Source organism: Tenrec ecaudatus, chromosome 9 (genome assembly GCF_050624435.1).
Source record: "Tenrec ecaudatus isolate mTenEca1 chromosome 9, mTenEca1.hap1, whole genome shotgun sequence".
Classification (NCBI taxonomy): Eukaryota; Metazoa; Chordata; class Mammalia; order Afrosoricida; family Tenrecidae; genus Tenrec; species Tenrec ecaudatus.
The window spans coordinates 96,495,731-97,072,446 of NC_134538.1; the positions used below are offsets into that span (position 1 = coordinate 96,495,731).

The 576,716-nt window shown below is 40.0% G+C and overlaps 1 protein-coding gene and 1 non-coding gene across 2 annotated transcripts; one reads left to right on the plus strand and one right to left on the minus strand.

The window, feature by feature from the left end:
• The first annotated feature begins 162,968 nt into the window (after positions 1-162,968).
• Positions 162,969-464,662, plus strand: THSD7A (thrombospondin type 1 domain containing 7A). The gene is made up of 25 exons (XM_075557342.1): positions 162,969-163,119; positions 205,045-205,876; positions 258,667-258,915; positions 261,279-261,460; positions 300,063-300,218; positions 301,560-301,772; positions 356,976-357,170; positions 371,132-371,366; positions 376,908-377,023; positions 390,753-390,885; positions 391,985-392,088; positions 406,897-407,091; positions 409,628-409,891; positions 432,186-432,364; positions 435,430-435,435; positions 437,293-437,426; positions 443,080-443,233; positions 444,778-444,922; positions 446,233-446,348; positions 448,954-449,071; positions 449,308-449,453; positions 449,885-450,059; positions 463,047-463,220; positions 464,304-464,399; positions 464,583-464,662. The coding sequence occupies exons 1-25, from the start codon at positions 162,969-162,971 to the stop codon at positions 464,660-464,662; spliced, it is 4,548 nt and encodes a 1,515-aa protein (XP_075413457.1).
• On the minus strand, positions 236,450-236,584 carry LOC142457609 (small nucleolar RNA SNORA9). Its single transcript, XR_012786311.1, has one exon. It is a non-coding gene; the product is annotated as a small nucleolar RNA SNORA9 (small nucleolar RNA).
• Positions 464,663-576,716: the final 112,054 nt, after the last annotated feature.

The following is a 576,716-nucleotide window of genomic DNA, read 5'->3' on the forward strand; positions in this document are numbered from 1 at the left end:
CCTTGAAGAATGAGCAGGTGCACTGTTGCCATAGAGAAAGAAAAAAATCCTCAGGGTAAGTTTCCTAGTTTTTTCTACCAAAGCATTTCCCAATAATCTTAAAATTTATTCATAGGCCCATGATAATCATGTATCTTTTGCGAAACTGTATCAGGATTATCTCCTTTGTAGTGTTTCAGCTAAATAGTTACACACCAATCTGAGTTGATCCTTCTGCCTTGAAATTTCCTGGCCCAACAGATCCCCTCAAAGACCACAGTTTTGACTGCATGTATTTTGGATGCCACCCTAATGAGACCAAAACAATTGTATCACTGAGAGAACTTGTCTGTAGCCATCCAGGGATCACAGAACATGTTTTGTTTGGAATAAATCTGTGCACATGTGAACTGAAAATCTTGTGGCAATATTTCTCATTTATTCACATTTTTACACACATTATAGAAACAAAATCTGCATCTGAAGTGATGAAACCAGCCATCGGTGGCCTCAAAGTCCTCATAGTAGCCTCCTTTTTTTTTTCAGTGATAGTTTTTCTTTTTTTCAATTAAAAATTTTTATTAGGGGCTCTTACAGCTCTTATCACAATCCATACATATATCCATTGTGTCAAACACATCTGTAAAAATGTTGTCATCATCTTTTTCGAAACATTTTCTTTCAAAGTGAGTCCCTGGCATCAGCTCCTCATTTCCATAAACAAAGCCTGTGCTACCGAGTTCCACTCTGGGCAACTGGATTGGATCATGTTGGAGAACTCTGAGTGATTGTGTGGACTAGGTACCTAGGAGTTATCTCGCTTAAGAGACCAGGGACACTAGCCTGCATCAGTTAGGAGTTAAGGGCTGCCAGGAGGAATGTGTCTGAGGGTTGGGGGAGTAGGGGTTAGGAAGGGAGGGAGGGGAGTGTTGCATACTTCTTGGGACAGTCTTAGGCAGACAGGATGAACTGTAGTTTTCAAAGATCACAAATGGCAACAAGGTCCCCCAAAGGTTATCCATTAAATTCTCAACTGAGCTTGGAAGGGATTAGAGGTGGGAGATGAATGAAACTGAATTTAAAAAGAAATTCATTTTTCTATAATGTTATTGTTTTTCTTTAACTAATAAAAAAACTTACGTAAATATGGCAACATATTATTATTTTTACTTATGTTTTGGGGCTCACAGTTGTTTGTTATGGTATATTCAAGCATTTCCCTAAAATTTGAAAAGAGTTCTCAAAACAAAGTTAAATTAAGAAGGAAAATGAGCTGATTCCAGGAACCCAAGTGGAAGGCGGATTTTGAGAATGACGAGGACAACGAATGGATAAGGGGGCTTTACTCAATTGATGTATGTATGGATTGTGATAAGAGTTGCATGAGCCCTGATAAAATGATTTATAATAAAAAAGAATGAAATCAGCAAGATTTATCTTATTTAGCACACATGGTAAGGCTGAGAGCAGAAATAGGGATCATGAATTCAAGATTTATCATTACCCAACTTTGATTACTGAGAAGCATACCTAGAATCTTGAAGGAAGTTTACAAAATAAATGACAGAATTAATAATGGATTCTGGTAGATGACATCCTGACTCTATTGGCATTCTAGGCCAGTGATGAGTAAGGCTTTTGGGCTTTAGCCACCATCAATGTAATTGCCTCTAATTTCTCTAATGGACTTTGGCATTGACTGGGTGAGAATTTATAGTTTATTCTTAACTGATGCTTGCATCTAATATGGGCATCTAAAAATGTAGTTAAGTAAGGTTGAGTCATTACTGACTCATGGCAACCTTATATAAAATAGAACGAAGCACTGCCAGGTCCTGTACCAGCACAACTGTCATGTTTGACCCCAATGTTGAAGCCACCATGTCAGTCCGTCTCATCAAGGGTCTTCCTCCTCTTTGCTGCCCTTCTACTTCACCAAGCCTGAAGTCCCTTTCCACAGAATGGTCTCTCCTGAAAGCAGGCCTGGTCACATAGTGGTTGTGTGTTGGCCTAAACCACAAGATCAACAGTTTGATACCACAGCTACTCTGAGGAAGAAAGATAAGACTTTCTATTCTGGTAAAGGTTTGCAGTCTCAGAAACCCACTGGGAAGTTCTACTCTGGCCTCTCCGGTCATTTTAAGTTCAATGGATTCAATAGCAGTGAGTTAGGTTTTGAGTGTGGTCTCTTGTGGTGACATGTCCAAAGTACTTGATAGGAAGTCTCTTTATTCTTCTTCTGAGGAGCATTTTGGATGTACTTCTTCCAAGACAAATTTGTTTGCTTTTCTGACAGTATGGTGTTTTTAATATTCTTTGCCAACACCATAATTCAAATACATTACTTCCTTTCCAGTCTTCCTTATTCATTGTCCAAGTTTCACATGCACGTTAGGTGATTGGCAATACCATGACTTGGATTAGGGGCACCTTAGCATTCAGGATGATAGCTTTTTAATGTTTTTAAGATAGATCCTGGCCGATTGGAGGTTTACACTAGAAGATGTGAGTAACCAAGAGTATATTTAAAAGGCAGTTAATAGAGAGTCTTCCGAGTGATCTATCTATCTATTATCTATCTGATTACAAATGTTTGGAAGTTAGTTGTCCGTTTGCTTGTTACTTTATGAAAATAATTTTAAATTAAATTGTGGCAACACCTTGATCTCTGTCCTTGAACATAATTGTTAAAGAATGATGTTGACATGTGTCCTCATCCTCTTTATTTTTGCTAGTACAAATGTAACTGTTCTGCCAAATTCTCTCTGAATAATAAAAATATTATTAGGGGAAATGAATGATTCATGGCTAACTCTTCTCCAAAATGTTACCGGGAAATATTGCAACAGCCTCATGAAGCCTTTGTGAAACAGAAATCTATTTCACATGCTGCATTATAAAATGAACATGAATTTTAGCAGTCTTACAGATGGCCACTCTCTGTCTATGAAAGGTTATAACAATATTCAGAGAGTAATTAAGTATGTATTTTCTTTTCTTTGTTCTTTTAAAGGAAGCAGAGCATATAAATCCCAAAAGGAAAGTCAGACCATGTAGATGCTTCAAATTACATAGGTTATTCTACTTTATAGAAAATATTGGTTGAATGCAAATCAAGAACTTCTGATTGAAAAACAAACAAAATGTGCCTTTATTTTCTAATTATAATGTAAAAAAACCTCTTTTAGAATGAAAGCTCCTTCATGATTCCAACAGTAGGAATATTTTTAAGGGCTATATCAAGTTACTGTCTAAAAATAAAGCATGACAAAATAAAAATTCAAATGTCTATAGGGCACACAAAATGTGTGTTATATATAATTTGTAGGTTTAAAAACTCATTTGTTATTTGTTTTGATTCTAGAAGACAAGACAAGTTTGCAAAAGCAAAGGACTAAATAGCAACCCCAGATTCCCCAGTGACTCCGTTTTTGCCCTGGGCATTATGGAATGCCACTGTGTTTCAGTGCCAACATTCTTCAGCTGGACAGAGCATTAGCTTTATCTGATTAGTGACTGTGAGGAAATCTGAAACACCGACAGCTGTGTTTGCTTATCATGCACGACTTTGTCACATTTTTATGATATGGAAATCATGATGAAGGGTGGCTTCTAATTGTTATGTGGTAAGTGCTAAGTATCTCCTACTTGTTCACTAGATTTGTAGCACATGACAAAGTTGTGACAGCATTGGAAATGAACATGGGAATCGAGAACCTCTAAGAGCATTCAGACTTGATATTAAATGTGAATTTGCACATAGCTTATATCTGTACGAACTACTAAGAAGTGTGGCACTTGATTTGTGAAACTTGTAGGCCCAATAGCCATTTCCTGAAGAAAACATGTAGAGAAGATGATAGTTTGCTGCTGTAGCAGAACAACAAAGGTGGTAGGCTAGGGATCATAGAAACTTGTCAAGTTAAACAGTAAACTTCCCAAGAGTTTATTGAGGAGACATTGGATGATCCCACAGTGAAATTTTCCATTGATAAGAGAGACAAATCTTCAAATGTTCAATATTTTGTCTTAAATAAAAAGACATTCTACAAGACCCTATGTCCTCCCCATTTTTTAGCCTTCAAAATTTCTATTATCTTTTTCTTTCAGCACTCTGGTTTGCATCTATTCAGTAGTTTCAATTTTTGTTGTTGTTGAGGTTTTTGGATTTGATAAATGTGGTAAAGGACCAGTGCTAAGAATGGCGATATGGGGAGAGTGCAGGGAGTGTGGGGTGGAAAGGAGGAACCGATTACAAGGATCTACATATAACCTCCTCCCTGGGGGATGGACAACAGAAAAGTGGGTGAAGGGAGATGTCAGACAGTGTATAATAATTTGTAAATTATCAAAGTTCATGAGGGAGGAGTGACTGGGGAGGGCGGGAAAACAAGTGAGGAACTGATACCAAGGGCTCAACCAGAGGGCAAATGTTTTGAGAATGATGATGGCAACAGATGTACAGATGTGTTTTACACAGTGTATGTATGTATGGATTGTGTTGAGTTGTACGAGCCCCCCCCCAAATGATTTTAAAAAGTGGTAACGATAGCAACAGGAAACTTAGTTTTCCATCTTCTTTATTTCACTTCTACATTTTGTGAAATCGACTCAACTTTTATCACATAAAACTTGCTTAATTAAAAAGAATATTTGTCATCTTAAGTATGTGAACTTACCTTTGGTACAAATATATCCATGAATGTGGTGAACCATCCAGGAGGCAAAGTTATGAAAAGGTCTTACCCATTACCAAACATCTTTATGGAATGAGACCCAAGATCCAGGGGGCCGTAGTGTTGAGGGGCACCAATTGTCACAACCTAGTTCACAAAGACAACGTCTACATTCTACTGTGGTGAATAGTGACTCGATTTAAGAACTCATGAGCAGCCACCCAGATGCAAGTCTTGCTTTCTCCACATTCAGAGGGAACAAGAGTGATGCAGACTGAAAGACATGTGGATGTCCAGTGCATTAGAATCTCCACACCACTGAGACCAGAAGGACCAGATGGTGCCTGGCTACTACTACCAACTGCTCTGAAAAGGATCACATTAGCAGTTCAGGATAAAGTGTGAAACAGAACTCAAAATTATAAAAGAGATGGTGCTTACCCATCAGATAAAGAATGGTTGGACCACCATGACTATGACTTCTAGCCACCCTTGAGGTCTGGAATTAACCTCACCCCCATGTCAGAAAAATCAACCATTTATGATTAAAAGGCCATCATTTATGTAAAATTCATAGGCTTAGAAAAGGAACACTGGAAACAAGAGAGGGAGGAAGAAGGAAAAAAGGTGAAACATTGAGTGGATTGCAGTGGATGAGATGAAACAAAATGTGTGTGAATTAATGAATGTAAAACCAGTGATTTCCCAGGTAAAACTTCACTTAATTCATAATAAAAACATTTTTAAAATTCTTCAACAATTTGCTTGGAACTTTTACAATTAATGTGCATTTACATTTGTTTTAAGCATTGACAATTTATTTTGAGCGAGGAGAGATGCATTGTTCTTGTCTTCTAAATGACAAGCAAGTAATCCAAGCATTTTACTTTCCTCATCATTCTATACTGATTTGAAATGCCACTTTGATCCTAGTCTAATTATTGTAGAAACTTTGGTGTGTTTCAAGACTTTTTTATACAATGACTTACCTACAGGACCATAATAGACGTCGCCGTTTGTGCCAATACCACTTTGGTTTAAAAATATTAAATTTTTGTAGTACAATCAGATTCTTTATTACAATGCTGATTTTCATGACTATATCCTCGTGTTCTGAGTTGATTCAAACTCATTGCAATCTCTTTGTAGACTTTCTGAGACTGTAATTCTTTACAAAAGCTGACTGCCACGTCTTTCTCCCAAGAATTGGCGGATGAGTTCAAACTGCTGACCTTTTGCTTCTCAGCCCAACACTTAACCACTGCACTACCTAGGTCACTTCACAACTTTATAACTCCATATACATGCCAGGAGCCATTCATCTGGTTTAAGAATATCCTTCTGTGTTAGGAACTTAATCATATCCCCTCAAAAGTTAGGTGCTGCAAATCCTAATTCCTATGCTTGTAGAAATAATTCCATTTGGGAATATGGTTTTATTTGGAATACTAATGAACATATCAATCAATGTCAGGTGTTCTTTGCAAATTACTTTGGATATTTAAAAAGAGCAGTTGAAGCCACCACAGCAAGAAAACAAAAGTGGAGGATAGAGACACCGCAGCGCAGGAAAATCTCCACAGCAACCAAACCAGAAGCTAATGAGAGACAAGGCCCTTCTCCCAGACCCAACAGAGTGACTAAGGCTTCCCTTTGAGCTGCTTTCCTGAACCCAGACGTCTTCCAAAATGTTAGGAAATCAATTTCTTTGCATCAAAGCCATCCATGTGTGGTAATTTTGCAATAGTGTACTAAGAAACTAAGACAGTATCACGAAACCATACAAATTAATGTAAAGGAAATATGTGCAAAGTAGACTAATGATATTGTAAAATATTTTAGGAAGGAATGACTTACACTGAAAGAGGTAAGACTTTATCTTAAGTTAGGATAGTCCCCAGGAAAATTCAAATTTCTTTTTTTATGAAGGTCATACATATTTCTGATTAGTTCTTAAATATTTGTAGCTAATCTCATATATGATTTGTAGGTGAGAACCCTGTTAATCATATTTTATGATGAATTATTCTTTATTTTAAGAAAAAAAATTTCCCTGATGATTTAAGATTTAGTTTTCAGAATTATCTTATTGACTTTAAAGATTTTTCCATACTTAGATTGGGTTTCACACATACATGATATTATAATTTTCAATTACTTCTCATTTTCATTCTTACAAATATTTAGTCATTATTTCTTTATCTTTTCTAATTATCTTTTATTACACTATTAGAATAATATAAAACTTTAGTGGTAGTAATGGTATCTGGCTCTTGTTCACTACCTTAGAGGTCTTACCTCAATATTCGATTTATAGCAGTAGAATCATGCATCTTGTTTCAATTATAAAAATATCCATCTATTCATATTTAAAATTGTTTTCACAAAAATATTATCAAATGAAATTTTGGCACCTATTATGATGAGCATAAAACCATGGATCTTTTTCTCCAAGTACATGGAGAAATACATTACAGATAGCCTAACATAAAATGTTGTCATTTTGACTTGTCTGCATAATAGTGTTACGGTATTCTATTGCTATATTTAGTAACTCAATACCAATATTTTAGTTCAATTTCTTGTATCCATATTTATTAGTGAAATTAGCCTGAAGTTTTTTTTGTCACATATTAATTATTATCATTATCTTATTGTCTTTAGTGAAACCACAAAATATGATGCTAATTACATTTACTTTAATTGAAATTTAAGAAGATGACATAAGAATACTTTCATAAAATCTTGCAGAGGGTGCATATTTTTTCTAAAATTAAGTAACGTGGGTCTTGACCAGATGTTCTTTGGGAGGGTAATCCTGCCATTTGGGGCTTCAGGAGGCAATGGAATGCAAGCACCCTTTCATCAGACTGTGACCCTCAGTGTGTATTGGGGTTGGTGAGCTCGAAGGCAAGAGGACGGCCCAAGGACCTGCGCTGCTCATCCTTGTCCACTCACTCAGCCTCACACTAGGCTCAACAGCAGTGAGCTTCCTGTGTGGTTTTATTCAAAGCAACATTTGCCTCCATGAGGCAAGTGGAAGCAGTGAGAAGGGGGTTACTCAAATAGTGATCTGCTTACTTCACTTAAGTCCAGATGATAGAAATGTACCACAACGAATACATAAAAATAAATTAGCTTGGATCTCTCTATCTATAGGTATGTTGGTAGGCAAATAACAATCATGTCTCAGCATACTGTGTTCCTTATCTGGCATGGAAGCAGTCCAGGCTTCTCTCATCAGTCACAGGAAGCACACGTCTTACGTCTTGTCGCCGGGGACGTCAGCACCCTGGTCCCCATCCTCTTATACGAAGGCCCAAAGCTTCGTCACTGGCTCCACCTTTTCTGAAATAATAATTAAACTATTTCAATATCATCGTACTCTTAGTAAATGATCGTGGTTTCCCAATTATATTGCCTTAAGAAGATCTGATTCACTTTGAACTTTTCAAATGAAATGGTTGCTAAGGAAACTAAATTTGATTTGCAGCAAAAATTTATACTTTCTGTAATGAGGTAGATTCACAAGGAACCTGTCCTATTTTGAAAAAACATCTTTTCAGTTCACATTAAGAGAAATAAATATTCCTTTGAACCTGATTTAACCAACACAAGGCAATGATGGAATTTAGATTTTTTAAAAAATATTAAAGTTAAATACTCAGAAAACAAAACAAGAAATTATTTTCCTTGAATGGAGAAAATGGACTTTTACAGCTATGTTTTTAAATCTATATGAAATATGAATTAATATTTTAAATATTTCAGCATGTAAAACCTTCATTGAATTATTAAGAAAGTGAACTTAGATGCCTCTATTATATCCTTAAGGAACCTTGACCTTCTAATGAATAGTCATAACCAGTTAAACAATCTCTACTAAAAACTGATAAAAATAAAATAATATTCTTTGGCATATATTTCATCTTCGAATTTCATATTACTTTAATTTAGATTTTTGTGTTAAACAGTGTCTTTTACTGCCATTTTAATATTATCTGGGTAATTTTCATTTAGTCTCTGGATTATTATCTAAATAAAGAACAGATATTTAAAGATCTATACCAAAAAAGTCAATTTACATTTCAAAATTATGGCCAGAGTTCACAATTTTGATGTTAATATTCACTTTCCAAGATACTTTATATGTCTCCATGATTTAGTGGCTTGAAAGTGAGGAAAGGAAGATTGTGAAATAAAAGAAACTTGTTTGAAATTACAGATCTAGAATAAAGCCTAGTTTAGTAGTGATTTTATTTTCTATCTGTCCACAATGCCATCAATATAAATACAAATTTTGCAATTTTAAACCTTTTAATGCTGGTGATTACTTGCTTGTTCCAAACACATTTTAGAAAATTCATTCATTTGTTTGTAGCATATCAAGGTCAGCCATTTAAAGGAGTCTCACATGGAACTATATTTTCTAAAACATTTGCATCTAAAACTGCAAGGTGTTAGGTGGGTCCGTCTCATGCTGTGACAATTTAAGTTTCTTGCTGGTTTGTAGGGATGGAAAAGTAGAGCTTAATTTTCAGAGCAGTTCACACCCGCGACCTTTGTGCTACATAATGAACCTGATTAATGCTTCAACGAAAGGTGCCACAATAATTGTTTAAATTATTTTATCAGTAAAATCTTAACTAAAATTCAGATAATTAGATGAACACATTTTAGTGCAGAATTTACTGATTTTGATGATTAGCTTCTTAACTGTAAGAAATAATCATTCGTCTGTTGTTGCTATTAATGTTGCTTCCCTTTAAACTATGGATTTGTGGATTTAATGACCATGCTTTTCTTATTTTGCTAAAAACAACTCTAGAAAGAGCTGCTGGTTTGGCTCCTTAGAAATGTTCTATTGGGTGTATAAAATGATCAACAAATTCTCAAACTAATTGAGCAGGAAGGATAGCCACCACCTTTCTGCTAGTCACAGCCAGCAATTAAGTAATTTTGCTTAATTATTTTTAATTGTGTTTAGAAGTCAAAGCGTATTTGACAAAATAACCATAGAAAATAAATATTTTTAAATGAAACTGATCATTTGAGTAAGCCTATTAGTAAAAGCTTTCCCTCATTCCCAGCCACCACAACCCCACACCTTATTCCTGATTTCAAACGCAACATGCTTTATGAGAATCTCTGAATAACTACAGTTATTGGGAAAATAAGATTACAAAATGATAATTTCATGTAAAATAGCCACTATAGTGGAAAGCACAATATAAGTTGGGTATCCTGAGATTTTCTTCGATGAAACACAGATTGGGTGTTTTGCAAAGAAAGTGTTTGTTCTGCCATAGTGACGCTAATTGTTCACAGCGGGCACCACTGTTTCAACTGCAAAAAGGCACATCAGCCTTGCTGTACTTTGCTGGAATTAAAACCCAATCAAATGAGATAATGAAGTGCACACGAAAAATATGATCCCACTTTTGCAATGCAATAAAAGTGAAAGCTATTTAGATGAATGCTGCAAAAATCATAATTTAGAGAGTAAAAACATGCTGTAAAGCAAATGTGTACTATTTATTTTAATTACTTACTGCTTAGAGGTAAGCCTTAGGTTTATTTATCATGTGGAGGAGTTCTTCGTTTTCATGACTGAAGAATATGGTGGTTATCAGTCCACCAATAGGAAGCATCATGATTCAGGGATTTTGTTTTGCTGTTGTGTTTTAATTGCATAGCAAGTTACAGAAATGATCCATATCACGTATTGAGTGAAAATAGATAATTGAAGGAAATCTGTAAAACTACATTACACTTGCTTTTGAAATAAGTGTTTTTTGTTGTTTTGTCTAATCATTGTGGAGGTTTTTATTTGTTTGACTGTTTGCTTCATGTTTGCATTATGTATGGTTTTCTGCATATAATGCTCAGGATGGGTGGATCTATATGGACAGCAGCTGAATTGATAATTTCCTGGGGGTCTGGGGGAAGGAATGGAGAGAAATGGAGAGCTAGCAAGGATGAGTATAAGAAGAAAATGTTCTGAAATCATGGTGATGATTTTAGAAATCTTAATATAATTGAAGGATTAAATTGTATGATATGTAAAGTATAGCTCAATAAAGATATGATAAAAAGATTAAATTGTTTTTCATGTACAACCATCAGGACACAAGATAACACTTCCTGAAATAACTGGAAATAGAAATATCATACAACCCAGCAATACTTTTGCTGGGTGGATACCCCAAAGAAGTAAGAGACAGAACATGCATGCCGCTCTCCCTTGTTCAGTCTAGCTCAGTCCACAATAGCAAGAGCTGGAAGCTGCTGCTCAAATGCCCATCAGTAGAGGGATGAGTAAAGGAACACTGGTGCATACACTCCATGGAATAGTATGCATCACTAAAAACTGATGAAACCATGAAACCCCTCAATACAAGGATGAGTCTGCAAACCATTATGCTGAATGATATTTGTCAATCACAAAAGAACAAATATTGTATGTAAAAGGATAAGTACCAAGGCAGAGAAAGGCTCCTGTTCTCAGGTCATGTAATCTTTCAATCCAGTCTCCTTAGCTATGAGATGGTGAGCCTGCCTAGCATCCATGAACCATGTATGACTCCAGTATTTGCACATCTTAAAACCTACTTAGAGAGGAAGTCTCTGCTTGATTGAGGGTCAGTTTCTTAAGCTAGGGTGAGATGGAGAAACCAATCAGTTCCTGGCATAGAACAATGTTCACTCCAAGTCAACAGACATGCCTATGAGTGATTAGCTAACCCCATTGGGAATTGCAGTCAAGAGATGCGGGGGTGGGGGATATGCTTGCTCACAGAAGGTGACTACTGTTCTGTTGGTGGGTAAAGCTGCCATTGGGAAAAACAACTCTATTTACATAGACCTTAAGGGGAGAGTACATCTGGTATTATGTTCATAATTGGACATTTTTGACCTACTTTCTATCCAGACTTTGGTGATGTACGGTATGTGTTAATAGACAACCTGGAGTTTAGACTGTCCTTTCCTGGTGCACAACACCCTTCGCAGGACACACAAGAAGGAACCAATGAGGAAACCCTTCTAAGTGACATGTACTGTATCCTAAACTCACCTCTACCAGATTCAAGGAACTGAAATAGTCCCTGTACTCACAGAAATATCCTAGTGTGAGAAGATGCAAATGACTGCTCTCCCTGCATTATGAAATTGATGGTCACTGGACTTTTGCTTGGATAATTTTCTTTGAGGGTGCTTGATGCACAGTGGTCCAGGATTACACATATCTACTATTTCCATTCTCTCTTTGCTTTCCTCTAACATGTGTTAGTCTAGCACACGCGGTTCTTCCTTTGTGAATGAATGCTACCAAAAGGGTAGGGGGAAGAGGGGGAGAGGAGCGAGAAAGGGGGAGCCGATTGCAGTGATTGGCACATAACCATACACCCCTCTATATGGGGAAAAACAACAGAAAACATGGGGTAAGGGAGACAGCTGTCGGTGAGAGATGACAATAATAACAATGTGCAATCTATCGGGGTTATGAAGGCGGGGGGAATAAAAAAAGAGCTGATACCAAGAGAAAGCAAATGTATAGAAAAGAATGAGGGCAACATATATACAAACATGCCTGGTTCAATTGATGTATTTATTGTGATAAGAGTTGTATGAGCCCCCAATAAATGATAAAAAACAAAATAATCAATTGGTTAAAAAAAGATAAGTTTTGTCCTATCCCCTGCACCTATTGTTTGTGTAAATAATGTTCAGTCTCTTAAGCAGTTAATCTATACAAGTCAACAATTCATGTCCTCTAGACTATGAAGTTAGCCTATAATAAATGTACTTATACATATATATGAAGGAGTCCTCCCAAAAAAGGAATTGTACTGGGCAGATCAGAGCTTTCATAGTGTGCATTTTCCCCGCCAGGCAAGTATCAAGTAACTTGCTGTGTCAGCACATCCAGTGGCATCTTCTGGGAAACTTCTTTCTGGTCACAGTAAAATTTTTATAAAAGCAGTTTCACTCAAACTTCGTTTTTTGGTGATGGCTGGTTTAAGGGAACAGCATGCAGCTGGGAAACCTTGTTTCCTGCTCTGGAAAACGCCACAGAAACTGTTGTGATGTTGAAAGGAGAGTGTTTAAAGGAGAGTGCTGTGGGGAAAACTCAAGTGTACGGTAGTGTTCTTGTTTCAAAAAAGGTGAAATGTCCTTAATGACAAACCTCATTCTGGATGTCCATCAGCTTCCCGAATGGATGAAAATGTGGACTTGTAGTGCATTTGGAGTTTGTTTTACCTTATCAGATTAATAATCATACCTTCTATTTAGAGGTTCTGAAAAGATTATGTAACATTGTGTGATGGAAAAGGTCTGATTTGTAGCTGATAGGGGACTGGTTTGGGCACCACATCAATGCATCTGCACATCCAGCCATCTTGGTGTGCCAGTTTTGGCAAAAAACAGCACATCTCTCTTGCCCCACACACCTGACACACCTGACCTTGCTCCGTGTTACTTCTTTTTTTTTGGGGAATGACATGACAGGAAAGCAATTTGAAGATAGAGACGAGCTAAAGAAACAACGAGGGCGGTGCTGTCAGCCATGCAAACAGATGCGTTTGAAAAATGTTTCCAAGAGTGAGGTTGCAGATTTGACAAATGTATTAAGAGTAATGGATAGTATTTTGAAGGTGATAGGTTGTTTTGTAAATATATGTATATATATTTATTTAAAATAAATATATATAATCTTTTAAATATATAATCTTTATGTAATATAAATCACATACTCTATATAATATATAATATAATCTTTACATAATATATATAAATATATAATCTTTAAAAATAAAATTCCTATTTGGGGTACTCCCCTCATATGTACACTCACACACATATCTATATATCTATAGCTATATAGTTTTCTCAACCATATTTTAAATTCTATACCTATATCACTGGGTAAATTAGTGATACTATCAATAGAAAAACCTTATTCTCCAATGGGATGATTTATAATGTTCTCCAATAAAAATAATAATGTCTTTAAAATGAACCAAGGATATACATAATTCATAAAAATATGAATGGACTTAAGGCTCACACTTAATTTTAACCCTAATAGGATAACAACTCATTCTTATGACTTGGCCCTCCTCACTACTTGCCCTCATGAAGAGATTACTGCCTATCAGAGTGCTGTAGCAAAATGTGGTCAAGAATCAAATGGTGCCCTTCTCTTAGAAAGACTAACTCCTGGAGTCTTAAAGGCTTGTCTTAAAATCAGAAGCCATCTATGCGAGGCATCAACTAAGTTCACGTAGAAGAAGCACATCAATCTGTGTGATCCAAGGATTATAAATAATAAAATCCAAATCCAGAGGAGGGAACAGTATCAGAGCTGAAATTCTGAACACCCTGTTTTCAGAAGGCTGTGGATGACAGTGGAAATCCAAAATTCATTGGTAGAGTCTCCATGAGGAGTGAGCCTCTGATCAAAGTCCAGAGAGGTGGATAGCCTTTCTCTCAGACAGAGAAGATTATAAAGTTGGTTATGATAAATGCATTTAGGTTAAAATTGTAACTCCTTAGCATTTAATTTTCCTTTTGGCGCTTTTTAAATTTGCTAGTTATTAGTATTTGGGGCTTTATTCTCTATTGAGGATTTTCTATTTTGTAATTGTTTCTGGGGCTTTTTGTTTCTTGACTTTGCTTGTATGTTTTTTCTGTATGTGATATCCAGCATAGGCAAATCTATAGTCAGTAACTAGTTTAATAATTACCTCAGGACATGACAGGCAGGTTGCAGGAAGTAAGGGGCTAATAACAATGAAGAAAGTATTCTGAATCCAAGAAAGAATAACTCTTTAACATGATTGAACTATTTAGTTGTATGATATATATGATGTATGCCAATAAAAAAGGAAAATAGTTATTAACTATAGTTTGCTGTTTTCCCCAGATGACATGAAAGAACTATATAAGTACTTATTTAAAATAATATTTAATATTTATTGTGTTAATATATGACACAATACTCTAATAATTTAAAACTCTACTTATTCTACATTTGTAAGTTTTGTTTGCTTTAGAATAATACAATCCATTAACTGTCCATTAGATTACATAGTGAGTCAGTGAAATATTATTTAGTCTGAGTTTCTGTTTCCTTTTAAAGGAAATAAAACTCTTGTGAAATAAATCCATAGTGTTCATTTATTATTACAGTAGCTGCTCAGGGACATCTCTCACTTCTACCAATGCCACCTTTGCAGTCACGTGGCATAGAATTAGACTGGATTACAGGTTTTGTCTCTTGCTTGTTATGGGAGCAAACGAACATGCCTCCTTTCAGCTGCCAAGAATGTGTACTCATCTCAGCAGTCCAGAATGTGAAAATAGTAGGACCCAAACATCAGCAATGGCAACACAGAGAGCACAATGTTTCTGCTCATTACACCCTGGGGAGGGGAACTGCCTGTCTAGAGCAGTTTACTCTGCAAAGTATTGATTTGAGTTAATACCTACTGCTAGTTATTTGCATACCAATGTGATGTCCTGGGTACTAATATACTAATGGGCTTTTCTCTTTAATTCTGTGTTCTTTATTTGTTTTGTATTACATCTTTGTGTATATAGTATCGGTCATATAGATTATGTTATACAATGGGACACTCTCAGTTTGGTTTTGTATGTACAAGGAGTATTATATAATGTCACTGTATTCCCAGAAATATTTGATAGGGCAGTGGATAAATGGATACATTTGGAACAAAGATATAATCAAGATCTTATAAGGATGGTGAAAATAAGTAGGTACCATGAGTGTCTCCAAAGGAGCATTGGTGGCATAATGACTCATGTGATGGGCTAGTTCAAATCCACCTGTGGCTTCACGGGCAAAAGATGAGGCTTTATGTTTCTGTCAAGCTGTACGGCCTCCAAACCCCAAAGAAGCAGTTTTACCCTGTCCTTTCGGGTCCCCATTGCTAGAAATCGATTGACGGCTTCCGTGCACCAGCTGGACGGGGACTGGGCAAGCACTGGGAGGAGCCTGGCTGTAGATGTCGTCACAACGGTTTTAGAGCGTTGCTATCAAAGCTGTATTAGCTGCTACTTTAACTAAAGGAGAAACACTATATGTTAGGACAACCTAATTGTGTATGATTGAGGAACATTTAGTTTAGAAGCCATTGTGCTTTGTCCCTCTGCACATCCTTTTCTTTGTCACATAGCAGCTGGCTGGGTGGAATATGTTGACAATTAAACGGTTCTGCCTGCTAAAGAGTTTTCAGCAGCTGTATCTATCCACAGCCCTGCTTAGTGTCTATGCTGAAGTCCATTGGACATAGATCTGGAGCCTGGTCATCCCACATTTGACAACTTTAAAGTCATAATTCAACCTAGCACCAGAGAAAGAAAAACAAAACAAAACCTCCAAACAATTTTCTTTGTTTTGCCTTTTCTAAGATCTGCAACATTTTTTCATGGCACCAGTAAACAAATGAAATAAAATTAGTTTCATTATAAATTGTAAAAGGAGGCAATTGTCATATGTTGAGTCAGGTAAGTTACTGTACTTCAGGGGACACCCTTTTAGAAGTAGTAAATCTGCCAGTAGCAACCAGTTAGAAAACGTTTCATACCATTTTCATTCACAGACGTGTATTAGCAGTGTGAGAAAACTGTTATTGATGTCTGCTGTCACCACATGGTAGTTCAATGCCTGGAGCTCCGTTACTGACATTTGCTTTTCTTTTGCAAGGTGTCATATCTTTTCGGGGGCTGAGCCTGATTTTCAATGTCAAACAATTAAATTAAACACAAATGATAATATTTAGAAATAAAATTACAGTATATGGTATGTGAGATGTAAGCAAATATTCAACCACCAAAAATAAAGCATCTAATACTTGTGAATATAAACTGTATTGAATAGGGGGCCACCTTTCATCACCTACTAAGCTGCAGTATATAATGGGCTTCCATTCTTTTAGGAGCCAAGAATTTTATATATACATATATAAACTTTTCTGGAATAAGTAGAATGTCATCCAAGGTGCATCACTACTTTAGCATATTGTAGGGGCTATCATTCCTCACATGATTATTTGTCAGACAGTTCTGAAAATATTGTGTCACTGTGTGTATGGCCAAAAAAAGGCCTGGTTTGTGGCAGATCAGGGCCTGGCACCACAACAATGCACCTGCTCATGCAGCCATCTCAGTGTGCCAGTTTTTGGCAAAAAACAGCATGCCTCTCTTGTCCCACACACCTGACTCACCTGATCTTGCTCCGTGTGACTTCTTTTTGTTTCCACAAATGACATGACAGGACAGCAATTTGAAGATGTAGAAGTAGTGAAGAAAAGAAATGAGGGGGGTGCTGTCAGCCATCCAAACAGATGAGTTTAAAAAAAAGTTTCCAAGAGTGGAATCGCAGATTTGACAAATAAGTGTAATGGAGAGTACTTTGAAGGTGATAAGGTTGTTTTGTTAAAAAAAATTAAATACATAGCTTTTTAAAAAAATCCTTTTTTGGGAGGAAGGGGGTTATACCATCATATACCTGTGGGAATAGATGATGGAAAAGCTCAATATTTGCAATCAAACCAAGACCATAGTCAAACTGTAGAATAGACTATTAATTGCTCATATACAAATTTAGGTTTATGAGGAAGAAAATAAAAACAAGTTCATGAGAACCAAAATGTGACCAGGAACACATCTTATCACATTGAAATTTTGAGATAATCTCAAGAACAGATTTGACTCCTTGAACATACATGACGGAAGACCTGAAGAGCTACGAGAAGACGTCAAGATCACATATGAAGAAAACAAAGATCACTGAAATACAAGAAAGCGAGGAAGATTAAAATGGATGTCAGCAGATATTTGGAAAGTTGACCATAGACTAGCAAAAGCAAATGGAATTGCTGATGAAGTAAAAATCTGAATAGAAAATGTCAAAGGAGAGCTGGAAAATATAGAGTATTATAAAGAAATATGCAATGACCTGGAGTTAGAACTCCCAAACCAAAGAATATACTCACCATATCTCATGCTGAAAGAATTTGAATCATGATAGTGGGGGGTTGCGGGGAGGAAGCATTAAAGAACTAGAGGAAAGTTTTATGTTTCATCATTGCTACCCTGAGTGGCTTGTCTCCTCCCCGCGACCCTTCTGTAAGGGGATATCCAGTTGCCTACAGATGGGCTTTGGGTCTCCATTCCGCACTCCCCCTCATTCACAATGATATGATTTTTTGTTCTTTGATGCCTGATTCCTGATCCCATTGACAATTTGTGATCACATAGGCTGGTGTGCTTCTTCCATGTGGGCTTTGTTTCTTCTGACCTAAATGACTGCTTGTTTATCTTCAAGCCTTTAAGACCCCAGACACTATATATTTTGATAGCTGGGCACCATCAGCTTTCTTCACCACATTTGCTTATGCATCTGCTTTGTCTTCAGCTATCTTGTAGGGAAGTTGAGCATGATGGAATGGCAGTTTAATAGAACAAAGTGTTCTTGCATTGAGGGAGTACTTGAGTAGAGGCCCAATATCCATCTGCTGCCTTAATACTAAACCTATAAATATATGCACATAGATCTAGTTCCCCATCGTCATATATATTTACATATATGCATGCCTGTATTTAGACCTCTATAAAAGCCCTTTGTCTCCTAGTTCTTTCCTCTATTTATTTTTATTTTCCTCTTGTCCCATTATCATGCTCAGCCTTCATTTTGGTTTCAATAATTCCTCTCGATTACATTGACCTTTATCAAGCCCTACCAGACTGCCTACATCCTCCTCGTCATTGATTTTGAACCACTTGGAGTTTCCTTATCTCTGAGTTTGTTAACACCCACTTCCTTTCCCCTGCCTCCCCCTCTCCCATGTCTCCCAGCTCCCCAAAACTATAAGTCCTGTTGCTTTCTCCTACAGATTGCTTATCCCACCTATCTTATCTAGATAGACCTGCAGAGATAATAATATGCACAAAAACAAAACAGAGCAAAACAAAACAAAAGAAAACAAAACAACAACAAAACCAATGGCAAAAGAAAAGCCCGTAGATAGTTCAAGGTCTATTTGTTGACCTTTAGGAGTGTTTTCTGGTCGATTCTGATGGGGTGCCACGCCTGGTCCCAAAGTCTATGTTTGGTATTTCCCCAGGACTTCCTTGCTCTGCTCCCCTTGCTGTTCTGTTGGATGCCTTTAGTGTTTCGCCTCTGTGTGGTGGGGTCATATTGGGCCCAATTCCCACACTGTGTCTCCAGTGTTGTCCCCCGTAGGGTTATAGGTCAGTGATATCAACATAATACTCTGAAGTCGACTATGAAGAGTTAATATAAATATTTCAGTCCATAGAATGAATATTAATATATTAACTCAAAACTGTTTAAAAGAAAACAGAAAGATTAACATGGTATCATAAAACAAAAGTGAAGACATAAAAGTGTAATATAGAAGACAAAAAGAAATGCCATTTCCCTAAATATTTATAATTACATTATTACAGATATTCAAAAAGTGGAAACAGCCAGATAGTCACTAACTCAATAGGAAATAAAGAAAACATTGTAGCCATAAAGAAGAAATTATACAATCATAATGAAATATGCAACGACCTGGAATTGCTGATGAAGTAAAAATCTCAATAGAAAATGTCAAAGGAGAGCTACACTATGATCGGTAAAAGAAGATATTCACGAAAGATCACATATCGTATGACCCCATTTTTCTGACATGTCTAGCACAAATATTTGGAGACAGAAAGTCATATGGTTTGCTTTTAGGGTCAGGGAGAAAAGGTGCACAGGAATGACTGCTAATGTGAAGATAACTTCTTCGATGGGTAATGGCGTAGTGGTTTTGTGTTGGGCCTGCTTATAGTTCGAAACCATCGGCCATTAGGGGACTAGAGATGAAGCTTTCTTCTCCCACAATGAATGACAGTCTCACAAATGCACAAAAATAGGTCGATATGAGTCAGACTTGAGCAGATGTCAGTGAGTTGAGAACTATACTCTATAATTCAATGCTGTAAAAATGATTTCTTTTAGAATGATTAGTATAAAATAAGTCCTAACGAGGTGGCGATTGAAGATGTCCCCAACGCCCTAGTTTTCCAACATGTTTATAGCACTCTATTATGTTGTATTTCAATCACTACTCCTCCTATTAGTACATTCCTTCACATTCTGACATTTGCTAAGCCCTTAAGGAAACGATTCACATGTTTGTGGAGGCTGGTAAATCCCAAATCAAAGGTCCGATGTCTACCTGGAGAAACTTCCTCTTTCATAAAACTGTGACTCAAACCACTCACAGTCATGCGTGGATGCCAACTCACAGCAACCTTGAAGGACAGGGTAGAACTGCCCCTGTGGGTTCCCGAGACCAACTCTTTACAAGAGGAGACAGCCCCATCTTTCTCCCGTGGTGGAGCGACTGAGAGTTTCGAACTGCTGACCTTGCAGTTAGCAACCCAATGTATAACCACTATGCCACCAGAGTGTGTTAAGTCACAACTCACATCTCATTAACTGGCTTCCAAATAAGGCAAGCAGAATGCAGGATCCACAACTGGAAAGTGAAATGTCAGAAAGTGAAAGCAAATCTGTGGATGTCCAGTGTGGAAGGGGAGGACACACACGCACCAAAAACGAGCTTTCATGGAGCTGTGGTTTGTTTGGTCTAGACCCTTCCACTAAAGAAACAATGGCTGGTGACTTGAGTCAAACCTTCAAGTTAAATAGGGACCCACAATACACAGCATTTTAATTCTGTCTTATTGGCATAGAAAATAACTCGTTTCAAAATGGGATTATCACCTGACCAGGACCACGTCGGACTCCTTGGGGTGAAACAAAGGAAAAGAGATTCCATTTCCACACCAGCCCAAGGCCACTTATCACAAGGCAGAGGTCATACATGCCACGACCACACTGCCTCTTTCTCGACCCGATTCTGACACCATGCGCTTCTCCCATAACACTATACTTTTCGGCTGCATTCTATAATTCACTGCAACATTCACACAGAACTCAAAGGCAACACTCACAATTATTTGGGCTCATTAGGGAATTTAAGGAGTTTGGGTGGTGTGGATAATCCCTTGAGCTGCTAACCATGAGGTGAGAAGTTTGAAACCATCAGCCGCTCTACAGGAGAAAAGAGAGGCTTTCTGTTCTCTAAGAGTCTCAGGAACCCACTTGGGCAGTTCCACCCTGCCTTACAGGGTCACTATGAATCTGAATTGTCTGTATCATAGTGAGATTTTTTTTGTCTATTGGGGAATTTATCAGGTTATCACAAGCTAGGATCAGAAAACCCTAAGGATACTGTCATTGGTCCACAGCAACCCTCTCCTCAGCATTCTGCCAAGTCTGGTCCTCAGCCTTTCAGCCCTTGGTCCCTTGATCTCTGTCTATGATCCAGGAAGCCCGCCAACTGCTCTGCCTCCAAGTCTCATACTCTTCTTTGGTGGTCTCACGGATTCTCTCTCTCTGTTTCTGAGATGTCGCTCTCAGGTGCAATGGAATGACAAATCGAACGACCCCTCTGTAACAAGATGAGCTGATCAAAGTTGTAGTATATAAGGTCAACATTTAAAAATGATACTTGTCATATTTTATTCCCAATTCTATTATTAAAAAATATAAAATACATACAAATGGAAAAATTGTAAGTATTATGCATTGTAAACTAAAAGGCATTTGTGGGAAAAATATGAAAAGATTTAAATAAATAGATATTTCCTGTTAATGAATTAAAATATTGCTAAAATAACACTTTCTAAAAATATCTATAGTTTCATTGTAACCCCTATTGAAAATTTAGCAGACATTTTTGTAAAAATTTAGAAGTTAACCTTGAATTTATATGGCTCTTATAACATTCCATACATTAATTGTATCAAGCATATTTGTACATATGCTTCATAACTTCCAAAATATTTTCTACTTGAGCCTTTGTTATAAGCTCCTCTTTTTCCCCTCCCACCTCCACTCTCCTACCCTCATGAATCCTTTATCAATTATATACTGTTATTATTATTTCATATCTTACACTGTGCATTGTCTCCCTTTACCCACATTTCTGTTATTCATCCCCTTTGGGGTGGGGTGGGGGGGCTATATAGCCAACCTTATGATGGGTTCTCCCTTTCTCCCCATTCCCCCTCCCTGACCATTGCCCTACTCTCATGATATCGTTATTCCCACTACTGTTCCTGAGGGGTTTATCTATCCTGAATTCATGTGTCACGAACTCTTATCTGTGACACTTTGTGTACTCTGGCCTAGTCAGATTTTAAGGTATAACTGAATCATAGTAGTGGGGACAAGGATGTATTCAGGAACTAGAGGAATGATGTGTGTTTCATTGGTACTACACTGCAGCTTGGTTGAATCATCCCTTCCTTATAATGCTTCTGTGGGGGAATACCAATTATCTACAGATGGGCTTTGGTTCTCCCTCCAAACCCCCTTGTTTACATTGATATAGTTGTTTGTTTTGGATATTTTGATGCCTGATACCTGATCCAATCAACAACTCATGATCATACAGGTTGCTGTGCTTTTTCCATGTGGGCTTATTTGCTTTCCTGCTGGATGGCTGCTTGTTTAACTTCAAGCCTTTAATACTCCAGACACACTATCTTTTCATAGCCGGGCACCATCTGCTCTCTTCACCACATTTACTTAAGCACTCAGTTTGTCTTCAGTGATTCTGTTGGGAAGGTGAGTATCGAAGAGTGCCAGGCTATTAGAACAAAGTGTTCTTGTGTTAAGGGAGACCATGAGTAGAGGTCCAAAATCTATCTGCTATCTGAATACCTCAATATAAATGTATGTACATTGATCTCTAGCCCTTTCATTATAAATTAGTATATTTACATATATGCATGCTGTAGCTATATCTCTATAAATAGCTTTTGCCTCCTATTTCTTTCCTCTATTTCCTTTCACCTTCCTCCTATTCCACTATCATGCTCACCCTCCATTAGGTGCTGAGTAATTCCTTTGATACATTTCACTTGATTAAACCCTACCAGGCATTGTACACCCTCCTCACCATCAATTTTAGATCTCTTATTGTTTCCTAATCCCTGAGTTTGTTAGCTCCCCACTCTCCCTCCCCACCCCCTACTCTTCCTTGTCTCCCTGGAACTGCTGGTCCCGTTGTTTTCCCCTTGGGATTGTTCAGCCTGCCTATCTTATATAGATAGACATAGGGTAAAAGAAAAAGAAACAAACAAAAACAAAACAAGGAGAAAAAAAATAGAGAGTTCCAGGTCTGTCTGCTGACTCTTATGTATGTTTTCAGATCAAGTCTGATGAGGTGCCAAGCTCTGTCCCCCAGTCAGAAGTCTGTTTTCAGAATTCTTCCAGGACTTGATTGCTTTGCTCCCCTTGCCACGCTGTTGCACTCCCTATGTTTCATCTCACTGTACATGGTCCTCTCTGTGCATTTAGACAAAACATTTTTGAGGAAAAACAAAGACGATGTATCTGCACTATCAGATTTCCAAATTGTATATTACACTAATGTAGATAACATATAAGTGCCATAAGCAAACAAATAAATAAATCAGTGATACAGAAATAAACCTTACTTTATATAGTCTATTGATTTTTTCAAATAAAGATTCCAAGACAATATAATAAAGAAAATAACAATCTTTTAAAAAAATGGTGTTCATACAATTGACTATCATTTGCAAAATAAGAAATCCAGACCCTTACTTTACAGCACACACAAAAAATAACCCAAACAGACGAGACACCTAGATGCTGGAGGTGCAAGTGTAGAATTTCTGGAATACAAATACAGGAGACCCTTTTCGATCTTGCCGTCGCAGAAGAGTGTGTGCTGCCATCGGCGAGCTATTGATCTCCTAGCACCTCCAAATGAGGTCATCCAGCTGGGACCTGATTGACAGGCTAGACTCCACCCCTTCATTCTTCACAGTCTTAAATTGACACCAGATTATGTAACGACCACAGATAAAACCACTGTATGCATTGTACGATCCCATTTATATGAAATTCTAGAGAACGCAAACTAGCCCACAGTGACAGAAAGCAGTGGCGTGGCGTGTCTGGGAGAAAGAGTGTCTGATCGATAACCAAGGGCTTGAAAAATCTGTTGAGAGTTATCGAGGTGTCTGTTGTCTTGTTTGTGGTGAGGATTTCACAAGACTATGAAGACTGTGACAGTCTATGTCAAAATGTATCACCATGTTTGAATACATGCAGCTTATTCATTCATGTCAATTTTGCTTCCATAAAGTTGTAAAACATTTTCAAACTTGAAATTATATTGAAGGAGTTACATATTCTACCATCTACGTATGTCTAATAAGTATGTGTACCGCCTTTCCCACCTTCCACCCTGGTGTGCAGTGGGGAACTGCGTGACATGTGGTGGCGGTGTTAGTGGTGAGCCTTCTCTGGGTCCTGTCGGGGGCACAGGGAGCGCTCTTCACACAAGGAGCCATATGCAGATGCATGCCACTTTCTTTAGCATTCTCTTCCCCCTTGGTCTGCTTTGGCAGTTTAGGCATTTTAACGGTTCTTAGTGTGGGCCAGGAATCCTTGGGTGGCCCAAAAGGTTAACAGTTCTACTATTAGCTAAAAGGTTGATGGTTTGAACCCACTCAGGGCAACTCAGAAGACAGACCTTGTTATTTCGTCCCAAAAGGTTTGTCTGAAATTCCCATAGAGAAGTTCCACTCAACACACATGAGTTCCATTCAAAGGCAACAAACAGCAAGCATACACCATTATTTTCTCTAGGCTTCTAGAAACCTCTGTAGTATCCAGTTTGCACCATTCCTTCCTGTCCTTTGTCAGGGTTTTAAATACCATAGTCGTGGATAATACCCTACTCTCCCAAATGCACTCTTATATTCTAACCCTTTTAAACATTCTGAAAATCTGGCCCCAAGAACCCTCCCTGACTCTTATCAGTACAGGATGGCTATTCATGCTGTAACAAAGGAGGAAATGCAGAAAAATTCCAAGGTGGGCCTTGTTGCCTTGCGGGGGTGGGGGGGAGGGGGAGGAGGGGGAGGGAGGGGTATTCCAGCTTTTAATAGATAGGGAGACACCTCCTGAGAGTTCAGAAGAATCTAGAGACAGATCTTGGGGGCATCCACTCAGACAAACTCAGACCTCCAAGTAGGGTCCTGATCTTAACATAACAAATATCTCTCATTCAGTAGTCTTTGAAGTTTGGAGACTTGGGAGATGAGGTGTGTGTGCCTGTGTCTGTGTGTACATTATCAACGAAGACTTCTGATCATGTTCCGTTTTCAACTGTTTGTTAAAAGTCTGTACTTTACATCATCCAAATTCATGATAAGAGTTTTCAGGTGCCGAAAAGAGGGCTGCTCTGAGTTTAAGATGATTCCAAGATGTCTGACAACAGCCTCTTCTATTGGAAGAGAAAATGAGGCTTACTGCTCCCATAAAGATTTACAGCCTCGGAAACCCCAACGATCAGTTCTAACCTGTCTGATGGGGTCACCAGGGGTGGCATCTACTCAAAGGCAGTTAGCCCATTCTTTATTCTAAAACATCTACAGCTGAAGAAAAGGAGAGAACATCCACAGAGTCAAAATCCGACCTGGAGTCTCTGGCCCATCTGACTTGTGAGATCATTGGAAAAACACATTTGATGCATTGAACACTAATGACAGAAGACCTGATGAACTGTTGGAGGACACCTAGACCATCATTCACGAAGAAAGCAAAAAGTCAGTAAAAAAGACAGCAAAGAAAGAAAATATCAAAGTGAAGGTCAGAAGAGACTGTGAAACTTGCTATTAAGTGTAAAGTAACTAAAGCAAATGGGCAAAAATTGAAGTCAAGGAGCTGAATAGAAAATTTCATAGGGCAGCTTGAGAAGACAAAGCCAACATAACAAAATGTATAAGGACCTAGAATTCGAAAACCACAGGGGAAGAAGGCATTCAGCATATCTGAAACTGAAAGAAATCAAGAAAAAATTCAAACCTTGAATAACAATTTTGAAATTCCTATTGGCAAAATATTGAATGAAGTAGGAAGCAGCCAAAGGCGATGGAAAGACACACAGACACTGGACCGAAAGAACCAGTCAGCATCCCGCCAATTCAGGAGGCAGCGTATGCGCATGAGCCAATGGTGCTGAAGGAAGAAGTCCAAGCTGCACTGAAGGCATTCGCCAAAAACTAGGCTCCAGGAATTGAAAGCTGACAAAGCACAGGAAACATCCATTCATCTTTGCCAGGAAATTTGGAAGACAGCTACTTGGTTAAATGCCTGGAAGAGATCCATATTTGTGCCAATTCTAAAGATCCATAATTGTGCCAATTCTGACCCAACAGAATGCTCAAATTACAGAGCAATGTTGATATTGCACACAAATAAAATTTTGTTTCAGACCATCCAGCAATGGTTGCAGCAACACATTCACAGGGAAGTGCCCAAAGTTTAGGCCGGATTCAGAAGAGGATGTGGAACAAAGGATAACATTGGTGATATCAGACGGATCTTGACGCAAAGCACAGAGTGACAGGAAGATGTTAACTTGTGTTTCATTTACTATGCAAAGGCATTTGACTGTGTGCACCATGATAAACCTAGAGAAGAATGGGAATTCTGGAACACTCCGTATGCTCATGGGAACTTGAGCCCGGATCGAGAAGCAGTTGGAGGGACAGCACAAGGGAAACTCCATGGTTTAAAACCAGGAAAGGTGTACACCTGGGTGGTACCCTCTCATCATGCTTGTTCAGTCTACATACTGACCAAATGGTCAGAGAAGCTGGATTATATGAAGAAGAGTGCGGCATCAGTACTGGAGGAAGGGTTATTAACCATCTCCGGTATGTAGATCACACAAGCTTTCTTTCTGAAAGTGAAGAGGAATTGAGGCACTTGCTGATGAAGATCAAGGATTGTAACGCTCAGTGTGGATGATAACTAATGTAAGGAAGACTAAAATCCTCGCAACAGGACCAGTAGGTAACATCATGATAAACAGAGAAAAGATTGAAGTTGTCAAGGAATTCATCTTACTTGGACCCACAATCAATTCCCAAGCAGCAGTCCAGAGATAGAAGACACATTGCATTGGGTTCATCTGCTGCAGAAGGCCTCTTTTGAGTACTGAAGAGCAAGGATGTTACTTTGAGGACTAAGGTGCACCTGACGTAAATCATGGTTTTCTCCACTGCGTCATGTGCATGTGAAAGTTGGACATTGATTAAGGAAGACCATAGAAGAATAGATGCATTTGAATTGTGGTGCTGGAGAAGAATATTGAAAGAACTGTGGACTGCTTAAAGGACAAATCTATGTGTATTGGAAGAAGTAAGGCCAGAGTGCTCCTTAGAGGCAAGGATGGCAAGACTTCATTCATGTTACATATTGCGTTAGTCCAGGTAGATGAGAGAAACACATCCAGGAAGACACTCAGCTGTGTATAAGAAAGGGCTTTATATACGAGCAGCGAATATTGAAAAAACATCCCAGCCCAGTCCAGATCCAGTCCCTAAGTCCGATATTAGCCCACATGTCTGATACCTATCTACAAAGTCCTCTGCAGACTCACGAAACAAATACTAATCTACAAAGATTTCTGCAGACTCACGAAACAAATGCAATGATGCCGAATGCAGGAAGATCACAGGTCAGTGGGTGGGAAGTCTTGTGGATCCAGTGGTGTTGTCAGCATCTCAGCGCTGGCAGGGTCTCCATGTGGCTCCGCCAGCTCAGGGCACTAGCATTGCTCCGTGTGTCTTGTCAGCTGCCATGTCTCCAGGGAGTGAGTGTGAGCCCCACCTCCAATGAGCTGTTTATCTCCACTGCACCTCGAAAGGAGGTCATCAAGCTCCGAACTGATTTACGGGCTAGACTCCATCTCTTCACTCTTAATCCTCTCAAGTTGACAACGGAGTATGGAACTACCACGCATACTTTGGACACACTGTCAGGGGAGACCAGTCCCTGGAGAAGGACATCAAGTTTGGGAAAGTGGTAGGCAGGTGAAATGGATTGATTGCATTAATGGGCTCAGGCACAGGAACAATTGTGAGGATGACACAGGATTGTGCACTGTTGTGCATAAGGTCCCTATGGGTCAGGACTGATTTGATGGCAATTAACAATAACAGCAAATCATTACATCATCCAGATATTCTCCTTAATAGAATGTTCTCTCAAATCACCAGGAGTGAATTCATTTAGCAATTGGGCTACTACTTTTTTTAAAAAAAAATCTGGGATTACTTGTGTCTCAAATACCAACTGGGATGGGAGTCTCCTAGTCAGGCCTGCAATCAGGCCTGAGCCAGTTTCCAACTCCTGGGAATATCTCAACTAAAATATTGTACACTTATACCTGATGCTCAAGTGAGAGGTTCATCTATTTGCAGAAATGTTCTTTTTTTTTTAAAAAAGTTTAGTTATTAAGTAGATGGAGATACCATGGGTTTAATTTTCTGCAAAACAGAAATTTTAAATTTGTCCTTCCCTTGTCACACATACCTACAAGCCAACAAACCATCAACCAACAAACAAAACCAAGTGGTTATAAAGAAATAAGAACTAGACGGAAAACAAAGAGTGAATGTTTGAATCCAAATATGAAAAGATGTAAAATTGTATGTATATGTATTATAAAGAAGAAAAGTGAATCATTTAACTTGTACTAATTTGGTGGGTGTGGTAGTGGATGGGGGAGGGATAGAAGCGTCCATAAATAAAGTTGCGTAACTTAAATCTTGGTCGAGCATGACACCTAGAGGCCAGGTAAACAATTATTTTGGTGATTGTTTAGGTTTTGTTTTGTTTTAGAATGTGAGGGACACTTATTGTGGGGAAAATAAAGTTTTACCTCACAAAGAAGCTTGTTTACATACCTTCTGTATTTGACTCTATCATTGAAGAACTTTGTTTACATGTCTTCATTAATTCACTATATTTACTCCTAAACACTGTTGATACCCAAAGTTATTTTCTTTATGGTCAAGTATTGAATTTTAACCATGGGTTTTAAATATTGGTACTAATCTCTAAGTCATTGTCCATACATCTTATAGGTCACAAAGTCTGTTTTATGATTGGGTTCTAATTAAGGATAAAGCACATGTCTGTGCATGTGCACACACTCTCACTTCTGAAGTTTAGGAATGATAGGACAGAGAATAAAATGACTATGTCAGATTCAGAACCCCACAGGAGTAGTGATAGGTTTAGAATTGTTTCCTTTCTAAATAGATATTTTAAATATATGCTTTGCATTTTTCACCCTTTGGTATGGAGAAGTTTCAGAGGCTGACTCATTAATACTTGAACAGTTTTTCATGAAAAATGATGAACGACCTACTTCATGGCAGGCTGTACAGATGGTCAATTTAATCGGCATCCTTGAGACCTCTCATGACTAAATTTTGACATCATGTCATTAAGCATTTGTGTATTATTTATATTATACTCTAGAAAACAAAGATTGCTATCTCATGCCCATCTATCAGTTTTATTGTTAGGGTTTATCCAATTGGACGCTATACCTTTCACAAGGGACCACATTTCTGAACACACACACACACACACACACACACACACCTTCTCTCTCCTCAGAGAACCATCCATTTTTGCCCTCAAGTGCAATAATGACATTGTTATGGAACAGATATGTGGCAGCAGTGGAGACAAATGTTTACATGTCTTAGATTCTGTATAACCTTGTCCAGTGATGTCTTCACTACTACCTGATTTTATAGAGACTAGCTTTTATATGAGCATGTGCATGCCTTTGTGTGTAACCCCTTAAGCTTTGTATAAATTAAAATTAAAAATAGGAAACCAGTTGATGGCCATTTTCAAATATCACTGCAGAACATTTCACCATAAGTATTTAGAATATTTTAAACAGTAGCAAATTTGACTTAGAAATGGAACATGGCTTTTATAGAAAATAAAGTTGTAGCTTTATCTAACCTCGTGAACTGCGGAGAAATTATTATTCAACCATGGATAAAGCTTAAGATCAGAATCTTAAAGTTTCCTTTGGCCTTCAGCTACCAAGTCTGGTGCCTGACAGCTTCTCCAGGGTCTTTGGGTTTTTACCCTGCACATTAAATTATGTTAACTGGACTCCTCAGAATCTGCCTTCTCCTAAGTAATGAGTTTCCACTCGAACCGAATCAAGGCCTCCTAAGATGCTCAGAAGGGGCTGGCATTCACCGAGTGCTTCCTGTTGGAAATCATCCTTGTGCCACAGTTGAGCGATTTCAAGGTTTAGTGTCCTAACAACAGCTGAGGAAGAGAAACAGAACAGGGAAATACTTCCATTGTGGGACGGTTATGGGAGGTTTGTCCTAAGAGGAAAGAACCGAGAAAGCACTGTCAGGTCCCATTTTCCTTGGTGGTGTAACTGCTGAAACAAGTGCTCCTTCCCGGATCCATACATTAGTTAGGATCAGCTTTCTTTGTATGTCTTCTCAACCTATAATCTTTTGATTGTTGCCTGTTTCCACCAGTGAAGGCACAGTAATCCACACTAGCTCATCTCTCCTAATCACAGACCCACAGAGCCAGGGCTCTCTGAGCTGTTAATTCCTCTTTAGAGGCCTAACAGAGTGGAAAGTAAACAAAGACCAAATCTGCAACCTTCAACATTGCTAATTTCCTCTGATGTCAGAATACTTAAACAGGCAAGACCTGGGAATGATTTGATCAAAACTGCTTTTAATCGAATGCATGCAGAAGGCCTGGGTCTGGAGGGATCTGCAAAATGACAGCTGTCCCCAGAGAGCTTTGTGGAAGGTTTCCTCTTTCAGAAACAGCGTTTCCTCATTTTAAACGACTGGGTTGCTGTGTTGTTAGAAAAAGAAAAAGGGAAAAAAATCATAAAAGGCTGCTTTCCTGCCTTTCAAATGCCGCATTCTTTGGCTGAGAGTTCCTGCCTTGAGAGTAGTTTTCTTTAACTGACTGTTGGTTGGTTTTCTCTTCGGCTGAATGCCTTGATACTCTTTTGGCTTTACTAGGAAATGAATTAATAATAAAAGGTTATGACTGGAGGAAAGGGAAAAAGAAAGGGCAAAGTACTGTCTGACTTCATACTCATTTCTTGATGACTGGCGAACAGAAAGTGAAAAACAGAGAACAAAAGACCCTAAACCATGATGTGCTTTATTTAGACAGCGGAAAACATTTTCTAGGACAGGAGGGAAGAGAAATTAGCTGGTGGGATGTTTTAAGATTTTCCCAAGAAGGAGATATATCCAAAATAATGCTAGGGGCCTTTAATTTCACTCACACTGATATGAGCACTTAAAGATAGCATTTTTTTTTTTTTTGGACAGGGAGAAGAAACAGAGCTCTTGTCTAATTTTATGATTAGTTTTTGTAAAATTTGGTCCCTGGAGTTAGATAACCCTGACTCCATGTCAAATACGAGTGCAGTTTAAAGATTATTAAAAGACATGGTACTTTTTTTGGTCAAGTATACCAGCATCGTTCCTATTTTTCCCGAGAACAGATTACTTCAAGTAAAGCACATTTTTCAAAAGTGCTTTTAGAGCATTTGGACAGCAAGTTTGAGGTGTTTGCTTTGGCCCGGCTGTATTTTCCACATGCACAGTCAGAAGCCCCGGCTAGAGAAATCAAGGACAAACACCGAGGCTTTGTGTAAGTACGCACCCAGCACCACATACCCCTAGACCTGGCATCAGGCTCCCGGGGTGACGATGCATTTCCATGCCTGGTGTTTGTCATTCCGAAGCCTGCTGGCTGGGTGACCATTCTCTTTATTGGCGTAGCCTTCCAAGCAGATTGCATCGCGCCGTGCGCAAGGGAGTTCTCCGGGCCGATGTAGTGGCTCTGGGTGCCGCCTGGCTGCCCCCCTCTCCCCTTAGCGCTCCCCCCGCCACCCCCCCTCCGGCGCACGCCCCCCTTCGCTCCAGCTGGCGGCGGGCGCGGCGCTGCCTGCAGACCGTCAGCGGGCCCCCTGCGGCCGCGCCTCCCTCGCGCGCAGGACCCGCCACTCGGAGCGGAATGGCAGCGGCAGCGGCAGCAGCATCCCCGCCCGCGGAGGCGGCGGCCGGGGCCCCCTCGGACGCTATTGTTCCTCGGTCTTAGACGCGCTCAGCCCGCCTCCCGTCCGCCGCGAACAATAGCAGGAGCGCGCCCGGCCGCCGGGGCTCGCGGAGCGGCGTGCCGCGGACGGGGGCGCTCGGCTGCCCGCGGGGACCGGCCGGACCCGGAGCGGCGGCCGGCGGCATGGGGCTGCGAGGCGGGCGCGCGGCCGCGTCTCCGCGCGGGGCCGTCCCGCCGCCGCCGCGGCCGCTGCTGCTGCTGCTGCTGAGCCTGGGCGCCTGCGGGGCGGCGGCGCGCGCCGGGCCGGACGCGCCCTCGCTCTACCTCTGGAGGACCGGTGAGTGGGGCCCCGCGGCCGCGGCCCAGCGCCCGGCCGCTCGGGAGACGCAGGGCACGGGGGGCGCCAACTGAGGTCCAGGGAGCCAAGTCGCTCCGGCACGGGGCTGGGCGAAGCGAGCACCTCGCCGGGAAGGTCGCGCGGGCTGCGCTCGGTGCTTCCCGGGGGCACCGCGCTCGTCCCGCAGCCCTTCGGGGCGCGCGTTCCTCGCCTCTGACAGTCCCACCCCAGCCCCTGCGCCCACTTCGGTCAAGTCCAAAGTCAGGGACACAGAGCGGATTCCGCTAAGTGACTGGGGGCACGTGGAAACACGCGCGACCGGCCGGCGGGGCGCCGGGAGCAGGTGCTCAGCAAGCTCCATCTGGAGGAGCGACGTGCAGGACTTTTGAAGTGCGCCACTGTTAGGGTTCAAACTTGCCCCTGGATTTGGGGGGGTGTGCTTTTGTTTTCCTGCTCCCCACCACGGAGCAGCTAGGGGCTCTGCAGGCGCCGGGGTGGCAGAAACCACGCCGGGGAGGCGGCCCCCAGCCTGGCCCCCTCCCTGATAGCAGTACAACGGGCCGTGATGACTTTCCTGGGGTGGAACTAAGGCTAAATGGGGAGTTCCTTTGGCAGGTCCGCAGTCAAATGAGCCAGACGCGAAGGCACGGAAAGCTCGCGGGAAACGGAGAAGCCGGGACTGCAAACACTTGGCAGGGGCTAGGTCCGCGTCGCGGCTTCTGCCTTCTCGGGGCTTTTGCGGCGGAGACGGATCAATCTTCTCCACAATTAGACAGATGTCCTGAATTTTTAAAGATGTTGCATCTATCCAGGAACTTACTGTGAGGATTGAACAGAGCTTTATTTAAAACCACAGTAGATTATTTTCCCCCAAATAGTACATGAAATACACACATACATTTAAAAAAGTTCTTGAGAACACTTTAAAAATTAGTATCTTAATTAAGTTAAATGAACACATTTCAATTTAAAACAAAGAGTGGACGCTTTTCCTCTAATTTTGTCAAGCTATGGCTTTACTTTTCAAAATAGAATTCATAAAGACAGCCATTCATTAAACTCTAATTTCCCAGGAAGTGATATCTTTGGCATAATTGGTAAGAGCTTTTCAGGTAAGTAAGGGTTGGACCAAATCACTGCTGTCTGGTTGACACTTGTACTATCAAAGTCAGGGGAACCAGACAGTAATTTGTATCGAGGAAAAGTCTGGGCTCCATTAGCTGTGCAGCATCTGAGGTGCCAATAGATGTCAACATAAATGTCACGGTGGGGACAGGAGCCAATAAACAGTTTAAAACAGCGGCAAGCGCCCGGGAGCAAGGAGATGGGCACCTTGGCTCTAGTGCCAGTGCCATTCGGCTCCTAGTGATAGCATTGTTGGCTGTTGACTTAACTTTTGACTCCCGCGTTTTTTCAACTGCATGTAAATAAGCTGATGTCCTCCCTGTTGTGGTGAACACATGACAGTGTTGTTGTGACATTTAAATGGGTTTATGCAGATGTTCTTTAGATTGTATGAGGAGGAGGACACCTTCTTCAGAGTGATCCTGGGGTTCTTAAAAAAATGGTGGATTCAAGTGGATAACAAAACGGGTGACCTTTTTAGTGCTCTTCTCCAGAGTGAAAGGAAACTTTGCTGTATCTTTAAATGAACTGTGTACTTCTCTGAGAAATTAAAGCAGCATATTTAAAGGCGAGAGAGACACTGTTACAAAAATATAAAGGTGACAGAATGATAAATTTCTCATTTGATGAAAATAAAGAAGTAGGCTGAGAACTGGGAGCGCAAAGGAGGTGAGAGCCCCAGTTGTCCCTTCCAGTGGGCTGAGTTTGGTCTTGGAAAAGATAACATTCGTGTCATGTCAGCAGTGAGATCACTGGATTAAAGCAGCACAGGGAAAGAGGTCCACTGGAGGAGGATCTGCGATACAAACTGTAACCTCTTGTATATTGTTACTCAGCTATAGAACTTTGGCCAATCACATAATGACTGATGGGGACAATATCATTCCTGATCTCCTAAGTGATCAAGGCATTTAAACAATTATAACATGCCATTGCATATACACAAACTACCATAGGAGCAGAAAGGTTCTGTCGTTAATAAAAGGTTATAGAGAGGTTCAAAGAGAAGCTAATTGCTTAAGTGTACCCCTGCTGATGAGGTAGCTAGTGACGGGGGGGGGGGGGGGGGAGGACCACTACTCAGGCCGAAGGAAATAGAAAGTCAGAAGGGAAAGGCATGTCCACATCCCTAGGTCTTGCAACACCCTGCGGTGGTACCATGGTTTGTAGCTCTAATTGAGGATGCTTCCATGGAAGGACAGCACGTAAGGCCAGCGAGGTGATTGGAGCCCGGATGACAGACAAAGGGAATCAGATCCAGGACCACAGACATTCTAATGAAGAGGAGAGAAGGGCTTGGGTGTAGGGTTTTCTACGCCCAAGAGTTATCCAAGAACAATAGAAACCAATGCTTGGGCTTCAAGTTGGCCAGCACTCAAACTTTTTTGAGTGAGCATGGGAAAGAAGAAAGCACGGGTTAATTAGGGCTGGGTCAGAACAGTATCAATTGAATTGAATTCAATTACATATCTTCAAATAGTAATGACTCATTTAGATGAAGAGGTCTAATGGGAAAATTGATGAATGGGTGAATGCTTAGGAGAAAGAGTTAGGCTGAGGGTGTAGACTTTGAATGAAATGAAATATATGGTATTGAAAGGCTTAGAAGTGGAAAGGATCATTAATGGAGGGAGAATGTTCACAGGAGGATCAGAATGAGAAACAGAGGATTTTGAGATTCAATACTGAAACCAGCGTGAGCAGAGGCAGTGTGGCCAGAAGAGGGCTAAGAAGAATGAAAGTAGGTGCTCAGTGGAAAAAGGCTTCTGATGAGGGAAATGATGGTAAAAACTATGAAAAAACAGCAACAACAAAGTAATTTAAGGAAATACATTGTGACATAGTTTAGAAAATATCAAAAAGATCTAGTAGGGACTATTCTTAACAGTGTTTCGGGAAGGGCATTTCGTGACCCGTGCACCTCTCCGAGGTGACTCAGTGGTAGTGAATGAGGGCTCATCGCCAGGCTGTTGGGTCAGCATTGCCTGCCCACCATGAGGTCAGGGATTCAGCCCCGTCAGTGGTGCTGAGGAAGACCAAAGGCCTGCCCATTTGTGTCAAATTTACAACCTTGGCAACCTCACTTAATGACACTGGGGTTGGTGCCTAATTTGGAAGTTGCCTTTTTCGCAAGGAGCCATGTTCACTACATTTTCAGGATCTTTAAATTGGCAAGGGAGATAGAGTGCTGTAGAGTCCAGAGGGATCATATGTGTCTACATCTCCCGTAAGTCCAGTGAGACATATGGACCCCACATCATTTTATTCCTAGAGTCTACAGTAACATGCATGTCCTCATAACCCTACCCTAGCAACCAGAGCCACAGAAAGTGTTCCATATGATCTGGGGCCAGATGGACACGTGTGTTCCATATAATATCTATCAAAATGTGATTCATAAGAACATGTCAACATTTCCTTGATTCAACATGTTAATAAAGACATGATATAGACAAAACATGCAATGCAGATAATAATTGGGTCATGAGAGGGTTAAGTAGAGGGGTAGACATCAGCACTTAATTGATTAATCAACAAGACAGAAAAATATATGGTCTGATAGAGTTGAGTAGTGTGTCAGCTACATTGTTATTAGTTGAATAGGGAAAATCCATAATTGAAGATAGTAAAATATTTAAAGTTTACTTCTTTAACAATTGCTAGTCATCTGAAAGGCAACTTGTCTTTATTTGTGTAATTGGAAAATATTTTTTACAAGTAGAGTTATAATATTAGAAGATGCACAATAATGGCTAGCTATAAATGCTTGACAGTTTTGTGCATTTTTATTACTTTAGCATATGGAGTTGTTTCAATGAAAATGATGGCTAATTATATTCACCTGACAATTCCAAATGAGAACATCAATGCAGAGTTTTGTTTACATAAAATACTGAAATACATCCAGATTTTGGTAGCTCTTTCATGCAGATAGATACATATTTAAGAAACTTCTCATGATCTATGAAGATAGTAACTGAATTTATAATTATGTGGGGAGGCAAGAGAGGAGATGTGGAGGGAATGGGGAATCCACAGCCATGGGGGGCGGACAAGAGGGAAGAAAAGCTTCCAAAGTTGATGGTGGTGATGAGTGTACAACTCTTCCTAATGTGATTGGGTGGTGTACCAATTACATGGCAATGAAACGATTCCAAAGAGAAAACCCCAACGAGGGACACTGAGTATTATCTCTATAATGAAACCCAATAAACATGTACACATTTGGCATCATTCAGAATTCAGACGATAAAATTGTGTTAGTGCAACCTGTCTCTTACAGAGATCTCTTTCCGTGGTAAACACTTTCGAACTACTTTCATCTCAGGCAAGGCAATATTATAATTGTCTTGAATCCTTTACCCAGTTAATTACATATAGAAAGGTTCTTAGTTTTTCTAATTTTAAAATCAAGTCTTAACTTTCTCTTTTGAAATATATTTATACTTACACAGTAGAACCCCGGTACTCGACCACATCGGTGCTCGAGATAATCAGATTTCACTGCAAAATGCCGAGAACATTTTGCACTGGAGCTCCAACAAAACATCGGAATCTGACTTGATGTACGTGATTTGTGTAAACAAAAGCAGTTCGTGTTTCGCTCACTCAGTGGCGTTAGTTGGCGTTGTTAGTACACGTTGTTTAAACCTTTTGCAGCTGTGTTCCAAGCGTTTTGCTATAATTTTCTTAGTTTTTGTGGATTTTTGGATAAAAAACATGGGCCCTAAGAAAGGTTTTTGAAAAGAATCATCATGATAAGGAAGTGGTTAACTGTGTTTTCAATGTTGCTGATGATAATTTAGTAAACCCATTTAGAAAAGAGTTAAGGAAATGTCAACAGCTGACCACATTAGATGGGATTGAGCCAGGTCCTAGTGAAAAAAGACAAAGAAGGAAAAAAACTCTTGAAAAACAACTACCAGTGGATTTGATAGAAGGGGATTCCCCTTCCAGACAATGACTCTCTCTCCGTCCCTCCTCTCCACATCCATGTCCACAGATCCAGATCCTCATCAGTCTCAAGGTATGGGCCATACTGTAGTTGTTAAAAACTTTTTAAATGTTGTGTTTCCTATTTAAATATTATTTAACTCTGAACTCGTTAACTTTGAAATTTCTGTGTCAGGTTTTGTATAAAAAGGCAAGGTTAGGGTAAAGACTTGGTGGTTGAGATTGGATTAATCCATTTTCAGTTATTTCTTGTGGGAAAAACTGATTTGGAACTTGACTGCATCGCATCTCAATGTTCCTTCTAGAACGGTTAGTGTCAAGGTCCGTGGTTCTCCTTTATCACATTAATCAATAGAAAATATTCTTCAGTGCATATGAGGAAAATAGCCACCTTAATTCCACCAATCACTAAATAACAACAGAGATAGGAATGTAATCCGAGTGGTATTAACATGAAAGTCAACATCCTAATATAAATGCAAAGACATAGCACAGAATTTCCTTGGTCCTAAAACTTAGGTTAATTTGTAATGTGGCATAGTTTGCTCATTAAATTAGGGATAATGATGCAACAGAGTGAAGAGGGCCTGGACTTTAATATCAATCCATTTGGTGCATCATGCATTGAACATTTTCTATCCACATTACCCATGTATTTCTTTCATCACCTGAATCCCTTAATGTTCAATGGAGATGAGCAATATGTATTCACATGGATGTTCAGAGGATTAACTCTCATGGCATCTACTCTACAAGTGTTAAAATATAAACACATTAAACTCTCAATAAATGATAGTTTTATTATTATGATTGTTCTGTTCCATTATGCAATGGCTACTTAATTTTGTAACCTGAAGTAAGTTCAGTCCTATAGTTTAAGTTACCTGGAAATATCTTTTTCCTTTTCAGTTAGTGCTCCAGAAATTACATCGTGATCCCGTTTACTGGAGCCCGTAGGTTCTCTCAGAAAGTTACAAGTGGAGCAGCATTGTGGAATGGAGGAAAATGGAACTGGGGATCAGTCACACTTAGATTCAGATGTTGACTCTATCCAATTGATCACATTACTTAAACTCTCTGTGAGTTCTGATCTGAAAGTGTGTGTTCTGATCTATCTCAGAAGGCATTCATTATGTTAATAGGTAGTAGGCTGAAAGTATATTGACCCAAACATTTAAAAATGTTAGTCCCCCCTCCATCTTTTTTCATTCCTGCAAATGACACAACGTTAATGAATTCTACAGACCTACTTGCTTTCTGCAAGGAAAGATGCTATAGAAATAACAAAACGAGTCTAAAAACAGTAATTTCTATAGCCATGCCTCGTATTATCCTGGTGCTTATACAGACATGGCATAGGACAATGAGCATAAAAACCCTTTGAGCAGGGAGGTCAGCACGAATCAGGCCATGAGAATACTCCATTTTACATTGTGTTTCCAGATGACTTATCAAGAACCTGAAACTTTATATTCTTGAACTTAACATTCTCACGTATCTCTTGTGAATGAAATACTTTAATGTAGTATTTTATGTTCTTAATGTTTGTGTTTTATGCGTTCCTTTACATCTTAGGCAAATCTTTAAATGTTTGTTTATACTTTGTCTTTGTCTCCTCTTGGTGTACGTGGCACGGTGAGTGTTCAGAATTCAGTAAGTCAGAAAAGAGTTCAATAAGAATTATTTGGATCAAAAAGTCAAATGCTCAGGTGGTTTTGTGAAGCTTAATATCTTAATGGAACTGTCTTAACTCAGGCCACTCCTTATGTAAATTATAGTTAGCTACCTGGACTGCAGACTGATGGAAAGCCCCCGTGGAGATGGAGGTCAGAAGTGCTCACATGGCCTAGATTTTCTCCCATTCATCATTCTTCTAAAGACAAGTGGCTTCACGACGATGGGATGCGATGCTGACATTCGGAGCTGGGCAGTAAGGAAGTGCGTTTGTGGCTCCCATCCATTTATGAGAAAACGAAGCTCTTAGTCTTTGATGTACGTGAGGGTGGTGACCCTGCACAAGGGGAGCACTCTGGGAAGGGAGAGTGGAAGCCCCTGAGTCTGGTCAACATGTACAACAGGTCCCATAGGATTAAAATAGAGGCATAGGAGGGTAGCCTCAGTGAAAGAAGCATTGAGGAAGTGGTGTCTGTGAAAATAATCTTTTTTCTATCACAAGAACAGAGGCAAGTGTGAATTAGAGGTGCCAACGAGTCATAAGGTAGAGATCCTATCTAATTTTCTTCACAAGAACTTTATACTTTGCACTTTAAAATGCACTAAAGTGAGTAAAAATAAAGTAATTTGCATTTAAAATCCAGGTACTCAACAATAAGAAAGTAATGTGTGTGCGTGTGTTTCTGTGTGTTGTAGACCTCAGAAAGAGGATGATGTCTCATTATCTAGAAGGTTGTACCTACTTATATTTTGCATTGTGCTAATCAGAATCATAATCATTGAAGGCTTAGTTCTATTTGTTACTTGTTATATCAAAATTAAATTATGGGCAATGAATCACGGAAAGAATCATTTCATTTTTGGATTGCACTTAGAATTGGCCACAGGGCCCTCTTTGTCATAGATATCATCAGACTGAGGTGGTCAATGTAGAGAGTGCCACATTAATAAATTCAAGGATCTTTATCATAGAAATAAGACTATCTAGAACTGGAGGGGCTTAAGCCACAGTTCAAGTTCACAGCCCAGGAGAGAACACCAGCAATGTGACCCACACTAAAGACAGTTGTTTTGTAATCAGAAAACACAAAGGGAATTAAGCTGAGAGTTAGTGGTGTAGTTAACTTGCTTTAGGGGAGAACTTGGAGAAAATTTGGGAGTGTTGAACAATATCTTGGGTTGAAAGAAAATCTATGGTAAATCGAAAGTTAAATGGAGCCCGGTAGCTTGTGATAGTTTCAAATACATCATCCATCTGATCTGTCTGTAACTGACCCTGGTCTAGTTAATAAATCAGGCAGAGTTGACCCTGAAGCAATACAGGTTGGAATTGTGTGGGCCCACTTACATGCAGCTTGTTCTTGCTGATGGTTTTGTGTTGAACTCAGGGGTTGTGAGTATTTGCTTAAAACGATGCGTGGCACTAATCACTTCTGAGTATTTCATTTCTCCTGGTTGCTAATGCAGGCCGAGTCACATGACATTTTTCAGCGCTCAGGCTTAGTGGTTATGCCTCGTGCTGTTGACCCCGGGCCAGAATGCCAGCAGTACCAGCTGCTCTCCTTGGGAGAAAAATGAAGCTTTCTACTCCACTAAAGAGTTACAGTTGTGGAAACCCCCACGGAAGCAGTTCTGCTCTGCCCTCGGGCATCCCCGGGGGTCCAAATGGCAGAGTTGTCATTTATTCTGTTGTGGTGCAACTCTTGAGCTCAGCACGAGAGCAACAAGGGGAAAGTGCTGTGAGTGGACTTACAAAGTTCAAATTCATGTTTGTCAAGTAGCTACATACTTACTTTTCTGTACCCTTGCAAGGAAGAAGCCACGGGCTTTCTGGAAAAGGCAGAGATGTACTCTCTTCCTGAGTTTCTATGAACAGGTACAAATATCCTTAAACCCGAATACATGGACCTGGAATACAAATTGTCAAGGTAGACTAACATTTAGATGTCTCTCACAGACCTTCCCATCGGCACAAAGTGTTGAACTCAGGTACCAGAACCAGGACTGGAGAGTGAGCTGTTTGACTTTGTGATTGGGTCCCCGTTTCCCTCCCTCGGTACTCAGGGCCTCCAGTGGTGATCCCTTTGGAAGCAGCTGGTGTTGGTGGAACCTCAGCGACTATGGCTTATAGGCACCGTTCATTCCTGGGAATGAACTAAGCCCGTGGCTCACGCTTCTGTCAAACAGTAGCTACATACACAAGGGGAAGAGTAACAGATAGAAGGTATGCGCATTTTAAAATGATCGCCCATTTGAGAGAGAGGGCAGCATCTACCCAAGAACAGATTGCAGGAGAACTAGGCAAGAAGGGTGAAGAGCAACAGGAAACACAGGGAGGAAGTGGGATAAATGATGTTACATCGTGGGACTTTCAATCAACGAGTTGAAACAAAATGTGTAGGAATTATTGAATAGAAGCTGATCTGTTAACTATCACCCAGTTCACAATGAAAAGTTTGTTTGTCACTGTTCCTTGTGAAGTTTTGAGGGATAAGGATAGAGATACCTCTTGCTCTCCAATAGCTAATTGTACAGTGAGCATGAAGAAAATTAAGTTTTGTGAAAAGGACATAATACGCACATATAAAAATTACGAAGTTGGAATAATTTATCTAAATGTGTATGGCTAACTTAATGTATGTGGCTGTCGCTAAAAAGCGCTCCCTTGGGGTTCTAGAGCAGCATCAATAACTGGGACATTTTGGAGACTGCAAGCCAGTGAGCTGGCTTCTGACTTAATAACAGACATATTCTATCATGTGCCTGTTGAAGAGGGGCATAAGAACACAAAGAGGCCTCGTTGAGTTGTCCTACTTAACTTTATTTTCATTTCCTTTATTAAAACCGTTAATCTCAGAGAGGTCCACTCTATTCCAGTAGTTTTAGTCAAAGTGCAAGATAATTGTTGAAAAATATTGAACTCACAGGTTGGCATGAAAGAAGCATTGATTATTAAGTAGCTATATCTATAAGACATAGAATGAGATGTTCGAGAACAAAGTCTTGAGTAAGATAAATATAAATCTTGACCTGGCTTTATCATTTATGAAGAATATGATTTATCTCTCAGCGCTTCTTGTTCCTGGGTGAACCATCTGTTATTGGTATCTAGTTTTCCAGGTTATTTTAAAGATCATTTGAGATAAAGAACATAGCACAATGCCCACCAGATCTGGTAAGCAGTGCTCAGTATACATTGGGTCTTCCTTGAGCTTGATCCTGGTGGGAATTATAAAGCTTCTTCACTCCCAAACCAGGAGACAGATTGGTCTGATCTGCCTGGATCCTTTCTTTGTTATGACTCTTCTTCATGCTTGGATCTATATTTGTAGCTCACGCCTCTCTACATCTGATGTCACCTCGCGCTCCACCTGCTATTAAAGCCAACAGAGTCCCTGCAAAATCCTTATCCTTGTTTGTAAGGTTGTTCAAATTGTAGTCATTATATACAGAAACATTCTGCTTGGTGCTTTATTTTTACTTGTGATTGTGCATATCTTCGCCTTGTAGGAAATGCTGGAGGTGTGAGTCTTTAAATGGAATCATCTTTCCCAAATCCCCTTGCCTAAAAAAAAACTGAGAAAAAATTATTGGAAAAACTTTTTTTGTGGTGCTGTGTGGGAAAGGTTCTAAGAAGTTTATAGTGATTGATAAGGTTCCCTGACCTAAAGTTAAGAATGCCTGCCTTCGAGGCTAAGTGCCTTCCTTATACAGAACATTGTAATCTGTTGTATAGTTATATGGTGGGGGCTTCTATGGTTCTCGGAATGCCCTCCCCCCAAAAAAAATCTCAAATAAACTCTTTGCTGTTGAGTTGATTCCAAATCATAGAGGCATGATAGGACAAGGAAGAACTGTCCCTCTGGGTTTCTGAGACTGTCACTCTTTATGGGAATAGAAAGCCAAGTAACAGTAGCAAACTTAGAGTTGGGAAGTAGCAACGAAAATAAATTTATGGTTGGGGGGGTCACCTCCAAATGAGGAACTGCATTAAAGAAAGGGTCGTGGCATGAGGAAGGTGGAGAACCACTTGCTCTAACCCTTCACCAAGAATTCTGCCCTCTTAGATTTATGCCACTCCCTACTAGCAGTTTTGGTGTGATGGAAGGACTCGAGCCAGCAGGTCCTTTGAACTGTTCATTGATTTGGGGGAATTAAGTAGAAACCTAAAGAGACAAGCACGTGGCTGTAGTTTGGCTGGGGCAAGGCTTCCCTAGGGAATTCTGCGCAGCCCTGAAGACCACCCTGGCTCCCTCTGAAGAAGGAGCAGTTGCGTCGGCCTAACAAGAAAACAATTCCGTGCGGACCCTTTCCTGGCCACCAGCTCATCCATATAATTTTCAACTTTCTTAAAACTTCTTCCTTACAAGCCACTGTGATCGTCCTATGTCCTTGAAGTCACCTATCCAGATGACCCCCTTAAGATCCTTCCCCAGAGCATCACCATGACCTTTTAGATGATTTCTCTGTCTTGAATTTAACTGGCCAGCAGATCCCCTAGGAAACTACCTATTTAATTGGACTTCTTTTATTTATTTATTTTTGGGGAAGCTTCTAATGAAACTAAGAGAAGTGTTACTGAGAGAACCTGTCTAGAGTTACCTGCCGATCACAGAGACGTGTTTGTAAGAAACCCCAGCACGTGTGAGCCGGTACTCCAGTGGCACCATGCTTTGATGTGCCCTTCTTATATGTGCATGCATTAGAATATATTTGTATGGATATCATATATTTACATAAATGTTCTATTTCAAACCTACCTGTAAGTGCTTTTAAATCTTCAGATTAAAATAAAAATGTAACTTCACAAATTGGATAACATTATTTTAAGTGCAATACAACCTGGTTACTTTTACACTTTATAAATTTTTTGTAACATTCATAAACCTATGTTAGCATTGCAATAGTAAGTTAATGTACCATTAAAAGTGTATGCAAGAATACATACATAGATGACTAAATACAAACAGGCACTACCGATGAGACAGTTATTTATAACCAAACTAGCCCATAGAACCTCATATTTTATTTGGAATAGGGACATTGTTAAACTGCCCTGGCGGCCCTCCAGGGTTGGTGTTGAATTGCTCACCGCAAGGTTGGTGGTTCAACCTACCAGATACTACATAGTAGAAAGTTGAGACCGCTTGCTCTCATACAGATGTGCAGTCTCAGAAACCCTGATTACGGTAGCTGTGGCCATGAGTCATCATCAATTTGATGGCAGTAAGTAGGTTGGGAGGGAATTATGGTACCACTTCGCAGCCCTGGTGACACAACCTGAAGTGCTCAGCTGCTAACAGAAAGGTTGGCAGTTTGAACCCACTGAGCAGCTCCATAGGAGACAGACCAGGCTACCTGCTTCTGTAAATAAAAACCGCTGTCTAGGAATCCTACGGGCCAGCTCTGCTCTCTCACATTGGGTCCCTGAACCCCCAATCGACCCAGTGGCATACAAATAAAAATCAAATATTACATGGCTTTAATATGCATGCAATTTATGCATATAAGCATTCTTCATAGGTGCTTTGAAACTTCACTAACATATTAATCATATAAAATTTATGTTAGAATTTTAGTTAATACAGTTTTCTGTCAACCACTGTGAAACTAACTCCTATAAAAACTTATTATAAAATTTCTTACTTTACCTTCCACTAACTTATTACTGTTATTTTAAGGTCTTGCTATGTCTAACCGTCTTCCTGTGTTTGCTACTCTGATTCCTGGACAATGTCTTCAAACTGTAGTGCTTGCATACAATGTCTAAGAAGTACTTTTCTTCTAATAGCATCTGCCTGTCAGAATATTTATGAGCATTATTTATATAACATAAGACATGGATGTAACTGACATTGATTATGATATCATTAAGGCAGTTGTGTTAAACAGGGTTCTTTAGAGAAACAAAACCTGAATGCTAATAATTTTCTATATATATTTATACACATAGATATATAACATAAGAAATAAACAGTTAATTAAATTATAAAGCAGTACAAATGGCTCAGTGCAATTCACTCCCGTGAGAGAGTTGTGAGACTCTGGCAGTCCTTCAAGTCTTGAGGGCCGTCAGTAGTACTCTGTAGAGAGATTCAGGCTATCCGGGCACAGGCAGCAAACAGCAAGGCAGGTCACCAACTGTCAGCCAGATGACAGGGTCCAACAGTCCCCAGCTTAAGAGATATACATTCCAATGGTGTGGCAAAGCAGGTCTTTAAGGAACCTCAAACTACAGTGACACAGTCTATGGGTTAGGTGCCCCACAGGTAGAGTAGTTTGAAAATTGAGGTGCAGAACAAGCAAGGCAGCCACACACTGGTCCTATGATCAAAGAGCGAGAGACAAGAAAGGCGAGGCTCGCCCAGCCATTTATCTCTCCGTCCTTCAATTAATCCCACATGTGTTTATTGGCCAGGTTGGCACAATAAGCTAACTACCTCATCAGTACAGACCCAGGTGGAATGATATAAATTTACTATATATATAAATTGTTATATATATGACATTTATAGTCATATATGACTGTGTGTTTTATTTTCCTTTCTTATGGAAGATAACTCATCCCCCACACCATACAATTTCAGGGAACTCTATTCACAGACAGAATTAGGCCATCTTATGCTTTCTCAGCTTGTGTTGGTCAAGTTCAATTATGTAAAACTGGAAGAGATTGAGAGCGTCTCCTCTGCCAAACTCTAAGCTAGATTCTGAAGTTCTAACATGGACAACACATGAGCCAATCCCCCCAGTAACTCTCCATGAAATAAGTAAATCTGGTCTATTGAACTTATTCCTCAAACTAAGTAATTCTAGTCTACTAGTGAATTTGTTGCAAAATGGAAACATGTAAAGATATAAAGTCAGAGAAAGGGATAATTCTCTTTCGCAAAGTTACAAGGCAAGAAAGATTACACAAAGCACAAATTTGAAAAATAAGAAGTTTATGCAGTAGTCAAAAGCTAAAGAGAGACAAAATTCGAGGCAGAAAAGGAGCAGTTTTGAGGACATGAACTATCATCATGCGACCAGGGAGAGGCAGGAGTTCTGAGACGTAAGAAGCATAATGTGGGTTGAGCTGGGGAAAGAGAAGTGTTTGGGGAAGAAGTGAGTGGGCAGACTATAAAAAGTCTGTGACAAAAAGGAGCTTCCCGTTGCTTGTTTGCCATATGGAACGTTTGAACCCAAGTTCATGTGGATTTATTACTACGAATGAAAGAATATATTTGTAAATATCTAGTCAAATGAGAATTCACGAATTTTATATTTTTGATGCTTATTATGATCCTTCCATTTGTTTTAAGTATTAAAATTACCTAACTTTATGATGACCTTTAAGTAATTCTAGTTGAATATAGTTCATTATTTCAATAGTATAGTATTCATTCAGGTTTATTGATAAAATAAACTTTATATTTTCCTCACCAGATTTGATTGGACCAATGTTAAAATGAATAAACTTTAAATCTATGCACTTTTTAAAAAGATGAGGTTAGTAATGGAGAGCATAAATGAGCTCAGGGATGAGAGAAGGCATAAAGGACAGTTAGATTCAACTCTTCTTAATTGTGGCTATTGGTAATTTACAATGCAAACAGCACTGTCTTATCTCGAAGTAATCCATTGTTTACCCTCATTTAGGGATGAGGTTTGATTTTTAAAAGTCTCATGTTGGCCAAGCTAGTGAGTCAGCTTGGATGATGGGGCTCTAGTTTTCACTCATTGTCCTTCAGTAATTATGTCTGGTCTTCAAAAAACCAAAATTTACAAACAGGGGCAAAAAATATAAAGAAGTTCCTTTTCTTGTGATTCGAAGAGTGACTATGAGATTGTATGGAGCACTAGTGTCGAATTAAACGCTGTCTGACCAGCCATGTCTCAGCCAACATCAATGCTTCCCTCCACTCTGTGCACACCGTGCTTCATAGTTCTCATTAGGGTGAGCGGGCCTATCGGATCAGCGCCTCTGTTGTCCCTGAGCTGGTGCACACAATAAAAGCAGCAAAGATCATAGGGTTCAGTCACACTATAAAACACCTTCCTCTGACAGTTTGTGGTGGTGACTACATATCTCTAATGGGAGAGTCATCCAAATGTATTTGGATTTATGAAGTCAAATAATTTATAAGGAAAGCACTGACGGCTGCTAAGGAACATTTCTCTCCCTGGCTCGTATCGCAAGATTTAATGAAACATCATCGGTTCCCTTGGCTTGTCTTAAGAGGTAACTGGCTTTGAACTGCATTAGCTGTGAAATTTCCACAAGAACAGAGTAAATACGAATGAGTAGACGGGATGGTCTTCAACTTTGGTCTGCTGCAGAACCACGAACATCACAATGGCCCAGTTTTAGAGCTCTCACGATCATTCTTCTTGAAAGTAGTACCTGTTTTTATAGAATTATCTGAAAACAGTTTTAACTTGTTCACTTAATGAAAAACGTGAAGGTGGGAGAAAGAGTAATGATGGTCACCAGGAGGGAAAGGAGAATTAAAAGATGTTGGCTTTTCTCCCACAATTCTTTGATACTTTTTGGTTGCAGACAAGATGCATCTCCTCTGCTGCCCTTATGCTAAATACACAGGGGGCTGCTTTCACAAAGATTTATTTTTAAAGATTATACTGGGTATAATCCACACATTATATGATGCACCCTTGGTGTATTTTTGTTGTGCATCCATCACTACAGCAGTGTTAGAATAGAGAGTTACCCCTGAGAAAATGCTGCAGCGACCACCTGTGACTACCTCTGGTTGCCCAAAAGAGCAGAAGCCACCTTCACATCATCCCAGAACCAGGTGCCACGGTCTGTGGTCCACAGCAATGCGTCTTCTCAGTCATAAGCCGCATGTCTCGCTAGTGATCAGGCTGTTAAGGTCTCAGCATTACAGCCTCTGGTGCCTCTGCCGCTTTCGACAGAGATCGCATATGCACTCCTCTGGTGACTGCACTTTCCTAATGGTCCCGGAATTCCCTTTCCTCTTCTGAGGAACAACAAAACCAACCAGTTCTCTCTCTTAATGTTTCACACACCCTATGTGTTAGTCTGGGTACTTTGGAGGAACAAATCCACAGAAACTCATGTATAAGAGAGTGTTTTATATATAGGTTAAGTGTGCATCAAGAGAACATCTCAACCCAGTGCTGCCCAAGTCAAGTCCAACATTAACCCATATGTCCAACACCAATCCACAAAATCCTCCTCCAGCTCACAAAGCAGACACAAAGACGCTGACTGCAGACGGAAAGCAAAGTCAGTGAATGTGTAAGCATCAGCGCTGGCAGGGGTTTCCACATGGCTGCTCCAGCACCCAGGACTGCATTAGGGTAGGTCCATGTGGCTTCTCTTTGGGGATGTCTTGCAGGAAGTCATCCTTGCAAGCTGAAGCTGGGAACTGGCTAAGGCAGCTGCACCCTGGTTCGACCATCAAAAGCAAGAGACCTGAGAACTTGAAAGGTGAGGCTCACCTAGCCATTTATCCCTCTGCCCTTCAATTGACTCCACATGTGGTTATCAGCCAGGTTGCCACAATAAACTAACTCACTCTATTTTCTGGATCCCACCCAATGGTTGATGGCAGCTTTAGAGACATAGATTGAAGACTCATATTTAAGTAGGCCAGAGCATCACTGCCATCGAGTTGATTCTGACATGGAGTGACTCTTTAGGGCAGAGTAGAACTGCCCGGTGTGTTTTCAAGACTAAATCTTTAAAGGAATAGGAAGCCTCCCTCAACTTTCTCCCTCTGAGCTGCTGGTGGTTTCAGACTGCTGACCTTGCTGTTCACAGCTTAACTCGAAACCCACTGTTGCAGCCGGGCTCTTTTGCTTCACCCACCCTCAAAATATACTCTACTTAAGTCCTAAATCAATAATAGTTTAGTATTGACTGTCTTTCTATTAAAAATTATATGGATTTTTACTGTAGACCCTTTTGTCAGTAGAAGACTGGGGTTTTTACTAAATACCATACAGCGAAAAATCTCCAAATTCTTATCATTTGTACATATCCCCAAATTCCTGCCACGCTCCAGGCTTTAGTTAGCGTTTGCCTCTTCCTCCCTCATCTCCACCCCTCTCCCCGCCCTCCACACACATTTCCTTCTGTTTCACATCAACTCCTGTGTTCTTTCCCTTTCTCCTTGGAGCTCTCTCCGTACCGCCCAGCTCTCTCTCTCTCTGTCCCTTCTCTCCCATCTTCGTTGTCCCATTAACGTTAGGCATTCTGAAATTACATGCCACCTTCTACCTTTAATTCCTGAGAATCTTTTTCAAATATGTAAACTGATCTGATTTCTTGGGCGTGGTCGGTAATAGAAATGCTGATTTTGCCAAGTCCTCTACAAGGAGACTTGCGTCCCAGCTGTAGTTTCCCCTTTGTTACCGCTCAGAAACAGACAAAGGGAAAACCTGCCAGCAGCATTGTATTCTTTCTGCAGACACCTGACTGTGATAGAGTCCGTGTAGATGGCTCGATGGGCTACAGCTGTGAAATGAATTAGAATTTATTATTGCAGGTAAAAAAACCCCTGCCAATTTATTCAAATTAAATCCTACATAAACAATAATAATACAGTTTGGAAACAGTTTCCTTCTTTCCCTTATCCTTTAAAATTGATTTCTGGAAAACTATGGAAAGCATGTGGAAAATTCCAGTCTTCCATGTATTTTTGAAGCCTTTCACATATGTTAGGGTAAGTTAAGAAAGAGAGAAAATGAGGACTAGTATTCAGAAACTTCTATGACACGTTTCCCGTACCACCTGCAACACAGGACTTTTCATTTACACTTCGACCTGTGCTCGGCGTCTCCTGAATGTTGGCCAACACAGAAGTCCTTGCCCAAGAGGATGGTGGCTGTGAGCTGAAGTCGATTCCGCTTCAGGGTGACCATTTTCCATACTGCTTTCAATGCTCTGGCCTTTCAGACGCAGATTACCAGGCCTCGTTTTTGAGGAGTCTAGGGTAGGTCCATCAAGGAGGCTTGCTCTATGGTCCACTGAGTCATGACTTGAGCTTCCCAAGGGTGATTCGTTGTTAGGGGGAGTCAGCTCCAGCACAGCAGGACAAAACATTGCGTGGTGCTGCCCAGCCTCTCAATTGCTGTTAGGTTTGAGCCCATTGTTGTAGCCACTGTATCAGTCTATCTCCTCGACCGTCTTCCTCTTTTGCTCTGACTCGCCATTCCACCAAGCATGATGTCTCTATTCAGGAATAGTCTTCCTCTTTTGCTCTGACTCGCCATTCCACCAAGCATGATGTCTCTATTCAGGAATAGTCCTTTCTGATAACGAGTCCAAAGGAAGTAATACAATTCTCACCAGCCTTACTTCTAAGGAGCGTTCTGTCCGTGCTTCTTCCCAGACAGATTTGCTTGTTCTTCTAGCAGTCCACCATGTTTTCAATATTCTTCACCAACACCATAATTCAAATACATCCATTCTCCTGGGCTCTTCTTTATTCACTGTCCAGTGAGTAGATACCCTTAAGTGCATTATGATTACATTGTAGAAGCATTTAACTACTTAACTATAAAACATGCTGCCCGAGCAACTTTATCACAGAGTAAAACTTTGTGTCTTCCTTTCATTTCCATAATTTGTATACACTAAATGTCTTCAGTTTAAGTTGTGTGTGTGTGTGTGTTCAATAGTTGTGTTGCTTAATGTGTACAGGAAATCTGGTGTCTTAATGACAGTACGATTAATGGACAGAAGAGACTTTTTACATGAAAGCACTCAGTTTAAAAAATATAAAACCATAAAATGTACTTAACACTAACATCATATTGATCATAATTTAATATGTAGTTTATTGTGATGCAGACCTGGCTTCAGAAAGCCGAATGACCCTAGAATCTCCATTATGAACAACAATGCCCTGTTGTAATAGAGCTGTGAGGAAATTCTAGGAAAATATTTTTTTTATTTTATGAGATGCTGAATTAAATAGCATTTAAGAAGCCTTTTAGTCTTTTAAATTTAATTGTGACCTCTTAAGGCATATTTTGTCTTCTGAGAAATTTAGAGAAACATACTTCTCAAGTCCACGTCTTTGAAGAGTGGAAATCCAATCATCCTAGAGATAAGTTAGCAATATCAATGTTTTTGCCATCTGTAATCCCTGTTATTTCTCTTATTTTTAAATGTATTGATGCATCTGAAATGGAGAGCTAAACTTGGGGCGAAGCATGTTTGCTCTTTCAAGCAATGCTGTTCTCCCCACTTGTTTTCATCTGATAAAAACGGATGGACGGTCCTAGCATTAGTTTATGGAGCTCTCAGAACCTCTTTGTTTGGTGAGCAAACATTTTCGTGAACTCTCGGCTAGACACTGTTTTAGTTATGAGGAAATCTGTACTCATATAAAATTGGGTTCTCTGTTCATCTTTGAAGGATGTGCACAGAAAACTCACCATTGCCGTGTCATTAGGATTATTAGCAAGGCATGTTTGAAGGTCTGTAAGAGCACTTGAGAAGGAGTGGTCTTCTGGGGTGGGTGAAGGCATAGATCAGAAAAACGTTTGACCGGTATTTATGGCTGTGCTGACCCGAAAAGACGGAGAGAGATTATCCGATGTCACACTGTAAAGCCAGCTTTCTGTCGGTGCACTCAACACTCACTGCACTTTGCCCATTTTTCATGTCACCCTCCCTAGATCCATCAACTATGTCCTAAACCAACCCAACTCAATTCAGTGACATTGGGTCTATTCTGACTCATAGTGCCCGTACAGGACAGACTAGAACTGCCCCTGTAGGTTTCTGAGGCTGTAAATCTTTGCAGGAGTAGAAAGCCAGAGAGTGGCAGGTGTGTTTGAACTACTCACCTTGTGGTTTGCAGCCCAACTTGTGACTCACCAGGCCCACCTTGGGTTTTTACCTGTTTCTTACGTTTTAGCCGAAAGACTCAATCTTTGCCTGTGTGAGTCCCAACTATAACGTTATTCTTGGACAAGTACCGTTCATTACTCTTACAGAGGAACATACACGGCCCCTCAGCTGGGAGATCTGCAACATGTCCAGTTCCGTTCAAATTCCTTGTCTGACCTATTCCTTTAGCGTGCTTACTTTGGACATGAATCCAAGGATATCAAATAATTAAAATTTGATGTCAAATGACCTTTTTAGCTATACTTAATTTGGACTGTATGTTATAACACTTGGGCTTGGCACATATCATTTACATTTTGCAGCTTGAATGGGGAAGCAAATAAAAAATTTGCCATTAATATATCCCATCAATCATAGGCATTAAGCAAGTTAGCAAGTTCCAAAATTACTTGAAGTAATTCATTTGGATTTAGAAAATGGCTTCAGCTATGGTTTGCTTTACTTGATTATATAATTGTGCTCACAGCAATAATCTGCGTGGTTAATTCTTGTTGCTACATAAAGTATGATTTGAAACATTTAATAAATCTGTGGTCACAGATGTGAAGATCTTTCTATAATAAGTGAGCCGAGGGTTTCTTGTGCTTGTAGGCAGGCCAAGCAGAAAATGAGGGATAGTTGGAAGTCGTCATATGTAATTTCTTCTTTGAAGTGTCTCATATATAAGAAGCAGACAGCCCTAACTATAAGAGTAAAAGACTGAGGCATTTGAAAGTTGTCCTTATGGGAAACTGAGCTCAAAAACTACCTTGTCCAGCCTTTGCGACTTCCCTCCGGACTTAAGGTAGTGCTGCCCAACCAGCACGCGATCCCCTACCTGGCACCTTGGGCACAGAGCATGGGACTATAACATCTGTATACTTTTTGTTCATGTTTCTCTTACTCTTACATATGAAAATGGGGGCCCGATCAAGAAGAGAGTGTATGAGCTATTTTGTTGGTCAGCATCTATCGTGCATGCCAAACAAACAAACTCATTGCCAGCAATTGAAAACTGCCATACAGTAACCCTGTAAGTCAGGGTAGAACTGCCCTTTTGCGTTTCTGAGACTGTAATTCTAGGTGTTGATATATGAGTGAATGTGTTTTGGAAGCCTGTTTTGGTTAGAATATTTTAGTGTGACATGATCTAACCTGCTTTTCCTATGGTGTTCAATGTCCTTAGAAAATATCATTCTTGATAGAATATATTTCTATAAAATGGTCAGGCAAATTAAAAATTCCCTTAGTACTGGCTATTCAGGTTATTTCTTTTCTTAATCTTAGGAAAAGATACTGTGAATTCTTTCAGATCTATCTCTTTTGCATACTCGAGTATTCTTTTTATGATGCATTCTTAGAAGTAGAGTTCAGCTAAAGGACATGTTTAATTTTTAAGATTCTGGGTTTAGATTGCCAACTTATTTTAATTTATACATCCACTGGGTCCTTATTTTATATACCCAAACCTAGGCATAACAGTTAAAGTATTTTTCCAGTATGCCAAATCTCAAGTCTTTCATCTGAATATTATTATTATAGATGCAATTATGTCTATTAACTATGATGAGAAACATCCATTTTTCAGTTTTATGGGATTTTATTTTTCTCTTTCTAAATTGTCCTGCAGGAGATGTGGGGTTGAAGATTCACCAGCCTGGTCTATTCATAACAGCTCAGGAGGGAGGCAGTGACTTGTGTGGACCTGGTTCTGACAAGATAGGGTGAGGCAGGAGAACCTCCTGCAGCTACTTGGGCCAGGGGAACAATGGGGCATTTAGAAACCAGGCACGGGGTGTTTGTCCAAATTGCTGTGACCATGTTTTGTTTGCTCCCATTCATGTTGGTATTATTTAATCTAGAACCAATGATTCTACTTGGCATCTGGGAAAATAAATGTTGTAAGAGGCTAATTCTACCCACCCCCTGGCCCCTTTCCCATTTTTAGGTTTTGGCGAGGGCACACACACACACACACACACACACACACACACAACTTAGATTTGTATGTTGCAGTTGCTGCAAAATATTCATTGGCTGAAACATATTTTAGGAATTTTTATTTTTTAGCAAGAGCGAACTTCTCAGACTAAGCCTTAGTCATTGTAAATATTTTCCTGAGAAATAAAAGCATTTAACTTTCAAAAACAAAAACTGAAACGCACTGCCATCAAGTAGATTCAGACACGTCATGGCCGTGTAGACAGGATAAACCTGCCCCTGGGCATCTCTGAGACTGTGAGTCTTCACAGGAGTAGGAAGCCCAGTCTTCGTCCCTCCAAGAGGGTGGTGGCTTCGAGCCCGTCATTTGGGATAGCAATCTGGCACGTAACCATTATACTACCAGGCCTTTAGCCATAAGTTAATACTGTTAATAATTCATCAGATTTAATATGCCTTATTTAAAGTAAGCTTTGATTTGACTGAAGCTAAAACTATTATTTAATGTTTTTCCAGTTTATTATATAATTAAATAACTTTCCAAATGAACAGGGTGATAATAATCAATAAGTCTATAGTTTACCTTCCATTATTATATTGTTTCTTGCCACCTTTTCTATCCCTGTAAGAACGCAGAGTTTTACTTTGGATTCCCCTGTCACTCAAAATAAATAGTGCATTGTGGGAATACTTTCCCTTCCTTAAATGTACTTTAGGCTGTTACCTTGCCCATTAGGTGATGACTGGCGTGAACTACCTAAGCAAATAACTTCCTGCTTTGGCTTTCTTGAAATGCACTCCTTCACAGTTCTTATTATGCAATTGCTAAGTCATTTACTTATATGACTACCGCACCTGTCATATGGAATGGAGATGACAGCTTCTACATACGTTACAATGAAGGGTTCTATGTAGTTTACTTTTAAAGATTCCCAAAGATGCATGTAGGGCAGAGTGTTTTCTTAAAACTGCTTCAGAATGAAAAGGCACCTTTTGATGCTGTTCAGTGTGGTCAAGTCAGTGACGACAGTTGTCAACATGCTCAAAGTACGTGATGGGAAATCTTACCGCCCCTCCTGCTATGGGGCATTCTGGCTTTGCGTCTTCCAAGATCTGGTTCACCAACACCAGAGTTAAAATGCATGGATTTGTCTTCGGTCTTCCTTATTCAATGTCCAACTTTGACACGTATAGGAGGAGATTGAGAATACTATGGGTTGGGTCTGGTTCACCTTAGCCTCAAAGTGACATCCCTGTTTATCAACACTTTAAACAGGTCCTGTGCAGCAGATGCACTGAGTGAGGATCCAAGCAAGACCAAAACCTTGACAAGTCCACTCTTTCTCCGTTTATCATGACGTTAACTATTGGTCTATTTGTGAGGGTTTTGGTTTTCCTTACAATGAGTCATTATCCACACTGAAGACTGCAAACTTTGATCTTTATTACAAAGTGCTTCAAGCCTTCCTCCCTTTCAGCAAACAAGGTTGTGTCCTCTGCATGTTGAAGGTTGTCGGGAAGTCGTCTTCCCCGATTCGGTTGTTACATGCTTCTTCATATCGTCTAGCTTCTCTGAGTGTCAGTTCACTGTGCGGTGGTGACTTGTGTGCTGCCGTGATGCTGAAAGCTGGTACTGATGTTTCAGATACCAGCAAGGGCATCCACAGTGGACTGGTTTCAGCAGGCTTCCAGAGGAAGCGCAGACTATGAAGAAGGAAAGGTTGTCCATGTCACAGAAATCAGCCACCAAAACACGGCAGCTAGTGGTAACCAAATGGGCTCTTATAAAAAAAAAATTAGAAATCCATAGAATACTCCCACAGGGCCAGTAGGAGAAACACACACACACACACACACACACACACACACAGGAATAATCATGCTACTTTGAATAAGGAATGGATTCATGGAATTACAGTGAGCAATTGTGCCTAAGATTTGAGGTTGGCAGTGGAGGGCAGACATGAAGATTCAAAAGTCTTGATGTTAAAGCCAAACTCTCTAGTCATCACGGTCACCAAAACATGAACAGCATTGTACTGTAACCCCACGGCCCACACACCATGTGTCTCTTGGCTGAAAAAGTGCCTCTCTGTTCCTAGACACCTTTTCCTTCAGACTTCTCAGAAAAAACATTTCCTTTTCGCCCCTTGTCAAATGATCTTTCTAGCGTTCTGTTACCTCCATCTGTTTTTTTCTCTCTAGATTAATCACAAATGCTATTTAGTAAATATGTGGTTATTTTATTAATATCCGTCTCCTTTATAAGACTCAGTTTTTCCCAAAGGGGTTAGAGCGACATCTAGATTTCTTTATCTTTGATCTTTAATAACATAGCATAGAGCAAGGGACGTTTTAGGGTACAGATCCTAGGTGAATGAATAAATGGATGAATACATAAATAGGTATGTTTAATGGACATTTAGTATGTCAGGCCTTGTACACTGAGGCAGTTAACAAATGCACATGCACAAATCTATGAATCAGATACTTTCATATCTCAATTTAATACGGGCAAGTGGACTCACTTATTTGTAAATAGCAGAGTAGACTGAGAACCCGCAACTGTATCCCTCACATACTGTCCAGCCCCCCACGCCCCTCATCCCCCAGCCTCTCTTTCTTTCCCTTTGATTCAATCTAGGAATCCCTGAATCCAAATATTCAAATCTTAGGATTACTGCTTTCAAGCGATCTGGAGATTTCTCACTATGCATCTCTTTGTCTCCCCACAGGGTTATGATCACACACAATCTACACTCCTTTGTGTTATTTTTCTACCATTCTTATGGAGTCCACAGCACAGATGACGTTTTCCCAAACATCTGGAGCACTTGAGAAATGATTCACCAAGCACACGCTCCTTCCCCTCACCACGAGGCGCTAATTCAATCACTCAGAGGCACATGTTAATGCAGTCCCCAGGTTTGCATTCTATATTATATATCTCTGCTGCAGAGATGACATATTATATAATATAATATTATACTATATCATATCTCTGATGCACAGATATAACTCTATCAATGTTGGAGGAGATTGAATGCAAGAGAATGCAACTTTTTTTTTTTTAGGAAAACATACCTGGAAGGAATTCTTAGATAGGGTTTGTGTTTGGCTACTAAACTCAGAGTTTGTGGTACAGATGCGCATGGCAGTGCCAGTGGAGGAAAGGCCTGCCATCTGCTTCCATCAAGAGCACAGCCACAACAGCCCGCAGAGCGGTTCCGTGCTATAGCTGATGGGGTCCCCGGGATTCAGAATCAACCGGATGGGAAAGGTTGGATTAGGTTAGGTCTGAAGCAAAGATATGATCGAGTTTAGAAGGAAGTTTCAGTCTTGGACAAACAAAATTTCATGGTTGAAAATTAAACTTTTAGTGATAGGATCAGAAGTGTGTGGTTACCCATTGCTGCACTGCGCATAATACATAGAGAATTCAACGGTATTAATAGCTTTAAACAACCTACTGAAATATTGACTGTAGAATGAAAAAGCATTATGTTGTAAAAGTCACACTAAAATAATTTAAGTATATTCTTAATAACTATGCAGCATGTTACTATGCAAATATGTCCTTAAATACATGTCACAGTAATTTTGTATTTAGTTTTGTTTAATTAGAATAGTATAGTATATGAATAAACTTGAAATCTATTAAAGTTATTGCTCTTGGACAAGTTAGATAAACATGCTGTAGCAGATTTTTTGTGCTTTTGTCATTGTTCCTGTTTGATATTGCTTATTCTTCAAAAGGAAAACCGTATAGCTGTTAACTTTCATATATATAATTCCTTATTACCTCCAGTTATTTAGGAAATATTTTATAAATTTATTTTTAATGCATTTATAAAATTTATGAAAAAATTGTGTATCAATTTTTCCCACCACTTATCGGTTATAAGCTGTACTGTGATGGTGTGTGTGTTTCTGTTTTGTCAACAGCTATGTCGCTGATATTTCAGTTGTTGGTGTAGTCATCCCTGCTGGGCATATCTCAGTGGAGCTTCCAGACTAAAAGAGGCTAGGAAGAAGGACCTGGTGGTTTACTTTTCCTGTATTTGGGTCCAAAATTAATGTCTGGGGAAGCTGGACAAATATGCTGCAAAATACTTCTTTAAAGTGTTTTACAACTTCAGATATCACTTGGAAGATTAATGATTTAGATCATAGCCATGGTTTTTTCAATCGCTGTATATGTGTTTGAACAATAAATAAGAAAGACTTGAACATTGATGTATTTTCACTATGGTGTTAGATATGTATATTGAATACATCATGAACTACCAAAAAAAAGAATAAAGCTGTCTGACAAGAAGTACAGTCAGAATGCTCCTTAGAAGTAAGGATGACGAGGTTCCGTTTCATGTACTTTGAACACATAATCAGGAGAGATCAAGCCATGGAAAAGGGTACTGTGCTTGGTAAGCCAGAAGGTCAGCAAAAAGAAGGCCCTTCATGGAACATATTGACACAGTGGAGGCAGCAATAATAGGCTTAAAGAAAGCAACACTTTTAAGATGGCCCAGGACTGGGCAGTGTTTTTTCAGCACCCAACAACAATAGCAGACTTTTTAAATTGGTAAGAGTAATTGTATTTAAAAAACCCAGAGACCTAACCCTTCGCTATCCAGTGGATTCCAGTTTCTAGGCCCCCTAGAGGACAGAGTAGAACTTCCCAGTGGGGTTGCCAAGGTTGCAAATCTTCATGGAAGTCTACACCACAGGGTTCTCTCAAACCACGCCTAAAGAGTTTCAACCCTTTAGTTAGTAGCTGAGCATTTTAACGGCCATGCCAACAAATCTCAATTTTTACTCAAAAACATAGGCTGCTATTGTGAGATCTATCATAGTTTGTGGGTTAATGGACAATGTGGATTTATATGCACCTGGCTTAAAATTTTATTTTTGCCATTTTCTAAACTTGGTACCCCAAGTTCTTTCATCTTTCTTTGCTTCATTTTACTACTCTGTACTTCACCGGTTTTCTATTATTAGGTGAACTCATATATGTGGAAGTCTTAACTGTATATCTAAGCAAAGGCGAGGTTCTCAGTTAATAAAAGTACCGCCGCCACCACCACCACCACCACCACAAGAAAAGCCATGAAACGATATAGACACCTGGGTCAATCTACCAACATGATTTTCAGTTGCGGGCTCCTTTGTACCCCTCTTCTTAGGTGCTGTTGCCTAAACACAGACCATAGCAACTCTATGTACACAGAATAAACCAACACTGTCCACAAATGTGGTCACACTGAGCCATTGCTGCTACCACTGTGTCAGTCCATCCATCAAGGACCTCCTTTTTGCTGGCCCTCTGCTTTACCAAGACGTACGGCCTGCTAGTTGCTTCCCGGGGCCATTTTTCTAAAGACAAGAATACCCAGTCCTCTCCTGTTGGGTTCCTATGTCTGCCGTGTGTGATCTCAAATCTGTGCACTAAGATTCGTCACATTGGTATGATTCAACTCACCGTGTTCAAAAGCAAGTCATAGTTCAAAACAGGCTTCACGCAGTTATTTTAAAATTAACTATGTCATTTTGAATTTCAATAAATGTAGGAGAGGACTGGATATTTCTCAACAGTCACATCCAGCTCTTAAAATCTCTAATTCTGTGGCACTTCCCGTGTTATAGTATTGCCACAAATATATTGCCCCATTTGTTTTGTATATGAAAAATTAATTAATTTTCATATGAGCAGTTATTTACTGAAAATAATTTCAATATCTATAGAAATATGTAAGAGATAAAACTTAAAATTATGTTGTTCCTTTTACTATTACTAAAAAATATAGCTGAATGTTTCGGGATGACAATGAGAAATAGGATCTAACATGTGAGTGCCCGTATACTGGAGGTGTACTCATTTATTTAAGAAGATATATGAAGCCTATTAACATTAATTTCTAATGAAATCCAGTATTAATTAGCTCCTCTTATATATTCAGTAGCCTTATTAAGAACATTAATATTTACCTTTATGAACGAATATAACTTGGTGAATAAGGTAGTTTAAAATCAATATAAATAAAACAATGTATTATTATATGAAGCCATTACAAATAAAACCTGATGAAGCTCTGTTTAATTTATTTTCCAGAATACTCTGTGGGTTTTCCTTAAGCCCATACTTTTACTCCTCTCTCTCATTTCACATATCCTTATTTCCCAGAAACCCTCTCTCCAGAAGCTCAGTGCATCTTGTGGCCCATTGTTTCAGAATTTTTGGTGTGCATTTTATGGTGGGGGTTGGGGAACAGCTACAGAGATAGAGAAAACATTGCAACATTGATTTATAAATGATGTGAATGGGCTTTTGTAAGAGCATGATATGTATTTGAGTTATAATTAAATATCTTTGTTTTAGTTTTGTTTCTAAAACATAACAACATCTTATGTTCAATGAAGCCTACACATTTTGCTCAATCTTGTTTTTTCCATTGGCCCATTCCTATTTGCAAAACATTAATTTAATTATCTGGTTTCCTATATATTGGGGAGAATAATTTTATGGTAAAACATATTTCGTTAGCTAGTACTAGTGGTGTTGAATACAGCACTAGAAGGATCTTAATATGATTCTCAAAGTTTTTCTGTCTTTTAAAAAACAAGAGTATATTTATGTATATACTACTTGTACAAGCATATATGTGTGTGTATTCACTTACTATATTAAAAAAATTAAATGTAGTTAATTATCTTGGGAATGATATAATAAGGGGCTATACCAGTAATATTTTGCAAAACCAACGGTTAGAGATTGCTACACTAAAGTTTCCCTGCAACATTTTGTTAAAATCTTCAGGACCAAGGGTGTGAGGGACGATGCTGGGAGAGTGGAGGGTGAGTGGGTTGGAAATGGGGAACTGATTACAAGGATCCACATGTGACCTCTTCCCTGGGAGAGGGACAGCAGAGAAGGGGGGAAGGGAGACTCCGGATAGGGCAAGATATGACAAAATAACGATGTATAAATTACCAAGGGCACATGAGGGAGGGGGGAAAGGGGAGGGAGGGGGAAAAAAAGAGGACCTGATGCAAGGGGCTTAAGTGGAGAGCAAATACCTTGAGAATGATTGGGGCAGGAAATGTATGGGTGTGCTTTATACAATTGATGTATGTATATGTATGGATGGTGATAAGAGTTGTGTGAGTCCCTAATAAAATGTAAAAAAAGAAAAGAGGAGAAAAAAAATGATTAGGGCAAAGACTGTACAGATGTGTTTTATACAATTGATGTATGTATATGTATGAACTGTGATGAGAATTGTATGAGCCCCAATAAATTGTTAAAAAATATATAGTGTAGTTAAAAAGCGGAGGGAAATAGATCTATGTACATATATTTATATGTTAAGCAATTAGGTAGCAGACACACATTGGGCCTCTACTCAAGTACTCCCTCAATGCAAGAACACTTTGATCTAATAACCTAGCATTCTGTGATGATCACCATCCCGGCAAGATCGCTGAAGACAAGATGGGTGCATAAGCAAAAGTGGTGAAGAAAGATGATTTTTCCCGGCTATCAAAAGATATAGCATCTGGGGTTGTAAAGGCTTGAAGATAAACAAGCAGCCATCTAGCTGAGATTCAATGAAGCCCACATGGAAGAAGCACACCAGCCTGTGTGACCATGAGGTGTCGAAGGGATCAGGTATCAGGCATCAAAGAACAAAAAAACATATCATTGTGAATGAGGGGGAAGGCAGAGTGCAGCCCCAAAGCCCATTGGTAGACAATTAGACATCCCCTTACAGAAGGGTCACAAGGAAGAGATGAGCCAGTCAGGGCACAGTGCAGCGTTGATGAAACATAACATAAAACTTTCCTCTAGTTCTTTAATGCTCCCCCCGCACTATCATGGCCCCAATTTTACCTTACAAATCTGGCTAGACCAGAGCATGTACAGTGGTACAGATCAGAGCTGGAAACACGGAATCCAGGACAGATAAACCCCTGAGGACCATGAATGAGAGTAGTGACACCAGGAGGGGAAGGCGAGGGGAGAAAGGGGGCATCGATCACAATGATCTACATATAATCCCCTCCCAGGAGGACGGACAACAGAAAAATTGGTGAAGGGAGACAGTGGTCATTGTAAGACATGAAAAAATATACATATATAAATTATCAAGTGTTTATGAGGGAGAGTGAGGGAAGGGGAAATAAGCTGATACCAGGGACTCAAGTAGAAAGAAGATGTTTTGAAAATGATGATGGCAACATATGTACAAATGTTCCTGTCACAATGGATTTTTGTATGGGTTGTGATGAGAACTGTAAGAGCCCCCAATACAATGATGGAGAAACCAAAGCAAACAGCTCACTGCTAATTTCTCTAACTTCTCCATATAACAGTTTTCAATATGTGCTTTGCCTTTTTGAAATTGTTCTAGAATACAAAAACTCCAAAATCCAATGATAATATTTATGAAGTATGCATTTTAGTTTATTGTTCTTGATACTTAGAAAAGTGAATTTCCATTTCTGGTTCCACTTTTATCTTATTTCCCCTAAATATAGCACTGTTTTTAAAAAGCGAATTTCTAGTACACAATGCTCTGACTTAAAGGATTTGATTCTATTTTGAACAAACCAAAGATGTCATGTCTGCTCTGTTGGATAGAAGATTGAGTGGGAGGGGCATTGAAAAATTCTCACTGGCAAAGAGACTTATGTTTCAAGTGACTTAATGAAGATGAGCTCCTTTTTATTGATTCTTAAGTCTTAGGCAATGATATTAAAGCTTCCTTGAAAATTAAACTAGCTTAAATACCATGACAGAGCTCTCAGCTATGCTGCTTTTCCATTCAGGCTGTGGATTAGTAAGAGATTGACCTGAGTTAAATCCTTATATCTACTCCCTCGTATAAAAGAAGTAGGAGGGAGCGAAGGAAGTGGACGTGTAGAAGACAACAAACTCACTTTTCTCTGTTTCTAGACTGAAAGAAATTATTAATGACCATCAATGCCCAAGCACAGGTTTGATGTGGATGTGATTCTAGGCCAAGGGCTTCTTTCAATTTGATGTCACCAGAATTTGTCACTTAAATTATGCAGGGTGACATTGTCAAGCTGCCGTATAAACTCTGAAGTACTGTTTGCGATTTTTCAGATTCTGATTTTACACATATCTATAGGCCATGGGGTTGCTTTGAGTCGGAATTGACTTATGGAAGTGAGGTTTTTTGTTTTAACAATAACCTACAGTAGGAGTCCTGGTGGTGTAGCGGTTATATGTTAGTCTGCTAACTGCAAGATCCACACTAGTGTCACTATTAGTCATGTCACGGGAGAAAGGTGACGTCTTCTATGTCCGTGAAGAGTTGCAGCCTTGGACACCCACAGGGCAGCTCTGCTCTGTGCTACAGGATCACTGGAGACAGAATCGACTCGATGGCAGTGAGGACTTAAAATTTTTCTTTTAATAGCATATCTTAAAAGAGCCCAAGTGTGAACCTTTTTTTTCTTTTTTTACATTTTATTAGGGGTTCATACAACTCTTATCACAATCCATACATATACATACATCAATTGTATAAAGCACATCCACACATTCCCTGCCCCAATCATTCTCAAAGCATTTGCTCTCCACTTAAGCCCTTTGCATCAGGTCCTCTTTTTTTCCCCTCCCTCCCTGCTCCCCTCTCCCTCATATGCCCTTGGTAATTTATACATTGCTATTTTGTCATATCTTGCCCTATCTGGAGTCTCCCTCCCCCCCTTTCTCTGCCGTCCATCTCCCAGGGAGGAGGTCACTTGTGGATCCTTGTAATCAGTTCCCCATTTCCAACCAACTCACCCTCCACTCTCCCAGCATCGCCCCTCACACCCTTGGTCCTGAAGGTATCATCCACCCTGGATTCCCTGTACCTCCAGCCCTCATATGCACCAGTGTACAGCCTCTGTCCTATCCAGCCCTGCAAGGTAGAATTCAGATCATGGTAGTTGGGGGTAGGAAGCATCCAGGATCTGGGGGAAAGCTGTGTCCTTCATCGGTACTACCTCGCACCCTGACTGACCCATCTCCTCTCCTAAACCCCTCTATGAGGGGATCTCCAGTGGCCGACACTTGAGCCTTGGGTCTCCACTCTGCACTTCCCCCTTCATTCATCCCCTTTTATCCAATTCATTCTGCTCATCCCCCTTCATCCATATTGAATATATATATATAGTATATATTGTATATATATTGTATATATATACACAAATATTGTATATATATTGTATATATTGTATATATACACACACACATACATACATATATACATACATATACATACACACACATATATACATATATATATATCTTCTTCTTTTTTTGCATGATGCCTTATACCTGGTCCCTTTGGCACCTCGTGATCGCACTGGCTGGTGTGCTTCTTCCATGTGGCCTTTTTTGCTTCTGAGCTAGATGGCCGCTTGTTCACCCTCAAGCCTTTAAGACCCCAGACACTATCTCTTTTGATAGCCGGGCACCATCAGCTTTCTTCGCCACATTTGCTTATGCACCCATTTGTCTTCAGCGATCCTATCATGGAGGTGTGCAGCCAATGATATGATTTTTTTGTTCTTTGATGCCTGATAACTGATCCCTTCGGGACCACTCGATCACACAGGCTGGTGTGTTCTTCCATGTGGGCTTTGTTGCTTCTGAGCTAGATGGCCTCTTGTTCACCCTCAAGACTTTAAGACCCCAGACACTATCTCTTTTGATAGCCGGGCACCATCAGCTTTCTTCACCACATTTGCTTATGTACCCATTTGTCTTCAGCGATCCTATCATGGAGGTGTGCAGTCAATGATATGATTTTTTGTTCTTTGATGCCTGGTAACTGATCCCTTTGGGACCCCTCGATCACACAGGCTGGTGTGTTCTTCCATGTGGGCTTTGTTGCTTCTGAGCTAGATGGCCACTTGTCTATCTTCAAGCCTTTAAGACCCCAGTCACTATCTCCTTTGATAGCCGAGCACCATCAACTTTCTTCACCACATTTACTTGTTCACCCGCTTTGGCTTCAGCAGTTGTGTCGGGAGAGTGAGCATCATAGACTGCCAATTTAATAAAAGAAAGTATTCATGCATTGAGGGAGTGCTTGAGTAGAGGCCCAAGGTCCTTCCGCCACCTTAATACTAAACCTATAAATGTAGACACTTAGATCTATTTCCCCATCCTCATATATATGTTTGCATGTGCATGTCTTTGTCTAGACCTCCATGAATGCCCCTTGACTCCCAGCTCCTTCCTCCATCTCCCTTGACTTTCCTCCTGCCCCACTATCATGCTCCGTCCCCACCTGGGCTACAGCTATACCTCTTCTCTAAGCAACCTTACCCTTGATCATTCCCCACCAGGCCTGCCACTCCCCCCTCACTAACATTTTGGGTCCCATGATGTTCCCTTGTCCTTGTGTTTGTTAACACCACTTCCTTACCCCACTCCCCCTCTCCCACCCCAATTCCCCCGGAACTGTCGGTCCCATTGTTTTTCCTCCAGATAGTTCATCCAGCCTGTCCTATTCAGACACCTGTGGAGACACTAACATGCACAAAAACCAGACAGAGAAAAACAAAGCAACAGTATACAACCAGAGAACAAAACAACAAAAACAAACCACTGACAAAGAACAAAACAAAACACTTCACAAAAGAAAAGCTTGTAGTTCGTTCAGGGATTGTTTGCTGGCCCTTAGGAGCGTTTTCCAGTCCAGTCTGTTGGGGCACCACGCCCTGGCCCCAAAGTCCACTTTCAGCATTCCTTGGGGACCTTGCCACTCCATTCCCTTGCTGTTCCACTGCTCCCCCAGTGCTTTGCCTCGGTGTGGTGGGATCAGGTCAGGTGCAATTCCCACACTGTGTCTCCAGTGCTGTCCCCTGTATCGCCCTTAGTCACTGAGGGGCATCATGTCTCATAGTAGGGCCAGCCATGTTGTTCTCTTTGTGGACTGGCTGCTCTACTCAGGAACATCATCCTCACGGCCTGGTGGGCCAGGCTGTGTTCCACTCTCTCCTCCTGCCCCTTCATCTGTGCCCATGTGCTCTTATCAGATATGTCCCTCTCCCGGAGCTGCAGAATCAATGTTGTCCTTTGAAACAAATTCTTTTTGGGGGAGGGGTAGGAATCCACTTAATTTTTGGTGCTGGGGCCAGCCTCCTAGACCTCTCCGCCCAAGAAGAACCTTAATGACAGTATTTTGACCCCACTGGCTGCTCCACCATGGAGCCCTGGTGGTGTTGTGGCTACGCATTGGGGTGTGATCCCCATGGTCCCTAGCTCGAAACCCCCAGAGCAGCTCTCATGGAGGACTGGACTTTCTACTCCCATAAAACAGTCACAGCCTCAGAAACCCACAGGAGGTCCCCACGAGTCGGCGTAAACTCGACGGCAATGAGTGAGCGAGTGAGCGATTGCGTAGGTAGTGAGTAGGTAGGGTGGTTCAATGGTTGAGCACTTGGCTGCTGATGGAAAGGCCTGTGGTTAGAACGCACTAGTTCCCTCACAGGAGAAGAGACCTGGCACATTGCTTCCGGAAAGATTATAGCCTACGAAAGGGCCGTTCTGGGAGTCAAAATTGCCTTCACAGGCAAGGGCCATCATTTTCTAGCAGATTAACTTCTGCTAGAAATAACGAAATAATTAAAAAATAATTAGCTTCTGCTAGAGCTTATAAAAATCAATGCCTCTGTCCATGTAGGCCAATGAGGAACACATCATTAAAGTTGTCAATTACTTCACAAAAGTGAAAAACTTTAATAATTTCTTTCATTATTGATCTAATAGCATTACATTACATAAGAACATTAAACAGAGCTTGGTTTCCAATCTTTCTCTCGGTATTTTTCCTTATTCTTCCAATTGCAACCACAATTGAAGATTGCAATAGACTCTCAAGGAGTATTCACAGTGGTGTCTTAAGAAAAAGGAGGGCAGGCATATGTAGGAATAGTGACACAATACACACGGTACTAGAAATAGATCAGTTTGTTGAACATATGATTCTCAAATAGGAGTAACAATATCATTAGCCAGTCAGAACATTTCTGTAAGTGAAAGATTCCCCCAACGGTTACCCCCTCCCCCAATTTCCCGACATTGCCATCGGAAGGTCTGGAAAATTGCTGATAGCAAACCATTTACCCTAAAACACAGCTTCTCATCTGACCTTGGTGTTTCTCTTTCCCAAACTGACTGGACTCTTCAACAGAGTGCCGTGCCCAAGGCAAAATAGTCTTTACTAATTCGCAAGATTATTCTGTGAATTAAAGGTGACTTGGAGGAACCAAGTCTGCTCAAGGCTTAAGGTTCAAATGAACATCTAAGGGTAATGATTACAGCTTATCCCAATTCCATGGACTCTAGAGGTCTAGATTTCAGGAGAATTCCAACATTTTTTCAGTGGCCACCCAAATGGAAAAAAAAGTTGATTTTAAATCTATTTTTTTGCAGTATAAATATTATATAATTTGAAAAATATCTCCTAATGTTATCTTTTGACTTCCAATAACAAATATCCACCAATCTTTACATATATGTATTTTCAGTCTTAAATATTTCTGATAATACATATGTGCTCATTTATATATATATATTAGAATAATTACATATTTTATCAATATTTACCAAGCTAATACTCTGTAACAATATTTGAATAATAATTTTGAGGAAAAGTTTTAAGCAGATAAATATCCCTTGTTTTTAATCATAGTTTTAATTTCTTCAAAGAAAAATTCTCCTTTTATCACTATACCAAGAAACAAAACAAAACTCATTGCTACTAAATCAAATCTGACTGCTAGCATCCTGTAGGACAGAGTAAAACTTCTCTGTAGGTTTCTGAAGCTGTAAACACAGCTTCCTCCTCCTCTCACCGAGCGCATCCACCTTGCGGTTGGCAGCCCAGCGCTTCCGTGCTGTGCAGTCAAGGCTCCTCTTTTGGTCCTCAAGAAAGCCCGAGTTTTATACTTTGCCTATGTGCCAGAACATTTAATGAACATTAAATAGAGTATGTCCTTATTTTATTTTCTCTATAGAATTGGTGACCTAACTGCCGTATACAGCAGTCACCACGTGCTATTTTCTGCTGTCATACTTAATTTTATTTTCTGTACATGCAGCAGTATTTGAGCTGCTCACTTTGATTTTCCACCCAAAACAATTTAGTCCCTTTTATTATGGAAAACTCAGCAATTTTATTTATACTCTACTTTTAAATCACACATGCTTTTATTTATACTCTGGTGGAGAAGCCACTACACACTTAGCCAACCTTTTCTAGGTTTTTGAAAGAACTTTACACATATTCCATTATTGCAGTATGCATTTTGTGTCTCCTTTATCTCATTACTGTAGCCATATCAGATTTTATTTTTAAATAAATGCAAAAAGGAAAATTATGGAAATAAAAATTTCAGAGTTTTTTGGTATCTGACTCAATTAAATATGCCAAATCATTTTCTTTGGAAATTAATTATGACACCAAACTAAAGCTTGTAGGGTATTTAGGAAAGAGGACACCCACATGAATAATTAATTACTCACCAAGTACCAAAGGGAAGCACCAATAAACGTCGCTAAAGGAAGATCAGGAATGGCTTTATGGCGAAGGTATTTTTGGAATTATCTTGAAAGACAAATGTGATTTGTTGACAGGACAAAGGATATTCTCCCCTTTTTTGCCTGGTTGACTGCTCTAAACCCAAACCAAACGCGCTGCCAGCACATTGATTCTGACTCATCTTGACCTTCGCAGAGTAGAGCTGCCCTTCTAGGTTTACTTTAAATCTTTACAAGAACTGATAGCCCACGTCTCCCCTGAGGAAGCAGCTTGGGGTTCGAAAGATTGCCCTTGTGTTTAGCAGTTCAATACATAGTCCCCTCTAGATGCTATTAGTCTCCCCTCTTCCACTCCAGCACGCTCCACACAAGACACAGAGACCACGTCACAGCCTTGCTGAAAATCCATCAAGAGCTTGGTTTTCATCCCCAAGAGAACACAGCTTCTCACAGTGGCCGTCAATGTCCTACAAACCTACATACATGTTCAGTTGATGATCTTCCTCTCTGGCCTAATCTCTATACCTGTTAGGAAGCTTTCTTTGATCGCCCATTCAAATGATCTCTATGAACATGAGTTCCAGTCTGTCACATAGATCGGTTTAATATTTCTCAAAGCACCTGTTTTGATTAACAATTGGAAGTAACTTGAAAATCGTCTTATTAGTTTTAAAAATCATTATATTGGGGATTTGTACAACTCTTATCTCAATCCATACACCCATCCATTGTGTCAAGCACATTTGTACATTTGTTGCCATCATCATTCTCAAAACAGTTTCTTTCTACTTGAGCCCTTGTAACAACCTGTTTCCTGTCTCATTTTTTCTTACTCGATTGCTGTGATGATAACAGCTAATGCTGACTGACGATTTTACAGCACATACTGTACTCTTTTTTTCGAAGGGACTAAGTACAAGCAGTATTAGCTCACTTAATATTCAAAACACCAGATAATTGGGTTTGCTTTTCTCCCCATTTTATAGATAATGAAATTGGGTTTCATAAAGACTGAAAACTTATCTCAGTAAAATAAAGGCAGTCTGATTGTACAGTTTATCAGTACATACTTTATTTCTTTTTAGACTTTGGAATTGATAATGCAGTCCTCAAAGTTTCTAAACTTAATGTCATTTTTGGTGATGTCTAGGAAAGAACATGCCTCATTTTCTGGATTCAATTGTTAGGGACTTAAAAAGATGTCCTTGGCCCTGAAAATCACGTGTGGGCAGAAGCATCATGGGTAGAAGTTGTAGGGAATATATCATTTTTTCTGCAGTGAACAATACTATATATATGGGCTCTGATGGGGAAAAATGAGGTCATATGCAGAGAATATGGCATACCTGTTAAATGAATTAACAGGTAAATATCTGCTCAGGTATAATTGGGCTAGATTATAGAAGAATTTATATGTCAGATAAAACTAGGCAGGGGCCAGCCAATCCAGGTGTTTGAATAGCAGGTCATCAAGTTTGGGTTGAAGATGGCCAATGTGCAGCGGCATCACAAAGAACTATGGGGGAAGGGTATTAAAGATGGCCACTGCATGACTGCAGCAATTCAGGCAAGATATGCTAGTGGCATGATACAGTGGTTTCCTAGAAGTGGTTGGAAGGGACAAGTTACAAGAGATTATTCAAAGGTTAATGCTGGTGGATCGGGCTGTTAATTGTACTGAGATATGAAGTGGAAAGGGGAGTGGGTGGAACCAAAGCAGGAGACCTTGTAGAGAATAGCTTGGTTTTAGCCATCTGCCCTTTGCATCAATTGCAGGGTATTAGTCTGGACATTCCAACAGGTGTTTGAAATCTGGAACTGGGATCTGCATGTGGTCAGAGTTGTCGAAATGGGCCTAATGTAGTAAGAACAGAAGTAAAAGGTCTGTGTTCTAACGTAGTGGCTAGAGGAAGAAGGTGAGGCTCCTAGGGCAACCTGCGTTAGGACAGCAGCAGGAGTAGAAGACAGGAGAACAGGGACAATTCAGTATTAGGGAGGACCACCAAGGAGCGAGGACAGTTTGAAAAAGTGGCCATGGGGGACAGATTCCCTAGAGCTTTTGAAGGAATTAAGAGCTGAGAGAAGGGCATTACGGTTAATGACATGCTCACTGACGATGCTATAGAATCATTTTAGTTGATTAGTGTGAGTAGAATCCAGACAGCAAGGGTGGAGAAAGCGAGGCCCGTGGTGAATTTGGCAGGTTCGCATGGCCATGAAGATTGTTCTCTCTCATTTCAGAGCCAGCGCCTGCACAGTTCCAGAGAATATAGTGTCCCCAAATCTCTTAGTTTTTTGATGAACCCAGAAAAACAAAGAACTGAAATGTCCTGAGGTTGAAGGGGAAATAAACCAATTTCTAATTCGTATGAACTCTCTGGGAGCCAGCACAGTTGCTCCTGTCAATATGCCCAAAAAACACCGTGCTTTATGTATGACTTATTGGGGACATACCGAGATAATGAGCATGAATATTTTGTTAGTGTTTTAGATTGTGTCAGTTGAGTGGAATGAAGGAGAAGGGTCAAAGTCAGGTGACTGTTAATATCACATTGAGTTGCAAGTAATAAAATGACTGTTTATTTGTTCTCTTTTAAAAAAAGGAAGTCATTTATTATTTCATTAGACCAGTGGGTCTCAACCTTCCTCATGCTGCGACCCTTTAATACTGTTCATGTTGTGGTGACCCCCAACCATAAAATTATTTTCGTTGCTACTTCATAACTGTAATTTTACTGCTGTTAAGAATTGAGCGACCCCTGTGACAGGGTAGTAGTTCGGTGCCTAAAGGGGTCGTGCCCCACAGATTTAGAACCACTGCATTAGAATAAACTGTAGCAGAATATACCCATAGTGTTCTGTGCCTGAAAAATACATTCAGCTCCAGGGTGCTTTGGGTCCAAGGTCAGTGGCTCTGAGGGAGAAAGAGACTTCCCGCTCCTGTAAGGACTCACAGCCTCTGAAACCATATGGCATTGCTACAAGTCAGAACTGACTTGATGAGGATGAACTTGGGTTTTGTGCTTTTTTTCTGTCCTCTTAAACCATTTTATTTGTTTGTTTTGCTTTGTGTTTTAAAGGCCCTGGTTTATGATTGCAAGACAGCTGGTGCACCTCTAGCCTTGATAACCACATTCCAGGCAGAGAGAGTGGGGACGGCAAAAAGCAAAAGTTATTTTTCCTGGCAAGATTTGGTCTTTTTGTTTAATGGGGAATCTCTCCCCAGGACCTTTGAGGGTGCATTTTATTGTTCAGAACCACGTAATAGTGCCATTTCTGACTGCAGAAGGGAGTGCATTCTCTGTTGCAGAGGAAATTAGAATTGGTTTACTGATGGCTTTGGGGTGGTGGAACCAATATTTGCTAATGTGATACTGTGCAGTCAATTTTGACTCATAATAACCACTCGTGACAGATTCAAACTGCCCTATATGGTTTTCTAGGCCACAATCTTCATGAATTGTTCAGGTAGAATAAGTTTAAAGTTAAACCATATATTCTAGAACAAGATGCAAAACTATTGGAAGGAATTATTAAATATTCAACTGAAAGGGGAATAATTATTAAAACAAATAACTTTTTAGATGAGAAGATAAGAATATACAGCTTAATATTCATAAGCACTCTTATAAGAAAAGACAATTTAAAATTATTTTAGACTAAAGTGGGAAATGAGATTGAGGGTAAAGCAGGAAAACATCTAAAAGGCTCATTGAAAGATGGATTAAGATTCCAAATTAGCACTGTGTACAGTCTAGTTTTGAAATAATTGTTTAATAGAACAGAAGACAAATCTAATATTTTCTTCATCAAAGCTTGACAACCTTCATTTGAAAATTAAAAACCAAACAAACTGAAACAAACTCACTGCCATCGAGTTGATGCCACAGCTCTCAGTGACCTAGAGAGCTGACCAGAGAGGTTTCTGTTCATGGGAGTAGAAAGACCCATCTTTCTTCATCAGAGCAACTGGCGGTTTTGAACTGCTGACCTTGGGGATAACAGCTCAATAGGCAATCACTACATCACCAGGGCTTCTGGATAGTGTTTATTTAACAACTGTGGTTCAAAAGCAGAGATGGTACAAAATGCCTCCTGTGGAGTCAGGGTGCTCATTAAAACATTATTTTAATTATGAACCATGAATTAAAGGAAAAGTATATGGGAGTATAAACTGTGCTAAGGGAGTAAACATATTTGAAAGATATTCATAAAAATGACAATGAATAGATGAAAATAATATTTCACACACTGATACACTAGGTATGGGAAACCTCTGTTTACAATGTAGAAACACTGAGTAAACTATCATCTGGCATTAAGTATAGGGCGACCTCACAAGACTGGAAAGGACACTTAAAGTACAAAAAACGAACAGAGGACTGAAAATCAGAGTTGTTAAAGCACAGTGAAGCTAAGGCTAAGCTGAACAAACAAACAAACAAACAAACAAGCTCACTGCCACGGACTCCATGTGGGTTTTGGAGACTAACTATTCACAGGAGTGAAAAAACCTCCTCTTTCCAAATTGAGCAATGCGGAGCCTTGGGGTTCAGCACAACCAGAGGGCATGGAGCAAAACGATGGACCTGAGAGAGTCAGGGTAGTGGAAATAAAACAAAACAAAGACATTTGCATAAAACTTGGGAACTTGGAGGTTGAGTTAGTTTATTGTGCCAACCTGGCCAATTAACACGTGGGTTAATTGAAAGGCTGAGGGTTAAATGGCTTGGTGAGCCTGGCCTTTCGAGTTCTTGGGTCTCTTGTTTTCTGATGGTCAGACCAGGGTGCAACTGCCTTTAGCCAATTTCCTGCTTCAGCTGGAAAGGCTCACTTTCTGCAAGACATCCCCAAGGAGAAGCCACATGGACCTACCCCGATGTAGCCCTGGGTGCAGCCATGTGGAGACCCTTGCCAGTGCTGAGATGTTTACACATTCACTGTTTCAGCTTTCCTCCTGCAGTTGGCATCATAGTGTGTGTTTTATGAGATGGAGGAGAACTTTGTGGACTGGTGTTGGACGTATGGGTTAATGTTGGACTTATGGTCTTGGAAAGCACTGGGTTGGGATGTTTTCTTGATGTGCACTTAACCGATATATAAAACTCTCTCTTATACATGACTTTCTGTGGATTTGTTTCTCTAAAATACCTAGATGAACACAGGGTATTTAATAAAGAAGAGAGGTAATATGAACCTCCATCTAGTAAACTTGAAATTCACGTCTACATTCCAGATGATAAATTAATTTACAGTTGTATCCTTTAGAATTATTGGTGAAAATCAACATGGACCTAGAATTTAAAGAATTCCTATAGTTTTAATATTTGCTTATAATCTAAAAGTACAAACCAAACCAAAAGACAGCAACAACAAATCCTATTATACATCCCTTAAAAGCAGTGGGGAAGTACCTGGTGACATGGGCGTTACTTGGTAACCAGCATGCTGGGTGACAGTAGTCAATGAGAAAAGGACAAATACCATGTGAGTGTACCACTCTGAGAACAGACACACAGACAAAGGCAGGCTTCTGCCCCCAGGTCATGTCATCTCCCAACTTGGTCTCGCTAGCAGTGAGGTAGTGCGCCTGCCTAGTGCCCAGGAGCCATACTCACCCCTTGTCTGCATATCTTAAAAGTCATTTTGGCTAAGGTAGGTCTCACCTCGGCTGGGACAGCCTCTGAGGATGGGGAGAGGAGTGTAGCGAACAGTCACTGCCGGACAGTACTGTTCTAAGATGACCCAAATCAACAGACATCCTACAGGAGTGATGTGTACGCCTTACTGGAAATTCAAATCAAGATGTGGCGTAGGGGGCATGCCTGCTTTGGAGATGGGGGTTACACTTCTGTCGGTGGGTAAACTGGGTCAAGTAAAGTGTCATTGGGAAAACCCACTTAATAAGACTTCATATAGCATCCAAGGGGTAAATACATCCAGTATGTGTTCCTAGTTTCTGACCTAGTTTCTATGAGCCCTTGGTGAGCCAGGGCGTGTGCTATAGACCACTAGACCTTAGACTCTGTTCTTTTGAGGACACACCATGCTTCATAGGCCACAGCAAAGCCCCACTGAGTGAACTGGCCTTTACCGTCAACTCGCCTGGAGCAGTTGGACGGAACTGACCTTCCTTTGGACGTGAACTTGCATGCCCTAATGTGGGAGAAGCAGGTGACCGCCATTCCAAGGCTATGGGATTGGAGGTTTTAGACTTGGGTGCAGATCTACCTTACATTTACTGTTTTGTTTGCTCTCTGTGATCTGTTAGTCTGGCAGGCCTGGTTTTGCCTTTGTGAGGGAGTGTTATTGAAAGTTTTGTCCTACCCCAATCCTGAATGTTCTTGTAGATAGTCTCAAGTCTCCCAAGCTTTTGATACATGTAAGTCAACAATTTATATGTTGTGGTCTGAAAAACCGGCCTATCCATATATCATGTTCTTTTTCAATGGTGTTTTAAATTCTATGCCACTAGCTAAATTAATGATACTATCCAGAGAATTACCTTAAACCAAATGGGGATGATATATAACATTATTATAAAATGATAATGTCTATTAAGGGATTCAGTGGAATATACAGTAGGAGCCTGGTACTCGACTGCGTCGGTTCCGGACATAATCAGATTTTGAGGTGAAATGTCGAGAAAATTTTTCATCGGAGCTCAAACAAAATATTGGAACCTAACGCGACAGACATGATTTTTGTAAACAAAACAGGTTGTGTTTCGGTCACTGCGTTCGTTGGTGTTGTTAGTATGCTTTGTTTAATGGCTGTGTTCCAAGCATTTTGCTATAATTTTCTTAGTCTCTGTGGCTTTTTGTACTGTTTTTGGATAAAAAACATGGATCCTGAGAAAGAGTGTTTTTGAAAAGAATCAACATGATACGGAACTGGTTAACCATGTTATCGACATTGTTGATAATTTAGTAAACCCTTTTAGAAAACAGTGAGGGAAACACCGACAGCAAATCACATTAGACAGATTTTTGTTTTAGAGAAAGCCAGTCAGGTCCCAGTGAAAAAAGGCAGAAAGGGGAAAAACCTCCTGAAAATCAAACTACCAGTTGATTTTATAGAAGGGGATTCCCTTCCAAACAACGACTCTCCTACCTCCTCTCCACACACGTGTCCACAGATCCAGATCCTCATCAGTCTCCAGGTATGGGCCATACTGTAGTTGTTAAAAACATTTTTAATGTTGTGTGTCTTATTAAATGATACTATTTAACTCTGAACTTATTTACTTTGAAACTTCTGTGCAATGTTTTGTATAAAAAGACAAGGTTAGGGTGAAAACTTGGTAGTCGAGAATGGATTAATATGTTTTCAGTTATGGGAAAACTTGATTCAGAACTCGATTGCATTGAATCTTGATGCTCCTTCTAAAATGGATTAGCATTGAGGTCTGGGGTTCTACCGTATAAACCATAGATATATTAATGAATTTTGGTTTTCACTTAATCATGGCCCTCACCTAGGAACAGTTAGTTTTTATGACATGGCACTTCTTCATACTTACCTTCATGAAGCTGCCACTAAAAATATGGGTGCTATAGCGAATGTGGTGAAGAAACCAGATAGTGCCTGCTTATCAGAAACAAGAGTGTCTGGAGTCTTAAAGCCTTATTTTAAAGTAAGCAGCCATCCAAGTGAGGTATCAAATAAATCCATGTGGAAGAAGCACATCAGCATGGGTTATCCAAGGATTGTAAATAATATAACCCACATCTGGATGAGAAAATTATCAGAGCTTAAATGGTGAACACCTGCTTTGTGCAAGTCCATGGATGAGACTAACCCCCCAAATCAACTCACGGGGTCTCCACATGGGTGGAGCCTCTGGTGACTCCTCTGCCCACAGTCCAGGGTGTGAGTAGCTTTGTTATCAGCCAGAAAGCACCGCAAGGTTGATGATGGCAGATGCAGCAAGGTTAAAACCTAACAGCTGGTCATTCAAGCTCCCTTGTGACACACATTGAAGTTGTTTCAATTTTTAGAACCTCTGCTTGTGTTTTGATTGAGATTTTTCTTCTCTTTTGTTTTCACTGTTGTTCTTTTGTTTGTTATTTTTGTTGTTGCTTTGGTTTGGGGTGGAGGTCTGTGTGTGAAATCCAGGATAGGTAAATCTATAGAGACAGTAACTGGATTAATAATTACCTGGGAACATTGCAGGGGGTGGAATGAGGAGCTGACAACAATGAATATAAGATAGAAAAAATGTTCTGAAATTGATTGTGGTAGTAATTGCACAACTTTTCTGCATATGATTGAGTTATTAAATTGTATGATATATAATTATAAGCCAATAAAGCTAATTTTTAGATCCCCCCCACATGTGAAAATCAGGAGAAACAATAACCCCTAAGAATTTCAGAGCATACATTTTCAGATTCAGTCTGTAAAATATCAATATTTTTCATGATTAAAACAATAAATGAAAATTTATGAGAATAGGAAAAAATCTTCCTATTCAGCCATATTTGAGCAATACCAAGTATTCATACACATTAGAAAATGAATACAATAAAGCTTTTTTAAAGCAAAGGAGAAGAGTAACAATTGAAATTAATAATTAAATGGATAAATCAACAGTGGATTAGATGCATCAACTGGAAAAAGATAATGAAATTGAACATGGTGAAAACGAGGAAGTTGGAAATTATGATGAGGTGAAGAGACCCAGGGAACCCGGCTGTGATCTAGCCTCGTTGACATTTCAGACGGCAATATTGTAGGAATATTAGTTGAATATTTTCAAGAATTGATACAAGGCGTATCTTTTTATCACAGGGAAGCATAAAAATTCTCAAGCAGACTACAGCCCTTATTAACTAGCAATCTCCTTAGAGAGCGGGAGGAGAGGAGAATGCTGGCTTTCTGTTTTGTCATTTTCTGTGCACTTGATTTTGTTAACATGTAATTTTATGTGTTAACAAGGACTATGGAGTTAATAAAACCTTTTTTGTTAACAAAAATATTACAAATTAAGCAGGTAATACGTGTGCGTAGTCATGACTGATTTATCGGCAATGGATGGATTGACACAGTCCTGGGCCCTGCAGAGCAGCAGGGTGTGAGCAGAGGGCGGGCCCAGGGCGAGGTCATCTGCTGTACACCGGGTGCTGTGGGTCAGAACCGGCTGGATGGCACCCAGCAGTGACACTTCGCTGAGCTAGTTATGACCTCTTGGCCACTAAAAGAAAGAATATATGTTCACTAGGAAATGGCCGCATCATCCAGATTTGCAAATGGTTATTTTATTGTGGTTTGACAGTAGAGGCAATATAGAAGGCACCGTCAATGATCCCTGTTTCCTCAAACTGCACTGGCTAATAGTTTACTTCTAGTTGCCAGAATCTCCATTTCTTTGCCCGAGGGCCTTCTCTGGCCCTTGACGTCTGCTTTGCCAGAGATTTAATGTTTCTGGCAGCAGACCACAAATAATTATTTAGGAGAGTTGGGTTATCAATACCCCTGCTCCCCTTTCTCTCAATGGGATAACTTGAATCACGTATTCTGTACTAGCTCTCAGTCGTCCATTTGGATTGATTTTCAGTTGCTCTCAGCGACAGCTGGCTTAGTAATGTGCCATTATTGTCCCTCTTGTCCTTCCTCACTCCTGTATAAATGTGTCCGTCACCAGAAAATCATGTGTGTGCATCAAATCATTGCCTTCCAGCCCACTTCTGTAGGAACCCTATCTAAACCAAATCTAAAATTAAATAGCATAATTTTACATTTCTCAATACATGTATTTTAAAAAGACTGTTGGAACCAGTCACAGAAAATAAGCATAGATGCAAGATCACTTTTATTATACAGATTTCCCCCAATACTCAATATAACAAAATCCTAAGTGACATACTGCAAATAAGCCTTCCCTTCGGCATCCCTCTGGAATGCTCGTCTTTTGCAGTGTTACCATTTATTATGATCTGCACAAACACCTTTCTTTTAAAAAAAAGAGGTAAAAATCTTTCTGGTATCTTCTTATTTTAGGCAAGATGGATCGGATATCAGTAATGATGTCTCTCATCCACACCCTCCTCGTAATTGAGCTTGAATTTCTGGCAGTTCTCTGTTGATGATCAGGCTGTACTGCTACAACCATTTTTGAATTATCTTCAAAAAACTTGACTTGAGTGCAATATTAATTATCCTACTCAATAAGTCCCATATTCTGTTGGTCATCTTTATTCTTTTTTCTTAATGAGCACATGGATGTCTTCCAGGTAGTTAACTAGGTAGCTGTTTTCCAAATTTCTTGGCATAGATCAGCGAGTACTTTCAGTGTTGAAGCTGAGTGGTGGAAAGTTTCAATGGTATTCCTTTAATTCTTGTTTATGGTGATGCCTCAGTTCTCTCTATAAATAAAAGAGCTTATCTGGTGTTGTAAGAATATCCTAGATCCACTTCTGAAAATATTTTTCCAGATGATCTATAATGTCAGACTGGTTACTTGTGACCATCTGCCAGATTATTGTAATTATGATCGAAGGCTTCAAACTCTTTAATCAAAAATCCTAATGGAAAATTCTAAATTTTCTTATATTTCATCCATAGGTCTACGGTGCTGCAGAACAAATGGGAATCTTCCTATTTGTTGCTATTAAAATGCCTTTTTAGTAAATGTTTTAATTTATATTAAATTATCATATTTGTCCCAGTGCTTCTTAACCAAGAAAGATGTTTTGTACCTTCCAGACCACATTTGATAGTGCCTGAAAACATTTCTAAACATTCTGCTTCTTTGGGGGGGTACCCCCTCATTATAGAAGAGATGCTACTAAACAGCCCACAATGTGAGACTAGCTCCTGACAACCATGGTGTAGTGATTCACTCGCATGACTCTTCTGGCCAAGTTCTTGGTAATTTTGAGTTTCACTGGGCCAGGAATTTGGGGAGTTGTTTAGCTCTGTGTCCATTTGAGCTTGTGATGAAGGCGTTCAGCAGGTCTCCAGTCATCTAAATTCTTGACTGGACTTAGAGACTCTCCCCGTCCATGAGCATTTACCCCTTACTCAGAGCTGGCTGAAATCTGGAGGCCTCAGGGTCATGGATGCCTCTCCTGAGCTGCTTGAATGACCTCAAGAAATGACACCTGGCCATTTACTGCCAGTATTCTGAAATACTGATGCAAAGGAAACTGAGGTGAAAGCTAGAATATCTTGTTTGCATAATTATAAGAGTCATATGCCATCATTTCTGCAAAGTTGTATTCATTACATTGGCCCATCTTAACATGAGCGGGCACTATGAGTTCTGACATGGTAAACCTCGTATACCTTACCCATTACTGCTTATTTAAGAAAGAATAGACTTGCTCCATAGGGTTTCCGTAGCTGTTAACTTTACAAGAGAAGAGTAACACACCTTTCTCCCCTGGAGTAACTGGTGGGTTTGAACTGCTTACTTTTTGGTTAGCAGCTCAGCACTTACCGCTGTACCACCAAGAGCTTGCAAAACTATACAAGGGCACTCATACAAGAAGGCAGAGGATGTTGGATTAATCTTTGATTCTAGCTCATTTGATAAAAATTCGGACCACTTTCCAGTGTTTTTCTTGCCTCTTTTAAGTCACAATAATTAAGTCATGAATTATTTAGGTAGTTTTGCAATAACAATTCTGAGACCCAATTATGTTGACTTGGAAAAGAAAGTGATTAGAATTATAGCAATCAATAAGTAAATTAATATAATAATTCATGCAAAGAAAATTAAGAACCAGGGCTCTGAAAACAGCCATAGATATTTAATGATGAGAGAGGAATTGGAGGTGGAGTGGATAAAAAGATTAAACAAATAAACTCTGGATAAAAGTTAAAGCTATTAACTGAAGTTGATTTTGAGGGTTTTTCTCTTGACTGATGGAAGGAAGGACAGACAAAAGGAAGAAAGGGAAGGAGGGAGGGAAGAAAGCAACCCACTCCCATCATCAGCAACCGGGAGAGCTGGAACGACACGTCAGGGATTTCAGGACTAAATGCTTAGGGGCCAGTAGGCTCATCTCTGACCCTCACAGTTGCTGTGAGCTTGAACCTCTGACTTCACCATTAACTGCTCACCCGTTAACACGATACACCCCCAGGGCTCTTTTTCCAGAAAGAAGATGACCTTAAATAATATAGCTACAAGTCAGAGTGGAGTATTTAATTTACCTTTGATTGTCATGATCTTAATAGAAATTCAGTTAGATGTCAGTAAAGAGTTGGAAATGTGGGTGTATTCTACAGAGGATGGTACCTAATTGGAGCTCTTGTTTTGAAAATTAACTGTTACTAGGGATACTTAAGGCAAATAACACCCATAGCAAGAAATAGAGAGCAGACAGGGAGCAGCACATCAACGTTGGTCTGCACTGGAAATTCTGGGCAGGAAGACTCTGGAAAAACACTGCAAGAATCCTGGTACATTATTGAATCAGTATCGCAAAACTCTTCTAATTCCAGTAACATCATATGATAAAAATGACGTTGCTTTAGATGGGAAACCTGTCCCTGGTACTAACTAGCAAATTGCTTCCACAAATAATTTAACTTGTCCTTATTTTTCTCACTTATTAGAGATTTAACCTAGGAAATCTCTACAGTACGTCTAGGTCAAAAGTTAATGATTCTAATTATGTTTAAATTTGTTATATCTGGATATTAAGACTTTTGTTCCTGGGATTTGTGTAGGAAAAAAATATAAGATAATATATATGTTTCATAAATGTAACATTATTATTAATGCATAGATTATAAGATATTTACACATGAAGACAATTTACATTTTGTTTCTGTATACAGTTTGTGAAACCAGCGGTATACTTCTCAGTATGTGAATTCAGTGTGACAACTTCTGTTCTCCTGAGACTATTTCCAATAAATTGCAGTCTGCAGTTATTTTCTTTTACTTGTCCCTCTAGGCATGAAAGATGAACTGTGACCCCAAATATAAATATCATTTTTCATAATTTAAAGTGTGTCATTTTTAAAGAGATATCTTTATTTTGCAACCATTAACTTTGCTTTAAGAAGCATACTCTTCTATCTTTCAGTTGGTTTCCCCTTGGTTTGACCTCAAATGCTCTTTGAAACTTGACTGTAACATGGGAGCTTTATTTTGTTAGCTATTAACCAAGTATAACTTTTAAAGATTTGATATGAGAATATAATTATTAGATAAGTATCACAACATCATTAATTATCACAAGTTGTTTAGAGTGTTCTTTAGTGAGGAATAAAAAAATTCAACGTTTAATAAAATGTTGAAATTCATGAGGAGGAAGCTTTAGTCTTTTACAAATAAGCATTCACTTTTGAGTTATTTTCTGATGCATCACCTGGAAACTGATACACAAGGATGTTAATGTATATAGTACGTAGGGAAGGGTTTTCTTGTTATGCAGAGCTTTCATGGCACATTAGTTATGTCTTTTGCTACTAACTGAAAGGTCAACGTTTGGACCAACCAGCTGTTCTGAGAAAGATATATATATTCTGCTTAAGACACATCTATAGTTTTTCATCATGTTGAACAATAATTCTTATTGTTTATGATTTCAGAAGGCGATTAAAAAGCTTATTTTGTAGTTAGGTTATGAAGAATGTAATTATAGAATTAAAATTTTTATAAAACACAGGAAACATTAAAATGGGAAATCCAAATGCGAGAAAACATAAGTAGTGCCTCATCTCCCATAATAAGCCTTTTAAGAAGGCCTTATATGAAGTCATAAAAGGGAAACCAAATCTGATTAGGAACACCCTTTCTATTAGCAAATAATGTTGTGCAGAGTGACCAGATAATAAAGGGAGACCTTTCTCCCGCTTTCTCCAAGGAATTCGAAAAAATTACAAACCTGTCACCTTCTTCCTCCAGCCGTTTTAGGCACAGCAGGTTGATGTGTTCCATTATTTGGAGTGATTTTTCATATGCAGATTTAGTCTCTGAGGAATATTTCACATGTGAGATCACAACAGCTTCTTCTGAAAATTTGTTAGCTGCCCTGAAGGAATAAATGAAACATGTGCGCCCGCTTTCATGTTTCAGATCTTTGGTGATCTCGAAAGAGGCAAACTTTGCCTAACAAAAGCTCTCCAAAGACTCATTTCAATTTGCTTCGTTGAAATTGTAACCCCTGAGTCCATCCTTGGGGAACATCTGCTTCACTGAAGGAAGTGCTCCAAGAGGACACCGACTCTCTTACTGACCTTTTACCAGAACATGAGATTGCATTCATCTTCATTGTCAGTTGAAATTTATGTGATTTATATAGTAAGTCCATTCTTGTAAAAAGTTAGAAAATACCATTACTTTACTTTCATGTCTACAGTTGGGCTAAATTAATATATTAGATATTCAGTTTGATTCTATTTTTAAAATTGCATATACTGTTTCATTAAATAATCTTTTACTTAAACATTATTGTCTATACACACACACACACACACATATATATATACAGGAACTAAAGAAAGGTTAATTGTCCTGTTCACGACATATTGCTTTATATAATTACTTTAATTTATATTTTTGCCAGCAGTATATGAATATAACTTTTACCAATCTCTGTTGGTACTGAATATTATTTTATTTTGTTAAATTTAGGTAATTTAATTGGCATACTTTAAAAATATATATTACTTAAAGCTGGCTGATTTATAATTTCTGGCCATAGTCATATGTGTATGTATCTATATTTTCATGAGCCATCATGCCATTTGTTCTTTATTTTACATGGTTTATTTTTATTTTGTGTTTTGTTTTATTTCCCTTCTCAGTGAAAATGGAGCTTTTATTCACACAGTTTAAATAATGAATGTTTCATGATCTTATTACAAAAATGCTTTTTTTCATATTTACTTAACATGATCTAGATTTTTTCAAGGTGCTCTGGTGGCACTGTGGGTTAGGCATTGGGCCATGAACCATAAGGTTGGCAGTGCAAACCCACCAGCTGCTCCATTACAGATTTACAGTCTTAGAAACCCAATGTAGAGTAGCTGCGAATGAGAATCAACCTTATGGCAGTGGCATGGGTTTTTAAGGTTTCATATCTTTTATGATATTAACATAACATGTTAAAATTTAAAGTTCTCTGTCAATATGTTGGCTTTTCTCATTTGGTATAATTCGGCCCATTCTTAGAAGATAATTTCTCAGCATCCATTGTAATTTTTACATATTTCTAATAATGTGTTGTTACGTAGGCTTTGATTTTACACTTCACTGCTCAAGTTAGGTGGCATTTAGTTTTCACTAAGATGTACTCTAAGGAGTCACCTTTTGGAATCATAAGCTAATGTTATGATCTTATTATAAAATAGTGTTATGATCGTCATATCTATTTCACACGATCTAGATTTCCAGAAGCCCTGATGGCACTGTGGTTGGCAGTTACAACTTCTCCACATTGCTATCCAAATACAGGGTCATATCTTACTGAATCCAAATTGTTAACTACGTTGATTCTTGAGTGTGATCTTCAATAATAATATCTTCAATTATTGTACAAGTCTCAAAGTTAACTATTGATGTTTAGAAATTTCTTCTAAAACACAATTTGGAATAATTTCTATAATTCTTCAATATACTTTTAGTCATTATTAGAGTTTTATTCTTCAATATTATCATTGGAATTACACTTAAAACTTCAGAAAAATTACTGGAATTTTGAGTAGCGCTACAAAAACTTAATTGTGAAAAATTATATCTCTAAAATATGCATTTATAAACTTTATGACATAGATTAAAATATGATGGTTACTGGTTCATCAAACAATGCTTTAAATTACCTATTTAATACCAGCTACATGCATTTGTTTGTTCATATTTATAAACTATTCTTTTGTCTTCTAGTGATGCAATGAGGAAGCCTGGTGGCATAGTGATTTGTAGTGGGACTGCTAACTGCCAGGTCAGCAATTTGAAAACTACCAGTCCCTCATTGGGAGAAAGAGTAGAAACCGCTTTCTACTCTCATAGAGGCCCAGACGCAGTTGGTCTGCCCTGTTCTAAGGAGTCACGATGGGTGGGCAGGGAATTGATGGCAAGGTGTTGGGGTTTTTGTTTGAGTGTTGCCGTAGCAGCAACATCACAAGTAGATGGTTTTCACCAACCTGAATTTATTTCTCACTGTTCAGGAGGCTAGATGTTTTGCTTCAGTGTTCCAGCTCAGGTAAAGCCTATCTTTCTTTGATAGCTGTAGAGAAAGGTCTTTGTTTCCATGTGCAGCTGCTCCTGGGCGATCCTCCTGGCATCTCTCTCTTCCTGTCTCTTTTTCTTTGATTTCTTTTAATATGTCTAAAGAATTTCATTTAAGATGCATCTTATCTCGATAACAAAACAAAGACATTCCAAGTTGAAATATAATCACAGACAAAGAGGCTAATATTTATAACACAAATTTTGAGGACACATTCAATCCAAAACATGTCACCTCTTGGTCCCCTAAAATCTATGCCTTTGCCACAAGCAGAACACATTCACCTTTCACATCATCCATGACGTCTTCTATCAGCTCTAAGTCCAATCTTTCATCTTGTGAATCAGTTAAATTACATATGACTGAAATCATTAGGCATGTTTCAGACAAAGTTCTTCTTCATCTTTGAACTTATGATATCTAGAAGACTAGCTATCTGCTGCCAAGGTCCACTAGTGGAATGGGCCCAAAGTAAACATTTCCATTTCAAATAGGAGAAATTGGAGGGAAAGAAGGGGTAATGGGTAGCAAGCAAGCTCAAAACTCATCAGAAAGAAATAACTTAGCTTTCAAAGTTTGAAAACAATTCTTATATTTTAAACCATGGTCCTGATAGGCTCTGTTCTTCTGCCTCTTGGGTATGGCAGTCCTGACCTTGGCTTTGGCAGTGGGGCCACCCCCTTGCACCCATATGTGGCAGTCAATACTCCTGGACCAACTTTGTGAAGATCTATGTGTCTCTTTGAAACCTAGAAGGCTGTGGCTTTGCCCCTCCTTTGCTTTATTGTATACACAGATATTGCATCACATATAAATACCTTCTGCCAAACCTATAATTTGAAAGCAGGTAACATGCTGCATGTGCCATGAACATAAACAACATTGCTTAGGATACAAATTGTGGTCTTCTTGAATTTTAATTAAATATTTCTTTTACATTATTTATTGTTTCTTTCACATCACACAAAATTATATATATTTAAAATTTTCATTTCCATATTGCAAAAGAACTAGAAAATAGTTAATATATTTGTTACCCCCTTTTCTTCTTCATCCATATTGTTAAGTGATCCAGTAGCTGTGATTACCCTGCTTTCAGGTCATTACTCATTCCAACTCCTTAGTATTTGCATTTTTCTCCCAGGTGTCTGGCTCCCTCGGTTGGAGTTGCTTCCTCCTTGCCAATTTTATCTTCCTTAAACCGTTCTTTTCCATCACAAAAGTGCATTCAGATCTTTTATTTTCTAGCTTCCAGAAAGCCATGAGGTTGGCTCATTGAATTTTCATTAAGAATTATTAAAACACCAATTTATATCAGAAATCCACCAGGGTTTCTAGTTACCAAAAAATAAACAAACAAACAACAAAAGAGTCCAGCCATTTTTAACTTTACTTATAAGTGATTTGGACAATGAAATGAAACTACTACTAATCTTATGAATAATAATTTGAGAAGTTCTGTGGAGACAATAAAAATTGTATAGGAGAGTAAAGTGTGGCAACTTAATGATAGTTTTAAATAAGTTAGTTATACTAGGCCTCAAAGAGATGTCTTTAAGCAAAAACATAAAACACAACTAGAGGAAGCCTGTTTAGGCTGAGAGAAGGGCCAGGGCAGAGGGCATGTAGTGAAGTAACTAAGTGAGAAGCCATTGTAAAGACTGCATTTGATTCCAAATGAAATTGGATGCTGTATAGGTTTTAAGCACAGGGATAAATTAATAAGATAATTAATTTATATTAATTTAAAAACTAGATAACTTGAAAGAATGTATGCTTGTGTATACCTTGCTGAGATTCATGAACTATGTCAACAATTGCACAGGTACACATCTACACGCACACACATACATTCATGATGCCACATCATTAACAGTTGGCTGCATATATTGTGGCTTCCCCTGAACACTGAATCACTAGTAACTTAATCCCTTTTCCTACACATCATCATTACTTTTCCAAGAAAATATGCATTGGTCCAATTGAATTTTTCCCTTGGTACATTTTCAAATTTCTCTAATTTCCCTCTAAATGTCCTTTTCAGCTTTGTGGTTATACTTCAGATAAAACTAAGCCCCTCTCATTTGCATTGGCTACAATTTTTTCCCCTCCAGCCTGAGTCTTGCTGCCTTCCTGTGTTCTTTATGGTACTTAAACTGTTAAAGAATTTGGGCCAATTTTATTGTAGATAACTCCACACTCTGAGTCTGTGTGGTAGGCTCCTTATCAGTAGATCCAACTCAAAATAGCATAATATATTTTACTGTTTAAAATGCAGTCATTTTTAGCTAGTTTGGCAAAGAGACTAAAATTTCACAAATTTCCGGTTTCTACATGACATTCACTGTAGTGGTCTCTATGGAATCAAAAGTGACTAGTATGGTTATTTCTAAAAGTCAGCTTTTGTGTAAATGATTAATGAGAATCTTGGTCCAGTCTGATTTTAGATTCGATGCCATGTAAGTTTGCCTTGCAGAATTGTGTCTTATTTGCTTCCTTCCTTCCTCCTATGGAACATGACAGGTGGTGGTCCCTACCTTTTAGAACATTTCCAGTTAGACAAGTTAATGACACAATGCTGGTTAGATCTGAGGACAATTTAATACAGACCGAAGCTGGATCGAGTGACCTCTGCTGCAGTTGGCGTTGGCTTTTCTTCTTTTTAAATGACTAGTCAATTTATCTAACTTATAGGAAATATTGTGACTGCTAAATGGACTGTCATGGAGAAGGATATATACCATTCATCTTGAAGAGGTTCACTGAACAGTGGTAATAAGAGAAGGTCAAAGGGCATGGGCCTTCATAAACCTTCTTTAAAATTCAGTGCCTTCCTGAGCATTAAGGAGCTGATTGTTTTTCACTGTAAACTATTTAGCCAGAGTCCAGTACCCCCAGACAGCGCATACTCAGTGGTTAAATATATCTTCTGCTAGGTTGTTATAAAATCAAACTGTTTAGATTTCCATTTCAGGATAAAATGTCATCTTTGTTTAGTCTTTGACATAGGAGTTTAGGTATAAGTAATAATTATTATTGCTGTTAATTTGCTCATATTTCAGGCTATTTCAAAGGAAAATTAAATTTATCTTCTATTAATAGTAATGTACCAGCTCATTGTATTGCAGGTTGAAGGGAAAATCAGTAGTTTGGGTCAAAGATATAAAACCACTGTTTATATACCTGTGTGAAACTGCTCACAGCAACCAGCCTTTATTCAGGAATATGCAATCCAGGCAAATGCATACTATTCTTACTTCATAATAGAATTTCTAAACTACACGTAGAATATGCAACTCAAGCACAAAATTTAAGTTGGTCGTAGCTAAATTTACGCCTCTATAAATGATTCTATAAGCATTTTAACTACTGTTTATTTTAAGCAACTTCTAAGAAAATTTATTTTTTGATGTATTATATATTATAAGCAACCTATCACATATAGAACAGGTGGAAAGAGTTGTTCATATTCCTATTGTCTGGTACATATCTTTAATGCATGCTATATCAAGGGAGATTTTTCTTGATCTTTTAACTTATGAAGCATATTCATAATTCTATGATGCAATAACTTAAAATAAGATACATTTAAATATGGACATCAACAGTTTACATACCACAATTTCATGCAAATAACATGCCCATGCATGTTACGGTGTTTTGTTTTGTTGCCAGCCATGCCCTTCCCCCAAGATATTTTTGTAAGCAGGCTATGCTAATTTTTATGAGTTTTCATAAAAAATTAGCATAGTGTACTTAGGAAATACCTGAGGAATGAGGTATAGTTAGAAAAGCATGTAATGAGTGAATTATTTGTGTAAAAATATGTGTAAGTTAAAAAATGTTGACCTATGGTTTTTCTTTAGCCTGTATAACAAATTCTTGGGCCCTAAACTATTTTCTGTAAATCAAACCCAAAAATCCATTGCTGTCTGGTCAGCCAGTACTGTAAATCTTTCTGGAAGCAGACTGCCTCTTCTGGTACCCAGGGAGCTGCTGGCAGGTTCAAATCACTGCCCTGATGACTAGCAGGCCACCACTGAATTCACAACACAGCTATGGCTCTATTTTTCTCTTTATGCAGCCTGATTTTTCCTACATCTCATTGACCCATTTTCAAATGGATGTTTTTCACAAAAATTAATTTTGGATTTTTTCCTCTTAGATGAAATTTTTCCTGTTTGATAAAATATCTAAACATTATCTGTCCTTTGCATTTCAGTACATCTAAAATAGTGTCTACAATTCCCCATCATCTCTCAAGTTTGTTATTAAGTGTTTCTTCATCAGCTGTAATTTCAAACAAGTTTTCACTACATGAAGGTAGAACATGATATTAAATTATTGAAATCTTTCTCCTTTTTCTCAATTTTTTTGTAACTTTGGATTTATTGAACCATGCAACAGGAAAATTCAATGAAAATTTCTGAAACTTAGTTATTTCATTGGAAATATATTTAGCAGAGGCTGGAATTAAGTAAACTGAGTTTTTAACATTTTTTGTAGATTCTATAATCAATTAGTTTATTCAATTATCCCATTCCAAAGCCTTATTATTAATCTATCTACTCGCCTTTTAAAATTTTGTTTTGGGGTACAATGCTATATACTTAGACATATTCACATTAACAGTACAATGAAATATTTTTTTTATACTTTAAAACATGTCTTTTTACTCTTTGCTTTTACACATTCTTCATTGGTTTCATGACAATTAAGCTGCCAAACAATGTCTACTTTCATACATCATAGGAACAATTAATTTAGTCTTTCTTGAATCCTTGGTGTACACTGATGGATTTTATTTTTGGAAAATTATTTTTTAAACGTGCCAACATAATTTAGTGGAGATATGGGTAACTAAGAATTATTTCAAGATGTGAAGATAAAATTAGATCTCAAATAGGAATAAAGATAGTGTGATAGATGAGGACAGAGGTGGGAGGGGACAACGTAGGCAAAGAAACAGCTTGTACATGCATCTGACTATGGGATGAGCTTGTCCCTAGCGTCTTCAGACAAAACTGCTCATTGAGAGAATGCTTGGAAAGGAAGATATTCAAGCAGTTGAGGATGGCCAGTATGTCATGGCGTGTTGGTTACATGGTGGTGTGCTCTCTGAAAAGTCCACAGTTTGAAACCAGCCCTCCATGGGAGAAGGATGGAGCTTTCCCCTTCTGTAGTTCCTGCCTCGAAACCCGTTGGAGCTGTTCGACCTGTCCTGGGGAGGGTTCCTGTGAGTCTGCTTAGACAGGGTGGCACTGAGGTGCGTTTTGTGCATTCCACAACAAAATGCGTCTGTTGTCTTTCAGCTCAGGGTGAGGAACACAATGAAAGAATTTTGAGCTAGTGAATAACATTAGTTCGCATGTTAGAAAGAAAAATCTGATATCAAACGGAGAATGTTTTGAAAAGACATTTCCTGCAAAGGTAAGGAAGTTTTATGAACTGCCAGTTCACAGTTCTCTCAGATGCAGTTGTAACCATCCAAGGTAGGTGTTGGGAAGTAATCTCAAATTCATTCACATGGTAGTGAATGCTCCGCCACCCCAGCACTGATAAATGAGATAATGCCCCTTAGATAATGATCCACTATTATTTTCTTGAAATAAGAGCTAGGAAAATGTGCGTCTGTTTCAAATATTTTATTTGCTAATGAGTTTTATATTGACCAAGATTGTAGTCATAAAAATATATTTTATTTAAATTTAGAATTTAGATTTGAGATACTCCTCTCCACAAAAATATCATTAGTTCTGTCTAATTTTATCACATTTGTAGTGCCATTAACCAAAATCCAGGGTAACTTTTTAATTAACCATGCCTTGTTAGTACATTAATATGAAATTCTTTAAAAATGTGCTTTTATTTATACATTGATTTACAATTTTTACTTTTGAAGAACAAAGTGTTCAAAGCTGAGCTGAAGACCTCTAGTCTTCGAAAGAGTACTTTTTTTGCTGGACATATTTATAAGCTTATGTGTGACATGTTTACTCTTTATCGCCATCTTAGTATGAAACGTTTCTGGTAGACTTACACGTTAGAGTTTTCATTTGTGTTGCAGACTGTAATGTTAGCAGAAATTTTAAAATTACATTTTAATCAATGATTAATCTCAGAATAAATTTAAACTGAAATTGTTCCCCATTAAAATGAGTAGTTTTTATTATTTGGCTACTACCGGGTCACATGCTGGTAGGGTGAGCTCAGGTGCCACAGCCCCTGTACACCATGAACACTGTAATAAAATCTAAAAACTATCTGTGCAATGTGTCTTGTTTACGTAACCCCAGAGGACATGTACTTGGTCTCCCCGAGGCGGGTGCGCTGCCGTTGTTCCTGGGCGCTCAGTACAGACCGGATTCCACAATGGTTCCATTTGTTGACTGTTGCTTTGAGTTACCAACCTCCACCTAATGATAAATGGGGATCCGTATTTGCATCACCATTTTTTGCAAACAAGATGGAAATTTATATCTAGTTTATATTTTCATTACAAATTCAGTTATGCTAATATTTTTGAACAGTGTATATAGTATTCTTGAATGTTCTATTCAACAAGTATTATGCTTATTTTAGCAATAGTACACATGCTTCCAATGCACTTGTGTCTATCTAACTCTCCCCTCAACATTATTTATTTATATTTTTCATCCTGTAGTTTAGACGTTTCAATTGATTACAATTCCTATAGTGGTTATTATAGGCATTTTATCAACTTGAATATTACAAGTATTTAATAACTCGAATCATTCATCGTATATCCTACTCCCTCAGAACCCGTCAGAGCTCAGTAATTTCTGTGATGAGATCATCATTTAGAAGTTCTATTAATGACAGCGTACAGAGTCGATAAGCTTCCATTTGTGTGGGTTGTTTTCAACCTGGAAGCATCCTTAGTTCTCGCATGCTAAGCAGTTGTGGATGTGCGGAGGGACGGCCCATGGCGGCATGCTGACAGGTCAGCACTAGACTTAGAGGCTGTGACGATGGCAGCGTCGGAGACCCCATGGAGGCGGCTCTGGTTTGATCTGTAGCGCTGCCAGGAGTCAGATTGCTGGGATGCTGGTAGGATTGTAGTTTGGTCAACCAGGCTATGGAAAGTGATGCCACGCAATATTGAGTTCTAGACTGACCGTTGTTTTCTCTTAGCACATTAAGAATATTTGAAAGATCCCTTCATTTTTTATTTTCTGTTGTCTAGATGTGACTTTTACTAAAGTTTATGTTCTAAAAGTTCATTAGGGATGCTTGGTGGCTTACCTGTTAAGCTCTCAGCTGCTGGCTGAAGATTAAGGGGTCAGACTTACCCACAGTCCTACGGGAGAAAAACTGACTATTTGCTCCGGTGAAAATTTACCCCCAAACCTTTTGTCATGAAGTCACTTCCGAATCAAGACCCTGGGTAGTATTTCCAGATCTTTAAATCTGTAGGGGGACAGACAGACTCCTCTTTCTTCCCCCTAGAAAGTCCTATGGGGCAGGTTTATGCTGACACATGGAATTGCTGTAAGTTAAAAGCTGATTGGATGGCGTCAATAAACAGTACAACAAGGAATCATTTGGCTCACTGAAGCAGAAGACTGCCGATTTTCCTTAATTCTGAAGTATTTTTAGTCATAATTTCATCTAATATTGCCTTCTTCATTCTCTCTCTCTTCTCCGAGTAGAACAGGATTAACACGTGTCAGATCAGCTGCCTTTTCTCTTCCTGATATAATCCTTTGTGTCTCTTTCACACTTTGATTGCGACAGAATGGTATTTCAAGTCACCAATTCTCCTTTCAGCCATATCTAACTTGCTGTTTAAAATTGTTAGTGGTTTTCTAACTCCAATTATTATACTTTTATTGGTGACTAATTTACTGGTTCTTTTTAAAACTACCCAGTCATTTGCACACCCACTTTTGTCAGCATTGCCTGCTTTAATCCATGCTATTATTCCTTTAAACAGTTTCACTTTGTATTTTATGCCGTATAATTCCATTATGTGCTATCATGCACATCTAAATTAATGTGTTTTTCCTGCTGACATTTGTTCCCAGAAATCATTTCTCCAGAGATCTTCTGACAGATCCCTGAATTATTATCAGCATGAAGCCACTGAAAGCTATTTTTTTCACTTAAAGTATTTAAATAGAGGTCAGCAAACTTTGGCCGGAAGAACAAACCAGTGTGTTGCCTATTACTTGATTTTATAAATAAATAAAATTTTACTGAAACACAAACACGTTTAAGTTGTACCTATGAGTATTTTCCAACTTCAGTGGCAAACTTGAGTGGCTGGGATAGAAGTCATATGCCCCCCACACAGCCAACATGAGTTCCTTTCTGGTCCTCCACAGAAACAAAACAAAGCAAACAACAACTTATCAAAGAGTCTTTCAGATAATTCTCGTAGAATGACACCCAACCTGTTGAAGTCAAGTTTCTAGTTTTAATTCTCATGGGAAGATATTTCTTCCAGATCTTTTCAGAGAAGAAGGAGACAAAAATTTCCCTCACCCTTTCTTTAGTTGAGTTAGTCTCTTACTTAGTAGGTGGTTGTGAATAACAAAAAAATAATATATTTTAAGTAGTATCACACATTTGACATTATTTTATTTTCTCTCTGACAAGTTGACTGTTGGTGGGCCTCTATCTTTGGTCTCATTGCGGTATGGGTATTGCGTGGTGCTAAACGACATGGCGAAGCAGAACAGGTTAGACAGACACTATTGTCTGCATGTAATTTCCAAGCTGTCATCACGCTGTTCTTCTATCATTGCGTTTTTATTGTCTTTTTGAAACTACTGTAACATTACAACTTCCACTTTTTCCGTGGCTTTGTATTTCTAAACGGGACTATTAAGCAAGATCATGATAAATGGAGGAAACATTGGAGTTGTCAAGGAGTTCATTTCACTGGGATGCATAGTCCATGTCCGTAGAAGCAGTAATAAAGAATTAGAGTGACGTCTTGTCCTGGACAAATCTGCTGCCAAAGGCCTCTTTAAAGTGTTAAAGAGCAAGGACATCAGCTTGAGGACTAGGGCGTCTCTCACCCAAGCTTTCTTTTTCTTTTAAAAATCATTTTATTGGGGGCATGTACAATTCTTATCACAATCCATACACCCATCCATTGTGTCAAGAACATATGTACACTTGTTGTCATCATCATTCTCAAACCATTTGCCTTCTACTTGAGCCCTTAATATCTGCTGCTCATTTTTCCCTCCCTCCCCACTCCCCCCTACCTCATGAACCCTTCATCATTCATAATTTATTACTATTTTGTCATATATTATACTATCCGGCATCTCCCCTTGCATTCTTCTCTGCTGTCCTTCCCCCAGGGAGGAAGCTATATGTAGATTATTGTAATCAGTTCCCCCTTTTCACCCCCCATTCTCTCCACCCTCTAGGCATCGTCACTCTCACCACTGGTCCTGAAGGAGTCATGTGTCCTGGATTCCCTGTGTTTCCAGTTCCTATCTGTACCTATGTACATCTTCTGGTCTAGCCAGATTTGTAAGGGAGAATTGGGATCATGATAGTGGGTGGGGAGGGAGCATTTAAGAACTAGAGGAAAGTTATATGTTTCATCGTTGCTACCCTGCACCCTGACTGGCTCATCTCCTCTCCACAGCCCTTTAGTAAGGGCTGTCCTGTTGGCTACCAATGAGCTTTGAGTCTCCACTCTGCACTCACCCACGTTTTCAATGATATGATTTTTTGTTCCTTGATACTTGATACCTGATCCCTTTGACAGCTCGTGGTCACACAGACTGGTGAGTTTCTTCCACGTGGGCTTTGTTGCTTCTGAGCTAGGTGGCCACTTATTTATCTTTGAGCCTTTAAGACCCTTTAAGCTGTGTTTTTCAGTGGCCTCATATATACATGAAAGCTGAACAATGAATAAGGAAGACAGGAAAAAATGATGTAGAGCTGACAGGAATTTTGAAAATAACATGGATTGTCAGAAAAACAACCAAATTTGTCTTGGAGGATGGACATCCTGGTTGATTCTTAGAATTGAGCAAGGCAAGACTTCCATCTCCTGTGCTTTGAACATACAGTCAAAAGGGACCAGACTTTGGAGAACGACCTGCATGGTAAAGAACAAGTGCTATTGATTTAGAGAAAGACCCTCCATGAGATGAAATGACCCAGGAGCTGCCAACATGAGCACAAGCACAATTGTGAGCCCGGTACTGGATGGGCGGCAGTGTTTCCATTTATTGTACATAGTTTCTATGACTCAGAATGGACCGATTCTACAGGCCCAACAACAAACTCATTTGATGCCAGAATGCAATGGGCAATGACACTGGTAAAAGCCTCTCCAACCCCCTACATGTTCACTTTCACAGGAAAACAATCCACGGATCTAATTTCTCACTTGCTATTGCTTTGAAAATGAAACTATACAGCATTTGGAAGGAGGCAAAGGAGGGTATTTTGAACTATAAACACTAGATTTAATGCTATACCTTCTGTTAGCAGATTGTAAATAGTCTTTTAGTTAGCTTAAATTTTAAGAATAAATAAATAGTGAACATAGCCTAATATATTATGGAAAACAGTCTCTAGCAGGAAAGTGAATTTTACATGATTAGCTTTTTTTATCATTGAAAACTATTTCTAAAACGTTAATGATATAATTTGTAAAACATTCATGAATGGTGGAAAAGTCTTCATTTCTTATTTTTCTTCTTATTTTCAAAGCTTTATATATTTCAGGTCATGCATAGTTGAGTAATTTATATGGATCTATGCCTTGCTTTGCCTCCATATTTAATTAGTGTTGATCACTATGGTGTTTTGGTTTGTTTTTAAATTTATTTTTAAATGATACTTTCAATAGTCTTGTTTTGCATTAGTGATGTGCATATGCGACCTGCTCGTAAACTAAGCATAATTAAAATAATAGTTTGTTTGTATTCTTTTGCATCTGACTCCTTTGCAAATCATCCAGTTTTTTATCAGCAGTTCTTTATAACAATATATCATTTTATGTGTGGCTATACCACAAATTATTTATCCATCTGGCTCTTGAGAATGATTTGTTGCTATTCTATGAATAGGATTATTCTCAATATGCTCGGTTATTTGTGTGTGTGTGTGTGTGTGTGTGTGTGTGTGTCTGTGACTGTATCGGGACTACGTGTTGGGTTGCTAACTAGAAGATCAGCGATTTGAAACCTCTAACCACTTGGGGGTGGGGTGCGGGTGGGGGACAAGAAGATGAGACGTTCCACTGTAATGATTTACAGTCTCAGAGGGGTAGTTCTAGTCTGTCCTATTGGCTTGCTGTGATTTGGAATGTACTTATGACTGTGAGTTTTCTGGTATAATTCACTTAGATTACAAACAAAACATAACTTCTGTGCCAAATAACTTGTAGGAAAAAGTCATGGAGCTTGGGGAATTCAGTTCAGAGTCTCAGGGGACAGTTTAATCAATTGGCATAAAACTAATGTCACACATGTTTTGTAATTCTACCATGGCGACTCGTAATTGAGATCAAATGGGAAGCATATAATTAATTTCCATATTGAATATCCAAAACACACAGAATTGTTTTAATGAATTATGGTAGTAAGTAACTCAAATGTATATGGATTTGTATAATGTGGTGGGTTATTTAATATGGCTTTTCTAGCCATAATCTTTGTTTCTCCCAACAAATGAAACTCATTTTTGATACTGGTTCTGGGTAAGAAGATAAGGCAAGATACTAATCATATTAATACAGTTCGGCTGCGAGAGATCGCCATGTTTCTGCGCCGTCTCACATTAGAAAGAGGGATGTCACTACTGGCAAGAGCTGGAGTGGAGGGCCGCCTGTGGTGCATGAGACCCCAGCGCAGTGACCCGTGTCCATGCAGGAGACAGCTGTGCTGGCACCAGAGGAGCAGCAGCAGAGCCAGGACCCAGACATGGGACACGGCAATGGACTTCCCAGCCCACAGAACAAGCAAAGTTGAGTGTTTTTTAAAGGAGGCTGGCTTGTGGAGTAGCGTGCTTCTGGCCACTTAATTTAGGGAGCCTCGGTGCTGACCCACAAAATGAGATGGGTACCCTTTGGGCTGGTCATTATTGGAGTAGGATGCCCCTGAGCACTTAATCACGGTGCTGGATTTGCTGACTCAGGGAGCTGGAGCTGAGTGCCTACCAGTTGATGAGTGCCATGCCATTTACCCAATTGTTAGTAGGCCTAAATTAACTTTGTAACATGTTCTGACTGAACTACTGTATCTAAAACATTTTGTTCCTGAATAACATTCCCATTGACTTCCATACTAAACCCTGTAACCATGCTTTCTGCCTGTGAGTTCTGGTGGCTGTTGCAAAAAATAGTAGAACGTAACTAAAAGGTAATTCATCCGGTGTAAGGTAAGAGCAGTTTGCTACCTTTTGAATTATTTTAAACATCTAAAAACCCAGTTATAACATGACTCCTAATAGGTCGTAGCTAGGTGTCACTCCTAGTCAGATCACCCATTTTGTTTATGTCTTTGCAATGTTTGCAATTTTACAAGCAAGGGCATTTTCATCTCTCAAAAACTATTGAAAAAGATAAGAAATGTGCCCAATGTCTGCATACCCTCTGAAGTGTGATTACATAATATTTGAAATGTGTCTGAAATATAATAGTACACATGCTGATCATATTGAATGTATTAAATATGGCCAACATTTTAATTGGAAAGAATCATGCTATGAAATTGGTCCATTTTATTAAAAAGATCATTGATAGGACTTTTGCCATAAATTTTGGCGAACTAAAATTCATCAGGTTGCCTGCCAACTTTCCATTGTTGGAGTTGAATCTGATCTTAGGGGTGAGCTTCCACTCTTGAATTTGCCTCTCCTGGCATTTTGGGACTGTGTGGTACATTTAGCTACTGTACAAGACTTTAACCATCACTTCCCGCCTCGTGTGCATTGTTTTACTTCCTCTAAACTCATAAGCAAGATCCAAATATTCCATTTTCAATTAAATACATCACTCAACCTGGCAGTCAATGTTCTTTTGACTCTGATACCAAAATAAGGGGAATTGAGGATGGGTTGGACATGGGGAGATGGAGATTGAAAAAAAATAAAAGAAACTGTCATTAGTGAAAATATTTTAAAAATATATTGTTTTCTTACTGCCTTCTCTATTGGCTTTTCCTCTGAATCCAATATAGGCTGCATGAAGAACAACTTTTCTGGCTTTTGCTCACTGATGAATTCCACATACTTAAAAGGGTTCCTAGCAAAAAGTGATTGATTTAAATAAAATAACTGATATTTTGAGCAAAAAGCCAACAAGAAGTGCTAGCAGACTGGGTATGGTGAGACTGGAAAGAAGAGTAGAAGTCAGAAACAGAAAGAATGGAGTTGCCGTTTGTCCGAGAGTGCTGAACCTGGGAGAGAATCGGTTTGAGGGAAAATAACAGGCTCACTTGAGGACATGTTAAGTCTGAGATATCACAGTGGAAATGCCAAGTCAGTAGTGGATATGTGCAGTGCAAGGGCGAGGTTGGGCCTGGATGTATTCTTTGGAAGTCACCCATGCATTACTGTGTGGTGACTCTATTGAACAGCCTCCGAAGGGCATTTGTAAGGGATAGGGCATCCTTTTGGAAGGTTGTTTTGCAACAGTGCAAAGTTTATAAGAGAAAGGAAGAAAGTCCCTGAGAAGGCATTGCCCTAATATTTAATGCAAAAGGTAGAGTGGTCCTAAGGAAGACCAGGGCTAGAGGAAAAGGGAGGGCTGAATGTATTAACACTTAGGAGGTGGAGTCTTCATGATTGTAGAAACATCCTGTAGGGGAGGAAGGCATCACAGGGAAACCCAGTGCCTTGGCTGTGCTCATCACACACCTGGAGATGGTTAAAAGCAGCAGTAATCATAGAACTGTTTGGAGCTAAGTGATGTTTAAACTATATTGAATATTGAGCAGGGTTTTAGCTGACATCTTGAAATACGTGTTTGTGCAAATTTTATTTTAAAATAGAGATCCTTTCAGACCTGTTTTAAGAATGTGTCTGGTATATTTTTGTTTTAATTATGCTAAAATTGTTATGAAGACAAAATTACGTAGTGATTCTTTCTTACTTAATTCTATATTTTAAGTGAAAACACCAACATCTATTTCCAAGGACTATTTATTTGAGATGCAAACATATTAAAGCATGTCTACCTCGATACCATCACAAGTGAATTGTGTAACTAACATACTTTGAAAACATGCAGGTACTAACTTAGGAGTATGATTAAATTCAGTCATCAAACCTCAAAGTGAATGACATACTAGTTTCCTAAATGTAATACTCTGTCTTCATTTTCCTATCACCCGGGATAGTATTTCTCTACCTGTCCAACAAGACCAAAGCGTTTCTGCTGCATGGCTGTCAGAAAGCTATTTTAGTGGTCCTGGAGGGACCCTGTTCACACTTTTCCCCACAAAACCTGCTGCAAGAAGTGAGTTTGCCTAACATCCTTTCACAGCCACACGTTGGCGATCACCGTGGTGTGTTTCCTGCCTCCCCTGGACTGTTCCAAACCAGAGTTTGGAACATAGAAGGGAGACTAGAGTCAAGCTATTCTGCCCAACATGAGATTTCTCAGTGTGTGTGTGTGTGTCCAGACTGCCCATCCTCTTGAATGAGGCTTCAGGATGGTGTCATGGCCTGAAGATCTTTCTGCCCAAATCCTTGTTCCCTATGTCCGTCACAGGTGGCAGACCTACATCAAGATTGAAGGCTCTCCCTGAGTTATCTTACCACTCTGCTTTTAATAATATGGACTGGTGTATAAGCCACGCTTTCAGCACATTTTAATGTAGTTTTGTGGTAAAATTAGGTGCCTTGGCTGATAATCAGGTCAGCTTACACACGAGTATATATGGTATAAGCAATTTCACTCACTAGGTTCCTTGAATGCTGTCCATTTCGATCTACTATCTGCTTGGAGGACCCAAACAGACATATTATTTATGGCCTTTTTAATTTAGAATTTTTGATTCCTACTCATAGCAACTCTGTGGCACAGAGTAGAGCCCTTTGGGTTTCTAAGATCATAAAACTTTGCGGGAGAACAAAGTCTCATCCTTCTGCTACAGAGAGGCTGGGGTTTCAAACCTCTGACCTTGCAGTTAGCCCAACAGGCAGTCCACTAGGCCACCAGGGCTCCTTAGCAAAGAATATTAGACATCCCATAGACAAGAGCCCTGGTGGTGCTGTCGAGTAAGTGTAAGTGTTGGATGGCTAACTGCGTAGTCAGTGGTTCAAAACCACGAGTCACTGCTTGAGAGAAAGTTGAGGCTATCTCCTCTCAGTCTTTTACAGCTTTGGTAACCCTATAAGGTCACTATAAGTAGGAGTGGATTTGAGAACAGTGAGGTGGTTTGTTTGTTTTTCGTTTGCTAGAAGAACAAACATCTATCTTACAAGTACAGCTGGACTGTTCCTTAGAAGTGAGGATAGCAAAACCTGATGGTCACATGTCATTTCCTGGACTTAGGATGCTTGATCAGGAGGGATGAGTCCCTAGAGAAGGACATCATTCTTGGAAGAGCAGAGGGTCAGGAAAAACAAAAACAGCCAAACAAATAAAACATGCAGTAAAGGAATACAAGCTGGATGGACTCCGTGGTCGCAACAGTGGGCTCGCGCATAGCACCGGTCATGGGGCGGGTGCTCTAGTTTGTTGTAAAAATTTAGGGTTGCTATGAGTCAGTACCAACCTGACAGCACCTATGACCATATGGTCCTTACAGTCATGTGTTTCTTTTGTATTATAGTGACTTGATGAGGATGCTTATCCTTTTGAGGAATGCTATTTCAGAGTTAATATGAAAGATCCACCTATCATGTAAAATATCCCTAAACCAGAGCTTCTCAACCTGGACATGATTGTCATCTTTGACTGAATAATATTCTGTTGTGGAGGACTGTTGTAGGCATCGTAGAAAGGTCAGCTGTATCCCTGGACCCTTCATTACTAAATGTCGCCGTGTGGCCCCGCCTTGCATCTTCAGTCATTGTCAAATACATTGAAATCTGTGTTGGTGTCAGAGTCCGAGTATTTCTATGTCTATTTCTAGGTTTATAATCATATTCTATGCCACACTAAAGGTATATGGCGGTATAAAATTATTAGTAAGTATAACATGGTTTTCTCATTACGAGTATTCCTATGTACTAGCAATGCAAATTCTTTTCACTATGTTTGAAAACTATTTCAAAAGACAAAAGTACATTTTGTTTATATTATGGAACATAAAGGTGACCGTTATTAAGACCATCATAGTAGTGTTCATCACAAATTACTTTAGAACGAAATTCACTCATATAGGAATCGATGATACTTCTGGAAAGTAGACATCATTAACATAAGACAGTGGCTTGATAATCAATATGGTCATTTTAAAAATAAGATAGGGACAAGGGGAAAGGAAACAAATCTTCCTCATGTATTAATAATATATTACGTACTTTCCTCTCCAAATATAGAATTTAATCTATCCCCTTGAGTTTGTGCTAGCGTTAGAGATTCACTTCTCAATAGTAGGGAAAGAAAGGAAACTAGTGACTTGAAAGTGGGTGGTTGTGAAAATCAGCACTTTAACCAAATGACCAGGTTATCCACCACTGGGGTGTCATGCTATTATCACGGGTCCCTTCTGTATTGTGCTAAAAAAAACATACTTTATTTCTGTGGCCTCTGCCCGTGGACCCTAGGACTCTAGGCTACTCAGTGTGGACAGACCTGAAAAGAGGGATGTTAACAGCCCTTCCGAGTAGTGTTGCTCAGGACTGTCAAAGAAACAAAGTCAGAGACGTCACCACACTCTAGAGGAGCCCAAGGAAACATGAAGTCTGAATACAATGGGAGATTCTAGATTGGATTCCCCTAAAGTTTCATAAATTCACGAGCTTCTGGTAGATTACACAAAATTGGTAAGGTGTGCTTTTTGGAAGAGATTCCTAAGTAGAATACAGAGACATTGTCGATGTGTTTGTCAATCACAGTAGCACTGGAATGAGGAGGTAGAGAAGGACATTTTCATGTCACTTTCCATTTAGCCTATCGGTGTCCATGATGTAGATTGCTTCTAAAGCAAAATGAAAGTATTTCCAGTTGAGGTAGTTAGTTTATTGTTCCAACCTGGCTGATAAACACACGTGGGGTTAATTGAAAGGCGGAGGGATAAATGGCTCAGTGAGCCTCGCCTTTCTAGTTCTCGGGTCTCTTGCTTTCTGATTGTCGGAGCAGTGTGTAACAGCCTTAGCCAGGTCCCTGCTTCATCTGACAAGGCTCATGTCCTTCAAGACATCCCTGAGAAGCCTACCCCGATGCAGCCCTGGGTGCTAGAGTGCCCATGTGGAGACCCCTGCCAGCGCTGAGATGCTTACACATGCACTGACTCGGCTTTCCTCCTGCCGTCAGCATCATTGCATCTGTTTTGTGAGATGGAGGAGGACTTTGTGGATTGGTGTTGGACATATGGGCTAATGTTGGACTTGCGGGCTTGGGCAGCACTGGGTTGGGATGTTTTCTTGATGTGCACGTATCCTTTATATAAAACTCTCCCTTATACATGAGTTTCTGTGGATTTGTTTCTCTAATGTACCCAGACTAATACACCAGTAGAAGAGAAAACCATTATGTACTGAAAGAATTAATTAAATTCTGTAATTACCAGTACAATCTGAACTCAGAATAAACACTATTAGATTACAAATAAGTGCAATATTTTCCCCTTTCTTAGCTATTTGAAATAACTCAAAGAAACATTGCTTTACATTGAACACGTCCCAAAATATATGGGAGATTTAGAGAAAACGTTCTATGTCAATTTGATCACTCAAACCTAGATAAATTATCCCAGACTGTGATAAATTCATTTCCAATTGGTATAAATTTTAGGTCTTAAAGATAGGGAAACACAAAACCCATAAAATCAAGTTTGGTGTTACGGTCTAAACACCTTAACTATTATTGCACTGTCTTGTAAAGATAACAAAAGTCAATAAAGCATTGCTAAGCCCCATCTATTAGGACCATAAAACAGCTGTTTGCTTACATAAATGCTAATGAAAGGAAATAGCTACACACATGCCGCTTCCAATAAATTAAGAGTTTGAAAAGCAATATTATGGAGCATCGCACTTTAAGTCATATGATTCCTCAGTCTTTATTCTTTAATCAACCTTGATGTAGAAACGTATTCCTCAACTACGAGCAAGCGGTCATGACGCCTAATTGCAGAGGTACACTTCTACCCTTGATGGCAAGATCACTGACGAGTTATATTAGAAAGCAGCAGTTTGTATTGTGAACCTCAGTTCGCAGGCTCATAATGCCACAAAAGACAGCCATTAATTAAGTATGAATGGCTATATTTTAAAGCGTGCCTATGGAAGGAGAAGTGCCCCCTTTGAATGAATGACTTTCTCCATCTGATCTGACCTCCTCCCATTTAGATGTGAAGGTGATAAATCAGGAGCACAGAACAGCAGGGATCCTTATTAATGGCAACCTCCAAATCTCCTGGCAATCACAGGGAGTGCAAAGGACACTCACAAAGGTTTTCCTTTCAGCTGAAAAGACGTGAATTTTCTATGCGAATTTCTTAGAAATGAATATAGACTTTCTGGCTCATGCATCTGAACACATCATCTATTAGATAATGTAGGGGTTCTTAGAAGGTGCTCCCTTAGTAATCAAACTGTCACTGTGTTGTGGTAATGACTTAATGGTTTGGATTAAAGAGACTTTATATTATTATAGTAACTTCCTTCTTGAGACAAAAGCTTGAATTGATTTTTCGCTAAAGGCAAAGAAAGGAAAGAGAAAAGGCAAAAGTGCTTATTTTCTCTAATTAAACCACTTACAGAAGGATTACATTTTAAAATGACCATCCAAAGCTGGGTTTAGTCATTTCCCTCTGTCCCACCTTACTTATTTTAGTCAAAGCCTCATCTGATCATATTTTTATTGCCATGTAAGATTCTTTCCTACTGCTTTTAGTGTGATGAGTTCCTTCACAAGGATCACTTCAGATGATAAACTAGAAGAAAGGATGTTCAATTTTTATTATGCAACCTTTTTGAACTCCTTGATAAATACTTCCTTGTAGGAACAGAGGAGTGTGACTATAGGAAATCTAGGTTTAATCCTAGGTTAATTCTTAAGTGACCTTGGATAAGTCCTTTAACTTTGAATAGCAGGACAAATAGCTACAAATTAAACCAATGTCAAAATTAGCTCAATTATGGGATTTTTATCATAAACAGTTGAAACGATGTTTGTACATGTACTTTAGGAGCAGTGAAGAAATACCCAACTCCTCATTTATCAACATGGTTAGGCTGCAAAGACCCGGGCACTACATGAAAATTGTTGTTGGCTTTGTGGTGCTGATGTGAGGACTTCTGACCTTTTTTACACTGAGTTGTAAATCAGACTGATAGCTTCAGTCGTTGATCTTCATCAGCAAATGCTTCACGTCTTCTCATTTCAGCAAATAAGGCTGTGCCATCTGCATATTACAAATTGACACAACCTTATTCCAATCCCGATGCCAACTTCTTCACACAGTCCAGTTTCCCGCCTGATTATTTGCTCAACACACACTGATTTGTGTAGTTAATAAAAATTGGTTTATATATAGATTCTTTACTTTGCTTTACTCTTTCCTTTTCAACATCTGTAGATTTTAGCTCTACATTTTTAAGCTATTTGTTTACTCAGATATTCTTTTAATCAAGGAATACTCACAGTTTACATATTTAATAATGACATTATTTAATTCCTGAGATAATGTAACACTATTACAAAGTTTGACTTTAAACAATTACTCATAGGCTTATTTCCACTTTTCATTTTTTCTTTATGTATCATATATAACTGTGATATTAACACTGTTAATAATGTATTGAATATTTTCCTCATGAGGGAGGGGATGGGGGAGGATCATGATAAAGATGTGGTCAGAACTTGACATGGCATGGATATATTTGGATGAAGAGGAATCCGATTTTCTCTTGGATCTTTGAACATAGGGAGTAACTTCTACCAGATGGAATTATTTAAAATAACCTTTCTGCGTCAAGACTACAAAGCATAGTAATCTTAAAGAGAGATCGAAAACCCATTTTATTTAGCATCAGTGAAATTATCTATGATATATTTAAACCTAAAAACGCACTTCGGACACGAATGTGACTGTGTATGCTTGCTGTTTGAGTGTTGTTATTAATAGTACCTCCTTACATTCCTCCAGTTGAAGAGTGAACTATATGACCGCCTGCATCTCGCTGCTATCCAGTCAACTATGACTGATAATGACGGTATGGGCAGAGTTGAACTTTTTCTATGGCTTCTGAGGCTACATGTCAAGCTTTCAGAAGCAGAAAGCTGTAATTACCTTCCTCCTGCAGAGGGGCTGGGTGTTTGAACTGCTGGCCTTATGGTTAGTAGTCTAACTCATAGCCCATTATGCCACTCTTTGATCACTTACCTAGTCGGCATTTAAAAATTGTTAATATATTCTTCAGTGTTCCAGTTTACTTTTTATATGGTTATCGTTTAAATAATGGTAAATCCTTTCCTATCAAAGTCATTGGGCCTAAAATTACTATGATAAAATTAAGTCATTTATCTATTCAATCAGAAAGTATCTTTTGAGTACTTACACGTTTCAGCATTATCTAGGGGCTGGTAAAACATGAAGAAAACGATTCGAGTGTGATAAACACATGCCTGGATAGTACGTTTAGGCAATGATAAGCAACATTAGCAAAACTATGTGATCAAAACTGAGGTCTTATGGGAGAAGGTAAATATATTTGGATAAGGCAAACGTCTTTCTAACATGATATTAGAGAAAAAAGTAAATGACCTGAGGAGGAGTCTCCTACAGTATCTTAGTGAAGGATATTCCAGAAGAGGGAGCGCCAAAGCTTTATTTGTTTTCTTCACCATATCAAAGATGTGGTGAAACATGGGAAGTTACTCATTCTAGAATAGTAAGTAGACCAAAATAAGTCTTTTCTTGCTTCCTGAATTATCTCTTGAATGTGAGGAAAAGAAGAAAGGCCATTTTAAGAGATAATAAAGTGCTGAGCTTGCAAGTTGCAAGTTCCGTAGTGTGTTAGTCTGGGTAGACTGGAGAAACAAATCCATGGACACACATATGTGTATAAGAAAGAGGTTTATATACAAGAGCAATTACATGGAGAAAACATCCCAGCCCAGTCCAGATCAAGTCCATAAGTCCGATATTAGCTCATATGTCCGATATCAATCTATAAAGTCCTCTTCACACTCACGAAACACATGCAATGAAGCCAAATGCAGGATGATCACAAGCCAGTGGGTAGAAAGTCTTTGGGTCCAGTGGCCTTGAAAGCATCTCAGTGCTGGCAGGGGTCTCTCTGTGGCTTCTCTGGCTTCAGCTGTCTGGTTGCATCCATGTGGCTTGTCTTCTGCAATGTCTCCCAGGAAGTAGCAGAGAGAGAAAGAGAGAGAGCATTATCTTCCGCCTCCAAGGAGGAAGTACCAGATTTCCCAGAATTCTCAAGAGAAGCCTATGCCCACACAGAAGTCTCATTGACTGTCTCCAGATTGACAGCCTAGACTCCACCCCTGCACTCTGAATCCTTAATTTGAAACCAGATTGGGTGACTACCACGGGGAGTTTGAATCTGGTAACTATTGTGTGGGAGAAAGATATAGTAGTTGATGTCCATAAAAATTACAACTTTGGAAACCCTGTGGGACAAGTTTCCTCTGTCTTTAAGGCTGCTGTGGAGCCCTGGTGCCATAATGCTTATGGATTGGGCCACGAACAGCATGGTTACTAGTTCAAAGCCACCAGCCACTTGAAGGGAGAAAGATGGGATTTTTTGTTCCCATAAGGGGTTACAGTCTCAGAAACTGACAGGGGGCGGTTCTATCCTGTTTTTACATGATTACTATGGGTTGGAATTGACTGGATGGGAGATTAGCTGTTTGTTTGATTTTTAGGATTGCAATGACTCAGAATCAACCCAACTGCATGTGTTTTGTTTGGTGAGTTTTGTTTTTTTAAAACAAGAGGTTATAGTAGTTTGGACTGTAGTGGTTGCTACTAAACTGTAATCTAGTATTCACAAATGTAATTTCATTGATTATACTTGGTCCTTACTTCTACTTTTTCCATGATCATACTCTAAACCAAACCAAATCCACTGTTAAAGACTTGATGCTGATTCATAGTATCCAAGGGCAAGGTAGAACTGCTGCATAGACTTCCTTATGAATTGAGCCGCTCACTGCAAGGTCAGCAGTTCAAAACCACCAACTGCACTGCAAGAGAAAGAGAAGGCTTTCTACTCCCATAGAGAGGTGCCATCTCTGGCACCCATAGGGGCAGTTCTTCCTTGTCCTAAAGGGTTGCAGGGTTGGTCTGAGTAGGACTTGGCTCGGTGGCAGTGAGTTTGGAACCTTTGGGGAAGCAGGCTGGCACATCTTGACCTGACAGAGAGGCTGTTGGGTTGGCACGACCAGCCTTTTGATTAGCAGCCGGGTGATTATTGCTGAGCTTCCCTATAGCACCTTCATCACCACAATACTCAACTAAAATGATTCTGCATCCAAGACTAAGATACTGCTCTATATTTTTCATCTCTTCCTGTCTCTTTCAGCAGCTTAAAAAATGTTTTCAGACCATCAGACGAGTACTCAAAGGCCTTTGCTGACATCTCAAGATCCTTCGGTTTGCTCCCATTAAATTGATCAAAATTTACATCATACTTATTAAAGTGCACACCCTCCTTTCTGCTCAAAGTGTCACACTATGTCTACATTGTTTTCCTCTTCACAGCCAAATAATGCCTGTCTTTCAAGATTGACCTTTGTCTTGAAGGCATACCATTTGAAACATGGGCCACCTAATAATGATAAGAATAGATCCAAGGCCCATTTATATGTTTTATGCCCTTTAATAATGTCACAGTTTCCTATCACTACTATAAAAATTGCCATGAACTTAGTGACTTAAAATAACACAGATTTATGCTGTCATTGTTCTGAATATCCCCAAAGTTGGAAATGGTTGTCACTGGATTATTTCTGGAAGTGCAGGAGACGTTTCCCTTTACAATATTTTGGAGACTACCAGATTTCCTTGCTCCTGGCCCCTTCTTTGAACTTCAAAGACATGACATCTTCAAATCTCTCTGCATGACCTTCTTTTGTCTCCTTCCATAGCAGGGAACCTGCTTAGATAATGCAGGATACTTTTTCTATTTTAAAGTCAGATGATTAAGAGCATTAAATCGTGATCCACAGGCAACATAACATATTCAAATGGAATATTATGTAATATGCCAAATGCATTTGTGTTGCTAAAGATGAAGAACAGTGTTCCAACTCCTCTCATGTGGATCTATTATTCAAAATATTGTGATGACTTTATAATCTTTGCCAAATCCTAGCCTTAATACTCAATCAACATTCACCTTTACAAAAGAATTCATTCAATATACAGAGATAAGATATTTGATACTTCTTTATCCCTGTTATTAATATGAAATTGTAAATTAGGGATATAAAAGTACATCACTGAACTTTAAGAACTACTGAGATTTATTAAGAGAAATTTAAAAACAACACATATACAAAATGTTCTGACTATAGCATTTAAAAGAATAAACATTCTTTTAGTATAGGGAATGAAATTCCATTTTCTGGCTTTTTTATTTTAACATAATGTTTTAATGTGTATGTTTGTTTTTCAGCTGTAGCTAGTTATTCTCAAATAAGATATTTTTATTATAAACTAAGAACTTTGCTTTTAAATAACTTCTCATGTATAAAAAAATTCATTTTCCACTCAGACATGAATGTTGCAAAATCTAACATCACCTGATATATTAATAACGTTTGTTTCTTTGCATACACCTTAAATACCACTTAGGGAAGGCCTCACCTCAGCAGGGGACAGTTTCACAAGATTGGAAGAGAGAGAAAAGATCATTCCGTTGCACATTTCACATGCCATATACTGTCCTAAGGTTACCTGAAATCAACAGACAAGAATAATAAGCAAACTTTACTGGAAATTCAAGTAAAGACTTTAGGGGGTGGTGAGAGTGGGGTTGGGAGGTGGTATGATATATATGTTTCCAAAAAGTAGATTACGCTTTTGTTGTTAGGTAACTGGTTCAAGCAACCTGACATTGGGTGGAGATGGGGAGTGGGTTGGGACAAAAACCACTTAATAATCTCTCCAATGGGAGAATTCCCTGGTGCTATGTTCCTAATCAGACACTTTTGACTAGTTCCTACTCACCCTAGGGGATCCAGGCCATGGGCTATAAGGTACTGGGATTTTAGATTCTGTCCAGTTGAGGTACACAACCACCTTCATGGGCGACACCAAAATGATTCACTGTGGAAACCCTCCTAAACAAACTGGGCTTAATATAAAACTCACCTGGAGCTGACTTAAGCACCTGGCATATTTCCGTGGGGTTCAGGCTAAAACGCTCTAGTGTGAGAAGAAGCAGAAGACTGGTCTCCTAAGGTTATGGACCTCATGGTCATCAGACTTTCTTTCTGATTTCTTGCTTTGGGGATACCCAATGCATGGTGGCCAGTCTATTTACTATTTTCATGTTCTATTCGCTTTTTTATGACATTTATTATTCTGATAGGCACATTTATACCTATGTGAATGAGTGTTATTGAAAGTTTGGTCCTACTGTTTGTGCAAATAGTGTCCAGTCACTTAACTTTTTAATCTGCACAGATCAGCGATTTATGTATTGCAGTCTGAAAAGCTAGCCTATCCAAGTCTAATTTCCTTGTCTCAACAGTGTTTTAAATGCTATACCATTGGTTAAATTAATGACCCTCTCAATAGAATTCCCTTATGACAAGAGGATGACTTCGATCATTCTCTATCACAGAATGACAGTGACGGCCCCAATGGGGACCAGAGCCATAGATGAACCCTAGATGTCTATGAGTGGATTTGGGGCTTACACCGAATCACAGCCCTAATCCAAGAAAAATTTGTTCCTATGACTGGACCCTACTAGATACTCAACCTCCTACAGAGATCACTGAAGATATGGTTGCTATAGCAAAGTGTGAAGAAACCAGGAAGTGCTTCAATATCAAAAGGCTGTGGAGTCTTAAAGCTTGCCTTAAAAGAAGCAGCCATCTAAATGAAGCACCAACTAAGTGCACATGGAAGAACCACACTGACCGGTGTGATTCAAGGACTGTAAATAATAAAATCCAAATATGAAGGAAAGAACAATATCGAAGCTTAAATTTTGAACCCCCAGTTTGTGGAAGGCGATGGATGGCAGGGGAAGGTCAAAGTCACTTGTTGGGCCCCTCCATGAGTTAAACCTCTGGCAGATCCTCTCTGACCCCAGTCCAGGCACGTGGATAGGCTTGGGAGCAGACCGAGAGCACTGCAGGGACAATAATGGCAGAGATATGAAGTTAAAGTGTAATACTTTATCATTCAATTTCCTTCCGGACCCATTTTAAAGTCGTTTCCATTTTTAATACTTTCTCCCCCTTTTTTTTTTGCAATTGAAATTTACCTGTTTTGTCCCTGTTCGTATTTTTGTTTATTTGGTTGTTGTTTGTGTTTTGTATGGTTTTCTGTATATGAGCTCTGAGATTGGCATATGTATACAGACAATACCTGGATGGATAATTACCTGAGGGCGTGGCAGGGGAGGTCTGGGGCCGCACAGGGAGCTCCGTATGGTTAATATGAGGAAAAAGAAAATGTTCTGAAATTGATTGTGGTGATGGTTGAACCACTCTTAATATCATTGAACTACTAAATTGTATACTTTATGAATTATAAGCCAAGAGAACTCTTAAGAAAACAACTTGTATTTCAAAGCCAATTATAACACATGGTCAGAATTCTTTTCTCTTTACTCTTCAGAACTGTCTCTATGTTATATAGCATAATTGACACTTCAAAAACACTCCTCCATTAATCTGTTTTAAAATGTCAAATTAATAATACATTTTTGTTAGTACGGAAGAAAAGAAAAAGTCTTCCCAGAATGACTTGGGATGACTCCGATGAAGAACTAACAACTTGAGCGAGGTCAACTGAAGGGGTATCCAAACAGTTTCAGAGACCTATTGGAAGAGGCAGAGTGTTCTTACAGAAAAGTGTTACAACTCATAAATATGGGCTGGATCCACTCCTTTTAGTTATAATACAAGAAGGTGCCTTTGGGTCTCTAAGTAATGAAAAATCATTTACTTTTAAAGTGTATAGAATGGTTATAAAAATCAATGGTATGAATGCATTGTTAAAAAATGGAAGTCCATTAAATTCCTTTCTTTTCATGTCTTGTCGTTTTCAAGAAGCAAAATGAGACTCTGTAATAGGTTCTGTGAAGGACATAATTATAGTAAATTAAATCCAAGTCATTGGGAAAAAATTTCCTCCTTCAGAAGTTTTCACTCCAGGAAAATAAAAAAGTACTAGTCACAGATTTAAAAAACTCATTAATAAGTGCTCAAAGGGACAAACCAAAATAATATAATGGCTAATCGAAGGTGGGAGAAGGAGCTTACCAAGCTAGAATAGGACAAAAATAATTTGTGATAGAGCTGGAACTTTTATTGGATATTTTAAAATATTAGGATAATAAATGGTAGATGATTTGAAAGGGTGAGAGAGAAAAAGGCTGGCCAAAATGTGCATGAGACACAGGCTTTATCTTCCCAGGCGAGTGGGGCTTGTAAAGACTGGCGTAGAACTCAGACAAGGAGCGGGAAATGGTGGGACCTAGGCATGTAGTTCCAGACTGGTGATTGGGCTTTATCCTTTCGGTAATAGCAATCCAGACAGTTTTTGTTCAAACGATAAAAAAGTGTTACATTAAAAGATATTTTATTTCATATATATATATATATATATATGGTTTGGGCCAGGGCAGAATTTTATGTTGGAGACCAGTAAAAGATCAGCAGGGAGCTAATGTTTTAGCTAGAGAAGTAAACATATAAATATTTGCTTAAAACATTTCACAAAGAATATGATGCTATTGGAACGCTAATTAAACATGGCTCCTAATAAATGAGGAAGGGTCAAAAGATTACATTAAGAAGTCTCCAAGAAAGAGATCCTGAATAAGAGAAAGAGAGAGAGAGAGAGAGAGAGGAGTGAATCCCAAGAATTTAACCCTGAGGGGCATTTGGCCTTACTTTATCCTAGAGGAAAAGGAACTAGCTAGATAATATTGTCCAATGAACAAGGTAATAACAATTAGTAATATTAATAGTGGTGAGAAAAGACTGAAATCCACAGTATTGGTTACAACATAAATTATTTCAAAATAGTCACTGAAAAATATCAGGAACTGTCAAATAGATGATGGACAGCTTTCATAAATGAAAAGGAATAGAAGGAGGCTATGAGCTGTGTTTCTTCACCATCTAGTGTCAGGACCCCTGTGTGATGTGGGTTCGGAGTCAGGGAGCTAACAGCTCCAGGGTAGTTCTGTCCTGTCGTAGGGCGCCACTATGGGAGTCCACTCGGTGGCAACACGCAAGGGAGAAATCAAGTGACACCGGTTTATAATTGTTCTGTTCAGAACATATCTCCCTCCACCGCAGCGAACACTTAGCACTGACTTAGAAAAGTGCCCTCTGCTGCAGATCTCCGAGCCCCTATTCAGAAGCTGTCGCTCGTCTCCTGAAGGCTGCCTCTTTCATTTCCAGTGGAAATCAGCGTCACTCCAGTATCTTATTCCCCTAAATCATATATACAGCTCACTCCAGTAAACCGAATATCTGCTCCTCTCTACCTCCACAAACCTACATGAAACTGATATAGGAACTGAATAACAACAACATCTTGATATTCCATAATGTTTGGACAAATACTCATATTTCCTGCCTGTTCCCCAAATTTATTGTCAAATTATTTCCCAAATTTTGATCATTAATATTGCATCCACTGCCCCAACTTAAACTTGAAAAGGTTTGGCTAGTGTGTCTGTCAAGTTATAGTATCTGACCTTTGTAGCTGTCAAATGAAAACTGAACAAGAAAGCTGATACCGAGAACACATAAAAATGGAATGATTCACAACTGTCGTGTGTAGATAGGCAAGACTCACAGACGCATTAGCTCCATGGGAGCGCTGGTTCCTGAGGGTTCTTCCCGGGCACACAACCCAGCAGCAGATGAAATAAAATGCCTTGTTTTCAGGAAGGTCAGTGGGATTGGCTTGCTATTGGGTGACTAAACAAAAGAAATGTCATTAACAACTGTCCCCACATCGTCTCATAGTATTTCCTTTAAAGTTTAGCATATTAACATCAACCAATACTATTCAAATATTCATGTGTTACATCCTAATCAAATATTCTGGATCTCTAGATTCGATGTCCATTGCAATGGCTCCACAGAACTCATAAACAAAATTCTTGATTAAAGGGCTTATTAAGGGAGCTAGCAAGTTCTAATGCCAGTGAGAAGTCAGGGTTGTGTTGTTCTTCGGGACATGGCACAAAGCTCTTTCAGGTCTGCTAATGACTGCCGAAAGGAACATCCCACTCCACTAGAAGCATTAGCCCCGAGGCACTCAGCTCCATTACCATGGTTCAGCAAGCCGAACTTCCCCAATTACGTGTCCAGAGGCACCCTGCTTTCAGGCCAGCCTCCTGCACAAAAGCACTCGCTTCACTCGCTCTGTGGATTGATAAGTCGATCACTCTGTTTCATGCTGGCTCCTGAATCTGCTGCTGCTGCTCAGATATTCTAGCTGTCGTCTGGATCCAGGAGGGTCAATGCACAGTTCTGAGGTCCAGAGGATTAGCTCTGCTCCTGTCTCTTGCTATAATGAACCCCTCCCCCCATTTCCTGAGGGTTCCTTTTATACACAGCAGGATGGCATTACAGGGAATCAAGTCCACACTTACAGGTGACTCCTATCAGTATCTTCCCCTACCTTCTTACCAGACCCAGGAAGACAAGGTCATTTGGTGGGAGTTCGAGACTTGGCTAGGTAAGCCACATTAAATAATTCACTACCCCTGTACTATGTCCAGGGGTTAATGTTTATCAAAAGTTCATTGATGTTACCAAAAATATCATAGATGAATGCTGCTCATTACAGTCTGTTTGCCATTTTGTAGTGTTGTGATTAAGTGCCTTCGAGTTAGTTCCAACTCATAGGACCCCTCTGTATGGCAGAGTGAAATGCACCTGGGTTTTACAATCTTTGCAATGTTTAAACTAATTGATGCTGCCACTGTGTCAATCTGAATCATTTACGGTATTCTTACGATGTCAATGAACATGGCACAAAGTCTTGACACCTTTGCATCTAAAGAACATTCTGGTGGCACTTCTTCCAAGACAGATTTTTTTCTTTTGATAGTGCAGGGCGTTCAATTTTCTTTACCAACACCACAATTCAAAGTCATCAATTCTAATCCAACCATCCTAATTCATTGTCTAGCTTTCATATGTATATGAGGTGACTGAAAATACCATGGGTTATGTCAGATGCACATCAATCCTCAGTATAGTAGCTTGTCTTTTTTAAGCATTAAAGAGCTCCTTTGCAGCCGATTTACCCAATGCAGCACTGGAATTTAGCTCCCGTGGAAGCGGTGTGCGGTGCCGTGGTGGTTAGTGTGTTGCTGTTTTACTGGAAGCTGTGCCACTAGCATTTCAGATACCATCATGATCATTCATAGTGAACAGATTTCAGCAAAATTTCCCGTCTAAGACAGTCTAGGAAGAAAATACTGGCAATCTGCTACTAAAATCCAGCCAAAGAAAGCTCTGGAACTTAATAGAGTATGATTCCACGCGGTATTGAAGATGCGCCCCCTAGGTTGGAAGACACGAAATATAGTGGCTGCAGCCGTGGACTCTAGTATATCGATGATCTTGAGGAGGACTCCCCCCGCCCCCCCCTAAATAAAAACCCTCTAAAGTCAATGCTATTGAGTCCATGTCAACTCACAGCAACCCTATAGGATAGGATAGAACTGCCCCTGTGAGTTCTGAGACTGTAATTGTGTACAAGAGTAGAAAGTTCCATCTTTCTCTCAAGGGAGTGGCTTCTGGTTTTGAACTGCTGGTCTTTAGGATCACTGCCCAACATGCGACCACTGTGCGACCAGAGCTCCTGAAGATGCCCAGGAGCGGGAAATGTGTTCTTCTTTTGTGCACTGGTTCCCATGAGTCAGAGCTGATAGGTGCTCTAAATATGTTAGCTATGTCCTGGATTATCCCAGTGTACACATTTCTTTGAAATCTCTCTGTCTCTCTCTTTTTAATCTGAGAGGAATGAAGGTTACAACTTTGAAATTACTCATCTAAAGGAATAGAACTCCAACCATGGTTCATACACTTTCACTTCCATTTGATAATTCTCTAATGAGGCACTGCCACAGGCCTCTTACATGTACTTTCAAAGACATAAAGATAATTAACTTAGGACCCAAAGTTACAAAATACTCTAGATGGAGCTCACAGAATACATCTGTTTGGTTGGGTGTTGCTTCATAAGTCACTGGAAGGTATACACACTCTGTGTACAAGTGCTTGGCTTTGTCTCTTACACGGTCACTATATGGTGGGGACAGAGTAAATGATATTTCTCTTTAAAAAGAACTGGCAATATTTTGAAGGATGAAAGGATACTGATACATGAGCTTTGTAGAGTAATCCTTTTAGGGTTAGGCTCATGAATACTTAATTTCATGTTCAACATGGTTTCACTCACGTTGCACTTTGTGTCCTGCAGTTTGCCACATGACTGGTTGGACTGGGTTTTATAATTTTAGTTTACATTTAAGAAATGTGGCTCATCTGTTTATATTTAATGTTAGGCATTATCAAACTTGAAGCAAAGCATGATGAATTTTCCAAACACTAACTCAAGATATTATGAAGCGATGCAGTGCCAATCTTCTAGTAAAATCAAAATCTATGTTCCTGTTTACAAAGAGCAAAAATGTGCCCAGGCCTTTGATGCTCATATTTTGCAACTAAATATATATATGCAGTGAGCGTGTCTCAGAGATGAATTTTTATAATCCTAAAGTAATAGAATGACATCACGCTTAATACATTCATAATTGTGAATGCTCACTCATTAATTTTGCCAAGGTGCTGAATTGTGGGCTGTATCGTGCAATATATCATTAACATTGATGTACTAAAATGAGACGTTCATAGGATGCTATTATTTATGATAATGATTGAGGTGATCAAGTGTATAATGCTCTGAATAACATTTTTGAAGCAGAGGGATAGAGTGCCACGTCTCATAATTCTTCTTCTTTCAACTAGATTTCTCTGCTTCCTTGAGCACAAATTAGATTCCTTCATAAAGGCTGTCTGAGGTTGAGTCTATAGCTTGATTTTCTCTGCCGTTTTAACTGCATTACATTTCTGTTTCACAGGCACATTGATTGCTGTTTGGCTCATTGCTTGCATTATTTATTTAGATCAGGCAATTGAACTGACTCTAACTCCAAAAATGAAATAAAATAGAATACAAGATGAAATAGTTAAAAAAAAACCCAAAATAAAAAAAGTAAAAACTTGGTCAATTGAATATAAGATCAACTTTTTACTCAAGCAATTAACTTTAAGAACCTATTATAAATATATAACTTATATTAATAACTTTAAATAGTCAGAACTCTTAACTTTATAAGTTATGCATAAATATATGTTCAAGACATAGTTGATGACTATTTCCAAATTAATGACCTTTATTAAGGTACATTGCATGTCTGTCAAGTAGAGTTCTTGGAATTCTTGATTTCCAATTCTCCAAGAGAATTCTTGGAAATAAATAGTAATCAGATAGATTATTTACCTTCAAAGAAGTTATAAACCTCACAACAAAAGAATAATGTTATGAAAAATAATCAAATTATTATTTTTTGTATGAGTATGTATATATAAAGCAGTAAGGATTTACTGTTAAACTATATAAGAAATAAATGCTTTAGGAATTCAGGAGGAAAGAAATAGCAAGTTAGATCCCAAGGAGCTGCTGGTAGGTTTGAACTGCTGACTCTAGTTAGCAAACCTATGCTCATCACACAGCACAGTCAGGGCCCTTATATCATAATAGGACAAAATGAAATATGAACTACCATGATGTAAAGAGACAAGATATCCAGGAAGACTGAAGTGATTGAAATTGCTGAAGCCAATTGCAACAGGAGAACATCTGTAGTGTGTGTGTGAAGGTGGTAAAATAACTGTTTCAGCTGGAGTCCCTGGGTGATGCAAACAGTTACCATGCTGGGCTGTGATTGATAGTGACTGGAGGTTCAAATCTTACCACAGGTCACTTGGAAGAGAAGTCTGGTGATTTTCTCTTGAAAGTCAGCCACCAGAAGCCTATTGGTGGCAGTTCCACTTTTACACACAAGTGATCACCATGAGTCTGAGTCACAGCAACTGATTGACTTACGGTTAAATTTCCTATTTGATTTAAAAACTATCATAGGTGCAAAATGAATGTGCCACACAATAGGAACACCTAAATTCAACAAGTAGACGTTCTTTTTATTTACTAAGGTCATGGTATTCATTTTCAAATTCACTTAGCAATTACACAAAGCATGATGACATGAGTGTTGAAATTTAGCTATTTATATCTCTTTCTCCACTAAAAAGTCAGTTGTCTGAAAAGAAATTAATTAGTTTGGATAGACTACAGAAACAAATTCATAGACACTCATATGTGTATAAGAAAGATCTTTATATATAAGAGCAGTTGAATATTGAGAAAACAATCCACCCCAGTTCAAATTTAGTGCATAAGTCCAATATTAGCCCATATGTCCGATACCAAGCTATAAAGTCCTCTTCAGACTCACAAACCACATGCATTCATGCTGAATGCAGGAAGATCACAGACCAGTGGGTGGGTAGTCTTGTGGATCCAGTAGTGTTATAAGCATCTCCTTCAGTTCCAGGGCTCAAGTGTAGCTCCACGTGTCTTGTTAGCTGCAATGTCTCCCAGGGAGTGAGCAGAGAGAAAGAGTGGCTCCCGCCCCTCAGGAGGAATACTGCAGTTCCCAGAATCCTCAGGAGAAGGCCAGGCCCACACAGAGGCCTCATTGGCTATGACCTGATTGACAATCTAGACTCTACCCCTTCACTCTGAATCCTCAAATTGACACCAGATTATGTAACTACCACATCAGCTGTAACTAGATGATTATTGTTTTTATTCTACAATATGGCTGAAAAAGAACGAGTACATACTAGGCAAAGAAAACCCAGTTTTATCCTATCTGGTTCATGTTTGCTTTGTGTTTCAGTCATGTATTTGTTCTGTGAAGGTAGTTTTATGCTATTCCAGATTATAAAACCCTTCCATCTACTTATCACTTTATGGGCTAACTCCTGTGTGTTACCAGCAGAAAGTGGAAGAGAGGATGTGGATCTGTTTACATTGCTCAAATCCTGATTTGTCCTCAGATTAGTGTAGGTAGGGAGTGGACTGTGAGGCTGCCATTGTCAATGTGTACACTAAATATTAGCAACTCTGTGATTTCTAGTTTCTAGATATGTGATTGAAAATTACTATGGTTTAGTCTCACGTCCACCCAAAGCCACTACCATTGCGTCAGTTCTCACTCATCGCAACCTTGGAGGACAGACTAGAGGTGCACTGTCAGTTCCCCAGACTATAGATCTTTACAGGAGATGTTCCACATTACCACCACGTCTCCCCCCAGAGTGAGCGGCTGGTAGGTTCAAGGCACTGTGTCACCTGGGCTCTTATGGCTTCTAAGTGTTCCTCAATACCAAGGGTTCTCTGAGTACTAATATGCACATGAAACACCTGGAGAATGTCTGGACTGGGTTGTAAAGAATATATTGAGGGATTCACATTTTTCAGATGTGAACCTTGAATGTGTTCTACATCTGACCATGGACTAAGTTGGTAAACCCTGCCGTCAAGTTCATTCCAACTCATAAAGACTTTATAGGGCTTCCAAGGCTTTAAATCTTAACGGGAGAAAATAATCTCTTCTTTCTCTTTCACAGTGGTTGTTGGATTTCAATCAACCATCGTGTGGTCCGTATCGCAAACTACTAGAAATCCATACACCCAAGGCTCTTTATATTGGTAACAGTATATTGGTAACAGGAATCAAAGTCAAGTTACTGACATCAAGTCAATGCCGACTCATAGTAACCTCCTGTGGGTTTCTAAGACGCTAACTATATATGGGAGTAGAAAGCCCACTTTTTCTCCCGAGGAGCTGCTGCTGGTTTTGAACTGCCGACCCTGTGGAGAATAGCCCAACACATAACCACTGCACCATCAGGGCTCCTCTGAGAACGAATAATAATGGAAATAAAAATTTTATTTATATTTCTACACAGGGTGGTTTATTAATTTATTCCATAATTAGGTTATTGCTTTCAAATCTTCCTTTCATGTGTGATCATTTTGAGATTTCATATTCTCTTGGTTTGTCCGAAAGGAGAATTGGAAAGGGAATCAGAAAGGAATTACAACTGAGATGTAGTCAATGAATATGGCCCCTCTAGCCATAATCTCTTATGTGATTTAATATAAATATGGTCTGTGCTTGTGGCTGTCATCCAGTTTGGACTGAATTCTCTGCTATGCTAAGAGACAGGATTAAGTCACTTTAGTAAACAAATTACCACCTTTTGTTTCCTTGGGGATATGCTGTGCTGGCAGGAGCCATTCTTTTGTGAGCCATCTCAGAAGCAGGAACAGAAAAAATCCCAGGCCCCTCAGAAGAAGAGCCACCGGTGAAGAATGTTTAAGCTCTCTGGCCTGTGGCACAGAGACCAGGGAAAGGTTGAGACCAGAGGCCCAGACACAGAACACAGGAGCAGCACTGAGAGTATCATACTGTGGCAGATAGAGGGCAGGCTTCCTGGACCTCAGAGGCAGAAGCCAGGGGACTCTGTGACTGAGAGGCTAAGGCGCAGAGAGAGACTTGGCTACTGGCTGAGAGAGACGTTACTATAACCCAACGGCTGTGTCCTTACTGTTTAATGACCTTGATTTCTAGTTACCTTTTAACTCCTCTAATGAACTCTCATAATAGTGCGTTTTGTCTGTGAGTTCATTATGGCCATCGCTCCAAACTTTGGGACCCAGAAAAGCAGTGGAGTTCAGTAGGAGGCGTGGTTGGTGTTAGGATATTGTAACAAAGGATAGAGGCATGCCTGACCTCTGTCTGCGGCAACAGGGAAGCCTTGGTATAGAGGTCATGTACGGTCCTCTGTACCATTTACCCACTCACTATCAGGGAGAATGAACATATGATGTCCTAGAACTTCTTAATGCCACGACCCTTTAATACATTTCTTCTTGTTGTGGCGACCCCCAACCATAAATTATTTTCATTGCTACTTCATAACTGTAATTTTACTACTATTATGAATTTGGAAACCCCTGTGAAAAGGTCATTTGGCCCCAAAGGGGTCGTGACCCACAGGTTGAGAACTGCTGGCCTAGAAGTAGATGAGTGGGCAAAGACAAGAAGATGTTGGGAAATAAGTGAATGTGGCATTTAAGAGTTGAAAATGAATATCTAGTGATATTGGCAGCTTAATCTTAATGACTTAATTTCACAAATCCGTGTTCATTACCTATTGTATCACTGACACAATGAGAGAGTGCAGACTTCTTTGTCATGTGTAACCTACATTTCCATTAGAATGACAGTACTTCTAATGTGAAACAATATGAGTGCTGAGCGTTTAAGATTAAATGCAAAAACAAGTTGATTGCCTCTGAAGCGAGCCTAGGAACTCTTATCATCTGGCCAGTTATGGGTCTCTCAGGTAACTCATCAGAGCTCCGAGCCTGGTCAAGAGTTTTTCCGCAAACCTCCATCTCTCATTGTAAGAGGGAGAGACTGGATGGACATACGGAATTACTCTTTCCTGAATAGAAAACATGAGGCCCACTAGGCATGCGGTATTTCTGTTTTATGATTCCCAAACCAGTGCTCTTTTCTTCAGACTATGACTGGAGTTTGAAGGGAAAATAAGTTAATTTCAGCACGACATAGACTGCTTGCAGATAAAATAGCCAATATGGAAAGAAATGTCGGCCCAAATGGTATTTCTCCTGGAGTCAGGAACACCAGGAGGGAGTCACAGTCCATTTAGAATATCAGCACAGTCATTGTCCACCTCAATCAATTTAAAGCAAGAGGGAAAAGGGGAATCATTAAGACACACACACACACACACACACACACACACACACAAATCAATCCTGGGCATCTGTCTGCCTGCAGATCTTAGGCCAAACCAGACTGAGTACCAAAAAAGTAGACAAAAGGGAAATCCTGGGTTTCATGGTGCAATTCTTTGGTGCCGCTTCTATTATGTGACTAATGAGCCCCTCATTTTGAATCAGTGTGTTTTACAGCTGCACCTAATCATTGTTTCTGAGACTGACAATTATGATGTGTGGCAAAAGCTGCAGATGAGGTGAAGCGTGATGGAGTGCCATTGTCAAATTATTAATAGAAAGGTTCATTTTATATTAGAAATATAAAACAGTCTTTTATTCATGTCTCCCTTTTGAACTCTAGCTCCTGCTACAAAAATAGACTGCATGATTTAAGACTGAACTGCTCTGTCTAAAGACGTAAGGTGCTTGGCAATATGTATGTGATGCTCTATTTTGCTCTTGTTCTTATAAAACAACTTCTCGTAATTTTGTTTCCCTGTAAAGTGCAAGTACACATTTCTCCTAAACACTCAATGTGCTGAAACTGGCACCCAGAGAAAGTAGGGCCAATTACTAATTAGTGAGCCTTGTTTCTGTTAAAATAGGAATTAGCAAGATTTATTAAGTCATTTTCAACATATTTATAATATACGTTATTATACAATAGTATATATTTTAAAATGTTAATTATTGTATATTGCTTATTCTTTTATAGGTAAAACACTGAGGCAAGCTAAGGCTAAATCAGATAAATAACAAACATGCAAATATGTATCGAAATTACATTTTTTATCAAAATTGGTACTCAGTATTAAAGATTCAGAGAAAACAAGAGCTTTGCACCAAAAGGTCCTCAACTAGTTGTAGGTCTTCAGCTCAGTATCATAGATATGCATATAATCTATTTCATGCACAAATACACAAATATAAATATGGGGAAAACCATGATGAACAGCTCAACATGCATAAATAAAATTCAATTTCGGTTCGGTAAACTTATTTTATAAGCATTTAAATGTCAATCACAGAAATTACAAATCATTATCTGTTGTATGCCCCTGGTAGGAGCCTGGTGATGCAGTGGTTCAGCACTTGGCTGCCACCCGAAGGTGTGGTGGTTTGGACATACTAGCTCTTCTGCTGGAGAAAAGACTTTTAAGTCAGCGCTGGTAAGGATGCCAGCCTATGAAACCCTATGGACTTACTCTGTCTTATGAGTGGGCATGGACTTGATGTTTGGTTTCAGTGGGTTGCTAGGAGTCCAAAGTTGTATCAATGGCACACAGTAACTGTAGCATTGATGTTTCACTCTCCAACCCTGATTCTCAACTAAATCAAAATTACTTTATGGAATAACAGTGTATTGGATCCCAAGAAATTTTCTGACATTTAAAGCAAAATATATTATGCTTAACAGTAAAAGTATTCTAAGAAACAATATTCCTGAAAACACCGGGTATAGTGCTTCGCTTGGAAATGTGTTCAGTGCTGAACCAAGCTCTCACCTGTGTAGTTTCACAGAGAGGACATCTCAGGTTTAAGAATCTAAATGTTAATCCGGTTAATCCTCTTTAGTTTCATAGAATATTAATTTACAGCCAGTGTGATGTGTATCTGAGAGTTAGTTGTATTTTTTATTAATTTGTTTGGACTATTAGAACTTCAACACCTTGCCACACAACAAAAGTGGAGTATTATTAAAAACTCAGATTTTAACTCTTTATGACATAGAAGAATGCTGAATAAAGGAACATTTCTGAGGTTTTGTTATGAAATATGCATTTTGTGTGGTACCTGAATATCTCTCTGGACTCTAGGGTTAGGATTGTTTGGGACACATATGTCCTTCTGGACGCTCAGGTGGGATTATATGGGACACGCTTGTTACTCTGAACTCTGGGATAACATTGCATGAGCCACATCTGTCTACCTGGATTTGGTGGTAGAATTGGCAAGACGCATATATCTCTTTGGGTGCTGCACCACCTTCCAGATCCCTGGACAAGTCCATACAGTTCAAAGCATTGAAAATGTGGCATTCATGGGAACATGGAATCATTTCGGGTAATGGAAGTGTTAAATTTTATTTTTTATCTGTAAGTCTTATTTGGTTGATTTTGAGTGGGATTTGAAGGTTTTCAAGTAAATGAAAACGAGTTAAATGACCTTCTTTCCCTGCTGTCTTTGCTCTTAATTTTAAGGCAATTCTCTAATTTATGCTCTGTCCTTTAATAGATCTTGCACTAAAAGGTTGTCCTTAGGGATAAAGTAAGTGATTGGAGATTTTTTTTTGGGTAGAAACTCTTAGTTTACCTTTTATTACTGCACTCACAGCTTACACAGCTGGCATACCTGATTAGATGTGTTTTAGTTGGGACATTTACTTATATGTATGTTATCTTTGTACTCATGATCTGATTTGGTTTACAGTCTTAAAATAAAATAACTCTTTTCCTTTACGAAAAAAATTTCTGTGTTTAAACCCTGGCTTTCTTATTGTTGATGGCAAGTTGAAAAGCTATTTCTCTTGTCTATCCTGTACCAAAACTCAGGCTTAAATAACACATGGTTTGTATGTGTGTTCATGTCAAGGCTTGGGGGGGGGGGCGGTCTCTGCTTTCTTCTTCCTTAATTTGTCGAGATTTGGTTCCCAGAGACTTTCAGCATGACCAATAGCAAGCAACAAACTTAGCACAGAGCTCTCTGTCCGTGTCACAGAATCATGCCCCAGAGGTAGTTGCTTGGAAACATTTAAGGAAGAGATGTTTCTAATATTGACATTGAATATGTTCAAAATTGAGCTGCCCTACCCCAGCTGCAGGAAGACCTGGCATATGAAGAATTCTTGCATATGAGGAAATGTGGCTTCGGAACAACACCCACTGCAAATAGTCTATCTCATTAATTGGCAACTCCCCTCTCTGTGTCCCTAGGAAAGAAAGTGTGGCATGAGAGTTGAATCTTCTCTTAAACTCAATGTATTCTCGGTTCTACATCTTGCTCCACCGACCCTCCTATTTGTTTTATCTCAAGGGACCGCCATCCACCACTGGATTTTGCCAGAGCCTCTTAGTTGCTTCCTCTGATTGTCCCCTTTTACTTTTACGTCTAGTCTAAATTTAACATCGAGTGTCCGGTGAAGAATGGTGTAGCTATCTAGCTCACCTAGCTATCTAGCTCACCTTTTCTGTTCCAACTCTATTGACCTTACTGTGTTTAAAACACTCTAGGCATATACTAGTGATTCAGAGCCGCCTTTGGACTTGATGATCCCTCTTTTGAGTAAAACTCCACCCCTAGATGTATACCTGATAAGATTTCCTTTTTCCATGATATCTTCAATTAAATAAGAACTCTGGTTCTCCAAAGAAACCCGAAAAAGACAACCAACCAACAGATAACCAAAAGTGACACTTTACATTTTACTTATCTACTGTATTTAATTCTTAATCCGTATTGCTGTATAACCTACTATTTATTTTACTTACTTGTCTAGTTAACTTTCTAGCTCCTCTACCTACTGCCAGCTCTGTGAAGGCAGGAGCTGTCACTTTACTGCTGTATGTCCAGCACGCTGAACAGTGTTTGACACCTAGACGATGGTCAATGTCGTTTGTAGGAACGAATGAACTTAGTTCAATAAAACGGTTCCCAGGGATGGGAAATTGAGTGAATGGTGAGGAGATTCCTTTGGTTACACAAAGGAGGAGGAGAATCCATCTCCACACTAGCCCAAGGTTGGTTGCCACAAGGCTGAAGTCAGATCAGCCCTCCAGTTTCCATCTTTCTTCACCTCTTCTGCCACTAATCATTCCTCTACTTCTCTGCTGGGTTCCAAAATTGTTTGCAGTCGCCGCCCAGAGCCTACAGACAATACTCACATTTGTGGGGATTTATTAGGGACACTTACAGGTTACCACAGCCAAGATTAGGAAAGATTAAATAAGAATACAGCTATTGGTCCAAACAACAACGCCTCTCTTTAACCAGTAGCCAAGACTCTCTCTCTCTCTCTCTCTCTCACACACACACACACACACACACACATGCTTAGCCCCTCAGCCACCCAGACCCTTGACCTCTGCCTCTCAGGCCAGGAAGCCTGCCTTCTGCTCTCCCTCACTGTCTCAGTCTCAGCACTGTTCCTCTGCTGTTTCGTGGTCCCCTTGTTTCAGCCTCTGGTCTTGGCATAGTGTAGCCTCCATCTCCTCTACTACTTTAACAAAGGATTTAAACATGCTCTGCTGGCGTCTACTTCTTTGAGTCCTGAAATTCCCTGTCTTCATCTGAAATACCTTTCTTAGGCACAGAGGAATGGTTTAGATGGAGGTGTTGGTTCTGTTTTTCAGCAGCCTCAAGGAAACAAAGGATTGTGGTTTGATTCAAATCCTTGTATTGAGTTTTGAGTAAAGATTCAAAACACAATCCACCTTAATCCTGTCATTAGCACAACAAGGTATGCCTTCCAAAATGGGATTAAAAACATAGCCACTCAAAAAAAAAGGAAACTCACAGACACCAACTCCATTCTGACTCCTGTTGACCCAGTAGAGACCAGGACTGCCCCTGTGGGCTTCAGAGACTAAATTTTAGGGGAGGGCTATGGGTTTTGGAGACTAAATTTTATGGGAGGGCTAAAGCTTCCTCCTTCATGGTAGCTAACAGTTTTGAATCCCTGATCTTGCCACCAGGGCTCCCTAAGTACAGGCTTGAAGGCTAGAATTACAATACATGGCAAAGGAATTTGGATAGTAGAGCCATATTAAGAAATTTCCATTATCACAGAATGTGCTAGTTTTGTTTTTGCATTTATTTTATACATAATCAAAACGTCACCTAAGTATTATGGAAAGATGATGAACATAGCACTCTTTTAAATTAGACAGTAAGTTTAGCATATGTAAAACATTTTTCCTCGTGGTTAGCATTTATATTCTAGTTCCTTATTTAAATAAATGCCAAATGAAGATACGTTGTTGAAGTCTTATGAACGTGGCTCATGGAAGGCTATAAAGGAAGCAAGGAGGTAAGGTATGTTGCTTGAAAATGAAAGTTGTCAAGTAACAAATGTATTGTCTGATCTTTGGCAAATGTCTTACTTTTTGTTTTTATGAAATCATTTTATTGGGGCTCGTACAACTCTTATCACAATCCATCCAGCCATCCATTGTGTCAAGCACATTTGTACATTTATTACCCTCATCGTTCTCAAAACATTTGCTTTCTACTTGAGCTCTTGGTATCAGCTCCTTGTGTTTCCCCTCCCTCCCCACACCCCCCTCCCTCAAGAACCCTTGATAATTTATAAATTATTTTATTTTGCCACATCTTACACTGTCTGACGTCTCCCTCCACCCACTTTTCTCTTGTCTGTCCCCCAGGGAGGAGGTTACATGTAGATCCTTGTAATCGGTTCCCCTTTTCTACCCCACCTTGTAGGCAAATTTACTATGGTTTTGTGAGGATGCTCAGATAAATGATTTCTTAGAACCCTAAATGGGTGTTTCTTTTAAATGAATGCATCTAGAATAGAAATTTATTTAAGTAAGGTGGACACCCAGATACACTCAGCCACACAGAGCAGGCATGTCTGTACTACGTTGACCATATGTCTGCATATAAATCGACGACAGTTTTCTTGTACAGGGCATCTATAAAGAAAACAGGCGTGCTATCTGACTTCATGGAAGTACCATGTTGACTAAGAGGACAAACACATTATTATACCAAAGTGTGTGAACAAACTTGATAAATGGCATGAGGATTCTCTCAAGGCAGCCCTGACTGTATTTAAAAGGTCAATAAAGGCTTTCTAGAAGAAAATGTCACTTAGGCAATAAGTTCAAATATGAGTAAAACTAACCAGGCAAAGAGGACAGGAAGGTTGTGAGGCAGAGGAAATAGCACATTAAAGGCCCCTGGGGGCAAGAGAGAATGAGAGGTCACCATCCACGGAGCAGAGAGCTCCAGCGAGAAAGACTCCCAATGAGGTTGAACAAAAATACTGTGCAAGACAGTGTTCAATGCGCAAGGACACTTTGAGTTCAGGAGGGCGATCGCGAGGACGAGGGGGTGGTTTGGGAAGTGGGAGGACTGCAGCCCCAGGAAGGGGGACCACTGCAGTAGAGCGGAAACGGCCCCAAGCCTGAGGCCCATGTCCCTGAAACCGAGCATGGCAAGGGTACATTCACAATCTAGGACGGCTTAGCAGAAAGTAGTGAAGAAAGCTAACGGAGAGCCATCACTAGCTTGGGATTCCCATGTTTTGGGAAACCTGGAATATCATATTAATTTGTGTGATGCCATGCCAGTAATTAGGCCATTTGTCACAGAATTCTCCTTTACTTGTAATAAGGATTGCTGGATACTGGGTGCCCAAGGAAGGAAAAATGATAAGGAATTCTGTCTGGGCACCTAGAGATTGTAAAACTGAGGGAGGTGGTTAAGGCCAAGGAAGTATTAAGAGAGCAATGATTAAAAATATCTTAGTTGTTTGCAGTGAGTCATTTTCAAGGACATGAAAAAAGCGGGGGTTTCTTTAACCATTGCAGGTCTCCAGCGTCTCAGGACTGGGGTAACATTTGAACTACTCAAGGTATCCGCTCAGTCACGCGCTCGCTCACTCACTCACTCAGTCACTCACTCTCAGTCACTCACTCAGTCACTGGCTCACTCTCTCACTCACTCTGTCACTCAGTCACTGGCTCACTAACTCACTCATTTACTCATCAGTCACCTACTCACTCACTCACCCACTCACTCACTCACTCTCTCATTCACTCTCAGTTACTCATTCACTGGCTTACTCCCTCTCTCACTCATTTACTCATCAGTCACCTACTCACTCACTCACCCACTCTCTCACTCACCCACTCTCTCACTCACTCTCTCATTCACTCTCAGTTACTCAGTCACTGGCTTACTCACTCACTCACTCATTTACTCATCAGTAACCTACTCACTCACTCACTCACTCACTCATTCTCAGTCACTCAGTCACTGGCTTACTCACTCTCTCACTCATTTACTCATCAGTAACCTACTCACTCACTCAGTCACTCACTCACTGCCATGGCTTCCAATAGAACTCATTGCTACCCTGCAGGAGAGAACTGTCCTTGTGAATGTCTCTCCCCTCGCTCTCCTAAGGAGCTGGTGGTTTGAAAATGCTAACTTTGAGTTCACAGCTAACTGGTAATCCACACTGCCACCAAGACCCTCAAGGTTGACTGACACCCCGTTCTGGGAAACCTAGCGTGTCATGAATTTTGAGATGTTATCTAAATCAACTGGAAATGACTGTAGGATTGTTGGAGTTTAAAACTCAGTGAAGGACTTTCCAAGTTAGAAACATCGCAATGGCTGCATGTTGGGGAGTGATGAGGGAAGAGGAGCGATAGGTGTAAGTAAGGCTCGCCTTTTCTGCAATGAGAGATGCGACAGTTGGGTTTTTGTGAGCTCTCTCAGAAGAAACACACATGCACAAGGAAATTATTCTGTACAGAGAAGATACAGTCAATTCTTCTGTCTCCTCTAGTAGCTTTAGACATAGTGAGCATAAGTTAACAAATTAATCTAATGCTTTCTTTGACCATTTTTTCCTGTTTACAATGGCTCCCATGTCAACATGGGTAACTATATCAAAGTATGCTGAGACTGCATAGGCAATCTTTCATTCAAAAGGAAAGGTGATTTTCAAATAGCATCCAGTTTTAGTTTTCTTTTAATTTATCTGAACAAAATAAAGGCCACATATACCCAGATGAGTGTACGGTTTTGTTTTCAAAGCTATTTGATAACTTGATAATGAACAGCTATTCTTTAAAAAGAGGGATTGTGGATGATGTGAAAATTTCTTATCAGTTAATTATTTGGCCAGTTTTTATTATTATCAAATGCATTCCGTGGACTAATACTAGAGCAGGCCTTATTTATAAGAGCCATTTAAGTACAGATTGATGATTTTTTTAAAGGTGGATAATTGCCATTATTGCACACCATGATTTCCTGGGGGTCCTGGCTGAAATGTACTGTCATTTAGTCCCAAGGAACACAATCTGTCAAGTCATTCTTAAAATATATACAGTTGGCCAGCAATTAAAGTGAATTGTAAATATATTAAGAAAGAAAAAAATGTGCAAATACCTATGGAGAGAGGAAGAAGAAGTCACAGAGAGAGAGGGAAGGGAGGGAGAGTGGGAGAGGGAGAGGGAGAGGGAGAGGGGGAGAGAGAGAGAGAGAGAGAGAGAGAGAGAGAGAGAGAGAGAGAGAGAGAGAGAGAGAGAGAGAGAGAGAGAGAGAGAGAGAGAGAGAGAGAGAGAGAGAGAGAATGAATGAACAAAAGTCAAAGCGAGCCCTGGTGGTGTGGTTGGTCGGCCATATGTTGGACTGCTAACAGCAAGACCAGCACTTCGAACCCACTAGTTACTTTTTCAGATAAAAATGAAATCTGCTCATGTTAAAGATTCATAACCTTATAACCCCTATCTTATAGGGTTACTGTGCATCAGATTTGGCATGATGACAATGATTATATATATGTGTGTAATAATGTAAAAAACAAACTCACTACTATCAAGTCAGTGACAACTAGTAGCTACCCCTCTGAGTTTCCAAGATTGTAATTCCTAATGGGTGTAAAAGCCCGTCTTTCTCCCACAGAGTGGCTGGTAGCTTTGAACTGCTTCCCTTGCAGGTGGAAGTTCAATGCACAACCATTAAACCACCAGGGGTCCTGTGTGTGTGTGTGTAATTTAGGCACACTGTAGGCAATTTTTACAAGGTAGAGCTCATTCTGTGCATAAAATTGTTTAGAGTTTTATTATGGTCAAAGAAGCCATGAGCGAACCAGATACACAAATCATGCTGCACACGCATGAGTTTGCTAACCCTGCATCGTTTTGCATTTTCTGTATATCAAAGAACTTTAAAGTGCCTTTATCTGAAGGATACAGCATGCTCTTTAACAGCTGTGTTTTGGAGCTGCTCAAGCAAATTCTATTTCTTTTATGGAAATACTTACATTATGATGGCAAATCTATTGTTGCATCTTTGCAACCCCGAGAAGAGAATCTCCAGGAGGGTGGCTGTCTTAAGTCCACAGAGAACTGAGGGCTTTGGAAGTTGCCGCTGGAGTAAGCACCCTAGAACTGAGTACCTGAAGACACTCTGCAAACCCTTTACAAAGCAAATAGCATAGGAAGCAAATGAAGATGTGGATGCTGGGCTCATTGCCATGAAAATGCTAGTTAAAGACACGGGAGTTTGAAGGTTAATAAATAAAACTTTATTTCCACTTCTTAGTTTAAAGCCAAATAATAGCCAAGAATCAGGCAGCTGGAGATAGAAAGCCAGCGTTATGGATCAGTGGCTCTATGACCACAAGGAGCTCCCTGTCTTTGCTGGGGGATTAGATAGACATAACCTCTTCTTACTTCTCCTTCTGGACAGTGGACTGCTCTCTCCATGGAGTCAGGCCGCCTGCTTGAGAACAGGCTGAATTCCCTAGCCTGCTTCAAAGCTGGTTCTAAGAAAGATAAAGAGGAAGGGCCTGAGCTTCTCCTACATTTGTTCTTCCCTTCATGGAGAGGACAAATGAAAGGTCGAGTAGTGGGAAGCGGAGTGAGGAGAAGCCAGCCTTTGATTTCAGAAGTTCTTCCTTACAGCAGTGCATGGATCAGGGCATAACGTTTTTCCCTAATATGAGTATAGAAAGATTCTCAATTAGATGAAGTAAATACTGGTTCTCAGAGAATCTTGGTGAATAGAAATATGTAGAGAATTGGCTATAATATAGGGAGAAAGATGAGGATTTCTACTCTTGTAAAGAGCTAGGGAACTCACCGGGTCAGTTCTACCATGTCCTATAGGGTCGCAATGAGTGAGTTTGGTTTGGTTTTTCAGAGTTACAAAGCCAGCTTTTTCATACTGGATTCGACCTGGGAACGATCATAGTAAGGGTTTCCATTCTGTTCCCCAAACTGTTATGCAGAGTCAGTTTCGGTCTGGGTATGTTGGCTTTCTCCTCCTCATGTTTTTGATTTCTAATAAAAAAGAATTATGCAAAATTAGGAATGAGAAAGCGAGCTCTTTTGCAAGGCAAGGATTTGAAGAGTTCATGATAGAAAGAGGAGAACCTTGATCGTATGATAGAAAGAGGAGAACCTTTATCAGATGATCAAGGTGAGTCCATTTTGTGGACGCTCTATCGCCTCCTGGGGAAAAGATGAGGCTGGCTGCCCTGTGAAGATTTGCAGCCCCAGTAATCCTGTGCAGGGAGACTCTGAGTTGGAACCAGTTCCATAGCAAAGAGTTTTTTGGTTGTCACCACTGTAGGCTGTTTTTGTTTTATGAATTCTGTGTATGTATGATATTGTGGTCAATGGTTTGATTATTATGAAGGAAGCAACATGACAAGAGTTTTTCTTCAGGAAGACAGAGATCAGCCATCTACATAGAATGTGTTGGAGACAAGACAAAAAATAGTGAAATAGAGATCAGTTTGGAGAATGTTGTATGAGATGAAGAGAACAAAATGAGGCATACAATAAATTACGTGATACCTACTGAATAGTTCATTGCTGAGGTTGGGGTTGAATTGCAAGATTCTAAAATCCAGAGACCAAGGATTGGGTGAGAAAAACAGGGAAACAGGAATCTTGGAGCTTAAAGTAATAATATCTATAGGCCACAGCGCAAAGTTAGTTACCTTGACTTTGTTTCCCCAAACCACGATGCACACCTTCATTATCACCATCCTCTTCAGCCTGTATCATTATTTGTTGTACACCTAAACCTCTAATTGATTATGAACCATCTGCTATGTGCTGACACAGAGCCCTCGTGGGGTAGTGGGCGATGTTAGGCTGCTAACTGCCAGGTCAGCAGTTTGAGCCCACCAGGTGCTCTGTGGGACAAAGCTTTACAGCTTCAGAATCTTAGAGACTGGTTCTGCTTTGTCCCCAAGGGTTGCTATGAGTCTGAACCGACTGCATGGCAGTGTGTATAGAGTAAGCAGGGGATAAATCAGATGGGGTCGTCTCTTCACAACCTGACGATTCTCCTCTCCCTAAAACACTCATCCCTCCACCCCGACTGCTCCAGGGAAGGCATCGCTTTCCCCTGCTTGAAAGTAGTGCTGCTGTTTTTCAGATGGTTGTAAACAAGTGGAAACTTTATTTGCTTTTTAATATTTACCAAGTAGCCTTTGTGTTTTAAAGTGGCCATCGATTTTTTTTCTTTTTAGCGCGGTGGGAAGTATAGGGATGAGGGAACCGGAAGTAAAACAGACTTGAGCGATTTTATGACAAGTTAGATAAGGATGGGAGGTCTGAGCCTCCACAGATATTTATTCTGTTTGAAGAACATTTGAGTTTTGGGAGAAACAACAAAAGTGAGAATTCTTCCAAAATAATTTTCTCAGTTTAAGCATGGCGGTAAAATAATATTATGATTCTCAACTCAAAATGACTTTGCTTTTAAAAAGAGGGGAAATCTTCACAGCAGGTTTTATATTTAAGTTTTATATACTCTGAAAATTCATTAAGCTGAGGAAATCTATTTAGAAATGGTAAACCTGTTGCCATTACGTAATTCCAACACGAAACAGCAGAGAACTGCGCCAGACCATCGCCAAGGTTGTAATTTTCGTGCCAGCACAGTGCTTCATCTTTCTCCCCTGGAACGGCTGGTGGGTGGGAACTGTTCCCCTTTTCATAGCAACTGAACACTACATCACTGGACAACCAGGGACCCTTTTAGAAAAGGGAAACTTAAGAAATCCTTTATAGGCACCTATCATGTGATCTCTCCCTCCCCCACTTTCTATTGGAACTGCTATTGTTCTATTTAATCAGAAAATATGAATCAGATTATATTTGGTTTTTGTCGTACCTTGTAGAATTACCCTCCGTGTATAAACTGGAAGTTTCTGCCTCTTCTCAAATGAGCCTCTATTGCAGTAATACTAGTGGTTTCTTTTCATTCAAAAGATGATAATTTTGCCATATAGAATTTAATTTTCATCATTTTAGGCTAATTATCCACTTCTTTCATTCAAAGCTTTCCTTTGAACCATGAATACATCTAATTGTATTCATGTAATTACCTGGAAGAGTAAACTTATTCAAACTATTTTCCTTTGGCTCTAGAGACGGAAAGAATCATAACTGCCACTTGACCAGGCTTACTTAACATGACGGAGGAGGGGAGAAGATTGTCCTTCTCCTTGGGCCCCCTTCTGGATGCGACTCTTCCTGGATCCATGCAGCTAGTCTTTTTCTTTCACATTTTCCTGGGAGCTCTTCCAGACATTATAATCTGAATGTATCTCTTACAGTGGTCACAGTGAGCATTTTGCTATAGTGCCCAGACTTGGATTTGTTCCAATTTTGTTAAGAGGAGTCAAGTGGGAAAGTCAGTGTTACAAAGGAAGAAGCAGAGATTTCAGCATAGACTGTTTTGTTCCCACCTTCCTATCTCCCAACAACTTCAGTCAAATGGTATCTATGAAGTCAATCTAGTCTCATGAAAAAATATAATTTTGCACAGGCTGACTCCCTGACTCCCCCCACTGCAGCTTGTTTATTAATAAAATACCTTCTTGTGTTTGCTCAAAAAACCAGGGCCAGAGGATGAGGAGGTGTCTTCAATTTTACCTTCAACATATCCTAGAAGATAAAGAGTCAGACCCACTTATGAATTTTATCAATATGTTATTATAAGGCCTCTCATACATGTCTCCATTTCTCAGTCTGTCTACTGTGGAAACTAAAATCCCTCACAAGGTGAATGCGGGATAAAATGAGAAGATACTTGGAAAGTACTATGAATGCTGCCTGGAACAGAGCACACACTGTAAAATATTTATATACTATTATTGTATAAAGTCTTGTGCAGAAGATGGACTCCTTGTGTCGTTTGAGCTCTTGCTTTCTCTTTAAAGTGTTGAAAAGCAGAGATGTTACTTTGAGGATTGAGGTGTGCCTGACTGAAGCCACGGGCTATCCAGTTGCCTCATACGCAAGTGCAAGTTGGACATTGGTTATGGAAATCTGAAAAGGAATCCCTGCATTTGAATCGTGGTGCCGGTGGAGCAAAGCGAAAGTACCATGGACTGCCAAAGGAACGAAAATAAGATGTCTTCCTGGCGCAGCCAGAAAACGCCTTAGAAGCAAGACGGTGATCTCGTGTGCCTTGGGCATGTTGTCCGGCAAGATCAGGTTGTGGAAATGGACATGATGCTTGGTAAAGTAGAAGGGCGGTGAGAAAGAGCAACGTGGATTGGCGCAGCAGCAACAGCAGTAGGGTGCGGTGTAAGAGCTGTGGGGAGCGTTTCCGTCGGTTGTGCAGAGGGTCTCTATGAGCCAGCACCCACCTGACAGTCAGCTTTGTTTCTTGAGCCCATGCAGAGGTCCCAGTGCTGCAGCGTCCATTCACATCAGTGACTTACAGGCTTTCTGCCCGTGACCCAATTAAGACATACTTCAAATTTATGATGCGATGTGAACCCCTATCTAACGTAAACATTTCAGTGATTACTGATGATGCATTCTGATTTCGAACCTCTCCTTTCCTCTTCTGTTCTACTGCACTTATTTTTAAGAAGGTCTGGCATTGAGTCACCTATGGGTTACTGTCTTCTGGCTGACACCAGGCTGTCTTCTTGAGACAAGGTAGGGGTTCAGGATCCACTGATAGTAATTTCAAAGTTTAATTGTGGGAAACTCTAGCTGCAGCGTCCCTGTTTGCCAGTGTACCGAGGTTTCCCCCACTGTCCTAGAGTAGAGTGCCCTGTGCTGAAATGATGAAAGCGATGACGCAGGCTCCTTTAATTTATGTGGGACACACCTCGGAGTGGTCTCACATCCTCAAGGGAAGCTCCCCGATCATACCAACGACACGAGCACATAGCGTTCACAGGCAGGTCCAAGCTTCTTCAGACTGACGCCAGTCGTTGAGTGTGTTTTCAGCATCAGCGGAGCCACGCTGCACGGAGGAGCTGCCATCTTTTTAGCAGGTAGAGCTGCAAAACAAAACTGAACACTAGTAATACTTTTTTTTCACTTATTTTCCCTAGAAATGAAGTTCATTTGATTTGAGAAAATAGGTACTAATGCAGTCTTTCATCAAAGCCAAGTGACATATTAGGAACTTGCGTAAATGTGGAATATGTTTACTGAGAAATATTGGACATATGTAATTGTCTGACCTTTTTAAGATGGGATGAGGGCTAGTTCTTTTTCTTCATCCTAGGTAGATAAATGTTAGAAGTTCCTAAACATAACACATGGCGGACAGATCCCGAGTTTACTCGTGTTTCTCGTGCACCATCTGTTGTGGACGGATCACGAGATAACTCGTGATATCTGCGCTGTCTTCAGATGCCATCTGCTTGGATATACTTTAACTACCTTGTCTATTTGGGTGTTTACGTCAGTAGTCAATGTTTCATACTCACTTGTCTTCATGTTCTTTGTGTGTATTCAGCATGTTAGTGCATTTTGGTTAAATCAGATAGTTACTATCTGTTTGAATTGCTTTGCAAGGATTGTGCACTTACGATCAAACCTCGGTGAATGTAAAACATCACCTACATCGCTCAAGGGGTCTCATTACACAAGAAGACACGAAGACATTCTTAGCCCGAATTATTCTAATTTTTCAAAGTAATATGGATTATTTTTACAAGAAGTTTATAATTCCAGGAAGATTATAGTTCATAAAAGTAATAATGTTCCACATACATTGCAAAATATCGTTTCATAATGTGAGATGTTTTATATTTGAAAACTGAAAGTTATAAATAAATAAGATAAAAAGTTTTGCATTAAACCAATTTATGGTTTAATGTAACAACAAAAAACTAACAGCAGAAAAAAATACACGGCCATTTGGGTAGGTTGGTAAAAAAAGATCAAGTCTTTAATGTGATAAGATATACTTAAAATTGCTGCTGGGTACATAAAACAAGATTGAGCATTTGCTTTGCCCAGAAAATGTCCCTTAGGTTCTGCATTTATGCGATGACCTGCTGAGGAGACAGGAAGGCAGTAAAGTCAGACCTCACTCTATGAGAATGGATTAGTGGGCAGACTGGAAGTCAGTGTATTTTTTAAGTGTTTTAAGATTATTAGCTATTACTGATTATTGTAGCATGATGTGTTCAAACCAATCTGAAGGAAACACTTTAAGTGAAAAGATTGAACACAAATTGTTGTTCCTGAGATCAGCATTTTTCACCAAACTGCTAGTTTTTTCCGTGTGCATACCAATCTGTGTTGGAAGAAGTAAAAACAGAATACTCTTCAGAGGCAAGGATGCCAAGACATTGTCGAGTACTTTGGACTATTGTCAGTGGAGACCAGTCCCTGGAGAAGGACATCATGTTTGGTAAAGTGGAAGGGTAGCGATAGAAAAGGAAGGCCCTCAACTAGGTGCATTGACACAGTGGCTGCATCAGTGGGCTGAGACACAGGCACAATGTGAGGATGGCACAGGGCTGCACAGCGCCTCATTCTGTTCTGCGTGGGGTCGCTGTGGGTCAGAGCCACCTTGACGGCTTTTCACAGCAGCAATAATTAGTATCTGTCAGGTTTTCCCTTTTGAGGAATGGGTATATTATTAATTGTGTGACTCTATATAGTCTCAACAATAAAGTAAAATATTTTTAAAGTAATTCCTGATATTTAGAGGGGAAAATGCCTGAAATCTGGTACCTGAAGTCATGATTTCTGATTATATGTGTGCTACATCAGAAGGTGACCTTTTCCAGAGGTACATGGTTTTGTTTGAAAGTTAGATGACCTCTGCATAATTTGGTAGCTCCTGAGAAAAATAACATTGTTTTCCTCCAAGAAAGGAGGAAACTAACTCCTCCTGGTGTATGATACATATTTATGGCTCACAAACCCAAGCACAAACCAAAAATGAATAATCTCTACCTATCATGCTAGACTGTGCATATAATAGTAATGTTTAATACATGGGCTCCTATTTCCCGGGAACATAGGGGTAGTAAATAGACTTGTCATTTGGCGTGATGCTGTCATCATTCTCTCTGTGTGAATTCATGGTTTGTACTACTCTGGTAATCAGAGGTAAGATGATCTACAAACAGTCACCGTAAACACAACCTCTGTCTCTTCCTCCCAAAGGTCCATTGACTCTTACACGATGGTGTTTTTGGTCCTGTTTGGAACAGTTACCTTCATGTGATGTTTTCTTAGCTCAGAGGAAAGTTGAGCTGAGCATTAGTGTTTGTTTATTTTTCTCCTATAGTAAATCGAGGGCTTTTAAACCAGACAAATTCTGGTGGAAAGACCAACTAAAATAAGAAAGCACCCGAAAGGTAGCTTTTCAGCCTTTATTTCTAACCAGTTCTTTACGAGATATTCATAGGGCTCTGGTAGCATAGTGGTTCGTGTTAGGCCACTGATCACAAGGTCCAGAAGTTCGAAACCATTAGCCTTTCCTTGGGAGAAAGACAGAGTTTTCTACTTCCTCAAAGGTCACAGTCGCAGACATGCACAAAGGCAAGTCCCCCTGCCCATAGGGTTGCTATGTGTCAGCATTGCTTTGATAGCAATGAGTGCTTAGACTTTGGTCACATTTCTCTTGCTCAGAGTTGTTTCTATTGGGTGAAACTGAAGGCCAATAGAAGAGAATCACCACTTCTAGACAGTCTCATTGGGATGGAACCGCTAGCTTTGTCCCCCCCCCCCCCCTTTAAGAAAAAGCACCATGCTTGGTACCTTTAGGTGCCATGTGCTATAGCTTCACACGGACAAGGGTAAGTCAACAAATGTTGCTAAGGGGCTTCCAGTTTAAACATGTATGGCTTTCTTCCAAATAAAGTCTCTTTAACTATGCCTCTAAGGTCATTGGACAACTATAGACACGTTTTCTTAGGGTGCCTTAAAAATGGGGTCATCAATCAAAGTGACTATGCTGGGCCAATTACATCCACGGCAGAGTGTTCAGCTGAGGAGTTTCTATATGATGGCAACTCTTTTTTTGGGTGGTGGGTGGGGGTGGATTCCAAAGAAATGATCTTAATATATCTTCTCCAAGGACAATGGACATTCACAGGAGCTTATTAGAAAAATAGGTTCAAAGAGAATTGGCGAGAAAAAGGCCCAAATAGTTACGCTGAGAAATTTAATTTCTCTCGTTACAGTGTCCCTGCACATTCTTCGAGAGGTGCAAGGACTGGTCTATGAGAATTTCATTGGGGATCCTTTTCCCTTCCATCCTCCAGTCTGGCTAGTGCCCCTTCACACTTCTTTTTGATCCTAAAATTCAAATAACTTTGAAAAGTAATATGATTTGAATCCCCTGAGAACACCAGAATTGCCATTTTGATGGGCTGTAAATCAAAAGGCACAGAATTCGTTGGGGAATGATTAAGGAGATGAAAACACCACTTATTGGATAGAACCAAATGGAAGATATGTCAAGAAACAATAGTTTTTCATTTTTATGCTTTTTGAAAAATTTATTTGTAGCAATATGTTTTGATTTACTTGCTTATTGTTCACAAGTATCTCAGACAATCTTAGTCTTAGTATTTTGGTGATTAGTAGGAATGGGGAAAATAAATGTAATAAAAGAGCTTAAATTGTTTTATAAGCAAATAAATTCAAGGTTATGATAAAAAAGCATTTCAGAAACTTGCCTTGGGTCACAGTCATCTGTTGGGACAGGAATAATAAAGGGATATGGACACAACGAATAAGCAGTAGATTCAAGACTTGATCTCCCAACTGCGGAGGCAAAGATTATGCCTTCTTTTGCTCTTCCACAAGCTGCTCCATAGCTAATGGAATGTATTATGAAGGAGAAAACCGTTTGCTTTGAAAAGGCTGGGCGCAAAATTATTCTTTGTATTTAGCTAAATTCTTAGAGCATTTCAGTTTTCATGACTTATTAGAAGTTTTTAGAGAATAAATATGACAGTATTGGTATTTTTACTTTTCCTGTAAAAATAAAAGCCTCTTGCATTGCTGTTTTTAAACTATAAATATATATTATTTTAAAGATACATCTTATAGACATTTTATATATTTATTTCGATATTGTTCTCTAACGTATAAATTATTTCATCAAATGAGATAAACACAATACTCATATGAATAGCAAGCTTCAAGGAAGTAGATCCTGAAACTTACTCAAACATATTTTGATATTGTCTTCTCTTCCCATTGTTAATGTCACTTGCATAATATTCTGATGATTTGGAATAGATGATAGTGTGAATATAAAGACCTGACAAGTAGAAATATAATAACTAAAAAAAACATTTCTTGGCTTCTTAGGTGAGATAATTAAGCATTTTACCCTGGAAGGAGGTCAACAGTCATATGCTTTAAAACTCCGGAAGGGATTCCAGCCGCCCACTCGGAGGGATGTCTGCCCTGTGTTTGACAGCAGCTGTAAACTAATTCTAGCTGCCAGCACCTTGGGGTTCATAGATTGCAAGTTTTACAGTATGGTTGGCTGACAAAGACTTATGTTACCCTCCTCTGAATTTCATCTATGAGACTTAGCCTGGATGAGCAGATGAAACAAAATTAGAGTTATTGGGAATTTATGTTCTCAGATCCCTCAAATGGTCTGAAAGAGATATGAGTTACAGAACGTAGATGTATTTGACACTAAAAGTCACTTAAACACATGTATGTGTTTCTGTTTGTCCCCTGAAAAGTGTCTCCCCCCTGCCCTCCCCCCCACCCCCCCGGCCAAACTTTGGTGCCCTAGGTGCCAAGACTTGTTTCCCAGGCAGCGGCAGCAGGGAAGCTAGTTTCAGAAGTTCAGGATGATCAATTTGATGTCATTTTTTTTAATTGATCAATCCAGTAAACTAAAAAAAATTAAACTCACTGCCATTGGGTTGCTTCTGATCATAGCAGTCCTGCGGGACAGAGTAGCACTGACCCTTGGGATCTCTCAGCTTGTCCGTTTCTATGGCAGCAGGACACCTCAGCTTTCTCCTTTGCTGGGCTGGGATCCCTGACCTTACCACTGGGATGCATGGGCCTTTAGTATGCATTTATTAGGAATTCCTGGTGAGCCAGTCTGCCCCTGTGGCATTCTGTGTCAGTACAGATGTGCATATGCACTGACTCCTTGGGGAAGTCAGAGGACCTTTGGCTCTTTCGCTTCTCATGGAAACAGCAAGCTTGAGCAGGCAAGACTATATTTCCCTCCCCTCCAAATAAACCAAATGCACTAGGTGTTTTATGGCTTCCAAATCATGATTTCTCTTCTAAATCCAAGAAGTTACTTTCTAATTGACAATAAAAGGCCATTTTCTGCTACCTCAAGGCACTGGAACTTCCAGATATTTAATGTAGCATAACAAAAATTAAGTTAAACGGACTCATATGTGTCTGTCAAGTCCTTTTATTTTTCTCTCTCTCTTTTTAAATGTCAGATACAGACTACAATATAGGCCACAGGAGACATCGTAGTGGATAAATGGAGGAGAGACTCCTGGTTCCTTCCATCATGGCCAGGAGTAACGCTCATAGAATAAATCTAGCTCTCAAGTGATTTAAGCCATCATTACTCAGTTTCCCAGGCCGCACTACCAGGCGGATAAGTCAGGAAGCCCACAGCACTGACACTCAAATATGTGTAAATTATGCCAGGGAGTTTTTATGCTCTCAGACCGACCTGATTATGGAAAGGTAGTTGTGAGTATAAATGCATGTGTTTAGGATATCAGTTATTTACGAGGTGTCCATTGGGTGCTTACGGTGCTCAAGGCGCTATGGGGAACAAACGATAAATTTCTCATTGGCCCTGTGTAGCCAGAGCAGTGTGCATGCAATAAAGGCAGCCTTCAAACCTGCTCTGCATGATTCGGAACCATAGAGCCTTGACTTCTGCATGGCCTATTTCCGGTTACACTAGTGATTGTGGTGAAGGCAGGGGCCATGCCTTATGTATTGTTGTACTTCTGGAGCTAAGTGTAGAGTTCAGACGTTTCAAGTTCAAAGGAACCAAAGTTATTCAGTCCTTTCCCTTTTGGGGATTTTCCTCAATACTTTTCTAAGCCATATGTGACATTAATCATTGATTATTTGATATGCTTTCTTTGCCCACATATGATCTCCAAATATCTGGTAGTTATGGCCAATGAGAGTCTGTGTGCTGAATTAATCCACAATAACTATGTGTTAGTGATTTTTACATTAGCACATTGGCATATTAGATCAGAATGTAAGCAGCACCATGTGCTGAGCACAGTGTATTGAATGGTCCAAAGGTTTTCAGGTTCAGAAAAGAGGTTTATTCTTGACCTGGCATGGAGAAAAAGTGCTGCGTAGCAGTTCAGAGCTAGAGTTGTGTTTAGAAATAATCTGCTCAAAATCACATGTTTCAACTGAGAAGACCTATTTCTGGAACAATTAAATGATATATTTTCAGGGTTAGATGGGTCTCTGTCGATGTATTCTTTGTTCTATAAAGTTTCACATCTTTGCCTTAATTAGCAGTCTTTTTATTTCTTCAGGAACCTTGTTCTTTTGCACCGTCTCTAATACATAATACAGCTATACCCAAGCATTTGAGAAAGCAAACCTTGGATACTTCCTGGTTGTTGTGGGCCATTTACATTTTTTAAAACCTGTGCCAACTTTTTGACACACAAGGAAAAAGCCAGTTAATGTTGGAGAGCACAAGAAAGAAAAACAAAATCTAACAAAATAGCTCAGAATAATAGCTCATAATCACGTGTTGTTATTTCTTAGGTGCCGCTGAGTCAGCTCTGACTCAGAAGCAATCTTGCACCTGACAGAAGGAAACACTGCCCAGTCCAGTGCCGTCCTCACTCACACTATTGTTCGTCTGTTTGAGCCCATCGACGTGGCCACTGTGTTCATTCCACGAGTTAAAGACATTAAAGAACTAATGAGGCATTTGAGAATTAACTTATCGAAATGTCCATTTTATATACTGTAGAGATATAAATGTATAAAATAACTATGTATGTAACATATATACAACATATAAAATACCTCTCTTTATAATAAAAATGTAATAGAATATCTGAATAATATATAAGAGGACTAGTTTATAAAATAAATATATAATATATGTAAAATATAGAAAGCACCTGTCTAATTAGGTTTTTTGCCACGGCTCAAGCCAGTACTTTGAAGATTCATAATTGTGATTAGACAGTGAGAAGCTGGGATACCCTGCAGACATGATCTGATAAACAGTAGAGAAAGGGGGACGTTGCTGAGGTAAAAAGCAGTATGAAAGAGGGGGGGGGGGCTGCAAAGAATATTTGACTGGCCCTTAGCATTCTTCCAACTTGATGCACAGGGTAATATTTTCTTAGCCAATTTATTGGCACAGGTTCTTAAGCTTGAGCAGTCATGAACAGGGGACGGGATAAAATTCTGTGTGCATATTTAAACTATGTGACAGTCTGTTAGGAAAAAGTCAGTAGACAAGCGAAAGAGTCTTAAATAAAATATTTCATTTGTATGAGCTGCGTTCACTTTCAAAAGTTACTTTGGCTCAAGCCAAGTGAATTTCAAAGGAATATCAAGTAAGTATTGCAGGAAACAGAGAGGAACTGAGCATATTCCACAGGGCCCTGAAGGCTTTACAGCAGGTTCCTTGGGGTCCTGCGGGCCCTGGTTTGGATGTGCATTTTCTGCTAATTAAAAATAAAAATAAGATTTTTCCTCTGCCTAGGGAAGATCAGAGTCTCTCTGATGGCTTTGCCTGCCAGGCACACACATCTGAGGGTTTCTGGAGATTATAATGATGGAATGTATTGATCGTAGCTAACAAATGGCAAGGCGAAAATCAGTTGGTACTCCCCTTAATAATAAATGCCCAGGGATCCCCATAATTCCAAAACCCAACAGAATTAGATATACTAGCTCGGCAAGCAGCCAACACACTTGCCATACTAGGCAGGGTGTCATGGAAAACAGCAGCACTATAAAAAATTAATAGCTCCATGACTGAGAGACAGCAATCTAACCAGGAGGGTAAAACACTCTTGCAAAGACAAACACTGATTTACCTGCCCACTGTGGCTTCGCTGTGATTTACAGCTACTTGGGCTCAGATTCAAAGAAAAAGCAACAGAAGGAATCAGAGAGGATAAGAGTGTCCAGGCTCGAGTCCAGAAGTCAGAGATTTGCTTGAAAGCGGTTGGTCTGCATCCACTGTCTGAACTCAATGTGAGCCCCTTCCCTGACTCCTGTCCAAGGCAGCACCATACCCCATCACGTGACGATAGTTCAGAATAACTAGTCTCACTGTAATCACAAGGCAGGGGTGGGTGTTGATCACTGCAAGAGAAAGGGCGGAAGGACCATCTGCAGGGAGGGAGACCATTTCAGATCAGAACTATGCTGAGCTCCAAGGATGATCCAAGAAAGAGGTAGGCAGTTTATAAAAGGAAGAAAAGGGTGGGTTGCCCACTGAGATGATAGAGTGACCAAAATAAGAGATTCTCTGGTTAAGGTATCTGGGGATCTTCAAGGATGAGAGCGGGGAAGATCGGGAAGATCAAGCAGGAAGCTCTTAGTGACTTGTTTGAGATAGGCCTTTCCCTAGAACAAGAGGGTGGAGGGATTTCTTTAACAACTCTGCTCATAGGGCTCAGGTCGAATTAGTTTTCTGTTACATCATTCTGCGAAACTCATTCCACTTAAACAAGTTACAAGCCTGGGGAGAGCAAAGTCTCTGGATGGCACTTTATCCTATCTCTTTAGTTTATGTTGAGAAAGGCCAGCTTTCTACACCTGCAAGGAGTTCCAGTCTCAGAAACTTACTGGCCAGTTCCGCCCTGTCCCGTAAGGCTGCTATGAGCTGGCATTTAATTGATGGAAGTGGGTTTCGTTTTGTCTTTTAGTTTATGGTGAATTGTGCTGGCTCAATGATTGAGAGCAGGGCTGCTAACCTAAAGGCCGGAGGTTCGAACCCACCAGCCACTCCATGGGAGATAAACGTGGTGGCTTATCCCATAAAAATTTACAGCCTTGGAAACTCGTTCCTACTGGGGCCCTTTGAATCTGCATTGACGCAAGGTCAATGGTGTCTTAGTTTGTGCTGAAAAGAAAGGAAAATGGATTTTTATTGAGCAACTCTAATGTACAAATTCAAGTTGAAAAACTCTGAATCAGGACTGAGTGGGTTACTTGGCAACTGCAGTCTTAGATAATGACCCACTAGATGACTGGTAACACGCTTGCCTGTAAGTCAGTGCTCCTTGCTGCTGTCAGGTGCCTTCAAGAGACCCTACGTCCAATAGCACAGAACATTCTCTGGTGCTGAACCCTCCTCAGTCTTTGCTTCGTTCCAGCTTATTGCTGCCGTCGCTACGTCAATCCATGTCTAGTTTTCCACTGACTCTAGTTTACCAAGCACAAGGCCATCTCCAGAGACTGTTTTCTCTTGACAAACGACCTGCGAAAGTGAGATGAAGTCTGACGAGCCTCTCTTCTGAGGCACCTTCTGGCTGCAGTTTTTTCCCCACGCACATTTGTTTGTTCTTTGGCAGTAGGTGCTGCCAGCCCCGTGAGGCAAAGGCATCGGCTCTTCCATCTTCTTCTTTGTCTAGTTTTCAGATACCTGTGGGGCAACTGAAAATACGGCATGGCTTATCTTAGTTCGCATCGTGAAATCTTTGCTTTATCATACGTTAAAGGGGTCTTGTGCAGCAGGTCTGCTCAATGCAAAATGTCCTTTGATTTCTTGCTGTTGCTTCTATGGACATTGATTATAGACCCACGTAAATGAAATCCATGGGAACATCAATTGTCCTTTCATCTTGATGCTGCCTGTTGGTCCATTTGGGAGGATTTATGTCTTCTTTCTGTTGAGGTGTAATTCATGCTAAAGATTTAGTATTTGATCTTCTTTAATAACAGCTTCGTTGGCTTTCTCGACTCCCATAATTACCTTTTAATGGTTTTCTTGTAAGCTTGGGCTTAATCTTTGAAAATGATTAGAACACATTTCCTGGAGAGAAAGTGAGAGAGAGACTGACCCTTTGTGATGTTTAAGCTATTTTCACATACAAAATAATAGAAATTTTCATTAAGAAATAATAATCTAAGCCATCAAGGCTTAGGGGTACAAGTTAATACACCACTGAATGCAAGTGAAAGATATAATGCCTTTCTTAATAGAATAATTTTCTTAATAAGATTTGTATAACTACTAAATGTAATGGCAGATTTTTTTTCAAAGTAGTATAATTTTGTTTCCTTTCTGAGGGACTACTGCTTCTCATGTCCACTTGGGAGCTTTCCCACTTGCAAGTTCCAGGACAACTGAAACAGTCATCAGTGCCCTCGTGGAAATCGCCCGTAAGTGTGTAAGTGTGTAGCCAGCTTCCATCATCCATACGGCGGCATTCGGATTGACATTGGGACAAAGCACACCTGGTCCCAGCTATGACTCAGAGAGAAATGTGATCAAATTGTAAACGCGCCTTTTTAACATCACATCTTAATGGAAAACGGTGTCTGACAATACTGCATGAGGATATTATTCCCACGGAGTAAACACATTTTCTTGGCACCCCTTTCAAATGTAAAATTATGGTAATTCTGAAACTTGTAAATTAACCGTATCAATGTGATTTCAGTGTGTATCAGCAAAAGCCTAATCTGAACCATTTGTGGAGCATAGGAAAGCTATTTGTCATCATTTTTGATCATGGTGTACATGTGTTTTCACTGCAGCCTATTTGGGCTGTGTGCTTGGTTCAGGAAGGAGTCTTGGTGGCGCCGCTTGGAAGCACTCACCTGCTAAGGAAATGTTCAGTGGTTCAAGACCACTCCCTACACCCAGTGAGAAAAGTGTAGCTCTCGGGTTCCATAGAGATGTATGGAAACCCTGGGGGGTGTTTCCTATGTCCTTTTGGCTCTCTGTGATCCAAAGACAATTCACTGGGAGATACCCCCAATAGTATGGCATAAAGCAAGTCTATATTTAAGGATAAGAGGCAAGTCTCACTCTGAGACACATATTCATGGAGACACTGTCTAATAATACTACTGGGACAGTATGGCTCATGCGGCTTACAAGCTATGGAAGATAAAGCTCTCTCGGTGATGCTGTGGGTTGAGCACTGGGTTTTACTAACGTTAAGGCCGGCAGGTAAAACTCACCGGCTGCCCCAAGAAGAAAAAGGCTGTCTGCTTTCGGAAAAACGGACAAAAAGACAGCCTCACGAAAGCCAGACATGATTTCTACGAGTTGAAATCGGCTTAGTTAGCAGAGGGATTTGAAAAATTATATTCCTGTATGAATTAATGAAATTTAACTTGTGTGGTTTGCCAAAACATCCCAGGAAAAGGAATTAGTGAATTGTTTGTCCATTAAACTAATTTGGCTCAAATGCATCCAAAATACACATACACAACAAATTTTGTAAACAGAAGAATTCTATGACAGAAATCCTCCTGCTGCTCCTCACCTCTGCTTGCCTGTTTTGATTGGCAGGTAGAGAAGAAAGGGCATGCGCTGTGGGCGCTCCAGTAGCATTAGGCAGATAGAGGAGTGCAGAGGAAATGTGAGTCCCTCCTTCTCTACAAGCACAATACAATTCCTAGAGTCACTGTGACATCCAGGCTAACATGATTATCTCCGGGTCCTAGTGATTCCAAGCTGGGCTGTGAAAACGCAAGGTCAGCATTTCAAAACTGCCATCCACTTCTCGGGAGCAGGACTGGACTGCTTATCCCGTCCAAAGTGACCGCCTCGGGAAACTGAAGGGGATAGTTCTACCCTGTGCTGTCGTGTGGCTCTGAGCTGGGAGGGGCCCTGTAGCCCTGGGTTTTGAGTTTGTACCGTGTACCATATGTCTTGCTGTGGAGTTTGGGGCAGGTTCTGGCTCAGGGTTACCCTATGGAAGGACTTTTGTATTAAATTATTTAAATTATAGTAGGCTTCTGTTTTTGTTCTTTTTTAAAAAAAAGTTATATATATATTGTTGTACTTTGACAGTTTAAATATGCTTTTAAGTTATTTATCACTTTCTGTGATTCTTTTCATTCACTGAGGAGCCTTTTTATATTACTTAGTAGACCAGTAAGTAGTCCTGATTTCTAACTATTCTGACGAACAAGATGCTTACAACACTGTGTTGTTTGGTCCATCTTCTTATTCATAATATGGCCATATAGGGTTTTAATATGTAATTTGATGATGCCATCATTCTCGTGCTATGCCCCAAAGAAAAAAATGATCTAATTCATAAAGATACTGATAATTGAAGGTAGTAATACTGAAAAGTATAAGAAAGATGTTTTACAACAGAAGCAATTTAGAATGGTGTCATTAGAAGGAACCTCCTCATAAGACTGAGTATATACATATATGTGTTTGTGTGTATGTGTGTTTGAAGAGTCACATTACAGATGTTTGATACCGTTGTCTCTAATTATTGGTTTCACGGTGGCAAATACTTTAAAATTGACTACAGTAACTTGTTAGTGTTTTTATTTGTTCTTTCTATGAATGGAGAATTAATCATTTCCTAAAATCAGCCATAATACTTTGGGAATTTTTTTTAAACCCCTAGTCTGAAGTCCCATTAATGATTAGCACTTCAAAGGTGGTGCAGATGTAGCTTAGGTTAAGCAGCCCCTGACAACATGTAATTTTCTTTGGAGTTCTTAGTTGATGCCTGTAAATCAAATCATGTGATTCTCTTTATGACACATGTAATATAGTTCCCAAACCACCAACAAATTAGAAAAGAATGTCCCTAAGGGTTAAAATCTTTAGAGGAATTGTTTCTTAACTTTTTGTTGGCTGTGGACAGTAAGCAAACCTCTCCTCTGCTTAGAAGACACTATTTTGATAATGTACCAGCATCCTTGAAATGGTAGTCAGAATCAAAGCAGTCAGTTTCTCTGCTCACAAGATTTGCAGAAATCAGTTTCATGGACATGGAGAAATCTTTCAGTAAAAGAAAGACTACGTTTCTCATTTTTCCTTCCTAATCTCATTCCCTCCGTAGTTCATTCAGCCAAATTACTTACCACACTTTAAAATTATTCTTCTACAGATCAGAAACTACCTGTTGTTGTTTTTTTTTGTTGCCATATTCAACAGTCAGTTCTTAGACCTTATGCTTCTATAAAGAACTGATTGTTACTTCCTTATTCTTGTAGTAATTTTCATCAGAAAAACCACAATTACGTGGTTTTCCTTTCACATGGCCTTTACTCTCAATATTCTTTGTTTCACCACCTCCCATTCATGATCTCTCCAAACCAACCTAAACCAAACTCACTCACTGCCATTGAGTTGATTCTGATTCACAGAAACCCTATAAGACAGGGTAGAACTGCCTCTGTGGGTGTTTGAGACATGTGCTTCTTTCTGGGAATAGAAAACACATCTACCTCCACAGAGTAGATGATGATTTTGAATTGCTGACCTTGTGGTTAGCAGCCAAGCATGTATCCACTATGCCACCAAGATACCTTTTCTCGGTATTGGTATTGCAGTTGATAGTGCAGTTTCAGTCTAACAATTGGTATTGCAGTTTCAGTCTTCTCAGTCTCCCATCTCTACTCACTTACCAAGTAACGTTATTCAGGTCTATGGGTTTGATTCATATCTATTTGCAGATATGCAGACTTTAATCTTCCTCCCTAAACAGAAATTGAGATTAGTGAACCAAGGAAAAATAGCATGGTATGGAGACATTTAAAAAAATAACTGAGACAGTCTGTAGTAGGAGGAGAGGCACCCTTGCAGAAGAAATACTTTAAGAGAAACAAAATCAGTCACACACACATACGTAGAGAGAGAGAGGGGAGGATAGGCCTGGAGAGAGAGGGAGAGGGAGAGAGCGAGAGCGAGCGAGAGCGAGCGAGAGAGAGCTTTTCAGAAAATGGCTCACAAAGTTGTTGAAGCTGGCAAGTTGTTCAGTCTGGTTCCCCACAGGCTGTTGGCAGCAGAGGCAGATGAATCCAGGGTCAGCAGCTCAGATGGCAGCTCAGATGGCAGGTAAGATGGCAGCTCAGATGGCAGGCTGCTGCTGGTTCTTGGGGTTGGCAGGCAATGTGACAGGTTGTTGGCTCAAGTACAAAGAACCAGAAGTTGATGATCCAGATACATGATCCAGACCTAGAGAAAGAAACACAAAAAGCTCTTCCACAGCATCCATTTATATAGGAAGCAGGTCACAGCGCCAAAGAAACTTTGTCAGTCATATCAAGGCTGTGACCTGAGTAAGGGAATTGCAGGCCCCAAGAACCCTCTTAGAACTGATTATCTGCGCAGCTGTTCTCATTATAGAAGGTATTACACTGTACAAGGGCACATCATGGGGTAACTGGCCTTATTTGGCAAGACAATGAAAATCCTGATGAATTTGAGTTGACACATAACCATCATAATTGATAAGCATTTTAGATAAAGAAAATAACCTACTAAAAAGTGCTAAATTAAAGGAGCACCGAGAGAAACGCTAATAAGGTTCCTGTAATTGTTAGGGACCACCAAGCCAGTTCCCACTCACAGCGACCCTGTGGACAGCAGACTGAACCATGAGTCCTCACAATGAGTCTTTGTTTGAGCCACTTGTTGCAGCCACTGTGTCAATCCGTCTTGTTGCAGGTCTTCGTAATTTTTGCTGTCTGTTTACTCTACCAAGTATGAAGTCCTCTCAGGACTGGTCTCTCCTGACAAAGAACGTGAGACCCAGTCTCACCGTCCTCGCCGCTAAGGAGCACAGGTAGATGGATGTAAACTAAAATGGTCTTGTAGACTTATTAAAGATTTTGGTCTTTGTTCTTGAAGTTTTATCAGATAGAGTTCAGGAGGGCAGGTAATAGATTATCTCAGTGGCCAGATGAGAAATAATAATAGTATCTGTTAGGGTGGTGGCAGTGGAAATGAAATGAGGGGTGTGGCAGTTTACTTAGAACTAGAGGTCAGGAAGAAATGTATGTCAAGGTCTGTTTGGTCTCCAGCTTGTAAAATTCTGCATATGAGGGTGCTTTCCAATGTAATGGAAAGCTCTGGAAGATCAATTTGCTTATTGACTTTGAGACAGCCAGTATGAGATATGAAGAAGGAAAATGTATTGATGCATATGATTATAAATAAAATTATGATTCATGGGTAACTAGATGATAATTAAGTTGGGGGCATAAGGGAAATGGCCTAGAGTCTAGTTTAGACTCCAGACAAAGAAATGCAAAAAGGCCAGACGATCTCTAACATTTAGTGGCTTAGGAACAAAAGAACAAAGCTGACCAGCTACCAGAGAATTAAGTGTAAAGCAAGACACTGCGGCAAATGTGTTGTAGAGGCTAATCTGCAATGTAAAAAGCTGACGATGGTCAAGTAGCAAGAGGACTGGAGTATATTGGATTTAATGGTCTACATGCCAGCAGCCAACCCAGCACGCTGACAAACAAAAAAAGCCACTGACATATAAAATTTAAAAGAAGAGAAAAAAAAAAGAAAAAAAAAACAAAACAAAAAGACAGCACCCCCCCCCCAAAAAAAAAAGCAACCTGTTAGTAATTTGAGGTCTTTTTGTTGACCTTTAGGAGTGTTTTCTGGACGAGTCTGATGGGGTGCCAATTCTTGGCCACAAAGTCCATCCTTTATACTCCCTTAGGGCCTCCTTGCTCTGCTTCCTCCGCCACTCCATTACACACCCCCAGTTTTTGCCTCAGTGTGGTGGGGTCAGCTCAGTTGCACATCCCCCACTGTGTCTCAGGTGCTGTGCCGGGTAGGGCCAGTGCAGGGATGTTGCATCTCGCTGTGGGCCCGCTGTATAGTCCTCTCTGTACAATGGGCCCTTCGAGCTGGGCTATCGTCCTCTGAGCTTGGTGGGCCCAGGTGTGCTCCGCTCCATTCTTCCTCCTTCCTTTGCTTCAGCTTCCTTCTGGGTGTGGTATGGTAGGTCAGTACCTTTCCCACACCAGACGATCTATTTTCATTTTCTGTGGTACTCCCTTTTGATTGTGGGGGTCGGGCTAATTCTGGATGGGGCTGGCGTATGGTCTAGTCTCTTTGTGTAATCCTCCGCGCTTCAGGTTGCCCTCCTGGTTTGGCGTGTCATGGTGGGGTCTTTATGCACATTCTAGTTCTGTGGGGACACAACCAATACTCTCCCCTGGGTGGGTTAGTCCCTGTTCCCCCATGCCATCCACTCGGTTTCTCCCCACCTAGCTTCTCCCTCCACCTGCCCCCTTCCCCTTCTTTATGCTGGGCTCTCATGTCCCTCCCTAGGTGTGGCCTGCCCTCCCTCCAACTATCTATGCTTCCACCCGTTTATTGCGAGATAGATGTTTATTCCTCTATTCCTGGCATGCTGATTGTACTAACCTCAGGGGACTCATATTATACCTGTCCTTTTGAGTTTGGCTTACCTCATTTAACATAATTCCTTCCAGCTCTTCCCACGAAACAACGTGTTTCATGTGCTCGTCCGTGCTTTTCCGTGCTGCATAGTACTCCATTGTGTGTATGTGCCAAAGTTTACTAATCCACTCATCTATTGATGGAAACTTTGGCTGCTTCCAAGTCTTTATGATTGTGAATTGTTCCGCAATAAGCATTGGAGCGCAGATGACTGGTCGTGTTTTATTTGCTGCTTCCACTGGGTATATGCCCAATAGAGGGATGGCTGGGTTATAAGGTAGATCAATTTCCATTTTCTTTAAGTATTGCCAGATTTCTTTCCACAGTGACTGTGCAAATCTACATGACCACCAGCAGTGGAGGAGGGTTCCTACTTCACCACAGCCCCTCCAACACTTGTTGCTCTCTGATTTGCTGATTTGGGCTAGCCTCAGGGGTGTTAGGTGGTATCTCATGGTTGTTTTGATTTGCATTTCTCTTATGACTAAGGACCTGGAACACTTTCTCATATGCTTATTGGCCATATGGGTCTCTGCCCTAGTGAAAGTTCTTTTCAGTTCTCTGCTCGCTTCCTTAGGGGTTTAAGTGTTTTCCTCTTTTTGCGGGTCATGATGGTGTTGTCGATTTTAGTAACGAGCCCTTTGTCTGATGTGTCATTACTAAGAATTCTCTCTCAGTCTGTGGGTTGACTTGTCACCCTCTTGGTGAAGTCTATCGAGGTGCACAGGTGCTTTATTCTTATTAAATCCCATTTGTCGATTTCCAGTTCACCTCTATGTGTACCCTTCCCTATTGCAGTGAGTCTATGGGTTCCCTGGGCCAGTGCTCTGAGGTTAGTCCCAATTCCCTCCTTGATGGTCCTGATGGTTTGGGGTTTAACTTCTAGGTCTGTGATCTACCTTGGGTTTATTCTTGTCCATGGGGTGAGGTAAACGTCTTGTTTCATCATTCTACATGTGGATATCCATTGTTTCCAGCACCACTTGTTAAATAGGGCATCCACTTCCCACTTGATGGTTTTGGGACCCTTGTTGAAGATCATTTGTTTATATGCTGATGATTTTACTCTTGGGCTTTCTATTCTTTTCCACTGGTCTGAGTGTCTGTCGGTGTGCCAGTACCATGCTGTTTTGACCACTGTAGCTGTGTAATAGGCATTAAAATCGGGTAGGACGAGACCTCCAACTTTGTCCTTCTTCTTGAGGAGTTCTCTGCTAATTCTGGGTTTCTTCCCTCTCCGTATGAAATTGGTGGTCAGTTTTTCCAATTCTTTGAAGAAGGCTGATGGTATTTGAATTGGTATAGCATTGAACTTGTAGAGTGCTTTAGGTAGGACTGTCATCTGTACTATGTTGAGCCTTCCAATCCACGAGCAGGGGATGTTCTTCCATTTGTGGAGGTCGCTTTTGGTTTCCTGTAGTAGGGTCTTATAGTTTTCCTTGTATAGGTCTTTAGTATTTTTTGTTAAATATATTCCTAGGTATTTCAGTTTGTTCTTAGCTACTGTGAAGGGTACTTCCTTCTTAATCCCCTCTTCCATGGTCCTGTCTGATGTGTATAGAAAACCTACCGACTGCTGTTTATTGATCTTGTATCCTGCCACTCTTCCATATTCCTCTATCGCTGTAAGTACTCCAGCTGTATAGCTGTTGGGGTTTTCAATGTACAGGATCATGTCGTCTGCAAATAGTGATAGTTTCACCTCCTCCTTTCCCATTTGGATCTCTTTGATGTCCTTTTGCTGCCTTATGTTGTTAGTCAGAACCTTCAAAACGATGGAAAATGTGTTTTTTAATTGACTAGAGAAACTGGTATGGTTTTCAGAATTTATTTGTTGGTATTAAGTATGAATGTATAATGATAACAATCTAGCCTTATTTTTCCCATCAATTCTGATAATCTCTAGGGTAGATATTGAAAAAGTAGATAGGATTGTTTGTACTCCTAATGAAATGATTGGCCAAGATATCAAAGATAAATAAGGGAAAAATGAATAAATAAACGAAGTAATTCAATTCAATGTTCTTGTTCAGTTGAAATAGAAATTATAATGGGAGAAGTTAAAGAATTGGAAAATAAGGGACATTCATTCAGAAAGCGGGAGACTTGAATGTTGATTTTGGATGAGAATTGGTTTGTAGTAGAAGGTGTGACTCGAAGTGCTTAGAAGAGGTAGATTCTATTCTCCGAGATGGAAGTGAATGGAATTGTCACTCAATTAACCTTAGCAAAACTGAAAGAAAAATGCAGAAGCTAGAATCAGCTTTATAGTGAATTGTCAGATATATAAATACAGTTGAGACCGTTCCATCCCCACACCTAAAAAAAATTGCACAAGGGGAAATAAGAGCCTACGCCAAACATTTTGGTTTTTGTTTACTAAGGTATGTTATTACCTATTATGGTAAGCGTTTGGCTGCTAAGCCGCTTCAGCAGCTCCAACGGAAGTGAAGTCATCTGCTCCTTCAAGATCAGGGTGGGAAAAATATGGCGCAGTTCTGTTCCCTCACGTGGCAGCTAACAGCAGAGCTGTTTAACATAAATAGTCTGTTTTTATCCCTATTTTCCACAAGGTTTCTTGCCGTCAAGTCAGTGCTGACTCATACTGACCTTATGCACAAAAGAAGACAAAGTTGCCTGGTCCTGTGTCATCCTCACAATCATTTTTGTCTTTAATGTTATATATTAAGGTTTGGTTACTTAATTCTTGTACAAGATTCAATAGTATATTGCAGTTCCCTAAAGAATCATTTCCAAGGTATGTTATTCTCAACTAAGTCCTAATAAAATGTAATATTTTATTGTATTCGCATACTCAACAATTCTGAAACTGTTGTATTTCAGTCAGTCTTATGATATTCAGAGTGACAGTTTATCATCAGTCATTGCTGGACTTTTTGTTTTAAAGTTTGATTAGAAGTTCAAGTATCTTGTAGGGAGCAGCCATCATTTTCACACTTGTATTAAAGAACTCTAACGAGGGCTTCTAGTGCTTTGTTCCTCTCAATTCAATACTTGTTCTGTGTATAGAATTCATATAACGATTGGTTCATGGTTCAAAGATACCTCTAATTAAGTGAGAATCTAATGTATTCTGGATCTGTTTTGTTTTCAGCCCAAGTCTGTGTCTGTTGCCAATTATAAATTCTAGTTTCACTGTGAGAAAATGTCCTCTTCTTTCACTGCACTAAATACAGGGAATGCCTTTAACTGAGACTTCTCGAATCTTCCAGCTCACTCTTCTTTCAAACATCATATAAACTCTATGGAATATGTTAACTTTCTGCCTTTCAGTAGGCCCTATTGTCCACATAACACTTTCTGGGTGCCTGTGGCATCAAAGAGGAAGAGACAAAGTCCCGTTAAAGAGCACATTATGCATTTGCATTTTAATTGTAATATTCTTCAATAAATTTATTAAGCACTTACTACACCTAAGACCTATGGCTGGCACAGTTTTAGTGCATAGTAGTACGTTTCGTGAACATTTAAAAAATGCAAATGCCTTCACACAGGAAACATATTCTCAATTTGGGTAGAAAGAGGCCATTATAATGACTACAGGCACTTCAGACAGTGAATCCACACTGACCCAGTTTCTAAACCTGTTGCTCCCACTTACTATTGTGGAGCTCTGAGATTCATAATTCAAAGTAGAAGTGATATGTACAATGTATGGTGGAATGTGCGTAGGTGTATGGGAGGGTGGGGCAGGGGGGATACTTTGAGGTCATCTCTGACATTTTGCATATGTGCTCCTTTGTCTGTAATTAAGCAAATTAAGATCATGTTTGTGAGGGTTTTCTAGCCTCTTAGGCTTTAAGCTTGAGCTTTGCCGAGTGCTGCCTTGGGAAGGATGAGCCGGAGTGAGAGACTTACAGAGGGCTGTTCATGCCCCCAGGAAAAGAGACTAGCTGAGTGATGTGTGTGGTTATCCCTGAACAGAACCATGTAGCTTTGATCCTATTTCTTTAGAGACTTATTATTTAATAGTTTCTTCTTCAGAAGGTTTCCAGAAGGTGGAGCAAATGCATGATTACAAAGTTCTGCCTAAAGACGCTAAGGAAAGTTACACTGAGCTAACCTCGCAAAAGAGGGAAGAAGTTTGGGGATGCAAAAGATGTCAGCAGACAGAATCTTGATAATGATGATGATGATGATGAATGTGTTGAGTATTTAGCATAAGCCAGACAGTGTTCTAAATATCATAGATATATTGAGATACTTAGTTATCACCAAGAACATATGTGATAGGTACTCATATTATCCCCCTTTGCAGATGAAGTTAAAGCACAATGGATTATTTAATTTACTTAGGCAGAATTCTATGATGCCCTGGTACCTAGTTATTCAATCAAGCAATTAGTCTAGGTATGTTATAAAAGTATATTGATTATAGCGTTAGATGCACTCAAGTTGACCTTGGAAGTCTTGGTGATGTAGTGGTTATACTTTGGGCTGTGATCCACGTGGTTGGCAATTCGAAACCACCAACAGCTCTGTGGGAGAGAGACTGGGATTCTACTCCTGTCAACAGTCAGTTATAGTCTCAGAATCCCCTCGGGGGTCACTGTGAGTCCACAGTCGATGGCTGTGATTTTTTTTAAGTTGAATTTAAGGAACTGAGATTCAATGTAATCACATGAATCCTTTAAAAGTCATGAGTTTATTATTATTATTAGCTGGCTAGGCTAGTGGCAGAAGAGGGAGTCGTCAGTGATTCAAAGCATCGCAAGGGTATGATGTGCCATCCCTGGTTGGATCCTGAGAAAGACTTGAAAGAAGCCTCTAGGAGCTGAGAGTAACCCCTGTTGGCAACCAGCAAGAACACAACGAGCATAGTCCTAAAACAGCAAGGATCTAGGTTCGGTCAACTAGATGAGCTTAGTAGTAGATTTGCCCCTAGAGCCTAAAGAACTCAGTCTAGCTGACACCTTGGGAGTCACCTTGTGAGCAGCGAATCCAGCCATGCTCTAGTGAACTTCTATCCTGCAGAAATATGTATAGAGTCACAAAATAACTGAGCAGCAATGCTAACTACAAACCCAGAAACTATGGCAGCAGACCCTATTCTCTTCCTTGTGATGGTCTAAGAAGTAGATGATAAACTAAAACTCCACTGACATCAAGTCATTTCTGATCCATAGTAATTGCCATATAGTTTTCCAAGGCTGTAAATCTATAAAGGCATCTTATATTTCTCCTATGGAGTGGCTGGTGGGTGTGAACTGTGGACCTTTCACTCTGTAATGTCATACTTACCCTACAGCACCACCAGGGCTCCTTAGAGGATAGACTGAGACACTGGAAATAGATCTTAGGCACAGAAAAGACATTCTCCAAAGAGCTGAGAATTGTGGGTAGAGTTGACGCACAAAGGCACTAAAAAGCAGTCAAGAAGTTGACATGAGAAGTCATCTACAGGTGTACTGGGAAAGGGGGCAATTCCGGTGTGCCTAGGTTTTGAGATTAAGAGAAATTGAACTAGAGACAATTTGATTAAGAAATTGGATTCTTCTACAGCCCATTATTATCACAGGAGTCAGCCTCAGGGAATGAAGTTTGTTACAGCCTGTCTGGTTTCTAAGCATTTGAGAAGTAGATAAAAAAAGAGCATGAATGTGAGCATTTGAGCCCTAAGACTCAGAATGTGGCTTGAGGAGCAGCAGCAGCATCTACATCACCTGGGAGCTTGTTAGAATGCCAAGTGTAGAGTTCTAGCTTAGACTTCCTTAGTTGGAATCTGCATTGTAACTAGATCCCAGATGGTTCGTTTGCACATTGAAGTTCAGACGTACTGAACTTGGGGGAAAAGATAATAAAAAAAATCAGTTTCTGCATAACAACTTGAGTGTCAAATCCCAAGTAGAATGTAACTGAAGAAAAACAAAACAAAACGAGATGACAAAGGAATTTGAATTAATTTTTCTTTTAAATGGCCTTCAAATGAATTGTAATGATATATGTAGCTTACATAAACACTTTCAGAAATTCAAGTGAATTAAAGAACTAAGAAAAAAATAAATCTTATTTAGTAACCCATGCATGTGACTCTTCAAACGATTTGCAAACGTCTTTAAAAGGATCTGCATATTGAAAATATGTATATTGCTTCAACTGAATTATATATGAAAGCCTTCATGATATATTTACAATATGTTGCCTGTCCTGATGGACCGTGGTGTGCAACATCTCACACCATTTTGCTTTGTGAACATTATGAAAAGTATGCATATCTCAAAGATTGCAAATTGAGCCCTAGTGAAAGTATGATTTCCAATTCCACAAATGTACTCTTAAGAGTCTGTATGTTACTAGAGAAACTAGATGAGCCCCATCAGGGTCCACAGTAGTTGGACCTTGACAGACAGAGAGAAAAATGTGGATCAGAACCTCACATTTCTAAAACAAAAACCAAAAAAAGATATCAAAAACAAAAAACTCCAGACTTACTGGACTGGCAAATATTAGAGGACTCCAAGGAACTATCGCCCTGAGATGCTCTTCATACCACGTACTGAAACCAACTCTTGAGGTTGCCTTGGAGCTAAAAACAGATCGACTCACAAAATAATGAATGTCATCTAAATGTATTGTGCTTATTTTAAATATTATCTATCAATGATAACAGAGAGTCATCATTTGCTGAAAAAAAAAAAAGATGAGAATGTCAGGGTGCAGAGAAACTCGAACTAAAAACAAAGTTGATTCCAACCCCATAGTGAACCTTTAGAACACAGTAGAACTGCCCCCCCCCATGGGTTTCTGGGACCTTGGGGAGTAGAAAGCCTCCTCTTTCTCCTGCAGAGGAACTGGTGGTTTCAAACTGCTGACCTTGGCAATAGAATTGCCAGAAAAGAAATAATGAGCATTTCACACATGGTGAAGATTGTAACTTGAAGAAGTTATGTAGAAATCATTGAATGGGAACCTAAACTGCTGTGAAATCTTCCCCAAAAGCACACACACACATATATATATATATATATATATATATTTAGGTCCATGTCTTACAAGAGCTACAAAAAGGGTTTTAAAAATACGGGTTAGTTTTTAAGAGCTTATAAAATATAATTAGTATTAAAATGTTTAATTCTGTTGCTTTAAAGGAGATCTTGCAAATAACCTACACACATACATTTAAATACAAGCAGTTCTTTAAAATCTGTATTTTTTTCCCCTGAGCTGTATCTGGAATTGCTTGTAGATGAAGTCTGTTGTATTTCTGCCAAACTGGGAGCAACAGTGAATACTCTATTAGATAAGGCACTGGGAGCAAGCAGGCATGAAATTCTGGGCACAAGAGTCCCAGCATGAGATTGCCATTCAGATACAAATAAAGCACGGTTTTCTGAAATGACTGTGAGAGGTGACTCAGATTGTCACTTACTTTCAGGAAGGAGATGTGTAAAGGAGCACAGCAAGCAACAAACACACTAAAGCTCCACTCTGGGCCATCAGATATTTTTGAATAAATACCTTAAGCAAACGTCACTTCACGAGTGAAATTCCTACTATTGAAATAAGCATCAAGCGGTTAAAGTTGTCCTCATGGAAACTACGATATGTATTAATTAGTTAATCAAGACACTAATCTCTGTGTGCATCTTCAATATCTCGTTTCTTAGCAGTATCTTCAACTCCTTTTCATAGGAAAACATAAACGCAGAATTGAAAACAATCTCAACTACTTTCTGAAAATGTCAGAACTGCTTTCTGCTTGTGTCACCGAGCAGCTGTAAAGTTTGAAATGAGGGTTCTCAACTCCGGTTTGCACTATTACCGTGGAAAAAAACAGTCTATTGTTTAATCCCCTTCCCTCTGGTTTCCCCACAAGCTGGAGATCTGCCCGACTCGATCTCACAGGTGGCATGTGTGTAAGCTCATCGACAATCAGTAGACCATGCTGGTGAAACAGTGGCTCATATCGTTAGCGTGTTCTGTGCCCCGTGATTACTTAGAAAATAATTACACTCTTAAAATCGAAACTCTTCGAACCCCACAATTAAAATTAATACAGCTATTTTATAAAATTTTATAAAATTAACACAGCTATTTTATTAAATTGCCTATCAACACTATCGATAAAATTTCAAGAATATTTTTCCAAATGACATACCAGGCTCTGCCTCTGCTTCTTGAGGAGGTTTTTTCTCCTTCTTTGGGTTTTGGCTAAGTTGAGACTAGAGATGTTGTGGCAGAGCAGCCCTCTCTGTGTTCACCTTTAATGCCTTGCCCTCACTTTTCTGTCAGTGGAACTTGAAATCGCTTGTTTAGCACAGTCTATTTAGATGAGATCCAAGAGGTCAGCTAAGTGCTGTCACATTTGGGTTTCCTGCTGCAGGACCAGGCAGTGCTTCCTTCTGTCACCCGTGGGGCTGCTGTGAGTCAGAACTGAGTGGACAGCACCCAACAACAGCCGGAAGAAAGGGTGTCACCCTTAAGAAGTGCAAAACCAGTACAGTCTGTAATTAAGTAGAAGATTGAAGTGAAAAAAATATGTATGCTAAATACTACTTTTATGTATTTAGAAATAATTTAATTGTAATTAATTAAGAAATTTAATTGTAAAAATAGATAACACATAATTTTCCATTTCAATATTTTTCTTGCAAGAACAATTACATTAATCATATGTATACCCAATCCCATTAATAGTTCCTAAGTTTCTTATGCCCATAACAAAATGTAATTTAAAATGAAGAAAGTTGTGCATCAGGGTAGTAGCCTCTCACTATAATTATTCTCTATATTTGATGAGAAAATGATTAGATAAACTGGATTCTGTGAAGAAGAATGTGGCATCAGGGTTGGAAGAAGGTTTATTAACAACATGCAATATGCAGAAGATATAACCTTGCTTGAGGAAAGTGAGATAGATTTGACATACTTGCTGGTGAAGATTCAGGGTTGCAGCTTCAGTGTGGATTACAACTCAAAGCAAAGAAGATGAAAATCCTCACAACTGTACCAATAAATAACTATGATAAACGGAGAAGGAGAAGAGATTGAAGTTGTCAATGGTTTCATCTTGCTTGGATCCACAGTCAATGCTCATGGAAACAGCAGTCAAGAGATTAAATAACACATTACATTGGGTAAGTCTGCTACATAGATCTCTTTAAAGTGTTGAAAACAAGAATGTTACTTTGAGAATGAAGGTGTGCCTGCCCCAAGCCATGGTATTTTCATTTGCCTCGTATGCACGTGGACGTTGGATGCTGAATAAGGAAAATGAAGGAAGATTTCATGCATGGTGTCGGTGAAGTATAGAAAAAGTGACATGGACTGCTACATGAACAAATAAGTATGTCTTGGGGGAAAAGTGCAGCCACTTTTTAAGGTTTACCGCACGTTCTTTGGACAGACACGTTGTCAGGAGAGACGAGTCACCTGAAAAGGACATGATCGGTAGAGGAGCAGGGAAAAGAGGCAGATCCTTGACAGTGGCTGGGACAGGGGATCTGATGTCAGAACCAATGTGCAGGGTGCAGGACCCAGCTGTGTTTTGTTCTTTTTCTAACTCATAACTCTGGGTCAGAACTGGCTCTGGCACTGAACAGCAACCCATCAGAACCCCAGCGCAGTGTTATTGAAGACAAGGACTTCCCCTCACTTGAAGTGCCCCTTGCCTCGACCAGCCACAAACTCTGATATGTGTACGTTATCTATTCTAGGCATCTCTTATACATGAGATACGACAATATTTGTCCTTTTGTGTTTCTCATCTTGCACTCAGCAAACATTTTTAAGGTTCATTCATGTTGCAGCATGAGGCACAAATAAATTTCCAGCTGCGAGTATCTTGATCGCATTCTCTTTGTCTGCCCATCTATAGGTGGACATTTGGGCTGTGTCTGCTTTGAGGTTATTATGAGTAATTCTTAAATTTTCGGATAACTTCTGTTTTTATGATTTTTTTAACTTATAGTCTAAGCATTACATAATCTTAATAACACAAACCTAAAAATACCAAATGGAAAATTAATAATGAATGCTAAGGAAATAGCCGGTCATTCTGGAAGATATTAAGTTCAATGGGTATTTTCTACCAGAAAGGAATTTTCTAGTGTGTTTTTACCTAGTTTTATCAAAGAAAAGTCATCAAATAAACATCATCTAAAGAGAGAGACGTTAGGACAATAGGAGTTTACTTTCACTCTAGAGTGTCTGCATATCCTTCATTTTCTCTTTTTGATGACTCTGAGGCATGATTAAAAATAGTAATAAGTCAATATCTTTAAAGAATGAGGCTAGAGCACATAGGTAGAGGTTAGGATTCCCTGCCTCAAGGTCAGTGTCTGGCTAATCTAAATACAGAAGTCAGACTATCTTATTAGTATGGCAGGAACTCATTTATCTTCTTGCTGTAAATCTGCTGTATTGGGCATTTCTAGCTCTTAATTAGTTATCTGCCTCTTGGCAATGTTAAGTTATATTGTCATTATCAATGTGAAACAAACCAAACAAAAAGTTACATTTAAAGGTACCCACATGCAAATATATTTAAAATCGCATTTATAGAATATAAACTAAGACTACATAGCTGTTCCCAAACCGGATCTGATTCTACAGTTCTAGGAAGCTATTTAAAATTATCAGAACTTCTAATTTCTATAATTAATATTGCTCTCTCTGCATATATTACCATTTCTGAAATCAACTATTTCCCTAATCTGTGCATTCTCTTTCAGTGTTGGATGATTTCCAATTTGAAGTGTCGTTTGGACTTAAATAGAATCATCACAGAGCAGCTCTGTGATACATTGAGGAATAAAGGTGTCTTTGGAGAAAGAACTTCCACAGCAAATTAACATGAAGTAATTTATCCTGAGTGTGGAATAATTTGCAGTCTTTCTTCTGTGTGGTTGTGGGAATTGCTACTTTATGCTGAGTTGGGGGACTTGCCTGGCTACTTGCAATTTTGTCACATCTGTCAGCTGTAGCTAAATGGAATATATAGGAAGAGGTGATGTTCCATAGATTTGGGACATCCCCTCGAGGTTCTTGTCTCCTTGCAGCAGTGAATAAATTATGTGGACGATGAAATGAATACAGTATTGCTGCGTTTTGTTGATTTGCTCACTCTTGCAATTTGAAAGAAAGGAAATAACTCCTCACCATCTACTATTTCAATTTCCCTCTGCACAGAAACACCCATCTACCATCATCCTAATCTTTGATCCGCTAATCAGTCCAATGTTTTTGACTCAGATTATTATTGTTCTGGTTTATTATTTAATATGTCAATATCATATAGATAAAGAATTCTATCATATCCAGATACATGCTTGCACTCATTTTGAATTATAATAGAGTTAGATGAAATAAGTAGATCCTTAGGCCTTACCAGTCATGTGAGCAATCCACAATGTGAAGTTGTAGAGTCTATCAAAGCCCAATATAGTGTTTTTGATTCCACATTAAGGGGAGTCCACAGTTCCCAGAACAACCTGGTGAATTTGTAAAATGGATATATAGTTGAAACGCCAGGTAACAGAAACTAAAATTAGTAACTCATCTACAATTTAGTTTACAATTAGTAGTTTACAGAAAGCTGGTAATAGGCACCGCCTATTTACAGGCACTTGATTGGAGTTATTGTTAGTGGCAGAACTTAACTCAATTCCTATGGAGGCAGTTAAGTGTGGAAACGAGGTGACCGTCAATATGCTCATCCTACTGTGCAGGTTCCTAAATTACCAACAAAAAGATTTTAGCAGATAGGGGAAACTTAAAAATCCCCCTGCCTCTCATCATGAGTTTTTGCGAAGATAAATGAGAAGACATTTGAGGGCAGTCTATAGTCTATGATGCATCAATTACAATTAGTATTACTATTTGGGGGGCAATAGCCAGCTTACTTCAACATATCTTTTTTTGAAGACCCAATTAATTGCATACTAGAAAATTTCTCTCACAATCAGAAAAGACTTTGGAATCCATGGAGGTGGCATTCTTGCTACAAGAGAAAGGCCCCACACCAAGACGGAATGACGCAGTGACTGCAGCTATGGCCCCAAGCATAAGGCTAATTGTGAGCATGGTACCGGACCTGGCAGTGGTTCGTTCTGTCGTCCAGAGGGCCACTACAAGTCAGAAACCACTCAACAGCACCTAACAAAAATTCATAGAATGATAATGAATTTCCTTAGTATTTGAAAGTTGGATAGCTCACACAAAAGCCTTATTTTCCCACCTTTCTTTAACTTTAATGGTGTGTCCATATCCTCTTGGAACATAATCATTCGAATTGAAAAGTCACAGTGCAGTATAGATAAGAGATTTCGCTCCACTTATATTACTACTGACTCTTTTTGGTGGGTCCTTTGTGCTACTTGTCTTATCCATTTAGGAATATGAGTTCAAAAACCCAGTTATAAGATGCATGAGTTTGACATTTGACTTCCATAATCATTTTTATTTCCTTCTCTTTCCATGCTACCTAGGGATTTCTTTTTAAAGAAGCCCTTTCCAATTTCAGAACTTATTGGACTGTTCTTCCTAACACAGAATATAATTTACTTCCTGTATTTTTCACCTATTAGTTTTAATCGAAATATTAATGGAGTCATATAAGAGGTCTTTTGTTTTTCCCCCATAGGGTAAACTTTAAAGCCACACCCCATCCCTGGAACAATTCACCTTCATTTCTGTTTTTAGCTACTGCCTAGCTTCTGAGTCATAATTTGCAACTGCCTAGTGAACACCTTTCGATCCTTCCACCACAGTCCACCGAAGGCAACATGCTCTACCGCTCTGCTAGCTAGGGGCTAGCCTCTGCATTCATCAGATTACTCAGCCTAGAGATATGGAGTTTTCCTTAACTCCTTTCTTATCTCATCCCCTAAACCCATCCAATGAGTGTCACCCCTGCAGTGAAACGGATTTCATACCTTCATTGTAATTTCTCATGTTGCTACCCTCAGGCTCCATTACGCGGGTTCCAGTTCATAGTGAATCTAATGTACAACACAATCGAACAGTGCCTGGCCCTTTGTCAACTCCACAGTCATTGTTGTTTGACCCCATTTTATGAAATGCCATGTGTAAGTTAACATGTTCAGTGACTACACTGTAAATGTTATCTGTTATTTCATGACAATAGTCATTCCAATGATTTATGCCTCCCCTTTTGAAGAAATATGGTTGTTTTCTGCTTAAATGTTGTTTTATTTTAATGCCCAACCTTTCAGTCATATAGAGTATAAAAATCACAAAGGTTATCTAAATCATTCAATCCAATTAAGTAAAAAGAAAAATTAAACATATTCAAGCTCATTGTCAAGAGTCTAACTCTAATTCACAGAGCAAACTGCCCCACAGTGCTGTAAAAAGCTGTAGCCTGTGCAGGAGCTGCCTGTTACCTATTTCTCCCACGGAGCCATTGATGTGTTTAAACTACTGACCTTTATGATGAAAAATCCAAACCAAACTCACTGCTGTGAGTCAATTCTGATTCATAGTGATCCTCTACGAGAAGTCAGAACTACCTTGTGAGTTTCTAAGACGAAGTCCTTCTGGGAAACTTTCTCCAGTGAAGTTGCTGGTGGTTTTCAGCTGGGAACCATGAAGTTGGCAGCCCAGAGCAACCACTAAGCCACCAGAGCTCCTGACCTTTGAGATAGCGTCCAATTACTCATCATTACTGAGCTTTGTGTAGAATGCTATATGTCGACATTTATATATTGGTCTTGCAAAATTTCTTGGAGGATATAGATTCTAGAAGAATCTCAAAGGCAAGTATAGTTATGTGGGGAAGTATTCCTCTTTTTTGCTGAATAAAACATCCACTAATCCTTCATATGAGTTTACTCTCTTTTCTTCAGAAAGCCTCTACTGATCCCCTGGACCAATGTAAGCCCCCTTGGTGTACGCTGTATAAAATCTTGTCTCTCATTGATAACAGTAGGGAGCTTCAAAAGCTCTATGGAAATTAAAAACAAAACTCCAGAATTAAAAAATGGATTTTTTATATGTACCCTTTGAAGCCCCTCATCTTTATTATGGTTGCAATTTTTATATTTTTTACTGTGAGCATTTGGTTAATATCAATTTCCTTATTAGACTGTGAGTTGTTTGAGGAAGAAGAGGATCATTTTTTCCTGATCATTATAACCATTAGTGGTTCTGTGAGTTAGGTGGTTCAAACCTAAGTACCACTCCAGATAAGGTGAGGCTGTCTGCTCCCATAAAGATTTAGTCTCAGAATCCCAAAGAGGGTCTTTATGGTTGGATTTGACTCAAAAAGCAGTAGGGTTGGTTTTTTAATACCTATCCTACTGCTGATCATACCAAGTTCAAAAAATCTGTTGATTATATTTGAACAAATTCATGAATATGAATTAGTTTACTCTTTGGAAATTACGTTAACCTCAAACTTTAAAGAGTACAAAATCCCTAATACATTATGGACATTTGAATTGATATGCAAATTATGTTCCTTCTAATATTCTTTAAAATATATAGTGGTAATTATAGCCCCCCTCTTTATTTTTTTTAGAAAAGGATAATTGTTTCATATTCTTATGCATTTATTAACTTAATATTCCATTTCATTTTGCCATTGAAATTTAGTTTTTTAATTATAAATCATAGAAACATTTATTAAATTACAAACATCAAAATGTAAAGGTATTATTTATCAATATATCCACCACCAGGGTTTGTACACTTTTTTTTCTCTCTAGATTTTTACCATGGTCTTTAATGTTTTTCTTTTCTTTCTCTTGATTTCTTTACTTAGTTTTTAAAAACAGAATTATTGACATAGAGTTCATATACAATTCTTAGATACTTCAATGAAAAGTTTGTTACCTTGAAAATACCATCAAGAATATCAAAGAAAATGAAAGAGCCATCAAGAAAGTGTAATCTAAATACCCTACTACTTGAACGCAACGCGTTTCTCCTACACTTGTGTTTTGGTTTTTTAAGTAATTTTATCAAGGGATAATACAACTCTTATCACAATCCATACATACATTAATTGTGTAAAGCACATTTGTACATTCATTGCCTTCATCATTATCAAAACATTTGTTCTCCACTTAAGCCCCTGGCATCAGCTCCTCATTTTTTCTGCTCCTCCTCGCTACCCCTCCCTCATGAATCCTTGATAATTTATAAATGATTTTATCACATCTTGCACTGTCCGATGTCTCTCTTCACCCACTTTTCTGTTGTCCATCCTTCAGGGAGGAGGTTCTATGTAGATCCTTGTAATCGGTTCCTCTTTTCCACTCCACCCTCTCTCCACCCTCCCCGTATCCCCACTCTCACCGCTGGTAGGCAATTGAACATCCCCTTACAGAAGGGTCTTGGGGAAGAGATGAGCCAGTCAGGATGTGATGTAGCAACGATGAAACATACAACTTTCCTCTAGTTCCTAAATACTTCCTTCCCCCCACTATCATGATCCCAATTCTACCTTACAAATCTATCTAGACCAGAGGATGTTCACTAGTACAGATAGGAACTGGAAACACAGGGAATCCAGGACAGAGGTCCTTTAATCTTGTGTTTTTAAAGCGAGTATTTAAAGTAAGCAGTGAGGTTAAGAGTGTTAATAAAAATATATTTTTTATTTTTGTTAATATCAAAGGATTCACACATAGTACTTTTTGACTAGTTTTTCAACGGGAAAAATAAATTATGAATAATTTTAGAGATAGCATAAAGATAAACTAAGCTTAGATATCAAGAGCCCGGTGACACAATGAAAGGCCATTCAGAGCCATTCCATAACAAAACTCCAGTTCAGACTGCAAGCCCCCATAGGAAAAAGCTCTTGTGATCTGCTCCTATGAAGATTACAGTGCAGAAAACCCTGCAGAGGAGTTCCACTCTGCCACCTGGGGTCTCTGAGAAACACGAACGACAAACCTGCAAAAGTTAATTTTGCCCAGTTGGATTCATCACAGAAGTAGGTCAGCTTTTACATGTTTGCTTCCATCTTATATCTCACAGAATACTGGGGCAACTTCCTAAAGTAATGGAGCACAAGTGGAAGTTCATACCACAGCTTCAGCCCAGGAAATGGAATAGCAGGGAGCCAGTTCGATCAATCGTTTCCACCAGACAGACTGAGGTTTCCAGAAAGAGCTTGAGAAAAGAGAGAGAACTGAAATATTTTTGTCAAATTGAGTACTAACTTCATACTTTCATTACACTGTATTTATTTTTTCAGTGTAATGTATTTTCCTCTGCAATAAAATTCTATTACGAAGGGAAGCCAACCTTTTCAAAATACTGTAGAAATAGATCACACTCTCTGAACCAGGTTGAGTATTTAACTCTGCTTTGTCATATTCAACAAGGTTGGTGACGAATGGATCCTGAAACGTGTGGAACAAAGTTACTCAGTAGATTTTATACTAGGCAATTTATCCCATGAATAATTTACATGAACAGATAATGGAATAGTTAGGAATTTCTGAGAGAATCTTGTTTCTTTTTTCCATTGTAGGACGCTGCAGTCTCATTAAATGCTCAGCTTCGCCTTTGGTATTTAAAATGAATTCTTTATTTGTTATCTGTTAGAAAAAGGGTCTCATACTAACCCCCTGAAAGGAAATGCACTTTATAATTGGACAGAGTTCGGAGTGGCCACAGATTTGGCTTGAATGCAGACAGATCGAACTCTCGGGAGCCCCTGCTTGACAGCAGGCTTGATGGTCTTTGTCCGAACCTTACCGCTTCCCTTTATCCATCCCAAATGGTTGAGAGTTTTCCTAATTGGAGTAGGTTTCATACATAAAAAGCTATCTTCACTCCATTTACTATTGATTTCTAAAGGTCAGACCTCTCATATTCTTCGACGCTTGGGTTAACCTTCTTGCCTGAAGGAGAAGTGCACCTGGGAATGACATCGCCATTTTCTAAAGAAATGCAAAGGCAGAAGCAGGACTACATTGACCTGTGGTGCTCACCTGTAGTGCCAAAGAGGATGGCACCATTTACTTGGATGATGGAAGAAAAACAACACAATTGTTTTATTTTCATTTGACACGCAAAAATTGGAGGCGTCTCAAAATCAGTTCTCCAGAGGCCACTCACTTCTCTCCAGTATCAATTGCTGAAAGTCGTAATCATTCTGTTTCAGGAAAAAAAAAAACACAACTTCTTTCTTTCAATCAAATTAGGGAAAATGACAGTTAACAGAGAAGCATTTTATTTCACACTCTGATGTCTAAGACAGTCATTGAACCGGCAAGTACTTTGACCTGACCTAATAGCGATCATTTGATCCGCTTTAACAATTGGATCATAATTGCGGAGCAGAGAGTTTGCCGAATAAAGCCTTCCTTGGTTCACACTCTAAAGTTAGCCTCGTTTTGGATGACATGCCTCTAGTCATAAACCGCCTGCAACATAAGTCATTCGTGTTGATCCCAAGCAAAACAGATGATTTATTTTATTAAATGCCCAAGTCTGTTCTTTTGACTTATTACCAAGCTATATTTATTTATTATATATCTATATCCTAGTGTACATTTAATAAAAATCTGTTGAATCCGATATGATCCTGGAGGACGATGTGGGGTGAAGCCAGTGAGGCACACGTCTTCGGTGTAAATTTAACCAGGCTAAAAGTAACAATAAATGATCCTATAATGATATTTTTAAAAGTCAAAACTAAGGCAAAAAATTAATCATGAGCTGAATTTTAAGTAAAGACCGTTTGATGCTGAGCCATACTGGAGCAGAATCAGACAAAATGTGCGCTTCCATGTGCCTGCGGATTTGGATTATTTAATTTTAAGGGCTTTTCCCCAGAATATTGTTCTGATTTTATATAAAAGGGTTATAAAATAAAAAGCAGGAGTTTGCAACGCATAACATAATTTTATCTTTAAATTATTTACAACAAAACAATTTATTATAATTTTCCTTTGCTCAAGTTAATTAAAGTTATTTTCCATTGCCACTTAGTCAAGAGAATTGCTAAATATGGCACTTTAGAAATATTCATGACAGGATAAAAGAGAAGTAAATTTTGAGAGAAAACATTGATGAGTCTTCTCCCACTACAACCAGGGTACATATTTCCCCTTGTGCCGTCCTCCACCCAACTCCACCGTCCGTGCCCTCTGATGACTATACTACCTCTCTGTTTTTAAAGCAATTTAACTGTTGCCAAAATGGATATGTGGCACTATTAAATCAAATTAAAATTCAATGCAAAGTTAAAAATAATACAAGGAGGTTTGTGTTCCATGGATAAGAAAGACAGCTTTCCATTATCACATGGATGCTTATAGAATGCCTTAAAATGAGAAAATAAGTGAACTGTAACTAGAGGGTAAATGCATTAACATGACTTTAGACTAGAACATGATCCAATGAGACAATGTTAATAAGAGATGGGAAGGTATGATTTACAGACTAGCTATCAATTCAGCCAAAAATTTAAAATTGTAAATATTAAGTAACATCATTTATATAACTATTCTCTGATGTCAAAGAACGAGAAGACACATAATATGTAAAGAAAAAAAAGAAAAAACATCAGAAACTGCTCACTGGTTTTGATTTTAAAAAGCCCTTATGAAGATTGTAATGTTCTCCCCCAGGACGAGCCTGAAAGAGAAGGAAGAGCAGTGATTTTCTAATTAGAAAAGTCCACCGCCCTGAAGGGAGAACGTCTTCAAAGCTAGATCAAGTCCATCACAATTTCAGGAATTATTCCTAAGCTTAAAGAAGAATACGTTTATGAAAGTCGAGTTCAAAATTGTGCTGCATAACATTCTTCGTCAAAGTTGGCATCATCTTATTTTGAAATGCGAATGAAAAAAGAATGGACTAAGCACAGGAAAGAAGGGGGTTCCTTTCTCGGTATCGCTCATCGGAATATCAGTATACCCCTGTTCCTGTAGGAATCTGCTGAATAGTTAAAGAACTTTTAAAAAGGAAATTTCCAGGTCAATTCTCACATATAGTACATAAGAAATGTGTATGTTTTGCTTAGTTGCCTTGGCAAGTTTTCATGACAACTCAAAATATATATTTAATTGAATATTCTGTACATGTTTTAAAAATATTAGCTGCTGTATGTGTTACAACTCCGTTGTCTATAAAGTATCCCAATTTCAAAAAGAAAAACAAAACAAAAAGATTTCATATGACTATTGTTTAAAAGGGTGGGTGAAACTGTAAATGAATTTCTCAATTCAACAAACTGCAAATTACAAGTTACAATGAGTAATAAATGAACACAGGGCCAGCTCAATCAGATGTTTCTCAGCAAGAATACCTTGTAAACTTCAACATATTCATTTCTCTAAAGTCATTTAGCTGGTGTTCCTACTGGTTAAGTAATGAAGTATTTGATTATTACTAATAAACATTTTATAGAGCTGAATTATGTCTGGAACTAAAAAGTAAAGCGTTCTATCTCAGGCGTTTGTAATGTTTGACAAATAAATCCAGGCAGAGCTTAGGGGTACAACCCGGGGCTATGAAGGAGCCAGCCATGAGGCATATGTCTGCCTTTGAAGAAGGATTTACTAGTGCTGGGAGCGCTGGAAAGGCCACTCAAAGCAATTGCTATTTTCCAGCGTTACTGTTTCCCCTTGAAGATCTATTAATGCTCACTGTTGCCTTCAGGTGTTCCACAAAGTGACAGGAGAGCTCTTCATTGTCTGTTCCTACCCTCCAGAACTACCGAAAACTTCTCTACAAACTTGAAACATCAGCAAGCACGCTGAACCATGTGGTAAATCGTATAGGAAATAGCGTTCCCTTACACAAGTCACGAGACTCTCACCTTATCAGAGCAGTTCCTGTCCTGGCTGCCAGTTTCTCAAGAAAACATGCACATTCAGTAAAATACATCCATATAATGCCATAGCAGTAAAGACAAAGACATATTTTGAGGTAGTGTGATTTCGATTGGCATACAGTTTTCTTAGTTCATAGCATTCTGAAGATGTTTTCAAAATATGGGCTTGAATCCCTGTTAATAGATTTATACCAACAATGATGACATATTCCAGTCCTCTGATTAGCTAAATTAACCTTGTAGTCCATGATGTCATGTCAGCTTCTGGCCTCTCCCTGTTTCATTTGGTTAACCTCATAAGAACTCTGGAGATGTGCACCTTCGTTGTTATGTCTTTAGGTAAAGTTTTCAGTTTATTTCCAGCAGGGCTATATAGCACCTAAGATAGAACTACATATCTACCTATGATCTACCATTAAGATTGGGTTGGATTTTTTTATCAGTTTATTTAGCTGCTTAACACAGTTCTCAATAAAACACTGTCTTATGCAAAGAAGCTCCACTCAATTTATCTCCTGCTGAATGTGTAAATCATCCATCTCTCTCTTCCACGCCATAGTGACAGGCCCTTGAACTGTCAGCCTTTCTTTAATCCGTGACAATGTATCAGTGGTCGGTAATGACTCTCCACTCTCTATGGCATAGAAGTAACACATTGCAAATTATGTTCCTTACCTGTGTAATGCACAAATGTCTACATAAGTGCATGCATTTACACATATATACACGCACACAAAAAACTCAACAAAAGGAGATGCTTCTGACTCATAGTGACCTTGAAAGACAGACTCATTTCCCCTGTGGGTTTCTGCGGCTGTACCTCTTTCATGGGAGCCGAGAGCCTCATCTTTCTCCTTGGAGCAGCTGGTGAGTTCAAACTGTTGGCCTTCTGTTAGCAGCCCAAAGCATAACCATTACTGCCCACCCCCCTGCCCACTACACCCCTAACAAATGCAATACAATTTCTAGTTCCAAATTCTTCATAGCTGTCCTTGGGGAAGGAAATGACTCATAAATGGGTCCAGTGAGGGAACAAAGCTCTGGACGTCCAGGATGAACTGTTTAGGGATAGGTGTACCTATTCGATGTATAGAAGGATATAATGTTTATTTCTCTTTTGTGGACTGGAGCCATAAGGAAGACTTTTATAAGCACTGTGTTTCTAGTGCAAGATCATTAGCGATTTGTTATGGTCCATTTAGAATTTCTGCTACATCAGAATATCATGACTATTGATTGAAATTTTATAAGATTTTTTTCATGAGCCTTTTTATTCCTTAGTTTGCTTGTTATAAATCAAGAATTTATACTCATGCAAGGGAAATATATTAATTTTTATAACCAATAATTTATATAAAATCAGAGAAAATACCACCCCAAAATAACATGAATTGAGCTTTCTCTAGTTCCAAAATAGTCCTTCGAGTTTTATCGTAGTTCATCATTCATAAATTAGGAAATTTCTCCCCTTATAATATTCTAATTTCGAAGACATACAAATCAAGCATCTTATTTTCTGTACTGCTAAAACAGGGTTTATTTTCTACTACCCTCCCCAAGAAATCCTTAATCTAGTGGTGTAAATTTTGTTATTTCCCTAAAATCTTTCAATGGTTGCATGTCAGTTACACTAGGAAACATTTTCTATAGATTGAAGCTAATAGAGGTATTCCATCTCCTCTAATGAGGTAAGTTTCTCATGTATATTATCTGTAGAATTAATTATTTGAAATATACCTAAATCAATTAATATTTTACTTTTCTCTTCCACATTCCCTGTCGGGAATTTCTTGAGTGAAGACCCTCTATATAGATAATGGCGCAATGGGTATTAGCTAGGAAAATAGAAATATGAGGCAATAAATGGCTTGTGCTGGCGAAAATGTGGCTCTAGAGACAAAATGCCTATGGCAGGATTATAGATGTAGCCAAGAGCACATTCATCTAAGAATACTCTTCTAGACCACTTCTTTGAAACGGATTTTTTTGGGTTTGATTAAGTATAAAATTCAGTACATTGGGAAAAATCTATAACGAGGTATAAATTACCAAGGGCATATGAAGGAGGGGGGAAAAGGGAGGGAGGGGGGGAAAAAAAAAAGGACCTGATGCAAGGGGCTTAAGTGGAGAGCAAATGCCTTGAGAATGATTGGGGCAGGGAATGTATGGATGTGCTTTATACAATTGATGTATGTATATGTATGGATTGTGGTAAGAGTTGTATGAGTCCCTAATAAAATGTAAAAGAAGAAAAGAGAAAAAAAAATTCAGTACATTGGGAAAAATCTATCCACTTCCACCATCTATAATAATAAATGGCACACTCACTATCGATATCAGATAATTCAGTTGAATTTAACAACTTCAAACCTTCGTGCATAAAAAGGGTTAGAGTAGGTGCTCCCAGTGCTGTGCTCCCTCTTTCCTCCATTAAGTTCATTATTTTAAGAACTACGATTTTTCGCCTGCCACCATAAAGTTATGATTCTATGCAGACAGGCCCTTAATTCCTAGTTGTACCTTAAACATGTTTGCTATTTGTTTGATTTATTGTATTTCCCTTGTTTGATTATGCTGAAGTTGTGTGAAGCTGATGAGCACAAGACTTTCATGGTTTGTTTCATAAAACGCAGATTGCGTGTCCAGAGTAGGAAAAGCCCCGCTCCAGACTCAGGAAACCAGCCTTTCCTTCCCCAGTGTGTTTGCAAGCATTCCTTGGAGATAGGGATTCCGCTTGCTGCTCTCTGTGTGCGCACTACAAAGTGTTTGAACGCAGCCATCTGTGAAATCTCCTTAATTTTCAAATTGTACATGTTTCTTCCTAATTAATATGCTTTCATTTAATAAGTGACTTGGGGACTTTTAACAGAGCAGATGAGCCGTTACTTTCAGATTTTTTTTAAGGTTACTTTACACAAAATTGTTAAATAAATAAAAGGGACTTACTGAAAGAATCACGATAATTATAGATGACTCTCAATTTCCTAAGATTCTGTATTAGATTTGTTTTTAACCAAAAAAGAGTTAATTAATCATTAGCATTGATTAGAATTTCAACTCTGCACCCCAGAAGAATGTTACTTCTTTTCAAGAAAAGAATGCTTATTCCACTACTTATTTGGTACTAATCTAATAAATCTTTATTAAACTTTTCCTATTTCAAAACAAAGGTTTTGATGGAAAAGAGAGGTTGTTAATACTGTTCTGACTCTTCTGTTTGGATAGGTGCTATAGAGTAAGTTCTGACTCACAGTGAATAAAACATAGCCCGTACTGCGCCTCCCACACCGGTGGTTTTCTGCTTGAGCGCATTGTTGGAGCCATTGTATGGATCCATCTTCTCCAGGAGCTTCCACATTTTATTCACCTTGGACTTCGCGTAGCAGAATCCTTTTACAGTGACCGGCCTCCCCTGAAAATATCTTATTTTTTATTCTCATTTCTGCGGAGCATTTAGCTGCACTTCTTCCAAGCCAGACTTCTCTGTTCTGGCAGTCCATGATACGTTCAATATTCTTGGCTGGTACCGTAGTTCAAGTGTATCAGTTTTCTCAGTTTTCTCTGGTCTTTCTAGTTGAATATCCTTTGTGAGGATTTTAGTTTTCTTATAGTAAGCTGCAATCCCTTCTTGATAGTGATTAACAAGAGGTCAAGGCCTCTTGGCTTTCAGCAAGCAAGAGTTTGCTATCAAAGCCTGTTAATAAATTCTTCTCTAATGCTGAATGAACTTTCTTTTTAAAGGAAAATTATATTACCATTTATTTCAATTTCTCTACAAATGTTTTGAAGCTTTCATATATATGCACATGTATATATACCTATTATATACATACACATTCTGTTTTTAAATGATGACAAATATTTTAGAGGTGTTAATTACCTAGTGAGCAGCTTTTATTTTTTTGAGATTTTTTAAAACATTTTATTAGGGGCTCATACAACCTTTTATCACAATCCATACATATACATACATCAATTGTATAAAGCACAACTGTACATTCTTTGCCCTCATCATTTTCTTTTTTTTCTTTTATTACATTTTATTAGGGGCTCATACAACTCTTATCACGAACCGTACATATACATACATCAATTGTATAAAGCACATCCGCACATTCCTTGCCCCAATCATTCTCAAAGCATTTGCTCTCCACTTAAGCCCTTTGCATCAGGTCCTCTTTTTTTCCCCTCCCTCCCTGCTCCCCCCTCCCTCATGTGCCCTTGGTAATTTATACATTGTTATTTTGTCATATCTTGCCCTATCCGGAGTCTCCCTTCCCCCCCTTCTCTGCCGTCCATCTCCCATGGAGGAGGTCACATGTGGATCCTTGTAATCAGTTCCCCCTTTCCAACCCACTCTCCCAGCATCGCCCCTCACACCCTTGGTCCTGAAGGTATCGTCCACCCTGGATTCCCTGTGCCTCCAGCCCCCACATGCACCTGTGTACAACCTCTGCCCTATCCAGTCCTGCAAGGTAGAATTCGGATCATGGTAGTTGGGGGGAGGAAGCATCCAGGATCTGGGGGAAAGCTGTGTTCTTTATCGGTACTACCTTGCACCCTGACTGACCCATCTCCTCCGGTGTCCGGAACTTTCTTTTTTACATCGTTCAACTTCTCTGACTGTTTACTCAGCATGCAGATTAATTAATTGTGGTGACAGGATGGAAGCCTGATGAAAGTCTTTCCTGATTAAACCCCTCCGCCTTGCCTTGCTTTGTTGGAAAACATCCTCGGGGCTCTGGGTGCCTTGTCCAAGAGCACAATGAAGGATCCTGGAATTCTCCCATTCAATGCCCTCTTCAAAGTCTGCTTTGAGTTTCTGGTGGCGCCCTGTCAATGTACTGCTGCATCCATTTTTTAATTTATCTCCAGAAAAATTGACTTGTGTGTGACATTAGTTGCATGGTTTGATAACTTGCATATGCTGTAGGTCACTTTTCTTTGGAATGGGCAAAAGTATGGATCTCTTCCAGGAAGTTGGCCAGGAAGCTGTCTTCCAAATGTCTTAGCATAGACCAGCGAGTCCCTCCAGTGCTTTATCCGCGCGCTGAAACAGTTCAACTGCGTCACCTGTCGGCGTCTGATACCTGGTTTTTCTCTAATGCTTGCACTTTCACTGCAGCTTGACGGTTTTAGCGTTCTATGTGTAAAATCAATTCTTGAGATTTTCTCAAAATTCAAAAAGGTGTATTCAGAGTTGTAGTTCTCATGGGCTTGTTTCGACTTTCCTCTTCGCCGCCCTGAGCGTACTTAGGATCATTGATGCTCTGTTGCACCGCCGACCTCGGCGCTGTTTTGAGCATCTTCATCGCCACAAGTGCAGACAATTGGATTTCTGTGTTTTCCATCTGGTGTATTTACATTTACGATTTCATTGATCTTATAAAATTCTGTCAGGAAAACTTGAGTTTCCTTTCTATCATCAAGCCTATATTTTCCAACTACTTATCCTTCATCTTCATGTCTAACTTCCACCTTCCAATTACCAGTAATTATCAATGCAGCTTGTTACATGTTTGATCAATTGCAATCATAGGAAGTTGGTGGAATTCTTCAATTTCTTCATCTATGTAGCATTACTTGACTAATTTTTTTTCTTGTAGGCATATATTCTAGGTTATGCCTCTTGCAGACAACATTGTAATTCAAGGTAGACTTTTAAATGTGGTGTTGTTATTTTATGTATTTTTTTTCTTTTCGACGATGAACATGATGCCATTCCTCTAGAATGGGTCATTCCCAGCACAGTATATCTTATGGTTGTCTAACGGAAAATTACAACTAGCAGTCCCTTGTAGCTCACTAATGCCTGGGTTATTGATCTCAATGTATTCCATCTCATTTTTAATTATTTACAGTTTTTCTAGATCCATGCTTTTTGTATACCACTCTCTGATTATTAATAGGTATTTCCAACAGTTTCTTTTCCTTTCGAGTGATGCTCTGTCAACAGATGAAGATTCTGGAAACTTTACTCCATCCAGGTCATTATTGATGAGGCATATCTTCCCCAGTTGTATTTTGAGTGCCTTCCAATCTTAGAGATTTATCTCCTGTCACCATATGTGATAATATCCAATACTATTTATAAGTTTTTCATTGGCCAATCCTTAGAATTGGACAGCTTATTTTTCTTAGTCTGGAAGTGCCACTGTAACCTGCCCACATTGGTGACCCCACTTGTGTTTAAAATACTGGTGGCATAAATTCTAACATCATGACAGCACACAAAGCCACCGAAGTAAGGTAAACTGTCAGACATGTTGTTGACAGCTACCAATTACACACCTCAGTAAATTCCCGAGATAATTGAGATGATCGTCTCAATCAGATACATGTAGACCAATGTTCATGGAAGCATTATGCAACAAAAGCCTATAAGCATAGGAAAGGAGGCACAAAAGTTGCACATAGGTACAATGGAATACTATGTAGTCAGCAAGAGAAATGAAGTCTTAGTTATGATACAGTGTGGATGGCACTTAGATATTAAACCATAAAACATTATGCTAAGTGAATAAGCCAATAACAAAGGAAAACATTGTATGACTTTACATATAGAAAAACACAAGGACAGGCAAATTCAAAGGTACCAAATTTTAATTGTGGTTACCAGGAATGGAATGTAGTTTATATAGAATACTGAAATTCAGTTTAGGGTTTCGTGGATGATTAATAATGTCATTAAGTTGTACATTTATGACAAATAGAAGTGGAAACAGTTGTGTGACATACATATTTTCAACATGATTTTTAATTGAGTATTACAGAGGCTGCTCATGGACAACAGAAGACCTCATGAGATGGTTCTTGGTTTTGAAGTTTAGAATCATGCTTTTATGGGACATTTTAATTCATTAGCTTAATCCTGCATGTAGTGCTTCTATTCTACATCCTCATCTGTTACATCATGCCTTGGATCTTAAAACTTTACAATCTGCTATTCAAGTCATTACAGTTAATGCTTAGAGAGGGAGAGAGAGAGTTAGAAATTTTATTATTATTGTTATGTGTCATCCAGTTGGCTCCTACTCATAGTTGCCATGTGCAAAACAAGAGGAGATATGGTCCTGTCATGTGCCAGCTGTACAATTGTTGTAAGCATGTGTTACATGTATCTCCTTGTCAGTCTTCCTCTTTTGTGTTTTGTTCATGTGCTCTGGGCACATCATCAGCAGAGATTGATACCGGGAAAAGGGCATCATGACCGGCAAACAGGAGGGTCAGTGAAGAAGAAGAGGAAAAACAACGTTATCGATGGCTGCTTGCTTGCATGAATATCTCTCCTTTGCGTGAAACTAGATGAAGTGCATGGAGTTACGACCCTTACTGAACATTTTGACCAATAGTTTTGCTAAAATGTCCTGAAAAGGGATAAAAGTACAGAACAGAATTTCAAATCCTCATTGACTCTAGACCTTCTGGAGTCTTAGAGTTGGGAGAACCTCTGAGACTATTGCCCTGAGGTAGTAGATCAATCTTCTACTAAAACAAAGTCGTTTTCAACAAAAGCAATAAACAATAATTTTCAACAAAAGCAACTAAATCACTAATAAAATAGAAGAAAGGTGAGCATTCAAAATATGAAGTACAACCTGTTGTCATGTAGGTTGACCAAAAATATTTGTTTAAAGATATAAAGAAAAATGGTTGCAAAATCAAAGATGACTCTGACAATGTTTACTCAGTGGGCTATGCCTGTTCGCTTGATTACAAATTAATGTAAGACAAATTTTATTTTTCTTTCAATATATTATCATCTGTACTTACTAGACAACAGTTTACTTTTTGTTTGCTGACTTGTTTCAGCATGTGTGCATTTAAAAGTAGGGCAAGTGTGAGATAACAAGAATGTAAATTCTATCATTATTTATAAGTGCTATTTTTTTGAGCACTTACAGGGAATGCCCAGGATAATTTATAAATGCATTTGTATCTGTATTTTCAAACCTTTGGATCTATGAAGTAAATAACATGCTCAAGTTTTCCAACTAATTAGATAGGGTCTATTGTAAACAGAGTACAGACCCTCACGACACAATCTCTTCCTAAGATCCTTAATGGGTCATGGGGAAGGGCCCTAGTATATTGTGCTGTGGTCACATAAGAATTTCTTATTCATTAAGGTACTATAACTTGTGTTTATTTCCTTATTTATATAGAAATGTACTTTATACCTAAGTTCATATTCTGATTTTGTATTTTTCCTTCTTAGAGTGTGGCCCCAGACTATGTGTGTGTGTACCCCTCTATACTCTAAGGAACCTCTCTTTCCAGTTTAGGCTCAAGCAACTAGAGCCTCCCAGAGGTGATACATTCCCCAAGCCACTTAAGTCACAATGCTGTGGAAGGTCTGTAATTGCTGTGCCATATAACATTCCTTGGGCGGGGGTGAGACAGCTTTTGAGTGGAGAGTGTGTGGCAGACATATCATGTCAATTAAGGACACCATAAAAACCCAGCTCGCATTTGCTTTATTTTTCTCTGAGGTTTTAGGTCCCGACCTTACCACTTATTAGTTCTACTCATACCATATTTATTGAATTTATATGCCTGCAAAGCTGTTCTACAGCTGGCAGGGTCTGAAAATTATTGGCAATTATCATTAATGGGCAGGAACATTTGCAGTGGTAATTAAAAATCCTTTGGTGTCATGGCATAATAACTAGTTCCTAGGGTTGGCTCGTTCAACATTCACATTTTCTCTTTAAGCTTTGTTGCATGGCCTTATTTATGCAGACAAACTGGAGATTTTACATCCCGTTATTTAGGCTTCAGTCGTGCTTATAGACCATCGAGAAACAGTCAAGCAAGCTCTACTTGACATTGCAGACAAATCCTTTGATACCGCTTTACCTGTGAATTGGTATTGATGGATCTTGAATTGTAAAAGTCTGTTACAAGTAACAGAATAGCCAATTCCATACTGAAGTCACCCTTCCCCTTCTCTTTGATTTGCATCCATCTTATTAGAAAGTGACACTGTGTTATTGATCCTACTCAACCCTTAGGAGAGGATGTAAGAAAAATGAACATGGGACAGAGATAAGAGGTTCTCAAGGTTATCCTTGGATAGTTTAAAGAGAAGGGTCATTTCCAAGGGATATTAGAGTCATAGTCTCAGTAAATGGCGTTAAGGGATAGTATTGAAATAGATTTCTAGAGAAAGATAATTTAGGTTATCATTATGTACTTCTGGATCTGTTCTATTATTCTTCTCTTTGGTAGTAATGTAAGTCCTTTGGAAATCATATATCTTCAGTCTTTTAAAAAGTTTCTTTGTTTAAAGCAGATTACACTGAGGTTAGGATTCATAACTTTATACAACTCTATCTCAATTTCAAGGGTTATTTTCTTTCATTACAGAGTGACTAAAATGTCAAAATATACTCTTAACCTGAGACAAATGTGATAACTCATCTCTAGATACTTCTCTTTCAGTAATTATGCCAATAGTAAAATATAATCAAACTAATCTTATCAGATATGTTCTATTATTATAATCTATATAAAAATAAAAAATTGATGCATACAAAGTTTAAAGGATACAAAGAAGAAAAGCAGGTAAAAGACAAGCATCTACACAAATTCAAGTTTATCTAATACTGGCCCTGCTATCAAACACTCTGTTCTTCGGCCTCACAAAGATTGTATTTCCTTAGAAGCAAGCAACACATAGAGGCATGCCTCATTATATTTTTTTTCACTTTATTGTGTTTCACAGATATCGAGCTCTTTACAAATTGAAGGTCTGTGGCAATTCTATACAGAGAAAGTCTATCTGTACTTCTTCCCCCAACAGCATGGGTTTGCTGTGTGTCTCTGTGTCACATTTTGGTATTTTTCACAATACTTCAAACAACACTTTTACACACTAAATGGATAATAGATTACACTCTAGTAGTATAATGTAATCATAACTTTTAAATACTCTGGAAAACCAAAACATTATGTGATTGACTTTATTGCAATATTCTCTTTATCATGATGGTCTACAACCAAACCTGCAATATCTCCCAGGTATGCCTCTACATACTCTTTGAGATAGTTCAAAACCCCTATATATTGCCTAAACAGCTAGCCTTTTGTGCTTCTTTAAATTTTTCATAATAGATTTGTTTTTTTGAATTGTTGACCAAAGAATGGGTGGTAGAGATGGACAATAAAGATGAATAGACAAATTTTGCACAAGGATGAGATTGGAGAATGTCAATGCCTTACAAATAAGTGGATAAAGTGCAGGAGATGAGCAAGTATTTAATTCTATTTCTGATAGAATCTAGAAATAAAAAATCACAGAGAATAGTAGCACTTTGTTTCTTAAATTGAAGGGAAAACATCCAATTAGAAACTAAAATAAAAACCATTCGTTAAACTACAAGACAGAAAAATAGCACTTTGTGAATCATTCAAAATTTTTGATCAGCAAAAGTGAGCTTTCTACAACTTTAGTCTTATGTACCATGATCTTAACTAATAATGTATGTTAAAGAATTCCAATTCACTTCACTTAATTATTTTAAAATATTAAAGCCAAATTTTCATTGTTATAGTAATCTTTAGCTGGTCCTGAAGTATTAGAGTCTAAAAATTAAATGTTTGATGTATTGCTGAATTGAGTTTATGAAGATATATTTTTATTCATTCTTTTCATCTGTATACATGAGAAAGGTTGGCCTATAGTATTACCCTCAGGCCAGGGGTTGGTATTAGATTTATGTTGACTATAGACTCAATTGACTACTTTAGGTCAAATTACCACAAATCTTTTTATCCAATGTTTGAATAAATTGGCAATATTGTAGTCAAACATTGTGTGGAATTATTTCAATATGGATTGAGTAGATTTAGGACTATCTACTTTGTCTATCTTATACATATAAAAGTTGTGTTCATCTAGGCTTGTTTGCTTCATTTAGTTATCAAATTAGTTTGATAAGTATCATAAGATTCATTACAATATCTTCTTATTTTAATATTTCTAGAATTTATGAGAAGGTCTACTTTAATTTCTAATTAGTATTTGCATATGTGTCTAATGTTACTTCACTGGTCTTGTCTCAAATTTGTCAATTTTGTGCCTTTGAAAAATCAACTGTTTTTTGGGTGCCATATTTCTTTTCTTTTTTTTTTTTTTTTAATTTTAACAATTTATTGGGGCTCATACAATTCTTTTCACAGTTCATATATATACATACATCAATTGTATAAAGCACATCTGTACAGTCTTTGCCCTAATCATTTTTTTTCTCTTTTCTTCTTTTACATTTTATTAGGGACTCATACAACTCTTACCACAATCCATACATATACATACATCAATTGTATAAAGCACATCCATACATTCCCTGCCCCAATCATTCTCAAGGCATTTGCTCTCCACTTAAGCCCCTTGCATCAGGTCCTCTTTTTTTTCCCCTCCTCCCTCCCCATTCCCCCCTCCCTCATATGCCCTTGGTAATTTATACATCGTTGTTTTGTCATATCTTGCCCTATCCGGAGTCTCCCTTCCCCCCTTCTCTGCTGTCCCTCTCCCAGGGAAGAGGTCACATGTGGATCCTTGTAATCAGTTCCCCATTTCCAACCCACTCACCCTCCACTCTCCCAGCATCGTCCCTCACACCCTTGGTCCTGAAGGTATCATCCACCCTGGATTCCCTGTACCTCCAACCCTCATATGCACCAGTGTACAGCCTCTGTCCTATCCAGCCCTGCAAGGTAGAATTCGGATCATGGTAGTTGGGGGGAGGAAGCATCCAGGATCTGGGGGAAAGCTGTGTTCTTCATCGATACTACCTCACACCCTAATTAATCCATCTCCTCTCCTAAACCCCTCTCTGAGGGGATCTCCATTGGTCGACACTTGGGCCTTGGGTCTCCACTCTGCACTTCCCCCTTCATTTAATATGATATATATATACATATATACACATACATATATACATATACACATATATACACATACATACACACACTTATATCTTTTTTTTTTTTGCATGATGCCTTATACCTGGTCCCTTGGGCACCTCGTGATCGCACTGGCCGGTGTGCTTCTTCCATGTGGGCTTATTTGCTTCTGAGCTAGATTGCCGCTTGTTCACCTTCAAGCCTTTAAGACCCCAGACACTATCTCTTTTGATAGCCGGGCACCATCAGCTTTCTTCACCACATTTGCTTATGCACCCATTTGTCTTCAGCGATCCTATCATGGAGGTGTGCAGTCAATGATATGATTTTTTGTTCTTTGATGCCTGGTAACTGATCCCTTTGGGACCACTCGCTCACTAGGCTGGTGTGTTCTTCCATGTGGACTTTGTTGCTTCTGAGCTAGATGGCCGCTTGTTTATCTTCAAGCCTTTAAGACCCCAGTCACTGTCTCTTTTGATAGCCGGGCACCATCAGCTTTCTTCACCACATTTACTTGTTCACACACTTTGGCTCCAGCCGTTGTGTCGGGAGAGTGAGCATCATAGAGTTCCAATTTAATAAAAGAAGGTATTCATGCATTGAGGGAGTGTTTGAGTAGAGGCCCAAGGTCCTTCCGCCACCTTAATACTTGACCTATAAATATAGACACATAGATCTATTTCCCCATCCTCCTATATATATTTGCATGTACATGTCTTTGTCTAGACCTCCATGAATGCCCTTTGACTCCTAGCTCTTTCCTCCATCTCCCTTGACTTTCCTCCTGCCCTACTACCATGCTTCATCGCCACCTGGGCTAGAGTATACCTCTTCTCTAAGCAACCTTACCCTTGATCATTTGCCATATTTCTTTTCTGATTCATTGTTGCTGCCTTTTAATTCTTATTATTTCCTTCTATCTGTTTTCCTTTGATTTACTTTTTTATTCTTTTGCTTTTGCAATTTCTTCAGATGTAAACTTAGATCATACTTGATTTTTCCCCTTAGCTTTCGCATCTACAACTATAGAATCCTTGTGCCTTAAGGATGTTTCTATATGTAACATTATCCACAAATTACATTTTGATCTCCGTTTTGATTCCTTCTTTCTCAAAGATCCTTTAGAAGTATATTGTTAATTTTCAAGCATACAAGGAATTTCTCTCTATTGTGTTGTTGTTGCGTAGCTTAAGTCTACTGTGGTCAGAGAATAAATATCCTTTGCGATGTCTTGAAACTTTGATCAACTTTGGCTAATGTTTTGCATATACTCTGAAGAATGTTTTTTCTACTTTTTCTATCAGTTACTAAAACAAATCATGTAATGTTATTTATTATAATTATCAATATGTGTATTTCTCCTAGTCCTAATTTTTACATTATAGAGTTGGGATCCTATATTATTAAATACTTAGAATTTACAAAATCTTGATTTTTTTCAGTATCTTTGCTATCAAACTTCCTTAACTAATTTTCTGTAGTCAGTGTTGCCCAGTACTTGTTCCAGTTTTGATTCTGCTGATGCTGTTGTTAGGCGGTATTGCCTCAGTTCTGTCTCATGGGGACCCTGTGGAGAGTAGAACAAATGAAGCAGTTCCCATCACGTGTCACTATCACCATAGTTGCTGCATGTGAGTTCCCTGCATCATCTACAGCATCAGTCCATCTCCTCGAGGACCTCCTTGTTGACACCAGCCCTGCTTGTCCAATAGACAGCACAAAGCACTGTCATCGCGCAAACGCTGACTCATTGTGTCTGTCTGTGGGGTTTTGAGAGTGTACATCTGTACAGGAACATAGAACCTCGTCTTTCTCCTACGGCAGATGGCTTATGATCCGCCAACCTAGCCTAACTCAAAACCCAAAGCTAAAATGGAACAAAATACAAGATAAACTCAGAGAGATAAGTACAGGTCAGAATCACATGGACGTTTTGACAATGTTAAATTTTGTAAAAGATTGTGAACTAGGAATCCTAGTGGAGCAGTGGTTAAAACATCCAGCTCTTGATCACAAGGTTGGTTTTGAAACTCACCAGGCAGTCATTGAGAGGAAGAGGTCCCAGTCCTCTTCCTTAAGGATGTCAACCTTGGAAGTTATTCTATTCTGTCCCAGAGGATCACTTAGGATTGGAATCCACCCCCCAGCAGCGGGTATACTGTACACTAAAGTTGTTGTTGCTCAGTGTCATCAAGTCAGCTGTGACTCACAGCCACTTGGTTCAGTACAGCAAAACACTGCCCAGGTCTGCTCTCCTCGCCGCTGAGACCATTGCTCCCACCTCTGTGCCTTGAGGGCCCCTTCCTCCTTTCACGCATCTCCACTTTCCCAAGCATAATGTCCTTCTCCAGAGACTGATTTCCTGGCATGTCCAAAGTATGTAAGATGAAAGTCTGTCCATCCTTGTCTCTCAGGAGCACTCTGGCCATGCTTCTTCCAAGATAGATTTGTTTGTCCTGCTGGTAATCCATGGTACTTTTAATGTCCTTCACCAGCTCCACAATTCAAATGTAGTGATTCTTTTTCATTGTTTCTAATGCAATATCCAACTTTCACATGCATATGTGGTGATTTAAAATACCATGGCTTGGGTTAGCTGCACCTTAGTTCTTACAACCTATCTGCTTTTCAACACTCTAAAGAAGTTTGTGCAGCAGATTTACCCATTGCAACATGTCATTTGATCTCTTGGCTACTGTTTCCATAAGCATGGATTGTGGAGCCAAGCAAGATGAGATCATTGACAACTTCTGTGTGTTAGTCTGGGTGGACTAGAGAATCAAATTCATAGACACATGTGTGCAAGAAAGAGCTTTATGTACAAGAGCAATTGAATATTGAGAAAACATCTCAGTCCACTCCAGATCAAGTCCATAAGTCTGATATTAGCCCATATTTCTAATACCAATTTATAAAGACCTCTTCAGACTCATGAAACACATGCAATGTCGCTGAATGCAGGAAGAGCACAGACCAGTGGTTGGACAGTCTTGTGGATCCAGTGGCATTGTGAGCGTCTCAGTGCTGGCAGGAGTTTCTATGTGGCTCCTCCAGCTCCCAGTGCTCTGGCTGCATCAGCGTAACTCCATCAGGCTCGCAGTCCATAACATTTCGCAGGGAGCGAGTGTCTGCCGCCAGCAAGCTATTTATTTCCTTCCTGCCTCCAAATGGGGTCATCACGCTGTGACCTGATTGGCAGATAAACTCCACACCTTCACTTGTAAGTCTCAAATTGACAACAGTTATGTAACTACCACATCTGTCTTCTCATCGTCAGGACCTATGTCTGACACTGTTCTGCTTCTGTTCAGTAGGGTTTTCAGTAGCTCATTACTCTGGAGTGAACAGTCTATTCCTTTTAGTAGTCTGGTCCTAGCCTTCAAGCTCCACTGACGCCTGTTCACTAAGGCCCACCCTGCTGATATTTGAAAAACTAGTGACATACTTAAAGAGTCAGAGCAACAAACAAGCTCCGACAGTCTGACAAACTGACAGAAAGGGTGCTAACGAGAAGATGTAACTATTTCTAAGTACGAAAATGACATAAACATATTTTCTTGTTGATATGATCCTTTTGGAAAATTGGGTCAAGGGCTAGTTTGTTGAGGGTGTGAACTTGGTTGAAATGGATGCTAGTAACACACAGGAAGGAAAAGAGAAACCAAGGAGTAGGTGAAGGGTAAGCTATTGAGGCATTTGATTCATAGTTTAAAATGAATACATAGTTGATGACCTGAAATGTAAATGCTACCTGGCTTAAAATTAAAAAGATGCTTTTTCAAAAATTAAAAAGACCCTTTAGCTACTCAGATGCTTTTTAGTATATTAATAAAACACCACAGTATAATCATGTTGTAAACACTAGGGATCTAAGCCATTTATAGCTAATAAGCATTCAGATAACAGGATAATCAATACCAAGTAAGTCTTCAGGAGAAATGGATATATATATGCATTTATGAATATTTATCATGGATATATATTTATGGAACTATTTGATATATATCAATTTCTTTAGATTGTCAATATTGGCATCTATATATTCTGCTTAAAATATATAATATTTTTTTCTCTTTTGGAATTACCTCCAAAATGTACAATTACCTCCAAAATACTTACATTCAGTAATTCCTCCATCTCTTTTTTCTTTTCATTCAGCTTCTTAGGCACGTACCATATTTAGGTGAGTTCTGCTCAGAGTCATCTTATCTAATGTTTTTTACATGTGCTCCTCTTCTTCCCACCAATAAGGAAATTCACTGTGAATTCCAGGGGCCAAAGGCAAATCAGAGCTAAAGGAATTCCCAGAGCAGTCGCCCCTACTTTAAAATTCCTTCTGTTATGAAAAATGCAAGAAATCAAACACAAGACTGGAATTTCTGTGGTATAAAATGACGAAAACTGCCTGTCTACAGATAAAAAAGAGAAAAAGCCTTTGGCAAAATGAGTCAAGAGCCTCTAAGAGACGGAGGTTTTCCTGGGAGAGCTGTGACTCTCCAGTCACAGGGGCAGTGTTTGTCACATGAGAAACAAGGGCGCTTCAAGATAGTAACAATTATGAAAATGTAACGCACCCTCTGAGAGACATCCTGACACTGAGGAGAATGCCATTGAAATAATGATTCAGCCATTGACACCAGCAGAGAGAAAGGAGCCTACACGGGAAAATAATTTGAATTCCATCACTTCTTCCAGTCATCTTCACAAGCGTATTAACAAGTGACAAACAAGTCTAAAATAAAATGCACATGATAAGTATGCATCCTCACTGACGCTAAGCTCTGGGAAAAGGAAACGCACCAGGTGACAAATAATATCCAAGTTTGCTAAGTTAGTCTTCATTTTCCTCCATTTTGTCTAGCTCTATTTAAAAATGAGCTAGTCCCAATTTACATATACTTTAATTGCATATTATCCTTAAGCAGTTGCTTGAGTCTTTAATTAGATTTTAGACAAAATTTTCCTTCACCTATGAGTTCACTTTTCTCACTGATTTGCTATGTGATTGATGCATTTTTTAAAAATCTTAGATGTACAGACTGCTGATCCTTGTTAATGCTGGCATGGTGGCTTTTCCATCTAGGGCTTGACTTTTCATTACTGCCACTCTCGATGATATCTAACCTTGACCTTTATAGTCAGGGTCTCTATTTCCTAGCCTCTTGTTAATTCATACAAGATGTCAAAGGTTTTTTTTTTTTTTAATTTCAACTCTTTTCATTTGAGAATCTTTATCAACAGCTATCTCCTGCCATCTCTTGCTGTATTCATCAGGAGCAATATACTAGAGATACTTGGAAAAGTACTTTCACATCTATTTTTATTGGTAATCTAGGATTGTGCTGGGCACAGTGGAAAGTACAAAAGGAAAATGACAGTGTGCTTGTCAAATAGTTAAAAAAATCTTTTGAGAGAAAAAAATATGAGTGTACATGAAATAGTAAATAATATACAATATAGTTTAGCCATCTGTCAACACCACAGAAACTCTCTTGAGTCTGTACAACATAATACGTTTTTGAGTCAACACAAGCTGTTTTTTGAAGGAAAGCTATTATTTATTAAAAGTAAATTAGTTCCAACTCCGGGACCCTATGCACAACAGAAGGTTACACTGCCTTGTCTTGTACCATCTTCGCAAGGATTGCCGTTTTTGAGCCCGTTGTTGTAGCCTCCGTGTGAAACTATGAGGTCGAGGAAACAATAATTAGCTAGACCTTACCACTAGTAAGATCTTTGAGGTCAGACACAACGTGGTTCCAGGCTCTGTCCTCTTGTACATTCTGTACTCTTATTTTGGCCCCTTCATGGTTTCCTATTCTTGGCATTCTGTGATCTCACACTTAGCCTAACCTCAGGACCCACATTAGCTTTCTGGTTTTAAGGCATAAAGCACCAAAACAAACAAATAAACAAAACACTTACTGCCGTGAAATTGTTTCTCATTCATAGTGACCCAATAGAACAGGGTTGAACTTACCCTGTGGGTTTCCAAGACTAACTTTACTGGAGTAGAAATTCTCATCTTTGTCCTGGAGGTAGGCTACTGGTTTCAATCTCCTGACCTTGTGATTAGCAGCTAAATGTGTCATCACTGTATCACTAGGGTTCTTATTCTGCAAGGCAAGCAGCTGTCATTGAATGTATTTGATTAAAGATATATTACAAGATTTATGTTTCCCATGTCTTCAAAAAATGCTCATAGAATTATTATATAAAGATTACTGAATGAGAGTTTTAACAATTGAGTCCCAGAACTAACCTCAACATTTGCTGTGAATAGTTAATTATTAACTCATTTATTTAAAGAAGAGATAACAAATGTTTATTATGGCCCTGTGTGTAAGGCTGCTAACCACAAGGTCAGTAGTTCAAACCCATCAAATGGTCCATGGGAGAAAGATGAGGCTTTCTGTGACTGTAAACATTGGAGTCTTAGAAGCCCCATGTAGAGTTGCTATGCTTCGAAATCGACTCATGGTAGTACACACACACACACACGTATTTAATAAAGCATCATCTTGTCAGGCATCATATTTTTGTTCTCTTTATTGATTAATTGTATACAATGTAAAGGAGGATTTAATTTTGAGAATTTACTTATTAAATAAAATTTAAAATATTGATGTAAACCAGTAATAAGGACTAAATAATTATTTTCCAGGGTGTTTTAAAAGAAAATCAATGGTCTAATAGTAATGCTTAGATGCAAGATATATATCAAGAAGAGAATCATGAAAGTTCATTTCAGTCAGGTAGTGAATGCCATTAGGTAAACCCAATGCAGGTCGCTAGCCCTGAGACCATCTGTGACCTGTAAGCTCCGAGGAAACTTGTACTCGGCAACTAATGAGCATTTAGGATGGAATGCCCAGAAATCTTTTGGAACTGGCTTTGGTTCCCATAAAAAGAAATTTTATCTCTGTGAGTGCAATTTTGGTTTAAATAATTGTCATTTCTTTTCACTAAAACTCAAGAGAACCAACTCGGTGAAGTTGAAATGTGTAAAGTGTCTGGTGGGTTTGTGTGTTCACTCATTTCTTTATAACATAAACACATGTTATGAACATTTATCTTCAAATTCAAGTCTGAGCAGTATAAAAATAATAGTCTTCTGAGAGGACAAGGCTCGGGCCATAAGTGAATGTGTGGTCCCCAAGGGGCTTGGGTAGGGACAGTTGCTCGTGAAGGAAAAGGCGGTTGCTCATAGCGATGTGCAGTTCCAGTTCACCCAGCCAGCCCTAGATAGGGTTTCCTGGGGCGGGGGACGGGGCGTATTGAGGCACAGGATTTAAACATATGCCTTTGTTCTGTGGATTGACTTCACCAAACAATTATGAAAGCAATCTACATGTGAGTAAATTCACCATATGGTGAGCAGAATCATTGTAGCGGTCTGGGCCGAGGCTCATCAGGTTGAAATGGCTGTGTTTGCCCTAAGTGGAGTGGGCCCGTAGCTGACCTCTCTGTTCCCTATTGCCAAGAGACGGGTCAGGCCTGCCTTCATCTTCCATCCTTCTTTACCTACTCTGGTACCAACAATTCCTTCCACGGCACTCTTGATCTACGTGCATCAGGTAATTTGTTGCAATGGCCATTCAGAAGTCAGAGCAACTCTTACCATGATGGGGGCTTCTCGGGGTTGTAACAGGTCACCACAAGTCTGGATGAGTAAGCAGTCAGGATACAGTCACTGGTCCACAGCAACACCGCTCCTTGGACAGCAGCCAGGTCGCTCCCTGGTTCCCTGGCTCTCAGCCATGTGCTCGTGTGGCCTCCACCCTCCTGGGCCAGGAAACCCACCTAGCTGTGCTGCCCCTCGTAATCTGTCCCACGGCAGTCTCTGGTGCTTCTGATCCCGACCATCACCACTTCAGACAGACCTGCAATGCGGGCTTCCGATGGACCCCGGCTTCCTCTCTGGGTCGAGATGGCTCTTAGAGACTGAGGTATAGCTTGATGAAGGTGTGGTTTTGTCTTTTAGCTGGCCACACCATCCAAGAAAGGATCGAGGCTTACGCCTCAGCTGCTGGTAAAATAGTCTTAAACAGTCTCTAGTCATGTAACACAGAGATCTCTTCAGAATCGGAGACTATAGCCATAGCTTAGACTCCAATATTGTAATACACCATATAAGAAATTACAGCTAGAAGAGCCCTTTCAATGGATTACATACCATTCCTTTTATTTCAATAAGAACAAAAGATGCATGAAAGTAGTCAGATCTCTTCTTTGTTTATGTTTTGTGTATATGTTCCTTTTTAGCTTTTTACTACTTCCTGGATTGCTTTAAGGTATGATTGCATGATCTAGGAGTATCTCAGAAAAGTAACAAGTTTAAAGATGGAACAGGAAGCCTAATTTGCAAGGATTGGAAACTATTTTGTTTAGAGAAAAGGTGGTTATCAGTTCTTGAACATTGGAACGATTGTCAGGAAAGAGATAAGTCCTAATTCTTAGGAAGCATTATAGGAGTATAGAGAAGACATTTCTAAAAAGCATAGGTGTCCAATACCTGGAGGTCTGTTCTGTTTCTATCAGCAGAAGTCTTCACAGTCAAGACTAAGAACTTATCTTTTTCTTACTATTTTTCTTTATTGTGTAAACATTGGCATCTATATAATTATTAAAACAAACAAATGAACAACAGCGATGTGTCTGGAATATCAACTGATTTTATCATCTGCTACTAACATGTTTTGAATGATAGCTAGCCCAGATGACCTAGTGGATTACACTTTGGTGTGCTAATCTTAAGGTCATCAGTTAGAAACCACGAGCCCCTCCCCGGGAGATAGAGGAGGCTGTCTCCTCCCTTACAGAGTTACAGTCACAGAAATCCCTGGGGAGAATTCTGTCCTGGCCTACCAGGTCACTGTGAGTCAGAATGCACTCAATGGAAGTGAGTTTTTAAATATATTTAGGGCAAGAAGACAGGTATACTCACACATAGATCAGGCATAGAAATAAAAAGCAGAAAATGATGGTGTAAAACTTTATTGCAAGCATTACAGTATATTTAAAAGCTCACATTGCTGTCCCCAGTTGTTCCTGAGGAGAAAGGCCTGACCGGTGGCTTTCCTGTACCTTTACACAAGAGCACACTGTGGCGCTTCTAGCATCCAGCGATAATGACATTCTTGGATATGTGATACCCAAGAAATAACCATAATGGCGGCATAGCTGAGCTAATTTTCCATTTCTCTAGTGTCTACTACTAGTAGAAGAAGTTTCTCAGGCCTGTAATCGTTCCTTCCCTTTTTGGTTATGAGGTGGACCGCAAACCTCAAGGTCAGTAGTCTGTCACCATCAAGCACTCATTGGAAGGAAGGTGAGGTTTTCTGCTCCCTTAAGAATTACAGTCTCAGAAACCCACAGGGCAGGTCTATCCTGTCGCTGCAAGGTCGCTATGAATTAGAATTGACTTAATGGCAGTGAGGTTTCTTTTTTAAGACCTAAGGAATTTAATAACACCCTAAGGCTCTTGCCTTGGCAGTAACTTCCTACGAACTTGGCATACATGTTTCTATACCCAGAATTGTTCTCCAAATTTTAGAGGAGTCTATGTGTGAGTATAAAAAGGTTGGTTAAAGTTTCTTGAAGTGCTTTTTAATCTTACCACATATGTGTTGTTCTTACTTCACACTGCGCATGACACAGTCATTACAAACTAAATAGTTGTTGAATGAATAAATAAATGTGCTAAGACTATTTGATATCTTCCTAAGAAATATTGGTTCATAGAACAATAAATGCTTTGGTTTGGCATCTTTAGAAGAAAAACAAAACATGCTCTCTCCCACTAGATGCACGTGTGATGCCATGTTTTTTTGGCCATTGAACATCCTCTTGGTTCCATCTCCACCTTCTGTCACTCCTGTGACATCCAGCTTTGTACAGGCTTTAACCAGATTTATGTCAGTGCAAAATGACAACACCCCACTGCAGGCCGGGCAGTCTATTTCTTCATCTCCTCTTGCTCGTTGCAGGTGGGCATCCTGCAGAAACTCACTAGGCGCTCACTGTGCCACTGCTTACATGAGTTCGTGATCACGAAGCCAACAAGCAACTAGTAGATAGATTAACGCTTAGTGTTTCGAACCTTCCTGTTTTCAATAGTATTGGGAATTAGTAATATTGTCACTAACTGAAAGGGAAGTATTTTGTGATATGTTCCTGATAGGTTTTTGAATACTAATTATAGGAGCAATGGCAGTTATAGGGGGAAAAAACAGGAACAAAATCAAAAACTCATTATCAAGTAATTTTCAACCCATAGAGACCCTATAGAACAGAGTAGAGCTGCCCCAATAGGTATCCTTTGACTATAAATCTTTATGAGATCAGTCAGTTTGATCTTTCTCCCTCAGAGCAGCTGGTGGGTTCCAGTGGCTAATCTTGCATTTTGTAACCCAATGCATAGCACACTATGTCACTAGGGCTCCTGGGTAATTGTAGGTAGAGATTATATCATCCTTGGAGGAATGAGCTTCATATTTCTATTCAAGTCACTTGTGTAGTCCCTGCAAAAAGCAAACAAACAAAAACAACCTGGAAGAGAGCTACCGTATATACTCGTGTAGAAGCCGAATTTTCAGCACATTTTTAATGCCTTTTTTGTGGTAAAATGAGGTGCCTCAGCTTATACGCCATTGTGTACGGTATCTAGATCTTGGGAGATGTTAGCTAACTACTGACAATTTAGGTTCAAGTGAAGCTCTTAAAGAAGGTCTGGTATGCCCATGAGGCCAGGAGAGCGAAGACCACAGAGAAGGAAGGCAGGTCAGGAGAGCAGAGGGGTGTGAAAAAAAGGACGTCCTGTTCATTGGCGCGGTGGCTGCAGCAGTGGACTGAGATATAGGAAAACTTTTGAGGACTGTGTTTGTTCGGTTCAACATAGGGTTACTATGGGTTGGAATTTTCTCTACGATACCTAACAATCCCAACAATATTCAAATTAGAAGAAATCAAGACAAGGTTTGGTACCAGATATGCAGATATTGGCTGCCATGTTATAATTTTTGCCGATTCCCTATGATAAGGAGAATCAAAAGCCATTTGCTTTTAATTGAGTGCAGTGCCCATGCACTCCCTCTGCTTAGGGTTAAAGTAATTTCTGCCTTTTGCCAAAATACAGTTTTTAGACAATGTTTGTCCTGACATCTCTTAGAAGATCACATTTATGACATCATGCTGGTTGGGTTGGGTTTGGTGACTAAAAAGAAGAAAGCCAATATTTCCCTTCATGTTAGAGATGTGCGTTGGTGTACTTTGTCATCATGACCATTAAAAAAGTGGTTTCATTTTTATTGTGGTCTGTATTTATTCTCTTTTGCTCCATAACAAATTGATTCACAAACTTAGAAATTAAGAAAATATTTAATATCTCACAGTTTCTGGGGGTTAGAAATCCATGAGCAGTTGAACTGATTGTTCTGGGCTTAGGTCATTTAAGTTCTTTGGTCCTTGTTTGACATTTGGGGAAATTAGGGAATTTCAAAATAAGCAAGCACTAGCTTCTTTGAGTCATTCGTGGTCTATTCAGTTTGGCCTGAAGCAGAGAGAGAAAACCAGTCAGCTCCTCCAGTACTCTGGAAAGCTTAGCTAGATCTCTCTGTTCATTAAATAAATGCTATACTTGTCAAACTAAATTTTTACCATTACTTAAACTGAATCCTCTTTCCCCAAGTCTCCAATAGCATTCTCTTTTATTTTAGTGTAATCAGGCTGCTTCTACGAGCCTCTTCCCCAGTTCTTTGCCTTGCAGTGATTTCTTCTTATGGGTCTAACTTCTGTCTACTGTCCAGAGTCAAAGCCCTTCCCACATTTTAAATATTTGGTTATGGTAACCTATATATTTTAGTTACCAAAGTATTTTAATTATCTATCTCTACATAATGAATTACTTCCCAGTCTGTCACCTTATAACCAATAAATAGTTACAATAAATATTCGTTAGATAGATTTAAACTTACCTTCTTTATTTTTCCTATTTAGCACTTGATAGGAAGGTCGAATGAGATCATGTGAAAGCACAGTATACAATTACAAACAATAAGGAAAATGTAATAATTAAACAAATGAGCATCTAATCTAGGAAAACATGTTTAAAATGCCTCTAACTGCCATGGCTTGGCACTAACAAAACCAAAACTCACTGCCATCAAGTCAGTTTTGACTCAGAACAAGCTTCTAGGACAGAGTAGAACTGCCCCTGTGTGTCTCCAAGACTGTAATTCTTTACAGGATTAGAAAACCTCGTCTTCCTCCTGACACTAAGAGAGTTACCTTTAAATCATAGTTACATGTACTCTGGTTAATGTAACTAGAAGATTGTTAGCATTTTATCTTTTAATATACACAAAATAAATTATAATTTGATTCAAACTGTAAGTCCTGACTAGATCTATACAGACGACAATACTCTGAAAATATGTTCCTCTATTTTCACTGTATTTAAAAAGATAATTTTAGCATAAAAGCAATGGAAGAAACAAAAAACTTTGGGTAAAATTCATGCAAATTGAAAACATTTTAAACCAACCTAAGTTAATTTAGAAAATAAATAATATATAATACATGGTCATAAAAATGTTGCTATCATTAGATAAATTTATAGTAAAAAATAAAGTCCTAATACTTCTGGAAGATAAAGAACAATTTATAGGAAAGAAAATAATATTCAAAGCCATATGAAATAAAAAGTCAATAAAAAATAATGGACATGTGTGTATTCATCAAATACTGTGTACTGGACTTGTGTGTATTTATCAAATAATTTAAAAAGATAATGGGCCTGGGTGTATTTATCAAATTAACTTTTGTGTATTTATCAAATTACTATAGTAATCAATGCTGATGATAGTGTGCTGAAGGGAGAATAAACTTGCACGTTTTCTAAAAAAATTCATTGGGTAACACATGTTTTAAAACATTAAATTTATTGTATACATTCACCCAATTATACACTTCAATGGAATTTAGCTTAAAGAAATTATCACTGATGACTCTAGACTTTAAAATCATAAGTCAAATAAAAATGTGAATAATTTTTGTGTGAGAAGAAGATACTTCATTTTTTATTCATAGTTTATGATTCAGGTCATGTTATGAAAAAATGAAATTATTTATCATCCATGTTATAAAGAGGAAACCAGGGCTCAAAGAGGTTAAGTACTTTCTTGAAGAAATACAGAACACAATAAATTTGGCAAATAGATTATTGTATTTAACAATCATAAAACTAGCTCTCCTAGTTATGAATTTTCATGAATTATCTTAGATTTATAGTATTTTTCTAATTTTATACATTTAATTTGTTATCATTATATAATTTCTCATTAAAGTTTAATTACTTATTGATGATGATACCATGGCCTGATTTCCGCAATAATTTTTCTTTATTCACCAACCTGATTTGCCATTTGAGAGTTATGCTTAAGTTAAAATTAAATTAAATTAAACTCATAGAAACCATTGACCCTACTTTTCTTTTTCTTTAAAGAGAAATGTTACTTTATTTTGGGTCAATAATATATTCCAAATTTGTTTTTGGTGTTCACAAGTTAGTACAAAGATGCCCTTAGGCAGATAACATGCGTACTAAGTGAGTTAAATCAATTGGTTTTATATTGAATAACACAGTATGCCAGGCATTTGGATCACCATTCTTCTGTACTGTTACACAGCAGACACATTCGGTTTGAATGGCATAAATACTCCCTTACAATAATAGAAGAAGTTCCAGTGCAGCATGCGCATATTCCACTACTGAACAATGAAACAGGGCAATATCGGGCTTTAGGCCCTTTACTATGCTTTTAGAGGACACAGTACAAGAAGGGTTACTCTTAAAGGAGGAAAGATTGTCTTTTTAGTCAAAATAATAAAGGGAGAAGCCCTGCAGGAAAAGAAGTGATAGGATTCCTCTTGAGGGGCCCCAAACGTGTAGAAATTCCAGTGTGCAAGTATCAACAAGAAAATGTTCCTAAATTGCTAGTGAGAGGGAAAATGGTATATTTTGCTCATCAGTTTCATATTAGTAAATTTATCAAAAGCTTTAAACCTTGCCAGAACCTTGGGCCAATTGATTTGAACAATGTGTAACAATGGCTGTTCATTGTAGCATCAGAAACAATAAGAAAACACCTAAATGTCTACCATATGAAACGCTCACCAGGATAAAATTAGATAGATCTTGATAATGAACACAATGAAATATTATTGTAAACGTTGTGCTTATCAAAGTAAATTCTTCTTCTGGCAACCCTTATATAGAACCAAATAAGCTGCTGTCCAGTTAATCTATGGTTGCGTAGTGCCTTCCACCTGAGGTCTTTACCTCCTCTCACTACATTGAATGCTAGTCTGACTGGTCGAATTTAGTAGTAGATTTTTCTCTAGTTTGTCTTAGTCTGGAAACTCTGCTGAGATCGATCCACCACAGGAATTTAAAATACGGGTGCATAGCTACCAGCATGATGTAACCACCACAGTATGACAAACTGACAGGTGGTCAGTTGAACCATAGTTTGCGGTCATTAGCTGCTGTCAAGCCCACCCCAGATTCATGGTGACGCCATAGGCAACAAGACGAGACTGTTGACATCCCTGGGGTTGTCAGTGGCCAGTGTTCCGAAGTAAAACCCCAGCCTTTCCTCCCAGTGTGTTCAGCTGCACAGCAACCTGATAGAAGTATATTGGCTTGGAATCAAATTCAGGTGTCTCACATGGAAGTCAAGAATCATAGTATATGTTCGTCTAATTATGAAGATGTGAAGAGCAAAAAGTAACTGTCTGGTAGGTTCGATTTAATAGATTAAAAATACCAAAAAAAAAAAAAGAAACCTGAAGCCATCTAAAGCTCCCACACCCATCAAAACAGAAGAGTTTTATAATACATTTAAAAAAACAGGTTATAAAACTATTTATAGTAATGCCAAATTTATTTAAATATAGTTTTAATTGCTTGGGATCACAGCAAACTGGAAAGACTAGTTACCTCTAATTGAGATTTACCAAGATTTTTTTGTTTCTATTACTTAGCAATCATTAATATTTTGACATATTGATATGAGCAAAAATGTAGAATGAATGCATGTTTTTTAATTCCATGAATTTTGAATTTTCTAATAGGCTACTGTTTAGCATTCAAGAGTCAGAACTAGTATATTTCTAAACTGTTTGCACACTCCTTGATCTTGAGAAAGTAGGGCATGGTGTCCCATAAACAAATCCAAGAGGGTGAGACACGCGACCTCATTTGAAGGATGCAAACAGATTTAATCTAACAAGAAACGGGCCCATCTGAGAGTTTTATAGCAAGCAAGGGCAGAACATACTTTGCATAATTTTCTCATACTCCTTTTATAGTGTTTATCTTTTATAAGACTCTTTTGAGCACTTGCTGGCCACCTGTCAATAATGTGGCCTTTTATAGACTCAGGCTTTTATTGTTCCCATGCCCTTGACATAAAACAAAACAAAACAGAACAACAATAAAAAAAATATCAAGAAGGCCGTCTTGCATATGGTGGGAAAACACCAATTTAAAATGTAAAAGACTGTCTTTTCTTGTCTGACATAAATAAAAGAGTTTTCAATGGCATGAAGAGAACAGACACCTTGTAAAATTGAGTTCAGCAGGAGTAAAAATAAATTCATTGTTTTATCAACAGTTTAGAAAACTAGTTAAGATTTACATTTAACACATTGATCTATGGAAAACAAAGCCAAGTAGCATGCTTTTAAAGTTTTAACATAATATTACATAATTGATATTGGTTTCAAGAGAAAATATATGAATTGTGAGTCTACCAGTGATATAAATACATTGAGTATAAAAATAATTACATTGGCCTCCTTTTCTGTTGTCATGCATCCAGAATTTCTTTCAAATTTACATAAATTCTGTTCAAGAAAAGTGTTTTACACATATTTATTGACCTATATCCTAAAAGTACTCAGTGTGATATTGAATAAACACAGTTCGACAAATCAGGACATTGGCATACATTTCCACTCATTAGGATTTTACTCAAGAACTTAAGTTGAAAGACGTCCATGATTTATTTTGATTTGTTCAGTTATATTCCAAGTTTCTTTGAAATAATCATGCACACGAAGAATATATGAAACAATTTTCAAGTCAACAGAAATTCCTTTTGCTCTTACTAAAAAGAAAATGCTTCCCACCCCCTCACCTTCCCACTACCACTGCCTCCCACTATCTCAGTGATATGAGTTGAAGGCCTGACTTTCTAGTGTATTTTAGAGACAGTTGCTATTAAATATCACATTCTTATGTAGTACTTGTGAGAGTACTTCATGTTTTCCTGGTTAGCATATGCCTATTGTGCTCTCCAATGGCACTTTAAAAATATTTATACACATCGAAACATGGTAGTTAATTGAACCAACCATTCACAGTTATCAAGAGCAATTTAAAATGCGGTCTCTTGTCTGTTCACTGGGTGATTATTTCAGCACAGCGGGGAGGGCAGGAGTAGACAGACCTTCCCTGGGTAGACGGTGGGAGGAACTGATCTTCCAGGAGCTCTGGTATTTGGACACCAACGCAGCACCCAAGGTGTAAGACAGCCATTGAAGCCTGGAAGGTGAATGAGCTCTCCTTGGGTTCAGTTATGATTATTTTTCTACCCTTGCTTAGCTGGTGACTTCATGCATTTTATTCTTTTCTTTGGCTTAAGTGAATGTGTTTTTGTAGTTTTCCATGGAGTTGTCTGGGGATATACTATTTTATAGTGTTCAGTATAAATATATGTGGAATAAAATACACCCAACAGGGTTATCTGCAAGTTTCTAGTAATTAGATTGTGAGATAATCTTATTGGGAATTACAACGTATTTGTATTTAAAATAGATGCATTTACAAGATGTCTAAGTAAACCTTAGAAATCCTTATTCATTATCAGTGCATATAAAATAATGTAGGGATATTCTTGAAGTCACTCACTTACTACTACTATCCTGAATTGTCATTAGCATGTACTGATTTTGATATTAATATCTTCAAAGGAGCGATCCTTCTTAAGTTAAATACTGGTCATTGGTAATTGAGGAAATCCATTCAAAAGCATTATATAACAAATGTTCATGATAAAACCTTGACGGAAAGCTTGTCCATTCAAACCCAGCAGATGCTTGGAGCCCTGGCGGCACACTGAGTAGTTCAGAGAGTGGAAACTAACTGAAAGGTTGTCAGTTCAAAACAACAAAAAAAATCTTGTATTTAACTCATTATTCCATTAAACTAATGAGAAGGTGGAGCTCTTGCAATTATAGCTATTAATTAACTATACATGTAAAAGGATGAACACACACAGACACAGGCACAGTATTCTCATTTTGAGGGAGAAACCGTGAAGTCAGAATTACGCTGCTTTGCAACAAGCTATGAATGTGAAATAACTTCCTCTTGTCTATGCTTCTGTCATATTGTAATTTTTAATTTATTAAAAAACTATTGGCATTGATTTAACCATAGTAGAATCATTATTGCCAAAGATTAAAAGAGAAATAGATATTCAAAGAGATGTTCCTAATTGGGAAAACTTAGTTTCTTTAAACTAAAGAACAAAAATATAGACCTTTCAAACTTAGGGAACATATTGTTTTTTCTTTATAAAGTGCAAAAAGAACATTTGAGTCACAATTTCATCAATAAAATACCAATACCACTAAATGTTTACATGAGCTGTTTTCTTTATCAAGGCCTTTCCAAATTTTGGGTAGAAAGGAATATAAATTTTTATATGTCATTGGAAATTATTGTAGGCAAACATGTTTTGCCTACCTTAAAAGACAAAGAGAATACTTTACTTAGAAATACTATTCATAGAACACCAAGAAAATCTAAAATTTTCCCAAAGAGCAGTGCCAATTTTAGAAAGCTTAAATAAATTCTGGAGATTTACGTCTCTAAAAATATATGTAAATATATGCAATGATGTTTAAATAAGATAACCTAGAAAAAAGGCCCTCAGAATTACACTCTGGACTCTGATAGTAATAGAATATATTACTGTATTTTACATTGTTAAGTCATTCTTACTAGTACTTGTTATTTTCAAGAGCTTGCTTAAAAGTAAAAACTCGTTAGAAAATATATTGGAAAGACCTTAAAGGAAAATTATATTTTATCCTTAATTACCATACAACTGCGATTTCTTGGTTAATACTTTAATTGAAAAAGTGTATGTCTGTGGTTAAGTTTCTTATTTTAATAAACAGTCTTGAGATTGTATCCTATGCATGGATTACCACCGAGGTAGAGACAGGTGAGGGCCTTTGTGGACTGCTATTCGGTGGATTTCGACCGTGGGCCCACCAGGTCTGCAGAGTAAAACTGCTCCATGGGGTTTTCAAGGCTTTGACCTTTGGGAAAGATATATCCAGGCGTGTCTTCCAAAGTATGCTGGCTTATTTTCACATCACCAACTTGTGGTTAGTAATCTACGCATTAACCATTTGTGCCACTCATGGGATTCCAAGAAGCCTTAAAGTAAATCTGGCATGGTAAATAGTAGTTAACCAATAAACTTATTGAAATTCTCTTAAGGATGATGTGAGAAACATGTAATTGCCATGAGAGTTTAAAAATCAACATATTTTCAATAAATCATGAATCATTTTCAAGATACTAAAAATTCAGTTTTTAGTTTAGAAGAAAAGGAGTAACTAAATTTATAAAAATTTAATCTTTTCCATCTGAACCTTGAGGATTATCTAGAATTGTATGGTTCTATTGTGTTGGGGTTTGTTTGCTGCTTTTTTAAAAATTATGAGTTAGTGGGAGATTTACAGAGCAGACCATCCGTTCTACAGTCAACAATCCACGCACATTTTGTCTCAGCTCATTGAATGCAGTCCTCTCAATGTAACACCACTTCTCATCCTCCTCCTCCCTGGTGTTTTTTGATTCCCAGAAATGCTGCCCTTTTGACCTTAAATGGCTTTTGATAATTCTAATTTTGGGCGGGGGGGAGGGTCAAGGAGGTCTGTTCCAGACCTGATGGGTGACTAGGAGCCAAATCTTGGGTTTTCTTGGTCTCTATCGAGCTAGTAAATCTAGTCCCTTGTATGATCTCAATCCAGGTCCTTGTCCTGAGTCCCTTCCAGAGGAGTTGGTGGTGGTTACTGGGCACCATCAAGTTCTGGTCTCAGAGTGGCCTATTTTGTTTTTAAAGAAAAAACATAGATAGTTTTCAGTATATTTGTTTTCTTTACTCAGTGATAACAGAAAGATTTTTATTCAATTCATATTTTATAAAGTCAGATTTTTCTAACATTTATATTAGTTAAAGCACAACCACTGGTAATAATGAAACTTACTGAAAATATGAAATTGACTCTTGTTTTGTTGTGTTGTTTTAAATTCCAAATGCTTAACTTTGCTATAATTTTTTAAATTTTTTTTTGTTTGAAGATATAAGAATAAATTTTTAATAGCCCCCATTTGAGTAATTGGTGTAATTTTCACAATTTCCAGCATTTCTAGAAAACATTAAAGTAATCAGAAGTTCTCATGAGTTGTTTCAGTTTAGACTTTGAGTAGGTTCAAGACACTTCTATTTTGTAACTGATTTAATGCCATATAACTTATGGTTAACCGAAGGGTCTCTCATGAACACATCTTTAAATGCTGTGTTCAGTGTGGACAATAGGAACCATTGTTTTTTCAATTTCAGAATGGAAAAGATGAAATGAAATGGATGTAAGTGGTTGATTCTAAATAGATGAGGTTATGTATGCTCAAATTCCAAACAAAATGTGCTGACTTCAAACAAAACAAAACCTCTCTCAGTAATACACTTGTCATAGTCTCACTAGGATGCCTTCAAAGCAAATCCACTAGAAAATATGGCTTCTAAGGTGGTCTTCTCATCCCGTTTAATTCAGTGTAATTTACTTCAAAGGGGTAGTCATGAAATATTTTTCTTAAAGGACACAATAAAATTATTGAGCCTTATTGTGAAACAATTTCAAGAGATTTGCATTGGCGAGAAAAAGGCCAGGAAAGATGTCCAAGGAATTTTTCTCCATTGTGACAATGTACCTGTTCATATTGGAAAACATCAAAGGCTGCCTTTCTAGAATTTTGTGGGGAATCCTTAGTCCATCTACCCTACAGCCTTGATCATACTCCTCCAGATTTCTTTTTATTCTCCAAAATAGAAGAATATTTATAATGAAATCTATTTGAGTCCCCTAAGGCTGTCCCAACTACTGCTTTAATGTGGTATCAATCAAAGAGCACCAAATGCTTTGGAGAAGGTTTAGATAAATAGAATCACTGCCTCCAGAAGTGTCTAGACCTAGATGGAGGATATGATGAGGAGGTACTGTTTCACATTTTAATACTTGTGTTTAATAAAGATTTCTATGATTTTGTAGCAATACTTTTTTGTTAATGTTGCTGTTATTCAGGAAAGGTTATTAGCTTCTGTGATTTTCTAATTATTTAGAAAATCTTGTAAGAGATCAGTATATTTGTGAATACCTATAAATGTCTTTCTTGGGAAAACTAAAAAACAAAATCTGAGCAGATATTTCCTGTTGACAGTTGTACCATACGCACTGGCACTCTCCTCAGCTTCCTAAGCTCATGAAATGTTGACATCAGCATTCTGGGAAGATTAGTTCTTCCCTGCATTGTATGCTCTTTGTCACTCTACATATTAGCTTCATAAAGTGATGATGCAAGATGCCAAATATCCAAACCTTATTTCCACGTAATAATGACTAGTCAGCATAATGTTATGGTTAGTGTCTCTTCTATTCACAATTACATGATATGATTTATAGTCAAGATAACATCCATTTATAAATATCTTCCTTGCTAAACAGATGCAGACATTGGATAAACACATTCTTCATATTTTGGTCTATCTAGCTTAAAAATTGTTGTCTAGGACAAAGTCCCTAAGCCTTATACTCTGAATTCTACATTAAATCTCTCCAGTAAAAGTCAAGAGAAATGGGATTAAAATTCAGGGTGCTTTTGCTACTCATCAAGATGTAAAGAGGGCTAACCGTTTCACCCAATTCACTTCTAGGTTCTCATCCACAAAAACACATCCATAATGAATTCTTTGTCCCAGTACAGTGGTCTTCGCTTTTCAGCAACACTAGTCTCTTGTCAGAGGAAATACTGTGCACAGTGTCAATATGCATTAAACTAAATAAAATACAGAGTGTCTTCTTGCAGCAGCAGCGAGAGGAGTTAATCTATGCTGAGCCCAACCCTACAAACTGGCCCTTGTGTCTCTTGCACAACTGGTTGAACATGGCTGTAGGTCCATCAAGTGATGCCTCAGACTCCAGGGCCACAGTTTGAAAATCATGCGATTACATGATCCTTAAATTTCTCTTCGATTTTCAAGTAATTTCTCAACTTCATAGATTACGATTTGCTTCTTAAAGGATTTGAAATATCACCAAGTCTACTTTTGGAAAAGAAATAAAGCAAGCGTAAGAAGATTTCTATCTGTGCTAGGAAGGATTTTAAAGTAGAAAACCCCATTTCATACTAAAGTCACGGACTAGGGCATACCAGCTCTATAATCCCAAATAGTACAGATTGGAGAAGTGAAAAAATTGATACAATGTCAACTATTCCTTGACTATCCAGAAAGTTTTTTAATTAAACCTCCCTCACCCACCTCTATTTTCTTCTTAGGGAATGAAAAGTTATTTGGTTAATTTAACGGTTAAACAAACAAACAAATGCTTCAAGGGCTTTTTCTAGCTTTGGTTTTCCAAAGGTAAATACTTTGCATTCTGTGAGCACACACAGTGTACGTCTATTAGACCTGCGCCGTCATAAGGGTATAACACTAAAAATGAGGTGATAAAGAAGAGCACATTCTACAATACAGTTAATTGTCCAGGAAGGAAAGAGTCTGCAGGAGACAGAGCTTTACACACGGGGCTCTTTCCTTTGGCAGTCACTGAAATGGATTTGGTGGGTTTCAGACAGGAGTAATGGGTCTTCACAGTGTCTTTTATGAGCAAGGCTCCTCTAACTGCCTAAAATAAAGGGAATGAATAAAAGCAAACTTTTAGTAATCCCCAGAGGGCCAAAAGTGAAATTATCCCAGCAAGTGCCTTATATAGACTCTGTGACACAGTTCCCTTTTTGGGAAAACACTTTGTCCTGATCATTACTTTGCCACCACCATGTACAGAGACCTACTTTATTGCACCTTAGGGACGTTAATGTATTAGATCTTGGAACATCCTTTGGAATGTGAAGTGACTTGCGGTTTCTCCTAGGAGCGTTGCTAACTCTTGTCCTGTTTTGTAGGTCCATGGGGTCGATGCATGGGAGATGAATGTGGTCCAGGAGGGATTCAGACCAGGGCTGTGTGGTGCGCCCACGTGGAAGGATGGACTACGTTGCACACCAACTGTAAGCAGGTAGAGAGACCGACTAACCAGCAGCATTGCTTCCGAATTTGTGACTGGCACAAAGAGTTGTACGACTGGAGGCTGGGCCCCTGGAACCAATGTCAACCTGTGATTTCAAAGACCCTGGAGAAACCCACGGAATGTGTGAAGGGGGAGGAAGGCATTCAGGTGCGAGAGATAGCGTGCATCGAGAAAGACAGAAACATGCCCGCGGAGGACATCATTTGCGAGTACTTCGAGCCCAAGCCTCTTCTGGAGCAGGCTTGCCTTATCCCTTGCCAGCAAGATTGCATCGTGTCTGAGTTCTCTGCCTGGTCCGAGTGCTCCCAGACTTGTGGCAGCGGCCTCCAGCACAGGACGCGGCACGTGGTGGCCCCGCCTCAGTTTGGAGGCTCGGGTTGTCCAAACCTGACGGAGTTCCAGCTGTGTCAGACTGGTCCGTGTGAAGAGGAGGAGAGCATGTACAGCCTACATGTGGGTCCTTGGAGCGTGTGTTCAGTGGCCCACTCGAGGCAAGTGAGACAAGCCCGGAGACGTGGGAAAAATAAAGATCGGGAGAAGGACCGAGGAAAGGGGGTAAAAGACCCAGAGGCCCGCGAACTTATTAAGAGAAAGAGAACCAGAAACCGGCAGAACAGACAAGAGAACAAATACTGGGACATCCAGATTGGATATCAGACCAGGGAGGTTGTGTGTACTAACAAGACCGGGAAAGCTGCTGACTTGAGGTAATGGTTTACTGGCTCACCGCTTTCACTACATGTACTGTCTTTCAAGGTCATCAGTGGGGACGAGGCCTTAATGTGTTCCACTGAAGTCCTGGTGTGCTACATGCACACATTAGGATGAATCACCTTCCTAAGTACCTTTGGTGCTTTAGACCTTACATGCTTCCGTTGATATTACGGAGTTACTTCTATTTTATTCTGGTTTAGTCATGACACTGCTGTCTCCACACGAGCTGTCCTCAGTTGAATTTCAGGCGCAGTGACTCCGGTTGTGCCTGGTGACACTGTAGTCCGTAGGGTTTTCCATGGCTTATTTGGAGGGAGTCAGCACCACGCCTTCGAGCACATTATGGGTGGACTTATATCGCCGCCTTTCAGTTACCAGGTTAGCAGCTAGTGAACTCTTTCGCCATTCAGAAACCCCCTGGCATCCTAATACTTGAGTCAATTTAACAAGCCCTGTTGGTTTAGTGATTACGTATTGGGCTGCGACCCTAATGGTCTGCGGTTTGAAACCACCAACTCTCCAGGAGAAAGACTGGCCTTTCTACTCCAGTAAATAGTTACAGTCTTGGAAACACAGGGAGGTCCCTAAGAGTCAGCTTTGATTAGAGGGCAGCGAGAGTTCAAATTTACTATGAGCAATTCTCCACTCCTTTAAAGTTAAGAATGTTGCTTCCTTCTGTATAATGAAAAATGTGTACTTATTAACTAGATTCTTAGGATTTTGAATTCAGATTCTTATATTTAGTAAAATAGAGTAAGACATTCTTGTAGTCTCTCCAAGTTTATAACTTTTTTAGAATGACCCGATAAACAAAATCTGTTCTAAACAACTGCCTAGGGAGCTATAGCTGAGAATAATGTTAGTTCACATTTTATAAAATAGAAGAACTCTCCCCAGAGAAGAAAAGAGAAACCTGCCACATGAAATAAGTTAAATAGAGGGTATTTAATTGTGAGTAGCCTAGTTTAGAAAATAGGCCATTAATTGACTACATGTTCTAGACAGAAGTTATCCTTGGGTAAATAATGACCATATTTTAAATATGAAAGACTTTCTCAAGCATGATTTAATTGTTGTGAAAATAATATTCATTAAGGATTAGCCAAGGGATAGGATGTCCTCTGAAAATGTTCAGTTTTGCTCTTGGATAATCCAGACCATCTGAGAGTGGCTTATATTGGGATGATTTGCATAATTGACTTTTCTGAAATATTTATCCAGTTATGATTAGTGCTGAACTGAGAGGAATTATGGAAACATCACTCAGAATTCAATGTTGTATTGTTTGTTTAAATGACATTGAGAATGTCATCTACCACCTTTTGCTGACAACATATAAGATCCATTGCACTGTGGTCACAGCTCAGGTGTCTTGGGTAAGCGGTTGCATTGCTTTTTTTATGGGCCCTGGAAACATTTTGACCCCTGGAAACAATCCTATTTTCTTGGTCAGCTGTGGGAACCCTGCATATAACCATGAGGCATGCATTTTGTTCTTTATTATTAACACCACCTCACTTCATCTCTTCTCTCATCCTCAGTTCTCCTTCTCTGATTCTTATCTAGTAATATTGTTATTTATTTGGAAGCTTATTTCAAACTTTTTGGAGCAGGGCATAGATTAAGTATATAAATGGACAAACAAGCAAACGTAGGCCAAACACTTGATTCATCTGTTTAAGACAATAACTTTTCCCAGTATAGCTTGTTTCACTATTTTTAGCATATTTGCTACCCTTACCCTTGGTGCTCATGCAGTGGTGTTCTATTTTAATTGAGAAATATTTCAGATTTTTCTCTATTGGTTTTTTGTTTTGTTTTGCCAATGGAGTTTCTGACTTAGCTAATGACTTGTTTCTTCCTCTGCTTCCCTTCTCTTAGTTACTTACAAGATGCTGTATTGTGTGTGTGTGTGTGTGTGTGTGTGTGTGCGCATTTAATCTTTAGTTCTGGGCTATGCATGCTTTTCAATTCCATTCCGTTTTTGTTCTTTTCTCATTATTCTTGTTTCAGTGGTTTTCTGAGCTCCTCTGCGGAAGTACTCTATTACACTTACGTTAGTCACTTGGATCCCACTGAGCAATTGAATGAGCCGCCAAGGCAACGCGAGTTGTCTCCTGCTGTCATTGGCTTAACATGCTGCATATATTTAATTTAATGTTGACTACTCAATTAAAACTATAATTAGGATGGTAGCTACTACTGCATACACAGTAATATTCTTTATCTAGTCTAAATTAGAAATATATTTAATAAACTGCAGATCATTTGTTAGGTGTTACATTCCATTTAAATAACATATCTAATTGTTTTGGTAGCATGGCACTGACATCTGTATTCTCACTTAGTGCGGGTGTGGATTAGACTTGATGTTCATTAATTAAAGTGCGGTTTATATTTCTCTTATCTGAGTTCTTGTACATGTTTAAGAAAGTTAAAATCCTAGGGAAGAAGGGTCAAAGTTCAGGTACAGTGGCTACATTTGGTACAAGCATTGCACCATGATGTCAAGGAAGCAAAATGAGGAGTAAATGAGTCCCATTAGCACAACACAGGGCTACAGGTTATTTACATTTAAAATGCTTCATCTTCTATCAAACTCAGAAATGCTTTTATTACATAAGAGGATGAAAATTATTTGATATAGTTAGACAATCCTATTTCAATACCTAAATAAATTTGGTACAATATACCCATTTGTCTTGGGGAAGTAATTCATAGGCAAGTAGTAATAATAATTTTCATAGAACTACTGTTAAAATTTCCAAGTTAAAGATGCATTACAAGCTGCACTGAAGCATTGGCTAAAAATATGGTTCCAGCAATTCACAGCCTACACATTTGAGTGTATCAGCAAATTAATGAAGTGCTCACTCGTTTGTGCCAAAATATTTAGGAGAAGCTCCCTGGTCCGTGGACTCCAATATGTCCGTATCCACAGCCATTAAAAGGAAAGGTGATCCAACTGAAGATAGACATGATGCATTATGGTGTTTCAAATAAAACTTTTTAACACTTTGAAGAGATATTTTTCAATTATTGACTCTTCTACCAAGGGTACTGATTCTGGACTCAGGTAAAATGAAATATTTTAAAACTTCAATAATTGGTTTCTGAAGTTGTCCTTATGTTGTAATGGTCCAGTAGTGAATATTTTTTTCTTTATGTTGAGGTATAGTCCATATAAAAGATTGTAATGGTGAAGATCAAGTTCTCTTCTTTCAATAAGATTGTCAATGAGTCTCCTTCCAAGCCTGATACCACAGCCATCTTCAACCCGCTTCTTGGATTATTTGCTCGGTGTACAGACGGAATAAAGATGGTAAAAGCATACAACCCCGATGCCCACCTTTCCTCATTTTAAGCCATGCAATAGCCCCTTGTTCGGTTTCAACAACAACCTCTTGATCTATGTAAGCGTTCTGCAAGAACACAATGAAGTGTGCTGGGATTCCCATTCTTCACAATGCTATCTGTGATCCACAAAGTCGAATGCCAGTGAAACACAGGTAAATGTCGTTCTAGCCTTCTCTGCTTTAGGCCAAGATCCATCTAATATGAACAATGATGTCTCCTGTTCCATGTTCTCTTCTGAATTCACCTTGAACTTTTGGTAGTCTTCTGTAAATGCATTTTTTAAAGTATCTTCAGAACAATTTTACTACACATCCCAATCTGTGATGTGTCAGAATGGACTACGTGACAGCGAGTTTGCTTTGAGTGTGGGTGAGCTCCATGATATTGAGCAACAGATATTTACCTTTGTGCTTCAACAATATTGGTTCATGATCATATGCTACCCTTCCAAGTGGTTCAACAGCTATAAATTATTTTTGATACAGTGACTTTCTTTATTCAATATTTTGACACTTCTATGTTTTTAATACCTTGCCCACAAAACCTTCAATATTGTCACTTTAAGCTTGAATTTTGTATTCAATTCAAAAATATCTAAAAATATTGAGTGTTCTTCCTTTTTCTTTTTTTTTAAAATCACTTTATTGGGGGCTCGTACAGCTCACTGCAACCCATACATACATCCAATATATCAAGCACTTTTGTACATTTGTTTACCTCATAATTCTCAAAACATTTGCTTTTTACTTGAGCCCTTGGAATCAGCTCCTCATTTTCCCCTCCCTTCTGTTCACCTCTCTCCCCTGAACCCTTGATAATTTATAAATTATTATTTTCTAATATCTTACACCGTCCGATGTTGCTCTGCACCCACTTCTCCGCGGTCTGTCCCCCAGAGAAGAGGTGATATGTAGATCCTTGTAATCGGTTCCTCCTTTCTACCCCACCTTCCCTCCACCCTCCCGGTATCACCACTCTTACCACGAGTTCTGAGGGTTCATCTGTCCTGGATTCCCTGTGTTTCCAGTTCCTATCTGTACCAGTGTACATTCTCTGATCCAGCCGGGTCTAAGGTAGAATTGGGATTATGATAGTGGTGGGGAGGAAGCATTCAAGAACTAGAGGGAAATTATATGTTTCATCGTTGCTTCACTTTTTATATCGTTTTGCTTTTCTAACTCCAGAGTTTTATACATTTCAGTACAACACGTTAGTTTGTCTTCTGGGACTGCCCTTTGAAATATTTTGTTCAGCTCTTTTATTTCCTCACTGCTTGCTTTTACATTAGCTATTCCACATTTAAGAGCAAGTTTTCAAATCTCTTCTGACGTTCATTTGAGGATTTTTATCCTTTCCTATCTTTTTAATGACTTTTTCCTTTCTTCTGTATCATGATTTTTATGTCATCTTACAATTCATCTGGTTATTGGTCATTAATGTTCAAAGGGTCAAATATATGTATATATGTTTGTACATATATATTTAATATGCTCTCTAAATTCAGATGCCATATACTTAATATCTTATGTTTCTCCTACAAATTAATAAATCAGATGATGGGGGAGGGGAGATAGAAATATTCTATTTACAATAATTTTAAGAATATGTAAATAAATCTCCCTCAAATCAAACCCATGTAATGCCTGCTCATAATGACCCTGTGTGCGCAGCGATGCTATCAACCCACGTGGAGCCTCCTATGTCTGCCTCCGAATGACTAGTTGCTAGAAACCATCGACCCTTCAGCCACCAGTCAAATGCTTACCCAGCAGCACTACTAGAGCTTCTTAAATAGCTAAAATCTAACTATATAAAATTTGCAAATAACAGCACTTAAAACAAAGTCTTAATGATTTAAAATTCACATATAATACACTTCCATAGTTAAGCTACTTCTAAAAAGAGTTGTGTATACATCATCACAATCAGTTCTAAGGCTCCCTCCCTCCTCCCATATTCATTATTTGCCCCTCAGTTCCCCTCAGCCGCCCACCCCTGATCCCTGATAAGCTATTACTTCAGTTGTTGTTGCTGTACATCCCCTCTTTCTGTGCTTTATAAACTGAGAAACAAAGCAGAAACAAAAAAAACACAAAGAGAGGAAGAAACGTTACTGGCAATATTGAGATAAGCTAGAGAGATCATTTTGGTTTTCAAAAGTGAGAAACCTTTAAACCCAGGGCATATTCAGGATGGGACAAGGGGCGGTCAACTGACCAGGTATCATATCATGGTTCCATCCACTGTAATCAAGTTCATAATGATTTCTGTCTGATATGAAAGATGCCCACATCCCTTGACTGTGACCAGAGAGGATCCGCCAGAGGGAGGCTTGATTCAAATAGGCGCTCTGCAGATGGACGTTGTGCTCCCACTCTCCTCCATCGCCTTCTACAAATTGAACCTTCACTGTGTAAGCTCTGATACATTTCCCTTCATTAAATTTGTATTCTATTAACACCAACCTTGGCGTAGAAAAGTAGAGGTGTACCTGCCTATAACATTTAATAAAATATACTAATTGCACATGTATTAACTTAGCATACAATTTAAAGAGCAACATATAAAATAGTCCAGAATATACTAAAAAAGAGAGGAGAGACTAACTGTACCAGCTAATTTGTGCATTTCATGACATTGCTACTGTTTGTGTAGCTGAAACGTTGTAGTTTTGCACCCACCAGCTTGGCAGGAGGGACTGTGGCAGTCTGCTTCTGTAGAGGACAGCCTTGGGAACCCTAGGATTTGCAAAGCCTTGAAAAGCCTGTGTCTTGTGGGGGTCTCTGTAGAGCTGCTTGATGGCAGGTGTGTTTGAATTGTTGTGTGTTTTTTTTCTCTCTCTTGCTCTTTGTGTGTGTGTGTGTGTGTGTGCGTGTGTGTGTGTGTGTGACACCAATAGGCGAATGAAGCATGACAGGGTGTATAGCAGACCATTTCCAAACCATAAAATACATTGTTTATCCTGAGAAGATATTTCCAATTATAAGGAGGAGGAGCAATTCAGTGAATTTATTTGGGGGGGGGGAAATTTATTTGAATTTGAATGAAGATTTTTAAAAAGAACTGATTCATTACATTATAACAGGGAATGCATTGATTCAAGACTGTCAAATATGCAACATTAATACACAAAATATTCAGTTTGTCAGTTTTTTACTATTGTCATGAATACGAAATACATATATTTAGATAGTGAATAAATGATGATTAAGTGTATATGAACATCTCAGACATCTCTTATTATAGCATAATGTGTCATTGAAAAATAGCCTCAATCTCACCAAGAAAGGATAATTGTTGGGATTTGTTTAATCCTGGTTAACCATGCTTAAATTATGGTTTTTCAGTATATGGGAGTGCATGCGGTTATTACCAAATGTGGCTTTGGGTTAAATATGGAATGAAGACAATTTACTGCACTCCGTTGTCTTGAAATCATCCAGAACCACCAATAAAGGAAATAAACAGTTCTATCTCTGGTTATAAAGGAGAGGGAAGTGGCCATAGATCATTCTTAATCTAAATGTTGAAGGAAACCAGGACCTGAAGTATAAAAGAGATTTTCATAATTAGTGGTACAATCCTGAGAGGGCCATCCAGTCATCTTTTTATTAAATTATAACATGCTAGGGTATATGGGCAGGCCACAAGGGATGTGGGAAGGCCCTTTAAATTACTTCCTTACTTCCAAATTTCAAGATAAGTGTAACTGGAAAAAGAAATTAAGCTGAAATGTGACTTCTCTGGTCCCCTCTCTAAGGGAAACTAAGTTAAAAGGGAGAAACTTATTAAGATTGAATAGAATGGCTTCCTGGAGTTTCTGAGACTATAAATCTCTACAGGAGTAGAATGCCCTGTCTTTCTCCTGCAGAGCAGCTGAGGGTTCAAACTGCTGACCTTGTGGTTAGCAGCTTAACTTGTAACCCCCTCCCACACCAGGACTCCTTACGAACCTAAGAAGGGTGTTTAGAAAGGAGGGAGTCATCTCCCAATTGCAACGAGGTTTTGCTGTGAATCGGTCTCTGGAAGCTTTAGCTGGTTCAGCGCACCTTCCCTTTGAATCCATAGACCCATGTCGGTCTATCAAAGGCATGCCACGGTTCAGAAGGAATATGGAATGTGCTATAGTAGGTAATACAGGAAACACTCAGGGGGACATGCTGCCTGGTGTTGAAACTAGCCTCCATCTGAGCTGGCTTTGCTCTGTCATCTTGCCTAACAAAGGCAATTAATTATCATTTTAAACCCAACAGGAGCATCGCCAAGAATATGGGAAATGTACCCAAGCAAAATTCCTGAAATAACAAGGCAAAATTAGAATTAAAAACAGATTTCTGATGGTTAGCTGGAAGCCAGTTTCTAGAAATTTCACAGAGCAAACACTTCAGCTGTGTGTCCATCCAGCTGATAAATAACTGGGTTTAGAGGCAGAGCCCCTCAAAGCGCTAGTGAACCTCTTCTCATCCCATCCACCCTCTTTCTACCTGACTCTGCCTTAGAAGACTAGCTGCTGCCACAAGCTTCTGCTTCAAGATTGTTCTCTAGGACAGTAATTGGCTTCAAAGTAAGCCCCTGGTTAGCAGTCCTCTGAAAGCTGGGTGAATCAACAATAGGAAACCTACCTTATTCATTGAAGCTTCTGTGATGTTGAACATCCAGACTTTCTGGGACTCAGTTTGCCTTTGTGACCCAGTGCTTCTATTCCAGAAATAGCACAGTGGAAAGCTTTACCAGACTTAAATATATTCAATTAGACTGGATTTAGCAGTCCTAATTCCAGGCAGCTGTTTAGGGGAAGCCTTTCCTCTCTGCTGGCTCTGGAGAAAGAAGTGCTCTTGTCATCAGCTTCCTCCCCGAGTCTGACTTTCTCTGCACAGCGAGCTTACATTCAAACTGCTCCATTTCCACCTCTTCATTCTTGTGCGAGTTGGTCCCTCTGATTTATGATTTAGTCCCTTCTGTATCTTAAAAGAGGTTGACGCAAACTATCATCTAATCCTGTAGAGTGCTTCCTGCTTCTTTGACATCAGATCACAAAATGGAGGCTAGGGACACATTCCTGACAATCATGAGCCAGCTCAAACTGCTCCATTTCCACCTCTTCATTCTTGTGCGAGTTGGTCCCTCTGATTTATGATTTAGTCCCTTCTGTATCTTAAAAGAGGTTGACGCAAACTATCATCTAATCCTGTAGAGTGCTTCCTGCTTCTTTGACATCAGATCACAAAATGGAGGCTAGGGACACATTCCTGACAATCATGAGCCAGCCAACGCCACAGTCTGAGGGGACCCAACTCAATCCATCACGCATATTCGTGGCGAGGGTTATGAGAGATAGGGGAAGAAGGAAGCAGGAACACTTTGAAAAGCCTTCTAAATTTTGTGATTCCAATTCATCCTGGACAACAATCATACCTAAATGAAGGATATAAAATCACTTATATATGTATATGTATATTTTGAGGGAAAGTTACTTAATTTTAAGCATGTTCTACAAATTAGTTCATACCAAATAAGCAGGAGTGATTTATATACAGTGCATATAAAATAATACCGCTTTCGCAGTCCTGAAAGTAAGTGCAATTGAAAGGGAATATTTTTTATTCAGCTGCTGTGCTGCATGGTTCCCTCCCTGCAGCAGGACTTGGTGAATCAGTGAAATTGCAAATGGGATTCTAACCCCACCAAAAAGAAGAGAGTAAATTGCCCACTATTTAAAGTAACACTAACTTCTTTTAGGTTATTGAGAATCCATTTATAAAATTACTACTTCCCAGTGCATACATAGCAGGCTTTTAGCTTAAAACTTTTTCCTATAATTTCCAAAGGTGTGATTTGACTGCCAGATAGGAAATCATTCTTGTAAGTTTGCCTCAGCTGCCTTTTAGAGGCAGCTGATTAAAGAAAGTCAATATATCTAGATCCTGTCATAGATGGACGTGGCTGAAGAGAAATTTGGTTTCAAGCTGCAGACCTTGCTGAGCAGTGTGTTCTGATTTCCCTTAGAAGTCCACACTCAGACATTCCTGTCTTGCTCTGAGCACGCGTTGAAGTCAGGTTTCCGGACACACCTCTCTGTGGGATAGGACTGATGGGAGTCAGCAGCAGTGCATCAGCGTGTGCAAAGAGGGTATAATTTTATATTGGTCGATGAGTAAAAAATGGCTTAATTTCACCAACAAAATCCACAGAATGTGGCTAGATACTTGGATTATGCTTATGTTTAGTTCAGACTCTGGTGGGAGTTTCTTCCTTAATCCCTCTGTTATCCATGGCACTGCACTAATCCTTGACAAGTTTTCCTACCTTCTCAACCCTGCCAACACTTTTGTTAATTACCTTTTTATTGGCATATAATTCACATTTCATACAATTCAATAGTTTATCGTTATGAAGAAGAGTTATTCTATCATCACCAAAATAAATTTTAGAATGTTTTCTTCTTTTTGTAATGTTGCTAGCTGCCTATTTCCCTGCTGCCTACTCTGCCATGTCTACTCTGGTAATTATTAGTTCAGTTACTGTATTGGTAGATTTACCTATCTTGGATTTTATACGCAGAAAGACACACCAAACAAAATCAAGAAAAAAATCAAACCAATGACAATGACAAATAAAGCTGAGAAAGGCCTCAATAGAAAAGAAAGCAGAACAACTTTAAAAGGGTTTGTCAAAAGGGAGCTTGAGGAAGTTGTTACGTTCCAAAGGGACATCAAATTATACAGCGCTATATTTTAACCTAACTTGTTCTGCCATAAGTGATTATACAGTGCTCTCTGATGGGAAGGAAGCTCTTCACATCCCTGCACTACCATCGGGGTGGAATCACTGGAGCATGAATCCACATGGGGACCCCGCATGTAGATTTTGCCCTTCTGCAGTCATCCATAGCTCTCTGTAAACGGGTGTTCAGAATTTGGATTTTATTCTTTATAATCCTTGGATCACACAGACTGGTGGGTCTCTTCTATGTGGCCTTAATTAACAACTGCTTATTTGAATACAAGCCTTTAAGACTCCAGACACAAATCTTTCTGAGAGCCAGACCCTGTCTGATTTCTTCACCACACTCAGCTATAACGCCCGCATCTTAGTGTTCTCTCCGTGAAGGGGAGGACAGAGCAGGGCCATGTCGTAGGAACTAATTGTTCCTAAATTAAGACTATGATTAAGGTGAGCCCAAAGTCTATTCATTTGGGAAAGAAATCAAGAAAACAATGCCTTTTACAATAACAGCAAAATTAATGAAATACTTAGAAATTTACCAATCCATGGACATAAACTCCACTCATCTGCCAGTTTTTCATACTACGGTGACTTGCTTGTTTCTGTGATTCTGGAAGCCATACCACTGTAATTTGAAATACAAATAGGGTCACCCTTTGTAAACAAGTTTCACTGGGGCTTCCAGACTAAGAACAGACTTCCAGGAAGAAAGAGGCAGTCCACATCTGAGGCATTAGCCAAATGAATCCTTGAGAACAGCAGTCCAACATTGCGTTAAATATGCCAGAATATGAGCGCCTCTGATAGGAAGACACTCAAAATATGATGGAGGTAATTACCTCCTCCATGCAGACTTTGTCTTAATTGTCAGCAAAGAGAAAAGCCTTCAGGACCTTCATTTGCTAATAGCTCACGACTCAAAGGATAAGAAGTTACCAAAAATGTCCATCAGTAGTCGGGATGCAGAATGTAGGAACTATGAATCTAGGAATATTGGAACTCATTAAAAATGAAATAGCACAAGAAGCAATACTCTAGGCATTCCTGTCCTAATAGGAATTGGTTATTTCACGGAGCTTCCTATGCAAGGAATTGCAAAGCCAAGAGGAATGCTGGTTCATTACTCAACAGAAAGCATATTCCAGAATCTACTGAGATGTACAGTACTATATGTGATTAATGAAATGTACAAAGGCCTAGTTAGACAGGGAAAAAGAACGTGCTCAGCATATTGCAAGCTGAAAGAACTGAACAAAATATTCAAGTCTCAAGTTGCATTATTGAAGAACTCTGTGGGCAATTAGTGATTGATGCTGGATAGATAAAAAGAAGCTGGAAAGGATTCATAGTCACTGTACCTCAAGTAATTCATCAATGCCTAACCATTTCCAGAAGTAGCACATGTTCAATAACAGATGGTATTGAAGAAGGAGGATGTCCAAGCTGCACTGAAGCTATTAATGAAAACACAAGGTTTGAAGGATTGACTAAATACTAATTGAAATAATTTAAAATCTGAAGCAGTGATATAAAGTTTCACCAATCTATGCTAAAGAAGGAGAGAGGCAGCTACCTGACCAACCAACTGGAAGAGATCCATATTTGTATGGATTGTGAAAATCATACAAAAATATGATTAATGTCACATGAAAGTATATTTCTGCTGAAGGTAATTCATAAACAGTTAATGTAGTACATCCCAGGAATTCAAACCAGATTCAGAAGAGGATGTGTAAGGAATGGATATTTCAGATCTCAGATGGATCCTGGCTGGAAGCAGACACTAATAGAAAGATGTATACTGGTATTTCATTCACTATGCAAATGCATTCAATTGTGTGGGATACAAATCATGAATAACTGGGAAGAATGGGAATTCCACAATACATCATTGTTTTCATGTGGAACCTGTACTTAGACCAGGAAACAACTTTTATATCTAACACTGGGATAGTGAATTGTTTAAAACCTGGATGGTGTGCCTCAGGATTTCATCATTTCACCATACTTTTTAAAACTCTCGGCTAAGCAAATAATTTGAGAGGCTAGACTATGTGTAAACAAACAAAACATCAGAACAAGAGGAAATCTCATCGACAACTTTTCCTATGCAGATGACACAACTTTGCTTCCTGGAAGCCAAGAGAACGTGAAGCACTTATTGATGTAATATCAAATACTTCAGCCTTCAATATGTATTAAATCTTAATATAAAGAAAACATGCATCTTCACAAGTGGAGTGAAAAGCAATATCATGATAAACAGCAAAAGATTGAAATTGTCATATGTTTTATTTCACTTTGTGTTAGGCCGGTTGACTAGGAAACAAATTCAGTGACACTCATATATATGTAAGAGAGAGCTTTATATCAAGAGGTAATTATTCTTCAATAAAACATTCCAGCACAGTCCAACTCAAGCCCATAAGCCTAATCCTAGTCCATAAATCCCTCTGCAGACTCACAAAGCCACATGCAATGATGCAAAATGCAGGAAGATCATAGGCCGGTGAGTGCAGAGTATAGATCCAATGGTGGTGGACGCATCTCCAGGGCTCCTGCAGGTCTCTTGTGGTGTCAACAGGAAGGGGAAGGTGGAACGAGAGGTGGAGGTTTCCAGGACCCTCCTTATGAGGAAGTCACGCCCACAAGGAGGCACCATCAGACTGTGACCTGATTGACAGGCTAGTCTCCACCCCTACACTTCAAATTGACAGGAAATTATGTAACTGCCACACACTTGTATCTATAGTTAATGTTCATGGAAGTAAAATGGTGTATGGCTTTTGACAAATCTGCTGCAAAAGACCTCTTTAAAGTCTGAGCAAGCAAAGGTAGCACTTTGAGGACAAGGCATCCCTGTCCTAAGCCATCGTATTTTCAGTGGTCACATATGCATGAGAAAGACGGACACTAAATGAAGACTGAGGACGAAAGGATGCATCTGAATTACGCTGTTGAAAGCACCATAGACTGAAAGAATAACCAACCAATTTGTCTTGGAGGAAGTACAAAGAGAAATTTCCCCAGAAGAATAGATGGCAAGGCTTCATCTAAGCTCCTTTGGGCATCAAGAATGATCAGTCCTGGTAACGGACATTCTGAGGAGAGCAGAGAGGCACTGGAAAAAGCAGATGACCCTCGTGGAGATGGATTGACACAGTGACTGCAACAATTGGCTCAAACCTGACCATTGGGAGGATGGAGCAAGGCTGGGCAATGTTTCTTTCTGGGAAACAAAGCATAGATTCATCAGGAGTTGGGTCTAACTCAACAGCACCTAACAAAACTTAAATAGACATAAAAGACTTACGAGTGCTATAAAACACGGCAAGAAGAACTAAAATAGACGTACAAAATGGGAAGTCATCCTGTGATCATTGATTATAAGATTTACCATAACGAAAATGTCAGTCTTATGTAAATATCTCAATAGAAATCCCAACAACACTTTAAAGAAATCAAATTTATTGAGTAATTTCATATAGAAGGTAATATAACTTCAACAATCAAAAGCAATGCAAAGAAAAAGGACACATTTCCCCAATATCAAAATACGTTATTCAGTCACTGTAATAAAAACAGCCTAGAATTGGTTCAACAATAGGACTAAAGTCCAGTGGAATGGAATTGAAAACCCAGCCATTTATGGACAGCTGATTTTCAACAGTGGGTCACATTCAGTTCAATAGAGAAGAAAGATTCTTTGTAATCACTGGTGATGGAAAAACTTGCCATCCATGAGCAGAAATGTGAAACAGGATCTATATCTCAAACCATACACAAAATTAACTGAAAATGGGTCAAAAACCAAGATGTTAAAATCTAAAACTATAAATTTCTAGACCACATAGAAAGAAAACTAGAGTGCCTAACCTATTTGAAAAATCAGATAAACATTACAACAAATAAAGCAAGAGAAGGAGGACAAAATAGATAAATGAAGCCTCTTTAAAATTAAGTCCCCTTGAATCCAGGGTGGATGATACCTTCAGGACCAGGGGTGTGAGGGGTGATACTGGGAGAGTAGAGGGCGAGTGGGTTGGAAAGGGGGAACCGATTACAAGGATCTACATGTGACCTCCTTCCTGGGGGACAGACAACAGAGAAGGGTGTAAAGGGAGACGCCGGATAGAGCAAGATATGACAAAATAATAATCTATAAATTATCAATGGCTCATGAGGGAGGGGACAGCGGGGAGGGAGGGGAAAAAAAGAGGACCTGATGTAAAGGACCTGGATAGCAAATGCTTTGAAAATGATCAGGGCAAAGAATGTACAGATGTGCTTTATACAATTGATGTATGTATATGTATGGATTGTGATAAGAGTTGTATGAGCCCCTAATAAAATGTTTAAAAAATAAAATTAAGTCCCCTCTCATCAAATAAGTGTAGTACTAATGAAAATATATTAGCCTCTACATTGGGGAAAAATTCGTAATTTATCCTCTAAGAATGTATCACTGAAACCGGGCTTCTGAGACTATGAATCTCTACTGGAGCAGACAGAGCTTGCTCCTTGAGACCAGCTCATGGGTCTGAACTGCGGCTCCCTGGCTGGTTAGCTGTGAGAAGCTTACCCCACAGTTCCGCCAGTGATCCTTATGATGAGAAAATCTGGAATTTTATATCAATATTTCTGCATCGAGATGTTTTATTTTGAAGTTAGATATTTTATTTTGAGCTAACTTTTTTTTAACAACTTGATTACACATGTAAACCATCTGAAGAACAGAGTGTGAATCTTCACAAAGAAGAGTAGATTTTTCCCCTTAAATTCAGTAATATAATAATTGGTCTTAGGTTGGATTGTTCATAGTTACACAGCCAAGCACTTTTTAGAAATAAAGTCATTAATTGTTGAGGGATTGCTTTGTTTTAGAAAAGTAAGCTTTCATTCTTTCATAGTTTTGAAAAATATTATGAACAAGTTTCACAATCCTCAGTCTAATTGCTTTCCATTCATATACTTCTTTATAGCTAGTAGAGCTCATTACTGGCATTCTGGGCTCTGTGTAAACACAAATATGCAGGCACATCTGTTTATTGAAGACACAGACGCAGATCACCTCCAGCCTAAGAGACATAGCCAAACACCTTGGAACATTGTTTGTCTGGGTTTGGATGTTTAGCACTGCAGTTAGTTTACAGAACAACTCGGTCCATGGGTAGAATAACATTATCTTTGCTGTTGGAAGTGGTTAAGATAATTGAAGAATGGATTCGGGGTTGGGGATAACCATGAATTACATTGTCAATGCCATTACCTACCCCCACTCTACATAAAATTTAAATAAGATCCATTCTGACTCTCTCCCTTTTCTTTGAGGGTTATCACAGCTCCCATTTGGTCATTCTAAATTTAGTCATGAGCCTGGGACAGGGGGAGAGCAAGCTTCCTGTCAGAGCTGGCAAGTCCCCAGTAGCACAACTGCTGGCTAGGGCAGTGGCCTTTCATCTCCTTGGCCTCCATTGGGATCTTGCCCATTGTTTTCCTTTATTTTCTGGCATTCTCCCAGCTTTGGGTAATGCTTTGTTTCCTTCTGACTGAAATATAACAAAAAGGGTGTTAAAGGGGAGGAAACAGGCACTTTTAACAACAACAACAACATGGGGTTAGAGGTTTAACTTCTCATTAATTCAGTACTTGAATAACCTAATGAAAAATAACCTTGTTTTCTTAGATTCTGTTAACGTAGTAGCAATTTCATGTATTTTGTCTCATCTGCTTGTTAAAAATATTACCCATATCTTGAGCTATATCTTACGCCATTACTTACATCTCACTTTACTATGTTCTTTATTTTTTTAATCATCTTTCATTTTATAGCAAGTAGGGTTTTACATTCAAAGTGTCGCTGACAGATTATTTCACATGAAGTACAAACGTGCTTTCATTAATATTGCTGCTGTTATTGTCAGATGTCATCTAGTGGGTTCCGATTCATACTGACCCTATGTACCACAGAGGAAACACTGCCCGATTCTGCACTTTCCTTGCAATTATTGTTATGTTTGAAACATTGTTGCAGCCACTATACAAACCCATCCTCTGAGAAGCTTCCTCTTTTTCCCTGGCCCTCTTCTTCAGCAAGCATGATGGACTTCAAGACTACTCTCTCCTGATGGTGTGGGTTGACATCTTAGCTTCTCAGGAGCATTCTTTATTAGAGATTTCAGAAAGGACGTGATCATGGAAAATATATATGAGTAGTATTTATAAGTATATCAATTGAATTTCAAATGAACCAAACAACTGTTTTGATTAATATAAGAAGCCATTGTACTATGAACATTCTGGAAGTTGGCACAATCATGTACAGTGTACTGTGCTGGAAAAAAACAAAGCAAATATTTAAAAAAGAGAAATCAGTTAAGACCACCAAAAGTTGAGGTAAAACTATCTTTCCTTTTAAGGTTTACAAACCAATAAATTTAAAGCTTCAAATGGCTACTTAGAAACACAAGCCAAGCCGCAATTATATAGATAAGTTCCTGGAAAACCTGTATTATGTTTAAATTCCATTTTCCCACAAAATTTAAAACCCCTTTTAACATGCACATATGTGAATATACCAATATATTCCTATTGCTATATAAGAGTAGAGACATAGTAAAATGGACATATATTCTAAACCAATAACAATAACTATGAATTTATTTGGAATGATTTCAGTATTATGAAATTTGAATATATTTTGGATATCACATAGTATTTCAAGAAATTTAACAAAAATTTAGCTTCTCTGTGAGATTATAATTTGTCTAAACTCACATATAATGAAATAAATTAGAAATTTCTGAACAACTGTGCCATAGAACCACAGTTAAAGCTTTTAGTGAAAAATTGTTCCTGCCTTTCATATATTTAAAATCTATAAGTATTTGTAGGTCCGTGAGAAAAAAGAACATCTCTAAGTTTACTTTATATTATTCTACCTTCATGCTGGTCTAGATATTTTTATCATTATGGTTATTATAATGTATAGTATAGTTGATAAAAATAAATTCTCAATGAAAGAATAAAGTGAATAAAGTAATCAGTAGAAAGACTGTATAATGGCAAGAGTAATTTTGTCAGGCTTGAGATTTGACTCTGAATTTTCTGAAAAAGGGGCAAGAGGAAGGAAAGGGTGAGCATTCCAAGAAAGGTGTGATTAAAAAATAAATTCTGAAAGTAGTGATGAGCATGCAATCTGAAAAGGGCAATGGAGATCCTGATATATTTGAATTAAGCAGGTGGTAGAGAGCGGTCACTATCTTTAGAAGGAGAGCCTTATGGCCTTGATAGTACAGCAAAGAGATTTTGGCTTTCTTCTCGTCAGGAGGGATAAAATTAGATTCATGAGTAGAAGTAGCATGCAGGATGTATTGGGAGGTCTAACATCTGCAATTTGGGCAGCCAGTGGTAGGGCCAGGGGCATAACCTAGATATAGGATGAAGGAGGCATGGATCATACTGTTGTCAATGAAAATCTTGATGTCAAATGAACAACATGAGAACAACTGAGAGAAAATTAAATATTAAAAATTTTCATTGATTTTTTACCTCACCTTATGTCCAGCCCTAGGTGACTGACGTATTAGGGAATCTCAAGTACTCTCCCACAAAAGGCTATTCATTACATTAATTTTTATATTTACTCAACAGGTATGATAATAATTTAGTTTATGTATTATTCAATTATGCTTTCTTTTGAAAAATTAATTTTAACAATGCATACTTTGAGAAAGTTGAGCTACCTTCTAGGTTAAATAGTTCATGGATGAACCTAGCAATAATGTAGGTAAATGCACAGTGCTACAGGATCAAGTTTGAATTGATACAAAGACACAAATCACATTTTTCCCCTTTAAATGTACCCCCCCCACTGCAGAAATACTTAAAGTTTGACACTTTGACTGCATTTCCTTTCAAAACAAGTATATGTCTAAAGCCTTTCTAAGTGGTTCCCATGATAGGCCATTTGGGAGACTTTCGATACTTGGTCAAATTTAATTAAATTTCATATATTTTATTCCCCTGTGTTTGCTGGATTTTAACCTCACAAAAATTCATATTATATACTTGTGATCATGATGTGGCTCTTCTCTGTGTTAATGGAAAGGACTTTACATTTTAGCAAAACTTGTAGTTTAATAGGGAAAGAGTTTAAGGAGGTGATTACTTGGTGATCCTATTTATTTATCTATCTATCTATTTATTTATTTATTTTTCCTTGGTGATCCTTTAAAGACAGTTTCTTTGGGGAATCTGGGAAGAATAGGTAGTGTCTGCCTCTGTGAGGAGCATAGAAACTAAGCTGGACAGCACAAAAGAAAAATAGTTTATGCAACCACATTAATAGATAGAATGCTACACTCAGACACAGAAGGCCTGGGTTAACACCAGACATTAAGAGTATCTCCTACACCTAAAATGAGAATAACAAGGATTGCCCATATGTCAAGATTATTGTTTAACTGGAGAATACATGCATGTGGAATTTCTGTATAAATTAAATGTTACTGAGAAAATATGAACTTATATTAATCATGAAGAGTGCTTTTAAAATGTTAAGATGGTAAACATCATTGAAAACAAAGAAAGAAAAGAGTATAATTCTTACCTTTGTGGATTCTTTAAATCTCTTTGAACAGAACCAGATTGTATTGTTGTGCCAAAAAAGAAACCAGTGAGAGGGAACAGTGTTCCTGCTCCTATTTGAGTGACTGACATGTAGCCGAGAGGAATGACTGAGAAGCAAAGCATGAGGAAACAGGATAGTGGGCACAAAGGAAGGAGTAGAGGAAAGAATGAAAAATAAAATTATATGTAGGCATAAATATAGATGTGTATATCTTTACATACATAAGTACATAATAATAGGTGTGTATAAGTAAATACATTAAGGAAGTAGATGGACTTTGGACTTCTACTTAAATCTTGTCTCAGTACAAGAATGGTTTGTTCGAATAATGTGGCCTTGTATGATACTAAGCTTGACATGATCACTGTAGACAAAATGGGTGCATAAGCAAATGTGGTGAAGAGCGCTGATAGTGCCCAGCTATTGAAAGATATAATACCAAGGGTCTTAAAAGCTTGCTAGAAAATGTTAAAACAGCAACCAGATTGACATGAAGGGGTGTAGACAAAGTGGAGACCTGAAACCCATCTGTAGGATAATTGGACGGTCCCTCACGAAAGGGCCACGTGGAAGGGATGATATATTCAGGGTGAAGTATAACATGATGAAACACATAAATATCCTCTAGTTCTTTAATATGTCACCCTTACTATTAAGGTCTTAGTTTTACCTCATTAATCTTGTGGGACCTGTGTATGTTCAGTTCTATAATTAAGACCATTCGATGCATGAAATCCATGATGGATAAACCCTTCAGGAATAGTAATGGGAATAATGATTCCCTGAGAATATGGGAAGAGAGGAGGTGCAGGGGGGCCATTAGCAATGACTGTATAACCCCACTCAAGGGGAACGAATAACACAATTGTAGGTGCATTGATACATTGAATGGTGTTAGATATGGCAAATATATATAATATATATTATATATATAATAAAGGTTCCTGGGTAGTAGGGTGAGGAAGTGAGGAGATAAAGGGGAGCTGATATCAAATAGTTTAAGAGGAAAGAAAATGTTATGAAATTGATGGTGGCAGCAATTGCAGAATTATGCTTGATCTAATCAGATTATGGATTATTATAATATCTTCAAGAGCTCCCAATAAAATGATTTTAAAAATAAAGAAATCAATGAAATTATAATGCATATGTGATTTAATAAGTTAAAAGGACCATACATTTAATTCTGTGTACCTTTAATATGTTAGTGTAAGACCAGTTTTAAATTTGCAAATATTATACATTTGGCTAAGCTCACAGAATCTAAAATTTTGTATATTAGTATATTGTATATTTTGTATATTAGTCAGGAACACTGCTATAAATGCTAAAATCATTCAAATATTCTTAATAGAACATTATCTTAGTAAACACAAATAAAATTCTCTTTACACAAGAGTCTCACTGTATGCTGAGGATATTTAAAATTAATTTTTAATTATATATGATAGTCAATAAATACAATACATATAAGTGGTAGGCAAAGTATTTGAATATTTCATTCTCCAAATTGAATATTTATTCTTCAAATAAATCAGAGATTTCCCTAGAGAAAAAAATTATGGCATCACATATTTTAATTTCAAAACCATTAGTGACAGCAATTCTTAAAATCAGTAAATTTTCTACATTATGTACACTGCATTGAAATATATCTATATACATGTATGTATATTGTGTATATATATAAAATCGTGTTGGGTTTTTTGGTTTGTTTGTTCTGTGAGTTCCATGTGTTTGTGTCTAAAATAACCCCAACATAGAGTCAGAACTTGGAGACTTATTTCAGAACTATGTCTCATTTTTTATAGAATGAGACATATAAATAAAAAACACTATAAAACATAAATTTAAAAACCATATAAATAAAAATAAATCAAGTCTTTTTAATTACAAAATTTGAAAGAGAACAATTTAAAAGTCTTGAAACTTGTGGAAGAGATTATTAAAATATTTTAAAAATCTAAATCAAATTCAGTGCCATCAACTAGATTCCAATTGTCATCCAAAGTACCAGATAAAACATATGTTAACAGAAAGGAAGGGAAGGGTAGAAAGGAACTAAAAGAAAAATATGGGAGAAGCAGAAATTCATTGGAATTGTTTTAATTGAATTTGCTCTGATTTGCAGAGTACCATGTTGAGCAAAAACACAAAATAAATTATGCCATGTAATGTTAATTTTGACAACTGTAAATCAGGCGAGGAGACACTGTGAAATCACAATGAATGATGCATGCCCTAGACAGTGTATCTTAGAATTGCAAATTTGATTTCTGAAACTATTTGCATTTGATCAGCCATAGCTGAGTGTTGTGAAATAAATCAATACGAAAGAAAACATTCCCTCATGTCGTATGTGGAGTTTCTCAGCAAGCTGATAATGTGTTTTTCCAAGGTTTCGCTCTTACCTTCCACCTCCACTACAATCTGTATGGCTCCAGAGTATTTGGTAAAACCGAGGTACATATCAATTGACATAAAGGCAAGTCTGAAAATTTTCGTTTTAAGAGCATACTTTTAACATTTTAATTGAAATATAACTCACTTATCAGTAGGTCAAAGTGAGCACTTAAAGCATATTATTATTTTATAAGGTTGTACAACCATGACCACTGTCTCATTGCAGAAGATTTTATCATCAGAGAGATATCCCACAGCTATTTATAGGGACAGCAGTTCCATTTTTCAATTAGAATAATGTTTTCCATTTTCATCAATGTAGCATGGGTACACTTCATTCCATTTTATGCTGAATAGTATTCATTATATGGGTATATCACATTTATTCCTTCATAAGTTGGTGAACATATTTTCACTTCTTTCCATATTTTCACTACTACTAACTATTATTTACAATCAAATTATTGTGTCAAACGTAGGTTTTCATTTTTATTGCGTACACGCCTAGCAGTAGAACTGGTAGGTTTATATGGTGATTATATTAGCTTTTGGAAGAACTGACAAAATGTTTTGCTGAGTGGCACCACTGTTTAACAATGTGAGAGCAGTGATGAATGAGGTACACTCACCCTGCATCCTTGTCAACACTTGTTATCATCTGCTTTGTTTGTCTACTCTTACCTGCCTTGTTGTGTTCGGTGTCTTCCAGTCTCAGTGGCTCCGTGGGCAACAGACCTGAACTGGCCTGCGTCCTCCTCACAATTGTTAGGTCAGAACCCGTGTGGTAGCCACTGGGTCAGCCCGTCTGGTTGAGGGCCTTCCTCTTTTTGACTGTTCACCTACTTTATCAGGCATGACGTCCCTCTCCAGGTCTAGCTGCTCCTGACAGTAGATCCAAAGTATGCAGAGCAGTCTTGCCATCTTTGCATTTAAGGAACATCCTGGCTGTACTTCTTCCAAGACAGATTTGCTTGTTATCTGGGAAGTCTATGGTACATGGACTCCTCATGGGCATCAGCAATCAGGTGCTTCAGTTCTTACTTGGGCTCCCTTATTCAGTGCATAGTTTTCACATACAGACGAGGCAGTTGAAAATACCGTGACTTGGTTCAGGCACACCTCAATCCTTAAAGTCACATCCTTGCTTTTCAACACGTTAGAGAGATTTTGTGCCATTTGATCTGACTGCTGCTTCAATGAGTGTTGATTCGGGATTCAAGCAAGAAAAAAATCCTTGACAAATTCAATCCTTTCTGTGTTCATCATGATGTTATCTATTGGTTCAATTGTGTGGATTTTGGTTTTCTTTACATTGATTTGCAATCCATCCTGAACGATGAAATCTTTCATCTTCATCGAGTGCTTCAAGTCCGCCTCACTTTCAGCAAGCAAGTTTATATCATATTCATATTGCAGGCTGTTAATAAGCCTTTGTCCCGTCCTAATAGCATCTTCTTCTTCATATAAGTCAGCTCTCTGATTATTTGTTCAGCAGGCAGATTGAACAAGTAGCATGGGAGGATACAACCCTGATACACACCCTTCTTGATTTTAAATCAGATAGTATCTCCCTGTTCTGGTCACACTGCTGCTTATTGGTCTATGTACAGGCTCCATCGGAGCACCCTGTAGGGTTCTGGAATTCCCATTCTTCTCAAAGCTATCCGTAGTGTGTTATGAGTCACAGAGTTGAATGTCTTTGCATAAGCAATAAAATACAAGCCAACATCAGCTTGGTGTTCTCAGCTTTCAGCCTGGACCCACCTGACATCCATGTTCTCTTCTGAACATAATCAGAACCTCTGGCAGCTCTCTGTCAAGGTACCGCTGTGGTGTTGTTGAATAATATTCAGAAAAATGTACTTGCATGTGATATCAATGATACTGTTTGATAATCTGTGTATTCTGTTGGTTCATCTTCTTTGGATTGGGTACAAATGCTGATCACTTTTGGCGAGGTAAATGTTGGCGAGTTGGCGAGGTAAATGTCTTCCAATGTCTTGAAATAAATGAGTCCATTCGGGGGTTCATCAGCTTATTGATACATGTCATGTATGTATAGTTTGGGTTTGCATTTTTCTAGTGACTAATCAAATTGGATACCAAGGTTGCCAGGTATCTGGCAACTATACATAATCAGGTGTCTGTCAACTACAAGGCTTGCTATTATTAATTTACTCTTCATCAGACACAAGTGAGAGGTACCAAACCAGGGTGAAACCTTGATTAGTGGAAAAGGTAAATAGGATCTGATAGCAACAGGTTGTGCCAACATTTACTGCTTATAGAAGGTAGGAAATGGCCTGTATTCAGGAAGATGGAACAAAGTAGGTTCCACGTATCCATGGGGACAGCTTGCTCAGATCCACTACCCGAGGATCAAAAGCAGTAGTGAAAAAACAGAAGAAAACATGAAGCGCTCAGAACAATCCCTCAAAGTCTAAGAGGGAGCATAAATTTACTGGTTTACATAGTATTTTCACTGCAATTGCCTATTATCACTAATCTAGAGGTAATTTAAAGTATATGCGAGGCTGTGTGTCAGTTGTATGTCAATAATAAAATGCTTTACGTAAGAAGCATGGTCATCATGGGTCTTGGGATTCACAGTCCTAAAGCCTATAACCCATAGATTCCAAAGGACAACTGCAATCATAAAACTGTCACTTATTAAAGGAAGACAACAAACATCAATACTAATTATGTAATTAGAGAAAATCTTAAATATTTAAATGGCTCATTATCATTACATATTTGCATGTCTTCATGACCTTTCCACATGATCTATATCATCTCAAAAATTTTTAAAAATAAAAGAAAATTTTGTTGTTATATGACTTTTAATTTAATTGATCAAATAGAGCAAATAATTTATATAAAATATTATCTTTGGCATTTATATATGTCCAGGTGTGGACAGGGATATCATAGTTAAACCACTTATGAGAATTGGTTGCAAGCCCCAATATTATAAACTTACATTGCTATTTCCTTCTGGATGCTTTGAAAATTATTATAAGTCAGTAACAATAAATAAAACCATTTTCTTTTTGTTTCTTATTCCAATTTCATTGTCTCTGTGGTTTTTAGGTGAGGTGTAAGGACCACATAAAGTAGTAATTTTCAAATATTTCTTTTTTTCTTTTAAACACAATGGAAATAGATTTGGTATTGTGATTATATAATTAACGGATGCTTAATATTTTAGAACTGACAACAAAATATCAAAATGAACAGAGAAAATAAAATTAACCTTGCATCAACCACCTGAAATAATCATTATTAACATTTTGGTGCCCATGAATCACAGTAGGTATTTAAAATGTTTAATTCTACATAAATTGCATTGTATTATGCTAGCTAACTTTATTGCTTCCCCTTATTTCTGCCACACCAATTAAATCCCCAGGCCCCAATGGAATAAAAATTATGTTAACAAGCTGCATTTATATGAACTTACAAATATTGATTACACATACGTACATCCACCAAATGTACTTATTTTGCTCAGTATATTTTGTAAATGGTTTCAAAGTTGACACATTTTTCTGCCTCTTACTTTTGCATAAGAAAATCCCATGGGTTAAATCCATGGGAAACCCTTGCTCCAAAATGATAATCTTTAAACCTTGAACCAGAAATAACCCCCGAAGTCTTCATAAAATCAAACAATCATTTAGCTTCACGAGTGACAATGGCCTTCCTATAGCATTTTACTCTTTTGAGAACTATCTATATAAGATCAAATGATAATATCAACTCAAAAAATTAGATGGGAACCTTGGAAGACAATTAGTTTATGCTAATGAGGGAGGAACAGTTCAAGATAAGAATCTGTTGAATTGATGTGTTTCACTGCCTATGTGTTTTTTTCCATTTTAATTTTTTAGAATCATTTTATTGGGGGCTCTTGCAGATATTATAACAAAACATCAATCAATTTTATCAAGAAAACGTGTACATATGTTGCCATTGTCGTTTTCAAAACATTCTTTCTATTTGAGGCCTTGGTATCTGCTCCTCTTTTTTCCCTCCTTCCTGTACCCTCCCTCACTCTTGAAACCTTGATAAATTATATATTGTTATTGTTTTTCATTTATTACACTGTCCACTGTATACCTTCACCCACATTTCTCTTATTTGTCCCTCTAGTGTGTTTGGGGGGGGTATTTGACATCTATCATTGCCATCAGCTCCCCCTTTCTCCTCTTTCTCTCCCCTCCTCCTACTCTCATGGTATCACTATTCCCATTACTATTTCCGAGGGGGTTGATCTGTCATGCATTCTCTGGTCTAGCAGGATTTGAGGGTAACACTAGGGCCATGATAGTGGGGGGAAGGAAGCATTAAAGAACCAGAGGAATGTTGTGTGTTTTGTAGGTGCTGCATGTATTGCACCCTGGCTGAATCCTCCCTTCTATGTGACCCTTCTGTGAGGGGATGTCCAGTTGTCCACAAATGGCTATGGGTCTGCACTTTGACCCTTCTCCTTCACATCGATGTAATTGTTTGTTTTTGATCATCTGATACCTGATCCCATCAACATTTCATGATTACATGGGCTAGTGTGCTTCTTCCCATGCGGGCTTTATTGTTTCCCTGCTAGATGGCCGCTGGTTTAACCTCAGGACTTTAAGACCCCAGGCACTGTAGCTTTAAATAGTAGGGCACCATCAGCTTTCTTCACCACATTTGCTTATGCACTTTGTCTTCAGTGATTGTGTTGGGAAGGTGAGCATCTTGAGTGCCAGGTTATTAGAACAAAGTGTTCTTGTGTTGAGGGAGGACGCAAGTAGAGGCCCGGAGTCTGTCTGCTACCTTAATAAGTTAGCATATAAATATATATACGTAGATCAATACTCCTATCCTTATATATTAAAATATTTGCATGCCTATATTTATACTAATATTCATAGATTTGCATCCTTGCTCATTCCTGTTTCCTTTTACTGTCCTCCTCCTCCACTATCACATCCACCCTCCTTGCGGTTCTCAGTAATTCCCCTAGGCTACATTAGAATTAATCAAACCCCGCCATCGCTGCCTATATTCTAAACAACAACAAATTAATGAAATTCAGGGGGTGGAAAGCCCATGAAAAACTTTCTGCTTTATGAAGTGAATCTATATCTTATTCTAGAACTCGTCGATTCCATATTGATGCCATTCCTCTGATTTCTGGAGTCTTGGTGAGGTAGTGGGTGCACACGGGGCTGCTGACTGCAGAGCCAGCAGTTCAAAACTACTGTCTGCTTAGTGGGAGGAAGAAGAGGCCTTCTATACCTATAAAGATTTCCATTTCAGAAGCGCACAGAGGCAGTGCCACCCTCTCTATCGGGTTTGATATGAGTTGGGATTGACTTGATGGCAGTGAGATGAATAAGCTTCAAAAATATACTCATAAAAATATCTATATGAATTGACCTTTAAAAAATACCCCGAGGGCATTTTCACAGAGCTGGGATTGCTGGATCAAATTTAGTTTTCAAAGACATTTATTTGTAGATGCTTCCTCAAAAAGTGATACTACCTGACATTTCCACTGGCAAAGTGTAAGGCCCTTTTCCCTCATTCTTCTGAGTGACAGAGTATAATTGTTTCCAGTCGTGCGGGTCAAGTGACTTTGCAGTGGCACTCGAAATTTCATTTCCCTGAATAATGAGTTACAGTGTCTTAGCCTTTGCATATGGCTTTCTGAGGTTTGTCTTCAGTATGTAGCTATGGAGAATTAACAAAAAAGATATATTACAGCTCTTCTGCTTTTTAATAACAGCTCACTTTAAAATTGTAACTAATGATTTATTTTATTCCTATTTTCTTCATTTTATCGTAGATCTAGTGCCCAACCCATTTAACATTTTAAAATTCAGACAGCCTTTCTTTTGTATCACCACATTTGCAATTGTAGTTGAGGTAAGAGTAGCCTCCTTAACTATGTTTTAAATACAGCTACTTTGATTATCTAGAAAGATCTATGTGGTGTTACAGGCAGTTTCCATGTTACAAACAAAATCTGTTCATAAATCTGCCTTTAAGTTGAATTTGTAGGTTACATATAATATTCATCTATATTACATATAAGTATATATAATTATAATGTTATCTATGTCATAGAAATATAATGTTCAATTATATTTTATTCTTATTTTGTGGCCCTTCATCAAATGTTTGTCTTAGTATTGTGGTTATCATTAGAAACTGTTGATTCAAACTCAGAGCCATTGTACGTTCTGCAGAACGAAACGCTGCCCAGCTGTGCGCCATGCAATTGTTGCTATGCTTGCATCAATTGATGTAACTGCTGCATTAATCCATCTCATTGATGCTCTTCCACTATTGTGATGGCTTCCACTTCAAGCATGCTGTGCTTCCTCCACGGACTGGCCTCTTCTGATAACATGTCTGAAATGTGTTTGAAGAAGTTTCACCATCTCTGCTTCTATGCATCATTCTGGCTCTCCTTCTCCCAAGACAGATTTGTTTGTTCTTTTGGCAGTCTTTACACTGTTATCCATACTTTGTTATGATCCAAAGAACTGAATGTCTTTACATAGTCGGTGAAACACAAGTAAACATCTTTCTGGCATTCTTTGCCTTTAGCTAAGATCCACAAAGCCTCAGGAATTATATTCCTTATTGTACATCCCCTTTGAATCTGTCTTTAATTTATGACATAACCCTATCAGTCCACGGACTGTTGCAGCTGTTTTTTAATTACCTGCAATATAAACTTACTTTCATGTGGTATTAGTGATACTGTGTGGCACTTTTTTACTTCTGTCCCGGTCCCCGTCTTTAAGTGGACACAAACACTGCTATCCCCCAGGCAGTTAGGTTAGTGTCTACCAAGCCTCTTGGCAGCGCCAAGCTAGTGCTTCGGGTGCTTCAGGGCCCCATGAAGCGGCTCATTTGGTATCCTGCACATTCCTGGAGCCTTGCTTTCCCTTAATTCCTCAGTGCAGCTTGAAATTCTCCCTTCGATACTATGGATTCTGAATCTTACGGAACCTCTATAATGGCTGACTATTTTGACCAGTTCTGCCATTTGAGTTTGTGTATTCCTCCCACTTTCGTTTGATGCTCCCCCATAATTCAATAGCTTGCCCAGAGCTGTATCGGTGTTGTCACTTGTGGCCTGACAGAATGCTGAGTGTGTTCTTCATTTGGCCTCTCTAGCTTCAGGTCTCTGCACATTTCATCATATCACTTTACCTTGAATTCTTTTGCTATCTGTTGAAATTTTCTGTTTAGATTTTTACTTTGTCTTCATTTCCATTTGCTTTGGCTGCCCAAGATCTTTTGCCATGTTTAAGTCAATTATTTTATTTATATTTTTACATAGTTTTTGAGAAAGGCAATTCAGTAGGAATCAAAGTATAATGGATTGGGTATAAAGTTTTACCTGACTAGAGGAAATCCTGACCTCAAAAAGTGTTATGCTTAAAGGTATTTTTATAAACTACCAACGGTTAATTTGTAGAGCACTAATATAGCATCATTTGAGATAAAAATAGTATTTATGCTATGTGCTCAACAATGCTTTTTTCTGATTATCTTTAAAGAATAATATGATAATTACATTGAAACCATTCATTAGTGTTGTTTTATCAGACAACATCAAGGACTTACGAAGATTCAGGCCCTTTTCCTATGTAGTAACCGCCCTCCTTTCTTTTCTTCCTCTGGGTAGTAAACATGGTGGAGCCTAAAGCGAGGAGGAGAGAACATCAAGGAACCACGAGTGGGGCTGGAGGAATTTAGTTAGGACTTAGCTACTGCTTGTGATATATCAAAGGAAAGGCGCTTTAAGAAGCGATAGAGGAACCAGCTTGTCTGGTCTCTATCTTATGTCTAAACCAAACAAGATAACTGAAATTTCAGTGTTGGCTACGTTTTCTAAGTTTTTTGCTGCCGTGTCTCTCAATGGCTTTGGATAACAATTTCCAGGCCATGTTTTGATCACAGCACACATGCCTTAGTCTGTGCTGGGATCCCAGAGGGAGCCCTCTTTGTTTTGTTCCATGTCCAAGTTAGTGGGAGGAAAGAATTCAGAGCATTGTTAAACTGAATTCCAGGTACATCTTGTTATCTTGCATTCTTTTTTCTTAAGCACAGAGAAAGTAGGAACTATTACAACTTCATGAAGGGTCAAGCAGTAAATGTGTCCAAAGTCACATAACTTGTGACGAATATTAAAAATATCTATACTGATATGGAAATATACATTATGTAAATATGTGTATGGATACATATACATATATATGAAAGGAATTCAGAGTGTTCATGGAAAAATTACACTAACATTCAAAACTATTTTCTGTCAACTGGTTGAATCATGTGCACTAGCATGATTCTTATGAACTATTGGTCCCAAGTGGCACTCCAGTGGCCAGGGTTCCAGAGAAAGGTGCTCTGTTATCGCCCCAGCTTCTGCTGTACCAGGGAGCACGCTCCAGGGAGAATGAGGAAAATAGAAGCAGATAATCTATGATAATTGCCATGGTTAGTCCTCTCCTTTGGACACATACTATTTATAACACCTTCATTCCTTTCTTTAATTTTCAAATCTCACTAGTAGCAAAAACATGCTATTGAAGCTGCATTATCCTTTTATAACAGGCCATAGGCTCACCTTCCTTTCTTCTTATTATTTTATTTTTATCACTTTACTGGGGGCTCATGCACCTCTTATCACATACATCCATTGTATAAAGCACATTTGCACATTCGTTCTCCTCATCATTCTCAAAACATTTGCTCTCCACTTAAGCCCCTGGCATAGGTCCTCATTTTTCCCCTCCATCCCACCCCCCCTCCCTCACGAACCCTTGATAATTTATAAATTATTATTTTGTCATATCTTACACTGTCTAACGTCTCCCTTTACTCACTTTTCTGTTGTCCGTCCCCAGGGAGGAGGTTTCCTGTAATCAGTTCCCCCTTTCCATGCCCCCCTCACTCTCCCCTCCCGGTATTGCCACTCTCATCACTGGTCCTGAAGGGATCATCCCCCCTGAATTCCTGGTGTTTCCAGTTCCTATCTGTACCAGTGTACATCCTCTGGTGTAGCCAGATTTGTAAGGTAGAACTGGGATCATGAAAGTGGAGGTGGGGTAGGCGGAGGAAGCATTTAAAAGCTAGAGGAAAGTTGTATGCTTCATCATTGCTACACTGACACCCTGACTGGGTCCCCGCAACGCTTCTGTAAGGGGATGTCCAGCTGCCGACAGATGGACTTTGGGTCCCCACTCCGCACTCCCCCTCATTCACACTGTAATGATTTTTTGTTCTTCGATGCCTGATACCTCATCCCTTTGACACCTTGTGATCACACAAGCTGATGTGCTACTTCCATGTGGGCTTTGTTGCTTTCCTGTTAGTTGGTTGCTTGTTTACCATCAAGCCTTTAAGACCTCTGACACTATATCTTCCCCTCCCCCCTTTTCCTGAATGTCTGAAATTTCTATAACCTTGCTCTGTAGATATTGTAGAGGAAGGCCTCAAACCAGTTCAAAGCTGCTCTTGCAAGCACTGAAGGAATGCACAGGGTTACTCCAAACCCAAACACGCTGGAGGCTTGCAACACTATATCTTTTCATAGCCCGACACCACACTTTCATAGCTTTCTTTACCACATTTGCTTATGCACTCATTTGTCTTCAACAGTTGTGTTGGGAAGGTGAGCCTCATGGAATGCCAGTTTAATAGAATAAAGTGTTCTTGCATTGAGGGAATACTTGAGTGGAGGCCCAATGTCCATCTGCTACCTTAATACTAAACCTACAAATATATGCACATAAGTCTATTTCCCTATCCTCGCATATAAATATATTTACATATATACATGCCTTTATTTAGACCTCTATAAATGACCTTTGCCTCCTAGATCTTTCCTCTATTTCCCTTTACTTTCCTCTTGTTCCACTATCATGTTCAGCCTTCATTTGGATTTTAGTAATTCCTATGATTTACATTACCCTTGATCACACCCTACCAGGCTTCCTACACCCTCATCACCACCGATTTGGATCACTTGTTGTTCCCTTGTCCCTGGGTTTGTTAACACCATTCACCTTCCTTTCAAAGTCTCATTAATCACTGCTTTCCATCTCGGTGATATTTATTTCTAATATAACTCAGCTAGATATAAAGTATGCTATTATCCACCAGCAACGTGCAGTATATAAAATATGAGAGACAATGAGAAGGAAACCTAATATAATTAACATAAAAACATAATCTTACATATAGAACAAGAAAAAATAGCTGACATAACCCTTATTTCTGGACTGATCACAAGATCAACCTAGGATTTAACTTATTTCTGGACTGATCACAAGATCAACCTAGGATTTAACTTATTTCTGGACTGATCACAAGATCAACCTAGGATTTAACTTCCTTCTTTCAACTCCATTTTCTCTTAATCTTCAGCTCGCACTTCAGTTCTGGTCCTCTAATCTCTAATGCTGTAGGGTTGGAGCTACATGGGTCTGCCTTTGGGACAGTAGATATGGCAGTACCTTTCCTGTCATGATGAGGAGCCTTCACATAACCAGTCAAGTTCATCTTCTTTTCTTTGCCATTTGATAGCCTATTTGCAGCCACAGCTTGCAAATGCTTAAAAATCATATTCCCTGTTGGAAACACTAATCCTTTTGTAACCAAATCTCGAAAACAGGATGTCCAAAGTCATTGGTATAGGAAGTCAAAAATATCAAGTGGATGATTGCACTTAACTCCTGGTCCTATCTTTTAATAACAAGAAATATATGTTCTTAAAATAGCACCATTGATGATTTGTCCCTAAAGATTTTCAACTAAGGAGAAACTGTGGAGCAGTTCTCTCCTGTCTTGGAGCTTCCGCTGAGTTGAAATCCCCGGAGGACATTAGGTATTTGGTTTAAGATAAAGCAAACAATTAACTACCTTAAACTTCGTAGACTATCACTCCTAGTTGGTAGCATGCCTGGACCTTCATTTGGTCAATTTATATTTCTCTTATGCTAATTACATCTGGATGACAAACTATGAACCAGTGGAGTTATAAAATGTCATCCCATTGTCTTTATATTTTTGTTAAAAATAAGTATCTTATTAAGAAATCTCAGTAAGCATTGAATTAATTCATAAAGTGATGCTGAAAAAACAAGAAGTGTCAGGAAAAACAAATCTATAGTTAAAAGGATTCTCCATTCCAGTGGATTAAATTGCCATACCTTCTACTATTTGAGTTCAAAGTACTCAATCTGCAACTAATTGCCGAATGGTTCCTTCTGGAGTGTGGGAGTGCTGTTCCAGGGTTCAAGTTCACTCACTGATGCTAGCAGAATGGGCACTGTTTGAACTTTGCAACAACAAAAAAAGTGCATGTTAATAAGCCCATGCATAACCATTAACCAGGCCACATTTCTAGGAGATTAGAGTAAGAAATGGATATCCATGAAGAATATGGGTCGAGGGGGTGTGAAGGATTCACAGGGATACTTTCAGGATTCTTTCTCTCTTTCAGAGAGTCTATTTGTGTTTATTTCAATAATCTTGGTTCTATTGTGCTATAACTGCCAAGTTCTAAACTGTTTGATGTGGAGCCTAAATGTGTTGGAAGTGCTTTGTTTATGAATTTGTTGTTCTCTGGACTTCTGTGTGAAAATTAATTTAGATAATTGAAAAAATGTGTGTTAGTCTGGACACTTTAGAGAAACAAATCCACAGAAGCTCATGTATAAGAGAGTTTTATATAAAGGGTAAGTGCACATCAAGAAAACATCCCAACCTAGTGCTGCCCAAGCCCACAAGTCCAACATTAACCCATTAACCCATATGTCCAACACCAATCTACAAAGTCCTCCTCCATCTCACAAAACAGATGCAATGATGCTGACTGCAGGAGGAAAACTGAGTCAGTGAAGGGTCTCCACATGGCTGCTCCAGCACCCAGGGAAGCATCTGGGTAGGTCCAAGTGGCTTCTCCTTGGGGATGTCTTGCAGGAAGTGAGCCTTGCAAGCTGAAGCAGGGAACTGCTAAGGCAGCTGCACTCTGGTCCGACCATCACAAAGCAAGAGACCTGAGAACTAGAAAGGGGAGGCTCACCAAGCCCTTTATATCCCCGCCCTTCAATTAACCCCACATGTGTTTATTGCCCAGTTTGGCACAATAAACTAACTACCTCAAAATGTGTTAGGTCAAAAAAGCTAAATAGTATGTTTCTTCTAAAATCTAGAGGTCTATCAAATATTGTACTATTTTTTTAGTGTTAGGAGAAGCAAGGCACAATAATTCACCTTTAATTGTAACTACATGTGTTCAAGGTGAATGGATCCTCTGAAACTACAGTCTTGTGGGAGTTCCTGAAATTTTATTGGCTGCATTTCAACGTCTAGCACTCATGTATCACACACGAGCTTCCAGGGCAGTTGCTCATTCTTGCTTGCATGATTTTATTGACATGCTGCGATCAATTTGGTAGGTCATCATGATGGCTGGTAGGATGATGTTATAAGCAAAATCTTTGCAAACTACACTATAGCATAAAGAGTTTATGTAGATCTAAGTATGAAATGAAACTGCCCTGTTTTCATTGTCCTGTGAAATAGAAAAGCGTATACAAAAGACCAATGCGTATTTGAAGAAACCATCATTCTCACTAATTATCAGAAAAATACGAAATGAAAACAATAAAGAAGGAAATTAGCCTTTCCTTCATTTTTAAAAAAGTATATAAAATTTTAGTTATGGCGAGATGAATTGAGACACAGTGTTTATCAGAATATAATTTAAGATGACTGCATTGGGGTAATCCTATTATTATGTCATAGTGTTCTCAAAATGTAGCTATCTGATTGTATGACCCCAAATTTATTTCTGATATCTTTCCTGTAATTAAATTGCATACACACTTTGAAAACAAACAAATATTTAAGGATCTTCTGTTTTGCACATATATAATTTATCTCTAGGAAACGCAGTGCAATTTAAAAATAAGTATCAGGAAACCATGTATGTCACAGATTTTTATTCCCTATACTTGCTTCAAGATTATTAAAAAGAGGGCTAAGCACAGAGGGAATATTTGTGGAGCGATTTCTCTGAAGAGAACTGTTGTTCATTTCATACCTAGAAGGGGCCCTGCCTTTCCTGGGATCTGGGAATCTAGCACGTGGGACTTGGCCTAACTGATGGTAATGTCAAGATAGCACCCCTGTGCCCAGGGAGAATTTGACGGTGCACCCTCCACTGTACGAGTTCAGTTACGGAGAAACATGCTTCCTGTAGACTGGAGAAGGACCATGCCCAAGAGAGGGAGGAATAGTATGTGGTCTCATCTTGGGTCATTTCAATTAGGACCACCTAAAGCAACATGGAACACAAGTGACAGGTAGACGTTAGCATGATTCCCTTAGACAGTTCAAGACACACTAGTTGTGTACTGGTCCACTGTCATGACGGATCCAGGAACCTCTTAGGGTGCAAAGATGCCAGTTATCTTTAATGAAGCTGGGAGGCCAATGGAAGCAGGCCAACAAATACGAAACATAGTTTAACATTCCTGAATTCAGTTACCTTATCCAGAAAACTGAATACTCAGAGGTTCAGTTGTATTATATGGAATTCAAAATGAACTTCTATGGTACTTTAGGGCTAGTAAGAAAAATATACCATGGATTACCTACTACCTTTAACACCATCCTGTACTTTTCTATATTGCTTTGCTTCATAAAATTTAGAGCTTCATAAATTATTTTGCAAGGTTATTAAATCTATAAATTCATAACACAAACAGTATACATAGGAGCTTTACAGAGAAAATAATGGGACTTACTAATAAGCCACTAAATCAATGCTGATGGTTATTCTTAATATTCATGGTACTTATTAATATATATTATCTTGTAAACATTGAATGTATGATAATTATTTTCACAAGTAATATAATTGGCCTCTTGCCTGAGTACAGTTATCCATTGGTATTAGAAAAATACACTCTGAAGTATAGCCTTGTCAATGAATTATAGAATGTGTCATAGTAAAATATTTTAGCTAATCAATCATGTCTCCCCCAAATGGCAATGTATATATTTGTAAAATACCATCTGCATACACTGTATACATTTTCTTATTCTTACAAAATAAAATTGGATTAAATTTCTTTTATTGCACATTAAATGTTGATTTAACTTGATATTCCCTAATATTTTGAAAAGAAAATTTTAAAAACCTCAATTTTAATGGCAAAATATAATGCGAAATGCTCATAGTTTTGAAGAATATTTTTGATTGAAGTTGGAACATGAAATTGTTCACATCTTAAAGTCCAGGTCACACTTCAGTGTGAAACTTTAAACCTTCCCGGTCTGTCTACATATCCTGAAATGGGGCATCTGGCCTCTCCTTTGTAATAGTTTCTCTTAAACATCCTTTTCCACGCAACTTCACAATGCAGCAAAAGAACTTTTACCACTAAAATAAATAAATTAGACACTATTAAGTGTGCACATAAAAATTTAGTGAAAAATTGTTGAAATAAAAATATAGGGAACAATGTACCCTTCCTGCTTATTGTAATTTATCTACAGATGCTGATTTTTAAGTCTTATTATTTTTAATTCTTGGTTTCTTTTCTGAGCCTTTTGATGTCTTTCTCAACACATCAAACTGCAAATAGACTTAACTTCTTTTAAATGATGTCGCTGTTTCATTCTCTCTGTGTAGGTTGAACTAAGTAGAGCGTGCTGTTCATTACACGGAGTAGTAGTGTATTCGATGCCTTAAATGCTATTTTGGAGCCCTGGCGATGTAGTGGGTTACATGTTGGACACAAGGTCATCAGTTAGAAACCACCAGCCTCTTTGAGGGAGAAAGATGAGGCTGGCTGCTCCTGTAAAGCTTGCCCGTTCCAGACCTAGAGGAGCAGCTGTCCTCTCTCCTATAGGGTTGCTATGAGTCATAATCTACCCTGGTCATCTAACTTGTCGATTGAGTGCATATGTTACACTGAGTGTATACTATGCATTGCTAGTCCAGTCTTGAGGCAAAAGAGCAAACAAATATATCAGACAAGGTCTAAATCAATGAGGTAGTAAGAATTCAGTGAGGGAAAATATAGTGCCACATATGTAAAATCTGGGAGGGGGGACAAAATAATATAAATAATCGATTGTAGTGTTCTATTTTAGAAGATATAACACGTTCATATTAAGTGAAAGTAGGTAGTGTTTAGAGAAAAACATACTGATATTTAATTGAATATTTCTAAGTCAATCATCTTGGGCATCTCCATGCAAACATTTGTTTGTAATAGTGATTTGCAAGCAGCCTTCCTGGCAGCTACTCACTTGAGCCTTACATTCGTATTCTAACATATGTAACTAAAATGTTGCCATCCTTAATCTGGAGAGTGGCAAGATAGGGATTTACTCAAGATTCTGAAGCAAGGCCAGGATAAGTGTGCTGTCTTTCACTCACTAGCCCAGTGACTCTTCTTTGCCAGTGCTTTCAATTATTTTTCTGTTCTTTTTTCTTTCTTTATCACTTTACTGGGGGCTCTTACGGCTCTTATAACAATTTGTATATCTATTATATTGATCATACTCATAGGGATGGTGACAGCATCATTTTCCAAAGCATTTTCTTTCTACTTAAACCCTTGGCATCAACGCCTCTCCCCCACCCCTATCCTTCCCCCACCCTCTCACCCTCACAAACCCTTGAAAATGATAAATTATAATTATTTTTATATCTTGCACTGTGTTCTATCTCCCTTCACCCATTTTTCTGTTGTTTGTCCTCCTTGGCAGAGTGCAGGTGGTGGTGGAGGTGGTGGTGGTAATATGGCGATCTTTACGATCAGTTCTCCCTAACCCACCTCCCCACAACTTTCCCCTTACCCTCACGTATTGAGACTCCCATTACTGTTCCTGAGGGGTCTATCCGCCCTGGATTCCATGTGTCCAGGGCTCTTATCTACACCAATGTATATGCTCTGGTCTAACAAATGTGTAAGGTAGAACTGATCATGGGTGGGTGGGTTCATTAACTAGAGGAGTGTTGTGTATTTCATTGGCGTTGTGCTGCATCCTGGCTGACTTGTTCCTTCCTTGTGACCCTTCTGTGAGGGGAAGCCTAACTGTCTACAGGTGGACTTTGGGTCTGCACTCTGACCCTCCTCTTCGCATCAGTATGATTGTTTTAGTTTTCGGATGCCTGATATCTGATCCCGTCAACGCCTCGTGATCACACAGGCTGCTGTTCTTCTTCCCATGTGGGCTTATTTGCATCCCTGCTAGATGGCTGCATGTTTAACTTCAGGCCTTTAAGACCCCAGACGCTATGTTGTCTAATAGCCAGGTACCATCAGCTGTCTTCACCATATTTGCTTATGCACCCATTTTGTCTTCAGAGATCATGTCGGGAAGGTGAGCATCACAGAATGCCAGTTTATTAGAGAAAAAGAGTTCTTGCATTGAGGGAGGGCTTGAGTAGAGGTCTACTGTCTGTCTGTCACCTGAAAACGACATATCAATATATGTGCATAGACCTATATCCCTATCGTTACATATTAATATAACATATACATGCTCATATTTATATCTCTATAAATGTCTTTTGCCTTCCTAATTCTTTCCTCTATTTCCTTTACTTTCCTCCTGTCCCACTATCTTGTTCAACCTCCATTCAGCTCTCAGTAATTCCTCTTGGATACATTGCACTTGGTCAAGCCTACCAGGATTTCTACATCCTCCTTGTCATCAATTTTAGATATCTTATTCCCTTGTTTCTGAAATTGTGGCTCCCTATCCCTTTTCCCCACCCACTCCTCTCCCATGTTAGCCTAGAACCATTGGTTCTGTTGTTTTCTCTTTGAGACTATTTATCCTGCTTATCTGATATAGCTAGACTTAGGGAAAAAATAGAACAAACAGAGGAAAAAAAGCCTATAAATAGTTCCAGGCCTGTCTAGCTGACCCTTTTGAGTGTTTTCCAGTCAGGTCTGATGAGGTTCAAAGCCCTGCACCCCCAAGTCTGAAGTCCATTTGGGGGATTCCTCAGGGATGTCTTTGCTCCCCTTGCTGCTCTGTTGCACTCCCTTCATGTTTTGCCCCTGTGGGGCGGGGGTGGGGTCAGCCCAGGCACAATTCCCACACTCTGTCTCCAGTGCTGTCCCCTGCAGCACTGTGGGTCAGTGAGGAGACATTGTGTCTCCTGGTGGGCGGGCCCTAAAGTCCTCCCTGTGCATGGGCTTTTCCAAGCAGGAATGTAGTCCTGGAGGACTGGTGGGCCAAGGTGTGGTGTTCTCTCTCTCTTTCTCTCTCTCTCTCTCTCTCTCTCTCTCTCTCTCTCTCTCTCTCTCTCTCTCTCTCTCTCTCTCTCTCTTTCTCTCCCTCCTGCCCTCCTTCTCTCTCTCTCTCTCTCTCTCTCTCTCTCTTTCTCACTCCCTCCCTCCCTCCCTCCCTTTCTCTCTCTCTCTCTCTCTCTCTCTCTCTTTCTCTCTCTATCTCTATCTCGCTCTTGCTGTCCCTCTCTCTCTCTTTCTAGTTTGTTCCCTTCTGGCCTGGGCAGACCTGCCCCTCTCCCTGGGCTGCAGTGCTGTCCTCTGCTTGCATTCTTCTGAGGAGGGAGTTGATGTAGCTGGAATTGGGGCTGCTCCCGCAAACTTTTTATTTAGTTACCTGCTTCAAGCCAGTATGTTGTCCTATTTTTCTTTGTATTTAATTTTTTAAGCAGTCATTGCGTATATACGTGTGTGTGTATGAGAGCCAGGGAAATGCACTTCTCTGGATGAGAGAGCCCTACGCCCTTCTCTAGAACAGACTGAGAATCCAGGAGGGGCGACTCAATACAAGCCCCCTGGTTTCCCTTCCGGAGGGCACAGCACACTGCTGTGCACCTCGATGCTCCCTCAGCTCTCCAGTCATCCCCTTGAGACAGCAACTCTGTTTGGACAGCTGTAATATGTGTGAATTTCCCCCTGTATGAAGAGGAATTCCATGCCCACCTAAATTTCACCTGATATGAACTACTTCATTCCTGGTGATTTATTTTATCCTTAGGAATCAGCTCTGCTACTTTGTAGTAATAATAATAACTACATTATTATTATATTGTCCTCTTACATCTGGATTTGCCACCTGCAAATCTAAGCTCATTAGTCTACATTGTTTTCCTATTTAGTATTACATGGGAAGTCATGGGCTTGGGAAAAGCTTTTAAAGAGGTAGGAAAGCAAAGAAAAAGAATCGGAAGCGCTTTAGCAATGAAATGATGTGTGCAGAACCTCGAAAGTCATGCTAAGGTTCCGTCCAGACAGAATGGACTCTAAGCCAGCCAGTGTCGATTCTCGAACAGATGATTCATGAGATAAAACTGCCTTTGTCAGAAAGGTCATTCTAACAAGGCCACACAGGATGGTGTGTAAAAGGAGCGATCAGAGAAAGTGGTGCGCTCTCCTAATCATATGAGAGACCAAGGGTATTTGTCAGAGCTACACATGTGGGAATGAAAACGAGGAGATCCTTTGGAAAGGTGCTCTGAGAAGGCCTTTGTGAGAAAATATTGTGAAGTTGTCTAGGGGAGAGTTGATGGCAAGGGAATCAAAAACTGGAAATAAGTGCAGCAACTCCATTAGCGGGAAGGGCTCGCATTGTGTTTAGAAGTTCTTCTTTTCTAGGTACATTGAAATAGGAGTCAAGACCATCGGCACTTTAGCTGACCTTCTGACACAGGTGGCCATCTAAGAGCGTGGAAGAGATGGCAGAGGAAACCAGGAACGTGCCCTCTAAAACAGGAGTGCAGGGCCTTGCTGTAGAACAGCTCCGCCGGCTTTCTTTCGTGTTTGTGAACATGTTCTGTGGCAAACGATGCTGGTTCGCTTCTACCCTCATTTGAATGAGTCTTGGTATTAATCACGAACTGAGCTGCCATCCTGAAGGTCAGCAGTTGGAATCACCAGCTGCTCCCAGGGAGAAAGATCAGGCCTTTGGCTCCTACAAAGTGCTACAGTCTGAGAAACTCAGCAGGACCGGCCGCCTTCTCCTGTAGGTGGCAGTGCTTAGGCATCTACTCATGGCGGTGAGTGTGCTGTTGGGATCGCCAGGGCGTCCAGGTGCTTCACAGGAGGGTGTTGCTAGATGAGGTGCATGTTAACAGATTCCATTTTTCTAGTGAATATAAAAACTTCTGACTATTATCACGATACAGAGCCTTCTTGCCTTCCACCTCTAATTTTGTACTTGCATATATTAACTTGATTAATTGGTGCCTAAAATATTTCTGTGGTCATGGTTTTCTACTCGTTTGGGCTAGTTTGGGTTTTAAAAACAGCACTCTTATAAGTAAAAATTCTTTAACGCTAACGGATGTCTTGGATGGAAAGAATAGCTGCAGTCATTCAAGCTGCATCACACCATTCTTGAGGTCTGAGTGGTCGTGTGTCCGTGCAGTATCAATCTAGTTTTCACTAGTGGAGTTGGATTTTGGATTCTGCTGTGAATCTTCTTCTTGGTTCTCCACCACCACCAACATGGTGATGAAGAAGAAGATGCATGCGAACACTCCCTGTGTGAAAGAATGGTAACTGTAGTCTGGCATTTCATTGGGAGAGCCCCCGCTGCTACAGCAGTTTATCCCACTACTAAAGAATGTTCAAGCTGATAGCCTTAAATTCAGCTGCGGCCCAGCCACAGGACACTGCGTTTTAATAGGCAGCATATGATTGCTCCAGCTGGCAGGTGACACCATCTGGCTATGCTCCCGCAGCTCCACAAAGGATTTTCAGATAGCCGCGCAAGAGTGAGACCTCGGTCTTTAAAAAGAAAATGCTTTCACTGCGTGTGCATTTTGCTTCCATATGAATTATTGCTTCGAACTTGCTGAATCCTGTGAAATTCACTCTGAGAATTTGTAAACGGATAAGTTAAAATGATAAATTTCTAGTAAGTCACGGGACATTTAATCTTCTATATAGGAAAGGAAAGAAGCTTGCTTATTAGTTAAAAAATAAGAGAAATTTTGCCTAGTTTTAAAAAGATCCAGTCTGAAAACAGATGCCAATCAGGCTTTAGCTTAATTGGGTTAATTTTTTGCAAAAGGGGATCTTAGAGGTGTTTTGGCAAGATATAATTTCATCCCATGTAAAAGATGTGGGGGGAGTGGATGTTACCTAATCAAGTTTATATACTTGATGGGTGACAATTTAGGAATGTCTTAAAGATTCTGAGGGAGCCCTGGTGGTCCAGTAAGTTAAGTGGTGAGCTGCTAACCAGAAGCTTCCCAGTTCAAAACTACCGTCCACTCCAAAGGAGAAACATAAAGCCATCCGGTGCTGCAAAGGTTTACAGTTATGAGTTAGAATGATTCAATGACAGTGAATGGATGAGTCTCTTGAATATAATCACAATCTTCATAGTTTTCCATCTTTTTAAAAAACTAGAAACTATGCTAGTTGACCCATTAGTATTGGAAAGCAACACTATCATTGACTATAACTTAAAAATTTATTCTGTTTATAAGTAAGAACAGGAAATAGGACTACAGCCATGTTTGTCAGTGTTTAATGGCCACCTTAATATATGTGAAAAAGCAACTATCAAAGAATATGGCATTGATTTTTCCTTTGGTAATCAATAGAGTCACATTAATTCTTCATAAGTCCCATTAACCTTAAATAATACCAAAAGGGTACAATGCTGTTGGCATCTCTCATGTTCAAGGTACGGAATAAGAAACTTCCAGCCTCAAGTAGCCACATAGAGGAATAGAATGGGTAAGGTATTGAATGGCGTAGAACGCAACAGTACATTAACACCTATCAAGTCACATTCACATGAGAACCTGGAATGAAGGAGACCATCACTGATGCCAGATGAATCATAGCCGAAAGCAAATAATGCAAGAACAATGTTTACCCAAATGTTGTGGACTATGAAAGGTGTTCACCTGTGTGGATTGTAACATAATGTGGATGACATTTCAAGAATTGGAATTCCAGAACACTTAACTCTGCTCCTATGGAACTTATATATAAACAAGGATAAACTGATCAAAACAAAGAGATACTGCATAGTTTAAAACCTTACGAAAGTGTCCATTGGGGTTGTGTCCTTTCAAAAAATTTAACTGATGTGTAAACTCAGGAATTATTTTGAAAAACCTGACTGTCTGACGGAGCATGAGGCTGCAGAGTTAGAGGAAGGCGCACGGTGATGTGCGGACAACACGCCAATGCTTCTAGAAGCAAATAGGACTTGAGGCCCTTACCGATAGCGATCACAGCCCTCAAATGGAGTATGCTGCCTCAGCATAAAGAAAACAAAAATCTTCAGAATTGGACATCATGATGAAAGATCAATGGATGAAAGACTTACATTGTCAGGCTTTTCATTTTACTTGGATCCACAGCCTATGCTCATGGAAGCAGCAGTCAAATGATGGTATTTCATAAGACAAAGATCTTTACAGGAAGCAATGTTTTTCTGTAATTCAATAAAAATATTTAAATGCTACATGATTAAAATACATAACGTTGTCTCTCTTATTTTTACATATGTGATTGATTGCAAAATTGATTTTGATATCTCATAAGTAACTCACATACCAGTTTCTTAGTCCTCATGAAGAACTGAGGAATGAAGCTGGGTTTTGGGGTTATTGTGGGTTGGCTTCTCAGTCACCCAGCTGCCCCAGTGCGGTACTCCTCAGGTTATCTGTGTTGATGTTGTTGGGTGCTGTCAAGTGTATGACAACTCATAGTGATCCCTCTGTACAACAAAAGGCCTCACTGCCAGTTCTCCTCCAGCCTCACAGTTGTTACGTGTGAGTCCATCTGTGAGACTGTCTATGTAAAGGGCCAACCTTGGGGTTCTCTAACTTTATTTCATATAAATCCAATAGCACGATCCTACTGCACAAACTGTGTATACCACCATGTCTAGCTTACTTATATTACATGCCTCTCAGAATGGAATTTGACATTGATGAAACTGGCCTACCTGTTCATGAAGTCAAGTCCACAGATGATGCATTTGTTTATCATAACAAGTTCAAGGTGCTTTAAAACTCAGTATTTACTCTCAATCCTTGTGCTTACTCATTGCACACTCCTAGAAAATTGTTTCACTGGTCCATCGACCACATTTTCACTGGTGATAGCCTGGTGGAACTTTGACATCTTGTGCTGTAAAAACAGAAAACTAAATGTTGCTTGCATCCATGTTTCTGGATGTAATTTAGGCTCTGACAATTCCATGGACTAAATCTTGGCTTCAATTTAAAACAAACTGGTAGAGAGAGGTAATAGCATCCACCTCATGGGACAGCTGGTGTTAGATATTGGTTACGGCAGCCATAGCAGCAGCTTTGATCCATAAAGCAGATCCCCAAAGCAAGTGAGTCTGAGGACTGACAATTATTTGGGAAGCTTGCCCTAGAACTTTCTCTTCCAGCCTCTCCAGTTGTTTGAAAACCAAGTAATAAAAAGGTCCATTGTAATCTAGGTGAAGCCACTCACAGTGGTAAGAAACCCTCTGCTGCATAATTTATTCCACTGATGTGTCTATGAGAATTAGGGCGACATGCTTAAACATTAAAAAAAAATCACACTCACTGCTCTCGCGTCAATTCCAACTCATAACAACCCTATAGAACAGAGCAGAACTGCCTCTGTGGATTTCCAAGGCTAAATCTTTCCCAGAGCAAACAGCTTCATCTTTCTCCCAGGAGTGTCTCTTGGCTTTAAACTGTGGACCCCTGGGTTAGCAACTGAACATATAGCCCGATAGGACACTAGGCTCCACAATTAATACAAAGAGAGAGAGATAGTATTCCAGGCACAAGTAGAGTGGGCAATGGTGTGGAGAGAGAATTCCTCTGTTAAAGAAAATGAGAAGAGTGGACAGAAATACAGGCTACAGGAGAGGCGACTCAGATAACGGTGGCTAAGTGGAGACCTGAGAGAGGGCATGGTAGTGGTGACAGATTATATACAGCTTTGATTGAACAATGGGGAGATGTTTGGATTTGAAATTGGGAAAATAGGGTCTTGATAAGGTTCTATTTAAGTAGCTAAGAAAAGTGGTAATTGAGGAAATTAATTAGGCAACCTTTAGAAAGCAAGTATGTTTCCAGAGGTGTAATGATCATTAACATTGGCTACAGAAATAAATTTAAAAGAGGATTTGCAGTGGCATTTTACTTTGCTCAGCATTGTGTGAATTGGAAAAAAATAAAATAAAACACATTTAATTGTTTATCATTAGCCTTGACCTAGAATTAAAAATATCAAATACATTGGCTGATGTCCACTCTGCCATCCCTGGTGGATCTATCTTTAGAGATAATTATTAAACTTTGCTCCACTTTTTTCCTTTTTCCAAATATTTATCTGATTACTCTTCATTTCATACAAAATGTGTGAAGTAACATCTGTTCTGTCTCAAAGCCAAGCTTTTGTGCTATTCTGCCTTCTGGACTAATCTGAGCATAAATGAAAAATAAACTGTGCCGTTAGTTTCTCAGAGGGGCATATTCTTATGAAGGTCACAATCAACTACAAAATACATTTCTCCCAAACTTGGTAGTGTCAGAATAGAGCGGAGAAAAGTAGAGGGTGCCAGCTGATTATTTTAGTAACAAGAGAGGATTTACCATGGACTTTCAAAAGAACAGACAGATATGTCTTGGGAAAAAGTGCAGCCAGAATCTCCTTAAAGGCAAGGATGGTGAGACTTCATCTCACACACTTTGTACATGCTACCAGGAGAGAACGGCCCCTGGAAACAGACATCATGTTGGTAAAGGAGCTGGGCAGTGAAAAAGAGGAAGGCCCTCCTTGCGATGGATTGACATAGTGGTTGCAACAATAGGCTCAAGCTCAGGAACAATTGTGAAGATGGTGCAGGACCGGGCAGTGCTTTGTTCTGGGTCACTATGGGTTAGCACTGACTCAATGGCACCTAACAACAACAATCACTAAGCAAAAGTATAAATACCAAAGTCTTTCTGGTATTCCTACCAAGTTCCACTGTGCTACCATGTGTGAATTATCTGGTCTTATAATGGAAGGTGAGCAGTCATCTTCTCCTATAGCCTTGACTTTGAGCCCTGATTATATTGTCAGTAGGTGCCATTGAGTCAGTTCTGACCCACCGTGACCCTGTGCACGACAGAATGAAGCACTGCCTGATTCTGCACCATCCTCATAATAGTTCCTCTGCTTGAGCCCATTGCTGCGGCCATGGTGTCGCTCCACCTCACTGGGGACCTTCCTCTTTTTCAGTGACCCCCTATTTTACCAAGCACGATGTCTTTATCCAGGGACAGGTCGCTCCTGACAGCATGTTCAGATTAGGTGAGACGAAGTCTCCTAAACCTTGCCGCTAAGGAACATTCTGTCTACTTCCAAGACAGATTTGCAGTTCTTTGGCACTCCCCGGTACCTCAATATTCCTCACCAGAACCTAACTTAGCTGCACGGGTCCTTCTCTAGTATTTCTTATTCGATGTCTGAGTAGGACCTGCATAGGAGCTCATTGGAAGCACCATGACTTAGTGAAGCCCCCTTAGTCTTCAAAGGAACACCGTATTTTTCAACAGTTTAAAGTCCCGTGCAGCAGATTTTCCTCAATGCAATCTGTCTTTTGATCGCTGGACTGCTATTTCCATGAACATTAATAGAGGATTCAAGTAACATGAAATCCTGGATAATTTCAATCTTTTCTCCAGTCATCATGATTTTGCCTACTGGTCCTTTCTGAGAGTTTGGTCACCTTTACATTGAGTCCTAATCCCTACTGAAGGCTACAATTTTTGATCATCAGCAAGTGCTTCAAGTCCTTATTTTCAACAGGAACGTTGTGCCACCTGCATAGTACAAGTTGTTAATAAGCCTTCCTCCCATCCTGAGGTAGAATTATTTTTCATATAATCCAACTGTGCATCCAGATGATTCGTTCTGCATACAGATTAAATAAGCATGAGAAGATAAAACCCTGACACACACTGGAAGGCTCCTGACTTCCGAAAGGATCTATGCGACCCAGAGATATAAATGGAATACTAAATCAATTCTGACTGCTAACTTGAACTGTCTGCTTGTAGTAGATATCCTGAGTATGTCCATACCAAATCAGGTTATTAATGTTGAATTCATTAATCAATTGTAGGCACTCCCTAGGATACACTTGAGATCTTTCTGTTCCTGCGTGCGACCTGTGGAGGAAAAGTCTCAGAGCCTTGTCCACGGTATAAAATTGTAAACATAACCAGTGAAGATGATTGTGATTCAAATTTTGTTAAAAGTTAGGAAGTAGGGGTGATTTTAAGGTGAGGGAAAATTTATGTAACATTCAAGCGCAAGTATGAGTTAGCAAAAGCTAGGCACTTCTGATTTATTTAACTTCTGTATTTCTACTTTAAACCTCTTCAGCTATTCACCAAGTGTCTCTTTCTTGTCATTTATTACTCACTTAATTTTCCAACGATTTTGCTCCGACCTTCATAAGCTTCATCGCCAGCATGATGATTCTGTTGGAATCTCAGCCCTGCTACTCTCTAAATCTATGAGTTGGAATATGTAATCAGGACTTTCAGAGTTTATGTTCTCATGGATTAAAAAAGAAAAAAAAAGGCAGATCTCTGCCTCACGTAGTTGATTTGAGGATAGCATGAGATATCCTAGGTGAAAATCCGCACAGCAGGTACCATAGTACAGATTTCAGTCTCTTCATCATCTCATACTCAGTTCCACCAGCTACCCAGCAATATCTTGGAAATCTTCACTGCCTTGCGTCTCAGCTTTCTCACCTGTAAAGCTGAAGTAAGCATAACATCTTACTTCAAAGGCTGTTTTGATTTAGATAATTTAATACATTTAACATATGTAAGGAATACACAAATGTTGGCACACAGCCCCCAAGATTTTTTTCTTTAAGTATCCGTTGTTATATTCCCCCAGACTTCCTTGATTCATCCTCCACTCCATCGCTAGAATCTTCATAAAGTACAAATATAACCTCATTTTCATTCAAGCCTCTCAATAGTCCTTTCTTTCCTAGGAGCTCTTTTCCTGGACCTACATGACTGCCCGTGGCTGATCTGTGCCTTATTTTCACTGCTTACCATACATTAACTCTACCGAGGCCAAGGGGGAAATCTACCATTTACCTTATTCATTCATTACCCAGAATTCACAACAACAGAAAGGGCATTACATATCTCCAATAACTACCCTCAAACCAGTCTAACATATCCTAACATATTCCTTAGACTTCAAATTAGTCTAGAATACAGTGAGCTGTTCCTTCTTTTACACTTCTGTGCCTCGCCAAAGACAATTATGTGCTTCCAATGCATATGCTGAAATCTTGTCAGTTTAAATTTTGTTCTCGTATTAAATAACCACTTTACCCACATTTGTCCAATTAATGATCTGAGGTATACGATCACAATCATAAATTCATATTGTTTCTCTATTCCTGTCAATAATTTGCCATACGTAAGTTATGGGTTAAAACTTATTTAAAATTATTAGGGGAACATTTTTGTCTTTTCTTTAATTACATTTCATATTAAATTCTCCTTAAGAAGAGTAGCATATGTACAAAATTTGTTAGTGATTCCAAGCCTCAGTTGTGAAACAGTAATGAGAAAGAGTAATACTAGTTGAATCATCCTCAGTGTGTCAGTAACTTAACACTGGCCCAAGTTAAAGATGCCACAGTAACAAATTGAGATTTGCAATTAGTTTAAACTACATAAAGAGTTTTGAAAAATGAAGAAAATGGGTTCTGGTTTAGAACCAAGTTTGAAATTTGGACCTAAGTTTGAATTTCAATCCATTATTCTAGCTATTCGACGGTGAATAAGTGCCCTAACCTTTCAGAGGCTGCTACTCTCCACAATTAATAATTAGATCAGAATATAATCCATATAACCCGATTATTGGGAGGACTCAGTGAGCAAAAATTTAAACTCCATCTCCCTAGGTCTCGTTGGTCTGGCCCATTAACGACCCTACACGCCACAGAAGGAAACACCGCCAGGTTCTGCGCCATTGTCACAACGGTTCCGATGCCAGCCTGACCCCATGGCTAGAACCATTGTAATCCATTGCATTGAGGGCCTTTCACCCCTTCAGTGCCGCTCCACTTTACCAAGCAAGCTGTCCTTCTCCAGGGACTGGTCGCTCCTCACAGAACGTCCAAAATATGTAAGACAAAGTCATGCCATCCTTGCCTTTAAGGCGCACTCTTGCCATGCTTCTTCCGAGACAGCTTTGTTGGCCGTTTCAGCAGTGCCTGGCGCTTTCAGTATTCTTCTCCAGCACCAAATCAAATGCATTGATTTTTCTTCAGTCTTTCATATTCAATGTCCAACTCTGAATGAAACAATGGAAAATACCATGGCTTAGGTCAGAAACGTCTTCGTCCTCAAAGTGGCAGACCGCCACATGACACGCTTAATATCACTTGGCTTAGAAGACTGTAGGGTGGGGGCCAGAGCTTTCATTTATGTAGTATCAGATCCTTCCATCCAATATTGCTACTTCTACTAAGTAGTACAAAACCGCTCAGTTGCGGGAAATTTGTTCAACCACATCAGATGGGTGCAGGAGCTGTGATGACTTCAACCTTTTGCCCCACAACAGTCAATAACTTTTGGTATTATTCCATAATTCCAGCCAATTTCAAGGTCCCTTGTTCCAAGAGTTGTCACATTTAGAGAAGCCCAAAGCTTTGGCGACCTGCTTGCTGTTAGGTACTGTTGAGGGATTCCAACCCATGCCTCCCTATGTAGAGACCAACAAACACCGCCCAGTCCTTCGCTACCTGTTCCATTGTTCATTTGAGCTGCTGTTGCTGCGAGTGTGTCAGTGCATCTCCTTGGCAGTCTTTCCTTTCTGAATGTCCATCTGCATTACCAAGCATGAGGTCCTTTCCCAGACACCAGTCTCTGCGGACAACATGTCCACAACATGTGAAAGGAACTTGCTTCGTCCTTGCCTATAAGCAGATGGCTGTATGTCTTTCCAGAAAGGTTGGTTTGTTCTTCTGGCAGTGCACGGTGCCTTCAGTATTTTCACCAACACCGTCATTCAAATGCATTCGTTCTTATGTGGCCTTCCTTAGTCATTGTCCCGCTTTCACATGTGTAGGAGGTGATTGAAAACACCATGGCTTGTGTCAGGAGCACATTACTTTTCAGAGTGGCATCTCATCACTTTATAGAGAGCTTGTGTAGATTTGCCCACTGAAATCTGCCATCTGATTTCTTGATGGCTGCTTTTATGAGCATTGATTATGAATCCAAGCAAAAAGAACTCCTTGACAACTTCAGTCTTTCCTCGTTGTATCATAGTGTTGATTACTGGGTTAGTTGTGAGGATTAAGCTTTTCTTTACTCTGAGTTATGATCCAAATTGAAAACTGCAGTCTTTGATCTTCCTTAGTAAGGTCTTACTCATTGAGGGCCTTGACCTCCTTCCCTGCCCCTACTGCTTGTCAACACTCAGCTTGTTTCAACTACATGCTGAAAATTGTTAATAAGCCTTCTGAGATAGTTAAGGTTTATTGTCCAACCTGGACAATAAACACAGATGGGATTAATTGAAGGGAGGCGAGATAAATGGCTTGGTGAGCCTCACCTTTCTAGTTCTCAGATCTCTTGCTTTCTGATGGTCAGACCAAGGTGCAGCGGCCTTACCTAGTTCCCAGCTTCAGCTGGCAAAGCTCACTTCCTGCAAGATGTCCTGAAGGAGAAGCCGCATGGAACTACCCTGATGCAGGCCTGGGCGCTGGAGCAGCCGTGTGGAGACCCCTGCCAGCACTGAGATGCTTACACTCTCACTGATTCAGCTTTCCTCCTGCAGTTGGCATCATTGTGTGTGTTTTGTGAGATTGAGGAGGACTTTGTAGATTGGTGTCAGACATATGAGCTAATGTTGGATTTATGAGATTGGAAAGCACTGGGTTGGGATGCTTTCTTAATGTACACTCACCCTTTATATAAAGCTCTCTCTTATACATATGAGTTTCTCTGGATTTGTTTCCCTAGTTTACCCAGACTAACACACCTTCTTCCAATCTGATTCCTTGTTCTTCCCCTTATAGTCCAGATTTTTGGATTATTTTCTCATAATCCAGATGGAATACATATTATAAAAGGATATAATCCCAACGTATACCTTTTCTGCTTTTAAGCCATGCAGTATTTCCTTGTTTTGTTCATATGACTACCTCTGAGTATATATACATGTTCCACATGTACATAATGAAGTGTTCTGGATTTCCAATTCTTTTCAATATTATCCATATTTTGTTGTGATCCACACAGTTAAATGCCTTTCCATAGTTAATAAAACACAGGTAAAACATCTTTCTACTTCAACCCAAGAACCACTTGAGGCCTTTAATGATAACCCTTGTTGTAAGCTCTCTTCTGACACCAGCTGGATTTCTGGCAGCTTCCTTTCAGCGCACCCCTCCAACTGTTGTTGAAGGATCTTGAGCAAGAGTTCACTTGCATCCAATATTAATGATATAGTTGGCTAATATCATCGTTCTGTTGGACCACCTTTCTTTGGAATAGATACAAATATGGTCTCTTTCAATTGATTGGCCAGATATCTGTGTTTAAAATTTCCTTGGTATAGCTGAATGAGTTCGTCCAGTACTTCATCAGCTTGTTGAAATATTTCAGTTGGTGTTCCGTTAGTTCCTGGAGCCTTGTTTTTTGCAAATGCCTTCAGTGAAGCTTGGAATTCTTCGTTCCATCCCATTGGTTCTTGATGATAAGCTACCTTGAGAAATGGTTGTTGGTTGGCCAATTGTTTTGGGTACAGTGACCCTGTATTCCTTTGCAAATTGTTTCCTGTCACCTGCGTGAGTCCATATTTTATCAATATTATGATGCGAGCTTGACTTTGTTCTTCACTTCTTTTCACTTGATATGTTATGAGTGTTTTCTTCCCTTTTGACTTCCTAATTCCAGGTTAGAGACCGGAAGCTACCCACTCGGTCTCATTAATTTCCCCAGTACACATCCAGTTTAACCAAAGAGGTCATTTGTGCCATGAGTAGTATAGACAGGGGACCCAGATGACATTCCAAATTCCTCCAAGTGACCAGGTTGACTGTCATGGTAGACAGTTAATGAATGGCAAATGCTCCACAAAAGGGAAAGAAATGAACACCTTTTGCCTATCCATAGACTGTGGACTCAATACAAATTAGTAGAGGATAAGGGCATGCTGATGCATGTGAAAATAATCATGTGAGGGTATTAAAATTTATTTAAGAGGAAATAAAATACTGAGAATGTTGCAAAGGCAGAATTATAAAGTCCATCATGTAGTCTTTATTTTGTGTTATTTTCAGTTAAAATCATCCTGACGAGTGAAAGCTTGCTCATTTGAAAGCGTTGCCCGATGGTTGGCATTCTACTCGATGTAACATTAACACTTACTACATGACATATGAGCAGACGGGGGATTTGGGGCTTCTGCTGTTTGGAGGAAACCAGAACCGGCTCTCTCAGACAAACCACTCACCACAGTCATCAGACAATTCTACTTCTCAGAATTCTGAGCTCAGACTGATTGACTTCGACGCTTTGAGCTTTCAAGGTCTCTTAGGAATGTAATCTTAATACACACGCCAGTAGAATTAAGATAACGGAATAAGGATTTTACGTTAAAAACAACGTGGCTTTCCCTGTGCTGGATTGCCACAGTTGAATGTAACTCCTGAAGAAGGATATGAAATTATCAGTGCATTTTCCCTCTGCTCTGCGACAGGCTGCCTCTGCTTCATAAACGTGCAGTATTGGCTATTGAGAAAGGGCAAGTTGTACTAAGAACAAACACACCCAACCAATTCCAGAAAAGCTCTTCGAAATGTATGCTCCCTTACAGACTAGCAAATACGAGTTCATCTTAATCTTTGTATGTTGGCATCACAATTTATAATAACCCTCTAAATCCGGAAGTGAACGGTTGCTACATAAACATAAAAGTTGTACATAAGTATTGTACTGATAAAATACATCTTAAAGATATATTAAAGAAGATCTCTAATTGTAGATATAAATAAAGTTATATTTTAAAACGTATATCTACTTAGGGTAACCATATGTATATTTCTTATTAAAGTATTCATTTTAAAAGTTGAGATTCCAATAAGTATACATTATAATTGTTACAACTAAACTTCAAAATTATATTTAAAAGGATAGTTAGGCATATGTTCAATTATTCTTTTACAAAACAATATTGTATTTAGTTAGTGAGGCATGTTTATTTATTTAAATCATTAAAGGGGATGATTAGCATATGTTAACCATTCTTGGTTTTCCATTTTCTAAATTAAAACAAATCTGCACTGAGTGAATGAGTAAGATGGTAAACTTACTCTGCCCTAATATTGTTTAATCCCTTTATTTTCTATTTTCTATGGATGATTTAACAGCCATTATAAATAGAAGATATACAAATATTAGCTTTGAATATAACTGCCTTTTCACATCGTAAATGTTGATATGTTTTCAATGAAATTGCCTTTGTTACCTCCAAGCAGAAATAAAATTGTCCAATCTGATTTTACTCTTGAGCACCGAAGACAGAAGTTCGTAACTGCTTGTGAACCTGTGATGAGAATATCAATGATCTTTTGCAGCTTTTGCCAGCAAGAGAGGCTGCCACTGACTTTCCAGTCCTGTGTGGTCACCAAGGAGTGCCAGGTGTCCGAGTGGGCAGAGTGGAGCCCATGCTCAAAAACATGCTATGATACGACATCACCAGCAGGCACACGTGGAAGGACACGAAGCATCAGGCAGCTTCCTATTGGCAGCGAAAAGGAGTGTCCAGGGCTTGAAGAAACGGAACCGTGTGTTTCCCAGGGAGATGGCGTTGAACCCTGTGCCATGTGAGTAGATGAGGAGACTGGGTCTACTGGGCAGCCTCTCCCCGGGCTGCATATTCCTCCAGCTAATTCCCTTCAACTGAACAGTGGGTTTAAGTAGAAAAGTGAACCAGGACTTTAGAATTACGATCGTAAGAGAAATACTGTATTGGCAGGAGGAAATTAAAAATTTCCATGAAGACTAGAATTTTAGTCAAAACTCTGTATACATATTTTCCTTAAGGACTGGCAAATGTTTTTGGTAATGTGCCAAATATGCTCTGATGTGACAGTACTACTGCTATCATAGCTATAGACAATATGTAAATAAATTAGTGTAGCTGTATTCCAACAGAACCTTATTTACAAAAGGGTGATAGAGTGAATCGGGCCCTTGGTTCATAGTTTGCCCATCGCCGTTCTGTAACTACAGATTCCTGTCGTCCACTTGGCAAGTCATTGAAACTGAGTACTGTACATCCCAAATTCTAATGTTAAATAGATTTACATACTACTTAAAGATAATGAATGGTCAGCATTTTGAGGACAAAGATTATGCTTATTATGGAGGGAGTACTTAGAAAGTATCAATTCTGAGACATTACTCTGAATTCTCTTAACCCTAGCAATAATTTAAGCTTTTTTGAGTATAGCTTCCTTAAAAAGTAACCTTTAAAATCTTATTTTCACAATAAATATGTATGCGTGAGTTACTTTGAGAGCTTCTTGGGATCTACACACATTTAAGAATGATGTGTACAGGTCATGAGCGGTGCAATCAAAATAACAAAGAGAGTGTTAATCGACCAGAGCTCTGCCATTGGGCAGCATTTTGGAACTGCTCATCCTCCTGATGTAAGTAATGTAACTAAAAGCCCTCTCCTGCCCGGCAGCGCTTTCTTGCCCACTGAGTTTTGTGTTCTTCACAGAATAAACTCAAGAAGTTGCTAGGATTCCACCATATTTTCTTGGCATTGTGTTTCCTAGATTTTTTTCTCATACTAGATTATATTATTTTTTATTTTCATATATTCAAGTACCCTTAACAAAATAAACATCCTTGAGTATCTGCCTCCTCCTTTCTTTTTAATGGAGGAGGGAAGGAATTGATAGCAGTTTTCTCAGAATGTGTAACTACCTTACATACAGTGCTACAAATGTAACCCTCTAACAAGATTCTTTAGGATGACCTACATTAGGACTCTAGTCTATTAAGATGTTTTGAATTCTCCTGACTGCTATCCTTCTAGAACCAACAAGTGTTAGTAGTTGTTGTTCCTTGAAAGTCATAAAACCCTGCTAAGTTAAAAAAAACACACAAATGAAACAGTTATTAAAAAAAAACACACAAAACCCCAGGCATTGAGATCAGCTTTACTGTCTGTCCCATGGACAGAGTGACGCATCTAGATCAGACCTTTGAGGACCTGTTTGGAGAGGAGATTTGTCACATCCATTAGTACTGATGGTGAGTGTCCATATGACTACAAAAGAAGCTTGTTGGTTAAAGGGACACAAAGTGCCGTGTGAGCTGTTTTCTACAGTCAAATGCTCTACCCCTGAGCTGCCCCCATGGCCCATGAGCCCTTTCCTTTGTGCTCCTACACTCTCCCAGCTTCCCTTCACATGGAGAAACCCACCACTATCTTCAGTGGCATCAGGAATGGTTCCCTGGCCATCTCTTTACCTGTGTGTTGGGCTGGGCATCCTCAGACATCTCTCGAGCATCACAGTCTTGATTGGGGCTGAATTTAGAAGCACGGATGTCTTTCCTGTGCATCACTGATTAGAAATGTCAGCTCTCTGTATCACTCAGCAGAGATGACCCCTCTACAGAAAAGAGAAATAAGTTTTTTTTTTTCTTAGCAAGAATATGCAAACTCTGAACTGGTCTGTCACATAACTTGATTCCTAATACAACATTGTCATTTTGATCTGGTATGAAGAAGCAATATTCATCTATTTTATTAATGCAAATGTTTATGTTAATCACTTACAATGTTTTCCATTCTTAAAATCAGCCTGCCTTCCCCCACCCCACTTGTTTATAAGCTTCAAGAAAGGGCAAGAATGGGTTTAGCCTTATTGAATATGAGATTTCATGTTTTCAGCATTATGCTTTCTTTCATAAAATATGCATAAGTAACTTCCGGCAGCCGCGATGAGCAGGGTGGCCCTGATGTGTGCCCTTTCTAAATACAGCTCTGCTAACTAAGGCTGAAAAGGGAGGGTGGGAACGAGTCTGCACCTACGATGCTAGAGTAAGATCAATCGGAGGGGGAAAGGTTTCTAAGATGAGTTGTGTTCGTTTGTTTAAGAAAAAAATAAGCGTGGAGAAAAGTTGCTTTCGGTAGCACTGTATGGTCGGTGGCCTTTTCTTTCCTTAGCTATGGCTGGAGAACCGCCGAGTGGACCGAGTGCCGGGTGGACCCTTTGCTGAGCCAGCAGGATAAGAGGCGGGGAAACCACTCTGCGCTGTGCGGTGGGGGCGTGCAGACCCGCGCAGTTTACTGCGCGCAGGCCGGTGGAGACCTCCTCGCGCCTGGACACACTGGCAAGGACAAGGAAGGTGAGTGCGCCTGTCTTTGCAGGGCTCCTCTACGGAGACCGAACCCAAGAAAACACTGGAGGTACACAATAATTAGGGGTGTAGTGAGCCTTTTATTCTGATCATATTAAGGAGGGTCTATCTGATAGAAGAATCATCCAATTCGTGATTGTATAAACTTTACTACGACTCCAATTCCCGTCAGTTCTGCTATACTGACAAGTGTCTCTTGAAGTTTTCCGACTTAAATGCCTTCCTGCCTCAAACTGCGAGTAAGAATTTAGCTGGAGTAATTAATTATTTTTTTTAAAGACTAAAATTTCATTTTCTAAGTGTACTCATACAAGGCAGGCATCTATTTTAACCTTTTTTATTCATATTGCAAATAACAAGCATCTTATTTTTCTGTTTATAATGTGGTAGGAAAATAATTATGATATTCAATAATATTTCAATCAGAGTAAGTAAATACAGCATAATGAGATAGTAAAAGCATTAATATATTATGTAGTAAAGCATCATAATTTCAACCCTTAAATTAGGCACAATTGAAGCAAAATATTGAACCAATATTCAGCTTTCTGTTAATAATGTCCAAACATCAGAGGAACTAAGCCCAGAGGGATAAATTTTTTAAAAAGAAAATTGTTTTCTGTGTTGTCGGACATATATTAGAATCACTAGTCTTTTAAACCTCAGGTTGGGGACCAGACACAGTAAATATATAGCAGGATAAAGGAATTCATAATAATCAGGAGACTTCAGCTTTTCGAGAATATAGAATTATATTACACACTGGGCTATGATCTGCATGGTTGGAAGTTCGAAACCACCAGCAGTTCTGTGGGAGACCAACTGGCTTTCTACTCCCATATACAATTATAGCCACAGAAATCCACAGCAGGGTTGCTATGAATCAGCATTGACTTGATGGCAGTGAGATTAATATTATTCCAAAATTCTTGCCATTAATGAATCAAATTTATTTACATTGATAGGTCCAAGCATAATGTGAACATAAATAAGAATACCTAAAATATAGCAGAACGTCTGTCCTAATCACATCAACAGAGACATCAACAGAGACTGGGACAACAGAGTTTCAATAATTGTGCAAGGCAGTGAGGACAGAATTACCAATACAGCTCCCTGTCATGAAAGAGCTCACAGTCAACATGACATCGGATTAACAAACTAATAATTCTAATAAAAAATAGTGATCCTTTCAACTGAGATTTCGAATGACAGTCTTGGGATCTTCTTAACAGAACCCATCTTGAAGAGGTGGCTCTTGAGCTGAGTGACAGAAAGAGTGAATCGGAAATTCAAGAGCGAGTAGTAGTTCATCTAAGGCATACGACTGAAACACTGATAGGAAAAACTGGTTAACACAGCATGTTGTACTTCCAAGTTGTTGATAGGTTAGTCTCTCCTAAAAAACGTATGGCTTGGAGAGGGTAAAGAGCAAGTATAAAGACCCTCCTTGTTACCAGCTGATGAAAGACCAAACAGAGAGAGAATTCAGGGGAAGAAGCTGCATAAAAATTATCTAATAAGAATGGTTATTGTAAAAACCAAGGGAAGAGCAAGCTCTTCCTCAACTCCGCCCACCCGCCCTTATACGCCCCCCTCCCGCAGCCAGCACCACTAAAAAAAAAAAAAAAAGCAGTAGCACAATGTCCAGTCATGTGTGAGGTCACGGAAGATGAGCACTGAACATATGCACTCAAGTTTTGCATTTGCAACTTCCAAAGTTTAATGGTTCTTTAACTGCTAACTTTCCACAGCACGTCAGATGATTTAGCAATACAGCCTCAGCGTACATTTCACTACTAATGCGCCTTGGGTTGCAGGGAAGTTGCCTAAACCATGCAGTGCAAGTACATCAATAGTATCCAGGCTGCTTTAATGGCTGCATTTTAACAGGATTTGGTAGATTTATTATAGCAGCTCTTTCAGAGCAATATAGTTTCATTGCTGTGGGTAGATCAGATTTTAGGTCTTGAATACCAATAGTGTCCTCTAGATTACTACTTTCAAAAGATCTTTCAGAATTCTGAAATGTAAGTGTACATTTAAAAATTACTTATTCATAAAGGCTCCCTTTCTCCACCAAACCAGTTCAGATCACCAGATATAAAGTCACAGAAAGGAAGTGATGCATAAAGAATATCATTATGAGGGATGTAGCAGATAAACTAAAGTAAATGCCAAAGTAAAGGTCAATAGATAAGGAAGTGCTTAATTCATCTAAAATTAATATTTATCATGTAAATATGTCAAAGGACTAACTTAGAGAATTTGTCCTTTCATGTCGAGTATATCAAGAATACTAACAAGGCTATTACCGTCTTTGCAGACAGCGGATTCCCTCTAAAAGTTGCATATTTTGTCCTGAGAATGTATCCTTGGAGCCTTTTCCCCCCAGGAGCATTTCCCATCCCAGCAGGACCCTTGGCCAGCACAGCAGCCTGCCAGGAGGGCATCTGACAGGCTGTAAAGAAGTGCTGCTGGAGAGCAATTAGCCTGAGCTCTGTGAAGATTGTGCACACTCTCTCTTTCTCCAGAAATACAGAAGACTGAAAACAAAACAGCCTCTCCACAACTAATAAGAAAATCACTAATCTCACAAATCTCTGACCGTGTTCTATAACCATGAACCAACCACCCCAAGACCCACTCCACATGACTTAACTTAAAGACGACGGCTACACTGTTCTTTCTGCAGGCTCCCTTTGGCCAAACTCTTTTAACAGTACCTAAAAATAAAGTACCTTGATAACATTATTTTTTATTGATGGAAAAATAGTGGAAGCCAGTGGTATGGAATTCACAGAAGATTTCTTTATTATATTAGCAGATTATATTACACAAGAGACTGGTAATTACCACCTTAGCACAAAGACCACATGAACCACTTCCAACCCAAACTCACTGCCAGTGTGTCAATACCAAATCATAGCGACCCTATAGGACAGGTAATACCTGCTCCTGTGTTTCTGAAACAGTTTCTCTTCAAAGGAGTACAAAGTCTCATTCTTATTCACTGGTATATTGACTTACTGTTAGCTTTCTCCCATTACACTGGCCAGGAAAATATTCCTCTTTTGAAATGATATATTTAATTTCTAGAAAATAAAAATGAATGGATATTGGTAAAGTATTTATAGTTCATAATAGCTCTACAAGTTTCCTATTAACAAGAATTAGGGATAAAACCCTGGACAATGTTTGTTAAGCCGACTAATCAGAATTTGAGTTGTATATGAGGAATGTCCAATTTATGCGGGTTTGAAATCCACCCTTATCAGCATGTTATAGGGGGAAGCTTTGCCCCTGGCAGGCGTGAATTTTATAAATCCTGGAAAACTGATTAAAGAATTACTAATGGTTGGATGCATGAACATTAATTGATTTTTTAAAAAGCTCAAAATGAACTTAAAGTAGATTTTTAGGTATGCAAACCCAAGACATTTTTTAATTTGATACTCATAAAACGTGTTCTACTGACGAAAACTGTTTTGGTTTTATAGCACTCTGAAGCTTAGAGTGAAAATGTTAAGAGACTAAAACAAGAATGTTTCTATGAAGAAAGCATATCAAACAGGCCACTTTAAAATGTGTGTCTGGTCTGTGGGGTACGAGGTTATTCAGAAAGAAAACTCATGGAATGAATTAGCTTCTACAGTGGCATAGAGTAAGCTAGACCAGCAGAAAATCTTGGAATACCATGGGAAAGTGGGAAAGGCAACTTAAAATGGACAGATAGATGAATGGATAGAGAGCTAGTGCTTTTCCACATTCAGAAATGAAATGCAGGGGAAAGAAATACTAGCTGCCTCCCTACATGGCATGTACCGTACATACCCGTGTATAAGCTGCGTTTTTCAGCACAGTTTTCATGCAGTTTTTGTGGTAAAAGTAGGTGCCTCGGCTGATGCTCGTCTGATATTCGGGGCAGCTTATACTCTAGTATATATGGTAAATTATTACATTATAGTCAATTGTCTAAGGAGCTCTAGTAAAGTAGTGGTTATGTGTTGGACAACTGACCGCAAGGCCAGTAGTTCAAAACCACCAGCTGCTCTGCAGGAGAAAGATGGGGCTTTCTGCCATCATAAAGAGATAGATAGTCTTGTACACTCACATCTGCAGTTTTACCCTGCGTTGTAGGGGCGACATGAATTGGCATCGACTTCATGGAAGTGAGGTGTTTTTTTTAATCCTTTTGTCTACAGCTTCCACGAAGTACTTTACTTTTGTCAAAGTTGAAGGAGAAGTAAAAAGTCATTGTGTATGGTGCTATTTCCCATATTGTTTCAGAGAAAAATAACACAGTATATCGAGGTCTAGTGCTGCACCTTTCTGTCCATCACTTTTGAAATTTCAAGGTGGTGAGAACATTCTATATGACATTTCAATCAGAAATGTGCATCAGAGAGTCTTGGGGCTTATAGAGATTCTCCATAGATTCCTGGGAACAAACCTTACCTCATTTAAGAAAGATAGTTATTTATTTTTATTTTCTACTTTATTTTAAAATGTACTAAAACTTCCCTCTGAAATACATAATTTTCTATGTGTTGGCTTTTTACAGTATTATTATGAGATGCAAAACAATATTTACGAGTGAAAATAGTGTAAATATTATATTCTTAATATTCTAAAATATTCTGTAATTATAGAATATTTTACAATAGGTTGGCTTTTAAATTTTTTCCCTAAGATACCATAAACAAACAGTTATACCAAATTTGGTTATGAACTGATTGCTGAGAAATATATGTGCGGGTAGGAGCACGTTGTTGTGCTTTGTCATCTTTTGAAAGCTACTACGTTTTGTGCCGCGGTCCAGCCACAGCGGGTCAGGGTCCTCTGCTAGGTGGGTAAGGCGTCGGTGAGTGGAAGACAGAAACCACACCAATTTTATTCATGCAAAGCTTCAACTTATATATTCTTTTCCTTGGCTTAAAGCTTACGGCATGAGATCATACATTAGGAAATTCTCAGGCCACAAGACCGTAACAAGTTACATCAATCACATCAAGATTCTTGGTTAAAAATTAGTACATCTTGAAACTAAAACTTTCTCATACAAGGGTGATAGACATAAACCTTCTAACAATAACTGAGCACACTTCATCCAACTAGGGCACATTGTTCTAACTATGAAATCAATAAAGCATTAATACATTTCATTATCAAAAATTACTTGACAGGCTTTGGCTGTTCTTTCTGTTCCTTCTTGGGCTGTTCCTCTAGGGCTTTCATTTCTTGTTCTTACTCTTCCACTAAGTTCTCATAAATTAAACTCTCAAAAGTCTTTCTGTACCAAGGTATGAGTTGCCTCACAATAGGTAGCTTTGCTTCAGTGGACTTCAAACATCACGGAGGCCCTCTTCTTGCTAACCGTTCCATAAAACTTAAACTACTAAAAGGAACTTGTACACCTTTCTTTGTTAACTATTCTTATGCCATTTTCATTGTAAGCCCCTGTATAAATCAGCACCAGGAACTCTGTTTCTCTTTGGGTTATTTCCTGGAGGGGGGTGCCGTATTCTGCCCCCTATGTGGTAACCGAGATAAGGAAAGGGAAAAACCGTGGGAAGAGGATGATAAACTTTTTTAGAATCTTGCACAAAAGTACTCCAAATAATTATGGCAAGGTCAATCAAACAGGTCCAAATACGTGTCGAGGGCAAGTTTGGGCAGCCACCTCCCACCCTCCAGCTTCTCTGAAGCTGGACCAGGTGTTGTTCGACTCTGTCTTCGACGTCATGAGGCTGGACTGGTCCCCTCAGTTTTGCTCAGTTAATCTTAGTTTAGCAAAATAACAAAGAAACTAATTTTCACAATGGGTACATTTTAGAAGCCTAAAGTCTACACTGTTGCAGTGGTATGCACAGAGCAATGTAATATAATTGTAAATAAATTAAAATATGAAATCCCCAAATGAATTAGATTCTTCTTAAAAGCCAGTTCTCTAGAAGCTGTCAGAGAGAAGAGCTGTTTCTTCAGAAATCTCTTTGTGACCAATGGATTCTAAAAGAGAAAATGGATTCTAAAAGGGAAAGTGAGATAACAACAGGTTTCAGCCATTGTGATAAAAAGGGAAAAATAATTAACATGCTGGGAATTCAATTAAGGTAGTTAATGGTCTAACTTAAAGGTAATTTAGAATTTTTATTGGAGGAAGAATTTACTGAGTTGTCAGGAAGTAGCCAACCGAAAAAAACACAACCAAGGAAAAATACATTACAATACAATACAGAGCATAGCTTGGAAGTAAAAAATGTAAATATTGAACTTGTATCTGCAAGGCCAGGTGTTCAAAACCACCAGCTGCTCTGTGGGAGAGAGACAGGCTTTTTACTCCAATAAACGAGTCTCGAACTCCTAGGGCCAGTTCCACCTTGCCCTACAGAGTCACTGTGAGTTGGGATTGACTCAAAAGCAGTTAGTTTGAGTTTCTGAGTTTTGGTTACTGAACCTCTTTAAAATGGTGCACTTTTATAAACCATTTTATTAGGGGCTCATACAACTCTTATCACAATCCATACATATACATATATCTATTGTATAAAGCACATCTGTACATTCTTTGCCCTAATCATTTTCTTTTTTTCTTTTCTTTTTTTTACATTTTATTAGGGGCTCTTATCACAATCCACACATATACATACATCAATTGTATAAAGCACATCCGTACATTCTTTGAAAATGGCGCACTTTTTAAAAGTGTGTGTGAAATAATCTTTACAAAGTTTCAAAAAATGTTCACTTTTGAGATATTCACTATATTCCCACTCATCACTTATTGCTAGGTTCTCATGAAAAAATGGAGGGAGACCACATCAGATCATAAAATGAAGGATGCCTACATCTTTGCATAACTGCCAAATCACATCCTTGTATAACTGACAAACCATTGTGCATCATAGGACAAACAACCTGGCACTTAATTTTTACCGTCACGGTCAGCATCGCTCTTGCTTCACAACTCGCTGTTTGTCATTTCAAAAATATGTCATTAATGTGGAAAATATGTGGATGGGAGACATTTTTTTTAAGTGTAAAACATCAGATAATGAGGTAGTTGATAAATGTGGTGTAGGTATATTGGCAGATGACAGTATACATGCCCACTATTTCCTTTACCATTGAATAAACATCTATTTCTGTGCTTGAGATGGAATAGGTGAAACATAACCTAAATATTAGGTCAAATGACAAGAATTAGATCAAATGACAAGTTCAGCCACTCATTTAAGGCCCTAATTGGAATCAACTTAAAGGCAGCAGGTTTTTGAATATTCATCATAATACTGCTTTCTTGGATTCATACCTTTATGTCTTTTGTCCAGTGAGTAACCCAGGGATCGTCTTATGCCTCTTACTTACCTCTAATTACTCATAAATATTTAATCATCTATGTTTCTTCTGTTCCACTTTCAGAAATATGACAGCCTAAGTTACCTGATCGTAATCTATTACAAAACACTTAGATATGCTGTGTAGTAGATATTTGATATATTTTTTTAAACACAAAACTGAGCAATAAGTTAACTGAATAATTCCCTAAACCAAACTAAATGCTACAGCTGATTTTCTCTGTGGTTTTCCTCCCCTAGGAAGGGACAAAAGGGAAGTTAGCCATTTTAGGAAGTTAGGGGCTTGTTACAGGTCTTTGGCTAGGACGAGAAAGAGTACAGACAGAAATACCGCATTCCAACATACATGCATAAAAGCACCAGCATGTGACTAGAGAAACTGTTCGCCTGTACAGTGAGTGAGTGAATAGTTGACAAGGCAGCAGATCTGCCTCAGTCCAAACCCCCCTTAGCAATTCCAACCAGGGGCCTATGCTCATGCTCGTTTTACATTCAGATGAAAGGTATGTCCTTGTATCAAAAAGTCACGAAACTGAGAAATTAATGTAAGAAATGATACCACATCATCGACACCTCCACAGTGCCTAGCACAAGCACAAGATCAATGTAACACTAGAAAAATAAAAACTATTTAGAGACAATAATATTCATTGTGTTTATTAATGTCGATATTAGGCTGACAATATGATGAGTGATATTAAGCTATTTAAAATATATTGGATAACAATGTGATGACACAGAAAGAAATATTAGTAAGCTAGAAACATTGAAGTGTCTTCATATATATGAAGTATAATGAGACAAATATATAAATATTGGCACTCAATTTCCAAATGCTCACGAAAAATGAAAATAATAGTGATCACTAGGGTCATGGTGATTATCACAAGGATAACGACTCTTGATTCCATTTCTTAAGATGACTTTTCAATCACTTGATGGTTTAAAAACATTTTGGGGAGGAAAGAATTAATGTCAAGCTTATTTTATAATTTTATAATTTATTTATTTTATAATTTTATAATTGTTCTCCCAGAGAACTCCTCACTCATAGTATAAATGATGAAGTGTCACAAATTAAGGACTCCCATCTGATATTCCCTCATTCAGCAACTACTTATTGAGCATTTATTCAATTTTGTCTCTGATTTGTGTTTGAAGCTAGAATATTAAAAGGGCCATCTTGACCTGTATTATAGGGAAGCTGATAGCATGATGGTAGATTTTTTATTTACAACTTTTCCTACTTGGGCCTTTAGAAAGCTGACATGTGGATGCTTCTGTGGAGGTGTCTATTTGGGATTCTCTAATTCAGCTGCGAGTGAACTCCACTGAAACCCATCTTTCAGACAGAACTTTCCCCCGTATTGCTCAGGTGAATTTTCTGTCAAGTACATACCCTGAAAATGTGTCTTGAGAGTCATTTAGATGGTTAAAGAGAATGTGGGCATTCCTGGATATTATTCCCCGTGTTTCTAACTCTGTGCGTGCACGATAGGCTCCGTGTGTTACTTTTAAAAGTCTAATCATTGATTATAATAAAGGGTTGATTTTCCACTGATGCTTGGAAGGATCCTTGCACAAGGCCCTACCAGTACCTGAGAGAGTGAGAGAAGGAGAGTTTGCTGGTTTCCCGAGCCCCCAAACTTCTGAAATTTAGGAGACTCTCCAAATTGAAATGTAACATTTAAAATACAAATCACTAAGTTCTCTCACACTGCTTCACAAGGGGTCTGTGGGCATGAGGTATACTGAAGATTAAATTGAATCAGTTTCTCAGTAATCCTTCCCTTTAATTTATTTATTTATTTTAGGGATCATTTTATTGGGGGCTCTTACAACTCTTATAACAATCCATACATCAATTGCATCAAGTGTACCTGTACATATGTTGCCACCATGCCCTTAACTTTAATGTGAGCGGTTTCACTTCTATTAAGGAGCATTGGTGGCACTGTTGGGTTAATTGTTGGACTGCTAACCACAAAGGTGGTGGCTCAAACCCACCAGCTGCCCTCAGGGAGAAAGAGGAGGCTATTAGCTTCCATTAAGATTTACAACTTCAAAAGGCCTTTATAGGGTAGGAAGCCACTCGGTGGCAGTGCGTTTTGAGTATTATGAAGACATACTGCCAATGATGATGAAGATGAGAAAAATGGGCATCTGTGTCTTGAAACGTCTTGTTTCCTATTTCTAGGGAGGTTGGAGAGTCTGACCCCTCTATGTCCTTGGGCATAAAGTGGAATTTATAGTTCCAATATTGATCTTATCTCCACTGATTGAACGCTGATGTTAGGCCCCGGAGCTCCAAACCTTTATACTAGTACTTTGCTAGGATCGAAGCTGGGAAACTGCAGAGGCAGCACATCTGACATTCTTTCTGATATTGTTTCATCCTGGTAACTGGAGAGGGAAAGCGGAGTACAGGGCCTTCCATTAATGAAGAAAGGAGACTGATAGAGTGCCACGTGTCCTGACACTGTCGAGTAACTGCACTGCGTGTGCTTTTGCTAACCCTTAAGCACTTATTTCACTGAGTCCCTTGTAGATGACTGATGGCACCGGAAGGAACTTTGAAACGAGCACTCAGGGATGTGTACTGGCGAACAAATAGCATGGTTTTCGGAGGCGCACGCCTGCTACTAGAGGATGTAAAAGAAATGGTTTGTGGCTGGCTGCGCCTTGCCTTGCCGATGATTGCTCAACAGGGAGTAGCTACTCTCCCCAGTGCTAACAGTGGCGCACAAACTACATGGTAGAACTCATTAATATTTATTCCTTCTAAAAGCAACGGGCAATAAAAAGGGAAATAAACCTAGGAGACTAGCAATGGGAGAAAAGGGAGCCATGACAACACATTTATCTTGGAAAGGTTTCACCATTTATTGTACAGAAAAATGCACTCCAGTGACAAGGGTCCCGCTGATTGCACCAAGTCTGGAATCCACTAAAAATGCCCCTCATTGGGGGAAATGATTTCAGAAAGAACCGAACAAAATTAATGAGTCAAAGCAGTCATTCATATTTTGTAAGTCTGTGTATTTGATGTGTGTCCTTACAACTTCACATTTTCTGAATTCTGCAAAGCTACATGGCTTCCGGGTCAGAGACTTGCTGAGCCTCTCTAGACACAATCCTTAAGCCAAGGCTCGCCTGTTTATTGCACAACGCCAGCAACAGCTCGTTTCTGTCCTCTGGCGGCTCCTTTGTTTTGTTCCAAGAAACGCCGTCCGCTATTGTTCCATCTGGAGGGCCTGGTGACGCGGAGGTGAAGCGTTCCACCGAAGGTGGCTGTGAGAATGCTGGTTCCGTCTCATTCTGGAGAGAATCACAGCTTTGGCTGCGTCGTCGTGATTCTAGCCTGTCTTTGAAAATAATGTTACTGGCATGCGGTTCCCGTGTCCTCCAGTGTGGTCAGTCCAGCATGTTAAGAATAGCTGGGCAAGCACCGCCACGCTCGGTTTTAAAACGTTCCCTTTTCATGCTCTTTGCTCGTGACTCGCCATCTCCCTCAGCGCCCCTGCCATGCCCCGGTTCTTAGTCTCCCAGTTACCGTCTCTAGAGATCAGTTTATCCTGCGTTTCATGTTCAGAAAAATTATACAAAGCAGGAAGTGTACAAACAAACAAAACCCAACAATTACAAAACAAAACAGAGGAAACCGTAATCAAAAGAAAGCCGAAACTATTAACAATTGAAGCAGTTTTTAAATGGGTCAGAATTGATGTCAGAGTCATGGGTTATTAATTTTTTTACTTTTATTTATTATTTCCAATTGTCTCATCATTTCTTAGTCTTTTTCAAACTGTAACTTCATCCAAAGTCTTTTTATACTCTATTATATGATTTAGGATTGGACTTCATACCATTTATTGCATGAATATTTATGTCAATTTCTCAAGACTTTCAGCTTCTGAGAGAAAGTGTCTTGAATTCTCCCCATCAGCCCCACCCCCACCCCACCCCAAATTAAATAATGTACTAATTGTACCATTTGGGAATATCTTAAAGAAATATAGAGAACGTCTTTCAGTTAAAGGAGGTTGACTTTCCGGATATTGTAATTGTTAGTGATCCACTCGGATTAACCTACCTGCCTCGCCAGGTTAATTTCTTTTTCCTCTTTACCACGAGTAAGCTTAATGAGGTAAGGTATATAAAACAGCACTTAACAATTGCTTTTGTCCTCATTTGCTAGTTTATTTTTCTGGCTGACTTGAGAAAAAGAGAGGGGGGTTTTCAAATAACAATTTTACTGCAATCCTTATGCATATAACAAAAGAATAATCATATAATAGGAGAATAATCGTGTGTTGCTTTGCTAATTGAGATGCATAGTGTTTAATAAATGGAGGCAGTTTTCAGTAGGTCTTGAACTTGTACTGTTACTTCATGTCACCAATGGAAGAGGTACATCTTTTCCAAAGTTATCTTTGTACAATTGGAGAATAAGAGTAAATATAAACAAATCTCACATTTATCGTTATTTATTCAGCAATCCTGGGATTTTTTGGTTAGTCTGGAAAGAACATTTCCACTGCTGTTCAATGTAGAGTTGCCATGATAGCCCACCTGCCCCTTACACCACACAGCATTCCTGAGGTTCTAAAACCACTTTCTACCTTACACCTGGAAGGCCTCAACATGTGCCATTAAAATGATAGTAGTAATAATTATGAGGTAGAAAGAAAAGAATATTTAGACATGTCTTACATGTCTTCAAGTAGACCTGATTGGAAACTCTTGGATCAATTATTCACCTGCTCCATTAACAGAGTTCCAAACGCGGTTTGAAAAACAGAAAGTCACGTCTTTTCTAAGAAAGCTTCTGATGTGGTTCTCATTCTGTTTTCATGACCTGGGCCAAGAGGTGGCACTTTGTGGTGGAGCTTTCTCATTTATCGATGATGATGAGGATGATTTTTCTCAGACATATGGAGAAAATAAGTGACAGAAGATGGACCGAAAGCTTTGAGTGCACAGGCTAACCTCTCTCCGATGACAGCCCCTCGCCCTGTGCATTTGCTTCAAGTAAATGCTCTGGGTCTGTGGTTGTTCACTTTCAAACCCGCCAGAGGTAAACGCATTATATTGCGCTGCCCGATGAGCTCTCTGTTGCCACACAAGCAAGCAAAGATGACATGATTATTTGCCCTTTGTCACGAGAGTTGTAGGCAGATAATGCCTATTTTAAGCACTTTTTAGAAGCCAATTCAATGAAGAATTTATGCCCAGTGACGATTGTATAAGGTAGGTCAGTATGAAGTCTTATCTGTAGTTATTTGAGCTTGCAATAGTTTGAACCGTATGAAACTGTTGCTTTTGTAGCTCCAGGACAGTAGATTAGTAGCAATTCCATATGATTCTACTGAATAGCCGCATTTGATGTATCATACCAAGTCATCTGGTCTGAACTATTCTGTCTCCGGCTTCCCACTGATGCTATCGATGAATTGTAGTCACTGTTTCAGTGTGAACGATACGTGTTTGTGCTGTGTGCAGGGGTGGTTTCCAAAGAGCAGTGTTGTCTTTTGTGATGGTGTGGGCATTTCCCCATAGCAGATACTCGTTAAGGAAAGATAACTCATATTGATGGCTTGAGCGTGGCTTGACTTCATCAATCAGCATGTACTACGAGCACCATTTACTAAAAGGAAGCTCTTGCACTCAGTGATGCAGTTTTCAGTACGTAAGCCCGCCTTTATTGTATGTAAATGGAAACCTGGTCTTCTTAAGGACAATTGTATGAGGCATGTGGAACAAAAGGAAAATACCGGTAGAAAGAGTATATCAAACCAATAAAGAAGATCATAAAAATGATGTTTAATATGGGATCATAAGTCTATGGATTTCTTGAAGGAGGACCCACTACAAGGGCCTATGAGACCATAGAAATGAGATGTAAATGAGGAGAGTACCCTCATGTCTGGTTCTTGGCCAGAAAGAGAATTTTCCAGGGGAATTTCATAAAGAGGATCCAGTAACCATCCTGAATTACAGCCTCCTTGGCATACTTAGAGTGACCATCATGACGAAATTTAGAGTTCGTTTTTTATTTAAGTGATTTTCTTCCATATAGGTCACTAGCATGAATAGGAGAATTTAAGTCAGAAAAGCAATGAACAGTAGTGAAGATGATATGTTGCAGATTACAGATCTCCGCTAACCTGGATAATGCAGGGATGGTGATAAGAGTAGCTATGGGAATGGCTGTGCCCTGAGGCAGTCAGTCTCCACGAGCTTGGTCGCTGGCCACAGGATCTGAAGTACCACTATTCTCCTTGCTACTCGGGAACATTGGGCGCAAAGGCACCCTTTCCCCGCTGTCATCTAGGTGAGGATAGGATCAGCCTCCTCACGCAGAAACCCAAGACACAAGCTTGAATAACTCATTGTCTCACTTGCGGGGGAGGGGGGAAGTCCAATGGGAAAGAAAAGATTCCTCTCAGCATAGATAAGGGGTAATCAGAGCTCCTTAAATCTACTCTGTTTCTCACAGCCGGTAGGAAATACCTGACACAGGTGCAGGGGCATCAGCTTCAGTGATAACGTTACCTGTTAACAGCAGAAATTTAACTTTGGGATGACCTCTTCACGATAAGGCAGTAGCAAAGTAGAAATATATGGAACGAATTGAGGTGACTTGGAGTAATAATAATGCCGAGGGTGATGTTCCGATAGAGAATTTTGGTGTGATGCCTACATGACTGTTTTGTACATGTGACACACGAGGAGGCTTCAAAGAGTTCATGGAGAAGATAATAGAATTGTGCATGAACTTTTTGGAGTGCCTCTTATCTCTCACTCATAATACATCTATGTGGCACGTTCTAGTGTATATTTTTGAGGCCCACAGAGGTCAGGCAGCGTTTCTAAGGCATATATACTCTGACTCTTGAGCTGAAGCACTTAACCGCTATGTCACAGTATACGAATTCTAGGCCAGTTGGATGTTGGAAAATATCTAACACTACCTCTTCCCGCCAGCCAAATATGTGAGTTTTGGAATATTTGCTTTTTAAAAAATTCAAAACTAATGCATAGCCATCATATCAATGCCGACTCATAGGGCTCTTGAGGGCCAGGTCGGACTGCCCGTGAGTCTCTGAGGCTGTCCCTCTGTACCGGAGTCATAACACCCCGAGGAGCGGCTGCTGTTTTGGAACGGCTGATCTTGGGGTCAGCAGCCCAGTGCACAAGCACCGGTGCTTAAATCCTTGTGACCTGTTTATGTTCCTCGTATTGCAGGACAGGAAAGCTGTTGGTCGTGTGCAGAACTTCCTGTGTCACGCAATGCTCATGTTTGTGCTTTCTAGATCATTTATTTATTGGTTTATTCTCTTCACCTGGATTTCCTGAGTGCTTTCTATGTTGCAGACCCTGTTCCAAATGCTGAAAAAATTGGAACTGCAAATTACACAGGACACAAAATTCCTGCTTCATTGATCTTGTAATTTCATAATATGAGACAGATTATTAGAAAGCACACAATAAAATAAACAAGAAAATGTAAAAAATACAAAACAAGCAATAATGGCTGAAAATGAAGACGGCATGGTGTGAGAGAGATTGAGTTGCGATTTTAAATGGGCTTCCAGGGCTTCGTACAGGATGCTAAATTTACATGTTCATCCCATCCATCTCTGAGCAACATGCTTACATCATTTTCTCCTCGACACCTCCAGCCATTTAACTACAGTGCTCTTATCTCTCCTGTACACAGAACCTTGTGATAGGACAAATAAGAATATGCACAATACTATGACTCTGTGCGTCTGCATGGTGTCAGCAGCACACTGTGTGAAATGCTGCTGCTCTTAGGGGCCGTCCTGTCAGTTCTGACTCAGCACCCACGTGCGCAGTAGGACACCCCCTTGTGCACCCTGCACCATCCTCACCGCGGTTACTTTTGATCCAATTGGTGCCACCCCTACGTCAGGCCATCACGTTGATGTTTTATTTTTCTTTCATTGAACCTTTCCCAGAGGCTGGTCTCACCTATTGAATACCTTCCTCATACCCCCAGCCCCACCCACAAAAGAAACCCTGCTGAGAAACAGATTCCGACTCATAGCAACCTGGTCTGGGTTCCTGAGGCTGTAAATATTAATGGCAGAAGTCTAACCGCAACTTCCTCCCACAGTTTGGCTAGTGGTTTGAACTGCCAACCGGTGGTCTTTAGCTATGCAATGCTTATCTGACAGTGCCACCTTGGCTCCATTTGAATTTGAATGTTATTAAAATAAATTACTGAAAATTTATGGAGATTATTTCCGGAGCAAATAAATAAATGACTCAGTAATGAATCCCCAAATTTGTTAAGTATGATTATCAACAAACCTTTACTGTGGCACCATTTCTTTCCCTGGTAGCCGAGGAGATGATAGGTCTACGCCCTCTGTATTTAGAAACACATCACAAGACCTGGCAAGTAAATATTTAAATTCACCGGGAAAGCAAATATGAGCTTCTGCTTCCAGCCATAAAAGAGTATCTGGAGCTCTCTCAATATAAACAATGCGAAGGTTTTGCAAGTAATATGGAACCATTGCTTTTAGGTATTGAATGAGCAACTGAAGACGGCTCCTGGTTGTGAAGGGAACTTTTTGGGAGCGCTCCCCTGCCACAGAGTGGGCATGTGAAGGAATCCTCGCCTGGAGTCTGGCTGAGCTGAAACAAACCAAACCCACTGCCTGAGTCAGTTCCGGCCGTTAGTGAGCCGGCCAGGCAGGAGACAGCTGCCCCATAGGGTTCCATAGGCTGTCATCGTCAGGGAAGCAGACTGCCACATGGGTCCCCCTCAGATGGGCTTGTGAGTTAGCACCACCTACCTTTACCTAACAGCCACGCTCATGAGCTTTCCACCTATGCTCTGGGCTATAGGAATTCCACAGAAGGATCCAGTGAAAGGGGTTGGCATGAGGATAGGGGTCAGGGGACAGGAGTATAGAATCCAGCTGTCTGTGTGGTGACTCTCCTGGACCCTTGGCCCAGGGATACACTGCCCACATTCAGCACACCTCTGTGAGGTAGACCAAAGGTCCTGGGCTGCAAAACCGGGAGGGAACTTGTCATAGGCTTGGTAGAGCAGGGCTGAGAGTCTCGGCCCTCCTAGTGTTGAGGGGCTTAGCTCCTCAAACTGCGGAAAGAACTTGTTTTAGGAGTGAGGGAACGTCCTCATAGCCAAGTTCAAACTTTAAATAGATCAGCAAGACTATGCAAATGAAACCAAGCCTTAAAGGATGAGGAAGCTCTGCTAGACTAACGGAGTGGGAAAAAGAATTAACACCATACACAGGAAGATGACCTAATTCAAACTCTGCATCTTGAGTCACTCACAAGCCCACCCTGCAAGAGTAAATTACATGTGCAAATTTCAAATGCACCCCAATTTCGAGGGAAAATACTGTCAGTACATGCCAAGATGATTCCATGTTTGAATTAGCCAACAGAATAATGAAGGAGTTGTATATGTATTTCCAGGAGCCCCTATGGCGTTGTGGATAAAGTGCTGAACTGCTAACTGCAAGGTCAGCAGTTTGAAATCACCATCTACTCCATAGGAGAAAGATGAGGCTTTCCACTTTCATAAAAAGTTACAGCCCGGGACACCCGCAGTGGTGATTCTACCCATCTTTCTGGGTAACTCTGACCCAATGGCAGTGAGTGTGATTTGGGGTTTTTATACATCATGCCAAGGTTTTAGAGGAAAATATTGTTTTGACTAATAAGCAAAGGGCAAGTATGATAAGTCATAGATATTGTAAGAATGTAGACATTGCAGTAGTGAGAAATATGAAAGTCTATAGTGAAAATGCAATAAATGAGTGTAATATTTGGAGGTTGTATAGGAAAGAGTTGAGGATCTTAAATTCCTTGGATCTAAGCAGAAGAAAAGGCTAATGAAGACAGCACAATAAAACAATACTGGATCTGAAGAACCCAGAGAGAACAGATTGGAAAAAAAAACATAGAGCTTTAGTGACTGGTAGCATAATCATGGAGTATTCTAACATGTATGTAAATAGAGTAGCAGAGAAATAATCTGTAGGAAAAAATATTTAAAGAAATAATGGCCCCCAAATTCTTGAAGTTTGTTGAAATGAACAAAAAGTATTGATTTAAAACCTAAGAGACAAATCCCAATAGGATCAACATAAAAAAAAAATCATCATGCTTTAGCCCCCAAACTACTGAAAACTAAAATTTTAAGCAAACAAATTTAAATATACAGGGAATATTTGTGAAGAAAAATACAAATGAGGTTTGCTATCTCCTTAGTGACCATGAAGGCCAGGAGAAATGCCAAAATGTCTTTAAATGGCTGGAAAACCACGGTAATATTTCTGTAAAAATATCTCTCAACAATGTACATGTCGAACATTTTCAAAGAAACGAGAAGAGAGAGAATCTACAACAAGCAGTTAAAAGAGCATAGATTTCAAAGCAGAATACCCGAGTCATGTGATCTACAAGTTGTTAGCGTCTCTACAAACCTGTTTCCTTCTCTGGATGAAACTGCAAAAGTTTTCAATGAAGAATCAAGTACTGCTCTTACAACTATGCTAAGCAAAGGCTTAAAAACCTGCCCTACGCTTTTAGCTTATTAGTTATTGTTGAACCAATTCGGTCTCAAAGTAATCCTAAGAATGAATGTTTCTCACCCTGTGCCTTAGTCCTGATGGCTTGTTATCAGGAATGTTCTGTTATGATCCAGAGGATTTTCATAGGCTCATTTTCAGAAGGGATTCACAAGCCCTTTCTTCTCTGTCTTCGTCACGAACTTCTATGGAAACGCATCCACACTAGCTGACCCTGCTAGTGTTTGAGCTACTCGTGTCATCGCTTCCAGTTTCATAGCCATGCGTAAGCCACCGCAGGGCAGCAAACGGACAGATTGTAGAAGCTATACAATAGGGCCCATGATTTCAAATAAACTCTATTCCTTTGCTTTGTTAAATAGGATTCAAGGATAGATCTGGTGGGGAAGAAGACCTTCTATTACAGCTTGGCATTGGGATTTAGTAAGTGGCTTTCAGGACCTAAGTGCTTACCCTCCTCCAAAATTATCCTGATTTATTTTGAGGCTATAGACAAAAGATCTGTGAAGCTCCAACCATCCATCCTTCTTTCCAGAGAGCTCTGGTTGTAATAGGTCCCCAGTCCCGAGAAAAGATAAGAATGCCTTCTCCAGTTGTGACTTCTCTGATCTGCTTGAGGCCATCTACTTTAACCCAGGGCAAAGAACAAGAAACAACTTTATAAAAACAGGTACTTAATAAGGAAAGCTTAAGCTGTAGAGTTTTTAAATTGCAAATAAGTTTTGAGACAAAAATTAATATGGCATTAGCATTAAAACTACCATTAAAATAAAAACATGAAATAAATAGCAAAATAATGTGATTTTGAATGGAGCCTCTTACTGGTTGTCCATGCTGACTCATCACAAGTTGGAAGGGCAGAGCAGAGGGCCCCAGTGCATTTCCAAGGTTGTCCATCTTTCAGAAAACAAAGGCCACTGCTTTTCTCAGTGTCTGGTGGTTTCCTACTGCTGACCTTGTAGTTAGCAGCACACTGCATAGCTAATCGTTGTGACAGCGGGGCTCCTGGAATGAAGGCTAAAAGGTGACCAACACCTCAATGGAAAAGCCATAACACTGAGATCTAAAGGTTGAATCATGAGAGTTTACCACAGAGTATTTTAAAAGGGGGTGGTTGATAATCATAATAATGGTCAACACAAAAGCCCTGAGACACGTCTGTAACATTTCATTATGCATCAAGTAAAACATTTTAGGAGAAGGAAATCCTTGCTGGTTTGAGAAAGAAAGGTGGAAAGAAGGATAGGAGGCTCAAAGAAGGCTTGGTTAGAGCTGTCTTCAAAGTCCGGGGGCCCTGCCTACTTGGAGTGTTGAATTCCGAATGGAGATGCGGGGGTCCTGCTGGAGCTGTGGTTTGTAACGTGAGCTGTTTATTTGAATTGCCTTGGGAGCTATTAAAAATTCTGAAACTCGGGCTTTAGCCAAAACCAATTAAAGCAACTTGTCAAGGAGAGGATTCTAGGCATCAGTATTTTTTTTCTTTAATCTCTCCAGGTAATTCCAATGTACAGGCAAAGCTGAGAAGAACTTTTCTACAGGCACTGAACGTCAGGGCTGCAGAAACCAGTGGAATTTCTTCCTAGAGTATGTGGAATCAAGCACTATATGGTTTTTTAAGACAGCTACAGATAAACCTAGAGCTAGTTTGAGGAGATAAACAGGACCACCTGATTTGGGGAACATTCCTAGGTAGCCACAATTTTATCCCCTTTGCCTGAGACAAGCTCAGTCTACAGAAGAGAATCGAGGCGATCACCCACCTCCAACTCCCAGAAGAATATCATATAGTGCTTTGATTTCTGCAGTGACATGTTTCAGATTTTCTAGTTTATTCTCCCAAGCAGTTTTATTTAAAGGAGCGGTGTTATATGCTTGGAAACATATTTGTAGAGTTTCTGCTGTTATGAATAAAAATATGGATTTAAAAATGTTCAGAAACACATCACTAGTTTAAAAAATAAAATATCACTGAAGAAATGATTCTTACTATTCTATAGCCAAAGCCAGTAGCAAGTAATTTTGCACTATCCCTGTACTCAAGGTACAAGACACTTTCCTGATTAGGCATTAAGCATGTAGTACCACAGTACTAGCGAGCATCTTGTGGTTACCTTCAGTTCTAATCCTCAAATACTATAATTTTGAAAGGGTTGTTAGCATACTACCAGCATCAGGACCCTGTGAAGTGCCTGCAAATGATCCATATTCCTAAGTGCTTCTGGGTTCCAGTCCAAGGTAGTGCATCAGAATTTTCAGCACATTTCTAGGGGTGCCTTTCTTAAAACGTGCCTTCACCTTACGTCTGCCCCCACTAATGACTGCATGTACTCACAATTGAAAAAGAAGTTTTAATGTTAAGCAAGTACGTGTCAGTGTTGTATTGTGTCGCTATGGATGCTCAATCTGTCTGCTGAACATATCTCCCTGGAAAGTGAGTCCCCTTTATGAACAGGGATGTGATATCTGGATGGGAGGAGGACTCATTAACAATCAACTGTAAAAATGCTGTTACCTGGAATTTACTGATGAAAAGCAAGCACTGTAGCCGTCAACGTGCATTACCTCTCAACGTAATGAAAGCAAAACTCCTCACAACTGGACCAATAAGCAACATTTTGATCAATGAAAATTTCGTGTGAACGAAATTTGGTTTCTAAATGAGTTGTGGTCAGACAGTAATAATGGCAAGAGTGAATTCAAGATTAACATAGACTTTTTCCTCCAGAAAAATAACAGGCACTTGATAAAATAAGCCACATATTGAATGACACGTAGGTACATAGAGGTTTTTCTCTCTTCGCTGACTCAGCAGGCATGTCCATCAGAATAATTGCATTTTCAGTGGCTCCGTCACTCATGGAGGACATGCAGAGAAGTGCAGATAGCTGCAGACCTTGTTTCATTAGATGGTGAGATTATTTTTCATTATTCACTTTTAAAACAAAAGTTTTTAATTCTGCCAAAGTCTAACTGCTAAGCTTTTCTCTCATTTTGTTCTGGATAGCACATAGGTTAAAAATGGCTTGTTTTTATTTACAGCATCTATCAATGCTGTTTTCCTAGTTGACGTGAAAATTAGAGTCAGTTGGTGGGATGTTAAAGAATTCGGCCATGGGTTTCTTGTAGATTATTCAGTGAGAGCTTCCAAAAGTTTGAAGACATGTTCCATTATCTTTTCATATTATTGTACCAGGAACTTTTTTTAAAACGTTTTATTAGGGGCTCATACAACTATTATCACAGTCCATACATATACATACATCAATTGTATAAAGCACATCGGTACATTCTTTGCCCTAATCATTTTCTTTTCTTTCTTTCTTTTCCCTTTTCTTTTTTTACATTTTATTAGGGACTCATACAACTCTTATCACAATCCATACATATACATACATCAATTGTATAAAGCATATCCATACATTCCCCGCCCCAATCATTCTCAAAGCATTTGCTCTCCACTTAAGCCCTTTGCATCAGGTCCTCTTTTTTTTTCCCTTCCCTCCCCGCTCCCCCCTCCCTCATGTGCCCTTTGTAATTTATACATCGTTATTTTGTCATATCTTGCTCTATCCGGAGTCTCCCTTCCCCCCTTTCTCTGTCGTCCCTCTCCCAGGGAGGAGGTCACATTGTGGATCCCTGTAATCAGTTCCCCCTTTCCAACTCACTCACCCTACGCTCTCCCAGCATCGCCCCTCACACCCTTGGTCCTGAAGGTATCGTCCACCCTGGATTCCCTGTACCTCCAGCCCTCATATGCACCAGTGTACAACCTCTGCCCTATACAGCCCTGCAAGGTAGAATTCGGATCATGGTAGTTGGGGGGAGGAAGCATCCAGGATCTGGGGGAAAGCTGTGCTCTTCGTCGGTACTACCTTGCACCCTGACTGACCCATCTCCTCTCCTAAGCCCCTCTATGAGGGGATCTCCAGTGGCCGACACTTGGGCCTTGGGTCTCCACTCTGCACTTCCCCCTTCATTCAATGTGGTATATATAAAAATATATACATACATATATATATATACACACAAACATATTCTTTTTTTTTTTTTTTTGCATGATGCCTTATACCTGGTCCCTTTGACACCTCGTGATCGCACTGGCTGGTGTGCTTCTTCCATGTGGGCTTTTTTGCTTCTGAGCTAGATGGCCGCTTGTTTATCTTCAAGCCTTTAAGACCCCAGACACTATCTCTTTTGATAGCCGGGCACCATCCGCTTTCTTCGCCACATTTGCTTATGCACCCATTTGTCTTCAGCGATCCTATCATGGAGGTGTGCAGTCAATGACATGATGATTTTTTGTTCTTTGATGCCTGATACTGATCCCTTTGGGATCACTCGCTCACTCAGGCTGGTGTGTTCTTCCATGTGGGCTTTGTTGCTTCTGAGCTAGATGGCCGCTTGTTTATCTTCAAGCCTTTAAGACCCCAGTCACTATCTCTTTTGATAGCCGGGCACCATCAGCTTTCTTCACCACATTTACTTGTTCATCTACTTTGGCTTCAGCAGTTGTGTCGGGAGAGTGAGCATCATAGAGTACCAATTTAATAAACGAAAGTATTCATGCATTGAGGGAGTGCTTGAGTAGAGGCCCAAGGTCCTTCCGCCACCTTAATATTAAACCTATAAATGTAGATAATTAGATCTATTTCCCCATCCTCATATATATGTTTGCACGTACACACGTCTTTGTCTAGACCTCCATAAATGTCCCTTGACTCCCAGCTCCTTCCTCCCTCTCCCTTGACTTTCCTCCTGCCCCACCACCATGCTCCGTCCCCACCTGGGCTACAGCTATAACTCTTCTCTACGCAACCTTACCCTTGATCGTTCCCCATCAGGCCTGTCACTCTCCCCTCACTACCATTTTGGGTCCCATGTTGTTCCCTTTTCCCTGTATTTATTAACACCACTTCCTTACCCTCCTCCCCCTCCCCCACCTGGATCTGTCTGTCCCCCCGGAACTGTCTGTCCTATTGTTTTTCCTCCAGATAGTTCATCCAGCCTGTCCTATTCAGACAGACCTGTGGAGACACTAACATGCACGAAAACAAGACAGGAAAACAAAGCAACAGTGTACAACCAGAGAATAAAACAACATAAACAAACCACTGACAAAGAACAAAACAAAACACTTCACAAAAGAAAGGCTTGTAGTTCGTTCAAGGATCGTTTGCTGGCCCTTAGGAGCATTTTCCAGTCCAGTCTGTTGGGGCACAACGCCCTGGCCCCAAAGTCCACTTTCAGCATTCCCTGGGGACCTTGCCACTCCATTCCCCTGCGGTTCCACTGCATTCCCCCAGTGCTTTGCCTCGGTGTGGTGGGATCAGGTCAGGTGCAATTCCCACACTGTGTCTCCGGTGCCGTCCCCTGTATTGCCCTTAGTCACTGAGGGGCATCATGTCTCACAGTAGGGCCAGCCATGTTGTTCTCTCTGTGGACTGGCTGCTCTACTCAGGAACATCATCCTCACGGCCTCGTGGGCCAGGCTGTGTTCCACTGTCTCCTCCTGCCCCTTCATCTGCTCCCGTGTGCTCTGATCAGACATGTCCATCTCCCGGAGCTGCAGAATCAATGTCATCCTTTGAAACACATTCTTTTCGGGGGAGGGGCAGGAATCCACTTAATTTTTGGTGCTGGGCCCTACTCCACGCCGGGATATTGCATTCACACCTTGCGGCACTGGGTTGAAGTCTGGTCCCACTTTCCCTGTGGAGATATAAACAATACCCTCCCCTTGGGTGGATTAGTGCCCCATGCCCCCACTTCCCTTTTCTTCCTTATATTCATCCTTTTATTTTCCTTTGCCCACCTCCTCCACCATTGTCTACCATGTGCATCCCTGGTTTTGATCTGGTCTCTGCCATACTACACAGTCTTCACCCCAGAAATGTTTGTATACAGTAGCTTTTTCCCCTATGCCACTTTTGCATTAAAAAAATAGTTTAAAAAATTTTTTTAATTAAAAAAATTTTTTTTATACTTACCTCAGCGGGCTCATGTTGTACTTGTCCTTTTGTGCCTGACTTACCTCGCTTAGCATGATTTCCTCCAGTTCTTCCCATGCCATGTGCCTCATACGTTCATCACTGCTTTTTAGTGATGTGTAGTACTCCATTGTATGTATATAACACAGTTTTTTAATCCAATCGTCAGTTGATGGAAATTTGGATTGCTTCCAACTCCTTGCAATTGTGAACTGTGCCGCAATGAACATTGGAGCACAGATGTCTGGTCTTGGTTTGTTCCTTGCCTCTTCTGGGTATATGCCCAGTAGGGGAATTGCTGGGTCATATGGTAACTCTATTTCCATCTGTTTTAGGTATCGCCAGATTGATTTCCATAGTGGCTGTACATACTTACAGGCCCACCAGCAGTGGATGAGAGTTCCTGTCTCCCCACAGCCCCAACACTTGTTGCTTTCTGATTTTTTGAATTGGGCTACCTTTGACGGTGTTAGGTGTTACCTCATTGTTTTTTTAATTTGTATTTCTCTTATGGCTAAAGATAGGGAACATTTTCTCATATGTTTGTTGGCCATTCGGATTTCTGTCCCTGTAAAATTTCTGTTCAAGTCCTTTGCCCACCTTTCAAGTGGGCTATTGGTTTTTTTCTTTTTGGAAGCTTTCAGAGTATTGTAGATTTTAGTAATAAGACCTTTGTCTGATGTGTCATTGCTAAAGATGTTTTCCCAGTCTGTGGAATCTCTTATTACTCTCTTGGTGAATTCTTTAGATGTACACATGTGTTTTATCTTCAGTATATCCCATTTGTCGATTTGTGCCTCATCTGTGTTTGTGTTCTTCCCTATTTAGATCATTTTATTGGGGCTCATACAACTCTTATCACAATCCATACGTACATCAATTGTGTAAAGCGCACTTATACATTCATTGCCCTCATCATTCTCAAAATTCGCCTTCCGCTTGGATACCAGGAACTTTTTAAATCCCTCTGGAAATGTCCTTTTTATAAACAAAACCAAAACTCTGTACTTTCCGTGTTGTGCCAGATGGCACATTCCTGTGTTAGCAGAGATATGTTGCCATGAAACTGTTGATACATTTTGTGAAATTTAAATCCTAATGGTGATTAGCTAGTAAAGCTAGAAGATTAATATTTTGGACAATCTCACCTTACATGAATTCGATTCAGTGAGAGAATTTATCTTGCCTTTGTTTGCTTGATTCCAATTAATTTCAATCAAGACATGGAGAGAGGGTTTTCTAGTTGACATCGCATTGTAAGCCCAGGCAGATGAACCTCTGTTTACAATTCCCTTTGAAATGATTGAAAGCTCACAGCTATAGGGGAAACCTGCATCAAAGCTTCAAGGAAGAGGCGGGCCCTTTCAGATATCACACCCTTTGCGGATTTTCTAGTTGCTAAAATGAACTTCTCCATGTGTCTTCCCACAGATGTAGTCAGTTTCAGTTTTGTGTACTCCATCTGGGGAAGCCATATTTCGTGTTGTTGCACAAGGTTTGGACTATGAACAAGTCATTAGTTTTGTAAAATTCTATCATGTGGTTGCCTGCTTTTTATTTCTATCACCATGTCCCTATTTTCCACCCACTAGTCCTTCCTCTTTGTTTCCAATGTTTGTGTTCCCTTCGCCAATAACTATCGAGGCATCTTGATTGCATGTTTGATCAATGTCTTACTAAAGTTGTTTGTAAAATTCTTCACTAACGTTTGTGGTTGACACATAAATTTGAATAATTGTTGTAATGATTGGATTTCCTTAAAGGTGGATAGATCACACATAGCATTGTAATTCATGATGGATTAAGCAAGATCCTTTGTAAGAATGAATGCCTCACTGATCTTCTTCATTGTGTTATTCCTAGCATAAAAAATCATATAATTTTCTGATTCATAATGGACAACAGTAGTATATTTCAGCTGATTAATGCCTAGGATATTGATTTTCATGTGTTCCATTTCATTTTTGACCGTGTTTAATTTCCCTACATTTGTACTTCATGCATTCTAAGTTCTAATCATTAGAAAATTGGGGGGGGAGCTATTTCTCTTTACCTTGAGTCGTGCCCCATCAGCAGAATGAAGATTCCCGAAAGGTCCACTCTCATGGGCTTTACCGACTCCTGTTACCATTGTCGACTCCCCTCCAAGAAATAAACTCTTTTTCAGTCACATAGGGGAGTGGACCATGGTAACATGAGTCATGTAAAACCGTGGGAGTGGACCTTCCAGAAATCTTTCAGTGACCCTGTTTTTTCCCCAGAAGATTAACTTTTTCCTGAATCAATTTCTGCCTCTCCTTCTGTGTGGAGCTAATGTATGAGGTGCTTTGGATTCCTCCATACTCTTCCATCCACTCACTAAGGCCAGGAATTCCCGCGTACAAAAGGAATCCAACTCCTGATCACAGCAGCACCTTTCCTCACCTAGCAACGGAGCCTCTCTCTGGTCCCCTGCCTCACAGCCCCAGAGGCTCCAGGATGTTTCTCTTGCTGTGTTCCTTAGTCTCTGTGCCGCAGTCTCTGATGCCTATGGCCTCAGCCTTCACGACTTCAGATAGAGATCTGGAATGCGCTAGGATTCTGCTCCATGGACTGTGGCCTGCTGCGCAGTCGCCCCTGTGGACGGATCTGGGGCCGACTGTGGAGCAGATCATTGATTCCTCATAGGTACGTTCAGGATAAAGCTGGAAAAAATTAAACCAAATCCACAAGAGACAAAATACGAACTTGAGTCTACCCCACCTGAAGTCTGAGAACTTCACGAACAGGTTTGATGCGTTGAATACCAATGACAGGACCTGATGAGCTATGTGAGGACATCATTCATGAAAAAGGCAAAAGATGACTAAAAAGACGGGAAAGAAAGAAAATATCAAAGTGGATGTCAGAAGAGACTCTGAAACTTGTTATTAATTGTAGAGTATTTAAAGCAAAGGGGAAAAAGGATGCAGGCAAGGAGCCGAGTCGAAGATTTCATAGGGCAGCTTGAGAAGACAAAACCAAATATTATAAGGAAATGTACTAGGACCTAGAATTAGAAAACCAAATGGGAAGAACATTCTCAGCATTCCTGAATGAACACAGAAAACTGAATCAAGCCTCTAGTCACAATCCAGAAAGATTCTATAGGCAAAATATTGAACAATCCTTGAAGGAACCAGAGAAGGAAAGAATATACAGTCAGTATACAAAAGCAACAACAAAAACCCCAGTGACAGTCCACCAATCCAGGAGGAAGCATATGAGCAAGAACCAGTTGTGCTGAACAAAGTAGTTTACACTGCACTGAATGCACTAGCCAAAAACGAGTCTCCAGAAATTAATGGAATCGCCATGGAAATGCTTCAGCAAGCGGAAGCACTGGAAGCACTCACTCATCTACGCCAGGAGATTTGGAAGACTGCTATTGACCAACTGACTGGAAGAAAATCATATTTGTGCTCATTTCAAAGAAAGGCGACCTGACAGAATGCTTAAACTATAGAATTCTATCACTGATATAAAATGTAAGTAAGATTTTGCTGTACACCATCCAACAACAGTCGCAGCAGTTCATTGACACAGAACTTCCAGAAGTTCAGACTAGATTCAGGAAACAACATGGAACAAGGGATATCAATGCTGATATCAGGCGAACCTTGGCTCAAACAGAAAATATCAGAAAGATGTTTCCTTGTGTTTCAGAGACAGTGCAGAGGTATGTGGGTGGACCACAATAATTTTGATAAAAATGGAATTCCAGAGCATTTCATTATGCTGATGAAGACCTTGTGCATGGATCAAGAGGCAGTTCAAGGGAATCCTATCTGGTTTAAAATTGGGAAAAATGTGCATCAGGGTTGTATCCTGTCACCATACTTGTTCAGTCTGTGTGCTCAGCAATTTATCAGAGATGCTGGCTTATATGAAGCAAAACTTGATGAGGAAGACTTATTAGCAACCTGCAAGAAGCAGAGGACTCAATCTTACCTACCAACAGTGAGGAGAAAATGAAAACCTGTTGATGAAGATCAAAGTTTGTAGCCCTCAGAGTGGATTACACTCAATGTGTAAAGAAGACCCAAATCCTCACAGCTGGACCAAGAATGATAAATGGAGAAAAGATTGACATCCAGGATTGTGTCTTGCTTTGATCCATTATCAGTGCTCATGGAAATAGCGGTCCCGAGATCAAAAGACATGTTGCATTAGGTCAGGCTTCTGCACGAGACCTCATGAGCGCGTCAGAGCAATGATGTTACTTCGAGAACTGAGGCGCACCTGACCCAAGCCATGGTATTCTCTATTGCATCATATGCTGTGATTCATTTGCATTGTGATGCTGCAGAAGAATATGCGGAGCACCATGGACTGCTGGAAGTACAAACTGTTACGTTTTGGAAAAAGTAAGGACTTGGTTGTCCTCGGACAAGTAGAGGAAGATTTCGTCTAACATACGTTTGTCATATTGTCAGAAGAGACCAGCACCTGGAGAAGGACATCATGTTTGCTGAAGTGGAAGAACTGTGCAAAAGAGCAAAGGCCCTCGGCGGGATGGATTGACACGGGCTGATCAAGGGGCTCGGGCATAGGAATATCTGTAAGGGTGGCCCAGACCTTGCAGTGTTTGGTTCTGTTGTGCACAGGGTCACTGTGACTCAAAACGGACTCAACGGCACCTAGCAGCAAAATGACATTTATGTAAGACTGAAAGAAAGATCTAGCCGCTTTGGGACTAAGTCGATGTCTTGGAGAGCTAGGAAGGAACTCCAGCAGGACTCTCGCTGGCACTTTTAAACAGAGGGGAAGCTGAAAGCAAGTGCAGTGTGACAAGGGTTAGTCAAAGGTATTGTACCAAATCATAGAGCCTTTAGTCCACAAAATATTTTTAAAATGTCTCCTGACATATCCTCAGTCTAAGTCTCTACATTTCTGAAGACAGTTTTGAATCTGTCTAACCTTCCCTAAAAAATTCTCTGCTCTTCGATTTGTACTACGTCAAAGCAGCAGTTTAGGCACCCTTACAAGATGGCAAATTGGGTTCCATTTCGGTAGTCTCTGAAGCGTTTGGGAGTAGGTGAGTTTGCAAATGCAAGACCAGGCTGCAGTGTAGATTGGGTGTGGATTTCCGATGAACTTCTGATGCAACAGCCCTTGCTACTCTTGATGGATGAGCAGGCGCATGGAAACGACGGGAGAGAAACTCCGAGGTGCTGCTCTGTGTCTGACCTGGCCCACAAATGCAGTTTTCTTGACCCTTCTTCACAAAAAGCCCCTGTGCTCATCACGTATCCTTTGAGAAAAACCTCTCAAAAGTAGCCCTTTGGAATCTCAGCAACAATCCAAAAAACTCCATAATCTTCTGAACTGACCGGCCTACTGTAAGTTCAATTAGCCCACCAGCTCTCCTTGGCAGCCATTATGGAATTTTGTTTTCATGTGTGTGTTTTATTTAATCAATTATATTTAACTATTTTGTTAGAATTACATGGAGCTTTACAGAACCGATCATCAGTTTTACATTCAACAATTCATACACATTTGTTTCATCACATTATTCGTCCTCCCTGCAACATGACGTCATTTAGGACACCTCCTCCCTGGATTTCTGCTGCCAGATCTCCCTTCCTACTTCTTCTGAACTCTGTCCTTGCTTCTTGTCATCAACTGGATCGTACCCGGTCCTATTCTAACGGCAGCATCAGTACATCATGTTATACCATGACTATACCATGCTTCCCCTTTGGTTACCATTATGCTAAAGTGTGTGTACCTCATTACTGTTATTGTTTGCCTTATCGACCTATCTACTGTCTGTCTGAAAATTGTGCCATCGAAAGGAGCTCCTTTCCAGGCCAGAAGGGTCACTGAGGATCACACAGTTGTGAGTTCTACCAGTCTATATAGCCAACCACCAGTCTTTATAGCCAACCACCAGTCTATATAGCCAACTACCAGTCTATATAGCCAACCAATAAGCCTGGTCTTTTTCAGAATTTTGAGTGTTGTTCCACATCTTTCACCCACTCTGTCCAGAACCTTCTAACATGACTAATTTCAGAGTTGGTCATGGCAGCCAGACGCCCAGGCACCATCCAATTCTTATAGTTTCAGGACCCATGAGTCCTAGGACTAATTGTTGCCAAGTGTCATCATTTTCATACTTCTTTCCTCCAGACAAGAAGACACTAGATGGCCACTCACTGGCTTTGAAGCCCCCGGTTCCTACTAACCAAATAAGATATAGAGCATCGTCTTTGTGAATCATGTTATGATTCATCGGTGTCCACCAAGACTACCGTCCTGAGCCCCTAGGCCTTGAAGCCCATTCTCTCAAGGTGCTTGGTTATGTCTGGAAGTTACCGTAATGTTGCTACCTTTATACTCGGCCACATGCATGCATATATTTAAAGCAAGGGCAAATATCCATACATAACTATTCTCTGTCAAACCAATATACACATAAATGTGTATACTATCACATTCTCTCCCATACCCATTCAAATTATGTGCATACCCATGCATCTGATCACAGATAATCATTGTATTTACTTCTGTTGTCGTTAATTCTCACTCTCAGAGTTTCTTCCCCTGCCTCCATCATTTATTGCCAACATCCTTCTTGTTGTATATTGCCTTCCCTTTTACACAAGTTATCACCTCTCTAGCCACGTTTTGATTAGACTTTTTGGGGGGCAAGGAATCCTAATGAGTCTAAGACAAGCAAATTACGGAGAGAATGTGTCTGCAGTCATGCACTGTTTGCAGGTACATGTTTGAACACTCTGTTTAGAATTAATCTGTACATGCATGAGCTGGAGTCCTCACAGCAGGCCGTTTTGACTTCTACTCATTGGCCCAGCCTTCTCCAAACTCTGCTGACAAGGCTTCGACTCAGACGACAACCAGCCTAGGAAGCTGAGTCCCTTACCTAGGGGAGATCTCCCCTTTACACAGGGGAGATCATTTTCTTGGAAATCAGTCCATACCTTTTATGATACTGTTAATGCCCATATCCTTTCTCCTCCCCCCTCTGTCATTCTCATCAAAACCCATAATGAGGAAGTTGAAATGAAACTATCTAGGTGAGAAAAATAGAGGAGAAAGAATTCTCCCTTCTTACCATAACCTAAATGCACAGATTTTTATTGAAATATTTTAGTAAAATTTCAAATCAAGCTGTTTCTCAACTCATGGAGACCTTGTACAAAGTGAGGTAGAACCATCTGAGACGTAGAATTTTCACTAGCTAAATATTTGGAAGTGTCTTGTCAGGCCTCGCTTTCTAGAATGCCTGAGTCGGGAAGCTTGACTGAAATTTTGTCATTATCATACTATCGTGCTTTTGCAGAGACGTGAACCTGAGTGTACTGCATAGAAGCAAAAGTCCTATTCTCACAAGACACATTTGCTTGTTACTCTAACAGCAGTGGTAGATTTAATATCTTCTACAACACTATAATTCAAAGTTATTAATTTATTTTTGATTACTTTATTCATTGTCAGGCTTTCATGTATACAGTGCTATCAAGAAGACCATGGCTTCGCTGAGATGCACTTTAAAGTGACATCCTAGGGGTTTTTAAAAATCATTTTATTGGGGGCAGCTACAACTCTTATCACAATCCATACATCCATTCATTGTGTCAAGAACATATGTACATTTTGTTGCCATCATCATTCTCAAAACATTTTCTTCCTACTTGAGCCATTGGCATCAGCTCCTCATTTTCCCACTCTTTCCCCTAACCCCTCCCCCACGAACCCTTGATCATTTATAAATTATTATTATTTTGCCATGTCTTACACTGTCTGACATCTCCTTTCACCCAATTTTCTGCTATCCGTCCCCCGGGGAAGGGGTTATGTCATCAGTTCTCCCTTTATATCTCACCTTGCTCTTCCCCTCCTAGATTCGCTACTCTCACCACTGGTCCTGAAGGGGTCATCTGTCCTGGATTCCTTGTGTTTCCAGTTCCTATCTGTACAAATGTACATCCTCTGGTCTAACCAGATTTGTAAGGTAGAATTGGGATCATGATAGTGGGAGGAGGAAGCATTTGGGAATTAGAGGAAAGTTGTTTGTTTCATCGTTGCTACCCTGCACCCTGACTGGCTGGTCTCTTTTATGGAACCCTTCTGTAAGGGGATGTCCAGTTGCCTATAGATGGGCTTTGGGTCTCCACTCCACACTCCCCTCATTCACAATGATATGATGTTTTGTTCTTTGATGCCTGATACCTGATCCCATTGACACCTCGTGATCACACAGGCTGATGTGCTTCCATGTGGGCTTTGTTACTTCTGAACTAGATGGCCACGTTTTTATCTTCAAGCCTTTAAGACCCCAGACGCTATATCTTTTGATTGTCCGGCACCATCAGCTTTCTTCACCACTTTTGCATATGCACCTGTTTTGTCTTCAGCAATCATGTCGGGAAGGTTAGCATCATGGAATGCCAGTTCAATGGAACAAAATGTTCTTGCATTGAGGGATTACTTGAGTAGAGTCCCAGTGGCCATGTGCTACTTTAATACTAAACCTATAAATATATTCTCATCCTTTTGCGCTAAGATCAAGTGTAGTATCGGGTTTTTGGGGGGCTTTTTTAACACTTTAAAGTGGGTTTTTTGTACCATATTTGCCAAATGCAACATGCCTCAACTGTCACTTCCATGGCCATTGATTATAAATCCAACTGAAAGTAAATAATTGACAAGTTCAATATTTTCTCCATTTATCATGATCTTTATTGGCCCGATTTTGAGGACTTTTGCTTTAGTTTTGGTTGAAGCATAATCCATATGGGAGGCTGTAGTCGTTGCTCTTCCTCAGTAAATGCTTCACGTCCTTTCTCTTGCAGTAAAGGAGTCTGTTGCCCCTTCGGGTCGCAGATTGCTAATGAGTGTATCATTATACCTGATGCCAAATTTGTCTCCATATTGTCCAATTTATGAAATTATTTATTTAGCATAGTGTGGTGAATTTAAACCATGCAATATCCTCTAATTCTGTTCAAATGACTGCTTCTTGGTCTATGTCCAGCTGTATTCTGTAAACTACATTCAAATGTTCTGCAATTCACATTCTTCCTTTTCTCACCCATAAGTTATTATGATCCACAAAGTCAAATGACTTTGTAATACTCCATAAAACATGAGTAAACATATTTCTGCTATGTTTCTACTTTCAAGCAAGATCACTTTTACATCAGCAATGATATTCCTTATTCCAAGACCTTTTCTGAATCATGCTTGAATTTCTGACAATACTCTGTAAATCCATTCATTGTTGAATTATCTCCAGGAATATTTTACTTTTGGTAATATTGATAATATTGTTGAGTGACATCTGCATTCTGCTGGATAAAATGAGATAGTTAAAGGGGGAAGGTTATTTAAATTAAAAGACAGATTTCTAAGAAAGTCAAAGAGAAACAATTACAAGATGAGAAGAACTTGAGTTTCTAAAATATTATGCTGTTTTGTTAAATGCATGATTGAATTTTTGTATTTTTATCAACTTTTGAACCCTAATCTGAGTACATAAAGGAAATACTTTTATACAAATAGATCTGAAATATACTGCGTGTGAGATCTCTGTTTTAAAATATTTTGAGAACCAATATATATTTTCAAACATACACACATTAAAAAGTACATATGCTATATTATTTTAACATTAAAAATAATTTCATCTAAAATTTGATATTAAAATTGGTGACATATTACTGACCATTAAGATAAACTAACTGGATTAAATTTCAGAGAATATTCTAAAGGAGGGAAATAGCCACTCCAAAGAGACTACTTATAAAAATACTCAACCTAATTGCTTTCTGGAAATGACATAAATGCCGCAATGGAAACAAGTCAGTGATTTCCAGGAGTTAAAGAGGGGTGAAACAGGAACAAATACACGTACTTTAACAAATTAATGGGAAAAATTCCTCTTGTGAGGAAAATGTTTTATACCTTGAATGATTTATTTTACTCCTAATTTGGAAGATGGTCCCATTGGAGAAACTGGATAAAAGTGATGCAGAAATTACTGTGATCCACAGGTTGACAAAAGTGCAGGAGAAAACAAAGCTCTATCACGGCAAGTTTACTCCTGCTTTTCAAACTGTACGTCACTCGTCAGTGGCATGAAGAAATACTCCATGTGCATTTGAACTCTATTATACAATGGGGGCATTTTCCACAATAGTGTATTAGCCACACCACTGAAAACAGAAGTCTTGAGTCTATAATGAATTTTGGTCCCCTCTCCATCCCCCCATCCCCGCTCTCCCTCATTCTGTAGTGAAATCATGAAGCATAGAATACATATTTATTTGCACTTACTTGAATACTCTTTCAATCAATTTTCCCACTTCTATCAAGTCAGTTCTAACTCCCAGAAAACTTGTAGAGCAAGGTAGAGTTGCCCCACATGGTTTCCAAGACTGAAAATCTTTATAGAAGTAGACTGCCTCATCTGTCTTCCAAAGCCACTGGCCTTTCTGTTAGCAGCCAAGTGCTTAAGTAATGTACCACCAAGCTCCTTAAATCATATAATAATAAATTGCCTGTTTTGTTCAAGATATAGCACTGAGGCATTGAAATATCTAAGATACATTTCACTAGGACCTGTGCTTAGTGAGTAGTTTTTTAAAATAGTAAAATTATAGAAGAATAATGCCTTTGGTACTCAGTAATTGAATGGAGAATATGAAATCAGCAGTAAGCATTGTTATGTAACAAACAGCTACAGAAATTATATCTCAAAATTTCTCAATCAAATCTGCAGGCCGTGTTTCAGAAGCAGCCAACTTAACTTTAGCCGGGAACCCGGGAAGATTTACTGAGTCTGTCCCTTCATTGTAGTGGACTTACAGTTTATGAGCATTTCAACTTGTATCTGTTATTTACATTAATTAATAGTTATGCTACGTACAAGGCAACCTATAATGAAAGTCACCAAAATGTAGAACTACACACAAAGAGACGCATTGGCTATCTATCTTTATCATTTTACTGCTAAGAGAACTTTAGATAGATACAAGAACATCTATAGCAGAGAGGCAATAGTGAAGAATCGTCTCAGTGCTGACTTGGTTGGTTTAGTGAGACAACTATGTAACCCGCAAGCATATTGCTCTGCAGAAATTCTACCATGTGAATCTGTGCATTTGCTTCACTTTTAGTTGCTCAAGATTGTTGACTGGTTATTCTATCTGATTCATTCAAAATATAGCAAAAGACAAAATTCAACTCACAAAGAAAATCACTAGCAATTAATAGCATAGTATCCCGCATTATGTATGATATTAATTTCTCTCGGCTCCAAATTCCTCACAATTGCATACTCAGGTGACTTGCCTTTTACAGTAACCATTACCTAACAGCATAATCACATGAAAGCTTCTAGACACTTTTAGTCAATTGAAAGACCACAGAGGAGAATATTCAGGTCACTGTAAGCGCAGCTGCTAGGTTAAGTGGTCTCCCAACAGTAAATCCTTCAAGTGAAAATCAAACCTGAAGTTAATTTGTAGTTCAAGGGGGCTCCTAAACACTGAGGTCTCTTCTGCATCTAGGAACTTTAAGACATTTTTATGTGAAATGTTTGTCATCGAAGCCAGTCCTGTCTTATATTTAGAGAAAGTAAAGCTTTTGTTTACATGTTTTTCTATTACTGTTGAGGCAAGTGCTTTTAATGTTAGAAAGAAACAAAATGAGTCACTTGGCACTTTGGTGGCTGTTATGATGCACATTAGCAGCAGGGAGAATGAGCGAGAAGGCTCCCTGTTCTCCGTTGTGAACAATGTACTGTTGGAGGGCAGGTGCAAATGGGTGTTGAGTAAACTGCCAAGAGAAGCAACAGTATCCTGAAACATTACTACACAAAACAGTCCTTAAGCAAAGCCACCCCACCTCCCCCAGCACTACAATTAGCCCCACAGCAAGTTCTGGATTATATAATCAATACTTATCAGCAGCAAACAAGAACTGGATTTATTTTATTTTTTATATGAGTTCAGGACATTTATTTGTTAATTATTTTTAGAACAAAGTAATTATACTGTCAATATTTGAGATATAAACCCACTCCTCCCTTGTCACCATGACTGATTCCTAAGATAGATCTTATATGAAAATAATCATTGTGCAAAATTAAAGGTGAGCCCATTGGAGCACAAAATAGAGCGTGAGTATATTATCAGCTAACCACCAAGTTATATTTTTATACAACAGCCAAAAGACTGAGAACCATGGCCCAGTCAAGTGAGCACGTAGCCATGACTGTCCTAGTCAGTATTGTTACTGCCTCACGCCTCTTCATTTGGTGTTGTCTGACATACATCGTGACTGGCTAACAGTCGGAGAGCACATTTTCACTGTTGTTGCAAATGTGAAGTGTCAGATAACAAGATCGTCAATAAGTGAGGAGTGAGTGCATAGCTAATCTTACTCTCTTCTCCTGCATCGATAGTTTCAAATATCATCTACAGACATGTGTAATCAAACTGTTAGAAAAATGACATTATGAGCCAAATATATGTGCCATACAAAGGAAGTGAGGCAAGAGCAAGTAGCAGTTGCCATAATTCTTTGCCAATTTATCAAAAATTATAGATAGTCATATATTAATATATCGCAGCTCTAGGTAATATATGCGGATAATGTCTTTTGTCAAGAGTTATGGACGTAGTCATGCAGAGAGAGGTGGAGAGGGTGACCCCTTTCTATGTCATGAGCTCATCCCTCATCATATCCAACTACAGCAGCAGTTCTCAACCTGTGGGTCGTGACCCCTGAGTGACAATTATGAAGTAGCAACAAAAATAAATTTCTGGTTGGGAGGTCCCCACCACATGAGGAACTGTATTAATCAAAGGGTAGAGGCATTAGCAGGTTGAGCATCGCTTCCCTACAGCCGCGAACCAGTGGGCAGGGAAAGCGCTCTGCCTGAGGCTGCTTCGTGGTCCTCGCTCAGTGTAGCTGTAGCCACACCTCCTCCTGGGGTCAGGTCTCTGTATCAGATTGGACTTTTACAGAATAGAGTCCAATTCATGGCGGCCCTGTGTGTCGTCGGGGAGAAACGTGCCCTAGTTTACAGGCTCCTGGAGCTGTTACCCTAAACCAGGGGCTCAAACTGGTGGCCCACAAAATGAAAATAGAAAAAAATTGTTGTGAGGAAAACAGCACTTAAGGGAGATTGAGGCAATACCATAAACACAATTCCTTCATTACATTTTGTTTTAGAGCATTGTGGGCCACAAAGAATTACCTCGGGGGCCGCATGCGGCCTGTGGGCCACCGGTATGACACCCCTGCCATAAACAATGTGCTGGGGTTGAAGGGAAGAGCAAATAAGGATAAAGTATTTCATATCACTTTGCAATTATATAAAAGCAGAAAAACTGTGACTGTAGCTATGACAGACCAACCCAAAGGCCAGCATCCCTATCAGTCGGTGCCAGCTCGTCGCAGTCCCGAGTGTGTCCCAGGCTGTAACCCCTCACGGGGACAGATCACGTCAGGTTTCTGCTGTGGATCAGTTTGTGGGTTTGAACAACCAGCCTTTCAATTAGCAGTCCAGTCCTTGCCTACTCAGCTCTTTCGACAGTATTTGAACCAAACTCACTGCCACCGAGTCAATTCTGACTTATACCATATATACTCGTGTGTAAGCCGAGTTTTTTCAGCACATTTTTAATGCCGTTTTTGTGGTAAAATTAGGTGCTTCAGCTGATATTCGGGTTGGCTTATACGTGATTATAAACAGTGCCTATTGTATAGGCTAGGATAGAGTTCCTGCTGTGAGTTTCCACACTAACTCTGTACAGGAATAGAAAACCTCATCTTTTTCGCACAATTAAAAACTTCACGGTATTAGTTTTCTTGGTATGAAAGCATAAATCATGACTTGAAAAACCCATCCAGTAAATTGCCCTAATGTTATTGCTAAAGAATTTTTCTTCCATCAATAGCATTTGTTGTTTTCAAAGCTTGCAAGTTGCCACCCAAAATACAAGTGGGCTCTATTCACCTGAAAAAGCTAAGGAGGAGGAGACCGAGGAGTTAGGGTAGCAAATGGCCTGCATGTTGAAATGCCGGCATGAACTACTGTCTCTATTATCTTGAGACCAGAAGAAATTGATGACACCCAGCTACCGTAACTGAGTGTTTTGATTAGTACCACAATTGGTGGATAAAAAGAGGAAAACCATGCAGCAGAACTTCAGACTCCTATGAGAACCAAACCTACTGGAGCCATTGAGCGTGAGTGAACCACAAAATCTAATTCTTGAAAAGAACATTTAAATCTTGAATAGAAAGTCTCCCATCCAGCGCTCATTCAACTAGACCGCAGTTTAACCTAATTCATAAAGAATGGCTCCACATGAAGGCAACCTGACAAGAGTTAAGCCAAAGCACAGATGAGGACTTTAATTAGGGCCAAAATCAAAGGTGATGAAACAATATAGGTAGCAATAGAATGGAGAGACAATGTGAAGAATATAACCAATGATAATGGGACTGTCTAGGTAGCCATTTTAAATGGGTTTATATTTGGTTGTGTATACTGCCACCAAAAATAATACATTCATTTTTATCCAGATGATTTCTTTCTGCCTAGTTTCTTAAGGAATCTGTATTTTTTTTCTCCCAACAGCTTCGAAACCAGTAGACGTGAAATTATGCACTGGCCCAGTCCCCAATACTACCCAGCTGTGCCACATTCCGTGTCCAATCGAATGTGAGGTTTCGCCGTGGTCAGCTTGGGGCCCTTGTACTTATGAAAACTGTAATGACCAACAAGGGAAAAAAGGTATGTAACACTGACAGGTGCTCTGAAAGCTCCAATCATCTCTATCAAACCATTGATTGCATTGAGATGGTCCTCTGTGTTTCCTGATTGTTAATTTATGACATTTTCCATAATGGCTAAAAGATAGTGTTTGTTAAAATGAATAAGATTGAGTAGCCTCTTCGGGTGATAGTGTTACAATATTAAAACCGAAGGACATGGGCCAGATGATTGCTAATGTAGACAACAGATGGAGATACTCAAAGACCATAGTGCAGTGGTCAAGATGAGCTGGGGAAACAAAAGATAAGCTGCCATGTCAGGCTGACCTGAATTGGAAAACCTACACCATCTCTTCCTATTAAGGTAAGTTAATTAACTTACTTAAATCTTTGCCCTTATTCACATAGTATGTACTAGTATTTGCTGCCTAGATTTGCCTAAATACTAAATGAAATAATAAATTTAAAACATTATATTCTTCCTGGCCCATAGCAAGTATCTAATAAAGACATTCCATTACTTTAAAGGAAAAAGAAAAACAAAAAAAACACCCTATTACGTTTATAATGCGAATTTTATGCCTAAAAGGAGTAGAATAAATGAAATTGTTTACTATGTGCTCTGCTTAATGAGCTAATTTTTATCATTTTCCATGATTAGAAATTGAAAATGTTTTCTTATTTTGTTTAAAGTGTTATTTCCTAATGATTCTCAAATGTTCATGTGGCTATAAACAGACTTTATTAATTTTTCAAGAAGAACAACCCACAGGTCATAACAGCATAAGGAAAGACTCTGAGTACGTCACATCACATGGCCAAGTGGTTTACATTACGACTTCAACGTCCAGATTTTTAAAAATCACAGGCATATTTTTTCTAGGATCATATAAATTTTCCATATCCTTTTCTGAATTGAAGATATCAACCTAGGATTTCTGTCTGCTCATGAATATTCCTGAGTAAAAGATTTAATTGCTTCCTTGACAGTTTTACCCTTCTAGATTTTCCAAAAAAGCTAAAATACATCTCTAGGTGCGCTTTACCTCTCCCCAGCCCCAGGCCATGAAAGGAAGACAGGACAGATGGCATTTGTTGCTTTATCTTTACTGGAAAAAGCTAAAATCAAACACTCTCTTTTTTTTTTTGTCTTTTAGATAATTCACTATTATATTGATTTAATAAATAATTAGTGAGAGTTCATATTAAGTCAGAATTTTAGGATACATGGGTGATTCAAAGATATCTGACTTATTCATTCATTAAGCTTTCAATCAGTGGTTCAGTTCTGCTTTCTGCAATATCTAACCCCTGATGGTAACAATGTCTGTATGTTTTACTTTTCTTTCTGATAACTGAGGTTTCAAACTGAGAAAGCGCCACGTCACTAATGAGCCCAGCGGCGGCCCTGGGGGCCCTGGGAACTGCCCTCACCTACTGGAGGCCATTCCCTGCGAAGAGCCATCGTGCTATGAGTGGAAAGCAGTGAGGCTTGGAGACTGTGAACCGGATAATGGAAAGGAGTGTGGTCCAGGCACTCAAGTTCAAGAGGTCGTGTGCATCAACAGTGATGGTGAGACAGATGTATCTCTCGTGTTTTCATGAATGTCTGCTTAACCCTAGAGGTCTGTTTCTGACCTTCAGGTGGAATCTGTGTCGTCTTTATCATACCTTGTTCCTCTTGGAAACATAGAAGTACCTACTTCAATCTCTTCTTCCCTCCTTTCTTACCGTTCTTCAAAACATATGTTGTGTTTAGCCCAATACTGTGGTCATGTTAACTTGCAATCAATATTAAAATTATAAATGGACTATTTAAATATACACTTTAAGTACTGTGAAGTGCACATAACATATCATTTGCTGTTGTCACCGCCTTGAAGTTTGCAGGTCGGTGTATCAATCACATTCCCCGCATTGTGTGGCGCTCATCACTTCCGGATTTCAGAATCCATCCGTCACTTTAAACAGGACCCCTAAGCACCAGACGCTACCCAGTCAGTCACGCCCCTCCCCTCGGTTCCCGAAAACTTCCAATCTGCTTTTCATCTCCATGGGTTGCCCGAGCCTGCATATTTCTTATAAATACAGTCATACCGTATGTGGCTTATCCTAATGGTTTCAAGTTTAACCCACATTATAATAGGTACAGTACTTTATTCCTTTTTATAACTACCCAGTATTCTATCGCATGTATTACATTGTATCGGTTCATCCATCCGTTAGTGGACCTTTGTTGTTCCGGTCGTTGCTGCTGCTACTGGTTTTCCATTCGTTGACTGTTGTGCTCGGCTGCCGTGGGTGTTTACGCCGTGTCTGTTTGTCTGTTTGAGCAGCAGCTTTCACGTCTTAGAGCCCTGGGCCTACAATTGCAATTGCTGGGCTATCTGATCGTGATCGCGGTGTGATTCATTTATTGGGGAACCAGGAAATGTTTTCCATAGCACTTGCGCCGTTTTAGCAATGTGTGAAGATTTCAGTTTCTGCTATACATCTTGTCAACACTGGTCATATTATACCTCGTTTTTTGTTTTTAACATGGCCATCCTCGCGGCTGTGAGAAAGGACAGACACGCAGCTGCAGCATTGTGCCCACACATAACATATGAGGAGGACCCAGGACAGGCAGTGTTTCATTCTGTCGTACACACACAGAGTTCCTGTGTCGCAGACTTGATGGCTCATAGCATTGTGAAAGACTGACTCCGCTGAACTGCCCGGCGGCATGGTAGCTACACACTGGGCGGTGAAGGGAAGGCGGCAGTCAGAAACCACCAGTCACTCCGAGGGCGAGAGAGGAGACTTTGTCCTCCTGTGAAGAGTTAGTCTCAAAACTCACAGGGGATGTTCCACCCTGTCCTATAGGATAGCTTTGAGTCAGCATCGACTTGATGGCAGTGACTTCGTGGTTTGGAATTGTGCTGGATAGCTTTTCATATGCTTGTGGATAGTTTATGACTTTTCTTTGGAGAAATATCCATTCAAATCTTTTGCTTCTTTGTAAATTGAGTTATTTATTTTGTTGTTGAGTTGTAAGAGTTCTTTATGTAATCAAAAATATTAGACCCTTATCAAATATATGATTTGCAAATATTTTCTCCCATTCTTATGGGATGTCTTTTACTTTGTTTATAGCATCCTTGAAAACACAACAAGTTTAATTTTGAAAAAATAAATTCATGTATTTCTTTATTTTGGTATCATATTTAAATAATTATTGCCTAATCCAAAGTCATGTGATTATTTTTCCTTGTCATTTTCTTCTGAGTTTTATTTCCTTTTATTTTTGTTAATTTGTTTCCTTTATTCTGTTTCAATGAATCCCTCTTGCTCAGTGTACAGGTCCACATCCTCGTAAACTGTTCTGGAATTTCCATTCTTTTAAGTTACTGCATGTAGGTCTTTGATGCATTTTGAGTTAATTTTTGTACAAAATATGAGATGAGGATCCAACTTCATTCACTCTTTCCCTGTGAAAAATCCAATCACCCTAGCATAATCTTGCAAAAATAACACATTCTGTTCCTTTATCGTTGAAAGTATTCACCTCCTTTCCAAATCAATTTACCATTGATGTGCGGGTTTATATCATGACTCTCAATCAGTCTAGATATTTGTATATTTATATCAATATATTATTATGATGACTATAGCCTTGCGGCAAATTTTGAATTGGGAAATGTGAGTCCTCCAACTTTCTTCCTTTTCAAGGTTACTTTGGCAACTCATAGTACCTTGTAATTTTCCACCAATTTTAGAATAAATTTTTCTGTTTCATACAAAGAAATTGGGATTTGATAGTTATTGCCTTGACTCAATGACAGTGAGTTTAGTGACTCTTGTGGGGTTTTTTTTGTTTGTTTTTTTTTTGCATTTCTCACTGAGGATCAAGTTGGGGAATATTTAATTTTAGCAATATTGTGTTTTGGGGGTTTTCTTTCTTTTTAAAAAAAATCATTTTATTAGGGCTCATAAAGCTCTTATCACAACCCATCCATCCATCCATTGAATCAAGCACTTTTGTACATATGTTGTACAAATCATTTTCTTTTTTAAAAATCATTTTATTGGAGGCTCATACATTTCTTATCACAATACATACATATATCCATTGTATTAAGCACATTTGTTGCCATCATCATTTTCAAAACATTTTCTTTCTACTTGAACCCTTGGTATTAGCTCCTCAGTTTCCCCCTCCCTCTCCCATCCTCCCTCCTTCACAAACCCTTGATAGTTTACAAATTATTATTATTTTTTCATGTCTTTACCTGACCTATGTCTCCCTTCACCCACTTTTCTGTTGTCTGTACCCTAGGGAGGGGGTTATATATATATCATCATGATTGGTTCCCCCTTTCTCCTCCCACCTTCCACTTCCCCTCCTGGTATCCCTACTCTCTTTATTGGTCCTGAGGGATTTATCTGTCCTGTATTCCCTGTGTTTCCAGCTCTTATCTGTACCCATGTACATGCTCTGGTCTAACTGGATTTGTAAGGTAGAATTGGGGACATAATAGCTTCGGGGAGAAAGCACTAAAGAACTAGAGGAAAGTTGTGTGTTTCATCAGTGCTTACTGCACCCTGACTGGCTCATCTCTTCCTGTGACCCTTCTGTAAGGGGATGTCCAATTGTCTACAGATGGGCTTTGGATCTCCACTCCGCGCTCCCAGCAATATTATGGTTTACCCATTTATATTCACAAGGTTTCCAGTGGCTACTCCCCAGTGTGTTCATAACTTGGAAATGGTTCTCCATGAGTGACCCTGCTGTTGGTTAAAATACTCAGTGGCCTAGCAAAGCCCACTGCAGCAGCACTCTGACCACCACAGTTCAGAAAACTGACAGAGCACCGCGGCTTTCAGACGAGACTCTGCAGCTTGCTCTTGAACATAGTGGAACTGGAGTGAATGGAAGAAAGGATCAGGTGAAAGCGCAAGGCCTGACATTTCAAAGGCGAGCTCTGAAGTCAGAGGAAATGATGAACGGAATGTGCAGACATGGAGTTAGAAAGCCGCAAGAAAGAGCATGCCCAGCATATGTCAGACTGATAGGAATGGAGGGAAAATACAATCCTACCTGTGTGTTAAAGGGTTCCATGTGCAAAACACTGAGGGATTCAATAAATATCAAAAAGGATGGAAAGAATACACAGGTCACTTTAGAAAAAAAAGAAAGATTGATGCTCAACCATTTCAAAAGGTAATATAAATCAAGAACCAGTTGTATTGAAGGAAGAAATCCAAGCTGCCCTGACAATTCCAGCGAAAAGCACGTCTCCAGAAATTGACAGAACACCGATGGAAACATTTCAGCAAGCTGAGAAAGCACTAACTTGTGTGGAGAGAGCTATGTGATGAAGCTGTTGGGAAAAGGCCATATTTATGCCCATCCTAATACAAGGCTACCTAAGAGAAATCAGAAATTATTGAAAAATATCACAAAACCACCTGCAAGTGTGATTTTGGTGAAGATAATTTTTAAATGGTTGTAATAGTACAGCAACAAAGAACTGCCAGAAATTTAAACTGGGTTCAGTAGAAGACATGGAGGGAGGGATACCGTTGTTCTGTCTTGCCTGAGAACAGAGAATCCCAGAAGCAAGTTTGCTTGTATTGTATTGAGTGTGTGCGGGCATTGAGTGCACAGATAATGAAACTAGCTCGATAGATAACGTTGGGAAGAACCGGAATTCCAGAGCACTTCACGGACATAAGGAACGTGTACACAGACCAAGAGGTATCCATCAAAGCAGAATAAAGGAATAAAAGCATGGTCTAAAATCAGAAAAGGTGTCAGAGTTCCATACTGTCAACATACTTATTCAATTTTTATGCAGAGAAAATAATCTGAGAAGCTGGAATCCAGGACAAAGAATGCGGCATTAGGGTGGGAAGATGGAAGAAGGCTTATTCGCCGCCGGAGATGTGCAGCTTACGTTCCCTTACTTGCTGGAAGCAAGGAGGCCATGAGCCACGTGCTGATGAAGATCACAGATGGCAGTTTCATTATGAATTTCAACTCAGCGTAAAAAACTGTCCTTACAGCTGGATCAATAGACAGCATGATGATACACAGAGAAAAGTTTGAGTTGGGAAGAATTATATTTCACTACGATTCACAATAATCTCTCATGTAAACAGCGGTCAAGAAACCTAAAGGTGGATTACAACAGAATATCTGCTGCACAGCGTCTCTTTAAAGAGTTAATGATCAAAGTGTCCCTTAGAAGATTCGGCCTCAACTGAAGCAAGCCATTATATTTTCAATTACCTCATATTATGTGAAATTAGCACAAGGCATAAGGGAGACAATAACATTTTGAATAATCAATATTGAAAGTATGGTGACTTGCCAAAGGAACAAGCAAATTTGGGCGACAGGAAAGAGGCCAGGGGCCTGAACAGAAGGCTCCGGGCCGGACCGCTGGAAGGACCGGCGGGCGCGGGGAGCGGGTGCGCAGGTCGGCCACGGCCACAACTGATTTTTTTAAAATCATTTTATTGGGGGCTCGTACAACTCTTATCACAATCCATCCATCCACTTTGTCAAGCACATTTGTACATATGTTGCCAATACAAGTGATTTTTGAATGTTGATTTTATTCTGAAACTTTGCTGACCTTATTTATTGGTTCCAACAATTGTGTGTGTGTATGTATTTGTGAATTCTTAGGTTTCTCTTTATATAAGATCAAGTCCTCTTCAGGTAGATGTGGAAATCTTTCTTATTTTCTTTTTCTCTAACAAATTTTCTCTGGGTAGAACTGGCTGTATAATATGGAAGAAGTGACAAAATCAGGCATGCTTGCCTCATTTCTTAAGGGGAAACTTTCGGTTCCACCATTAATGATAAAGATGTTGGTGTTGGAAGGTGCCATGGAGTTCGTTCCCCAGTGACCCTGTGGACACCGAATGAGGTTCGTCTAGGTCCTGCGCCACCGTCGGCCCTGCTGTCATGGATGAGCCCATTGCTGCAGCCGCCGTGTCAGTCCACCTCCTTGAGAGCCTTCTCTCTTCACACTATGAAATAACAAATCATCACCAGGGTAAGAATGCCAAACTTTAAATTATAACACAAGTGTGGCATTTCCCAGGTGATATTTGTGCTTTATCCTGTAAAATATCATGTTTTAATTGAACATGTAAAATGGGTCCTATAACGTATGACATAAAGAAGGATTACAAAGGAAGTGGACATGACTTTACAAGTCCGGCGCCCAACACGTATACTGGGCCTCAATGTTATAATTGAAGATCAAGGCTAACATGACATGAAATGTAGCACAGTCTGAGTCTGGGGCCTGTCATCTAGGAAGATCCTTGGTCTGCTTGTAGGATAGTTTTTTGTAGAATTTTTAATCTGAACTGCAGGATTTTACATTGGACCTTTACAGCTGACTTGCCTTTTAAAGCTTTGTGTCTTGACGGTAGCCCTGACATAGGAGTTTTAAAAATTTCCCAGAAATCAAGCTACTATTTTAGGGAGAATTCTGCTTCCCTCAAATATTCTTGAGTCACACTGAAGAGCCACCAGGTTCCCCAGACATAGTTTAAAAACACAGCTCCTTCTTCCTGGCAAGCGGTGTGGCTGCACGTCACAGCCGCACGAACACCAGACCCCAGGGTCTCGTGGTTGACAGGTTGCGCCATTTACAGCGTATGCAGAAGCATTCTGGTAACCCCTGAGGGGCACTGGAACATCTGTCAGCCATCATAATTCTTCCCATCCTATTTTCTTCCAGCAAGCAGTATTGTTCCCTCCTGTGACTCCCTCACTGTTCAGTAGACAGAGCTACTCTGTTGTGGGGAACTGACAGAGGGTGCTATCACTGAGATGTTAGCCTTTGACATGGAAACATACAGCGTCATCTTTTGTCTCAAACCCAGTGTAGCCATGCAGGACAGTTTGGGGTAAAATCTGGACTCGCACTTGAGGCTGGTAGGTGATGATGGGATAATTGCTCTGAACCTTTCATGAGGCATCTGTTCTCCCCCTGTGTTGATTGCATTAGCTGTGACACATCTTTCTAGCTCTTCCCAGTTCTATGAAAGGAGCAGGAGACAAAGAACATTCTACCTGGGGGTTGGCCCCTGGAGCCAACCAAGCCAGAGAAGCCCATTGTGTTTCTTTCTACTCCCTGCCACATCCTAATTCACACTCAGTGGCCCTCTCTTTTCTTTCTGAATGAGTGTGGTAACCATTAGGTCCATGTTTGTTTTATCGTCCTTGGTAACTCTTCATTCATACTGTTCGATGATACAAACAGTCACCTCGGGAATTGTCTTGTGAGAGCAAGCTGAGCAGTGAGCGTGTACTGAAAAGTACGATGTGCAGTCACCTTAAGGGACAAAGCGGTAAACTCACCCAAAAAAGCATAAACCGGCTTCTTGTCCGCTGAACACTGGAAATGAACTAAAAGATGAACACAGTAGACACTCAGCTTGGTTATTGTTGTCCTTAATGAGGTTCACAACTGATTCCCACTTACAGGGACTGAACAGGACTGGGGAGAAGGCTTTCCTGGGTTTTCAAGGCTAGAAACGTTCATGGGAACAGACGACCACATTTTTTTTCTTGTCTTGCCGGGATCTATCTTTCCTAATTCAATTTTGCCTCCTGATATTAGTGAGCTGTATGCAGCTCAAATACTTTTAGTGGTTCAAGTACAGGGGATTATGTATAGACCCTGAAAAATTCTGTATTAAGACAACTCAACAGGCCCAAATGTGTGCTAACCCGAACCGTGATGGTGCTGAGAGAATTAGAGCCAAAGCAGGACACGTGTAAGCACTTTCCAGTGGGATCGCCTGGTGAGTGCTTAGCAGCTGGGTAAAATGTTGTTTTGTAATTAAACAGGGTCCAGGGAATTAAACTTGATTACCTGGACAGACTTTACCTCGAGGCCTGGGCTGAAACTATAGATTTTAAATTTACAATTAAGTAAAAAGCTCAGCTAGGGAAATGAGGAAATAGAGCTGGTAAATCTAGCAAATACTAAAGAGATATTTCTCTTCCCACCCTCACAAATTTCATAACTCCGTTAATGACCTCAAGACATTTACAATCTCTATTTGTGCCTGAAATATTTTTGTCCGCGAGTTGAGAGATCAGTGAAATTGGCTGGTGCTGTTGTGCAGCCCTCCTGCTTTCTTAAGAGGAGCTGGCTCGGGAAAGGGTTGTGAGAGTGGCTAGCTCGTGGGACGGACATAGGGGTGGGTTTGCGGGAGTGCACGACAGAAAAGAGCTCTGATGACAATCAGACGCCCCAGAAAGAGAGACACATTTGTCGTGTAATAGGAAAAGACAGCGCTCACGTTTAAAGGTCTTCGATAGGTATGGCCAGCTCCCTGAGCACAAAGGCAGGGCTCATCTAAAGCTTTGCAGGGAGTAACTTGCACAGGGCAGGAGGATGTTACAACTGTGAGACGCTGAGACTCTGTCCTGTTTGCATTTTGGATAATTTCACCTGATGTTTTTTAATGCAAACTTGCTAAGTCCAGAACATTTTGTTCCAGATTGGTTAGTTAGACACAGAATAAAGCAAAGTCAGTAGGCGTTAGGGCCCAGGGGAGATCTATTGTCTTACAGGGCCCATAAGGAAGAGGGACTTACACGCCAAATATTGTGTTCATTCACCCTTTCCTCGGGATGGAGCCTTGGTGGCATATCGGGTTACTCATTGACCTTCTGAAGGCTGGGTCAGCAGTTGGAAGCCACCAGCTGCACTTTGGGGAAAGGGTGGCACTCTGGATTCCAGTAAAGATTTACAGCCTTTGAGACGCACCGGGCAGCGCTGCTCGGTCCTGCAGCATTGCTACAAGTCAGAATCAACCGATGGCAGAGTGTTGTTGTTTGGTTGGTGTTCCCCTCTGCAGAAAAATAAATAAATGATGACATCCATATTCCATTGCCATGGGTGGATATTAAAACTTTGCTACATCTCTGCATGAATTTTAAGTAAGTTTTGTTACTTTACTTTCTAATGATAATACTGAAAACCTTAACAGTTTCAAAACACCTGCACTACTGTGTCTATTTAATTTTTCATGTTACTCAAAGGTAACTGAACAGGTATAAGCATGTCTCACATATTTGGCACACACCTTCATATATGATTGACCTATGTAAAATCAACAACTAGTATTTTCAGTGAAGCCTTTGGGCGGTGCAGACAGCTAAGGTGCTTGGATGCTGACCAAAAGGCTAGAGGCCCAGTCTGCCCAGAGCAATGGTTCTCAGGCTGTGGGTTGTGACCCCTGTGGAGGTCGAATGACTCTTTCACAGGGGTTGCCTAGACCATTGGAAAACACATATTTTCAGTGGTTTGGGGTCACCACAGCATGAAGAACCGTATTAAAGGGTCGCGACATTAGCAAAGTTGAGAACCACTGGCCTAGAGGACCCTGGGAAAATGGCCTGGTGATTGAATTACAAAGAATCAGCCATTGAAAACATTACAGATCACAGGTTCCCAAACTTTTTTCAAAAAGATTTTGAAGATTCCTTATAGTAAGTGGAAAGAAGCAACATACACACATTTAATTCACACAGAAATTACATTATACAAACATGTGTATGTGTGTATTCACTACCTGCCAGTCTTCTTCTAATTTACTCAGTGAAATGCTAACTCTGTTCTTTCAAAGCGGGACTGGATCCATGAGTACTGGTCTCCTTTTCTTGAGTTGTGGTCCGTCTTGAAGGCTGCAGGCCTTGATCTTCATCGGCAAGTGTCTTAAATCTTCCTCGGTTAAAAAAAAAAATCTTCCTCGGTTTCCGCAAGCAAGGTTGTGTCCTCTGCATACTGCAGGTTGATAATCAGCCTTCCTCCAGTCCTGATGCCACATACTTCTTTTAATCCACCTTCTCTGATGAATTGCTCAGCATATGGCGAGGGGATCTCATTCGGGCACACACCTTTCCTGATTTTAACCCATGAAGCATTCCCTTGTTCTGTTTGCACAACTGCCTCTTGATCCACGTGCAGGCTCCACAGGAACACCATTATGTGTTTGAGAGTTCTCAGGCTATTGAAGACTAGCCGTCGTTTATTATGATCCACACAGCTGATTGCTTTTGCGTAGTCAATGAAGCACAGCAAACATTTTCCTGGTCCTCTCTGATTTTAGCCAAGATTGTCTGATGTCAGCAACAATACCCCTTGTATTCCTCACCCTTTTCTGAATCCAGCCTGAATGGCTGGCATCTCCCTGTCATGTACTGCTGCAACCATTCTTGGCTGATCACTTTACTTGCAGTTGATACCAATGATATCAGTTTATACTCTCTGCATTCTATTGGGTCACCTTTCTTTGAAATGGGTGCAAATAAGGTTCTCTTCAGTCAGTTGCCCAAGTAGCTTTCTTCCAAATTTTGTGGCACAAAAATGTGAGTGATTCCAAGGCTTCATGAGCTGGCTGAGATATTCTATCGGTATTCCATCAATTCCTACAGCCTGTTTTTCCTAATTCTTTCAATGTAGCTTGAGCTGCTTCTTTCAGTACCACAGCTTCTTGCTCATTTGCTACTTTTTTCAATGGTTGACTAGTTCAGTTTACTACAGGGAGTCTGTTCATTGTTTCCAGATGTTGATACTTCACACATCACCCAGTATTTTGCCAACAGAATCTTTCAATAATGCAACTCAAGGCTTGAATATTTTCTTGTGTTGTTTCAGTTCCAGATGTGGAGAGTGTGCTCTTCCTTCTTGGTTTTCTAACTTTGGATGTTTACATAGTTCATTATAATATTGTACTTTGTCTTCTCAAGTTGCACTTTGACGTTTTCTGTTCAGCTCTTTTACTTCATCATTTCTTCCATTTGCCTTCGCTACTCTTCAATTAAGAGCAAGTTTCTGAGTCTCCTGTGACATTCACTTTGATCTTCTCTTTCCTGTCTTTTTAATGACCTCTTGATTTATGATTGATGGTTTTGATGTCCTCCCATAGCTCATCCTCAGGTCTCTGTCATTTGCGTTCAGAGCATCATTGCTGTTCTTGAGACGTTCTTGAAATTCAGTGGAGATAGACTCAAAATCATATTTTGGCTTTTGTGGACTCGTTTCAATTTTCTTCAACTTCAGCCTGGACTTATATGTGTGCAATTGACGCTCTGTTCCGCGGTCACCCCAACCTCACTTTACCTGCTGATATAGAGCTTTTCTAGCATCTCTTCCCACATATTTAATAAATTTAGGCTCATGGAGAGCCTAAAATCAGAGCAAATTTCCTCATTGGTTTCCCAAGATTGTTATCTTTACAAACACAGATTGCCACAGCTCTCTTCCCATGAAGCAGCTAATAAATTTAATCCACTGATTTACTGGTTATCAACTAAGTGCTTAACCAACTTGACCACCAGGGACCTAAATATAAGAACACACACACACACACACACACACACACACACACACACACACACACACTGAGGAGAGAGCTAGATTTACACACACAGAGAGAGTGTGCATGACAAAGTATAGCTGCTGGGGATCCAGGTCGGCGAGCGTGGATTCATTACACACCAACCGTGTCTGATCACGTCTAGCGAGCGTGGATTCATTACACACCAAACGTGTCTGATCACGTCTAGCGAGCGTGGATTCATTACACACCAAACGTGTCTGATCACGTCTAGCGAGCGTGCATTTATTACACACCAAACGTGTCTGATCACGTCTAGCGAGTGTGCATTTATTACACACCAAACGTGTTTGATCCCGTATATTCCAGCAGTGCAGGGCTAGTTGCACACCAGTGTTCCCAGCTGCACGTCCGTCCGTCTTTGCCTCATTTAGGGAGCCTTCAAGGAAAAAAACAAAAACAAACCAATTAAACTGTATTTCCAAAGGGAGCTGCTGGCCCAGTAAAACTGCCCAGCAAGTTCAGCTCGCAAAATTATGGTAGATATTTTGGGGGTTCCCAAAGGAGTAGCATGGATAGATTTTCTCTAAGGACACAGGATAATCTTGGTAGCTTCTTATGAATAAGGTTTAAGAAAATGGAAAACTTTATTGGTGAGCGAAAAAACAAAAGCCAACCTGAGAAGTTGCACTGGGGCCTCTTTCCCCTCACAACCAGGCTAGTTCCGCCAGGGCACCTGTCAGAACGTCACGGGGAAACTACTCCACCTGTCTGACAGCGCTAGTCGTACCCCTTCAAATGCTTCTTCATTCACCAAACTCAAACAACGTTTATAAGGAATGTAATTGGAGGCTCTCAAGGATTCCCAAACTGCCAATTTGGTATGGCGCAAATCGAAGAATTCTTGGGGGAAGGATTGAGAGACGGAAATACGTCATTCAGTCATGTATAAGGTATTTTACCTGTTGATATTTTTATTTCATAAAGGTGGATAAAAGGTGTGGGACCACATCTGTTCTTCTTGGAGGCAAGGGAGACAAGAAGAATCTATATCCTTATGAACCAAAGGCCCATTGCCCCAAAGCAGAGATCAGGTGTGGCTGCACCTTTTACCCTTCGTTTAGCCAGTTCTGACATCTGTTTTTTGCTGGTTTCGATAATCCATCTCACAGACAACACTCATGGTTATATGTGGTTCATGTGGTTGTGTGCCTTAGTGATGACTTCAACCCATGACAACTACATGCGACAGGGACCTGCCCTCTAGGGGTGTTCAGGCGTGAACGTTATGAGAACACATTATTATGTCTTTCTACCACAGAGCTTCTGGGTGGATCGGAACCCAAGTGCCTGCATTTTGGGCCATCAGAGTTCTTGTGAAAGCTCAGGTGAGCTCGATGATTTGGCTAGCTCAGATAATCAGGGGTGTCCTGGAAGCATAGGGCAGGTTAAACTTGTGGTTGGATGCCCTTGAGCTGGTTCTGACCCACAGAGGCCTTTTCCACAGCGGGATGAAGCACTGCCCAGGCAAAGATAAGGATGCATGCAATTGGTTGAAAGACTCACTCCCGGAAGAGCTTGTACAGAGACTCGAGGAAGCAAGTGAAGAAGAGGCAATGTCTCAAAGCTCTGTAGGGCCATCCCTTGGCTTGGACATTTGTGGTTTTAAGGACTCAGAAGACTCAGAATGTAGTCCTTCTCCCAGGTCTGTGTAATACTGCTCATAGGCACACACTAATATCGAAATAAGTAAAATACACACGGAAAAGTCCAAAGGAAGCGAGGCACAAGCTGCCAAGAACCGTTTCCCAGTGGAGTCGAGCCAGCATACTTAATGTCTTTGCCAATGAAATGTGACTATGCATATGAAGTGTTATCCACCAGGAAACTCTATTGAAGCCTAGGGTTCCAGGATTTTTTTTATTGGAGAACAGTCATATGGACACAATTTTCCTTGCACAAAAGTTCTGACTCCCAGGAGAAAACACGTTTTTACCTAAACCACATTATCTTAGTAGGAACTGATTAAACATAGTGAACAGATCTCATCATTCAGTAAACCCTCTGTACATTTAAGTAGTCAGCCAAGGGCTAGATTTGGAAGTAGTCCTGTCTAAGTATAGAAGCTTCAGATACATTATTTTCTGTACAAAGAAAAATATCAAAGAAGAGCGTGATTTCAGGTAAATTTGCAGACTCACTCTAATCAGGGGAAATGCCTTGGCATGTGATTTACACCTCTCAAAGGTTGTGGCTCCAGAAGCAGGGAACAGGGCTTTATACTCAAGTAATTGTACCACTGGGCCGTTGGTTCACAGAGACTGGCTAAAGGGAGATAGGTGATTCTCAGAAACTTCCAGCTTTCTCTATTGGCCAGCTCCCCCAAGTTTCCAAAGACAACTCATCAGAAGACAGAGTTTTAACAAGGTGATCTATAGATGGATATATAAATCCAATAAAAGAGATCCTTGGAGTTTCATGCCAGGTAGCAGCAATGGTCCATTTAAGGAAGAGTGGGATAGCATATAAATTCTGTGCTTATTTTCAAAGGTTAAAGCTGATAGTAATGATTTTGATACTGTAGCGGAAAACCTGAAAGGGCCCGTGTTTTCCAGTTTAGAAAAATGTTTTGTTGGGACATTTTGGCTGAGAAAAACAAGGTACCCTCGATATTACCTGGAAAATAGTGGGAGAGAAATAATGAGTTGTTCTTTAAAATAAATCAGGTGTAAAATAATTTTAAAGTTATGCCCTGGTCGTATGAGAGAGATCGAAAAAAAATTAGAAATGGTGAAAGAAAATGTCAGAACACAGTAGGAGAAGTGAAAGTCGAGAAGAAACAAAATGAGGAGCCACTGCCAAATGGAGATGCCTTTGAGAGAAGATGATTCTCTGCCTAGTTATCTCATACTGCTATAACAGAAAAACTACAGATGAATGGCTTTAATAAGCAGAAATGTGGAGATCACAAATTCCGGAGATTAGAAGTCTGAATCCAGAGTGCCAGGTCTAGGGGATGCCTTTTCTCCTCTTGTCTCCTTTCAGCACCTGTGGGACCAGCATTCTTTGATGACCTGGGAGTGCTTTGATTCAAGTGTCCCTTGAAGCTCAGTGCACTCCCTTCCCACTGTTCTTTCTTGGTGACAGATGTTCCCTCTGGACTCTGCTCACATCCCTCTCCTCACATCTCTCGTGAAATAAAAAAATGTTGGGCGCCCGGCCCCAGAGAAACTCCTTTTACAATGTCCAGGGCTATGACGGGATTAAATTATGGGGCCTTGGTACATAGCATCAGCATTATACCATGATTGGACTGCCAAACCCGAAAAGTACTGTCCAGCCAAGTTGGCACATAGAATTCAATCCATTAACGACTTCATGGTTGAGAGAGTATGCATTGTTATTTGTTATTATCATTTCTTTAGGAGAGTATTATATGTTTCTTGTAGGTGGTGATTAACATCCTCTTCTTGCTCTCAAAAGTGTCTTGGTTTGAACAGTAAGCAATATGATCACCCTAGAAATGACTTTAATGTTGGACAATGAAGGTAGATCAGATATATCAGAAAAATATTAACTTAATGAAAATCCTTAGGAAACATAGAGGGAGGGTCTGTTCCCACTTAAGAGGTTCCTGGATGCACCAAGAGAATTTAAGTCATCCAATTTTCATTTTAATGGGAAACAGAACTTTAGAAGTATGGAAAATCCAAAGACACCTGAGGTGTTTTAATTGATTTATTTTGCATAGGTTTTTTTTCTTTTCAAAAGTGTAATATTTAACAGCACATTCTTAAATGGTGTTGTTAGGTGCCGGCGAGTCTTTTCCAACCCACAGTGACCCTGTGCAGGACAGAACCAAGCACTGCCCGGGCCTGGGCCAGCCCCACAACGGTTCCTGTGGCGGAGCCTGTTGTTGCAGCCACCGTGTCACTCCATCTCCTTGAGGACCTTCCTCTGGCTGCTCTTCCACTTTACCAAGCAGGATGTCCCTCTCCAGGAACTGGTCTCTCCTGACAAAATGTGGCCTCTAAGGAGCACTCTGGCCTTTCTTCCTCCAAGACACATTCGTTTGTCCTTTTAGCGGTCCGTGGGGACCTTCACCAGCACAGTCCAGATGCATCGATTCTTCTGGTCTTCTTTATTCCATATCCAACTTTCCCCACATTCATCTGATGTAACTGAAAAGGGCATAGCTTGGTCCTGGTGTGCCTTAGTCCTCAAAGTGTTAGTCTTGCTTTTCAATACTCTAGAGAGGTCTTGTTCAGCAGATTTATCTAATGCAACATGCAACACGTCTTTAGATTTCTTGACTGCTGCTTCTGTGAGCATTGCGTGTGAATCCCAGCAAGGCAAAGTCCTGGACAAATTCAACCTTTTCTCCATTTATTATGATGTTACCTATTGTAACTAGTTATGAAGATTGAGTTGTAATCCATATGGAGGGATGCAATCCTTGCTCTTCATCAAGTGCCTCAAGTCTTCCTCACTTTTAGCAAACAAGCCCTTGCTTTTAGTTGGTTGTTAAACCTTCTGCCAGTCCTGATGCTGAATTCTTCTTCATATAATTCAGTATATTTGATGATTTTCTCAGATAGTGTACAGTGCTGGCATACACCTTTCCTGTTTTTAAACCATGCAGTATTCCTTTGGTCTGCTGGAACATTCACAAATCTGTTTCTTCTTTTCCACCAGTGAGAATATGTATTGTGCTATAGTTTATCATAACTATTTGTCAGTGATGGAAAAGAACATCAGAGTACCTGGATGAGAGAGAGACCAAAAGTTATGCCAGATTTTATTAAAGTTAAAAGTGGAATCTAAACTTAGTAAAGATTTTACTCCTAAAACATTGGTGAGAACCTTTGAGTTCCAATCAATTCAAATGTCTGAAAGAGCACACTTTCAAATGCATGATCACCCCCTGGAACTGGAATCTACTTCTTGACACCAAGTACACAGCCACTACGTGGAAAAGCTGATCTTGTAACTGCAAGAGTATTTCCTGTAATTGAATTGTCTTTCCATAATTCGGGCAATAAATCAGCTAAGATTTTCCCTTTCTGTGCAATGTTGAGTCAGTTAATGTGTTTGGAATATAATTAGATGGGATATTATACTTAAATCTGAGGTCTCTTACTTTACAATTAGTATCATCTAACACTGTTGGTAGGAGTTTGTTTCCAATAATTAGGTTAAGACTCTATTTAGTTTATTGTAAAAAGGAAAATTATTATATCGTTTTAGAATTTAGGCTGGAGGGGTGGGAGCGGTTATTTTTCAGTGTTGGTTTATTTGGGACTTAAGGGACCTAAAATTGATATTTTTAAAAAGCCAAACAAATCAAAACACCAAATTCACTGCCTTTGAATCAATTCAAAACCATCAGCTGCTCCCTGGGAAAGATTTATACTTTCTGGTAAAGATTTACAGCCTCAGGGAACCCACAGGGGCAGCACTACCATGGTCACTGTAAGATGTTGATATCATATCACCTTTAATGATTACATGTAGCAGATATATCTCATTCCTTACACAATATCTATATATATGGAAGAGTGAGACTTGTTATCCATAGGTCATCACTTTGAAATAAAATTTTATGTTGAAGGATACCACCAGGAGGAAGTCAATGATTGTTGGTTTTTTTCTAAGAATAATTTAGAAATGAATACAATTTTATAAAATATTTTTGTGTTAGTCCTTGTAGACTGGACAAACAAATCCAGGGAGACTCACTCATATGTGTATAAGAAAGTGGTTTATATATAAGAGAAATTGAATATTGAGAAAATACCCCAGCCCAGTGCAGATCAAATCCATCAGTCCAATAGTAGCCCATACATTCTATAACAATCTATAAATTGCTCTTCAGACTCACGAAACATGCAATGATGCCGAATGCAGGAAGATCACAAGCCAGTGGGCAGAAGGTCTTGTGGATCCAGTGGCAGTGTAAGCTTCTCTGTGCTGACAGGGGTCTCCATGTGGCTCAGCTGTGCCTCCATCAGCCTCTCTCCATGCGTTTCTCCACAGGGATGTCTTGCAGGGAGTGAAACAAGACACAGAGTGTCTCCCACCTCTAAGGAGGAAGACAGTGCCCACACAGAGGCCTCATTGACTATGACCTGATTGACAAGCTATGTTCTACCCCTTCACTCTTAATCTCTCAAATTGACAAACAATTATATAACTACCACAATTTTATAGTTTTGAAGTTATCAAAAGAAAGATCTACGTAGCAAAGGCCTCAGCTGGAAGTTTAAGTAACAGTAATTTAACACCTTCTGATGTAATTATATGAATTATCTTTAGGAATGTGTGTTACACTTCACCTGGCAAATGTAAAACCAAACGGCCTCTTCCTGTGTCAGAGGGGATGAGATGCCCTAAGATAATTCAGCACAGTTGTTTCAAAGCAGGGCAGGAAAAACCATTATGAAGAGAGAAAACATACACCAGCCACATTTGGCAATTTCATGATTAAGCCTAACAGAATCCTCTCATCCTTACCTGGACTCTCTTCTTGGATTCTTTCTGTTTACCTTCCTACCTTCTCCACCAGATTCTAATTTCCCATGGGTTCAATCAGTCTGCTTTCTGATTTTCTTCCTACCTCTCAGGCCATTTATGGTTTAACTATGGCTGAATAGCAAGCCCCACGTGACTTAACAATTAAGCTCTCTCCTGCCCCTGTATCCCTATTCAGATTTCACCTGGGTTCACTCGTGGAGGATTGGTTACAGCTAGAGCAGTGGTTCTCAACCTTCCTAATGCTGCAACCCTTTAATACAGTTCCTCATGTTTTGGTGACCCCCAACTATAACATTATTTTCGTTGCTACTTAATAACTGTAATTTTGCTACTGTTATGAATCGTCATGTAAATCTCTGATATGCAGGATGTATTTTCATTGTTACAAATTGAACATCTTGAAAGCATAGTGATCAATCACAAAACAACATGTACTTATATATTGTGAAATATTTTTTTCTAATGACAAATAGATGAAATTTTGTCTGGAGTCATGGTGTAGCATAGGTAACAGTCTTCACGCCGGGTACTCATATGTGGGCCTATCTGCATGTGGGCGGACCCACCTGGGGACGATAGAGGAGCGGTATCTCATTTCCTAGTTTCCTAAGACCATCGGAAATAGTGCTTTCCAATGGTCTTAGGCGACCCCTGTGAAAAGGTCGTTCCACCCCCAAAGGGGTTGCGACCCACAGGTTGAGAAGCGCTGAGCTTGAGGGTCCAGATGGCCTGCCTCACGTGAAGGACACTTAGTGTTGGCTTTCCTGTGGAGCACACTGGGCTGCTTCACGTGGTCTCCATGCTCCAGTAGAGCAGACCCGCCTCTTTATAGGTCACCTGTGGGCGCTGCATCTCGAGGACAAACCAACCAAACCTCTGGCTCACTGCTACCTTTGCACTGGATGACCGTGTGTTGGCATCAGTCAATGAAAGACACAAGGATAGGCCAGAATTCATGGTAGGGAAATCAACTCCAACTCCGAATGCAAAAACCTGTGTCCGGACTTAACACAGCTCTCTGTTCCTTAGAAGCGAGGCTGGCAAGACGTCTTCATCTCACATACGGTAGACGTTTTCTCCGGAGAGAACAGGCTCTTGAAAAGGACATTGTGCATCGCAGAGGGGCGGCAAAGAATAGGGAGCCTTTCAAAGACTGGGCTCAAACACAACAACAAGTGTGAGGATGGCGAAGGGCGAAGAAGCGTTCCATTCTCTTGTACTTAGGGTCACGGTGAGTCAGACCAACAACCTTTTGCTGACACTTTTCACGGATGCAAAATTCTCCCCTGACCCAGCCACCTGTACAGACATCTCATGCAATTATAGGATTCTGCTTAGAGATCACTGTCTCCCATCCCAGTTCAGAGGATAAGGATTTTTACCCCTAGCAACTGGAGCATGGCTATTTTTTTATTCAGACCTATACATACAGAATAAAATGTATCTCCCACTGATTTCTTCTACATATAAAACACACAATAATGTAACAGGGACTAGAAAATTATAATAAACTCTCCTCTTCAACAACAAGAACAACAAAGAAGTATAGAAGGGAAGAAAGTGGTGGGGAGGGAGGGAGGAAAATAAGGAAAATAAAAAGTATTTACAGCCCCTAGTCACTGCCATCAAGTTGCTCCCAACTCATAGCAACCTTGTAAACCACGGCAGAACTACTCCCGTGACTTTTCAAGACTGTAACTCTCTACGGGTGTAGGAAGCCTCATCTTTCTCCCAAGAAGAGGCTGGTGATTTTGAACTGCTGTCCTTGCACATAGCAGCCCGATGAGTAACCACCCCGCCACCGCAGCTCCTTCACCAGCCAGTTCTGTCCATTCTAAATTCCAACAAGTTCTCTCTCCATCAGGTCGGGAAACGTTTCTTCATTGCTGTCATTTTCTGGGAGTGGTTCTCTAGTTCTTGCTCATTGTGCTTTGCTGCTTTATCAGGCTCTTTGGTTTGTCACTAAGATACCGTTCATTCTCCATAAGAAGTGCCTCGTTTTAGCTGAGCAGTGCTCAGTGCGGCTTCTGGTAATAAAAAGCAGAGACCATAGAGGTCTTTTTCCCCTTTCCTGTCTGGAGTTGTCCGTTTCTTTAACCCCACGCTGGCAGCAGTTTTATCAATGCAATGCTCTTCCAGGATTGGGGATTTCTCCAGTGTCTTCTTGGCCTCTTTAAATTGTTGGAAGCAAGGAGGTAACTTTGAGGACCGAGGTGCCTGTAACTGAGCCCTCAGTACTTTCAACCACTTCGTATGCATGTGAATGTTGGACATCAAACAATGCATTTGAATTGTGGTGCTGGAAAAGAATATTGGAAGTGCCTTAGATGCCAAAAGAACAAACACACCTGTCTTAGAAGAAGCACAGCCAGAATGCCCTATCGAGGCAAGGATGCCAAGGCTTCATCTCATGAGCTACAGACGTGTTATTAGGAAAGACCAGTCCCTGGATAAGTCCATCTGGCTTGGCAAAGTAGAGCGACGAAAGAGAGGAAACCCTTTGACAAGATGGAGTGGTAACAGTGGCTCTGACCATGGGCGCCAACCTGAGAACAATTGGGAGGAGGGGGTCGACCAGGTGCTGCTTCGGTCTGGCTTGCACAGGGTTCCGGGAGTCAGAATGGACTCGACGACATCTAACAACTGGAAATCCCTCGGTACCTCAAAAGTTAAAATCATAGCTACTCTTAGAACTCTTGGTGCATTGGTCACTTGCGTGGCTCTTCTGAAACAATGCCTTGACATTGTTGGAGTCATTTTGTCTATGAGGATTCTAGTCTTCACGTAAATCTGTTCACAGTGATAGCAAGGGTTGATTAGCCAAATATTTGATTTTATTTCTACCAGAGGTCATTTAGTACTGTTTTACCATAAAAATGGTTATAAAAACTGTTTTATACTCCATTTTAATGCATATTGCAATCCTCTAAATTCCCATTGTAAATGGAATCATGCCTTCTTTGTTCATTTCTCTTCCTATGCCATCTTATTCAGAGGGGGGAAAATAGATACACTTAATTTTGCCTGGAAATATCTGCATTTTCTGTCTTCCAAGTTTCCAGTTTTGCGAGTTTTTTCATCACTACCTAACTTGAGTCTCTGTCTTAGTCTTCCAGTAGTAATCTTCTCACTTGTCTACAAAGTCAGCAGTTCAAAACCACCAGCTGCTCTGCCAGAGAAAGATGAGGCTTTCTACTCCTGTAAAGAGTTACAGTCTTGGAAACCAGTAGGCGCATTTCTACCTTGTTCTGTAGGGTCACGATGAGTCAGAAGAGACTAGAAGGCGATGAGATTTGGGTTCGATCTCTCTTGAGGATCCCTATTGGTGTGTGGGTTACCTCTTGGGCTGATAACCCCAAAGTCAGCAGTTGGACACAGACAGTTGCCCTGTGAGAGGAATATGAGGCTGTCTACTCTCATATAGAGTTACAGTCTCAGAAATCATGGGAGCAGCTCTACCCTCTCCCATAGGTCACTGCGAGTCAGAATGACATGATGGCATGAATCTGGTTTGATATAGGTCAAGACAGGTTGGAAGGCCAGCCAGGTTGAAGGGATATTAGAATATGATAACATATTTTGATGGGAGACACTCACCAGAGTTTATGGACATATTTAATCTACTACAGAGCTCTTCCTCTGTTTCCCACATGCTGTGTTTCTTCTCTGCACCTTTTTTAAACAGTTTTATTTATTTTTTAAGCTTTTCCATTCACTCAAGTTGATCTGTACCTGCCATCTAGTTAGTAATTTACCCCCTTTTTATCTCCTACCCACCCAAATATTTACTTTAGTCTGAAGACCTTTGTTTGACTTTTCATAATAGCAATCTGATACAGTAGTTGGTCTTTTATGATTGAAGTAGTTCATCAGCAGTGTTCTGCACCTACACTGTGAAGTGTTTTGTGGATTCCTTGTTATTCTTTAATCCCATGTTATATTCCATCGATTGTATTTAAGCTTCCATTAGTGGACATTTAGGCTGTTTTCTCCTTTTATCTATTGTAAAGGGACATGATAGTGTGGCTTAGAGAAAGGCTACCATGGTGCAGGCGAGGCGAATTTAAAGAATTACACTAATCGGACAGCTTGGTGGTGAGATTGGTATCACCGGGGCAATTTTTCCCCGCTGCCATGATAGGTATTCCACCAGGAATTCTCCATGTGATCATTTCGTTTTGCTGCTTAAAATCTTCTGTTGGCTAAGCGATGCCTTCTGCAGAAGCCCAAAGCCACCGAGGGAATCAGGAATACCTCCCTTGTCATCGCCTAGTTCAGTGACCGTCTCAGCCGCCCCTCTCCTGACTACAGTGCTTTCCTTTGTGCTGGATTAAGGTATTCACACTGTACTGCTGCCCACTATCCCCTCTCACCCACCACTTCTCCTGGCTAAAGACCCTGCCTGATTATTTGTGTATTTATTTCCCAACACTGTGTTACATAAAACAGCATGCCAATAAGCCTTTGATTTATCACTAATTCCTTCCTCTGTTGTCTCTCTAAACACATTTCCTGAGGAAGCAACTCTGAATTTCTCTGTAAGTAAACTTATTATTGCCCTCTCTGTGAATTAACACTTTGTTTCCAGATGTCAGATAAACCATGACACTAACTTGCAAACTCTATTTTATCTAACTATGCTTTCAAATCCCATTGTTTTATCTCCCAGTAGACCAGAAAAAACAACCACTGTACTTGCATAAAAAGGAAAAATTAAACAGAATGCTCATATGAAGCAAACCTACTATCTGAAATGATTCCTTTGGAATTGTTTTATCTTTCAGTGACTGTTGTTACTGTTGGTTTCTCCATTGCTGTTATCTTTTGTTTTCTTTTTTTGCTGAAGAGTCATTATTTAGAACCTATGCATTGACATACTTAAGTCTAACTTGGCCTTTCTTGGACAAGTTACTTAAATCCTGTGACTAAGTTTTCTCAACTGTGAAATGAAAATAGTAAAACAGCTTACTCATACAATTTTTGTTAGAAATTAATGAGTTAAAATAGGTTAGATGCTAAGAATTTAATGCATCTCTCAATTAAATGTTCATTATTCTCATTATTTCTTTAAGTTGAATTCAGTAATGAAAAAGTTAGCTAAGTACAAAACCTTTACTCTCTTTATCCCTCTGCTCTCTCTCTCTTGATTAAGGATAAGTAATTCTATTACTTAGGCATAATTGACCAACTGATTTGCAGCCCATGTCCCTAATTATCAAAACACCCTCATGAAGTACGTGTAATTAATTCAAAGCACATGCATATGACTTTAAAGAAATAGATCCTTGCTTCTTGTTCTATTAACTCTCAGGCAAGAGGTATATAACAATCCAAATGCATAACAGAAAACCCTTTCACTTACTATACAGAGAAACATCTCTAAATTGACATCTCTTTTTCATCTTGAAAGATGCTACTGATTGGAACAGTATGAGCTAGCGATTTCTTGGGAAGAAAGCAAAGGTTATTTAAGTATTTGACCAAACTTATGAAACTAATTATTGTAACATACACCACAAACCAAACTCACTGCCATCAAGTTGATTCTGACTCACAGCGACACGACAGAACAGAGTAGAGCTGCCTGGTAACTTTCTGAGACTCAATCTTGATGAATGCAGACAGCTTTGGAGCCTTGTGGTTAGCAGTGCAGAGTTTAGACCACTACCTGACCAGGGCACTTCTTATTGTAATATGATTGCTCGTAATTTAAAAGTAAACTTGAAGTGTACACTTTAAACTTGTGTGCTATAAGAACTATACTACGTGTGTCATACGAAGAAAGTTATAGCTTTCATTTCTTCCTTAGAAAACTAAGAACTCGTTACTAATTACAGCCAGAAATTACCTTTCACTTGAGGCATATAAAATCAATGAATATTGCTGTGGAAGACAATTAAGTGTATTGAAAAGAGAAGTCTTTGAACTTCTAAACTCTCCGTACTTATCACTCCATCAGGGTATCAGACGGGGTTCTTCTATAACACTCACCAGGAATCTACCCAGGGAAGCAAAAGGCGAGATGTTGCTTAACTGTGGTTCTCAGTCTGAAATTTCCTATCACAGAAGCACCTGATTTTGAAGCAACTAAATGGTATAAAAAGCTATAGGATTTTTATGATGGTTTTTATCCTTTACTTCCAATTTAACAAATTTCATAAAATGATATGGAGATTTTAAGTCAATTAATAAAAATGTTAAATTGTTACTCTTATTCTGAAATAAATGGATCACAAATTTAAAAGAAATGCTCATATATGAATCCAATGCTGTATGTCTCACCAATGTCCATTCATTCTCTCTTCCTTCATGTGCACTTCCGATTTTCCTTTAGGGAATTTACATAAACTTACTCATGAGATTTGCTGAGATTGACCTAACCTCCCACCCAAGCCAATAAGTGTATTTCATCTGTCTTGGTGATTGCTTTCGGGATAGTGATCATAGTGATTGCCTTAAGGATAGGCACATGACCAAATATGGACCAGCCAGAGAACACAGGTGGAAGGAGTGGTGAAGAAACAACTAAAAGGAACATGGGTCTGCACAAGGTCCCTACACATAAAGGAGGAGGGAGACAGGGGTGCTTGTTGATATTCTTTGAGTCCCTGGATCTACCCTTCCCTGAAGCCGGCATCTCTCTGAGTTTATAGTATTTTAAATTGGGGAAATTCCTTCATTTTTTCAAATCCCCAAAGAATGATACGTGATTTATCCAGAGAGAGACTCAAAAGAAAGTTTCTGCTCTGAGCGTGTGGCTAGCTGGGCATATATGCTCAGATGTATTTAATAGCTTGCCCTAACGTGGTATTCAGTCTCCTCTCTCTTTTAAGCATATGAGCCAGTCAGGGTGCAGGGTAGCAACGGTGAAACATACAACTTTCCTCTAGTTCTTAAATGCTTCCTATTCCTCTCCCCTCCCCCACCATCAGGATCCCAATTCTACCTTACAAATCCAGCTAGACCAGAGGATGTACACTGGTACAGATAGGAACTGGAAACACAGATGAACCTCTCAGGACAGATGGTGAGAGTGGTGATACTGGGAGGGTAGAGGAGGGTGGGGTAGAGAGGGGAAACCGATTACAAGGATCTACATATACCCTTCTCTCTGGGGGACAGACAATAGAAACGTGGGTGAAGGGACATCAGATGGTGTAAGATATGACAAAATAATAATAATTTATAAATTATCAAAGGCTCATGAAGGAGGGGGAGTGGGGAAGGAAGGGAAAAATGAGAAGCTGATACCAGCGGCTCAAGTGGAAAGCAAATGTCTTGAGAATGATGAGGGCAACGAATGTACAAATGTGCTTGACAAGATGAATGTATGGATTGTGATAAGAGTTGTATGAGCCTCCAATAAAATGATTTTTAAAAACAAAGAATATTTCTTTCTTTTTTTAAAATGCTTTTATTGGGGGCTGTTACATCTCTTATCACAATTCATACATTCATCCAGTGTGTCAAGCACATTGGCACATATGCCGCCATCATCATTTTCAAAGCATTCTCTTCCCACTTGAGCCTCTGATATCAGTTCCCTATTTCTTCTCCCTCCCTCCCTACCCATCCTCCCTTGCCCCTCACCCACTATTCTATTGTTTATCCCCCTGAGAAGGGGGTATGGAAACATATGGAATACTTCTAGTTTATACTAAAGATGGGTCAAACTTGGAACTCCAAAGAACTTGACATCTACAGATTTATCACTAACTAAATGGGTGTTGTTTTTCGTGTTCGGTGCTGTTAAGTAGGCTCCGACTCATAGTGACCCTGGGTGCAACAGAACAGACTGAAACTCCGCCCAGTCCCGCGCCTGTGCTGATGGTGGAGCCCTGGCTGCAGCCACTGTGGTGAGCCAGCTTGTTGGGAGCCTTACTCCTTTTCGCCGCCCCTTTGCGCTACCAACCGTGACATCATTCTTCAGGGTCTGGTCTCTCCTGACACTCTGTCCAAGGTGTGGGGGACTAAGTCTTGAATTCCTTGCACCTAAGGAGTATTCTTACTGTGCTTCTGAAATATATCTGTTTGTTCTTTTGGCAGTTCTTTTGGCCAGTACCATAATTCAAATGCACCGATTCTTCTTAGGTCTTCCTTATGCATCATCCAACTGTAACATGCATATGAAGTGATTGAAAATACCATGGCGTAGGGCAGGTATAATGTAGTCCTCAGAGAAACTCCTTGCTTTTCAACAGTTTAAAACACTTGTGTGAAGAAGATTTGCACAATGCAATGCATGGATTGGCTGAGGCTTATTAACAACCTGTGATGTGCAGAAGGCACATCCTCGTTTGCTAAAAAGAGGGGAGGACTTGACAAACTTGCTGATGAAGATCAAGGATTGCAGCCTTCAGTAAGGACCACCCAACTCGAGGTAAAGCAAACCGCCCAAAAGGGCGTAGGGTGGCAATTTGGTTACAAACTCATAGAGAACCTTAAGAGAAAGTGGAAATGCCCCTTCGGGTTTCCAAGACTGTAACTCCTCATAGGACAGGCAACTTCATCTTTCTCCCTTGGGACAGCTCTTAGCAGACTTCTGACCTTGCTGCTAGCAGCCCAGCATGTAATCTGCTGCGCTTCCGGAGCGCCAGCGGGGTGATGGGAAGGACTTTGAGCAAGGCGCTGGGTCTTTGCCGAGCGTCTGCTGTTAGATTGAGAAATCTGAATCCTCCTACAAAAGCAGCAGTAGACTAACATTGTGAAGTAGCTGCAGCACCCCAAACCACTGGAGTTTGTCGATATTATTTCTCTCTATATTAGGTATTCTCATTTGCCATGTTACCTTAAAACTTCCCATAGACAGAAACCATTGTTGAGATGATGATAGAACTGGCCTGATGGCACAGAATACCTGCCTAATGTTTTTAGAAAAACCCAACATTTCAACTTTGATTTAGAAATTTATCAGAATTTTTCAGCAAGAAAGGCCGAGTGTTTTCTGTATATTTAGTGTGGGTTTTCTAGGATGCGATGCAGAAGATGGCCGCCGACTATATTCCAATTGATTGTATGCAACCTTTTAGAAAATTCCAACCCTCATAAACTTTCAAATGAGCAAGGATTTCTGAAGTCTGTGAAGTCAGAGCCTTTCTTCAGTCATTCTGCAAATGTGAGAGGCAGGCAGGCTGTCCTGTGCGGTGACACGCCTGCTGCTGAAGAAGCTCCTGGCCATCCAGCAGCTTCCAGCTAGTTGGAGTTTGGCAAACCTGTAATGAGATCATTTTGCTGCAGAGCCAAAAGTCAGGTGACCTGAAGATACGCACGCACGCTGAGGAGCAGCGCGGGGAGTGTGAAACTCCTCACGCAAGATCCCCGCAGACTTTAGAAAGAAGATGATTTATGTGACAAATCATGAATAGAACTTCTCCGAGAAATAAAAAAGTCTGTATATTTTTTCGCTGAAAACACAACTGTGGAAAAGCATAGATGTATGAGAAAACTTGAGGCATTTGGGGGAGTGCCGATATTTTGCCATGTTACTTTGCAGAATGTGTGTTTCAAGGTTGCAGCTGAGTCTTGGCAGATGAGCCCACATCATGGAAGAATTGATAAGCTAATTAAAGGAGGCTCTGCTTCATGTTACTGGAGTTAAAAGTGCTTTGACAGGAATGAGTATAATTGGATCAGTGGGAACTGGAGCCACCAGGGGACGTGGGATGAAGGGGGGATGGGGCAGAAGTGCTTGTCCTTTCTTTAAACTAAGAAGGAACTTGTCTAGGCTATAAAACAAATCTGATGTAGGGAGGAGTTTGCGGATTTTATTGCAGTGATATTTGTTTTTAATGAGAGATATGGTGATGTTTACGTGTTCTCCTAATTGTCACACGTTAAATTTTAAAAGGGAGGCGGTAGAGCCATGTTTTAGAATCTATGTTTTATGTGCAAGGCCTCTATGGTTTGGCATAATGCTAATGAAGAGATGTTCCAAATAAGTATAGTCTAGTAAATAAATGGAGAAACAATAACAGCAAAATAAATAAAGCTATAAAAACAAAGACATTATATAGCACACTTTGTTTTCTATTAGGTTTTTTATTTTTTCAATGCATTCATTTATAATGTGGGTTATTACCAGCATTAATTCAAATTAAAGGACTTCGCCAGGATGGTCCAGATGGACTGTCGTCAGTCCTAATCTATTGATTGTAGCAAGGGGAAAACAACAAAAGCTAAGTTGCAGCTGATTGGGAAAATAAGCCTTTATCTATGTTCTAATTTGATAAAAAGCACTTTAAAGTGTATTTCCTGATTGTGTAAAGTGTAGCTTTGATCAATCGAAAGGTTATTATTAAATGTGAGAATGGGTATGAAGAATGAGTCTTTCATCCTCAGAAAATGAAAGTGCTTATCTTAAGCTGAAATTAAGAAAGGCAAAGCAAGTTCCCTGCTGTTTGTATGAGAAATAATCCTGTAGTCAGTTAGTCAAATTCAGGACAGGGAAAAGAACTCTTCTTCTAAACATCATATTTAATCTTGTTTGGGGATGTGCATTAACCATCTATTCTGAATGAAGTGCATGTTGATTTCTTTCTGCCTTTACTCTTTCTCTTTAAGAGATGGAGTGTAATTCTGATGAAGTGCAGTGATCCACCTTACTCTGATTTGAATGCCCACAAGGTAAAAGGAAGGAAACATTTACATCACCTTTGAGAGCTCAGACCCTGGGGGACCTCTGAGCCTGGCTGACTGGCTGTTGTTATTTGATGCTGTCTCCTTGGTCCCAACTCCAAGTGACCCTATAGGACAGGGTAGAACTGCCCCTGTGGGTTTCCAAGCTAGCCACACATAAAATATATGTGTGACCAAATTGCCTCTTTATGAAGTTTCTCTTAAGTGTGCTGTTTCAAATAAGAAAAAAAAAGTATACAACGGATGAGAATAATTTTCAACTTAAGGCTTACTGAACCAAATGAAAGTGTTCCTCTAAACTGGTATATTCATGCTTGTTCTGAAAACAGCAAACCTTAAAATGCGTCCAGCCGAAGAAGTCCAGAACGTCCATGGCCTGCACGGCATGGACCCAGGGGCTCTAGTCACAGCCTGCAGTGGGGCGCCTGGATTGCCATTGAAAGTGAGAGGGTACTTGGACTTGGGCCTCACACTGGATCGCAGCTCTTCACTTAGAACTAGGTTCTGCACACCAGTAGAGAACTAGACCCAATTCATGTGAGATGGAACATACACGGCAAACTAAACACAGAGAACACAGCAACAAAATAGAAAAGCCATAGGACACGGATATTAATATACTTCCTAGATGTACACAAGAGTCATTCATTGAAACATGGTGTTATGAAATAGATGTGTATGCATTAGAGGAAGAAGTATAAATGATTTATTATGCTATTCAATAATATATATAAAAACCTCAAATATATTAACCTATGTAGTAAACTAGTGAAGGAGTAATACCCAAAATATGGATTACATATTTAGGGGAAATGTCTCGAGGGCATATCGAGGGGAATGAAAGGAGGACTGAATATTCCAAAAAAGGACGACGGAGAGGTCTACAATAATGAGAGTATAAAAGTGCCGTCCGCGTGTAAAGTGTATTAAATACAGGAATTCGTTACTATGTTTACTACAGCTGTCACGCCCTGTTGTACTATTGAAGCCTGGGACATAGTGGTCATGCTTTTAGCTTCTAGCCACAACGTCAGCAGTTCTAAATCACCAGCTACTCCTCACGGGAAGTTTTCTACCCCCATCAGAAGGCAGTCTCAGAGCGTACGGGCAACGTTTTACCACATTCTATAGGGTTGCCGTGGAATTGATTGGATGGCAGTGAGTTTGGTTTTCTTGTTTTCTTCTGCTTGGGGTTGTTGTTTTGTTCGTTTCCACCACATCAGTGTTGATTCTTGGTGACTGCACGTGTACAGGAGAACGGCTCTCCTTGGGTTTGCACGACTGCATCGTCTCAGAAGCAGACCAGGCTGTCTTCCAAGGTGCCTCTGGTACAGAGGCGAGTCATCCAGCACTGAGCCCTGTGGGAAGGAGCTCCACCACCGAGGAGCTCCGGCTGTGTTCCAGGATTGTTCAGGCAAAGTTAAGTGAAACCGGCTTGCTAGGAGGCTCCCGGTCCGTGCATACAGACACAGTTTATTTTTAAAAAGACAATTGTTTGACCATCCCTCTAACCAGAGGGTGGCTGCGACAACACGTCTCAGTCATATTCTTTTCTTAGTCTGCTGAGGATGCCTTCTGACACAGGTTTAATACAAATAACAGTTGTATGAGCCCCTAATAAAACACTTAAAAAAAGGGGGAGCCTTTACCCAAGGACCTAGTGCAGAAGGGTCAAGGGAAGGAGGGATGGAACAAGCAACACAGAGAGGAAATGGGATCAGTGAGGGTACACTGAGGAAAAGGCAGTGGATGAGATGAAACAAGATGGGTATGAATTATCACATGGCAAACTGACCTGCTTTGTAAACTTTCTACCCCTGGTTTTACTTTATGTTAGTAGTTCCCCCGCTCAGCCTCTGAGATTGGCTTGTATTAAGCCCAGCAAGATGGATAAACTAACCAGTTCCCTCATTAAGGTTCCATATACCTTATTTGCATAGCTCTATCCTTCTGGAGGACTCCATGCACCTTATTTGCATGAGAAAAACCCATTAGTAGAGCACAGGAACCTGATTTATATAGGTCCCTGTGCTGAGAACCTCCAAGACTCAGGAACCAGAGAATTGTATTACTAGAGACTATGGAAGGTAGGGAGAAGAGATGGCAGGGAATCAGCTGCAGCTGAACCAGGAAACCAGCACAAGATGGCTTAGTGGGCTCCCTGGTCCACCGAGAAGCAGCTACAGTAGGTAGAATGGCCCGTGGAGCAAGATAACTGGGAGCCTTTGGCAGGAGGCTCCCTGGCAGAGTGGGGTGTCTCAAGAGAGCTATTGGAGGAGCTGAAGAAAGAGCTGTTGACATTTTTTACATAGGAGAAGGCCCAGGTGTTTGAGAGCCAGAAGAAACCCAGAAGCAATCCTGATGGAATAACTGGTCCTGAGTTATTCCTGTTACTTCCAAGCTAATGCTGAACTATAATGTGTTACATCACTAATAAACACTAATTGTGACTATGGGTTGTGAATGCTGGGTGGCCACAGCAGTGAAATATAGAGCAGAGCAGAGGAGTAGGGGGTGCCATGAGAGAGAGCTGGCGCCAGAACTGGTCAACAGGTTGCAGAGTGGGGAGGCTGAGCTCCACCTGAGAGCCATCACCTGTGGCCTGCTGCTCATGCTGAGTCTCCTCCTCAAGTCACATGAGGGCTGACACTGTTAGGTAGCTAAGGTAGAGACACAGGGTTGTCCCTCCCATGCCTGCCAAGGCCCCCACTTGGGAGGTTGTAAAGAAATCAGGCAACCCTTGACACCCATGAAGACCCCAAACTGAGCATGATCGTACTCACACCCTCAGCCAAGTGGGAGGTACACCTGGGCAGGCTCAAATTAGGCCCAGGAGGGCAATGTCATGGGGTCAATCAATACCATGAACAAGGCCTTCCCCCAGGTGGGCTAGAGTAAAGACCGGGAGTATGCTCTGGGATGGGCTCTGTGAGGTGCTCGTACCCTGCTCCTGGTCACAGGCAGGTAGAGCAGGGAGGGAGGGCCTCCAGGCCTGCTCGGGGCCCATAGGCTCTTGGCCCACAGGCTATCAGCCTCTTGGGTTCTTGGGCTTCTGGCCTCCAGGGATTCCCAAGATCCACACACGAGGATGCTCTTTTCCACGTGGTTGTTCAGGCTCAGTTGTGAATCCCTTTGAGACTGTGAAACCTGAAACTTGTCCTGTCCTTCATAAAACCCAATTGGATTACACACACACACACACACACACACACACACAAAACCTGTGCATTCTGAGGAATCTACTGGACCAGTTCAATTCAAGGCAGAGGGGTCAGCCAAGAAGGCGACAGTGACTGTGTTTGCAGAATTCCACTGGGGTCCTCTTGATAGATTTTTCCCAAAAGACTCACAGGGGTGATGGAAGCTAATCAAGAAAGAGTTTTAAGGAAACAGAAACCTGCACGGATGAGTGAAAGGCCAGCAAGGATGTGCCATTTTCCCCTCCCAGACTTAGTCTTGGCCTGTACAGTGCTACTGTCCTATAAGAATTTTGCTGAAAAATCCCAGCCCATCTGCCCTAGAGCCCTGCTCTGGCCCTTCAGATATCTTTTTGTTAACCTTTAAAGTGATGACAATGTCATTCCATCAAGGATGCCCAGACTAGTGTTTTAACATAGTTGAAGTCAACGGGCACAAAATCTTCAGATTAAAGAGATGGATACATCACTCTCAGAAGAGGATGGGCCTAGAGGGAGACTAGGTGGAAAAACAGTAGCTTCACATTTGTTCATTTGCGCTTCGTAAAGGTTTCTATGATTTTTCTACTTATCCACATAGATACAGGTTTTTTGCTTTTCCTGAATAATTTTTATTATTTCACCACAATGAGATCACTTGTGCATAGTTTGATTATTTATTTTAATATTTGGCCCCCAAATTCCTTCCTCCCTATTCTAAGTTTTGAAAAATTCACTTACTCATTTTTAATTGCATTTTACTTTTGTTCCTGTTTTTAAACTAGAATTGTGGAAAACTTGAATGAATGGGGGAAAACTGACCTCTCTATTATCCCGAAGCTTCTCCATCCGGAAGCTCGGTGTATCACTTTCTGTCCCTTTAGTTTTCTTAGAGAGAGATGGAATTTTCGTTATGAAGACTTTAGGCTCTTGAGGATAAATAATTTGATGCCACGGTTATATAAGATTATTTTTGCTACTCTTTCAGTGAGGTCAGGAAGTTCTCCAGATGGTTGTTGTGATCTGATATTTTTAGTTAGTTTATCTGCCTCCCCTTTCAGCTAGCTTTCAGTGATCAAAAGCACAAGTCAATGTATAACTGGAAATACCTAACTGCAGTTTTGAGTTGCAAGCAGCTTTTAAGTCATGCCTGTGCCACTGAGTGCTTATAGAACACATTCAACTTTGTGAAATTGTCACGGACCAAAGTCAAAATCAATATAGAACTGTCACAATAACTGTCAGGTTATCATGTAATTGAAGCTTTAATAAAATGCCTTTTATATGAAATTTTGTGAACTAATAATAAAATATTCTCTTCAAATTTCCTTGTGATTTATACTTTGAGGTGAAAGATATGACTTAATCACCAGTAGGCATCATGTTATTGCCTTCACAAATTCTACAAAAATTGGTAAAATTCATACAGATTATTCTGAAAATCACAACCATTGTATTGCAAAAGAAAGCTCCTTTATCTATATGTAGATGTTTCTATGAAGTGTGATATGTGTTTAAATTTAATTTTCAAAGTATTACTGTAGAAGCCAAAGAAAAATTAACCATATTAAATATTACCTTCCCATAAGAAAATTGAAGCAGTAGGTTAATAGGAACGTTTAAATATCTGTTATTGTGCTATTGCTATATCTACATCTTTGATATAATTTATTTCTTTCATTTTTTCCACACTAAATTATCATTTAATTTTTACATATAATTAATGATGTAAGATAACGTAATAATAAAATTATTCTCCTGTCATCAACAGGTTTTACTTCAGACTGCCCATTACAATTGTAACCAGAAATAAAATAAGAAAGCAATTAAACAAATAAGGTCCATCATAATTTAGAAAATTGTTTCATAAGTATGTAAAAGAAATGTGTACAAATTAGTGCAATGAAATATTTACACAAAAATATTTTAAATAATATTGGTTTCTACTAGTTCATAATTAGATACTAGTGACTTTTTTTTTTTTTAGTTTAAGGACTGTTTGTTGGCCTTCAGGAGTGTGTGTCTTCCAGTCCAGTCTGTTGGGGCACCACGCCCTGGCCCCAAAGTCCACCTTCAGCATTCCCTGGGGACCTCACAGCTCCATTCCCTTGCTGTTCTGTTGCACCCCCTTAGTGTTTTGCCTCAGTGTGGCGGGATCAGGTTGGGTGCAATTCCCACACTGTGACTCATGACTCGTGACTTTTTTCAATTGGGCATTTACCTGGTCATTTCTGGGGAGAAATACAGCTTTGCAAGGAAAGAGACAAAGTGAGTTTTGACTCCTTAGTCTCTACTTCAGAATTACTCTGTAGGAAAAACAGGCACATGAATATATTATTATATATGCCCTCACTCTTGCTTTATTTCTTTATCATTCTCCTTAAATTAGTTATCTTTTCTGGCCATCCTATTAGAAAATAATGATCAAGTGTAATAATTTTTTCCATTGGAAAATAGATTTTCAATATCTCTGCACTTATCTTACCATTGAGTTGTATTTTACTGAATAAAACCCATATTAAAAGTACTTTAAGTAGTAGATATGTTTATGTAGAAATATACATTAGATTTCATATTTCCTTTATGAAAATTGTAAGAAGAAATTTGTTTTAAAATCAGGATATTTCTCTTGAAACTTGTCCCAAATGTCTAAATGGCCTAAATGTTCAAACAAGGCTTATTTTACTTAATACTGGTTTCTACTAGGTTATAGTACGATAAGAGCAACTTTCTTCAACTGGGCATTTGCCTGATCATCTGTGGGGAAAAGACAGCTTTGAGTTCTGTAAGTAAACTCCCTGTGCGCTGACAGTGAGCAATGAATGTCTGGGATGTCCTCCCACAAATGGCTCTGTTGACCTCATTTCTCTAATATCTACTGTGACTTTTCAGGCAAAATTTCTCTCTCAATTCTTCTTTATTACTATTAGCTCACACTTAAGTGTGACAGCAGTTTTGAAAAAACAATATATGAATTGATGTTGAATTTCACATTTTTTAACATCTGACTCGCAACTGTTGGAGTCAGCCAACCCAAAGGCAGGGCTTGCTTATGCCTGCCGTGTGGAGGTCTCATTCCTCCTCCCAACGCTGTCAGGTCAAGTAGAAGCTCGTGCTTGAGACGCCTTGTACACATAGAGCCTGATAGAGCGGTGCGATACTTATACAACTTCAGTGTCTTCATATAGTTCCATTTCAGAAACCACACTAGTCAATTAGTAGAGCTGTTTTCTTTTAAGTACTGGTTACATATACCGTTCTTTGCAATAAGATGTTATATAAATGCAATTAGCAATTTAAACTCTACTACCCATTACTAAGAGAATGGAAGGTGACCTAGACGACATTTTGTGCAAGCAGAATAAAGTATTACTAATGACATAACTCAGGTTAAGGGATTTTGAAGAAAAAAAACCACCCTGTGTTTTTATATTATGTGTGTGTTTTCAGGCACATGAAGCATCGGCATACTTAGTGTGATAGCTAGCACTATGCTCCTTAAGCTGGAGATGTTTTTGAATTTCTTTAGTAAAATGCAGACATTTTAAATCTTTGCAGTTTTGAGTGTAACATCTGTAGTTTATTACTATTTTTAAGTAGCATGGCCAGCCTTCTGAGTCTCTGCAAGACCCTTTGGTGTATTTGTAAAATGGTGACCTACATATTGATCCTTCTTATTCCCATGAATAAAATTGATTTCTTCCCCACTGAGCCCCTTTCCTGCCATCAAAATCACTTTTTCTCTTTTACGAAAATGACATTTGATGGGATTATTCAACATCAGAAGGCTTGCGTGGGGGAGTACAATCACTATGCTGAGTTTTCTGATTTTACAGACCTCTCGGTGACTGCCTTTCTTAATGAAAGCTAACACCCTTCATGTTCTAGTCAGACTATGTCAAAACTTCAAGATTCTCATTCTAGTAACCAACTCTTCATCATTTCAAGTAGTATTTAGCAGGCCGATTCCTAAAATTACAAAATCAAATATAAAAGTATGATGGCAATAAATGTACTGTTTGCACAATGACTATGGTATATGATAATATACATAGTAGGCTCTTACTTCTAATGACTACATTCTGTGCCAAATAGAGACTAAATTTCTAAACAGTAACTGACAATAAAAATAACTCAAAGTTTATTTTAAATAATGCTGTCAAAATTACAAGGAGTGCTGGTGGTGCAGTGATTAAGGACTTGACCGTTGTACCTAAAGGTTGACTCTTCAAGCCCAGCTAATGTCTCCAGTGGAGAAAGGCTTGACAATCTGCCTCTGTGAAGATGGCGGCCTAGGAAACTCTTTGAGGAAGATCTGCTTGCTCCTGTGGGGGCCCCGTGATTCAGCAGTGGACTCAACAGCTTCAAACACCAGCCATCTAGCAATTGTCATGCCATGCTCTACATACCATGTTCAGCCATTACAGCTGCCATTTCAAACTTGTATAACAATCCTCCAAAAGATTTAGTATTGTCTTTATTTTATAAACAAACTAATCATTTCATTAGGTTAAGAAATTTTATCAAGGTTATACATTTGAAATAATTTCACTAAAGCACTGTATTGCTCCATAATAGTGGTCACAGCTATTCTGAGAGGTGGGAGAGAAGACACATGAAATATAGCCTCCATATCGGGGTTCGGTTAGCCCTAGTGATATCTGTAATTCCCGAGGAGGTGGCTGCAAAATTGAAAAGGGTGAGGCACCTAACAAAATCGGTAACACTCCTGTGTATTTAAAAATAGAATAAAAATGCCCCCTCCCGTCCCAATCAAAGAAAATAGGAGCACATATCTTAATTTCCTAGTTTTGCCATAAACAAAATTCCACATGTGGTGACTCTAAGACCAGGAAATTGGCTAGTCACAATTTTGGAGACTTGATTTGTGCATTGGTCCTGTAGTGGGGTCCTCCAAGGTCAGTAGCCACAGGTGTTTCTTGGCAGCTCTCGGTTTGTAACAGTCTTCTCCTAGGTCTCCTAGTCTCTGTCTGTCCACAGCTGTTTGCCTTTTGGCTGAGCCTCCACTTAGAAGGAATTAGATTTGGGACCCACCATACTCCAGAATGACCTCATTTGACTCAAATGATAACAAAAGGAAAACTAATTTTCCTAAACATGATCATATCCAAAGGCACAAGGGCTAGAACTCCAGCATAGCTTTTTGGAGATGCAATTCAGTCCAACATAGGAAGGAGGAGAAAAAAATTTTTTAATTAATGAAATAGAAAAGAAAGCATGCAATAGGGATGGTTATTTTGTGCTTTAAAAGGACTGTTACCATGTGTGAATTCATAGGGACATAAATCAAGAAAGAGAAAATATAACAAGAACATATTACAAATTTAGGGTGAATAGACATTGGAGATTATTAAAACAAAATTCTAAGAATATAAAATTTCCATCAAATAAATAAAAATTTAGACTAAAAAAATTCCCAGAAAAATGTAATTCACCCAAACTGACTTTAGAATGAATGCTTTCCAACAAAGATATCTATAAGCCCAGATGGCTTTACTAATAAATACTGCCAAAATATTTAGAAATAAATGCCAATTTTATACAATTTTTGAGAGAAACAATAGTGAAGAACACCTCCCAACCTGTTTAATGAGGCCAGCATATTAAAGCAAAATTAAAGGCAAAATTAAATATCAAAATTACATGCACATGTTCTAAGCAAAAAAAAAGCAATAATATCTAATAATATATAACTTTGCTGTTCATTGTCATCAAGTTGACTACTCAAAAAGATAACTAGTTGTATCTTTGTCCAGAAATATGAAAGCAGCTATAATTAAAAAAACACACTACAATTCAACACATTAGCAAAATGAAAGACAAACAAAGCATATAATAGTCTAACTATATTCAGAAAAGGGTTTTGATGAAATTCAGCATTAATTTATGATTAAAATCCATCACCTGTGATAAATAAGATCTATATTGAATTTTTAAAATAGGCATTAGGCTAATGGAAACATTTTAAGGTGAAATATGTAAAGTTATCTTTCTAAATAATCAATGAAGAAGGTTTCTCACTAGCATTACTCAATTAAACAATCAAATTTGTTTTTGTATAATAAAATTGCTATGTACAATTTCCCATAAGGGGTTATAGAAATCACAGGGATGGCTCTACCCTGTCCTATGAGGTCTCTGTGAGTCACCATCAACTGGCTGGCAGGGAGTTATGAATTAGTTCTCACTGCCATCCAGTTGGTGCCCATGCATAGTGACCCTATAAAATAGGCTGCCCCTGTGAGTTCCTGAAACGGTAATTGTTTATGGGAGTAGAAAGCCCCTTCTTCCTCTGAAGAGCAGCTGGTTTTGAACTTCTGACCTTGCGCATCGCAGGCCAAATTATAACATAGTCATATACTCTTAGAATGCTTGTGGTGACTCTCACATTTATACATTTAAGCAAACAAGTAATACATTTTTACTAGAGTAATCAATACTCTGAAAATTGGAAAATGGAAACATATGTTCTACCAGATATCAAGACTTTTTATTAACCTAAGTAAGTAAGACATAGAAGTATTGAAGCAAGATATTCAATTAGATAGATAGAAGAGAACACACAGTCCAGAAACAGAACTATAGTAGAACCCCAGGCCTTGGCGCTGATCCCGTCTAGAGGAGCATCGAGATGTGATGCAGTCGAGTCCGAATCAATTTTTCCCTTAAGAAATAACTGAAAATGTATCGATCCGTTATCGACTGCCAACTTTTTACCCTAACCTTGTCTTTTTATACAAAACATTACACAGAAATTCCAAGTAAATAAGTTCAGAGTTAATATAATTTAAATAAGAAACAACATTTTAAAAGTTTTTAACAACTACAGTATGGCCCATACCTTGTGACTGATGAGGATCTGGATCTGTGGACACGGATGAGGAGAAGAGGGATGCAGAGAGAGTCCTTGTCTGGAAGGGGAATCCCCTTCCATCAAATCCACTGGGAGCTGCTTTCAGGAGTTTTTTTACCCTTCTTTGCCTCTTTTCACTAGGACCTGGCTGGCTTTCTCTAAAAAGCGAAGAACAAGAATACTTTAATGTGGTCTGCTGTTGGTGTTCCCTTACCTGTTTTCTTAAAGTTGATAATCACTAAATTATCAACAATATCGAGAACACGATTAACCAGTTCTTTATCATGAGGATTTAAAAGAAAACTATCTTAGGACCCATATTTTTAAATCTAACAAAAGTACCAAAAGCCACAAAACTAAGAAAATTATAGCAAAATGCTTGGAACACCACTGCAAACATTTTAAACAACGTGTACTAACAACACCAACTGATGCCACTGAGTGACCGAAACAGTAACTGCTATTGTTTACAAAAATCACGTGTGTCAGATCAGATTCCGATGTTTTTTTCAAGCTCTGATGCAAAATTTTCTTGACATTTCACATCGAAAGCTGATTATGTTGAGTACTGATGCGGTCAAGTCCCAGGGTTCTATTGTACATACTTATGGACATAATGTGTGAAAAAGTTGGCAGTGCAAATCAAGTAGAAAAATATTATCATCATTAAATGATGTCAGCACATTCATAATACTGGAAAAATGGGAACAGATTTCTCCCCAAAATAATACACAAAAATTAACACCAGTTGGATTGCAAATTAAAATAAAAGATTGAAACAAAAATAATCTGATCTAGAATACAATCCATAGGAGAGAAGCTTCATGACTGGTATAGAGAATAATTGGGTGAACAAATATTTCAGGAAAAAATCTGCTGAAGCAAATGCTCTATTCCAGAGGGGCCGTAAGACATTTATTAGTAAGGAAGTTAAGTAAGCACCAGAATTTAGAGCAGAAAGGGACAGGCTGAGTACAGTTTTGTGCAAATGCAGTTGGGTTTATGATCAGGATTGTCCCTGGAAGCTGCTAGCTTCCAGCCTCAGTTGGAAACAATAAACAACAGCTGCCAGTCTTCTGGTTACAAAGCAAGAACACCTGAACAAGGTGAACCCTTTTGCTGAGTTTCACCAAACTACCGATGTTTTGTCCCCGGAGTCAGAAAGCACCTTGCCAGTGAGGGACTTCTTTTTAAAGTTCTTTTTACAGTTGGACAATGGCCAACCAGAACACCCTGAGTTTAACACTGAAGACCTAGGCATGATGTACTTGTCCCCAAACACAGTGTCTCATATCAGCCTCTAGAACAGGGAGTCTTACGAACCTCTGAGTTTCATTAAGCACAGTGCTTACTGGAAAGAACTGCCAACATTCTGGAGCAGAACCTCAGAGGAGGTTCCTGGACGTCAGAAGGATGGCATCATTGAAGATGCCACCATTGTCATTGGAAAAGCTGTGAAAGCCAACAAATCTAAAACGAATTCCTACTGGAGAAAATTGTTTACAGATGTTGTTCATGGCATCACTGGATTTATGACCCAGCTAATCATGAAATAATGAAAGGGATTGTGGTTGTGGGGAAGACCATTCATCTTGTCAATGCACATGTCAAAAAATGTGGCAGTGAATGGCTTAAATATATGGATCTTGGAGAGATTCAAAAGCTATATAGACGTCACCCCCGAGGAATGAACAGAATATAGCTTGATGGAGAGGAGAACTTCCAAACTAGTGCCAGATGATGAGGAAGAAAAGAGGAAAAGCCAGGAAAAGGAATTGACCTCAGATAATGTGGTGATTCAGAACAAGGGTTCTGGTCACTCAAGGCTGCTTTCGATTTCTTTTATGCATGGACTCTGCTATGACACAGGCACCTAAGCTCAAGCAAAGGATGAAAGAGGAATTAGTCGAAAACAGAAATAGTCTTAGAGAAATGAAAACGCTAAGAAGTCACCTAGAAACATGGTGTGCAAGGGAGCTTCAAAAAGTTCATGAGTTGACTGTTTATATTATTGGTAAGATTAATAGTTGGCTATTTGGCAACACTAAGCTATTAGTAATTAAATCTGTGGGGAGTCAGGAATTATATGTTCATTTTTGTCAGTCTCCCATATTGTTTAAAGGTTAACTGTATTTTATTGCATGTATGTTTGAATTGAGCCCTGGTTGAACTGCTAGGTAAGGGTTAGACTGCTAGCTACAAGCTATGTGGTTCAAAACCCCCAACTACTCAATAGGACGAAGCTGGGACTACCCAGCTCATGTAATAAATATTTTTGCAGCTTTATAAACCCTATATAGCAAGAATTGCTGTGTGTCGAAATTGATTCCATGACAGTAGCTGTTTATATATTTTTTATTTATACATGGCATGTATAAAAGTCCTTCGGGAAATTGGGATGTTAAAGTGGACTTACTAGGTTGGACATACAGACTCAACCATTGAGTTCTTAGAGAATACACCTTTTACCATAAGGGCTAAGAACAAATTTGGGGAAGCAATGCCACTTTGAAGACAGGTATGATGTTTAATTTAGGTAAATCCTATTTTGTAGAGGGAACTGCCCTAACCTTAACCAAAATGGGGTTGATTGGACCCACCATGCATGGCGTGTTTGATATCGCTGATGCAAAACAGTCATCAGAACACTTTGTGTCTTATGAACCTCTGGCATTGGCTGCTTAATCATGGTGTCCCTATGAATGAAATAGATGGAAACTTTACCAAATATTTATTTGAACTGTTTATGCAGGAGTATTCTAAATCAAGTGAATTTAAATTGCCAGAATAGAAAGCCATGGTCCTTCAATCAATCCCATGACTTGAGTCAGTTTAAAGCATTTTTAAAAATACTCATGGACTGTCATGTAATTCCAAATACATAATTTTTATATATGTGGCTGCTAGCAATCCTCCGTGTATCTTTCCTGATCACAGATGCATTGTTTTCAGTTGTCACATATTATATGTCTTCTCCTTCTGTGTGACCTATCTTCATATCTATTCTGCTTTTCTATATGACACCACTGAGATGGGTCTATAAGGATCCTATTTCACTTCCTCCCATAGAACCATATTTAACCCAACATAGGAGTTTTGATTTCAGCATATCTTTTGGGTGAACTCAGTAATAGCACTTATTACACCCTTGTTCTTGCCAAAAGCCAATACCTGAAAAGCACTAGTTCTACAGGCTTTTCTTGCTCTTACATTCTGTCATCAACATGAAATCACGCCATGCTATTGTGCTAGAAAAAATCCACCCTATTAGTGCATCTCAAACTATCCAAAATCAGCTAGCCCTTAGTGGCCAATAATTTCAGTTCTTTTATTTTTAATACCTAAATATATTTATTGCTTTTTAAATTGTGTATTCCTTTTTATTACTTTTTTTTCAATAGGAATTAATCTCAATAAATGCAAAATTATTATGAAGCAAAGCATGTTAATATCCAAAGTGTGTTAGTCTGTGTAGAGTAAAGAAACAAACCCATAGACACTCATAAGTGTAAGGAAAAATTTTTATATGGAGTAATTGTACATTAAGAAAACATCCCAGCCCATTCCAGGTCAAGTCCATAAGTTCAGTATTAGCCCATAGTCCAATACCCATCTATAAAGCCCTCTTCATACTCACTAAACACATACAATGACGTAGAATGCAGGAAGATCGCAGGCCAGTGGGTGGGAAGTCTTGTGGATCCATTGGCGTTGTAAGCATCTCAGCACTTGCAGGGGTCTCCATGTGGCTTCTCCAGCTCAGGGCAGGAGCATAGTTCCATGTATCTTGTCAGCTGCTATGTCTCCCGGGGAGTGAGCAGAGAGAAGGAATGTCTCTGGCCTCCAAGGAGGAATACAGAAGTTCCCAGAATCCTCAGAAGAAGGCCATGCCCAAAGAGAGACCTCATTGGCTATGACCTGATTAACAGGCTAGATTCCACCCCTTCACTCTTAATCATGTTGACAAATGATTATATAACTGTCACACAAAGTATAATTCAAAACAGTTATTTACAGTATGCAAAATATGAAGCAAAATTGAGTATATGTTCAACATTTAGTAGCTTGATCTGTTGTAGCCACTCGTGTCTGAGTTGACATAAATGTATTACCATGGAGTCGGGTTTGACTCCTACAAAAACATTAGCTGCCATGCAGTCGGTTCTGACTTCACCTGACCCTGTGGGCAGAGCAGAACTACTATTAATGTGGGTTGTCTGTAAATCCCATGTTGATATTGCTACTTAGTCCTGCTTCAGGGATTATGCCACATTTTAGACAGTCCCTTGACCTTGCCAAATCAGTATTGCTGTCATAAAATTGTATTTCATTTGCTGCAAAGGAACTTTAGAAAACATATCCTCTTTATTAAGTACCCCTAAATTCAAAATTTATACACACAGATTACTTAGCATGCATGCTGTCAGTACAGGGAGAAGAGCCACACAGATCTATAAATCTCAAAAAACCATAATATACATCTTATAAATGCAATAACTGTTCAAATGTCATTCTTTTGACATGTTTCACTTTCTAATTATTCTGAAGTCTTTACCTAACTTTTAACCGTATAAAAATTTACAGCAGCGAATTCACTAAATATCCAATATTATATTAATTCTTATTCAACACTCTAATGGGATATATTATTGTTCCTAAGCCTATGTATTTTTATTGTATATGTTTTCTAATATACTTAATTATTTTTCTAATATATTTATTTTTCTTCCATGTATGTTTAAAATGTTTGCTTTTTATTTTTGATGTTTTTATTTCTAGCCAAACTTCTGTTCCTAAGTGTCAAGGATTCTGCCTAGTATCCTTCAAATCATCAACATAAATCTTTTGAGTAATAATAAACTCTATTTACAGGGAAATAATATTTTTTGAAATATAAATAGAATCTGGTTCCTTTGAAATCTTTAAATCATTGATACTGGAATTATTGTCGTTGTTTGGTGCTTGGTGCCATTGAATCACTTCTAATTTATTGTTGCTGTTGGGTGGGTGCCATTGAGTCAGTTCTGACCAATAGTGACCTTCTGCACAAGAGAAGGAAACATGGCCGGTCCTACAACATCCTCACGTTTGATTGTACACGTAAGCCCATTGTTGCAGCCACTGTCAACCATCTCATTGATCACGTTCCTCTTTGAAGCTGCCCCCTCTGTTCTACAAAACATGATGTCCTCCTCCAGGGACTGGTCTCTCCTGACAACATGGTCAAAGAACGTCAGAGGAACTCTTGCCATCCTCGCCTTCAAGGAGCACTCTGGCCTTACTTCTTCTAAGGCAGATCGGTTTGTCCTTTAGCAGTCTATAGGACTTTTCACCATTCTTCGCCAGCACCACCATTTAAATGCATTGGTTTTACTTTTTAAGTGGACATTTTCACATGTAAACGAGGCAATTGAAAATACTCTAGTTTGGACCAGGTGCAGGTTGTTTGTGTTGTTGAAAAAAGGTGTTAGCATTGGTTCTGCAAAATGCTATGAAGCCAGCTCCAGCTCTATGTCACCAAGTCCCTTGTTTCCAATGACTAGTCCTTCCCTGTGTCTCCATTTTGTGCATTCCAGTCACCAGTAATTATCAATGCATCTAGATTCCATGTTTGATCAATTTCTAACTGAAATTATTGGTAGAACTCTGCTATTTCTTCATCACTAGTCATTGTGGTTGGTGATTATATTTGAATAATATTTATACCAGTTGAATTTCCTTGAAGGTGGAGAAATAAATGATAATCCTATCATAGACAGCACTGTACTTCATGTTGGATTTTGCAGTGTCCTTTTTGACAATGAATGCACACCTCTCCTCTTTATGGTGTTACTACCAGCATAGTAAATCAGATCATTTTCTGATCCAAAATGGCCAATACTAGTACTAATGAGCTCACTAATACCTAGGACAGGAATGTTTATGCATTCCACATTATTTTTGACCATTTCCTATTTTCCTATATTCATACTTAGCACAGTTCAAGCTCTTATTATTAGCAGACTTTGGCAGCTATTTCTCCTTACGTTTGAGTTGTTGCTCCATCAGCAAAGGAAGATTCTGAAGGCTCCACTCCCACAGGCTTCACTTCCACAGGCTGTCCTCAACTCATAGCGCCTTGGTTGACATCACTCTGAGAAATCAGCTTCCCCTCAGTCACAATTTGAGTCCCTTCCAACCCGAGGTGTCTACCTCTTGGCACTGTGCCTGACAATGCTCTGCTTCCATTCATTTGACCTTTGGTATCTGACAATGTTTCAAAGCTATGCAAAAGAGTCTTATGATAGGTAGGTTTATTGTGCCAACCTGGCCAATAGGAACATATGGGATTAATAAGGTCGCAGTTTGATTGTAGGGAAAAGAGATCAATGGTTCGACAAGACCCGCCCCCCTCTCTCTTGCTCTCTGGGGTGTTTAACTCTAGTCAGTTCTGTCCCTCATCTTGTGAGCTATACTACCTATAGGACTTCCAAACCATGGATCATGTTGCTAGAGCTTGAGGTCCCTTCAAGACCTGCTTTGCCATGCTGCTGGTGTGTACATTGCTTGATCTTGAGGCTGGTGTATCCTGTCATCTTGCATTGCCTGAGTTTGTTATCCCATCTGGCCCTGCTTCACTAAAGCTCCTGGGCTGCTGACTGTTGGTGACCCATCCTGCTTGTGGGCTGACTGTCTGCAATGCCAGAGGGAAGACTCAGCTATCTGCTTCCTTGACCTTGGACTCAGCACCCCTCATGAGTTGAAGGTTTTCCAATACATTAATTGCTCTACGGAAGTGAGTTGAACTGAGCCCTCTGTACTGCTGTATGGACTAATTAGCTGGTGTGTGCCTTCGTGCTGTATAAATCTATCCTTATATATAATCATAAGGGTCCGGGTTTTGCTTCTCTAGAGAACCCTGCCTAACACAATTGTTATTCTGGGTTGACTAGAGGAAGAAATTTATAGACACTCATATATATATATATGAAAGAGCTTTATAGAAAGAGTAATTGTGTGTTAAGAAAACATCCCAGCCCAGTACAGATCAAGTCCATAAGTCCGATATTAGCCCATATGTCTGATACCAATCAATAAAGTCTTTTTCAGACTCATGAAACACATGCAATGCTACTGAATGCAGGAAGATCATAGGCCAGTCGGTGAAAGGTCTTGTGGATCCAGTGGTAGTGGAAGAACTCAGTGCTGGCAGGTGTCTCCACGTGGCTCCTCCATCTCCAGAGTTCGGCTGTGTCAGTGTAGCTCTATCAGGCTCATCATCAGTAATGTCTTGCAGAGTGTGAGTATGTATCTTGCCTCCAGCCAGCTATTTATCAACGTAGTGCCTCCAAATGAGGTCATCAAACTGCAACCGATTGACAGACTCCACTCCACTCCTTCACTCTTAAGTCTCAAATTGACAACAGATTATGTAACCACCACAGTTCTCAATGGCTCCTTCCTCCATAGTGGGCGGTTGAGTCCTTAATTGCCTGTTCATAGTCTGAAAGCTCCACTTAAACCTGTTCACTTTGGGTGACCCTGCTGACATTTGAAATACCAGTGACAGAGTTTCCAGCATCACAGCAACACACAAGCAATCACTCTGACGCGCAAGTGATGGTCAAACTCATAGCAACTGTGTGACAGGTAGCAGAATGAAGCACGGCCTCATAGGAGGCCATGCCGACAGTTGTTTAGTTTAAACCCATTGTTGCAGCCATTGAGCCAATCTATCTCATGGCGTGTCTTCCTGTTCTTTCTCTGGGCTTCTCTTTCCCCATCATGATGCCCTTCTCCTGGGACTACTAACTACTGAAAACAGGTCCAAAGTACAGAAGACAAAGCCTAGCCCTTCTAGACAGTGGGGAGCATTCTGGTTGTGCTTTATTCAAGACATTTATTTAGTCTTCTGGCACTCTGTGCCGGCTGTTTCTAATATTCTTCCGCAACACCAGAATTCAAATGCATCAATTCTTCTCCAGTCTCTACTGATTGTTCAGCTTTACATACATATGATTCAACTGAAAATATCATGATTGGGATAAGTGCTTCTTGGACGTCAGGGTGAATCCTTGTTCTTTGGCACTTTAAATGGGTCCTGTGCAGCATACTCGCCCAGCGCAATATTGTGTTTCACCCTTTAACTGCTGATTCATGTGTTTAGATTGTACATCCAAGTAGAATGCAATCCTGGACATTTTCAATGTTTTCGCTCTTGTTTTTTATTGGTCCACTTGTAAGTATTTTTATTTTCTTTGTGTTGACTTTCAATTCAAACTGAAGGCTCTACTCTGATTTTCAATAGTAAGTGCTTCAAGTCCTCTTGGCTTTCAGCAAGCAAGGTTTTGTCATCTTTGTGCCCCAAGTTTATTTTATGTTATCTTCATTGATACTGTTTAGAAGCTACTATACAATCAAAGCATAATAGTCCTGTCAGTTGTATCTGAATGTGATAATGCTTGCCTTGTATATAAATTGTAATTATTTACCTTATTTTTCTTTCTTTACTTAGTTGGCTAATATTTTCATTAATACTTATTTCATAAGTATATATGGCAATGATGTCCTTAAATTTTATTCATCTAGATATTACATGTGTTTCAAGTTACAGATTATGAAATTATGATGTAAATCAGTGCACACACACACAAATGGTATTAAAAGTAAAGCAAAGAGTTAAACTACAAAGTAGCTAAAATTTCATCCAAATAACATTGCTTTTTAAGCCAGGATATTGTTTAAGAACGCTCTTCATGAATGTATAGTTTCTGGCAATCGCCGTCTTGAAAAAGAAATGCGTCAAAGGTCAAATTGCTCATAAAAGCATTACTGAAATGTTAGAAACAATTACACTAAATTGAATTAAAAAGAAAGAAAGAAAGAAATTAAACATCCATTTATGTGAAGTTTCCTCTGTACTCTGGTTCCATTTCCCGAAGTCATGAAACTCCTATTTAATAGATTTACATGGATAGGCTATATTTTTAAGATTGATTTTTCTCTGGAAGAAAACAAAAAGCCCATTTTTCTAAATGGAAGATTTGGGTAAGATTATTTACAATGTTCACTGCAAAAGTTTGCAGCACAAATTGTATTTTCCACTGAGCAATTCATCTGCATTGTCCTTTGTGACTCTGATTGCTCCCCACCATAATCTGACAGCATCCTTCCCCTGTCCTCCCTGGGTTGATTGTTTCCTTTCATCCCTCTTTTCATGCCTTCCTGCCTCAGGAGCTTTGTTGGGTGCTGGGCATAATGGAGCCAATGCGATCTCATCACAACCGTGTGGGTGTGCACCATCCTCACAGTTGTCCTGCTTGAGCCCATTATTACAGCCTCTGTGTCAGTTCATCTCATTGAGGCTCCTCCTCTTTTGGCTAACCTTCTCCTTTTCGCTAAAACAACGTCCTTCCCCAAGGTCTGATCTCTCTGGATAACATATTCAAAGTATGTAACACAAGTTTTACATCCAAGGGGAAATCTGGCTGTACTTGACAGACAATTAAAACAGATGTTTCAGTCCTTGTGGCAGTCTATGGGACTTCCAATATTCTTTGCTAAACAGACTTTTCAAATGCATCACTTCTTCTGCAGTATTCCTAATTAATTGTCCACATTTCACATGCATACGAATTGACTGAAAATGCCATGCCTTGGGTCAGGGGAATCATAGTCCTCGAATGACATATGTGCTTGATAACATTTTAAGAGGACTTATGCAGCAACTTTGCTCAATGTAATATGTACTTCGACGAGCTTTGGAGGTGTAGTGGGTTGAGTTGCTAGCCACAGAGTCATTAGTTCAACACAACCAGTAGATACACAGGAGAAAAATGAGGCTTTCTACTCCTATAAAGAGTTGCAGTCTCAGAAGTCCACAGGGCAAATGCTACCCTGTCCGATAAGGTTGTTATGAGTCAGAATTGACCAGATGGCACTGAGTTTGGTTTGGGTTATGTCCTTGATTTTTTTCATTGCCACTTTCATAAATATTGATTGTGGATTCTAGTAAAACAAATCTTCAAAAAGTCTATATTTTTCTTTTCATTTCTCATGACATCTTTTATTGACCCCATTGTAAGGACTTTCATTTTCTTGTCTTAGAGTCATTTTATTGGGAGCTGTTACAGATATTATAACAGTCCATAATTCTATTAGATCAAGCATAATTGTACAATTGCTGCCACCACCATTTTCTCTTCTTAAACTCTTTGATATCAGCTCCCCTTTAACACCCCCCACTACTCCCCAGGAACCCTTATTTTATTGTTATTATTATTTCCCATATCTCATACAATCCAATGTGTCTGTTCACCTATAATTCTGCTATTCGTTCCCCTCAAATGGGTTTATACAGTCATCATCACTGTCATTTCCTCCTTACCTCCTCCCCATCTCTTCCCATACCCTCAGGGAAACATTACTCCAATTACTATTTCTGAAGGGTTTATCTATCTTGGATTTCATGCATAGAATAACCTTAATTAAGCAAATAAACATACACAGATCTCACAAGATTAATGAGGTCAAACTAAGACCATAATAGTGAGGGGAGGAAATATTAAAGAAACTAGAGGAATATTTGCGTGTTTCATCAGTGTTATACTGCACACTGGAAATATCATCCCTTATGTAGGGCCCTTCTGTGAGGGACTGTCCAATTATCTTACAGGTGGGTTCAGGGTCTCCAACTTTGTTTATGTTCCTTCATGTCACTTTGATTCCTTATTTTTGAACTTTTGATACGTATTCTTATTGACACCTCATGATCACACAGGCTGGTGTGCTTGTTCCGTGTGGGCTTTGTTGCTTCCCTGCTAGATAGCTGCTTGTTTAATTTCAAGCCTTTAAGACCCCAGACTCTAGATCTTTTCATAGTCGGGCACCATCAGCTTTCTTCACCACATTTGCTTAATGCACCCATTTTGGTTTCATTGATTGTGTTGGGAAGGTGAGTTGGGAAGGTAGTTACATAGTCTGATGTCAATTTGAGACTTGAGAGTATTAAGAGTGAATGGGTGGAGTCTAGTCTGTTGATCAGATAAGAGCCAATGAGGCCTCTGCGTGGGCATGGCTTTCTCCTGAGAATTCTGGGGAATCTGGTTTTTCCTCCTTGGAGGCAAGAGAGTCTCTCTACAGACTCCCCGAGAAATGCTCTACTGACAAGGGTAACTCCATGAGAGATATCCCTGAGGAGAAACCACATGGACCTACCCTGAGCCAGCCAGAGCCACATGGAGAACCTGCGAATGCTGAGCTACTTACAACACCACTAGATCCAAAGGGTTTCTACCCATTAGCTTGTGATCATCCTGAATTTGGTGTCATTGCATGTGTTTCATGAGTCTGAAGAGGACTTTATAGATTGGTATCAGATATATTAGATAATATTCGACGTATGGGCTTGGACTAGACAGGGTTGAGGTGCTTTCTTAATGCACAATTACCCTTTATATAAAACTCTCTCAAACACGCATGAGGGTCTATGCGCTTATTTCTCTAGTCAACCTGGACTAATACTGTATCATATAATGGCACATTATTTTTAAAAAACATTTTATTTTATTTTTTAACACTTTATTAGGGGCTCATACAACTCTTATCACAATCCACACATATACATACATCAATTGTATAAAGCACGTCTGCACATTCTTTGCCCTAATCACTCTCAAAGCATTTGCTCTCCACTTAAGCCCTCCACATCAGGTCCTCTTTTTTTTCCCGCTCCCCCCTCCCTCATGAGCCCTTGATAAACCACAGATTGTTATTTTGTCATATCTTGCCCTATCCAGAGTCTCCCTTTCCCCCCTTCTCTGCCGTCCATCTCCCTGGGAGGAGGTCACATGTGGATCCTTGTAATCAGTTCCCCTTTCCAACACAAAAACATTCTTATATTGAGGTAAGATTTAAGTAGAGGCCCCAAAGACTTTCATTTACTTTACCATGATTTTTAATCCATACTAAAGTCTTTAGCCTTTGATCTTCATCAGTAAGTACTTCAAGTTCTCTTGATTTTCAGCAAGCAAGATTCTGTCATGTGACCATTGCAGATTGTTAATGAGACTTCTGTCGATCCTGATACCACCTCCTCTACCTATGGTTTTCTCAGTTTATTTGCTCAGCCTACACATTGAATAAATATTGTGAATGGACACAATACTAATGCACACCTTCCCTGATTTTAAACCTATCAGTATACCCTTATTCTGTCTGAAAAACTGGCTTTTGGTCTCTTTTTAACTTCTATATGAGCACAATTAAGTGTTCTGGAATTCTGTTCTTCCCAATATTACCCATAGTTAGTTATGCTTCATATTGTTGAATGCTTTTACATAGTCAAGTAAATAACTTTCTGGTAATCTTGGCTTTATCCCTGGGGAAATGTTGTTCTTTTGATTGGCACTATTACTTGCTCCATGGAATGTCTACTTCTACGGTGCCATTATGCACCTAATAGTCCCTCTATACTTTGATTAAACATTGAGTAACTGGGATGAGTTCCATTCTAGTCGATTGTGAGGCAGGTCCCGTATCTAGCGGAGTTCCATTCTGCTGTGGTTGGGGTCCCTATGAATGGGAAGCAAGTCAAAAGTCCCGAACAACCACAAGAGTCCACCTTGGACCTCCTTTTGAAATCACCTTCAGAGAAGTCAACATGGTGTTCAGACACTATCTGGTTATTCTAGTCTTGAGATCATGGAGGCTGGTGCTCCAGTGGGCCATTAAATACTTTGGACTAATTGTTTCTTTGTGTTTCTTTCCTTCACTCTACTTTGCTCCGGTTTGAGAAATGCTTTAGGTAGCTGTTCACAAGCCTTAAGATACCACTTGTTCCTCCCCAAAGTAGGATGTAAAACTATGCCTTTTTAATTACGTTATGCTATTTGACCTTTCTTTTTACTGTACTTTATTAGAATAGTTTCCATCTCAATTCAAAGTTATTGGTTGTATCATTGACTACATCAGGGTCTAGGGATTGGAAATTAGACTCCACCTGGGGAAAGGAGTCAGTCTTTTATCACAAGGTCAACCAATTAATTTTGCTCAGATCTTGAAGAATGAAAACCTAGTCTTATATTAACAGAGCAAAGAAAGAAGACTACAGGGAAAAGAGTATAATGGGAACAAGAAAGACAAACTCATAAATGGTAGGAAATATTTTGAAGAAAATGATGAGAAGCAGAGAAAGAAACCTGTAAGTTAATACAGCATAATGTAATAAACCTGGACAACATAAAAGTATTTAAGAGTCAATGGATAAATACGCATGTGGAAACAAGGAAAGGAAAAAGTGTGGTTAGAAATCATATGCATATTTTGAACTTGGTGTAAAGGTTGATAATAAGCTATAAACTGAAAAATATATAAATCCCTTTGCCTTTACAGAAAAGCAAGGTATATTCTGGGATTTGTAGTATATTTGTTTACTTCCAACACACACATTTACTAGGAAACATAAGTGACAGTCATTGAGCCAAGTATTTCAAATATAAAGTTATTGAATAAGACATGAACCTGACTCGAAGATTCACATATACCTCTAGGGGCAAGAGATGTGTGAATAATTTTTAAAAGCCTTAAAAGTGATATATTTGTGATACTGGAGTAATAGAGACAATGAAACAATAAGCAATAAAAGTGCCAGTAAAAGTGATACATTTCTCTGCTTGGAAAAGTATGAATTACCCTAATATTGTACTAGGTGGATGTTTGTGAATTGACTGCTATCTGTGCCATTACTGTGAATTGACAGCTGGGCAGGCTGCAAAGATCTGCAGCCTCAGACACCTTATGTAAGGTCGCTATGACTTGTAATCTACTTAATGACAGTGGGATTTTTTGGATTTTTATTCTCTGAAGTAATGGCACACAATTCCAATTCTATGTAAGTAATAGAAAGGAAGTGGAATTACTTCCTGCTACCTTATTTTCAGCGATCATATTTCCTGGGTCACTCAGTAAGTAAGGAAATAAAGAGTCAGAGCTTCAGAAGATGACTGAAGATGACGAATTATGATGTTGCAAGTGATAGTCATAGATCCTTGTCCAGCCCAGAGAATTCCAGGTGGTTTGCTCCTAGACTGCGGGAGCACGGATCCTATGGGTTCCCGTGTGTGGCTGTAGCCGTGTTGATTACAGCAGCCATGGAAAGCAAAGTCAAGGATCTGGATAAGGCTATGTTCTCACAGGTACATTGCACAATAGATATGAGCAAAAATATCTGACTCTGGACATTCTAGTGATGCATGCTCTTTTTATTTGAGGCATTGTGTACATGGTACAACAATCCCCAGTGTCTACTTTCTGACTTCTTTGTAGATAAAAGTGAATTCCAGATTCACTGTTTAGGCATCTCCAGTTCTCCCTCCCATCACATCAGTTAAAAAGAGAGACTGAGTGATTGATTAGAATGCAATCCAATGCTCTGCTCCTTTATTCACAATCTCCTTGAAATTGTAAACAAGCTCCTGAGTTTCAATGCTCTAAGTACAAAATAGATACTAATACTTATGTCAGAAGGTGTTTATGTGAAATATAGGAGAGTATGCATATACTATTCATATTACAGTATATGTTACAAAGTGGGCTGTCAGTGAGTAGTCGCTGATTGGGTGTGTGTTTGTTTTTTATCATATACACTGTAAAGTATAAAGTGAAGTTCCACAGAAAAGCAGATATAGAGACTAGATAAATTTCTCTTACACAGCTCTCGCTGTTTCTAACTGAGATGCAAGTCAACAAATGCAGAAACAGCTTAGTGGAATTTTTATTTTATTTAGGAAGAGCTGAATTTCCTGGAGATCTTTTCAAAATGCAGGTTTTGATGCACTATGTGGGATATGGAAATTTGTATTTCTAATAGACTCCAGGTGATGTACATGCTGTCTGCCCAGCTACACATTAGCAAGACTCTCGAGTTTGAGTATATGACCATTGAAGAAATACTGTATTAGAGCTATATTTATCTAGTCCAACATTGTTTCCTGGCATGACAACTTAAACTTAATTTATTCATTTGTTCATTTTACAAGATAAGCTTTACCAGTTATTTTCTAGGTATAGGCATAACGTCATCGGTGAGACCGATAAGGATCCTCCCATCAGAGAGCTTGTAGTCCAGTGTTAGGGAAGACAATAGATACATTTAAAGACAGAATAATAAAAAAAGAATTTTCCGTGTCTGCTGAAATTATGAAGGAAATAAAAGGAAATTACACTGGAGGTGGATAGATAGTCCATGAAGGCTTCTCTCAAAAGGAGACAGTTCAGCGAGCCCTGAATGTTGACTAGCCATATGCATGTGAAGAGCTAGAGTTTTATGCAAACATAAAAGAAAGCGCCAAGGCTCTGAAGCAATGAGGCAAAAAGAAAAAATATAAATAAACTAAAGTTTGTAGCTAAAACTTACTAAGTGTGGAAGGAACGGAGTAGTGGCCGGAGAGCAGGGAAGTCAGCAAACAAGAGGACACCTGGCAGGACTGGGAAGAGAGCAATCTTGGTGGGCAAGGCTGGATCTGAAGTGGCTCTTAACCACTGTGCAGACAGTTCATTTGTGTTCCCTGGGTGGACTAGTGTGCCTTCAGGAGGAGACAGACAGCTCACCAAGGTCTAAGTAGAAAAAAGTCAAATGAAATAAGATAGGGGACCCAGGTAGGGAAAAAACACACACAAACTCAAAGAGCAATGAAGGATGTGAACTTGTAAATCCTTTAAGTAAACACTACCATCAAAACCACATAACATATTCCATATGTGGTAAATTAATATTTTAGCACACATGTAGCAACCTTTCAAGTGCTACAGAATGAATTACCTTATTCTGAAAAGAAATGATTGAGTATCCTCAGAAATGGATAAAAGCCTTGCTTAACTCTATACTAGTCGGAGCGTCCCTTGCTTCCCAGAGGACGTTAGAAATCTGAAACACTCAGAGCGGACTGGACAATTAAAAAGAAACATGAATATCAGATGTCTGCAAGACACCTTTGCACTATGAAGAAGGTTAGCAAGAAATAAGATCCATCATACAAATTGTAATGCACCATATTAAATGAGTTGTCCTATAATAATAGCTTGTAGTTTACCGATATACATATGTATTAATGCTAACTATCTATCATACCCATTTGGGGATATAAGCCCAACTGTAAAGCCAATAAAGTCAGAATTTAAATGACATGAAATAAAAAAATCAGATTAACTAAAGAAAAATAAATGGCTTAATGATGAAGCAGTTGTATTTTAATGAGTTTCCTTTGCTCATCAATGAGAAAGCCTAACATTTTAAGGCCTTGCAAACTAAGGGCTATTAACATATAAATGCATTCTAATTGACTTCTGTTTTTGTCAAATGACTTAAGGCTTTGCTTCCATGTTAGAATATTTCCAGCGGATTATTGATTTTCCATCTTGTTTTTTCAACTGTTTGAATCAAGGGTTGTATATTGATAGGATGCTCCAAAACCTGCATCACAGAGTAATGAGTTATAATTATGTTATTTAACAAAATAACTGGTTAATGATTTCTGTCTGTGCAGTTTACTCTGTTCCATGGCTCTTTTAGCACGTTAAATTAGCCATTTTAGCTATAGAGTTCAAACTTTGCCTTATACTTCTTGTTGGTCATTTATCTGAACTCTTTTGGTCATCTTTGGCGTTTTAAAGAGCAGCAACACCTTCTTTGCTCTGGTCTGTTGTATCATCCATTCATTTGATAAATACTACAGGAATGTATTTTTCTCCATATCTCTCTGTGCTAGACATTGAGAATATAATCAGGAATAACAATGGTCTAGCACATGCCCTTATAATGCTTAGAGATGAGATGAGTAGGGTTAGAGGCAAACAATGAAAAACGGACATGGGGAAATATGGGCGTTGCGAAATTCATATGAAAGGCAAAAGGCTCAGGATGGTGGATGTAGGAACTAGTTTATATGGAAAATGTTCCTAAATTGGGGGTGCAATGAGGAGCAGGGATCACAAGAAAACAAACAGAAATGTGTATGTGGTGGGTTCTAGGAACTTCAGGAGGGAAAACAACATCTGCTTGGATGTAGTATCTGTCTTGGTATTGGATACATAGGCATTCTTTTTACCTAAGACCAATGGGGTATAATCTAATTTATCTGGGTCCCCATCTGGCTTCAATTGCTCGTGTAAAAACGCTTTAACAGTGACAGACTGTTGGCGATCCTGTCTTTCCCAGGAGAAGAAGTGGACAGACAGCTGTGCAGAGATGCCATCTTCCCCATCCCCATTGCCTGTGAGGCCCCATGCCCGAAGAACTGCGTGCTCAGCATGTGGTCTGCTTGGTCCTCCTGCTCACACACCTGCTCAGGGAAAACCACAGAAGGGAAGCAGATACGTGCACGGTCCATTCTGGCCTATGCAAGTGATGAAGGTAAGGCCGCCAACTGAACATGGGTCTTAGAAGGCTTCTTTTTGGGTTATTGTTGCTGTTGTCTGAAAGTTAATGTTAAATTTTTAACTTTGTGTAGTCTGAATGATATGTCCTCTGAAAATGCAACTACAGAAGCCCAGAAATTAAAGATAATCTACTTCCTCTTGACATACTGAGAAGTTTGGTTCTTTCCCAAAAATTAGTCTGGAAATTGACTGGACCTCTGAGCAAGAAAGAATATTTTCAAAAGTGAAATCACCGTGTTGTTGTTTTGCTTTCATTTTTTACTCTCTTAATAATTCCAACTCTTTCTGTCTAAGATATTAAACCAGTTTAGAGATTTGAAAATGGCTTTCAAAATTTAAAAATGCCAATTGCCTTTGTTTTCTTGATATTTGAGTAGTCATTGTTTTTCTTTTGAAAGCTAAAAAGTAAAATATCACCAGCACAACAGTATGACTGCTATTTCACTGGAAAACATGTGGACTTTCTACCATTCAAGTTTCTGAATGTTGCCTCTGAGGTACAGAATTGTCATATGGAGATTGCGTTCATATTTTAAATAGGTTGCTCCTAAATCATTTCCCCTTATTAGGTGAGCACCGTAGGTTTTGTCATGTAGTCATACCTCACATGTTTAAGTTTCATGGATGAGATCTGCAGAGCTCCTGGTAATTATCGCTCAAACTTATATCCAAATGCTAATTTGGCCGCTGTGTGACTGGGTGATATAATGTCATACTTAGTCTTGTCATTCTGGAAAATAACATTGGAGAAAGGAAGCATGGAAACAAGTCCAGTGCTGTCGCTCTCAGGCATGTTCTTCTCAGGAAAATTATGGATGTTATTTTGGTGTTACCAAGCTAAATGTCCTTTCTCTTTATTCCCATTTAGCACTGATGAATAATGATGTATATCGATAATAAGTAGTGCTTCCCTGGGTTTCCTCCCAGATTACAATTTCAGTTATTAGACTTTTATGGGGTTTCCAACACCTTTTGTATTTTTCACTTTATGTTTTAGCAGTATAAACCAATAGTATTCTAATTTAATAAAACTTTTGTTCTGTGCTTATGTAAATGTATAATTACCTGCCCCTGAGACATGAGTGAAATCTTGACATATACATTTTTACAAAAAATTTAATAGTAGTGTACACAAAATTAGAATTTCTATATAGTGTCCAGAAACCTTTTTATTACTGTAATGTAAATTTAAGTGCTTGCTACAAAAAGAGTTATATTTGTTGAAAATACCTAATAGAAAATAACTGAATATTTTAGAGAGAAAGTTATATTCCTTATGTTGTCAAACAATCCTTCTAACCTTGTAGAGATTATGTTCAGGCTTCAAACTCTATCAACTCAGATTATATCACAGGCTTCATTAAAATTAGATCTGTGGTCACCCTGCATCCTGTAAATCCATTATTCTTTGCAGACACTTGCAATGTGACTAGTAATTAGTGACTCTTCACCCCGAGTCACATGACAGAGGTTTTGCCAGGTGTGCAGAACTCACTAGGTCATTATTTCAATAGACATGATGCCACACACTGAAAGGTCATGAAATGTTTTAAAGGGAAAAATGTATGGTTACTCTTTTATATACATCACCCACTTAGTTTATGAGCATGGGACTTTCTCAATTTCTAATCATGTCTTGTAACTGCATTATAAGCAAGCCATGCTGGAAATTTATAGATATTTATATAGTAAATCATAAAAATAAGGAAGCCAAAGCATAATTATAAATGAAAACTATTGTTGACCTGTATCATAGGTGAATTTGCAATTTTCCCATGTTAATTACATTTTCACAAAGTGGTATAATTATATAAGGAATTGGGTAGAGACTATAGTATTCAAAATTTGTTTGCTTAATACCTAGTGTTTATGAGACATTAAAACATGCTCTCCTCAAAAACAAGCCCTTACCTAATTCTTATCATTTTTCAAAATGATCTTAGGGCTATATTTTCAGGAACATATAGAATGTGTTTTCTCTGCTAATTAGTAAACTCTAATAATGCACAAAAGTAGATTTTTCAGTATCCCTCAATAATTAGTGTTTTGTATATTCTATAAGTGTCCTTTTAAAGAACAACAAATTACTGTGATAACACTAAAGGGAAAGAGTACTTTAGGAGAATTATAATTGAATGTGTGTAGACATAAAAGTGTACTATTGCCTGGTGAAGTAACTTAGCCAGAAACTACATTTGCAAATGTATCTCGAGAACCAAATAAATGCTGAAAACCTTACTTCTTTTTATCTCCTCAAGCTTCTCTGTGGTGTAGACTAGATAACCTTTTATCCATATGGATGAACTAGGCTGTGCTGCAATAACAAACTGCCTGGAGATTCAGTAGTTTTAAAGGAACAGGGTTTGTTTATTGCTGATGAAACATTTTGCTACAAGACTGGATAACTCTTCAGGAGAGTCTGCCTGTCATGAGCTGGTATAGTGCTGTCTTTTCATAAGACCTGTTTCTACGATTCCATTTGAGTCCTTACATACAGAAGTGATTTGTGTCATTCTATTGTTGAATGGGAGTTGGGAATGTGGTCGGCTAGATGCTCTAAAGACGCAAAACCAGTGATGCTTATATGTATACGTAGAGAGAAAAAGAAATTTATATGCAAGAAATCTCACCCAGTTGTAGAAGTAGCTAATTGCAGAGTGGTTCCAGTCTGTGGGCCTGATGTTAGCTAGAGGCTGCTCTTGATTCCTGGAGCTGTGGGGGTGGCATACCCGGAAGCAAGAAGTTGAAGCCGCAAGAGCACATAAAGGGTGATGAATGCAAGGCCCAATGGATCCAAGGTTTGGATGCAAGGTCAAATGGATCCCAAGTTTGAATGCAAGGCCAAATGAATGCAAGGTTTGAATGCAAGGTCAAATGGATCCAAGGTTGAATGCAAGGCCGAATGGATCCAAGGTCGGCAGTCTATTGGTAGCTCCTCAGTACAGTAGGCAATGGCAGGAGGTGAGGCACCGGATGTAGGATCCAGACCCAGCAGAAGTAACGTGATTTCCCACAGAGTACGCTTGAAAAGGAGCAGGCTGAAGCCTGAGGAGTCTCTTGAATTGCAAGAAGGCTGTGACCTGAACATGGGAAGCTGCACTTCAGAACATCCACTGGCTACTCACAGAGTTGATTACGCTATTATATCCCATGATGGGGTTAATGATACTGTGTTAGATCGTTTCACGGAGGATGACTGCCACACTACTAAAAATCGTTAAATGAGAGAGGACATCGTGGAGTCTTATGGAGATACAGGATGAATGAGTGACAGGAATGTTTGATGAGTGATATTTTATTTACATAGTTTCAAATGGCTCCTTAATGGGGAAGTCTGGCGACTCCTAGCTCTCTCCGGTGATCCAAGTTGGTACCATCAGTAAGGGGGCCATTAAAGTCCCGTGAACTCAATGTGATACAGTGAGAACATGGTATACTTCCTATTGACATGTTCAAGGATGTCAATCCTGAATCTATTCAAGAAGACCAGGACTATCTATCTGTCAGTTTGTTGCACTGTAATAGCTTGTGTGTTACTACAACGCTAGGAGTTGGGTCACCAGTATTTCAAATGCTAGCAGTGTTGCCCATTCAGTGAAGCTTTGAGACGAAGACAGATTAGGAAGGTCTGGCATACTGCTTCCCAAACATTGGTCCTTGGAACCCTGCAAACCACAGCAGAATATTATCCAAAATAGCACTAGAAGATGAATCCCATTGGCTGGAAGCCACTCACAACATACAGTGGCTGCCTACGTGAACTTGTGCACTCCAACAATCGTGAAGACAGGAGTCGACGAGGTCTGTTCTGTGGCGCCGGGTTACCCAAAGAACCACAAAACCATCTCAACAACAATTAATAGTAACAACCAAGAGGAGATATTAAATAGACAATTAAAAACCATTCTACAAAATAACAATCCTATATTCTTCAAGAGTCTAAACTATGAGAAAATATTAAGGAGACTTAACCAGACATGACATCTAAATACAACACATGATTCTGAACTTGATCCTTTCCTTATTAAGGATATTTTGGGCAAATTGGTAAACTTGAATGAGGTTGGATGATTTGATGGTGAATTGTTATATGTATGATAATAAACTTGTTATAATACATGCTAAAGTATTGAGGTAAAAAGAATATAATTTCAACAACATCTTCCAAAAGGACTATAAAAATATTGAAAGTGTGTGTTTTCTGTGTTGTCTTAATTAATTTTTTTCTTTTTTACTTTGGGCTCTCATAGGCAGGTCAGTGGTTACATGGAACTAACAGACAATATTCATGATTAAAAGGTTTATGAAGAAAGTAAGTTACAATGTCAGTGATATATTCTCAGGAGAGTTGTTTACTAGGACATGTTACAAAGTTCAGGTCGCTACTAAATATGCAAAGGGGCAACCACTCCACTGGAGACCTCAATCCAAAGGCAAAATCCATGGGTCAGCAAACCTTGCTTCATGAATTAAGTGCCCAGAGGTAGCCTACTCCAGTAAGCCTCAGCCCCAAACCACTCAGCTCTCCTTCTGGGGCTCCGCAAGCCCAGCTTCCCCAATTAAGTGCCCAGAGGTACCCCACTCAACAAGCCAGCCTTCTGCACAAAAACACTTGGCTTCATTTGTTTCATGAACTGGGGAGTCTACCCCTCTATTCCGTGCTCTGCTTACTGGTTCTGCTGCTGATGCTTCTTTGATCTGGTAGTTGTCTTATGGATTGAGGAGGTTCGTTGTGCAGGGATCTCAGATCCGGAGGATGCGCTCCACTCCTGGTTCTTGCTGGTGACAAGATCCTTCCTCCTGCTTCTCATTGGACTCCTGAATACACTTCAGGAAGGCTTTCCTGGAAATCCTGCTTACATTACACACAGGTGAATCTCGTCAGTATATTCTTAGCAGACCCACGCAGGAAGGGTCCTTTGGTGGGAGTTAGAGACTTCGGATAAAAGAGCCACCTTAAATAATTCCCTGTTCCTACTTTTAATTTTTCTGTATGTTTGAGGCAGTTTCACAGTTATACATAAAAATAAAAAATAAAGAAACATTTATAATATTCTATCATGTACAAGAATTGCTATACATTTTTCTTCTAGAAGTATAGTGTTTTGTAACCCGTTACAAATGACAGCAACTAGAAAGCAGTTAATACATTTAATCCCTATCACCCTAAAATCAGAGTACATAATATGTGAACTTCCTAAGTTTTAGCTTCTTCTGGCTAGTTAATTCATATTTTAGCATTGAAGTGGCACAATGGTTAGGCTCTCAACTGCTAGCCAAAATAGGCCAGTTTGAATTTACCCAGGGGCCCGAGGGAAGAGAAAGCTGCCAATCTGCTCCTGTAATGAGTACTGTGTACACAATTCCACAGGAGAGTTCCGCGCTCTCACTTGGGTCCCTATGCATAGAAATAAACGCCATGGCGTCTAACCGTAACATGACACTTTGCCGTGAAAGTTTCCCTGTATTTTATTAACTCTCAGCTGAGTTGCAAAAGCATCTGTAAAATTATGCTAGGAAGTTCTAAAAGGAAGCAATCTTTTAGCGTTTAAGCCTGATGTTTTTGCATGAATAGTAATAAGTTAAATGTCTAATTGAGTTTGAAATTGAAATTTAAAAATGGATGGTATATTTTTAATCTTCTCATCTTTAATTCCTGTTGTACATCTTAAGAATATTGATTTTGAAATGAGATATGGTTACAAAATGTTTTCCACTGAATATAATAACAATTTCTGTTCATTCTTATTATATGGTTAATTATCCTTACTGAGCAAGAAATGAGAGAATATTTATTTTTTCAAAGTTCAAAATGACCTGATATTATAACTTCATCAGCCAAATTTTAGTATGCCTTCACACCTGCTATATACTTGAATAGAAAAGAGGCCAATTAAAATAAAATTATGCCAATTTTTTTCTAATAATAAGTAGTCTGAACAAGTATATTATGTAATATTGTGAAGCACTGAAGAAAGGAATATTTCTAAGTTGTTTATTTTGTCTATCTCAGTGCTTTTAATCATAAATGCCAAGAAACAACTGTATTTTCTAAAGGAATTTGAAGAGCCCTGTGTGTGGCTTCTAAATAAACACAATATCTTCCTTATTCTTCCACATTTGACCTTGAAAAGGAATTCTGCTTCAATTGGTCCCAACATAACTGCCACACAAGAATTGTAAAGGTTCTGCAGTGGAAATCTCCTATGTCCTTCTGCTAAATATACATATATATGAATATGAATATGAGGAGGAATGGAGAACAAGAACATGCTGCTGCAGAATCTTTCAGGGTCTCCACAACCAATGCCCTCTTGATTCAACGGTCCCTCTTGCACCCTTGTCAATGCGTGTTTTACCCAACAGTGGTCTTTGTTAAAGGGATTTTGTCTTGCCAACAAAGTTAGAAGTATCTTGAAATTGTAATTCACAGTGCACCGATAGCCTATTCATAACGTAACCTCAACCCACTTTTTCATCTTTGTTTCTAGTTACTTACCTATATGTGCTCTGTTCTCTGACTGTTGATATTGCTTGTACCTGCTTGCCTGCCTTCACTTTTATTAATTTCCCACCTTAAATGAAGGTCTCCCTTTCTTCTTGCTCCAATACTCCTTCTCCTCCTTCTACCTGTTTTCAATCCCCCAAATGGATATAATCTCCCATTTTTAATCCCAACTGTACTCAATACCTCTCTCAATATATTATATTTGCTCAATATATTGTATTTGATCTGTTATTATATCCTCGTATATACTTGTCTTTCCCCTCTATCCCCAACACCCAATTAATCCTATTTGTAACCCCTGGATGTAGGCCTTGGAGTAGTGGTGCTCAGCCTGCGGGTCGCGACCCCTTTGGGGATTGAACCGCCCTTTCACAGGGGTCACCCAATTCATAACAGTAGCAAAATGACAGTGAGGAAGTAGCAATGAACATAAAGTTATGGTTGGGGTCACCACGCCCTGAGGGACTGGATTAAGGGGTTGTGGCATGAGGACGGTTGAGAGCCAATGCCTTGGAGGTTCTTACACAGCCATTGCATATCACATTATCACACTCAGTGCATACTATCTAATTCTTGTTATTTTAATCTATGATACAAGTCATAAGGTAATCAATGTTCAAACCCAAAACACCATAAATTGGACATTTGTATGGGAAAGTTTACACTGCAAAATGTCGTTAAGTCCTCTTAAAGATCTTCCTTTCATTAGGCTGATGGACAATGTCAATATTTGTATTATTTTAGCGCATGTTTTACTGTGTAAGAGTGTATTGTTTAATACAACTTTTACTAGTTTTTTCACAGTTCACCTTTTAGAATTTTACTAGTACTGAGAAATATCCCCAAATGTCTGGATTAGAGCTTCCTATAAACAATAGATAAATTCAAAATTATATCTATCCAAATTCCTATCATAAAATTATTCTCTGAAGAACATGATGCTGCTGGAATGACTGATGGCAACAATGAGCCGTGCTCTCAAAAATGCCATGCTGCGGTGACAGGGTTCTTGCGACCACACCAGGGCGTGTCTGTGCCGTCGCCTGACCTTTGACTGAAACTGCTGACGTGGCCTGAATGTGGACTGGGGCAAGAAAATGAACAGTCCTTATGTCTGAGTCAACAGCTATCTAGCCCTTCCTCAACACACCATGCTGATGTCATGGAAGTTAGGGTTTTGTGTTTGTTTGTGTTTAGTTGGTGTTTGTCATCACTTTTTTCTCAAGTCAGCCTGTCAATTCCAGTGTCAAAACAATTTAGAGTTTTTTTTTTTAACTTGAAATTTAAACAGCATACCTATATGAACATTTAAAGGCAGGTGAAGTGAAAACTACCGCTGCATTGTTTAGATTGGCAGTTTTACTATTAAGAATAAACAGAGGGCTGAAATAGTTATGTATATATATTTATTTATTTGGTGTAGAATGTCTCTAGTGAGCAGATGTTTGACTGAAGGAGACAACTGAATGAGTCTCACACCTCTGGGAGTAAGCAATAGAAGTGCTCATTTGCATTCCCCTGTACAATTAGTGTGTTTTAGGATTCAGACCTATTCAAACCTAATCTTCCCTTCAGAGATTGCCAGGACCACGATGCTATGGGGCAGAGGATAGAGTGTGAACTGTGAAGGATGCTTTCACACTTGTGAAGAAGGGGGGGATCAATGAAGTGCCATGTGGTGCAGACTATTCTGATGGGGTTCCACGTTCAACAATGGGGAAATGATTATAATTTGTACTTAAGTGCTCACATAAACCAGGACATTACTGAGAGAGTAGAGAAATGTCTTTAGTAATAAGGAAGAACAAATGTGGAGACCGGCTCAGCGTGTGGACACCATTTTTGCTTCAGCTTTTCCCCAAATCTCAGACGTCTTACAACAGTGTCGCTGTGCGGGCCTTTAGTCACTGGTCATGTTTTGTTGTGGTTGTTGCTTTTCTAATATAAAAATTCATTACTAATTATATTAAAACTTTCTTCTGTTAACTCTGTATCGCCCAATGCTCCCATAATTCCATATCAACCGTGAAGCATTTTCTTTTCGCTGTGAACAGCATGGTTTCCAGTGTATCTGATGGTCAAGGAGGGAGGCAGTGTCTTCTTTCAGGACATGGCATTGGCTACGTAACCCTGCTCTTCCCAGTCAGCATTAAAAGCAGCATGGTGGTTGAGAACTTGACTTCTTGACCTTAGAGTTGTTACAGTAGTACCATCATTTAAACTGTATCAGCTCCTCCCCTGAATAATAGTTACCTGGTGAAACAGCTGTGACCAGAAAAAGAGATCACACCTACTTATTATTAGCAAGTTAAAAAGGTTTCCTTAATGAAAATTCCCATACATTTGATCCCCAAGGGCATCGTCTTTCCTCGTTGACATCCTGTCATGCTGTCATGGTGTGTGTGTTGCTATAAATCTAGAAGCTAGCTCAGTGATATTTCAAATAGCAGCAAGCTCACCATAAGTGAAAAAGTTTCAGCAGAGCTTCCCTATGAAGAACAGACTATGAAGAAGGACTAGGCTGTCAGTTCAGGGGATTAGCCACTGACAATCCTATGGATAGCATCAAAACATCGTCAGTGCCTGTATCCCCATGACTAGCAGCAGAACACGGTCAGAGGCAGTGTCCGAAGATGAGCTGCTCAGATCAGCAAACACTCAAACTAGGACTGAGCAAGAGCTGCCTTCTCAAAGTAGCGTCGACCTTAATGGTGTGGATGCAGTAAAGTCTTCAGGTCAAAGCAAATCGTCCACTTGCTGATGGATCACAACTCAAAATCAAAAGAAACAGTTACCAACATCAATTAATAATTGGGACTTAGAACGTCTGACGTATGAAACTAGGAATATTGTAAGTCATTACAAATGAAATTAGAGATCAGTATTCTAGGCATTTATGGGATGAAATGGACTAGTCTTGACCATTGGAAACAAACATCCACATAGTTTACTATTCTGGGAATAAGGCAATCAAGACAAGTGGCATGGCATTCATCCTTAAAAGGGACACTTAAAGAGATATCTTGAAGTTGCAATTTAAATGTAAAAGTTGGAAACGAAGAAGAAGAGAGTACTTGGAAAATATGGCTTTGGTGACACAAATGAAGCTGGAGATCATGTGACAGAGTTTTGCAAGACCAATGACTTCTTCATCACAAATACTGTTTTTCAAGAACAAAAAGGTGACTATATGCATGGGCTTCTCCAGATGGAAATACCACGTGAAAGTTTTCCACAAGCTGATGAAGCACCGGAAGCACTCACTCAGCTCTGCCAGGAAATTGGGAAGACAGCGACTTCGTCACCTGACTAAAAGAGATCCTATTAGTACACCTCCCAAAGAAAGGTGATGCAAAAGAATGCCCAAATGATCTCAAAGGCAAGTAAAATGTTGCTGAAGTTCATCCAACAATGGTTGCAGCAGTACATTGACAGGGAGCTGCCAGAGGGAGAGACTGTGGAATAAAGAATATCATTGCTGATGTCAGACATATCTTGGCTGAAGCAGAGAATACCAGAAAGATACTGACATTGACTGTGCAAGTGCATTTCACTGTGTGGATCACAAGAAACTATGGACAGCCTTGAGAAGAATAGAATGGGAAATGCAGAACACTTCCTTGTGCCTCCTGTGCATGGATCAAGAAGCAGTTGTGGTATCAGAACAAGGGAATAGTGCATGATTTGAAATCAGGACAAATGTGAGTCCGGGTTGTATCCTCTCACCAGCAATCTGCATGCTGAGCCAGGAATCAGAGAAGCAGGACTATGTGAAGAATACGGTATCGGGATTTGAGGAAGGTTTATTAACAACCTTCGATATGCAGATGACACCCTCTTGCTTGCTGAAAGTGAGAGGACATGTACTTACTGTCGCAGGTCAAGGACTGAAGCCTTTGGGATGTCAATGTTCAGATGACCAAAATCTTCACAACTACATCATCAATAGGTAACGTGATGAATGGAGAAAAGGTTGAAGTTGTCACGGATTTTGTTTGGCTTGTCTCCACAATCCGTGCTCATGGGAGCAGCAGCCAAGAGATCAAAAGACTATCGCATTAGGTCAATCTGCTGCACAGCCCTCTTTAGAGTTGTTAAAAAGCAAGCCGGCTACTGTGGTAGTTACATAATTGAGTATCAACTTGAAATGTAGGGGGTCGCAGCCTGATGGCGCCTCCTTGTGGGTGTGACTTCCTCATAAGGAAGGGCATGGGAACCTACCGCCCCCCCCCCCTTCCTGTTGGATAGCCACTCAGCTGAGAACTGCCAGAGCCCTGTGATGCTTCCACTGGATCCACAAGATCACGCTCTGCCTGCATTCTGCATCATTGCATGTGGCTGTGAGAGTCTGAAGAGAGACTTCTGGACTAGTATTATACTTATGGAGTTGAGTTGGCCTGGGCTGAGATGTTTTATTGATGCATAATTACTTCTTGATATAAAGCTTTCTCTTACACATACATTAGTGTCACTGTTTCTCTAGTCAACCCGGCTACTTTGAGGACTAAAGTGCACCTCAGCCTCACTCAAGCCATGGTATTTTCCATTGCCTTAAGTGCTTGTGAAAGTTGAACATTGAATGAGGAAGACCAAAGAAGAATGGCTACATTTGAATTGTAATGCTGGAGAAGAATATTGAAAGTACCATGGACTACTTAGAGGATAAAAAAAATCTGTCTTGGAAGAAGTGCAGGCAGAGTTCTCCTTAGAGGAAAGGAGGTTGAGATTTCATCTCATGTGCTTTGAGCAGGCTATCAGGAGGGTCTGTTCCTGGAGAAGGATGTCATGTTTGGTAGGGGTGGAGGGGCATCAAGAAAGGAGGAACACTTTCAACCAGGTGGATTGACACAGTGGCTGCAATCATAGACTAAAACACAAGAACAATTTGAAGGCTGGTGCAGTGCTGGGTGACTGAGTTCTGGTGAACAGAGGGTTACCGCGAGTGGGAACTGATTCAATGGCACCTAACCACACCAGCCAGGAATGCACTGTGGAACCTCAGGTGGCCGTTATCACAGTTCCCATTGCTTAGACCTGTGACATGGTTACTGTCATCGGTGGCCATAAGAATACAATGATGTTTCCACCCCAAACAAACACAATTGAAAAGAGAAACTGCTAAGAAGCATTTATGGATGGAAAGTAAATGCTAGCTGTTTGCTTAAAATGTTCATTGAAAACGTTTGGTGCAATTAAGACAATAGCATCCACACTGTGAGGCATGCATCCGTGTCCTAGAGGAGACTCCTGGAAAGAGCACACTGATTTCAGCAATGCTGCTCTGCCACCACTCTTGATGTCATAGAAGATGGGATATGCAGGAGAACATAAAGTTTGAGGAATGTGTGTTAAAAGTGTTTTGAAAAATTCAGAGTCTGAATGTGAAAACCTTTTAGAAATACTTTTAATGAACTCATGGAACCCGGCCCATGCCATAGGTTACGTGTTGGCCTGTGAACCACAAGGCCAGCATTTTGAAATGACCGGTGACTCCTTGGGAGAAAAATGAGGCATTCTACTGCTTGAGCTAAATGAATGACACCATCAAGCCCTAGTGGCTTAGAGATTACCTGATGGTCTGTGAGCTACAAGATCAGCAGTTCAAACCTGCCAGTAATGTTGAGAGAGAAAGACAGGGCTTTCTACTCCTGTAAAGACTTACAGCCTCACAAACACAGAATCAGTTCTACCGTGACCTATGGGGTCACTATGACTCAGCACAACTCAAGTTTGGAGGTTTTTTAAAAAAAAATTTGGATCAATAGAATTATATTATGTCCAGGGGGAGGGTGATTTATGATGTCTCTAAAGTAAGTCTGAGACATATATAAACCATAGATACATGAATGTACTTGGGGCTCAGATTCAATCATAGCCCTAATCTAAGAATCAGTCGATTGTGTTTTAGATGCCCTCATGAAGAGATCACTGAAGATATGGGTGCTCTAGCAACATGTGAAGAAACCAGGCTGCTGGTTATCAGAAAGAACAGTATTTGGAGTCATAATGGCTTGTAGGCTCAACTACGTCCACATGGAAGAAACACAGCACCCTCTCTGATGCAAGGATTGTAATAATAAAATCCAAGTCTGAAAGAGGGAATGGTATCAGAGTTTACACTGTGAATACCCAGTTTGCAGAAGGCTGTGGGTGACGATGGAAGCATAACATCCATTTGCAGAGTCCCCACACAGATGTAAGCCTCAGGTGAATGCCCTCTGAACCTAGGTGATGTGAATAGGCTTGCTTTCGGAGAGGCACTGTCAGATTGATTATGGTAGATGTAGCTAGGTTCAAATGTAGTGCCTTATCATTTGAACTCCCCTCTGACCCATTTTAAAGTTGTTTCCACTTTTAATATTTTCTGCTTTCTTTTTGATTGAGGCCTTTTAACGTTTTGTGTAGGCATTATTATTGGTTTTATTTGTTTGCTTCCTGTGTGCGTTTTGTTTGATTTTCTGTATGCGAAATCCAAGGTAGGTCATTCTGTCGAGACAGTTACTGAATTGATAAGTACCCAGAGAAAGGCCTGGCGGGGCAGGCCGGGGAAAATGGAGGACCTGAAATTGATGGTGGTGATGACTGCACACATCTTCTTAATATGATTGAACAATTAACTTGTAGGATGTGGAAAGGACACGCCAATGTAAAATTGAAACAAGATCTATAGTCGTGGAAATTCACGCTGTCCTAGGGGGTTGTTATGAATGAGAATCAACTCAGTGTCAATGAGCGAGTGACTTAACACACTAAATTCTCTTGTACTTTTCTTTTGATGTTAATAAAAGTACGATGTGTTAAAATATTTGAAAAGGTATTTCAACAACCATAAAATAAAAGAGCGGATAAGATAGTGTGTGTCGTATCATCGTGTATTTGCAACCATGTGTCTTTCTTCGGGACTTTGTAGACTTGAAAAAGTGTTATTGCCATCACTAGATAAAGCATCACTCAATTTAAAACCCACATTTCTAGTCCCCTAGAGTCGGATGCAGAAGAGTGAGCATGTGGTGAGCACCACGTGAGAACCTGTGAGTCAGACTTTTCATTCAGCTCGAACGCTTGGAAGACCACTGGGCTTTCACCGCAGAGTCGTGATGCTCGTGTGTCTGGTTGGACATTATAAAGGCTTCATTTGTATTTCTCTTTCAGCTTCTCTGAAGAACAGTGGCTTCTCCTTTGAAATCTCAACAGCCCCCCCCCCCAGCCAATATCATAAGCATAGTTCATATGTTCAGCAACTGTGTGCCAAATATGGTATAATTAATACATAAGATCAATGTGTCTACTTAGCAGTGTGCTGCATATACCATGTGGCTTCCAAGTAGCAGACATCGCTGGTTGCTAACCTTTTTGCTTCCACGCACAGAGAATGACAAGGTTCCTGATGGCACCGTGTCTAACCTCCTCTCATTCCTTGTCAATAGGTAGAGCTCACTGCCCGAACAGCAGTGCTTTACAAGAGGTCCGCCACTGTAATGAGCATCCTTGCACTGTGTACCACTGGCAAACGGGTCCCTGGGGTCAGTGCGTCGAGGACACCTCGGTATCATCCTTCAACACCTCTGCCACTTGGAACAGGGACGCTTCTTGCGCAGTCGGCATGCGGACAAGAAAAGTCATATGCGTACGAGTCAATGTGGGCCAAGTGGGACCCAAAAAGTAAGGACTGTCGAATGCTCACAGTAAAGCCTGCGGTCAGGTGTGCAGAACGCCCCCTCAGGTGTCGCTTGTTTCATGAAATGTCACATTGTGACGCTTGTCTTACCTGTCCACGAGAATAAGATGTGCTTGCTTTGAATGCCAACTGTTTAGACAGTCAATTGAGTGTATTGTGTCTGGGATTCATAAATTTGTAAGGAAGCGAAGGCACCTTCTTTCTGTTTTATAGTATCATTTACCACTTTTATTCAGTGAGAGGAGCAATGAAAGAAGTGCTAGCTGTAGGCTGGGCAGATCAGTAATGAAAACATGCAGAAGTCCTGGCAGTGCAGGTCATCGTGACCTCCTACGTGCCTGCCGGCTGTGGAGGAGGCTGCATCCAGTTTAATTGGGCAGTAGCCTTCTAAGATCTGCCTTTCGATTTCTCTAATAAATGCTGTTTCGAAAATACGGAGGCCAAAACTGTTACATCTTCCGATGGTTAATGTAGCAAGCCATTTACTTCCAAGAGAAAGCTTTGGGGCAAGACCAGTGTCACTAGTGTAGAAACGATCTGTTTCTCATTGTGCTCTGAGTCCTGTAATAGTGGCAAAGAGTTTGCTAGAGGGAAGGACAAAGGATCAGAGAGTTGGCATATTGTCCACGCTTTTCTAAACAAAAACAAGTAGCTGCACACTCATTGCTGGACTAATCAATATTTAGAGAACATTAATTAAAAGCAATCAATTCTAAAATATATTTCTTTAGGGGGATTAGCTACTTCTCTTTCAAAATTTAGACAATGTAAACTTCTCCAATTCAAACCATCGCAGTCACACATAACAAGAAAAGTTAATCAGTTTTTCAAAGGCGAAAAAATGATCCCATAGTTCCCAAAGCCCCAGTCATGCAGTCTTGTGTGTGATGTTCAGTGTGTTAATCACTTCGTCAGTCTCAGTTTTCAAAGGGTGTTGAAAGGACTGAGTGAAAAAGGTAAGACTGGCAACACTCGGGAAAGGCTAGATGTTCTTATTTTCTCTTAGCAGTTTGAGGTACTTCTTAGTAATAATATACTTGGTGTATGAAAATCTCCTGTGGGAGACATAAGATTTTCATTACAAGTTATTTTCTTTCCAGATTTAGAGACATTAGGGATATTTTGTCCAATGCCCTATTTCTTTGCATAGTGTGGAATTAAGAAACATTAAAAATATATGCCTTAAGAGAGTTGAATAAATTGGGGTAGCATTCCAGATGCTTAACCAATATTTTGATAGAAATTATAATATTGTTTTGGTAACTCTGGAAATTAATGCCCAGTGTCTTGAGCTTTAGTAGTGGTAACCACAGCAGAAGAAGGCCAAGCCCTAGTCCTCTGGGTCTTACTGGGGCAAGCACAGAGGTAGGGAATTCACTGCAGAGGATTAGAACCTGCCTGACTTGTCTGTGCAGCAGAATGGTAGGTGAATGCCCTACGATTCTGTGTAAAAACACCTTCCATTCCTCTTCTTAATTAAATATTATCAAATGTAGATTTGATATGTTCTTCATTACATAAACTAGAAAGTGTTTTGCTCGGTAAGAGATAGCAGCAAGCCAGTACTTTTGTACAAGTTGACCAGCTTTAACCAATTGCCATCAAGTGGTTTCTGTGGAACAGAGTAGACACTGAAACATCTTACGGTAACTGACCACCTCACACTTCTTCTGCCACAGCTCACACTTCAGCGTTGGGGTCATAAACCTGATGCTTAATCCACTCTGCCACCAGGGGCTCCTTCAGGCTGGATTAGCTTCATTAAATCACGCAATAGCAAGCGGATCCTGCAGCTGCACGTCTGAGGACTGCCGTAATCCATTAAACTTCTGCTCTACATTTGCAGCCTTTATTCAATGACCTGGATGCATGGATAGATTTGTTCCACAGATTACTTTGCCCTTGAAGACCTGGAAAATTAAGTAAATAGGAGTATTCAAAAATATATATTTTGCCCTTCTTCCTAAATACTAGGTTAAATGCAATGAATGCTTTTTTACTACCAAATATTTGAAACAAAAAATGTGAATAGAAACCTTGTTTTGAACTCTTCTTAATAAAACAGATTACTGTGCAATGGTGAAATCAATGTTATTGATCTTATCTATCCTCTGAGTAACAAACTTCAACTCCTATCACATCTGTTTAATTTGACCTTGAATAATATTTGGGAGAAAATCAATGACATGATTTAAAGCACTAACACAAAATACAAACAGTGTAAAGAAGAAAAGAAACATGTTGACTGATCCAATTGCTTCTCCAAAGGAAGTCTGAAGTAGTTTTATTGGATTTAATCTAGCTGTATAATTTATTATTGTGTATCCATTTAACAACTTCGTTGTTAGCAATTTTGTTCTCCCCAGTTATCCAAGTATCTTGCTGTGGACATTTCAAAATAAAATGGACTATTGAAGGTTTCAATGATAACATAGTAATTTTATTGATTTTGTCAGGGCTAAAATTTGAAGAGCCTTTACCAGTAATTGAGTAATGCTCTCCCATTGTTAATGTTATAAAATTGCCTTGTTGAAAAGGAGTGATTTTAGTAGTGATTACTAACCAAGAAGACCATAGTTAGAAAAGAATTAACTAGATTATATGTGGAGTTATGCCAGACAATGCTTACTGGATTAAAATGCCATTTAAATTTACTCCTGGTAATTTACCATCTCAATAGCCATAATTCCTTAAATTTGATATTTCACATGTCAATTTTTTGTAGTCCATAACTTTGAGTGGTAATAGAAATAAGAGGAAATCCAAATTTATCCTTAGTGGTAATCTGGGAGATTATTTCCTTTTGAAATGATGAAGCCTATTTATTTGTAAAATCCATTTGCATATAAGCCCCAATGTTCTAAAGAGATAAAATATGTATCTATGTAACTGGTTAGAGCATAATATTTCTGTACGGACTAGGGCATTATATAAACAATGAAGTACTATAAAGAAATAAGAGATTAACAGTATTAGTACTATTTAACTTATAAGAAAACCTATTTAACATACTTGATTAATTTGTAATTTTTTCTGACCCACAAAAATATGTACTCCTTCCATGCAAACGGTTTTTTAATTCTACTTTTCACATGTTATCACCTTATTCTAACTCAGGGATCCTCAAGCTGTTTAAACAGGGGCCAGTTCACTGTCCCTCAGACCCGTTGGAGGGCCAGACTATAGTTTAAAAAACACTACGAATAAATTCCAACAGACACTGCGCATATCTTATTTTGAAGTAAAAAGACAAATGGGGCAAAAACACCCGGCAGACCGGATAAATGTCCTTGGCGAGCCACATGTGGCCCGTGGGCCGTGGTTTGAGGATGCTGGTTACTGTATTCAACTATTCTAACTCTTATTCGAGAGTTATATTTGATGTTTAGTTTATTTCCTAGAGTTGTTCACGGGGGGAATTGAAACTAAAAACGGACTTCTTAGGAATGAGCATCCATTGTCTGCCCAGCTCTGACCAGCTTTCGGCCACAATCTTCCTTCTTTTCCACCACCTTCTGTTCCTAGAAAATTGAGCTTTCCTTTTCTGATACGCTTCCACTGGACACAAGTTCGAGCTTCTGCAGACTTTACTCTGCAAGCTACTTTTACTTACTCAAATTGTCATCCTTTTATAAATCTCCTTCCAATGGGAATGTCGTTGGCCAACATTTATGCACTAATACCAAAATGAGATCATGAAACCACAGGGAAGAATTGGGGAAAATCATCAATATTTAATAAACAATACAATATACTTAAGTCTCATATATCAACTTCCTTAAATGGTGTTTTAATAAGTATAAACCACTTCAGTGGTTTGTCATTCCTAACTTAATCGGTGATCCCAAGCAACAACACTTAATGGAGATACATAGATTTGGGGAGAGAGAAAATCCCACTATCTTTTAATTCCATTTTTTACATGAACTTTTTGAACCATCCTCCAATTTGTGTTGTTTTCCCCCACAGTCATAAGAAATTACTTTAATATTAGTATACATTTCCCTCAGTAGAGACATTATTCTCTTTTAAATCATTTTTAGGGGCTCATATATCTCTTATCACAATCCATATATAAATCAATTGTGTAAAGTACAGTTGTACATTCATTGCCCTCATCATTCTCAAAGCATTTGCTCTCCACCTAAGCCCCTGGCATCAGCTACTCATTCCCCTCCCCCCCCGCCTTTCCTGCTCCTCCCTCCCTCATGAACCCTTGATAATTTATAAATTATTATTTTGTCATATCTTGTCCTATCCGACGTCTTCCTTCACCTCCTTTTCTGTTGTCCGTCCCCCAGGGAGGATGTCACACGTAGATCCTTGTAATTGGTTCCCCCTTTCCAACACACTCTCCCTCTACGTTCCCAGTATCTCCACTCACACCACTGGTCCTGAAGGAATCATCCGCCCTGGATTATTCTTAATGTAGACTGGACTTCTTTTTCATGTCCAACAAAGGACAAAACTAACCATTAACTGCATTTATCCCAAACTCAACAGGGGCTGTAGCACCATAGCCTGGTCAAAGATGCAATTCTCTAGATAGGCTACTATATTAAATGCATTGTTAAAAGCATGTAGCATTTTGATAATACTTAGTTAGCAATTTTTACCATAGTTTGTGTTGAGCACACAGTATTTTACTTTCTAATCAAATATTTAACTTTTATCTTTGGTTCATGGCACTAACAGCTAAGTGTTTGCTGTGAACCAAAAAGTTGGCAGTTTAAATCCACAGGAAAAAATACCTGGTGATCTGGACCCATGAAGCTTACGGTTAAGAAAACTCAGTGGCGCAGTTCTGTTCTGTCCTATAGAGTCAAAAACAACTCTACGTTACCTTAACAGCAGCAACAAGTTGTACTGACTCTTCTTTTTCTAACAAAGATATTGGTGTTAATAAAACTATTCAACATCTCATAAATTAAAACTAGGGGCACCAAGAAAAAAGACAATAGGAATCGAGGTGCTTAGTTAAATAAAGGATAAAGCAAACACTGTTTATTAGACTCATGTTACTTATTTAGTATGAAACACACCATGTACCATGAACACCTACAAATTTGATCCCTTCGAAGATATAAATTATTGTTTATTTTATGCCACACATACTTTGTAAAACCAAATAGAATAACTAGAAACATATAATAGACATTAAGCCAAGTTAGGAATAACATTGACTTCTTAAATTGATCATTTGAATTCCCACAATGTTTCCTATATAGCACATTAGAAATATATATTTTAATATAGATAAATGATTACAAAGGAACAAAGTAGAATGATTATATTTTGTTTAGGGTAGCATAATTGGAAGCAAGTTTCTGTATCCTACTTGATGGTGCTTTCTGGAGGTTCAGTTTGAAAGAATGATGCAATTGTAGAGGTCTCGGCTGAACAAGAGGGCTCTGGGCATCACAGCACAGATTGGACTTGTGTATCAATGGAAAGCCAAAGGATATTAAGTGATCTGGATTTCTGGCCGCTAAGGAGGACTAGTAATTTCCATTTGCTTTTTCTAGGTGTCCTGAAAGCCTCAGGCCTGAAACCGTGAAGCCTTGCCTGCTCCCTTGCCGGAAGGACTGCATCATGACCCCCTTTAGTGACTGGACAGCATGCGCCTCCTCGTGTAAAGAAGGTGAGGTCTGCTAAGGTTGGAAGGCTGTGCTCCTGGGAAACACATTCGGTAGAATTTCCAAGTCCTGCTCGCTGAGTTATGTTTGTGGTCCTTACACAGAGATGTCATATCTCTGGAGTGCCCCTAGGAAATAACTCCAGAATATCAAGTAACTTATCTCTTGATTGTCTAAAAACTAACTGCTAAGATCATTTCATTTCTTCATAGTCAGCAATCAACTTGCACTTTCTTATAGGTGAATATTTCTATGGTAGTTATTGGTTATTTGTCACTATATACTTGCAAAATGACAAAAATTATTTTATGAAATTCTTTTCCTTGCAAATATTATTTTAAACTTTTTATACTGAGTGTTTTTCATTAGGACATAAAATCATTTACTAATAATTCCAAAACTTAGACACATACATTTATAGCTAAATGATTAAGAATATAACATTTTAACAATTTATAAAAAAATATTTAAAATCTAAGAAACTTAAGCAAGAAATTTAAAAAGATAAACCTTTAAGTCTTTCCTCATTTTAACTATATCTTTTTATTGTGTATGGAACTTTATAACTAAACTTGACTTAGTCTAGAGTATTTCAAAAATAAAATAAGAAAGAGAAATGAACCACTAACCTAATTCTTAAAAAATTACTAGCCAATATATTTTCCTCATTTTTCCCTCTTTATTTAATAATAATTTGGGATATTGAAATATATTCAGATATTAGAAACAAGTTAGGTGGCTAATGGAATTTACACTAAAAATTTTTTGAAAATGCTTTTGTGATCTTGTATGCACCATACATGTTTGAAAAAAACTGAAAAATTACTCACAAATACATCATAATTAAAAATCAAATAGATTCATTTTAAATTTGATCTTTGCTGATGAATTTTAGTTCTCAAAAAGTTGATTATTCTTATTTCAAATTTTAGAAGAATAAATAACAATATATATAATGCACTTAGTTTTTTTAGAGAATATATTGTGATAGATAAAAATTATATATTCTTTACTTAATAATTGCATCATGGTTGGAATGCTCCATGTGTGTTAAATTAATGAGTACTCTAGAATGGGCCTTCAAACACTTTATGGAAAAAATTAAATGAAAAGATGATAATAAGCTTTCCCACTATTTTATGAAGCTCCTCTCATATAACATATATAAACATACATATTTTCTTTATGATAGAAATGTAACCTTATTGTGTAAATATAGCTATGGATTTTATTCTATAAATATATTTATATTTGTTTATATGGTGAATTATATTGTTTATGAATATTACAAGTGCATAAATATTTCTTGAATTTTTTATTGATTCTGACATCAATTACAAGGGGGCTTGATGGTAGCGTAGAGTAGGCATTAGGCTGCTGACTACAGCGTTAGCAGTTCAAACCCACCAGCAGCTCTGAGGGAGCATGATACAGCTGTCTCCTCCTATAAAGACTGTAAAGTCCCAGAAACTCCACAGAGGGTGCCTCTGGAAGGGAATTGACTAGATACAATGGACTGGGTTTGAGTTTATAATTAGCACATTGATGATTCTGTAGAGAAGATAAGAGTCCCTGCCTTCAAGGAAATTTTTGATTTTACTTCAAATATAGAACTTTTCTACATAAACCAAGTAAGGCATGGTTTACAAATATCAATACGAGTAGTGGTAAGCAGAGGTGCACTAGGAATTAGGGAAATGGAAGTCTTAAGAAAAATCTTGTTTAAATGAGGTGGGTGATGTCTTTTTGAGAGATCAATGAAAGTGAGGATTCGACGTCTAAGGAAAAGCCTTCAATGAGCATGGAAAAGTGTGTTACAGAGATCACGGGCCAGACCCCTGGACCCCAGGGTATGTGTCGGAAAATTGTGATGTGAAGTTGGACAGAAGATGAAGTCCGTTGTAGAGAACAAGTTGGATTTACTCTGATCTTCCCTTCAGACGCATGGAGACCCTTATAGGGTCACCTTGTAGCTCTTATAGATCCTTAAGTTCTACAGAGTAGAACTGTTGCATAGGGCTTCCAATGATACAAATTTTGTGAAAGCACGCGGCCTCTTTTTTACCCCATGAGGGGCTGATGGATTTCAGTTGCCTACTTTGGGGTTAGTAGCTCAGTGCTTAAGCTCCTGCACTACTGTGCCTCTTTCTCTGATATACAGTGGGACACAATACTATTAGTAGTGATCTAGAATTTCATGGCATAGTGGAATGAGTAGAATTAGCCGATCTGCTTTGGAGATTAGCTTGGGCCACATGGGTGAATATGGGTCCTTAAACTCTCAAAACCTTCCTTGGTCATAACATCTATGAGTGGTTCCATAACTCAAACTAGAAAGTATGTAAAAAATACTCTATAGTTTGTAAACTGTAGTCCAATTGAGATATTATTTGTGATCTACAGTCAATAGATCCCTGAGAGCTGCTAACTGCAAGGTCATCAGTTCAAAACCACCAGCTACTCCGTGGGAGAAAAATAGATTTTCTTTTCCTGTAAACAGTTAGAGTCTCAGAAACTCTCAGAGGGAGTCCTGCCCTCTCTTACAGGGTCTCTGTGAGTTGGTAATGACTTAATGACAGCAGCAAAGGAAAGAACTACACGCTACACTTGCTCACTATTTAGTAAATGTTTTAACTGGTGTGATGAAAACAATTCTTTGGAAAAGATTAATTTTGTACCAGTATGGAAAAAATGATCTTAATGAGAGAAAAATCACTAATATAAGTGTATAAGTGATTATTATTTATTGAAGATGTACTGGTAATTTTTATAATAGTTCTTAAATGCTTTGTTGTATCATCAAACATCAAATATATTATAATAAGTAAACGTTTTTTTCGTTCAACAAAGATGTCTTAAAATTTACTTTATGCCCAGCAGTATTAGATAAGGAAGCTCATGACCCTACTCTCATGTCATGTTTTGGTGATGTGAGACAAAGCATCCACATAATATTTGAGTGCTGTATCCACTGCATGTTAAGGAGGATTAATTAATGAGTGTGAGAGTGTGGGGAAATGTATAGAGTGGCCGAAGGGAGAAAGGAAAGTGTAGCATTGTTTTGGGGAGTTCCAAAGTAGATAAACTTAGATGGTGTAGAACTTATTAATTTATTTTATTGTAATAAATCATTTTATTGTGGGATCTTAAGGCTCTTTTAATAATCCATATATCCATTGTCTCGAGCACATTTGTACATATGTTGCCATCATCCTTTTCAAAACATTTTCTTTCTACTTGAACCCATGGTATCAGCTCCTCTTTGCTTTTCCTCCCTTCCTCCCTCACCCACCCACCCTCATGAAACCTTGATAAATTATAAAGTAATATTATTTTCATATCTTACACCATCCACTGTCTCCCTTCACCCATGTTTCTGTTGTTTGTCATGCTGGGGGGCGGGTGTTATATGTTTATCATGTGATCACTTTCCCATTTCTCCCCCCCACTTTCCCTTTACCCTCACGGTTTGCTACTCCCATTACACTTCCTAAGGGGGTTATATGTCCTGTATTCCATGTGTAGAGAGCTCTTATCTGTACCAGTGTACATGCTCTGGTCTAGCAAGATTCATAAGGCAGAACTGAGACCATAGTAGTGGCAGGGTGGGAGGAAGCATCAAAGATCTAGAGGAATGTCGTATGTTTCATCAGTGCTATTCTGCACTGGCTCATCTCTTCCTGTGACCCTTCTGTGAAGGGATGTCCAATTGTCTATAGATGGGCTTGGGTCTCCACTCCAGCCCCCCTTGTTCATGTCAATATGATTATTTATTTGGGGTCTTTGATGCCTGGTGACCTGATCCTATTGACATCTCATGAACACACACACAGGCTATTGTGCTTATTCCATGTGAGCTTTGTTGCTTCCCAGCTAGATGACTGCTTATCTTCAAGCCTTTAAGACCACAGACACTATATCTTGTAATAGCCAAGCACCATCAGCTTTCTTCGCCATATTTGCTTATGCACCTCTTTTGTCTTCAGTGATCATGTGGGGAAGGTGAGCATCACAGAATGCCAGGTTATTAGAACAAAGTGTTCTGGAATTGAGGAAGTACTTTAGTAGAGGCCCAATGTCCATCTGCTACCTTAATACTTAACATATAAATATAGATGCACAGACCTATATCCCTATATAAATATATTTACATATGCACATGCCTATGTCTATACCTCTAGAAATGTCTTTTGACACCTGGTTCTTTCCTGTTTTTCCTTTTACTTCCCTCTCATTCCACTATCATGTTTGACTTCATTTGGTTTTCAGTAATTCCTCTCAGCTACGTTGCACTTGATCTAACCCCACCAGGCATTCTACGCTCTCCTCTCTATGACCTTTAGATCACTTGTTGCCTTGTCCCTGTATTTGTTGGCTTCCCCCGTCTTTTCCCCCACCACCCCCTCTCCCATGTTCCCCCCAGAACCATTGCTTTCTCCACGGGATTATTTATTTTTATTCTGCATATCTTATATAGATAGACGTGGGAAGGAAAAAAACAGCAACCTAAAAATAGTTCCAGGTCTGTCTGTTGACCCTTATGTTTTCTGATCGGGTCTGCTGAGGTGCCAAGCCCTGCCCCCAAAGTCTATTTTGGAGATTCCTCGGGCACTTCATTGCTTTGTTCCCCGTGCAGCTCCGTTGCACTCCGTTCTTGTTTTGCCCTGGTATGCGTATGGGGGGGGGGGGGGGAGTTGTCAGACCAGACACAATTCCTGCTCTGTGTCTCCAGTGCTGTCTCCCATAGTGCTAGAGGTCAGTGAGGGGCTCCAGTTTCTCATGGTGGGGCCGGCCCCACGAGCTTCTCTGTGCCTTGGCTGCTCTGAGCAGGAGTGTCATCCTCAGAGCTTGGTGGGCCAGGATGTGGTTCTCTCTCTCTCCTTCCCTCTTTGTTGTTCCTTCTGGTCTGGGCAGAACCTCCTCTCTCATCTTCAGTGCTGTCCTCAGTGGGCCTATCTTCTGGGGAGGGGTCCGCATAGCTGGAGTTGGGGCCCGCGTTGCAGAACTCTGGTAGTCTGCTGCTTCATGTAAGTCTGTTGCCTGCTTTCAGGGCTCCAAGGTGGAGTCTGGTCCCTCTCTCCCTCTCCTGTGCAGACATGAACAGTACCTCCCCAGGGTGGATTAGTGCCCTGGTCCCCCACCACCCACGGGTTCTTTTGTTTCTTTTCCCCGCCTTTTGAGTGGGCTGCCACATGTATCTATGCGACATCAACTGACCGTCTAGTTGGTGCCAGTGTTTCAGCAGCCACATTCAGCTGCCTTTATGTAAGAATACTGTAAGGAAATCGTTGATTTTGGTAAGAATTTGAGTATTTCCAGGAAAGTCCAGGAAAGGGAGAGAGGAACAGAAAGCTAACAGTGTGTTTAAGGGAGTTATTGTAATAATAGCAATGGAGTACAACATCTAAATAAGTTGGGCTGTGAGGGAAATGAGGTCATGGAGCAGAGGGGAAGCATGACAGGGAAACGATTGGCAGAGAGCCAGGGAAAGCGAACTGGAAGGTGAAGAGATGTTGTGGGAAAGTAAGGTTTGAGGGTGAGGATGCCCAGTTGCTACTGAAAGTCATAACAGCATCCAGGAGCGAACCAGAGAGTGGGTAATGGATATGAGCATGACAGGAAAACATCACCGGGTCTGAGCAGCGCAGTAATTCAGTGTCCACGATGGTGTGTGGATTGACCCTCTGAATTTCGAAGCCATTGAAGCAACAGGGTCAGAAGTAGAGAGAATTTCCCTGAGGAACCTTCTGAAGTCATGAACCTGTGAGGCGCTGATAGGGGACTGCCACAAGTAGCTACTCAATACCTACTCGGTGCCTTCAGCCAGCAGACTGATTCACAGAAACTGGACAGCATAGCAGAACTGCTCCACAAGGCTTCTGGAAGCAGATGACCCATCTTCCTCCTACAAGGCAATAGGGAGGTTTGAGCCATGGACCTTTCAGTTAGGAGCCCAACACTTAAACTACTGCACTACCGGACTCCTTTCAAGTTGGTTATGGGAGCAGCTTTAAATTACCTGGAGGTTTTAAATTAAAAAGACCGGGAAATAAAAGGCTAGACAAAGCAGCTTCCATTGGCAAATGGCATAAAGGACGTTCTCCAAGAGATTGAAATGATGGACCATGTATTCCTCCGGGTACCATGTTGGAAGAATGAGAGGATGGAGAGGAATGAGAACTTGAACTGGGTTGTTCGTGTGGGTGGTGCTGATGATGATAAACACAAGAGGAGATGGTGCCTAGTTTTTTTTGGTTGTGTTTTTTTTTTTAATGGCCCATAGGCATATGAGGTATAATGGACTTTGTTGTGGGTGATCTCTTATGAGTGAAAGTATGTATCCACTAAAAATGAAAATGCTTAGGTTATTAGGAAGCCTGCAGCTCCTGGAATGGTGGGAACCAAGTGCCAACATCTCCAATTCAGGAGCGTGCTGTGTTGGGAGCATGTGGCTTTCTGGGAGCGTGAGCTGTGGCCGTGTGGTCACAGATCATCTCCTTGGAAGCAAGAGATCAGCCCTGATTTTTCCAGTTCGGTGTTCAGTCTCCTGGAGAAAAACGCTAGGGGAGACCCTAAGCCTCTGCACTCCAGCTTGAAGACAATGAAGAGCATTGTGATTCGAGGAAATAGAGAAGGAACTGGGATAACAGAAAGAGTGGCCTGGCCATGGGACAACAGTGCCAAGGTGCCGCCTTCTTGGAATTGCTTTTCTATTGCCTGCAGGCAGCTCCCACTGTGAGCAAGGATACAATGGAATTATAGAGAAAGAGACTTCTTGTTGTGAGGAAAGTAAAGCAATCACATGAGGCTCCTTTAACTTTCCCCCTTATTTGGTAAGAAGTGGATGATCCAAGCCTCCTTGAAATCGCACTGACTTCTGTACAAAAGGTTCTCAATGCTGACAGGTGACTGCGCCAGGAAAGATACTAGTCAAACAAAAATAATTCAATATAGAGTGGTTCTTTTAAATTTGAATCTGCAGGTAAAATTTAAATTCTAGGAGTTTTGAGTTTATCAAAGTGTATGAAACCCTCCTGCTTTAAAAACCAGTTTTAAGAGGTAAAATTACACTATAGTATAATGGAAATTAAATAAGCGAGGATTCCAGGAAGAATAAAAATAATTGTTTGAAATGTAATTCTCCTCTCTCTCAAGATATGACTCGAAAAATCAATGGCAATAAAGATCAGTATTGAGTAGAGAGTAGTTTAATCCTAAAACAAGTGCACTGGTGAATTTTTTTCTTCTAATTTTCATAAATTTTGACAAGGCGCCTTTTAACAGTAGAAATCATTTATGAATATAAATTATTTGCACTCTGATCTTTAAAAAAGATCAATACTCTTGATCTAGTACATTTAGTTGTTAAAATTCTGTTTACTTTTTCCCCCCTCAGTATATCTGTTGCGATGGGAGATAGGAAGGATACTGCAGAGCCGTATATTCTACCATCCCGCCTGTCAGCAGTGCTAGACTGCAAACACCCCCAAAGACCTGAGAACTCCCTCGGCCTTTGGCTTCCTGCATTAACCGTCTCCCTCTTGGTGTTGCTGTGCTGCTCAAGCTCCAGGCATCCAGCTCCCTTTAACAGTCTTCATAGTGGTGTCTGCTCTTGCAGTCCTTCCAGCAAGGACTTTCTCTGACGAGCTCTATCTGGAATCTTACGATGCGTTGTGACTCTCTGAGAGCTTACCAGTGTCCTGTTATCAAATAATTATTTTTGTAATGCATAATCTCTTTCCTTCTTCCAGGTAGATATTGCAAAGTATAAACTCTACAGTGATTGTCATCAATTTCCCCATGCATATTATTCCCAGTGAAAAGATAAAAATGTGTTTTTCATTAATATTTAATGCACAGATTTATTGCCCATATTTTTCCTACTGTAAATGAACAGAGAGAAAAGAAAGGCTATTTAGAAATCTGAATGAGAAGATGAAAAGTAAATGTGTCTGTAAAGTCGGCAAATATTTATTAAGCCCTTGCTATGTGTCACAGGCCCTGGTGGCACAGTGAGTAAAGGCTTGGCTTCTAACCCAGAGATCTGGGGTTCAAGCCTACCAGCCACTAGATGGGAGAAAGATGTGACAGTCTGCTTCCATAAACTTGACAGCCTCGGAAATTCTGTCCTACAAGGTCATCATGAGTTGGAACTCACTCAATGGCAAAGGGTTTGTGGGTTTGTGTAAGTAATTTTTTAAGAGAAATGAATACAGAGATAGTGAAAGCTACATATGTACATCAACCACATATCACAAATGGGTCACAAACACAAGCAGAACACGATGAAGGTTGTAAACCTGCACTTTCTCAGCTTCCTCTAGTAGTGAGCATCCATCCTACATTTCTTTCTGTTTGCTGTCGCTTTCCACTGTGCTCTCTCCTGGCTGAGCTGTAGGACACTGTTCTTTGAGCACAGCCATCTCTTGACCTGGACTTCAGATGGAAGCAAACTGCTTCGTAGATGTCATGACACTGACGTATGCACCCCCGTTCAACTTCCTCTGCGAGGATTATTGCATTGGCCTGTCTGCTTCAACCATGTCACAATCTCTATGCTGTGGGTTCCACAAGTTACAGAATTTGAACTTTTTATAAGAATCAATGAACTGCTATTGTGTAATCTTTTGTGGAAGTATAGAGTCATGCTCATTTTTGTAACAAGTCTTTTGTGAACCTGTGGAGTTCGAAATGAGAAAGCACTAGAAGGTTACCGAGCTGTCTTGTAGGTGACGTTTCTGCTTTCAAGGCAATAAACAAGATTAAATTGAAAGAACTGAAATGGAATTGTATCAATAACTTTTGGCTTCCACTTCCCAAATTGGAAATATTTCTTCACACCCCAGGACAGATGATATCTGGACAATTAACTCATAGTTGCACAATAGTAACAAAACAGCAATTTATGGTAAATTTGTCATCATAAGCTTTTAATTTTGAAATTAGTAAATAGTATATATGCTCATATAATGAGTATTAGCTTAATGTCAATGATCCAGGAACTTCAATATATAGGGTTCTATAAGGTTAAAACTTAATTTAGTGCCCTCTCTCAAGTCCCTGGACCCTTTGGTCCCAATGTTAGTTATGTTTCCTAACTTCTCTCAGATTAAGAAAGATTAAAGGATGATGACCACTAAGAACTTTGAGCACCTGGAAAATAAAGATGACTTTCTCTATGTTTTTTTCTTCTTTTCTCTATTGAAAGCAAGCAAGAACATACACACACACACACACACACACACACACACACACATCCTCCTTCTATCCCCCAATGCAGAAACAAAGTAAAAGAATGGTTTGTATGCTTTTTTTAAAAGAATCGAACACTAAACATAAACTAAAAGAAAAATAGTAATAGAAAGTGTTAAGGAAAGATGATGTCGAGGGAAAGAGGCAAAGAAAACTACACTAGTTAACCAAAGTTAAGGTGAGCTCTTGCAATTGAGAATAAAATCTGCTCCAAGATTCTGGTCACCAGAGCAAAAATCAGAAGCACAATGGATTTTTATCATATTGCTAAGGGGATAATTTTTCCTAGCTCTGAATGTATCCCTTGGCTATTAAGGCAAGAGTCCTGAAGAGCCTTGCTAACAGGCAGAGACTATTCTCCTCCTGATTCTGTTCGAGCAACCTCGACACTTGGCTAGCCAACCTCTCTATAGGGTGCAAGCATCTCTTAGTTGTTCCGTGACTGAAATTTGTTTCCGGGATTGACTGTTGATGAGAGTCTTCTCGCACTGACATATTATTTGTATTTTTGTCCTTTTACCAATAGAAAGGCATCTTATCCTTGCCAACTTAGTGTGATCTGTTGTTTATTGTTTTTGGCGGGGTTTCCCAGCTGTGAAGCACAGGAAGAGTCAATGTATAACGACAACTGACACAAAGTGGTTTAGGGAATGCAAGAGTGAGGGATGGGTGATAGAGAGAGAAAGGGAATTTGGGGAGTCAATAGTGAAGGCGGGGGGAAGGAGCACTAGAACTGATCGTGATTGCACAACTCATTTTAAAGCGGATTCAACTGTGTGGGGAGTAGGGGGGTGGGGATGCTCTAAGAGAGATGTGGCAGTGACTGTACAGTTCCCTTGATATGATTGAATATTGGACTGTTCAGTTATATGTTAGTGTAAATCATGTGCCAATAAAACGGTTGGAAAATATATAAAATGAAAATAAAATAAAATTTAATGGGGGTCATTGGACAACATTGGATAGAGATTGTACCAAATTTATCAAAAGTCCCATTGGCATTTCTTAAGCTGCTTGCTCTAAATAAAATATATCTAAGATGTAAATGTTTCAGCTGGAATTCAAATCCGTGACTCTAATTTTTCTTGGCTCCCTACCCCATTACCTATAGTATTGGAATAACTCAATAAAAGAGTCAATATGATCATTAATAAGAATGTTTCTCTTCCCTCACCATAAAAATAATCCAATGAGTTAAACCCTTAAATTGAGAAAAGACAGATAAGGTAATCTATTCCAATACATTTCATACATGGTTTCTTCATAATGATTAAAAGTCACATTCCCAAATCTAACCCTTAGATTTTTTAAAAATAATTCTGGGCACTCACTCCAACTTCATTGCCATTGCATCAATTACAACAAATAGAAACCCTATGGGACAAAGTAGAGCTCTCCCTGCATGTTGCAGAGACTGTGTGTCCTTACTGAAGTGGAAAGTCTCTGCATTCTCCCCAATACTTCTGGATCAAAGCCCTGGAATTTGTTTGTCCATTTTTATTTTGTTGTTGTTGTTCCATTTTGGTTTTTTTTTAAGAGTTCTCAGTGGTGAGGTAGGTGTGGGAGGCCTGGTAGGGCATGATCAAGGGTAATGTGGCAAGGAGGTGTTGCTGAAACCCAGGTGGGGATGGAGCATGATAGTGGGACAGGAGGAAGGTAGAGGGAAATGGAGGAAAGAGCTGGGAGGCAAAGGACATTTATAGAAGTCAAGACAAAGACATATACATATGAAAAATATATATAAGGATGGGGAAATAGATCCATGTGTCTATATTTATAGGTTTAAGGTGGCGGAAGAACTTTGGGCCTCCACTCAAGTACTCCCTCAATGAAAGAATACTTTCTTCAATTAAATTGGTATTCCATGATGCTCACCCTCCTGACACAACCGCTGAAGACAAAGCGGGTGAATAAGCAAATGTGTTGAAGAAAGCTGATGGTGCCCGGCTATCAAAGGATATAGTGTCTGGGGTTTTAAAAGCTTGGAGATAAACAAGTAGCCATCTAGCTCAGAAGCAACAAAGCCCACATGGAAGAGCACACCAGCCTGTGTGATCATGAGGTGCCGAAGGGATCAGTTATCAGGCATCAAAGAACAAAAAATCATATCATTGGGTGCACACCTCCATGATATGACAGCTAAGGACAAATGGGTACATAAGCAAATGTGGTGAAGGAAGCTGATGGTGTCCAGCTATCAAAAGGTACAGTGTCTGGGGTCTTAAAATCTTGAAGGTAAATGAGCGGGCATCTAGCTTAGAAGCAACAAAGCCCACATGGAAGAAACACACCAGCCTGTGAGATCACGAGGTGTCTAAGGGATCAGGTATAAGGCATCAAAAAAATCTTATCATAGTGAATGAAGGAGCAAGTGCAGAGTGGAGACCCTAAGCCCATTTGTTGGCCATTGGAGATCCCCTTGCAGAGGGGTCTAGGGGAGGAGATGAGTCAGCTGGGGTGCGATGTAGCACCGATGAAGAATACAGCGTTCCTCTAGTTCCTAAATGCTTCCTCCCCGTCCTCCCCCTCTCACTATCATGATCCGAATTCTACCTTGCAAATCTGGATAGAGCAGAGGTTGTACACTGGTGCAGATAGGAGCTGGAGGCACAGGGAATCCAGGGCGGATGATACCTTCAGGACCAGGGGTGTGAGTGGTAATACTGGGAGGGTAGAGGGAGAGTGGGTTGGAAAGAGGGAACCGATTACAAGGATATACATCTGACCTCCTCCCTGTGGAACAGACAACAGAAAAGGGGAAGAAGGGAGATGTCGGACAGTGTAAGATATGACAAAATAATAATTTATAAATTATCAAGGGTTCATGAGGGAGCAGGGAGCAGGGAGGGAGGGGGGGAAAAAAAGACCTGTTCATGCCAAGGGCTTAAGTGGAGAGCAAATGCTTTGAAAATGATGAGGACAAAGAATGTACAGATGTGCTTTACACAATTGATATATGTATGGATTGTGATAAGAGTTGTATGAGCCCCTAATAAAATGTTTAAAAAAAAAAAAGAGTTCTCCAGGGGATATACCTTTGAAGTCAGACACTCACAAGGGCCGTTCACCCTGTCCTGCGGAGTTGCTGGATCCGATGGCAGTGACAGTGGGTTTGGGTTTGGTTTACCTAATGGAGTCTCCCTGAAATACTGAAATCATCTCAAACATTTTAACGAGGTAGTGACTCAGACATTTGAGAATTACTCCTACTTACGAGACAGTGCAGTCCATTATCATCAGGTTTAACACCAAATCATATTTTTCCACTAACATAGGACTCTACATTTTTACAAATAAATTTTAATTATTAAAGGCCTCGAAAATGTCTCTGTTCTTACAGGTAATGTCCCAAATATTTAGTGACCTTGGAAAAGAATGTCAACGTCTAGGGAGCTCGATTAAAACAATCCTTTAGGGATCAGTGTAATTCTGCTATGTGATTATTCATCCTTAAAGTGTACATGCTGTCACTGGAAAAATATGTTATTAGAGTTGACAGGATTTATACATTATCTGTTTCTAATGTTGAAAAAATCTGAGCATTTTCACATCATAATTCTACCAAATTGGTGATCTCCACTGAAGATAAATCTTAATTATTTTCATGACTTTTTAATTTAATTTGGTTTTATTTACTTTGGGTAAGCATTACTACTTTGAGTGTTTCTCTAAAAATCTGCCTCTAGGAAAGCACTGCGTTTCACTACTCAGGGCACTGATGTGCAGAATACTACCTGAATTGAAGATCGTAGGCTATTTCACATGAATAATAAATGACTAGAATAATTTATGAGTTGTGAATTTCAAATTAAGTCAATAACAAGAAATAAAGCTTCACATGGAAACGTTCAGGATAGTGTCCTATGGAAGATCCATTACATGTGTAGACTGGAGGTGATGAGCACCCTGCGGTGAGCGGGAACGTGCGAAATGGCAGGAATATACACGTAAGGTGGGAGAAAATAAAATAATTAGGTCTGTCATATTTCTCAAGGGGAAAGAAACACACACAAGAGCAATTGCTCTGTAACTGCAGATTAGGAAGGCTGGAGTGGACTATGGAATTATTTTCTCCATTCTTCACATTTTGAATGGATTGTTTTCAGGCCAAGCATTCTTTAGGGGAATTTAGTACGTGATTGGACCAGATGAGGCACCTCTCCGATGTCCAGGCAAGTGGGTCAGGAGCAAAGGCATTTCGCCTCCCAGACTGCTATTGAAGCGTCTTTTCTCAGGGTTGGTTGCCGGGGAGTAGACTTCTGCTCACGATGATACCCTGTGTGTCAGAGTGGAACTGTGCTTCTTAAGATTTCCAAGAGCTGGTTTTTCAGCAGTCAACCATCAGGCCTTCCTTCCAAGGCACCCCTGAGTGGACTCAAACCTCCAACCTTGAGGTTAGCAGTCAGATGTGCTAAAGAACCCCTTTGCACTACCCAAGGACCCAGTGCAGAGTGCATGGGTTGAGCTGCGGTTTCTTTCCAGGAGGCGCCGGAGGCAGGAAGCAGTCTCGACACCGGGTGATCATTCAGCTGGCAGCCGACGGGGGCCGGGAGTGTGCAGACCCCCTCTATGAAGAGAAGGCTTGCGAAGCCCCACAAGTGTGTCCGAGCTACAGGTAACACGGCAAAGGAGAGCGGTCAAGGTGGGCTGGGCTGGGGGACATTCGCAGCTGTGCATCTCCGCTCGGGCCTCGGTATCTGAGCGTTGCTCAGCTGCTGAAACGAATTGCCAGGTTGTACTGTTAGGTTTCGTAGTTCGGGAGCATTCCGTACATTGCTATAAACTATTTTAAAATGCAGACAAGTGGTTAATAATAATGGAACTCAAGCTGTAGGAAACACTTATTTTTCACTGAGAGGAGCAGCCCAAGCCTTTTTCCCCTGGCACCAAGGAGCACCTGTCTCTCATAAATGCTGGCATTCTGGCTCATGATATGGTGTCTTGATTTCAAGGATGCTATTACAATATATGTCCTATTCCTTTTGTTAACAATCCCCCCAAATTAAGGTTATTGAAATAATATATCATCCATAATTGATGAGAGACATTTTGCCTCATGACCATAAAAAAGGCAGAAACTGCACCATTGAAACCTGACGTGATATAAAATTGCAATCCTGAAAATGAAATATTGTGGCATCAGTTGATGACACTTGTAATTATGAAATATTAACTTGAGGGGAAATTGATGGCGCATTATACTCTCAATAATTCTGAAATGACTAATAGTACAATTGTATGTTAAACCATGAGGATCGGCAACTAGTATCCTAAGTTTATTTATTTTGGGGAATTTGTGTTTGGAAAGTACAACCCAATAGCTGTTTCAGGGCTATTTCTTCAATATTACCCAAAGGAGTATTGCATTATAATTGGGCTCTTGACGACTTGAATGCAAAATGAATATATCTTATCTAAGTGAGCGTGTCATTGCTGAAACTACCGGCTATAGCTCTTGAACTTTCTAATCATCAAAAGGGTCAATGCTGTCCGTGGAGTCCTTGCGTGTAAAACTTGACCATGACATATTCTCGTCCTCATTGTCAGAGTCCTTTTACCTTTAATGTTGCTATTTATAATACCTTGTGTAAATGTAGGTGGACTGAGCTTTTTTTGGGGGGGGGAGGGGGTTAAATTCGTGTTTGCATGCCATTTGATGCCTGTGATGTGCCTGGCATTTTGCCTCCTGTCGTTGGACTGTTTTTTCTTTGTAGGTGGAAGACTCACAAATGGCGCAGGTGCCAGTCGGTCCCCTGGAGTGTGCAACAGGGAAGCCCGGGGGTCCAGGAAGGCTGTGGTCCAGGTCGACAGGCAAGAGGTGAGGGGCCCCACTCCACAGATGATTGGCTTTCTGTCCCTTCAACATCTTTTGCTTGATGAGTTTCACATTTACTCTCTGCTTTGCAGACAGAGCAGAGCAGGTATGAACTGGTTTCCACTGATTCTATAACATAATCACAATAATCAAATGCAGACGTTTTTCTTTTTAAATCCTGTCTTGTATTCTATGCTGTTAGCTCATAACTCCTCTGGTTGAATTCAGACAAAGCCTTTGATTAGGGTTTGATATAGACAAAACACTCTAGTTCTCTATTTCTTATGTTTGCGGCCTGACCTGTTGGCTGTTACCACAATGTTCAGTACCATTCTTACTGCCTTATCGATACTTATTATCTCTGTGCCCACAGACATGGTACTGTAAGGGGTTCACGCTCCCACAAGTTCCCTGAAATTTCATGGATATGCACAACTCTGTTCATATCCAATACGGATTTTTTTTTAATTTTAACAATTTATTGGGGCTCATACAATTCTTTTCACAGTTCATGCATATACATACATCAATTGTATAAAGCACATCTGTACAGTCTTTGCCCTAATCATTTTTTTCTCTTTTCTTCTTTTACATTTTATTAGGGACTCATACAACTCTTACCACAATCCATACATATACATACATCAATTGTATAAAGCACATCCATACATTCCCTGCCCCAATCATTCTCAAGGCATTTGCTCTCCACTTAAGCCCCTTGCATCCGGTCCTCTTTCCCCCCCCCCCCTCCCCATTCCCCCCTCCCTCATATGTGTATATGTATATATGTATGTATATATATGTATGCATATATATATCATATTAAATGAAGGGGGAAGTGCAGAGTGGAGACCCAAGGCCCAAGTGTCGAACAATGGAGATCCCCTCATAGAGGGGTTTAGGAGAGGAGATAGGTTAATTAGGGTGTGAGGTAGTATCGATGAAGAACACAGCTTTCCCCCAGATCCTCGATGCTTCCTCCCCCCAACTACCATGATCCAAATTCTACCTTGCAGGGCTGGATAGGACAGAGGCTGTACACTGGTGCATATGAGGGTTGGAGGTACAGGGAATCCAGAGTGGATGATACCTTCAGGACCAAGGGTGTGAGGGACGATGCTGGGAGAGTGGAGGGTGAGTGGGTTGGAAAGGGGGAACTGATTACAAGGATCCACATGTGACCTCTTCCCTGGGAGAGGGACAGCAGAGAAGGGGGGAAGGGAGACTCCGGATAGGGCAAGATATGACAAAACAACGATGTATAAATTACCAAGGGCCAATACGGATTTTTCAATAGAGTTATTTAGTCAAAACACATGATCTGCTGTCTATCTGTATGGAAGGCAGTCTGGAAGAAATAGTAGTAAAAATATTTCAAGTTTACTGTAATTAGTTACTAGATACAATATTTAAAATAAAGAATGCATAAATTAATTAACATATGTTATTCATATGTAAAACAAATTCAGTCTTTATAGAGTGCATTTAGTGTTTTGTTCATATTGGCTTTTAATACATAGTTTCTGCTATATATTTTAAATGATGTTTAATAAGTAACTGAACTTAGAAATGGTTGCTCTAATTCATAAACACATGGTTGTTCCCTCATCTAGTTATGTGCAAGTTTGATGATGAAGCAAAGTTTGAACCAAAAGAGTAGAATTTCAGTGTTGTTGATTTGATCTGGAATATATTTTCTTTGCAATATAAGTCTTAAGTTTGAGGGGGAAAATGGATTCTGTCTTGTATCTTGTATTATTGATTTTCATATCAAAGGTCACCATTTAAAACAAAACTTAAACTATGATATTTTTTGGAATGTCATTTAATATGTCCAAATTTTATTTTACCTCCTCCACAATGATCTTGAGGAAAACGTCTATCTTTACCATTATAGAAACCTAGCTATAGAAAATCTAAAATAATTCTGAGCATATAAAGTCAGTCAATGAGAAATTTTATGAGTTATAAAAGACGTCTTCGTCATGCCAGCTTCCTTGTAAACAATTTGGGTCCTATATAGAACTTATAGTAAGAAAATAATGACTTGCTCATCCCTTCACCTATTTTTCAGATTATTTAAATTAAAACTGTTTTTTATAAAACAAGTATTGACCCACATGATCTTTTAAGACTATTGTAATGTTTACATTTGGAGGCAGTCCTAGTGACTACATGGTTAAAGCTTTCAGGTCCAAACTGATAAATCAGGGGTTTAGAACCCACCAACTGCTTTGTAGGAGAAAGAGCTGTCTGCTGATGTCCAGGCATTCAAGCAGGAGAAGAAGGTTTTGAAACTGATTGTGGTAGCAATTGTGCAATACTGCTTGATGTGAATAGACTACAGAATGATATGGTATCTGTATTAACTCCCAATAAAGTGGTTCGGCGGGAAAAAAAAGAAAAAGAAGAAGAAGAAACCTAGGAAACCCTCTGAGACAGTTCAATAAGACATTCCTGTAAGATCGCTGTGAGTGGAATTGACTCTGTGGCAATGGGTTTGGTAGTATAACCTATGCACCAGCAATTCCCATAATGTGAAATGAAATTAGGGACTTAGATAAATTTTTATATACTACCATCGGAGGAAATTTGAGAGATGGCAGAATTAACAAAAGTGGGAAAATGACTTCAGTTCCAAATTCGATTACTTGCAAGCTATACAAGCTTGCTTGATGAATTTCTTTGGCTGAACCTGAGAACATAAAGATCTTCTGAGAGCGCTTGGACCATACAGGGTCCTTATTACGTATTCATTTCTTTACCTGTCTTGAAATAGCATGGCTTCAATGAATGTTCACATTGTCAGATGAAGCATAAAAGCCACCATATTAACATGATCCTTTTATTTCTTGACACATAAAACCCAGTGGTTATCAAGTTAATGTTCATTCATGATGGCCCACCTGCATCACCACAGACTGCTCCATGTGGTTCAGTGGCTGATTTGTCTGAAGTCGTTTTCCAGGTCTTTCATCCAAAGTGACTCTAGGTGAACTTGAATTTCCAGGCTGTCCACTTCCCATCTAGGATGTTCAGTGCTTACACCACCCTGGCCTTAAAATCGTTCCATCGGTGGTCCCTGGCAGCTTTCTCATTGCCCCATCTAAAAGCCTGTGTTCAACCCTGGTTTGCTGTGACCACTTGATCGTGCCTAATGCTGGTGCACACTCCTTTGAGGGGAAGATCTTCAGCATCCTCGAGGCTACGTTCTTACGCCTCTCGTTTTGTTCCAGCCTCAGATTCTGCTTATTGGTTCCTCTTAATCAGCCAGTTCTTAAACACTGCTTTTCCATTTTGATGTGCTCCTCAAACTGTCTAGTCTCTCTTGCAATCTTTTCCATTTTGAAGGTATCTCAGAATAGGATGTTAAATTTGACAAGTAATTTCTTAATGCGTATACTCAAAATGATCCTTTTTAACCCTTTTTCTCTGTTAACTGATTTTCCTCTTAGACCCTATATTTCGACAAAATGGGGGAAATTCAGGGTGTAAAAATATCTTTTTCTAATGAAAATAAGTCAGAATTTATCTCTTTGATGCCATAAAAGTGTTAAAACTCTGTATGATTGCCATGCCAAAAATGCACCATGTCCGTCTTTGTCTTCATCTGGCCAGAAACTCAAAGATACAAACTTGCACTGTCTTTAATGATTACAATCATTACGGGGTGGGGAGTAGCAGTGATCAGCAAGTACGGTAAGGCAGTTCCAGCCTGCGTACCCTAATTCATCTGGCTTCCTAATCCCAAGCACTCATTCATTCAGAAGACTGAAAAGAACAATGAGCATCAGGGAGGGATGAAGTGATTCGAACCAAAGAATTTTTAGGTCACTAGGGAAATGAGCTCACCATTGACATCACTCAAGTAAGAGTTATAGATTGTAACTGATCAATTGCAAAATCAATCATTAAAAGCTAAACATTTGTTTATGAATGACCTGAAGGATGAGATGGAACTTGATTTGTGTTATAATGATAGAGAAATCAAAGGAGATGAAAAATACAGAAAAAGTCCAAGGCTGTACGAGAAGCAGTCCATCTCATGCACTGCCGTTGCGTCAGCTCGGACGTGGAGCCATCGCACTGCACAGAGTAGACTTGCCTGGAGGGATTCCAAGGCTCTGAGCTTTCTAGCCTCAAACACAGAACAATGCTGAGGAGGACATGAGTCAGACCAGATTTCGTTCTATTGTGCAGGAGGAAAACATGAGTTGGAATTGACCTGACAGTATCTAACAGTAACAACAAGTCTTTAAGGAGGAATACGCTACCACTTCTGCCGTTGAGTGCTTGGCAGGTCCAAACCGCAGACCTTTCAATTAGTCGCCAAGGCTTATAAGTCACTACACTGCCAAGGTCCAAGCGTTTGAGATAAAAATAAAATAAAAACAATAAATGTGCTTACAGAACAGCAGTTGACCAACACTCTGAAGATGTGAGCTAGAGTGTAGGGTGATATTTGTGGAAGACTAGAAATGCCTGGACCGGCATTTTACACCTTGTTTTATATAGGACAGGAGCAATGGCTTGATGGAAGCAATGCTTTAACTGTCATAATACTCGGGCTGATTTGGAAAGGTGAGGGTGTGGGCCTGGGTGCCAGCCAGCAGACAGAGACAGCAATGTCAGGTTGCAGGAAGGGGCACATTCTGGAGCCTCAGTAGTGGAAATAGTCACAAACTAAATATGCTTTGGACATATGACAGGGGAACATATTTTTTGATTAGTGACCTGCAAACGCAGCATGGGTAAAGGTGAACTCAAACACTCTGATATGATTATTTAGCTTCCATATATTCAGCTCTTATTGTTGGGAAAATAGTTATAAAGTCGATCAAATGAGTTATGATATTGTTTGAAATGATCGGACCTGATAGGAAAGTGAACTTTGGAAACATGTGCTTTGTATAGCTTTCCTTTGAGGTGATGGCAAGCTAGCCAAGAATAAACCCCAGTAGAGATGGTCTAGTGCTACAGATATAGACGTGATTCACCCATTGAATAAGGTACCATCTCAGAGATATATTGCAAATAGGAAAAATGGCTATTACATTTTACCAACAATGCATTTCTAAACTGTTTGCTTTTGTAGACTCTTTATGCATTTTAGCCTAAAGAAGTTCATAAAAATGCAATTATCTATAAATTGCCATCACCTGCTTTGTCTTGGAAAAGAAACTGTATTAACTATAATATGAGACAGCTAAGTGTACTATTCCATAATTCTAAAGAAAGAAATGCTTACTGTACAGCTTTTATCAGACCATTTGTCTAAAGCAGGAATTGGTCTACTGTGGTCTGTGGGTCAATTCCAGCCTGAGGCCTCTTCTTGTAATTAAAATTCTACTGGGACACAGCCATGCTTATTCATTTTTGTGTGGCCTGTGACTGCTTTCATGTTGCCAGGCAAAGGTAAGTAGTTGCAACAGAGATCATATAACCTACAAAGCTAAAAAATACTACCAAATCTTTTAAGAGAAAGGGTGTGTCATTCGCTGTGTAAACTAAAGGCGTGTACTAGGTGGAAGAGTGGTAATTTCTAATTATTCTGAATGATCGTTACCCAGGAGAATCAGAAAATTCCTAGCGTTTATCCAATCATTTAGGAAGACGTTTCCAAATTCCGTCCAGTGTAAAAGGAGCTATTTTGGAATTATGACAGTAGTGTGCTTTAAACAGTGCCAATAGTAGCAAAATATTTGTCTTAATAATCAACTTCATATTCTTTGAGGGAATTCACAAATAAAAATTTGACTCAAAGAGCTACAGAAGCAACAATCAAAATGAAAAGGGGTTAAAGATGAAATAAGACAATGCATCGTATATGAAGGAGAACAGAAATGTTAGCTACCTGTTACTGATAAAGTGGGCATTATAGGCAGATATTCATCTTTAGTATTTATACCGTTACTATGAAGAGGAGAGCTCTCTGTAGTGATTTACGTTTTAGGAGTTTGGGAAGAAATTATGTTTCCGAAACCTCTTTAGCAAGTCATCGATTATAACTATTTACAATCTCAGCAGTGACCCACAATAGTCTGTACAAGTTGATGGAAATCGCCGTTCTCCAGAGTTGGGTTAGACTAGCACAGCAGTAATGAATATAGGAAAGGAGGAACATGCATCCTTGGAAAATGTAGCCTTCTAGATATTGCAAAACTGTGCAAATGCTTTGTGATATCACTGTAGAACACAGCGTGCTTGGAGAGAAAGTCGGTGTGCTCCTGATATTCAAAAAACGTATATAAATATGCCTTTATCTATGACCCAATTCCTTTAACTTCATAAAGAAGGAAATCGGGTGAAACGTTTGTTTTAATTATCCCCGGAATCACTAGATAGTTTTACTTGCTCGTCTCAAAATGCAGTTCGCTACACGGTAGCATATTTTCTTGAAGTCAATGGAGTGTTTTCAGTAGACATCTTAAAATATTTTGTAAATTTGTAAACCTTCATTTGAATCGTGAAAGATCAGGGTTTTCAAATAAAGTTCCTTTCCAAGTGTACAGTATGGTGTGCTTGTTCATGTTAGGCTCTCAGCAAACTGTGAAAACAGGCTAACACCAATCCCTCAAATAGAATGTAAAATTCCTGGATGTCATGCACTACACTTTACTCATTGATAGAATAAATATTTATATACTGTATGCTCTATGTTGCATGTTACTGGGCTCAGCCTACAGGGAAAGTGGAAATGTTTAACCAATAGTTTGATAGTTTTTGTTTATTTCTTCTGAAAGGATGTACACTAAGGATATAGTTCCGGTTTCATTATTCAGGTTTCAGACAGATTGTCATATTTGCAGGTGAGAAGTGGCACCTGGTTGAGAAGATGGAAAGGGAAACAGTATTTGAAAAATAGGATGACCCGAGCAGAAATCCAAGATGTGAAATACTTGTGTTGGTCAAAGGTCCATGGTCCTTGGAGTTCATTGAAGACCCACACTTTGAAGGATCTTGAACACCATGAGGAAAAGGAGAGTTTTTCAACAGAAATGCGAAGCATTGCAGTATGCTGCTGAGATCTTCAGTATTGATCATAGTGTGTTCAAGGAAATGTTGTATCTAATCGTACAAGGACCCAAAATAAATAGGAGATTGTGAATAAGGAATTAACAGGATTACGCAACTGCAATTCCATCTGAAAATGTAAGGTGGCCTTTGAAATTGCTGTTCCTCCTACAGCACTCAGTGAAAGATAGATGTGTCCCCGTGTTGCTTCCTTTTTTACACAGCTCTGCCTAATGCAGGTGTCTATGATTTGGCATCAGTGCCTTTTGACTGAGCCTCACATACCTTTAGGTCTCTGTCAGTCCTTATTCTGTAGGTGAACAGGCAGCTTTTGTTAAACTCATAGGATTCAAGTCACACATGTATAAACGTTCAATAGAACTGTAACCATGACAGTCTTTTCTCTATTCCAATTTCTACCTTGACTAGAACTGACCGCCTCATTTTTCTCCTTCAGAATGGCTGCAGAGGGGTACAAACCCCTGACAGTGAGTTTAGCAGCCTAGCACTTAACCCATTGCACCACCAGGGCTCGATAAAGGAAGTTCTCTGTATTAAAATAGGAAAAGGGAAAATTATCATTTTCTCTCTACCAAAAACAAATGCATGCGATTTGCAGAATGTGAGATATAAATACTTCATTACATATCAAGCTGTTATTTTTTGTGAGAAAATATGTGTAAATCAAGTGTATTTGATTTAGTTTGATGCCTTTTGAATCATCCTTTTGTTTAGAAGGCTAGCCCGCTCGTTTTTCATTTTAAAAGATTATATCTTTGAGGTCAGACTCCAAATAAGATAACTAGGTAGAAAAAGTCAAAAGGAGCTGCTCTGAGGAAATTTGAGGGAGGAGTGAGTTCTCAAATGCTCTCTTCGCTGATGAATTTACTCCTCATCACCCAATGTGCTTGGACCTTTCATTTATATGAGCCATTGTTCAAATGTTCACTATGATTTCTAACTCTCCCCCTGATTTCTTCTCCCTATTGTCATCCTAATCAGTTTAGAATTTTAGTTTTCTCTTCTATTTTTCCAAGAGGTCGGACATACCCACGTAATGCTTGTTAGCCTTTATCTCTTTGTGGAAAATGATCAGAAAGCAGCTTGCCCCTGCCCTGTGTCTGCGAGGGTCCCGGATGTTCCATTTGCTGTGATGCCATTAGGTATCCCTTTCCAAATCCCAAACAGGCATCCAGCTGACCTCCGTTTGAGCTACTCTGCTGAGAGCAGATGATTATTTCCTCCTTGGCATACCAGGCTTTTCACGTGTATCATGAGCATCAATGAGATTTGGGATCATTAGTAACTATTTAGGATAAATAAAAATGAAAAATGCATTTCATTCCATTCTGCCAGAGTTACATTAACAAATTTCAATTAGGAGGCAGAATTTGACAAACTTGTCAGTGAAGATCCCTTCTACACAGACAACCACCATGGTCATTACGGCTACGTGGTAAACAACTGGGGCTCTCTTGCATTATTTATAGGCTCGGTCTTATTTCTACGTACAATTAGGTCTCTTGGTAACTAACTCCCATTAATGTTGTGCCTATTCTGTGTTTCATTTCCCCATGATTCATTTTCATTACGTACTGTATCCATAAAACTCAAGGGAAACACTCTTGTCCCATAACTCAATCAGCATATGCCGTATCTATGTTTCTCAAATATTGCAGCAGTAGAATAAGTCGGGTTAATATTGCTTTATTTAATAAACAGCATCCCAAGACTCTTTGAATTCACTGTTATCTATAATCCACCAGCTTTCTCTGCCTGTGGCATTGATCTTATTCTGCGTTTTCTGTAATAAACTTCTGTGCACACAGTCTGAAACTAATGATGGACTTCGTGTTGATTATTCACACAAGATGACAACATGGCCTTACATGCTAAACAGTAGTCTACATGCCCCTCACCCTCCCCTTTGGGGTATAAGCCGAATGCAAGTCAGTTTCCTCCCTTTTTAAAATTAAGATGAGAGTTTGTATTCTGAATTATTTTACGTTTACTTCAGTGGACCTCGATTTTTACAGGTGTTTGTGTTTCCTCCAGCTCAAATGAATATTTAGTTCCTATTATAACTCAAACCTTTATTATGCTCCTCTTTAAAACATAACTCTTAATTAATGTCAAAATTCTGGGATTGATTCCAGTGACATGACTTATTAACCTGCTTTGACTTAAATTGGGGGAAGTTCTAAGTGGACAAAACCGAGACGACACCACTGCAGTGAGCACCAGCCATGCTCTCACAGAACCGCCTCAGCAGTGTCTAATGTGTTTCCAGCATGGTTATCCGTCACTCTTCAATGCTTTTGATAAGATTCTTGCCGAAACATTTTTTTAAAAATCACAGATAAGATACATGTAACCCATAAATAACATCACACTCAAGAAAATTAACACTAATTCTTCAATATTGTCTAATGTTGACACCACTGCCATTTTTCCCATTGCCTTAAAAATATCTATTTACATTCTGTTCAGATTAGAACCTCAAACAAAAGTCAACACATTGCATTTTGCTGGTGTATTTAAGTCTCTTTTAACCTAACAATAATTCTAGCACCTTTTATTTATTTGAAAAACTGACATTCTAATTTACTTTATAAGACATACTCAGCATCATTGACTAAGCTTGGTTACTTTTATTCATGTGGAACCCACGTGTCAGTCGCATGGCTATTTCCCAGACTAACATCTGCTGGGAGCATCTTGTCATTTGCCACTTCAATAAAAGTTGCCTTGCTCCATTTAAATTCAATAAAATAAAATAAATTTAATAAAATAAATTTTATCAAATTCAATAAAATCAAGTTAATATGGAATCTTACTTTAAAATAAGTATTCTTATATTTGACTGTCTCACTAAGAAGTGTATTTAATACCATTTAGGGAGAAAGATGGACCCTGTTCTCCCGTAAACAGTTACAATCTCAGAAACTCGCAGGGGCAGTTCTGCCCAGTCCTACACAGTTGCTGAGTCAGCAGGGACTCCATGGCGGCGAATTGATTGATTGATTGATTGATTTCCTCCCTTACTTAGAAGGTGAAATATGAGAAGGCTTTGTGATGTAGTCGTCAGGTGCTCTGCTGCTAACCAAAAGATCAGTAGTTTGAACTTGCCAGCCTCTTGCTTCTTGGGAGAAGATGTGGCAGTGTTTCTGTATTATTTAAAGCCTTAGGAACCCTTTGGGGCAATTCTACTCTGTTCTAGAGCATTGCTGGAAGTTGGAATCAGTTAAGGCTGATGAATGTACTGGCTTAAGGAGGGGAAGGGAGGCAGTGAGGGGGTGTTGGGGGGGCGGTTACAGAGAACTGCTTATAGGCCGGCATGAACCCTGTGGAGCTCAGTTCTACTCTGTAACAGTCACAGTCAGAATTGACTCAACGGCCATGGATGTAGTCTAGTTTTACTAACAGGGCCTCAGGTCAAAGGTAAACTTACATGACCATACACAAGATGCATAAACAGGCACAGTTGTCTGTGGAGGGGCAGATTTCTAGAGCGCTAGGAAAGCATGCTTTGTACGGTGTGCCTTTTTAATAGTTAAATCCACCCTGCTTTCATTGTCTTCAAATTAATTTTGATTCGTAAACTTGAGCGATCAGATGGTTTCCTTTGCAAACCTTTATATTCTCCTCCTGTTAATAGCAGGAAGCTCCCTTCAGATTGCATTGCTGCGTTTGAATTGTTGTGTTTCCTCTGGATCAGAACACAAACAAGTTGAGATTTGTGATAAAATTTCAATGCATTGGACAAAAGGCGCTGTTGCTCCTTACTTGGATTAGATGGTATGAGTAATTCATTCTAAAACGCACTAACATGTCAGATAAGCACAGCAGGGTGCTGAGTGGGGTTTAGTGAACAGATAAGGAACTGTTGTTACACTTTTTTTTCCTTCTTTCCAACTAGTCGAAAAAGTACATAACATTTTACAAACTGCAGGGCTACGGGGGAAAGGGGCTCCGATTTATGGGAACAGTATAGATCTTCACAAAATAAACGGGTCTCTGTAATTGTGTTGGCGGTGGCTTCACTTGATTTCACTTTTATTGGTGTCATTAATGTGATGATAGCTAGAGCAATTCTAAAATAGAATTTGTAAGATCGGAGGACCTCAGGCAATTTCATTTCGTTTCTTGAAAGATTTACGTTCATGTCTCTGTTTCAGAGAGCCAAATTGGATGCGTAGGTAAAAGAAGTCTCATTTCCCAAAACCCCAAATTTCTTTTGCAATTTTTGTTTTCTCTTTAAGCAAGGTGACCCTCTTCACAACTTGAGGTCAAATATGATTCATCTCTTCTTTTACAAATTAATCACTTTTGAGATTCCTGCATGTCCTGATTACTATAAAGTCAAATATCTTCCTCAATCATTCTTTTTGAGCTTTCTAGGGATATGTTGTCCCCCGAGACTAGTGAAGTTTATTTAAGGATATGAGGAGCCAAGACCGTTTGCCAATTTCAAAAGGTGTGCGTGTGTATATTGTGTCAGGAGAGGTCCTCTGGCATCATCCCGCATCCAGACTTCACGGACAACTTTCGAATCCCCGCGCTTTTGATCCGCGAAGCCTTCTCTTCCGCCCCAAGGTTAGAGCGCTCAGTGCCCAGCCAGAAGCACGGCCATTGTCCCAAAAAGATCGGCACCATGCCGGAGGAACTGGGCACCAGGCAATTTCCAATTCCAGCATCGTTTCGTAGAGAGCCTGCCTGTGCGTTGAACATGAAAGCCGCTGGGCCTCAAACGTAAATGTGCGCACGCCTCACCTGTGCGCCTGTGAACCACATAGCTCCCTCCGCTCTCCTTCTGTGATGGCTCCCAGCGTCTCCAAATTGATAGCATTTCAGATACTTTTGAGGCAGTGGATATAATAAAAGTGGTAGAAAAAAATTATTCCCAATCTAAGCTGTCCAAGTATTTAAGCCATCAGGAAACCTTGAAAAGCTGTTAAGTCCAGGACTCTGATGTTGCGGATCAATTCTGACTCACAGCCAGCTATAGGACGTAGTATAACAACACCCTGTAAGAGTTTCTAGGATGGAATGTTCATGAAAATGGATCATCAGATCTTTTCTCCCTTTGCGTGGCTGGCTCCTTTTGAACTGCAGACCCTGTGGTTAGGCACTGAGTGGTTCAACATGACACCATAAGGCCGCCTTGCCGGGACCCTGCACCAGTTAATCCATGCACTCGGCATTGGCCAGGGCAGTGCTAGTTATCAGAAACTATCGAGATGTTTGTAATGCGATTGAATCGAAATTCACTATTTCAGACTGATTTAAACACCAAGTACTAGTGAACTCTTCTCCCTGTGGTGAGACTGGGGCTTTGTTTCTTCCTGTCTTTCAACCTTCCTGCAGGCCACCACCGTCTGGTCAGCCAGGTTTCATTCTCCTTATTATTATTTTTTTTGTTTTAAACGTTTTATTAGGGGCTCATACAACTCTTATCACAGTCCATACATATACATACATCAATTGTATAAAGCACATCTGTACATTCGGTTTCATTGTCTTTAAAATTCAACCCACCCCCAGCTTCTCCCAAAGAAGTTTCCCTTCCACATGTGCCCCTTCTAAGCGTAGATACTTCTATAGCTGAGACATAGGTACATACTCACCTGCATTTGCACCCTACAGAAGGGTCTGCATCAAAAACATCCAAACAGGTGGGGTTGGTGTGTCCACCTCCAAAGAAGAATAGAGTCTTCACCTGCACAACCATCATGTCCTTTATCCACATACACGGTGTGCGCAGCCTCCTCCCCACACACACCCACAGCCACTGCCATCGAACCCTAATGGAGCAGCCAGCCACAGCTTTCTCCCATGGTCCCATGGAGAAACTGGGTTCGAACCACAGCCCTTGTGGTTAGTAGCCCCAATGCCTAGCCCCCAGGGACACCAGAGATCTACATGTTAAGGCTTACTATTAGATCCTGAGAGTGTTATCTAACCCAGGGGCCTCTTAGAGTCAAAATGTCAAGTGATGATGGAATTCCAGCAGGGCAGAGGTCTGCAGCAGTTTCAACCTCGACCCCAAGCCTGGAAGGCCACACAAGTCAGTCTGAACGAGGCCTATTAAACAAGCTTGATGAAAATTGTTTTTAAGACTAATGTCTAAATGTTTCATTTATTTCCTGATCAGCACAATGAGTTATTTATAAAACTGGGTGAGGAAAAGGGCCAGGGGAGAAAACACACTTTTAGCAGCCGCCCCCCCCCCCCGCCTGCCACCTTTTCTTTCCCCGTCTGTTTACTTTAAGGCTAGTTATCCTCCAGAACTGTACGTCTAGGTGAACTAAGTAGTCAACCTAGTTCTTGGTTTAAAATTCTGCACAGCATCTTGGCTTAAATAACATCTAAAGATTAAAATCATTTTTTCAACCTGCATATACCTTAGGGAAGGTGCATGATATGCTCGATTAAGATGGCTACTCTGGTTTTAATTTCAAGTTTGAGATGGAAGTAGGAGACGCTGAGACTGCTCCTAGCTCCCCCATCAATCTCTCCAATGCCTTCCCAATGAATTTAAAATGTAGTTAATAAAAATAACATACTTTCCATGCAAATGTCATTTCAAAACAAGTTCGTTAAACCTCCTGTCTTGTTATTGAGTGGGTTCTGACTCAAGGGCACCCTCTCTTCAGCAGCGCAGACAGCCTCCTCTTTCTCCCATGGAGAGCCTCTGTGTTTGAACCTAAACACTGAAAGTTTAGTCCAAAAGAACCTCATTCTGAATACATTTCACATAAATTTGGAGAACAAAATACCTGAAAATAGATCACTTTAATTAAGGGATATTTATTTTCTTGTGGATTAGAAAGCTAAGATTTGAAGTCAACCTTGACATCTCTCTTCTCTAATCTCTGTTTAGTTGCTTGCTTGTTCAACCTTCTTTATCTCAAAAGAGATATATCCTACACTAGTTAAGATATATCCTATACTAATCTTGCCCCATTAGCACAGTAAAGATAACCCATTCTTAAATGTGATTATAACCATAGGTATACCCATTTCTATTAGGTCCATCATGACTGAACTGGATCCAATAGGATAACGTAGAACTGGCCCATTGTGTTTCCGAGGCCATAATCTGTATGGAAGCAGATTGTTGGATCTTTCGCCCAGGGTGCAGCTGGCGGGTCTGAACTGCTGGCATCTAAGTAAGCAGCTGAGCGCTTAGCCAGTGCACAGCGAGGGCTCCCTACCACAGCAGTGGAAGTTAGAATTTATGACGCCTATTTGAGAGGGGGACTTCATTCGATCCCTAACACCACCTCTCCCCAATTCAACCTTCCAACCCATTTTTGCAACTAAGAGTCTCCTAGCTAGATTGGTCAGTGTTATAAATACCATTATTAGATGTTAGTGTCTCACAATTCCTTTTTTAATCTATTTTGCTGAATACAAATGATTGATTGTCAGATTTGTGATATGAATTGTGTCCCACATGATGCAGACTGAAATCCGTAATAGAGACTACGGAATGCTCGTTGTATTTGTCTGCGCATGTGTATGTATTTTGCTGTGCGCAAAAACCACGGAGAGAATGTTATTATAAAAAGGCTGCAGGATCAATATGATGACACCTGATGGTTACTAGAACATTACCATTAACACTAAGGCAATGAGTTCAGTTTTTTGGTTTTGATTTGTTCCTATTTGTTCCATAAATAAGACATTACATATGGAGTCATTTGTTTATTGAAAAAAATTGTTAGAGATGTTTCCAAACTGTAATTACAGACCTTTGAACGTATTCTAATCAGCTTCATGCTTTTCTTTTAGCTATTAGTTGTCGAAAACAAGATGGCGGGCAGGCCGGCATTCCTGAATGCCTCCGACATGCAGGCCCAGTGCCAGCCCTAACCCAGGCTTGTCAGATTCCCTGCCAAGATGACTGCCAGTTTACCAGCTGGTCCAAGTTTTCTTCGTGCAACGGAGACTGCGGTGCCGTTAGGACCCGAAAACGCGCTATTGTTGGTAAGACTCATCATGGTGGCAAAGTCAACACTTGTCAAGGTAGCAAAGCACCGCCCAAAGGACCAAAAGACTGGCCACGTGCATTTGAAGAGCGCCGTGCTTACAGCGAGCATGTCTCTGTGTGCACATGTGTATCTCACTGTACGTCAGCATTTCAGCATGTTTACTGGGAATAATGCACAGCCTAGAGACGCGAACCTCACTGTCGATTCAATCCAGAGCATATTCCTTTGTGGTGTGAAAAGATATTTTCAGAGCATTGCCTAGAGACTTTGGGAAGCAAAGGTTTGGAAAGCGAAGAGGAAAGCTTGCCCCCTCGGTGTCATAAATGATTCTTATTGTTCACACACAGCTTATCTTTCCCCTCCTAAAATGAGGAATCCAACATTAGCTTTGTTCTGAAAATGGCATTTTTAAAAGCAGCCAATCATAATTAAATATGCACTTACAGTGGTGAGCAAGCAGGGGTCATAGACTGAACTAAAAGCTGGTCAATTTGAGTGGAAGAAAACCAAAAACTGTTAGTGGTGAAAAAAAAACAAAGAAAAGTAAATATACAGATGGCAGACGATTCAACATTAAAAAGAGATCAAATGAATCACCTGTCATAATGAAGACTACTGATACTCTGAAGGGACTTCCAAGTCTGTGGGAGAATGGGATAAAAGATAAAAATATAAAATATGAACTTTATTTCTCATCAGCAATAGTACCCGCTATTTAGTCTGTCCCCAAAGAACTGAGGATCCTAGCAATGTAACGGTGCCAATCCAGTCTTTAGACATTTTTGATTAAAGAAAATTGGGCCATCTTTAAAGAAGTGTTAAGATTATGAAATGAAATCAGAAAGAAAAATAAACTACTGAGTACTGTCAGGTGGATGCCTAATGCTTAATTTTGGTGGATTTCCCATCAGAATTCTTGCAAAATTGTCCTTTTTTCATGAGAAGAATTAGCAATATTGTCATGGTGAAAAACAAATCTGGTGAAACTTTCCAGGTTGTTCTGCTAAAGCGTTACCTTACTTTCTCAATACACTATCAGAGTAAGTAGGCGCTCTTTTTCTTTGGTCTTCCGAATATCAGCAAGCAGAACACGCTGGGCATCCAACACTACTGTTGCCACGACCTTTGATCCGAATGGGTTCATTTTGGCTTGAAATGGACCACGTCCACTCTTGCTAGCCATTGTTTTAACTGTTTTCAAAGGCGGGCTCCGGAATCTTTCTTCTCCTTATTTGGAATTTCCATTGAAAGCTCTATTCTTGTTTGTGTCTGACAACGCTGTGCAACAATTTGGGACCCACTGACCAGAAAGTTTGCTCAACTTTAATTTCCAAGTCAGAATTGTGTAAGCTGAACCAATAGAGAGGTCTTTGGTATTGGCTAATGTTTCTGTTATTATTAGTTATCTTCAACTTTGTATGGTCCCTTCTTAAAAGGAGCTATCCATTTGTAAATTAGTGATTTCTTTGGGACATTGTCCCCATAAATTTTGCATAAAATTGTAATGATTTCATGAATCTTCCACCCAAGCTTCATAAAACTCTATGTTTATTTTTGTTTCTCTTATGCACAATTCATATGCTCTGATAGGAGCTCTTTTAAGCTAATGTATTACTCTTTTTAGTTCCTCAAACTTTTTAGATCCTGTCTAGACATATTATAACAAACTAGTACCACAAAATGTTTAGGTCAATATAGAAATTTTTCATCATATGCATTTCTATGAATTTTCTGAAGACTCCTCATATATACTGCATCTGTAAAAGGTTAGCGATTAATACTTACAATATATGTGTAATTAATCATACAAAATAGTATTCATTATATAATATTTATAACTGTTAGCTATAATATGATTAAAATAATTAATTATATATTATTTTCAAGCTTATGTATAACATAATATTAAAAAATATTTTATTTTAAAGGGGAGCTTATTTAAAGTACTAATGTTCACATCTTTATGCTAGTATTAAATATTTTCATTTTGAACTTCACTAATATTTCCTATCTTAATTAATAATATGGCAAAGTGATTACCCTTCAAAAATATGACAGATGGAAAATTCGGGAAGATGAAAACTCATAATCAGTAGGGTAAATCCAAAATCTCCTTTTTCTAATTCTAATCCTGCTTAACTCTACCATATGCTTTTGGATTTGAAAACAAATCCTCTCTGTCTTTGCACGTGTTGTAGAGAAGGGGTTCAATGACTTACTCACAGTCACCATCATGGACTCAGATCATCATTTCAGCATTTTAATTATTCTGCAGAGTATAACATGTGGCACGACATAGTGCCTTATGCAAAAGGGGTTATTTTTCAAGTGGAAAATTAGAAATTTTCACTGCGCAAAGCACACAATTCAGCACAAATATATATAGAAAGTATGTAGCACTTGTTTATAGATTAATGGGGCAGATAGTTAAAAATAAACGAGGACATTTTGGAAAATAGAAACTTTGAGGATGTTTGAAATGCAAAGTGCTATTCCCATTTGAATTGTTTGGTACTTTTCTTTTTCTGCAGGAAAAAGTAAAAAGAAAGAAAAATGTAAAAACTCTCACCTGTATCCCCTGATTGAGACTCAGTATTGTCCTTGTGACAAATATAATGCGCAGCCTGTGGGGAACTGGTCCGACTGCATTTTGCCCGAAGGCAAAGCGGAAGTACCCCTGGGAATGAAGGTTCAAGGAGACACCAAGGAATGTGGACAAGGATACCGTTACCAAGCGATGGCATGTTATGATCAGAATGGCAGGCTTGTGGAAACGTCCAGATGTAACAGCCATGGTAATCCGAATTTCCTTCTGGGTGAAATATGTGTTGTCATTGGTGTAGGGGTGAAGGGCACACGTGTAAAACAGTAGAGAGGAAGGGAAAGGCTCCAGACGCAGGGTGTTTGTCCAAACTGAACGCCAAGGACAAGTACACTATGTATCATTTATATGCAAAGACGGCATTAGGTGCTACTTTCCTCGTTATGCAGAATTGCCGACATCAACTCTCCATGGAGTTCAGAATGGCTAGAACAAAAACGATAGATAAACTTAAATGTGGATACTCTTAGAAACTGTGCCCACTTTGAAACCAAAGAGAAAACTCACATGTGGTGGTCATTTCGTCTCCCTGGTGGCATCGTCGTGACTAGTTGGGCTGCTAACAGCTAGATCAGTCGTTTCAGGTTCCACCCTGGCAGAGGTACAAGTCTGAAACCCCAGTGGCGGTTCCACCCTTCCCTCTGCTGTGTGTCAGAATCAACTCAGTGAGGCTTTAGAAAGTTCGTGAACAGTGATTGGTCATCTTTAAATCCCATATGTGCTGAACTCTACTTTTGCATCTTACTATGGTCAGCATTGAACAATATTTCCCTTTTGTCCCATGTTAATAGAGCTGTCCTCTCATAATGGAATGAGGTCAGTCTGAATCATAGATTTTGCATCTTTTCCGGAACGAGACAATGTTCTTTCATTTTGTTTATGGGGACAACTGAAGAAGGAGCTAAATTGGTAGGAGGCAGGTATATGCCAGTTACTTTCCAGTCTCATCGAAATAATTTCTTCCATTGGAACACATCTGCAGAAGCTGACTCCTGCCTTCCAAGGAGTCTCTGTGTAGACTCAAACTATCAACCGTTCAGCTAGTAGTTGAGTTGAAACAACCGCGCAAACGTGACAATGATGAGGACGGCTCAGGTCCACGTGGTGTTTCATTCTGAGTACACAGGGTCGCGATGAGTCAGAATCAACCAACTAGCTGGCACCTAACACCAGGACGGAGAGCACAGCGCTTACAAACTATCAACGTCTCATGGCGACACACTTTACAGGGAGTTTGTTGATTCCCTATTGACAAAGAAGCTTCAAAAACTTACCCAAACTCTTCATAAAATAGTAGCGCTAGCTATAAGTATTTTAAATACCGGTCCACTGCTAGGTTTAAAATAATTACTTGCCTTTAAATAGTGACCATAAAAGAGAAGACGTTTTAGACTTACAGGAGGTAGACGTTGAGAAACATCTGTGGGAGTGCTTGAGTCGCTTAGTACCTACATCAATTAGATACCAAGGACAATGAAAATGCCCATCCTTTTTGGAGGTTATGTGACCATAATTATTCATTACAATGTAAAACTGAACATTACAATGCATTTCTCTTGGAATTGAGCATGAAAGTGTTTGCTCACATGTAAAAATGTTATGCATATGTAATAATTTGTTTTTAACATCACCTGTGAGTTCCCAGAATGACTTTCATATTCTCACTCTTACTCTGATCTGTTAATTAGATGCATATGACTTTCAGTAAGCCACTTAACCGCCGATTTATTTTTAGGAGGAATAGAAAACATTTCAAATATCCTGTGATTTTCACACTCAAAGAAGTTTGATCTGTTTAAGGGAAAGAGAAGTATAAAAATCATTAGCATTGTCCTAAAAAACAAGGCTAATTCCCAGCCTGAGGAAAACAGTGAAGTGGGCTCAGGAAGATTGTGTCCTAAGGAAACTTTTCTTGTTTGGTTCCGATTTCTGTTTGCCCACTCTTCCTGGCTTATTACATCTCCTCTGTGGTGGGATGTCAGTTGTACAATTTTTGTGTTCTCTAGCATTTTTACTCATACAGAGCTTCAGTGGGAGTTCGGGTTAGGTGTAGGACTGCTAGCTAATCACAAGGTTGGCGGTTCAAACCCAGGAGCCAAGTGAGGTGATATGGTCTGCTCCTTAAGATTCATAGCTTCTGATGCCTTAAATATACAATGAGCCCTCATGGGGTAGTGGGTTATGCATGGAGCTGGTTATCACAAGGTTAGTCATTCAAACTCACCAGCCACTCTGAAGCAGGAAGATGAGGCTGTCTGCTCTGGTAGAGGTGTAAAATCTCAGAAATTAATAGGGACAGGGTTCTACAGGGTTATTATGACTTGTCTTTGACTCAGTGTCAGTGGGTAATGGGTCATGTGTTATGGGTCATGTGTTATGTATGAGTCAGTATCAACTTGATTGCAGTGGGTTTGAATTTAACATTGATATTCCAGGTAAAGTCTTGGAAAACTGAATCTGTATTGCATGATAGTTTTCGGAATTGCTGCTGTATTGATATGTCTTGCTAAATGCTGGTGTTGTTTGTGGAATGTAGTGATTCGCTACTCTACTTTAGCCACTATCTAGATTGCCTCCTCTAGGGCACGTGGCTTCTTTCTGACATATCAGATGTCTAGATGGATGGTGAAAATGGGGGGTCTCTTCCTGCTGCATTCAGGGGAAAGATTACAAGTTTGTTTAATTGAAGAAGTTTATTAAGGACAAAAGGTGTTTCAAAGCTGGAAATTAAGATGCTAAGCAAGCCTCCCAGTGTGCTGCACTCCCTTCCCGGTCCGGCCCATTCACACCCGGGTGTTTACAAATGGTAGCGAAGCTACAATCTGAAGAGGAGGGCAGAGTATATTTGCAGTCTCTTCTGGTGGGACAGCATTTGCAAAGTGGTGGTGACAGGATCTTGGTTGAGTGCCTTTTGGAAGTTTGCTTCTTTTGAATAAGGGATATCAGGTGACAAGACACGGCTGACTACAATTTTCTTAAAGCAAGTTAAAAAAATTAAGTACGTTACAAATATAAAGCTTGTGTGTGCCAGAAAGGGCAAACATCGTTTACTTAAGAATGCTACAAGGTAAAACTTGATCATTAAAATCACATGTTTAACACTAGGTCGTCACTTCTTAAATTATCGCTAACCTTGGCCATGCATCACTTTATAACAAGACATATTATTTACTTATTTGTTACATGTATTGCTTATGTTTTATCGTCTCTACGTGACTGTCTTTGGATGAGGGTTGTGATCATGATCTGTTTCCTTCGTGGATGCAACCCAAGCATCTAGACTAATAAGTGATTGATAAATAAGGTGTGTGCGGTCGCTATGGGTCGGAGCCGACTGATTACCACCTACCAACAACAACGACAGTACATACTTACAGAATCATTAAATGAATGTGTGAGTGGCTGGACAGAATTATTCTTCAGATGAACATTAGGTCCCACTGGAATTGTAGTAGATTCAAGATTAAGCTAAGATACTTGTATTTCTCTTGACGTACCCTACTCTCTGTACCACATCTTTGAAAAATAATCAAACACACCACTGGGTATAACTAAAATCTTTGGAATAAATAAAAGCTTCTCGTATAAGCTTTATTTGTTTTTTATGTCTCGCTATCTTATAAGTAGAAAAAGAAAAATTAATTTCATAGACAATTATCTGAGGCGGACTAGAAAGCAGAAAGTCTCTGATATTGTCCTTTCAACCGGCTGCACAGAGATGAGGCGCCGCGGGAGTATAATGGCCTAAGTGTGGGGCAGCTAAGTGGAAAATCGGTGGTTCAACCTCACAAGCCACTTTGCGGGAGGAGGGAAGATGAGGCAGCCTGCTCCCATAAAGATTTAGTCTCAAAAACTAGGGAGTAGCTCTGCCCTCTGCTGTAGGGCTTCTACGAATTTGAATTGATTCAAGGGCAGTGAATGGGTGGACTAAGTTGTTCAACAGTGGATATGAACAACAGCTACACCTCTAGTTTGTGTTAGGAATTGTGGCAACCAACTCACATCGTGTCAAATTCTTTTTACAAATTTAGTTGAGAGTGTTGGATATTTGTTTAACTCGCTTTGCTTCCACTCACATTTTCTTGAGAAACTAAGTAATATAAACAATCTCTGATCATCTCAGGGTCAACTGGAAAAGGGCAAAAATACCCAGGAAAATGCTCCAGTCTTGAACTCCGTAAGCGATGCAATTTCTTCCAGACGCGTCTCTTCAATATTTATCCTCAGCAGATCTGCCGTTGCTGTATTTCTCACAGACAGTTTACGCCATAATGCGATATCAATAAATGTTCTAAAGTGCAGCACAATTGTGGTTGAAAAGTTTTCCCCTCTGTTGACATCAGTAATCAGAGAGGCTTGTCTGATTGGATTGTTCTCCCTGAGTCCACGTTATTAATATCCACAGCTCCTCTCAATCCTCAAATTAAAACATCATTGTAGCTGCCAGTATGGAGACCAGGAGGAAACTCAGGAATATCAGCCATTTCATTAAATGACATGTTAGCAGATATCTTCTTAACTGGCCAGATAGCATGTATTTTAGGTTTTGAACGCCAAATCATTCTTGTTGCAACTGCTCTTCTTTGAACCAGCCATATAACATGTGATCAAATGGATATAGTTGTATTCCAATCACACTTTACAAGCTTATTTATATATTAAAAATACCTGGGCCCATCTAGCTCAGAAGCAGCAAAGCCCACAGGGAAGAAGCACACCAGCCTGTGTGATCATGAGGTGTCGAAGGGACCAGTATCAGGCATCAAAGAACAAAAAATCATATCATTGTGAATGAGGGGGAGTGCAGATTGGGGACCCAAAGTCCATCTGTAGGCAACTGAACACCCCCTTCCAGAAGGGTTAAGGGAAGAGACGAGCCAGTAGCAACGATGAAATGTAGCAACGATGAATGTAGCAATGATGAAACCTACAACTTTCCCCTAGTTCTTAAATGCTTCCCCACCCCCACCACCACTATCATGATCCCAATTCTGCCTTACAAATCTGGCTAGACCAGAGGATGTACACTGGTACAGATAGGAAGTGGAAACACAGGGCATCCAGGATAGATGATCCCCTCAGAACCAGTGGTGAGAGTGGCGATACTGGGAGGTGGATGGAAGGTGGGGTAGAAAGGGGGCACTGATTACAAGGATCTACATATAACCTCCTCCCTGGGGGACACACAACAGAAAAGTGGATGAAGGGAGATGTCGGACAGTGTAAGTTATGACAAAATAATAATAATTTATAAATTATCAAGGGTTCATGAGGGAGAGGGAGCGGGGAGGGATGGGAAATCAGGAACTGGTATTAAGGGCTCAAGTAGAAAGCAAATGTTTTGAATATGATGAGGGCAACAAATGTACAAATGTGCTGGGCACAATGGATGCATGTATGGATTGTGATAAAAGCTGTACAAGCCCCCAATAAAATGATTTTTAAAAATAGCTGGGCTATCACTTGCCAATGGAGAGCTAAACACTTACTACACAAGATGTGATGTGCTTACCAGCATCTTTTATATCCAGGGGAACATGTCAGAAATGCAGAAACTCGGTTATTATTTCAGGCATACTGAGTTAGATTCTGCGTTTCCCTCAGATCCTGAGAAGGCTGTATTACACACTCAGCATTTCAGGATTACTGTCTTTAGACACGGGGAAGCCTGACGAGAGAGGGACGTGGGAATCCTCTTCTGTGCACCCACCATATGATGCTACTGTGGGTCGAACATCCACACCCCTCATGACAGTTCACCTGCTTGCGAATGTGAGGGCGGAAGGAAGATGCTCAGAAACGTCTGAGCTATGTGAGGGCGGGTTTTCGTAGGAGAGTATTTATGTATGATTTAACTGAGGGAGCCTCTGGGGTCGTCTTGAAAAGGATAGACCATTTAATGATTTCCACGAGGAAAGTACTGAGTTTCACTGTGGGGTATAGTTAAGGGAAAATTTAGGGATAATTTTCTTCTTCTATAATAAAGGTAGCAAAAATAGAAACATCCTGATCGTCTTACAATGTTTCTTCATTAACTGTTATTACTCCCTTGGAATCCCTCAAGTTCTTACTGGAAAATGGGTGGTGAGCACTATAGGAAAATTAAATCTCACTTCATATTTGTGCTTTTGAAACTGCTCTTGTTAAGTGCCATTTATAACAGAGACCTAACTTCCCTATCGGGCTTCCTTGGCTGTATTGGGCTTTCTTGGCTTCTTTATGGAAACTGATTGGCAGTGAAGCTGCTGGGTGGATTTGAACCAACATTTTCCTGTTGGCGACCATGCACTTAGCCCTTTGTGCCACTAGACCTTCTTCCTTTAGAAAATTGGAGTCATAATTTCCCCAAGGAAACCCTGTAAGTTGGAATCATACACAACGTTGCTTTTTCAGATTCCGTTCTTCGACTTAGTCAGGTGCTTTCACCTTCTCCCATGGCTTGATGGCTTCTTTTTAATCACTGAAAGATACTTAAAATCATACAAAATATGAATCAGTTTACCTGTCAGAATATAAAATATGACTCATTAATGTGAGAAAATAGTATTTTCAGTAAGGTTTATTCCTTGTCCTGTTGATAAGTGTGATACAATGGTGCCTTACAGTGCTGTGCACATTTCTCTTCATGTGCTCAGTACTCCTGAATCCATGGCACACAGAAGTTCCCAAGGCCTTCTGCTACCACGTGGTCATGATGCTGGCATTTAGACAGCTGGCGGTGGAGTCGATGGCATGGCAGGCCATCTCTGACTCTATCGCCACGGCGCTTGCCTGCCAGCTGTGGCATCCTTTACATACCTGACACCACCCTGCTTCTTTGCTGTGTTCCATCATCCACTGCAGTGGGAACACAGGACCCCCGGCAACGCTCCTGACTGTTGGGGCTATTGGGGAAGTCAGTAGACTGTAAATGGACACAGTCATTCAGCACCACTGTCCCGCAGTCAGAGGCCAAGACCCTTTTCAGTCCTCAGTTGCCCCAGACCAGGAAGCGTGCTCGCCCCTCACTCTCACCCGCTGCATAACCTCAGGGCTCCTCGTGCGCAGCCCCAGTGTCTCCATGCCCGAGTGTCTGCTGCCTCTGCCATCGTCTCTGCCACTTCAACAGAGACCCCCCACCACTCTGCCGACCATCCCAGGCTTTTCTCCCTGCTGCTGCTTCAAAATGGCTCATCCTCACACTCATGGGAGGGGTAAGAAAAACTGACCTATCCCCTAGTAGTTTTACACAGGCCGTATTGGCCTAGACCAATCCATTCATTTGGTGGAGCCGAAGAGAAATGGGTAGAAGAGCCATATTAAGGAATCTCACTCCAACACAGCCCCATTGTACCCTTTAAACTACCTCAGTTTACCTTCAATTATAGTCACAACTGAGTAATTCAGAAGTTTGTCGTTCCTTTGTAGTGGAAGGGTCGTTTCTCTTCATACTAATTATAAAAGCATGGGCTCTTCAGTACTTTTTCTTTCCCACAGTGCATTACCAATAGCCCTTTGGATATTCAGGAATGACTTTAGCAATTACTGTTTAAAGCTCGTGTGAGATTGGAGTGTGCCCATCAACGTCCAATATTTGGAAAAGCTTTTCCTGACCCCCAAATGTACTTAAATTAAGCAAGGTTTGCTTTATGGGTAATTTACACTAGAGTCCTAATACTAAACATTTTATATCCATAAAATTTACAGATAAAGCAAAAGACGTTTCATTGAACTTCTGCATATTACAAGTGTGCAGTTGGCGTTGTTGTTAGGTGCTGTCTGGTCCGTTCAGACTCCGTGACCTTATGTACAGCCGAGCAAAACACCACCAGTCCTGTGCCATCTTCACGGCTGTCCTTAGGTTTGAGCCCATGGTTGCAGCCACTGGGCCCATCCATGTCACCGAAGACATGTTTCCTTTTTTTGCATAAGGTCCTTCTCCAGTGACTGGTCTCACCTGATAACATGTCCAAATTATGTCAGATAAGGTCTCACATACTTGTCCCTAAGGTATATTCTAGCTGTTTTTTCCCAAGGCAGATTTGTTTGTCCAAGGTATTTTCAATGTTCTTCTCCAGCACCGTGTACAACTTTCACAGGCGTCTAAGGCACTTGAAAACACCATGGCTCACGTTAGGCATTACCTGAGTCCTTAAACTAACATGCTTGATTTTTAAGGCTTTGAAGAGGGCTTGTGCCTTAGATTTCCCCAGTGCAATGCGTCTTTGGGTCTCGTGACTGCTGCTTCCATGAGCGTTGATTGTGGGTAGAACCAAGATGAATTCCTGACAACTTCAGTCTTTTGTCCATTTATCATGAAATGACCTTGGTGGGGATTGTGTGTTCTTTACGTTGCGTTGTGATTCACACTGTAAATTGCACTCCATCTGCATCAGTGAGTTCTTTAAAGCCCTCCTCACTTACAGCAAACAAGGTTGTGTCTTCTGCATATCACAGGCTCTTCATGAGCCTTCCTCCAGCCCTGATGCCACATTCTTCTTCAGATAGTTCAGCTTCTCTGATGATTTGCTCAGCATGACCATTGCCAAAGTGCAGTGAGAGGATATGACCCTAACACACACATTTGTTAACTTTAAACCAGAAGTATTACTCGCTTGTTCTCTTTGCACAATTGCCTCTTGATCTGTGCACAAGTTCCACATAAACACCATAAAGTGTTGTGGGCTTCCCATTTGGCTCAAGGCTGTCCATAGTTCGTTATGACTCACAGTTGAATGCCTTGGCATAGTCAATGCAACCAAAGTTAAATGTATTTCTAGTATTCTCTGTTTTCAGCCATGATCCATCTTAATAAGCATTGATATCCCGTGTTTCATGTCCTCTGCTGAATCTGGCCAGAATCTCTGGAAGCTCCCTGTCAATCAACTGCTACAAGCCTTGTTGAAGGATCTTGAGCAAAATTTTACTTAATATGATGTCAACAATATACTTCTATAATCTGTGCATTCTGTTGGGTCACCTTTCTTTGTAACCGGTACAAATATGAATCTCTTCTAGTCAGATGGCCAAGTGCTGTCTTCCAAATTTCTTGACAGAGATGAATAATTGTTCCCAGCGCTTCATCAGCTTGCTGAAACCTTTCACTTAATGTTTCATCCATTCTTGGAGCCTTGTTTTTGGTTAATGCCTTTGGCGCAGTGTGGACTTCTTCCAATAACATTGATTCTTGCTCATATGCTATCTTTTGATTTGGTAGAATGTCAACTAATTCACTGTGGAACAATGATTCTTCTGATACTTCCTATCATTCAATATTTTGTCCATAGAATATTTTAATATTGCAACTTGAAGCCTGATGTTTTGGTTTTGTTTGTTTTTTTTAGTTTTTCGGTTTAAGATAGACTGATGTGTTCTTCCTAATTCTTGGTCTTTGCACATACCATTATACAATTTTACCTAGTTCTTCAGCTTCCCTGTGAAATTTTCTGTTAAGCTCTTTTACTTCATTATTTCGTCCATATACCTTACTACTCTGTAAGAGCAAGTTTCAGTGTCTCTTCTAACATCCATGCTGATCATTTCTTTTTTTCTTGTCCTTTTAATAACTTTATGCTTTCTTCGTGTGTAATGTTCTGGATATCATTTCACAATTCTTGAGGTATTCTGCTATTACTGTTTAAAGCATCACATATGTTCAAGAGGTTCCTGAAATTCAGATGGGATATACTCCGGATCATATTTTGTCTCGTGTGAATTTGTTTTACTTTTGTTCAACTTTAGCCTGAACTTATATATGAACAATTGGTGGTGCATTCCAGAACCAGCCCTTTGCCTGATTGTCGCAGCTGATATTGAACTTCTCCATCTTCCCATCCCACAAATGTAGTCAACTTTATTTCTTTGTCTTCCATCTGGACAAGTCCATGTGCGTTGTTGAAATGAGGTATTGGCTATGAACAAGCCATTCGTCTTGAGAAGTTCTATCTTGGGATCCCTAGCTTCCTTTTTATCACCAAGACCTTCATTTCCAACTACTGTTCCTTCATCTTTCCCAGTGTTTGCATTCCAACTGCCAAAAATTATCAATGCATCTTGAGTGCATGTTTGATCTATTTCAGAATTAAGATGTCAGTAGAATCCTTCCATTTCTTCACCAATAACCCCAGTTGTTGGTGCATAGGTTTGAATAATAGCTGCATTGATTGATTGATTGATTGATTGGATTTCCTTATATTTGGATGAACATCCTATCGCAGACTCCATTAGACTTCATGACTGCTCTCGAAGTGTCCTTGTTGACAAGGAGAGCTGTGCCATTCCTCTGGATGGTGTCCTTCCTGACATCATCAGCCACATGACAGTCTGATTCAAAATGGCCGGCACCAGTCCATTGCAGCTCACCAGCACCTAGACGATTGATCTTTATGGGCTCCATTTTAGTGTTTCAATCATTAATTGATGTTTGCAATCTTTCTTCTCATTTTGAGTCTTGCCCATCAACAAATTAAGGTCCAAAAGCTTTGCTCCCAGAGTTTATTTCCCTCATTATGTCTGAATCTACTTGTAAAGGCAGTTCTCCCCAAGTCATGTTCTAAATACCAGTGACCTTGCTTCCAGCATCACAGCAACATGCAAGCCACCACAGTATGACAAACTGACAGACAAGTGGTCTGTCAACATAGCTTACCCTTAATGTGCAAACATTTAACATCGCTGCCTAATAACATGAGTAAGTGGACGACACTACTTTCCACATCATATTGCAGAGGGTGTCAAAGCAGACAGGATGTTTCAGTGACCATCCAAAACTAGGACAAATGACATTGAATCTTAAATGCTGCCTTATCTGTCAGAGACCCTAAGGTATGGACGCCACGTATTGCTTTCTTTTGGAACTTATGATTCCAAGAAATAACTATCATCAGAAGGTAGAATAAGATGCCATGGGATACAAGTGCTCAATTGTCTTGGAAACATTTTATTGATCCTTCAACTTATAAATAGATTTAAATTCAAGAACATGTGCTTTAAATTCATTATGTGCAAATCAGAATACACTGGTAGTTTTTACAATGGGAATGTACAGGAGCTTGTTTGGTTTAATCATTAGAAACAAACTATAATGAGAAAGTGTTCTGTATTACAGTAAATGCTCATATTTGAGGAAAACATTTTATAAACGGGAAGTAGAGAAATAGACAAGTCTTTGAAACAATCTGAAATAGATGCCTACATTTTCTGAAAGGTTTTTACAGAGTATGGAATTTATTCTATATCTATTTCATTAAAAAATTTAGAGACCTCTTTGGATAATGCAGGCCTGGATAGTATATTATGGCTATTCATAATTAGGATCCTTTCCTTTAGAATGAAAAAGACAGGCAGGGGATGAGCAGGAGGTTTTTCTGGAGAAAACTGGCTACACATTTTAAAAGCCTGGGAAAGAAGGAAAGGAGCTGAGGACAGTCCTTGAGGACCCAAAGAAGGCACCGCATTGCCCAGGGTTAAATTTAAATAGGGGCGGATGCCAGAATTACTCTCACACAGGTGCCCCAGGGAGCACAGGAAGGTGATAAGGGTGAAAAGAGTTCAAATAGTTCCTGCAGCTGCCATTCATGTCACACGGATGGCAAACCAGACGTTATCATTTAGTTCTGTGGACACCAAGACCTGACTCCTCAACTCATCTATTGCTTAAGACATGGCTTCCAAACTGGGCTCCCCGGAGCCCTTCAGGCTAGGCTGTCAAACCCAGCCCCCCTATATATCCATTGTACTTACTGGGCTTTCTTTAGCTCTAGGAAGGATTGTTCCCGTGCTTGAAATAATTTCACCTTTAAAAAAAAAAGGTATTCATTCTTTACAAATCTAGATCACAAATAGATCAACATGAACTTTGTCTTCACCAACAATTCTGATCATTATATTTTACTCCTCTTTCTTTTAATTGACCTTTGACCCCTTTTCACCTCTAAGGCCATAGAAAAGGGATGGAGTGATATTTTGGTGATGCTAGTGGTATATTTATTATATAATGTATTTTATAGAACAGGTTTATTCATTAATTTATTAAAGGTTTTACAACTCACGAAGTTACAAAAATCCTGTGTGAAGACATAAATTCCTATTAACTTAATAAAATTTTGCACATACAAAGCATAGTTTTAAAGCTCTGTGCGGCACTCGTTGAATGTGTAAGAACTCTCCGGATTAGTAAGGTCCAATTTGGACAACTCCTACTGGTCCGTCAGTGGTATATGAGTTTGCCCTCGTTTTGTGAGGATTGAAAGGGGGCTGGTATTGCTGTGGAGTAACACTGGATTACTAACCACAAGGCAGTGGTTCATGCCCCACCACTCAGAAGGAGGACTAGGAGGCCATCTGAGAGTGTACCTCAGAAGCCCTGTGTAGGACTGCTAGAAACAGAATCAGCTCTAGGCCAGTGGGTTTGGGGGGCTCGATAGAATTGAGCCACCTACATGTGCTGTTTGATCAGGGCTTAAAATCACTGAAAATACTCCAAGCCTTGCCTTGCAAAGAAAACCGAAAAGAAAATACAAAGAAAACACTACTCTTGTTGCATTCAAACTCATAGCAGCCTTACCTACATAGAGTTTCTAAGGCTGGAAAGCTGTACGGGTGGGAGCGTCACCTGCTACAAAAGAATCGTCTTTCCTTGCTAGTGTAGCGGTGTGCGTTGGGTTGCCATCCGCACTGTCAGCAGTTGGAACCCACCAGCAGTGTCACAGAAGAAGGAATGGTCTTTCTACTCCTCTAACCGATTACGGTCTCAGAAACTCGCAGGGGGTCGCTCTGAGTCAGTATAGACTCGATGGCAGGTTGGTCAGTTGGATCCAATTTACCGACAAATTCTTAAAGACACAATCAAGAGTGAATCTCCTTTGTACCCCGAGGACTGCTATAGTTTCATAACTAAAATATAGATTTCCCCCGTCTACATCATCAAAATGTCTAGTAGACCGTAATGAAGCTTCAACAGAGAGAATCCGTTAAAAGGTCATTCACTGATAGCCTGCTATCCAGTCAATGCTGACTCAGAGCGATCCTGCGGGCAGGATAAAACGTTCCCTGTGGGTGTCCAAGGGTAGAAAGCCCCATCTTTCTCCCGAAGAGCTGCTGGGGCTTTCCGACTGCTGACCTTGCAGGTACAGCTCAACTCTAACCACAACTCCACCAGGGCTCCTCACACAGGCATTGTCTATCAGATAGAGACCAGGTATTTCTGCTCAAAAGGTACCTCTATGAGCACCCCAACCAATGTGTGCGTGTGTCAGATGTCCTTTCGCGGTAAAATTTTTTTTCTGGTTATTCTCAAAATTTATCCTTTCTCATCATAGTTGCATTGAAAGTTCACTATATTTCCATGACATTTTAATTATGCTGCATATACAAATATTTGACACCTTGTATAGTTTTATAAGTGGTCATTAAAAAATAATGATAATAAAATAAACTCTCAGGAAGTTCCTCCCCTCCCATTCTCAAGTAGTTTCCCCTTGTCTTAGGTCAAATTAATAACTATGCTAGTTTATGCATAGACTCAGCCTACACTATAGATTCACAAACTTATTTGGCCTACCAGTCCTTTTTCAGTGCCATGCTGACAATTAGAAACTTTTGTAGCATAGCCCATGATCCAGGATAAAGTATAGGTATTGCTTCTGCAGGCATCCACCCCCTGGATCATTCTAGTGTCTCCTGGGAGCGGGGAGGGGTATCGCCCACTTTCAAAACCACTGCTCTAACACATAACCTAATTTAAGAAGAAAAACTTTCGTAAAATTTGTGACCTTTTTTTCGTTATTTTCATCCATATCTGTAAATGGACATTTAAAAAAATTTTTTAGATATTTTAAACTCTGTACAGTTTACAACATGAATTCAATTATAAAATTATCATAGAACTGCTTCCAACTTATAACAAAGCAGGTGTATAAAACGGGGCCCCATAAAGTTTTCCATAACTGATTTTTCAGAAATAGATCAGGAGGACCTTTTTTCAAAATCTTTGGGTGAACACAATTTCCAGCCATTCCATTGGTGCTGTTGGATAAACATTCAGCTGCTAGACACAAAATCAGTGGTTCAAACCCACCAGCCTCTCTGAGGCTATCTGGCACATAAAAACTCACCATCAGAATCAGCTAGACGGCCGTGGGCAGTGGTGATGGTGTATTGGTGATGATTCCGTCACTCTACTGTTGATTAGGAGGGACCAGTCTGAGTCAACTCAATGGTGGTGGTTTGGGTTTGGTTTGGAACTCAAACCTACAATCATTCATTTGTTCCAAACATATTCAGTCCAATTATAATGAGTTTTAATTATAGCTATCTGGATAATTTAATTCTCATTGGTCCAGAAAAAAAGTCAATAAATGTGGAAAACACTTCTTAATCATACTCTGAGAGATTATCAATTCTTATTATAAAAATAGTTAAAGGATCAGCAAATGGAACCTACTTAACCTACTTTAATGAAATAATTTTCCACCTTATTTGACCGTCTTTTAAGAACTGTTAAACAATGATTAGCACTCTGCTTTGAAATCAGTGTTGAGCTGTTGTAAGTTTTAACTCTCTTTCTTGTGAAGTACTTCTCACCATCATGGAGTCTCTGTACACTCACCGTGACCCTGTAGCACAGGGCAGAACTGCCCCTGTGGGTTTCTGAGACTAAATCTTTATGGGAGTAGAAAGCCCATCTTTCTCCCATGGATTGGCTGGTGGTTTTGAAGTTAGCCGTCTGAGTTGTTGCCACAGTTATAGAAACCATATTTATCCCTATAAACTAAAATTAAAACATCTCAACATCATTTTATGCATTTACCTGGACACCTTGCGAGGACAATTACTGAATATACTCAAGTATAAGCCGACCCGGAAATCAGCCGAGGCTCCTAATTTTACCACAAAGACTACATAAAACATGTGCTGAAAAAGTCAGCTTATACATGAGTATATATGGTACATAGTATGTTGGCTTCCCAAGATTATCAAGTTACCAGGGGGCATCAGCAAGTTTACTGAAAAAAATCTATTATCTTTCACTTCCATTTTTCCACAGACTCTAAAAAAAAACCGTGTTTAATTGCTAAAGACGACCAAGAAACTTTTCGTTGTTTCCAGTGAACCCATCCGAAGCCTCAGAGTGAAAATTTGGTCTAGAAGCTCTCAGTATTGTTTGCCGACACGTGCGTTCAAATCTTATTTCAGAGGAGTTGTTTTTTGAGGTAGATTTTGAGATTTGTCCTGGTGTTTCACAGACAGTGCCAGAGTTGCTTATTCTCACAGCTGCAATTCTGAACGAACCACTATTTCACATGTTTTGGGTTGTTTTTGCAAATGAATGATTTTGTCCATCAGAAGTGAACTATTCAAAAACACACTGGTAATTGTGAAGGTTGTTGGAAGCCACCTTATCTGGACACTCATAATTCAAATAAATGAGGTGATTGGGTCTATCGCAAAGGCAATTTGTCCACCACCTGCCACTTTTACCCTCTGGTACCCATTCCATTCTGAAAGCAGTCCCAGATCAGATTATAGGATGCACAAAAGATGATGAGAGTCAAGAGTTTGATTTTTCTCTGCGTTGAAATCAGTGTTGAATTATCGAAAGATTTAACACCCTTAATTGTGAAGTCGGTTGTTTTATTTCCAGTATTCCTCAGAAACCATAAATTGCTGGAAGATGCCATCACTTTATTTGGCATTAAAACGCTCCAAATGGTTCTCTATCTCTCCATCCCTCCCGATCGTCTGCTGTTAATTGCCCTTAGACATGATTTTAGCTGAGAGCCCGGGGAATGCTTATCTAGCTATTCACTGGTAACATTAAGGATTTTAATGGTGCTAGATAAACATGACAGGCAATTATTGAATGTTGTTACACATCAGAAAATAAAAATGGGATGTTCAGCAATAGACTCTGCTGCTTTTGTCTTTAGCTCTGTGCCGAATTTGTGTCTTTTAACAGCTTAATAGGGTGAGTTTTATTTGCGAGATGTTCTCTGGAATGTGCTATTGGAAAATCAGACATAAAAGTTTTATATTTTCCTCCTTTATAATATAATGTGACTCCGTGTGAAGTCAGACATGTTAAATCTCACTAATACCACAATAATTCGGCAGAGAAAGTGGAAAGAAAGAACTTCATCCGACCCTTTTCTCCATGAAGCAGTGGCATGGTAGATTATGTGATTCTATTTTCAACTACAATTATAAATAATAAAAGGTCAAAGGTTTGCCCTTGACAGTCATTTAGCAGTTTAGTGAATGGGAAGACTAATACTTTCCTGGAAATATTTCAATATTATCTTAGCTTTTTAAATATTCATATTCTTTTGCCAAAGTTATTAGTAATATTTTCAAGTAATTGTTTTTAAAATTCATGAAATTTTCAAATACCATGAAATAATGAAGTCACAGAATGAGCGTGAATGGGAAATGGCCTTAGACACGGTCTTGTAGTTTGATCATAGCTATTAAACTCTTACTATTGAAAACCAAAGAAACTTTCGCTGGTCCTGTGAGGAAATCATGCTTAGGTATCGCGTGTTATTTTTTGTGAATGCATTCGCTGTGTGCTGTAGGAAAGAGAATGAAAAATTTGAACTATATCTCAACTATAGATAGTGAAGAGGAGATTGTTTCCCCACCTTGAACCATAACTGAAGTCAAAGTCTGGGGTTTCGTTAGATCACTGCAAAGTATTTACAGAATAAACTCACCTCCATTGAGTCAGTTCTGACTGATAGCAATGCTGTAAGCTATGTTTAAACAAGTGAGCTCTGCATATTATAAAGTACTCTTTCATTTTTTAAACTTTTTCTCTGGATAATTATCAATATTCCAAAAGCGCTTTCCAATATCAGAAGCTCAGTCAAAAGCAAATATTAACATCTTTTCTCTATCCCCTAAATTTCTCAAGTGAGAAAAATAACAACTAGTACAACTAGAAAAATATCCAACTTTTGAAGACTCTTATTACATCTAAAATTTGTCATCTCATTTTTTAAAATTTCATTTTATTATTCAGTTAAAACTCAATGCTATATTTTCCTACCTTTCAAATCACATCTAGGGATACATCTAACAGACATGAATATATATGTTCACCAAAAGACATGTTTTCCACAGGGAATCCAGGCCAGATAAACCCCTCAGTACCAATAATGAGAATAGCGATACCATGAAGGTAAGGGGAAGGTGGGGGATAAAAGAGGAGCCAATCATAGTGACCTACTTATAACCCCTTCCCAGGGGGACAGACAACAGAAAAGTGGGTGAAGGGAGACATGGGTCAGTGTAAGACATGAAAAATTAATAATTTATAAATTATCAAGGTTCATGAGGGAGGGAGGATGGGAGAAGGGGGGAAATGAGCTGATACTAAGGGCTCAAGTAGAAGAAAAGTGTTTTGAGAATGATGATGGCAACATACCGTATATATTCATGTATAAGCCAAGTTTTTCAGCACAAAAAATGTGCTGAAAAACTGGGGTTCGGCTTATACGTGGGTCAGTGGTACCGCAGCGAGGTGTAACATCTTGCTGCCCCCCACCCCGAGGTAAAGGGATGAGTCCCTGTTATCTCACAGGTGATTGCCATTTCTCTGCTGTTCATTCAAAGCCCCGCTGACACTGCAGGGCTTTGAATGTTTGTTTACTAACATCTAACCAATCAGAGCCGTCCTATGACTTAGACTGCTCCAATTCTCTGAAGCACCCATAGTGATTTCCTTATGCCGGCAGCTGAACTGGTAAGGATGTGTCTGTGGCTGCACTCCTTCTCTCCCCTCTGGTCTCTGTGTTAATTCACATCCTGCATCCCCCACCAACAAGGCCTCCCCGCCCTCCTCCCAGCTAACACATTGCAGGGTGGTGCGGGGGGAGGGCATTACCATGAAAGTTCTTTTCCAAAGTCTTGTTTTTTATCCTATTAGAAATGGATACCCTTGAACCAAAACAAAAATGCCGGTCATATGGGGTTGGTTTCAAAATGAATGTTGTGTCAAGAGCAAAAGAGAGCAATAACAGTATTGCAAGTAGGGAATTCTGTGTAGACGAAAAGCAAGTGAGGGAGTGGTGGAAAATTAAGGCTGACTTTGAACAGATTCCAAAAGCTAAAAAAGCTCATCGTGGTTTAATGTCTTTTTATGGGGCTCTAGAGAGTGAATTTCATAAATGGGTTATGAACTGTTGACAAAATGGTTACAGTGTAACATGCATAGGAATACACATACATGCTCTACAAATGGCTAAGGATGACAAATATAAAGCAGCAAGAATTGAAAAAGTTGCTGCGTCAGCAGGATGGTATACCTGCTTCATGAATAGGTTTGGCCTACTATGTTTGAGACAAACAACAAAGATTTCCCAGAAATTGCCACAAGACCTTGAAGAAAAATTATGTCATTCCAGTCATTTATTATAAAACAAAGAAGGATTTATAATTATGACCTGGCAGATATTGGGAATATGGATGAAACTGCCATGACCTTTGATCTTCCAATCAACAGAACTGTGGAAAGTTTAGGAGAAAAAAACATTTTTCTCAAAACCACAGGAAATGGAAAAAAGCACTTTACAGTTCTATCATGTTTGGCTAATGGAACTAAGCTGCGTTCTGTCATTATTTTTAAAAGAAAGACCTTGCCTAAAAAGATCCATTTCCCACCAAGAATTAAAGTGCATGCACATGTTAAAGGCTAGATGGATGAAGACGGAACAAAAAAATGTCTGGAAGAAATTTGGAACCAATGACCAGGGGCAGCCTTAAAGAAAAAGTCATCATTCCTTGTTTGGGATATGTTCAGAGCCCACCTATCAGATGACATAGAAAAAAATTGGCAAAATCTAGTAAAGTTACTTTAGCCATTATTCCAGGTGGGCTTACATCTGTACTGCAGTCTCTCGATGTATCTTTGAATAAGCCTTTTAAAGACTGTGTGCAAGGATGTGGCATGAATGGATGTCATCTGGTCAAGCCCGACTAACAAAAGGAGGAAATCTCATGAAGCCTGACATAGAGTTAATAGCAAAGTGGGTTCGAGATGCATGGGAAGACATTCCAGAAGACATGATGCGACGTGTCTTCCAGAAATGTAGTATTAGTAATGCTATGGATGGCAGTGAAGACTGCGCTTTGTGTGAAAATGACAGCAGTGATGGTGATGACGGCCATCTCAGTGAGGACAGTGTCTATGATGACCTCACACCAGCTGAAGCTCTGCATTGGGATACGGATGATGATGAGGAATCCAGTTTTGAGGGATTTTAACTCTTTACATTTTAGTTTGGTTGCTGATTGAGCTCAGGAATAGTACTCTTAAGGTATCATTGTTGATACCTTATTGTTTTTGTTGAACCTATCTTCAACTTACTGTGCTGGTTTACAAATGTTAAATGACTTGTCCTTTTATTTATGTTTTTTATATAAAATAAATATTTAAATACATTGGCCCACTGATATATCAATTTTTAGTAATTTTATTTTTATTTGTTTTGATTATTGACACTCACCAATAGCTTCTGCATTTTCCACCCTAGGCTTATACTCAATCCAATCAGTTTTTCTGGTTTCCCAGGTAATAATTAGGTACGTCGGCTTATTAGGTACTCGGATTGGCTTATATGGCACTTTTTGGTTCTCTTTAAAATCTGCCTAAATAATATGTCTACATTCAGAGGGAGTTTAACAGAATGAATGTAAGCCTTTCACACAGAGAACTATAAAGCACCATTGAAAGAGATTCAAGAAACATAGCTGACTGGAAATGCAGGGCACGTCGGTAGCTGTTTGATCACAATATTCTTAACTCCCTTGTTTAGCAGATTCATCACAACAGCCCCATTCAATTTGAGATCCCAGCTTCCTTTAATGAACAAATTGGCAAACTCCTCCTCAAATTAATAGGGGACTGTAATGGACTCAGAAAAATCTTATTTTGAAAAGAGTAAAGCACTAGGGTTCATAAGTCTGGGTTCACAGTGTAGTGCAATGTTCGAGTATTTCAAACAACGTGGTCTTGCATAAAGATAAGCATAAAGATCAGTGCCGTTGAACTGAGCATCCACAATTAAACCCGTACATCACTGCGGTCAGCTGATTGTCCACAGAGGCACCAAGACCTTTCCAGAAGCACAGCATCATCTTTTGAATAGAAGAGTCTGGCACAACTAAAGATCAAAGAAGCCCTTCTCACGCCATGTGTAAAACTTTAACTCAAAATGGATCACAAGCCTCAATCTAAGAACTAGGACTTTAAAATTCTTAGACTCATTCGTAGGTGTAAAGAACTGTGACATGGAATAGATATGAAACGCAAGCAACCAAAGGGGAAAACAGATAGTCAACGTTAAAATGTAAAAACTGTTGTACTTCAAAGAACATTATCAAAAAGTAAAATGCCAACCCTAAGAATGGAGGGGGGCCTATGCAAATCATGTGAATTATAGGAGACCTTTCGCTAGATTTTACAAACAATTCTTAATAGTGCAACAATAAAAAGACTATACCCCAATTAGAATTTTGGCAATGGATTCAAATAGACGTTTAGCCAATGAAGACATGCAAATAGCGGTAAGCCCATGATACATTGACCAGCACTGAGTCATTGAGTCTCTGCGAGACTACCTCCCAGCCCCCTGGGAACTAAAATCAGAAGGTCACGGTGAAAAACGCTGAGAAGAAGGTGAAGCGTGTGCAAATGCCGTTGGTAGGAGAGTGAAATAGGACAGCCCCTTTAGAAGGCAGCCTGGCAGGTGCTCAAATAGTTACATGGTAGTTGCCATGAGTCTTAGCAGTTCCACTCCTGGTGTATATTCAAGGGAATGTAAACATACACTACACGAAAACTTAACCCAAGTGTCCTTTTGAATAATATTCATGATGCCTAAAAAAATAAGAACCACCCAGATCTCTAGGAACTGAAGGCCTGACAAAATGTGGTTTATTGTTATTTGTTGCAGTGTGTATGTGTATACGTACCTCATACCTTCTTACTGTGAAATAAATAACCTTGTTACTGTAAGTATAAGTACTTCATACTTTTTATTGTTATTTACAATTTTAATTTAACAACTTTATTTCACAATAAAAAGGAATGAAATACTTATACATTCCGTAGCATAGAAGAACCTTGAAAATATTATACTAAAGATTCTAATCACAAAATATATATATTATATTTATATCAAGCATCTAGAAATGCTTTATATAATGAAATACACACACATAGAAAGTAAATGATTATTGACCAGAGCATGCGGGGAGGGAAGGATGGGGAAACAACCCTAGTGACTCCTGTTTGAAGTGACAAATATATGTTTAGTTTGTAGATGATAGTGTGTGACTCTGGATATACTTCACAGCACTGTAGTGTACACGTTGAGAGATTTTATGGTTCCGTGAATTCGATCTCAATATTTTAACCCACATTTTTTAAACCCCATATTTCTGTTATGAAATATCTGTCATTGTTGGCAAACGGAACCTCTGCTGCTGACGAAAGCTGCAGCAGAGCGTTTCCTGGTGTCCGAGGGCCCACTCTGCACAGGAGGGAACGAGAGCACACAGCCGGGATCAGGACCTGGGACAGGGAGCCGCGCTTCCACACCTTTGCCTTAAAAACAGTGCCTCCAGGAGGGGCTTCGCAAGGGTCATTTGGTAGTATGGATCTGTTCAGTGCAAAGCTCCTATTTCCCTGAAGAACTCTGAGGGAGGCCGGTGTGATTGGATGGAGCGAGACTAGGGAGAGCCGTCAGACATCCTTTTTCCCCATTCCTTCCTGTGTGACCTGGCACGTGTCAGTTACCCGTCTTCCCTTGTTTTCGTATCTGCCCAATGCAATAGCAGTACCTGCCCAACACAGCCATGGGATTGTTGACAGAGTCAAATGGCCATAGACAGGGAACGTGTTTTGAAATGGACTGCACCATGAAAGCATGAGGCATTACTTATTTAATCCCCTTCATGCTTCTTCTTCAGATGTGCCTTTCCAAAAAGGGGCAACAGGAGGTGTTAAGTTAAATGGCGCCTGTAGGACTTTGATTGAGCGGGACCGGCTCTCCTCCGTGAGGGAAAGCACCGCACAGACTCCGAGCCCTGAACGTGTTTGACACTAACGAACAGATAGGGTTTTATAGAACACTGTGTTGTAAGTTTTTCAGCGTATCATTCTGACATCATGAGAAAGATATGGCAGCAGACAGGTTATTGTCAATTAAACACGAGCTGTCAGAAAGTCAGAAATGTTGAAATATGGTGAGCACGAATCCGGAGCAGATCATATGGCAGCTGCTCAGCTGTTATTTTAACACAGTCGCTGTGTGTGTGTGTGTGTGTGTGTGTGTGTGTCTCGCTTTCCTACAGAATTTAATTAGCGTCCCTAACAACGCAGACATTTCTGCCTTTGCATGCTGCCGTCGCGTCAGCAGTGGACCTTCTCAGTGAGCAGGGGCGGGTGGCATTGCGGAAGTAACATGTGAAGGAGATGGCTCTTTGGCTTATTGTCATCCACTCAGGTTACATTGAAGAGGCCTGCATCATCCCTTGCCCCTCAGACTGCAAACTCAGTGAGTGGTCCAATTGGTCCCGGTGCAGTAAGTCTTGTGGAAGCGGTGTGAAGGTTCGGTCTAAATGGCTCCGTGAGAAACCATATAACGGTGGAAGGCCCTGTCCCAAACTCGACCATGTCAACCAGGTATTTTTTTTATCATTGAGAATATTACAATATTGCTTAGATTAATAGTGATCAATGTTTTATTCAAAATTAAGCATAAATTATGAGCAATGAATAGCCAGTTTATTTCTTTAAAATGCCTGAATAAACACATACATAATATTAAAATTCTAAACAAAATTTATGATCTCTATTCTCAGGAGATTTAGTTATGTGCACGCACACATGCACAACACGAGGACTTTAAAAAACTGTGGAATAACTATCTTTTAACTCCATGTTTTTCAAACTTTTTGAAGTGCACATACAGACACATGTCTATATAAATCATCTCTATATACACACATCTGTTTAAATCAAACGTGAGTATAGCTCATGTGTTTGTGTTGATTCCTGCTCCTCAGGGTCTGATATAGAGGTCCTGGGACTGCAGATCTTTACAAAAGCAGAGCCTGACCTTTCTCCTGCAGGGCAGCTGGTGAGTTTGAACTGCCAGCCCTGGAGTTTGCCTGCCAACTCCTAACCTGGAGTGCATCCAGGGCCGTAGATAAGTAAATCGCCTGAAAATAAAGAGGGACAACATCTGGCTTAGGATTGTAGTTATATATATATAACTATAAATACATAGTGGAATATCAGCTGAGGCACCTAAGTTTTTTTTAAAACTGCATAAAAATGTGCTGAAAAAACTTGGCTTATGTTCAAATGTATACGATACACACACATATAGTTGAATAAAAGAAAATATCTACCTCTGAAAAATATTTGTTTTTAATTTGTAATAAAATTATATCAGTTTTAGATGCTGTAAGCAAGATTGTCACACTCATGAAAGTTTAACTAGACTCTCAAAAAGACATCCAATTACCAACTACCAACACCTGATAGCAAGTTTAAATTAAAGTTGAAGAAAGTATATCAGTTTGTATCTAAAATTAGGAAACATCTGTATTTATTTAAATTTGTTTTATATAAAATAAGTTTGAAGAAAAAATTTAAAGGTTTACGAATACACTGTAGGTATGCTATAGATCTGTTTAGTTGTTGGCTTCTTCTATTTTCTTTTTTTAAAGCATTTTACTAGGGGCTCATACAAGTCTTATCACAATCCATACATATACATACATCAATTGTGTAAAGCACATCTGTACATTCTTTGCCCTCATCATTTTCAGAGCCTTTGCTCTCCGCTTAAGAGGACTTGATGCAAAGGGCTTCTTCTGTTTTCTTTGGAACTTTATTTGACTTAGGCTGTCCATTTTATTTGCCTCTCGAAGCATTATTATGATCGATAAAGTTGAGGGGCAGTGAAAAGAGAGGAAGACCGGGGGCAAAATACATTGACACAGTGGCTGCAGCAACAGGCTCAAAGGTCACAATGGTGAGGCTGACACGGGGTCAGGTCGTGTTTCATTCTCTTGTCCATGGGCTCTCTGTGAATGAGCCGGAACTGAGACTGCACCTAACAAAAACAGCATTATTCCTATTGTTTAAGGAAAGGGATGATGGAATGAATGTCTACTAATTTAAAAGTGATATAATATGTATTAGACAAATGTTAGCATCGTTGACCGACATTTCACCAATCTGTGTAATTGTTAAGATGTGTAGTCAAATTTAGACTGTAGTCAAATGAATCAATTCCTTAATCAAATAGAACTATTATATACTACACATCCACTGCCTTTCCAGAGCAATATTAATTTGTTCAAAACAACATATGATGTTTTAAAAAAACCAACTTTTTAAATTAAGGACACAATTAGATGAAATTTTACATTCCACAGACAGTGTCTTAAGAGTGTTGATTGGTTTGTGAGGTTTCAGATGTACCCTTTAAATAGCTACTGAGAATAGCTAATACACTGCACTGGCGCCATCTACTGGTACTCAAGCCTCTCATGGAGACACAGCATTTCCACAGGGTTACTGATGCTTACAAAAAAAGAAGAAATCTCCATTCTACCACCAATGTGAAGCAGAATAAATGATTTGTGTCATTTATCATGCAAAAAAATCACTTTACACGCTTTTAAATCATGCATTTCTAATAATAAATTAAAATTTAGGGTATAAATTATCATCTTTATTCTTAATAAAGAATTCCACACATACTCATACCCAGTGCACGGTATTTGTGTATGTGTGGATAACCAGTCAAATCTTCAGTAAAAAAGTTGTGTTTTCTTCAGCATTATCTTTAAGAATGTGTTTCCAGAAGTTCAAACAATATGTTCTTGCTATAAATTTTGTGCCAAGTAATTTTGGTATAAATTTTAAAACCCATGTCATTTGTGAACAGGGATATAATCTGATGTAGAATATTAAGGAAATGTGTATGCATTTCTATCCGTTTGTAGCTGATTTGTCAAGATAGAAGTATATGAAAAAGGAAAGCTAAAGAAGAAATAGTAAATTCATGAGCACTTTGGGAATAAATGTATGCTAAAAAAGAAAGAAAGTAAGAGAAGGAAAAAATCTCCTGGATATTTTGGTATTAGTGAAATATTTATGAAATGTAAAGAACAGAAAAAGTACTATGTTTACATTGGGAATTAAAATCTTGCTACAGGTATACATTCATCAGTATAGTAATTGGCGATCCATTAATATAAAAATAGTCTCTGAGGTTTTGTTTTCCAGTGGGAAACAGTATTTAATATTTCGTTTCCTCTGAAGCATGGATTGATGGATTGATTTAGATTGATAAAAAGGTAGGTAGGTAGACAGGTAGTCCATTTTGTGTGGGATCACATTGTTGGTATCATTTGTCAGTTCCCTACAAACTGTCATGTCGATTGTAGAATCTCTGTCTCTAAGAGGATTTTTGCTGCTCATCTAGACCTTTCCTTGGCTATACAATCTGCAATATTAATTTGTGCTTCTTACTTTTCAACATTAATTGCAATCTACTATTTGTTTGCTGTTTTATGTCCCAAGATTCAATAAAATATTATAATTCATTCTGGCCTAAAACATTAATAATACTCAACAGTTAGAATACGAGTTCTTATCATGGTTTTCTGACAGTCTTGTCTCTCTTTGTTTTTCTCCCCTTTCCGCGTCCATCGTGGTTGCTACTCCAGGCTCAGGTAAGAAATCTGAACTCCAAGCTTCCTATGAAAGAATTGTGTTTTGCTTTGTTTGGTTCTGTTTTGTTTCCCCATCATTGTCTTCTATTTTTACTGGAGGCGAAACGCCACAATCGCCATGAAACTTTTGCTCGGCAGCTGTTCCCTGGCTTACGCTGCCTGGCACCGTCACCCGTGTCTTCCCGTCCACTCCGGGGCAGGGGCAGAGGTGAAGGGCTTGGGTAGAAGGAACAGCCTTCATTCACTGACGAGGCAAAGACACGCCTATGCAGGCTCTCCGGCTTTTCCAAGGGAGAGGTAAAAGGGGACAGCGGGCTGAAAAGTCAGTGGGTGGAAATTGTTGGAGCTAATTTATGGTCCCTCCACGGCGGTAGGTTAAAAGGAAGTCATCAAGAGAGTAGGGACCGTGGTACCCCCCCCCCCTCGGATGATTTACTGCCTCAGAGCAATGGGGTACTGCTTTCCCGCGAGGTACTGGGTCTAACTTTAATACAGTGCCAATAGTGAAGGTGACCATCTGACCAGCATTGAGATTATTGCTCTGATGGGGTGTATTTTATCCCCATTTGGAATGGACCCCTTTATTCACTTGCCATGCGTAATCAATCCACTAAAATTTCCGAAGTTGAAGGAATTTCTGCCAAGGACTGCTTAATTTACCCTTCAGTAATTAGTTCAATAAAGCAGTCACAAATTATAATGTATGCTTTATGTATTTGTACTAAATGGGAAACAGGTTATTATAAAAATATTGTAAAAGTCATTCTCCCTTATGGTTGAGTTGAATCTGTTTCCCTGGATCATGGGCAAACTGTTACCTTTATTTAATGTTTTTTCCCAGGGAGATAAGAGAATTATTGGCTCCTTGTTCCCCAAAGCCTGCAATTAAACATGCCGCCCCAAACATGGCATTGGAAGTCCTTGCGGACAACAGACACAAGCAAAAGTACGCTTTGCTCCGTGTACCTCCCAGTGCTTATGGGTTGTAACTGTGAGACCGGGGCCTGTTTCAGATCTCAATTCCAAGCCAACATTGATGACAGATTGCTTTTCAGGGGGCGGGGGGAGAGGGGCGTGGTGTGCTTTATTGTATATTACATATGCATCACTTTAGTTTTACGTACGGTACACCAACAAAGTGCATATCCTCCTCTGTAACTTTTAGAGGAGAAAGACTGCGCTGTTTTATTTGAGAGACAATTACATTCAGATACTCAGTGAATTCTTCCAGCCATTAATAAACAAAGCTGTTTTGAATACCTGAGCTGCAAACACCCTGGGCTAAACACTGGAGTCCCGTCAAACTCAAGTTGCATAAACAGATGGTCCAGGAAATGACAGTCGGGTCGGCGCAGGAAAAGTGCATGAACCTGATGTGACTCAGTGGGTCAGATCTACCCTTGCAGCAGAGCGACAGAATGTAACACGGGGAGCCCTGGGCTACGATGCGTATGGTCAGCAGTTTGAAACCCCCGGCAGCTCTGACAGAGAAAGACGGGGCTCTCCACTGCTAATAACAGTTCCGGTCTTGGGAATCCTCAGGGGTCACTGTGAGTGGCGCTGTCCTGCCTGCAGTGAGCTTGGGTTTTTGGATCCCTGTTCACTAACCAGCAGACTGTCTAGAGACTTCGTTATGGGAACCCTTCGGAAAAATCACGGGAAGATTCCAACATCTTGTCCTTGTTCTTTTCTGTTAACTTTGTGAAGCTTCTTTGTATGAGTCTTTCGGAAGCATGAGTAATAAAGCAGAGGAGTAAAAGAAGTCACCCAAGACTTTGCCGGTTGTCATTCTGTCAGTCTCGCCACGGGCTCTCGGAGGGTCCCTTAGATGTTCCCTGAGAACCTGGTGTGTTTCAGGTGTATGAGGTCGTCCCGTGCCACAGTGACTGCAACCAGTACATATGGGTCACGGAGCCCTGGAGCATCTGCAAGGTGACCTTCGTGAACACGCGGGAGAACTGCGGAGAAGGCGTGCAAACCCGGAGAGTGAGGTGAGGCCGCAGCAGGTACACAGAAGCAAGCACAGCACCATCCTTCAGTTTCACAGGCAGCTCCTTGAAAGCACCTTCCTCCCAAATCTCCTGCCACTGTGCCATTGGGAAGGAGTCTGTTTTCTAGCGAAAGGCTAGGGCGATGCTCTCCATGAGGCAGCTCAGGTCCAGGTCCCTCTGAGCCTCTGTGGGGTTGCAGCAGCAGGAATCCCCTTGCCAGGAAAGGCTTGTTTTGTGTTGTGTTATGCAGGACGTCTGCCGGAGCAGCACTGTGAGCTGAGCTAATGCGTATTTCCAGCCACAGACTCCTTTTCTTAGGCTAACTAGATTCTTAACTGGGGCCATCATGGTCTAAGGGTTAGACTGCTGACCTCAAGTCAGTAGTTTGGAACCACCAGCTGCTCTGTGGAAGCAAAATGAAACTCTCTATCCCCACAAAGGTTCACAGTCTCCGAAACCTGCAGGAGCAGTTCTCTGTCGCTGTTAGTGCCCCTGGACTCAGTGGCAGTGTGGTATTGCTAACTTCATGTCAATGGTCCCCTGGTGTGAGGACCAGCCTCCTTATAGCAAACTGGCTAATTTTTAATATTCTCCACCTCCTCCAGGTAGTCTTCCTGAAACCCTACGCTAGCTAGGGCCTGCCATATATGGTTCTATAGCTGCTGGTTCATCATGTGGGTGTTCACCGTGCAAACCAGTTAAAATCAGATAAAATGACAGATGCACTTCTTCAGTTGCATTAGCCATGTTTCATGTATCCAGCAGTCATGTGTGTCTAGAACCTATCCTTTGACTAAGTTGGTGAAGAATTCCATCATCGCTGCATTCCATCATTCTATTGGCTAGTGTTGAATCCTATCAATAGAATTCCATCATTCTATTGGCTAGTGTTGTTACACACAACCTCCTATACATCTCTCCTTGAATTAAAAAGGTCATTGCATGTGTGTCATCTTCATGAAATTCTTGGCCCATGGGAACTCTGTAACATCACAGAACTCGCTCAAACCTAACATAAATGTACTCATCCAATCTGCCATGTAACCCCGACAGGATCTTCCAAACACGTGTTATCTTGTTTCTGACGCACAATGACCCTGTAGAGAGGATAGAACTGCCTCTTAATATTTCCAAGCTACGCGTCACATCTTTCTCACAGAGCAGCTTGTGGGTTCCACCCCCAACCATTTGGTTGGCTCCCTGGGACTTTAACCTATCTTTCTCTCACAGGGCAGCTTGTGGGTTCCACCCCCAACCATTTGGTTGGCTCCCTGGGACTTTAACCTATCTTTCTCTCACAGGGCAGCTTGTGGGTTCCACCCCCCAACCATTTGGTTAACCCTGGACTTTAACCTATCTTTCTCTCACAGAGCAGCTTGTGGGTTCCACCCCAACCATTTGGTTACCACCCCCCCCCCCCCACTTCAGCTTCTGCCTGAGGGCTCCTTTACAGTGTCTCACAAAACAAAAGCTGCGGCAATTAAGTTGATTCTAATCCAGTAAACCCGTTGCCATTGAGTTAATTCAGACTCACAGTGGCCACAGCAGTTCTCAACCTGTGGGTCGCGACCCTTTTGGGGGTCGAACGACCCTTTCAGAGGTTGCCCGAGTCATAACAGTAGTAAAATTACAGTTATGAAAGTAGCAATGAAAAGAATTTTATGGTTGGGGGGTCACCACAACATGAGGAACTGCATGAAGGGCCGCAGCATGAGGAGGGTTGAGAACCACTGAACAAGGTTTCTGAGGCTGTAAAGCTCTGCTAGAGCAGCGAGCCTCATCTTTCTCCATGAAACAGTTGGTGAGTTTGAACCTCCAACCTTTTAGTTAGTAGGTCAGCACACCTGTAAGCGCCACTGTGAAACAAGTGCATGAGATTTTGTTACCTCGATTTTATAGATCGGATTCAGAAGTACTAAATGACTTACCAAGCCTAGGAACCTGATAATACGGCCAAGTTAGAGTTCAAAGGCAATCTTTCCATTGTTTGTACTAGAACTGTTTCCATTAACCCTGCTCTGTGTCAGCTGGTAGGCGGACCCAGAGGCATCCAGCCTGTGTTGTGAAGGTCATTCTCACCCATAACTGAGCTTCTCTGTTATGTTTCACTTTAAGATTCATATTTCTTCAATTGTTTCAGTAGAAAAGAACAAAATTACTTTTGTGTCATAAAATCTTTGCACGTACTCCTATCAAAGATTGTATTTCCAATGGGAATCATCCCTGTTCCTTTTTAAAAAATGAAAAAGACCGAGGTTCTGGTTCCTACCATTCTCCTTCAAAATGAGGATTTCTGCTTAAAAATTAAAAATGATTTCCCTTGCATTCAGAAGTGGATCAGATTGTTCTTTTATTAGATAAAAATAAAAGAAATCGTAATGAAATAAAGACTGTTTACAGCTTTCCCTTGGACTATCCATGTGCACATTTTTCTTGTGGTTTTGCATTGCCGATACATACTTCCAGTGTTTGCCACAAAGAAAGTAACTTTTTAGATCAATGTATGCTCTCAGTAAACATCAGTAATACAAACAGAGAAAAGAGAAGGCCGCTATTGATCGTGAACTCTAATAATGTCACTGTTTAGTTACTGATCGAGTAGTACACCGCCCTGATCCCATCCTCTGCTAATTAAGGTCAAAATGTCCCGCTTAGATGCAAACATTGATACCAGGCAACAAGATCCACCTGTAAGAGAACAGGTTTCAATTTCTCCAACCCCGTTCTTCCTCTTTAAGGATGGTATAGTGTAGCATTGGTAGGGAGAGTGGTCGGCCCTGGCAAGATACGGTATCTGATCACTGGCATTGTATAGAATTGTCAGCACATGGCGATTTAAAAACTAGCAAACAGACAGAATGTGGTTGGTTTAGTGTTGCTTTTGCTTCTCTCCGTACACTATACACTCTTATTCCTGTACGTGGTGGCACTGTAGGCTCAACTGCTAACCTGAAGTTTGACGGTTCAAACTACCAGTCACTAAGTGGGAGAAAGATGGGGATTTCTGCTTGCATAAAGATTTGTAGCCCTGAGGTCAACACACTATTTATAGGCGTTTCTTTTGTTTTTTTTGTTGCTGTTTTGTTGTTGTTTGTTTTCTTTTGTTTTTGTTGTTGATGTTTTGTTGTTGTTGTTTGTTTTCTTTGGTTGTTTTGTTTTTTGTTTTTCTCTGCCTTGTTTTTGTGCTTATTATTGCCTCTGCATGTCTATCTAGATAAGATAGGTGGAATAAACAATCTGGAGGAGAAAACAACAGACTGACACTTCTGGGGGCACACAGGAGAGGGGCAGACAGGGGAAAGAAAGGGGCTGTCAACCAACCCATGGACAAGGGAACAAGTGAACTAAAATTGGTGGCAAGGAGGGCATTGGATGCCTGGTGGGGCTAGACAAGGGCATTGTAGCCTAGAGGAATTACTGAAATCCAAATGAAGGCTGAGCATGAGAGTGGGACAAGAGGGAAGTAAAAGGAAATTGAGAAAAGAACTAGGAGGCAAAGGGCATTTATAGATGTCATATGTACATCTATATACATATGTAAATATGTTTATATAGTGATAGGGAAATAGACCTATGTATATATATTTAAAGGTTTAGTATTAAGGTAGCAGATGGACATTGGGCCTCTACTCAAGTACTCCCTCAATGCAAGAACACTTTGTTCTAATAACCCGGAATTCTGTGATGCTCACCTTCCTTGCACGCCCAATGAAGACAAAATGGGTTCATAAGCAAATGTGGTGAAGAAAGCTGATGGTGCCTGGCTAGCAAAAGATATAGCGTCTAGGGTCTTAAAGGCTTGAAGGTAAAAAAGTGGCTATCTAGCTGAGAAGCAGCAAAGCCCACATGGAAGAAACATACCAGCCAGTGTGATCATGAGGTGTCGATGGAATCAGGTATCAGGCATCAAAGAACCATTGATAATTTATTAATTTGTTTCATGTCTTACACTGACTGAGTGCAATGTTTTTTTTTGCAGCAGAATAAGTTTTGAACATTGGACTAGTCATTGTCTTCCCAGAGCTTCCACACTAAACTACAGTCAACATAGCATTGTTCTTAATGCTGAAAATAGAACTTTTTCTTAGAATCCAAAAGTCTCCCAAATAAATTTATAATTTCATTTTTGTTTCAAGAATTAAATCATATACCTATGCACTTCTGCTTTTTTGTGATTACTTTTTATACATGTATCTAATCTATTTAAAAATGTGCAAGTGAATATTTATGTGGGTTTTTTTCAGTCCACAAGCCCAATCAAGACATGTAAGCCCAGCTTTGCGATCTGAATTTCCCCAAAGAAAAAATAAATGGCATTTCACTTAAATGTGACTGCCCTCCATAGAAAGGTAGAGCAGATTTATAAAGATGCAATGTCTCAACTCACTCTAAATCCATGAGAAAAGTTGGAATTTTAGATATAATTGCTAATGTAAGTCAGCTGACAGCTTAAAACCGTGCAATGGGTCTGAGAGGCTTAAGAGCTCAATCTTCCTTTTTCATCTCACGAGATGCCGCTCTCTTCCAAGCCCATTAATCTGGTTGCCCTTCGTGGAGTTGGAGACAAGGGACGCCTCTACGAGAACATTGCCCACGGATGTTATTAGCTCCAGCGCAAAAGGAAGTCAGGTGCCAGTCACATTACTTCACTACCCAAGAAATAAGTTCAAAAACCCTTCACAAATACTGAGATCAGAATAAAACTGAATTCAATATTTGAGTTCTGCTACAAATCAAACTAACAATACAAAATATTTCAAAATAAAGGAAGATTCGGTCAGAAAATGACACTGGGCAGTGTTCCCACAGGAAGGGCACTGTCCTCACTGCCATCGAGAAGTTGCTGATTCATAATGACCTGCTAGGACACGGGAGAGCTGCCCTGTGAGTTTCTGAGATGGGAACTGTTTACTGCAGTAGAAAACCCAGGTGGTTTCAAACTGCTGATCTTGAGGGTCACAGCCTAACACAAAAGCACTACACCACCAGAGACCCTCTAAAGCAGGGAAAGATGTTACTCTCACAGAATGACTGCAAAAAGAAATCGATGATGGATAGATAGATAGATAGATAGATAGATAGATAGATAGATAGATAGATAGCCTAAGCAGCATTGCGTGTTTGGCATGGGACTGCTAATTTCAAAATTGTCCATTCACCCCGCCAGCCACTCCACTGGACAAAGCTGAGGTCTGCTCCCATAAAGAATCACAGCTTCAGAAACCTTATATATGGTCACTATAGGTCAGAACCTACTCACTGTTAGTGGATTTGGTTTTAGTTTATTGCAAACAGGCAGGGGCAGGGCGATGCTTCCACTATTGCCACAGGAGAGAAAGACCAGGTGAATCATGATTGAAGTCTGAAGCAAAGGGCAAGGGGGGCCAAACAAACACCGGTCACCATGAATCTCATTCCAACTCATCGTGACATCGAATATATCATAGGGTCGACAGTGGTTGGTTTCTCAGAAGTGAACCTCCAGGACGTTGTCTAAGGCACTTCTGGATGGACTCAGGCCTGTTATGTGGTTAACAGTTGGGATAACTTTAGGAAGAAGAGGGAAGAGAATGTAGAGACCTTCCTTGCTCACTGGGAGGGGAGTTCACCATTGTTTGACACCTGATTGCTTCACAGACGTGTTTTCTTCTAGGTGCATGCAGAACACGGCGGATGGCCCTTCAGATCATGCTGAGGATTACCTCTGTGACCCAGAAGAGATGCCTCTTGGCTCCAGAGAGTGCAAACTGCCATGCCCCGAGGACTGCGTGATATCGGAATGGGGTCCCTGGACCAGATGTGCTTTGGTGAGATGCTTGATAGGGAGTTTGCAGAATTCTTCTGCCATGATTCTTTAAAATAATATTAAGGTGATAAGTAAATGCAAAGTAAACTCTTTGCGCCTTATTTTTCAAAGCCAGGTGTGCTTTCTGGCCATTACATAGCAAGATTGTGTCATTTAAAGACAGTAGTATCTGCCTGACACTAGAACTCATTGCCATCTTGCAAGGTTTTTGTTCCTTCTCCATCATCCTCAAATCCAGCCCTAAAAATATACAATGTGTTTGGGGTATTTTTTTGGTGGGGGAGGGTTGGGGAAACACTCATAAAGCTAATAACAGTAACATTAAAAAGCATAGCTCTCCAGAGAAGATGGTTTCACAGTGCCCCGTGATTAGCATCCTGGGCTTTTGCTCAATCCATTTTACTCAAATGGTAGGCATAACCATTCACACAGGGAGGCGACTGCAATCGCAGGCCTGTCATCAAACTGCTGGAGAACAGGGGAAAGAATCCGAGCAGAAGGAAGGAAGTGGTACACCCCTGAATCTGGTTTTCACACTGACCCCGTGTCTCCTTGGGCCTGCTGACTTACACTCGCACAAAGCTTCTAGATTTCAAAAGCCAGTAGGGGTTCTTGCAGGGACTCCAGAAAGAGAAGAGAGCCATTCAAAAGGAGCCAGCTGCTGAGGCAGGGAGCATAGCTTCCTCTTAGCCCTCAGTAGTGCTGTGCCTTTCCAAGCAGCATCAAAGGCAGGGGAAGAACACATCTGATATGGAATTAATTCGCTCAGATACAATACAGGACAGATTTATGAGTTTATGGTGCATATGTTTCAAGAATAAATTAATTTTCCATCTCAGTGTAAACACTATTAAAGATAAAGTCTTGGAAACTCTATGGGGGCAGTTCTCTGCCCTATACTTCTGGTCCTAATGACTCAGAATTGAGTGGACAGCTCTGGAAACCGTTATTCTGCTAGTATGCCCAAAAGACAATGGGAACAGGGAAGGAGACAGTTAAGCCAGGGCTCAAAAAGTCAACAGAAGCTTATCCTGCCACCTCTTGTCCTAAGAAGCCAAAAGTTCCCAGGACCAGACTATGCCTGTTGGATAATGACAGGTCAGGTTATGTAGCTGCTAAATTATGTTTGTATGCATCTATAAAAGGCAACAAAAGTTGCTCACTGCTAGATGGTTAGTTAAAATACCCTTAACACAGTTGAACTTCATGTCTAAGCGGTTATAATATAAAATGTATTACATAAATAAATTACAATCTCTCATCATTCTACAATAATAAATATGATCATATGTATGTCTGTGTGTCTCTGTGGTGTGATGTACATGTACTTGATTTATAACTTATGGGATCTGATAGCTAGATAGGACATCCTTATCTCATTCAGCGCCTTCCTAAAGAAACTGGGCCCCAAAAAAGTGAACTGACTTGTTTAAGTTAGCCTAGGGCCCAGCCTTCAAACTGCTGCTCCAGTGTACTTCTAAGACACTGGCTGTGTGTGTCTGAGTGAGATTCACCCTTCTGAAGAGGTGTGTTATTCTTCGCAAGCCTTGCAATCAAAGCAGTTTCCGGCAGAGGTCAGCTGATCCCATCAGACAACCTGCTGAGGAAGGAAAACCCTGCCCTGATGCCGTGGATACGGAGCCCTGTAACCTGAACAAAAACTGCTACCACTACGATTACAATGTAACAGGTACGTGCAGAGCCATCTGATCAGGGCGGTAAAGGCCAAATTCCCTCTTTCCGAACTGTTGAGGCACGCTGCTTACTCTTCTGGAAAGAATTACTCGTGAAGTGGCAGAACTGTGTATCTGTTTTAATTCCTAGTAAATGCCATGCTATACGGAATAGTGACATCATGTTGACATTGACCTTTCAATTAGATTGTGAATATGTGAAGTGATTTGATTTAAGACATTCTTCCACATTGGGAAGACACAAGCAAAAGATAATCTCCTTTCCACAATTATTCCACAGTTATCAGATTTATTGAAAGAGATCTGTCCTTTTATAAAAGATGTTCTTCACTGTAAGAGACAGAAACAAAACTTTGTAATGTATGAACAGTGTATTGACACGACTGTTCTGAGATGAAACTGTGAGCAATCTTGAGCTACCCAAAGAGTATTTGAGAAAGAAAACTAGTTGTCTCCATGTTGCAGAGGCTACAGATGAAAACATGACAGGTTTTTCAGGGGTGGAGGGAAAAGTCTTATTGTGAATTTGATTTTTTTTCCCCAAACCTCATCTATTATGAGCAAGATATAAGTACTCTGGAAAAGAAAAGATCTCTTTAGTTCATGTAATCTGGGCAGTATAGATGCTTACTATATTTTTATTTTTCACAATTAAACACACTTAAAAATGCCGCTCAGTCATGTACAGCTTCCAGATTGGATTCTTGTTCCTTTTGCAATTCCCTTTGATAACATAAAGGAAATGGTCTGGGGACATTCTCTGTAGGCCTGGAGAGAGAGGCAGGTGAATGCTTTGGCAAAGGACGTGTAGCTATATGTAAGCATGGCTAACCTGGTTGTGAAAAGAGTAAGTATATATTTGAAAGCATTCGAAGTGTATGAGTGGAGGACATTGTGTTTTATTTAAATATAGCTAAGGGTTTAAATACTACCCATTGAGATGATGGCTATTTTGTAAAAATGAAAGTATTTCTAAAATTCTTGATGCTGCTATTCTTAGGAAAGGGGGTTTGTTTCTGATGGCCTTTAATCTTCCAGTCAAAGCCATTGTTCAATATCACCAAATGGCTATGAAGGTGGGCAAGTGGACATCTGCCTTCGAGAATAATCCCTGAAGCTGTGTTCAACCCCAGCAATTCCTTTGACTCCCGATATGTTCAAAGCTGGGACCCACCTGCTTTGCATGTGGGATGATTGATCGCGAGGCTTAGGAAGCAGTTGTAAATGAAATATGGGATTCAGGTCATCAGAGCTTCATATGAAATCTGTGCATAGCCTTCTGTCCTGACAGCTCCCTTCCTTTCAGACTGGAGTACGTGTCAGCTCAGTGAGAAGGCAGTTTGTGGGAACGGCATTAAGACCAGGATGTTAGATTGTGTTCGGAGTGACGGCAAGTCAGTTGACCTGAAGTATTGTGAAGAGGTGGGTGGATGCTGCGTTATATCTCTGTGAATCAATTCTTCCCTGACAATGTCTGTTCATGCTGAGCCAAGTGACCTGCGCTGCACAGAGCCCACCGCCAGCAGATGTTTTCCTGTGCTGTACACAGGCTCTTAATACCCTCTTCCAGAGTCTGAGTCCACAGCATCTGATTTCTACACATAATTTCCTGTATTTTGTGCTGCTTAGAGCTCAAAGGTATGCTAATTAGCCTATTCTGGAAGAAATGCTTGGGGAACAATAAGTAATCAAGGTGAATAAAGGCAATAAATCTTAATCTGACTACTCGTCATGTTTTGTAATTTGTTATGAATTTTGCACAGTGCCTGGGACACCTGCCAAGATACATCATTTATTCTCTGTTGTTAAACGTTGATCACATGTGGTTTGATAGCAGATTTTGATATTAGGACCCTAATACCCAGCTGTGAGATTCTAAGTACTCAGATTTCGATAAGAAAGAGCTGGAAATCCAAACAAAGGATAGGAGTCTTCCAGTTTTATCTTTTGCATTCAGAGAATTGCAGCTGTGAAATTATAAAATTTACCAATTTATAAAAGTACCGTCATCAGTTCTGAATATTATCTGATAAAGTGTGAAGAAACATAATTCTTGGCCCAACTTAGTTTTCATGAAACTACACCTCATATTGTAATTAGCTTGTCTCATTTCCATACTGCAAGTGCATTCGCATTCCTAATAGGTTTTACCTCACCAAGTGTCTGAGCTTTCCTGGGTTCACTAGGAGTTAAGCTAAGCAGAGGAAGCCCTTGGTAGATGCGGGCTACATAGACCAAGAAGAGCTGAAGCCCTTCGTTGGCGCTGTAGATCTGGCCACCAGTGTTCTGGAAGTTACTTCACGCCCAGCGAATGGTTCAAACTCCTAAGCAAAACCTTGAGATGGAAACATTTTAATCCATTACCTCTGTCACAAGATCCGAATTTCACTTGCGTGAGTCTCTCTTCATAAGCCAAGCTTCTATATGTGCTGAAAATGTTGAACTATTTATCTAGTAATGCTTTCTTTTATCCTCTTCTAATTATTTAACTAGATAGTTCACACCTGAGTTGCTTTTATTTTTAAGCTAACACTACTGAACTGCTCTGGCCATTAGAAAATTATTACTAACAAAGATTATCATGGTAATATACTGCCCAGAATTTGTGATTCTAATTGTTTAATATGTCTATTTTTTTTTGGCAAATATATATAGAAGTACTCTCCTGGGTAAAAATGAGATCCAAGATAAATTGCTTTAACAGCTGTTGGAAATTGAAACCCAAATCATACAGGAACAGATTTAAACTATTTTAAATAGCTAAGGAAATTGTATAATTAGCATTTTTAACTTTTTTAATAGAATTTGAAGACAAACTTAGAAAATCAATCATTTTAATTATATTGGAGCCTGGACATATTTATCCTATGTGTAACTATAGCAGTATTTGAATCCTTCCATCACAGTTAGGCTTTCCAACCATAATATTGTAGTGAATGTTGTCTGCAGGGGAAACAGTGCCTCTCAGCAGGCACTGGAGCAAACAGCTCATATTCCATTCGATGCATCTAATAGACACAGTTGGATTTAAGAATAGCGCTGAGAAAACTATTTTTTCAAAGGATTGACTTCATACCCATTAATGCATCCAACTCTAGTTTTTCGAAATAGCAGTAGCTCCGGCTTGCTGTCTCTCTAATGGTCTAAAGGAAAGACGGTGTCGGGACCCGACATCGAGGAAAAGCAGCTTGAACCCACTGAGCACGTCCATCGAACCTTTATCTTTGCTGTTTTCAGACATTTTCTTACCTCCTAACTCGTCACTGGCCTCCCCCGCCTCCTGATTTTTGATTTCTGAATAGATTTCAATTTATAAGATATATGTTTCAGCTGATGATAGATCAAAGAGAGAGAAATTATGACTCTAAGAAAAAAGCCGTACAGACTTAATAGATCTTACAAGTAGATACTCAGAATAACTGAAAACAGACATCCTAATTAACTTTATGCTGGAATAAATAAACGTGTATTAGTTTCATTTCGTGATTCATACTCTCCATGATGCTATTATATATATTAAATGTTATTATTGCTTTCATCATAATACCTCAAGATTACTATCTCCAACTTCCTGTGACTGTGGCTTTATGATATTTGATAAAGTGATCCAGTAAAAGGCTTCATACCAAATACTTAGCTCTGTCAGGTCTGAAAGGGGAGCATGCAGTTCCTTCAGTAAAGGGCGATTTGTTTAAAACAGATTTTTCTAGCATGTAATACATTAAATCATTATACCTTTAAATCCTTTCTCTTACTCTTCAGTTGAATGCACACATGTAGAAAAAATATCATAAAGATATAATTATAGGCATCTATATTGATGATAATCATATTTTTAACTAATAGAAATGCATCCAATTTGAAGTATAATCTACGTCTCTACTCTCCTAAGTTGAACTACTTTATACTTTTTACAGTTTCAGCACATGTTCTTGTTCTGTCTCTCTCACTTTTCCATCCACCTCCTTCCCCCCACATTGTATCCTGGTCCTCGTGTTGATACCAACAGACCTCTCTCTCCTTGCAGCTTGGCCTGGAGAATGCCTGGCAGATGAACACATCCTGCGTGGTCGAATGCCCAGTGAACTGTCAACTTTCGGACTGGTCCCCTTGGTCAGAATGTTCTCAAACATGTGGCCTCACAGGTTTGTGCCTTTCTTTTCATTAGGCCAGCTGTCAAGGAGCATGAAATAAATCGTCCTTTTTGCCGTCAGTCACAGGAGAGTTGTCTTGAGAAAGGTTGGATTGGGTATCTTTCTTTCCACCATGTCTTCCTTGTTCATCATGTCATCTCATGTCTTCTCCCTATGATGTCTTTTCCCAATATGCGTAGGCAGTGTTCATATATCATTAACAGTGCATTACTTTACATCTCTTAAAGGAAAAATGATCCGAAGACGAACAGTGACTCAACCCTTCCAGGGTGATGGAAGACCTTGCCCCACCCTGATGGAACAATCCAAACCTTGCCTTGTGAAACCCTGTTATAGGTGGCAGTATGGCCCGTGGTCTCCATGCCAAGTCCAGGTATCCCATCAGGAGATGCTGTGCTCGAATGGATATTCTTTATCTGCAATAACGCAGTTTCAGAAATATTTTTCCAGAGCTTGTAGATGGCAGAATCTCTCCTAAAATTTTTTAAGTGTCTTGCCATTTCATAGCTGTTTAATTAATTTTGATTAAGAAAAAAATCATTCCCTGCCCTGTATTTTTAAAAATCATTGGGATCCTGATTTGTTTTACTGAGAATGTATTTGCTAGTCTTTGCCTAGAAAACAAACAAGTTGTTCAGTGTATGCTTTAGAGCAATGGCCCCACGGGGCTTCTTCCCTGGAGTCTCCACTGCTGTCCTAAGCATTCATAAATCAAAAGCAGTGGCACAGAGATGACTATAAGTGATGAGCTCACTAATGAATTATTTTTCTTGTCTTAATTAGTTATTTCTTCCTGATTTCCAGGATGCCCAGTGTGGAGAAGGTACCAGAGTGAGGAATATTTCTTGTGTCGTGAGTGATGGGTCTGTGGACGATGTCAGCAAAGTAGTGGATGAGGAATTCTGTGGTGACATTGAACCCATTATGGATGGTAATAGAAATGTGGTTCTCGAGGAAACCTGCACGCAGCCTTGCCCAGGTAACAGCAGCAATAAAGCCCCTCCTCTTTTGGTGCTTTCGTATTGGGAATAGCTGTACAAAGGTGCCTCGGGTTTCTGCCATTTGCCCCGCCTTGTGTTAAGATTTTGTTTACAGGGAAATAGTAAATGGTAAGTATCTACACTGGGATAAACAACATTTACATTTTATCTCCGGTGCCATATCAGCTCTGCGGTTCATTATGTCAGGTCTAGTAAATAGTAGTCAAGAATATAAAAAACATTACAAGAGATTGGTCATACTGGGAAAGGTAATCAAGTAGGTAAGTGCCTATAAAATAAGAGAGACCCAGTTGAAAATTTTGAAGGATTACTAATATTTTAATTGAAACCTGACGTCCTTATTAGCTTATCTGGAAAGGGAAAATATAGTATTTTAAGTAAATTTAGGAATCGTGTAGGCAGTGATGCTTAACCCACAAATTTGTTTAGAAACCTTGTTTCCTATTCTGACTTTTAAAGCGTTTCTATGCCATTTGATAACATGTACGATTTAATATACCAAAGCTACAGTCAAGATAGCCATTTCCACCCCCTTATCCTTCATCTATATTCAAACTTATCACACACCCTGTAACCTTTCCTGTTCTTTTTAGACACCATCCGTCATTTCTGACTCACAGTGATGCTGTCTCCAACAGACCAAAACTTTGCCTGCTTCTGCACCGTTTTCATACGTTTGTTACGATCAAGCCCATCCGAAGTTGCAGTCGCTGTATCAGTCCATCTTGTCCAGGACCGTCCTTGTTTGTTGCTGCTCCTTGCCTTCAGCAAGCCTGACAAACCAGGGACTGGTATTTCCTAACGTGCAGAGGCTGCCTTGCCAGCTTCTCTTCTAAGGAGCATTCTGGAAATATGTCATCCAAGACAGATTTGTTTGTTCTTTTGGCAGTCCGTGGTACTTCCAGTATTCTTCACCAGCACCATGATTCAAATGAATCATTGATTCTTCCATCTTTCTTCGACAGTAACAATTTTCGCATGCATGTGACACAATTGAAAATACCAGGCCTTGAGTCAGCTGCAACTTAGTCCTCAAAGTACCGTCCTTGCTTTCAATGCTTTTAAGAGCTCCTGTGCAGCAGATTCACCCAGTTCGGTGTTTGATCTCATCACTGCTGCTTGCATGAGCATTGATTGTGTATCTAAGCAAGATGAAATCTGCAATAACTTCAGTCTTTTCTCTGCTTACCTTGAAATTATTTACTGGCACGGTTGTGAGGCTTTTTTATATTTTCTTGAAACTGACTTTCTATCCAGACTGAAAGCTTTAATTCTTGATCTTGATAGGCCAGTACGTCAGGTCCTCCTCACTTTAGCAGGCAGGTGGTGTCATCTGCTTCCAGCAGATTATTAATAAACCTCTCTCTGACCCTTCTTCATGAAGTCCGTCTCCTCTAGATGTTTGCTCCGCACACAGCTTGAGTAAGCCTGGTGAGGAGATGCAACCCTGATGCACAAATGTCTTGATTTTAAATTAAATTGATCTGTTCGCCCAACTGCCCCTGCAGCCGGGTCACAGTTCCTCTGGAGCACAGTTAAGCGCCCTGAAATGCTCATTCTTCTCCAGGCTTTGTGTAGTTTGTTATGATCCACACAGACACATGCTTTGGCATAGTCGATAAAATACAAGTAACCATCTTCCTAGTATTCCCTGCTTTCAGCCACGATCCATCAGACCTCCACACTGATATCCCTTGTTCCGCTTCCATGTCTGCATCCAGCCTGGACTCTGGCAGTGGACTGCTGCCACCCAGGTTGGAGGATCTTTAGCAAAAATTTACTGACATGCGTTATCAGTGATATTGTTGGATATTCCCCACCTTTTATTGGGTCACCTTTCTTTGGAAGAAGTACAAATATGAAGCTTTTCCCGTCAGTCAGTCAAGTGAGTGCTTCCGGTGCCTTGTCAGCTTGTAGAAACATTTCCACTGGTAGTCCGTCAATTCCTGCAGCCTTGTCTCAGCCAATACCTCCGTGCAGCTTGGGCTTGAGTGCCCTTGCTCATCTGCTACCTCTAGAACTGGGTGGATGTTGACTCGCTCTTTGTGGTACTAGGACTCTCTGTTCTGTCCATCTTCTTTGGTTGATCCTGCATCATTCAACATTTTGGTCATAAGATCTTTCAATATTGCAACTCAAGGCTTGATTTTTTTCCCCTTCAATTTTGCAGTTTAATGTATGCTGAGCTTGCTCTTCACTTTGGATTTTCTACCTCTAGGTTTTTTCACATTCTATTATCATATGTCACTTTGTCTTCCCTGGATGCCCTTTTGGATTTTTGAATTTTTAATTTATGCTGCTCGTGTACCTCACCTGTTCTTCCATTTGCCTTAGCTACTCCACCGAGAGGAGCGAGTCTCGGCATCTCTGCTGACCTCCACTTTGCTCTTCTTTCTTCTCTTTTTAATAACCTTTTCCTTTTTCCCTGTATGGTGTGCTGGATGTCATTCCACAGAAAATCAGGTCTTCGGTCAGTATTTCCAATGCTTCCGCTCTGTTCATGAGATCTTCTGGAAATTCAAGTGGGGTGGACTCAAAGTCTTATTTTGGCTCTCATGGGCTTGTTTTGATTTTCTTTAGCATCATCCAGAGCTTATAACTGAGCAAAACAAGGATGTGCTCCACAGGTTTCGCTGCTGAGACTGAACATCTCCATCGTCTCTTCCCACAGATGTGGTCAGTTTGATTTTTGTGCATTCCTTCTGGAAAAGTTCACTTGTATAGTTGTCATTTATATTGTTGAAAAAGATATTTCTATGAATACATCATAGGTCTTGTAAAATTCTATCATTCAATCTCCAGCTTCATATCTATCACCAAGGTCATATTTTTCAACTCCTGTTCCTTCCACTGTGTTTCCAATGTTTGCATTCAAATCACCAGTAATTACCCATGCACCTTGATTTTTATGTTTGACAAATTTTAGACTGAAGATGTTTGTGGAATTCTTCAATTTCTTCTTCACTACCTTTCGTGGTGCTCAATTTGCATATTAGTTGTGCTGACAGGATTTCCTCATATATGGAGTGATATTATGTCCTTTTAGACAAGGAATGTGATGCTATTTTATCAGATGTTCCATTCCTAGCATAGTAAACCATATGACTGTCTAATTCAAAATGGCTAATGCCAATTGCATCTCAGTAATACCTAGGATATCCATGTTTATGCATGTTATCTCATTTTTTACAATTTCCAGTTGTCTACATACTTTGTTCATTCCAAGCTCCAATTGTTTGTAGATACTTGCAGCAGTTTCTTCTCGTTTTGAAATCATGTCCCATCAGCAAACGAAGGTCCCACAGGCTTTACTCCATCCACAGCAATATGGTCCACTCCACTTTGAAGTGCTTTCCTCAGTCCGATGTTGGGTGCGCTTTGGCCTGATGGGCTCACCTGCCGGCACCGTATCTGACAGCGTTCTGCTGATACTCATGAGTGTTTCAGTGACCGATTCCTTTGAAGTGGACAGCCTACTTCTTTATAATCTGCTTTTAGTCTGGAAGCTCTGCTGAATCCTCGTCCCTTTGAATAACACCGCCGGCATTTGAAATACCAGTGACGTGGCACCGAGCCTCACAGCAACATGCAAGCCACCACAGTGCAGCAAACCCACAGACAACTGGTGGGGCCATTCCTAACCACGAGCAATCGTTCATTTTCTTTCCATGGTGACTTAAATATTAATAAACAATTATATTCCTAAAGTACTGTCATTTCGAGTTTATGTGAACTTTTAAGAGATTTTTTTTCCTTACGCATAATGCTCTTGAGCTTGATCAAAGCTGTATCAATAGTCTGTGCCTTTTATTGCAGAGTCAGATTCCAAGAAGGACTCCTGGTGGTTGCTACTAAAAAAAAGTCAGTTCAAGCCCCCCAGTCTCCCTGCCTATACAAGTGGTCTGTTTCTGTGAGGAAGTCTACTCCTAGAAACCCTCGAGCGCAGTGTTGCTCTGTCGGAATGGAGGGAGTGGGTAGTGTTGCCTCGTACCAATGCACCACGGTCGATTCACTCTTGGAAGGACATTTGTGTTGGTTCCAGTTTGGGGCTATGATAGCTAATGCGGTGGTTAACAATCATGCATTGTTTTGGTTTGTTCTGTTGATCTAAGTTTTCATGTCTCTGGGATACTTGCCCAGGAATATTATCAGTCAGTTGTGTAGGAATTCTATGTTTAGAGTTCTGTTGGTTTCTGTTTGTTGGTTTATTTCTGACTGCCAAACGACTTTGCACAGTGGCTGTTCCACTTAAGATTCCAACCTGCGGAGGGAGTGAGCCCGCATACTCACAGACGTCCACACAACACATCCGCACCAACATTTGGCTTGCCACTCCTTTATTATCTGCTTAGGGGGTAGTGATAGCTCCTTGTGGTCGTAATTTTTTGTCGTCTGTGTAGTCTCTTCAGAGAAATGCTACTTCATGTCTTTGGTCCCTTTTCTAATCTGAAAGTGTACTGTTTGTTTCCACCTGCTGAGTTTACAGATGTTTTATCCCTATATACCCATTTATTTGTCAGAACAAATATTCCCGCTATTAAGATAGTATTTTTTCAGATGTTTGTCATTTTTCCTCCCTGGCTGTAACTGGACGTTTCTGATTCTTAACAGGATCTATGGAGAGAATGGAGAGAATGCTCTGATAAACGGGTCTCAGGCATCATCCTTCTATTAATTGTATCTGAAAACTTTACACCAAGTCGTAGATCTCATATATTTGTTCCCTGTATGTTTTCCTAAAAGTTTTGTGCTTTGACATTTTTATTTATATCCGTGATCCATTGCTAATTCACTTGTGTATAAAGTGGGAGGTTTAGGTGAGCTTCATTGCTTCATGTCTGTGACTATCCAATTGCTCCAGCACCATTTGTTCAAAGGCGATCCTTCTTTCAGTGAACTGCCTTTGTGTGAGCCTATTTCTGAGGAATCTACTCTCTTTCATTGATCTATCAGCCAATCCTTTAACCAATATCGTGCACTCTATATTACTCCATCTATATAATGGTGCTGCTGTTCTTCATTGCTAGTGACTCATCCTGTTGTTGTTGTTGTTGTTGTTCTAGCAGCCCCATAAGAGAATAGAAGCACCCCATAGGGTTTTCTAGGCTGTAATCTCAAGGGAGCTGCCTGTCAGATCAGTCTCTGGGGAAGTCTAGGTGGATTCAAACAACCGATCTCTTGGCTGACAGGCAAGTGCATAACCACTGCACTACCAGGGCTCCTTTGTATCCTTCTAGTATGTGTGTTAGTCCAGGGAAACTAGAGAAACAAATCCATAGAAACTCATGTGGATAAGAGAGAGTTTCATATAAAAGGTAATTGTACATTAAGAAAGCATCCCAACCCAGTCCAGTCCAAGCCCATAAGTCCGATATTAGCCAATATGTCCGATATCAATCCATAAAGTCCTCTTCAGACTCCTGAAACACATGCAGTGATGCCGAATGCAGGATGATCCCAGGCCAGTGGGTAGAAAGTCTTTGGATCCAGTGGTGTTGTAAGCATCTCAGTGCTCGCAGGGTCTCTACATGGCTTCTCCAGGTCCACAGTTCTGGCTGCATCGGGGCAGGTCCTCAGGGATGCCTTGCAGGGAGGCAACCTTGTGTCTTGTCAGTAGAGCCTCTCCAAGGGAGTCAGCTGAGAGAGAGGTGTCTCCCGCATCCAAGAAGGAAAATACCAGAGTTCCCAGAATCTTTAGGGGAAGGCCATGCTCACACAGAAGCCTCGGTGGCTATGACCTGAGTATGACAGAGTAGACTCCACCCCTTCACTCTAAAGTCCCAAATTGACAAACAATTATATAACTACCACAGTATTGTGAAATGTGGTCATTTTGAAAATATTCTAGACCCAACATTATCTTTCAGGTCTAAAGAGAGCTGCAATGACCTTCTTTTTTTCCTCTCAGTCTCACTTTTCTAAAAGATATACTATGCCCAATAGAGTGGCATTTCTGACAGGTGAAATAGCAGTCAAGCCTGTAAAATCAATGGGCGATGAGAAAGGTAGCATTCAATCAGTCTGTCCTGACCTCAGATTTGTTGAAGCTGATCAGGAGACATTACAGCCCAGCAGTCAGGCTCCTAGTTAAACACCCAGTGGACATGCGGAGACATGCTCGCTAAAACCTTTCACTCAAATGTTCACGGCAGCAGTATTCTAAGTAGGAAGCATTTCCCGCTGCCCGCATGCTGGACATGACCGCAGTCCGTAGCAGTGGTTATGATTCCATCCAGCATGAAGGAGGTGTCTGGGGTTTGGGAAATGGTCTCTTTCTTATCTGGGCTCTTGGTTCCATGTGCATATAATTGCGTTTTAAAAATTGAGCTGGCTCTGTAGTTCTGACAAGTGAATGTTTTGCATGTACACTATATCTCAATAAATAATGAATGAAAGATGAGCGGTGATTGATGATTCTGAGGGGGGGTGTGGAGAGGATCCTGCTGCGGTGACAGCTGCGCCGTCAGCTGGCCCGGCCCCGCTCTCAGAGAAGAACCAGGAACAAAGCATCAGGGCCAGTGTTCTTTCACGGCCTCGGGTTTGAAGCCCTTTATTACGTTATGAATTACTGTAAGTTCTGTGTATTCATTCGAATAGTACCATGTGCTTCATAATCCCCTTCACAATGATAGCAAGGCGAAGGCGATTTGAATCCATTATTGGTTGTCTCTTAGGCACAGGCGGATAACATCAACAAGTTCCCTTCAGGAGAGCATTTACACGTGATGTCATTCAGCACTAACATCGATCAGAAAATGAAAATACTAAGAAGATCGTATACGAGTCGATACACCCTTTTACACATTCACTAAAAACATTGTGTCTGTGCCCCTGTCGGGATAGAACTGAAATGATTATCTGGTTGTCTGTGTGTTCTCTGTAGGTAAGAGTGTATGCTACAGGGACTTCTGCCAGGATGGGAAACTAGGTGGGCACGCTGCGTAGACCCTCTGCAACAAACTCAGGGGAGAGTAAATGAAACGGAGTGAGAGCCCGGAGCCCTGTGCTTCAGAGGAAAGGCTATCGAAATCGATTAAATTCTGAGCAGGAGGAGAAGCGGAGCAAAGGTGCTGAAAGAGGAGACAGACAGGTGGTCCTGTTGGCTGGCCTGAGTGGAGCCGCCATGGCCGCATTCCTTTGAGACAGCAGCCTGGCACCTCTGCAGCTGGCAGTGAGAAAGGGGAATCCTCCTGTGTTCCCTACCCCAGCATGGTGACTGCCAGGGTGCCAGCCCCCACTCGAACCCACGCAGTGACCTGTGACACCCACCACCCCAATTCCAATGAAGCTTCTACTCTACCTGAGTCGGGGCTGCGCCCTGGTGGGTCAGACCCTCATGGACCACACCCTCATTGGAAAGCCTATGAACAGTGCCTCATCCAAACAGACCATGCAGTGCCAAGTCCCCGGCCACCCCTAGATGGGCAAAAATCCCTTCCATGACCAGATACCTCCCCACTGCGCCCTAAAGATTCCTTTCCAGGAACAAGCATCCTAACCTCAGCCAGTACAAACTGCTTCTAGATCCATCTAAACTGACACACTCTCCACCTAGGACCAAGTTTTCCACGCCTTCCCCTCCCCCTCTACCCTGTGAATTCCTTGGTGGCAGAGATGCCAGCACATACTGGGTGCCCGGATGCTCGTTTTCTTTTCTCTCTTTTTTCATCACCCTTGCTTTTATCCCTCCTTTCTCTGATTATGTTTTCTTTCGTCTGTTTCTTGTTTCCCACTTTGTTTTTGTTTCTTTACTATTCTCGTTTCTCTTTGCCCTCCCTAGTTTTGTTTATTTTCTTTCCTCCTTTCTTGTTTCCATTCCCATGTCTTTCTCTTTTTGGTTATTAAATTATACTTTCTTGCTACCGTTTGCCTGCTTTCTCCCACTTGTTTTTATTCTTCATTCTTTTTTTTAAATGCCATTTGTTTTTCTTGTTTGTGTGATTGTTTTCTTTGTCCCACACTCCAGGAGACAGCAACTATGCCTACACAGCCCAGCCACACCTACATTCAGACAGCCTCACCTCTTGGGCAAGGCCTAATATCCACTCTTGTTCCACCTGATCAATAGACAGCAGCCAAATCAAGTGAACCTGCCCACGGCTGTGCTTCATCATCAGCAAAGAGAAGTGCATATACACACACACTCATATTCTCTATTATGCAGATAGTGAGTGCCTAAGAACACATCCACAGTCAATGAAATACAAGTACAGCATGCAGCCATGTCTCCAAGATAAAAGATCATTTCAGTTCTCACAAAGCAGCAAGACAGAGTGACTCAAACAAGTGCCCACAACACAGAGCTCGAAGCCTCTTTGGAGGGAGAAGTGACATTGGAACTACCTGCTAAGGAAGTCAAAAGGATGACACGGAGGTACTTTCAGCAGATGAGGTGAGATATCAAGAGAGATGTACATGAAATGAAAGAAAACATAGAAGAAAATCTTTACAAAGTTTCAAGAAAACGCTATAAAAACAAGATGATCAAATATATGAAAACTGAGAAACCATGAAACACAGCAAATAGAGAAGATTAGTACTAAGATTCTAGAAATAGATAAAGCATTGGCATGGCAAAGAGGTGTAATTGAATCAATGAAATTCATAAAATTGTGAGCTTGAAGACAAACATCTCAATCAAATCAGCTAAAAGGAAAAATAGAAGAAAAAAACACTCATGAGGAATAACAACATGAGCATAATTTCTGAGCAGGATGTTATTTTTTTTAAAGAATATTGTCAAAGACTTATTGTAAGACAATTATCATCAAAGATAAGATATGCATACAAGAAGTTGAATAAGCCCCAAACAAGATAGACTCCTGAAAAATCACCAAGAGATAACAAAATCAAACATTCCCAAACCAAAGACAAGGAAGGAATCCTTAGAGCAGCTTGGGGAAAATGAGGAGTTACCCACAAAGGAGAATCCGTCAGACTCAGCCCTGATATCTCAGCAGAAATCATGCAGAGTCAATGAGATAACATATCTAAAGGTCTGAAAAAGGGATTGCAATCCAATAATTACCATATATCCTCATGTATAAGCCGAGTTTCCCCGCACATTTTTAAAATTAAATACTTTGATTGGGAGCTCTTACATCTCTTATCACAATCCACACATTCCTCCAGTGTGTCAAGCACATTTGCACATATGCTGCTATCATCATTTTAAAGCATTCTCTTCCCACCTGAGCCCCAGATATCAGCCCCCCATTTCTTCCCCTTCCCTCCCCACCCCTCCCTCATGAATCCTTGATCAGTTATAGATTATTATTTTCATATCTTACATCGTCCTCCATTGCCCCTCACCCACTTTTCTGTTGTTTGTCACCCTGAGATGTGGTGATTGGCTGATCCTTATGATTGATTCCTCTTTTCTCCCCTCACCCTCCTCTAATCCTCCTGGTATCTCTACTCTCATTGTTGGCCCTGAGGGGTTAATCTATCCTGGATTCCCTGTGTTGCAGGCACTTGTCTTTATCAGTGTGCATGCTCTGGTCTAATCTGATTTATAAGGTTGAATAGAGGTCATGACAGTGGGGGGAAGAAGGCATCAAAGAACTAGAGGAACGTTATGTGTTTCATTGGTGCTATACTGCACCCTGACTGGCTCATTTTTTCCCTGTGACCCCTCTGTAGGGGGATGTCCAATTATCTACAGGTGGGCATTGGGTCTCCACTCAATGCCCCCCCCCATTCCTGTTGGGTATGATTTTGTTCTGAGGCTTAGATACCTCGTACCTGATCCCATCAACAACTCTTGATCATACAGGCTGGTGTACTTTTTCCATGAGGGCTTTGTTGCTTCTCAGTTAGGTGGTCACTTGTTTATCTTCAAGTCTTTAAGACCCCAGATGCTATATCTTTCAATAGCCAGGAAATATCAGCTTTCTTCACCACATTTACTTATGCTCTCATTTTGTCTTTAGCAATTGTGTTGGGTAGATGAGCATCACAGAATGCCAGATTGTTAGAACAAAGTGTTCCTGTGTTGAGGGAGTACTTGAGTCGAGGCCCAATGTCCATCTGCAACCTTAATTCTTAACATACAGATATGAGTACATAATTCTATTCCCCTCTTGTTTTATATAAATACACACATGTCTTTATTTAGATATCTATAAAGGTCCTTTGCCTCCTGGTTCTTTCCTCTATTTCCTTTTACTTTCCTCTTGTCCCACTATCATGTTTGGCCTTCATTTATGTTTAGTAATTCCTCGCTGCTACATTACCCTTGATTAAGCCCCACTAGGCATTCTGCATTCAGCACATTTTTAATGCAGTTTTTGTGTAAAATTAGGTGCTTTGGCTGATATCCAGGTCGGCTTATACTCGAGTATGTATGGTATATATCCAGAAATATTGTCCCACAAATAATTTGGTGAAATTAGGGCATTTACAGCTAAATGGAATTAAAGAAATTTGTAAAACCCAGACCAGCCTTACTTGATATACTAAAGCGAGGTCTTTGGGCAGAGAACTATCAACGGCAGACAGCAACCTAAGATGTTCCATCACAACAGCACCCAGAATTCAGTTCAGCTCCAGAAGTATCCAAAATTCAGAAAGTTTATAATACTGAAAATAGATAACCAGAGATGTAACTTTTTAAGGAAGACAATTACAAAGTAAATCGAGGGAGGAATATAGTTATTGAACTCACACAGGTAGACTTCAAGAACTTGGTAAAGAGGAATACAATATGAAATAAGAAAGATTTTAAAAATATTTTATTGGGAGCTCGTAGAGATATTATTACAATCAATAGTTCCACTAGGTCAGGTGTAGTTGTACAGTTGGGACCATCATCACTTACAATCCATTTTCTTTTTTCTTGAACTCCTAGAATTTCAGTTCCTCTTTATCCCCTCCCCCCGCATCCTACCCTCTCCCTAAACCCTTAAAAACACAACAATAATAATGAAATAAATATTTTGGTAAAATATGATGTAGGCAAGAGCCACTGGGAGCAGTGAAAATTAGAGGCACCGGAGGTGAATACTGTTACATGTGCAGTCTACAGTAATTCCTATCTGTGAGTGGACACACGGACAGACACGCTGGCTGAACGGGTGTGGGAGAGAGAATGGAAATTTAGCCATAGATACATTGATGTTTGGCAGAGATTACGTGTGCATAAGCACGTGCCTCTGCGACAACTTCCATCCATTGTACTGGTGAAGCTCACAGGGGTCCGCAGTATGAACACGTCTTAGAGCCAAGCACCTTGAGGGAATGCGTTACTGGCTCTGGAGGCTCAGGAGTGTCATCTCAGGGCACACGGAGGGCAATTGGCATAGCGTATCCCACAAAGTCCACATCCTGCTCTGCTTAGTAGAACCCGGGTCTTAAAACGTGTGATGGTCCACCTATGATGCATCCCCCCTGTGGAGGGAAAGGAGTGAGGAAACCTGGAAACAAGAACACAGCCCTGTGGACTCGTGGACCGTGGGAACAGCAGTCTCCAGGGCCCGAGACCAAGAGAACTGGGTAGTGTGTGGGTACCACCAACCCCTGCTCTGAAAGGAGTCACCTCAAAGGTCCTGGGCAGCATGGGGAGAAAGGTGCTACTAAACTCAAAAGCACGAAACAGACGAGGCATGCTGGCTGGCTGCAGACAGGCCATCCCTGAGAGCGCCGCCGTGGCCCCTTGAGGTGTGGAGTCAGCCCCTGTGGCACCATGTCCATATCTCTGTGTGGAGCCAGAAGCACCAAGAATTATTGAATGGGAAATGCATGGTCTCCCCCTTTAATCCTTGTCCAATTCACAATGAAAAGTTTGTTTTAAAAGAGGTCCTCGGGAACTTGGAATTAAAAGATAATAAAAATTGTCCATGGACGCTTGAAAACCCCCGACAGGAAAGTTCACTTGAATTATCTGTCACAACAAAATTCTGGGGGAACCCTCAATATCCTGTAAAAGAGGGATTTAAAAATAAATGAGTATCTTATGAGTGTTTTAATTTGTGTTTCCTTTTTCTTAATAACCAGAGCGTGTATATTTTCCATGGCCTTCTTTGGGGGAACTTTCCTTTTATATCTTTTGCTACTGAAGTTTTTCATATTTGTTTATAGAAACCCTTTATCTATTTCATAATTTTGCCTTTATGTACATTAAATATGTATTTTAGCACATCTTTTCATTTGTTTTTTTAAGGCCAGAGAACTAGATTTTATTTAAAACTCTGACACTGACTTCAGTGTCAGACACCGGGCTTCAGTTTTTTTTCTTTTTTTTGTTTTTCCAAGCATTTTCTTTTTTTTAAACATTTTATTAGGGGCTCATACAACTCTTATCACAATCCATACATATACATACATCAATTGTATAAAGCACATCCGTACATTCTTTGCCCTAATCACTCTCTAAGCATTTGCTCTCCACTTGAGCCGTCTGCATCAGGTCCTTTTTTTGCCCCCTCCCTCCCCGTTCCCCCCTCCCTCATGAGCCCTTCATAATCCACAGATTGTTATTTTGTCATATCTTGCCCTATCTGGAGTCTCCCTTCCCCCCCTTCTCTGCTGTCCATCTCCCAGGGAGGAGGTCACATGTGGATCCTTTTAATCAGTTGCCCCTTTCCAACCCACTCACCCTCCTCTCTCCCAGCCTCTCTTCATTTGTTTATGGTGTCTTCCTTTCATGATACAACAGTTTGAAGAGTTTATAAAATTAATTTTCCATTTTTACCCTCCGGTTTCAAGATTTTCTCTTCTGTGTATAACAGCTTTCCTCACCAAAACATGTCTATTTTTAATTCTCCTGTACTATGTTCTAATGCTTTTTATAGATTAAAGCAGATATGTATCTATTGATTGCACTGGAAATCTATTTTTGTCCATGGAATAGTTACGTTCTATGGTTTTTAATTCTAGAAAATAATAGGCATTTAAAGATTTGCAGAATGAATAAACTTTTTGTAAAACAAAAAAGAAGAAATATGACCATGACCGTGTGCTTTCAGGAGACTGTTACCTGACGGAGTGGTCCTCGTGGAGCCTGTGTCAGCTGACCTGTGTGAATGGGGAGGACATTGGCTTTGGTGGAATCCAGGCCCGATCAAGAGCAGTGATTATACAAGAACTCGAGAACCAACATTTATGTCCTGAGCAGATGTTAGAAACAAAGCCATGTGATGGTGAGCGCTTCAATCACGAGAGTTACAGACGTTTGCTTTGCGTGGATGAGCAAATTCATAAAGCGTAGAATTTAAATAAATGTGTTCAGGAGAGAGAATTGAATTAAGCATCTGATGCTGTATTCTGAAAACTTGGGGGGAGAGAATTTTGTCACCCTTCATAATCAGATGTGAAATCTTTTTCAAATGCTTTCCAGTTGTATGCGCTGAAGAAGGCTTGAAAGGAGGGGAGCGCATTTGGGGAACACATGTAATGAATAATCCTGAGTGATGATGCTTGAATTGAACATTCTCTGCATGGGGAGGCCTGATGGTGTTAGGGATTCTGCCCGGGGCTGCGATCCTCATGCTCAGCGATTTGATGCCACCAGCAGGTCCGCAGGGGCAGCACCAGACGTGCTCCTCCCGTAAACAGTGGCAGTCTCAGGACCGTGCCGGGGTTACTCTGCGTCAGCAGGGACTCCATGGCAGTGAGTTTGGTTTGGTGGCAATTATATGAACAAATAACAGAAGTCAAGAAAATCCAAAATACGTAGCCAAATGAGAAGTTTTCACATGTTCTCAGAATATAAAACGTAAGTACTGGTCCTTAACAAATGTACCCTACATTTGACGTAAAATGGATGTGTCGAAATGCTAATGTTCAAATGGCATCTTTGAATTCTTACCGTTCTCTGCCCTTGTTTTACGTTTGATATTTTGCTGGACGTTAAAGCCACCAGCCACCCGCCCTAGGGCTTCTGAGGCTGGAAACCTTTACGGAGCAGAGGTCCTCATCTTTCGCTCAAGGACTGGCTGGCAGGTTTGAACTGCAGACCCCGTCACCGGGGCTCCTTATCATTTAAAAAGAAACAAAACATTAAACGAACAGGGCAGCTTCGTGCCAGTTCATACGGCAGTAAGCCAGATAGTATGGAAAATCAGTCAGCGCTTAGGTACACGTCAGCTATTTGATGATATTTTTATGTCAACTTGAAGGTAATAAATTGACATGGAATCACCAGAAATGATTAAAATTCTATCTTCATGATTGCCTTTCCGAGCATAGGAATGCTTCTGTTAATGTTTATTGTGTCCCCACAGATGGCCGATGTTATGAGTATAAATGGATGGCCAGTAATTGGAAGGGCTCTTCTAGAACAGTCTGGTGTCAAAGGTCTGATGGTATAAATGTAACAGGTAAGCCTTTGATTCCCCTTTGTTCTTCAAAATCCTTCTATCACGTACACATTAAAGAAAATTATGAAGAGACCAGAAAAATATTCTTTCAGTACTCAGCACAAGACCGAGGCTCAGGAGTCCCTCGCTGTAATTGATGAGAAATTCTTTTTAATTATATGTTTTAAATTCGCTTTCATTCAGTCATTTTATGTACTGATACTAGTACTCATTTAATTAAAATAGCAATTCCAATAAACAAGTGTCAAGTAAAGAATTTCTGATGGTATTTCCTAGAAATTTTCCGAATGAGAAACTCGATACTTGTAAGAAAAATGTTTTGTTGGCTGTTTCTGCTCCTCTGCCCTGAAGGCAATTCCAGTGTAAACCTAGTCATACCGGAGGGAGAATGTCTGTACAGACCCACACACTATGCTTGGGTTCAGAAGCAGGGGTCCTCAAACTTAAACAGGGTGCCAGTTCACTGTCCCTCAGATCCGTTGGAGGGCCAGACTATAGTTTAAAATTAAAAAAAAAACTGTGAATGAATTCCTATGCACACTGCACATATCTTATTTTGAAGTAAAAAACAAACGGGGCAAAAACACCCGGTGGGCTGGATAAATGTCCTTGGTGGGCCGCATGTGGCCCGTGGTCCATAATTTGAGGATCCCTGAGAGGTTTTGTATTAATTAAAATTTCAGTTTAGTAAGTGAGCGTGTATGAAGCAGGTAAGAGCTAAGGGTAAATCTCAAGCCCAGGTCATCTGAGCAGCTCAACGGCAATGGTTCCAAACAAATACTAGGCATCAGAAAGGATGCCTCAGGAAGAACTCCTTTTGATTGTCAGGGGACCCAAATATAATGTAGAGACCTATTTTAACCTGCAGAGTTTTCTTTTCTGAGGCCAGTAAATGCAACAGAACCCAAAAAACTCTCGAAAAGAGAAGAGACTAGTTCCAAGTATGTAGTGAACTATCCTTCACGTTTTGTAGGGAAAACAAACACTGCTTCAGCTCCAGACAAACTCAGAAAGTTGGTACATGGATGGGTAGATGGGTGGGTGGGTGGATAGATGGATGGGTGGGCGGATGAATGGATGGACGGACGGACGGATGAACAGATGGACGAGTGAGTGGGTGGGTGGGTGGGTGGGTGGGTGGATGGACGGACGGACGGGTGGACGGATGGACGGATGGACGGATGGACGGATGGACGGATGGACGGATGGACGGATGGATGGATGGGTGGATGGATGGATGGATGGGTGGATGGATGGATGGATGGGTGGATGGATGGATGGGCGGGCGGACGGATGGACAGACGAATGGATAGCTGCTTGTGGCACAGACTCATGGTGACCTTTTGTACAAAATTAATAAACCATTGCTAGCTCTTCCATCCTCCTCCTAATCACCAGCATGTTGAAGTTGAACATTTACCAAGTCGTTTTACCAAGGGTTTCCCTTTGGGGTCCTCTGCTTCCTGAAGCAGGCTGTCCTCCTTCAGCAATGGAGTCTAAGTCAAGAAACTGCCGAAACCTCTGCACTTGGGATAGCCCTGGCACTGAAACGGATGTGGCCCAGCTGCCAGCATCACAGCATCATGGAAGCCATCAAAACACCGCAAGCTGGCAAATGGGTGGCGAAGAAGTAGCACCATTTTCATTAAGGACTTTTTAAAAGATCTAAGCCCTAGAAATCTCCACAGCAGAGTAATGGCATGAACATTGGCGATCAAAAGTAGGCGACCTGCCTGCTGACTTCCATTCCTACCCTCCTCCTTCTGAGGGAAAGGGAGTCGTGCATTTGAACATCAGTGAATCCTGTTCATTACAGATTTAGCTTTCCTAAGATAACAGAGAGATGGATCAATGGGCTTTTTATATTGAATTTTAAAGTACCTGGTTTTATTCAAACTAATTATTTTTCCCTATGAAAGCTGGAGTCGGTTGTCAGGTTGTATTCCCCTGGACCTGAGAGGGTTTCCCTGAGAAAGCCCTGTGAGCCAAGGTTCCTGGGATAGCAGTGCCTCCCAGTGGATGCATCCGGAACTGAAACACACCGTGCTTGGAAAACTAAGCAGAGCCCTGGACTGGCAAGCATGGGCTTGAAGCACTCAGCTAAGAGCTTAAAACTGAAGGTCGACACGTAACCTTTCTCAGAGAACGTTTAAGCTTTTCCAGAGGATCCAAGTAGTTAGGTTTTCTTTCTTCCAGTTATAAATTCAAATTATATTCTTCTTTTTAATAATCCTGTTTTTTAAAAGAGACACCCTCCCCCCCGCTGCTATTGAGACTAATTCCTAGATCAAAGGCTGGTTTTAAAAAACAAATATACCTGTGAAAATCATGTTTTCAATATTTTTTAGAATACCTATTACATTTCTTTTTCCTAATGTTATTTGATACCCAAAAGTCAATATGGAAATGTTATGAAAAAACTCTAGACACAGTGTTTCTATATTTTAGGAGAAATGGGATTTTTCCAAAAAGAAAAAACCAGAAAAACTTATATATTATCCTCTTAATCAATTGCTTGGCTTCAATGACTAGCTGTCCTTATAAGAAATCAAAAACCTGTTTCCTTTTTCTTCATGATGATAATAAATTCAGAATGAACACTTACCTGTAATAATCTTACAATGACTACTTGTTTTGCTATAATTGTTCTGAGTATTTGTAAGTATTAAAAGATAAGGCAAAAATTTAGCGTGCGTCAGCCTTGATTGAATTTCAGAAGATTATCAGTTCCATAAATAAATGGGAAATGATGCTAAACTTTTGTTAAACAGAACACATATCATTTGAAATTATTTGTCCCTTCCACATTACCACTGTTGTGTTACCTTAAATCCCTATGGACAACAGCTTACGTATAGTTACTACTATACTTGGAAATGAAGAAGAAAGTTAATTGATCTCATGATATGCAAAACAATAGTAGAAAGACTCTACTTAGTAACTGAGGTTTGTTTTCTTTGCTGTAGCCAAACAAACATGCTGAGTCCACATAGTGATTTTTTTTCTTAAACTGATATACATTATAAATAATACATTTATGTAGTGGGCATATAACAAATGAGTTATCTTTCAAAGGAATATGAGTACTATTGTTTTCAATATCTCATAAAGAATGTTAGCTTTAAAATTAAATTAGATTTAAAAACACATTTATTTTTTAATGGAAGAGTTTGGTCTCCAGGATAACAGCTAGAAATTACTGTGTATGCAATTAATGTTTCTGAAATCAAACTATACAGCAGTTTCCTCTCAGCACATGTTTATTGAGCACCTATTAGGTGTCAGGCGTTGTGCTGTCTCTCTCTTGGGGAGAGGAGCCTCAACTTCCCAAATAAAGTGGTCAAGGTTAACCAAATAGTTCATGGCTATCCGTCAGAAATAGTAGTGGGACCTTCAAAGTGCTTCAGGATCCGAAGTGTAATGTTATAACAACAATAAACTTTTTATCATAGCAAGAGTAGTCGTTTATCAAAATAAGAGTTTCTGTTTTGCAGGGGGCTGCTTGATGCTGCACCAGCCTGATGCGGACAGGTCATGTCATCCCCCGTGTAGTGAGCCCCACTCGTACTGCAGTGAGGTACGTGCGGAGTCAGTAGGAGGGCGAACCCAGTCTCTTGCAGTCCGTTCTAAAACTAACTTGTCTTGAGACCTAACTTTTCTTTTGTTAGATGTCTTCTGCTATCAGTATGGACGATTCCAAGTGCACTTGCTTTTATTGTTAAAATAAGTAAAGATATAGGACTAAAATGTTGCTCTTTTTAATATCAAGCCAAAAATTGCAAGTAGTCGATTCCCAAACAATTCTTCCCTAAAGACTTGCCTTCCCGTCAGCTCTATTGTCATGCTTCCAAAGATCGTGTGTCCTATAAACCTCCATGTTCGCCTGCAGACGAGGTCATGCCGCTGTGAAGAAGGGTACACGGAAGTCATGTCTTCTTATGGGACCCTGGAGCAATGCACACTTATCCCCGTGGTGGTGATCCCCACGGGGGAGGACAGCAAAGGAGATGTGAAGACCAGTCGGGCAGTGCATCCAACCCAGCCGGCCACGAGCCCAGCAGGCTGGGGACGGACTTGGTTTCTACAGCCATTTGGGCCAGGTGATGGGACTAGCATTGTTGGGTTATACCATAGCTAGTGTCAGAGGACTGTGGGGGAAAATACAAAAAACCCAAGCATTTTATATAGACATTTATTAATTTATCTCTATATATGTTTATTTTGGCACTGCCATATATTTTTATATATTAGTTGACTTCGGTAATAAGCATGCATGCTCACATTTCACACAAATGGAATTACTTTTCTCTGAGAAAATTTAAGATTGACAGAACTTATTTCAACTCTGGATCTGAATTTGTAAGTATAATATGTCACATTGAACGAAGAAACCAGAGGATGAAAATACTAATTAGATTTTTTTTAAAAAGTATACTACCATTCAGAACTGAAGCCAGCAGGACCATCAGGACATTCAAGGATTGTTTGCTTTTTCATTTGAACCCGGGGCAGCGACAGAGCCTCCCCAACGTAGTTCCACAATGTAAGATACATTTGGATGAACAGAACTGAGTTAAATACTGTACTGCTCCTTACTGTACATAGTAACACTATTTTTTTAATGAAAGGCAGCGAAATAACAATACTACATCTAATGAAGCAATCAGATAGTCTTTAGTTAGAATTGTCTTTTCACTTTTAAAAAAGGTAACAGGCTTTAAATATTTTTTGGACTTTTCAGAAATACTGATGTTAGGTGATATTTTTCCAAAAGGATGGTTGGGCAATTGAACATGATTTAGTTGGCCAGTGACCCCTTAGTGCTCCCATACAATAAATTCCTGACCGTGAGGAGTAGCCAAGTATTTTGTGGTTAGGAAAAAAAGCCTCATCAGATTGACAAAAATTACAAGAGAGCATCAAAGAAAATTGCACTTTACTGTGTCTTCATGATAAAAAGAATTTTAATTGAAACATGAAAATAACGTATTCTACAAGAAAAATAAAGCCCAGATCATTCCAAGTAATCTTAAGTAAGTAGTTCTTCTCTGCATGACTACGCTCCCTAGTTCCGAGTGGATATGTCCAGGGAGCTGATCAGAGCTAGACAGAAAATACACATATGTATATGAATCCGGAGTCCCCTTCTTTATTTACCCCAGAAAAGTTTTCTCTTTTCTCCTAATTATCCTGAGGCCTTCTCTGGTGGATCAACTTCAATTAGGGAGCCACTAGTAGTTTCTTCTCCTGCTAGAAGAAGGGTATATGAGCATAAAACTAACATCTTGGGGAGACATCAGACAGTGTAATATATGACCAAATAATAATAATATATGAATGATGAGGTGGGGGAGAGTGGAGAGGGAGGGGGAAATGAGCAGCAGATATTAAGGGCTCAAGTGGAAGGCAAATGTTTTGAGAATGATGATGGCAACAAATGTACATATGTTCTTGACACAATGGATGGATTTATGGATTGAGATAAGAATTGTATGAGCCCTCAATAAAATGATTTTTAAAAAATGATAGAAAGAAAAGGAGGCCAAAGTGTTACAGCAGAACAGTTTCTGTCATATCTTATCTCATGAAATGGTAAAGGTGGTGGGGTAGGGAGTCACTTAAAGATCTTATGTGTGGTCCGACTTGATTAGTTTTGTAAACAATACTATAAAGCAGTTTGAAAGCACACTGTACGTATATTCTGGATCAAAGATCTTTAATTTCCCCAAAGATAAATTTTCATGCTTTATCTAAAACAATAAACATGTTCAGGTGGCAATGGTCACTGAATAAATATCCGTCTGAACAAACTCTAGGTTGTAGAATACTGTTTAAAGTTCATTCTTTTTCTCATTGTTTTACTGTCGCTCTTCTCAAATCAGAATGCGAACATCTCAGGAGAAAGTGTTCATGTAGTATTCCACATCTATAGGACTTTAAGTAACTTTCAGCTATAAAGCAGTAGGTATTTAGAAAGGATACCTTACTAGCTGAACTCAGATTATTTATGACTTCCCAATCCAATTTTCATTGGCAATTTATCTTTAAAGAAGGAGCCCCTAGCTTGTAATAGCAGCTTTTCAATCCCGTAACTGTGCCGAAGCAGTATCATCTGGGGTTCTTAAAGGATGGGTCATATGTGGCTGGTCATTGTTCATAGTTAGAGACCGTCTTGCATGAAGCAGCAGACTGATGTGCATGAATGACTAACACCCACTCTTCTAGATGGGAGCCTGAAGACGTGGGTGTACGGGGTGGCAGCCGGGGCCTGTGTGCTGCTCATCTTTATTGTCTCCATGATTTATCTAGCGTGGTGAGTGCTTAAATATTTCACACTCTAAAGGGAGATGCAATCGCTCTAGTTCAGCAGCCTTTCAATGGACCACAGCAAACCGGCGTCTCCAATAAACAGTCCACATTTATTCAGTGTTAATCTGATGTTCAAAATAAACACGGCTTCAATCTTAGATGGTTGAAAACTATTACATCCGAGCCAATTCATTTCCAAAGTCCTCTTTGCTGTCAGTCATCTTCTCAAGGAGGTTCTCTGTTATGCCAAAGAATGCTCTATTTTATGGTTTCTAGTAAATTACAGATTTTTCCCTATTGCTCCTAGAAGAAGGTATTATAATTCCTAATCATATTCAGCTATCTTTTAAAATATGTATTATTTATAAATTATGCATTATTTATAAAGGTTTCTGGCCAAATGTAAATGATTATACTATATGTTCCTTCTGTTGTTATTGTTCAGAAATCACATTGGAATAATTTATCCTCCACAGCAGTGGTTCTCAGCCTTCCTCATGCTGTGATCTTTTAATACAGTTCCTCATGTGGTCGTGACCCTCCAACCATAACATTATTTTTGTTGCTATTTCATCACTGTAATTTTGCTGCAGTTATGAATCAAACAACCCCTGTAAAAGGGTTGAGACCCACAGGTTGAGAACCGCTGCTCTACAGGATAATAAAATATTTGAAGAGTTTTTGTAAGGCTGAATTTAGGTGATATAGGTCTAAAAATTTGTTCAGGTTTTTTGAGGGTTTTTTTTACTTGTTTTTCACTTAAAATAATAAGCTTTGCCATTGAAGGGTTTTTTTCTCCTAATTTTCTGTTGTGCTTTTTGCAGCAAAAGGCCAAAGAAACCACACAGAAGGCAGAACAATCGACTGAAACCTCTAACCTTAGCCTATGATGGCGATGCCGACATGTGAAACCCTTTTCTCGGCAACCACCACTTGCACCTGACTGACTTCCTAGTAGGTCCCCAGAGGCCATGAAGATATTCAAACGGGGTCAATTCGAATGTGCTTTGCATTGAAAGAAGACACAACAGCGAGAGGAGTGAAAACAGTGTGCTCCTGGGAATATCCAAGACAGGACCACTTGCATACAGACCATGAGCGAGCTCTGAGCAGTCGAGATTAGTTGAATACAGGCTGCATTCTGAGAGCTTTATGATCTACTCTGCCATCTACCAACTGAACAATCACCTGTATCTGAAATCTGACAACAGCCTCGGCCATCAGGAAGCCTGATGGGAAGACTCTGTTTGCAGTGTTGACATATAGTGACTTTTAGCATGAAGAGTTTTATACCAAAATCTCCACAACACTATAGTAAAAAATAACCACACATATGCCCAAATGACTGAAACCTATTATCCTGTAAAAGTATGTAGTTGCTAATAAGCAATGTTAATGCTGAATAAGAGATCGATTAGACTGAGCAGAAAATCCACGGAATAAATTCAGCATCTTGGAGGTTGATGGTAACTATATTGACCTGCATTTCAGAGGCAAAAACATTTCGAAGACTTTATTGTTGTCTCTCTCCAAAGTGCGAATGCTGGACATGTACTAGTACCTTAGAAGAAGAGTCCTCAAGTTCAGTATTTTAGAGTGGCTGTTGTCTGCAAAACTAATTTGATTGTGTGAATAGATTTCTACTTTCCCTGGTTTTCAAACTGGTTGCCTGCATCTTTTTTGCTGTGTGGAAGGCACATTTTTGCACTATATTAGTGCAGTATGGTATTGCCAGAGAGACCGCCTCTTCTCGCACGCGATGAACACCGTGCTCAGAGCGCTCTGGACACATTTGCAAGCAAGCTGCACTGTCCTGCAGGGAGCACAGTTCCACTGGGTGGTGACCGGATGGGACCGGCCGTGACGTTTGTCACACAGACCCCTCAGCAGCACAGCGGTGGTGAAATCAACGCGGTGACATTGCGGTGTTGAAGTCCCTACCCCATCAACCCAGCAAAAGGTGGATCCCGGTCGGTTGTTAATTGGACTGTGGAGGCCGTTTATGACTAGATTTTTATATTTGTTATCTTTGATTAAAAAAAAAGAGAGGAAAAGAAAAAAAAGAAGCTGGTGGTGATTTGGAGCAAATGGAGAAAAAGACTATCGATGGTTTATATAACTTTGAAAACATCAAAATTATCTGTTGATTATTCTTTTGTTCTTATTTGATTTCCTAGTTTCAGATAAAATATTTGCAGATGGTCAAAATCCATAATCCTTTGTCTTTCTCACTGGCAAAATTTGAGGGAGTCTAATATGTAACTTGAAACACTAAAATTTTTGGAAGAGCAAATTAGATGTTTTGTCCAAGGCTTTCCTAACTAGTCAGAGTAGGAGTGCAGACACTTAACATCGAGAATCCTTGTTGTAGCCAGATCTCTCCATCCTGGCAGTGTTATCCAAACACAGGCAGGCACAATAAATGTATACAAGTTTCAATAAAACTCTCCCCAAACAGCCAAATTGGGAGTTAATTTCAAGGGTGGAAAACAGTATTAGATTTACTACTTTGTACATTGTAAATAACTGTATTTTTCACACAGATGTAGCCCAAGGAATGGCACAACGGGACAGTACCTACGTAATTTGGGCAACATTTCATATGAAAAGAAAATTCAAAGAAATTCAATGTCAATTTTCAGGCGCCATTTACTGAAGCAGCTTGGGAGGCACTAGAAGACGTTAGGTTGTCAAGTCTTTTAAAAATTGTGCAACAAGCTATTTTATGTTGAGCATAGCCCATCACTAGATAAGTGTTTGTATTAAAAGTTATTTTACCTTCATACTGGAGTTTGAGCTCCCTCTAGTGTTCATTCATGTATTTGCAAAGGGTACAAAAGACATTTTAATCATGTCATTACCCCTACGATAGAGATTTCTATATAGTTCAATAACAATTAACTGTGGTAAGCACTAATTTCTTATTCGACCTTTACTATTTAGGCAATATAAACCATTTAAACATGAACAAGTAGCCAGGAAACAGGTAATTTTACTTTAAGGACTTAAGGAAAAATGAAAATAAAATCCATATTGCCTGCTTTATCAAAGAGGAAGGCAAAAATATATATTCTACCTAAAACTGTAATTATAAAAATATGTACTCAGGGGTCTTTCAGAAAATACTCAAGTTGATCTCTTATAAAATAAATTGCATTTGTCAAAAGTGGTTGAGAAAAAATTGGTTGTAGTTAATTGAAAAGTCAGTTTTATGCTATATTGTTTAACACCTAACAGTGTTGAAATTTTTGATAGAACTGTACTCCTAGCAGTACAGTTAAGAGATTATAAACTGTCTCTATTACAAAAGACACATCAGTATCATCCTGCCTTCATTGTAACAATTCTATGAACGGATGCCTTCCATTGTTAGAAACGTTGGGAACAGGCAAGGTTTGAGTTCATCATCTGAACCCATTTGAAAGCATCATGGAGAGGCTGCCAGCCACAAGGGGAGCAGTTCGGGAGCCTCTAGCCGCTCCTCGGGAGAAAGATGAGCTTTTCTACTTCTGTAAAGAGTCACACTCTTGGAAGCCCACGGGGCCAGTTCTACCCTGTCCTATGGGGTCACTGCCAGTTAGAATGGACTGGAGGACAGTGTTTGGTTGTATGTATATAAAGGAGATAAGATTCGATGTAACCTAACATTTGAAAATAAAGATCACTTCTTGGTGGATTAAGAGGAGAATCAGATGACTATTTTAGAAAATGGGAGATTATTGTACTCATGCTTATAAGATGAAAATAGCAGTACTTTTTTTCTTGGCATGAGTTAAAAATGAGTGGGAGACTTAACTAAAACTTCATCTAAACCTTATTCTTTCCATTCATTCTAAGAATTCAGGAGGGAACTAGAGTATTAGCTGACTATTTACCCTAACGTCTTGCCACAATAGTCTATGACCCCTATAGATTTAGAACTGTAGTTCTGTGAGTATGAAAATCAATTTGGTTTTAAAAGAATATATTGATATTATACTATTTAGTTGGGTTGATTCCATATGAAACATAGAGAACTAGCATTACTGGCATCTCTTGGAAATTTACTCATTCATTCATCAATACCTAATCTTGTATATTGGCCATAAGCCTACGTTTGAAGCCTCTTGTAAAGATGCAACGGTACACCATAAGCGAATTTCAAAAGGAGTGCATAAGCGCATGTATTTAAATACAGCAAAGCACACATTGCTTATAGCAAGGTAAATAGTTATTGAGTTGTGACATGCAAGACACTGATAAGCAATATAAAAAATGAATCATGGCTTCTCTATCCATGTATATGTAGGGTGGTCAGAAGAAAAGCGTGCTCAGTGAGTGAAAGCACTGAGACACGTTGCCCCGTTGTACTTGTTTTTGAACGTGCCTGGCCCTGTTTTCGTGTCTTGTGTGTGTGTCCCTGACCAGGCTGCCAGCTGTTGGACTTCCCATGACTCCACCCTCAGGCCTTTATTGAACTTTTTAATGTTTCAGAATAATGTCCCTTATTTTAAAATTCTTACAGGAAACATCTAGTACTTATCACAGTTTTATTTACTATTCCAAACCCCTATATCCTTAGTCTCATAATGGTTTTCTCTACCTGGTCTCTCTTCTCAAAGAATTGGAAATAGCTATTCCTGTCTACTCACCTCAGAACATGCCCACGTATTAAATCAGAAAGGGGGCGGGGGAGATAGAGAGAGAGAGAGAGAACCTAAATTTCCTTCCTGTTAGAATCAAACATCACTTAGAGCGAATATTTTTATTTAACCAAAAGCAGCGGCATAAGACACGTGCAAGAGGGAGGAAAGATGTTGAAGATTTCTGTTTTAAAAGTACCTCTTAATAAAAATGCCAGTCCCTCTACTCCTATTCCTCTGACTTGCTTCTTGTCTCTTTGATCTGTCTGATAAGACAACATGGAACGCCTGCCGTTTCCAATACTGTCCATAAAAGAAAATTTACTCTGAGGCAAAAGCTTCCAGAATAGATTTGTAAGAATTCAGTCCCAGTTAATCTGGAATTCCATTATATGTAAATACCAAAAGTAAAGCCAACTTTTATTATTGAAGGCAAATGTGTTTCTTGATAGATGTCCCCTCCAAGACTGGGGCCTGAGAGGGGAGCCGCCCAGGACTGAGGCTGAGGAATGGAGCCCAAGCCTGACCTTTCTGTGATAAGTAGAACAGTGACCTGTCCTGGTAACAGTCTCACCTGGTCCAGCCCTAGGAAGAATGGAGAATGAGTCTAGCAACGTTGTTCCGTAGAAAAAGACTGCGGTCTCACATGATAGGATAATTTTATCTAGCAGGAACCCTGAAAATTTGTGGGTTTATATTATTAAATGAGAAAGACAAATGCTATTGAGTTAATTTTTTGTCTTTATTTTTTCCATCTTCCTGCAAAGCCAACAGTGTGTGGAGTTCTAGTTTGTCAATATTTTCAGTGGTCAAAAATCTCTAGACTCTTTTTAATACAGTCGGGTAGTAGATTTTTGTTGTTTCATTGTGTTATAGAGGGTTTTGTTTTCTTTTTCTTTATATTAAACATAATTTCCAAATTACTTGCTTTAAACTGTCAATTTGCCCACCTTTTCCAGGAATCTATTTATTTGTGCTTATTCATAGGATATAAATATTCAAATTCCTTTCTGGTACTTTTCCATCCTATTTTGAGCACAGATTTGAAGAGACCAGTATCTCTCATTGTAAAATGTAAATTTTAAAAATGCACAATCTGCCTTTCTCTAAGTTATATTCCCTAAATGTATTGACTTTGGTTAATTTAATTCCTTGGTTATTTATTTTGTTCAATAAGGAGGCAGCTGTCTAAGATTTTGGTTTAATATTATTTTGTAAATTGTGTAAGTTTTATTTTTAATTATGTACATTTCTTTTTTTAATGCACAAAATGTCTGCATACAATTAGCTACAGATTTCCCAATAATGTCACTAAGCTGAATGCAGCTAATACAGGCGGCATGTGAAGATGTACTGTGCCTTTTTACATTTTCATGTGGATTATTTGTAAATAACTCTATTGCTGACAACATAAACCCCAAAATTGTTTTCATTCTAATAATGCATATGTGTGTTAATTTGTACCATTTGCTGCTCAAATGTGGGTAAAAGACAATTTCAGTGACTAGCTAAACCTATTCAATCCTCTTTTTGTCCTCTCCGGCACATTTCAAACTCCAATTTAAAGCCTTTCACAACTTTAAACTTTTGCCTTAAAAGTCATCCCCTAAAGCCACCAGCCTGATTGTCATGAACAAAGGACCTCTTGATTTCAATTTGGCCAAAAGTTATATGTCTTTTCTGGTTTGGGGACATGAAACTCAGGATTGATAAATCGCTAGTGACAGCAAGTAGAAAGGAGTTTCCTGGAGGCTCGTCTGGGAGTCGGGAGGGTGGTCAAGGGGAGCTAATATCAAGGCGTTCAAGAAAGAAGAGAATCACTTAACACTGATTATGGTAACATCTGTTCACTACTGCTCCATGTGATTGAACTATGGAATGGTGTGATGTCTTATTAGCTCCAAATAAAATGATTTTTTTTTAAGAGGGCACTGAGAAAGAACGGAAAGCATTCCAGAATGAAGCGTAGTTCGTCTTAGTCCTGCACGCGGAAGGCAAGAATCCCTTCACCCGGTGGCTACCAGTAAGGGACCAAACAAAACCTGGAAGGATCTCACAAATGACAAATAGCTGGAGAAGTTATCCTGATGGCAATTCGAAGTGACAACACTTTTTTCTGAATTATCTGTTTGAGAAAATATAATTAAGCAAGGAAGTCTTCAGGTTGTTGGCATGTGAACCACACAAAAGGTACAACTAGTCCCCAAAGCTTGGTGAGGTTGGAGCAAAATAATTGAGAGCGCGACAGAACGGTTCTTGGCAGTCCCCTAATGGTTAAGCAAAGGAGCCCTGTGGTGTAAAGGGTCACCCACTGAGCCACAAAAGGCAAGGTCAGCAGTTTGAAACCACCAGCCGCTCTGTGGGAGAAAGATGAGATGTTCTGTGAAGATGTGCAGTCTCAGAACCCAGAGGGGCAGTTCTACTCTGCCCTGTAAGGTCATTCTGAGTTGGAACTAACCTGGTGGTAGCGAGTTTGGCTGACTGGTTAAACAAGGACCTTTGAGGGGCAGTGGTGAAGGGCTGGGCTGCTAACTGGAAGGTTAGTGGTGTGATTCAGCAATCACTGCATGGCAGAGAGACATGGCAGAATCAAGGTGACAGCAACAGGTTTAAGAGTTAGGTTATGGACTTGAACAAAACGGTTGACAATTTAAACCCAGCAATTCAAGCTCGGCTCCCCTGCGGGACTGAGACCCAGCAGTCTGTGCCCGTCAAGCTCATAGGCCAGGAAACTGTGGGGCAGGTCTGCTGTCCTCCGAGCAGCTGTGAGGTGGGATCGATGAATGACACACAACAAAACGACAATGCAAACTAACAATGGTAGTTTTTTGTAACCCACGGTTTATTGTAAAATGAATATAAATGAAGGTATTGAATCATCCAGATTATTCTTTCTATACATCTAGACATTCATAATCAAATTGCTCACTTTATTTTTTATTTTACAACTCTGTTCTTCAAACAAAAAGAACACGATTTGTCCTTATCCTTTACTTTCTTTGGAGTTCATCATGATTATTGCATTCCATTCTGAAGAAATCCCAAAGACCAACCAGCATTCACTGCGATTTTAATACAGTGTGTCACTTTGCACATAGGTAAGTGTAGAAATACACTCGTCCCAGCCATGCTTTCTGATTCTGCAGCCTCCCTTCTTTTTGGGTGGCTTCCCTCCCTATCCACCTGGCTCCGTCACATCTGCCTGCCAAGTTCACACTCTGTTAGCTTGGCCTCCTTGATCACATAAGCACGATGTTGTGTGATAGGAGGCTGAGAGAGAAAACAGTTAAACTAAATAGGATATAAGCAATCAGGAAACAATATCAAATATTGTCTGCCATTCTTGTTGACGAACTTCCCACTACTCTACAGCAGCTCAGACGCATATACAGCCTTTTGGTTTCACAACTAAAGTTATAAAACTACCAATCCGAGCTGAAACAAATACCAGTTTCTTTCAAAGTTTCCCCTGGGTTACTAGCAAATTCGAGCAATGTTTCATCTTTTCATACATGTATTGGCTATGTAATTTGATCTTCCATTACAAAAGAAAATTGAAGGACAATTCTGGAGATGCCCACATGGTTGTCCATCAACTAAAATCATTTACTGGATTCGACTTCACCACCATTTACTTGTTTTTGATCCCAGTGCTGCACAGTGGTTCCAGCTAGGCCCCACCGTGGGCCCATGCTGCGACTGGGTCTTCCCTATGCCCTCGCTAACTCGCATGCATGTCCACTGCCTGCTCCCGCTGACGGACGCTGTGTGCAGTGTAGCGTGGAAATGATGCTGCTGGCAACCAGGGAGTCTAGCGAAACTGGGCTGCTTCCTCAGAGCTTTGCCATTGTCGCTCCCTCTTTCTAGAACTTTCCCCATAATGCAGGCACAGCTGCGCTCTCGTTTCACGCGGGTCTCTGTGCCAGCGCTGCCTCTTCCAGGAAGCCTTCTCTGATTGTCGCTCTTTTCGAAATGATATTTGGCATCATTGGTTTCTTTCTCTGTCTCTTGCACATGATCAATAAGGGCAGGTCGTTATCACTTTTGTTCATTGCTTGAAATGATGCAAACAAATAATTCTTGTGTGAATAAATGAGCAAAGGAATTGTTTGATTTCTCAGGTAGAAAATACCTTGGTCCTTGGCTTTACAGGAGAAAGAATTTGTGCCGAAGCCTGGTTTGGGATCCAAGTGAGTTTTATAAAGGATGGAAGGAGTTTCAGGCACCCCACGCCCTGAGGTCAGAAAAACTGCAGTACTGCCAGCTGAGGAGCAGCTACAAAAGGGGGGGGACTTGACGTTTTAGCCTTTGGGGGCTTTCTGCTGGGACGCGTGGTCGATGGTACTGGATAACCCTATTGGCTGAATTAAGCCCACCTGGCCTAGATTGGGGCCCACCCAAGTGTACCGGCTTCCTGGCTCAAGGGCCTGAATGTGTGCATGCTCTGTAGCCTTGACCGGCTTCCAACTCCCTGTACAGGGGGAGGGAGACCTTGGCATGCAGAGGGACAACCCCTGGTAGCTCCCTAACGTTTCCGCACTGAAGGGGTAAGGGCCAAAATCATCAGAGTACTGGGAAACGACGACATGATATCTCTAGCTCCTTCCTGCTGGCAAAGGGGCGCAGCGCGGGGCTTTGGGTCCACACCCTTCCTACTCTGTGAGAAGGGGTTGTCCTGCTCAGGGCCCCCGATGGATGAGGTTGGGGCGGTCCAGGAGCTGGTGGTCCTGGAGCCGGCACACATGTTTCAGAGACGTACTCCGAGACCTTCTGGAAGAAACAAACAGGTGGACAGTGCAGGTGAGACCATGGGAAGGGTGTGAGATGGCAGTGCCCTTGGAGGTGGGGATTAGTGTCCGGCAAAGTTTAGGGAAGCGGAAGTGTGAGAACTGACGGACATGGGTGCTAGTTTACTTTCAACACGGGAGTGGTGTAAAAGCACTTACTGGTTTAAAGACTGCGATGGGTCCGAGGTAGGGTTTTCTGTGGAGCACTTGTCTGTTCTGGGGTGGCAGTGAACCCCCCCCCCCAGCAGCTCTCAGGGGTGCCTGTCAGCATGCTCCACTTCTGAGGGGTCTGGGGCAACAGTTTCCATCATTTCACCTGGGAATGGGGCCCCGGGGCCACATAAGGAAGGGCGGACAGGATAGGCAGCCCAGGATCTAGGAGAACTCCACCGACCTTGCAGTCACCTGGATTGCTCACCCAAGGTTCCTGACCCGCTGCAGCCCTCCTGCTGCTCCGCTGGCCTGGCCAATCTTCAATGAGCAGCTGCTCCCTGGCCTGCGGGCGCCTTCCCTCTTGGCTGTCTGCCCTAGGACAAGGACACCTGGTGGCCAGCTTGCTTGCTGGGGTGGCATGGCCTTCGGCCAGGCCTGTTTTGGCTAGGGCAGTCTCGGCCCGGTGGCCCGGTTCCTGACACACATAGCACTTGGCACTGTAGTCATGGGTCTGGGAAACCTGGGAGGCAGTTGACGGGCAGTTGGCAAGTGCGGCCAGCACTTGGGCAGCCTGATGTCCTTCCTTCTCTCCTTCTCCTGAGCCCGCACCTCCCCCTTCTCCCCCCTACTGTAAAAGGCAGCATTAGCACCAGCAACCATTTCTTCTGGGTAACCCCTTCAGCCTTCTGCACTAACTTTTGGGGCTTCTTCCAAATGTCCATGCAGCCTGCGTGAGAAAATTGTCCCTGAGTAAGACTTGCCCTTGGTAGGAGTCTATGTCTAGAGAAGTGGGATTCCTCAGGGCCGCCTTTAGCCACCCTAAGAAGCCCACGGGGCTTTCCTCGGGTCCGTGGTGAATGCCATCACTTTTGCCAACCTGACTTCAGTCTGCTGTGATGCACACCAGGCAATGTTCCTGTGCCCACCCGTCCTTGGGCTCATTATGATCCCGCGCAGGGTCAGGAAAAGACACAGCTGTTTCCCCTACTGGGTATTTACCAGTCAGCACCTGTAACTCCCCTGCAAACTTCCTAGCACCTTTGAGCACTTGATCTCTCTCAAAGTCTGTCATAGTCTGTCACAGTATGATTGTCACATCCTTCCAAGTTAAGTCATGGGTAAGGATGCGGTGCTGGAGGCTTTCTGTGTACTGTTAGGGTTTGTCAGAGTACCTGCCCAGGTCATTTTTTAATCTACTGGAGTTCAATTAGGGTGAAATGCTTGTGGACTGCCTGTGGACCAATCTCCCCAGCTGTCTCTACTAAGGGTGTAACATCGGCAGGTTCAGAGCTGGGGAATAGCAGCCCCTAGATTCAGCACGCCTTAGAGGGTCCCGGGACCCTACGGTGCACTTTGTTTCCCACGCCGAAGCCTGGTTTGCGATCCAAGTGAGTTTTTATAAAGGACAGTAGAAGTTTCAGGTTTTACACAGGCCCCCCGAGGGCACTTCACACCCACAGGTGGTGACCTGAGGCCAGAGAAACTGCAGCACTGGCGGCCAAGTTGCTGCTGGAAAAGAGGTGATGGGTGGGCTCAAAGTTCCAGCCTTTTGGGCCTTTCTGCTGGGACTGGATTAAGCCCACCAGGCCTACATTGAGGTCCTCCCAGGTGTACTGGCTTCCTGGCTCGAGGGCCTGAATGTGTGTATGCCCTGTAGCCTTCCAACCCCCTGGACAGGGGGAGGACGGTTTCGGCCTCTAGCTACCTCATAGAATTGGTGAATTGTAGTGCATGGGGGCAAAGAATGACTCAGGGTAAGTAGTAGATCAATTACAAAGACTCAGAGTGGTCACTGTTGCACTCTACTGAGTGCATTTGACATTCAGTTTGCTTGCCACAAGGATGTTTACAAGCAACGCAGCGGGACATGAACAGAATGGGAACAGAGCAGTTGACAGAAGCAGTAGTGACAGACATGGAGGAGTGACAACTGAAGATATGGTGCTAAGGTATGAGAATGTGAAACTGGGGAATCCGTGTTGAAAAGAATGAGCCTTGGGGACACCATGGTTAAACACGTTGCTGCTAACCAAAAGGTCAGCAGTTTGAAGCTGACAGCCGCTCCACAGGACAAAGATGTGGTCCTCTGCTTCCATACAGATTTCAGCCTTCCTTGAAACCCCTGCATGGCAGTGATCCCCGCGATCCCCATCATGGGTCACCATGAATCCAGACTGCCTCAATGGCAACATGTTTATTTTGAAAATATGGTCTCTTAAACAGGAGAATTCTGCCATCGTTCTCACTCATTTGAAATTAATTGTAATGGAAAATTCCCAGGGAAGTTGTCAAGGTTGTTAGGAATACTAAAAAAGTAAGAAAGGGACGGATAATTACAGGCAATCACAAAATTTTAAGAAGCTTGTCTTCCCAAATGAAAAAGTAGACTGACAAGCCTATGCTGTTTTACATTGGTTTATTTTATGATGAGAGCCATAATAATCCAATGAAATGCCAATTTATTTCAAAAAGAATAAAGTGAACATTCCAGGTCCTTGCCAAAGCCCCATAACTCATTTTGGATCGATAGCGGGAGACCGTCCACAACCATGGTACTGCATGAGAAGACCACCTGAACATCACAGGGAAGATCATCTTGATTTCCTGGAGAAGTGAGAAACATCTCAGAACCACCGTCAGCTGATACATCCAAAAGGAATATGGGCGCAATCGTGAACCCCGTGAGGGAAGGCAGAGGCCTGTGTGACATGTGTCATAAACTCGTTCTAGGGAAAGGGCTGTCAATCACTTCCTGGGTGATCTTTCCAGCAGCCACCCGACAGCTGGGGTAGAGCCTCACCCGTTCATCTTTATTATCTGTGCGAGAGTGTTACTCATTTAAAATACCCGTCTGCGGGGAGGCTACTTTATGTTTACCACATTTCATGATTTCTTTGCCAAAGTAGACCGAGCCTTCTTTCTTGTTTGCTTTTTATGATGACTCTCGATGGAGAGCGTCAAGTCATAAGAATAAATCCAAAAGAAGGTATCTCGAATGTCGCAGGAAGTGCAGTGCACATCCTTTTGGACCGATGCTTTTTAAACCGATGAGCCACTAGGAAGATTAAAGTTTGGACACTCATGGATTCTAAAGTGTATATGTAAAAATCCATAAAAAAAAAAATCTAAGTGTCCTCTACTAAAGGACAAAAATGACGGGTTGAGGTCATGTCCGGTAGTGAGTGTGATATCAGCGTGTGCTACAAAACCATTGCGGTGACACTCCCAGGGATAGAGAAGGAAATGCCCTTTGATACGGTGCTCGTTACAATATACATCAGACTGGCTGTTCAAAGTCAATAGCACTAGTCAGAGACATAAGCCAAGCAGCTGCAATTAGAAATTGATAGGTTACTTCGAGACGACACGTCCATTGATTTCATCGGTCCATATTATTAGGAACAGTAACTAGCACGGGCAATGAGAAATCCCTACTTTTTACAGATAGCCCAAAAGCATGAGTTAATTACACAGTTGTTGTGGGGGTGAGGGGGTGGGAAAGGAAACTAAGAAAAGAGCAAACACTTCTATTGAAAGTTCTATGTTTCTGACAAGATGTAGGAACAGGGCCCGAAGAACAGAGAAGGAAATATAAATGGTTTGTGGACTCACACACAAAAAATACATCCGTGCCGCGCATTCAAAGTAAAAGAAATGCTCCTTAAAAAACAACGAGACACTATTTTTAGCCTGTAGAGCGGGGAAAATAAAGAGTTTGACAATTCTCGCTCTTCTCAAGTCTGCAAGAGAGGCAAAGAGGCAGTCCCCTACCTTCTCCCCTCCCCGCCCCGGCCCCTTACTGGAGGAAGTATTAATTGGTTCAAGTAACTGAAGGACGATGAGGACATTTTTATCATCGAAAAATCAATGTAACTTTTGACGTAGTAATCCCACTTTTAGAAAGGCATCCTAATTCGATAGAAAGGAACTCCGAGGGTAAAGCAGGCTCCTGTGGGGTACTAACCTACAGAGTGGGCGGTTCCAAACAACCAACACTCCCCAGGAAAGGAAAACCAAAAACGAGACTGCTGTTTCCTGGAAAGATGTGTAAACATGAAAGCCCACAGAGGTGGTTCTCCTCTGCCCTGTAGGGTCACCGTGAGTCAGAACCGCTGTCATGAGAGTGAACGGACTCTCATTGTCACAGTGAGATGACTCCGAGGGAGGGATACCGCGATTGATCCATTGATTTCTATGCATGTGTGCATATCTTATTTCCGTCTTTAATCAGTCTCCCAATTGACCTGGTGACTGGGGAAAAATAGTCAACGATCACAGCACATTCATACAGTCACAGAACATATCTTAATTGTACCTCAAAAGCAATCGTCAAGCAATTTCTTTGTAAGGCAACACACTACTCAGACAAATGGAGGCTCATGACCTGAGGGGCAGCCCAGAGCTCAAACATAGTCCCCCTTGAGCAGTTACAATTAAACACTTCCGTGCAAATGTCAGGGAAAATACCTATTTATCATTGTCGAGAGGGTGCCTTTTCCGTCTGCGTCTCTATCCTCTGAAATAAACTTTTAAAAACTAAAATGAAATGAGCAACCACAATGAAAACCAGTCAGCTCATGGTTGCTAATGTGAGCCTGAACTTGGAAGTGCCAAAGGAATAGCAATTAGCTTGCACTTTTTCAGCAGTTGCCTGGAGTTAGGTTTAATGAACTGAAAAGAAACATTTTTGCAACATTAGGAAAGTGCCAGGAAAAAAGTAGAAAGCCCCGTTTCTGTCTGTCATGCTCAGTGCTTGCCAGATAATGAGCAAAATGTAGCTCATCTGGATTTAGAAAAACACGAGACACCGATGAGGGAGCTCAGGGCACTGATTACTTACTGTCTCTCTCTCTCTGATTAGGTCTCCAGCCTCAGTTCTTGATGCAAAAGAGGCAGGTGGAAAAAATCTGCAAAATACATGCCTCTGGCCTTGTAGGGGCGGGGACAAAAGCAAACACAAATGAAGCAAATACGATCTGATCCGATGATTGCCAAGCACGTAGGTTAGAAACGGGCTGTGACGTCCCCACAGCAAACACCTGGGAGGCTTGTTATTATCCCGCCAGCGCTGGGGAGAGCAAGTTAAGCGGTGGCAGCAACCCAATAATGGGGCTCATCCAAGAGCAGGGGCCATGAGAATGCTATCACATGAAACATTTAGTCAGAACATTTCCCAATGGCTTCTCTAACGTGATAACTGCTGGCAAATTACATACATGGTACAACTCAAAAGAGACTTGCGGACAATTACAGCTGAGAGTCGGAGCCGAGCACTTGGTGAATGAGATGCTCTAATGCTACATCTTCAAACAGATTGAGATGTGGCGTGCATTTCCACCGAGTAAATGTCTCTCTCTAGCCGTTCACACAGCCGCTCCTGCTCTCGCAAAGTCTGACTGTGTGCAAGCTGTCGTTCGAGCCCCTGCAAGCACAAAGGAAGAAAGATGAGGCTCCTGGGTCTGCGAGAAAGACAACAGACAAGGCTGAAGAGGTAACGTGCCAGCTGGTGCAAAATTATGGGTAAGAATAAAACACAACGGAGCTGAAGGGAGCGCTCCATTATATAAAAGAGGCTCCTTGGACGAGGAGTCCGGCTGAGGCCTGAGCAGAGGGAAGGAAGGAGGAAGCCGGGAGAAACAGCAGTGAACGAAGCCCCCAAGGGGAATTATGCTTTACTCGTTATTGAAATATGTTACAAATCTAACATGATGGAAATGATTTTGCTTGAGAATAATGGTGAATTCTCTCAATAGAGAAACACCTTCCATCTCAATGCTTCGCTGTCATGCAGTGTGATGATGCCTGAATCAGAAACTCTGTTGGGGGGAGAGAGGAGGAAGGCTGAGGGAAACAGCCTGAGAAAACAAAGATTCCAGCAAACTATCCTCAAATTTCTATCTCTGTAGTGAAACATCGTTGCGTCATTTATATGAATATTCTCGGTATTGTACTTGGGGAAAAAAACCGTCTTCAGCGTTTTTCTAAAAACATGCATCCTGTTAGAAATCTTAGGCATAAAGAGTTTGAGAAAGATATTTTAAAGTTCTAATATTCAATCTTGTCATGAAAGCAAATATAGAGAGAGACTCAAAATATTTAGTAATATACATGCTAAATTATAGATCATTAAGCTATTAGTGTCCTATGACCATGTAATAGCAGTTTAGTAATCCTAAATAAATTAGTTAATTTCGATAGACTTTATGCACCTCATTGCAACATGACTCATAGTCACTGAAAGAAAATACATGTTCCATTTTAGGGAAATGCTAAACAAACCCGAATCCATGCATTCATATAATGGAAAGTGATGCTGACTTTCAGTATCTTGTTAATGAAGAATGTTGACATGGAAAAGGTTTGTAATACTTGCCAGGAAGAAGCCATACATGAAACTGTACCCAGAGTGCAGATACGCTGAGTGTGGCTGCACAGCGCAACGGAATGGAGTGAGGGAGGGAAAATGGAGAGAAGGGGCCCGGCTCATGTGCATGCTCATCGCTCATCACTTCAGCCCAGGAGCAAGTCACAAAGCCGCCCTCTCCTTTGGTTCTTTTTACTCTATCAAAGAAAGGACATAATACCAGTTCTACCTACCTCAGACATTTGCAACGAGCAAATGAAATAACACGAATGCACTCATATGCTTTATAAATCTTTCCGTTAACTGCTTAATCCTCTATTTAACATTTAAAACAAGCGAACCAACAAGCAAAACAGGACTGACAGACTGATGAGAGGTTATGTGTTATACAGATCCCCGAGTGGTACACACAGCTCGCACTTAACTGCTAACCTCAAGGCTGGCAGCAATAACCCACCCACAGTATCGGGGAAGATAGCCTGGCTGTTACAGCCCTTGAGATGACAGCCAAAGACAACCCTGTCAGGTCATTCAACTCTGTCACAGTTGACTCAATGGCAACTGACCAGACCCACAAATACTACCCTGCAGATGAGAATTGCACAGTTAGTATGGAATCTGGGGGTCTTGGGTGGTCCTTGTTGAAAGGTTTGGGACTCGGGTTCACCCAGAGGCACCTCAGAAGAAAGGTCTGAGAATCCACTTCTGAAAAGTCAGCTACTGCAAACTCTATAGAGCGAAATCTGACTCTGGTCCCCCTTCGGTGGTCACGGATCAAAATCCACTTGGTGGGCACTCGTTCTAATGGGATGTTAAAAGCACCACTTCGGCAGTAGATAGATACAAGACCACTTAGACAGTCATACTGAGTCAGGAGTCACAAAACTACAGTTGACCAAAAGAAGAAATAGTGGTGACCTAAACAATTTAAGAAATATCAATGAAATCAAAAAATAAGAATTGGTAACCATTTGATGAAATAAAACAAAAAAATTAATTCCTGTCAAGTGGATTCTGACCTATAGCAACCCTAAGAAAGAGAAGAGAACTTCTGCCTAGGGTTTCCTAGGCGGTAAATCTTTACAGATGCAAACTGCCACATCTGTCTACGAGAGCGGCCAGTGGGTTTAAGCCTGCAGCCATTCAGGTGGCAGCAGAGGATGTAACCAGTGGGCTACCAGGTTTCCTTTGGAGAAATTCATAGAAATTAATTTCCAAGGTTCTATCTTAATTACCATTTACCAGGAGCTCTGGTGGCATAGTGGTAACACATTGAACTGCAAACCACAAGGTCAGCAATTTGAAACTACCGAGCTGCTCCTCAGGAAGAAGACAGGGCTTTCTACTCCCCTAAAGAGTTACAGTCTCAGAAACCCACAGGGAAGTTTCATCCTATCAAGCCGCTATGAATCAGAATGGACTCAATGGCAGTGAGTTTGAGTTGTTGAGGTTGACGTTTGGCAATGCAGAATAAAGATTGGGTTTAAGAGCACTTGCTGGATTTCAAGTGACTAGGACAGCCAAGTGGAGATACGCTAAGAGGAGATGGACAAGGTAGAGTTAACACACAGTTGCTCACTGCCATCGAGCAGACTCAGACTGATAGTACCCTACAGGACAAAACAGAAGCAGCCCGTGGGTTTCCCAGGCTGTAATTTTTTAGGGGAGTTGAAAGCCTCATCTTCCTCAAATAGACCAGTTGGTGGTTTCAAACAACTGACCTTGTGGGCAGCAGCCCAATATGTAACCCACTAGCCACTGGGGCTCCTTAAAACTCAGTAGAGAAGTTTAAAAATGTGTGTGTGTGTGTGTGTAGGGGGGGGATGTTCAAACCTTGTGTCATCAGTTTAAACAAGATTAGGTCATCATTAAGAGTGCCATAGAAAGAGTCCATACTCAATGATTGACACATCACCACCACCACCACCACCCCAGGAGGACGAACAACAGAAACCATGGTGGAAGGGAGACAGCAGTTGGTGTAACACTGGGAAATAATAGTAATTTATAATTCATCAAAGGGACATGAGAGGTGGAGGAGGGAGGGAAGGGAAGAGGAGTTGATACCAAGGACTCAATAGAAAGTAAATGTTTACAAAATAATGATAACAACATATGTACAAATACGCTTGACACAATTGATATATAGATTGTGTAAGAGTTGTAGGAGTCCCAAATAAAATAAGCTTTTAATTAAAAAAAAAGAGTTCTAAGAAATACTAATGGGAAAAAAGATAAAGATTAATGTGTCAAAGAGAATGGTGATTTAAATTTAAAAAAGAACAAAGAAAAAGTTGCATCATGAAAGGCAAAAAGAAGAAAAGAGCGTGTCAAAATATTGTAAGGAAGGCAAAGGGAGACAATGATCAGAAAGACTATTGGATTTGTTAATTTGGTGATTACGAACTTAGAACAAGGTCAGTGGGGTGGGGATGTAGAAGTTTGTAGAAGAGCAAGTTGAAGGTCAGGACTGGAAAATAGGTTCTAGATTATTCTATGGAGATGTTGACTTTTAGGACAGCTATGGAATTCCCCAGATGAAATCCCCGATAGAGCAATTTTTAAAATGCAATATAAGTATGGAGCGTATAAGGAGATGATTCTATTAAAGATACTATCTGTTATTTAAAATTCACTACATGGCCTGAACTAAGAATTTTTTAAGACAAATCATTATTTCCCTTTAGCAAATGAATGAGTAAGGCAGTCATTTTTGAAAAAAAATCATATTGAGGCATGAATGAAAATTACTACGTATTTATAAAATACAACTTTGTCATTTAAACCAATAGGCTTATGCCCAGTAAATAACTAAATTAGCACCAACGTGTACATGCCAGGACTTCCTGGTAGCACTGTTTCTGTGAGCAAAATGAGGCCGTGAACTAAGGCAGTCTTCACGGGCCATCTGCATCACACCTGACCGTGAATGGGGACATCGACATAGGGTGTGTGAGGAAAAGCCCAGGATATGACAAGGTCTCTGCCGACTCAGCGTACCCAGAAGTCCAGATGCCATTTCATAGAAAGACGCAGGAAGAGAAAGACATAACTACCTCCGAAATGGAAGGCTTTGATCTTAGAAAATATGAACACTGCTGAAAACTCAAAAACAAAACAAAAAACCCTCATTGCCATAAAGTTTTACCAGTTCCCAGCGACCCTCTAGGGCATGTAAAACTGCTCCGTTGGGTTTGCAAGGCCTTAAATGTCACAATCAGACAGATCCTAGCGAACCACTGACCTTGCAGTGAGCGACTCGGTACACAGCCTCCTCCCCACCAGAGCTCCTTGCAGTGCTTGTGGTGAAATCGGAGGCATCAGCTCAAAATGTAATTCGTACTCCCACCAGGAGGAGGCCCAACATGAAGGTCAGAATAGTGATAAGCCAGATAAAGATACAGGGATTTTAAAATTCCCTACATCGTCACGTTGAAATTAAGGCTGGTCTTTCCTGGTCAGTTGGAATGTTGCCTATATACTTATTGTTGAAACCTGGTTCTAACTTGGTGGGCCTTGATGGGCAGACTTGAAATTAAAGCACACCAGCCCACTGCTAGCACGTTGATTCCAGCTCAGAAGGCCCCTGGGGAGGCTCCACAGGCTCTTACTTGTTACAGGAGCGGAGAGCGCCATCCTCCTCCTACACAGCGGTTGCTGGTTTCGACCTGCTTACCTTACCGTGAGCAGTCCAACACTTACGTGATAGCACCATCAGAGCTCAGTTATAAAAGCTTCCCACTGTCAAATTTTATTTAAAACTATATTCATAAATAGCACGAGTCTGCAGTCATACTACCAGGATTAAAATCTTGGCCCTTGAAGAAATTGATTACATAACTATTATGTTTTTACCATTTCTTACTTTTAAAATCTGGAAAAAGTGAATACGGTTCCTTCATAAATTAAAATTGATTCCAAATTCTTTCTTCCTCTTTGGAAGAAAAGAGGCAGACCTTCGACAAGATGAGTGAATCCATTCCTAAATGGATGAATGGTGGATCTTACAAGCCAGCAAGATCCCCCCCTGACAGCGCTTGGAGAAGAGATTGGCTTCCCCCTCTGAACACTGCCTTCATTGAAGCTTTATGAGCAAAATAAATGATTATGGTTTTAAACCACTAAGCTCAAACAGTAGTTAACCAGATGCAGCGGCACAGTGGCTGCGTCAGTGGGCGCAAACATAGGAACAATTGTGAGGATGGTACAGGACCCGGCAGTGTGATGTCCGGTTGTAAATAGAGTTGCTGTGGTTGGAAAGGACCCACCGGCACCTAACAAAGACAGACATTCTTCGTGCCTCCTGCTTTGTCCTGTCCCTTTGAATCGGACAGACTGACGATTTTATCCATAAAACCCAGTCAACGTGATGCTGCAGTGAAGAGGCTGACCATTTCGATTTCTTACATTTCTTCTTAGGGCACTTGTTCTTGACAGTCACCGGCCACCAAGTAGCTCGCACAGCTCCCTGGAGTAGCCTATCGAGAGAAAAACTGAGGCCTTTCATCACCAGCATTAGCTGAACTCCCCACCAATCAGAATAATATATACTTTTTAAAAAAGCAAACTCATTGCCACCAAGTTGATGGCAACTTGTAGCAAGCCTGCATCCCACGGTAGAACTGTTACAAGTTTCCCAAGGCCATCAGCTGGCGGCTGACTGTCCTCCAGGGAGGCGAGTGACTTTGAACCCCAGATCTTTCAGCCGACAGCTGAGCTCTTAACTGCTCCACCAGCACGGTCCACTCAATAGCAGGTGCCAATTTGCCAAAATGGATGATCTACCTTAAAAGCCAGCAAGACCCCACCTGATGGCACTTGGAGAAGAAATCGGCTGCCCCCATTGAACGCTGCCTTCACTGCAGCTTTGTGACCAAAATAAACGATTATTGCTCCAAACCACTCAGCTCAGACAGTAGTCAGCCAGCAATTCGGCAACAGATGATAGACATGAGACATGATTCGGTGCCTAGATGCTACAAGTACCTCAGATCCATGGGATTGGCTTTGGCACAAAGCAGCAGGTGGCACCTGGAAGGGTGCCAGGATGATCGCCCATGAGAACTGAGGGGGATTTTCTAACTTAGAGTGATTTGAGAGTAGAGCTTGGAAGTCATGTTAGGATAACCATTCGCTCCCAAGTTGCTGAAGCATAAAAGTTTTAAAAGTGTAAAATAATTTACAATAGAAAAAAAAGAGAAATTGATCACACTAGAATGTAATGAGCTGTGTTGGATCTAATTAAAGGGTTGGAAAATCAGATCTATCAAGAAAGTCTTAATGTTCTGGAGATTAATTACTCCTGCAGTGAAAGTGGCCGGCCCCCTGTGTGTCACGCAGAGTTTTTCTCCACTGACGGAACGATGAAACGTGCATAAACGCCAGCCGGAAAGAGACAGGCTGGGTTTCAAAGATACTGTAAGGAATTTTGGGGCGCGAAACAGAACCAAAGATCCAATTGGCAAATTTTAGAAGCAGGCTTTATTGGGAGGCTTGCAGGCAGATTCAGCAACTCGGGGAATTGAGCTATTGAAACCGCACTTTGGGAAATTTAGGCTGCGGTTTTTATACCCCTGCTGGCAGGCACAGCTGGGAAGGGTCCAAGCTGGGGAGGATCTGTGCACACAGGTGCTTCAGAAGGGAGAAGGTCTTTGACCTTATCTATATGCCAAGGATGGCTAGAGTGGAGTGTGCATACCTTCAGAAAACATTCTGGCTCCAGGAATTTGAAGGTTGAGCAGGGGAGGGGGAGATCAGTGAGAGAGGGAGGTCAGTGAAAGGGAGGTTTATGAGAGGTGAATACTGAGAGTCAAGCTGTAGGCACCGGATTCAAAATGGAGTCCCTGTTGCCAAGACCAGGCAGATACGTGGTAGCCAAGCCAACTAAACATGTAAGTTCCAAGAAGGTTGTATAAGTCAGTTGAGGTTGATCTGGGGGAAACCAGGGCAATCAGGTCAGAGATGGTATTTATTTCAGTGCTTGTATGAACAAGGAACCCTGACACACGCAGCCTGAGCAGTAGCTGCATTTCCAGTGTGGTGGTATCAGCAAGAAGCCTGGCTCTGGGTACCTTTTTGATTCTCGGTACTACTCGTGTCTTATTGGAAAGACCTTATTCACATGGCTTCACCTAACCACCAAGGAGGGTGAGAAATGCAGCGTCTTTTTGGATAGCCATGGATCTGGGAAGAAAGGGAAAATTCAACCTCACGGAAAGAGTCAGAGACAAAACCCCAAGGATGCGTGTGAGTGCTGCTTTTGTTACTTATTAGCCATGAGGCTAAAGCAAATCATCTTACTTTCTTGTGACAAAAACTGGGAAGACCACCTTTCGCCTGGCCTACTTTACCAATGAATGCGAGGAGTAATAGTAAGATGATTGCAAGAACACACTGAGACATTGTTAAGCATCGTGCATGGGTACACACACACACACACACACACACACACACACACTACTGGCCTGCTGTTTGAACCTGCATGTAAGTAGGACTGCAGGTAGAAACACCAGTTCACACCTGAGTGGACATTTTCCTTGGAATTCACAGTGTGATGCAGTGGATTTGAAATTTCTTTAGTCTTGTATTAGAATTTAAATTCTGAGCACTACGTTTTCAGAAAGCTGTGATTTTCAGTAGGAATCCTTAAATTCCGTTTCTAGTCTCCCTATAGATGCAGCCTTTACTGAGTTCTTTCTAACCATTGACCAGCAAAGCCCGCACAGTGTGTGAAGGTGGACTGGGGCCACTACGGAGGCAGCCCAGCGAGGGCAGTGTCTCTTGAAGAAATGCGCCTGGGTGTGTCCTGTGGGAAACTGAGAATCAGGAAGAGAACGCATGCTGCGGACATCTGCTCTCCACTCCTGTCTAGGAGGCAGACTGTGGTGGAGGAAGGCCTTCACATTCATGAGCTAGAGATGAATTCCAGTCACATTCTCGTAACTTAAAGGGATTACCCCCAATGCCCCTCCCCATAATGACGTCAACTTTAAGATGCCGCTTGAAACCACATGGTTTCTCCTCCACCCTTGAAGGTGACCCACTGGGAGGTTATCTGCCTGAAGGTTGTCCTCCATCTGCCATCAAAAGCAATGAGAACACCCCACCCTGAGTATGGCCCACCCCCTTCTGATAAGGATCCTAGAATGCTTCCCTGAAGCAGAGCTCAGTGACACTTAAGGTCAACCCAGCTCAGAGATGACCGCAATCTTAACTCTAGAACCTGCCCACCTTGTTGGGCATGTGCCTTCCTGTCACTTGTTTGCTGCTAGCACATGGCCTTCCTCGTTCCTATGTTTACTGGGACTTTCTCACCTGATTATATAAGCCTGTTGGAAAGTACATTCTCTCTCTCTCTCTCTCTCTCTCTCTCTCTCTCTCTCTCTCTCTCTCTCTCTCTCTCTCTCTCTCTCTCTGTCTGTCTGTCTGTCTCTCCCCTGTATGCCTTGTCTGATGTTTCATTAATTTACCCTTCAGTTACATAGCTGACCCTCTGTCCCCCACAGTGTCCTTGATGGAAATCAGGGTATTTGAAGCCCATGGTCTTGAGGCATACATTGACTGCCTTGGTCAGAGGGCCCTGAGCCAATCTTGTTATGAACTCTTCTGTCCAGCATACTGTGCATGAACCACTCATAGGCTGTATCTGCTTCTGTTGTCCTGGCTGTAACTGATGGTTGACCCACCACCAGCCATACTTTGGTGAGCTCCTGAAGCAGGTGGCTTTCCACCAATCCTTCTGCATGGTTAGGGTCTCCCTCCAATGACTCCATCATTCAGACGAATTGCCTTTGCCTTTGTTCACTCTGGTTAAGACTTAATAAGTATATCTTTATAAATTAAGTTTGAAAATTTGGACTTGTGATTTTGATTGTCTTCACACAAAACCTACCAAGTTAGAAAAAAAATTGTGGCATTTATGGGGATGAGGAACTATTTTAAAAGTGAAAATAAGAGATAGTGCTTAAGGCCCAAAGTGTATATCAGAATTGACTCTTGTTTTTTGTTTGTTTGTTTGTTTGTTTTAGTAATTAGAACTCTGGGGATTTATCAGCCATGTGAGCATTTTCTAGCTTTATTTCCTTTATCTACATTTTTTTTGTCATGTTTCCCTCCAACAATGAAAAGTTGATGCTGACTAGCAAAAGAAACTCCATTTTTGTCACCTGCTAAGTGACTTGCCCATTCCTCCCTCCCGTCTCAGAAAGCGGACTGCACGTTGACCTGCCCATGCCTCCTCCCTTTATGGGATGGTCTCTGCTGGGGACTCATTTTAGAAAGTACTCCCATGTTCCCTGGTTCTAGACATGGCGATTAGTTTCAATTATTCTTCAATATATCATTTGTTCTGATTCAATATTGTTCCCTTGAATGTTATAGTCTGAATGTTGTAGTTAATTTTGTTATGGTAACCAGGATGTTATAATCAATTTTGGTATTGTTTCTTTTATGATAAGGAATGTACCTTGTAAGGCATGCTTACTCTTCTTGAAGTTACAATTAATCCATTAATTTTGCTTTCTGCTTCTGTTCATGCATGCTTGAACCCTTGACAGGTGATAAATGAGTTTTTTGGCCTTAAAAGATAGAATGAAATTAGGACTAGGGACTGCAATCAAAGAATTGCTTTTAGATCCTAGCAGTCTAGTTATAACCAAATAAAGACTCTTCTAAATTACCAAGACATTGTAGTGGCTGTTACTTACTCAAATCTTCAGCAAAGTCACCAAAAAATCTATTCTAACCTGGTCTCCCTTGAAATGTACATATATTTGAAGCCTCGGAGGGATACAACCACAACTTTTGTTTTTATGTTTATTCACATAATAGAATCAATTAACTAAAACATTCTCAAACCTACTTTGGGTCCTAGGGTTCCCACAAATTATGTGGTTTTCACATAAAATATCAAGCATTTCTTTTCCTTCTTTTTAATAAATCATTTTATCGGGTGCTTTTACACCTCTTATAACAATCTATACATCCATTGTATCGAGCGCATTTGTACATATGTTGTCATCACCCTTTTCAACCTTTTCTTTCTACTTGAGCCCTTAGCATCAGCTTCTCTTTTTTCCCTCCCTCCCTCACCCTCTCACCCTTGTGAATCCTTGATAATTTATAAATTATTTTTAGTTTCATATATCACACTGTCTGCTGTTTCCCTTCACCCACATTTCTGTGGTTTGTCCCCTTAGGGGTGGTGGTGCTGGTTAAACATCAATCCTGTGATCCATTCCCCCTTGCTGCCCCTGCTCCCCCTTCTTCTCCCACCTTCCCTCTAGCGTCATGGTACTGCTACTCCCATTGCTGGTTCTGGGGGGTTTATCTGTCCTGGATTCTGTGTGTCGGGAGCTCATATCTGTACCAGTGTACATGCTCGGTCTAGCCAAGTCTGTAAGGTAGGACTGGGGTCATGGTAGTGGTGGGAACCTTCCCCATAGGTTGTGAGCAAGCATGCTTAAATTTTATGTGCATTAAGAACTAGATGATTCAGTAGTTCAAAAGAGCTTCTTCACAGGGTGAGGCTGGTAGTAAAACTTAAGAATCAAAACTTGACTATATCTACCTTGAAGAAAACCTGAGTTGACTTCTCTTTCATTTTATAAAGAGCCAAATGCAGTGTAGAAAGATGATGGTACCCGGCTGTCAAAATTATATAGAATCTGGGGTCCTATAGGCTGGAAGATAAACAAGGGGCCATCTAACTGAGAAACATAAAAGCCCACATGGAAGAAGCACACCAGCATGTGAGATCACAAGGTGTTAAAGGGATCAGGTATCAGGCATCAAAGACTCCCCTCCCCCCCAAAAAAAAACATAGCATTGTGAATGAGGGGGCGTGTGGAGTGGGGACCTAGGGCTCATCTGTGGGAAAGTGGACATCCCCTTGCAGAAGGACCACGGGAAGGAGAGGAGCCAGTCAGGGTGCAGTGTAGCAACAATGAAATATGCAATTTCCCTCTGGTTCTTGAATGCTTCCTATCCCCCACTATCATGATCCCAATTCTACCTTACATATCCGGCTGGACCAGAGGATGTTCACTGGTACAGATAGGAACTGGAAACACAGGGAGTCCAGGACAGATGACCCCCTCAGGACCAGTGGAGAGAGTGGCGATCTCGGGAGGGTGGAGGGAAGGTGAGGGAGAAAGGGGGAACAGATGACAAGGTCTACATATAACCTCCTCTCCAGGGGATGGACAGCGGAATAATGGGTGAGGGAGACTTTGGATGGTGTGAGATATGACAAAATAATAATAATTTATAAATTATAAAGGGTTCAGGGGGGAGGGGGAGTGGGGAGTGGGGAGGGAGTGAAAAAAAAAATGAGGAGCAGATGCCAAGGGCTCAAATAGAAAGCAGGTGTTTTGAGAATGATGATGGCAACATACGTATGAATGTGCTGGACACAATTGATATACGTATGGATTGTGCTGAGTTGTATGAGTCCCTAATAAAATGATTTTTTTTAAAAGCCATTACACTTCTCATTGGAAAGTCTGTATAGAGGTTTCTGGAGTGATAAGGCTACGGCTTATGTGATTCTGCTCTTGTGATAGACTGCAGAGCAGCTGTCAGGCCACTGTCTCCAAACCCTATCACAAATGAAGCTAAATGGCTTCCATGATCAACTTGGCCAGGCCTGGTATGCGTAAAAGCCTGTCAAGAAATGTGCAATTGATTTAAATGAGAACCAAGAGGATTTGTTTGGGGTCTTCAAAATAAATCTGCCAGTATGTCTGTTTGTTGATGTCCAAAAAGCCAGGGATATAGCCAGTCCATGCAGAAAACTAGAAGCGGGTTATAGGCACAGTGCTTGTGCAAATCCTGAATCGTCAGCATAAAGCTGAGCGTGTCTAAACAATGAAAGGAAAGTGGAGCCATGATGGGAGAACTTTTCTAAGTGTTATTAGAAAACTTAGTCACATAATGTGAATTCTTCTGTTGACAATTAGTCAAGCAGATGAGTCACATAGGAGAGCAAGGATTTCACTGCTCCACTTTTACAGAGAGCTGAGTTGTGTCCACACACTCTGGACATAATCATGTTGACCATGGTGGACCACACGACAGCCTCAAAAGGAAACATATAACATTAAAAAATAATGGAAACTTTCCACTGTGGTAGTTGGGTGATTTCATGTCAAATTGAATTTGTGTGAAATTGTAGGGGTGGAGCCCGACCTGTGGATCGGGTCACAGACTGATGCCAGTCTTATACGGGAGAAACTGGGCACATTCGGCTCTCGCTATCTGCTCTCGGGCCTTCCTGCCTGCTGAGACCCTGAGCCTGACTACAAGGCCTATAGGCACCCTGCCATGTTTCCACCAGCCTTGGATGCACGCACCCTCGCGGAGCCCCCCTGCCTCAGCTCTCTGCATCATCAGCCGCATCGATTCCGTCTGACGAGGACCCTTGCTAGCACTGGGCTGTGGACTCCAGTTGGACTGGGCTTCCCGGTGTGGAATTGCTTCTTGATAGAAAGCTCTTTCTTGTTTCCTTAGACAACCTAACCTAATGCACCCACGGGCTTTGTGAAGCTCCCTCCTGCAGTTGTCTGGATCACCAGGAAGTGATTAATATGTATTGGGGAGTAAGGACAAAAAAGCATGGTTTTAGGGGAAAGCACCTGTGAGTTCCATGTGTTGTACCTTGTTTTCTGTTTCCAGTTAATAGAGTTGCAGATCTCTCCAGTCCTTCTCTGAGTAGCTGGTGGTTTCAACGGCTGATCTCGCGGCTGTGAGCCCAAAGAATACCCACTTCGCCACCAGGGCTCGAAGTTGTAAATATCTCTTCCAAGTGGGTTCCATCGGTGATCAGAGAGGGACCTCGGACATCTGCTGCTTGGGAGGGAACGTGAGCTCGGAGTAGCCCCATCTGTTGTGCACGGAGTCGACATGGACACGGGCAAAGGCGCTGTCGGAACGAGCCTCTGCGCACCAAACACTGGCAGGAAAGCGAGTGATTCTTGTCCTAGTCTTTGAGTTTTCACTCCGTGCCAATGCTGTCTAAGTGCTGCGGCGAAAGGAACCACACGGGCTATCTCTTTGTCAAGGACCCGTAGTATGGCGGGAGAAGAAATCATTTGAAAACAGCTTTCCAAAACTCCTAGATCACGGCTGAAACCAAGCTTGGAAGAAAAATGTAACGTTCATATTAGAATAGTACAAAGGATTACAAACAAAATGTAAGCTACAATCTTCCGAAACCAAAGTCACTGCCATCAAGCCAACTCTGACTTGCACGAAAGGACCCGGTGGAGCTGCGCCTGCGGGTTTACGGAACTGTAAACGCCGATGGAGTCGAAGTTTCATCTCTCTCCCACATCGTAGCTGCTGGCTTTGAACTGCAGCCTTGGCAGTTAGCCGCCAATGCCTCAGTCAGTCATCTTAAGCAAAGATAGTAATAAAGAGTAACAAAATCTGACATAAGCAGAAAGAAAAGAGAAAACGAACCAAAAGAGGAGAGAAAATCAGACAAGTCAAAGGCAAACAACTTTAGATGAGTAATAAGATTAATTAACGTCTAACCAGAATACTCAAAATAAAGAAAAGAAAAATATAAATTACTAATGTATGTTAGAAATGAAAGCAGAAAGTTTACTAAAGGCCCCCGAGACATTAAAAAATAATAATTAGGAGATATTATGGACAAGATTTTCCTAATAAATTCAACCATTAGGGTATTTTTAAAAGATCAAATGTTGCCAAATGAATAAATCAGGAATAAAAATTCTAAACATTAATTCTCTATTTTTAAATATGTATTTTATAACTGAAAACGTCCCCACAAAGGCAACTGCAGGAATAGATGGCTTCAGTGATAATTCTATTAAATATTTAGAGAAATAATACCAATCTGACACTACTTTTCTCAGAAAAACATGAGGATAGGACACATCCAATTAATTTCCACCAGATCAAATTAAACTGATATCAAAGTCTGAGAAAAAGAGGGAAAGAATTTGAAGATCAATATCAATATCCCTCATGAATAAAGAAGCTATTTGTGTTTTTTAATTTACAAAACACAACCCCAATCTTTTTTTGTACTTTCAAATTGAGGGGTAATATGTCACGACATAATTAGGTTTACCCTCTGAATGTGTGATGTTAAATAATATTGGTTAATTAGTCAATTTAATATGCCATATTAACAGATTAAGATAAAATTTACATAATCATAATGCAGAAAAACCTTTAAATAAAACTCAAAATCTGTTCAAAACCAAATGTAAAATTCTCATTTCCAGGAAGCACCTAAATCCAGTGAAGAGCGCCTCTGGGAAGTGCTTGGCTACTTTCTTCCCAATGGAGAGCTCTCCCGGGAGATGGACCAGAAGCCACTCCTTCTACTGGAGAGTCTCCTGGGTCTCCTGGAAATAAACTGAAACATACAAAGGGTAGGATGAACAAATGAAGTTATCTGTATTTTCAGATGGCAAAATTGTTTGCATGGAATGTTCATATATTTCTGGTGAGAATGTAAAATGGTTCATCCACTTAGGAAACTACGTACAGTTTCTCCTACCATTGTAAGTAAACTCATCCTCTGACCCAGCAGTTCCTCTAGGTGTTACCTACCCAAAGAAAAACACAAGTTCACAAAAAGACCTGCACCAGATTGGTCGTGAGATCTTGTTGGGTGATTGTCAAAACCTGAAAACAGCTCAACGTCCATCATGGAGAATGAACAGGCGAACACTGGTACTGACGAACAATGGACCACTTCACAGCATCTAACAGAGAATGCTCTATTGATGTATACATCCCTGTTGATAGACAAATCTCAAAAATATTCATATGAATCCATAACCAGGAAAATCCATATAATACTATTTCATTTATATAATAGTCTACAACAGAAATAACTACACTATCATGGTCAAAATCTTCCTGTACAGTTTGGCCAGAGATTACCTGGAAAGGCATGCAAGGCGTTTTCTGGAATAATGGTAATGCATTACATTGTGATAGGAATACAAGTTCTATGGAAAGGTGTACTTTACTGTCCACTTTAGATTGTACATTACAAAAATGTAAATATAAATTTTAAAATCAGTTTAAAATTTTCTCAAACAGCAATGGTAAGACGTTGGTGTTAAGTGCAATTTGTAGGTATAAAAGGTATATTTGGTCATTTCTAATTTTTCCTGCCTTTTAAAAAATGCACACTTCTGAAAATGGAAGCGAAACTTCCTGGTTCTGGAAACAAAACTGATTTTCTAAGACCCCTGACAGCCTGGAGAAGGCACAAGAAAATACTGGATGTCTGAAGGTTGGGGGAGATTGAAGCAGAGAACACACATGCTTTGTTCTTTAGCTTGTTTAAAGGAGGCAAGGCCTTTATGTTCACAGGTCCAGGTCTTGTGTAGTGAGAATAAATAATCTCTGACTGTAGTAAATGCATCTTAGTAATACTTTTCTAAATGTTGCTGTCAGTAGTTACAGGAGAATTAAAGCAATAAATAAATCATCTACAAGAAGTATAATGTCTTAGGGAATTCTACGTGAGCTATTACTAATTCTCTTTAAGTAAATACAGATGCTAACAATAGTAAAATATGAATATCATTTGACATAAACTGCAGTCATGCTCTTGTCAATAGATGTGCTCCCCAAAATGTCATTTTATAAAATAAAATTCTGTAAACCATTTTTAAAATTTCTTAATCAACTCTTTTGGACTGAAGTCAGTTATAAAGCCATATTTTAAAAATAAATATAATTATTATTACATTGTACTTGATTTGGGTTTTGTGTTTAAAGTTGTTTTTGTAGTGTTCATTATTTCAGAGTTTCATTTCCTTTGACTCGTCTTCATTATCTGTAGTTTCTAGCTTCTCTGCCCTGGAATGATTTACAAGCCAACATTTAGTGGCCATCCTCTAGATTAACTGCCCAGCCTCTCTTTCCTGAGTCTTGCCATTCCTGCATGGACAGTGTTTTACAGAGCCTCCCAAGTAAGTATGTTCATGATATAGTCATATATGGTTCCCAGCCCCTTCATGGAAGAGTAGGGTAGGGAAGCAGAGAAAATTAGTTACACAGAAAGTAAAAATCCAGTTCACAACTCAGAAAAGAGGAAAGGTAAGAAATTCTGAATATGAACAAGCGTCTACCTCTGTTGGTGCCTAACGTTCCACTGAAACTCCACTCTCCCACTTTCAATTTTATTTAAGATGGATCCATAGATTGCTATAATTGCAATCTCAAAATCTCCTCAAGTACTCCCTCAATGCAAGAACACTTTATTCTAATATCTCAGCATTCTGTGATGCTCACCTGCCTGACATGATCACAGAAGACAAAAGGGGTGCATAAGAAAATATGGCAAAGAAAGCTGATGGTGCCCAGCTATCAAAAGATAGAGTGTCTGGGGTCTTAAAGGCTTGAAGATAAATAAGCAGCCATCTGGCTGAGAAGCAACAAAGTCCACATGGAAAAAGCATACCAGCTTGTGTGATCATGGGGTGTCGATGGGATCAGGTATCAGGCTCAAAGACCAGAACAAAAAATTATATTGATGCAAATGAAGGGGAGTGCGGAGTGAAGACAAAAATCCCATCTGTAGACAATTGGAAATCCCCTTATGGAAGAGTCACAAGGAAGAGATGAGCCAGTCAGGGTGCAGTATAGCACCGATGAAACATACAAATTTCCTCTAGTGCTTTAATGCTTCCATATCCCCCCACTCCCAGCCCACTCTCATGACCCCAGTTCTACCTTACAAATCTGGCTGGACCAGAGCATGTACACTGGCACAGATAAGAGCTCATAACACAGGGAATCCAGGACAGACGAACCCCTTGGGACTATTAATAAGAGTAATGATAGAGATCACAGGGATCTGCATCTAACCCCCTCCCTGGGGTAAGGACAACAGAAAAGTGGGTGAAGGGAGACAGTGGTCAGTGTAAGACATGAAAAAAATAATTTATAAATTATCAAGTGTTCATGAGGAAGGGAGGATGGAGGAGAGGGAAATGAGCTGATAGCAAGGGCTCAAGTAGAAATAAAATGCTTTGAAAATGATGGCAACATACGTACAAATGTGCTTGATACAATGGATGTATGGAGGGATTGTGAGAAGAGCTGAAAGAGCCCCCAGTAAAAGGATTAAGAAAAAAAATCCCACCAGATTTACAGCCTCAAATATATATTTTTTAATTTAGCCATACATGGTTATTACAGAGAGCATGTATTAGAGAGGTATAATGATTGTACTTCGATGATCTGTATTTTTTAACACTTAAATGTCTGGTCACTCGGGAACGTGGATGAGCTGCGAGTGTGCTTGGCCATTCACAGCTAACGTGTGACAGTCACTTCGCCATTGAACCGGCAGCTCTGGACAAACAATATGGACCCAATAACAAAGTATCCCCGAGGTGCACATGTCGGGAATTCAAGGTAGCTGCGTTCCTAAGAGCAAAAGCTTTGCAAATAGCAGGCAGCTGGAGTACTGAGGATTCGCTACATTAAGTTTTGTGGGCAATTATGAAAACTATTTTAAAGTCATTAAAAATTGTGCTCTTGAATCTCATTGAGGGAAACATTCACGTGGGAACATTTATTAACAAGGTGAAGTGATTAAAATTTTGTCAAAAAATATATAAATGTGTTAAGTCAATGAAGAGATCAAAGGCTGAATGAAAAGAAATCAAGTTGTAAAATAAATTAATGATTTCTAGAGAGCCAATTTGAAAGGTCTTGTTTCTTCTTTATATAAACAGGAATGTGCCATATTCGTTTTCATACTGGTGCTACTTTTGCAATCTGTTTGCAAAACTCACAAGGAGATGACAAAAAACAAAACACCTCAGTAATATATTCTTCACTTCTCTGTGCAGAGAAAGCACCATGACGGACAGATTTGGGAACTTTGGCTTCTGTGTGCCGCACCACGCGAACAGCTCTGTGCTCCTTGTCTGTCCAAGACATCGGCCACATCCACATAATGCTCTTAATAAGGAGGTTAGTAATAGAGTTTTGTAATTTTCTAGTTTTGGAAAAAAGCCCTGTGATGTTTGATGGTCTTCAAAAGGACGCCTGTTCCTAATTTCAGTCTTTCTTCTAAAATCATCTCTGCCATTTGTTTCACTGTCAGCCTTCTCACGGGAAATATAACAGAGCTAGCTTTGATTATTCGAGTCTTCAGAAGCTCTGAAAATTCTAATATAATAGAAAGCATAGTGATATATCCAGAAGCCATTTTAGACAATTAAATGCAATTTTCAGTGTCTCTGCACAAATTTGGAAAATTGGAGCCTAGGCATTGCTTTGAACTCTGATGATATGAGAAATTTCTATTTCAAGCAATATTGTGCCCGATTTAAAACTTTTGGAACCATCGCTGTTTCAAAAACAACAAAAAACACCCAAAATATAAGAAGAGGGAAGAGTTGTCTTCAATTTATTTCACTAGATGGCAGCCTTGTTATGTTTTCAAATGGATCTCTTTGAATGACTTAGCTTATAAGGAAATCTCAAAACGAGTAAACACTAACCAAAAACAAGACTGTGGGAAGGTAAAATGAGGTCTAAACTGAAGGGATGTAACTAAGCAAAGAACACATGTGTAGGAATCACAGTGACACAGACAGCACCCCCAAATCAAGTTGCCAACTAATAGACCCCCATGTGTATCAGAAAAGAATTGTGCTCCACTGGATTTTTATAGCTGTGGTATTGGGGAAATAAAAATTATTAACTTCTGTATTCACTGTTGTGTATTTTCAAGGGTTAACTCATTATTTCCAAACTTTGCTTCCTTTGATATTAAGACATACAGAAATAGTTTCCGACGAAAAAGAGGTAGCCAACCTTGAAAGATAATGTGGCTGCATCTTAATGTGTGAATCATAAATGTGTGGATTTTAGGATAATTTCTTAATATCAATGATTCTATTAATAACATTCTGTTTGTTTCTGTGAATAAGGAACTGTTCATTTGTCTTTCCCTCACCAAACATTGGTGGCTCTCTGTGTGTGGAGACTCTCTGGTAGATTGTAAATAACATGCGAACTTGGGCATTCCGCTAACCGGTTCTGCTTATGGCGAACTGAGCCCCCGACTCGGTGAGAACTCCATTCCTAAACTCCTGAGGGTGCATCATCGTTCACTAATCCCTAGGCACAGAGTCTCCACTGTGGGAGGTAGCAGAGAACCTGCCTCTAATTGCCACCAACAGTATAGCTTAGCCCATCAAGCAGCTTTCTAACATGGTGAACATTTTCATTTGTTAGACTCACCATTATGATTCTGGTCCTTTTACAACATTGTCTTCAGATGATGAAAAGGCTATGGCTACTCTCTTCCAGAGAAAAACAACCTGATGGAAGGGGAGAAGCTGTGGAGCAGAGGAAAGGGGCTGCATGTCCGTGTGGAGAACTGTGACACCTGGTAGCATATGATCCCAAGTACAGAACTCAGGACCCATAACCCACCAGTAGGCAAAGTGAAGCAGTCAAACACAGATCCAGTCCGAGGGGACTGCACAGCCTCCGCCTTTAAATACAGAAGTATTTTATACACACACTGTGAAAACCAGGAAGTTAAAAGCATGTTAAATTTGTAGGGTATATGAAGGGTACACCCCCCCAAACAGCATTTTCCCCCAAAGCTATATATTTAGTTTTTTAACAAAACAACCATATCACCTCCAAAGTACTCTCCATTACCCTAAAGACATGGTCAAATCAGTGATTCCATTCTTGGAAAACATTTTTCAAACTCACCTGTTTGGGTAGCTGACAGCGCCTTCCTCATTTTTTCCCCTTCAGCTCTTCTGCCTTGTCAAATCGCTGCCCTTTCACGCCCCTCTTCATTTGCAGAAACAAAAAGAAGTCGCACTGAGTGAGGTCAGGTGAGTAAGGTGTGTGGGACAAGAGAGGCATGCTGTTTTTTGCCAAAAACTGGTGCACTGAGATGGCTGTGTGAGCAGCTGCATTGTCATGGTGGCAAAACCAGTCCCCTGTCTGCCACAAATCGGGCCTTTTTTGTTGCACAGTGTTATGCAATCTTTTCAGAACCTCTAATTAGAAAACTTTATTAATTAACAGTCTGACCTGGTAGAATAAACCTCAAATGCACTACAAGTTGACATTTTGTCTGTTCATAAATTTGATGGATGTCTAGAATTAGGTTTTTCATCAATCAATATATTTCACCTTTTTTGAAATGAGAAAAATCACTCATACAATACATAATGCTGCATTGTAAACTGTGTTCAACATCACAACACTTTCAGTGGCATCTTCCCAATCAGGAAACAAAAGTTCACAGCTGCATGCTGTTCTCCTAAATCAACCATCACACACACACCAAAGGTTCAAGGAAAGCTGCTTTTACAAAAAAATCCACTGAGACCAGAGAGAACCTTCCCAGGTGACACCATGGGGGCACTAACTCAGAGCGAATCGAATTGCTTGGTCCTCGTCAGTGCAATTCCAGGGTTTGGGGTTCCCCGTCATAAACTCAAAGTATTTCCTCTCAAAGAAATTACAGTCTAGTAATGTAAATAAGGCCACTAGTAAGGAGTTAAGTGCCATTAGTAGACATTCAATGGGGTCCGTTCTTCACAGCTGGAAAGAGATGGAGAATCTATGCATGGCTGGCAGTGCAGTAGTCCTTGGAGGGTGGGGAGGATTTGGACCCCTGATGACGGGTGTAAACGATGGCTCAGAAATCACCGATTGCACAGAGGAGAGAGGGTAGTTCACAGTGTATGCAGTGTAAACACTTGAGTTAATTTTTAAAATGACTACATTTCTGGTGATCTTTTAGTTTCACATAGTCTTTCTGCCTGTGTTTCTGGTGTTCTTTTAGTGTTGAGGTCAGTAGCAGTGCCAAAAAGGATGTAGAAAGAAAGAGAAAAAATGCAAAAGAAAACTCTGCTTTCTGGAGTATGTGCTATGCAGTTAATGGTGATGGAATTTGGCAACAGATGCTGTTGATAGTCGCGCAACTATCAGTGCCATGGGACTGTGCTTGTAGAAGATATCGAATGGTCAGTGTTGTATTGTAATTATTCTTACCACGGTACATTTTAAAAATTCTTATAATGAGGCCTACGATGTATAAATGGCTAAGATATGTGATACATCACATGACTAAATAACTAAAATCAAGCCAGAGAAGGAAGAAGGCAGGGGGAGTCAGAGACCTGACTGAGGAGTGAGCACTTGGACCAGGGCAGCGTTTTAGTGGAGGGAAGAGCAAGTGCAAAAGGTGACAGGAAAAACTTGGGGAAACAAAATTGGAAAGATAACCTGCAACATAATAAAGAAACACCAACAGATTGGACTAGTTGGTCTCCGGAGGCAACTATGACCGTATCTAGAGTTCACTAGGCCTTGAATTCAGGAACCAATTTCCTTGGGGTATTTGGGCTCGGAAGCGTACCTGGAAAGGACACCATCCCGAGCATAATTCGCTTCTGTCACAATCAAAGCGGCAATTCTCCCCCCACGTTTCCTGCACCAGTATCCTGCAATATAAGACAAAGGAGCCCTATGCTTCTGAGCACATTCTCTGGAAGGGCAGACGTGTCGGATGGAATGAATATGTGGATGGGTCAGAGGTGTAGCAAAGCGAATCCTGGCACTCCATGCAGACTGTGAGAGGACAGGTAGGGGCTCATCCTTGTGCGTGGTGCCAATGTGGGCACCTGCTCATGTCCACAGTGGTACCTCCCTGCCCTGCTTCCATGTCTCAGGAGCCTGCTCTTGCTGTTATGAGTGGCTCATGTCTAGAGCCCAAGGTCGCCAGCAGTATCCGCCCCCCAGTCTATGTTGTCATCAGCTGGTCCTCAGTGAACTGCCCTCATTCAGGAGCGAGCTGCCTTCAGTGCGGCCTTGGCGTGGTCATCTTCACTGGGTCCTGCATCAACTTGTGATGGGCTCACTTACAGGGTAAGCAGAATTAGGGGTCAGGGGTTGTACAAACGGTTTGCTTGCTCACACAAGAGGAAAAAGAAGACATGCACTTGCCATTTAAGATAGCAAACCCAACATACCCCCTTATCTCGCCTCAGCCCCCACACACTGTCCTAGTTTATGCTAACGTAACAACCCATCTCTTTACACCAAAGAATGCAACCTTGAATTAAAATTGGGCAACTTCTGAATCTCACAACGTTAGCTTGTCTTATTGGTTCTTTCTTATTGATACAGTAAAAGCTACACGTAGCATCACTACTCCAAGTCCTTAAAAACAAAAAAACAAAGAGCTGTTTTCCCAGAACGGAAGGGGCAGGCACTGGAGCCACCTCACTGCAAGTGGCCGTCCTCCGCGCCCTTGCCCCTCGAGCCCCAGGTTCCTCAGGACTTGTCTGGGACGGAAATGAACTTCCAGCGACTTCCGAAAGGCCATTGCCGAAATCAGCGGCAGCACAGAACCACCTCGGGCCGCAAGGACTAGCCAATAAGTCCCCAGCTTCTTGTCCTTCCACATTCAGCCTCTGATAATTGGCACTTGCCCTTCCACAACAATCGTCCCTAATTGACACCGAATGGCTGCTGGAAAGACCTGGTAAAAATAACCCGATGGGATTCATTTGCTGCGTCAAGAAGAATGGTGGCTATTTCATTCCTCCGCAAAACATTCTAATTCTTTAGAATGTCCCTCCCAGAATGCAGTGAGCACAACCTTCGTCCGTAATTCCTAATGGGAAACTGCAGAGATCCTGCAACTAACGGTCGCATCCTGGCGAGCATCAGACTGAATTTCAGGACACGCATTTTTAATTATAACAAATATTTAACTGAAAAAGTTTAAAGTAGACTAACTTCAATTGCCAAGGTGTAAAAATATCATGGACTAATGCAACTCTTACCATAATGTGGAATAGAATTAAAAAAGCATTAACACCTGCATTATTTTAAAAAATTAGTTACTAATTATCTTTTTGCCTAAGCAAATATTCCTAATTGAATGATTAATTTCAAAGATCAAATATTTTATCATCCAAATTGTTCTTATTTATTGCCCTCAAATGTGTAACTCAGAGCTTCGCTAAACCATCTCTGTATATCAATTAAAAATTTATTGTAATATACTGCAAAAAGCTCTACAAAACTTTTATATGCTTGAAAATATGTGTTAAAATATGTGTTGCTACTGAAACATAACAAAATTAAAATGTAAGAAACTAAGAAAATATCTAAATTAGGTATAAAACCCAAAGTATAGAAATCCAGAATATATATTAAAAAAAACTCAACTTGTCCAACACAAAATGAGCAAGTAATACATATAAGCAACTCTTAGGCAAGAAGAAAATTTATAAATGTACCTTCACCTATTTAAAAAGCAGAGCATAGAAACAAAAGAAAATTAGAAACTAAAGATTTAATTTTCACCAATCAACTTAAATTGTATTGTAACACCAAGATTTGATAAGCATGCGGAAAACCAGATACACTGTGTATGCTGTTGGCATCACAGACTGGCACAATCGCATTGAAGCGCTACTGTCCGAATCAGTTCCTTGAATTCAATCAGTCAGTGAATCCATTCCAGAAAAACATTTGTACACCCCCAAGAAGAGATCTTCAAGGATATGAGGTCAAGAATTGTCTTATGCAAAAAATTATAGTCAGTGATACACTTTTTCTCCAGGAGTTCATTAGGTAAGCAGGAAAACTGTTTTAGGTCAAGTTACATGAAACTGATCGCACTTTGTTACTAGCTTTAAATAGGTTCCCCTGCATTCTGAGTCCCCCAAGGCCGAGAGCAGGCAGGACTTTCCCGAAGTATTTCCCATAATGACCAAAACGGACACCCACAAGGAACTGGTTCCTGCTGGCATGGGTTCTGTGGTGGGGCTGGCCTCGTTCGATGGTGAAAGAACAGCTAGGAATGGACCTTTCTCCAGAAAAAGGGACAGGACAGAGCCAAACGGGAACGGAATGGTCTGTTCGGCCACGAGATGGGAGGCTGAGGAGAGACTAGTCACAAAATGTAGAGCATGAGCATGTTTGTGGCTTTTGTCCTTCGTTGCTTCCTTTGGAGGTTGCTTGGTAGCTGTCTGTTCGTAATACGAAGATGACTATGTGTTTGCAATTGAGAATGAGTCCAAGGAGGAGAATTTGAAAATACAGACATATCAAAGAAAGAGATGGAAAAAAGCTGCATCTTTGAGAGAGGAACAGATTAGCCTTTCCAGGAGGGGCAAGTCTGTAGTTGGTGAAATGATATCGAATATGGAGCCGGATACATCGGTAAATGAAAGAAGCAGATAACTCTAAAGCGGATTCAGGCGCCAGCTTCTACTGCTCTCAGCTCAGTAGCAGGTAAGGCGCCTTGGTGGCACAGAGCGTTAAGAATTGGACTCTCTCCTCAAGGTCGGCTTAGCCGGCGGAGCCACCGCTTGCTTCCTAGGAGTAAGGTGAAGCGTTTGCTACCTTAAAGATCCCCAGCCGCGAGCACCTAGGGGTAGTTCTACACGCCTTACGGGGCTCTGAGCAAGCCTGACCTCATGGCAGCGTGAGGATGGCCTTCACAAATGATTATGTCCTGGACTACAAGTTAGAAGGTTGGCTGTTCAAACCCACCCAGAAGCTTGTGGGAAGACGGGCCTGGTGATCTGATTCCCCTACTCCCCAAGTGCAACTAACAACAACAAAGATGACCCTCTGTGGGTGACAACAGACGGTCTCTCCTGTGAGTGCCAAAGGTTGAGGTGAGGAGGGAGATTGGACACAAGCAGTGAGCGTGTAAAAGCACATCAATGCTTTTCGTGATTCTTTCATCTCTTTGGCGATCGTCCAATTGATTCTGGCTCAGGTGGTCCCACGAGCGCAGACTAGAACTGCTTCATCACGTTTTCAAGGTTGTGAACTTCCACAAGCAAACACCAGGCTTATTTTCCATGAAGCCTCTAGGTTAAAAAAACAAAAAGCCAAGCAGCATAGTCAGTACTGAGGACTTCCACCAGAGGGCAGCATGTCCTCAGTTTTGAAGGACGCGTTGGCACTGGGTTTCCTTCCCCAGTCCATCAGAACCCCGCTCAAAGAAAGGCCTTGAGTTGTGTCTGGGAATGCGAATATGCACATAACACATTCCTCCCCTGCGCAGGGACCCGGGGAGGCTTCATGGGACACATAGGCACCGTTGGCAAGAACACAAGTTTCATATGGCGAAGTGCAGGTTCCGTGACAATGGGGACAGTAGCGAAGCACTTTGAGATCTGTGATTTCATTTCACATAAACAGAATGATCTTTTAGTAAACATTGTTTTCCTTAAAACAAAACAAAACAGCCTATCGTCCTCTCTTCTGTAAATAGATGTTCACCAAAATAACAAGAACTACTTATGTGAAATTGTGTAGATGAGGGTTACTGTTATCAAGGTTAAAACATATTTCTATGATTTCTTGAGTATCTTGCTTCTCAAATAATATGATCTTAAAATGTTTCAATCTTTACTAAGCACAAAAGATGGCAAACCCTAGACTTCATATGAAAAATACCACTAAAAGAGGATAGTCATTATTTAAGGACTCCATTGTTTTTCAATCATTTTATTAGGGGCTCATACAATTCTTATCACGATCCATACAAAAAACTGTGTAAAGCACATTTGTACATTTGTTACCTTCATCATTCTCAAAACATTTGTTCTCCACCTAAACCCCTGGCATCAGCTCCTCATTTTTCCCCTCCCTCCCCACTCCCCGGTCCCTCATGAAATCTTGATAATTTATAAATTATTATTTTGTCATGTTTTACACTGTCCAACATCTCCCTTCACCCACTTTTCTGTAGTCCGTCCCCCAGGGGGGAGGTCACATGTAGATCAAGCACTCAGTTTTGCTAACTTCTTTATGTAAATATACAAAAGGAATGTCACAGTGGGTACATTGTACAAATCCGTTGAAATTGTTTTAATCTCACAGAATCAATGTGGTGAAAAGAAGAAAGTCTTATTGATTGCCTGGTCTACTTGGACATTTTGTACTTTAAGTAATTGTGACACAGGGAAACATCAAAGCATCTTAAAAGTGTCTGGTATTTTACCCTCATTAACTCTCAACCAGGTTTGCTTTGTTAAGTTTTGTTTTTGTTTCAAATTCTCTTAAGCTTGGGCTGTTTTGTCAGAGTAAACGACCGCCCATGAAATAGAAGTCTCCCAATCAAATGACTGGCATCTACCCAGCACTAATAACCCAAGAATTCAGCTGTGCACAAAGACAACCTGACGCGTCCAAGAATGAATGACTTCTTCCACAGCGAATTCTGTCTCTAATCAAAAGAAACGGGGAAGGGATGGCTGGGTCATTCTTTTGATATCAAGCAATACAGACCCTCCCTGGTTTTCCCCTTTGCCTGCTCCACGAATGAATTTAGAAATGTAATGCAAAGCATCCTGGCCTAACTCATGATGACTCTGTAAAGCCCCACCATTCAGGAAATGTGTTTCAGTTTCTGTGGAGATGAAGCCGGGAAGTCAGGCTGCGCTTTAATCAAAGGCATCTCCTGCAGGGTTGGAAAGGCCTCCCTCCGCTCCTGCGTGTAGCTATAATTTAGTTCCCCTCCACCCCAGCCCTAAAAGGAGCCTGAAGCCATGCTAGGGCCTGGCCATGGTGGCCGCTGTCCACTTAAATCCCGAAGCTGACCAAGTACACTGATGTTGTCGTTGACAATTGAATCTTGCAGTACTTTTCTGCTAAACCGAGAGGGATTTTGTCACTGGTACACTGTCAACATCACATGACGGACTCGCCTATTATTAAGAGATGCCATGTCATTGGTATTAACATTTATAATGTCATGCTAGCGAGGGGCCTTCCCTGACCCCGGCAAGGAGGACTATTAGCACACTGTGCTGCAGGGAGGGTTGGCCTGCGCCTGGGGGAGTCTTCTGTGCTGTAATTCTGTTTGCTTCAGAGGCCTTTCACTCCCCTCGCTTCCCTGCCTTGCTCTCTTTGGCTCCTCGTGTTCTCTCTCTCTCTCTCTCTCTCTCTCTCTCTCTCTCTCTCTCTCTCTCTCTCTCTCATTAAAGGTAGCCTTCGAAATCTTCTACACATCCTTCGTTCCATAGGACGGAGAAGCCCTTGGAGTGTCAGTGTCACAGATGTGACTTGTATCCATTGGAGATTGAGAGACCTGAGCAGTGAGAAGCACTGGTGAATCCGGTAGTTCTTGGGCTCAGATGGGCATCGATGCCCTGCAGGGTAGGTGTGCTAGTCTGGGTAAACTTCAGAAACAAATTCAGAAACACTCATATGTGCATAGGAAAGAGTTTTATATATAAGAGCAATTGAATATTGAGAGAACATCCCAGCCCAGTCCAGATCAAGTGCATAAGTCTGATATTAGCTCTTATGTCTGATACCAATCTATAAAGTCTTCTCTATACTCACGAGCACATGCCATGACTCTGAATGCAGGAAGATCACAGGTCACTGGGTGGACGTCTTGTGGATCCAGTGGCATAAGCATCTCAGCACTGGCAGGGTCTTCACATGGCTTCTCTAACTCACAGGGCACTGGCTGCATGAGGGTAGCTTAATGTGGCTTCTTGTCAGAAAGTTCTCGCAGGGAGTAAGCGTGTGTCCCACCTCAGAGAGCTATTTATCTATCACCTTAGCACCTCCAAAGAAGGTCATCAAGCTGCCACCTGATTGACAGGTTAAACGCTACCCCTTCATTCTTAATCCACTCAAATTGACACCAGATTATGTAAGCGCCACAGTGGGCTACCTCTCCTCCCAGTGCTGATAGTGGATATCCACTTACGCTTTCCTTTTCAATTGAGAAGTCGTTGATACCACTCCAATGCAGGACTGTATGCGTGCTAAATAAAATTTGATTTCTCATCATTAAGTTATAACAACCCCCATGTACTTCTGTCACAGCAAATGGCTGTGAATGGTGTAGCCATAGAGGAGCCATTGCCTATCCACCAGCTCCACTCAACCAAACCTGGCCTCCTCGGGGACTTGGTCTTCCCCTTGACTGGCGATCTTCTGCTCACTGAAAGGAAAATGAAGCGAAGCGGCTCCAAGCTAGTTAGCGTAGAATTGATTCTGACTCCTCGCAGCCCCATGCGTGTCCAACTACCACTGAGTTCCACAGGGTTTCCATGGCTAGGGCCTGTCGGAGGCCAAGTGGAAGGCCTTTATTCTGAGGTGTCTTGGGATGGTGCCAACCACAGCTAGTAAGTTGCCCCTGTAACCATCTGTGAATGAATCCTGCTAAGGGAGCAGTTAGGGAGGCTGGCCCTTGAAAGAGGAGGGAGCAGCAAGAAGGAGAAACAAGAAAGTGCCAGGTGCAACCTTTTGTGCCTGATTTGTGGAAGGCTGCTTACCTGTTGTGATGATGAAGGTTCTGTGTCAACTTGACTGAGACATGATTCTCAGTGATGTAGCAGTTCAGACATGGTGTAGCTTGGCAGTTACATAGTGATGTATTTGATAGATATGTAATAATGTAGTTTGGCAGCTAAGTAATGATGGAATTACCACCATGATGTGGTCTGATGTGATCAGCCAAATTAGCTGTACGGGGATTTTCCTTGGGGGCTTGGCCTACAGCCAATATATGTGGACATTCTGGAAAAACTCCCCCATTTGTTCTGAATTTTGCATCCAGCTCATCCTTGTCTGACTTCTGGATCCTCTGCCTCTGGGAAGTGACCTGTGAGAACACCTAAATGAAGGTCATGGTCTCAGGTTAAGCTACCTACATAGCCTGTTCCAAATATTTGCTTGAACTTAAAAGTTGGGGCTAAGAAAGATGGTTACTCAAGCTATTAAAACCTGACAATTCTCAGTGGTTGTCCCCTTGTGCCTTACGGAGCAGAGGTGATGTTTTACAGAGCTCCTTGTAGAAAAGAGTGATGAGACTGGATGGGGACTTCTGCTTCACTTCTGGTTCCACTCTATCTGAATCTCAACCTTTACTTTCTTCTGATGCTCAAATAGTTCTGGGTTTCTGAGATACCCCTGTATTTTAACAACAAATTCATTTTCTTTTTCCTGAATCTACATTTCTTCTCTCAATGAAGACTCCTAATACACAAGACTGTAGAAGCAGAAAGAAAACAGAGGTTGCCAGGATAGGCAGGGTGAGATCTAACTGTGAGCACCTGACGTAGACTGTATAGGAAATGGGTAGGCTGGAGACCTTCACTACTGGGACATGGGACAGGGGTACATAGGGTTGTCAAGACTTCGTGTAAATACAAATCGCCTCACTTTTCTCCCACAGAGTGGGCTTGAACTGCCAACTTCATTATTAGCAACTCGTTGCTAACGCTACCAGGGTTCTTTGGAAACTTATAGCAGTTCTTAAAATACAAGGCAGTTCCTGGATAATTCAAATGTTTAGTGTGCTCAGCTACTAACTGAAAGTTTGAAAGTTCAAATCTATCCAGAGATACCTCAAAACAAGACCCAGTGGGACACTTCTGACAAATCACCACTAAAAATCCTATGGAGCATGGTTGTGATCTAGCACTCATGGGATTGTCAGGTGGTGGTACAAACTCAGAGACACATTTTGTTGTTGTTGTTGTTGTTGTAAGCCGGGAAAACACAGAAAGGGGCGGTAAGGCAGGGAAGGGAACTCTGGGTAAGGATTTCATCCCTTGATACCACAGACACCTTCACAATTCTCGAGGAGGAAGCATCGTCCAGGAGAAGGCTTATCATAGGGAAAACCAACTTCTGACGACAGACATCAGCCGCATGCAAGACAATGCACCAGGATTGCACAACTACATGCAAATCGCCTTGGTTTTCATGGGAACATCCCAAAAAAGTACTTATTGACTGTAAAAGGTCGTAAGAAAAGAAGTTTAACGAGAAACCATGTAGGAGAGGAAAGGTCTCTAATGGAGAGGCATGTGTAAGGCCCCACCAAGCTTCTGAAGCTGGCATTGGTGTTTTGTACCCAGCTTGCCACTTCCAGTTACAAGTGAGGCTCGCTCTGACTGCCTTCGTTTTTGCCCGGGCAGCTCTACAGGAGATGTTGGGTGACGTCATCCCAGAGGTCTCCTCCAGCCCTAGGATCTTGTGGTCATGAAGTAGCTTTAATATGGTGGCTACATTGCCACCCGGCTCCCATAACAGTCGCCACCTTGAGAAACCCTCACGGATAGCTCTGCTCTGTTCAGTCGAGTCACTTTGAGTAGGAATCAATTTGATGGCAGTGAGTTTGGCTTTTGGTTTTTATATAAAACTAGTATGGAAATGCCCCATAAATAATTAGTAAATGATCAAGAGAAGCCAAGGGTAAAACTTCTGAGTGATCCTGGGGAGAAATCTTCCCAATAGATAAATAATTCTCCAGAAGCACCGGTGCATGTTCTTCAGGAAGACTGGAGACAGTTCTGTACAGCCCCGCCCAAACCCACCAGCCCTTCTACAGAGAGAAACACATTCCCAGTGAAATGGAATGGAAAATATGCTGATAATACAGCACTTTAAAAATGAAAGTAGGAAAAGAAACGTCTATATTTGTGGAAATGCATTTAAGATAAACAAATATTCCTGGAATTGACACATCAAAATTTCTTTGTCCTAAATTCTCATTTATGTTCCCTTTGTTGGCAAAATTCATAGCAATCCTCACAAAAGTTTCTAAGTTACTGGATTCCTTACAGCGCAAAGATGGTCATAAAATTTACTTCCAATAGCCTTCAATTATCTGCATAGTTTTATCGTCCATCTGGAATTAGAGAAAGAAATAGTTCTGCCCTGACAGTATGCCCATCTTTGAACTCTGTGAATGTCAGAGAATCCAGCCTAGAGGATAAACCAAATAAGGGATCAACTCCTCTCTTGTTACTTTAAGTCCAGAGGTAGACAGTTCAGGGGTGGCCCAACGAGTCTACAATGGCCTTGGACTCTGTATCCTTAGCAGACAACTTTCATTTCCATAGTTGACTCTGGGCACAAGATAGATGCTGCAGCGTCAACTTACTGCATTTCAGGTAAAGAAACAAATGCAAAAGGAGAAACAAACAAAGAAAAACAACCTTCTTCATTCCCATTGAAACCATCTACGCAATATATTACATACATTTATATAGATTTACATACAGTGCATACACACACTACATTGTCAGATCTATAACCCTTTCAGATCCATGCTCAGCTAGAAAATTGTCTGGATAGTATAGCATTTGGCAATGGGATGCAGTGTTCTCTTAAAGACGACCAGAAACTAGGGAGGATGGGATGCCAGGTAGAAAATTCAATAACTTTTCTACTGGTAAGTTATTGTCAATAGTTCTATTTGTCTCACAGTGTTTCTCTTAAAGATCTTAAAATTGTCCTTGATTAGTATAGTGTATTCATTGAGAATATTCTGGTTGTGAGCAAATTAAACTAACAGGTTAAAAAAAATAAAAGGAGGATGGTGGTGAATTTTTGAAAGTATATAAGTGCATTTCATTAAGATGAAGAAAAATACTAATAAGCTACTCTAAGAAAAGGAAGTAGGTATGTTCTAGGGGCATCTTGGATTTTTCCTCTACAAATGTGACAGAGCACATTGTCTATCTCACAAAATAACACCCTAAAATTGTAAGGTAATAGCTGTCAGCTCATGTTACAGCTGGGTTTTTATTAGGTCATTGACTAATTCTATAACCCTGGCCGTCTCTGAGTGATAGGGTGCATGGCAGTGTCCATTAATCCCTTGGGGACTGTCCCGTTGCCTTGTCACTTTTGTTCTGAAGGGAATTCAAAGACAATATGTTTACTCTGACAGTAGACTCGTATATTGACCTTCAGGAAACTCACAGATGGCAGTGCAGAGGAGTAAAGGGAAGAAAAAAAGAAAATCATACAGATTATGCATCTCTCTTCCTGTACTGACAAGTCTCTGGCTCATCCACTAAGGGGAGTCCATTTACAGGGTTGCCATGGGTTGGCACCGACACAATGGCGCTGAATTGTTTTGGGTTTTAATTGAGGCTAGGTTGGGTTCAGGACTGGGCACAAGTGGTGTTGCTTGAACCATTGAGCACTGAGCAAGTCAGACCTGGTGAGGAGAAACTCACACAACTGAGCCCATAATATGCATAGTATCTTATCTCTGTCACTGTGCCCATCTTATTCATAAACCTCCTAACTAAGTGCCCTTCAAGCTCATAAGGAAAATAATTGATTTCCTAGACCAGCCGACCTACTTTATTACTAATAGCCTCTTCCACAGGGAAAGCCATCTGACAAGCTTCCATGAGATGCAATCGTTTTCATATTCTCTGATCATTCTGGGTGACCCATCCACAACAGTCCCTCGCTCCATTTCCTGAGCTCCTTGTCACCAGTACACTAATCTTGCTCTTCCTGAGACCAATTCCTCTTGCCTATACTTTATCATAAGAAAAAATTACCATAAGGAGGTGGAATGGCGCTGTCAGGTAAGTGCTGGATCGCTAGCCACAGGGCTGACCGTTCAAGCTCATCAGCTGTTGTGGGGGATGAAGATGATGTTACCTGCTTCTCTAGAGAGTTACAGCCTCAGAAACCCAATTAAAGGTCATTATGCCTCAGAATCAACTTGATGGCCATGAATTAAAAACTAGCATAAATCTTAATTTCCTAATGTTTTTATACACCAAGTAAACAATGAAGCATTATGCTTGGTGTTTGCAGAGAGGCTTAGTTTTCTCTAAGGTCCTTCAGGGCCGCTCCTACATGAAGGTGGAGCTCCGGAGAGTGTTTCCAGCTCCTGTCAGCACTTCCCATCACCCATCTGTGGACCAGGGTTTTGTTTTGTTCTGTTTTATATTTGTCAAGAGACTCTCCATAAGTAAAGATTGGGGAACCCAGGGCAAGGTGAATGAGAGGAACATGTGTAACCAGATTGTGCAAATAACAAGGGCTCTGGATTTGGTTTGGTGATGGACTATTCATAGTCTCTTCGAAGTCACACCCAACTTTAAGGCAAGACTAGAAGAGAGCATTGGCCCCTTACTTATGAGTAACCAGGGCTCAATGACAGCTGTTATATATTCATGAGATTTATTCCAAAACTGGTGGCCCATTCTGAAAAGAAGAGTTACCCAAATTAAAAAAAACAAGAACAAAAACCATGGTTTTGAACTGAAACTCTGGAGATATCCAATGGAGCTTTCCATTGCGCAGCCTGGTCTCCACACAGCACCTTTGAAAGCACTGGGTAACGAGGCCAAGAAAGAACAATGTGAACTTTATCACAGAAGACTGAAAAAAGCTTCTCTTCTTCTGGTAGATTTTCCGGGTAAACAAAAGTAATGGATTCACAATTCTCTCCCTCTCCAGTCTTGCCATGGCTCGCCGTGGGTAGAATATATTTATAAGTCCTATAGAACTTGGGCTTCACCATGTGGTTTACCTGATAGCGTGGGATTAGATATGACCATGTTCCAGATCACGAAAGAGACCTTATGAGGTATGATGTATTTCCATGACTCTCTTACATTTCTGCCATCACACTAGAATATTAAACCCCAAAGGTGATACTCCTTTAACATGTACGCTGGATGGAATGGGCCATGGAGCCCACCTGCACACTGCAACCTGGACTAGGGCAGTAGCGACAAGTGTAGTGCAAGTGGAGGAAGAAAAAAGCCACTGGGATCCTTGAAGGCTATTTCCTATATAGAAAATCCCCAATGAAAGGAGACTAATACGCAATACTCCTATGCCAAGCACAGAGGTCAGAAACAACATACAACATATTTCAATGAGTGTGATATAATCTGTTCTCAGAATCTACATGGACTCGCCAACCAGGCACCAGGCATCCTTCTTCATGTAGGAGACATATGGCATCCCAACTTGGCCTTTAATTAAAAATACCTCTGCATAATCTAACCATAGGTGCCCTGGTAGCATAGTGGGTCATGCATTGGACTGCTGACTGTAAAGTTAGCTGTTTGAACCCGGCAGCGACTTCCTGGGGAGAAATCTGAGGCTTTCTACTCCTTCAAAGACATATAGCCTTTGAAAACCATAAGCAATAGTTCTATCCAGCCCGACAGGGTCACTATGAATTGGAATGCACTCGATGGCAGTGAGTTTGCTTTTGTTGCTTGACTGCAGATCATTAAAGCCACAGAGATATCATAATATCAAAACCCCCAATTTGTTATAAGACGTTTCCTGTTATTGAACCCAAACCCTTTTCTCGCAGGCCCACCATCTTGATAGCATCGTCGTAATGAACCCAGAGACTACGTGTTCCTGGTGGCGTACCCAACAGTGCTTTCCCGTGCAAGGAAACTTGTTTCTCGGCTGCTCTGAGTGTTAGCAGCGAATGGCTCAGGACAATCCAAAAGCTGTGGAAAGCTTCCTGTTTTTTCTTACTTCCTGGGAGTGCTAGGCAACCAGCCTTCTCTGGTACTATTGTTAGGTGCCATCGAGGCCCCCCTGACCCGCTGTGATCCCAGGCCCCGCAGAAAAAACCCTGCCCATCCTTTGCCATCCTCACAAGTGTTCTCGCATTTGAGCCCTTTGGTTCAGTCGTTGTTTGCAGGACTTTCCTCTTTTCCGCTGCCCCGCCCTTAGCCAACATGCAGGCTCTGTCCAGGAGCTGTCTCTCCTGAACGCATGTCCGAAGGAAGCGAGATAAAGTCTCACGTCCTTGCTTTTAAGGAGCATCTGGCTGTACTTCTAATACAGACTGGTTCTCTTGACAGCCTATGGTACTTTGAATATTCTTCCCCAGCACCCCAATAGAAACACATCGATTCTTCTTCAGTCGTCCTTACCCAACTTTCCGTATCCAACTTGCACATCCACATGAGGCCGTTGGAAATACCATGACTCAGGTCAGATGTAACGTAGTCTTCAAATATTTGCTTGTCAGCACCTTAAGAGATTTTGTGCAGTAGATGTACCCAATAGAATGTGCCATTTGATCCTTTAATTGCTGCTTCCATGGACACCGATTGTGGATACGAAGATGACAAAATCATCGAAAACCTCAATTTTTCTCTATTTATCCAATGTTACCCCTTGGTCCAATTGTGAGGATTGGGGATTCCTTTATGTTGAGTTCCATACTCTAGGTGATCCTATTTCTTTTCCTTCAAAATTTTAATACTCACCCACATATGCGGATACATACACACACACTCCTTAATGATGTCACTTCAATGTAACTCAATCTGTCCCTAGCAGGCACTATTGAGACCAGTTTGTGTTGCGTTGTCTTGGGGTGTGCTGAAGGACAACCTATTGAGGCTAAGGAAATGATACTATCCCAGTCTGCAGGGGATCACCTTGCACTTTAGTTGGTCAAATTTATGTCAGCCACCATTTCTCCTTTACTCAGTAGCAGTCTGCCCTGGACTTGTTCCTTCTTGAATAAGAAGAGCTGAGTTTAAAAACAAAATACAAAAACAACAACAACAACACACACACACACACACACACACACACAAAGAAGAGCTGAGTTCACTTATGGCACTTACCCAATGTCTCCTGTCTGTTATGTTTGCTGTTGTGGTTTGTCCGTCTATTTAGGAAACCAATATTGGTATATTGCCATTACAGAATTCAGACTTCATTCCCATCCCACTAGATTTTCCACCGATGTCCTTTTCCTGTTCCAAGATCCACTCTTACTATCCCACATTGCAGTCTGTTGCTATATCTCCTTAGTCTACTTCAGTCTGTGAGTTTTCTACTGCTTGCTTGGTTTTCTGTTTTGTTTCATCTTATGATTTTGTCACTTTTACATGCATGGGTAAGATATTTTGTAGAATTCCCCTCGTTGTGAGTTTGTCTATTTTTTTCTCATAGTAAGACTTAGATTATGAATTTTGAGGGAAGAATATAGTAAGTCTTGCCCTTCTCAGTACATCATATCGAAGGCAGCATGCTTTCAACATGACTTGTAGCTGATTATGTTAGCCTATTATGTTAACCTGATTATGTTGTCCCGGGCAAGATAGTATTTACCAGATTAGATAATTCCCCATTTAGTTACTCCCCATAAAATTATAGTACCCCTAGTCCCCACCATTTCTTTTCTTTGTTGCTTGGGAACAAGTCACAAAACCAAAATACTCCATTAGAAAATAAATAAGTAGACTTTAACTAATTACTAATAAATAAATATAAATATTAATAAATAAATATTAAATGCAGAAATCAAATTTGAGATGGTGGAAGATAAGTTTCTATGTTTTCTACCTTCTTGGCTTAATTTCAAATTGATAAGTTTGTCTACTACCTCATTCTGACCTGATGGCTCAAACTCTAAGGAGCCCTGGTGGCACTTTTAAGTAAGCGATGGACTGCTTGCTAACCACAAAGTGGACAGTTCAAACCGAGCAGCTGCTCCCAGGAGACTGCTGAGACTGTCTGCTCTCTTAAAGACTTACAAAGCCTTTGAGACCCTGTGTATGCTTGATACGAATCAAAATTGATGAGATAGCAGTGGGATTATTTGAGGTTTGGCCCGAACTCTCTCTGCACTGGAGCAATGTTTCCCTGAAACCCCTCCACCCACGTTGACACACAGACACAACCCACACACTTCTAGGTTTCACTGTGAGCAGCAGCTGCCTGAGGCCTCTCTAGTTCTTCAGGAGTCATAAAATACTTCAGTGTCCTCAAGATCAAAAGAGGTCAGTAGGATGTCCAGGTGAGCCACAGAATGGATATGAATTTTCTTTTCCTTTAATTAAAAGATCATTTTATTGAGGACTCTTACAACTCTTGTAACAATCCATACATTGATTGTATCAGGCATGTTTGTACATATGGTGCCTTCATTCATTTCTAGACATTTACTTTCTAGTGAACTCTTGGTATCAGCTCCTCATTTCCCCTCTCCCCCTCCCAACCCCCTTTGTAGATTATAAATTATTACTATTTTCATATCTTATACCAACTGCTGTCTTCCTTCCCCCATGTTTTTTGCTGTTCCTCCCCCTGGAGAGGGGCTTATGGTTATGTGTCGATCATTGTAATCAGTTCTCCTCTCCCCCACCCTTTATCCCTACCCTTCTGGTATCACTATTTCCACTCCTGTTCCTGGATTCCATGTGTCATGAGCCCCCATTTATTTTCTATACTGTGTTCATGTTCCTGTCCAGTCTGATTTGAGAAGCAGCACTGGGGTTATGATAATGGGGGGTGAGGACGTCTCAAGGAACCAGAGGAATATTGTGTGTTTCATCAGTGCTTTACTGCACCCTGGTTGACACATCTCTTCCCTGTGGCCCTTCTGTTGGGGGATTGTTCCATTGTCAACAGCTGGCCTTTGGGTCTTTGTTCTGTTGCCCTTGTTCTCAACAATATGTTTTTGTTTGTTTGTTTTGTGTCTTCTGGTGCCTGTTACCCAGTCCCAATGACTCCTTGTGATCACACCAGTGGTGTGCTTCTTCTATGTGGGCTTGTTGCTTCTTTGCTGAATGGCTGCTTGTTTAACTTAAAGACATCAGATGCTATATCTGTTAATAGCCAGGCACCACCTGCATTCTTCACCACATTTTCTTATGCGCCCATTTTGTTTTCAGTGATGTGTCAGGAAGATGAGCATCTCAGAATACCAATTTGTTAGAATAAATTATTCTTGTATTAAAGGGGGTATGAGCAGAGGCCCGAAGTTCACCCACTACCACAGTGTATTGCTGAGTAAATATATGTACATAGGCCAATACCTCTATTTTTGCGGATGGATATCTTTACATATGTACATAACTGTCCTTATACCTCTATCCATTGCTTTGATTTCTGGGTCCTTCCTCTGTTTCCTTTTACCTTCCTCCTGCCCCACCATCACTTCCTCCCTATTTCCTCCTCTTAGAACTTCCACCCTCAGGGTCTCTATATTCTCCTTGCTGTTGACTCTAATTCCCTAGTTATTCCTCTGTCTATGGTGCTTCCTGCTCCCTGCACCCTTCCCCCACCACCCTTACTCCCATGCCACACACCCCGGACTGTTGGCCCCCTCGCATTCACCGCTGACTTGCTTCCCATGTCTATTTTTCATAAGTTGTCAAACCAACTATGATATAGACCAAACAAAAAGTAAACCAAAGAGTTAAAGAAGAAAAGGAGAGAAAAAAGAAAGAAAGGATTAAAAAGAAAAAATATACATAATTCCAGGTCTGTCCGCTGCCCTTCATGACTATTTCCCCACTGGTTATGGGGATCTCCCCCTCCCAACCTGAAGTCCATTTGGGGAGCTCTTCAGGGGTTTCATAGCTTTGCTTTGCTTTGCTTCAGTTGCTGATCTGTTATGATCCCTTCTTCGTTCGTCCTGCTGGGGAGGGTTCAGACGGCACTACCTCCCCGCTGTGTGACCCCAGAATTGTCCTCCGTTGCAGTCTGCTCCAATAAGGGGTCAACATAGCATGGGCTGTTGTCAGTCTCACAGTCCCCTCTGTGTCCCAGCTGCTCCCCATAGGGACATCATCTTCTGGGCCTGGTGTACCAGCACGGGGTCCAGCCTGGCTCTCTCTTTCTCTTCTTCCTTCCCGGCCAGCTTCTGTGTGGGCATGGCATGCTGTTCCTTCCCCCCACCCTATAGGTTTAGTGATGATTTCTGTCACCCATATTTCTAGGGAGAGGCCAGATTGGTTCTGTTTGGGGCCGTGTCTTTTCACGCATTCTTCCACACGGCCACGTTGCCCTCGTGGTTTGGTGCCCCGTGGTAGGGTCTGCATGTCCACTCCCAATTCTGTGGAGACGAAGCCAATTCTCTCCTAAGGGGGAGTTTTGAGGGTTGAATCCAACTAGGAATGTTTCGAGATTACAATCTGTTTATCTACTTCCATCCAGAAAAAACAGGCTCTCAAAGGCCGACGAAGCACAGCTCTGCCAGAGCACGAGAATGCCATGAGTCAAACGTCTCCTTGCAGCAACGGGCCACTCATGAGAACAAACCACAGCACAGGGTGCGAGGGATGAAGGAAGATCAGAATAAAGGAGGCCTCATTGCAGCTATTTTCTGAGCAAAGATGCTGGAAATGGATCTATAAAAGCGATCAGGTCTCTATAGGTCACTAAGAACGTACTGCCAGATGAACCCAGCTGGAATCTATCCAGGATGTCAACAAATGGACCAGGAATGTCCCGGAGCCGCATGCAATTTCAGCCCCTGGCACTTCACTGGTTCTGACAATGGGAGGTAGACAAGCAAGCGTGAATGCGCTCCCCTGGCTCCTCTGAAGGTTATGTCTCACTTAGACCATCAAAGCCCTTGGCCAGACATCCTGTCATGCTCTGGGCTTTGTGCAATGCCAAGTCTCCTGCAGATGCTTCCCTGAGTGCTGAGCAATCACAGCGTCTAGCTTTCGTGGGCTATCTGCAGTACAGTCATTCTTTACACTCATTCTATTACCTGCCGTTGTCTCTGTGCTTGGGGACCAACAGTGTCACCGCTGACAAGATGGACACCCGGTGAAGAGACAACTTCAGAAATAGGATTCATTGCTTCCCATCATTTCAAACTCATGCAGCGTTTGACGGGTGCAAAGCATAACGGAATTTAGCTTCATGTCCTTATGCTAGTTGCAAACGGTACAACCACCGCTTCGCCTGCATCTCTGCTGAGATCCTATCTGCCTTTGAGGACTAAGATGACACAGTGCTCCTCAACTCCAATAATGTAATGGTGCAGAGGAATTTTCTGCTTGGAAGAGACCATCTCATTTCAATATGCTGTGACATCTTTTGGAAACCAATATCCTCTATAATGGGGAATGGCTGCAGATCAAGGGCAATCATTTTTATGATTTATGAGCAGTGCAAGCAGATGGTTCTTTGAATATTTGGCCTTTGCCCAAAGACCTCATGCCAGCTTCGCTGTTGTATCTTGCTTCATGAAAAGCCTTTGCTTTTAGGTGAGGGGCTGAGCTGACTCGGCATCTGCCTCTGTTGTAGAGAGCTGGAACGGGAGCTACTGCTTACCTGAAGAATGCAAAGGGGACGCTTCCCTAACAGCTAGAAGTGTCCCTAACCACGGCCCAAGCTCTGCCAGCCAAAAAACAGGAGAGCCAGAAACCTGGTCTGGAAGGTGAAGAGTCTCACTTTGCCACCGTTATTAGATGATCAATTTCCCTCCCAAGACATGTGTGATTCACAGGGAACACCATTAGCTTGGCAAGAATTTATTATAGCCCTGATAAAGGTGACCTTCAAACAAAGGCAAAAGGTAAACAGTCTGGCGTAGGGAACACCTGAGAGGTGAATGGCTTTGTTAGGATCCCAAACAGAATCCTGGGAAGTGTTGTCTAATTAGAAATGAACATGTAGGTAGGGGTGGTTTTAAGTGAAAGACCAGAGAGAACAGGGCTTTAGCCAGAGCCAAGACAGAGATATTATTGTATGCATTATTAACATTTTGAAATTTGAAGGCTTTCGTTTTTAATTTGGCTGATGGTTGCACTGGTCACAAAATAAAGAACTTGGGGTGGTATTAATGGTCGACTGTGGGGAAGGAGAGTCACTGTATTTCACTGTAACGCTAGAGGACTTGCAAACACTGAGCACGTACGTGAAAGAAACAGGCCAGAGTGACAAGGAGCAGAAATGAAAAAAAAAAAAAAAAAAGAACTTGTTTAGTAAAGCCAACATATTCAACTCTGTAGGAGTCTCTGTCTAATCCTCATGATGATGCACTCCACTGCTAGCTGAAAGATAGGTAGTTGGGCCCATGCAGAGGTGACTCCACCGACGAGATTGGTAAGCTGCTTTCAGAAAATCACATCCTTAAAAATCCTAGGGAGCTGTTCTAAGCTATATGCCTGAAGGTGCCATGAGTTGGAATCCATTCAAAGGCAATTAATAACAACCTAACAATGTGTCATCATCTTGAGATTGTGGGGGTTTTACCTAGTTCATTTGTTCCTCAGAATTTATAATAGGAAAGGGTATGTAGTGATCTAACAGATTCTTTAATGATCCTACATCTTATGATTCAGTTGTGAGTGATTGTTAAGAGAGTTCATTCTGAGGTAAAACTATGAAACTCTAACACGAGGATGGCCATCCTGGCTGGATATGAGAAGAAGCCCTGGGGCAGTGGTTCTCAACCTTCCTAACACCACAACCCTTTCATATAGTTCCTCATGTTGTGGTGACCGCCCCCCCCCAACCAGAAAATTACTTTGCTACTTCATAACTGTGATTTTGCTACTGTTGTGAATCGGGCGACTCCTGTGAAAGGGTTACAAGTGGGTTACAAGTTGGGCTGCTAATAAATTGCAAGGTCAGCAATTCAAAACCAGCCATTCCATGGGAGAACAATGAAGCTTTCTACTCTCCCTGTACCCCCTGCCCCCAAGCTACACTCTTGGAAACCCACAGAGGCAGGTCTGCTCTATATTATGGAGTCACTGTAAGTCAGAATCAGTGTGATAGCAGTGAGTTCTGTTCATGTGTTTTACTGGGGATGGGGTGGGCTGTAGGGCTGGGTATAAAATTAGTTATCTTAAAGCAGGAGAGAGGAATCTCACTAAAATAAAGAATTAAGAGGCAGAAGTGGAAGTTTTTTGTCCTTTGGACCTTGAAATCCCTGCCCATTGAACCGCCTCAATCCAGGGACAGAAATCTGTGGCACCAAAGACCTGGCAGTGGAGGGACAGCAACATAACCAAGTGGCAGATCATGAGGCAGACCCATGTATATCCCGGCACATGAACAAGTAAAGCTGAGTGCCTTTAGGCCTCTAGGTACTTAATTGAGAAGCTAGGCTTGCTGGCCCACAGAGCTAGGGCATCTTGAGGCTGAAGCTATAAGTGGAATGGACTTATATTTGGGTATTTTGCAACCCTAAAAGAATTTTGTAAGCAGTATAAAGGTCAAGGGGCTGTTTGATTGATAGGCTGAGGACCAAAGAAAGACCTGCCTACAGGCATAGCTAGGAAGAACTATGTCTTGATTATTTCTAATCCTGAGATTTAATCTGATAATTTGTGAGTTTGTGTGGTCACTGCAATGAATTATCAAACTCTGACCTCCAAATATTTCCCCACCCTGATTACACAAAAACTACCATTTTTTCCCCTTTGGGAGGCACCCTGACAAGATTAAGACAGGTTTATTACTGAAAGAGCTTATTTGCTTCCATCCACAGATCACAGAGACAGATTCAAACAACACATTTTATTTGGAACAAAGTCATGCATGTATGAATTGGAAATACAGTAACACTTTTTTATTTGCCCTCATTATTTTACATATTGCATGATTATACAATAAGTACATTGTGATTTTATTATATATGCTATTATTTAGCTACCCTTTTTGTTTACTACTGGAGCTGTTAAAAATAAGAGTGGTGTGTTTGAAATCTCACTATTATTTTTAGTTTTTACTGAGTATACTGTGATCTAATTGTTTTCAGTATTTAACAATTAATTATATGTAGGCACTTGGATCCTTGGATCCAGCCATAAATTCTATTTCTTTAAATATTTATATTCTTGTTTATACTTTATCTATTTGTATTTGCTGAATATATCTTGTTCCAAATTTATATTTTGGAATTTTCCCTCTGAAAATAATTTTTAATCATTTTATTGGGGGCTTGTACGACTCTTATCACACTCCATCCATCCATCCATTGTGTCGAGCACATTTGTACATTTGTTGCCATCATCATTCTCAAAACATTTTCTTTCTACTTGAGCCCTTGGTATCAGCTCATCATTTATGTAGACTCTTTAGTGTAACTTGTAAAATAGTTTTATTGAGCTATAACTAACATATTGTACAATTCAATAGCTCAATCCCATTAAGGAGAGTTGGACAGACTTCACCACAATAGACTTTAGAACATTCTTATACCCATTGTTGTTGACTTCCCACTCCCCTCAATACCCTCCATGCGCCCGGGTGCTAATTATTAGACCATTTGCTGTCTTCGTGTATTCACACATCCTGATGTCCCTATACAAATCAATCAAAATAAAGATAATAAAACAAAAAGGACCCAGCAACACTGACCAAATAAAACAGAAAAAATAGAGTAGGAAGAAATCAGAAAGTATTTTAAAATTACGGTAAATTAAAAATGAGTCAAAAAAGGGAGACAGGTGTTATATTCTAGCCTAGATATAGGTGCTAAACCCCACTTTATGCCTTACATAGCTCTTTGTCTATTATAAGACTATTCACATTTGTAGACTACAGTCAATGGGGATTCACCAGAGAGTCCATCCTTGCAGAGATCCTGTAAGTGGAGTTTGGACTTCCACTATCATCCATAGTGTTCTATATCCCAGGTACATATAATTTAGGTTCTGATACTGTTCCCTTCTCCAAGGAATAGTATTATATACAGTCATTGGATCACAGAGGCTGTTTACTTTTTGTGAACTCAGCTGACTCCTCAAGTATATGGCTGTGGACTCAGCTCTGTGGACTCAGCTGACTCCTCAAGTACATGGCTGCTTGTTTTGAGAAAAGCATTTAAGACCCCCAGACGCTATTTTTTCTGATACTTGGGCATCATCTAATGTCTTTACCACACTTAGCTATAGTACCCATATTTTCAGTGATCTCCTCATGAGGGCGAGTACCAAGCAGGGCCATCTCATTAGAATGAATATGACAATTTGTTCTGTACTTTTTATGTAATATGTTGGTTACCTCTGCCAGAGTATCTTTATCTTTTCATTGAGAAGGCTCTATTTAAATATATTATCATAATTTCTATATTTGGCACATAGTTTCCATTTTATCAATATGTTTTATGTTCATAAATTAGTTTCTCTAAGCCTCACCACCACTACCACCAAATACACACACTTTTTGTTATATGGACCATGCTTTTGTTTTACTTCTGATTTTGACTAAATTTCCTACAATTTCCAAAGGCATATATCTCTTGTGGTCCAGCATTAAGGATAAAACAGTATTTATTGACAACTTCCTAGCGAAGAAATAATACTACTACTTTGCTTCACCTTTCCACTATCACCCGATTCTCTCTCTCCCTCTCTCTATCTAGGGCATGTGTTTTTTCAAGAAGGAGTGTTCAGAAATTAGAAATGACACCCCCAAATCATTTTACTTATGTCTAACATTTATCAGAGAAACATTTGTTCTGATTCTTTGTTTCTAATTAAATGCATTTAATAGTTACTAGTTTCACAAACAATCGTGAGGACGAATGCAGAGATGTCTTGAGTGCCTGTTAACCAGTTTTCCCCATGGTAACATCCTGTAAAACTACAGGCTGTTGATACTGACATCAATAACATACAGAACATGTCCATCCCCATCAAGAAAATTCATATTGCTATTTTAGACTCAAACCTCCTATCCTCCTATTCCTGCCCTTCCTTAAGCCCTGGAAACCACTAATCGCTTGTCTATTTCTATAATTGTTATTCCAAAATGGAATCATGCAGAGTGTAACGTGCGGATTTCACTCAGCACATTCCTCTGGTATCTGTCTGAGGCTCTGCGTTTGCCTGTCAGTGTTACTCTTTTTGATTTCTGAGTAGTACTTTACGATGTGGATGTACCCCAGTTATTTAAATTTTCATCCACTCAAGGACTTCTGGGTTGTTTCCAATTGGGGGCTATTAAGGATAAATCTGCTATAAACATTTATATACAGGTTTTTATCCGCACATAACTGTTTGATTTTTCTGGGATGAAGATGCAGTGGTGAAATTGTTAGTTGGCAGAGAGATGCATGTTGAATTTCTTTATAAATCACCGCGCTTTCTACCTGGCTGTACTGCCCCCTCAGCAGCAATGTATGCACGATCCGGTTTCTCTGCAGCTTTTCCAGCATGCAGTGGTGGTGCTTCTTATTTCAGCCATTCTATCAGGAATTTGGTGGTATTTTGATTTGCTTGCTAATGATGTTCAACATATTTTCATGTGTTTATTACTTATCTTTATGTCCTTTTGTGTACTGCATCTGCTTTTTCCATTTTCCATTTGGGTTGCTTCTATTTTTTACTACTGAGTTTTAGGAATTTTTAAGTATATTATAGAAAGTTGTTTTGTGACAAGTAATGGAGTTTGCAAACATTTTCGTCTGGTCTGTAGTTCACCTTGAACATTTAAAGATTTTTTTTTTGAAAGTCCAAAACCAAAACATTTAAAGATTTTTTGCAAGTAAAATAAACTTAATTTTTAGCAAGTCTGGTTTACTAGTTTCTTCCTTTTACAAATTGTGCTGTTGGTGTGAGGGATAGCTCTCCACTTCAAAGATTTTCTTAGATGCATTTTTTTCTAAATGATTTGTGTTTTGATGCTGTGTGGCTAAGTTCATGATTCATTGTGAGTTCCCTCTAGATTACGGGGAATGGGCTACCGATAGCCGAAAGACAGCAGGAGCCCTGGAAAGTGAGCTACCCAGCAGAAATGACAGTGAAGAGAAGCAAACTGTGGCCAAGTAGCAGGAGTTTGGAGAAATATCCCAACCTTCTTCTTCAGATTTCTTTTCAAGTATCTTGCTATTGAGGCTCAATGAGAAGCCAGGTGGTATGAGAGCTCAGGTGATTTAAAGAGCATGGGCCGCCTCCTTTGGGATGGAAGTTGAAAAGGGCAATGAGACATACATTTTTACACTTTGTCTTACATTCCTCTTGGTCTGTCATTTTATTCTGGGTATTATTATGACTGTCGCTGCAAAAATGGCACCTTGACTTAGCTGGGCAGCATGATGCTTCAGAAGGTCATTGCCTTCAATGCATAAAAACCTGCAGGAGCTTGCCTACTCACCTGCAGTACTCTCCACCCATGCACACAAAGTAGTCAGTGGCCATTAGCAAAACCCTTGACCACTGGAGGAAAAAGACCCCCTCCAACTTCACTGCCAGCAAGTGAAGGCCCACTCATTGCGAGCCTATCTGGGAGTTGGTCAATACAGAAGGGGTTTCAAAATGTTTGTGGGGAAATACCATTATCTCTGCATTTCATTTTCCATGAATTTTGAAGTCCCCTCATATATCTTCCATGTCTTGAACAAACAGCTCTTTTAAAAACAGTTTTATTGGCATATAATTCACATCATACAATCCAATAGTTCATTCATATTGAAGAGTTGTACAACCAGCACCAGAATCAGTTTTAGAATATGTCCTTTTTCTTGTACTCCTTTTTGTTAGCTCCCCATTTCCCCATGCCCCTCAGCCACACCTGCCATATCCACCCAAACCCCCAAACCAAACTCACTGCCATCGAGTCCATGCAGACTAATTGTGACCCCCAACAGTGAGCTTCCAGACTGTAACTGTTTCTGAGGGCAGGAAGCCCAGTCTTTCTCCGGCAGAGAGAGCTGCTGGGGGTTTCAAATTGCAGACCAACACGTAACCACTACACTGCCAGGACTCCCGAGAAACCATCAGTCCAGTCACTATCTCTATAGACTAACCTGTCTCAGATTTCATATACTGAAACACGTACAAAAACAACAGTAACAAAGGAAACAGAAAAACCTCAGTAGGAAAGAAAACAGGAGATATTCAAAACTACAATAGACGTAAACCGAGTCAACAGTAGGTCACAAGAAGTTGTTGAACAGCTAGGAGGCAGTTTCGACGCAGTGCTGCAGAGGACTGCATTTACCCTGGAGTCCAGCTGTCCGCAGTAGGAACAAAAACTCAAGCTTATTTCTGCCACCCAAGGGTCATTTTCACTCCTCCAAGTCCCTTGCTTCCTGTTCCTTGGAATCGCTTCCCAAAGTAAGTTATCTGCAGGTGCCCTTTTCTTCAGGCGATGCGTTGGGGTGTAACGGAAGCTCAGATAGGCTACGAAGAGATGGCTCTGGGGAAGAAAAAGGAGAATAGCCAACCCAGAGTCCACCCTCCTCCCATGTGACACAGGGAAAGTCACTGCATTTCCAAACCCAGGTGTGGCGTCTGGTAAATGTTCGACAGTTATGGCTTAGAAATGGGTAGGTAGACCCATTCTGGCCAGTTAGGGAGAGGAAGAATATGTTGTTGTGCCTTATAATGTAAGGGTAGACCATAACCCAAGTGCAGTTCTAACCGAACGCCTAAGTGTGAACATACAGAGTAATACATAGTGTTTCTATTGGGTTCCGATCTTACCTTTAAGGGTTTAGGTAAAAATACACACCTTCTTTCCAGTAATACTCTATCAACCCACACCTCACTGTAGCCACAGTCACAGGTACGAGATGGGGCTCAGGGACGTGGAGGAGGGAGGGAGGGCAAAAGTCAGTTGTGGTTGTGGTTAATGACGAACCAAAGTCCAGGAGACAGGGCAAAGCCTGAGAGTAATCATTCCTGAGATAGGAGGTCTTGTTCTCTGGCCATTTAGAAAACGTGCGCACTCAAGTCCGATTCCAAAAGTGATCAAAGTAATGTGGTCTGAGGCAGACTCATCAAACTTGTCCTCAAAACCCAAATAAACGTCATGTAGGAGCGATTTCTGAAACTGAGAATGGGATGATTGCAAACCAGTCCTTAGTATGATTGAACTATAAATTCTACGACATGTAAATTATATGCCAATCAAAATAATTTTTAAAAGATTTTCAGTGTTGGTAACCCGAGGGAGCAGGTCTACCCTGTGGTTTGGGGTCACGATGTGTCGGCATTGACTCAATGGCTAGCAGTGAGTTTGGTTTGGTTATATTCATGAAAAACTCGATACTCATCTACTATTAGGTTGTATACTCTTATATAGTATTAAGTTGACGTATAAATTTTTCATAAGTTTAAATAGTTGCAAAGGATACAATTTCCAGCATAATGTAAGGATGGGCATTTGCAAATAAAACTACCACTGTTTTAAGTGGGGGGAAAATAGCCAGATGGCATTTCCCTTTTCATAGGTCCTCCTGTCTCTACAGACGCAGTCCTAAACAAAGCGGCGTGACTCAGTTCTACTAAAAGTTCATCTAACGAACAAGGAATGAGCATGTTTGGCCTTCAGGCTGCAAACCGAGCAGCCCTGTGATGCCCTTTTTAGGAAAACAACCCAATTGTACCTCAATTAATACTTCAATATATGCAATATTTCTTAAGAAAAGTACTGAACAATTCAAAGGCAGTCTTCAAAAAATGCTTATCTTTTCTTGATATTTTCATGATGAATATATGTCCAGAAGCATTCATATCAGAAAAATAACGCCTAATTGATCTTTTACTTTGCTCCCCATTCAGAATGCTCAGAAACATCACCCCAATAAGTGAGGTTGAAAGCAAAGATCAGAAAACCTCTCATGGAAGCCCATTTTTAAAATGCCCCCCCAACGCAGAAAATAGAACTAAGGGAAAACACATTTGTTCAAATACAATCACATAACTAAGCCCCAAAGTAGTCTCCTGGAGATAACCCATGTAAAAAGGTTTTTAGAATGTTTTCTTGAGAGCATTTCATGCTGAAATTTCTGAAAGCCTACTGGCTACACATGGTGGCAAACTGTAGCCGTGATTTAACAACCCCAGGCAAGATTATATGACAAAGTTAGGATATGACAGAGGGTTTTCTTATTCAGTGAAAAACATTCTGCAATTGCACAAATTAGAATTGGGTTAGGACTCAGGAGCTAATTGCAATAAAGTGCAGCGCATACTCAGGGTTTAATTGACCTCCGATGGAAAAGAAGAGGTGTCCAGGAGCAGGCACTGAAATCCATGTGAAATGCTGTAGCCTTCCCTACAGCAAAATACCAGATGCCCAACATCATTGTTCTGTCGAACCACAGGTATCTCTGTGGGGATTTCTGAGAAATTACTGACAAGCGTTGGCTCGATTTAAACCATAAGCATGACCTCATCCCTGCCTATGGTTCAAGGTCCATCAAGCCAAAGAATAGCGCTCACTTGGGTCTTGCGCTGACTAAAGTACTGCAGAACAAGAGCCAAGGTCCAATGTAACCTCAACTGCATCTCTAAGTAGTCCCCTATTTCTCAAAATTGTCTGCTCCACTTTTGTCCTGAGGATTTAATGAGGGGGGAAAAAAACAAGCAGTTCCTTTAAGACTAGGAATTTGTTTTTATCTGATAAGTATAAGGTTGGCTTTTCTATCAAATTATGTGAGTTTGCTTTTTCCTTAACTACACTCAAATGTTCCAGCTAAGAGGTTGTTCTTTAGACAGTCTACAAAGTGACTGGGCTTGACACATCTAGGCGCTGGCATCCAGCAGTTTATGGCTGGAAAGTCAAATGTAGACATGTTTGACCAGATGCATAAAAAATATAAAGACCACTAACTGCACATCAAGCCACTCTGGTATGCGGGACAGGGGAAGGCCTCCTCCTGCCTTCCATTTAATCTCAACAAGCCTCCTGAGAGGGAGTATTGTGGAAAAGAAAGGATTTGGAGTGAGAATTGGTGAAGTAGGAGGGGCTACAGGTAAAGTCTAATAGATAGCAGGAGAGTAAAGCCCTAATTTAAAATGTATATATGCTACCTCAATCAATGCATAATAAATTCAACTAAATTAAAAGCAATATATCTGTATAAGCAGAGCATAGGAGAACTAGCATAAATATGAAGGCTGCAATTCAATGCCAGGGAAGATGTTCCAGGTCAAAGGGAAGACATCATACGTGCCACTCATAAAGCGCTCTGCAATGCCATATACTTGGCTTTAATTCCAGTAACAACCTGTGGGCTGGATAGTGGCATTATAGAATGCAATGGAAGTGTTCTCCGGGCAGGGTATCTTGCTGGAAGCAAACTGCCACGTATTTCACCTTTCTCAGGCTGAACCACAGGACCTTGTTCAAACAGCTAAGTGGAATCCTGCCTGGACTAGATGATGAAACAAGTTCAAAGACAGGTTTAAAGGAACTACTTCACTGATCTCTATTTCTCTTTGCCTTTCCAGTTGGTGGCCACCTAAGGAATCATATTCATAGTAACCACCACAGTTCACTGGTTCTGTTCGACCCAAATTGCATGTTCCTCCCCTCACTGGGTAAACCCATCCACAGGACTCTCTAGCTCCCCTGGGACCCCAGGGCAGAGGAGTCTCACATGTTCCCATGAGATGTCCTTTGTTCTCCCCCAGCCCTGGCAGCCCCACGATGCTCACTGGCTGTAGAACCATGGAAGATGCGGTCTCGGTGGCCCTGTTTCGGCTGTACTCCAGGAGAATGCCGTGCCCTGCCCCTAGTGTCACTGTCCCAAACCTCCCAGAGAGCAGTAAACCTTCAGAGACTCAAGTAAATGCAAACCCGCATGTCCCACCAGGATGGCAGGTATGTCCACACACATTTGAAATCCAATGTCGTTCCCAATCTAGACGATGGCTTCGCTCAGATGAGTGGCCTATTGTGATGGGTGCTTGAGCGCAGAACAAACTAGGCAAGGATATAAAGTCCTTTGAAGTGTCTCATGCCCCGCTCATCAATCAGTTGGCTGTACTGTGGTGGCTTTGGTAGTGTGATGGCGCTGGAAGCTGTGTGTCAAATACCAGTAAGGGCAGGAGTGGGGAGCAGATTCAAGCAGAGTCGATAGACTGTGAACCGGCTGGAAAGAAGGCACAGGCAGTCTACTTCTGAAGCAGCAGCCACCGACCGCCTTAACGGCAGCAAAACCTTGTCTGATTCAAGCTGCAAGAGGAGCTCCTCAGGTTGGAAGACGATTAAAACAGACGGAGGAAAAGCTTCCTGCTCAGAAAGCAGAGTTGACCTCACGACACGATGAAGCGAAGCTTTCCAGGTCTTCATTTGCTCAGGGGCATGACTCAAGAGGAGAGAGAACAATTGCAAACACCCCTTAATAATTGGAACCTTGAATGTATGAAGAATGGAAAGCAGGAAATTGTCTAAGTGAAGTATTTTTATCTACCGCTTGTACTTTTTAGAAGATCTAGTTCAAGCCATCCTTCCTAGAGGCTGTTGAAGTATCAGGGGCCTTGGAACAAACATTGACTTTTCATGCCAGTCCAGTGAGTTTACAATACATTTGTTCCAAGTGGGGACACAGGCACGATTCACCTCTAATAGTGGAAATTAGAAGGACTTAATGTCAGTTCAATATTGTAAAGCGCTATCATGACTAAAGAGGTCCAGTACTTTAAGTAGGATGTTTTAAGGAAACATTTTTGTCTGTGTTGTTATATAAATAGATAACCAAAACCAAACCCACTCACGTCGAGTCAATCCTCACTCACAGCCGTCCTGTGGGACACAATAGCAGCGCTCCGCAGGATGTGTGGGGCGAGGAGCCAGGATGGAAGCAGGCTGCCATACCATTCTCAATGGGGCAGCTTGCTATGGGTCTGAACTGCTAACCTCTCAGTCAGCAGCCAAGTTCTTTTCCGTTGAGCCACTAGGGTCCTTGTATTTGAGGAGAGGCAGGATGTAGGATCTTGTAATGTGGATTGACATGTAGGATAGGACAGTGAGCTCATCCAAGGACCCTTCAACTATAGGATGATTCTATTTTATGGTGTCACTCTTTGAAAATTATCATTATTTGGATTCCCTGCTGAGGTTCCTTAAATTGTTTTATATATATTAGCCCTGCATGAACCAAAGAGAAAATACCTGTCTGACAGATTATTGCTTTTTGAAACAAATACCTAATATTGAAATGTTCTGAAAATAATTTTATGAACACATCAACATCAGGGCAGGGAAGGCAAAAAGCATTGAATGGTGCATTTATTTGGGCATTACATAAATTCTATCTGTGATCATTGTTGTTTGGCCTCGTGTGTGGATGTGATTTACTCATTTTTCATAGCCCTCTTCACACAATTAGGCATTTCTTATTCTAGCCAAATAATCTGAACATCACAGAGATAGAGAAACTATTGTTTCCCTTTTCCTACAAATATTACATATAGAGCTTTTCCCACAACTCTGTTCCAGAGTCAAAACTACCACAGAAGATGAGCTCTCTATTCACAGATAGTGAAAGAGAGAGAGCACTGGAGGAAGAGAAATCAGTTTTTCTTTCAGGGATTCCTTCCTTTGATCCAGGTTAGTGAATGCACAGTTGTGCTAAACCACTACTGGAAATCCTGCCAATTGGCCTGGCATCTTGGACTTTGGCCCGGTTTAATTTCTGGAAGCCATCCAATCTTGCTAACTCTTGCTGGTGTAGAAAACTATACAACATTAACAGCAAAAAGAGCATGTGATTTTTGAGATGAATAAAATAAGAAATGTCCATAGCGTATGATTCCAACACAGGATTGTTCCTCTCTCCTTTGGTAACAACCCAGGTAGCTGCTAAAGCATACAAAGTTCTGGATCTCAGACGAAAAGGCCGCCATGTATAAGGCCTTTTATAAGGAAGGCAGCTTCAAAAATTTCATGGAAACATAGAATTAAAAATAATGGAATTTTTCCATGAGCTTTTTAAAGCCTTCTCATAATACCACGAGGATAACACTATCTAGCAAGATTCTGAAACCATGGTTTCTAGTCTTCCATATTCAAAAGTCAATAGTGAAGATTACAAGCCACGTTTGCAGACTTTGATATACAGTATTATCTAGAGTGTGGCTATTTGGTAGTTTAGTGGTTAGCCTATGGGAATGGTCAATAGTTAGAAACCACCAGCCCTCCAAGGGGGAAAAACAGCTTTCTACTCTCATGAAGAGTAACAACTTTAGAAACTCACAGGGGGCACTTCTGCTCTCTCCTATGTGCTCGCTTTGAGTTGGCATCAACTAGATGGCAATGAATGACTGAAACATACCACAGACCATCACAAACTCTAGACAGCCTTGAGAAGAACAGGAGTTCTGGAACACTTTCTTTCGTTCATGCGGAACTTCTATGTGAATCAAAGGGCAGTTGTGCGAACAGATCAAGGGACTACTGCACGGCTTAAAATCAGGACAGATGTGTGTCGGTGCTACATCTTCTCACCATACTTATTCAATCTGTGTGCTGAGCAAGTAATCAGAGACTGGATTGCATGGGGAAGAATGCAGCAACAGGATCGGAGGAAGGCTTGCTAACAACCTGGTATATGCAGCTGACATATCCTCGCTTGCTGAGAGTGAGGAGAATTTGATAGATTTGCTGATGAAGATCAAGTATTGCAGTCTTCTATATAGATGGCAATTTAATGCAAAGAAGACCTAAATCCTCACAACTGGGCTAGTAGGTCATATCATGATAAATCTTTCTTGATTGCACAATCAATGTTCATTGAAGCAGTAGTCAAGAGATCAAAGGACACAATACATTGGTAAATCTGCTGCAGGAGACCTCTTTAAAGTGTTGTAACAAGGAGTTTATTTGAACACTAAAGTGAGGCTGAACCAAGCCATGATATTTTTCAATCACCTCCTACGAATGTGAAAGTTGGACATTGAAAAAGATGACCCCCTCAAAAAAATCAATGAATTAAATATAGTGCTGGCAAAGAATATTGAAAGTTCCACGACCTGCTAAAAAGAACAAGCAGATCTGTCTTGGAAGAATTATAGCCCGAATGCTCCTTGGAGGCAAGGATGGTGAGACTTGGTCCCACATACCATGGACATGTTGTCAGGGGAGACACGCCCTGGAGAAGGGCACCAGGCTGGTAAAGTAGAGGAGCAGGAAAGCAAAAGGAAGTCCCTCAACAAGATGGATCGACACAGGGACTGCAACCATAAACACAAACACAAGAACAATTGTGAGGCCGGCGCAGGACTGGGGCATTTGCTCTGTTGGACACAGGGTCTCTGTGAGTCAGAATGGACTTGATGACACCTCACGACAACATCAGCGACAGTCTTCCATGGAGAACAGTCGAGGTTGCTAGGTAAGTCACCTCACTTCTTCAACTCCTCACAGCGCAGCACATATGGAAAACGGAGACGACAGCACACACACTGATTACCACAATGTACCATTGTGAACTAAAAGACAAAAACCACTAACGATTCAAAAGCCATTACTATTTGGGGGCAAAGAGTGAAGAAGCGAGTTACTCACACACTCATTAGGGAGGCCAAGAAGGCTGGGGGTACAAATGGTTTATGCACAACTAGCCATTGGAAAGGGGTTCCGACTCACCCAGTTACGCAGAGAAAAAGTTTGGGTGATGTACTCTTTTAAAGCTTACCTCAAAGCTGACGGCCATCAAGTCCATTTTGACTCATAGGAACCCTATAGGACTGGGTAGAACTCTCCCTGTAAGTTTCCAAGACTAACTATACATGGGAGTAGAAAGTTCTGGGGATATGGCTGGTGGTTTTGAACTGATGACCATTCAGTTAGCAGCCCAACACATAACTGCTACGCCACCAGGGCTCCTAAAGATTATATCTGAAAAAAATTTACTCTGAAACACACAGGGGAGGGGACCATGAGTTCAAAGCCACTCAATGACATTAGATCTGATAACTTCTTCTCAAAGAGATATATCTGAGGCAGTATTTCCTAAAAAGATCTAGCAAAGTAAGATAGAATTCACGAGATTCCAAATTCCTGTCCATCACCAATAATGTTATTGACTAGGACAGTAATCAGTCTTGCTAACCAGGACTCAGAGAGAAGATGAACACAAAGCGCTCCCAATTCCACCAATAGTTAAACATTTTTCAATATTTGCTTACTGTGAAACTTATCCCCCCAAAGATAAATATTCTGGTTACTAGGAGAATGTTTTAATACTTTCTAAAAGCATTTATCTGGAAGTTTTTAACTCTAAAGGGAGAGAGTATTAAGAGTAATCGTGGGCTCTCCTCTTGCCTACACAGCTTCATTCACTCTATGTGCTATTATTTGCCTCTCTAATTATGTTACCAGAAAAGAATAAAAACCCATTATATGGAGAGGAAAACATTTACAGAATTTCTGTGTATTGTGTGGACCACTCTCCTCATCGAAACGAACGGACAACAGCATTGTCTGGGACTGTTGGAACCCAGCTCTTGGAATGGCTTCAAGAAGAATATAAACGGCCAAACTCCCCATCCACAAAATGTTCATATGTGTCTCTGGCTCAGCTTAATTTCTCAGACTGTGGAACTCATGGTAACTACTCAGCACCACAGGATTCTGGTTCCAGTTAAAAATAACACGTCTGACTACCTTCTCTGTGGGGACTCTGCTATTTTCCACGCTGCAATTTAAGCTGGGATGCTTCCCTTCCCTTTCTCAGCTGGAAAATGCAAGCATGCTCTTTCCTGTTGGTCTTCCGCCTCAGCTCTTGGGACGCGTGGTGATGTTTCTTTGCTTGGTATTTTGGAGCCACCTTTGAAATATGTGCTCCTCGTTTCCTTTATCATTTCCTCCATCCGCTTTAGCTGCTCCACATTCCAGAGCACGTTTCAGAGTCTCTGTAACATTTAATCAGGTAATCAGGTGTTCAAATGAAATGAGCAGTCTTCCTGAGATACCTACTTGTGCCCATTACAAACAAAGCTTATCTAACAGAATATGGAAATGGTTGAACAATATCATTAATATTTCAATAACTTATTGACTATGCAAAGGTATTAGAATGTTTATATCATAGAAAACTATGGCAGATATTGAGAGAATTTTGAATTCCAGAACACTTACTTCATGATGCTCATGGCAAACGAGCATGGATCAAGAAAAACGGAGCAAAGGAATACTACATGATTTAGAATTAGGAAAAGTGTGCATTGGGGTTTTATCCTTTTGCCATATTTATTCAATCTTTATGCTGAGCAAATATTCTGAGAAGCAGACCCATATGAATAAGGCAACATCAGGATTGGTGGAAGACATATTAACAACCTGTGATATGCAGATTACACAACCTTGCTTGCTGAAAGGGAGGAGGATTTGAAGCACTTGCTGATAAAGATCAAGGACGATAGCCTTTGATATGGATTGCCAATTGATATAAAAACCAAAATTCACTAACATCGAGTTGGTTCTAGCTCATAGCACCCTGATAGGACAGGGTAGAACTCCCCTGCAGTTTTCTGAGACTGTAAGTCTTTGTAAAGTAAACGAAAATCCTTACAATTAGACCAATAGACAACAATATAATAATTGGATAAAAGGCTGAAGATTGAAGGATTTAATCTTGCTTGAACGCAATCAAGGTTCATGGAAGCCAAAAGGAAAGACAAAACTCACTGACATCAAGTCAACTTTGACTCATAGCATCCCTAGAGACAGAGTTGAACTGCCCCGTGGGGTTTTCTAGACTATAACTCTTTATGTAAGTAGGAAGCCTCATCTTTGTCCTGTGGAGTGGCTGATGGTTTTGAACTGTTGACCTGTGGTAAGCAGCCCAGTTGGAAACCACCAGCCAATCCTCAAGAGAAAGAAGACACTTTCTACTCTCATAAAGAGCTACAATCTCAAATAGCCACAAGCTCTGCCCTGTCCGACAGGGTCACTGTGAGTCTGAATGGACTTGATGACAGTGAGTTCTCCACGGAAGCAGCAGTCAAGACATCAAAATATATATTTTACATCGGCAACTCTGTTGCACAGACCTGTTTGTTGAAGAACAAACATGTCATTTTCAAGACTACTCTGTGACTGACCCATGTCTCATATGCAGAGGAAAGTTGGATGGTGAATAAGGAAGACTAAAACATTAAATCATTGAAAATACCATAGACTTCAAGAATAAAGAAATCTATCTTGGAACAAATACAGTTAGAATGGTCCTTAGAAGCAAGGGGGGTGAGACTTTGTCTTGAATACTTTGACATGTAGTACAGAGAGATTATGTATAGTCAAGCAGAGGGTCGATGAAAGAGAGTAAGACCATCAGGAGATGGATTGACCTGGTGGCTGCAACACTAGGCTTAATCTTAATAATGATTGTGAAGATAACTCTTTAGTTGAAGATAATTCAAAAATGGCTGCAGCACCACATAAAGAGGGAATTGCCAAAAATCCAAGCCAGGTTTAGAAGATGTGGAATGAGAGATATAATTACTGATGTCAGATAGATTGTGGTTGAAAACAGAGAATACCAGAAAGGTGATTACCTGTGGTTTATCAATTATACAAAGGATCACAACAACCTATGGATGAGATTTTAAAGAAAGGGAATTCAAGAATACTTAAATCATGCACGCGCAGAATCGGCTATTGACAAAGAGACAGTTACAATCAGTCAGAACAAGGGGCACTGCATGGCTTAACACCAAGAAAGGTGTGTAGAGTTGTATCTTTCCCCCAGATTTATTTATTCAATCTGTATTCTGAGCAGTAATCAGAGAAGCTGGACTATTTGAAGAAGAATGGAACATTGGGCCTAGAGGAGGGCTCATCAACAGCCTATGATAAGAGCTGACACCACCATGCTAGTTGAAAGCCGAGGACTTGAAGCACTTACAGAAGACTATCAGAGACTATATACAACCTTCAATATGAATTACACCTCGACCTAAAGGAAACATGTATTCGCAAAGCTGAACTAATAAATAGCATCATGTTAAATGTAGAAAACATTGAGCTTGCCAAATGATTCATTTTATTTGTATTCAGCATGAAAACCATGGAAACACAGTCAAGAAATCAAATGATAAAGTTGCTGCGAGGCAAAAAAAAATTCATTTTGAAGACTCAGGTATGACTCACCGAGGCACGATCCTTGTAATTGCATCATTGACACAAAGTTGGGCCGTGCAGACAAAACCTGGACAATGACTAAGGAAACTGAAAAATGGGAGCATGGATGCTGGTGAGGAATACTGAGCACCATGCGGGGGACTGACGAGAATGAACAAAGCTGTCGTCAGTGAAGTATGGCCAGAATGCTCCTTAGGAGTCACATACTCTGAGCATTTCCTGGAGGAATTCCTGAATCTATGGCGAATATTATGGTTGGTAAAATCAAAGGTCAGTGAAAAGAGGTGGCTAGAGAGCGTGGCTACAACAATGGGATCCAAACCTATGTCGCACATGGTCTCAGAGTTAACCCGATGGCAGCAAACTACACCCGTTTTGTTTTTTCTGAAGGTGAGGAAAAGAGTAGTAACACAAATGAAAATATCATCAGTGTTCAATTTATAATTAAATTCTGCACGTGGCTCCAAAAGAGAAGAGTCTCGTTGCCTTTGTGCACCCTGATCAGTCCTCCGTTTATTTTTGCCAACAGTATTTCAAGTACACTTCTCTTTGCTTTGAAAGACACCGAGTTTAAATTTTGTCAGTGTTTCCTGCTGCTCCCGTCAGGATGTGGAGAATGATGGCAGAGGTGTATCTTTAAAGTCGGTATGTTGGCTTAGACACCGGGTAGCTTTCCTACAAAGGTGCTTTATGAATCATGAATCAAATAAATGGCCTAATAAAAGCTCACACCACTGGAACTATTTGTCTACTTCCATTTGGAGTAGAAAAACGATCTAGTCTCTCAACTCTGAAATTATGGAAGTTTAAAAAGAGTTTATATTTATCCAAATCCAGGCATAATTTTTCCTTCTCCTTTTATGGGATATTAGTACTTTACAACATGTTCTCTCTACGATAGCCTGTGAATGGCAAACTTTTTGCTCAACACTCTCAAAAGAATGGAGAGCATCTAACAGCCATTACTACTAGCCTCCCAAATAGCAGTGTAACAACTTTGATAATAATATAAATCAAGCAAAGGTAATGGGAAAAGCACACGTAGCCATACACTGTAAAAGTAATGGTGAAGGCTATTTCCCCCAAAACATCCAAGGTCATTTCTAAGTGCTTTTATTGTGATTTAAAAAAATGTGAAAACGTAATGCAGCATTGAACTCTGTGTTAGGCTGACTCGTGTTTCCCCACAGTCTTTCCAAATTTCTTTCATTTCTGAAATTTTCTTAAAACTGAAACGGGAGCTATCAAAAAGTTAAGAAAACATGTTGAATTTCAGATGAAATACGGTGTAGTAACTGCATAAATTGTGAGTAGAGGCATAAATGAGGGCAAAATTTCACTTCTTTGCAGTTGTGCTCCCATGTAATGGCGAACAGTGTTACAGTCTACCCTGTCCTACACCTAGAGGTGTGAATAACCCCAGCCTCTGTTTCTGGGACTTTTCGTTTCTGACGCCTGATGGACCAATTCCAGGGGGAAATTGCAAGATTCAGGTGTCAAGGGAAGGCTGTACTGGGCCCCAAAGGACACGTCATACGGCTCCTTTACACACTCTTGGAAGGTCATCAAATGGCATTGTGGTTGTGAGGTGCCCTGAAGCCAGTTGGGACTCCTCTCCGCCTTTGTACAATAGAGTTCAACACCGCCTAATCCTGCCCCATTGGCACTGGGTGCTTACTTCAGCTGTGTGCCGGACATGCTAAGGACCTACCAGTTCTTATCAAACCCTCGTTGTTTCTAAGACTCTTCATGTCACGGTTCAATAGCCGGCTTTCTGGTTACTAAAGAGCTAGGACTAACCTGTGATAAAAATAACATAGGTAATACAACTTCAACCCCCTCTGTTTAGCTTGTCAAAGCATTTCCTACCTCTAATTCCCGTCATTTAATTTTATAGCCATTCTATATAGCTACAGTAGTTTACACTCTCTCACTGAAATGTGGGGCTTTTTTTGAAATGTTTCATGAAACCTGTAACATTTATCAGTTTTCCAATTCTTATCCTCTGAACTTGGAGAAGGACATCATGCTTGGTGAGACAGAGACTCAGCCCCAAAGCGGAAGCCCCTCAGGAAATGGATTGACAGCAACCATGGGCTCAGACGTAGCAATGATTGTGTGGGAAAGGCAGCACCAGGCACCGCCCCTTCTGTGGCACAGAGGGTGCTCTGAGTCTGACCGGCTTCACAGCACCCACCCAGAGCAATACAAGGAGCAGAAGCTCCCCTCAGCAGGAAACTTCTTCGGTGATTAAAGCCAATCATCTTTTTCCTGCATGGAGTAGCGGGGGAAAAATCCTTCCAGAGTAGAAAATGACTAACAATCATGAATTCATCTGAAAATTCATGTGTTTTTGCTCTTTAATATTTAAATAGATTTCAATTACATAACTCTTCAATGTCTTTTAAACTAATTTGCAATTTAAATAATTTTTTTTCTGTTACTTCTCTACAGTGGGGTTTTAGCTTTTCCATTGTGTTAGTCCGGGTTGACTAGAGAAACAAATCCAGAGACACTCATATATGTGTGAGAAAGAACTTCATATCAAGAAAGCATCCCAACCCAGTCCAACGTAAGTCTGTATGTCCAGGACTAGTCTGTAAGTCTGATATTAGTCCATAAGGCTCTCTTCAGACTCCCCAGGCCGCATGCAATGACGCAAAATGCAAGAACATCACTGGTCAGTGAGTAAAAAGTCTTATGGATCCAATGGTGGTGGAAGTATCTCAGGGCTCTAGCAGATCTGCATGGGCTATGTCAGGTCTCTGTGTGCATGCTCCACAGTAAGGTGAAGGCAGAGGGAAAGATGAAATTCCCAGGATCCTCCTTATGAGAACGACAGCCTACAAGGAGGCACCATCAGGCGGTGACCTGATGGACAGGCTAGACTTCCCATATCTTCTCACAGCTGCCATGTTGGCACCAAAAAACCCCTCAATCACACATCCATGATCTATTACATCATCCTTGTTAACAGAATTCCAAGCTCATTCCATTTATTTTTATTTTATTTTTGTAGGCTCATTGCATTTTAACCAACAAATGTATATTAAGTTTTCAGGTCTGTTTTGAAAAACAGAATTATAAATGTCGATGCCATTTATGCAACTGCCGCTGCCCATATCCAATGTGACTAAGATGTGGTCACTTTCCAAATGGTTTCTGCTGCTCAGAATCAAGTGGACTCATCACAGTATTCGTTATCTGGAGAAAACATGTACCTTAATCTTCCGTGGGCAGTTCGAGCTCATATCTATAATCCTCTTCTAGCTGTAAGAAGTGGTCCTCTCCACTCAAGCATGTGTCCTGAATTAGCACCATAAGTACCTCAGAAGCCTGGTGGCAGAGTGGATTACCAACTGGCTGGCTAATCTCAGGATCAGCAGTTCAAAACCACTGGCTGCTCCACAGAAGATGAGGTTTTAGGTTCCCGTAAGGACTTGCAGCCTCTGTCCCGCACGGTCACCATGAGTTCTACATACCTGGTTAGCAGTGGGCATATGATTGCTTCCGGAGCCCAGTGGACACAATGAGATTCAGCCCCAAACTCACTGCCGTCGAGGTGATTGCTAAGCATAGCAACCCTGCAGGACGGGTCAAACTGCCCTGTGAGTGTCTGAGACCGTAGCTCTTTACAGGACTAGAAAGCCTCTTCTGTCCCCCTGAGAAGCGCCTTCCGACGGTGAGCTGCGAGCGAGCTGCCCGACCGACGTGTGCGCTGTGCCACCTGCGCTCCGCATGGCCAAGCCTTCCTTCCGTGAGAGTGCATCGGGCAGTCTGTCCTCCTGAGGATTCACAACTTCTGAAACCTTTGGGAGCGGTCCAACCCAGTTCTGTTGATCACTGTGAGTCAGAATCTACTGGATGCCGCCGGACTTGGTGTTTTGGGTGAGGGTTATCTCGGTATTAGAGAGACAGCGTTCTAATTTCCACTACCCCCTCCACACATTGATAGTGTAGGCCATTAGTCATCTATGCCGGTACTCCGGGGCTCCCTAACCTTGGCGCTGTTACACTTTGCTCTGCCAAAAGAATGAGGCGATATATGTTACTCTGATATTCTGAAACTTGTTTAATAATCTGGATCAGCCACTTTCGAATTTTATCTCTTCTCTTAAATTCTTGCTTCAGCATCTTTATGAAAAGAAATTCTTAAAGTTTTTAATTAATATTATTTTACTCCCCATTGGTAAAATTTAGTTGAGTCCTATTAAAATATTTTTACATTTGACCATAAACTGCTTGTAGTTTTTAAACACTTAGATATGCACTTTTCCATTAACATACATGATAATTCAAAAACACAGAAAGCAACTTTGGAGTTTTCATCATTTCTGCAGGTAGCATATAGAACATGTTGCATTGAATTCTCCATGGAGTGAAGTTTGGAAAGGAGGCTGACTTATTGCAGATGACAAAATTTAGCCCCTAAAACATGCTCGGTACATTGGAGCAAATCTTCTTGGTTGAATCACTTGTGCCATCGAGTTTGTCTTAAAGTGTCTTGATATGCTTTTGATTGATACCATCTGTTATCGCCTGAAAAAGTTATCCTACTTTGGAAGGTATTCATCAAATTAGAGGTGACACATTTGTTTGAGAATAGACCAGACCATCTGGTTCTATAAAAATGTGTTTCTGAAAAATACTGCCATCCTATCTCAGCTACACCATCCATATATTTCAGAGGCTCTTTTTGTTCCGCTCCCAAAACAGAAACACATGATATTTTTGGCTCCTGGCTAAAGAAGCAAAGAAAAACATTTACAAAGAGATTTTTTTCTGAGCACCGCGATGTTTTACACCTATTCACTGAAAGACTAAGTAGCTGTCCAGAAGAATGGTGTGTGGAGAGGAAAGCAAAGAAGCGTGGTGGGCAATGAATGTTTCATATTCTAAACAGAAAACCACTGAAACAAAGAGCTTCAGAACTCCTCCCTGTGGATCTGTGCTTTGTATAGTGGCTGGATGTGGGATCCCATTCATAATCCTGAAGACTACATTTCCACCTTCCAGGCCTGCTCCCACTCTCTTTGCCACACTGCAGTTGCTGGTTGTGCTGTAAAAGGCAGTTTCTTTTCCTAGAAGGGCTTTCTCTTTAGTGAAGCACTAATGGGAACCGAAGCAGAGGCTCTCACTTCTCATTTTCTATCCGATTCAGTAAACTTGCTGAAGGGCAAATCTCCTCTCATGAAATAGGCCAGTTTCCTCACCAAAACAATGTTTCTCCAAACCACATCTTTAAAAAATAAACAACAAAAAACATGTAAGTTAAAACAATGGATTTCAAACATGCATATTGTGTATGCATTGAACTAGTCTTCCCAAGTGTCACTTAAAAAAAAGCACCAGCCCCAATTTTTCCATTAATAATATTCATATCTCACCAGATTCTAATGGTACATCACTCATAGATTCAGTACAAACTGTCTACTGTAGGGGGAAGAATGTCTCAGTTATTAGGAATTTAATAAGGACCAACATAGATCTGACCCCTTTCCATTGAGAGTTTAGAGTCAAGTAAGTGAAAGAGCAGACTGCCTCCTTCACTAAAATTAACTATTAATAAAATAAATATAATTTGGCAACTGTGATGATAGTAGTGAAGGGGTGAGATCCATTCTGATTGTGCAACAGGGGGAGCTGGAATCAGTCCCAGGAGGTGCCTCTCAAGAAGTAATGCATGAAGTGACATAGAACTCGGGAGAAAAAGAAAGAGCAAAGAAAAACTATCCCACCCCTGACATGGCCTGGAAGAACATGAATTGTAATATCACCCACAATTTGTATCCAGGAGAGAATGAGCATTTCTGGGGGAAATATCTGTTGATGCAATATTCTAATTTTAATTGGTTTTGGACTTTTGAGAAAATAGAATCCAGGGGAACTGTCAATAGACCTCGAACCAGACAGTCTTTTGTTGTTGTTGTTGTTGTGCCTGTCCCATGTATTTATGATTGCTGAGCCACTCTTTCTTTATAAATATCTTTACAAGGGACATCTCTAAATTGCCTGTTAAAAGTCTTTAAAGGTACAGCACAATGATAATGGAATGTTAACACTCACAATTTCTCCCAGAAAGGTTTGTCTAGCAGTTTGAGAGGTCCTGTCAAGATCTGCCTTCTCTCAAGACCCCACAAGGGTTGAAGGGATCAACAACATCCCAGGCAGGCTGTAGAAATCCTTGGTACTTTAAAAAAAAAAGGAATATGAGAAAAATTTGACTCGATTTTAGTGTGTTTATCTGTCAAATTTCAATGGTTATCACATTAGTTTTCTATTATACCTAAATAAATTACCCAAAAGTTTTGCACCTTAAAGCAATGCACATGTACTAATTCACAGCAGGTATTTATGTGGAAATCCAGATACATATGACTCATCTGGCCCTCTTCCTAAAAGTCCCACAAAGTTGAAATCAAGGTGTCAGCAGGGCTGAATTCATTTCTGGACGCTCTGGGAGTAGATTCATTTGGGTTGATGATTGATTTCAGTTCATTATGGCTACAGGGCAGCGGTCACAGTTTCTTGGCAAGCGATTAGGTAGGAGCCTATCTAAACTCTTTAACTCTGCCTGCATCTCTCCTCCATCCTCAAACCAGCAATGCTGCCTCAAGGCTTTCCTCGCTTCAAATATGCCTGACTTCTAGCTCCACCCTGAAAACAGTCTCTGCATTGAAGGGTTTAGATCAGCGGCTCTCAACCTGTGGGTTGCGACCTTTTTGGGGATCGAACGACCCTTTCACAGGGGTCACCCAATTCCTAACAGTAGCAAAATTACAGTTATGAAGTAGCAACTAAAATAATTTTATGTTTGGGGGTGTCAACACCACACGAGGAACTCTGTGAAAAGGTTGCAGCGTTAGGAAGCCGAGAACCACTGCTTTTTATCACTAGAACACCCATCCTAAGGCCTGTAGCTTCTATAGCCTTTAGTAGGTGAAGGAAGACATAGGTCAGTGTAAGACATGAGAATCATAATAATCATAATCATAATGTATTAATTGTCAGGAGTTCATGAGGGAGGGAGCGTGGGGAAGGAGGGAAAGCATGAGGAGATCCACCAGTGAAGGGCTCAAGGGGACATTTTAAATACTTAAATGTTATCAGGGAAAATTCTCTAATACTTAAGAGCATGGAATTATTAAACTAGAGATCATTAGAATTTCTAATTATTTGAATTCATATTATTTATATTTATTTGAATTTATATTATTTAACTCACTGTCAAGTGGCAACATGAAAATTTAAATAATTAAAAAATAGTTATTTATTATTCTACAGATTTTAAAGGTTGCCTGAATAGCTCTGCCTGATTTTCCCTGAGTTTACGCCTTTGTTCCATTCAAGTCGGTCCGCTGGGCTGGCTGACTGGGATGCTCTCCAGCAGCGGTCAGGCAGCGGTGCTGACTGTGACTAGAGGGCCAGGCACTCCTTTAGCTGGTTTTCGTCCCTCAGGAGACCGGCCTGGCTTCCATACAGTCTCAGGACAGCTTTCCAATAGGAGGCAGGTGTAGAAATTGCCACATTCTATTACTGTGGCAAGTAGCAGGATCTGCAGCAAATTTGTGACCTTATTTAATTTTCCACAAATGATCACTAAGGGCCTCTTTTAATATGGCTAAATCAAAACATCTTGAGGAGCTTCTGAATGAACACTGCCAAAATTCCTTGTCCTTGATGTCTTCTGTGTAAAACAACACAAGTCTTAAATATAAACTTTTAATTCTCCCAAGATAATATACAAATGACCAACAAACACAATAACATGAGCAGTGGAAAGTTAGTCAATGACCAGGAGCTTAAAGAATGTACCACATGATTATAAATAGCAATGAAATCTGTCAACCACATGGGAGGAAAGTATACCTATACATTAGACATATAGATTATAATACATTCTTTCCCTCAACACAGTAAGCTTTCTGGCAACGTCCTTATAAAATCCAGCAATCATTTATTTTGTAAAGGAGAAAGTATCACCTGAGCCATTAAAACAAAACAACAATACTGGGTAACTACAGAAAAATTTAATCTCCTACAGGTTAAAGACACCTCCTTAATTCCCATTTACTCATTTCTAGATACGTTTCCAAAAGCTATTCTGTTTTCTTGAAACATTATTCCTTGTAGTCACTGCTCTCAGCATCGTTATCTTAATAAGATAACTCAATAGATCTCAAGCCAACAACTCGGATTTCATTTCTTCAGATATTAAAGTTTCACCTTTTATACCCTTGAAACCTAATTTCAGTAGTAAGGAGCTCTGGCATCGCTATCAGAGAAGCACGTGACAGCTAATGGCAAGCTTGGTAGTTCAAACCCACTAGCGGCAGTTTGAACCCAGCAGAGGCTCCTCTGGAGAAGGATGGGGCTTTCAGCTCTTGTAAAGGTTTACAGCCTCACACAGCCTACATAAAGGAGCTGAGAGTCAGAATCAACTCGATGACCATGGGTTTGGTCAATAATAGGCAAAATTATTATAATGATAAAAAGTTACAGACATTATGTAATACCTATTATAATCCATCCTACGCTGTATCGTATATTGAATATTATCTTATAATTCACTATAGAATCTTATACGGTGTCAGGTAGGATTATCTAGAGAAACTAACCCGTGACACCCATTTATATCCAAGAAAGAACTTTAAATTAAGATGCACCTTTCAGTAAAAAATGTATCCTGGCCTAGTGGAACTCAAGTGCATGCTTCGGATGCAAGCTAGCGTCCTTGGACTCGGGGAGCACCTCAATGCAGACTGATGGTACAGAGAGATGAGGCATGACGCGGCAAGATCACGGTCCAGTTGGTGCAGGACCGCGGGGATCGGAGTCCCAGGAAGCAAGAAGGTAAAGGAGCAGAGTGAGGGCAGTGCCCAGTGTCTCTTACTCTTTATACATGAAAACTGATGACACCAAGGAGGACTCATCAGGCTGCTGCCTGTTTGAGAGGTTCAACTCCGCCCCAGCCAGTAGTGCCTAGTTGACATAATGTGTAACTACTATCTACACTACGTTTCTGTTAAATCCTATATTCCCACATTAGCTACCGTGTCACTAAAAACTCCTTGAAACTGGAACTAAATTCAAACCAACTATTTGTAAAAGGTCTATGAAAATGCAAACATCATTTTAGTTCATCTAAAGCTCTAGTTTGTTTTCTGATTAAAAGAGGGGAAAAAAACTGCCATCGAGTCAATTCGGACTCAGAGCTTCCCTATTTAGGACATGAAAGAATTCCGTTTCCAAGACCATAGCCTTTACACACACGGGCAGCCTCAGCTTCCCCCCAAGGAGAGGCTGATGGTTTTGAACCAGGGACCTTGCATTTAGCAGCTGGGCCTCCTGTTTTGTACCTAATTAATTAGAAATAATTTATTCCTGACTTATAGTTCAGATGAGTAATCATTATTTATATTAGAAATTTAAGACTGCCAAGCCAGAAATATGTATATAAAACTATACTGAATTAAAATGGAACAATCTTTAAAAACTGCTCATGTAATCTTCAAGTGATGCTGCAAATTACAGAAAACCATATAGCTACTTCATTTGTTTTATCTGAGTAAAATTTTAGGCCTAAGTGCCTAATATCGAGTGGATTTATTGTCCTTTAATGCCAACTTAAGTTGTAATTCCAAGACCCTTAATTAACTTTAAAAGTTTAGACTTAATTAACTTTAAGACCTAAGACCTAGAAATGTTCAAGTAATTAAACTAGATAGAAACCACTTCTTGTAACAAAGAAAGTGGCACTTAGAAAGTGGAAACACTAGCAGTAGTGTTAAACAAAAATACTATTGCTACACAATAAATAATGTTTACTTACAGAGGCTTGTTGGTTTGTAAACTCATTTGTTCTTTATATTCTCTTTAAGGGATTATACCAATGGAGTGAAACTATTGCTTTACTATATACCTGATAAGAGTCATTACATTTTTAAACTAGTGTTTTAAGTTGAAATAATGTTTTTATTCTATATGCTTATATCTTTATATATGCTTATATCTTTAAAATACAAGCCTAAATTTAAAAGACACTCATAAATAAAAATGATCTTTAAGTACACAATCAGTTTTCAATAAATGCTATACAAAAATATTTGTGTGCTCATCATATTCTATCCAGATGGCAGAAGGTTTTTGCCTAACCCTTGAGTGTGTCCCGTTAAGATGCTCACTGCTGTTTCCTAGCTTTGGTCTGCTTCATAATGGAATACCATGTAAGCCAGCAGACAAAATAGGAGATGGATTCTACACCACAATAAGACTAAATCTTCCACAGCATTTATAATGTGTTATCATTCTGATAAATAATACAGCAAATGCTGCAGCTGTTTGCTGTTCTCTGGTACATGTGATTTTATCAAGCACTCATTTCAGCTTTGCTTTTCTACAGAGTAAGGGACCAGAACAGAAAAATAAAACTGGCCAAGTGTGTGTGTGTATGTATGTGTGTATATACACACTTTGATTTGGATATACATACATACGCATATATTTGGGTATACATACATAATACATATATACATATGCATATATGGATATACATATATACATGTATATGTGTCCAAATCATTTCTGGTACTTTCTTTAGGTCTATGCCAAAGAGTTGACTTCTAAGAACATCTTTTCCATATGTTTAAAATATCTTCTTCTGGAAAAATGGAGTAATAGAAACCAAACAATCAAAAGATAGAAAAAAATGGATTTTTAAGACACTGGGCAGACATCAGACAACAAAGGACAGTGAGCCTTGAGAAATCAGAAACAAGTAAGGTGAAGCCACAGCTCTCAGCTTCCTGCCTGAATTGATTTTTCAGGCTATTACACAGGAGGAGGAACTGGAAAAGACCAATAAATTCACAAACTTCGATGAACTAGACAATTGTCTTGAAAGGCACAAACCATCAAAGCTCACTCAAGAAGAAACAGATAACCTGAGTATATCTAATAAAGCCATTTAATTTGTTGTTAAAAACTTTCCCACAAAAGTTAACTCCAGGGCCTGAGACCTTTATTGGTAAATTCTATGGAATATCGCAGAATGAATACAAGTATAAGTCCAAGAGTGTTGCTACAAAAAATTATAGAAGCCTTTCCTGACCAAAAATATCAAAATGTGAAGCTATTCTTTCCCAACAGATCTCCCATCTGGGCCTACACACATATGAAAGCAGTATCTCCTTCTCATTGACCCTTTCCCAGAAAATTCTGAACTTGTCAATTTATATCATATCAAAATAGCAGTCATGGCATCCTTGAAAGATTCAGTCATCTTCTTTTTCAATGGTCTTTAGTTTTATAAGCAAAAAGAAGTCTGAAGGGGACAGGATAAGAGCTGTAGGTTGGATGGGGTAAGGTTTCCCAGCGCAATTCTCAAAGGACAGACCGTGCCACCCTTAAAGACTGAACATGAGCCCTCAGGGCAGCTTTCCTGGGCTCCTCCTCATGAATGCACTTCTTAATAATAACTTGAAAAAAATCCCTATAACCAGCCTTCATGATCATCCCGTGTCCTACAAGAAAGTCTATCAACATTACCTCTTTAGGTTCTCCCAAATCAGTCCCATAACTATCCAAGTTCAACTCTGCTTTGAATTTAATTGGCCCTGGAAACTCACTGATGTGATTGTATATTTTAAGACACCCTAAAATATTAATAAATAACACCATGCTAATAGAGGAAAAAAACTGAAGTTGTCCAAGATTTCATCTTGCTTGAATCCCACAATCAATGCTCCTGAAGCAACAGCCAAGAAATCAAATAAAACATTACATTGGAAAAATCTGTTGCACAGGACTCTGTTAAAGCGTTGACAAGCAAGGATGTCATTTTGAGGACCAAAATGTACCTGGCCCAAGCAATGCTATTCTCAATCATCATATGCATGTGGAAATTGCTTATTGAATAAGGAAGATCAAAGATGAATCAGGCATTTAAACTATGGATTGGATGTATGTATGGATTGTGATAAAAGTTGTATGAGCCCCTATAAAAAGTTTTTATTAATAAACAAACAAACAAACTATGGATTGGTGAAGAATATTGAACATACCATGCAACTAACAAATCTGTCTTGGGAGAAGTCCAGTGAGAAGGCTCCTTGGAAGCAAGGATGGTGAGGCCTCCTCTATAGTTCTTTGGACATGTTCCCAAGAGAGACCAGTCCCTGGAGAAAAACATAATGCTAGGTGGAGGGCCAGAGAAGAAGACCCAAATGGATTGGCACAGCGGCAGCAGCAATGAGCTCAAACAGCAACAAGCCATGGTGGTGCGGGACCAGGCAATGTTGCATTCTCTTATGCACAGGATCAGTGTGGGATGGAACCAACTTGACAGCGCCCAAAATAACAAGTCTCAGGCAAATGTACTACAGAGAATGTGTCTGTAGCTATCTCCTGATAGCAGAGACATAACTTTGCTTTTAGAATAAACTCATGCATGTCTGAATGGAAACACATGAAGCAATACATTTTTGACTCACCTGCATAATCCAAATGTTACAGAAACTTATCCAGAAAATGAAAAGGTGAGAATATTTTTCAACTCATTCTAAAAGCACTATGGTGACACTAAAACCAAAGATACTATAAGAAAGACAGCAATAGATCAATATTCCTCATCAACATAGATGCAGAAATTCTAAGAAAAACTGATGTTGAAATCTACTAATATAAAAAAATTGTGATTATAATATACAAACGTGGTAACAAGTGGAGTTCACCCAGGAATTCAATATTGTTTTATTAATGAAAGAGCGATCATTGAAATGCACTATACTAAACAAAAATATATATAATCATCTCAATAGATACAGGTAAAGGATGTGACAAATCCAAAAGCCTTTCCTGATAAAAACTCTCTCAAGAAGCTGAGACTAGAAAGAAGTTTCTTCAATCAGTTAGAGTACAGCTAACAGACCTGATGGTGAAATGTTAGTTTCCCCTTAAAATCAAGAGCAAAGACCGGATAACTGCCCCTACCACTTAGAATCAATATTATAATGGAGGCTTTAGCCAATGTAATAAGGCCAAAATAAGAGATAATCAGATTGGAAAAAGAATAAAACTACTTTTATTCACATATAGCTTGATGTGTATGTGAGACATCCAATAGAATATACAATTAAGATCTACTACAACTAATAACTTAGTTTCTGTTGTTGTTGTTAGGGGCTGTGAAGTCAGTATAGGCACCTTCTGCGCAACAGCACAGAGCACTTCCTGGCCCCCGCCATCCTCAGCGCAGTCCCTGTGCTCCGGCTCCCTGTGGTAGCTTTAGTAAGTCAATAGAGTAGTTAATTAGAATATAATGGAATTTTCTATAAAATTTTTGAAGACCCCTTATATAAATATATACATTAGTTGGGGGGGCTTCAAAAAGTTTGTGGGGAAAATTCCTCTTTTTTTTAAATTACATAGTCCACAGAATTTTAGAAGCTCCCTTGAGTAGTTTGAATAAAAGAAAATAGGAAAAGGAAAATTAATGGTGATGAGAAGAATAAGAAAGGAACAAGAAAAGGATATCTATCTCTCTCTCTATATATATATTGTTTGAAAATATTTCTATCATGCAGACATCTTAATTACTACTATGACAGAAATACTACAAGGGAGAGGTATAATGAATAGATTTTTTGTCTCTCTCTGTGTCAGAGGCTGAGTCCAAACTCTGGGTGCCTGTTCTAGAAGAAGGTTTTCTGTCTGTGTTTCCTCTGGAAGAAACTCCTTGCCCCTCTGAGCATCTCCTCCTAGGCAGTCTTCCAGCGGCGTGGCCTATCTCTTCCCCAGCCCTGCTTAGCGAGCTTCTTTAATCTCCTTCATAGCTCAAAGGGAATGACTCATGTTAGACCTTCCTCTTAGCCTCCCTCATTAGCGGCAAAGGCAATGCAGTCCCCAATAGTCCTGTAACCACAGTCACATTGTTGCTGTCGAGCACACTCGGGTTCATTTGGATCACAGTGACTCACGCAACTAAGTGAAAGGCTGCCTGGTCCTGTGCCAGCCTCACCGCCGTGGCTGTGTGTGAGCCCATATAGTGGCACAGCGTGTCAATCCATCACACTGGAGGGCTCCCTCTTTTTCAGTGACTTTCACCATTCTCCAGCACTGGTCCTACCTGGTGTGTGTGTGTGTGTGTGTGTGTGTGCGCGCGTGTGCGTGCGTGTGGTGTGTGCGTGCGTGGTGTGTGTGTGCGCGTGTGGTGTGTGTGTGCGTGTGCGTGTGTGGTGTGTGCGTGTGTGGTGTGTGTGTGTGGTGTGTGTGTGTGCGTGTGTGGTGTGTGCGTGTGTGGTGTGTGTGTGGTGTGTGTGTGTGGTGTGTGTGTGGTGTGTGTGTGTGGTGTGTGTGTGTGGTGTGTGTGTGTGGTGTGTGTGTGTGTGGTGTGTGCGTGTGTGGTGTGTGTGTGTGGTGTGTGTGTGTGTGTGTGTGGTGTGTGTGTGGTGTGTGTGTGTGCGTGTGTGGTGTGTGTGTGGTGTGTGTGTGGTGTGTGTGTGTGTGGTGTGTGTGTGCGTGTGTGGTGTGTGTGTGTGCGTGTGTGGTGTGTGTGTGGTGTGTGTGTGTGGTGTGTGTGTGTGCGTGTGTGGTGCGTGCGTGCGTGGTGTGTGTGTGCATGTGGTGTTTGTGTGCGTGTGTGCGTGCGTGCGTGTGTGGTGTGTGCGTGTGGTGTGTGTGTGCGTGTGATGCATTGGATGGTCCTGGTTAGGTGCCATCCTCACCGTTGTTCCTATGCTTGGGCCCATTGTAACAACCACTGTGTCAGTCCATCCCATTGAGGACCGTCCTCTTTTTCACTGCCTCTCCACCTTAGCAAGCATGAGGTCCCTCTCAGGGACTGGTCTCCCTGACAACTTGCCCGATGTCGTAAGATGATGTCTTGCCATCCTTGCCTCTAAGAAGCACTCTGGCCTTACTTCTTACATAGATTCGTCTGTGCTCGCAGCAGTTCATGGTATTCTGAACATTCTTCTGCACCGCAATTCAGATGCAAGTGTGCAAAGTAAGTGAACCAAAGTCTTGCCATTCTTGCTTTTAAAAAGTTCTACTTCTTCCAACTCAGATGTGTTCATTTTTCTGGTAACCCATGATACGGCGGTCATTATTATTGGTGCATACAATAGTTCAAATACATCAGATTGTCTTCCTTATTCATTGTCCAGCTTTTGTGTGCATATGAGGTGACTGAAAATACGATTACTTACATCAACACATTTTAGTCCTCTTTGCTTTTAACACTTTAAATAGATAGTGTGCAGTGTATTTGCCCAATGTAATTCTTCATTTTACCTCTTGCCTTCTACCTCCATGGGCAATTATTATGAATCTACGTAAACTGAAATCTTCAACAAAAAGTCTTTTGTGTTTACCATCATGTTTATTATGGGTCTGCATTGGTTTCGTGGGATCTTTTGTTTTCTTTGTGTTGAGATGGAATTCATATTGAGGGCTATAGTCTTTGGTCTTCATCAGCAAACGCTTCAAGTCTGCTTCTCTTTCAGCAAACAAGATTGCGTTATCTACGTATTGCAGGTTGTTAATGAGTCTTCCTCCAGTCCTTCTACCACATTCTTCTTTGTATAATACAACTTCTCAGACTATTTGTTTAGCACACAGACTAAGTTAAATATGGTGAAAGACACATTTTTTCTGATATTATGTTTAACATTTTTCCTTCTTTTTTATTGGTCTATGGATAGTTTCTGATGATCACAATGAAGAGTTCTGGAATTCTCTGTCTTTACAAGATTACCTATAATTTTAATGACCCATGTAGTCTAATGTCCTTACATAGTTAATGAAACATAGATAAACATGTCTCTGATACTCTCAGCTTTTAGCCAATTTCTATCTAACATCAGCAATAATTACTGTTGCCCCATATTTTATTCAGAATCCACCTTCAAAATCTGGCAGTTCCTTATCAGTGTACTGGAGCAACTACTTTTGAAGTATCTTCAGCAAAATTTCACTCATCTGTAACATTAACTATATTGCTGGATAATTTCTGCATTCTATAGAATCATCTTTCTGACTAATTGGCATTAAAATAGTATTTTTTTTCCATTTGGCTGACTCTGTAAACGTCTTCTAAATATGTTAGCGTAGATGGGTGACACCCCCAGTGCTGCACCCATGTCCTAAAACATTTGGATTGGTCTTTTCATCAATTCCTGCAGCCTTCTTTTCCACCAACACCTTCGGTGCAGCTTTGGCTTCTTCCGTGGGCAACACTGTTCTTGATCATATGCGACCTCCTCAAAGATCGAATGTCAACCAATTATTCTGGTACAGTGATTCTGTGTATTCCTCCCTCCTTTGCTCATGCTTCCTGTGTTTCATATAGTTTCCCATAAAATGCTCCAGTAGTGGAAGTTTTAGACTTGGCTTTTTTTTCCCAGTTCTTTCAGAATAGAAGTTAGATTCGCAACATGTATTGCTGGAGGGCATAATTCAATTCACAAGAACAGGAAATGAAGTACCCAAAATCTTAAGCATGACACTGCATGCGTTGAGGAAGTCTTTCTATGGCTAATTTCCATAATCTGTAAAAATATAAAAGTGACTGACTAGACAACAAAGTCATCTAAGGACTTAAGCACAAGTAGGCAATAGAGCTTTCCCCCCACTTTCTAACCAGCATGAATGTTTAGAGATTTCCTGCATCAAAAAAAGGAAACTGTCAATTAAGTAAATGTCCCAATTGTCCTGTCAGGCAAAATTGTGTGTGTGTGTCCATGTGTGATATTATACAGGTGAATCCTAGCAACACAATGCTTACGTGCGCAGCTGCTACCTGAACTGTCAGCATTTCACACCCATCAGACGTCCGCTCAAAAGATGCGGCACTCTACAGTGGTGGAAATCCTGTGGGGCAGTTCTACTCCGTTCTGTTGTGTCACTATGGGTTGGAATTGGCTCAGTGGCAGTGAGTTTGGTTTGGTTTCAGTTATGACACTCAACATCATCCTAGTGTGGTAGAAATTGGTATGCTGCTTGTCTTAGTTATCTAGTGCTGCTACAAGATACCACAAGTAGACGACTTTAACAGAGAGAAATGTACTCTCATAATTTTGCAGACTCAAAGTCCAACATTTGGATTTTCAGTGCCAGCGTCAGTGGCTGACTTTCACTGTCTGTTGGTTCAGGAGCCTGGCATCCCCAAGAGATCTCTCTGAATCTGGACATCGATCTCCCCCTGGGTGTAGGCGATACCTCTGCAGATCCCCAGGTTCAAGCGACACACTCTGCTTCTGCCTGTCTTTATTGATGGCATTGAAGGCCCTCTCACTCTTCTCATTTCTCAGATGTAAGATTAGCTTCCTTGGGGAACAGATTGCAACACCTACGATAAAAGGGTATTTCCTTCGGAAGCTGCGCTGGTATGAAACCAGTGTTGTGACTGGAGAAGTGTTCCATCCCATTCTCACCTCCTTATACCTGGCTAATCGCACCCTTACCTAACCGCCAAACACTAAGAATCACAGCACAGTCACATGGAGACATATTCTGGAAGGACATAATTCAATTCATACACTGGTAATCTGTTTAAGCAATTATTGATGGATTTTAATTGGATTATGATCTTTTAAAATAGGATAGTGTGGTAGTTACATAATTTTATGTCAACCTGATAAATAAGTGTAGGGGTGGAGTCTAGCCTGTCAATCAGATCACAGGCTGATAATGCTTCCTTGTGGGTGTGGCCTTCTCATGAGGATTCTGGGAACTTTTTCTCTTTGTCCCTGGAGGCGCCACGCTCTCTCTCTGCTTCATCTTCCAGTTGTAGCGCCTACACTTGGAGAGCTGGATGAGCCACATGGAGACCCTGCCAGTGCTGAGATGCTTCCACCACTACTGGGTCCACAAGACTTTCCACCCACCAGCTTGTGATTTTTCTGCATTCGGCATCATTGCTTGTGCCGCATGTGTCTGAGGAGAGATTTATGGATTCGTATCAGACTTGTGGACTAATATCACTTATGACTTGTTCTGGGCTGGGCTGGGATGTTTTCTCAATCTACAATTGCTCTTTGCTATAAAGCTCTTTCTTAGACACATGTGCACATGTGTTGCTGTGCAGACTTATAGTCGGGATGGGAAGTGGGACTCAGCTTCCGGTGCCCGAGGGCAGCATATGACAAACAACAACACAGACTAAGTATAAGAAGGAAAGAAAGCTCAGTTAGACTCGGAAATGGGTTTGAACAGACACAGCATCTTCTATTGCAAAAAAAGGATTTTCATAAACTTGTATATGTACAAATAATCACCCTCTTTATTGTCTTTTTAGCTGGATTAAATATTTAATCTACTTTTAGTCCATTTTGCCTGAACATGAAAGTTTAATCTTGTCATCCACAGGTAAACTGAGTAGAATTTAGTCATTTTTCCTTTTCAAGTTTCAGCCACTTTTTGCTAAGACTTGTTTTTATTCAAGGAGATTCACAGTTCTTTGTTTTCTTGTGGTTGAAATTACTAGGGGAGCATCTGGTTTGCTCTGTCCTCTGTCCACTCCAGCCTCTGCTCTTGGGAATCTGACCTCTGTCTCGCTGCCATCTGTGGCTGATGTCTGTGGACCCAGTGTGGTCTCCGACTTTTGGTCCACCCCGCCACTGCTGACAGCGTCCGCTTGTCAGAACCACGGGACCTTTTGTATTTGTCTGGCCTTTTCTCATCATAGCTGTGCTCATTGTGGGTGCCCACAAGACACTCAGCGCTCGTCCATGCCCTTCTGTAATTGCAGGAAACTGCCCAGGCCTTTTTTCCAGGGTCTAAATGTACTTGCTTCTGCTTCTTGAGATGCATCGTTATAGGTTTTCAAACCCTCTAAACGAGCACTCCTCTCTGCAAGCACTATGGACTGAGAGAATGTGCCAGAAAAAACAGGGGTGAGTTCACGTAGGAAAGAAGCCCTGGCTGTGTTTTCTGCCACTCGTAATCTGTTGACGGTATGTAATTACGCAATAAATCTCAAACACCAGTTGTTTTTCCTGATGTGCTTTACCTACCAGGACTTACTTATTGTCCTTCTCGTCTTCTTTCCCTACTTCGGCACCTTTCCACACTACCCCAGGCACGTCATCACGTGACATGCTGTGATAATAATCTTATGTTATCTTGCCCTCAAATCAGTGGCTAATGTAATTTTTATTTTGATATGCTTTCTTGAGTTATAGTAACCCAATTTGTCTTCAATATTATCATTTTAAACATTACCCTATAGTTGATCATTTATTGCTCCTTTTGATATGACATGATATTAAATAGCATTTTACAGTTAGTTATACACACAAACAAAATTTTTTACAGGTTTATAAAATAACAAGCAATTTCACGGATTTCTATCTTGATAAAGTCATATGTAAAGAGTGGTCAGAGGCTTATCAAACTAAATTTAAGAATAGATTTCATTCAATGTCTAATGACAATTAACTGGATGTTTCAATTACTAGCTGTGTTAGTCTAGGCGAACTAGAGAAACCAGTCCAGAGACACTCACATATGTGTAAGAGAGAGCTTTATAGCGAAGGGCAAAGAGGGTTAATGGAGAGACAGAGAGAGAGATAGAGAGAGAGAGAGAGAGAGAGAGAGAGAGAGAGAGAGAGAGAGAGGCCCACCTCTTTTAATGGCAGAATCAAGAGAGAGGAAGTTCCCAGAATCCTCTTGAAAAGGCCACACCTATAAAATGGATATTTCAGAGATGGGGAAAACCTTACAGATTGAAATGCTTCACTATAAGCAGTAGAACCAGTGAAATATAAAAATATTTCTTAAGATCCTCTTTTTAAAATATTCTACTATTGAAAAATGAAAAGAAACCTTATAATATTTAAGACAGAAAGAAGAAGATGCATGAAGAAGCTGGAAAAAATACATAAAGCCCCGATTCCCATGAAAAACTCTAGAACCCTGCTGCAATATCACGCATATGTCAAGACAAAAGGAAGATGTAAAAACGGGCTAAATGCAGTGACCATATCTCACACATCTGTTGGAATACTGGAGAAAATTTCCACTAAGCAAAATCTGTTCCAAAATAATGATTAAGTGTAGAAAATATGAAAAGAAAGTTAAAACATTGCTAACCATTTGTATAACCTGAGGGTACAAAGAGAGAGCGCTATAAGTGGATAAAGACTTATGGGAAAATATAAGCTGTCAACAAGGACTTCGGAGAGAGAACTGATATGCAGCGCCATCTGTGAAACTCAGACACTGGGCGAGCAAGATCTTGTCAGGGAAAGAAAACTCAAATATTAGGGAACTTCAAAAATTGTGTGGGAAAATCCCATTATCTTTTTATTCTTCCCCCCCCACAAACTTTTTGAAGCGACGTCATATTTTCCACTACTAGAGTACTAGAGACCGGTAGAAAAATTTTAAGACTGCACCCTGACACAGGTGGAAAACTTGCCAGACCAGGAGAAACAAGGTACTCTCGTCAAGTTCTGGCCCTCACAGGTTTCATTGTATTACAAAGGGAGTTCTCATGGGTGAGGAGTCAATGCCCACTCCTAGCTACCGTGTAGTACAAGGTAGAACTACCCTTGTAAGACTGTAACTGTTCGTGGGACTAGAAAGCCTTGGTTTCTTTCCAACGAGCATGCTGGTAGTTTCAAACTGTCGACCTTGCAGTTATCAGCTTGTGTTAGTCTGGGTTGACTAAAGAAATAAATCCAGAGACATTCATGTGTATAAGAAAGAGGTTTATATACAAGAGCAGTTTAGTATTGAGAAAACATCCCAGCCCAGTCCAGATCAAGTCCATAAGTCCTATATTAGCCAGCATGTCTGATACAAATCTATAAATTCCTCTTCAGACTCATGGAACATATGCAATGACACTGAATGCAGGAAGATCACAGGCCTGTGGGTCGAAAGTCTTGTGGATCCAGTGGCGGTGTAAGCATCTCAGCACTGGTGTAGGTTTCCACGTGGCTCCTCCACCTCCAGGGCTCTGTAGTAGTTCCATGTGTCTTGTCATCAGGAATACAAAGCAGAGTGCCTATGTGTGCACTCCACTGAGCTATTTATCTCCTTCCAGCCTCCAAATGAGGTCATCAAGCTGCGACTTGATTGATAGGCTAGACTCCATCCCTTTGCAAGTTGACAGATTATGTAATTATCACGCAGCCCAATAAAAAACCAAATATTACTAACTAAATCCCAAGAGTTGGGAATGCAGGAAGTGGAGGAGAAAGAAATTAGGGAATTAAATATATTATATGAGGTCTCAATTATGGGAATGGAAGCATGGGACAGCAAAGTACCAAATAGTCTCATTGCATAAGTGCCATACACTTCTTAGCCAATAACTAAGAATCGTGGCCCAGACGAACTGATAATAACCTTAAAAAAAGCAGCAAGCACTACTTTTTCCTCACACCTCTGAGAGCATTCTGTGCTACCAGACATGTACAAAACAATAAAATGCCGTATCTTTTTTCTATTATCATGAAGGTAAAATTTTGAATAACAAGTATCGTAAGCTAGTTTCTCTGGAGAAACAAATTATTTATACACACACATACATATATATAATATTGTCATCAATCATTTCTGAATCATACTGACCCTATAGTTTTCTATACATAAATAAACAAAAAATAAATCCGCCCCCGTGGGTTTTTGATACTGTAACTGTTCATAGGAGTAGAAAAACCTCTTCTTTCTCTCATAAAGCAAAATGTGTGAAGTTTATCTATGACTATATATAGAAAGGAAAATCTACAAAATGGATTTACATGGCGGCTGTAATGGACTCAAACAAAGTGGCAGACTTCAGTCTAGAAGCAGTTCCTAATCCATGTGGCTGCAGCGGCTGACAAATTCAAAATGAGCGGGTCAGCTAGGCTACAGGCTTAGGGACTGTGGTGACTAATGCATCAAGATCAGCAGGTCAGGATGACAGGCTCTGACTGACAATTCCCACGATCAGCAGGCCAGCTCAAGTCTGAGAACCAGAGGTCAGATGCTGATGAGCCAGATTGAGGATCTAGATGAAATGAAATTCAAGAAAGCTGTGCCCCATAACCATGTATATTGGAAGCAGGCCACAGCTCTGAAGAAACGCCCTTTTAATTGATTGGCTGCTCAGAGTAGATCTCAACATGGGGTAATTACATGATATCATTTCTCATCAGAGGGAATGACTTCATTTTAATTGCCAAATCAAAGAATCATGACCCAGCCAAGTTTATACACAACCTGAATCATCACCATGTGATAGTAACTGAGAATGAGCTGTGTATGTCCACACAAAGACTTGTACAGTAAGCTCACAGCTGACTTACTCATAACAATAATAGACTAGGAACAACCTAGGTGTTCAATAAAGCAAAGAGGATAGACAAGTTGTAGTATATTTATGAAATACTACATTACTCATGAATAAAGAATAAACCACTGGTACCACAAAATAGATGTCAGAATGATTTTTCTAAGTAAAAAAATATATTGTACATGATTCCACCATTACTATACTACAGATCCAAACCAGAGAGAAAAAGATTTAACTTATTTTTCAGAGCAATATAGCTATCTACTTAGGAAATTCCAGATTGCCAAAAAAAATCTGTAAGATGTTCAATAAGGTGGAAAGATCCAATTTTTTAAAAGCAAGTTTTGTGTTTGGGGCTGGGGCTATTTTGTTTGAAAAACATACCAGCAATTGTCACCTGAAATTATAACCTCAAAATATTCTATTCATAACAATAAAAGTTATAAGTAAGATAGGGAAAACACAACCAACAAATGGCATTGCCTAAGTGAATAAAAATGTAAGACATCAAAAACAGATGAATGAAGAGATGTTTCATATGTCTGGATGAGAATATACTGGCATAGTGAAGACTTGCTTTCTTTGTGAAGCGGAGACATGTATTTTCCAACTTGAAAGAAACAAGTGGATTTTGCCAAGTTTCTTTAGGGCATGAGAGAACTAGAGAGGGGACCGATGGCTCTGTGTCTGCCCGAGCTGGCAGTGAGCTGGCAGTGAAACTGGAACTCTTGACGGTCACGTTTTGAGCATCGACCATTTCTTGTATTGGCCACTCGATCTCTATTGACAACAGTTTGAAAGGTGGCACAGACATTAACAGAAGGGCGCTAATTAATTGAAAATGAGATAAGATTGGATGATATAAGATGAGATCATTGATATTATGATTTTGAGGAACTGGTTTAATCTCTCTAAACTTCAGATTCTTCAAATGTAGATTCATGTAGGTTGGAGTGAATGATTCTTTTGAACCTCACTATGAACTGTGGTTTTGTTTATTGAAAATAAACACAGTGGTATCAATATAGTTTCCGTGATACGAACAAGAGCAAAAACCCTGAGATACTGCTTTGGGGGTTGAGTGCTACTCCATCGTGCCTTTCTTCTGGTCTATGGTAACCCCTGATTTATTTTAAGACCTGTAACTAAGTTTAATTAAGAGAATATCTTTGTGGTTGAGCTGGTGCTGTTGTTGTATATTAAGCATTGAGCTGCTAAAGGCAGGGTGGTAGTTCAATTCCACCAGCTGCTCCACAAGGTAAAGATGAGGCTTTCTGTACTGTAAAGGTTCACTCTTGGAAATTCGAACTAGATTCACTTTTAGTTAGAATCCACTCCATGGTAATCAAGTCAGTTGAGTGATTTAGCTGGAAGCATGTTGTCTTCCAGAATCTTCAAAATGCTCCCTACCAGATGGTCTCAGGGAATATTTCTTCCATAACAAGGATGTAGAAATAATGACTCAGGGAAAAGACCTTGGTCCCACTTTTATCAAAATCTCTCAGGAAACTACTTGCAAGAAAAATTTGTCTTGAGCAAGCTGTTTCTATGGAAACTCTGCCCCACAGCCCTTTCCTTGCTCGGCACCCCTACAACTTCAGTGTTGGAACTCGTTTATGAAAAGCACATGTGTACTTTAAATCAATTTTCTCTTAGCCTGCCACTCCCAGTAAACCTGTTTTGTACTGACTTTAAGCATAGAGCCTGCAATCAACATGAGTCCTTAGGCACTTTGTTGGCACTCTTGAAAAAGTCTTCATAGCTTTACTATTTTAGAGCATTTGTTACCTTCTGTGAGAGCCAATGTTCCCCAGCCTAGACTGCTTTCAACCCTTCGCTAAATCTATACCTTGACGAAACAGGATACCTGGTGCTACTCTTTGACAGATGGAAATAAATAATTGCTTTGTGTTCACATAGAATAATCCAGTCTGCAAAAATATGCAAATTATTTTTAATTATACTTACCAGGCAATATAATTAAAGGGATGAAATTGACCTTAAACTACCAAAACCTGTAAGATTCCAGTGGCAAGTTGAATGGTGTACCCTGAGACACAGAGTAAATAGGCAATGAAAGCAAAATTCATTAAAAGTGGGTAAAATTTCTTCATTCATATTCCTCTTTTAAAATAAATTATGCTGAATAAATATAATGTATAAGTCAAATTCCATAAGCAGCAAGAGTAGCAAAAAATATGAAATGTTTGTCATTCTATAAAATTAAAATTCACAGGTATAACAGACTGAGAAAGTACTTATCTAGTTGAACAAAATTCTGAGAATCAAATGCACATTTTTTCAGAGCAATCAAAGTATTTTCAAAAAAGGGAAAAATAAAGATCTATGGAAAAACATTTCATGATATAGAAACATGTGACTCTGAAATGAAGGTATGAATTTCCCCAAAACTTCAAGTCACATTCAGTTAGTATATAGATAAGATTTACACCTAAGTACCACCTTTACATAAATGGGCAGTTAGATGAGGAAGATGTGCTCTTTGAAGTAGAAAGCCCAGCATGCTTCGCAATCGCCAGTCCATTGTGAGACATAATGATTTCTCCGGGAAGGATATTTCTGTCAAAGTGGAACATTTGAGTAAATACGAATCAAGCAGTGACAGAGCTAAATGAAAACGAGGTTCCCTAGTGACATCCAAGTGCAAACGTCACTTCTACATGAATGGGGCAGACATGACTACGTTGCAGCGTGGAAACACCTGTCTGTCCACAAATATTCTCTCTCCTGATATTGTTTAATGATGGCCCATCTACCAAATCCTCAACCAAAAACGCACACAGCTCTCACCTTTCCCATTTTTTTGAAACCAGTTCTATTGATTTTAGCATTCATACTCAGGCAGGCACATTTCAAGAGGTCTGTAGTGTCATGTGACCAGTGGCCACCAGATTGGACAGCACAGCCGGACACACCTCACTGTTGGCAGAAGGGATTTGTGGACCCCATATCCTGATCATAATCAGCTGCATGCCACTCAGAGACATTTTCTCCTGGGTGCAGGCAGCCCACGCTGTGGTGGGGCAACCTTCCCAGGAAGCCAATGCGTCAAGTAATCTCATGTCTCTGGTGTTTCTCCCGTTCAGTCTGCTATCCATATTTCAGCCAAAGGGGTCATTCTGAAGTACAAATATGATCATATCGCTTCTTGATACTTATTTTTCAAATACTCTTTATCTCATTAGGGAAAAATCTATACTCATTAGTATGGCATGCAAACTATTGATTAGTCTAACACATCTTTGGCCTTCACTTATTTATATCTGTTTTCTTTCTTAGTCATCCTCTGTTCTGTCTTGAACACCCTATTCAAGAATTATCTCCTCTGAAAATTCATTTGTGATTTCATTACCAAAAATACCTTCTCTACGCACAGGAACTTGCGATGGCTTTTGCCTTAAGTCTTTTCTTGGTTTGTGATAATTAAATGTACGTTTCTCTCCATTGCTATGGTTGTGTGAGCAGCTTAAAAGAGACCAATGTTATTCATCATTTGTGCCCATTTTGTAACTCAAATATATAGTAGGAAAGTAAGAAATTTGAGAAAGAAATAAAAATAATAAAGAGGGGGGAAAGTAAAGGACCATCTCTTCATAGCTGTAGGAACTTTTAAGGTCTGAAATTCTGTATCCACGATTCCACTGATTCACACCCAGCCCCAGTACTATACACATGCAATCTGTAGCAAGGTAAGAGAAAGAGTTGATGTAAACAACTTAATACTATTTGGGCAGGGAGAGGGAAGGGAATCGATGTGAGCCTGGTGCTTGTTCTGCCTTTATTTCTGAGCTAAGGATCTTGGGTCCTCAGCCGCTTCTATAAACACGTGGCACATTCACTTTTTGGCAATGAAAACCAAATCCAACTCACTGCCATTGGTTGCATGTTGGCTTATTTTGATCCTACAGACAAGGTAGAACTTCCTCTGTGGGCTTTGGAGACTGTCACTCTTTGCCAGAGTAGAAAGCTCCCTTCTCCAGTAGAGCAGGTGGTAGTTTAGAACTGCTGACCTCACAGAAAGTAGCCCAATGTGTAACCACTACACTACCAGGGTTCCTTTCCTGGCTATGCGGTAGGATGAAGTCTCAGACCCCATCTAGTGCTGTATAGCACAGACCCTTTATTGTACGTGTTCGTCAAACCAGATTATTTTTTTCTGGCTGTGTCCTCCTTACAAGAAAGGACTGCCTGTAATTTATCCAGGTGTCCTCAAGACATAACCTAATTAAAATAAGTGTGAGATGAATAAACTATAACCAGGAGCTGGGGAGAAAGACTGAGTCATAAAAACATGATCCTTAATCAGGTAAAGCCAGGTCAGGGAAAACCTACCACAACATATGTTGACCTTTGTAACCACAAAAAATATGCACGCAGTTTTTTATTCAGTGAAATTCATGTGATTGTTCCAAGTTGATACAATAGAGATCACTTTACACATACACTTTTCCTATGACAATCAAAACCTTAAATGAGTCTCCTACTGTCATTCTGTCCCCACAACATAATATAACTGGGCATATTTCAGCACAATGCATTATTGAGTCTCAGAATCCACATGTCATCATAGACCATGTAAAGATTTACTGAGCCTTCTGGGTGGGAAAAAGTAATTGTGCTTCAGTGTAATTGGTGACTAATAGGAGACAGCATTCTTTCCACAGTGCCTGAGCTTGAGGGAGAGTGGGAAGGGAAAGACAACAAAACGCACCACACACAAACACACAAAGTCCTCCTAGCAAATATATGTTTTATGTCAAAGTTTTCGTAGGGATGTCCCATAAAGGGCAAAAGACTTGGACTATACATCTTCTTCTTCCCTTTCACTAGCTCACCACCAAAATTTAAAACGGGATCTTTTTCAGAAGACAATGAGGTCTTCTGATTGAAAATTTACCAAATGGAAGAAGGTGTTTGGACCTGTCACTCAGACACTCGCCGTAACGTTGTTTCTGGGTCCAGCTTTGGATTAATTTGAAATCCTCCTCATTCCATCTCTCTCCCATAGTGAGTGTGATCAAAGGGGTTATCAATCAGGGCCATGACGTAAGAACGAATTGTACTTAATTTGGAACGAGGATTTCGTGTGGAACCCAAGACCCATTCTTGGGTCAATGTTTTTGAGTTATTTGTTTGTTAGTTTTTTATCTGCCTTTGGATCCTTTAAAAACATTCCTTGTTAATTAATGGAAGAGAGTCTTATCAATTATCCTCCTGGAGCATAATGATCTTCTGTTAATATTGCCTTTGATTATCCCCTGGTAGTACTTTTTTATAAGCCTGTTGAGAGAGGGATATGGGGCAGATGTAGGTTAATGCCATATCAGAGTACCTTACATCATGGCCCTGCTCAGTACTCACCCTCAAGAAGGGAGCTCAGAAGATATGGGGGTGATAGCAAAATATGGTGAAGAAATTAGATGGTGCCCGGTTATTAGATAAAACAGCATCTGGGGTCTAAGTGTTGTGTCCAAACAAGCAGCTACCTATGTGAAATGTCAGTCAAGTCCACTTGGAAGAAGCACTCCAATATCTCTGATGGATTGTAAATCATATAATCTGAAGCCAAAGGAGGAATTAGTATCAGAGCCTAAATTGAGAGAATCCAGTTTGCAGAAGGCTATGGGTGGCAGTGGGAACCCAAGATATGTCTGTGGAAACTACATAGGATTAAGCCTCTGGTGAGCTCCCTCTACCCACAATTGAGAGCTCGGAGGAAAGTGGCTACTATACAGAGTGTATTGGAGAGATGAGTATAGAAATTCAAAGAGATCAACCTAACTCAAACGGTTACACTTTGTCAGATGATACTTCCTCTGATGTACCCTGAACCTGTTCAGATTTTCAACAGTTTCTGTTTTTTTTTATTGTATTTTGTTTTGTTTCTGTTTGTTGATATTGAAGTTCATCTCAGAGGTGTTATGTCATTGGGGTAACCCTCTTGAAGTTATGTAATATGTTTTTCTGTTTTTCAGTATGTGAAATGCAGGATTGATGAACCTATAGGGAGAGAATGTAGAATAAGGGGAGGGGGTACAGTGGTGGCGATGGGGGCATAAAAGCATGACGATGTCATGGAGTCCAGGAAGAAAAAGATTGCTGGGAAACTGACTGTGGTAGCAGTTTTAAAGTTCTCCTCAACACGATTGAACTATGGAATGATATGATATATGTATTAACTCACAATTGATAATAAATTTAGAGATAAAAGAAAACAAAAACCAAAATAAATCAGTCAAATGAATTTTAAAAAGAACAATACTGTTTAAGAATTATATGTACAATATTTCAAAATTAAAACAAAGTCAATACGTTTTGTGCTAAAAATATTTGAATGTATACTAACACATCAAAAAGTTGTGTAACCAAATATATTTGTTGTGCAGTGATACAGTTCAAATCTGGCAGTATCAATCCATGCATACCTCATCCACAAGGTGCTACCAAAAGAGGAAAGTGACAGTGGTCACATACATCATCGTCATGTTCTTTTCTCAGGTGATCCCATCACAGTTCACGCAACATGCCAAGGTTGGTCATTTGAAGAAACAGAGTCACTAAAAGCATGACATACATTTTCCATTCAGACTGTGTATGGGGTCTCTGCTCCATTAAGCTGTCTGCACATAAATACCTTTCTAAAACAGTCCAATGCCTATAAGGTAGTGGCTTCACTTGAAGATGACTTCAGGAAAATGTTTTCTCAAGGCTAAAGTCCAAAAAAAAACATACCAACAGAGGTCACCCCAACTCCATAGATCTATAAATCTAGATTTCAGGGAAACACTGCTTCTCAGTGAGTACAAAGAAACGACTCTATGCATGCACATTGTGCTCACCTGTAGGATGGTGTAACATTATAACCAACCAAACAAAACCCAAACCAAATTCACTGCCATTGAGATGATTCCGACTCATAGTTACTTTATACAGGACTTCCAAGAGCCTAATTCTTTAAGGGATCAGACAGTCTGATGGATTTGAACTGCCATCCTGTGATTAGGAGCCTAGCACATAGCCCACGGCACTATCAAAGCTTCAGCCAACCCGACAGTTGCCCCAAAGTCAACTGAATGTGCATGTAAGATGGTTTAACGTCGGAGTGACCCAACCATCCAGGTGCCTTAAAGCTGACTCGAAGCAGCACATGGTACGTCAGAGAGAGCTGCGTACCATAGGATATGTTAAAAATAGTTTCATTGGCATATACTTCACATATCATATAATTTAATTGTTCAATCACATTAAAAAGAGTGTGCAATCCTCACCAAAATCAATTTCAGGACCTTTTCTTCTTATGCTTGTTTCCCCCCATCTGCCTCTGCCATGCCCCTAGGTAATTTATTAATCTAGTTACTGTCTTTATAGGTTTTCCTATGCTAGATTTCTTTTGCAGAAAATCACACAGAAGCAAGCAATTGAAGCAAACAAAATAAACCCAGCAACAATGACTAGACAAAACATAGAAAAGCCTCCATCAGAAAGAAAGCAGAAAAAATATATACATATATTTTAAAGCAGAAAATATTAAAAACTGAAACAACTTTAAAATGGGTCAAAAGAGAGATTAAATGATAAGGCATTACATATCAGCCTAATTTCATCTGCCGTAGTCAACTTTACAATGCTCTAAGTCTGGTAACAAGACCATTCACATCCTTGGGCTGTGTTCAGAGGGGAGTCACTGGAGGTTGATTCCCTGTGTGGACCCTGCACTTAGATAGGGGGCTTCCACTGTGACCTGTTGCCTTCTACAAACCTAGCTTTTACAATTAAAACTCTGATACCAGTCCCTCCTTGGATTTGGATTTTATTGTTTACAACCTGTGGGTCACACGGGTTGATGTGGTCCTGCCACATGTGTTTGGTTGATACCTCACTTAGACAAGCGCCTGTTAGGAAAAGAAAAGGAAGCCGCTAAACCCCAGAGGCTCTTCTTTCTGAAGGCTGGGCGCTGTCTGCTTCCTCACCACACTTTGCTCTTGTGCTCATCTCTGCAGGGATCTCTCTTCATAGGGGTAGGCACGTGCACCCGAGGATGTTTGATGACTGATTGCTCAGCAGTACAGCGCCAGGCCTTTCTACTGAAGCCTTCGTGGGCGACTCGGCCTTCCAACACTTCGGTTAGTATGTGAGAACGCCGGCCATAGGCACCCCCAAAGACTCTGGTAAACCATCAAAGTGGGTAAAAATTAGTGCCCTCTCACTGTTGCTGTCAGGCTTCCCCTTCTTAGTGTGAAACAGATGGAAGAACTGCCCTTTCTCCTCAATTACAGGGAATCTAGTGACTGGACAAAGCCACAGAAAAAGTGAAAACTTCATTAGTGATTGTAAGTGGGGATAAGCTGGTATGATGGGTAGAAAATTCAACCAGGCCATATTTCGTGATGATACTGGCAGGCGCTGGTGGAGATCGAGCCCTTTTACAAGGAACGAACCTGGAGGCACCTGATTGGAAGCACCTGCAGATAAAACCACCTCAGTGTCAGCTTCCATGGAGCCTACGCACAAGCTCTGCATTTCTATTTCTTCCAAGAAAACTGATTTATGGGTCGGTGTCAGCATCCCTGGAGAGTTTTAGAAAATTTCAGAAGGGAAACCTGGCAAGTAACCTGGGTGAGATTTTTTTAAGCCATTGAAATGTGACCGTAAATACAAATGCAATTCCATTTTGTCCATAAGCTTGTGAAGCACAGGGGACATTTGGTAGCAAAAATATCAAAGTACAAAAGATAAATTTCAAAAGACAAGTTTATAGCGTGTCCTCTGCAGGAGAGACTCTTTCATCAGTTAGTTAAGTGAGCACTCTGGCAGCGCCATGACTCAGCGATAACAAAATGAAGTCGTAACATCAATATCCTCAAACGTTGGGGGATATATTTGAGAACATAAATATTAAATGTTGAAACAGGGATTCAACCTGCCCTTCAGATCCCGCCAGCTGGCTTGCCTCCAGTGTGCAGTGTCTTCTAAGATCATCCAACTGAAAAAAGCAGAAGCCTCAAAGAGCAACTGTCTGCAGTACTTTGTAAGTGAGTGACGAGTGTGTGGTTTTGTTATGCTTCTTAATTTTATTTGTAAAAAAGTCATTTTTCTAAATACACAGGCAAAGGTCACTTTTTTTAGAGTTGTGGTTAGATTACCTTAGGTAGTTAGACAGCCCATGCACAGAGCTCTGAGCAGTTCTTCTAACTAAAAGAACTTTCTGCCATTCACTCAGTATAGCCATTGATAGATATTTTTTATATAATCTATTGTGGTGGTTGTTTTTTATAGAGAAACTGTGTTCCATGTTGTCAAATAATTCCATAAAAACAGAAGGAACAAAGGAGATGAGAAGTCAATGTGTGGTGAGACAGCTTCAGATGCAAGTCTCACAAATTTGGCTTCTAAGTTGACCACAAGAGTCACACCGAAAGTGTAAATTCCTCCCCAAAGTTTCTCCTCTGTCTGGGAAATGCACCTCTCATAATTACGTTACATTGCAGCCACACAAGAGAAATTCTGAACCCGGCTCAGCTGTATATTAAATTGATGGAAGTACAATGTCATCATAATACATTGAAATGAACCCCCACTAAGAAGTGCAAGGTGGCTATCTCTTGGGAAGTATTCCCCTAGGATGGGTGATTAACACCTCTGACTATTTTTCTTAAGTTCAAAGAGCTATTATTAGAAAATTGTAGCACTGTGCAGTTAAGTGTGGCAGATGGCACATAGGAGTGAGTGGTGTGCAATTTACAGTAAACAAATTCTTTATCTTTGATGGGTCCTGGGGAGAACTAAAACAGTCTCCAATTCAATCAGGGAATGTGCTAGAAAACACTGACATGCAGATTCACTAATTATAGTGAAATGTGTTAAAAAGCTACAATTATCCCAATGGATAGAACCTTTTCCGTGCAGAGTAGAAAAACAATCAGGTGTCATGGGCTGACACCAGGATGCCGTTTGTAAATGTGCAAATGTGCCTCCCAAATTGCTTGACATCTGCTTAGAGAAGGGACTCAGCTTTCGAGGTCTTCAACTCTATCTCCTCTCAAGTAGAGCCATGATTTTATGAGGATGAATGAGTCACTGTTTTCTACCAAATATACAAAGAGAAACTGTAGTTGATGTTGATTTCTAACTTGAAAAGAATAAGTCAGAGAGGGTGATTCCTATAATGTTCATGAGGTTGGTTTTCATCAAAATAATCATTCAGACCTCTAGTTTTTTACTTACACCGCCAGAAAAAGGGGCAAAGTAGCATAGTGCAAGTATTATAAAACATTTTTTTCAGAAATAGGGGTTTGATCATATAATGAACTGTGGTCAGGAAAATGTATTAGACTGGTAAACAAGGGGAACGTGTACAAATGTATAGAAGTCACCCAAATGATTCAGAATGTGCCCTACATCAAAGCACTGCATAAGGTTTACTAGGGGGTAGGGCACTAACGCAGAAGGCCAAGCTGATGCTATTAAATGATCCTATGTGGGAATTTAACCCAAATAGACAAGATCACTGCATTGGAGCAGGAACTGGTTTTCGTAAGCCCCATACTTGACAGTAGGCACTAGTAAGACAGATGAAAGAAAAGATAGATTTTGACAAGGTTCCTGATCCAACACACTCCAGATAGCTGAGACGAGGAGAATTTTTCTAGGCTTGTGCCATTTTGTTGTGGTTTTGCTAGTAACATAACCATTACCCGAGGAAGCTCCTGCCAAAACTTCAATCTGGCTTCTAGCATCTGGTGCATCCACTGATCTATGAATGGCCTCAACATCGTTGGAATGGCTGGCAAATTTCTGGGGCATAATAGTACAGATTTTGCCCTGAAATGGTAGTACCCCCAATTTTGAGATGAGAGATTGACTTCTCACTCTCTCTGGAAAGAGGAGATAAAACCATAATCATAAAAATGGAATAATATGTCATTTAAAATATGTTCCATAAGGAGTGACTCTGAATTGAGGGACCCCTTGTGTTTAATGTGTCACTGAACACAGTTTCCCCACTGAAAATAATATATGACTGCATCTTGGGGGATGCCGGGGAAAACCTATGTTTCTGGGGCTGGGGCAAATGTATAAAGAAGTAGCTATTTGGTGAACTTAAGGGTCTTTATTTTCTCTACCTTTCTAAGCTATACTTCTATTGTTTCAAGAGTGGTGAGGGAACAAAATTGAACTTTAATTCTTTGGATTTATAACTAAAAGGACAAGAGGATTTGCTACAGGACTTTAATTGCCTTGAAGTTTTCAGGAGTTTGATTTCTTTGTGATTTTAATCTTTTGAACTTTAGTTTTTCCCTAGTAATTTGATAGTGGCATGATACAGATATTCAAATCTGATGCCCCTGTGTGGTGGCATTTTAGTATTGGATTATCTTCATGTAGTCAGATCATCTC

What these genes read in the sequence shown, in the direction of transcription:
- THSD7A (XM_075557342.1), top strand. Translation starts at nt 162,969, where the DNA reads ATGGAGGTGGCATTCTTGCTACAAGAGAAAGGCCCCACACCAAGACGG. An exon ending in TCCAGGTCGACAGGCAAGAG is followed by an intron (nt 392,089 to 406,896) that starts GTGAGGGGCCCC and finishes CTTTTCTTTTAG; the next exon opens with CTATTAGTTGTCGAAAACAA. An exon ending in TGATGGTATAAATGTAACAG is followed by an intron (nt 464,400 to 464,582) that starts GTAAGCCTTTGA and finishes GCTTTCATTCAG; the next exon opens with TCATTTTATGTACTGATACT.